Genomic DNA, 506,287 nt, shown 5'->3' on the forward strand with positions numbered 1-506,287 from the left:
TTCAAAACAGTTAAATCATAGGAAGATAATAAGCTGTTGAAAAAGTCGAGTCTTCTATAGGCAACATAAGGCATATTGATTGCTAACAACTCCACATCCACTACTTTTCTGATTATTTTTTAATATTACTTGACACTACAGACAACAACCAGAAATAGCAAGAGGGTGTGAGAGGCACATTTAATATAACTGTGAGGCTTTCAGAAATGACAGAGGGGAACTAACTGACACAGAAGATAAGCTTCTCTCTCTAAGAATATTGATGAAGCATATAAATCACGTACTGAGTCAAATCTGGAATCTGGAGATGCTCAAATGACTGTCAAAACAAAATGAGAAAGAAATAGTGTTACTAAGCCTGCTCACTGATTTAAGCATTTATTGGTGCCAATAGGAATAATAACAATGAAAACCATCTGCTGATCTCTGCAATGAGTTATTTATCTATGCTTGAAAGACTTGTACAGAAGTGGAAGCTCTGTGTGAGGCTGTAGACAAAGCAAGGTGTGTGTGGCAGATGCTCAGAGGGCTCCACTTACAGGAATCCAATTGCCACATTGTTCACATCTTCCAAGGACTGGAGGTCAACTTCTTGCGAACGTGTTGTCATCAGAGCTAACAAGGCATTTCCAAATCTTGGGGTTTAATTAATCAATCATTCATCGAAAGTAAAAGAGAAATTCTGACATTAATGAGGGACCTTGCAATAATAATTTAGATTTGAGTACAAATTGATGAATAAATAGAAAACTGATAGAAGATATACTGAAGTTTTTTAAGTTCCATAAATCCCTGACTTCATGCGCTGCCTCAGCCCAGACTTGGCTACTGCATGCTCACAGCAGTTGTGATTCCTAAGTATTTTTCAAGTTATAGCATATCAGAAGATATTTTGAAAGTCTGTTCACATTCACATGCAAGGAGACCTGACTGTACAGACAGACCTGACAGAGGATGCTGCCTAAATCAAAGGGAAAAGAAAACTGAATAATTAATTAGAGTAGCAATATTTCTTCTCCTAAAACAGAGGTAGTCTTTGTACTGCTCCCATATATATATCCACACGTTCAGTAATCATCAATTAGCAGTTTCTGTTCACCACCAATAATCACAGAGACACAGTGGGCATTACTTAAATACAGTTTTTACCATTAATCATACAAGACCACAGGTTTGACATGGACCTGACAGTGGAGAGACTCAGAATGTCTCTCAGGCTGAGGTGTTTTTAATAGCAGGCAAGGGAGTACAGCCTGATCCTGTAGCTTCAGCTCTGGGAATACCATCTGGTGAAGAACCAACAGACCTAGGTAGTTTATGTTGGAAATACGATTGCCATTTGTGTTCAGAGAGGCTAGAGAAGGTTCTTGGGTGATTCTCAATGAGTAGAAGCAGATCTTATTAAGAGAACGTGTAAAAATATCTCCAGACCAACTCGAGGATAGAGCAGAAAGAGACCCCCTTTCTGAGGACTTCAGGATGCCCAGAACTCATCACAGACCTTCCCTCCTACTTGCTTGAAGAAGACTGAAGCCATTGTCTATAGTGTCCATAGGGATGCTGGAAAGATGAGCACAGAAAAAAAAAAAAAAGGAGTAGAGATTAATAAGTTTTCTTAGTCATGAGGCTTTTCTGTATTGCCTTGGACTTTGAGTCTTAACAGTAAATGCTTATTGTATTTTGGTTAGATTGCGATGGCTTTGATTAGTCTTACAATAAGTCATTAGCTCCAAATATGTTACACATATGCATACATAAAGTGTTCCCTCTTGCCCTGAAAAAGCTTTCAATTGTAACAATAGCTGGAATAAAACATGCATTTCCATGTCCTTTGAAGGAAATATAATAGTGATAGATAGATAAAGACCTTTTAGTGGCACAAATGGCATTTTATGCAATCGCAATAAAAAAAAAAGTTGACTTAATATTGGGAAAGATTAATGCTTCTGTACTGTAACTACCAAATCCCAAGAGATTTCTCTTCATTGGTAGTATTGTTTTAGTTAAAGCTATTGTAGCAATTAGGATCAAATCATAGGTTTAGCCTACCTGTCTTTTTCTATAATTCTGTACCTCTCTATTTATGCATATGTAGATAACATAGAATCATAGAATATATGTCTGCATATGTATTTATCTGCTTATCATGATTACAGTGCTGGATTCTGGATTCAGCCTAAATTCTAGCTGTGACTGGGCGCAGCAAAAAACTATGACAGATGTGTGAAGGGGTATTTATCTGTCATACAGCCCAAGAGGCAAGTGGAGAGGGAAAGGAACCTGATCTCTTTGTAGCACAGAAGAGAGAAAAGGGAACTATTCATGGAAGCTCAATGGCTGGACCCAGAGAAACATGGTCAGAAACACCAGGCTGGGTCATATCCTGTTGAACGTCTTCATGAGGTTCCTTTCAACCTTAACCATTCTGTGATTCTGTGGCTCTGTGATTCCATGAAGTTGTTTTGGATGGTGAAAGTTAGAATCATAGAATCATAGAATCACAAGGTTGGAAAGGACCTACAAGATCATCTAGTCCAACCGTACTCCCATCATCACTGTTACCACAAGCTACTAAACCATATCTCGTAGCTCCAGTCCAGATGCCTCTTGAACATTGTCAAGGATGGCAACTCCACCACCTCACTGGGCAGGCCATTTCAGCCTCACCACTCTCTGAGAGAAAAAGTTTCTCCTTATGTCTAATCTAAAAGTCTCCTCTGAGCCTCCTCTTCTCCAGACTAAACAATCCCAGCTCCCTCAGCCACTTCTCATAAGACTTGTGCTCCAGACCTCTCACAGCTTCACTGCCCTTCTCTGGACGCGTTCCAGAGCCTCAATGTCTTTCTTGTAGTGAGGGGCCCAAAACTGAACACAGTACTCGAGGTGCAGCCTCACCAGTGCTGACTGGGGACGATCACCTCCCTGCTCCTGCTGGCCACACTATTTCTGATACTGTCAGCTCATGTTCAGCCAAGTGTCAAGAAACACCACCAGGTCTGTTTCCTCTTCACAGTCATCCTGCCACTCGTCCTCAAGCCTATAGAACTGCATGGAGTTATTGTGGCCAAAGTGCACCCGGCTGACACTTGGCCTTGTTGAACCTCATGCCATTCACCTCAGCCCAGCAATCCAGCTTATCTAGATCCATCTGAAGGGCCTCCCTATCCTCAGGCAGGGTGTCATCTGCAAACTTACTGAGGGTACACTCAATCCCCTCATCTAGGTCATGAATAAAGATATTAAACAAGATGGGCCCCAACTGTAAGCCACCCCAAGCAAGAAGGACTCCTGAGCAAGGACGATTGTTGTCACTGCCAAGTGAGTGATAAGTGTGCGGGCTCCTGTTAACGACCCGGAAACGGTCGTTGCCGAGCCAGCACTACTGGCAGCAGGTCGGGGCTGATCAGGCAAACCTCATTAAGACTATCTAGTAGTGTCAGAGTGCCTGCTGGTTGGCAATGACTACATCCCGGTGGAATGCTACTGCCACAAAAATTGAGGAAACCCAAACGGAAGTCCCATGCTCACACAGAAAGAAGACTGCAGCCAAAAACTGCGTGGAGACACAGCCTGAGGTCTCGTGCATGCTTAAAAGGATAGGTGATGCTAAGACAAGTGTGAAGACTCAGACTGAGGCCCCAACACGAGATGCTAGTATGCAGGTCACTGGCTGTGATGAGTGCCAGAGCCTGGCCTTTGCAGTGCTGGGTGATGGAGGCTGCAGTTCTATGATATGTGACCAACTAAATGACTTACTCAGCCCTGTGGTCAACCTGAATAAGAAAGTAGAGATGCTGAGGACCATAAAGGAGAGTGAGAGGGAGATTGATCAGCGGTGCCAGTCCCTATTGGCCCTGAGATCTTGGCACACAGCTGAGGATCCACATGGAGCACTTCCTGCTGCCTTGCAAACAGGTGGGAGAGGGGAACCAGCAGGCAGATGTGCGGCAGTGAGCCCCCTGTCCTCTCTTCCCCCAGCAACAATTTGAGAAAGGAGGAGGAGTGAAAACGGATACCAGCTCGGCGAAGAGGGCATCCCCCATCCTGACCATCCTCGGCTCCCCAGGTGCCTCTGTGCAATAGGTTTGAGGCCCTGGAAGACAAGGGAGAGGTGAGTGGGGGTGTGGAGGGAGGTCCAACCGTGAGGTTGCCTCAGGTGAAGGGGTCGACCCCACGCCTCAAGACTGCTTCCACCCAGAAGGATGGAAGGGTGTTTGTCATAGGTCCTCTCCCTGCTGAGAGGAACAGAAGGCCCTAGGTGTTGGCCTGACCCTACCCGTAGGGAGGTGTGCTGCCTCCCTGGGGGCACGGGTCAGGGACATTTCTAGGAAACTTCCTGGACTGATTTGCCCTTCTGATTATTACCGCTTATTGATAGATCAGGCTGGCAGTGACGAAGTCACTGAGTAAAGCCTCAGGACTATCAAGAAATACTTCAGGGGACTGGGGCGGGTAGTTGATGGAGCGGGCGTGCAGGTGGTGTTTTCTTTTATACCTCCAGTGGTAGGGCTGGATACTGAGAGGATCCAAAAAACCCACTTCATAAATAAATGGTTTAAAAGTTGGTGTAAACACAGGAATTTTGTTTTTTTTTTTTGAACCACGGGGCAACTTACTCTTCAGGGATGCCTTCCTTAGATCACAAGAGCTCACCGTCCCTCTGAATAAGAAAGCGGGCAGAGGAGGGAGGAAACCAGCATGGCTCAGCAAGGGCCTGCTGAGCATGCAGAGGGCAAAGACAGGTGCGTACAAGCTCTGGAAACAAGGGCGTGTCACCTGGGAAGAATACAGGGATGCTGTCCAGACTTGCAGACGTGGGATCAGGAAAGACAAGGCACAGGCAGAACTGAACTTGGCAAGGGATGTGAAAAACAATAGGAGGACATTCTACAGGTACATTGGCCAGAAGAGACAGATCAAAGCGAGTGTACCTCCTCTGGTAAATGTAAAAGAAGAACAGGCTTCAACAGATGAAGAGAAGGCTGAGGTACTGAATGAGTTCTTTGCCTTGGTCTTCACCGGTGACCAAGATTCTAGTTTTTCTCACATCTCTGAGCCATGCATCCCTAAACATCTAGGTGGGAACCGAGGCTGTAAATTCCCACCATTGTAAGGGCAGAGCGAGTCTGAGACTGCCTCTTGAAACTGAATTTGTACAAGTCTATGGGGCTGGATGGCATGCATCCCAGGGTTCTGAAGAAGCTGGCTGAGGTGGTTGCCGAGCCGCTCTCCATCATATTTGAAAAGTCGTGGCTGTCAGGTGAGGTCCCAGATGACTGGAGGAAGGGTCACGTCACTCCCATTTACAGGAAAGGGAGCAAGGAGGACCCGGGGAACCACAGGCTGGTGAGCCTCACGTCTGTACCTGGGAAGATCATGGAACAGATGCTCTTGGATGACATGCTTGATCACATGAGTAATGAGTGTGTGATCTGAGACAGCCAGCACGGCTTCACCAGGGGAAGGTCATTGGCTTGACCAATCTGGTGGCCTTCTATGATGGAGTGACAGCATCGGTGGACAAGGGAAAGGCAACTGATGTCATTTACCTGGACTTGAGCAAGGCCTTTCACATGGTCCCCCACCACATCCTTATTCCAAATTGGAAGGAGGTGGATTTGATGGGTGGACCACTCAATGCATAAGAAACTGGTTAAAAGGCTGCAGACAGAGGGTGGTCATCAATGGCTCTATGTCCAGGTGGAGGTCAGTAACGAGTGGCATAGCCCAGGGGTCTGTCTTGGGACTGGTGCTCTTTAACATCTTTATCAATGACATCGATGGCAGAATCAAATGCACCCTCAGCAAGTTTGCTGATGACACCAAGCTGAGTGGTGCAGTTGACGTGGTGGAAGGAAGGGGGGTCTTGATGGATGAAAAAGTTAACATGAGCCAGCAGTGTGCTCTTGCAGCTCGGAAAGCAAATGGTATCCTGGGCTCCATCAGAAGAGGGGTGGCCAGCAGGGACAGGGAGGTGATTGTCCCTCTCTAGTCTGCTCTTGTGAGGCCCCATTTGGAGTACTGTCTGCAAATCTGAAGCCTCCAGTACAAGAAGGACTGAGAGCTGTTGGAGAGGGTCCAGAGGAGGGCCATGAAGATGATCAGGAGGCTGGAGCACCTCCTCTACAAAGGCAGGCTGAGGGAGCTGGGCTTGTTCAGCCTGGAGAAAAGAATGCTGCAGGGTGACCTCATTGCAGCCCTTCAGTACCTAAAGGGAGCCTACAAACAGGAGGGGAATCAACTCTTTGAAAGGGTAGATAACTGCAGGACAAGGGGAAATGGGTTTAAGTTGAGGGATGGAAGATTTAGGTTGGATGTCAGGAGGAAGTTCTTTACAGAGAGAGTGGTGAGGTGCTGGAACACGCTGCCCAGAGAAGTTGTGGATGCCCTGTCCCTGGAGGTGTTCAAGGCCAGATTGGATGGGGCCCTGGGCAGTCTGGTCTAGTATTAAATGGGGAGATTGTTGGCCCTGCATGTGGCAGGGGGGTTGAAGATTTATGATCCTTGAGGTCCCTTCCAACCCTGGACATTCTGTGATTCTGTGAATGCTCTGGTGTTTCTCTACATGCGTGGGAACAAAATCTATCAGTGAAAAATTAGATCAAGAAGGAACCCTGAGTAATGCAAAGACAGACACCTCTACCTTCTGATCCTTGCTGATTTGACCTTCCCTCTTCTCCATCCGTGGATCCTATGGGGGAAACCGGACTGTTTCTTTGACCTTGTGGGTCAAAACTGTCGTGGAGCCAGCTGTTTTAAGATGCTAGCTAGCACTACAAACTGAAACAACAGATTTAGTACTTCTGTGTCATCCAGTGACACATTCACTCCCTCTAGATCACAATCTCCTATTTGGTGACTCAAAGTAAGTCCTCTAGGTGGCTGAATTGGTTTTGTTGATGGTTTTTAGTTGCATTGTTTTTCTTACTGGTAAGATCTTTTAATATTAGCTGGAGAGGCACCTATTAGGGCTGTTCTTGTATTATGGCCAGATGCAAAATAGGGCTTGAAATATGTCTCCTTTTGAGAAACAGTGGTGCCCTTCGGAGATTAAAGGGTTGTTTTGTGCCATATGGTTGCTGTTCCAGTTCAGGCAGAAGCAGAATGGTGATGTGATAAGAGGAGCACTCATCAGCTAACAGAAGTTTGGCATTCTTTTGAGCAGAAATGAGGGGTTCTGAAGCTTGCTAAGTAAAATAACAACAACCCTGTCACACATCCCAACACTGCTTAAGCAGAGCTGTATATATTTCAGCATTCTTCCTCTACAGATTCCTTTCAAGTGTACTCGATATTCAGTAAAAGACTGTGCACATCTGCTGTTACAAGAAGCAAGTTTAATTGCTGATGGGATTTTTTCCCACTAGCATTTCAACCCATCTGCATGTTGCGATTACTGAAGCCTAATTTTGTTTTTGTCTACTTCAACCTTTTCAAGTGATATTCATTAATCCCATCTATGGCATCTCTAACATGTGGGAAATCTGCCTAGAGTAATTACAAAGTATTTCCTTTGCACTTAGTTCTCATATAAGAGCATGGGAAGATAATGAAGGCTGATTGTAGTGTCATCATTTCATTGAGGAAATGAATGATGCTGTTCAAATAACAGCTGGCTTGTTATATAAAGGATATGACAGATCAGAATAATAAAGGCAAACTCCCCTTTAACAGATCATTCTGAATTGAAAATCTCAAATAGTTGCCTGGAATCCTGGAAATATAGAAAATAGTATGAAAAGGTCCTCTGTATTGTTGCATGTATGCATATCTAAATATATGTGCATAATTATATATATGTTCCTAAAACATATGGCAGTTTTATTTCTATTTTGCACATGATAAATATAAATTTATTAATGTATGTATATATGTATCACAGTAAGACAGCAAAAAGGATCACAAGGAATAGTATTTTTAAACCTGGTACATCCATCTTGGAAAAGAGAATAAAATTTAGAGAAATTTCTTCTTCTTGTTAGTTGACCTGAGCTGGGCACTTACATATGGGAATGGTATGTATCAATACTGAATTACCAAATTTAAGGGACAACACAATAACAGTTTATAACACAGTGCCTTTATCAAACTCTTGTGTGACCTTTAATAATAATATAAATATATATGTTTATTTGTGTGCGTCTGTGTGTATATATATACATATAGCCCTCAGATTTTCCACAGATTAAATTTGAATCCCAAGGAGCTGAAGGGCTGAATTCACTGTTTCTTTTTGTCTGAGTGTTCATTCTAGAGCTTGATGCCTTTAATAAAGGAAGATTAACATAATGTGGTATTATCCATATGCGAAACTTCTTTACTAACAGGAATTTGAAATGAAGATGGGCTAATAAAAACAAGTGGTATCTTTAATGTCTAAGAATTTCCTTGAGTGATCCAAGAAAAATATCATTCAGCAAAAGGTGTGACTTTCAGTGATACAAAAGATAAAATGAAAGGCAACTGCATTAGGGTAAGATGAGGCACTAGGATGAAGTTTCAGAACAGAGTCTTTCAGCAGCACCTAAACCAGATGCAGGAGATTTTGGAAAAAAACCTTCATATGTTCTTATTTTAACATGCAAAACTCCAGTAATGCCAATCTCTGGTCCAAGTTCTTGCCCTAAACAGTCTGATAAGAGACGAGACCACATTGCTTAAAGTTGTATTGAATTACTATAACCTCCAAGGATGGAGACTACACAGCCTGGGCAGTATGTTCCACTGTTTGACTTTTGTAATGAAAAAAGACATGTTTTGTATTTATGCACTAGTATTTGCCAGTGAGGTAGCGTAAGCTAAAATCAGTGCCTGAAACTTCAGCAAAGAAACCCAAGTAGAACATAAAATCCTGTAAGAGAGGGCAATAAACTAGTTTAAATTGAAAGTACATAAAGACTTCATGAAAGTCTAGCTTCAGGAAATAGTTGAACAAAAATATAACTTGATTCAATTAGATTTTTATTATTATTAATAAATGAAGAAATAGGGATCTATATTGCCATAGCAACAAAATACAGTATGTTATTTCTATATACATTTGAAAATGTAGTGTTCTCACATGAAATTAAAACCAGAGCCTGGAAGCACAAAGAACATTGAAGTAATGCATTTATAATAGGAAACTGGTAGTTTTCTGACCAATTGGTTTTGTCTCCAAATTAAAAGACTGTTGAAAGGGATATTTAACATTTGAGCTGATTCCAGGGAAGTATCCTTTCCCCTCAGAACTAAAAATTATTGAAGAGCCATTTTTTTCTCAAAAAATCATATATGAAGTTTTGCAGAAGTAATGCTTTGCTTGACAATTCATTGTATAATCCCTATTTTATATATATATATAGTGATATTATCTGTACTGTTCATGTATACTGATTCTACCACTTAAAAGTATAACTTCTGAAGAGTTTATTAATTCTATAGATTTACTGAACACATTTACTGAAAGGCTTTTACTGAAAATGGTCTTATACAGCAGAGAGCGATCTGCATGCATTTAGAACTGCATTCAGCAACCCTGCATTGCTCACCTTTGCATATGTTGTAAGCCCTTCAGTCTGAATGTCTCTTGATGCCAAACTGAGCCCGACTGCAAGTTTCAGGTAGTAGTGTTTAGAGACAAAGTCAGAGTGAACATTCCTCGCAATCCTTCAGTGAGTGGACAGTATCCACATGTAAAATTTCAGTATCCCATTCAAATTCAGACATTAGATGAAACTGAGAGCTTAATGGTAGTTCAAAATGCCTTTTTATTAGCAGCAGCCTTCTAGCAGCTCTCACAGGAATGTCAAAGAAGGGAGACTGAGCAAGAAGCTCTTCTGTGGCTTATTCTGTTAAAGTCTGGATCGTAGACTCTACTGCCTCTGCTAGAAATCACATCAGTCTTTAATAATTCGGGAGCTTTCAGGAAGGGATAAAAGAAGGGAATTTAAATTCAAAATTTTGGACCTGACCTGTCACTGGAAGTTCTCCAGTTTGAAGTAAGCTATAATGTGCACAAAGAAGCTTGCTAACTGTTCTGCATGAATTTTCCCAAATGATTATGGCTCTCATCTGATCTACATTTTTAATTTTCAGTAACCAGGATAGACCAGTTGTTCTCTCTGCTGATTTGGCAATGGTAGAATTTTTATAATTTATATTTAGTGTCATATTAAAAATTCAGACTTTAGTTCTGTTAGTGAATAATTATATCAAGATCAAGAGAATAAAGGAGATAGCTGTGATGGATATTATTCCTTGCAAAAGTTTTAACTCTTCAATAACAAAAAAGACATTTCACTGCTATTTCTCTAACAATCAAAAGTTCTTCAAAATTTTATGTGTTGTCACATCATTTTTTTTTCCCAGTTCACATTTTCTTCATGTATGAGAACCTCGTGGTAAGCTCAACACATAAAATCTTAAGTTTTAGATAGTAACTGATGTCAAGTGGCCTTAATTGAGCAGCACTGTCAATTTTGACTGATGGAATCATCATCTGCCATTGTCAGCAGAACCAGAGGTTATAGAGTAGCCTCTGGTTGCTAGGTATTTCCAGCTGATCAAGGAGATAAATCTATCAAAACATTCAGTCTTCTAGTAGCTAACTAATCAGTGATGGAAGTCTGACAGAAAAGAAAAAAGAAGTTCACGCTGTACACATTGCTAAATGGGTAATTGCTACCATTACTGCAGTGGGCTTAACACACAATGAAAAGATAAGATAGGTAAAGTTGTTCCAGCCCATATCTGCATCAGAGTCTGGTTTGAAGGTTACGATTGTGATATAACTCTATCATGGGATAAAGACTTTTGAAAGTTCCAGCAATTTTTTCAAAGAACCTGAAAGAAAGTAAGTACACAAATATAGTTAAAAAGAAGCAGAAATAATGTGTTTATTTCTTCTTAGGTCAATTCTGTGACAGACACTTAGCACAAAAATACCAGGTTCATGCCTGTAAAAATTGTAGTGAATGCTGCTGTGTTTTAAGGAAGGTCGAAGAGTATTAACCATGTCGCAGGACTTTCTGAATTTCCTCCAATTGTAAACCTAGATGTTTAGGGATGCATGGCTCAGAGATGTGAGAAATACTAGAATCTTGGTCACCGGTGAAGACCAAGGCAAAGAACTCATTCAGTACCTCAGCCTTCTCTTCATCTGTTGAAGCCAGTTCTTCTTTTACATTTACCAGAGGAGGTACACTCGCTTTGATCTGTCTCTTCTGGCCAATGTACCTGTAGAATGTCCTCCTATTGTTTTTCACATCCCTTGCCAACTTCAGTTCTGCCTGTGCCTTGTCTTTCCTGATCCCACGTCTGCAAGTCTGGACAGCATCCCTGTATTCTTCCCAGGTGACACGCCCTTGTTTCCAGAGCTTGTACGCACCTTTCTTTGCCCTCTGCATGCTCAGCAGGCCCTTGCTGAGCCATGCTGGTTTCCTCCCTCCTCTGCCCGCTTTCTTATTCAGAGGGACGGTGAGCTCTTGTGCTCTAAGGAAGGCATCCCTGAAGAGTAAGTTGCCCTGTGGTTCAAAAAAACCCACCAAAATTCCTGTGTTTACACCAACTTATAAACCATTTATTTATGAAGTGGGTTTTTTGGATCCTCTCAGTATCCAGCCCTACCACTGGAGGTATAAAAGAAAACAGCACCTGCACGCCCGCTCCATCAACTACCCGCCCCAGTCCCCTGAAGTCTTTCCTGATAGTCCTGAGGCTTTACTCAGTGACTTCGTCACTGCCAGCCTGATCTATCAATAAGCGGTAATAATCAGAAGGGCAAATCAGTCCAGGAAGTTTCCTAGAAATGTCCCTGACCCGTGCCCCCAGGGAGGCAGCACACCTCCCTACGGGTAGGGTCAGGCCAACACCTAGGGCCTTCTGTTCCTCTCAGCAGGGAGTCACCTATGACAAACACCCTTCCATCCTTCTGGGTGGAAGCAGTCTTGAGGCGTGGGGTCGACCCCTTCACCTGAGGCAACCTCACGGTTGGACCTCCCTTCACACCCCCACTCACCTCTCCCTTGTCTTCCAGGGCCTCAAACCTATTGCACAGAGGCACCTGGGGAGCCGAGGATGGAAATGGCCGAAAACTGGAGCATAGGAAGTTCCACACAAATGTGCACAAGAACTTCTTTACGGTGAGGGTGTCGGTGCACTGGAACAGGCTGCCCAGGGAGGTTATGGAGTCTCCTCTGGAGATATTCAAGACCCGCCTGGACACCTACCTGTGTGACCTGGTGTAGGGAATCTGCTTTGGCAGGGGGGTTGGACTAGATTATCTCTGGAGGTCCCTTCCAACCCCTACAATTCTGTGATTCTGTGATTCTGTGATTCTTGCCTATATGATGTACGAATGTCCGCAAACTGTGAAATTACCTGTTTCCCCCTTCAGCCTGGTGCTGAGAAGTGAATAAGGTGCTAACAACATCAAACAATATAAAATTGTCTCTGAATTAAGTTAGTACATTCATATGAGAATTTATGGAGGAATTTATAGTGGAACTTGTGATATTGGATGTCAGGAGTGGGAATATCTTAGTGGTCTGTTGATGCAGCTCTAAATTGTTGTGGCCTATTTTCTTTGCAATTTTAAGGCTGGAATGTTCTTCTAAAAACAACTTTTTTTAAGCATGAGATTTCTTACCATCCTACTTGTCTGCATATATATATATGCTTTATGTACATCCATACAGAAACACCTACAGGGTAGTTAGATCTTTGAATGGATTATGCAAGTTTAACATCTGCAGGCTATATGAAAACAAGGATTTCAAAAGAACACTGATGTAAATAGAAAAGAATTAATTAGAAAGAGAAGGTTTTATAAATTTAGTAGATTACTGGTAGCAGGTTTGGTTTTTTTTACTAATTTCAGAATAAAAAATGACAATAAAATACAGACAAAAATAAATTTTAAACTAAGATGTCCTTCCAAGCAAATAATGAGTAAGTCATTTGGAGAGTCATGAGTGGTGGCCAGTCATGAGTAATGTCCCCCAGGGCTCAGTACTGTGGCCATTTCTATTTAACATCTTTATTAATGATCTTGATGAGGGGATGGAGTGCATCCTCAGAGAGTTTGCAGACAACACCAAGTTGGGAGGGAGTATTGATCTGCCTGAGGGGAGAAGGGCAGTACAGAGGGACCTAGATAGACTGAATTGATGAGCCAAGGTTAACTGTATGAGTTTCAACAGGGCCAAGTGTCAGGTCCTGCATTTTGGTCACAACAACCCCAGGCAGCCCTACAGGCTTGGAGAGGTGTGGCTGGAAAGCTACCTGATGGAAAGGGACCTTGATGTACTGATGGGCAGTCAGCTGAATATGAGCCAGCAGTGTGCCCAGGTGGCCAAGAAGGCCAATGGCATCCTGGCTTCTATCAGGAATGGTGTGGTGAGCAGGACTAGGTAAACTCATCCTGCCCTGTACTTGGCACTGGTGAGGCCTCACCTTGTATACTATGTTTAGTTTTGGGCACCTCATTACAGAAAGGTCATTGTGGTGCTGGAACAGGTCCAAAGAAGGGCAACGAGGTTTGTGAAGGGCTTGGAGAATATGCCCTATGACGAAAAAGTGAAGGAAATGGGGCTGTTTAGTCTGGGGAAGAGGAGGCTGAGGATAGACCTTATTGCTCTTTTCCAGTATCTGAAAGGTGCTTACAGCAAGAGCAGGGTTGGTCTCTTCTCACTGGTGACAGGTGACAGGACAAGGGGTAATGGCCTTAAGTTGTGCCAGGGGAGGTTTGATATTAGGAAACACTTCTTTACAGAAAGGGTTATTTAGCACTGATATAGGCTCCCCAGGGAGGTGGTTGAGTCACCATTCCTGGATGTGTTTAAAAACCGTTTGGATGTGGTGCTCAGAGACATGATTTAGCAGAGGGTTGTTATAGTTAGGGTAGTATGGTTAGGTTATGGTTGGACTTGATGGTCTTTAAGGTCTTTTCCAACCTTAGCAATTCTGTGATTCTATTATTTTATGACAGGTCTTGACAATGATTCGTTATTTTATCCATTTGCCTTTTTTAGAATTTGAAATTTGCCAAAGTAGCATTTTGAGGAATTTACTGCAAAAAGAAATCAAAATTTAAAAATGAGAAGTTAATGAAGGGGTACATAAATATCAATAGAAAGAAGGAAAGAGCCACAATTAGTATATTTTCCTTCACTCATTTATTATGCCATCAAAGATAATTTCTGTTTACTTTCTTTCCTTCTATGAAACAGTAGAAACTGGAAACTGGATCTTCTTCCTCCCTCTAACGTATTTCACGTATGAGCCATTACTGTGCTGTTTCTATTGCACTTCAGAACAATTAGGGAGAAACTGATTTCTCTTCTAGATACACATCCATTCCCCTGGAGAAGTGCCATTAGATTCTGAGGAAGTTTAAATGATTCAAAGCACAGACATACTTACACCCTTTGGGCCACAATCAGCAAGGACTTACGAAAATATACTTGAAATTGCTTTCCATCCTGATCTGTTTTTAACAGAGTTAAATGTGCTCACACCATAGTTACCAGATGTATGTATGTAGAATCCTCCGTAAGTCAAGTCTCTGATTTAGACCCTATGTTCAAAGTGAATTTTAAAAATTGTTTTGTTCAAATTGCGACCTGGCAATACAGTCTAAACACTTAGTTGAAAGATTACATTAGAAACCAACTTGCAGAGACTTAGCAATGCAAGTTCAACAGGAGAAAAGGTATCTGAGTAGCAGGAGATAGAATAAAATCTACAGAATGAGACAACGAAGTGTTTTGAATCGCTTGAGCATATAAGGTCTAAAATAAATCATGGCAACCAAAGAAGTCTGATCTGAGCAGTGCTGGAGAAGTACTGGTCATGGATTTTTACTAGCTTTTTTTTTTTTTTTCTTTTTTCCCTCTTATTTTTTCATTTGAGAAAGATTTCATTTGATTTCAAAGTGATGGAGCATATTTTCTTGAAACTGTAGATAGAGTTATTAAAGAGACTGTCCTGCATTACTTTACTATCTGGTATGCAATACCTCAGTACATCTAGCACGTTGTTATAATCAGATCCCTTCAAAAACAACTGCACGTTTCAGCAAAAAGTCTATGCAAATGTCACCTCAATTGTTTTCTGTATTTTATTCCATATTAGTAACAAAACAGAAGAAAACAAAGTTTTTGTGATACAGACAGAAAATCAATGTGCTGAATCAATCAAAAATGAAAGAAAACAAGACTATGTACTTGAACATATAAGTTTTATTTTGCTATAATAGCTGACAATGCAATCACACTGACATCAGCTACGAAACTCTCCATGTTTCTGGGCACTAATTCCGCATTGATTTTCATTCCAGAATAATTCATAATCTGATGCTGTTTGTGCTTTTGCTTAAGCCATGTAGATCCTCTTCTCTGAACACTCCAAAACAGAAATATAAATTCTTTTTCCTCACTAGCTCAGCAAATTTTACAGGGTTTCACCTTAAAGTTACTGCCTTAAGGATATAAGATTGCTTATTAGCAAGAAAAATCTCGTCTTCACAGGAAAGGCTTATTAAGCATGATGAAGCAGTAATTAATTTGTTTATGATGCACATAGCTTTTTGTTATGAAAAATAGAACCATACTTCAGTGTTGTGCCAAATAATGCGACTGTAATTTAGCAATTTATTTTGACATGCAGTCAAAGTAGAATTTGAGTCATGAGAAACCTCTGAAAGCCATCTAGTCCATATACCTTCTCAGACTAGGTCTAATTTAAAAATTAGATCAGGATGCTCAGGATTTTGGCCAGTGAGTTTTCAAAATCTCCAAAAACAGAATCTTTGGCCAATTCTCACTGTGGGCAATGATTTCACTTGCTGTGCCCATTGTTTCTTGCCCTCTCAGTGTGTACCTTCAAGAAGAGTCTGGCTCCATCTGTTCTACAGCTCTCCCTTGTCCTAAGAACCATAGTCTTTTCTGGCACTCCATGTGATTTAGATTCCGAACCACTATAGTGGTTTTCTATTGGACTGTCTTCAGTTCTTTCATCTCCCTTTGACATGGCCTCAAATTTCTTTTGCAGAGGAGAATAATCACTTTCTGTGACCAACTGTTGCCCACATAGCCCAACATGATTAGCCTTGATTGCCATAAAGGCATGGTGCTGATACTTTCCTCTTGTTGTCCACCAGGACCTCAAGCCTTCTTCTCAACAAAGTTGTAACCTAACTCGTCAGCTCCCATCCTACATTACTAAATTATATTGTCTTGCTCCAGATCCAGGACTCTACACTCATTTTTACTGAACTTCTTAAGGCTCCTGTTAAACCATTTCTCCAGCTTGACAAGGTTCCTATAAATGGTAAATGTTCTCACCAGCCCTTCATCATAGTCTTGTATTACCCGTGAACTTGTAGAAGGCAAGATTGGTGATTAAGACATTAAACAGATTTGGGCTCTATATTAACACTGCAAACATCTACCCCATTTACCCCTCCGGTTCATAATTTATGTATAAGGTTAGCCCTTGTAGCCATGGGCTATGTTGAATGGGACTCTTATCCAATAGGCTTGGAAAGCCAAGACAATGACATGCTCTACCGTACCCTAGTTCGCACAGCTACTAATTTTGTAACAGAAAGCAACCAGGCTGATCAGACATTATTTGTACTTGGAAAATCTATGTTAATTGCTTCCTGATCATCTTCTTGTTTTTCACTTGCTTGGAAATAGCTTCTCTGAAGACTGTTCTTGTCAAAGGGATTGCATTGGTGCTGGCCTTTCTGCTGTTACTGTTTTCTTTCTTGCTCGCTTCCTGAAGGTGGATGGTCCTCAGAAAGCTCCTGACTGTCAAATGCTTTGAAAAACCTTAGAGATGAGCCTCACGGTATTATTGGCAAAAGCTGTGATTTAACTGAGTCTGGTTCCATTGACTTGTCTGTGTTTAGTTTTCTATAGCTCAGATCACACCATGGATACAAATACAGTCTAACAATTACTTACAATCACAGAATCACAGAATCACAGAATCACAAAGGTTGGAAAAGACCTATAAGATCATCCAGTCCAACCATCCACCTATCACCAATGGTTCTCGCTAAACCATACCCCTCAACACAACATCCAAACGTTCCTTGAACACCTCCAGGGTCAGTGACTCCACCACCTCCCTGGGCAGCCCATTCCAGCGCCTGGCCACCCTTTCAGAGAAGTAGTATTTCCTAATATCCAGCCTGAATCTTCCCTGGCTCAGCTTGAAACCATTCCCTCTAGTCCAATCACCAGTTACACGAGAGAAGAGGCCGACCCCCAGCTCGCTACAACCTCCCTTCAGGTAGTTATAGAGAGCAATAAGGTCTCCCCTTCTCCAGACCTCCTCTTCTCCAGACTAAACAATCCCAGCTCCCTCAGCCGCTCCTCATAAGGCCTGTGTTCCAGACCCCTCACCAGCTTTGTTGCCCTTCTTTGAACACGCTCCAGGGCCTCAATGTCTTTCTTGCAGTGAGGGGCCCAGAACTGGACACAGTACTCAAGGTGCGGCCTCACCAGAGCTGAGTACAGGGGAACAATTACTTCCCTACTCCTGCTGGTCACACTACTTCTGATACAAGCCAGGATGCCATTGGCCTTCTTGGCCACCCAGGCACACTGCTGGCTCATGTTTAGCTGAGCGTCAACCAACACCCCCAGGTCCATTTCCTCTACACAGTCTTCTAGCCACTCCGCCCCAAGCCTGTAGCGTTGCTTGGGGTTGCTGTGGCCGAAGTGAAGGACCCAGCATTTGGTCTTATTAAACCTCATCCCATTGGCTTCAGCCCAGCTATCCAGCCTGTCCAGATCCCTCTGTAGGGCCTCGCTACCCCCAGGCAGATCGACACTTCCAGCCAACTTGGTGTCATCTGCAAACTTACTGAGGGTGCACTCAGTGCCCTCATCCAGGTCACCAATAAAGATATTGAATCACTTGCCAGAACAGATAAAGGCAAATAAGACACTGAGTTCCTCCAGCCTTTTTACTTCCTTCATCGTAAAGCTGCACACTCCATTCAATAGCAGAACTCAATTTCCATGATTTTCTTCTACTACCCAAGTACCAATAGGTCCTTTCTATTCGTACTTCATATCTCTCACTATCTTCACCTGCAGCAGAGACTTGACCTTCCTTATGTGTTCCTTTCCTGCCTATTCAGTTTAGTCAGAAAATACCCTTTCAGTCTTGTTGGTCTTCTGTTCATCTGCTACTTAGTCTTCTGCTAATTGACTGCACATAATGGTAGACTGCTTTTGTGCTTTGAAGAAGTTTTATTGAAGATGAATCAGCAAATTCTTGACCCCCTTAAACCTCATGGCAGCCTGTCATGGCTATCAATTTTCTGAACAAACCAAAGTCTGCTCTCCTGTAGTCCATGGTTATTAAATTGATAGCTGCTCTTCAGGTTCTTCAGCTTCTTTATCTGATAGACCCTGCAGCCAAGGCTACCACTGGTTATCACATGCTAAGGAAGCTCTTTCTTATTCATGAGTAACAGATCTGGAAGTGCAGCTTTCTCTGAGTATATTCTACACCTCTGTCACAAAACTAACTCCAGAACTTTCTTATTTCTGACATTTATTCCTCCTCCCAACAACAGAATTCAAAAGGAATAGGGTCACACTACTTTGTTCACCTCTGTTTTATCAGTCAATCAAATCTGAAATAGCCTTTAGCCATTTCTGTGTAACGGGATCTGATATGAAGGATCAGCTTTCCTCATCAAAATTCTTTTGCTTGTGTGTTTACATGTAACAACAGTTTGGAGGGCATGTTTCAGCTCAACCCTGAAACTCAAAGTCTGTATTATATGGTGTTAATGGGAAAACAAATGAGGTGAATAGAATGATCCCTTGCAGCCTCAATTACTTAGAGAACATGGAGAAATTATTTAATTAAAATAAGAATGATATTAGCCTTTCAGCAGTATTCAAGAAAAAACTCAAGTAATACATATTGTTTTTAAAAAAACTCTATTTCCTTTCTTAAATATCAGAACTGCTTTATTCTTGCCAAAATATAAAGAAAAGCTATCAATCTTTTAAGAAAAATATTATTCTTGCCTCATGTATTTCTAGTGCAAATGATCAGTCAGCAGAAACCTCACAAACATTCACAAGTGATCTCACACAACCTTCTGCACTGTTAAGTACTTGTTCTAACACTATTATAGATACAAAGGAAGCAGAATGTAAGGGAACATAATTTTCCCAGTAGTGTTATCCATTGTGACACTTTTTTCAGTTAAGCAAGGTGGCTAGAGCAGTCATATAGACCCTGCTACAACATACTTACCTGTATGGCCAATTTACATCTAGTGGCATTTACTGTTTCAGTTATTTGGCATTTTGATTCATAGCATGAAACTATGGAGTTCTGCAGATGCAGCTTTGATGAAAACACTAAGATCATCCCTGTTTCTATTTCTTCTTGTTTGTGTGCTTTCATGATGGTTATGTTTTACTCCTTTCAAAAAAGAATCTTATTAGATACTGATTAAAATTTACCTAAATTAGATACTTGGTAAATTCATAGATTTTAGTCATAGACCATGTAAAACTTAAATTTAATCTCATCTGCAGCATCTCTCATCTTCCAAGATAATCAGAGATGTGCTGCTTTAACTGTTCATATCAGAAAAATGAAAATAATGACCTTTATGTTAATTAGTTAGCCCAGATGAGCTACTGAGATGGAAATTGTGAAACTGTGAAGGTCATGGGGCATATTCTACCCATATCTTAATATGTTAAATACAGGCTCAAATAAATGCCGTCATTATACATGGTTGTAGCCTTCTAATTCCTTGATTTTATTTGGGCAGGCATTTTTTTTCCTGCTCAATATATTTCATTTTATTTTTTACAAAGTCAGGTGAACTAGAGCGTTAGAATTTGATCAGCAGATTGTGTACGTGATGCTATATGACTCCTATTGCTATTTTCTATTGAAAATACTTTTCTTCTTTCTCAAGACACTTTTGAAACAATTTCTCTTTTTATTTTTGATAATCTAAAGAGTTAAGCCATTATCCATGTCATTACAATAAGAAACCTCCTCATAAACGTGCAAATGCTATCTTTTCAATATGGAAATTGTACCTTTTCAGATACCACAGCAATATATCTACCTGAATTATAACAATAAAATTGCAGCACACTTCTAAGTAAATAGTATTGTCAGATCCTCTACTGTCAGTCCCTGTTCTTATAATGAAAACATCCAGAATCTAAGTGGCATTCTTGGCTCAGTCACCAGTTCTTTAAGTACATTCTGAGGTGACCATTTCATTCATAGAATATATTTTCATCAAGTTATTATTACTTGAAATGTTATTTGGCAGTGAAGTTAACAGAGAGATTGTCAGGTAAGACTGATGCTGTCACAGCCTGAAAGCACAGTCTTCTGGCTGGCACTGTGCAGACAGAGGCTTGAAACTGCATGAGTAGGACCTATCAATCTGTCACGTCACCTGCTCTGATTAAAGATTTTAGAGCTTGGCACGTGCAAATGTAACAAAATTTTTTCTAGAATGGTGCAAAGATAAAAAGCTTCCTGATATTTTCATCACAGAGGGGCAGAGAGTAACAAAGTTAGTTTAACACTTGCTTATCTGCATGTTTTCATTACTTTCTTTTTTAGGTCACTTATTGGAAGAAGTTGCCCAAAAGTTCTCTTTTGCCTCCTAGTTGCTTCAGGGGAGGATAATATATAAGGATAATACATCATCAATACAGGTATTCCAGGTCCTTCATCTGCCACTTTTATGTAAGAAAAGGCTGGGAAACTGAAGAACCTTGCCACCTTGTTGAAAGTGGGGAAACATTTTCTTCTCTCTTTGTGTTTTCAGAATAGGGTGTGCATCAGAATTGCATTCTTTTTCATTTCTGAAGGAGGTTTTCTACATATTGCCTTGTTGTCATGGTTTTATGATTTTTGGTTATCACTATTCCACATCATAACATCATGTGGAGCACTGGGAGTTTAAGTGTTAATGCTCAAGTTCTGGGTACCTGCCCGGAAGAGAAGAAGAACTACATACCCAAGAGGACTTTGGGAGAGGAGATATAGCTCCTGGCAAGGTCACCTGATGCGCTCTTCTTTGTTGGCTCTCCTGCTGTCTCCCTGCTGCTCAGCTGGACTGCGAATCTCACCTCAGTTGTGGTGAGGCCTATCCACCTTTCGGACATTCTCTCTCTCATTGTATTTGATTTATTAGCTTCAATTCTAATGATATTGTATTACGGTGTATTATCTTGCATTCCAATACCATATTTAGTAAATTAATTAGTTTGTTTCTCCTCAGATTGTTGCTGCTATTTTTAATTATTTTGGGGTCCCCGTTCCCTTTTTCTGGAGGCGCGGATTTTGCGAAATCCCTCTGCCCGGCTAGTCACGGAACTGGGCCAAACCAGACGGTAAACCGTTGACACCTTGGAGAAAATAAGCCCTATAAACTTGGGCTGTAAATCACAGAGCTCTGTGGATGACTTGTAACAAGTATTGTGAAGATCAAAGGAGGATCAGATGCTGCTGTGAAGTGTATGAGCAAAAATGACAAAAGGAAAGGCACTAGTGCTAAGAGTTACATTCCCATGGCGAAGAATAAAAGAAGAAAACCCTTTATGTTTTTTATTATTATTATTATTATTATTATTGTTTCATTCTTTACTTTTGCTTCATTGCCTAATAGAAGAGTTTCTTATATTCCTGTGTTGCTTTTGTCCTGCTGACCTATATACCAGACAGGAAGAGACTCCCACAGAGCATTTCATGCTGGTGGATGAGTTGGTTATGTATCCTAAACTGCAGGAATTTTAAATAGGCTATTAAATATAGTAACATCTTAAAATTTAGAATAATTCATACATGAAAACTAAGTAGAAAAGCAAATATTCTCCAGGGTTATTATTTCTCTCCTTCACTTTTCCTCTTTCTATCTTATATACCTTAGTCTGCTCTAACTTCCTCTTAGGCACAATTCACCAAAGTGAAATAATGAGCAGCAAATTTGTTCTTTAGAATAATGAACAATGACCAGCATTTTCTCTTCTTTTCTTGTCTTCAGAATTAGATAAATGCCCACTTTAATGTCATCTTTATCTTTTAATCTATATTTTCACAGTTGTGTGTTTCGGGAGTTGTTTCACAATGAAAAGGATTTGAACTTAGACCTGAATACTATGAAATGTGCTGTCATGCACTGCTATTCAGTTCCTATGATTACTAACACATTATATTTTGTTCTCTGCCTTATCAGTGCATGGTGACAGTCTGCCTATATGTGATCAGATGATGTACTATCACCTTTTCTGCTCACACCAGGGTACCAGGGTCTGATAAATCATGACTCTAGTCTAGGAATTGTGATTAGGGAAAGTAGCAGCTAGTAATAATCCGGGTCTCCTCTCGAAGCTGCAATAGGGAAAATGCTGGAGCACACTTAATCTTCCATATGATCCACATGACCATGATTCCTTTCTATTGAAAAAGGAGGAGAGGAAAGAAAAGGACAGAAAGAGAACACAAAACTGGGAGCAGGGCAGACACCCACAGATAGAACTGGGTAGTTCTCCCAAGTCAACTGACAGAGATAAAATTCTTGTGAGACCTGAAGTAAGCATATATAATACCTGACCGAGCATTTCTCCATGAGGTGATAGTATACTTTTTGCACAGAATATATCAACTTTCACTCATAAATGTCAGTCTATCTATCCTAAGCAAAATGGGAGGCTGAAGCACACTGAAGTGGTTCCCTTTCTCTGAACCACTTATCTTTATTCAAATATCATAGGCCAATGGGACATCTGGGGCAGGAAAGTAGTGATGAAATGATGAGTTCACAGAAATTAATCATTTTGCCTTCGACTTCAGCAGCTGAGCAAACAGTCCTGACTTCAGCTCAAACCTTTGACTGTCAGACTGCTGCTTTGCATCACAATGGAGTTACATTCATCTGATGGACATTGAGAGATCTCTAAATTTTTTTTTTTTTTCATGGCAAATAAGAGAGGGAACTAGGAATTTAGAAACAAAAATTTGTTCAAACACTGCGTTTAAAATATATTGATTTATGCCAAGAAATCCTGTTCAAGCTGATCTAAGCTTTAATCTTGTTCACTGTAGATAGGCCTTGCAACCAATAAAATGCAATTGCTAGGCAATGTAAACTCTACCTGACATCAGCAAGAATCTTCAGGTGGATATGGACTGTCAAATGAAGTTAAGCTTGATTCTCAAATGATAAGAACATAAAATTAGCCAAAATTATACCAGAAATTCATTCATCTCAATATCCTGTCTTAAAAAGTGGCATGTAACAGATACTTTGGAAATCAGGCTTGCATAAGGTAGAGGTCCCCTGATATTTCCTATGCAGCTCTGACAGAGTGCTTCCTATACCAGAGATTGCATCAAAATTATTGTCTTTATCAGATGCTGAAGGATGTGAACACATTTTGGCCTCCACAATATCCTGTGACAATTAATTGCACAGGTTAATTATTTATAATGTGAAAATAATCCCTCTGGAGAGAAAGCAACAGCTTAAGTGAACTGTAAGGCAACTTCCTCTGTCACATGTTCTGTTGATCATGTTGCAATGCCAGGGCCATAGCAAATACCCCAGACAGCGCTACCCAGAGCAAAAGATACACATTAGCAGTGATCTTTTTCCATTTTCTTGCTGCGCTGAGCTCAATGAAGTGTGATGGGTATCACGTCTTGCATATACCAATTGGACCAAATTCAGAAAGAGCTGTACAGAGGGATGTGTCAGGGAGAGATCTAAGACTGCAACAGCAATGATGCTATTGAATTTTACAGCAACTTCAAGCACTCTGCACAGCAAATTGTTCTGATTGGCATCTCAAGAAAATTATCTGAAAATCTCTTTCTTCAGTTTGACAAACAGAAATATCATTGCAAAAATTGACCTGGAAGAGTAGCAGAAAATGCCGCCAACTTTCTTTGTTAAGGGTTTGAGTGAAATTATTATGGCTTAAAGTAGAGACATTTTCTCATGAATGGTCCAGAAAATAAAAAGTGGTGGAGAATTTGGGCTTCACTGTGTGCTGGCAGCCATATAAGAAATATATAAAAGACCACAGGGTATTTTGATCTCCCTATTTTCCGTCACAGAATAGGAAGAGCAATCTTAGGGGACAACAGTTTTAGGAAGCTATCAAATAGAGAAAAAAATGTTTAAAAAATAAATTAAAAAAAAAGATCAGAAAGTTAATGTTTCTTTAACTTGCCTTTCAATTCTTGCTATGTTTAGATGACTACATTACTTGCATTCAGAATCCTAAAGATTTTTTCCCTGTGACACCATTGTAAGACATGTAACAACAGCATATACTCTTGCTGTGAAAATACAAAGATCACCCAGAGATAAAAGTGCAACTTTGGAAAGGGCAGGGAAGCAAATTTGAGACTATCAGTTGGATTAGAATCACACCAGGAACTTATAGAATCTTCCTGATCTTTCCACAGTACTGGGAGCTGATGCTTGCTAATTTGTCAGGCAACAAGAATGTAATTTAGTCAGTCAAGCTGATTGTAGTGACAAATCTTGTAGGTTGACTGTACATATTATTCACTCATGTTTGTCATCTGACTTTTAAAAGTTTTCTTTGTGAACTTTGATGGAACTCCATTCTTTGCCACAGGATACAAAAACACCTCTTTACCCACTGATAGTTGCTTCTGAAGTTTAGATCAATCAGTGAAGAAAATAACACTGTAAATAACAGGTTAAGAAATGGTGGGCTTCAAACCATCTCCCTAGAATGTTCTGCTGTCATGTGCCATTCAGTCAATCTCAGGAAGGATTTGTTTTGAACTATAGAAAATATTATTATAAAGAAATTTCATAAGATAAAGTTTTTCTCTTGCTTCTTTTTCAGTTACAGTCTCCAGAATACTGAGCTTGAAAATTCATTACAAGAAGGATCAGAGATGCAAACCATTCCTCTAGTCTGAAGAAGCATACAGACAAAAATAAAAGAAAACAACACAGAAGTAACTTGTTTTTTCTTGTAAGCCATTTTGAGATCTGAAAGATCAAACTCTCTCACCCAGAAACACACTTGAGCATAGAGAAGTTATTTCAGACAGAAAACATACACTGATATCATCTCAGAAATCGAAAGGAAAGGCATGGCAAAGAATAAATTGTGTTAGAGGCACTTACAAAGAGGCCCAACAGAAGGAATATTTGTTGGGATGTGGTTCTGAAATGGCTATATGAAATCCCAGGGTTTCTGGGTGACCACAGAATCACAGAATGGCGAGGATTGGAAGTGACCTCAAGGATCATGAACTTCCAACCCCCCTGCCACATGCAGGGCCAACAACCTCCCCATTTAATACTAGATCAGGCTGCCTAGGGCCCCGTCCAACCTGGCATCCACAACTTCTCTGGGCAGCCTGCTCCAGCACCTCACCACTCTCTGTGTAAAGAGCTTCCCCCTGACATCCAACCATGATTTTCATGAAATGGGTGCACTAATGTAACAGTTTACTTCTGACAAGTGAGCTCTCCCCGAGAAAGAAAGGGGCTGAAGGGGCTCAGATTTCTTTCTGTTGCTATCATGCTCCTGTGAGACTGATGGTCAATCATGGATCATCTCTTTTACTCCTGTGGCTAAATGGCATTTCATTGCTGTGAACATCTGGACAGAACCTGCTGCTAATCTTTTTCAATTGTAACTCCAATGATTTAGGCAAATGAGAAAAGGAAAATTGAAAATAGAGGGGCTAGGCAGGCAGAAGTTTGCACTGACAAAGAAGATCTAGCACTGCAGTTTACATTTCTGTACTTTGCTACCAAGAATTATTTGTTTCTTAATGGCTGTCTTTGTTGCATACAGATCTGATTGCTCTGCTCTGAAGTCTACTTTACTATGTACATCTGAGATGTTTCAGAGTTTGTTTAGATGTTTCAGAGTCATTTGCAGCTCCCTAGTTGTTTGTAAGGAGATAGAAGGCCATAGTGATGTCAAAGGATTTACTGAAATACACAGACAGAGCAAAAAATCGACCCAAAACAAGAAAATGTGATTGCATTATCCCCAAATAAGCAAGAGCAGAGACTTACATTTAAATTCATACTTAGTTCTGTAACAATGATAAATATAATCTCATCAATTGCTATGCCAAACATTCATTAGAGACAAAATAATCCAGGTGGATTAAGAGCTTCTATCACATTCCTCACATTCCCAAATCCATCAGCCAGTATAGGAACAAATTCCAATATACAGCAAGTACACACAGATAATCAGAGCTCAGTACATGAATAGAAGTAGCTTGGATTTGCCATGGCCTTAAGCAAAGATATTTCTCAAAGTAACTATAATAAGTAGCTACAACACATACTTACGGTCTCCTCAATACAACAAATAACATGTTTTCAGAGTCCCTTTGTTGACAAAAAACCCATAAGATAATCTAACTCCTTTGGCAATTTCTTGCATTTTTTATGACATTCTGTCTGCCAAATAGGAAAGTAGTTTCTGATATTTTTTGTGGGGTACATGTGATGGTAAGTTGCAGCATTTTCTTGGTTTACATTATCAGGAACCGTTATTCTGGGAGAAGTGAGATCCACCAACAGGCAACATAACTATCTCCATTTGAACCCAAAAGCAAAGGTAATTAAAAAGAAATCCATTAAGATGCCTTACTTTCTCCCACATATATTTTTTTTTAATATTGTATTTTCTTCCTTTCAGCCAGTTAAACCATTCTGGCTTAAAAAGGCACAGTGCACTCATTCAGATTAGAAAAATTCCAACACCAATCCTGCTGTACTGACTAGGAAGATGGCACTTGCAATAAGAATGTTCTGGGCTTTTTCTCAAAGGAAAGCAAAGCTAGTTATTGTCTCATTAAGTAAGGCAATGCATTCTATTTTTTTTTTTTTTCCTGAAAAAAAAAATGCAAAAAATGTTACTATGCTGTAAAAATTGCTAGAAAACTGCTCTGTTTTGCCTCTTGACAGCCAGATTCATCGGGCTCATGACAACTGAGCTCAGATAGAGTGAGCTATTAAAGCCCTGCAAGTAGCTGGGGGAAGTAGCGGATCGCTGCACAGCTGTATCCAGCACACGTTCTGCAACAAGGAGTCATGATGGGTGAGATGTTAAAGCATCCTCTGCCTGCTTCAATATCTAATGAAACATTTGGGACAAATGACATTGGTTTCTACAAGCAAAAAGCTTAGCTTCTGCGATCATTACATTTGGGCAGGGAATAAGACATGCTGAAACTTGCAAGATTTCAAGGAAGCTGGGCTTGCAGCTATGAAAGTCAATGTGCAAGGAGAGATTGTGGCCTCATATGCTAATACTTTTAACTCCTTCCTGCAGCTAGAGGTTCTTTTTTTTTTTCTTTCAAATTTCACCCAGTTTGTGTCCTAAAGCAAATTGTTCCCTCTTTCAGAAAGAAAAGAGAAAGAAAAAGTCAGACACACTGATAACATCTAGGAAGTCTCTTCCTTGTAGATCTGGCCTGAAGTCTTGGGGAGGTCATTTTAGGGAGACTGAAGTTTTTGGGTAATATAAGTAGTATTGAATAGCATAAGTAGTATTGAACCAAGCCGTCAGGGAAGTGGAGGAATCACCATCCCTGGAAGTGTTCAAGAAACTTGTACATGTGGCACTGAGGGCCATGGATTAGTGGGCATAGTGGGGATGAGTTGAAAGTAGAACTAGATGGTCATAGAAGTCTTTTCCAATTTTAATGATTCTATGATTCCAGGATTCTAGGATTCTAGGATTCTGACATTCTATAATTATATTCTAAGGGCAAATCAGACAGATGAGACAGCTCCCTTTGGAAAGGGTATGCCAGACTGGGCAGGGTCATCTGTATATTTCTAGAAGAAGAAGTAAAAACACATCAGCAAGGTGACAATTAACAGTTCTCCCAGGAAACAACTGTGGCAAGCCACTAAAGTGAGGGACATACACTTAAACAGCTACTGTTTGTTGCTGGCTCTAAGGTCTGTCCCTAATGTAGGATACAAGAACTGAGACTTCCTGACTCCCAGTGTTTTCACTTGAGTGAAAATGTTTGTTTGTTTTTTTTCTCTCAAGGCAAATATATCATAAAATACCCTTGAGTTTCCACTGTGGTGCAAATACACCATCTTACACTAACAGAGTCTGCATCATTCTTTGTACTGCCGTAAAGCAGATGAAGATTTATTTAAAGACATATCTACAGTATTTGATTCCAATTGCTTCTAAGGCTTTTTACAGAGGTCACAAAAAATTCACTGTCTTTGAGAAGCTCAGGCTGGCTCAGCTGGAAGCTTGGGCTCCTGGGCTATGGGAGATGTGGCTTAATTTATGTTTTGTTTGCACTCCCTGTGTGACATGGAACAAATGTACAGTATCAAGAATCGTTACAACTGAAATGGTAATTAAAGCCCTTCTGTCTTCCACAAGGGACATGGTGATGACAAAAATAGAGGGACTGAACATTGAAATCTATCATAAACATTTCATATAGATTTAATGTTACACAACATTTTGGGCATTTGGATATGCTCTATGTTCACTGAATCAAGGGAATGTTTGATTTGAGTTTTGCCACCAAAAAGAGATAGTGTTGCCAATGGCAGAGCACAATACAGATCTCTTCAGGCAGAAGCATAACAGCACCCCATCATAATATTTTTGCTGAAAAATATATGTGTATATCCAAAAGGTTACTCTCTGAATGGCTTATCTATAACAAGCTGAAGACTGCACAGATGTGCTGATATAACTAAACTATATATCATTATATAAGATTAAGGCTACCACTCATTAAACCAGAGGATGTATTTTTAGGCAGTGTGACTCATTGCATAACTATGACAGCACACTTCAAACATCTGAAAATAAACCAATATTCCTGTAAATGACTTCAAAGCAAGGGGGGCAGAATTCAGGCTTTTCGCAGCAGACATCACAGCTCAGCAGGCCTCGGGGTGGCTCACTAAGGCAGAGCTGTCCCTGCTTTCAGATCTCCACATGGCTGTCTGTATCTCCTCTCTGCTCCCACCTGCTGTGGTCCAGACAGCTGGTCTCAGAAGCAGTACAGAACATCCCTAGCCTTTCTGTGATCTGAAGCTAACAAACACATGAAGATTCAATTTACAGCATTCATTATTCTTCTAATGTATACTCATTTCTGCTTATTAGGATGGAATATGTTTTTATCTATTTCCATGAAAGTAAAATAATGTAATATTGACCATGTTTGCTGACTCTAGATGACAAGACAAAGGACTAAACCAAGATCTGTTGTCTCAGTAAATAAAAATGTCTTAGTTTCATCTGGAGTGGAATTGTTTTCTTTAGAATGTCTGATAGCATGCTATGTTTTGTTTTAGGAGAAAAACAATGTTGATAACACACTGATGTTTATAGTTGCAGCTTAGCAGTGTTGTACAGAGCCAAGGTCATTTGCAGCAAAGGGCCGGAGGAGCTGGGAGGGATCAGAATTAGGACAGCTGACTTAAACTGGGAAAAAGGATATTCCATACTACATGGCATCATGTGGAAGGGGTTTTGAAGGGGATGGAAGTTCTCTTTCTCCTCCACTGCTTGGAGACTAGCTGGGAATCACCGGGGGGTGGTGAGCAATTGCTTGCGCATCACTTGTTATATACATTCATATATATATATTCATATATGTATGTCATTATTATTATTTTCCTATTCTCTATCTTAGTAAATAGTTTTATCTCAACCCACAAGTTCTACTTTGTTTTATATCCAACAGGAAATCAGAGGAGAAAGATTAAAACAGTCTGTTTTGCATCAGTGAAAGAGAGAACTTATTCCATCAGAATTTCATGTCCCCCACCATCAGTTAAGGAATGGCTCCTGTTGTTTATTATGCTGTGTGTCCGTGCACAGCAGCATGTACTTCTAGGCTTTATGTTCTTGAAATCAGTCTGTGTGCCTCGTTAGAAATGCTACAATAATGTGAGTACAGCTATAGGAAAGGAAATGTCATTTAGTACTGCAAACTCACTCATCCTAGCAGGGCTTCCTGACTAAGCCATCACTCTAGAGAGGAGCACAGCCATTTCCAAATCCATTTGAAAGTGGGATGCCTTACTCCTTTATGTTTTCATCCAACATTGCTCAGGACAAAAATCTCTGAGATCAGATCATTTGCTCTGCACATCTGTACTGTAAAATTCCCAGACTTTGGATATGTGTCATCGCAGTTTGTCATTTTTGCTTGAGTTAAAAATATGATAACTAATATGATATAGAATTAAAAATAGATTATTTGGGGAAAGTTTTTAAGGAAAACAAATAAGCAGTTTTTGTAGTCATTCAAATATTGAACTTCCAAATTCAATAATTTAGATGACTTAAAATTTAATTCCTGAATCTGAGTTTGTAACTGTAACAATCTGAGTTTGGAGTGTAAGACAGAGAGCAAATCTGTTTGCATCTAAGAGTAAACAGGAGGATTTGCATCTAAGGGTACACAGGAGGGTCTGTTTGTATGCATTGTTAACCTTATCACACTTAAGAAACCTTTCATCCTTTATCACTGTGTTTTGGGAGAAGCTAGGTCAATTAACTGATTAGAGGGACAGGAATTCAAGTGAATGGTATATAAGATGTATGTTGAACACAAGAAAGCAGAACTATTCAGAGAACTATTCTGATGCTACAAGAAACTGTGAGAGCTCTCTAACTCAACTGAGTGCCGACAGATTCACTTTGTAGTCAGTGAGAGATAGCTACATTTCAAAGGTAATTCAACTCATCATAAAATAAGAATTTAAGGCAAATGTTCCTCTGGAGGTGTCTATCTCTCTCAAATGACAATACTGCATTGAATGAATAACTTACAATTTTATGTCTAATCTTTAGACTTAAATTTTGGCAGCTGAATCCCACCATGAATATGCTAATGTAAGGCATCTATGACAAGCACTATTAAGACAGCAACTTGAATAAAAAATATTTGACAGAAGTTAAACTATACAGTAGTTCCCATTACAGCAATGCTTTTCTCTTGCAATCATTTCCCTACCCATCATAAATATTTCTTAGTGATATCTACTGAAATGAAGTGCATATGCACCTGGAACCACCAGCTGAGCTGTACAGCCCATAATCTTTTATGTGAAATGTCATAAGCATAGGATATGACATCTTTATAATACTTTTTAGCATGCTATTAAGGCACAAAATACCTATGATACAGTGTGGAAAAGATTGTGTGGAAATGTTGATGACTAGCTTTTATCTCTCCTACTATAGAGCATCTTGATTTTAGACATTCATAAATAAATATCAAAGAAAAAAAAAAAAGCAAGTACTAAATCAAATTGTCTGTAAAACATTGCAGAACATTACATCCAAACCTCGCAAATGGAGTTGTAGTGCAGCCCCTGTCTCAGAAATGCAGAAGAATTCTCCTGAATATTCAATCCAAATCTAAATCTAAGTCTAAATCTAAATCTAAATCTAATCTTTCAAAATCCAAGCAAAAAAAAAAAAAAAAAAAAAATTAAAAAAAAGAAAAGGGAATGTTGTCATGTTTTCTAGTACTAATCCTAATAATCTCACTGCTATTAATGTGAATGGAACAGCAGGAAATAGAATGTTGTTGCACACTGTTTAATATGACAAGAAGGACTGAAGATTGCCACATTTGTTATGAAGACCAAGATTTAAATTATGTGTTATGTAGCGGCCTAAGTTATAAACACAAGGAACAGGAGTTGTTCATTTCTTGGGAAAGAAAATGATAATGCTGGCAATACTGAAGCTCAGAGTCACATGCCTGGAATGCTAAAATACCCAAGGCATATTATTTATACAGCATACTGTGTGCAAGTGAAATCCCAGAAGTGCCCTTATACTACACAGCACTGACACAATTGCCAATGAAGATCTGAAGGCAGATGCATTCTATAGGTATGTGTGGTCTTTATCTGTGAAGAAATCTGAAAAAGGCACTTAAATTTTTCAGGAGTCATGGAATAGCTTCTATTTCCTTGACAAATATGTAGCATTTAAATTTTGTAACTCCTAAAGCTAAAAGTTCTTAAGGCTGGAGAGATACAGACCGAAGTATCTAGGGGTATCAAACCTGTTAGTCGGAAACCTCTTTCCCAGCCAAGGGTACAATCATACAGTCCGAAAGCAATTTTCAGAAAGTAGGGTAAGTTAATAACTTGAGGTTAAAGAAATAGTAAACATCTGCGTACAATTAAACTATGCCTTTGGGCCCAAATGGGTTTTAGACTAGGAAACTTAAAATTTCTCCATGTAGGTTTCTATAGATGTCTAAAATCCTGTTACAGCCAACAAAGCCTATAGAGCATTTCAGCTTATGATAATATAGACATGTAGAAGATGACTCAGCTGCCTACACACTGGTTTCTAGTGGCTACTGATACATCTCAAGGTATGCATGATGTCATATGGACCTATGGGAGACTCTTGCTCTTCTGGATGAACAGTTGGAAGCCAGACAAGATTACCAAGGATAAAAGAAGTGGCATTAATGTCTCTGTGGAGTGAATGAATCACACTCCTCGTGGTGGTCAGCTGACTCATTCCTCAAAGCTCCACCAACTATGAAGTGTCCTTTACAGATACCACCAGGCATCAAATTTATCAGCCTAAAATGATCTTTCTTAATTCTTGAAATGATTCCTTTCACTCAGAACCATTCAAGGAAAACAGATGCCACAGTAACATAGTGCCAGTTTTCTTCTTCATTGTAGAGGCATTATAGTGGCAGGGCAAATGACATTAAACAGGAAGAGGAAGGTGGTATTACATCCACGCATCTCACCTGCAATATCTCTTGTATTTCTGTTGTCAATTTAGGGAAGAGGCTGAAAGATAATAAAGCATTTCACAGAGAACTATACAAAATCTGGCCATGGTCTATAAAAAATAACCACTGAATAAGAGGCACAGGATATATTATTATGCAGTATTTTCAGTATTCACACCTATGAAATTCAGTAAACTATCAGGAAAATATTGAGAAATGCTCTGTTTGAAAACTGAGAGCTGATAAATTCAGACATCTTATCCCTAAATAAGAGAAAGGCTAACACAACACACAGAGATGAGGAACTTTGAACTCAAGTTTGCATAACTTTTACACAGCAATGCTTTAGGATGGTTTGATCTGGTATTGAACCAGCAGTGTTCTGACAGAGGTCAGAGAAGGAGAATAAAAAAAACCCCTGCAGCTATGAGAATTATGACACTACTTAGTGGTGATTATGTCAAGGAGTAACCCTCGGAACAGTCTCCAGGCTCTGCAGGCGACCTCACAGACCTTGGGGAATGCACTAAGAAAGGGGTGAGAAGAGGAGATTTTCTAGGGGAAATATCAGGAAACATTCCATGACTAAAAAATTAAAAACAAACCTGTAACACTTGAGAGAAATGTGGAACTGTCAGAGCAAGGTGTTTCTCAATGGAGCCCACAATAAGTTGTCATTGATTAAATAGCATAATGTATAGATGGGTGACTTTCACACGAGCTGAGGAATTATTTCCTTTTTCTGTAGTGAAAGAGAGGTAACAAGGAGCTGCTGGGATCTCCTCTGTTTCCCACAAATGTGACTGCAAAATTGCTGCAGAATATGTAGGCATCCATGAGGGAATCAGAGGGGATTTGGGAGGAAAAACATTGTACATATAAAGCAATGTAATAATTAGCAGTTTCAACTCAACATAATTACAGATGAGCTTCCACCAGCTACTAATTATCTTCTTGGTTACAAAGGCCATATTTTATTTAAATGAAGTGGAATGAAATGCTATTAAAAGCTACATGCACAGCACTAATGAGAGAATGCATTGGAGAAGACCATTTCTGCCTGTAGGCCATTGAATTAAGGGTCCGAGCATCCTTCTGAACATGTGATAGACCCCAACTCTGGCTGCTTTGAATGTATACATGCAAAGAAACACAGCTAATTTATGATGGAACCAGTTGCTTTTGAGTCCTCTCCAAAAACAATCTCATATAACTTTTTTCAACTGGGGCCTTGGATTACAACCCTCTCACCTTCCTTCAGGCACCAACAGGAAAAGCACTTTCAGGGCTAGGATGGAGTTCACTTTCCCCATAGCAGTCCATACAGTGCTGTACTCACTTTGGTATTGATGTTTTGTCTGTTGTTGAGCAGTTGAGATGCTGGCACAGCATCAAGGCTCTCCCCAGTCATTCAAAGCCAGTAGGCTGTGGTGGACAAGAGATGGGGAGGGGACGTCACTACGGCAACTGGCCTAAACCAAACTGAGTATTCCAAGCTGCATGATGTCACACTTAGCAATAAAAGCTGGGAAATGGGAAGAAGAAGAGGGGTCTCTTACTATAAAGATAGCTGTCCTCTGGAAAAACTGTGTTGTACTCCAGCCTTGCTTCCCAAAATGTGACCAGACATCTCTTGCTGGTAGGAAGTAGAGAATAATTTTTTCCTCCTTTTGCTTCTTCATGGCTTTTGGTGGTTTTTGTCTGTTTGTTTTATTTCTATCCACTAGCTTGGTTTTTTTCCATCTTATTTTCTCGGAGAGCAGTACAATGGGAGTGAACTGCCCATCAGCTGATAAACCATCACAGATCTCAAGTTACCTGAAGTTATGTATGTGGAAAAAATATTTTGCTAACCTTCACCTAAACTACTAGTGAAATAGCTGATGAATTGAACTCAGACCTTTTATTATATTTAGGAGTGAGAAGCCCAAAGTCCAAGAAGTGTTTAGATGTTGTACTCAGGGACATAATTTAGTAGGAAAATATTAGTGGTAGGTGGATGGTATGGATGATAGGGCTGGATGATCTTCAAGGTCTTTTCCAATCTTGGTGATTCTATGATTCTATGAAGTTGAAAGTGATAAAGTGATAAATCATCAGGGAGTCACCATCCCTGGAGGCGTTCAAGAACTGATGTGGCACTGTGGGAAATGGTTAGTGGACATGGTGGGAATGGGTTGATTGTTGGACTAGATGACTTTACTGGTCTCTTCCAGCCTTAATGATTCTATGATTCTATGATTCTCTCTCAAGACAAGATTATACATGACAACTAATTAACATTTATAATCATGGCTATTGCAATAAAATCTGAAGCCTAAACAGAGCAAGGCATTGTGCAAGACAGGGTAACATGCAATCCTTGCTTAAAATATCCACTTTAAATAAACAAGACAAATAAGTTTAGAAAATGAATGTAATATGAGAGCAATGATAAAATATGAGAATGCGATGACAGCAGCCATCTGAGACAGTCCACAGTTCACAGTATTCATATAGGAGACAAAGCTTGTGGAAATAGAGAAGAAAGCAGGAAATGCACTGGGAGGGAAGATGGAGAAGTAAGAAGAAAGAAAACATGAAGTATATGCCAGGAAAAAGATTGTGTGTTTCACAGCACATTGTGAAGTGTATGGGGTTAAAGGTATCATGCAACACTTGGACATAAATCCACAGTGAAACCAAAAGACTGAAAAGCAAAATAAAGGGAACAAAAATACCAGAATAATCAAAGACAATGTAAATCTTGTAAGAATAGCATATCCATATAAATAATTTTGACATTTAAATGTCAAACTCATTTTATGACAACAACAGTAGCTGTCAAGTGCAAATGCGCTGAGCTTCCATTCACCTTTAAAATAGCAATTTAATAAGTAATTCTAATATTTTTCCTTTTATATGCAAGAGATCTCTGTTGTGCTTACAGGAGTTGTCATTTAAAGTAAAAAATGTCAGTCTTATCATGGAATATTTGTTTAATAAGTGACAGTATTGTTAAAATTCTGTTTATTATTTATTCCTAGCATGCTGGCTCTTCTTAGGACCATGGCCATTGAGTCGAAGCACTCATGATCTTGCTGTCAGCTATCCACTACTCCACACAGACATAGCTGAAGACAAATACCTGCCATAAAGCCCACTGGCATGCAGCTCTCTGTTCGTGTGGGCTCACAAAAGCAGCAGAGGCAGTCTGCACAAACCTGAAAACCTTGGTAAGCATCTCACGGTGCAGCCATAAGAACTGAAAAACAGACACAGCTCAGTATACAAATCTTTACACACACAGAGTCTTCTTATTAGAGCGTAATGAATGTACAGTATCTGAATTCGTGGCTGGTTCATCTTACTGATGATTATCTGGCTCATTTCTTGTACATCATATTGGATACATAAAAGTAATAACCAGAGATGTAGTGAAATGATAAAAACATAAACATAATTCATACAACTATTTAAAAAATAGATGGCAATATTACAGCACTGATGAAGATTCCAAGCTGAAAAGCTCATCTTTTTTGAAAAGCATCTTTTTTTAATTTTTGTCTGAAAGAGGTCCAACTTTAAGCTTCCATTTTTATAGCCTGCTTTAGGACAACATCAATTCAATTTTCAATATTTAGTTATTTGTACATGAAATACCAGATGTTCAGAATTCTACATCATATATGGATTTCTTTCTTTAATCTCTACTGAAGCTCAATAAAACAAAAATGGGATTTTTTCTGCAGTTTTTCTAGATAGCTACCTATGCCTCTGGTGTATGGACTACATTTCCATGTGTGATTAAAATGATAGGTGTCTCGTGGTTTATAAAACCCAATCCTGTTTACTTAACTGTGTTTTTAATTAAATGTGCTTTGCAGTTGAACTCTCTGTGGCACTTGGAGAATGCTATAAAAACAAAATGAGTGACTGAATGTAATATTGGATAGGGATTGCTGAAGTGCATTTTAATGTATTTAAAGTGTGTTCATAAAACTTTTGTTGGACAGACTTAAAATTCAAATTTCCTGGAGCAGAAGAAACTTTCTTCATTTTTTAGCCAGAGTGACGTATGACCAGATGTTACAGTCTATCCAGGAAAAAAAAATATTTTTATGCTGCTATTTCGCTTCTCAGTTTCAAGTTTTTCTATCTTACAGCTATTTTCATCAGCCACAGCAGAATAGGCAGTAAACAAGGCTCCTCTTCCTGCTTACAGATTAGCAATCTGGTTGCTGTGTCACAAGAACGAAGGCCGGAGAGCACCAGCTTGTTAAATCCCGAGTCTTTTAAAACCACATATACACCTTACAACTGGAGATTCAAATATCCTTGAAGTACTCAGTGACATACTATAAGAGATAAATAATCACCTGGGATTACATTCAGTACTTTGTGCTTTTACTGTTCCTAAGAAACGTAAAACTTCAGTTCTGATTCCATGCAGCTTTTCCCCATACGAAACAAAAGGTGTTCTCTGCCCGTAGGAGTGTATGATCTCAACATGAGACTACAGAGATAGAAGGCAGTGCAAAAATTATGCCTGACAGACCGATGGACAGAAAAATATTCATCCTAAAAATATACATCTACTCTAAAGTGCAATAGACAAAGCCCCCAAAATTTCTTCTTCTCTCTACAGATTATAAAAGGGATATGGAGATTTCTGATTCACACATCCACTTTACATGCATCTAAAATTAGAGGAAATGAATCTCAAAGAGTCAGAATAACAAATTACTGTCAGTTTTCTCTGGGAATAACAAACCTACGACACGGTTGTACAAAGGAGAGCAAAGGATTGGTTTTGCGCATATTTATACAGAGGTGATTTCATTGATGGGATCACAGAGAGCGATGGGCAGAAAGTACCAATGTGCTCTTCAAGATTTTACCACATGGGTAGTGGAAACTGATATTGTGAATGGATCAAAGACAGATATTAAGAAAAGCTGTTGGAAATATATTGGCTAACGTCAAATGAAAGCCTACAAGATTTTATGCAGAAAATGCACACTTTAGGAATAATACAACACTTTTCCTAACAGTACTGCATGCCAATAGAAGAAAATCTGCATTCTTTCTACACAATAAATGCAATCATTGAGAATGTCTCACTACTCGCTTCTCTGCTCTTTTTAATAGCCATGTTTTTCTACTTACTTCAGTGCAGATATTTTTCCAAGCTCTTCCAAGGTTTTCTACCTTACCCACTTGAACATCTTGTTATAAAAACGTCTTTTACCTAAACCAGCCACCCTAACTATTTTCCTGGAATAACTGAATCAAACTGACAGCCACCATAATACCTAGTCAGGAACTTCCCAGTAATGCAATGATGCCCTGAATTATTTTTCAATGATTTTTTAAATACATAATTCTATTTCCTCATTATCCTCTGCAGTAATAAGGCAATACTGCATATGTAGGAGAAATTTTATTAAGCTGCAGGAGCAAAATGTACAGCTACTGCTGTACCACTGGTACTCCTTAGACTTGTGAGTCAGCTTGCATGAGTCATTGCAAACCTTGTATTATATTCCAGATGGGAACAGCCAAAGAAAAACAAACGCTCTTTCTGTCAACTATTTCACCTCTAAACTGGAACATAGGAGCTCTTTCCTCAGATCCCAATTCAGCCACAGACTTTCTGTGTGATCCTATATGTATTTGCAGTGCATCAGTTACACAGTGGTCTGAGCACACTCTCAGCTCATATTGGTAAACCAAGTTCAAAGCCTTGCATTATATTCTGGGATATTTATGAGGGGAAGCTAAAGTTCTTCCTCATACAGCTTAAAATGATTAGGCATGTCCGGATCAAGAAGCTAAATCCACCATCATCATAAATTTGCTTATTCTAAGCTTTTTCTGTGCTTTGAGCCTGAGCTGCAGCTGTGACAGTAGCTCACACAAGGCAGACATAAAGTATGTGGATTGGGCAGCAACATGCTTATGCCTATTTTGTGCTTAAATGCACAGCATTTTGGTTCCTCTCTGTATATTTGCTTTTATTGCAGATCTTCACTTGCAGAACAGGAATCATCCCGACTTCTTTGTCTACCCTGGATTTAAAAAATAGGAACATCACAAATTCTTTTGTGAGTGGTGAGAAATATCTGAAGCAACTTTTTAGTGGTTTTAGTAGGCTCAGATCTTTGCATTCATTTTTGTATTGAAGTAGCTACACACATAGTAGAAGAAGGGTTATCTCTACTCTCTTATACTTGTCATGAACATACTACTCTAACAATTGAAATTACCCATTTTACTGCACTTTAAAATTTCCACAATACAATGCAGTTGTGCATGAGGAAGACAGAAAGTCATGGGGAAAATATCATAGCTGTCACAAAGCCATTCTTTAAAAACAGCACTAACAAGAGGGAGATGAGTATTTCTTTACACCCACTTTACATGTTTATGTCATTAAATGGGCACAGCCCTTGCCTACATGCACTTTGGCTGTGTTAAATCTCCAGATTTTAAAACTGTGCATGTTTTTACTTTTGTGACTCTTGAAAACAAAGCAGTGAACAGTGGCAATTTTAAATGTTGTGGCTTAGTGAAGGCTGGGGGCCCAAACACAAGTTGGCTGTATATCCTGATGTACAAAAGGACGTATCGTCTTCGAAGAAAGAATACACTTCTGTTCTACTAGAAGAGCATTTTTCTCTCAATAAACAGTTAGAAATGTCATTTTCAAGGATCACAAAGAATATAAATTTCATGTTAATGTATTATACTGTTCTGCACATCCCAGCGAAGTGTGGCACTTGTATTTGACAAAATTAAGGGGACTGTGAATGGGTGAATTTTCTGCAATTTTCCTCTGGAATACCACATTCCCAGTGATGTTGTGGTACAAAATACCATCAAACCCAGACATAGGAAACACTGAAAGCAAGCATTGTGGTGTTCTGTTTTGGAGAAGTGCTCACATAAAAGGTAGGAAAGGGTGCAATGTTGATGCACTATATGAATGTTCTGAACTAGATTCTAGAAACCATTACTGTTCCACTTAGCAAAGCTGGACAGAACAAAGTTTAAAGGAACACAAAATTTGATCCATGATGACATTCTTTAATAATTCATCACAGACTTAAGCCTCTTTTCTGGGCACCTGCTAGTAAGCAGCTACGCATTCTTGCCTCCAAAGATTTATAGGTACCACAGTGATAAAATCTGGGCAGTATGGTCAACATTACGCAACTCTTCATAAGTCCTTTGTTTCCTTCACCATTGAACTTTGAAGAAGAGCTAACTATGCATGTGACATATAATCTCACTGTCTTAAAAGGTTATGGTACCACTTTTTCACATGTATAAAAAAACAACAATAGGTTGTAAAATTTGATATCAGTGTTTTACCTTTTATGGATCTTTTATGGACCAGTTCTCTGTAAATTAACACTTGTAGGATGATCTAATGAACAGAGAGTATTTGAGGCACATGTTTTTATCAGTACAGTTCCTTCTGATGTATAACTAACTAGGGAGAGAAACAATGAGTACTTTGCTTTCTGAAGCCTGCCCAGGTACTGGTTGATGGTCACATATGCTGGCTGACGGTGGATGTCACCACTGTCAAGAGCTCACAGTTGCTCATGTGCCACTTGGAGAGGTGGCTTGACAATGACATTAGAAACAGTGTCTTTTTAACCACCTCAGCCATTCCAGGGGGCAGGAGAGCAAAGTAGGAGAGACAAAAGGACCAGTTTGGGTAGAGCAGTGGAAAGATGATGTATGCTTTTCAGACACTTGATCTAGTAATCTGTCTGCTGCAAGGAGCATGTGCAGAAAGCTTCCTCCTCCTCTTCCTCTCTAGGAAAACTCAGTCTCCATTTGCCCTCATTTGTCTGTACTCAGCTGTCAGGCAAAGACTCCAGCTGGGCAGCACATACCCTACAGTATGAGTGAGCCTGAGCAAATCCAGCTGTGGTGTCTGTCTCCTTTTCGCCAGCAGGGTATGCTGCCAATGCAACTGTGGCACCGTCACTCTGTCTTCGTGGCATGCCCACTTACAGTCAGTCTGCCAGGCACGTGTGTGTCATTATGACACATTTAAAGCACTGAGTGTTTTATATATTCATCCAGATTTCATCTTTTGTTCCTACAAAAAGTATGTATGCTTCAAAAAAAATTTCTCTTCCAATTCAATTTCTCTCCATTCTTCAGCTTCATTTCTGGTGCTGGTATTTATCTCGTCAAGCCCAGGTAACAAAACACATTTACTGGCTGCAGTCGAAGGAACTGTAAACAGGTTTCTTGCTTTCCTGCAGTTCATCAAAGCAGGAGGCCTGATACTACCGTAGCAGCAGAACCCTGAAGTGACACAACACTGAAATGACTCCTACAACAATTTGTCGATACTGGGGCAAAAGTTCTTCAGTCTGAGAGAATCTCAGAGGAAATCAGGAAGAATACTGAGCAGATAAGGTGGAGAAAAGAGCAGTATCACTTACCGAAGCCCTCTGCTGAAATTCTAGCTGCTTCACTTTGCACCTAAGGGAACTCTGCTGAGAAACTCTTCTACATGGCCACTGCTATACCTACTGATAAAAGCCAACCAACTAGAGACCTAGAGACGAGCAAACAAGAACAGAACAAAAAAAGTACATTGTGTTCCCAATTCTTCAAACTCTTCTGCAGCTGCTCATTTTCAGTTGTTTGCAAGAGCTCCACCATCCTCAGGTCAAATGTGTGTTCAGTGGTTGCAGTGTTGAGGGTGCAGATGTGTAAGGGTACCATCCTGGAATGTGTCACTAGAAGGTCAGAGCCTCCATGAGATATTTATGATCAAAATGATAACATCAATCTTATAATATTTAATCAATAAGCATAAGTCCCACTATTTTTGAAGCATGATTACCCATACAGGGTACTCAAATCTTGAATATTTCTTTTTAATAGGGAAAACATAAGACATCCAGAATCCAAGCAAGGAAAATCAAGGCCACAGAAATCAAAGCAGGACTTTACTCTTTTTTTCAAAGTAAAAATCAACTGTAACACACATCTGTAAGGACCACAAGACCACAAAATACATTTGATTTAGATGCCAGACAGCTATAAAAGATTTTTTGAATGTGTGGATATCCCATGGCTTCTTATTCTCAACATCTTTTTAGTGTCTATTTTTTTTCTTTTCTCAACGACAGAATAAGTCCAAAAAGGCCAAAAAAGCTATAACATCATCCTTGCTAGTGCTGCAGAATAATGACCTAAAATTGAACAGATTAGCTTAAATTGAAACATTTTTTGGCATTGTAACAGAGCCATTATGGGATATTTGGTTACCATAGAAACACAGGTAATGAATGAGGCACTGTCGCTAAATCATGAAAACTGAAATAAATGAGTACAGACATTGGAAACATAGGCTCATGTATTACATTAAAGGACCAATGTGATTGACACACCACTATCTCTAGAGTACAAACCCTAACTTTAACGATGGTGCAAATCTAAAAGGCAAACTGTACCTGGTGTCCATTCAGATACAAGTCAGAGAAAGAGAAGTTTTAAGAATGTGCTCCTCTCTATTTAGCATTCCTTCCTGTTACACAAGCTGTCTCTAACAAGCAAATAGTACTCCCTAAAGAGTAACATTTAACAACGAACCGTGGCAGCTACTACAGCACTGATACAGAATCCGTAAATTAAAATTCTGTTTTTCTAGCACTTGAATCTTCTGAGTTTTAAGGTTAAATACCATGCTGTTCCTACTGGCTTTTCCCTGAGGTAAACAAGGGATTGGCCTTTGTCTTCCCTATCTATCTTCCTATCTAGCTTTGACAGTAGCTAGGAAAATGCCTCCACTCTGCCTGACCACACTGGCAAACATCAGCCACTACTCCCACTGTCCAAAAGGTAAAAACCATGAGCAGCTAGTGGGCATATCTATGCAGTGAGGCAGGATTATGTGTACTGTGTGTTCTCTTTTATACACAAGCACAAATTTAGTATCAGCACAAACAAGAGAAAATTCAAATTCTGAATCTTCAACAAACTTATGAACACAGAAAGCTGTTCCTTTCAAATCTCTGATCCCATGCATGTTCTCTGTTACTTGGTCCACATTCTTCCTTCTCTTTCCCTTTTTTTTCTACCAGTACCTCTCACACACAGCTTCTTTTGCATTGAAAAGAAAGAGGTGTGAATTTAAAATTCTCCTGCAAATATTTCCAGTCCAGTCATTCTAAACATATTTGCCAGGAGACAAGTTCTTCATTATCGCATATGTTGCCAATTAGGAAACAGAGTCTCTTACTAACTAAATTTTATTACAGCAGTGTGAAGTATAAATATCAGAACTAGAGAGAGAGAATGAAGAAAAGGAGAATGCAATCTAATAACTTTGGGATTTACATAAGCCTTAGCAAACTGACAACTGCACAACAGTTATATGAAGACAGTATTATACATGCTAGAGAAATAGTGAGATACAAAGATGGGGTTTTGGAACACAGAACATATATTACAAGCAGGAGAGGTCTCTGGTGCTGATTGATAGTTTTTTCAGGATACTTTATGTCATGGTTTTATGATTTTTGGTTATCGGTATTCTACATCATAACATCATGCAGTGCACTAGGAGTTAAAGAGTTAATGCTCCAGTTCCAGGCATGTGTCTGAAGGGAAGAACTACACACCCCAGAGGACTTCACGTTCAGAGAGGAGATAAAACCTCTGGCAAGGTCACCTGATGGCCCTTTTTTCTTCAACTCTTCTTCCTGCTGCTCATCCCTGAGGCGCATCGCCTCAGCACTAGTGTAAGGCCTACAGCTTTCAGACACTCTCTCATTTTATTTGATTTATTAGCTCCACTTCTAATTTTACTGTATTATATTGTATTATGGTGTGTTATCTTACATTCTGATACCATATTTAGAAAATTAGTTTGTTTCTCTTCAAATCGTTGCAATTGTTTTTAATCATTCGGGATCCCCTGTTTCCACCTTTTTGGAGGCACGGATTTGTGAATCCCTCTGCCCCACTGCTCACGGAACCAGGCTGAACCAGACTGTAAACTATTGTTGCTTGAGAAGAGGATTTGGATTTGAGTTGCTGCATTTTCAGAGCTGGACAATCAGTATGTACAGTAGAATTTGGGAAACATTTGTTTCTGTCTTGCAGTTGTAGTTCAGCCACCTTCCAGTAGCAGAAGGTGACAGTAATATGGTAATATTCCCTGTTTCTGATTCTGTTATTACAGTATTATGAGGGCAATTAAAGGGAAATTACTCTCTAGAAAGGCTGATAGTTATAATCTCATCTTCCAATCTACCACTGAAATATGACAATCAGTGCTGTCTGCAGGCAAAGAGGAAACAAAAGAAATCTGTAAAAGCCAGCCTAATTCTGTTATTCCTGATGACAGTTTTACAGAACCAGTGATACCATCAAGCAGCTGAAAAGAAATATTGTACATAGCAGTCAGCACACAGGAAACAGTGATGCAATAAGAGAAGGTTGAGATTCATGATCCTTGAGGTTCCTTCCAACCCTGGCCATTCTGCGAAGGTGAATTTTTGTTGGTTATTTTCAGTTAGGTTCTACAAATCCTTCCATAAGCCTGCAGAAGAATATCCTCACCAAAGAAAAGGCTCCTCAGACCATCTGGCAGATCTCTTCAGTTCCTGCATTTTGGTTTATGTGTCAGATATCCTACATGCACATACTCTTAATGTCCAGGGAACCACAGAGCATTTCCCCTGAAGGCAGCTGGCATAGCTCAAACCACATTTGCTAACCTTGCAAGAGATGGTTCCTAGACTGTAACAATGGACATCATGGCAGATGTCTTTCACTTGGGCCTATCTGGAAAAAAAAAGTCCAATTTCTCCTATAATGTTCACATAGTTATAATCACAACTTCATAAGATGTTTAATATATATATGAAGAAGTGCTCTAAATGCAACACAAAAAGTTATTGCTTTATTTCTGTTTCAAAAAAGCCCCCATTAAGTTCTCTTAGCAGGAGACTTTCATGAAAAATGTCTTACACCTTATCATAACTCATTTTGATTATGTTGAATGAATTCAAAGGCTGTGTGGTTAGAAAGACTGTTAAGGCTGAATTTCTTGTTCTTTCCTTGTCCTTAAGCTTGTTGAAGAGTTATACTGGGTCTGGCTGGAATAGCATTTATTTTCTTCATGGCAGCATGCATGGTCCTATGTTTTGGATTTGTGACTAAAAGAGTGTTGATAGCAAACCAGTGTTTTTGCTGTTGCTGAGCAGTACTTGTAGAGCACTGAAGTTTTCTTGTTCCTACTCTGCTCTGCCAGTGAGGAGGCTGAGGCTGTGCAAGTAGCCAGGAGGGGCACGGTCAGGGCAGCTGACTACAGATCAGAGATAAAAGCTTGGGAAAAAAAGGATGCAGGGATGTTCATGGTTGTGGTATTTTTCCTTTGAAGTTACTATTACACATGCTGAGGCCCAGCTTTCCATGAACTGAATGGACATCTGCCTGCTGACAGGAAGTAGAGAATTAATTCCTTATTTTTCTTTAATTGCATGAGCAGCTTTTCCTTTACTTATTAAGCTGTCTTTATCTTGAGCAGAGAGTCTTCATGCTTTTCCTCTCTCAATATTTTTCCCCACTCCCTTGCAGGGAGTGAGTGACTGAGAGGGGGCTTAGCTGCTGGGCAGGGTCAAACCACCACAAGAAGAGGGTGACAAAACTGAGACTCTGAGATTATGTTTTTGTTCCTACTGATCCAAGGAGGCAAATCTCAAGGCCGGAAAAGGCAGGTGGTAGAAGATCAGGCCCTGTTCCATGAGTAGCATTTAAGGTGACTTTCCATAGATTTTTCTAAGGCAGGGTAACAAATGAGATGAGACAAATCTTCTCCAATGAAAAAGGGTATTAGGAACTTTGTGATTTTCCACTTTAAATGCCCTAATAATATTTCCATATTTTGCAAAAGATATCCTGAATTATTGATATAATATCCTGTTGGCAATGTTCATAATGGCTTTTTTTTTAATGCTATAAAAATCTTTTTGTGATTAGATTTTTCTTCAGCAAATTAAAGAAAGAAATAGACTCATAGTTCACCTAATGAATATACATGAAATTTCCCTTTGCATCTCTAAAATCAAATTGTGCTGAAAGACCACATTTAAAAAAAATTGTTCTTTCTCATTTTTGATCCAAAGAAAATCCTTTGCAAATAGACTACCATTCTACTATTCTTAGCCTGTAACATGTAATTTTGGCCATTTTAGTGTTAAAGGAACAACTAGCATATTAGCTGCTTGTGTAAAATTTTGTACACAAAAGATATTTGAAACCCACAGTGCCAACTCTTTAAAAACCATGCTTAAAATGGGTAATTAAAATGCTGATCATATTGAAATAAGAAACAAAGCTTTCACTGATTTCAGCAGGGTCCCTTGTACTATGTATTTGTTTGGGTGTGTGTGGATCAAAATGGTAAGTCTATTATCAAGCCCATCATTCAGCATTTATATAAGGCTTCCCTCTGGATAGAATGCTTTGTTTTGTTGACCAGTCATAAGAGGAATGCCACATGGAAGCTGTACTTTCTCAAGTTATGAATGTACTCGCAAAGACAGTGCACATCAATTTACCCGCTGAGGGCTGAGCCTTTCATGTTTTCTTTGATGAAGAATTCACATAGTTGCTCCATGGACTGCCATCTTGCCTCTGGCTTGTAGTGGTGACTCCAATCTCGTCACCGGATATGATACGATGTAGGAAACTGTTACCTTCAGCCTCGTATTGGTTCAGTAGGTTCTGACAGACTTTCATGCAGTGTTCTTCCTGTTCCTGTCAGAGCATTTGTTGGAACCACCTTTTCAATATTCCAGTGCTGCCACCATAATTTCCAACAAATTTAAGCCAATGTTCAGCTCTGGACACAGTTCCATGGTCATAATCTGCTGATTCACATGGATAAGCTGATTGATATGTTTTTCATTTCGTGGTGTGACGGCTGTCTTTCACATCGCTGTTGTCACTGCTGAAATGAACCCCCACAGCCTCACTATGCTCACAGCCACTGTTTGGTCTCCAGAAATGTTCAGCAAGCATCAATTAATGTCAGCGGGCGCCATTTTTCCACATGGAGGAATTCAATGCTTTGCTCCATACGCATTTCAATGTCAGATGCCATTTTGTCAGTCTGCCCCTCTGCTGCCATCTGTCAAACAGCAACAAAACATAATGGCATGTTGGTGGGAAGGGTCTACTTCTATTGCTGTACCACCAACATTTATCCCTGACATTGTGGGACAACACAGTAAAACAAGAAGCATTACTTTAGGAGCAGCCTTTGCACAGCAGCAGGCAGCCAGGGAAATGGGAGATCCTCTTCAGTTATTTCTTTTAAAGCAGAGTTCAGTAGGAAGCGAAAACTGTTATGAAGGCCTTTTTGGCCAAACACTAAAAACAAGAAGGGTCACTTTGGTGATCTTTTGTTCACCAAACACTACAGTCAGGGACATTCAGCAGCTTAAAACTTCCTTCATGCTGGCTGAAAATCAGCTTCTGCTGCCCAGTTTCTTTCAGGAGCTGACTACACTGCAGCAATAAATTTCACCAACAGAATGGGGAAAAGTGGAGAACTTCACCCTCCCAAAATACAAATGAGCACAGCTATGACATGAAGAGAAGGCAGAAGCACAAACATTCCTTTTTCATATTTCTAAACACTTGATATACCAGAAATTTCCTACAAAAATCTCTCCTAGAGTTATTCTGTTTATTAATTACCAAACAGCACAGCAGAAAATACTGGCTGTAGGCTGCCATCTGCCGTTTTATGTAATGAAAGGTCACTTGTGAGCAGATTTTATTCACAGTGCATTGGCACTGTAAGCAGCACGGCAAATCCTTGCCCATAGCAGGCTGGGGGCATTGCATTCCCATTGGTGGCATTTGATGAAGCTTCTGGTAGCCACTGGGTTTTCCAAACCTAGCTTATAATTTCCCAAAACCCCTTCAAAATTCACCACTTTGCTCAGGCTAAAGTGTTGTTTATTAATTGTAATTGAAATGGAATATACTTCGATGCTTGCTGTCAGGTTATGAATCTTTCAACCTTACAAATACAGATGTGCAGTTCTTGCATAAGCCACACTAATAGGCAAAGCCTAATTTTTGTAGAGTTCCATGTCATGTGTATATAACTGCACACTGTTTTCTTGCGGTAGAATTATAGTTCTAAATTCATCAGATGATATGCCCTGAAGGTTCTCCATCTGTTTTCCCGGGCTCTTAAAATCATTTAATGACTTATTACAGCTCAGAACACTAACAGTTTATTGGGTTCAAACGAGGCATGTAGAGTAAATGAACACGTGCTGATGAGGAGATATCAGTTCTCTTATTTAGCTGACATTACCATGTACAAGACATGCTCACAAAAAAAAAAATACAACAAAAAAACAAAAACAAACAAACAAAAAAACCCCAAAGCTCTAAAGATATAAAACAAGCTTTTGTGTATCAGTAGACTTTTTGCCACAGCCTTCAATGAGTTAAGGATTCCATTGGATATATGTGATACATCTTAGTCTTAGTACATACATAAATCCCCAAGCCTGAAAAGAGCACAGAATGTACGGACTCTCAGACTGCGAACAGTGCTGTTAGTTTTGCAAGGGAAGGGGACATAAAATTCTTTCCATGTTGACCACATTCTCAACAAATGTTTCCAGTGATCACTTCAGTGTGCAGCATGCGCCTCCATCTTGTGGTAGTTATTGTTTCTGAAACAGTACTGTTAATACTTCACCTCTTCATCTGAGTCATTTTCTAGTTTTTAAAATGTCTCAAGGCAATGTCAGACTTTGTTCCAAACATAGTCAGCAGAATAACTGAATGGCCAAGGCCACAGTTGAATAATGCAACACCCAGGCATAACATTCATGATGCTGTGATCAAAACAATACTGCCATGAGTAACAGACCTCATGCTAACTTACTTTTATATTCTTTTCAGGCCTTTTCTAAGATCTAAGTACCAAAGGATCTCTGTTTTTTTGTTGATTCTGTGTTTTAATGGATCTCATTGGAATGTATAGAAATCCATGGTGATGTGTATGTATTTGAATTCAGAATTTTATGGTTGTATTTGAATGCACATATTTGCAGCTCCTGCATGAAAGAGAATAGGGATTCCAGTATAAGGTTTTGGGCCAGAAAAATGAAATGATCCAAGGGATGGAACATCTCTTCTACAAGGACAGACTGAGAGAGCTGGGGCTGTTCATCCTGGAGAAGAGAACGCTCCAGAGAAGTCTGAAAGTGGCCTTTCAGTATCTAAGGGTGACTGTAAGAAAGAAGGGGACAGCAGGGTCTGTTGTGATGGGACAAGAAGAAATGGTTTCAAACTGTAAGAGGGGAGATTTAGATTGGATATAAAAAAAAGTTTTTTACAGTAAAGATGGTGAAGCACTGGAACAGGTTGCCCAGAGAGGTGGTGGATATGTCCCTGTTCATTGAAAAGGTGTTGGAGTAGATGATCTTTAAGGGACCCATCCAACTCAAACAGTTCTACAATTCTATAAGCTAAGTGCATTAGGAAATTTCCTGAGGCATATTGTTTCACCTGTTAGATTCCTTGGCAACATAAAGTTTCTTGGAGCCATCTTCTTCACTTTATTGTCTCTTCCTAAAATCAGTGAACATCTTAAAATGTAACACGACCTTTCTCATTCACTTGATCTGACAGGAAGTTCAGCAAAGGCACATCCAGAGCCCTGCATCTGAGATGGGATAACCCCATGTATGAGGGCAGTTTGGGACAAGGAATGGACCCACAAATTCTCGTGGGTAACTTGAACATGAATCACAATATCACAATGAAACTTTGCAGCATGGAAGACTGAAGCTTCCTGGACTATATTAGCAGAAGTTAAGCCAGTAGGACAAGGGAAGTAGTTACATTCAGAGCTTGATAGACCATATCTGGAGTTCAGTTGTGAGTTTTGGGCTTCAGAGTAGAAGACATGCTGACATCCAGGAACGAGCAGAAAAAAGGGGTCTGGAGAACATGCTGCACATGGAGATGATACAGGGTCTGCAATTACTCAGCATGGAGAGGAGAAGGTTGTTGGTGGGGTGATCTTAAGACTCTAAACAGCTAACAGGAAACTGTAGAGAAAGTAGAGCCAGAATTTTCTTGAAGGTGTGCAGTTACAGAACAAGAGGCAACAAGCACAAATTGGAGCACTTTAAAAAACTGGAACAGCCGTAAAGAAAAAGTTTTTAATGTGAAGGTGGCCAAACACTGAAACAGTTTGTACCAAGAGGCTGTAGGATATCCACTCTTAGAAATATACACAAGCCAAATGGGCACAGCCCTAAGCTACCTGTTGTAGCAGGCCCTTCTTTGATCAGGGGAGCTGGATGACAGACCTCCAGAGGTGCCTTCTAGCCTACCCACCTTTCTCCTTTACTTTCTGAAGACATTTATTGTTCACACAGCTGTTACAACATGACACAGAAATTCTCCACTGGCTCTCACTTAGACACTTCAGCAGCTCAGGAAACAGCACATGACATTGGAACAGAATATCTGCTTGGAGCTGTCAAATCTGGCAGTCCTGAGCGCACACACTGAGACAACTCCTACTAGTTGTACCTTTAAAAAATGTGTGCTTCTCTTCTGTGTACTGGGGGAACAGCTACCTTTCTGTTATTTAAATGATCTTGGTTGCTTTTTAAATAGCTTTGCCATCGCAACAGTACAACAATATGAGCTGTCATGTTAGCAGGCAACATGAACCATTAGTATTTTACAGTTAGTGGAAAGCAATTAAGAAGCTTCAAAGTCAATCAGAATCAATCACAGAATGGTTTGGTTGGAAAGGACCATTAAAAATCATCTAGTTCCAACCCCTCTCTCCCCTTGAGAGATGTGGGAAGAGTGATTACCAGTGCAAACTCCTCATCCTGGGGAGAAATATATTTCCTAATTGGCAGTAGAAGAGAGTCCAAAAAAAGACAAAGGTGATGCTTACAGCAGAGAGAATGGGGGAAAGATTGACCAAGCACTCCTGAAGCAACAAGACAAAAACTGGTGGACTTTGTTTCTGCATAACACATTAGTGAAAAATTTAGTTTGCTGATGCAGAATGTGAGGAAGCATAACCTCAAGACCTAGTGCTGTTTTGAATGACCTAGACTGATAAACTGAGCATCTCAACTGACAGTTGATAGGTTTATCTGTTTAGTCTTAGTATATTTGTATTTGTTAGGGAAACTTCTCTGAATCAGTTAAAGTAGATTGACCAATTTGAGGCAATTTGATCAGGAAAAAAGTAAGACCTGTGCGTTAACATCAAATAAATAGGACAGGAAGAAAAGGAAAGGTATGGCAAATTAAGGATAGAAAAAGGAGGCAATATCTGAAACACTGTAAATATGAAGCTGTGGATCTTGCAGGCACATTTAAAAAGCAAAAAATAAAAAGGAGGGAAGAGATGTTTGATGTTCTTTGAAAATCAGAAAACTGTTCTTAGATGAGGTCTGTTGGTATTTTGGACGGGATTAAGGGAGGTACAAGGGCAACGACAGGCCTCTGGGAAGGCACAGCTCAGTCCTCAGAGCCTTCTGGGAAACAGTGGTACACAGAAGATGAAAGGCGAGGTTCTGGTGCAAGTGCTTTGGGGGCAGGAAGTCAGCAGTGACATCACTGAGCAAGAGGTTGTGATGTCACCAAGTGACAGACTGTGACTGCACCACCCTCACTGCAGTCATCGGATGAGGGCAGAGCCTGGCCCAGTCTGTCTCATGCCTGGAGTCTTGCAGAGCATGTGTGCCAGGCTTAGAGGTGAAGCGAGCGTTTGGCTTGAGTACTGGGCTGTACTTTGGGGACTGCTGGTAGTGACTCTGGGTACCCATCCCTACAGCCACATCACTTGTATTTCCCAGGCCTGCCTGGCTCAGGCAACCGGGTCCCCACAGAGTGCATGCACGGCAGCAGAGGTGAGCTGGGTGGGGACACATCCCCCATGGTGGCAGTGGGGTGAGGAACTGCCACAGCCTGACCCTGTGAGGGTGTGGATGTTATATGTAAGCAGAACACAGCCATTAACAAAAGCCATCCTCTGAAATTAGATTGGCCAAAGTGCCTTCTCCTTCTCCTGACTCACAAAGATGTTGGGGAGTTTTGACAGCCTATTGAGTTATGTCCTTTCAGTCTGTGGGAGAGTAGAGTTTGAGGTGCAGTATGAGGTTTTTTATTTTAGAAATAGAAGCTTGCAAATGATAGTTTTCAGCATCCAATCTCATCCCTCTTGTATTTATACTGCCATCTGGGTAAACCTCCATCAACACAGCAGCTTCATATACAAAGACATACTAATATAAGACCAAATATTATTATTAATAAGTAATTTCTATATGAAAATGAATAGATTTGTATTTAAATTTATTAATGAAAAGATTTTAACAAAACTAAGAAAATGACAAGAAAAATATCATGTCTGTCTTCATGACAAATCAAATCCTAGTGCTGTTTTGAATGACCTAGACTGATAAACTGAGCATCTCAACTGACAGTTGATAGGTTTATCTGTTTAGTCTTAGTATATTTGTATTTTTTAGGGAAACTTCTTCTCTGAATCAGTTAAAGTAGATTGTAAGATGAGCTCTGTTGATTCATAGGTTATGGCTAATCGGTTTCCAACAGAAGCATTATATTCTTCACAGTTAATGGCAGAGATTACTTTTTTTTTTTTCAAAAATACAAAACTAAGGCACATAATTTAAAATCAGTTGCCAGTTCAGAAGAATATATGAAGCAATGTATCAATGCCTGTAATTGGCATATAAAATGACAGCTCCATAAATAATGTATGAGCAACAAAAAATGCTAATCACATTTGAGCCCTGTAAATGTTGCTCTGACTTAATTTGGTTTGAAATTGGAGAAAAACAGTAAAGTTTATAGAGCATGAAGTATAACAGTTTTTTTTCTACATATACAAGGTTCAAAGGAGTACTAAAAGTGCTTTCCACCAGTTGTTATCTATAAAAGAAATGTTAATTCCTCCAGTTAAAAATACAGAACTGGGATTTACACTTGGAGCATCCTGCATTGAAGAAATAAAATAGTAAACACAGGTATTTATTTCTGGCAGACTTAAGACACTGTTCTAATCAGTTCTGTCTTCATTATTGACTATTTTTTTAACTGTGTCTACAAAATATTTGGTTTCTATATATATGTAGAGAGGAAATAGATGACATCCAAAACCATTATTTCTAATTTACTGTAAGCCTCTCATTAGCTTTAGGTCTGGGAAAAATGTCTCCAGCGTTCGACAAATCTCTCATCTTTAAAGTCACCAATTGTTGGTCTTGAAGAAAAACAGAAATTAATAAGCACAGAGAGGGAAGCATTAGGCAGCACATGAGAAAACTGCTTCCAGCTCTCCCACTGCCACCTTCTCTGTGAGCAAGGTGTCTGCAGCAAACACTACTTTGATCTCCTGAGGGAGAGAGCTCTCTCTGTAAATCATGCTGCCAAGTATAAAAGGAAAGCAATGCTTTTCTTTGATGCCTTGCCATGCTCAGCTGCTGGTCTGGGTGCATATAAAAGCAGTAATCTCTAAACACATCGAGATGCAGCTCCCCAGCTTTTGGATTAGGAGGACTGTTGAATGTCACCGTATTAAAGTGCTGCTTTTGTATCCATAATATGGTAACTTGCCAGATCTAAAGGATGGGATCCTGTTTGATTTGATCACTTTGAGTGGCTGTACGTTATGTTTATCCTCTTCCTTACATCTCTGATGCCCCTGTCATGGATGTAGGTGTTGCTTTCATCCTCAGTTTACCTCTTTAGTGCTGTACAGATTCTGGAAGAAAACAAGCTGTTGGCATCTCCATGTTGTCATGGCAGAGGCAGGTTTGTTTCTCCTAATCACGAGGAGCCAAGACAACATTTTGTGTACATTCACTGTTCAATGAACAAGGTGAGGCTGTTACTTCAGAAACTAGAGAGAAAGGACTGATCAGGAAGCATATGACAGATATATGGCCCTGGGATTATCTTGGTGCCTAAAGGCTGTGGAGCTGGGGCACATCCAGTGAAAAATAAAAATGATCTTATTCTAGGACAGAAACAAATAACTTGACATTTAACTGAGGAGGAAAAAAAAAAAGAACATTAAAAAAAAAAAGGAAGAGCAAAGTACAAGGAGAACTGGAGCTTCAGCATTACTGCCATGATATTTTGTCAAAAGCAGAGTGGTAAATAGGAGAACTGGCAGTTTCTCAAGGATTTCTAATACCAACATTTCCTGGTATTCATCTTTTCCAGGAGAAGCACAAATGCTTGGGTACTTCAAAGGGAAAGTAATGCAGAAGAACAAGATATAGCTGTTAATGTAAGGCAAACAGATATACGATTCAAAAAATAAAAAGTTAGACAGCTCATTTAAAGGCAGGAAGGAAAAAAATCATGCAGTGCTTTTAGGAAAATTGGCTTTCACAGCTGACCTTTTTTTCCTGTCCCTGCAGTAAATGATTGGTCAAGCACTTAATTTCTGCCATTTTGATGCCACTGTAACCTACTACTCTTTGGCCTCTTTCAGCAATCACACTTCACGCAAAACACATTTATCTATCTATCTGTCTATCTTTGTGTGTGTGTATTTGTGTGTATGAATCCAGAGTCAACATCCTTGTCCTTTGGTCTGATCTTTTCTTCCTCCCCTAAGAATTCTCCTGCTGTGATCTGGCACTTACAGTTCAAGTTGCTTGCCTTCCTTTTTGCTCTCATGTGTAATGAAAAGACCTTCTTTCTCCTTTCTGTATCCCTTTTCATTCAGGGATGACCCCTCAAAAGTGATCTATCAGTCAAATCTTTGTAACTAGGATCCCCTACACACTGAAATCTTGACAACAAAATCAAGTAAATATAGCATGGAAGAGAAGGGAAGAAGTTTGAAATTTTAGATGATTTCTTTTGTTGCATTCTTCCTAATTCTTTCTTGTCTACGTAAAAACCTTTCGGGCTTTTTTTTGCTATAGGGGTAGCAAACTGTTTTCATGGCAGTTGTCACTTTGATGGTGGAACTGCAAGCAATTTGTAGTGGAGACAAAATACAGTTTGCTCCAGAAATTTGCTGGATTGTATAAGAGAATGTGGATCCTAATGTGGATCCTCTCACAGCATTTCAGGTGGTAAAAGTGATGGACTTTATTCTCACCAATAGAAAAGAAAGTCAGGCTGCCCTACAGCAGCTTATTAAAGGGTGTCAGGAGAGACTCTGAGATCAATACATTTTTAAAGGGTAAACATGTTTTTGAAACAAAAAAAAAAAAGTACTGAGAAAGAAGGTAGGTGCTAGTGAAAAGCTGATTGTTTCTTACACAAAAAAAATAATCAATATATTGATAAATAAAAGAAACAAACTTTCAGAGTTCAAGGTGCAAAATATTTGCCCTAGTAAGTGAGAGTTTTGGCACAACAATATGCACACTTCTTGTTGCTTTTTTTTTTTTTTTTTGCCATTAAGCATATATCTGAAAACCATTTCCTTGACTTATTTATAGAGCTGTAATTGGAAAAAGGGATTTTCTTTTTTAGCTTCCTCTGTAATAGTGACATTGCTCAAACAATTATGTAAAAAACATAGAACAATGCAAGTTGGTCAGTGTCATTTAACCTCTTAATTGCTAATAAAATATGCCTATTTTGTCTCCACATGCACCAACTCACTGAAGTTAGTTTTCAGTAGTAAGCAATATAATTGTATGGAGATACTAGGTTAACCTTCCAGCCCTGCTGTAACCATGACCTTACTCATTACATTAAGGCAGGAACTATAGGAACATGCATCAGCTGGAGAATTTTGTTTCTTATCACTATTAGAAAACTACCTGGGGTTCATTTGCCAGATAAAATAAACAGGGGTGGGGGGGAGAGCTTTGGTGAGAAAGACAAATACTATTTCAGCAAAACAAGAAAGTGGGGCAGCATCTGGAATAACCATGAAGCAGAAGCAAAAGCATCCACCCAAGTATGAACTGAATAGATGCAAAAGTAACAAGGAAAAGAAATTCTGAGCCTTTGAAAGAATTCTAGTCAGCCTGAAATAAATTGAAATGTTATTGCAGTAACAATGCTCCCAAGTAAGTTGTTACTGCTCCAACAGTCAAAGTAACCAAATGTTCTTGCTTTTCATTTTTTCAAATATATCGATTCCCTTTGAACTGTGTATCACAGTGCTCTCTTATGAGCTGCAAATATTCATCCTTTAGGATTGAATTCTCCCAATAAAATTTCAATTAATAAATAGTTCCTTTGGAGATGGAACAGGTTGCCTGTTTTTCAAACATTCAGGAAGAACATATAAATCAATTGTATATGCAAACAGTATTAACAATTAGCCGAGGCTCTCAGTAGCTAAGTGCTTAGAAATAACACATCTTAACTTGTTCCTCTGATTTACTCTGTAGTGAACTATTAAGAGTTAAACACAGAAAATAAATTTGGCCTACAGATCTGTGTAAGAATAATAAACCTTTTATATTTTTTTGAAGTATTCTGGAAAGATCAAGAAAAGATGCATGCTGTCTGGTAGTGTGCCAATATTTTAACAAACATATCCAATAAAAAGTCCCTTTTTTCTCACACTAAGCTTCACAAGCGGCATGCCTCACACCTATAAGGTTGTAAAAATTGTTTTTCTTTTAACTAAAAAAATTTTTGCTCAGATTTACAGGAAGGAAGGGGTTACAAGACAAGGGAAGAACCATTTTAAGTGAGTTTTTTTTGTGTCATGAAAAATAAATTGGTTGAAAATCAAAGAAATTCTTTTGTGAGCAATAACAAAAATGGTAAACCATGATATAAACAGGATAGTGTATGAGTAAGTCATACGACAGGCTTCCGCTACCAGTTACACAGAATATGAAGGTCAGTACAAGTTCATACCAGAAAGTTATAATCAGTCATTCTCCTAATTTTCAAGATTTTTGGTTCGAATCAACAGCGCTGCAGAGGACAGCAGTCATCTCACAGTGGGCGCAAAGCCCCAGCATTTGACTTGAAGTTTCTTTGAAAATAGTAGGCAACAATTTTTTGCAGAATTTAGGCTCCCTATATTCAAATTTGCAGTTCTCAAGTCTCTGTTCAACTGCTACTTAGTCTTGAAAGCCTCACAGGCTTCCAAGTGAGTTGCCCAGCAGTTAGCCCTTGCCTCATACTTTGTAAGGTTTGTCAGAATCATATGAATCATATGGAGTCTAGAAATTGATTGTTCTCTCATCAGTACCTAATAATCATTTCAATTCAGTAAATGTACAGTGAAAAGAGCTATCAGAAATTAATGGACATTACACAGAGGCAAAAATTTACTTTTAAAACTTCACTGTTGTTACCTTTTCTCCTCAGCCTCCTTCTAAGTCTCTACAGACAGCTCAACAGTTGAGTCACATGTTCAAGACAAGGAAGATTGAGACCTACTCCCCATATTGTCTAGAGACCAGTTTGACTTAAGTGTAAAGTGAGCATACAGAGGAAGAGACCTTGCTGATGCATGCTAGTGTTTGTTCCCATTCTTAAATCAGGCACTGTTGTTTTGAGCTTTGTGTGCAATTTCTATATTCACTGCATCAGAAACATAGAGCGAGGATTACTTTATGTCCCTGGCACCGTGGTCTGTTTAATTACTGACTTCAACACTGGTTTTGAAAGAATGGGGTTTGTGTGTATGAAGACATCTCAGATGAAGACACATGAACTCCCATCTTGTTTCTTGCTGTTTTCCTCATCTGACCCTTTTAGTGGTCATCTACATGATGATCTCCACTTTGTTTCCTTTTCTGAAGCATTTGACCCTTCCCATATAGTAATGGTGGTAGAAAGGACTCCTGGACATAAATACCCTATTTGGAACAAGAACATAGCTCACTTTTCATCTACATTCATACAAGTCTATGTAAGAAAAGACTTTGTAAAAGACTGTTCATAGTTGCTCTGCTGAGAATTTTTCTGAAGACTCACGGTTACTGAATTTCAGTTTGATTCATTTCAGATACAAACTCTTCACTTCTCAGTAATATAGTTACATGTCTTGAAATGTGATTAAGTATCTGGAAATGAGCTGCAGGACCTTCTCCAGATCAGAAACAAGGCCATCATACTATCTTTTTTTTATCTAGTAGGAAAGTTTTAACAAGCCTCTTAAGAGCCTATTTGGCTCACCAATAGCACTGAACATCATTAAACTGCAATAATATGAAAAAATATATCTACTAACACCAAAATCAAATTGCTTAAAGACTATAGAACATGCAATTTCTGTGTACACCAAACACTTTCAAACTCATTGAGCATAATCTTTCCACACTCCTTTGTCACCACTTGTGTAATTCTGAATACTTTGTTCACAGCTGAGATAGTACGTGGTATATCATGAGATTCATGAGGTATTTTGTTTTGATAGAGAAGCATACGTGTTTGGGAAACCTTGGGTTGGAGATGCAGTTGTGAACAGCATCATTCAGACTTAATGACTATGTAGAGATTTGTATCAATATCGATCTCTTCCATCTCTTTGATGACTGGACTAGATGATCCTAGTGGTCTTTTCCAATCTTAACAATTCTAAGATTCTATAAAGAAATTCCGAAAGACTTTGAAAGAGTTTTGGTTTTGATTTGTGGTTGTTCTTCTGAAATGTTTTTCACCAGATTTTCACCTTTACCAGATTTGAGACATAACACCTGTGATAAAAAGTGTGTGACCAATATCATTTGGTACTGCAAATATCTAATATATCTCATGGAGCTTCAGACAGTCAGTGTTGATTGTACAGGACTTTTCAGCATAGGATAAAAAACACATGAAACTCATGAAAATGTTAATAGTAAAACATGCAGAAAAGAAAACAAAGTTTATAGTATGTTGGATGATCTACTTGAACAGAATTCATACCTCCATGTCACCTGGAGGCATACTGGGAAGAAAGATGAAGGTGGTCAGTTAAGTGGTTCAGGGTGCAGAATACAGCTCTATTTTGGACTCACTTAGCTAGGAAGACCCACTAGCTTAAAGTCTAACAATTAGTGATAACTTATTTTGCAAGTTTGTTGTAGATGTTCTGTGCAGTTTTCCAAGAAAAAAGGGATACAGAAAATTTGTAATATACTCGGCTGCTGAAAGCAAGGGCACTCCTGAAATTGCTTTACAGCTGCAATACCTGTTTCATTTCAGCCTTGGCTGATTTTCTTACCTGCTCAGATAGTGGTTTATAGCTTACTGTCAAAAATAGAAGAAAGGAAAACAGAAACACGTCAGTTGTATCCCTGGAACCCTGATAATTGTTAGAGGGCTTTCCATACAGCTGATTCTATTTTGGATCACTGGATCAAATCCACCTTTCATATTTCAAATTATTACAGTAGAGCTCTAAGCTTTTATGTAGGAGACTCATTACTGCTTCTGTAATGAGAGGCAGCTATTTCAGTACTGTTTCAGGGGGAGGAAAATGGGTTGAAGCTCTGCTCTGGAAATGGCTCTCATTCACAGGAACTGACATCATAAGAGACTAAGAGACACCCAGGTCCCTGAAAATCAAACAATCACCCAAGACAACCAGCTTTCACCACAGGAGGATACTGTGGAGGGTTACCTGGAGGACATAAGGATCCTGGGATATACAGGCACAGAGCTCAGCAGAGCTGTGTCACTCCTCTCACCACCCAGGGGTGTTGGTCACTCAACTCTGTGAACATATCACCTTCCTGCTCAGCAGCAGGTCACAGCATCTCATGGTTGCAGCTGGGCTCTCAGGGCTTTCCACATAACTTCTGCACGTGCTTTGAATTAAGTTCTCTTCCTCTGTAAGTAGTGAGCATACCTGAGAAGAACAGGGGGGGAAAAAGCAATAAAACAAAGGCACAGCATACCTCTATTCCACTATGTTGAGAAATATTCTTATACTCATCTACAAATAGGCAAGTTGTCAGTGCAGATGAGAGAGTAATATACCTTCCTTAGCACACTGATTTAACCACATCCTGACCTCCTGGCTCCACTCTAAAGCTGTCATACAGTTAGGTACAACCCAGACAGACTGGATAATACAAGTGGAGCAGGTGACATCTTAATGTGAAAAGCAAACATCAAATATGAGCAAATTCAAATTATTCAACTGTCAAAAATATACATATACAGGTAGTTAACCACAAATACAATTTAAGGCCCACAAAATAAAGGATGTGATCCAACAAAAGCCAGGTGGATCTGCAGTAATCTGGATAGTCACTATTTCTATCTCAAAAGATGGCTCCAAGTACATTTATCTGTGTAATGATCACTTGATGTGCTCCTTTGAAGAGCTGCATTCCCTGACAAGGACATTATCAGATTTGTTATTGTTCCATGAAAACTGGTTCTTTACAGTTACTCTGAACCTGGCTACCACTAGTTGCATTTCATGGTGCTTTATTCCCATTCTAGAAAAGATGACAGTCTTTCAGCCTTCCCATGCCTTCTCAGGTCTGCAGATCTCTATCAAACTGCACAGATACTCTTTGTCCCTTTAGTCATTCATGCTCTCCTCTCAACCTTTCCCAATGGCAACCTATCTTTTAAAAGATAGAGGGACCAGAACTCCATTCAGCGTATAAGCCGTGGAAAAATGAGTTTACACAGCAGCAGTTTACTTCTTGTTCTTTATTTCCTAGCACTTGGTCTGATTCTCGACTGCTGCTGAGCTTAAGTTTTCTATTATCTATCATAAACCCAAGATTTTTCTCTGCAGTAGTAATGACTACTTCAGAGCCCATCATTTTATGAAATGATAGGATTTGTGTTAGTTGTTGTTACTGTTTTCTTCATGTGCATTTCTTTACATTTGTCTACTGAATTTTGTTGCTGCCATTTTTTTGGCCAGTCATCCATTTACATACATATTCAATGTTTTCCTGCCAAAAATAGAAGTTTAATACTTCATCTAACTATTCAGTTTGCTTTTCACCCTCTATTGGATACTGTTTCATGAACATCTTTGCAAAATTCATACATTTCCAGTAACTATTTCTGTTTTGCTGAAACAACAGCTTTATAACAGAGAGTTGTATTCATCAAAAATGTTGCATCCAGCTTTCTTTCATAATATAATAGCCTTCATTTGCCTTGTAGTTCTGTGACTTTATGCCTTCCCAGTGTTTTGCATATAAATTAAGCCAAAAAGGACATAGACACAGCTGGTATAACTAAATGTGGTTTCAATGAATGTTTCTAATTTTCTTCCCTTGTTGTCAGTTATTTGAATAATTTTATTATGCAGTTGAGTGGAACTGCATATAGAACTACTAGTGGGATGTGTAGCAACACTAATGGTGATAAAGTCTTTTAAGACTTCTAATTATTTTAGCTTTCTCCTCTTCTTCCTCTCTGTTTTCATATTATCCACAATATCTTTAGCACACAAGCATTGAAATGACCAACAACAGAAATGATCATAGAGGTAAGACAATTTACATTGGCAGAGGGTTTCCTAGGTTCTATGAATAAAACAGTGAATTCACAGCAGTTTTCTGAAAATATTGACTTGGAATTTTTTGTCAGAACACTAATTGCAAATATAAACCCAGAATAATGCACAATATATGGGGCATTGTTCACATTATGGCCTATGTTATAGTAGCTACTTGATAGAATACAATTATCACACCACATGGTGATACAACCCCATACAACAAATCAGACATTCTTGTTCCTGTCTAATGATCCAGAACAGTGGAGTCCCAGCAGGCAGAATTACATGAGCAACTAAAAGACAGCTTATACAGGACACAAAAGAATATCTGCCAAATGGCTATTTTGTCAAAAAATACTGATTAAGCATATTAAAGGAATCTGAAGTGAGCGATGAACCACTTGTCAGTGTATTCTATTTGTCTATTTTAAGTTATTTTGCCAAAAATATAATTGCTTTGGCAGATCTTACTATTGTTTTCCGCTTCAGCTTCTTATTATATACCTATAATTTCTAGTGGTAACTTCTTTGAAATGATAGAGGCTGAGCTAGATGCTAAATTAGCTACTAAACAGAAGATATTATATGACCTCCTGATATTAAATCACATACATTGTAAGATGTTCACCATTTACTTGGGCGGAGAAACTTCAAAAGAGGAGGAAAAAAAATAAAGTAACAAAGGCATTCCCATCTAAAGGAGAAACTCTTCAAGACATGGCTAAGTGTTTTTTTTGTTTGTTTGTTTGTTTTACACTTCAGGCATCCACCCCTTTGTTTTTCATACCATTTTCTATCACCCATGTATTTTTATGTACTGAATTAGACTGAACAATTACATATCAAAATAAATGATTTTAGAGACTCATTTTCTATGGTGTTTAACAGGAAGTAGTTTCATATAAAGGACAGAGATATACATCACGTAAGTGTATTCTGAGCCAAAAGACAGTGACAGTTCTTCAGTAATCCTAACAGAAGTACCCAGCACATCCAGGACAGATCTACTAATATCTATAGAATAGATTGTGAGTATTCTTGAGTACTGCATTTTCATTTTAACTGAAACTGTGGTAGAAGCTTGATGAATTGCTTGACTTCTGCAATAATTTCTCAAAAAAAGATATTTTTTTTAAACTAAAAATAAAGATTGTGTTAGTATTGCAAAAGGCCTGGGAGGATCCAGAGGAAAATCATTTAACCTCATTGTTTCCACTCAGAAGTTTCTCATTGCAAAGACATTACAATCAAAGTAAAAAGGAGACCATCCAGAAAGATATATGCATTGTGTTCATTGGTAGTAAAGACGTGATTTATGTTATGGCTTGCTCTTCCTGTTTCTCCTAACTAGCCAGTGGGTAACAAGAAAAGGGATAATAAAAATCATTTCTTTGCTGTTTTATATGTAGGGCAAACTGACAATGGCCTCCCTTTCTGACGTTTATGAGCGTGCACTGCAAAAGCATTTAACAGCTGTATTTCACATAGAAGTGTGTGTTAGGGATGCTGAGGAATAGTAAACGAGACAAAGAGACACGGGAAGTAAACTGAGATATTTGATGTGGGAAAGGTAAGAAACAGGAGATCCTGAAGATGCTGAAGAGGAGAAGGTACTGGATACAGCATAGATGCATGAGGCTAAGAAAACCCTTGATAGATAAGGAAGAGTTTCCAAATAAACCATGCTATCTTCAGATTTTTCAGTTCATCCTGCTGAATTTTTCCAAGACATCAGATGAAACAATTAGAGGGAAGATGGGAAATTTATCAGTTACTGGAATAGCAAAGCTCACTGAAGATCTCATTGAAGGTAAACACATAGGTGGTATAAAGACTAGGTGTACAGTAAGGGCCATTGGTAGTGACAGAAAATCTCAGAATGGAAACTGGGAAAAATGAATACTGCAAAAGGTCAATGAAAGTCAAACCAGAGAGAACAGTCCAAGGCATTCACTCACAGAAATTTTAACAGAAGTATTGATTGTTCTGAATGAAGAACTAATGAACATATCTGTGTGTAAAAGCACCAAAGAACTCATTGTAGAACAAATGTCAAAAATAATAGCATGTATTAATAACAAACGATATGAGAGACAATAGGCTGGTTAAAACCTAGAAATCTGACATTATTTGCATCAAGACCAGCAAGTCTATGATCTGATAAGTCACAGAACAGATGACTTGACAGAAGACCTTTCTGCCAGCAATAGGATGGTGGCAGCAGTAAGGTGGCACCACAGCGTGTGCTGTTCCTCCTCTTATCTATATATTAAATATACTAAATGTATCAGTGAGGATACACAAAATGAGGAAACACTGAACAAATCTTGCTATGTCTTAGTAGGATGAAGAATACAAAACAGATCATATCAGAGCTTTTAAAAGCTGTTTAAAAAAAAAAGGTAACTTATTGGTTTCAGGAAAGTGGAAGGTGACGTGATTAGCACTTCCTTTGCCTTGTCACACATGGGTAGGTCACTCAGATGGGTGTCTGTGCTTGTTGGGGTGTCTGAGAGTGAGCCAGGTCTGTGACCATGAATATCTGAATTTATTGTTTAGAAAAAATATCTCCTTGTCTTTCTACAAGGTCTCACAATAAGTTAATTTCCTGTTTCTCTCATGTAACCTTGTCTGCATATTTTGACTACAATTACAGACTTCAGAAGTACAAGTTCCTTTTTAAACAAAAGGACATCTATCTAATGAAAACTTATGCACTGTAAAGCCTGTGTTTAACCTTTTCACTTTGCAGTAACATTGTAAGTAAATAAGAGATATTGAACTATAAATTTGTATAAGAAGTGGTAAAGACCTTTGCATCAATACTATGCATTTACTGTTGAATATAACATTTTAACTCAAATAGAAATTAAATTTTGCTGAAGAGTTTGAGCTCTACCCATGACTTCTCAAAAAAATGGACATATTTTTACAGAATCTTCAAACATCGTTACACCCAAATAGTACAGCAACTATGGTTCATTAAGGTGTTTGATTGTCAAGAAGGTATTACTGAAAAGTAGAATGTATGAATAGCAAAGAGGTGAAGCAAGAAGGACAATAAGTACAAGGCTTCAACACCAAAGAGTGGACCAGGCCAATGCAGCCAAGAAAAGACAACCAGCTCCTACTAAGACTGGCCTCTGCAAATTTTGCACTGGACCTGTGCTAATAGTTTATGATCCAAAGTGACATAGGATAAAATCAAAAAATGAAGATCAGGATAGATACAGATATTCATACAGACCACTGAAAATTTTTGTCCTGCCACTCAGACAGCCAGCTAAAAGAGAATAATCCAGGTAAAAGACAACCCTGAAAGAAAAACACAGTATTCTGCCTCTCCTGAGAGCTTTGGGACCTGCTTTCTAGCAATTGCAAACACAATGGCTTTCAGAACTGCAGGGTTCATAGTGCATCAGATAACATGGAGCAACTTTGATGAAGCCTCAGTGATATGCCCATGCAGTCCTTTTCTAAGATCTACAACTGTGTTGGATAAAAGAAACAAAGAGTTCTGTAATTGCTGAACCTCCTGAACATGCCTATCAGGGAAGACACTGCAGGATCCAGGTCCTTCTCATGACAATTTGATGAAATCACAACAGATCATAGAGTTATAGGGCATTTAATGTGTAGAACAGGCTGAAGGCTTGTGTAGGAACACAGCTAGTTGTAAGTTTTGTTTTCAAGATAAAGAAAAGGAAGAGCAAGATGTGGCATTAGAAAAAAAAAATTAGGTCCCTCCAAATGGCATCCCTTCCTTCTGCTGCATTAATTGCACCACTCAACTTAGTGTCTATCTATGGTAGCCAGTTCTCCTTTCTCAGTTATCAGGGGAGGTACTCTCTCTTTGGCCTGTCTCTTCTCACCTATGTATCTGTAGAATCCTTTCTTGTTGTTTTTAACATCCCTCAGCAAGTTCAGTTCCATCTGTGCCTTGGCTTTCCTAATCTTATCTCTGTATGTCAAGACAGCATCCCTGCTATGTTACAAGATCTCCCCTTTCTCTGCCAGTTCTGTCTTTGATAAAAGTATGTGCATGTACAAAAGTTTTTGCACATACATTCTGAACTCTCCCATGATATTCAGTATGGGGACAAATACCCCATTTGGAAATACCCCATTAAAGAAGCAGATAGCAGACTATGGGTTTCCCACATTGATCCCTGTTCTGCTTCGTGATTTCTGAAGAAGTGGATCGTTCAGGGATTACAATGACTGAATCAGAAAAAGAGAATCTTTCTCTTGCTCAGTTAGCTTTCTGGAGGACAAAACTCTTGGTCTCTAAATCAGCAAACAGCTGGTTCTAACAGAGCACAAGTGGCAGGAGCCAAATACTTAGGATTTAACTAAGCAGAAGACTAGATGTCCTGTGCTGACCATACTGAGTAACAGCTCCACTATCTTAGGACAACCTGAACTGTGTCTGAGGGAAAACGAGCTTATGAGTGCTCAGTTCGGAGACGTAGTTCTATTAAAGTTGTAAAGCTGTTTTTTGCTTCTTGTTCTGATACTTTGGAAATTCAGATGCGTTTTCTCTAATGACAGCTTGATAGTCCTCAAAACCTTCACCACCTTTCTCTGAACATTCCCTCATTCCAGCTTGGACGTCAGAGAAATTTTTACAGTAAGTATTGAACAACAGGTTATTCTATCCATAGTATCATACTTTACACCCTTAGATCTTCTATATATTTCATTTCTTCCCAAAGAATACAATCTTTGGCAGAAGCAGAGCTTGAAAACTAATGTAACAGCTAATACTGTCAGCCAATAATAGTTTCCTCCATGCAGTACCTACATATAACAAACTTAAATAAAACATCACAGAATCACATCCATTATTTATACCCAGCAAAATACCTATTTTTAGATTCTTCAACTTAATTTGGGGGCCAGCTTTGAAAAAAATCTGTATTGCACTGTCTACATTTGGGGTCAAACATCCTGAATTTAAGTGGAAAATCTTCCTGGCTTCTCCTATACCTGCCTTTTTTTTTTGTTTCATAAATAGGTGCACTCAAGGAAAAATACTTCAAAACGGATGTAAAATACTTTTCTTTTCTTAACTTATCATGAAGAAAGCTGTGCAGCTCTCATCTTTTTCTCTTAAGTCTCTATCCATGAATAATTTTCATAATGCTGTATCGCACTAAATGAAACCTTGAAAAAAACTATTGCAAAAGTTTCAATTATTTATTTCTGCACATGCTGCAAAGAAAACTAAAGCAAGCAAAAACTCATTTGGTAATCTCAACTCTGACTTTAGAATTTCTTTCAATCTCATTTTAATTCCTCAGCATGGGTTTTGTTTTACATGATATTCAACTCCATACATCTAAATTTGAATGATGCATATTTGTATTCTTCCACAGATGCTACAGCTGTTAATGTTTTCTTCCAGCTAATGCAGCACAATCCTTTAGTCACTCATCAGTGAAGGAAAATCTACTACAGCTACATGACTAATGAGAACATACTAACAATATTTGATTGTACAGTACAATTAATGAATATACAGATGTTATAGCATAGCAGAGAGCTTAGCTACATAGTTGTCACACCAAAGCAGAAAACAGAAAAGATAGGGACACTGGGCTTGCATGGGAAACTCCAGTGGAGAGGATCTCCAGAAGAAATACTTATGCACTGGTAGTCAGCTCTTAAATGGGGTCTAGGAGAGGTGGAGCCAGGCTCCACCCCTTCTGGCAGCACAGGTGAATTGCCTTCACCTGTGCTCCCATGGCTGACTCATTGCTCGCCTCAGGTGATCAATCAGAGGTTCAGGCCGTGATTCAGCAGTTCCCATACAAGTACGTTAATTATCTCTTATGGACAGAGCCATGTGGTAACAGTTAATGCATATGCAGTGCTAGGAATTCCTTTTGTTTGTGTGGCAAAGAGATTTAATCCCAAGGAAAAGCTGTTCTTCAAAATAGTTTTTATGAATAATAATTGGAACATATCTGGCCTGAAAAGAATGCAGGGTTTTACCAGATGTAGGGAAATTAATTTCTTCAGTCATTTAGAAGATCTGTAATAAAGGACTCCCTGGAGGTTTTGTGAGATAGTTCCAACACAATAGTGGGAATACATATTTCAACATTTGCGCCTTCTCTGAACTTATTATGTAGCAGTATTGGGTGATCAACAACGTGGCAGAAGAATTCAACCATTATCCAACCATTCCTGTTTTTATATTGCTAAAAATATTGGTGTTTCAGTGGCAGCATGAAATGAAAAAATGAAAAGATGATACTTTAAAAATGGTGCAACAAATGAATATCTGAAAGGTCTGAATTCATGTTTGAGTTGGTGAAATTTGTGGCTGAAGATTCCTAGCTGAAATAGCTACCCTTCTTCACCTGATCATATATTTTACACTGCATTTTTACAATATTGGATAAACATAATTCAGAAGTGTACATGGTGAAACAGATTTTTTCAATTTCAGATGTCTGAACGAAGCAAAAATAATAGATTTTTAAGTAGTTGCCTTTTGTAGGTTATTGAGAGATAGGAAAAGCCCTTCCAAAAGCACTCTGTTATGTTTCTTCGGAAAAACTTGGCAAGTCTTCTGAGATATATATTTAACTCAGATCTTCAAAATTGCCCTCAAAAAACTAATTTCTCTCCATAGAAAGAAAGAGGAGTCATCACGATGTATAACTCAGGAATCACGTATTCACTTCTGAGATCTCTCCAGCCAGGGAGATGAGTCCCAGCCACAAAAATGTTTTTGAGAGAGTATAAAGCCAGTATGCCCAGACTACTGCCTACTAAGCAAGAAGTATCCTTTAAGATCTACAGAGTTCTTTGGATCTGTAGCCATAAAAGAATCCAATTAGCAATAGAAAGGAAGTGCATTGAGTGGAAACTTACTGAGAATACCTGTTTTTTCCTGAAAACATATTAAGCATTGGCACTATAGCCCAGACATACAAGCAATTACAAGGAGGAAAGAAAAGGATACCCACGCACAGTATTTAAGGTACATACAACTAGTGCATGAAATTCAAGTCAGAATCCTCTTTATCTCCCCTCATTCTTAGTTTATACAACTCTCTCAATAAGGCAAAGAGGATTTACTCTTTATGCATGCTGATATCTTAATAAAAGCTGTGGCAGCCCAGAGAGACACATCTGGTTTATCAGAAAAGATACTGAAAGTGAACACAGAAACTAATGCTTGATCATGGACATCGTTTATCATTAGTGCACTCCTGCTTCTTTTTCAGATGTAGCAGCTAGCTTCTTCCAATGCAGAGATAGCTACAATTAAGCTTATGTCCCATGCAGTCCTGAGGCCCTGCCTTTCTTTTTGTAGCAATATAGACACAGTCCCCTGGACAGAGTAATTTCTCACGCATTTTCTGAGCACTGTTTGCTTCCAACTTCTTTGTATAGTTCTACTTCTTAAAATCAACATTATAAATCTGATGATGATCCTGCAAGTAAAATAGATGGGTTGCTCTGAAAGTAATGCCTTCCATTTATTTCCATGGAAACTATAACAGATACATAGAACCCAATAACTAAAGCAAATTCTCAGCTACAAAACAATATATATATATTTTTTCCCAACATATTCATCATCATTATCTGTTTCAGATGGCTCACTGTTGCACTGAGCTCTAATCCACTGTTTGGTCTCCATTCAGTAAGTGAATGTCAATGAGTGCCATTTTTTCCATGTGGAGAAATTCAGTGACACACCTTTGCCAAATATACACTTCCATGTCAGATGCCATTTTGTCAGATGCTCTCTCTGCTGCCATCTGTCACATGGCAACAAAATGTAATAGAATATTGGTGGGAAGGTTCAGCAACCACCGCCATTCCACCGCCGTCTGCCTCTGATACTGTGGGCCAACATAATGAAATAAGAAGCATTACTTTTGGAGCAACCCTTGTGCACACAGGAACAAGGCCATGTACAGTCTTTGGATCTGGAATCTTAACCACACATTTTCTGGATTAACAGAAACTATTTTTCACTGTGTACTTGCACAAGACAACACTGGAGCATATGGAGTGGAATAACTCCCCTGCCTTGCTCACTTAATCTTCCTAAACTAGAAGGTTAGTAACTAGAAGATTCAGGCACAAATCCATCAACCTCTCTTGAAGATAAGTATAGAGCAGTGATAATTCTAATGATAATATTCATTTGAAAAAACATATAGATATATACGTATGGGAGAAAAATCTTTCCAGGGAACTGAATTCTTATTGTTCTTTCCATCTTACCCTACATCACTCTTCTCCAGCCATTAAAATTAGCTACTTTTTTTAGAAAATTCTTTTTTAAATCAGTGAAAAACATTCTGCTGGGAGTAATCTTCCTTTGACACATAATGTATTTTGAAGAAATAGGTGTAAAATGACTTTAGATTCCATTAAATGAAAACATACATCTTCTATACATAAGAATAACCATTTTAGAACTGTACTAATAGAAATCTTTCATCACCTTGAGGCCAAGTACAGTAAGTTGTGTGACAGCCACAACATTGATATTAACATTGTGCTGGTGGCAACGAGTTTGTTGCTAGGCCTGAAAATTTGCATAAAATCTTCTGGAAAAAGCTACTCCTGCATTAACCCCATCCTGTATTTTTCCACCTGAATAACAATAAACTCCATTAGCTGAAATTCCTTTTACAAAAACACAGCATTGGGTTGAGCTTCTAAACCTTAAACACACAAATTTATTCAAGTTTACTTTTAGTAACAGTCAATTTTATTCACACAGTGAATAAAAAAAGAAGCATTCTGTTTTCTTAGAGTTTTTAATTAGTATTTACAGTCTTTTGAGCTCCTTCCTGAAAAGTGTGCTTCTGTCTTTTAATGCTGAAATGCAATTTTAATGCTCTCTCTGAACTAACCATTCTCAAGCACACCATATGAGGATTATGGAAAAATCTACTATAATAAGATCCTGCTTTCATTCAGTTCCTCAGGGCTTGCATTTATTAAAACAATACTCTTTTGTCCCTTTAACAACAACAAATGTCCAAGCAGTTACAGAAGCATTATACTGACTTAATCTCTGGGATATTTGGTCTTGCTCTGTGGTAAATTGGTGTTGTGCTCTGAGCTGATTAGTAGAAATAGGGCTTGGATGTGTTGTTGTTCACACAGGAGCTCCACCCACACTGAAGAAATACTCCTGTTTTAAATTACTGACGGGGAAACCTGAGTCACTACAGTGTAACAGAGGATAGTCAGATTAATTAACCAAATGGATGTAAAGGAATTCCTATTCCTTGGGCTAAGTTTTCACTCTCATCCACATAGATCTGCATTAATTATACCTTCTCAAGGCTATTTCCATAAAGTAAATCATTCTGTTAGTGATTCTGCTGGGCTAGTCCAGAAATAAGTGGTACTTCAAAATTTATGATCCATATTACTACAGGCTGCATTTCTAAATTAAAATATTTTCAACTCATTAGACTGAGATTATTTTCTCTGGTTAGTCCCCAGTGTACAAAGAGTAAGTCAAACCCTGCTTCAGACCACTATTATTTAGTGAGGTGCAAGTATGTCATGAAACTCCGTGACAGTGAAACCAACTGTCAATAACATATACTCTTGGAGACAGCCTTAACATGAGGAAAAGTTAAAATGCTGTCAGAGCCTTTCAAACACATGACCCTCCTAAGCTAAAAGCACACACTCTGTGTTCTATTCAATGGATCAGATACATTTCCATCACTTTGTAAGAGATTATTCTTCTATGCCATTGCCTCAAAGCTTGCAGGGGACACAGATGAACAAGTCCAAGCATGTCCTGGCCAAGAGTTGAGAAATTCTTTGTCTGGAAAACACAGATGGGTAAGTCCAGGCAAGTCCTGGGCAAAGGTTGAGAAATGTTTAGCCTGAGGGACACAGATGGACAAGGCCAGGGGCAGTGAGAGAGAGATAAACCAGAGATTAGCGGCCAGGAAGTGGTCTTTTGTGTAGGCTTTTCTCAAGGGAGATAGCGCTCTCAGGAGGTGCTGCACATGACTCTTACCAAGCGCCCAGGAATGCCAAGCTGGCAGAAGAAGGAGAATAAAAAGGGGACCTACAACCATGAGGTTAGGTTTTCTGGCAACAGATTCCTCATGAAAAAGAAGAGGTTTCTGACATGGGAAGCCTCACATCCTGCCCCTCTCCCTCCTGGACCTACTCTGTCGCTGCACCTTCTTGCTGCCTAAGGCCAGCCATGCTGCTATTGCTCTCCCCCGAAAGGTTTCTGACAAGATTCCCTGCAACCTGAGACCTGCATGCTGAAGAAGAACAACAAAGGTGTCTGCCATCAGATCCCTCACTACGGAATGCCTGCATGCTGACGGACTCTCCTGGGCCTGCTACCTGAGTCCTGCTGCTTCCTCCCAGACTTACGTTGTGGCTTCTTCCTGCTTGTTCCCAAGGCCGCCACACTGCTGCTGCTCTCTCCCTGCACTTTTGCTTCGGACCTTTGAAACGGCGTGCAATGGGACCACTGCTGGATCCTGGTGGTGACTATCCCTGCTTTACACAATTCTTGCTTCTTTCCTGTCTTTTCTATCGCCCTTCTTCCCTTCTCCATCTGACCTGCAGAACCGCAATCAGACTCAGCGTATAAATGTAAGATAGTTCTATTAGATTTAAGGTGCAACACCAGTGCATGCAACTAGCACCACCCCACCTGTGCAACTAGTGGCTCACAAGTAGACATATTTATACCATACCATATGCATACTCATAATTCCGCGAACTGAAAAATGCTCACTCACTCTAGACAGCGGGTTGTTCTATGCTAACTAATTTCACAAATATTTTTTTTCACTTTTTTCTTGGATCTGTGCAGTGTATAGTTAGGTCCTTTTGAATTTGGTTTCCTTTGTGTGTTGATTTTTTCCAGTTTCTTATTTGAAGGTGTTAGACCTGGAATCCCAGGAATTTCCTACTTTGCAATGTGCCATTGATAAGCAAAAGCCTTGCCCCATTTCTAGCAAGCAACTCCTTAATTTCCGCCTTTTCCAAGTAAGTCAGTTCTCAATCTCTGCTTCTGAAGTGAGCACACTTTACTTCAGTATTTCCATGAAATCCAAGTGGGGGGTCCTTCCCCACCCTCCTGTACATGTACAGGGGGTCCCCCTGTACAGGGGCCATCCTAGGGTCTCTGCCTCCAATCACATCACCCTAATTCAGAAATGAAAAATGAAAAAATTTTCAGAAAGTTTCTTATTGAAAAACAGTACCCATCAGCTGTTTGCCACATATAGAAATCTAGCAAATAAGGAAATCTAGCAATGACAATAATGATAATGCCGGAGTTGAAAATGTTACCATTAGTGGTGGTATATATATATATTAACTTATATCTCTGTGGGAAAAAAGCACATGGAGGAGCTGAAAGAAGACAGTTGGGAGGGAGAGACGTTCATACTGAATGATGAAATATTCATTATATCTCCTCACTTGTATGTTTGCACTTCATTTTGAAGAGTAGACTCCTGCTATATTGACTCTTAGATCAATTAGGAAAAAGCAAATTCCAGTATGGTATTAAGTTTTAGTCAGAAAAATGGTTCAGGTAATTTAATAACTACCAGGCCACAGGCCAAAGCTGATTGCTGCGCAGACAAAAATCAGTCTGGCTTTCCGGTGCTTAACTACTGCTGCAAACTGAGAAAAATCAGAACTCCCAGTTTTGCAGCTCCTGAACCAGTACAGTTTCAGCAGTTTCACACATAGTTTATTCCAAATGCAATTAAACATCACAGTTTGCACAACATGTGACATCAAAAAAAAACCAAAAAACAGGTTAAGAATTATTTCAGCACAATAACTTTGCTGAAATTAGCCAATCTTAGCCAAGTCTCATCAGCCAAGGAACCATCCTGGTGTCTTTTTTCGATAAGCAGCATGACTATTCATTCTATGTAGTTGTAGGGCATTAACCTTGACCAGCTGTCAAACACCCACCCAGCTGCTCTCATCACCCTCTCTCCTCAAAGGAAGAGGGAACAAGTGCAGAAAATTATATGAAATTAGCTCATGATTTGAGATAAAAACAGGTAGGTTAATTACCAGTTACTGTAATGGGTGAAAGAAACTCAACCTGGGAAAAATTTTATTCGGTAAAAAACGAAACTAAGAGTTGGATGGTGAGAGATAAAATCAAAACAACACCTTCTGCAACCTCACTTTTTCTCTAGAGGTGAGGCCTTCCAAAGTGGGACAGCCCCTCCTCTCACCCGTGGCAGTGCTGGGCTTTGTGCACCCCAGGGTATGGTTGGCCCTTTGGGCTGCCACAGCACACTGTTGCTCCTTTCACCTCAAGCTTTTACCATGCTACAGCACGGGTCCTTCCATGGGCTACAGTCATTCAAGAATTGCTCCACTATTGGCTCCTTCCATGAGTACAGTTCTTGAGGAACAGATGAGGGTTATGGTTTATGCTTTAACATCAGATGGTCCTGCATATAAGAGATACATATATTTCATACAAGAGCGTTAATGTGGCAAAGATTTCTTCATTTTAATAATTGAAGTCATTTCACTTGTGTTCTACCATATATCCTAAGCCAAACTGAGGGACTTGATTTTGTTGCTCATCCACAAACTAAATAATTTTAATGATACAAGCTTAATCTCACAATAGAAATCTTACTCATTTGTGCTTTAAAAAGGACATTCAAGACATACCAATTTTTACTAAATTTGATTAAAATTCTATTGAATTGCCTTAATTTTAGATGTTGCAGGTATCTTTTGGCAATTCTATCATGGTCTTGTGAGGGTGACTGAACATTGGCACAGGTTACCAAGGAGGTTATGGAGTTTCCTCTTTTAGATTTTCAAAAGCCATCTGGACATGGTCCTGGGCAGGTGGCCCTGCATGGACCAAATGATTCCTGGAGGTACCTTCCGGCCCCTTCAACCACCTCTCCAGCCTGCCCAGGTCCCTCTGGATGGCTTGTCTTCCCTCCAATGTATCAACCACACCACTCAGCTTGGAGTCATTTGCAAACTTGCTGAGGATGCACTTGATTTCACTGTCTGCGTCATCAATAAAGACCTTGAAGAGCACCAGTCTCAAGACTGACCCTTGAGAGACACCGCTTGTGACTGGCCTCCACCCAGATACAGAACCATTGATCACAACCCTTTGGCTGTGACCAGCCAACCAGCACCTAGCTGGATTCAATAGTTTTCTTCTTCCACCCATAGCCAAATAAAAAATCAAGTGTTGCAAATTCTACAAGTGGTTTTAGTTAACCATAGGTTATCACGATAAAGAGTATGAAAACAAAATGATTTTTTTTTTCACTTTCACTTTAGTACTTCTGTAGCTGTAACAACAATATGTTCCATTTGAAATTTTGGGGGTAGAAGGAATCAAATCATCACAAATTAAAGCTATCTGTAACATTGCTATTGAAAACAAAGTATTTAGTATGCCAAAACAAAACAAAATTAAAAACTGTACTCACTTTAATGTTCAGTGTCATAAAATGTCATTAAGACTACTAAGAATACTCTTTGAAAGGCTGTCCAGTTTAAAATTTCTAAAGTGCTTTTTTAAAAACCAAGAAACAGATAAAGGAAACATCCATCTGCTCTACATAATCACAATAAAGTTACTAGTTGTGTTCCAGTGGATTTTCCCTGTAAAATAAGTTGAATTATGTCTGTGAGTTTGTAGGTGTGTTTTTCTAGTTTATTGTCTAATGCTGTTCTGATTGCTTTAGAGGGGCACAATACTGAATTACATGTATTCTCATTTATCCATTGTTAAATTTCTGATTTTATATGAAAACTTGAGAAGTTAATAAAGAAAGATCCTTTGTGTTTCCATAACTAAACTGTCAGTTAACATTATTAAGTTATGTTACCTGGAGGGATAGCAGTAATGAGAAGACAAAAAAGAGGATGTGTTCAAAGAACAAGAATTGAGAGACTAATTAGTGTTAGCAGAAGAGTGCTTTAGGGATAATTTACATGGGAATTTCCAGAACCAAATGCAAGATTCTGTCATGGCATTTCCCAGGTAACTTCAAGGTTGCTTCAAGGATTAAAATAAGAAAAAGCAAAGCTTCATACTTTATATATATATATATATATAAATGTACTTTCTGAAGATAGAAGTCTACTTCTCTGTAGCTTACCCAGAAATGAAATTCAAACAGAAAGAAGTATGTTACTAACATAGTTAGGTGTTATGTTTTAAGAAAAGAAAGTTTTTTTTTTTTTGAAAAAGAGGGGGGGGGGGGGGGAACCGTACTACTGTGGCCTCAATTCCAGAAAATTCACACCAATCTCATTGAAAACTAGTATTTCAAGTACCAGTTTAAATGCCAAGTCATTTGGACCTGAAAGGCAGTACACTTAGCTAAAGTTCAGTAAGATAAATCTTACAAAAAGACATTTAATTTAAGGTGTTCACATAGGCTTCTGTAATAGTTAAGAAACAGAGAGGTGAGCCCCAAAGGTAATTCATGGCACAAGCATAATTACTTCACAGTGAGCTGAACTGTTCCTGAAGTGTTTATCCTTCTTCACGTAGCACTCTAGGGAGACTAGATGATTAAGAAATAATTCAGCTGAACCAAGATCTCTGTCTTGAACTCATTTCCTGGTGCCAAGATGCACATCAGAGTCACCAGAATAAGGTAAAGGTCAGTGCCTTTTCAACACAGAGTCTTAGTTAGACATGGTTCTTAAAGGTAGATTCACTGCAGCTTCCTTTGGATACCTAAATCATCATAAATTCTCTGGGTGATGTAGAGAGGCTGGCATTTTTTAGAAAATGATTCATATCTATTTTTGATAACCCCCTTCCTCCTCACTGAGTAAGAAGGAGGCATAAAACCATTCCCTCTGATGTTAATATCTTCACTAGAGATTGTTGGATATATCCTATTTCAGATGATGTCACACAAGATTGGTCTAGAGGTTACAGCACTGTCATTCTTATAAATTATTTTCATGCACTGTGATGGCAGAGTGACGCCTGGATCCAAGGCCATGCCCAGATTCCTTCTGAGAAAACTGCTCAAACTAGCAAGTCAGTAAATTGTTCATCTTTTCTATCTTTTGTCAATAATTCCCCCAAGGCAGTTGATTCTGTTTCTAAATAACATACGCTGTCAGGCTTAAGCAGAAAATAAAGGAATGAGGGAAGGAAGGAGGGAAGGAAGAAAGGAAGGAAGGAGGAAGGGAAGGAGGGAAGGAAGGGAGAGAGCGAGGGAGGGAGGGAGGGAGGAAGGATAAGTATTATCAAAATGTTAGCTTTGTGGGTTATGTTCCTATTGAAGAAAACACTGTAATACTGTGGCAACTCCCTCTGCACTCCCATTTGGTCAGAATTGCCTTCCCCTCCAAATTTTCTTTATTTCATCTCATGTCCTAGATTCTATGGTTTATTGGCAGTTACTTTCATTTGTGCCTTTTAATCTTCTGTCACTCTTTCAAGCTACTATTTCAGGTTTATCTCAGTCACCTGTCATTCACTCCTTTTTTTTTCAGTGAAACAACTTAGGCACTCAACATGTTGTTTCTCTATTTAAAAACAAAACAAAGCAGATACTCAAAGGACTACACTCTGTTCTGCAATGTCTATACGTGCTAAGGACTTAAATGGAGAAAAGTTGCTTCAAAACATGAGGATAACTGAGATCTCAGTCTCAGAGCAGACTATTAAAAAAAAAAGCTATAAAAGCAGATGAGATGAAAAGACATTAGAATAAGTAACTGAGTAGCCACGCTCCTTTTCTTTAATCACAAGAGATGGTGATGTTTTGCAATACTGAAAGAAAAATACTTTCTTAAGTAATAGTTTTGAAAACTTATTAAACTTTGCAGTATTCCCGTACTGTTATACCAGGTCTGGGAGAAAACAAAGAAAAGAAAAAAACAAACAAAGCAACAAAAATATTTTGGATGGATTGATGTAAGTTTAGAATTAAAATGAACAAAGAAAATTTTTGATGCATGTCAAATCTCTCCTTAACTCTTTCCTTCCCACAATTTATTTAGGTTACCAAGATATTACAGCAAGTACTATTAAGTTGCTTCTTACATATCAAAAGAGCCTTAGCATCTAATTCATTACTTCTCCAGTGGATTGATTTATATATCATACTAAAAACTATAATAAAATCAATAAGTGAAATGATTATATTCTGAGTAAAATATATTAAAAACAGTAAATATTCTTCTGTAAAAGTTTTGCAGTACAACAGTAGAAAATTTAAAGAGTTAAAAAGCTTATTTTCATTTAGAGAATGAAAATTCTAACTAATTTCAAGTGCTACAGCTCACCCTAAATGTAATTTAAAAAAAAAATATGAGATGGACTCAGCTTAGTGAAAAGAAAAAATTTTATAAAATACCATTTATCATTCAGTATTTTCTTGTTTGTCACCTCAAAGCCATAGCACTAATACTTGCAATAGTTAAGATGGCAATCAAGACATGCCGACATTTAATAAATGAGCTTTCTCTGCCCTGACAGCAGCTTTTCTATGTGCTTTGAGCTCTCTAGAAATAAAAAGTAATCTATGAGGATTTTGCTTTCCCAGCCTTCTTTGGGCCCTTCTGCCTTTGGACCATATGCAGGAGTTGTCTCCTGCAGAGCCAAAGGAAAACATCCCCAATGTGTTACATTAAGAAATGAAGCAAAGCAGTAGGCAAGCCAGTGCAGCAGGATATCACATTTTCAACACCAGACTATGTTAGTTGGCAGCCTGCAAAGACACTTTCTCACATACCTTCAGCTCCCTGTGGATATCAGTTCTGAGCTCTCATCCTCTGCACTATTTTTATGCTTTGACTTGTGGCAAGAATGCTCAGCAGCTTGAACGACAGCTCCAAAATTATGGTGTTTCCATTATAAGAGCAATTTAAAGCACTGTGTATACAAATTTCAGTAATCAAAAACCAAACCATCCAAACCATTTAAAAGGTATAACTTATGGGAAGGCTATAAGTGGCATGAGTTTTATTACATGCTGAAATGAAGAGGCTCTTGAATCATTCTCAGAGTTATTGCAGGGATGTTCCATTTATTATATTGAATGCAGAGCAGTTGACATTTAATACTCAGAAAAAAAGTGGCAGTACAAACTGAATAATAAACACTGATTAAAGAAGCCAACCTGTACTCTACAAGATCTTGTGTGTCAGGGTAGCTGTTTTCTGTGTTTATGTGTCACCTATTTTCTCCTGAATACAGATGAGTCCCAAGGCCTTTACATGGAATTGACACTTGGCAGTTGTGAATTTCTGTAGGTCCGTACAGCAGTGTAGGATCAGAGTCTAGCTTTACAGAGAAAAATTCAGAACATAGGGAAACTTTTTATGTCACCTCTACCCATGCCAAAAAAAAACCATGGATGTAGAATGAGTATCTTAGTGAGCAGAGGTTTGGAATCTTATTCAGATTGTGAAAAGTTTAAACTCACTGTTTTTCTTAATTCCCTTTTGCAGACCCCTTGGAAATCATGCATGGATGTTCCCACTCAACCCTAAGCCGGAAATTAAATCCCATTGTTGTAAATCAAGAAAACAGACTGGAGAAACTAAAGATACCTAAGACAACTAAGGAGCAACAAAGCAACTCCAAAATCAGCCTAAAGAATCACAGAATCATAGAATGGTTTGGATTGGGAAGGACCATAGAGATCATCCTGTCCCAACCCCTCCTGCCATGGGCAGGGACACCTCCCTCTAGACTAGGTTGCTCAAAGCCCCATCTGGCCTAGACTTGAATGCTTCCAGGAAGGGGGCACCCCAACTTCTATGGCAGCCTGTTCCAGTGTCTCACCACCACTCTTGCAGTAAAGAATTTCTTCCTGATAGTCTAAATCTACCCTTTCCAGATTAGAGCCATTTCCCCTCATCCTGTCACTACATGCCCTTATAACAAGTCCCTCCCCAGCTTTCCTGCAGGCCCCCCTTCAGGTACTGGAAGGCTGCTATAAGGTCTCCCTGGAGCTTTCTCTTCTCCATGCTGAAGAGCTTCAGATCTCTCAGCCTGTCCTCACAGGGGAAGCACTCCAGCCCTCTGATCGTATTCGTGGTTTCCCTCTGGATCCACTCCAACAGCTCAACATCCTTCTTACGCTGGGGGCCCAAGAGGAGAGGGAGGAGAGAGAAAAAGGAGAAGAAGAAGAGAGAAAAAGAATTCGCTTTCCTACAAGTCTTCCTGAAAACAAGGTCAGCACCAGCAAGCAGAAAGAAATCCCATTATTTCTCTGCAGCACTCAGAAATCTCACACAGACAGCTATTTTCTGAACATGGAGCAGTCATTAAAAATCAGATTTGTTAAAAAAAGACATATTGCTGGGTTATGGCAGAGGTTTAAAGTTTTAGCTCCAGTTTTCTCCCTTGGAATTTAGATTTGGTAAAAACAAGGTTTTACAGAACTGTACTGTTGGCTTGGCTTTAAAACACATACAGAAATAGACTGGTTTTAAACAAATAACATACTCCCCAGCACTGCTGGCAGCCTAAGGTTCCTCAGACACCAGACTGAAAGCAAAACCAGTATTAAACAGAGATGAAGCTAACCTCAACATAGAAACCAAGCAAAATGAAGGAAAGGAACAAAACAAGCTGTCTGCAGCCCAGGCAGCGGAGAGTTGTTTAATTCTTCAGTCTTAGTGAGGCATGAGGCAGATTTCAGTCTTACATGAATGAGTAAAAAGATTTGCAGTGAATTTTAAAGAGCTGTGCATTAAACCTTTCATTACTACATTGCATCATCTAATGTGTAGTTAGCAATTAGTAGTTAATGCATTAATTATCAAGTCCTCTAGGATATATTTGTTTTTTTTTTTTTAAAGTCAACTTCTCACATCCTCCTAAAAGCTTCATGGTAACCAGCTGGCTTTGCCAAAGTTTTTTGGTCTTTTTTCTTTGATGACAATGCAGCAGAGAATTTAAATATAAATTATATTTAATTCCAACTTGAATTGCTTCTTCCAAACAGGAAGGTTCCTGAATAATATTACAAGGTTACTGACACATCTGGATTTTGTCTAACATATGTCACAATAAATAACTTGAAAATTTGTTCCGTTACAGCCCAGAGAAATTAGCTAGTTCCTGTTCTAAAATACATTGTCAAAGTAATGTACACAGACTTTGCAATTTCCATACATTTATTGTGTTTCAAATGTCAGCATTTAAACTCATGACAGGAGAATTAAGGAAAGGATGGGGAAAGAAGCAAACAAGACAACCAAGAGCTTACAGCTAAAGCTGCAATTAAAAGCATGGGCCCAACACTGTGATGAGCACTTGAAAGGAGGAAGTTGAAAGCACAGTAAGGGTGCTCCAACCTACTGCTGTGATCAGTGTCCTCTGCACTCTCACAAAACCAAACCAAAACAACAAATCTTTTAATGTCTTTCATTCATTTTCAAGATTCCTAACATGAATACAGTAACTTTTAGTGACATCCTTCACTTTGCTTCTGGGCTTTGCTGAAGTTGTGATTGCTTGAGGCCTTTTTAAACGCTCTGTAAAAAGGGGAGAAATGAAAGAATGATCTAATAGGTGCTTCTTAAATTCTTATTTCCTTTATGTATTAACAGAAAATTTTGCAGAAAAAAAGGCATCTTTATTTGCTGTGAGATAAAGTCCAATTATTTTATGAAATGAATTCTGTGTTGTGGACTACTTGAAAATCTCCAAACTTACATTTTCCCTTCAGTCTAATATTTCTGTGAGATTATTTCTGCACATACACTCTTACATTCATATAAATAAAATAATTTTAACCACTTTTTGCTATATTTGTACTTCCCACCCAGTCCCTTTTATTTTTTCATACAGGAAAGGGATCAGCAGCAGCCTGCATCTCTGATTCACAAGCATGGTGATACCAAATCTAGTCCCTTAGAAATGACTTCTGTCTATATTCCATCTAACCTTAAAGGCCCAAGTAGAAAGTCTTGTCTCCTCATGCAAGCAGTGAAGAAAGAAAGGCATCTGGAAGACATTTGAATAGAGCAACAAAAGCATATGTAAGTCTCACTGGTCCAAATTACTCTCCAGAGTTAATACTTCCAGTGGTTGTATACAGAACTTCAGCTCCTAACCTAAAATGGTCTTACTGTTACTGTTGGGAATACCTTCACAAGATCCTAGACTGTAGCCTCCAACTCTTTTTCCTGATTACAGAGAAGATCAGATAAGCCAGTTAACTGACTTCATGTTTTTCCTCAAAAAAAAAAACAAAAAAACCAACCACCTAACAAAAAAAAACCAACAAAAAAAAACAATCCACCAACTATCAAACTGTGAGTTAATATGTATAATAATTCAATAGATCTGAATTAGATCTGAACTCATGTAGGGCATTTTTTTAAACTGATTCACATGGTCCAGGCCAAGATGCATCATTACAGTTATTCATTCCATCCTCCTACGTAATTGATGACATGGCTGCCATTCAGAGGATCTTATGGAAAATCTGTAATTTTGGAGAGGACTGGAAGGCTGGAAGCAAATCTGCAGCCTGAGTGCATATCTGTCTTGGTCTGTTACAGAAGTTTTTGTGCATTGTGTTTAAACAGCACATGAGGCAAATAGGGATTTAGGGATTTCTTAAAACTTGGTTTATTGATACACCAGCCTTAAGAGTTCTGTCTAGTTTGGCTAAGCAGAAGACAGCAGAACAAAGTTTAATAAATCAGATTCCCTTATTACTGTTTGCTTTGGATACAGCAAACGTGTCTCTCCATCCCTCCCCTTCAGACAGATTCTATTTTCACATAAACTTCAGACTTATCTGTATGCAAAATATCTTGTTTTCTTCCCCTCATGTTTTCTACTTCATATACATTGCTCTGCTTTCTCACCCAGCCCTGAGGAGAGAATCCCTCCTGCCATTTTTCCGGCAGAGGGAGCGTTTGCCCTGAGATTAGCAGCAGCCTCAACTCTCCTACGGAGTTGGACAGAGAAGGGGCAACGCTAAAGGAAAAAATAGCAGCAGACTCCTTCTTCCTGTTGCTCTCTTAGTGACCCCGTTTGGGGCTATAGGAAGCCCCCACTCCTACCAAGTGGCAGGATCTTCACTCCTACAAGCTATTTCTAAACATGTTTTAAAAACTGAGAAGTCTGTGTTTTCAAAAGTAACTTGTTATGTTCGGAATCTTGTTCTTTGTTCAGCTTACTTACACGGGTTTTTCTCCCATCCTCAGACTGTGAAGCATTTTGTATCTCACATGCTGAGTATTACAAAAGTATAGAGGCATTCAGACACAAGTCCTTTTTCAGAAGTTGGGTTAACAATTTCAGTAATTAATATTGACTTCCTTTGTTACCAAATGGACATGAGTCAGCTATTCTTTCCCTTTGCCCCATGTATTAAAGAAGAGTGTCAGAGCTAAAAGAGTGAAAATAATGAAGAAATAAATGTTGAGTCGAACATCTCACCTGCTCAAGTCTGCTAAGAGTTGCCCTCTGACATTGGCTGATTGTATTTAGTCCCAGATGCATGGAGACTCCCAGTACTTGAATTTCTTTGTAAGTCAGCTCTCTGCTTTGCTGGTGTCACTGTTACAAGTGGTTCGTGACTTATGAAAAAATTAGAAAGCACAAAGCCTCCTAGGAAATACATAAAGGCCATGGCAGCAGAGTGCTATCATGCTTTCTTTAAAAATCAGTGGCAAGATGTCCACTGACTTTGCTGGTGACAGGATTTCACAACATGTGTACTAAATCCAGGTTTGATTGCTGCTGGGATCTCAGTTTCATTCCTCATGACTCAGAAAAATTTTAGGAATATTTAAAAACCTAAAACCAGCTCCAACACTTCAGTGCGCCCTCATCTCCCAGTGAGAGTCTTGTACATTTCTGTATGGCTCTTTTGTTCTGTTTCCCACTTTGTCTTTAAAAGATCATTCTCCTCCTCCTCACTCTGATACGGGTTGCTATAGAAAAGCATGTTAATCTCATCTGAAATGACTAGAGGTTGCTATGTTAGGCTGTGCATCTTCAGGACAACAAAGCACAAGGCAAATAGTACGGTTGTAAGAAAAATGAGAGGAATCAATGAGATAATGTGAGAAAATGGGAAGATCCAGCAACAGCAAAAACAGAAGGCTCTTCCTGAGAAATGACAATATACGGACTTGATAATCTGTAGGGGTCTCTTTCAACTCAGGTTATTCTATGATTCAATGACACATTAGAATTTAATCAAGAAAGACTGTGAAAGTAGAAACAAGTGCTGAAGTGCTAACTAGTTTTTGTGAAGAACTGATATACCCACATGGAAAGATTATTGGCATTCATATTGCAGTTCTACAACCACCCAACTACTGGATTGGTAAAGCTTAAAATGTTGCAATATGAAGTCCCAGAAACTTTGAGACCTGCTCTTTTGAGAACTTCTGAGTCTTACAACAGCTACAGAGCAACTGTGTCAAGGCCTAGGGCAGGGGTTTCAATTTAGGATTCAGCTCCACATTTAGGCATCTCCATTTTGGTGCCTAGAGAAGTGTCTACACTTGGTTTTATGCTGATCTAGTCAAAATAGCCCCTTGGGAACAGAAAGGCAGTACAGTGATCAAAATTCAGTTGTCTCAGTCATTTATCACATTTGCAAGGAACACTTCAAATGGCTTTATATACACATATATATGTGATAGCAACTGAATTGAGTCTTAGCTACCTAATAGTAGGATAAAATGCATAGTCATCTCATCATAGATCAATCCCACTTGACTGCAGTGGTCTGTAGCGGAATCACAGATTCTGCCTCACTGGTGGTCACACAGACATATACATTAAAGATGTTAATCTGGAGATGAATTCTACCTTGATACAGAGCTTGCACGCATCAAACTTCTCTGTTTGAGAAAGAGAGGTTTCCAAACTCAGAATTGACTAAAATGAACTAAACCTCTGTGTTTCCAAAATCTTTCCCTGAATTTGTTTACAATGAACACTTCTGTTTATGATAGTCACCCACTCATTACCTTAGAGAGGAAGACAAAAAGGCAGTAGTTATAGACAGGGAACATTTTTTAAAACCATATCTGTTTTCCATTTTTCTCTGCTTTTGGATCCTGTTGTATTACACACAGTTCTGTGCCTGCTCTGCTAACAGAGACATAAAAAACATATACATGTTCTTTTACAGAAATGTTAAATGCATCTTAGAATTTGAATGTCATAAACACTCATCTAAATCTATGGTTAAACATAGTTTCTGTCCTCTCTCGCCAGGATCAGCTGTGCTGTGATATTAACCTTACAGTCGCTGATACTTCCCAGACACTCTCTGGCAGACTATTTGAAAAGTCTTTAATTTGCTTCCCACATCATCTTGTTTTGCTTCAGGATTGTTTAAGGTAAAGAATGCAGAAACAATATCCCCAACTTTGAACATGAACTTGCATGAAGAGCAGGAAGAGCTGGACAAAAAAAAAGAACCCAAGCAAGCAGCAAAGCATAAAGAATGTGACAACACTTTTCAATAAACTGCAAAGCTATTTCGGTGTATGTTCAAAAACAATCACTCCCATGAGCAGCAGAAAGTCCCATCGCCGTCTTCCTGTGGGTTTGTGGCTTCTTTCCCCAAAATCTCTTCACATTATGATATCTCCATCTCGAATCCAGTCTACCCAGTTACCCAGTTGACACATGATGGTCAGGGCATGCCATAACCAGTCTACATCTGTTGATAGCCAGCTTTCTTTTGATGCAGGCACCAATTCAAGCTTTCTCCCTCTACTCAAGTTTTTCAAAACACTTCCAGGAATGTGATTATTTTGAGATCTCCACATCTCTGTCAGATTACATGTATGTTGGCCAGCAATAGCCTGACAGAGACAGTGCAATCACAGAAGCCATTTATTCTTAAGAAACCAGACAAAAACATGTTCCCAAGGTATTCCCAGAGTCAATGGGGAACATTTCCTATTTTGCTAAGTTAAAAATGGATATAGTAAACCTTTTTCCAATGAAAATGCTTAGTCTGTACTCAGTCTGAAGCAAAAAAATTGTGTTTAATGATGCACTGAAGTCACAGAGGAACAGCAAAAGCCATGTTAAAATAAATTGCCACAACACAAATATTGAGTTTGCTATTTTTTTCTCTCCCAGACATTTGCACAAAAAAGTAAACCCTCACATTTTATCCAGGAGCGTCTAGATTTTTCCATAGGGAAAGGTAAGAAGCACAGACTTACTGTATCTGCCCACGGAATCTAGAAGAAAAAGGGTTGCAAAGTCAGAAAGCAGACAGTAAAAGTGACAGAGATGGAGAACTAAGAAGAAACTAATTCTTCCCTTCTAAATGCAGGAAGTTAAAATTCAATAAGCAGAGTCAGTTTGGATAATTTGGTGTTAACATCCAATGTTTCTGCACTGTTGTCTATTAACAAAGAAAAAGAGAAATGGCAGTTTCCCTGAACACATTCAGACAATGAGAGGGAGCCTGGCTCATCAGAAAGCAGTTCCAGATAATGGGTAAGTTTGTTTATTTCATTTCTAAGGGAAAATAACGCCTTGACCTCTAAAAATTTGCAAGACCCAGATACTGCCACGAATATTCAGTGGCTTTGTGGTTATAGCACTTGTGCTGGGCGAAGAAGATTCAGAGGTTGGTAGCTCTCTGTGGACTCTCTCATACTGCACCTCTGAGCCCAGCTCTTCTGGGATGCATCTTTCTGCATTTTTGCCCATTGATGATCTAAAAAGTTCCTGTTTGAAGTTTCACTGAAAGCCCTTTGGAAATTTTCTCTAAATAATTAGCAGTTTTCTATTTCTTAGTTTTTCCTCTGTTTTACATTCATTTTTTTAAATGCCAAGTTTTTCTAACTACAGCTTCAACTCTCTTTCTTCACCCAGAAAAACTTTCTTTAGGCATTTATGAGGACTAAATCTCTGGGCCTGGATCTAGTTTTATTTCTCTTGGTTGTGGATGTATTCACAACTTCATAACACTAAACAGAACCTTTGCATATCACATGCCTGAACACCTACACAGAATATGTGGCAGCAGGGAGACACTGACCAGATGGGATGGAAGTGGAGAAAGAAGAAGGGAAAAGTAGATGTTACTCACCACGTCAGTTAGAGATCCCAAAGCAAACACCATAACCAGCCTTTTTTTTTTTTTTTTTTTTTTTTTTTTTTTTTTTAACATAGAATTGCAGACATTTTCAGTACTAGCAGCAATTTTTATACATTCATGGGATTTTCAGTTGTTCTTGTTGTTGTTGTTTTTTCCTTTTCCTATGTTATTTTTCTTGGGGTAGAAAAAGAAGGAAAATTCTTCTCATAACTTTTTAGTATGTGGAAGTTTCAGCATCTCTTTATTTGAACTAAGGGATGGATCTAGCCCTTGGAAAGACCAAACATTTTTAATGCTGCTGTTTGACTGAACTTTAGTACACCTTCCAATATTTGAAAACTATATAAATTTTCTAGTACTTTTTTTCTATGTTGGTCTTCTCAAATACTAACCTAGAATATATTTCTGCACTGTACTCTTTGTGCAAACACATCATACTTTGCTTGTTTTGGATTTAAAGTAAAGCTAAAACAAGATTTCTACAAAACAAAATTGAACAACAAAGAGATTTTGCAGTTAGAAACACATTTTCCTTTCTTTTTCCCTTGGACAATTCATTCTCCATTGAGGTTATCCTGTGATGCACTTCCAAACAAAAAAATTTTATTTGATGAGATTATAATTATTTACAAGATTGATGAGGCTTTTCTGACAACGAGCTTTGAAATTAAAGGAACTTTATAAAAAACCTTTAAATAGAGAAGAATTTTACTGAACCCAAGAATTGCAGGGCACAGCAACCCATAGATCCATTTCAAGGAAACTATCAGCCAACACATGGTGAGCTTGACTTACCAATTATGAATGGCTTTGCAATGACTTTCATGAGTAAGCAGGAAAATATCAGCCATTAGAGAATGCGTTTCCTTCAAGTTGTTGTTGGAACTCATCTTTATACAAAGAGAATTAAGTAGCATTAAGTGGATGTGACACAGGTTACCCAAATTAATTGTGTGCTTGTGGAGCTTTTCCACAATTAACTATGTTTTTCATGGGGCTGTGATGACTGTATCCCAGAATGTCTGGACTTGAACAGGAAAGAAAGAGGCATCAGGGTCTGTAAAAGTTTAAAAGTTTATGAGAAAGTGCAGTTGTATTTATTGAATAGATTAGTCATGTAAAGATAGATAGCAGACTAACAACGTCTATTATTTTTATTTACAGTAATGAAGAAATTAGAGGCTTCTCCATTCTAGCCCCTCAGACAAGTTTCCTCCTACAGCTACTAAGACACTGCAACTTCTCATTTCTAAATCTCTGTTCAGCACAATGTATGTGAACTTGTGCACAGCAGCTGCAACCTATCAATGTCTTACGGCTGGAATGTCTTCAGCAACAGACAAAAGATTTCAGCTAGCAAAGAGGCTGAGCTGGAGATTTAGGCTAAAGATTCATTATAGTATTCTTTTGTTACTCAATAAATAATCTTCTGAAGTTAGGCATTTCTCCTACAGAAAGGCTGTCAAATGTTTTTTAATCTATGCTGCTCTGTTTACAATAGTATCAAACCATTTAAGCAATGAGTATTTTGAGATCTCCACTCTACATATCTCACGGGCTTCAGTGACATAGTCCCGTTAACAGAGGAGAGTCCATATCTAACTGTTACTGTCATCTTTTACTACATAAAGCTGAAGGATAACAGAAAGTCAGATAACATTTGATTGTATTAACCCATATTTTGTCTGTATATTGGTTGCGTATTGTAAAGAGGTCAGATGTTCTTTCCACATCTGCAACTCCTCTGAAAGACTGAAGGAGATGTAATAAATATGGGCTAAATATGAAGCTAAACCAGACAAATAAGTAATTGTCGGGCTTGTATCATTGCCCAATAGTTGTTTTTATTACAGCTGTCTTCTCCACCTGTCACGCTCCAATTTATAGGAGGGAGCTGTGGTTCTTTTAATATCTGTATACCCGGTGTGAGATTAAGAAACAACGGTTCATATGTTAGTCCAACCAGTTTATTACAAGTCTAATTAGGGAGACGGGGAAGGGAAGGAGTGCGATAGAAAAGCTAGGAAAAAGCAAGAATGCCGTGAAGCGGGGATAGTCACCACCAGGATCCAGCGGCGGTCCCGTTGCACGACGTTCCGAAGGTCCGAGGCAGAAGCAGCAGGGGGGGAGAGCAACAGCGTGGAAGGCCTGGGGCAGCAACAGGTAGCAGGAAGAAGTCGTAGAGCCAGTCCAGGAGGAAGCAGCAGCAGGATTCAGGTAGCAGGCCCAGGAGAGTCCGTCAGCATGCAGGAGTTCCGTGGTGAGGAATCTGATGGCAGAAAACCTTCACCCTCTCATGGTTTTCGATTCCTCTTTTTATCCTTCTCCTTCTCCTGCCTACGTGACATCCCTGGGCGTTTTTGCAGGGGTCCTGCGAGTACTTCCTGAGATGGCCATCTTCCCCGAGATAAGCCCACACAAAAGACCACTTCGCAGCTATTAAGCTGCAGCTTATCTCTCTCTCGTTGCCCCCGGCCCAGTCCATCTGTCACCCTCGGACAAAAGATTTCGCAATCCTTGCCCAAAACTTGTCCATCAAACTTCTCCAGACAAAAGGTCTCTCAACCCCTGCCCAGGACTTGCCTGAACTTGTTCGTCTGTGTCCTCAGCAAGCTTTGAGACAATGATGATGCAAAATAATAATCTCTTACACCACCCCGTGGCTCAAAGGTTGCTTTAAAATGGGACACTGGTGATCCTTGATGGTGAGAAAGAGATAGCAAGCATAGGGGTAAAGAAGGGAGGGGGGCAGGGAAGCGAAAGCTTCATATAATCATTACAAAAGATTCATCAGGGTTCTTTGTAAATGTCGCCCTTATCTGCTTGACTTCCCCATCCGCAGAGGAAGTTACAAATTGCATAGAGGATACAACACGTTGGATAAGTTGAATAAAACATGGTATCATACAAGGAATGAACATGAGAGTTGCAACAGCACATAATAGATAAAATAAGATACGTTTTACCCATGGGCCACCTGGGAGCCAGGAAAAGAGGTCAAGGTGTGGGCTTTTCCAAGTTTGAACAGGAACATGTGCTATTTTCCCTATACCTTGGGCAATTTGCTTAACAACTTTACCATTATCATCAATCTTTAAACAAGTAGAGTCATTTAATTTGCCACAGACCCCCCCCCTTCTTCGGCTAGCAGGTAGTCCAGAACAATGCGATGCTGGAGTATTGCCGCCCGCATCTGTGAAGCTTGATCTGCAAGAAGATCAAGGGCATATGCTGTTTCATTAGTAATCATTTCGAGGATGGCTTGTAATCTGATAATACGATTTAGCTTATAGAACCCCCACTCTTTGGGGTTCCAGGTAGCTGGCCCATAGTGTTTGATTATATGCTGGGGAGGACAGTCATCTTTGCCCCAAGTTTGGCTGCTACCGCGTGTTAGGGAGGTATCAATAGACCTCTTATGTCAATTGAGATCATCATATACTCTGACACCTAATTCATTGCCATCCTTTCCTGGAAGTAAAAAGAACATCGGGTGGATTACTCCAACATAACATACCCTAGTCCAGTTTGCAGGTTTATATGCATAATGACCACAAATCCAGTATTGTACCATTCCCCCCATTCCCAGAGTCCGTGAGGGGATAACTGATTGTTATAGAGGTTACAGCCCACACAATACAACAAATTAACCAAGATAATATTTCACCAGGGTATTGCATAATCTCCAAAATACCAACAATTAAAATCCACTGTGTTCGGAGTTCCAGAGTTCTTCTGCAAAACAAAAACAAGACATCGACTTGCCCTCTTGGGCTTTGTTAATATGGTCAAAATGAAGGAATAATCCAGAGCTGAAATTTGTGCTCCTGTGTCTACAAGAAACGTCACTGGAACTAAGTTAGGTTCAACAATGCATGTAATTAATAGATCACTGCATTTAGTTGTGAGCCTCCTAATAAACAATCACCCTTCACCCCCCCGCTCACTTGAGAGGGGTGAAGGAACTAGTTTCCCAACGGCTCTGGTAGCACTTCAGGCGCTGTGGGAGGGGCACTAGGACCTGGGGTTTTACTTTCCTCAAGTCTAGTCGGCCATCCAGCAACCAGCATCTCGAGCCTATCTGTCGTCAATCCATCCATCAAATTTCGTGGAATACCCTTTTTCCAGCCCAGGGTCCACAATCCATTACGTTTATGATCAATGCTCTGTCTACCTGTTCTTATCAGGGACGAAACCTTTTCAGTTCCATTAAGTTTTGGGCTAGGTGGCCTGGGGGCAAGACTGGCTGCTGCAAGCCTTACTCCCCTAGGCTCAAATTTACTGGAGGAAGAAACCACCGGCCCATATTTTCTCCCATAATTAATTAACTCTTGGGCAACCTCCCCCCACGTCCATACTTTGCATCCTGACTGCCGATGGTCGGGGGTTACTGTTCCTTCCAAAGCTGCCCGGGTTCTGTCTCCCTGAGACATTGCCTGTATTTTTCCTTGCAGTTGTATACCTATAGGTTTTAACGACTCTGGAAGCCCCCTAATTAGAGGGGTCATCCTTTCAGGATCCACGGGCATCATCATGGGTGATTCATGATGTGGCTGCAGCTTTCTATCGTGCATCATTTGGAGACAAGCAGCCTTTTGAACACTTTCTACTAACTGATCAGCTGTTCCAATAATAGCAAGAGGATCTCCCCTTTCTAAAGGGTTGAGACCACCTGCCCAATAGGCAGCCCTCTGTGTCAAGGACCAGGGAGCACGATTGTTGCCAGTAGTTAATAATACTCCTGGTCCCCAGTAGCCCTCCGCTTCCTTTTCTGTTAGCAGAATCTGGTCTCCACCAGTGAGGCTAACCCTCCATACATACTCCGTTTCAGATTCCTTTGGAGAGCGGCTAAAATCTTTTTTCAATTTTGCTAGTTCAATGGCTGAGAAGGGAATTTCCTTAACATTCATCTGAGGATCTAGATCCTCACCGTTATTGAATGTATATTCAGTTTTTATCAAAGGGCGCAATGGGGCTATTGGCATTTCTAATTTATCTAGCCTTTCCTCCATTCTTTGTACTTCCTCCTGAGGAAAAGTTTTTTCGTGAGGCAGACTATGGGTGACAATATTGTCAGCATGCTTAGATGTTAACAGTTCCTTAAAAGCCATTTGCAACAAAGCCGAATTATGTTTCTCCCTTTCTAATTGTTCCTCAAGGTTCACTATTTGATTCTGCAGAGTTTTTACCAGTTCTTGTGTTACTTTAACTGATTCCTGTAGTGCTTGTATAGTTTGGGTTTCTGCCGAATGCTTTTCATCTCGGAACTCCACGGCAGCTTTTAAAGCAGCCCCGAGTACGGCACAAATAAACGACTTTCCTTTTCCGGCTCGGGTACGAGCCTCATTTTGTAAAACACGAATACGGTCCGAAACGCTCTGCAAGTTATACCAGTTTTGTCGTGCCCAATCCACACCTGATAAAGAGGGTCGAGCACCATGTTTTTCTAAAAGATCAAATAATACATCTTCACTTTTCATGGTGGCAATGCTGTCACTCATTTTTCAATACGCTGAAAGATCTACACTTAGAGAGAGGGAGGTATACGTATTCAAAAACCTCAGGTAACTCCTTACCTCCCCCCAGGGAGGCACACAACACCTACTAAAGAAATGCAAATGCTATAATCAACTCTTCCCTTTCTCTGAGGGAAGCACACAAAAGAGTTCAAATTTCACACTTAAGTGACAAGATACTTAAATCACAAAATGCAGAAAAGGTCTTCCCGAGGAGGCACACACGTAATCAAAATTAATTCATACGTCCTCGAGAGGTATACACATAAAAGGTAAAGTTTCAGAATATGGAGCGGTCTTCCTGGAGAAGGACTCACGTTTAAGTTTTCAAAAATATCGCTCCATGCAACTCCAGGAGGCGCACGCAAAGACAAGAAGCTACACCAACATCTAAGTTACAGTTTCACTCCTTGCTAAAGCAACACTTATGGGTTTCAATAAAGCAAACAAGAACTTCTTGGAGAGGCACACACGTTTAAGTCACAAAGTATCCCTTCCTCAATTCCCCAAGAGGCGCAAACACAAAATCAAAAACAGGTTCAAATTTCGTACTTCAAAATAACTACAGAGAGGTCTTCCCGAGGAGGTGCACACGTATTAAACAACATGCAAACAGTCAAAATACGTCCCCGAGAGGTACACACATAAACAGCAAAGACTCGGAATAGGGAGCGGTCTTCCTGGAGAAGGACCCACGTCTAAATTTTCAAAAATATCGCTCCTTGCAACTCCAGGAGGTGCACACAGAAAAGTTTCAAACTATATCTGGAAGGACAACACTCTCACAGCGGGTATCCTGCCGACTACGCCAAAATAAAAAATGTCACGCTCCAATTTATAGGAAGGAGCTGAGGTTCTTTTATTATCTGTATACCCGGTGTGAGATTAAGAAACAACGGTTCATATGTTAGTCCAACCAGTTTATTACAAGTCTAATTAGGGAGACGGGGAAGGGAAGGAGTGCGATAGAAAAGCTAGGAAAAAGCAAGAATGCCGTGAAGCGGGGATAGTCACCACCAGGATCCAGCGGCGGTCCCGTTGCACGACGTTCCGAGGGTCCGAGGCAGAAGCAGCAGGGGGGGAGAGCAGCAGCGTGGAAGGCCTGGGGCAGCAACAGGTAGCAGGAAGAAGTCGCAGAGCCAGTCCAGGAGGAAGCAGCAGCAGGATTCAGGTAGCAGGCCCAGGAGAGTCCGTCAGCATGCAGGAGTTCCGTGGTGAGGAATCTGATGGCAGAAAACCTTCACCCTCCTCATGGTTTTCGATTCCTCTTTTTATCCTTCTCCTTCTCCTGCCTACGTGACATCCCTGGGTGCTTGAGCAGGAGTCCTGCGAGTACTTCCTGAGATGGCCATCTTCCTCGAGATAAGCCCCCACAAAAGACCACTTCGCAGCTATTAAGCTGCAGCTTATCTCTCTCTCGTTGCCCCCGGCCCAGTCCATCTGTCACCCTTGGACAAAAGATTTCGCAATCTTTGCCCAAGACTTGTCCATCAAACTTCTCCAGACAAAAGGTCTCTCAACCCCTGACCAGGACTTGCTTGAACTTGTTCATCTGTGTCCTTCAGACAAAGGATTTCACAACCCTTGCCCGGGACTTGCCTGAACTTGTTCGTCTGTGTCCTCAGCAAGCTTTGAGACAATGATGATGCAAAATAATAATCTCTTACACCACCTTGAGAGAGTTTCCCAATATAATGAAAAAATAGCAGCGGAGAGCCTTTAAGACACAATGGCTTTAAATAGCCAAGAATTGTCATCACTTTATTTTCAATAAAAACAAAAAAGTACCCATCTCAACAAAAAGTACACAGATCAACAGAAAAACACTGTTTGAAGGAAAGCAACGACACTGCAACACCTCAAGGGAGATTGAAAGAACTGAGAGAAGTCCCTGGGACAAAGTGAAAAATCACTGCGTCTTTCTGATGAGAAATGTGCAAAAATTCTCTCAGCTGAAATACCATGGTCCACTGAGGCACTCATAGCAATATAAAGCTACATTTGAATGGATGCTAACACTAATGATTTCAGAGAGAATAAAAGAAACATACCACCTTAGGGACTCCACAAGAGAAATAGATAGATTCCAGCTCAGCATTATCATTGCGCCTGATCCATAGGGAATAAACCTGAAAGGTTTTAAGAATAAATAAGTATGCTTGCTTAATATCAAAGTATCATAACTTTAACCTAATTTCTAAAATATTATGAACTAAACAACTATAAATTACATGCATCTAATTCTTTACTATTAGAATTATATATAAATATTTTACTATATATTTACTTTGAAATTATACATAAAGAAATTATATCTAATTTCTTTACTATGAGAGTGGTGAGATGCTGGGACAAGCTGCCCAGAGAGGCTGTGGATGCCCCATCCGTAGAGGCCAGATTGGAAGGGGCCATGGGTATCCTGGTCTAGTACTAAATGGGGAGGTTGGTGGCCCTGCATGTGGCAAGGGGGTTGGAGATTCATGATCCTTGAGATCCCTTCCAACCCTGGCAATTCTGTGATTCTGTAATTCAATAAAAAGAGCCAGTATAGTCATATGTATTTTTCCACTGTTCTGATTGATGGTTTAAAGTCTTCATCTTGAATTACAATGCAGCATACTGGCCATCACAATTCAGCAGTGTGATTTTCATGCTTTCCTACACAATAATGTAGCTCTGAACTACAAACCTGAATTTCTAGATGCTAAAATAATTTTATGACCATATGTGAAGGGAGGCTACAGCCAGGAAATAATTTTCATCACACTATAATCTTACCAAATCATTTAAAACGTATTTGGCTTTTCTTATTTTGCAGATCCTGCACTTCAGAGAAATGCAGTAGAAACACTATGAATACTATAAATTTAAATATAGTAGAAATGCAGTACTTAAATCTTGCCATACATAACTAATTCATAGTGAAAATACGTGCGCCAATTAATCACTAGAACACCTCTGAGCTGTAAGCATTTTACTGCAAATACCTCAGTGGAAGTACTGTGTAGTGTGGAGGGGGTGCAGAAGAAACACTGGATCAACTACTTCAGAAGAACCTGATAAATATTCATTATCAAAAAGTAGAGAAAATATAGAATGAAATTCAGAGGACTAAACTTAAACTTCAAAAGCTGAATAAAATAATTATAATGATAATAATAACATCTGTATATATTTTAATGAGTTAAGGGCTTCACTCTACTAAATTGAATTGTTAAATGAGACACAAGGCTCACAAGATAACATGCTAATCACAAGGAAATATGCAGCATTTACTCAATTAAACCACAGTAAAATGCTTAACATACCATTTATTGAAGGAATTTTTTTGAATTAGGTTGCCACGGTAACTAATAAAAAGTAATGTCTATTGTTAAACTTAACGGTTACTAACTCACTAAAAATAAAAGAAAAAAAAAACACATTTTAGGTAGCCATTCTACTCTGCGATTAACAGCTGGAAAATGCAAATGCAGAGAAACATATCCTATATATCTTTTCAGTTCATAACTCACTTTATGTTAGGAAGTACACAACAAGGAGTTGAAAAAAAAAAAAGATAAATTATTATAAACGGGATCTGGAGGTGTTGGTTGATACTGCACTGAACATTTGCCAGCAGTGAGTCCAGGTGTCCAAGAAGGCCAATGGTATTCTGACTTACATCATAAATAGCGTAGCCAGCAGAAGCAGAGAGGTGACTGTACCTCTGTACTCAGCACTAGTGAAGCTGCATCTCAAGAACTGTGCTCAATTCTGGACCCCTTACTGCAAGATATCAAGGCCCCAGACCGTGTCCAGAGAAGGACAATTAAGCTGATGAGGGGTCTGGAACATAAGTCTCATGAGGAATGTCTGAGAGAATTGGGATTGTTCAGTCTGGAGAAGAGGAGGCTCAGAGGAGACTTTATTGCTCTCTATAATGACCTGAAAGGAGGTTGTGCTGACGTGGGGGTCAGCCTTTTCTCCCAAGTGACTAGTGATAAGACTAGAGGCAATGGCCAGGGGAGGTTGTGCCAGGGGAGTTGTGTCAGGGGAGGTTCAGGTTGAATACTGGGAAAAAAGTTATTCTCTGAAAGAACGGTCAGACATTGGAATGGGCTGCCTAGGGAAGTGGTTGAGTCACCATCCCTGGAAGTGTTCAAGAAACACGTAGATGTAGTACTAAGGAACACAGGTTAGTGGACAATATTAATAGTAGATGGATGGCTGGACTGGATGATTTTAGAGGTCTTTTCCAACCTTAACGATTCTATGATTCTACATGGTTTTATGATTTTACTTAAAATTTCCACATGGACCACTTTTTAGGAAACAGCATTTAAACATTTCCTGAAATTGTTTCCAGGATATTACACTTGAAAAATGACATCTCACCAACTGACTAAAAAGATGTCTTCAATATTTTCATTGCCTAATATGGGAAAAAGCAGTAAAATCAGAGAACAAGTGTTTTACTTTGAATCATTCACAGTCAGTAATCCCCAATATAGAATAGAAATACATTTGAATTATTGAGTTAATTCCCGTGATGAAATTGTGAACTGTTTAGCAGTTCAGAGATGTCAAAATGTAAGCTGAGGATATGGCCTCAGCTTCTCACTAATGTAGCAAAGAAAAAAGATTGTATTTATACACATATTCAGACTGATGTAACTTGACACGACTGCATTGTGAGAAGAAAATGTGAAGTTTGGTATACAGAAAGATAGAGGTGATTGTTAGTGGGTAGAAGAAATATTGACTTAATGAAATATCATGCTTTAGTAAAACATTAGATAGTGTATCTCACAATCACATATGAAAAATTAATTTCTATTGTTTCTTTGAACTATAAGCTGAAAGACTGGAATAACTTAATAAGAGTGTAATTGAGGATGGTCCAGAAAATCATTTTCAGGCTTTTCTGAGGAAAAATCTTAAATGACCTGGAAAACAGAATATATTCTATCTGAGCACAATTATACATGTTTTGGAGGGCATTCTTGTGACCTCAGGTAATGATGGGGAATATTTACTGACTTTAGAAAGATCAACACAGGACACAACTGCATTACAAAGCCAGAAAACTGGGGGGATGGGGAAGCTGCAAGAAAACTGAACAAATTATGGTAGATCTCCACTAAACAGACATGATAAGCATCTAGCTGTACCTGTACAAAGCAGAAAAACCTAATTTGTAAGTACTTAACATCCCAACTGAGCCAAATATCACAACTATAATGTGCCACAGAAAAAAATCAGAAAAGATCACAATCATCAGCAGTATCCTTAATCCTGTCAGCAACAGAAAATTTGCTTTTTAAAGCTCTCCTTTCCTCCTAGCATATCCCACACACTTACAAAGCCCCAGTTGCGTGGGCCAGCTGAATTCTCACGACAGGCTCTATTCCAGTCCAAAATGTGGCAATCCAGTTACTTCTGTGAGGGATCAACGCACAGAAATCAGGGACCTGAAAAGTATGCAAATGTCATTCAAAGGACCTATGCACCTGTGTACCTATGCACTATGCACCCATGTAGCAGTAGTCAAACACCATGCCTTCGAAAAAACAGAGGGAAGAAATTAATAACAATCATATCAAACAAATAACTACTCTCATGCACATCCTGCAAATAGATTAAAATAAATACTATTCAAACTAACATTCCTTTCAACCCCTCTGCAAGATGCCAACACAAAGGCAAAACAAAGAAACACAAGATTATCTTTTCTTCTCCCAGGAACCACTCTTTTTTCCGTCATACATAGTCCTCCATATACCTGTGGAAGTCCATCTTGTCTCTACTGACATATTTGCAAGACTGGTTCTTCAAACTGATCAGAAATTTCCAGTATAAATTTTAGTCCCATCTAACCCATCTATGATTCCGTGATTCTAACACTTGATTCTTATGTCAGATCTTCCTCTTAATTTGAACAGACCTTATCTTTCATAGAATCAGAATCACCCAGGTTGGAAAAGACCTTAAAGATCATTGAATCCAAGCACAACCTAACGATACTACCTTAACAACCCTCCGCTAAATCACATCCCTTAGAACCACATCCAAATGGTTTTTAAACATACTCAGAGATGGTGACTCAACCACCTACCTGGGGAGCCTATTCCAGTGCTTCACAACTATCATGGGGTTATCCTTAGATATAAATCCATGACAGGAGGGCCACAGGCCCTGGGGAAAAAAAAAAAAAAAAAAAAAAAAAAAAAAAAAAAAAAAGAAAAAAAAAGGGGTACTAATGGTTTGCTGTGACCCGGCCAGCCCCAGGCAGTGTGCAGTCCGGGAGAGGGGGAAGGGCAGAGAGCTAGCCGATAGTTTTAACGAAGAGGAAAGACAATGGCAACCATCTGAGGAGAAACAGTAATTTACTGAATTTAACTAAATCACACAAACGAGAGAGACAAAGGTATCCAAAATACGAATCAAACCACAATAGCGCTAGGGAAAGCACGTGCTTTTCTCTGCGGTGAGCTGAGACAGCTGAGCCGGGGCCAGAGGGAGACAGGCAGACACTCAGGCCCTGTCCAGAGCTCCACCCCACTTCCTCTTCCCGCCAGGTCCTCAGGGGATGCCACTCCCTCCTCTCCCATCAGGATACACAAAGCGCCCATAAAAGGCAGTAAACAGAACCAGAACGATAACTCCTTAATTCTCACTGGTCCTCATAATCTGATGTGGAATACTGACAACAAGAAATCACAGAACCACAACAACAAACCTTTCTGTAAAGAAGTGTTTCCCTATATCAAATCCAAACCTCCCCTGGCACAACTTAAGGCCATTTCTCCTCGTCCTGTCACCTGTCACCAATGAGAAAAGACCAACTCCGCTCTCACCGTAAGCACCTTTCAGGTATTGGAAGAGAGCAATAAGGTCTACCTTCAGCCCTCTTCTCCGCAGACTAAACAACCTCAGTTCCTTCAGCCTCTCCTCGTAGGGCACATTCTCCAAGCCCTTCACAAGCCTTGTTGTCCTTCTTTGGACCTGCTCCAGCACTTCAATGTCCTTTCTGTATTGAGGTGCCCAAAACTGAACATAGTATCCAAGGTGATACCAGTGCCAAGTACAGGGGCAGGATGAGTTCCCTAGTCCTGCTCACCACACCATTCCTGATACATGCCAGGATGTCACTGGCTTTCTTGGCTACCTGGGCACACTACTGCCTCACATTCAGCCAACTGTCCATTATACACCACGGTCCCTTTCCATCAGGCAGCTTTCTAGCCACTCCACCCCAAGCCTGTAGGTTTGCCTTGGATTGTTGTGACCAAAATGCAGAACCCGACACTTGGCCCTATTGAAATTCATACAATTAACACTGGCCCATCGACCCAGTCTATCCAGGTTCCTCTGTAGTGCCCTTCTCCCCTCAGGCAGATAAATACTCCCTTCCAACTTGGTATCATCTGCAAACCTACTGAGGGTGCACTCAATCCCCTCATCAAGATCATTAAGATGTTAAATAGAAACGGACCCAGTACTGAGCCTTGGGGGATATTGATCATGACCAGCCACCAACTGGATTTAACTCCACTGACCACAACTCTTTGGGCCTGGCCAGTGTTTCACCCAGTGGACCCAAGCTCTGGGCATACAGCTTCTCTACAAGAATGTTGTGGGGGACAGTGTCAAAGGCTTTACTGAAGTCCAGGCAGACCACATTGACAGCCTTATCTTCATCCACTAAGTGGGTCATTGGATGAAATCAGGTCTGTCAAACAGGATCTACCATTCATAAACCCATGCTGACTGGGCCTGATCCCTTGGTTTACCTTTAGCTGGTCCATGATGGCACCTGAGATTATCCGTTCCATAACCTTCTCTGGCACCGAGGTGAGACTGATAGGACTGTAGCTACCAGGATCATCTTTCCAACTTTTTTTGAAGATGGGTGTCACATTTGCCAGTCTCCAATCCCCTGGGACATCCTGAGTTAGCCAGGACTGCCAAAGAATGATGGAGAGTGGCTTGGCATCCACATCTGCCAAAGCCCTCAGCACTCTAGGGTGCAATCCATCTGGCCCCATGGATTTGTGAGCATACAGCTTTCGGAGCAGGTCCAAAACTATCTCATCATGGATCATGCAGGGCCTATTTTGATCCCCATCCCTATCTACCAGCACAGGGGGCTGTGTTCCCAGGGAGTAACAAGTCTTACTATTAAAGACTGAGGCAAAGAAGGCATTAAGTACATCAGCCTTATCCTAATCCTTGGTCACCAAGTTGTCCTTGGTGTCCAACAATAGATTGAGATTCTCCCTTGCCCTCCTCTTGCTGTTGATGTATTTAAAGAAATATTTACTGTTTTTCTTTATCTTAGTGGCCAAGTTTAGTACTAGCTGGGCTTTGGCTTTTCTAATTTTCTCCCTACACAGCTTCACTACATACCTGTAATCATCATAAGTAGCTTGTCCAGCCATCCAGAGACCATAAACTTTCCTTTTGTTCTTTTGTTCTAGCCAAAGGTCTCTGTTCAGCCAGTCCAGCCTCCTTGCCCATTGACTTATCTTCTGTGACTTGGGGATGGTCAGCTCCTGCACTGTTAAAATTACTTCCTTAAAGTATTCCCAGCTTCCTGGGCTCCCATGTTCTCCAAAACTACCTCCCAAGTGACCCTCTCAACCATGGTCCTAAAGAGGCTAAAGTCTGTCCTCTGGGTCCAAGGTGGCAGTTCTGCTGACTCCCCTCCATGGGGATTGAGAAATCTAGCATCTCATGATCACAATGCCCCAGACGGCCTCCAGCCTTTACATCCTCCACAAAACCTTAACAAACAGCAGGTCCAGGATTTTGCTTCCCCTTTTTGGCTCCTTCACCAGCTGTGTCAAGAAGTTATCTCCCACACACTTTAGGAACCTCTGGAATTGTTCCCTATCTGCTGTATTATAAATCCAGCAGATGTCTGGGAAGTTGAAGTCCCTCACAAGAACAAGGAGGAGAGACCTTGAGACCTCACCCTGAAAGGTGAGAAGGGCCCCATAAGTGGAAGTAAAAAAGCAAGAAAGCTTCACAGTCACTGAGAATAAGGGAGGTGAAGGGGAATAGTTAGAGATAATTTATAGAAGCTAGAACATAGAGCTTGTTAGAAAATAAGAGATGGCAGACACTGGGTCTGGGATAGTGAGGGGGATGAAGGCCATAGAAATAAGGGTTTGAGCACAGCCCGAGGACATTTGGCAGGGAGGAGATTAGATGTCCACAAGGCAAGAAAAAAGCAGTTTGGGGGACCACGCCCCCGAAAGGGTCAGAAGTTTACAGAGAGAAAGGTCAGAAGCCTTTGCGAGGAAAACAACAAATCTTCATCCTACGACCCACTACGCACGCGCAAGAGGGGAGGGTCTGCATGCTAATGAACTCTTGGGAGCGTAATGACTATGCATCTGAATTCCAGGAAAACTATTGATAATGTATTAGTTTGGCCTATATCTGTTGCACGATTTTTCCTGATGGTGTGCATGTTAGGAGGAACAATCCCCCTTGCACCCAATATCTGCACAGCACTGATTAAAACATACCTGCTTTGTAATCTTACTTGGGTAACAGAATTTGATTGCACATGTCAACCCAACTGTCTATAAAGTGTCTTATTCACCTCTTCATCCTGGTTGGGTGGCCTGTAGCAGACAGTACACCACAATAATAACAGTCTTATTGGCCTTCACTTTTATTCTGCTCTCAACCCTATCATCACCATCATCGATTTCCATACATTCATACTCTTTCTTAACAGAGGGCTACAGCACCACCTTTCCTGCCATGTCTGTCTCCTTTGAAAAGTCAGTAGCCATCCATCATAGCACTCCAGCTGTGCGAGTCATTCCACCACATTTCCACGATGGCAACTATGTCATAGTCTTCTGACCGCACAATGGCCTCCAGCTCCTCCTGTTTATTACCCATGCTGCATGTATTAGTGTAAAGGCACGTGAGCTGGGCATCCTTTTGAGTGGCAGTAGCCCTAATACCCTCATGACCATATTCGGGTGTTCCCACAGCCACCAACCTCACACCAACCCTCATATTCTTCCTACAAAAGAACTTCTCTCACCAAGACACAAGACTCTGGGATCTTATTATCACATCCCTCTCTTAGAAGCATTGGCACGTTACATACAGGCTCTGTTCCAGTGACTCCAGTTACTCTCCCACCCCCTTCATACTTAGTTTAAAGCTCTATCAATGAACCTTCCCAACTCCCGTCATAAGACCCCTTTCCACCGGTGGGAGAAGGTATTCCCAGCAGGCCTGGTCTCGTGCAAACAGAGCAGAGGTCAAAAAACCCAAATCCCTGCCAGGCACACCAGTCTCAGAGCCAGGTATTAATCTGTTGGCCCATTATATTTAGTCCCTCATCATTCCCTAGAACTGGAGGGACAGAGGAGAACACAGCTTGTGCTCCTGAGCCCTTTACTTGTCACCTATTCTTCCTATATCATCACTGCCTACCTGAAACAACAACAGGGGATAGTAATCTGAGGGCCAAACTAGGGAAGGAAGTTTCTTCCTTATGTCTTTAACCTAGGCTCCGGGAGGTAGCAACAGACCTCCCTGTGTAGAGAGTCTGGTCTACATATTGGCCCTTCTGCTCCCTTCAGCAGAGAGTCACCAATGACAATGACCCATCATTTTTTCTTTGCCAATGAGGTTTTAATGCTAAGTGAGGTCTGGTTAGACTTTGGTGACACCACCAACTGGGGAGAACCATCATCACCACCATTGTCCAGTTGTCCCTGCAGAGCACTGTACCTGTTCCACAGGGGCAGGTGGGGAGGCAGGGGAATCTCTGGGAGGGTGCGCCTGCATTGCTGAGCAGGGTCTTTTGCCATTGCCCCACACTCCTGATTCTTCACCGTTGTTGTTAGAGGGAGGAGAGGACAGGGGGCTCACTGCAGCAGGATCACTGTCTTCATGGTGGTTTCCCTCTGTCACCTATCTGCAAGGCAGCAGGGGGTGATGTGCTCCATGTGGAGCCTCAGCTGGCTGCCAAGATCTCAGGCCGATAGGGTTTGGCTCCGCCAATCAATCTCCCTCTCACATTCCTCTGTGCTCCTCAGCCTCTCCACCTCCTCCTTCAGATCACCCACAAGGCTGAGTAAGTCATTTAGCTGGTCACACCTCACACAAGTGCTGTCTCCCTCACCTAGCACTACAAAAGCCAGGCTCTGGCACTCACTACAGCCAGAGACCTGCACACTGGCATCTTGTTTTGGGACCTCACTCTGGATCTCCACCTTTTTCCTGGCAGTAGCCTTCTGCAGGGGTGCAGCCATGGCAAATCAGCAGACTCACCAGCACTACTCGGGTAACCTTAATGGGGTGTGACTGACCAGCTCTGCCCTGCTGCTGGTAGTGCTGGCACCACCATCACTCCATCACCATCCCATTAACAGGTGCCCCTGCACTTATCACTCGTTTCAGGTTGATAACAACCCTCCTTCCTATGTAGTCTGTGAAGGAGTGGCTTACCATTTCTCCTGGTCTGAACAGACCATATGATTCACACACCCTGAAGGCTCCTCTCTGTCCCTGAGGCTTTGTCTAGGCAGGGCGAGTGGATGCAGAGCTGTTGCCCTGGCAACTCAAACTATTCTATGATTTTGATTCCTTTAAGGGACCAGTACACCCTGTGAGCCTTTTTGGGCCTCTTGTGATTTCTGATCCATGACTTATGAGTTAGAATCAGACCAGAGTACACGAGGACAACAAAGAAATCAAAATTCTGTTGCCCTTTGCAAGAAAATGCCCATGTAGCTCATCCAATTCTTAACTAAACTACAAAGTCTTAATCAACTGCAATTCTAAAACTTAACAAGAGCTGCAGCCAATTCAAAGCAGAACAGAGGCTTCAGCTTTTTAGGACTTTCTCCTCTTCTTTTCTTCTCCATTTCCTTCATTTTAATTATTAATTTAAAAGTATATACAACTCTTTAGTAAGTCTGCAAAGCCAAATGCATTTCTTCAAATGCCACAAGTGAAGCAAGTTCTAGCCAATAAAGAGCTTGAGTATGAAACCTCAGAGAAAATCTTCCCTCTAGGGAAGAAAGTGTCAATTACAGATAGTCTAAAGCCAGCATCATTTTCAAGGATGGAAAAATTACTCAGTATTTTTTCAGAAAAATTCTCCAAACTATTGCTGGAGTCAAATACTGTTTCTGAGTCAGTCCCAATTAAACTCTTCAGGGAGAGGCCTCTAGAAATGATCTCTTACTGAAATACAAAAAAATGGGGGGCTTTATGCCAGCCTAAAAAAAATAATAAATCAATCCCACGATACCCTCTTTTCATGCAAATCATTTTTCTGTCAGTTGTTCACCATGTTATGACTCCTATTTCCATCAGAGGGTCCTTCAGTAGAATGAGGTTTTCACTAGAAATGTTATAATTTCTTAGAAAGAGGGATAACATTCATCTGACAGAGCATGCAAAAAAAAATCGCTCTGCATCACATCATTATTCTATAAGTTGCCTTTTTTTTTCTTTTTTTCTTTTTTTCTTTTTTTTTTTTTTACTTTAAACATTAGAGGCAGCGCTCAATGTATGAGAACGAGAACAGTTTTAGTAACTGTGACCTGTGAACATGAAGGCTGCCTTTTTACATTCTGGGTAGACTCCTTTACAGCTACAAGTTGCTTTCATTCAAACTCCTGCAGATAGGACTTAACAGGCTTATCAGCAAAAAATAGGTGATATATGGGGAGTTCTACGTATCTGCTCTTCTTGAAGATACAAAGAAGATAGGATACAAAGGGCAAATAGCTCCCCTGTTAAGCTGTTTATGGTTGTACTTCCATATGTTTAATTTATTTCTCCAGTTTTACACAGTCAAGAATAAAAAAACAGTGCTCCAACACCAGAGATGGCTTCTGCTGAAAAAACACAACAGCCATTTCATGGGAGCGGACACACATAGATACAGGCTCTGATGCAAATCAGAAAATTCCAGAAATATTTATGAAGCCTCCAACTTGACTTAATCAGAAGGTCAATAGAGAAGAGCTCCTTTAATATCCTGAATGCAAAAAACTAATGTGATCCCTAGGTAAATCTGTAAAGTGCAAAGCTGAAGGAAAGAAATAATTAAGTTCCAAGTCACACATGAGTTAGCTGCCAGAGGGACATCACGTCTTTTGCCAGCAGCACAACTGTCAGAAGAAAATTACTGAGCCAATCTGACAGTGCGGTGGGGAAGCAAGAAGACTACACATTTTGCTCTCCAGCACAGCTGTGAGAACCCCAAGTCCCACTGCTTGCCAAGCAAAATGCTATAGTTAATTACTGACATTACAAGGAGAGGCTGAATGTCAGATTTCCTCCTGTTTCAGTTGTCAGGAATACAGAATCTCACCTCGGTGTCGGAACATAAGCATTGAAAAAACAAAACTAGCCAGCTACAGCATCGGCATGCATCCAGTGCTTTTGGCCAGAACTATCAGTGAATAAAAAGCAGAGTGCAGGAGAGTGCAGTTCTGCTCTGAAAAGTGAGGTTTGGTAAATGCACCACATGCTGTCCAATGCAGCCCACAGGGCAAATCCTCTGCTGGCAGAAAGAGTCCACACTCCAATGGAGTGGGAAACAGGACAGCAAAACTCACTTGCCATCTCTCTGTCCTAACCCTTATCTACCCAGCCTTGTGTTAAAAAGTTGGCAGACGAAAGTTGTTTTTGCCTATTATGGCTTGTAAAAGTTAAATCAGGTGTCAGAGGTTCAGGCTTTTATATCTGGGCAGAGAAAAGAAAGAATATTTCTAATCTGGCTTAGTAAGGAGAGCAAGATATTTGAGTGCCAAAACCTTCTTCAGATGCTACATGTGAAATTCACAGTTCCATTTCCCTCTCTCCGCAGCAAGCGTCCTCACAGAGCACATCGAAGAGGATGAAAGCTTGATACTGGCTGAACTTAGATCTATGATTAAATAAAACCATTTATCATTCTCCCAAGCATCCTCATCACTAATTAGTTATTTGAATACTGAAGCTTACAAACAGCCAATGGGTGCTACAGAATGTTTAAACTTCAGTCCTCATATGGGAAGTGATGAGTACAGCTATACATATCTGCATTACGAACGTCTCCCTAGAAGTGTTAGATAATACTGCTCACTTTCCTTTGGAAAGTAGCGAGGAATCACAAGCCCATCACTCAAAGTCCAGGCCCAACGAACTGTCTGAAATTCATTTTATGCTGAAAGAAAAAGTTCAATGTTGATGTTTCTTTCAGTGCAGCAATCATCTATCAGGGGCTCCTCACACAGTATCACTGGAAGAAATACCATCAGAAGTTAATTTTGTTATGGGACTGTTTGCTTTGTTTCATTTGTTTCCTTACTTTAAGGAAAAAAAAAAGAAAAGAAAAGCTACCCGGTTTGTAAAAATCATCACTGAATTAGCTTGAAATCAGAGACTTCAAGAATATAACAAATACTTACAATCTGACACAATAGGTAAGAATTCTCAAAGAGTCAGCATATTTATTTCATCATTCTCAAATTTCCAACTACTCTGTCAAGCTTCCAGAAAAAATAATGGTGGTATCTCTACAAAATACACCTGTACAAGAACTCTACAACATCTGTTTAAAAGTTTTTTTTAAGAGAGATGAGACTTGCAAAGTAGTTTTAATTTCGCCTGCACAGGGTGTGCATGTCCAGCTGAGGCAAACCAGCACAGTTCTGCTCACATCAATAGTGCTGATCTTTTGAACACTGACCAGCAATATAACACTTAAGGTTTAGCTCAGTCAAGATTACCACTTCACAATCTCACTAACAAGCCTTGATGATCTTTGCCATATTCCTGTTCTAAGCGGCCAGTAATTAAGCAAACCTTCAGTGATGCAGAACCTCTTTCAGTGTTTACTGAACCAAATATCACTGGGTTGCATGGGGAAATTGATTCTCCAGCTAAGGAACAGCATTGCTATTGCAAAGAGCTTGTTTTGTCCTGAGAGGCAACAGATGGAGACATGACTCCCAGGCTCTCTTCTGCTTAAACCCAACCAGGCTCTGTGGAGATCAGAGAGTTGCAATCAATTAACATGTATGAGAACAGCATTACAAATGCATCTAATATGCTGTCTCCACATGAAGCTTGATTAGGAGATAAATGTATATATAATATAAATATATTTGCTAAACAATAGAAAAACAATATAACTATCGTTGTGACCCTAGTAAAAAGAAAAAAGGAAAAAAAAAAAATCCAAACATGAAGCATGACTGAGAAGAGAAAAAAATACTTTGAGTAAGTATTTTAAGTACACATATCTGCTGCTTAGGGGAATGACCTAGGAATAAACCTTCCAGTTTATTGATACTTTTATTGACAGACTTCAAAAGTTATCACCTTGAGACAATGAAAGGAAGAAGAGCAAAGGGATGCTTTGGTTTTACAAGCTCAGTGAAGTTAGCACCTTCATTTAGTATCTTTCAGACAAGCATGACCTGTTATGGAGAGCCAGAGCTTATGAGAACAGTTTCTACGTGTACAGATTTCATGGCTTTGAGTCCAAGGTGTTACAGACAAAGTGTATTGAATAGAACATGAGAGCATATGATACCAAAAACATGCTATGTAGTAACACTATACATGTTCACAGTGTTACAGTGAATAAACAAAGAGAGTGTTAGTATGAGAAGGGTAAATGAGTTATGGACATCCCTTTCTTCTTTAGCATCTATCATTCCAGTACCAAGCTGGTGTTTATCTGATCACTTCTTCCTTCACATTTAGCACTACGTCACTAGAAGAAGCAGATGAAATTAAAGGATGGTTGAAAGCAAGATTGCTAGTGTAACACAATGTCCCAGGCAGTCTAAAAGCTTGGTAGACTGACAGGGCTGACCTTCTTTACTTGCTGTGGTCTGAAAGTACTTGCTTCATTCAAATCATTGAGAGGACTGCATGCTCAGCTGTAGTATCAAACATTCTGACCAGCACATCTCCTGACTGCTATCCTGCATTACACTGGGTTGGATGGCTATTGCTCATTAAGAGGTGATAGCTGCAGCCAGCTGAAGGATGCTTTTTTACTGACTTGCTCCATGGCAGTCAATGGGGCTTCTCCTAAACTGTTCTGGAAACTCTTCTGATTGTTCAGACAGCAGTACACTAGTACAGCTGCTGGCAGTAGTAATGAGGTACAGCACATGGAACACACGGCTTATAAATTTAATAGCTTACCTCATTAGGAATGAAGGCTGCTTAAAAAGAGGTGTCACACACAAGATAAACATCTCTCTCGCTTACATAAGTATCAAAAGACAATAATTGTTATCTTTACAGAGCTAGCTTTTGACGGTAGGTTGCAAGTTGGACCCCTCCTATCAATGCCTGTCACACACAGCAGGAACAAATTGTGTTTGTGCATCTCACACTTCATACTGAGAAATAAAAATGCAGTGTGATCTTACCCCCTTGTCAATTGAGACACATACGGGAATCTTTTCCTAAGACAGGAAAACTAGCAGAACCACAAAGGAATTCTGTCATAGTTATTCCCACAAAGGCAATTCAATGCCTTACTTATCATACCAAAAGATTTATGCAACAAAATTCCCTTCTGAAAGCTCTTCTCTATAATCTATGGATTATGAGAAGAAATTCTTCTAGAACTTCAGATTTTTTTAATGCTCTTTAAGATTATTTCCACTCTGTGTTACATATTTTTCTGGGGAAGTTTTACATTGCATTTCACTGAGTGAGGTCTAAAGTAGCCATAGCATCCTCCTATGGAATTAATCTTCTATTTTCTGACTGATGTGGGGGAAAAAAAAATAAAAAATAAAATAAAATATGTGCAAGTATAAGAAATGAAGCTGGAGAAAAAATGGGGAATATATCAAAGTCATAATGTACAATTTGGAGAGAAAATGAAGGAACAAAATATTAATCCAGTGCCGGGAGCCTAATCAATTAAACGAATGAAAACAAAATTATAATAAGCTTTCTAGGTTATTAAAATAAAATAGCTTAAAAACCCCACATTTTTTGACAGTACTAATTAACCACTGGAACAATTTAGTTTGACACGTGGAAGATTTTCCATCATTTGCATTTCTTAGAACTACACAGGGATTCTTTCCAACAAAGAATGTAAGTTGTGTTCAGTGTAGGAAATACTGGGTAAGAGGTTGTGGTCTTTGTAGTGATATAGTCAGATGTAACAACTACAGCATCCTCATCTGACACTGAAATGGGTCAATTTTCATCCCAGAAGAGACATGCAGTTGAAGCACCAAAAAACAGCATATCTGGTTGGCTGCCTAGAAGCAATGGAAAACTCCCATTCAGGCAACGTTGCCCTGGCACAACTGCTTGCAGAAGGCCATTTGAAACAGTGTGCTGTGCTGACCACAGGTCTGCTCTCAGTAGATCATGTTTATTTATCACTGAACTCAACTATGAACAAACCATTCAACAGCTCTAGCTATTTCTGCCCCTTCTATTATGATTAATAAAAGAATCTGTGTACACAGTCTTATACACTTAAATAAGTGCTTCAACTCTTTCTGCAACTGTTGTCTGTTAAGGCAAACCTACAGAAGCCAACAAGAACAGTGTATCTCTTTTGACTATTCATTGCCTCTAGCAGCTGCTTAATTGACACGACTGTTTCCAGTAGGACAAATATGAAAACTCTTCAGCTTTAATGAACTGAGAGTCTTCTCCCATTCAAGAATACTCCCTTAGTGAGTGAACACTCTAGATTATTGTCCTATGTTGTTTCATGTAGGAGCTCCAAGTGCCCCAGAAGCATGATGCTAAAATGAAAATGTTGAAGAGCTTTCAGCACCGAGCTGCTCTTCATGTAATTATGCCTGCTGCAAACAGCCCTCCCTTAAAGCCACAACACAGGTTTTGCTAGTCCTCGCAAACAATTGGTGGAAATCTAAAATACCACTACAAGCATACCAGTTTTCAGGGTGAGTTCAAATTGCCAGACTTCAAACCTCTTTAGCCTCTGTAAATGACAAGGCGGGTAATATTGTAGCAGCTATTAGTGAAGGGAAGCACTGAACTTATGACTAGAAACTATGAAAATCTTCCATGGGACTCACTTGGGAGGTGCTTTCCTGAAAATAATGAGACTACTGCTGCCCACTGCTGCTGATATCGGTGTGAGCTTCAAACTCGAAACACTGGGATCAATAAACAGCTCACTGCATAAATCCAGACATTAACCAGCATTCCTTGCTGTGCTCCAAATTGTCTGAAGAGTTGAAGGCTTAGCGAATCAAACTCGGAAATTTATGGCAGAAATCTTTCAAACAAACGAACAAACCCTTAAAGGCAACTCAGAAAAAAGAAGAGCATATGCAACACCTCGAATTTCATACGGAGATGACTGATTTGTTTGTTCTTCTTACATAATGGAGAAATGGCACAGTAACTCCACACTGAAGGCTACAAAAAACATTTTAATTTTTTTCAAGTGCCATGTCATTAAACATTGTCCTATGCCAGTGCCAATATCAGGAAACCACTCATTTCCAAAGGAAATTGAAAGATACATTGCAATTAACTAGTTTATAGCCTGTAAGGTAGGATAAATTAAAGATTTAGCTGAATCATAGTTTCTTAGAAATTTTGCAGAGAACCCAGTCAGAATTAAGGCAGGCAAAAATGCAAGTGTCTACATGTGAGCTAGGATCCACGCTCATTTTGAAGTTAGTGAAACACAGCTGATGGTCACCCTTTAGTGGACCAGCTAGCCACTGATTCATGTAATCACATCTTTCTTCTACAGTCAGTACCTTGATTCAGTTGCATCCCACAAGACCTGCAGCAGCAGTTGCTCAATTATCTCCTAAATTCTAGCATTGTATCCTGAGCTCATAGCTAATATCCTGGACACTTGACAACATTCCATGTATCAACAGGCCACTAAGAGTAAAGAACTGAGCTGAATGCTAAATCCCCGATTTTAATAGGAATACAGAGATCTACCTCACCTGTAGGTACCTAGATTATATCCAAGGATAACCCCGTGACACAAGTCCGTGACAGGGGGGCACGGGCCCCGGGAAAAAGGAAAAAGAAAAGAAAAGGGGGAACTAACACCCGGGCCGCGTGCACTTCGGGAGAGGGGGAAGGGCAGAGAGCTAGCAGATAGTTTTAACGAAGAGAAAACACAATGGCAACGATCTGAGGAGGAACGGTAATTTACTGAATTTAACCAAATCACACAAACGAGAGAGAGAAGAGTATCCACAATGCGAGTCAAACCACGATAGTGCGACGGAAAGCACGTGCTTTTCTCCGCGGCGAGCTGAGACGAGGCAGGAAGGAAGAGGCTGGGGTCCTCCGGAGATGCCGCCCCTCCCATCAGGATACTCACAATGCCCATAAGGGGCAGTAAACAGGACCAAATATTTCTTTAACTCTCCACCCCCCCCCCCCCCCCCCGGCTCCCCCCCCCCCCGGTGCTCTTTGTTTAACAAAGACTTTGAAGAAATATCACCATATCAATACGACAAGAAGAGCACAGAGACATCTTGGAAACAACAGGAGGACAGGACTGACACCAGATAACAAATAAATTAACAAGTAAATAACAAATGTAAACCTTCTGATATGATTGTGAACCCGGAGTACTCAGCCAGTGGGAAGACAGGGGAAGGGGGTGAGGCAAGGGGGAGAAAACAGGGTATAACAACTGTCATGTTGTGTCCATAGGTGTGCTCCTGCTTGTGGGACGCCCGCCATTGCAATTGCGAATAAAATCTGCTTTTATCAGAAATACTGTCCTGACAAAAATTATTTGGATGTTTCCAACACAGCTAATTAACCAACTGGCCGACAAAATCAAGTCAGACTGCTCAGGTTCAGTCATACATCATGCTTCCATAATGTAAAGCCTGGGTCTGTCTCCCAGCCTAAGAGATTGTTCTTTTTAGAACTCTCAATAAAATCCTCCTTAAAACTCTCAGTTTGGTATCATTTAATAAATGTGACTCTCCTTAAAAAAAAAAAAAGTCAAACTCATTTCCTTTTTGCAAATGCAACGTGTGTTCTCTTGTAGGGAGAGAGTCCCATTCTCCAAACATTTCGATCATTTCACTTTCAATTGAGGGGGCGGGCGTGCAGGTGGTGTTTTCTTCTTTACCTTCAGTGGCAGGGTAGGTTACTGAGAGGTACCAAAAAACCCACCTCATAAACAAATGGCTTAAAAGTTGGTGCAAACACCAACTTTTTTTTGGAATTTTGGGTTTTTTGGCCATGGGGCAACTTACTTGGCGCCTGGCATGATGGCAGCAAATGGAAACGGAAATAGCCTGTCTCTGAGGGGGAGGAGGATCTTAGTTGAGGAAACTTAGCAGGACTCATTGAAAGGTCTTTAAACTAGGTATGAAGGGGGAAGGGAGCAAAACCAGGGCCAGTGGGATTGAGCGGGTCGTTAGAGGGCTCATACCAAACTTGATGGGTGATGACGGTGAAGTACAAAGTGATGTACTGGGGTAGGGGGGTGTTGGGGATGCTGCTGTTCTAGGGGAACCTAAATCCTCTATAAAGATGCTGAGATGGAAAGCCCAGCTGAAGTACCTTTATACCAATGCACGCAGCCTGGGAAACAGGCAGGATGAGTTGGAAACTGTGATGCGCTTAGAAAGTTACAACCTTGTTGCTATCACGAAAACATGGTGGGATGACTCCCATAATGGGAATAACACCACTGAGGGATACTGGCTCTTTAGAAGGGATAGGCGAGATAGAGGGCAACTCCCCCACCCTTCCTATGTCAAAGAGTGGATAGACTGTAAGGAGCTCCTTCTGAGAAACAGTCAGGAACAGCTTGAGAGCCTGTGGGTTAGAATTAGGGACAGGTCTAACAAAGGCCAGCTGGTGATAGGAGTATACTACAGGCCACCTGATCAAGGGGAGACTGTTGATGAGGCTTTCTTGCTTCAGATGAGAGAAGCTTCGTGCTCATGGGCTCTTGTCCTCAGCCATCTGGATATCTCAAGGAAAGACCACATGGCGAGCTGCAAGAGGTCTAGGAAGCTCCTGGAATGTGTTGATGATAACTTTCTGGTCCAGGTGTTGAACAGACCGACCAGAGGTGAAGCGCTGCTGGACCTGCTGCTCACCAATGCGGAGGAAATCATTAATGGTGTTAAGGGTGGAGGCAGCCTGGGTTGCAGTGACCACACCCTGATTGAGTTCATGATCTCGAGGGATGTGGGTCTGGTGAAGAGTGGGGTCAGGACCCTGAACTTTGGAAGAGTGAACTTGAAGCTGTTCAATAGACTGCTGGCTGAGATCCCCTAGAATGCTGTCTTTAAAAACAAACATGTTGAGGAGAGCTGGCTACTCTTCGAGGATGCCTTCCTTAGAGCACAAGATATCTCCGTCCCTCTGAATAAGAAAGCGGGCAGAGGAGGTAGGAAACCAGCATGGCTCGGCAAGGGCCTGCTGAGCATGCCGAGGGCAAAGAAAGGTGCGTACAAGCTCTGGAAACAAGGGCGTGTCACCTGGGAAGAATACAGGGATGCTTTCTAGACTTGCAGACGTGGGATCAGAAAAGACAAGGCAAAAAAACAATGAAAAACACTAGGAAGACATTCTACAGGTACATTGGCCAGAAAAGACAGATCAAAGCGAGTGTACCTCCTCTGGTAAACGTAAAAGAAGAACTGGCTTCAACAGATGAATAGAAGGCTGAGGTACTGAATGAGTTCTTTGCCTTGGTCTTCACTGGCAGCCAGGATTCCAGTATTTCTCACATCCCTGAGCCCTGCATCCCTAAACCTCTAGGTGGGACTGGGGTGGTAAATCCCCCCCTGCTGTGAGGACAGAGCAAGTCTGAGACCACCTCATGAAACTGAATGTGTACAAGTCTATGGGTCCGGATGGCATGCATCCCAGGGTTCTGAAGGAGCTGGCTGAGGTGGTTGCCGAGCTACTCACCATCATATTTGAAAAGTTGTGGCTGTCAGGTGAGGTCCTGGATGACTGGAGGAAGGGTCACGTCACTCCCATCTACAAGAAAGGGAGCAAGGAGGACCCCGGGAACTATAGGCCGGTGAGTCTCACCTCCGTACCTGGCAAGATCATGGAACAGATCATCCTGCATGACATGCTTGATCACATGAAGAATGAGCATGTGATCTGAGACAGCCAGCACAGCTTCACCAGAGGAAGGTCATGCTTGACCAATCTGGTGGCCTTCTATGATGGAGTGACGGCATTAGTGGACGACATGAGGGAAAGGCAACCGATGTCATTTACCTGGACTTGAGCAAGGCCTTTGACATGGTCCCCCACCACATCCTTATTCCAAATTGGAGGGAGGTGGATTTGATGGGTGGACCACTCAATGGATAAGAAATTGGTTAAAAGGCCGCAGACAGAGGGTGGTCATCAATGGCTCTATGTCCAGGTGGAGGCTGGTAATGAGTGGCGTCCCCCAGGGGTCTGTCTTGGGACTGGTGCTCTTTAACATCTTTATCAATGACATAAATGATGGAATCGAGTGCACCCTCAGCAAGTTTTCTGATGACACCAAGCTGAGTGGTGTAGTTGACACAATGGAAGAGGAAGGGATGCCATTCAGAGGGACCTCGAGAGGCTAGAAAGGCCCGGGTCAACCTGATGAGGTTCAACATGGCAAAGTGCAGAGTTTTGCACTTAGGCTGCAGAAATTCCAGGCGTCCACACAGATTGGAAGGAGCGGTCCTTGAGAGCAGCCCTGAGGAGAAGAACCTGGAAGTCTTGATGGATGACAAGCTTAACATGATCCAGCAGCGTGCTCTTGCGGCTCAGAAGCCAAATGGTATCATGGGCTCCATCAGAAGATGGGTGGCCAGTAGGGACAGGGAGGTGATTGTTCCCCTCTACTCTGCTCTTGTGAGGCCCCATCTCAGGTACTGTGTCCAGGTCTGGAGCCCCCAGTACAAGAAAGACAGGGAGCTGTTGGAGAGGGTCCAGAGGAGGGCCACGAAGATGATCAGGGGACTGGAGCACCTCCCCTATGAAGACAGGCTGAGGAAGCTGGGCTTGTTCTGCCTGGAGAAAAGAAGGCTGCAGGGTGACCTCACTGCAGCCTTTCAATACCTAAAGGGAGCCTACAAACAGGAGTGAAATCAGCTCTTTGAAAGGGTAGATAACTGCAGGACAAGGGGAAATGGTTTTAAGTTGAGGGAGGGGAGATTGAGCTTGGATGTCAGGGGGAAATTCCAGAGAGGTTGTGTATGTCCCGTCCCTAGAGGTGTTCAAGGCCAGATTGGATGGGGCCCTGGGCAGCCTGGTCTAGCATTAAACCGGGAGGCTGTTGGCCCTGCATGTGGCAGGGGGGTTGGAGATTCATGATCCTTGAGGTCCCTTCCAACCCTGGCCATTCTATGATTCTATGATCAATAGCCTTGATGTGCTCTCACTCAGGTTATGATACCTCGGCTTCCTTGGTCTTCTTGACGACCTCTTGTTGACTGAGCACTTCTCCATATGTCAAACACTAATGCAGAGATAATTTCAGGTACATCATTTCAGAAAGAGGCGCATCGGCAAGATTAAAACCACAGACAGGACTCTCTGTTGTGCGAGCTGCATTTACACACTGCCACCTTGTGTTGCTAGTGCATAACTGGTTTTGCTGAACTTCTGATCAACACTTCAAGAAGTATAGTGAGTATCAAAAGACACAAATATAACATTCATAACGTGAGTTTTTAGGTCTCCTCCACTCCACATGAGTTTTCTTTGCTTGCATTTACTAACCCAATTTAGAAAATACAAATTTAAGGGGTCTCTGCTAACCAGGCCTTTTAAATGAGAAAAAGCTTCAAATTGAAAGTTCCAACTTTAGCTCTCTGAACCTCACTAAAACTGACATTCCACTTGCTTCTAGGTCACAGGTAAACAAGTTGGAACAAGATAATGAAGTATCTTTCTTTTGCAAAGATCCTAAATTTACTAGCAGGGCAGGATGTAGTTATTTACAGCCCCAGGCTGCCCGGACTGTGTAAAAGGGCATCTGCACCATCTCTGTTGGGGATGTAATTGTACGTGACCTAACTAAGATCCTAAATGAGTCAACATCCAATATTGGTTCCTACTTTAGGTGGCTGTCAGGGAACCAGTCTTCTTCCAGAAGCCTTCTTCCAGAAGCAGCAAAGAGGGCCCAAGATTCTAGGCAGCTGTGTGTGCAAGTTGTGTGAATATCTGCCAAGTATGTGTATTCCAAATCTAGGATCTTCATATCACCACATTCTCACATGATCTAGCATTACTTACCACAGTAGTAGAAATCAAACAAAATATCTTTTCCGATGCACTTCATCTGAGACATTAACTGAACACCAAAAACCAAGGCCAAATCACAGAGGAGGTTGAACAAGGAGTTGAGCAAATTTGGGCTATTGAGACATTTTAGACTTCTTTTTTTTATAAAAAGTATACGCAAATACTGTTCAGCACTTTGTGCTTTAGCATTTATTTGCAGCTAATTCCTTGATAAAAGAACACATCTGTTCAGATCAAAACTTGAAGCAAACCAAGAGACAGGTGGAGTTAAAAGTGGGAGGAGTTATAGGAAGCCCACACAAATGAAGTACTCCCACTATAATAAAATGACATGATCCTGCCTTGGTGCCCTCAACTACAGCCCTAATCTCTTTCCCCAAATCTGCTAGTTCTCAGTAAGCCCCTGAGATGAAGGGGCTACAAACTGCTTTGGTGCCATTCCTTGCAACAATTTGTGGTGCTCCTCGCACACATCTCAGCCATCCTCTTTGTTGGTTTCCTCCAAAAAAACGCTCTCAAATTCGTCTGATCCACTTTTCATGTCTTCTTTGCAGCTTACAATGACAGATACAGAATGCTATAAAATTGTGTATGAATAGTGTATGAAGCCCCCAATACAAGAAAGTCATGGAGTTGTTGGAGCAGGTCCAGAGGAGGGCCACAAAGATGATCAGAGGGCCAGAGCACCACCACTACAAGGACAGGCTGAGAGAGCTGGGGCTCTTCAGCCTGGAGAAGGCTGCAAGAAGACCTTATGGCAGCCTTCCAGTACATGAAGGGGCCTACAGGAAAACTGGGGAGAGATGGCATGTCCATGATGGGACAAGGGGAAATGGTCTTAAACTCAAAGAGGTTAGACTAGATATTAGGAAAAAATTCTTTACTGTGAGGATGGTGAGACACTGGAACAGGTTGCCCAGCGAGGCTGTGGTTGCCCTCTCCAAGGAGGTGTTCCTGCCTATATCAGGGCATTGAAAATAGGTGATCTTAAGGGTCCTTTCCAAACCATACCATTGTATGATTCTATACAAGCATTTGGAAAGGAAACTGATGAATACAATCTGGGAGCAACTGATGAAAACCCCCTAGGGCTCTTCTGAGGTGTATTTTCAGAAGCTGCAGAATCAAATCCAGAATATTTTCAGCGCCTCATTTCTAATCACAGCTAGAAACCCCAGGTAACTTCCACCTCTTCTGATTATCCTATTTTAGGGACACAGGACAAAGAACCAGTGTCACCACTAACATTAAAAGCTGAAGAGAAAGAGCACAAGAAGTTTGAGAGCAGAAGTACGTATAAAATTAGAAGTCTACTACCAGGAGTGAAGAGAGAAAAGCAATAACTATTGTTCTTACACATATTTAGGGTGGCATTTTAAGCCTAAATGGCATTTAAAATGATGTCCCAGGACAATATTTAAATGAATTCAGCTTAACACGTTACCAATACATTTTGCTAGAAAGAAAGAAAATAAGCTTCTAATAAATGCAACATCAGAAATTTTATTTACAAATGTACTGTAATTTAACAATCATTCTCCACCTAGTTTGTGGAGGGAAAAAGTGATAGTTACATTTTTCAAAAGGGAAAAGAAAATTCTTTCCCCTTAAATGGATTCCATGGAATATTATGCCTTCACCACTGAGCAAACAGGTAATTCTTTGTATTTAAGTTTCAAAAAAGCACAATTTTAGAAACCAGCATATGGAAAGCAAGCACATTTGTGTGCATTTAAATGCAGCTTCATATTAACCTAGAGAATTCACTTTCAGTATATGTCAAAAATAAAGACAGCAATTGCAAATATATATTTATATTAAGTATTTCTCTAATGCTCATTTCAAGAGCTTAGAAACAAAATACCCTCTTCATATACCATTGGAAAGTCAACTAGTTGATTATAAGCCTCAAAAATATTTTGAAGTTATTACCGAAAATATACTTATTCTCCCTTGTGCTTTCAGTACTTGAAGCTGAAAAAGTGAAAGCATTTTCCCCAGATACTTCCTTACTGCAATTACTTTATCATAAATAAAAATACAGTTATATGAAGAATGTAATGCATTGCTATGAAGACTAGACAAGCAAAAGAGTTACTTTTAGAAAAAAAACACACACACAATATATATATTTATAGATCTACATCAGCAGCAATCACCTCTTCTTCTATCTGCAACAGTGGTTTCATATCTAGGTTTGCTTCACATGGAGGTTGGTTGTCCAGCTGTTAAGAGAGAAACAGAAAAAACTGTAATTAAATTCTAGCTACTGAAGAATCATAGTGACAAAAATTCACGTTTCCACATAAAAGTTGTCAGATAATGGTATTACCATATCTATTAAAAGCGGTAACACGTAGTAAGGCATACATTCTGAGTCTAGCAAGCCAAATGTCATAAAGAATACAAATTTGAACTTAATCCAACTATAGCACTGCAAATATTTAAGGCCAAATAACTTTCCACAGAACATGCACCTTAACCAGGTTTTAAGGAATTGTTTTTAGTATTAACACAAAGACAAGTTCACTTTTTTTTTCCTAAATCTACCTTTCAACAATTCAATTAAGATTTCCTAAATAACTATAGCAATATATATGTTTTTAAAAGTTTCTTATCCAGTCTCTCTGAACATATTTAAGGGCATCTGCCAACACATCAGTGTTTCACTGCAATTTTACAAGATAAAAACATAAAATCAACATAAAATTGTGCAAACAAACCATAAAATTACATTGCAAATATTACTAATCCTACAATTTTTCAAACCTTTTAGCCAGTACATTCATGTTTCAAGATAATGAATCATCAGAAAAGGTGTCATGAAGTACTAACTGCAAAGTTATCTGCATCACACACCAGTGCTGCATTGCCAGTACATATTCTCATGGCAGTAGTCACACAGCTCAGCTGGCTTTTGTACTGTTCAAATCACTAATTTTGCTCTTTCATTCTCTACCAACTTCCCATTGGCTAACTTATGTTTTGAGGTGCCCACTCACCCAGGAAGATGCAGTCTGACGGGAAGGGTATACAACCACTTCTCACAGATTAACTTTGCTCCTGAAAGGCTACTCAACATCATGAGTTTATAAGCTATAATGTCAGAGAGAGACTAAATTGCACTTGATCTGGGATAAAATTTTTGGTTACTGCCATCACAAAATACTACCATATCAGGGATAAATAAATAAATAAATAAAAAGACTCCTTTCAGTTTCAAACTTATCAAACTCATCCAGCAGTTTTGCATACAAAAGAAAAGATAGGGAAAGCTAAAATGACATGAGCAGGCTCCAGACTGAATTGCTCACACATTTGGGTGCCTTAGAGAGGAACATGGTCACTTTGGCATGGTTTTGTTCTCAACAAAAAGACTTTCTCTGAACAGCAATTTGGAGAGATCTGACCAGTGCTGTGGATCACCTTCAGAGGGAAGGTAGTGACTTTCTTCTTCTTTCCACTGATCACAGAGGTTTCCCTGCACCTAACGTTAGCCTCTGTGAATGCATTAGTAGCATCAAGTAGTGGGTTTTTTTCTTTTTGGCACCATACAATTATTTCTGTGGTGCAGACAAATTTTCCTTCTCCTGCAAGCCAGAAAGAGCCTGAAAACAGCAAAAGCATCAGATGCAACATTTTTCTTTTTCTGAGCTGGGTTCTCTGCCAGCAGATGCCCAAGTCCTGCTCATGTGTTGTAGCATGAGTATCTGCTCCCTCCACTGCCTTCTGGACCACAGTGAGAAAAATGTGCCAGCTCATGTAGAAACATGCACATGTTTCCCAGGAAGTCATTCAGAAGCCCTTTCCATTAGCTGAATTTAATCACTTTAAAGAATTCCTTATTTTCTAAGTATATATAGAGTATATAACTCTAAAAGTAGAGTTATATAAAAATCCAGAGGCTTCTCAAAACTAGGAGGTTGTCTACCATCATATATGACAGCAGAAAAAAACACCACCATTATTATTCAAAGCCTTAACATCATGCTTCAGTAAATCAGAATTCTGCAAACTATAATAAAGGAAAAAATATATACTGCACCTTTTAATTAAGATCTGTAAGTAAACCAATTCCTGCTGAACTTGTACCTAAATGAATAACCAATCACAGACCTATAATTCAAATAATAATAGCATCGCAAAAAGAAAGCAGCATTTGTGCCACCTGCATAGGATAAATTAATATCTTTCCAGTTATGTGCTAGAATTGAACTAAATACATACTCAAATTACTTTTTTTTTTTTTTTAATCAATGTAGACAGTTTTTCAAAAAGATTTCTCCTATGCTATCAAGAGAAGACTGCTCAGCAACTTACAACTCCTTGACACCATTTTCTCAGATTTACGAAGAAAGCAAGATGACTACACTGTGTTGTGTTTGAAACTGCTCAATAACAAGGTGGTAAAAACAGCTACCAGGACATTAGAAGTTTATAATGACTACCCTACAAAAGACAGAAACTGGCAATCAAACCTTTCTGAACCTATTCATTAACACAGCAACGTAAAGTAAAACACAAAAGCTATCAACTGGTTCAGCTATACAAACACTTGAAGTTTCACAGCACCAAGAACAACCATAGTCACGCACGCTGCAGTCAAGCTGCCTTACTTTTAAATCTGAGATAGCAGTCGTTGCAGAAGAGTTTGTTGTTTCGGATCCTGACTTCAGCTCCAGAGCGGGATCCCCCAAGGTCACATTCACAGGCAACGCACTGCATGACGGATGAATAATTAGCAACTCCTTACAAAATACTGAAGAAACAAAATTCTTCAAAAGGAGCTTGGATTAAATCCAGCAAAGCTAGAACCATAAACCCACAATCACTAGAAGCAAACGTGTAACGGTTAGTGGACTGAAGTGCAGTCAACTCAGGAAGTATCTTAAGGCGATGACTGGACAACAGATAGCAGAGATACACCAAGCAAAGAAAGACCAGACACCATTCAGAGATTAGTTCATTAAATTGAATTTGAACTTCAGTTTCTTTGAAAGCTAGCTCAACAAGAAAGAATTTGTTGCCTAGATGGAAACAATGATTTTGACACAGAACACCTGAGTGTGCTTCTCTCAGACTTCCATATGGCAGCACATGTGCTGGGGCCCTCAATCCTTCGGCACTCAAACTTGTGTGTCCCACAGTTTCCTGATTTTGCATCACAGAAACAAGTTTTTACATGGAAAGAAGGGACAATTTCATTTTTCTTTAAGACACTAATAAAGGGCTAGATAGCTTTCATGCTAAAACTAACCAATTTACCTATGGTGGCTGAATAAACCTTCACTATGGATATGAACCACTTCTGGAAAGACCAACACTATCCTTACTAAATTTATGAAAAATTTACGAAAATGTGTCTGCTTAAATAGAAATGAATTTTGTGGATGGCTAATTGTTCACTTAATCTTAAGACATTTTAAAAGAAATTTCTGATTGCCTTACGTAAGTAAGGATCTACCGGTAGATCCCTTGTCCAGAATACATGTTCTGGAGACATGGAGTGAAGACCAGCCTCCACTGACTACTATCCACATTGGGCAGCACTAGGAAGATCTTTGAGTCAACCTCTTTTAATACTCCTGATAATTGAGTGAGGCACAGAGGGGGTTTTATTAAAAACATGGAAAATGCAAGGTAAAATAATACCTCCAAAGCAGAGTAATTCCTCATTCAGTCCTCAGACAGGGAAACTACAAGTGCTTTTACAACTTTTGCAGAAGGCATTTATTCTCCTGTGTTTGCCTCAGGCTGATTTCTCTAGGAGATTGGATTTTTTGCTGTCAATTCTAAGAAGGAAATGTGGTCTTACAGTCAACATGACCACATACTTCCAAATTCCTTCTCATTAACTTTGAGCGCTAAATGCCTGCAGATAGGACTGCCTCATGGAAACCTGCAGGTAACACACTTCAAAGTAGAAGGCAAAGCAGATGATTTTAGTATAGCCCCTGTGAGCATAACATTGAGTAGCCATGCGTGCTTCTGATTAGTTCCTGTTTCTTCACAGCTTTACTCCCAGATCTCACCTTAAAACAATGTAAATGATAACAAAGACCAAGAGACTCAATGATCATGGCTGCTCCTTTGCCCAGAACGTTATTACAGTATGAACAGATTTTCTTCCCACTGACTGACCTAGATACAGAACAAAAATCCTTAAAACCAGCTTGAAAAGGTTTAAAAGAGAAAAGTTAAAGATTTCTTGAGATTAAAAACAAAAACACGCTGGAAAAAACTGGACTACTAAGCTCCTCAAGGGAAATAAATTGAAGAGAAATATTGTTATATTATAGGGAAAGCTGAAGTGTTATAATTAAGATCAAAGTTACATAGGAACAGATGAAGAAATTTGTTACATTCCTGGGAGAGATTTCATTGTATAAAATACCTTCTACAAATAAACTTGAAACTGCATTACATTTAGAGAGTAAAAACACACTGCTTTTGTATTCCTACCTCAATTCTTATGTGCAGAAGATCATCCTGAAGGCTACGTTTTAGCAAGCATTCCCACCAAGTCCTACCATCTGCACCTTGTTAGATAACAGGAGGCTAGTCCTAAATATACAGTATTATCTCAACTCTTTGAATGTGAACCATACAGAGCTAGATTTCCTTAGATCTACCAAGCTGTTAGCAAATCAGAAAATGGAAATAAGAACAAGATAAACACACATGTTTAAGTAGGTCATTTTCTTACATTAAAAAGAATGTAATTTTTTTTTTTAAGACAATTTATCAAAAAGTGTCTGAGACTCTAAGAGTTAGTGTAGCTATGTTTACAGTGCTGTTAAATATAATACATGTAATTGTGTGTGGATGATCTTATCTCAAGATGTTTTTAAAATGTTTCAAGTATATAAAAGAGCAGAGCTATCTATCACAACTAAACTACACCTTGTTTCAAAATACGTTGCAATCCTTGCTTTCTCCTCCAAGATTAAAAAAAAAAACATCCTACTCTGTAATTCTCCAGGGTCACGAATTATGAGCATTCCTGAGTGCTCACTGAGATGAGATGGACCACATGCCAGGAAGAGGGGAGGAGAAATGAAGATGACAGCCATAAAGTGTGGGTTTGAGGAATCTGCTGTTAAAACACACCCCAGGAAATAAGTATCAGAAATGCCAACTGGAGTAGGCTTTTACGAAGTATTTTGGTAACCAGCATACAGCTCTGAGACCAGAGATTGATTATTCCAGTTCATTTTTCTTAATCTATGTGAAGCACTGATGACAAACCTGAGGAATTTTCTGTATGACCGGAGCAGGGAAGTCATACCAGCCTACATTTCCACTGTCCCATTCACCAAGAAAACTGCAGGTACTTTTCAGACTTGTTAATTAACGTTATGTAAATGCTGCTGCAGAACATCGCATCTACAGAATCTGCTCTTCAGCACAGCCTAATATGTGTGTCTTCCCAGCTGAAGGGCACCTACTCACCTGCTACGCATCTGCGACCCTGGCTGGGAAGCAGAAACAGGAGACTGCACCCGGGGGGCTGCCTGTGATGCAGGTGGGGCTCTCACAGAGGTGGTCAATGGAGGTGCTTTGGCAGAGGAAGGAGTGCACATGTAGGCCCGGTTTGAAGTGGACACTGGGCGGCTGTGATCCTGATTAGAGGACAGAGATGAAGTGGAGGAGGACTGGTTCAACCTCGAGTGGTGCCTCCACGAGCTTGTTCTTGAAGAATCGAGATTGTCCAAAGACTCCCCTCTGTAACACAGATACATATACGGATGTAAATGGCAGTACAGCTAAAGCAGAAGAGCTATATTTTGATTTCAAAATAGAAAAATATCTTATGATTTTTTCAGATTTTCTAGCATGAATGTATTTGTCGAATCATCTTGAGGGTATTCTAAACACACCGACTTTAATATTTGAACTGCAAATTATCCTTTGTGTTCAGTCCTAGTCTCATGGGAATAAAAAAATATAGGTGAAGGAGAGGTGGCATTTAATGTCTGCAGAGTAAGAGTAAAACACTCTTTGCTGCAGCCTTATGAGAGTGCACTATGCCAGAATTCATTGTACAGCAACAGACCTCAGTTAGTGGTTTGTTTTTGTAGTCTTTAAGGGAAAGCAGATTGAAAATAACAATCCATATAGGCTGGACAGCCACGTTGTCTACGATGAAGGTGCTGGCCCATTAGCCAAACATTCTCCTGACTGATAACTCAGTTGTTTCCTAAACGACAAACCCAACATTCATACATTACTTACAGAAAGAAATGAACTCTAGACTTTCTGATCCAATACTTCTGTGTAAAAGTGTTATACTCTTCAGCTACAGTATTTTCCAAATAAATTATATTACTGAAATTCTTAAGCACATCTGTCAGTACTACTGATTTCCAGTGCTGTTATATCAGCCAAGAAATCAACATTTATTTGCAGACCACACACACACACTCAAACACACTTTACTTTGCAAAAAAAAAAACCTTTAATCCCAGCTGGAATACAATTACCTTCTTCTACTTGCACTGCTATTCAGTTTACCTTAAAGCTTTTTACATGCTGGATTTGTTTCAGTGCTCTGTAATAGGAGCTGAAGTTTAGAATAACCAAACAAAAATATCTGATGAGAGACAAAGTTAATTTTTAACATGATTCCTACCTCCTCATACTACTGCTGTACAGACTGATTGGCTCCTTATGCACACTGGAACTGCGTTGCCTAATCCAGCTGCTGTCTGTGTGTAGAGATGTTTTCTTCCTCATTTCCTGAAGGATTTGTTGTCTCTCTAACTCTGCTGCAGACAGGTTGTGCTCCTTCTGAGACCCCTTCTGTGACTCACTCGTGTTCCAAGACCTCTCTGAATGCCTGCTCTGAGTACCTGTTAGGACAAGACATAGGCACAAAAGCAGTTGTCAAGCATCTAGTACACCAAGTATAACTACAGAAGCATTCATAATCACATTCTCAAGCTTCTTTCTACATTTGTATATATGTCTATATAAAAAAATTGATACAGAATGTCTATTACTTGGATGTTGTGGTAACTAAACAACGAAAATGAGATTATACAGTAAAAGATCTTTCAATACCAGTTTGAATTTTTGAAAGAGGAAAGCAACAAGCCCTCTTTCTCTCATCTCTGACAGTTAGAGGACAACATTTTTTTCTTTATTTTCTAAATCCATTAATTATCCCTCATAATAAGATCATTTAATTAAGAAAGTTACTCAACGGTAATTCACTTCAATTTAAATTTCAATACTACTGTGATTACAGATGTGCTTTAATTTTATTGCCATCCATTCCCATTATAAAATACTGTGGAAGTATATTCTCCCTTTACTTTCAATGATTGAGCTTTAACGTGTGAAAACAATACTGTCCATTTACAAAATTTCCTCTAGGGAGCCATTTACTTTATGATTACCTTTACTAACCGTGTTTTAGACATAGGTGTAGCTTTCAGAAATTTTCTACTTTATAATACTTAGTCTTCCTCACTCTTAACTCTAGAAAAGCAATAACAAATGATGGACAACTCAAGAAAGGCAGCAACAAAGCGCAGTCCAGGAAACTGCAGAGCCATTATGACAGTATCAAAAGCTGATTTTCACTTGTGTTATTTCTAAGCTAACAAAAGTTGAAAATGACAAACGTGTTGAAAACGTCAGTCAATTAAAAAAAAAAAACAACTGCACATACCAAGCTGAGTCAACATATGAGGAGAACAAGCATTTTCAGTTATACACAGGTGTGACAAGTTTCATCTTCTGCACTTTCAATTATCTAAAACTTCAGCATCTAAGATCTCTTTGCAATCAGCACTACTTCAAGACAGGAGTTAATCATATTTATCCAGTTGATGGTATGAATATCCTCTTGTTTGTAGAGCTTCACTATATTGTGCCGTAGTATAAAATTCAAACCATAATTCAGCTATAAAAAAGTACTTTGCTAATTAATTTTCTTAGGATAACTGCTACTGATATACCTGTTTTAAAAATAAGTATAAAAATAATATAAATTAAGTACTTACTATTTCTGTTTGCATTGAATTCATTCAGCTCTGAAGTTGACTTGGATTTATTCCTAAAGATACAGAAAATATTCACTCAGCCAAGAAGGATAAAGATCTTAGTGCAGACTACAGATACACAGCCCCTTTCTTTCAGTGGTTTTCTCATCAAATGTTTGCAATAAAAACCAATCAGGTAAACAAAAACTAAAGACTAACAGGATATTCAAGTGTCAAAAAAGGTGCCAGTATTGCACAACATAGGTAACCACATACTGAAAGCTGAAATAAAGTATTGAACATTCCCAATGCTTCAGCTGAAAGGGTCTGATCATCGTATTTGCTTAACCAAAAGTATTTTCAAAGCAAAGTCCCTTCGTTGTGGAAACTTTCCAAAGAGTACAGTCAAGAAGCAATAACTTTAAAAGCAAGTTCATAAATGATTCAACTTCATGAGTAACTTAAATCACACTTCAGCACACACCACTAGACTGTAAGCTAAATACCTCCTCAAACACTGCACTCAGATTGTTCTGAGGAAACTTATTACTCACTGATTATACCCAGCAGCATAATTTTTTAATAGCCAAGGGATGCCATTCCCTATATAGGAAGGCAAAGAGCAAAAAGCTGGGTTTCTGACTCTACACAGGATCTTCAGCAACACCTCTGTGGGTATTATTAGTCTGAAGTAACACATCCAGATTTCTTGTTTAAAACACTTCAGAAAGGAACAGAAGTCTTTTCTTGGTACACAGCTCAAAGCTGCTACTGCAGTGTGCTTGTAAGTACAGTACTGGATGCATTAAAATATACTGAGGGAGTCTTGTCCTTTGGCTGCAGACAAAGGATGCATAAACAAATTGCACCAAACTTTTTGCTTCTTCAGATTTTGATTATTTGTTCTATCTTGGGAACCTATGCAATGAATGCACAGCAGTTTGTATTGAGCAGGAGATCCAAAGATCAGGTTGACCTTGTCTGGGCTGATTTTAAGCATTTGAGTGTCTTCCTCATACACATACGCAAGAGATAACTAACTAGTGCATGCAGTTTCTGAAATTAGATTTACAGATAAATTCATTATGGGTTCCTTGTAAAATCTAGGGCTCCTCTTTATGTAATAAGCCATGCTTACTCCAACAGTAAGAATTAACTAAATGCACAGCAGAGATGATCTTTCAGTACTGTGAGATGCCATCTACGACAAAGGCTTGATACAAATATTCTGATTTAGGCTAATTCGTCATTTTCTAAACCATAGAGCAAAACATAAAAGCTAGAAGAAAAGCTGTCTATTCAATAAGTCCAGGGAACCTGCATCAGCTAGTACATTCTGTAGAAATGAGTGTAGGAAAAAAAACAAGGCACATTTAGCAGGTGGCACATTTATCAGCACATCCTGATAAATATGCTGCTGCTGTCTGTCACATCCTTCCCTGTTTGCTGCCTGTAAGTTTCACAATCTTCATTGGGATGACTGCACCTTAATTTGTACAGCACACTATGACACAACCAAGAAATTGTTTTCCAGACAGGTAAGTCCAATACCACCCACGTATTTACTTCCTTATAGTTCTGCTTCTCCCAGCAAAATCCTGACTGATTGACTAACTCACTCTTGTTTACAGCACAGCACATAATTTGCTAAGAGTTTGGTTGCTTGTTTTCTCAATACAAAAACAGATCATAAAAACTGCAGCAGCTGCCAGTGGCCAAAGCTGATCAGAAGTTTCAAGGATTTTTGACACAGAGAGTCTCACTGCACTGTGCTGTGCAGCCTTACCTCCAGCACTGGGGACAGGGTTGGGTTCCACAACATATGAAGGACACAGAACTATCAGAGAGTGTCCAAAGGGGGGCTATGAAGACATTGAAGGGTGATCCTTATGCATTCCTTCAACTCAGAATATTCTATGATCCTATATCACCACCATCTACGCCGAAATTCAGTATCACACATACCTGTCAGAAAATGACTGACCAGGTTGCTCCTCGATGGTTTTGGAAGATTCATAGCGTTCATAGCGCCTATTTAAAAACAAACAAACAAAAACCCACTATCTTTATGTACAGACAAAGATAGACATAGAACTATAAATATTTCCTCACAAAAATATTGAAAACAGATCCTTAAGAAAACAAACAAAAGCCTCCAGAAACACAAAGATCTAAGCAGCCTCAATTTTATCAGTTAGAAAAACAGCCTGAAATTACCTTCTTGTAAGTGTGTAAGTGAGGAATAGAAACTTCTACATGCCTAAATGCTTATAACTTATTGCTAAAGATATTTCAACCTATGTATTGATTGCACTTCTTCTCACCTGTCAATGAGATGTTGGCCAGGTTGGTTCTCTGTTGTTTTAGATACTTCATAGCGCTCATAACGTCTAGAAGCAACATACAGATAAAAGCAATTATCTATTAAAACAATCTCAAAATTGAACTAATAGTATACATATACAGAAAATACAAAGTTCAGATGTTAATCAAATTGAAAACATGAGGAAGAAGATTAAAAACAGACTACGACACTGAAAAAATATCAATATATGACAGTGATTATCTCATCTATTTCAAAGTCTGAAGGTAAGCTTTGTCCAAACACAGGAGTTCTCTAAGAATTAGATGCATATTCTGGTAAATTTCATGGCTGCAGCCTGTAATCCATAGAGAAAGACTTGCTAACTTCTACAGACAAAGCTCTTCCGGTTGCTTGTCCCCAGTTGCTTTTACATACAGTTACGCAGTATTTCAGATTTCAAGCCAAATCTCTGGATATCATTGTAACAGAAGCATTTAGCACTAGTTACTTTAAATCCCAGTTTGATTGAACTTATTCCTTTACTATTCAGCACAGCCATCCTTGTTTAGCAACATGCATCCTTTTGCAGCAACCTCAGAAGTAATCATATCCCCTGAGACTGAAGCATATATCAAGGATTTAGATATGCAGATATCACAGCAGCTTTACAAGTTACTGCACAATGCCTTATCTTGCAAATGGAGCAAGCTAAACTATAGAGATACCCTGGTACAGGTGCCAAGAATAACCAATTGTAACAGCCATGCCTCCACTTTGCTCAGCAGAAAAAAATCACTATGAGCTAAAGAAACTCCAGATCTCACAGTCTCCCCAGCAAATATATGCAATTTTAGAATGTATTTTTTTCTCCTAAGATGTAACTTAATACCATGTGTTATCTTCAGTCATCTCTTACTGCTTGTATAAAAAAAGGGAAAAATCCTCAAGGGTAACATTCAAGCTTGCTGTATGCAAAGCAGTAAGCTAAGTGCACAAGAAACAAGGAAAAGTTACTGCTTTAATCTTTCAGACAGATTAATCTCCTGTGACACCTGAAGCAGTAGTTGGAAAACTTCTATGCAAAAATTTGCATTTATAAACTATTTTATTTATTAATTTTAAGCAAGCTGATGAAGGTAATGGAAGAAACACTTTAATGCTCAAGGATAAATATGTCCAAAGTGGATATTTCCAACACAATATGATATTTAAGTCAGTATTTGCTAACTCATACATGACGATGCTTTTCATTGAGAAACTAGCACACAGGCACAGCTAAACCTTACTGTTGCACTGTTTAACTAAAATGATAAAGGAATCTGTAAAGATCAGTCATGACTTTGTTAGAAACGAGTTAATTTGATATTTTTTCTGAAAGCCCTGTATTTTTGAGCTATTGGCTCTCAATTTGCAATCCTACACTGTAGTTCTTATAGATCTTCATATTAAGTACTTCAGGTCACCTTTGATTTGGTGACAATTACTTTATCTGTATCTATTTAGAAATGAGCAGAAGTGGGTTAATAGAGCACTCCATTCAAGAGGGATGACTTCATCTCACACCTGATTCTTCTACCATATGAAAGAATAGCATTTTATTCAGTCTCAGCAGGATGCTCTGTGTAATACAATATCATTCATAGCAATGAGCACTGGCAATCAGGCTGCAAAATTTTGGTTATCATCCATTTGCTTCTAAATCTCTTCCCTCAGCTGAAATACAAAAATGAATGCACAATTATTTCTATACTATTAGAGCACAAAAGAAAACTGGTCTGCACAATGTGAAGAAGTGGTTTGCAACAAAAGGCATTAAGGAAAGGTTGGGCTCAAATTATGCCAACTCAGTTACCTGTAATTATGATCGTGCTTACACAATGAGCAAAGGATGGCAAAACTGGGATACCTTTACTATTTCACTGCTGAACTACAAGACGGTTAGGTTATCTTGTAGTGTCTTGCACTGATAAATCTACAGTATGAACCCGACATGAATGTACATATTCAAGACATGAACTCCATTTGGAAAGGTATTTCAATTTTTATGCAGAAGGGAGAGTTCATCCCAAGCGCAGACCTTTGGTACTGAGATGTCTCCACTGACATTTCCCTCTGCCTTTCTGCTTGCCGCCTCTGCTCCTCCATCTCTGCCTGCCGCCTCTGCTCCTCCATCTCTGCCTGCCGCCTCTGCTCCTCGGCATACTGCTGTTCCCTCTCTTTACGCTGTCTCTCAAGCTCTAGTTCTTGGTGTTCTCTTTCTCGCTCAACACGCAGGGCTGCTTCTTCTTCCTCCTGAAGCCTCCTTTCTTCTTCCTTGGCCAGCAAGTGTGCTGCCAGCTCACTTCCTCCATCTCCTTCTGGCTCCTCGGGAGTACTCACTTCAGGGCTTGCCCTCCAGCTGGAGGCAGATGGAGCTCGCGCAGAGACTGTGATCATGTTTGAGGTTATAACAGTTTGTTCCTGTGGCAGATAAAAGAAATAGCGTTTTTAGGGGATGAAGCTCTGTGTGTTGTTTTGGTTTTTTTGGTGCTTTTTTTTTTTTTTTTTTAAAGCAGATTGCTGAATCAGAAGAGGTTATTTATTCTATTTATTCTGGGAAGGCTGGTGTAAAAAGCATCCAAATACTCTCAAATGCAAGAGACAGGGCGTACTTTGGTTTCTTCTTGAACATGTGCCTGCTGGCACATTCTCCTAATGCGAGAGCTTCATTCCACACGGTCTTAGCAAGCATCACGGGCAGTGTGTCCACAAGTATGTGAAGCATTCTGCTTTCTAGAACACTTCTTAAATTCCATGCCATTCCATCTCCACTTAAATGCTCACTAAAAACAATCTCTTCAAGATACCCAACATAGTCTTTTTTTTTTTTAATTTCCAAACTGGAGACCTACCTAAGACAGCTACTGCAGGTGTGTACCTGACCAACATATTTCACAGGAATCATCATGTGGAGGAAACTCCCAGCCTCCTACACTCTCCTGCCATTAGAAAGTTTAGTATCTGACTTACTAACTTCTGTCTCAAACATGAAAAAGGTCTTTCAGTAGTCAAAATAAGTTTTAATTGTAGAGAACAAATACTCTTTACCAATTAAGGATTGCTGCATCCAAATTTTTAATGATTCTTTTTAATGAAATGTTTTACATTCTTGTACAGCAAAGTCTTCGAACAGCTCTAACAAGTTTTTTTCAATACTGAAATTCTAAGCCTTAAATTAAAGTCTTGATGCTCATGACAACATGAACACAGCTGATATAGCTGGGATGCCTGAAGCTATGCTTATGTAGCAAAAGAGAAGAGGTATCACAGACACTTCCTATGCTCAGCAAAAACCTATGTTCTCACAAGCAGCCAAATAGTAGGCACTATTGAAACAACACACATTCAAAGTTTTAAAGCTGAAGTTGATTTGATCTGTAAATTCTCCAAAGATAGGACAAACTGAACACCAGCAAACAGCCCAGAAATTACAAACACACCTAATGATCAAGTACTGAAGCAGAATTTCAAGACATAATACTAAGAGGTAAATATTATACAATAACGGTGACTATTTGATTCTTGTCACGATAATTCATACAATTTGTAACATTTTGCCAATATATCCTTAGCGTTAGTTACTTAGCAAATCCATGATGAAAAAAAGTGAAATCAAACTTTCCATTTTAATTTCCACTTTCCATTTTACCAATCTCTTCCTATTAAGTCACAGACAATCATTTTGTTTTAGGAGCAATTATGTTCCAAAACAAGGAGACAAATGACATAACAAAATAACTATTTGTATGTTTACATCTTCCCTCTAGTAGTTTAAAAAGCCACCATTTGAACAGTCAAAAGTGACACCATATTCACAGCTTACCTCATCTAAATATTTGGAGTTTTCTTTTTCTGCTTCTTGCTTAGCTCGTAGCCATTCTTCCCTCAGTTTTTCTTGTTCCCGTTTGTATTTCTCCTGTTAGGTTAGATTGAAATTAAACACACAAATAAGGAATTTGGTTTAATTGCATTAAAATATTCTACTCTTTATTTAATGAGTTTGGTATAAAAATGCTTGAGCTCCTCTGGGACATTAGGTGAACCACAAATGAATGACATTCTGGCTTAAATACCATCACAAGGAGTTCACTCATCAATTTTAGAGAATCTAGGCTTCTTACATGGTAAGTCTCACAACAACTGACCTCACATCTGCTATATTCCCTGTTGTTACAGCTGATTTTTGTTCAGTTGGGAACTAAGCTATCTAAAATATTTCTTGATTACAGAGTAATTATATTTAACTTGGAACTGGCCAGAGTAATATGATAAATATAAAGCAATGACTAAGTGAAATATGAGGCAGTAATTTGGTTTCAGCAAGAACATTTGGTCTCCTAGAAAGTTTATCTGAACAAAAGCCTATTTTTGGGCCTCCAATTTTGTCCTATGACTGGTTTTAACATGAAATCAATGCAATGTCTTAAGACATTTTTCAAGGTACACAGTAAACATTTTGTTGCTTTTGACAACCACCACTTCAGTCCCGGGAAAAGCTAAATATGCAGTGATTGCAAAAGTTCCTTCTAAGATGCTGGAAATTAGCAAATAAAGACTTAGTTTCCTTTCTTTGGTCTTTAAATAAGTAACAAGATCATGGGAAAGAGAAATAGCTTTATTATATTTATCTGGCTAAATTTAACTTTTCAAGTGTGAAAAAAGGAAACAAGGAGAAGTGATGGCAGAGGGATTCAATTGTTCTCAATAAAAGAGAAGCCAAGGTTTATACTCCTCAAAGGCATCTCTCCAGATGTCAAATTGTGCACCCAAGCCATAACAAATATCACAAATATGCTTATAAAGTCACAAATCCACCTCATGGATTTTGAAAGCTAAAAGGAATGACAATAGCTGAAACATCCAAAAAGCAAGAGAATAGTTAAACTATGTTTTGTCATCATGATTTACTGCTGAATGCCTAAATGCTATTTAAGATGGCTTGCACAGAGTAAATGAGATTCACTGATGCTTCTGTTAGCCAACAGACCTTGCACACATAATTTAATTTCCAGAGATACAGTAAAGACCTCAGGTCAGTGAAGCATAAGACTGCTCAATCCTGGAACATGTGCTTGTTTTTGTGCATCGTCTTAAGATAGCAAACATTCCTCTTTCCTTTTGCAACATTTTCCTCCATCTCTGGTATCTGATTGTCAAGGTGGATTTGCACTAGTCAGATGGTTTGGCTTTCTGAGGTCCCGAGAACCAAGCTGACATTAGAACAGTAGCAGGCATCTATAACCAGACTTACATCTTGCCTTGTTGTAAATTGTTTTGCCAGTGAGAGCAAATCAGCCTTCTGATGACTGAGCACTTCTGGCTGTAGTGAATATACAGTCTGGGTTTGATTTTGTGAAACTTACTAATGCATTTCCCTCTTTTCTTTCTGAAAAATTGTGTATAAGATTGTGCAGCCCAGCAAATGCATCTGGAAGTCCCCTTCCACCATCAGTAAGAGTCACAGAAGTCAAGAGAAGTTTTCTTCTCTAATGGTTACCACACACAAAGTCACAAAGATTAACATTACCTGCAATAAACGATCCTGCTCCTTTTGCCATTTCTCCTGTCGTTTTCGTTCTTCTTCTTGATCCCAAACCCGCCGACTCGGAGCACTAATGGATGGGACTGGGAGCTAATACAGCAAGGAAACAAATTAATACTATCTTACTACATGTGATCAACACTCTACATTTTAACTTAAAATGAGAAATAAAAGCCATTACAAGAACTACAGCTTTAGAGTAGCAAGAACCTGATTCAGTCTCCTCAAAGGAACAGTAGGCAACCATCGTTTTACATATTAAACATCTCAGTACTCTCATTTGATTGGAATTTTAAAGCAGAGTGAAAAAAAAAAAACAATAGAAAGCAGTCAACTTCTAGAAAAGACAAGGGTTATGCAGCTAATTAGCAGTTTGTAAACACTACTTACATCAGGCATTGCAGGCTCCGGGCCTCCTGTAGGATTTGGGAGTAGAAAGGAAAGCAGAAAAAAACACATAGGAATTATTAGAACAGTACTAACTACTTTAATACCTATCCAAGTGTGAAAGTCTGAACATCAGATGAAATTTTTGCTTCAACAGTAAGCCATGCTTGCATTTGACCCTACTTCACACTTACTGGAGCTCAGAATACACCAGGTGCTTTCAACTAATGTAGGTTTCCAACTGCCCTTTTTTCCTGCTCTCCAAAGTACATGTGAATTTGCTAAGCTTGTCACCATTCACCTCAAACCATACGGTATTTGAGGTTATGATGCTTGGTCTTAGCTTGTGCCAAAATGACTACTTAAAAAAAATATATATATATATATATATATATATATATATAAAATATAGATAGATAGATAGATGCTGATATATTAAAAGTTGAGAAAATGTGGAGAAGCACTAAGGTAAGAGTAATCCTTCCCCAAGCATCATCCTACATAATTATTTTTCTTTGTAGTTAGTATCCTTTTACTTAGCTGTTCAAATTTCACTTAAAAAAAAAATGCGTAAATGCAACAAGTTGCAAAATCCTTAATTTAGGATACGAAGGACATCTCCTCTCATCTTATCCCTGTAACACTATGCTTGTCTGTACAGGCTTAAAAAGAAAATTCTTTCATATCAGTATTTTAAAGAAATCAAAAAACAAGCAAAACTGCATTGAGTGCATACTCTAGAAATATACACTTTTCCTTCCCCTCAATCAGAACTGAAATACTACAAGTATTGCTATACAATTCAAACACAATTTTCATAGCCAACCTAAAAAAAGCCACGAACAACCAACAACAGAATATCACCTTATCAAAGATACAATATAGCAAACAGAATCACAAAACCACAAACACAGGTATATGTTGCAGCACTTCACGTATCACTTCTCAACAAATGAAAGCCATTATCACTGAGGAAAAGTCCTGGTTCCACTTAAACCTTTGGCAAAATTCACACTGGACTTCCAGTGGGCCAGAATTTCACAATAAAACAGCAAGGCATATGTAGTCTGAAGACAGTATTAGGCATACATTAGTGGAAGTACGTGAGAATGTGACATGCAGAACACCAAAATGCAACCTACAAAACCAAAATTGAGTGCCTAATTTTTATTTATTTTATCTTCAAAAGCCAGAAGATTTATTTCAAAATTTATACTGATCTTTTCAAGATCTAGTGACTTCACCACATAGTGGAGAGTTGGTTACTGCTGCTTTCCACCAATTTGTGAAAGAATGTGCACAACTACGACTCCAAATAAATTCGGAGTTAAGTATTTTGTTAACAGCTGTTTGAATTTTACACAACGCCTCTGCTGGAATGTTCAATGTTATTCTGTTTTGTAGGTAGTAGCAAACCTGAACAGAGTGCTATCCGTCTTGCTCTTAACCCAGTGTATAAAAGAAATATGAACAACATATAAGAGATTAAAAAAAGCTATAAATATAAGAGAACACACAAAGACCCATTACCACAAAGGTAGACCCATGAATTGTAAGAATAACCTGATGACCCTGGGGAAAGAAGTGAAATGAATTACATTGCTTCAAGATAACTGTAGCAAACAATGCTGAAGAGGCAGAGTACCCGGCACCAGAATGGTTAGGAAGAGTGTGCAGCAAGAACAATTTCATGAAAGTACATGAAATATTAGCTCTTTGATTTACCTTGTTCAAAAAATTGTGACCGCCTTTTTAAGTTTTTCAAAGAAATAGGTTCAGATGCTATTTGAAAAATATAGAGAATACAAACAAATCAATGAGGTGCTGTTTTGTTTTTCTTTTAAATGACTATCACCATTGGATAACAAATACTTATTACACCTCCAGTCTACAGCCACGTCATTTAAAAAAGAAAAACAAGCCCCCTGAGATGAAGAAAATCTCATCTTTCATAGCAATAAAGACAGTTCTTAGTTAGTTACATCATACACTGATTAGTATTTCATTTCAATATCTAACATTGTCCAACTAAAACAATAATACAATTCAACGTCACCTGAAAGGCATCTCCAGAAGGCAAATGACCTTTTGGCAGATCTCTTGTAAATTACCATGCACATGCAAGATACAATGAAACACTAATTTCTGTTCCATTAGGAAGTCTACATACCTGATTTCTCTCACTGTCATCAGGTAGTATTATAATGGTTCATAGCATCATAACTAATTATTATTCATATCAGAACCATCAATATCATTCTTCAGGAATAAAAACAAACAACAACAAGAACAAAACAATAAAAATAACCACTGCCAACATTTTTCATGCCTCCCAAAATCCTCATAAATGAAATAGAAAACCCACAATACTTATTTCACTCTATTCCAGAGCAGTGAAATAAATTGATACTTACACTGAATCAGGCTTCACATGATGCAGTAGCAATTATAACAAATTCTGTGTCGTCTTTTGCTTTTTCATCCTTATCCCTATACCAAGTTTACAACAACTAATTCTGAGACAGAGGATCTGTCACCTTCTTGTTGTCAAGTCTCCAATTGCTCAGCATATTGTGGAAGCCACTTACACCCAGTTTGGATGCAATTAGATCTGTGATACCTTTTTAGTTCATTAAGGTCTCACACTTAAGCCACAGTACAAAACTTGTAGTGATTACAAGGTTTAGTATCTGTGCTTGCTCCAAAACCCATACAATTAGAAGATGAAAAGCAATGGTAGCTTACCTCTTTGTTCATTAGATCCAAGATCTCCTTGCATGCCATTTATCAATTTTGTTCCTGTTCCCTGGAAAAAAAAAAAAAAAAAAAGAGCTCAAGCTTATTAGATTTGTGGAAGTTGATTCAATTAAACAGTGCCCCAGTAGAAACTGTACCATCTTGAAACATTTCAGAATATAAAAACTTCAACAGAAGCATACAAAACTAAAACTTCCGAGTAGATTATATGATAAAATGACTGTAAGCTTTTGCAGGGATCAATGACCAGCTGTGAACTGGTAGTTGATATTGCAATAAAGTACCGGAAGCCAAGATCTTCCATTTCAGCTGCTCCTCTGGCAAGCTGGGAGTTATTTGCCAGTCATTTGAAAGCACATACTCACTGTTCCTCTAGACTGCAACATTAATTTACACTAACAATGGAGGTAATATGATTTTCTAAAGGATAAATAGTCTATATCTTTTAGTTGAACTATAATCTTCAAATATTTTAATACTTTTCATAAACGTATGAACAGAGTAGAAAGTTCTCAGAGCATCTTAATATTGTATTTGCAAAAACCTGCATATTCCTTAGAATTAACAATGCAAATTAAGAATAAGATTTCTAAGGTCTTTTCTTTTCTGTTCTCCCCTTCCTCATGCCGATCGATTTTCACTTGTTTCTTCCCCCCCAAATCCCAAAACTGTTCAAACACACTCACAGAACTTTGAAGGCTGCTGGAGAATTCTCTTTTTGTTGATATGGTTGAGACACTTGAAACGCGTTCTCCAGAAGTTGCATCAATCCACTTATTATCAGATGTACCTATAATGTTGGTACCCATACTGGTGAGATTGAGGATTTTATGCCTTACATGTGGCAGGGAAGGCTGGTCTTTGCCCCAGTCTTTTGGTATGTGGAGATCAAGAAATTAACATAGACAGTAATGTCAAAGAACAGGAGTTAGCGAAAACACATTAAAATAACTCAGGAAACACATAAATAAAGAGGGAGAGACACAAATCAGATGGAATTTGTGGAGACAGGACAAAGGGCATTTATGAGAAGACCGCCTTCCCCAAAAATACAATTGTTAGTTAGAAGCCACGTAAGAGTTCACCAAATATTCTGCTAACATGGGACTATAGCAACTCAACATTAGAGAGTAATTAGTATTCATTGAAAACTATTTCATCAGCATTAGTAAGGATCAAGAAAGTTCTTCCAGCTTTACTCACACAAGGTACAGTTTGAATCATACACTATCCAGTGAAGTGTCATTTTCATGTCCAAGCTACTCAGGAAACACACAGGGCAAAAAATAAAAAGGTAGTCTAAACTAGAAAAACTGACGAAGGTAAGGAAAAAAAAAAGTCACCATCATCTTCATTTAGTGTCCATTACGCCACCTCCCCCCAGTCCCCTCCCCATCCCCTAAGTTTTATTAAGTTAGCTTTTCTGCAACAATTTCAATCTTAATTCATGCTATTAGGCATTACTCATCTTTTTCCTACTCCACTGGTTTTTCCTCACTTGTTGGTAAATTATTCTACTTCCCACTAAAGTAATGCTTTGACGTTCCACTTTCAATTAAATCACTAGTCACATTTCCAACACTTGATCAAATTCTCAGGAAGCTTGAAGAGCTCAACAAATTCAGCCAGGATGAAAGTCTGGATGGGTACTACCATTTTGGAGAGATTACAGCATCACAGTGTTCGGGTCAACTATCAAAACTACAGCACAGAGGAGCTATATCAACTACAAGTTCATATATCAGCAAGAACCCTCCCTGAAGAAAACAGAAAAGCCCCTCCTTCACTGAAGAAAGGAGGAGCTGAAGACTGATGGACAGGGCTTTAAAAATTATCTTCTGGAAACTAATCCCCTCGTCATTTTTGTGGTATGGCAGAAAAAATAAAATTTCATATTCCCTTGTGTGTTGGTGGAGCATTTTATTTATTAACTGCACCTCCTCTTAGAAACAGGTCCGAGCACCAGACAGAGGTCAGTAAATTAATGTTTAGTAGATTTGCTTGCCAAAACATTTCCAATGCACGAGCGGTTAAAAAAAGCCAAGTTGTGTTAAAATGCAACAGACACACTAGCAAACTACTTAGCTCAGATACGTATTACTACTGTAAGGGTAATAAGGAGACTCAGCTGTCAGGTACAGCAGAGACAAAGCCTATTTGCCTTACAGAGCATACTGTACCTGCCCTATGAAACAACTCACCATTCTTTCCATATCGTCTAACATCCATGACCAGGTTTCCAGTTTCTAATGCTCTGGTGATGGCTTCTTCCCACTGACTACTGTCCATTTGTGAAACCTTTGTGCCGTTGATAGCAATGATCTCATCATCTACCTGCAGCTGACAAAGTGCTGCAGGGCTATCTGATGAAAACAGAAGGAAAAAAATGTTTCCAATCACAGTTATTTTTTAAACACATTTATGATGGGAAGAAAAAAATAATTCAGTCAAAGAAATGCTTATTGGTGGGTATTCAAAAGGTCTTCAGAAAAACTGATCGCACTGTGAGTATAAGGTCAGTAAAATCAGCTAATATTAATGTAATGTTGAAATCTGATACATAAATATGAAGAACTTTCTGGGTTTGCAAGCATTCGTGTTCCAGCTATCTCATTTAACAATGCTTTCTGGTTAGCCCACTCCTGCCTCAACCTTTATAATCTGGGATAGTAACAGAGAGAGGCAGCACTACAGTGTCTGTAGCAGAAATTTGCTGAAATTCAACTTATGTTTGGATAATCCTCTTATTTGTCCTCCCAAAAAACCAACAAAACCAGACTCCACTCTGTTAATTCCAGTATGAGCTGGCTTTCTTATATTCTTATTTACATTTTCTGGGCTTGATTGACAAAAATATGCTGCTATATTGCTTTGCTAAGATAGTTTTTTAGCTCTGAATTGACTGGCAATTAGACTCACTCAAAATATTGCCGGGTGCTGTCCTATTAGAATTCTCTGGATTGTATTTATTTTGCCAGTGAGTACAAGACACTTACAAATTTTATTGCAACTTGGACTTTGAATTTTACTGATATTTTGCAAGACAGGATGCACTTTATACTCTTTCACCTATTACTATGTGTTGGCAGGTAATCTAGCCTAAGGACAGAGCACATACAAAAGCAGTATCCTTCTCATTCTTTTCTTTTTTTGTTTTGTTTTAATGGTTCAGAAAACAGGCAAGTTGAGAAACGGTCTTCCCAAAGTACAATTTTATGAATTATAGCTGAATGATTCTTCCATTGAGAATAATTCCCCTACCAGAACAAATGTGGATTACACAACTAAAGCATTTTCCAGATTAAGTAAAGAAATGCACACGTATTATTCAAAATATACCAAGAACAATGCTATATTATGTTACCAGAAAGAAAGGTAGACAAACATGACAGTACATTTAGACACCGTATGCTTCAATCCAACCTTCTTCTGACTCACTACGAAAATTCTTTTGAAGTCTGGATCATACACTATGGATTCAGATAGCTTTGATTTTCCTACCACCCAAATACACTATGAAATGAAGGAAAGCTATGCTTCCTAATAGTGAACTAAGCAATGATCCTTCATAGTACACAAAAAAAATGAAATGATGACCCTATGATGGAAGAGCACAGCTCCATATTCTATTTTTTTGCACTCTTAAAGCATGGACTGATAACAGTTACCAGCAAAACTCTCAAAACACACATTATTTTAAATACTAGTATAGAATAAAAAATAGAGCTTTCTTTTGGAGAAAGAAAGGTTTGACTGGAAAAAAAACTATATCTCGTTAGTCAATTTGTTAATGAATTAATAGCTTTGAAGATCCAACTGAATGTGATTTTAAAGATACTTTTGAAGATACTGCCATTGAAGGTACTACTTTCAATAATAGTCAGTAAACATTTGCCTCATATCACCATTTAAGACAGTACCATACAGTTTGGACATATAGATGAAATTTAATGCTCAAAATATACAGAATGCCTCAGGCTCAAAATTGTTTTGTGGCTCAATGAGTGAGTGCTTGGAGCCAAAAAGGTGACCATTTAACTCAAATAGGTCAGCTGGGATGAGACCCAACTCAGAGATGAGAAAAGTATCTCTGGGCTATAAATTGAGGTTTTCAGAAAATACACAAGTTTAAGATTTCACATTTCCTGCCATGTCACCAGAAAAAGTATATCCAAACCTAGATTGCAAAGGTATACTTAACATAGCTCAGATAAATTATACTGCTCTTTTTTTTTTTTTTTTTTTTTTTTGCATGTAACTTAGCCAGCTAGTATTCTCACACTGCCTGCACTGTCTGTGAATGAAAGGGCTTCTCAGGAGTGTAAACCAAAGCACCCACACCAGGCTCCTACTCTGGTTTGCCATCCAGAGAAGCCTACAGATATTAGTTGGCTATTCAGGTGCCTAATGCTGCATGATGCCAACTGCCTCCCTCTGTCCAATTCCTTTAAAACATTAGGATTTATTGATAATTTCTTTTTAATGAGTGTAAATAATTTAGTTTAGATTACAATAATAATAATACCAGCACAGTACAGCTGCTTTAAACCAATTTCCCTGAAAGCAGATTTTTCTTACTAGCCTTACCCAAGGGGAAAAAAATAATAATAATAAATTCCATAAATACTAAATACTCACCATTTTCCACACACACTTATTTATCTCTAACTTATTCCCAGCTGTTGGTACTGCTACAGATAAGTACCAACTCATATTCTCAGATATGCAAGAACACGTAGGAAGCAGAGCAAATTTACTTCATCTTACGTGCCAGTGAGTGTTCAATGCAATCTCAAGAAACAATAGCAAATAGGGTGTGTGAAAGTGAAAGAACTGAAATAATAACGATTACAGAGGGCAGAGGGCAAGCTAGCAGAACAACATCAAGATTTAATGACTTTCTAGGGCTTCCTGTTTATGTAATTTTTAGGATAAAGGCTGAAGATCTCTGTAGAAAACAACCAATCTTTTATACGTAGCAAATGTGACTCACTGGAACATGTTACAAATTTAACTTTTAATAAGCTTTTTGAGAATACATACAGAAGGTTAATTTCACTTGCCGAGCAGTTTTCTTAAAAATTACTTGAAGGAAAGGCTTATGTTGAATGCAGAGTCATTATAAGCAATAATATAAGTGTTGTTTATTGCCAAAAGAAAGTCATTTGGCTAGTTAGGATAACAAATACAATAATATAACAAGAGAAAGTTTTCCCTGAAGTTATTTCTGTGCTTATAAAACAGATGATCGTGAGCAGCTGGCAAGCACTTGCAGATCCAAATCACACTTGCTGAATCTGGGTGCCTTTAACAACAAAATAACCAGTTCTACAAATGAGAGCATAAAGGTAAATGTCATCCACCTTGACTTTAATAGGGTTTGTGACCATATTAAGAGACACAGTATCTTGGTAACAAAGTTGGGACATTAAAGTGTACAGGACAGAACAAACAGATGGGTGATAGTACAGAGAACCTAAGCAGTCTTCATCCTCTGAGGGTTTCAAACCCTATTGGATAAGGCCCTGGACCATGATCTGAATTCAATTTTGATACTTTTTTTAAGCAGGAGATTGTTCTAAGTGATCTCCTAAGGTGTTCCTTCCAACCACTGTTATCCTATAATTTATTCTTAGAAGCCAGAAACAACATTCAGGAGCCCTCAGATGAAGTACATATTACTCCTCAATGATCCATCTCTTTCATCCCTTATTCCTTTAAGTGAACACTCAGACTGCTGTACTGCTTAAGGATACAATATTAGTCGATTGCTGAGAGAAAAAAATATGCTATAGATAAAAATACCAATGAGATGCAGTCCACTAAAATTTCCCTATTTAGTCTATATAGTTTCCAACCTTCCTTGTGAGAATGGTAATACAGCATAAGCCAGATAACAGTCTCAAGGCCTTAATATTCTCCTTGCCTCCAGATCCAAGAGATTGAGCTTGTTTAAAGCTTTGTGAATGACAAGCAGGAATATTCAGTACCAAGTTTCTCATTTACAGCTTGCAGTGAATATAAACAGTCCTTTCCTCCCAGCAACAAAACTAAAACAGAATCCTAACAGCAGGAAAAGTAAATGGGGAGTTATTCTTCATGCAAAGCAATTATTAACAGTTAAAATCTAATTATGTGAAGTGCCCAGCTATAACAAGGAGAGGTCAATAAGTTGACTTAAAAATGAAAATCAAGGGTGTTCAGTAAATGCAGTTAGATTACGTATTTTCCTCTATGGAAAGCATAACGAGGATTAACTAAATGAGAAATTACCAGTTATTTCTCTTCTCTCAAAATGAACATTTGATATAAGAAAAGGTACAATTAATTATTGCCTAACTATTATTAACAATGTTAAAGATCACTGTCTAGAAAAAGAAAAAAGCATAATGGATTTTGCTGTGGTTGTTTTGTTTTTAAGAAAACCAAACTTTTCCTTAGCAGGAAACTTAAGACTTAATAATAATGGTTACATATTCTTCACTTCACCAAAAAAATAAAAAAATAAATTAAAAAATCCTTTCTGCCAAGAGTAATACATCCCCCACCCCTCCCCCCCCTCCCCCCCAAAAAAAAAAAAAAAAAAAAAAGCATAGGAAATCAATTTAGAAGTTGCAACTACCCAAAAATATCAGCTGTCTCCAAAATCCAATGTGACTAAGGTAAAATAAAAATACTAACTCCCAACCAAGTTACAATTCAATTCCTTTACAAATACATACAGAGGAAATCTTAAAAATAAGCTGAAAGGAGCCATTTATACCTTTTCCATGACATAAAAACATTATTGATTGGGAAAATGCCTTTTGATATTCTGACTAAAATCTATTTGAAGAGATGAAGGCTGACCGAAATAAACGAGTAAAAAAAATTAATTTTTCAATTGCCCACCTGAGGTTTTTGAGACATTAGTAGCATACAGCAAGTACACAGTTCAGAAGCCTTTGCAAACTAAATACAAGAATGAACAGTTGTACAGTTAAATAGACATTTACCTTCTTCAACTGTCTGTACTAAGGCCCCTGAAGAAGTCCAATTTGTTGTAAACCCAAAGTTGTGACTGTAGCCAGGTCTCTGGTTCATACTGATTCTCAATTCACTGTACTGTTCCTGAAAAATAAAACATGACACTACAGTATCTGGTATCACAGGAATCTAAATGAGGGAAAGTTTATCCACTAAATAAGCAAGGCGACTCACAATGTGCACTTTAATCATCTATTATTAGCATCACTGACAAAGGAAACAGCACTGAACTCTGTTAACTAACTAGTTTGTTTTTTATTCAAATGGATGTTTTCAGTTTTCTTTTGTATTTTGTGTTCACTTAGAATAAACTTAGCCATACATTTCTCATTTCAAATGCTTCATAAAATAATGCTACAAAACATAGCATGAGGAAATTAAAACATTTAAATGGGTTGCTATGGACCACCTTGTAAATGTGTGGAATTCACTGCCTCCTGACAGATCATCAGTAAAATACGAGTATAGAAAAAAAAGCCAAACCATCATCAGTATCCTTCAGGCTCAATGTTGCAGCTAGATTTACTTGGGTGAACAATCAACTTTTTAATTTTGTGCCAAACACTACAAGTTATCCATAGATTTTGTCATGGAGAACCTAGTAATCCAAAAATTAGCTAAAATCCAGTTTTTCCCAATCTAGTGGAATTTCAAGATGCTTTCAAAACCAGAATGAAACCTGACATTTACATTTTAAACTACAGACATGTTTAACTTGGAATATATTTTGGAACGCTTGCGTACAATCTCACAATATATTACAAACATGTGGTGCATACATTAACATTTTAATGTGAATTCATTAAAAAACAATTAAAGTATCCAAATGCATGCTATTCACTTCATTAAAAAGAAATTGATACTGTTATAAAAGGAAAAAATACTTTAGATTTCTGTCAAAAACAATAAACATATTCCAGTAATGCATACACCAAAGAGACCCCACACACTTGCACATGCACTAAGTGTACATTTACATTTTAGTCACCTAGTGAACTAATCCTCTGAAAGGATAGGATTCATTTTCTCCAACTGCAAATATTTATAAATTTATACTCGTACTCCATTCCCCAAGGCTTCTCTGTTGGTCAAAGCACCAGAGAGCAGCTGGAGTCTCAGGACAGGAAGCAGCCAGGGGAGGCTGTTGAAGGATCCAAGTAACGGATGCAGAAGACAGCAGAATTTCAAGGCAATAAATCTGAGGTTTATCCTTATGTTACAGGTAAATTCATGCCAAAACACTCCTTTTCACAACCCTTGAAACTATCAAGTCACAGAATCATAGAATGGCCTGGGTTGAAAAGGACCACAATGATCATCTAGTTTAAATAACACCCTGCTATGTGCAGTGTCGCCAACCACCAGACCAGGCTGCCCAGATCCACATCCAGCCTGGCCTTGAATGCCTCAGAGGATGGGGCATCCACAACCTCCTTGGGCAACCTGTTCCAGTGTGTCACCACCCACTAAGTGAAAAACTTCCTCCTAATATCTAACCTAAGCCTCCTCTCCTGTCTCAGTTTAAAACCATTCCCCTTGTCCTATCATAAATAGAGCTCCTAGCTTGCAAAAGCTTCCACACTGAAATAGACCTTGTTTTTTTCCTATTCCTATCAACTCCTTAAACAAGTAACACAACATGTTCACAGGTATTTTACAGACAGGTGAACACAGTGGGCTGGAGCATGTAGAAAGCTTCTGAATTTGAGTGTGTTCCTGGAAATTACAATCATTATTTTTTATTTCCACCACCCCAACAAAGCTCTTTTTCAAACCTACCTTGTTGGAGGAGTAATGCAACTTTGCATACTGAGCTTCATAATTTGGACAGGTCATCTCCAAGACACTTAGTACTTTACAAACCTGGCATTACTGCTCAGATTGCCTAGTGAACTATATCAATTTCTCACCTCTGGCAATGATTTACAAACGTGCCAAATAAAACTTGCATTCCTTAAGTTATAGCTTGTATGAAGCACTACACAAGCAGCTTTTTTTTTTTTTTTTTTTTTTTGGTTAAACACATTCCTCATTTACAGGCAGGACGTTTAATATCTTTGTGACCAATCATAGAGGGGAAAAAAAAAAGAATTTAGTACATTTTGCTCTCATTTGAAGTGATGAAAAGAACCTGTATCTAAACTATGCTTTCACTGATTAGAACTGCAGTTTCTCTGCCTGTTTTTACTACAATATAAAAAAGAAAAAAGAAAACAGTCATGATTTCTTTCCTCATTCAAAAATCAGTTTCAGAAAAGTATAACTTCATTACAATTGCTATGGAGTATCAGTAGTATTAAAGCATTCCTTTTTCCACCGGTGATTGGGAAGGATGATTCAAAGTGACTGAATGTACAAAAAGATGGTGTGTGAAGTGATTTCAGTGATCAGCATCCAAGGTTTTATGATCTCCACTAAAGCTACTGACAATTCACTTGCACAGCAACATCAGGAATACAAAGAACTCATCTTTCATTTGTCATTGGGTGTAAATGGCATCAATACAGATTGCAGAAAGGTGGTGACAATTAAAGCTATTCCTGTTCATTATTCCAGTGTGATATGAGATCACTTGAAGTAGCATTGATATATATAAACCAAAGCACTGAAAGAACCAGCTCCTGGATAAGCGTGTACAAAAGGTGGTGATTTCTCTTTAAATTCAGTGTGAATAACAATTAGAATAATTTAAAGTATACAATTACAAAAACAAAAAAAGGCTTAAGTCACAATTGATGGTAAAGAAAAAAAAAAAAAGAACATTGTGATATTAATGTTTAAGGCTAGCCTTTGAAAAGCTGATCTTTATTTTTCCACCACCAGTTTGCTTAAAAGTGCAAATGAATGCTACAGCAGCTTAGGCCATTCACCTAATCAACATGCCTCATTGTGAGCACAATTAGCTAATTGGGTAAGTGCCAGAAATCTCACAGGTATCAAACCGAATATTTAGAATAACTAATTTTATTTCTAATTTTATTTTTAAATAAAAGCATAGGACAGGTAGAAAATAGGAAAAGAGCTCAAGAGAAGAGCCAGTTATATGTTCTTCCCAAATTCTCTTTCCTGTGAATTAAATCAAATGCAATATTTTCTTACCACTAAAGAATATTTGCATGAGGTATAACAGCATTTATTTATTTAAACTCTGCTGCAGCATCCAGTTACACTAAGTGATTAAGTGATTTCCACACTTACCTGGGATTTTGAATCGTCATGTTCTGTCAGACTCGCATTTTCTGCAGAAGATGCAAGTGAAACAGAATCAGGAGGAGAACAATACTCTGGTTTAAGAATACTATCTCCAGCATCTCGGTCTTGTGATTTTACAGGTAATGTCAAACTAGGAGTAGGTGTTGACTTAACACCTTCTTTTTCCTCTTCTTCCTCCTCACCTCTCCTTCTGAGTACACTGGTGGAGAGAGAGTATGTAGAGTCTGGTAGTGAAAACATGTTGCTGGTTAAAATTTGAGTTCCTTTAGCTTTTTCCACTTCTCCATTGTATTTCTGAGCATCATCCATCTAGAACAAAAATGACAGTTTGGTAAAAACCATTTTTAAAAGTCCTTAATCTTTCAGCAGTATAAATATTTAACTAAATACTCCTATACTTCTCCCTTTCACGCAGCTTCTAGTCACTAGTCACTACACTTAGTAATGTACCCACTAGTAATTACCCACTTTTAAAATAATAATTTAATAATATCAGAACAATTTCTATGTCTCAGTGCTTTACTGAGCAGGCAAATTCTAGGCTGGAGTAAAGATTCAGTTTCAAAGTCAGTAGAGCCAAAGAAATTTACATCAACTGAAAATTTTAATTTCACATAATTGTTAAAGACATTTCAGACAATTACATCAGAGAAAGGCAAGTTTTTGATAAGGAACAATAAGGAGATTTGTTAAAAGTAATAAAAAGATTATTCCACCAAAAATATTTTTAGACATATTTCTAGAAGCTCCTTTAAGGACATAAAAACGAGTAAATATCTAACACAAGGACAGAATTGCCTACTCTGTTAATACAGCCTTCAACAAAAAGCAGAGCCTTTTGTTTTGTTTTTAAGGAGATCATTACATTCTACTGTTCAATCAGCCATCTAAGACACTCAACATTTACAAATTTCAGAACTAAAGAATTTTACCGTGAGCGACCGTGGAAGTGAGGAGATTCCTCTGGAGTGGACACCAAAAGGTCTTGGTGTAACCACAGATGTTAACCTGGAGGTATCAGTTTTCTGGTAACTTCTAGGGAGAGAAGCTGAAACCTGAGCTGACCCAGTTTGAGCATTCACCGAGTAGCGCGTAGACAAAAGAGCTGAGCTCTGCTCTTCCGCCAGGCTCTTTGAGACAGCAGGAGCCTCACGTGTGGCAGAGCTCTCTGGCTTTGGTAGATTCTCCTTGCTTCTCTGAGCAGCATACTGGCTTTTGCTGTCCTTAGTGCTGTAGGAGGTTTCTTCCTCAAACAGGTAATCTTTCACTGTTGATCGTGTGGTAGGTGCTTTTTCTTCAGTAAACACATCATCAGTCAGTGAATACACCCATCTGCCATCATATTTTTGTTCCCTGCAAGACAGAACTCATTAAAATACCAAAGTGAACTGATGGACAGGTAGGACCTAAGGCTTTTGACTACTAAATGTTCATAACAGAGCATAAACTGAGAAACACATCTCTGATAAATTGAAATGAATAGCATTGTTTAAAAATATTAATTTTTAAATATATTTCAAGTTCATCTCCTCACCCACACCCACCCATTTTTCAACACTTCCATAATACTGAGGCATATTACTGTCAAATCAAAAGGCTGCCACCAAGACAGAAATCTCTTTGTAAAAATAAAGAAAGAAAGAAATTGAGCTATTCAAATTGCACATTCTCAGAAATTCTGATTTTGTCGAGAAGAGAATGTAGTGAAGGCCACCTGAACTACATACATACTTATGTTGGGGTGTCTGCTTTCTGAAAATGCCATACTGCACTTCAGATAACAAATTACAGGGTGTTTTTCTTTATTTATGTTTTTGCTATTTGTTCTCATCACAAATGAGCAGCATTAAAAGAGATAATCTTTACCATGTAATTTTCAAATTCAAGATGTTGGCAATATTGGACATTCAATACAATTTGAACCCATATTTTCCTTCAAGAGACTATAATTGCTGTCCTCATAAGTCAAAATATTATTTTAAGATACCCTTAAGCTTTCTTTATAAATATATGCCATGTGCATATTTCCTTCACTTCAGCTATTCACTCACTTAAAAAAAAAAAAAAAAAGGAATCATTTAGTACTGCAATACTCAATTTGCACTTTTCTCTCTTCAGAGAGTCTTGTTCTGTAAATACCTAGAGGAACAATTGGGGATAAAGAGGAAAACAAGTAAAGAAGTTTACAGTTCTGTGAAATTCATAACAGCTCTGGCTATACTTATCCCGTGTTACAAAGAAAATGGCAAATAAAACGTAAGAGGAAAGAGAAATAGTTAAGCTAATCCAAAAATAAAAAGGCAATTAATTACATTAATTTTCTATTGTTTTAAACTTCTTAAAGTGGAGACAAATACTGACTTCACAGCACATTCATTGATAGCTGGAATAAAGAATCAGTTACAGAGCAGAACTGTTTAATATTCTATGAAAACAATGTGTTAGGAGACCATATTTTGCTGTTCAATTGCCTAGATTTTTAGACTATAATTTGGAACTAAGACTTTTGAGATTTCTAAAGCATCAATTGCAACTTGCAAGTAAAAACCATTGAAGAATTAAAAGGAAAATAAAAGTCAGATTTAAGTTCTACAATTTAATACTCCCATTAGGGTAATTACCTTTCCTGCTGCATTTCTTTCAGTGGCTTGCTACTCCTATCAGAAACTTCAGAGGCTCTCCTTTCTATTTCTTCTCTTTCTTCCTTTTTCTTTTGCAACTCTGAAGTGAAGCTCTTTCTGCGATTCTTCCACTTTGCTAGATCCTACAGGAGTCACATGAGTGTATAGAATCAGATTTTCTCAAGATCTTGCAAGCCCATAGAAACATCCCATCACATGCTATCTAGTGCCCTAATTTTACTTGTATGTCTGTATCAAGGCCATTTTTCCCATGCACTTTTCCTCTAACTGGTAAGTGTGCTTTTTTTTCCCCCTTTTTGCTCTAAAATACATCACACAATTACACATAGTTGAAAACAAATATGATAGCATGTGAATTTATTGTTAGGCTTTGGATGTGGGGATTTTTTTAATCATTTAAATTTTTAAATTGCCAGTACGTTACCTTGATACATTAGCTTGAGAATAAACACATCTTAAATTCTAAATTGAAAACAAACAAAAAAACCCATAGAAATAGATATCCTATGTCTGTAAAACCACAATGCGAATTGGCAATCTTTTCCATGAAATACCAGAGCTAGCTAAGGAAGTACTAAATGCACTAAACAAACAGCAATAAAGTGCTTTCTTAATACTCTGTTTTTAAGTTCAACCTCTACTTGGTAATCATTAGCAATCACAGATTTTAATTAAAAATAAAAAGAAAAGTAAAGGTCTTCAGATAACCTTACCATGCTGTGCAACGTTATCATGTCAGTTTATACACTAAATTTAAGACAGAATTACTGGGGAATAGGAGCCTCAAGAATTTGCTCAAGGAAATACTATTTCCTTCCTTTCCCAAAGGATCAAGTACTCAGACATTCCAAACATTTCATTAAAAAAAAAAAAAAAAAAAGCATTTGCAAATTTCAGACAACATATGAAACCGTGTCCTAAATCTTATGTCAGCAGAAATCAAGCCTGCAGACTTTACTGTGATATCACACTATATACAAATCATATCCTGAAACACTGATCAGAAACTTGTAACAATATTAAAAATAAATTCAATTCTGCCTTAAATAGATATTCCCCTCCCCCCAAAAAACACTCATAATTGCATGAAATGCATCAATTCAGAGCACAACCACATGAGTTACCACACATGCCAAAACCAGTTTTCTGGGATACTAAATGTTGGCAGCAGCATCCAGCCCCTTGGCAGGACATATCAGGTGGGGTGAAAACAAGTATTTACTTCTTGCCACTTTAGATCTTGCTCTTGCAGCTGTTCTTTTATCTTTTGTAGTTCTTCATAACGAATTTTGCGCAATGTCTGCTGTTCCTCTGCACTGACATCATTCAAAGATTTACTCCTAGAAATCAAAAAGTAAAAAGAATATTCAGCTTTATAACATCTCAGCTACGTTCACAAGTTTCACAAGTGAAACCTTCAAGAGAGGGAGATTTATGTTAGTACAACTGAGCATTCCTAAGTGTTATTTTAAACAGAGCAGGAAATATACAGGCAGCTGAATGAGTAAGACTGGGTTGGGACCTACTGCCAGTACTGAAGTCAGTAGTTGCATATTTGAGCAAATAAATTCAGATTAAGGAAATAACTAGCCTCTCGCTGATGATTTACATATAATTCTTTATACCTACTACTACTGTTTAAACTTCTTACTCTACTGACCTTGCTTATCTCTTTTCCCTAAAAGCCTTCCCCACTCCCCAAAGCCAAACTTTCCATTTCACTTTTCCTCTTCAGCAACAGCCTTCGAATCTTCTCCTATTCTTTCATTTCTTAGAACAATCATAAAATCAGCTCAGTTATTGATGCACATTGCTAAAAGAGAAAAGTGATTTACTGTTAAGTACCCAGCTCAATCATGTTACAGGCCCCACTAGCCTACCACTCCTTCTCAAATCTCTTTGGTACTTTCAGTCTAAGTTAGGAAAGTCTACAGTCATCACCTCAGTAATTTCTTACATGTCAGCAAGTTTGCCCACAAACTCCTACTTACTAGTTTACTGCAACCTCAGTTCCTCAAAATTCACTTCCTTCCCAATACACCTGACTTCCAGCCTTTGCAGTTGTCTCTCTTGTTCATCCATTTAAACAGAATAAAAGATCTTTTTGTTCAAGTGTACGACAAGACTCCTACTCATATTTGACCTCAAATCTGTGAGACATCAAGTAACATGCATATGCTTTGTCATAAGGCTCTGTGCTATAATACAAAAGGAAAGGTAGACTTCAGATTATTTTTTTCCTCAAAACACTTTCATTTGTACTTATCCAGACAAAATTTAAGGGATGGAAAGATATTAGGATAAGTTCTAGTACAACTCAACACTGCAGTGCTTCTTGGTACAACAGAAAAGCAGGTTAAAGTGATTCAGCACAGGGCCTTGCTCTAATCTCCCACATACCAAGAGAGCTCTGAATTAACAAACCAGTCTCTTTCACTTCCTCCCAAGAGGCCCAACTTACTTATATTCATAATATAAGACTTCAGACTTTGGCCTCTAAAAAAAAAGTCTAGGGCATTAATTCATTATCCCCGTTTGCTTGTTTATTTTCTGAATGGGAAGAATGCCAAATATAGCAAAAATCCAAAGGGCATTTTTGCAGAAATTCTTTCTTTTGCAGTTCTCTTTCACAGTTAAGTCATATCGCATATAGAAATGGTTTAGGGTAAGCATTTACACCATCCCAAATTCACTAAAGAAAACTTACATGACAAGGACTTCCTTGTTTTTTACTTGAGTTTCTATACCTGCACTTGAATTTCTATGCCTGCTTGAAGTAAATTAGGAAAATCTAGACCCAAATAAAATATAACCTAATTAAAGGTACACGTTAGTTTCTAGTCTACTCTTAACTTCAAAGATTTAACAAGTAACTGAGTCTCCCTTCACTGACATCTAACTTCAGGAATTTTTTGTTTCTCCTGGCAGCCTGTAGTCATCTGCCAGTTTTTGCCTCTGAGTGAAAAAAACGTACAGATGAATAAACATACAAACACATATTCATATTTATACGTTTACTTCTTCTTTCCTCTTCAGAAAATATAGAGTACCATACTTAACTAAATACTTCACATGCCATCACGCATGTAAATTGAAAATTTCTCTTTGAGCCACAGTAAGCTGTAAACAAGCTTATGTAAGTTACCATAATTTAACATGGCACTAACCAATCAGTTCACCACTGAGAATACAATAATTGCATGTCTAAAAAAAACCATAAAATATTCAGAAAGCCCACCACTTTTATTAAAAACTTTAGACACATAACCCTGAGAATACTCTGTTCACATTATTTATCTACTTATTTACTTTGGTTCAACTGTTACCTTGTCAGAACAAATTAGTTAAGTAAAATAATTCTCAAGTCTTACTAGAGTTGGTATTACCATCACAGTCAAGATGTGCAATGCGAAGTAATAAACAGCAGGTCAAATGATTTTGACACTCATAAAAACTATCAATGGAATGTATTAAATTGCAGTTTTTACTCCGGGAATCATTTGATATTGTATTGCAATCTATTTCAAAATGACAGATTTTTCAGTCATTCCCATGATACACGTGCAGGTCATTAACTACTTTCAGGATTCTAACTGTGCTGTCTTTGAAAAGAAATATTTACTGATCTTGCTTCACATTACCTGAATGCTTTAGAGCCCGATTTAAATATAGAACACCATGTACTTCAGATAGAATAAAATATCAGAGCTATTTTCAAAATGCCTGATAACCATAACTAATACAATCCTAGATGTCTGAGGACTTTTACCAGATACATAGCTTTTAGTCTTTTATTTGTTATGTAAATTGCTCAAGCACAGAACAAAGCAGCATGCACAAGTTGCTTCTAGCATGAGTTTTTAGCTACAGTGCATGCATGCGAATTTAAACGAGGCAAAAAATAGCGTCATGATCTTTCAAGCTTTTATGAACTTACCCTTGCTCATCAGAAAGCTTTTGAAACAGTCTGAGAAATTAGAAACCAAAAAAAGAGAAAAGATTCAGTGTTTTGTTTGATACTCATAACAACATTCATATGAGCAGCACACCAACACCCTCAATAAGTGAAGGGGAAACCGTGAAAGCCTGCGGATCAGCCAGCATGGAGTAGCACATTAGCGATCTCACACAAGTCAGAAGCACATCAGGACTCGCATGATGTGTAAATCAGGCATAAAACTGACAAAACAAGGCTGCCTGTAAGTTTTCAATGCTTCCAATTTAAAAATACAGCACGAATAGAGCCTTGTTTTAATTCTGCATCACTTATTCCAGTGCTGCTAAACAGCACAACGTTTGGAAAAATACTCATTTCAAGAAATGAAAATTAAAGTCAACCTGAGTCCTAACAAGAAGCCTGGCTCACAAAGGCTGTTTCCTTGCTTATTCAGCCATCTCTGATGCTAAATACAAGTTATATATGCAATTGATAAAACGCCCTATATATACTTTCACACATTAAGCATAGAATCATACACATTCCGTGCGATTCAAGGATTTTTAGTATTCTTGAATATGAGTATTCTACTGAATTAATGCTTAGAATGTGAAATTATTTCAAGTGCTTTAGAAATATTCCTCAGTGAAGCCTGCACTTTGTTAACAGCATAAAGTTTAAAAATTAAGTATGATGACATCAAACTACTATTTGCAACACATAAGTATCTTAGCCACAAAGTAAGAAGGCACAGCTGGTGGAACTGCAACTTGCAATGCCGTATTTTCAGCGCTAAGGAAACATTCAAACCCCTCCAGCCTTCCAAAATACAAAATCTGAAGGAGAGTTAGGTAGGTGTTTAAAAAAGACTTCAGTCAGAGAAGAAAAGTGGGCATATACCAAAAAAAGGATTAGGGGAAAGTATTAATTAGGACTATATAAGATATGAAAGCAAAGGAAAATATTGGTAGAATAAATATGCCACCATAGAATTAAAAATTATGTGGATGCACACCTTGCATGCATCATGATTTTGGATGGGCAAAGGAATACTAATATTTTTTTAACCTCTGGAAACATCTCTGGACTGTAATAAGACATTTTATAAGCATTTTTAAACGCAGGTGCAAGCAATAATATCATAATGTTCACCTCCAGAGTTTGTCATGGAAAGCATCCATGTGTCTCAGAAGTGGTTTTCCCAATTATACTGTGAGGAAAAAAAAAATCCTACCCCCCAATAGCCCTTTGAATAATCAGTATTCTTGCTCAGGCATGGAAAGAAATCCATATAAAGCTGTATGAAGAAACTATTGTGCATTTTCTCTGGAATTGCGGAAACAATCTGAAACTACAAAAACCATCATATTTTTTGTTGAAAATATGGTATTGCAGTCATAAGCTTCTATTGAAAGCAAATAAAAAGCTTGTCCAGAATGACACAAACAAACTGCAGATTTGTACTCTATGAATGGCTTAGCACAAGACAATGCTTGTCTGAACAGAAACAGTTCGATTAACTCAAGCAAATCCGTGCAGGACACAACCTGACCTCTCCACCATCTGACGTTTCTTATGTCTAACTTTGCTGGCCTCCCTGATCGCTTCCCACTTCTTCCAGTCTTCTTCACTGCATGGACCTGGGATAAAATTTACTGGCTGCATGTTGCTTCCCACTTTCCAAGACTCAATCTTGCGTGCCAGCATATCGTCCCTCTTATGGCGGGAAGACGGCGACAACACTCTACCACTCCTTTTTCTTTCCTCAGGCATTGAATTTTTTTCAAGTAAACACAGAAATTTGGACCGGATTTCTTCTGGAAGACTCCAAGGATCAGGAAAGAGCGCAGGGTGGTACTTGTCAGGAGCACCTGATAAAGGCACTTCTTTTTTCTGAGAGAGGATTTTACGAAATATCATGTCATCTTTTTCCAAATCTGGAATCACAGGTTGGCCTTCCCGAGGTTGCAGAATTATTTCACCCTCTAGAGGAGGCTCCTGCTCAGAGAATTTTCTGAAATACTGGGGGTCCTGGAGAACAACATGATTCATATGGAAAGCCCCAGTTTTGCGAACAAACAAGTCATCGTTTTCTAGATCTGGGTATGGATATCCATTTTCAGCATCTCCTTCATCATCACATCCTGGTATAAAGGAAATATTCTTTCTACATTTTATGAGCCTAGGGCCAGAAGTAGGATCAATTTTGGTCTTCGTTTCAGAAGACAAGTAGTCAGAGTATTTTTGCAGGGCCTGAAGTAACAAAAACTGACTGAAGCATATAAAACAAAAGGAAGGAAGTAAAATATCATTAACTAGCAAAAAACAAGCAGATCACAATGTATTGAGATATACATTTGTTTTAGACTTGCAGTATCCTGAGCAGTACAATTATACCACTTGGCATTCATCACCACTAACTAGAGCACAGTGCACATCAACCAATGTAAAGGTAACAAGACATACTGACTTGCCAATAAACAGCACACTTGCATGCTCACAGACAAAGCTAGAAACCCCATAAATCATGTTATCCTTTCACATTTACAATTTTCAGAAGATGACCAGCAACCTACAGCTATTGTAAAAAATAAAACAACAAAAAAAGTAATAATAATAAAAAAAGAAGCACGACATTACAGGATGCAGTTTAATTTCATTTAGCTGTTGCATATCCAGACACTTCTTTTTGATGCAACAAGAGTACAGCTCATGCAGTGGTATGAACCTGGGCTGGTCAGAAGCCTCCAAGATTTTTCCTTCTGTAATCTGTGACAATGAGCTTCCCATATATTCAGCAGTTGGCTTATAGTTTTGATCCCTTCTGCTACTGCTATTCCATTCAAAACTTGGTCTCGGCTGGTTAGCAACAATGGCAGAGCTTTGTTTGTAAGCAAAATTCATATCCTCAGAATCTGATTTCTTTCTACTGTACAGCAGCACAAGAAAACAGAGGGAAAGAAAAAAAAGTGTATGCATTTAGTAAAATGCATAGTGTCAACAGTGCAACAGTTGTACTGAAAATAATATTTCAATTATTTTCCTCCAAAAAAAAAAAAAAAAAAAAAGAAGTTTCACACACAGGAGAGAAACAAGGGCATGCATAAAAACGCACCTGAACCCTTGAATCTCTTTATACCAGGGTTTGAAAGAGGATTTCCTGATTTTTTTCCAAAGCAATTCTTCTTCTGGAGTCCAAAACTTAGGAAGAAATTTGTCAAAAGGAACCACTGTATTTGATGCTGAAGAACTTAGCTTGCGAAAATAGAGATCATCTTTTTCAATGTTTGGGATGACTATTTCTTCTTCCTCATCCTCATCCTCATCAAAATACCCAGATAATTCTGGAGAAATGTTAATTCCCGGTTTGTTTTCCACTTTAGTATCCAACTGCCTCTGTCTCCTCTGGTTACTGTTCAAAATACCCAATCAGTTAAGATATTTTAAGAGCAACTTGACAAAAAGAATGAAAGAAGAAAAAAAAAAAAAAAACCACATGCTTTTTGGCTCAGGAGATCAAACCTTGTGAATGAAGCAAATTAGTTCTCAATTCCATCACTGCAGTACCAGAAATAATAACAAAAAGAATGTTAAATTGTTATATCGGCATCCTATCACATCTGACAAAAAGTTGACAGAAAAGGCACAGTAATCTATCACCTCTGTTAAAATGCTGATTAGAAGGCTAACTTTGAGTTATTGATGGACTGCAATTTAGGTAATAAAACAGTTACTCAATCTTGGATTAGTATCTCTGACCTCAGTGGTTCAAGCACTGCAGCTAGTGGACCAGCCGAATAGTTTTCTTGTGAGCAAGATTTAGGAGAGTCATTGCGCAACATGAAATGATGTCCAGGTGCAGTAGAGCTTACAGGGCTCTTTTGGACAAGAAATCTACGTTTTGCTAAGTCATCCTTAACCACGTCAGGCATCCTTTTTCCATCTTCTGAATCAGAGCCACTGTCATACTCATAGATCATCTGTAGGGAAGCTGGATTTGTAAGCCCACATTCTGCTCTGCTATTTTGGCAGGAAGCTATGGGATTCCTTTCACGTCCACTGAGGTTGACCAAAACAGGAACAGAATGAAGACAGTGAAGTCACACAAGATGAAACCCAAGAACTGCCCACTAATCTCAAGTGTGCACACTAAGAAATTTGACAAGAGAAATTCATCACCACAGTTTGGAAAGCTTTAATGATATACTAAAGCTGTATGTCTAGCTCATTCAAGACTTAAGATCATTTAAATCCCCTCTGCATCAAGTCTGACCAACATCAACAAAACTAGTTTTCTGTTTTTTGAGTAAAGTAGAAGAAAGTCAAGCAGACAAAAAATAGGAAAAAATAAATTAAAAAAAAAAAACCTGTACAACCACAGCAGCCCCTCCCTTCACTTAAAACAGAGTATTTTACTTTCAATTGTAGCAATAGCAGCTTTTTTTCATTAACTAATACAGAAAACATTTGTTAAAAATATAAATGAAATTTTGCTTTAAAAAGACTGCACACACCAGTACCTTGAAAATGTGCCATCTGACTCTGTGTAGACAGGGCTTGCCCAGCTCCTCCTGTTGTCCTCATTCTTCTCTGTTCTTTTCTTCCTTAGGGGTGCTGGCATATATGCTGGCTGCTTGTTTTTAGTGGGTAAGAAGCGATTGAAGTCAGTAGCAGGTTTTGGTTCAATTACAGAAATCCTTCGATAGGACCTGTCATCTTTATGGGAGTCACGCATCTTGAAAGGCAGTTCTGAGTCTGTGTCACTATCACAACCTACGAGGACAGAGTAGAAAATAGATGGCACAAATGTTATTCTCTAGGTAAGAGTTTCTATCTAAAAGTTACAATGAAATATACTAAAATCGGTTTAACTGCATGTTTGAGATGTTTCCCCTGCAAAGTTGCTGAACTACTGATAGGACTGTAGGTAAGGTAAGGTATTTTTAGAAATTTGTTCTGAGGCTGTGATAAGGTCTGTTAAGCTGAATTTGGTTTGCATGCTCATGCTACATTCATTCCATTCTTTCATTATCCCTGCTGCCTGCAGGAAATAAAGCACTAACCTCTAAATTAAAGAAATAAAACAGCAGAGAAGTTTTGGTGCTTTGTTGTTTGGGTTTTTTTTCCAATTAGAAGCACATTTACAACTCATATTTACTATCACAACCAACTTACTAGCAAAGAAAAGAAATATGCTAATCTCAGCATATTAACATCCATTAGAAACCCTGTGTACATGTCACATATGAAACATGGCTACATATGTTGCTTTGCTCAAATCAAAGATGCTGTATGTGATGTGTCTGGTCCAATAGTTTTAATTTACACAAAAGAAAAAAAAATCCAAAATCTCACTGTTTTTATATTGTTAAACTACAAGTTAATTCTGCATTTTAAATCTGGGAGAAAAATAACACAGGTTAGAGTAGAGCTATAGGGAACTAGTGTCACAGATCATCTTGTTACCTTTTTTTCCCCATGATAAATTAAAATATCAAAAATAAGAACTACTATTCAGTTTTCGACCTAGTGGGAAAAACACTGCTTATGTTGAATGTTCACAAATCAAGTGAAAATACAGATACATATATATAGATATATGATATATCCATGATAGGAACAAGGCAAGAAATTTTTGAAACTGTTGCAGTTTTAGGTGAACTCACCAGGATCTGAATTCTTTCAACTACCCGCCCTGAACTATAGGAAAATATCCCATATGGACATACATCCTGATGTGACAGTGGAAGCACGACTATTAACAGCCCTTCCTAGTAACATTCCTGTGGGCATTGCTTTACTTCTATCAACTGTTAAAGGTCAATATTTGCTTTAGGAAAACACAACCCATGGCAGTTGCAAAATCAGAGTTGCCTTCCAAGTACTGGGCACCTGTAATACTAGATCCAGCCACTGTCTTTTAACACTCTCATAAGATGTGTTTATAAAAGATTTAAAAGAGGAAAACATACCTTCACTGCCACCTTTCAAGGTTATGTCTGATGAAAAGCTTGTGGAGGATCTTGAGCCAAGAGAGTCCAAGCTATCAAAAGAATCGTCTCTTTTGTGGCTTGCTGAAGATGGAAAAGGTTCTCCTCGGTCCACGTACCAAATATCACCGTACCCACTATCCCTGCCACTTCTGTTTAGGTGGCTGGACTCTTCAAGTGCCTATGGGAGTAAATTTTGAAAGATCCTTCATAATAGTTTAAGGCAGAATATTATTAGTGAATTTGCACTCAAAAATTTTAAAAATGTGGCTTGACTGCACTAACAAACTTACCAACGTCAATCCCTGAAAAATAGAAAAGCTTGAATAGATGAGTTAAAACAAATTCTTAAATTTCTCTCATTTCAGCCAAACAGAATCAAGACAAGGCTTATTCACAATCTACCAATCAATCGCAGGGGATGGGCTCTGAATTTCTTGAGTACATTGGTATCAGAAGAACCAGGGTAAGCTAAAACTCATTCTTTCTACATAGCCTTTGACAGCAAACAAAAAACATTGTGATAGTAGTTCCCAAATTAAGACTAAGATTAAAACACCAAGAGATTATTTTGAGTTGTAAAGAGTTGCAAAGTATGAAATTGGAGTATTTATTTACTACTTCTACTATTTTCCTTACCTTAGTCAATGCTTGCCCTAATAACTTCTCAAATGCTTTAAGATTGAGATATGGACCATTATAGTGAGGGTTACTTTGTGCTTTTCTCCCCAGCCAATATAATGTAATCAAAACCTAGGAACATAAAATAAACAAATGAAATATGAAGTTCTCTTGCTTCCTTCTCAACAAGCATTAAAGCATCTCTCCGTGTTACTGAGAAATTTTCCACATTTAAATATAAAAATCTTGTCTACAGTGTTTCCTAGAATTTCCATCAAAACCATTTAAAGTCTTGCACTATATACAGCATAATGCAAGTAATCATGTGCAAGTGCTGTTTAATTACTGTATTTATTTGGAAAATTAAGACCCATAGAAATGACCATAATGTGGCACTAATTTGAATGAACAGCTGAAGAACAGAATAAGCATAATAATACCATAAACAGAAACATCAGAAATATTTTAAAAATATATTTAATCAAAATTAGTGAGAAATTGTTTCAAATAGCATTGAAGTAAAGTGTCTTACGTTTTTCACTCTTCTGTTGGTCTCCTCTGGTCTGAAGGATTGAAGGAATGAGGAAAAAGAAAACAAAACAGTTTTAAAGTCTGATTAAGTTTATTTATTATTCAAGATTTAAAAGGTTTGCAGCCCAATTAGAAGCTATATAAAACATAAAATTACGACTCTTCCAAAAAAAAAAAAAAAAAAAAAAAGAATAGAATAGCAACACACTTCAAATTCTCAGCCATAACTATACTATTTTAAGCATTACAGACAAAGAAAGAAACCATTAAAGATTCTAATTTGAGAACAATTCAGAAAGGTTCCAGGCTCTTTCAATTAGCTGAGGTTTCTAGTTACCACCACCAACATGGAAAACAAGCTAATGTCTGGGCAATATACTTCCTATCCAGGAAGAGCTTCAGTTCCATATGAAAGCAAATTACTTGCCCTCCCATTGTATTACATTTTCCAAAATGTTTAATGGATAGAACACTTCAGACCAAAAAAAAAAGAAAAAGACACCAAAAGACACCAGCAGAAAGATTTACACAGAGTTCAAGATTCAGACCCATGTTGCGTCAGGTCACATATTTTACTACAGGGTTTGGTCAACATAGACAGCAGTCTTCAGACAAACACTTAACACAACTCGACACAGTTCACACAGCCACTGCTTCTTCTCTTTCCCCATGTTTGAGGAGAACACCTTCACACTCAGTACCAGTGGGGCGGTCATGTCCATCATGAAGAAATCAGGCAGCCATGAGCACAAAATCATGAGATGCAGCTGACCTGTGCAATGACACATCTCTTGATGTCAAATACTTACATGTATAAGTATAAAAACCCTCCTGAAATACATAGCTGTTGTATTTTTTTTTTTTTTACGAGCATTTATTGGAGAAATGTTTTGTCTTTATCATGAGCACATGGATTTCTTTTCAGATGCATGTGCTATGGCTGTTACCTAATGCGTTGACTACAGACAGGCTGGTTACTAAGCAGAGAACAGAAAATTGTTCTTGTGAGGCTGTATAAGCACCACAGTGAATAAGCATTATACTTTTCATATCTGATAGAGAGTATTTTCAAGGTTTACACTCCTTGGCCTGAAGGTTTAAGATCATTAGGGCAGAATTTCCTTCATTATTTGCAATTACAAAAGCAGAGGCCATACCTGAAAGTATTCTTCCAAACTTTAGCAGTCCAGTAAACAGTGAAAAATTCTGCCTTTAGTCACTATAGTACCCATCTGGTCACACCAGCTTTCAGAAGGAAGCTCTGTGATTGAACATGGTACCCACTTCTGCTCCTCATGAGTTCTCTGGGATCATTTATATTGGTCATTTGCAACATGAGGAACACTCAGCTGTTTCTGTATATCAGTGTATCATCTACACTCAACCATGAACAGGCCTGCATACTTGGGCTACAAACACTGCAAAACTTAAGAACATTCACATCAACTAGTAAGCATGTCTGAACCCCAAATGCAGGCAGAGAAACATTTCACACACATAAATAGGGGACAGTGGTCCATTCACATGTTTGCTATGCTAACAACAGAAGCAAGCTGTTGTTTACCCTTAGCAAAGCTTTTCCAGTTTTGTAATTTATATGCATTACTACTTTATTTCTTCAAGCTATGCCTGTTGGCCTCTGATCCTTTAAGCAATTTGTTTTGATAGGAAAGTCCAAGCATAAAAACATACAAATCATGCTAATCTAGAGCAATCAGTTGCTTACTTACATAGGTATATATTAATTCTTCAATAGCCCTTACATAAAGGGAAAAGAGGAGGGATTCCAGATGAGTAATGTATAGTCCCAGAATCCGCGCAAATCCAAGATCTATAGAATTGTTTTCACATACAAAAAAAAAAATCTCAAAGAAGAAATCCACTGCTGTTATCTTACTGGAATGTCTTAAGTTTTCACAGCTGCTTCTCTGTGAGGCATGCAGCTATCAGAAGATGCAGTTTGGATCCACATGCTCTCTTCCTCCGAGCGAAATAAGAGCCTTGTACATCTACACTGTGGCCAAGCTCACAAACCATGTCTGAGCTATGCATGCACAATCCACTGCCCTCCCTCTCCATCCCCCCAGCCCTGATATTGCATTTAAAATAGCAAGTTGATAGAATGTTGTGATGATACACTATGAAGCAGTTATATTAATTGAATTTCTGCTTCATAAACAGTTATCACAAAATGTAAATATTATGCAGTATTATGCATGATCTAATGTGTAGATTTGAACTACCAGACATATCATCAGCACTAAGCTAGAAGTCATAACTGGCAGAAACCTCTTCTGCAACACAGCAAAACCATTTGCAGCTTTGAGAAGAGGCAGGAACCTACCGTCTTTGACAACCTGTTACTACCTAACAGTGAACTCCTGCTCTTACCTCTGCTTCTTTTCTCATACACGTGGCTATCTAGTTCTAAAAATGTGACCAAAACCATCCATTTCTCACACTGTATTAGATAGAATAGGTTAGAACATGTGGAATGCAGGAACTTCAGCAAAGCAGATTTAAAACTTTTTAAACACTCATGAACAGCTAGAAGTTTATTTTGAACATGTCTCTGAACACAAGCACTAAAGTGTACATGCAGCATTGATTACACAAATATTTGTCACATGAAAGCTGTTCTAGCAACTGAAGGAGTAACCAACTTGCTGGTATACCTTCATCAATGCAATTAAACAGCAATCACACATTGGACAATTCTAAAAAGAAATTTGATATTTTAATTCAAAATTATGATGATAGAACCCAGATGGTAGAAACAAGTCTTTATGAAATTAAGGTTGTTATTCTGGCTTGAATAAACGAATGCCATTGCGCTGTAACATACGTAGGCTGCTGCCTTGCTCAAAGATGCACGTTAAAAACAATCTGCTGAAAGAAGCATGCTCCTGTCCAAATGACAGTTCCACACTGTTTACTAAATAACTTCATTAAATTTCAAAAATTAACCTCTCTGCCTTCCCAAAGGTTTTATCATTTCTTTAACTTCACTAGAGATGTCTGAACTAAGCAACAGAAGCTGCTAAAGAGAACAGTCAATATTGTACAGAAAAATTTTTACTGTGTGTTTCATCTGATTCCACTAGTCTCAATATTTTTAGCACTTATTCTGAAGTTTAAAAGAAGACTGGGTTACCTAATCTAACTTCAGTGTCAATCTCCAGCTAGCACAGAATTCTCAAGTTCAAAACCTACAGTTTCTCATTCATGAAGCGCAAACCTCAAATATTGGCAGTGGTTTCAATAAAAGTTTATGAACAACTTCAAAATTAACCACCCTGGAAAATATATATCAAATGCAGCATAAAAATCTAAAGGCCATGAGATAAAGTGTGGGGATATTTTAATAATTACGAAGCATAACTGAATAATTCCAGGTTGAACACTGCTGCAAAAGATGTGAAATAACCACTCATGGAGAATTAATACCTTCTGTGTAAATCATCTGAACTACGTCAATCGTTTAGCAAACAGAAAAAAAGACAAATGGGACAAAAATAACGTGCACTTGTTAGTAGATTATATGCTTAGATACCAAATACCTTAGTTACATTTGAACAAAATGCACATTCACCAAAATAGTTTACGCTTGGTCAGCATTAGAGGATGAATGCTTCTCTAATAAGGACCACTATATAATAAAAGAAAGGGACGTGGCAACAACAGACTGAGCTACAGCTCAAGGAATTTATTCCCAGTTCCACTGTTTGCTCAAGATTAAATAGCAAAATTAGTCACTAAGGCCCCTGCCTGACAATACAAAGGCTTTGGCAGCAGCTCTACCTTAAGGATTTCCTGATCTCTCTTTCCCTTCCAGCCGTCTCTGTTTGCTGCCCTGTGGTTATGCCAACACAACTCTGATTCACACTGTGAATCAGGACCAAAGAGTCAGTTTCTCTGTTTGGGTTTTTCTAATATGCATTTCTAATGCCCAAATTAACTCACTCATCTGATTTACAGCATGCTCACACAAGTGAGCGTATACAGCTGCAACGCTGGCACACTGCCATGCAGAGCAGAGAGGAGCCTGGTGAAAGAGGAGCTTGCCATGCCAACAACCAAAGAGACCCCAGTGATGGCAACCTAGCCAGAGCCTCGACCTGCTTCCTGGTCTTCTGCTGAGGCTCAGGTTTGAGGCATGAGGACAGCTTCCTATTATTTTAACATACTTCGAGGTATTCTTAAGAATAAAAATTGTACAAGACAGTCATACAACTAACAGTAGCAAGCAGACTGTAATACAGTCTAGTTGATTTCTTAAGGTAACTACATACAGAAAATATCCACTGGAAATGCTAACACCTGTATACATATATTTTCAGTGTCTCCTTGCAGTAGAGCAGTGTATTTTACGTAGTTATGTTTAGGTCGACTTATTTCAAAGCTTTTAATATACACACCCAACAGTTTGGATTTTGTTTTCCAAACATGTTATTTGGTTTGGATCACTGAGATCCTAATACATGTTAAATTCTGGAAACTATCAATTAGTAGCAGCAGATCACTCCCACACTTGACTTAATTTTTTCCAGAGAGAACATCAATGTGGGGCTCAAGAAGAAAACCAAGATACAAGATGATAGTACAATTCTGGAAGATTATTTTGCAGCATCCCTTTAAGAAACGATGGCTTTCTGAGTATCTGCTTTTAGTGTAGAAACATTCTGGAAATGCAGATATGGATTTAAAAAAAAAATCTAGATAGATCAGAGTCTCCCCTTCCCCTAAATGAGTTATCTGCTGAAAAGTAGTAATGGGTCATTAGAGATAAGAAAGTTCTGCATCCATTTACGGGGAGGAAGAAGGGACAGAGACACTCCCACTGATAGAAAGGAATGTGCCAGTGACAAATGCACTGTGCCCAGTGCCAAACCCTTCCCTTGGTGACGAATAGCCCAGAAACCCCAACAGCTGCCAGAGCTATTTGTTACCCATCCCTTCCTCCATGCTACATATCTTACTAATACAGGACTTCACAAACAGAACGCAGATTTCTGTGTCAACAGAAGTATCGGTGTTCTCCTTCTGACCTTCTAATGAACAATGCTGAGGTTCCACCACCCAGATGACCTCGGAAAGACTTGGCCAACCCCTGCCCTAGCTCAGGAGCAACCAAAGCCCCCTGCCAAGCTCCTCACCAAGATCTAGGCACTGCAGCCCGACACCGGCATCTTAACTTACGTGTCTGAGGAAGACTCTGAAGGGTTCGAAGGATTCTCCACCCACCACTACCAAGGTATGTCACGCAGGAGACCAGCGCTGTCTGTCCAACTAGCAGCAGGCTCGTGCTAAATTTTAACCTCTTTGGACACCTACTCAATTGCTATTAATACTGCCGTTATCAGATTTCACTGGATTCCCACATGCTGCTCAGAATAGAAAGGCTTCAATGGACGGCAGGACTGCAGCATGGGAACAGAGACATGAGGACATTCCTCCAGCCAGCGCCTGTATTCTCAGCAAACTGATATTCAACCCGAGATCCACAGCTCACTGCTGAGATTACTGGAAACAAAATGGTCTGGTACTGCAGAAGCACTGGAGAACAGCTTTGGAAAACACACCTTCCTACTTGACTGCTCTATAAATACAAAAAGCACATGTACTTTCCATAGCAACGTATCCACCGCACCCCCGTGCCACTTACATTGTAACCGTATACAGTGTCAGGTGTAAAATGACGGCAGAAAGCGTTTCTCCATACCCCTACAAAACCAGCAACATGCAGCAGGGAGCTCCGCCAGCCCTGCTGACAGAGTATCCTGTCCCCAACCCACACCCTCACCTGCTAAAAAAGGGGCCGAGGGGTGGGGAGGAGGGGGGATGCCCAAGAGGGGAAGGGCAGAGAAGGAATTGGGCAGGACAACACCCTCCGTGGGAACATGGCCTGGTTCACTGCCTCAGAGCCCGGCCCATCACATCACCTCAGAGAGCAGTGCTTCCTAGCTGATCTCACCCATTATGCCAAGCTATTCTTAAACCTCTTATCAAAACAAAAACAGGCACTTCTAGTAATGTGCATCAGCCCCAGCAAGTTACAGGACACTCATATTATCCGTTTCCTCACGCTCTTTTCCTACCCCTCCCTGGGTGGTCCATCTCTGCCAGCTTCCTCATAGCTCAGCCTAAGCCACGAGCTTCCCCAAAGAAGAAACTAATACTCAGGATATTGCAGGGAAGATGAGGTATCTGTCAAATAAAACCAAAACAATCCAAAACAATAAGCCGACAAAAACAAACAAACAAAAAACAAACCAAAAAAAAAAACCGTGCCAAAGAAACAAGCCTGTGCAGAGGAGCCTGACTGATAACCCCTCTCAGGTCAGGGGTTGGCAGGGAGAAAGGGAGGGTGTCACTGCAGCAACACCTCCAGAGAAAGAGGCGGCAGAGAATGTGAGCTTCCTGCTCACATTTTGAGGTATATTAAAGAATTTCACAGCATTTGTAATAGTTACTGTTGCTTTGTTGACTAGTCCCTTTTTACGTGGTTTATCTACACTAACTTCACTTGTACTGTTTTGAAAATCTCTCCCTTGGATCTCCCATACCACACTAGATCATTTTGTGTGAATTTTGAAGATGAATTTGAAAAGAAATCCATATTGGGACTCATGCTTGTGTTAGTTTTCTTTCCAAAAGGGTTAGCTGGTGTTTCTGTAGGGTCTCACTGAGTAACAAAGATCAAAGGAGGGAATTTGGTGAGATCCTGTGAGTTTTTTGAAATACATACAAGAATACATGAATGTATAGTTGTTAACTGGCACAGAAATAGTACTAAAAGTTACAGAAAAATATTCTGTATGAAACATATTATCTGCACTAGCAGAACTGCAGCGACCATGGCAACTCAGTATTATTTCAAGACAAAACCAATATTCACCTTCTCTACTGCCTGATGTAACTTTGCTATTATTTAATTAAATCGTTCCACAATTATTGTCCTTTTTACTTTCACTCCTATATTCCCTCTTCCCACAGAGGGATTCCAGTGGCGATTTTACAGCATAGTCCTCAGTGCTGACTCACTTATTCCCTCTGAGTACTGCTCAGATACCGCTGCACCCACTCTGGGTATGGATAAACAACTCATTGCAAGGTAAGTTAGGGTAAATATTTTCCATGTACCTACAACACCATAGCAACTGCCTGTGTGCATTTTTACCCAGGATTAATATAATTGTTCAGTTCAGAAAAAGCATTCAGTGGTGGTCCCTGATGGATTGCTAGGAATTGGCAGATGATACGTTTTTGCTCACTGAGAGAGACAGATTTTTCATACAATGGCCTGGATTGAAAAGGACCACAATGATAATCTGGTTTCAACCCCCTTGCTACATCAGGGTCGTCAACTACCAGAGCAGGCTGCCCAGAGCCACATCCAGCCTGGCCCTGAATGCCTCCAGGGATGGGGCATCCACAACCTCTCTGGGCAACCTGTTCCAGTGCGTCACCACCCTCTGGGTGAAAAACTTCCTCCTAATATCTAACCTAAACCTCCCTGTCTTAGTTTAAAACCATTCACCTCCATTTTTATAACCTATATAATCAGATGGGAGGGAAAAAAAAAAAAAAAACACAAAAAAAAAACCACCTACCTTCAATCTCCTACCTTGCTTTATGCTCAGAGAAAAAAAATGTTAAACATAATCCTTTATTTCTGCATCAAGCAAACAGACTGTGATGTACAAACCTGTGCATAAACAAAACAGTTTACCAATTTTTAACACCCAACTTCAGGAGTTTTCATTAACTTTGAGAGATGTCCGTAAACCTCATGCCTATACTATGTAATTTATACATGATATTCAGCAAAGAACGTATCAGCTGACAAAAAAAAAAAGAAATGTGACTGGTAGTAATTTATACTGAGTATTGCTAAGCTCATGCCCGCATTCGTACTGAGCTTCACCACTGCAAGGAGGTATTTACTTAGTTGCTGTTGTTCTAATACATACACAGAATAAATTAAGTGCATAGAAGCGAGTTGCTAAAAGCAAGAATTACAGTTTCCCTATCCATGGCTTGCAAATCAGAGGTGGTCAAGACTTACTATACTCCAGTCACCACCTCTTCAGGGGAACCAAGACTAGTAACAACAGATAAGCATACAAAAATGAATTCATCTTTCTGAGAGGAGACAGGCAAATGTAGACTGCAGGCAGGGCCCCTGCATTTTGGGGTATGTGGGAAATGCAGGAGCTGAGAGCAACTTGAACATATTTCTGATGGCTAATGTTTTCCTCTACAGCAATTCAAATGTAATGCTGGCAGAAGTATCATATACAACATTTAACAAAATTTATTTAGCATTCTAAACTAAGAATTCTCTGGAAAATCTCTGGATGAACTCTGATGGACTGGTTATCTTATTTTGGATGTCTGTACTACATTTTGGTTAAGCTACACAGGAAAGGACATGCCTTTTGCCAGCCACTAGGTGAAAAGAGGCAGCCAACTCAGCTATAAAGGCCAGACTTTCCCATTCCTTTGCACTTCAAAATAACTAAGACTGCACAAAAATGAAGCAGATGAAATACCAACTAGCTTGAACTGTCTGCATATTGACACGAATACTGTCAATCTTTTAATGCTAGCTGAGGACAAAATCTGAAAAAAAAATAACTGGGTTAGTGTAAACTCCAGCCCCTCTTTTCAAGCCACACTGTTAAAGAACAAATACTTCAGCATTTTAAAGGGGGATTACTAAAAGCACAGCTTTTGGAAAGAATTCAGATTATTTGTAGAGATGGAAGAGTGAAGTTGAGAAAATGGATGTACAAAGTAAGTGCAACTTATTCCATGATAAACATTTTGGAAACAAGTTAAAGCTATGTTGGAATTTGCCCTTAGTAGAAATAAATCACTACTGCATGACCGCATCATTCAGCTTACTCTCCGCATTTGGGATAAAACCTTTAAAAGACTACTGGGCTTTCAGTGTAGTATTTTGGCAAATTATCTCTCAACCAAATAAGCAGCACTGAAGAAATTGTAATGCTTCCTTTTTGAGATTTTTCCAGATTTTATGTTTGAGTTACCCTAGCAACAGGGATAACAACATCACATAAAAACATGAGACGTGGGATGAACTTGACTTTTCTCTGTGTAAGCCAGTTCCCTATTAGCTTGAGTTGAAGCATACGCACCCAAGAAAGTGAGGTACCCAGATCACAGAAATATTAGTGGTCCTTAATATTTCCTATCTTTTCTTGATTTACCTTCACACGGGGAGGCAGAGTCAGATCCAGAAAAGAAAGTTTCAATTAACACAGTCAAACATAAATTTATTCAACCCTATCAGAAATAATTCTGGAAGAGAATATAATTTCTTGAATCAACTCTTCCAGAAGCCATCAAAAACAGGGCACAAGAATCAATTTTGAAAGTCCACTACTCAGCAAAAATGTGCCCTGTTGCTTCAGGGAGCAGACAAGATCCAAAGTGACCAAATACTTTTATCCCTAATTGCCACAATTCCCATCTCCTGTCCTCAGTTCCTGCAACACATCCATGTAGTGGAGCTACTTAAAAATGTGGGTGTTAACTATTCTTTGTTTAGGTTAGTTACAGCTTCAGATTTATTTCTGTAATGTATGAAATGACTAAATTCAATTTGTTGCCATCAATACCACCAGATAAGTGTTTGCTTTTTTGGAGGATGAAGAAACTGTCAGTCCTAGTGGACAAAAGTGCTTTAAAGCTACTTTAAGCAGCCAAGTCAGATAGAGGGTATTTTTAAACATTTGCTCAAAACATTAAACTTTTGGGTCAGGTTTTCTGGCCAAGTTTTTAATGTTGGAAAAATGAATGCTTCTTTGCTGCAAAGTGAGAGAATGGGTAGATGTCCAAATACTTGCTTTGCCAGAATGTTAGAAGGTCTGTGTGGGAGGCAAAAAGGGGGTGGCAAAAAAAAAAAGCTAGCCTAACCATATAACTCTGAGGCTGGAGAATTTATATAATGCAATATTTTGAGCATCTCAACCTACTGAAATCAAATGTGCTGGAGTTTCTGTAGTACAGTTAGAGGAGTTTGAAAATAAAAGCTTGGACAAGATTAATAATATAGGAAAATAATCCTAGCCACAGAACCGTAGATGATCTCACACCATTGCTTTTCACTGGTACCCATGAAGTACGTAATTTGTAGCATGAAACTGATGACTGAGAAAAAAAGCTTGATTCACCAATTAAGACACCACCAAAACGCTCCAACAAGCTATTACAACTCAATCTGGTGGCAGGGAGGGAGTGGAACAAAAAGATCCAATTCTGCTCCAAGTGAGGCCATGGCAATATTCCCAACGTTTTTAATGAGTGCATGAGTAAACGCTAAATTAGGAGTCTTCCTTCTCATGAGAAAAGAGATACTAATGTATTAACTCTTGGAAACTACAGTTCACTGTCTGCAGAATTTCACCAAGCGTCTGGCCAGAAGTAGGCTCCTTAAAACACACATGGTGGCTGTAAAGCTATCCTTCACAGAAGTCACTCAAACTGCAAAGCCTGGATAATGAAAACAACCCTTAGGTTCTGGAAGAGGTTACTGTAGAAATCCTTCACCCCAAAACCCTCAAGTTCCACACAACAACTGGGTAGACATTTTGATCCAGAGAAGGTTAGCAGAAACCTGAGAATTCTCATCTAGGGATCCATGGCTTCTGCAGATAAAGGATCTCTGTATTAGCTATGAATTGCAATCATTATTGCATCTAATCACTGCAGTGATTATATCAGACTAATGATTAAGCTGCAAAGTATGTCAGTGGCAACAGTGAGCAACAACAAGGCTCAGCTTCTGAGGAAAGAGTCAACACACTGCATAGCAACTGCTAATCCACATCTGCTACTTTGGAAATATCTCCAGAAGCAGCCATTTTCATCTTAGGTTTTTAGTTCTCTTCAAGTTTAGAAGTCCCAACAATAACACTGCTGTGACAACATTAACTATTTTCCATTCAGTGAAAAGCCAAGTCCTCATTATTCTCCACTGAGACTTAAAATATAGAGAGAATGAGAAATGCAAAGGTACTCCAATAAAACGAATTGTATGTTTCACTTCTTGATTACACTTAATTCTAGAGTTGCTAACCTACTTGCAACAAGAAAAATCACACAGGTTAAAACTGAAGAAGAATCACACAGGAAGCCAACTCAGAAGTCTCATTACCAGCGTGCACAATGGAATAATAAGACTCAGAATAACTCCAAGGTCTCCAATTCTTTTCAACTCCAAACTAACAAAACTACAAAAGTTAGTTAATCAGAAAAATGAAAGAACAGCCAGTAACATCCTCAAATGAGGAGAATAAATAAGTCTCTGCTGATGATTTAGGAGAAGGCTGTTGACTCAGAGATAGCATATACAAGAGATAAGCAAATATGAAGATAATACTAAAGGTTGCCACGTAGCAAACTGTTGAGCCATGTTATCCACACAACGCTGCCTGGCTATTAAGATCTACACTACATATTTTTGCAACATACTTCCCCTTTCTTTCTACATAGCAATACACAGGTGGAGAAGGCCACTATGAAAAATATGGCTAGAGTGCTCTTTACATGTTATTTTCCCTACATGTGAGTACAGATGAAACTTGTACTCCAATTTATCTACTGAAGTCTTATATCTTAAGACTTAAGTATCTTAAAGTTTAGTAAGTATTCTCAGTGGTTTTTAGCAAGTGAAAGTACAAAGATGCAACAGTCATCATCATCAAGGCAGTATTATTTATGGCAGAGTACAAGTCTTTTAATATACTCAAAAATAGCTTATACTGCAGTATAAGTTATGCAAGACTCATTTTTAATAACATAAATCAGTTCCATCAAAAACATCTCATGCTACAACAAACCAGCCATCTGTTGGATGTTAATTTATTGGAAGACACTGATTCAGAAGTACTTTGGCAGTCAGATATTTATTGCTCAGTCAAAAAAAAAGATTACAAACATTAAGTCCTCTATCACACTTTACTTGGACAACAGCACATTGAGTACATGTAGAAGTATGCACCTCAAATTTTTCGCAGATAGGAAAGAATCTGTGGAAGCTTTCCCCAGGGAAAGAAATCCAGAACTGTAGAAGGAACTCTGAACAGAATGTCAGGTATGTAACTTTTAATAATAGTTCATTTAATTACACAGTTAGCTAAGTTTCTTAAGAGGTGGGGGAAAAAGCACAACAACTAACACACACAGGACAGGTACGGAGGTGAATATATGAGTTTTCTGTATAATAGAGTTACCAACAAAATCCAAGCAATGTTTCATGAAGAAAAGCTGCCAGAAAAAAAAAGAACAACAGATTAAAGACATGAGGTGTCATTCTCTACAAAGAGAGAAAAACTCCCATCAAGAGCGCTCCCTAATCTCTTTTTAAGCAGTGACGCTGGAATTTTAGCACTGATGAAGGCTGATACAAGCATGGAAATCAGCAGGCTATGCATGAAATAAGTAAGACTTTTAGCATACATGAATGCACATATATTTAAATATACTCTGTGCTCAATTCTACTGCATAAAGTCTTAAATGCACTCATTTTGAGTGTTTAACCAACTACCACCCCATATGTTCGCTAACATGCTCCTCATCTCAGAGCAATATCTAGAGATGCAAAGTGCTTTGAAATTATGATTTTTTTTTTTTTAAAAAAAAGGCTTTTATTCTTGCTAATTTCAGTTTGCACAGTAGATTCTGCATTTCACATGTATAACCAAGCCTTACTGAAGTACTTCCACAAAAAGAAAAGTGATCAGGGAGTACCGCCAGTGATAAGACAGCTCTAGTACAATCATTACCAAAGTCAAACCAAAAAGCAATTCTACCCCATAAACAAAGTATTGTACACTGTCTTTTTTTTTTTTTCCTTTTGAAAAGTTTCACAATGAACTGCAATTTGCTTTGTTTAATGAACCAACATTTTCTGCCCTCTCGCTTCTACACGGCCTTTAAGATGACCATCTACATCCAGTTTGCCCAACACTTATCTTTGTTTCTCTTCACTTCTGTGTGAATCATCACTTACAAGCTATTATTTAAAAGAACCAGACACTTTCAAATCCTGTCTACAAACAAATTTCAGTTATATCCTCCACCATTAAGGAAAGTACAACCTGATTTTTTTCTGATAAATACCCACTAATTTTTTTCAATATAAGAGTTGTGATGTTACACGCCTTAATAAGGAAATACATGAAAACCTCCACAGTTACCTTTTGTAATACCATTAAAGAATAACTGCCACCTGCCCTCTACTTCAAAGCGTGTACTCTTTGGAGGCTGACCCTGTGTTGCTGTTTGTTTTGCAAGTTGCCTGGCAGAGAAGCCTGAGCAATGGAGAACAAAAACAGAAAGAAGCCATCTTCATCAGGTATCCGTTCCAAAATAGCTGGAGAGCAATACAAAGACTATTCTAAACCTCAGAAGCAATAGCATGTTGATCACCTTCAGCAAAGGGACTTAAAACTGAAGTGATGCTACTCTCTCTTCATTTTCAGGAAAATGCAGACTAGGATATTGTACAGGTAAATATTGACCTTAATACACTACTTTTGAAATTGAAGGCAGCCCTTGAAATTAAAAATACATTTACAAAGAAGTCACAGTACCAAGAGCTGAAGTAACCTGAAATAATTAGCTGGAGAATCCTCTCATTGCTTGAGGTAGGAAAAAAAACCCACTCTCACTGCTATTTAATTCTGCTTGTAAGGAACCTTGTCTCTCCTGTGTCTACAGATGCACAAATAACAGGAACATGTTCCATTAAGCCTTGTGTGCCAAAGCCTACATGCAATTAAGCCTGACCAAACAGTTTCTAGGAGCTTGAAGATATTTGCTTTCCTGACAAAAATCCTGCACACAAAAGCTCCTTACATAAGTACATACGCCTTTGGTATGTTTCCATCAAAAAGATTCCTGCCCCAGGAAATAAAAGCTAGCTTCTTTCTTGTTTGACTGATTAGACAGCAACATACCACTTTTACATGATGGAAACCACATAAATACATTCCTGGACAACAGGAGAGAAGAGAAATTCAGTTTGTTCATACTTCCCCACATCCCCTGGACTGGAATTGAGCTTGTACAGAGCCTTTCAGTGCAGGTTCTCTTATGAAAACTACACCTGTAGGTATGCAAAAGCAAACCATTCTCCCTTAATAGGCGCTGTATTTGACAACATGAAAATGGATTTCTTGCAATGCTACTGGGAACAGCTGAGATCCATTTCTCCATACATCACAGTTACTAAAAGGAGATAAACTGGATTCATTTACACTAGCTTTGAATCACATTTTACTCCTTTCTGTCCTGACTACATTGTCTTCTAACAGTACCCATATCACAATGCAGAAATTTAGGCAGAGTTCAGGTTAGATATTACACCAAGCAGCACAGCATAGAAATATACATTTTTTGTGGGAAGAGAAAGACAGATTAGGAGAAAGCCATGGTATGATGCTTCTTCAGTGGGATGAAGTTCCCTGTGCTGATAAAGTGCTCAAGAGGCATCATGGTGGGTTGATGCTGGCTACAGTAGTGAAGATATTGCTGTTCCCATGGCCCAGGAGTCAAGTCAATCCAATGCACTTGATTATGCAGATCTATCTCCGTTCAAGCGAAGTGAAGGAAAGGAAGATGTGTGCTGTCTGAACTGATCATGCTACATTGGAAGCAGACTGTTTTTTGACCTACTTATACTTAATTATCTTCAGTCATGTGCTCATATTTGAGCTGCTTGAAGAAAACAGGTCTAGAATTTTTATATTCTTTCATATCTTCGTGCTCAGTGTATATTTCTACTTAGACAGCTTTTCAAGCCATGGCAGTTTTTCACTGCAGAATTCATGTTGGACTGGGTGATTCTGTGGGTCTTTTCGAACCTCAGTGATTCTATGATTCTTCGTTTTAGGAAAAAGTATAAATGAAAAGCTTAAAAAAGTCCTATGGAGAAAAGATATTTGATTTTCTTCCTATTATCAACCCCATTTCAGTTGATGTTTCAGTTCAGTGAAGATTTCACAACTGGCACTTGAACTGGATTTCACAAATTGGAATCCAATGCTTGCATTCAGATTTAGTCTTCTGCAGCTATCTTTACCTTCTCCAAATACCACACACTTCTCTACCTTTTCACCATAGAACCTCATGGTGTAAATATGCTTTCTGATTAAGTCAAGAAGCCCCAACACTTCCCTACAACTTTTTTCCTGATAAAACTTACACAGCCCATTAAAAGAAGGAAATTTATCAAGACACTTTGGCAGACACCTAACACAGTATAAACATAGCGTACCTGCCTAATTTACTCTATCCAAACCAACACTGCACAGTTGTCCTGCATCAGTACTGGGAAGTCAGGTGATAAGCTAAATTTGTCCTACATGCACAGCTGAGCACAGCTACTGTGCAGCCATTACCCACATGAACCCAGGCAAACATAGCTCAGGAATGCAGGGTTTGTTGGCTGCCATCAGCCCATGGATTCATAGGCTTACCATCCTGAACAACAAAAAAGAGTACTGAATACAATAAAAACTTTACAAGTGCAGTTGCATTATTTTTATGATAATCACCACCCTAGACTGACTATACCCTCTGAAGAACTGGACATTTCTGTACAGGGTATGTCTTAATTAAACCAACTAACTTGTTGAATGCATTCACAGTTTATTCAAATAGTATTAGAAAAGGAATTTGGTCATAACTAAAAGAGGAGAATGTCTCAGAATGACAAAATGTTGTTTTATAAAAACAAAAGCTATTCTTTTGCAAGATAATGATTTTCCTCTTGAAGGAAAAAAAACATAATGAAATGGCAAATAATTCTAATAAATAACTAGAGCTAAGTGACTTGTTTGATTTCTCAACAGCAGTCAACATCCAATACAAGAGATGAGCTCAGATTTCAAAGAACAGAATATTCTGCACAGCAAAAGTGAGTGTTTTGCAGGATAAGCACAGCAGAGGAATCTCATTACTGATGCATCTTATTCTATGTTCATTCAAGCTGGGTGGGCGTGCCTTCTGCATAACCATCTGATGCGTGATCTTAGTTACACTACCAATGCCAAAATCAGTAACAAAGCATCTTAAATTAACTGATATTTTTAGAGGATAAATAGGTTTTAACTAATGATTCTGAATGTAGTTCATGCAAATATGCATGCCAGTTTATCTGCAGAAAATTTCACCTAATTCCTACCTATTATTCCTATGAAGCTTTTACTAAAATGCCAAATTGTTTAATAAGAAAAAACAAATGTTAACAAGAAAAAACAGATCTTAAACATTCTAAGAATTCATAATAATATATATATATTTCTATCTCCATGATTGCAAAACCTGGTTTCATGTAGTAGTAGTCAAATACTAGTCTAGATTAAGAGATTTATGATCCTTCCTGACTGCAGTTTTAATCACCTCCTCAGATACCTCTGTATACAATGTCCCATTCCTGCTAAAGCTTAACAATGGTAGATTGTTGGACTGATTTAGCAAAGCAAATTAATTGCTTCCATAGAAGTTCATCTGATTTCCTTCCTTAGTCATGTTTCTTGGAGGAAGATATCGTAAATTTACAGAAGTTCAAACCATCTTTCACTGGATGTGATCTTTGCAGCTCAGGCAGGAACATCCACACTACAGGGATGTTGTGAGCCAGGATCCCATCCTCCTGTGCAATGTTAAGTGGCTGCCTAAGGAAGAGTGAAAATAGAGCAAGCAAGATGTTTCTCCCTCAGGGACTTCCCAAACTAGATGTGGTTTCCCTGTATTATGTAATTCTTCAGAGATTTCTCTTCCATGAACTTCTTCACTACCCCATGAAGTAAATTTTTATCTTATACAGCACCGTTTGACAAGGAAACCTACAATCTCCACATTTGGATGACTGCTTTATAAGAATGAGACGCAGCAACCAACTCAACTACTCTGCTATGCTATTTCCTAGTAAGGTTTTCATATTTATTATTCATTACTTTGTCCACCTTCCCCTGGCTTAAAGAGAGATTCATCCTACCTCTTTCTGGCTAAGGAGTTCTATCACGTTTAAACCACCACCAGGAGTTAATTCCTATTTACAGTACAAGTGTAAGAGGATGAAAATTTTTCAACACCACTGTTTTGGCTTTTGGGGTATTTGGGGAAGTGAGAGGAACAGGCAAGTGATCAAGCTCCAAAGCTTCACACAGTATGACACTGGCAAACTACAGATTAGCCACAGCAGCACAATAATGTGCCACTGTTTCTTCTAGTTCTAATAATTCATAGCAATGCTTGGGTTTTATTTCTGGGTGGGGTTTTTTGTTTTATGGGGTTTTGTTTTGTTTTGTTTTTGACTGCTATTGAACAAATACTTTCACAAAACTATTAACCCTGTTATTTCAGTCCTGAATAGCATGATCTGTCCCATATTTCACCCTTTTCTATTTAAAATAAGAATTCTTCTGACTTTCCTGTTCTCACTTAAGTAACCCAAGTTTTCTTCTTATTTTACACATGTAAAAAAAAAATTCATAACAAATTAGCAAAAGATCATTGAAAGCTTCTTACTAGCATAGTCTATACTGATAAATTTGGACAGATTGGGATTAGTTTGTAGAATTAAGCAGTAATTCCCTAATTGCACAGATCTGTGATGGAAACAGATCACATCTTAAAGTCAAACCATATATTGTGCCTTCTGTTAACTCGAGCATTTTTAGCTAACATTTCACCAAGCACATCTCTTATTCCTGGAAAATGATCACAGCTGAGAACATCTCATAGACATCATCAGGTCATAGAGTTAAAAAGCATAAATTATTGCATCATAAATCTGACAAGCATATTTGAGCACTTATTCACAGGGCACAAGTGGCTGTCTGTAATTTAATATCATTTGCAAAAGTAAAAGCATTTTGAACTTAGCCTCCCTTTCCCCACCCCAGTTGACTATTTTATCATATAACGCATTGGAATCCACGTCAGTTGATGAGTATCTTTATGTACTGAGTTCAAAGGTGTGTACATGTTTACATTCACTAGATGCCTTTTCTAGAAGGGAAAGGAAAGAGGAAATATAATACATATTACTAACCTCTTTACTCTAGTCTGAGTAACATGCTATAGTGACTTTCACATTTTTCCTTCTGAGTCAGTTTCTGATATGCCCCAGCACCGAGCTGGCAGGAGCAGCAGGAGGGCACAGCCAATACTCAAGAGGGTAGAGCTGAGTTTAGAGGACTGGCCCTGTAGAAATCCTGTGATTTTCAAGGAGAACAAAGTCCCAGTCCTGAGCTTGGACTAACTAGCCCCTGCAATACCACAGTGCAGTGAGGAGCAGGGCCTGGCGGGTGGTAGGAAAGGAAACGTGGGTCGAGGCTGATGGTCATGACCATCCTCGCTTTCCTCACTGCTTGTTATGCCACATATAGTGGCCACATTCAGTTCAGTGCAAAACAAGACATTACTAAAATGGAGCAAGTCGAGTGGGGAGGCCAGTAAGATGGTTGCAGCTGGAGCTTTGTAGTCCAGCTTCTTCAGCACGGAGAAATGATGAAGAGTTCTTTAGATGTGGGTTTTGGTTTTTGGTTTGTTGTTGGTGTTTTTTTTTTTTTTTCTTTTTAAATGCTTTTTTTTTTTTTTTTTTTTTTAAGACATTAAAGATCTCTATCATTAAAAAAAAAAAAGATCATGCCTTTTATGTGGCTAGGCATGCTGTTATTTAGCAGTCTTCTCCCCACAAAGCGCTCTCTTTTAACCATGTGACAGGACATAATTTCATTTAACTGGTGACAGCTTGGAAAAAAAAAAAAAGCCTGCAGCCAGCTCAATGTGTCCTCTGTAAAGATATTTGCATTTCTTATTGTACTGTAATACTCAGTAGAAAATCTGTTAATAGCACCTTGAAGAGCACTATTTGAGTGCTTCAGTTAAGCAGTAATAACGAGTTGAAATCTCTGAAAGCACTGTAACAATAATATTAATCATAATACAGGAATAAGACTGGCCCAAAGCAGGACTTGATAATTGAGTAAGATCTACAGATATCAATACACTGTTCAGCCTTACTTTGTCTACCCACACAGTTAATTGACAAACTCTTGTATTCATGAAAAGGTTTAAGTCAGCTTCACTTTATATATAAAATAAGAGCTTTTTCTTTTCATTCTAGCTTCAGAAATTTAGCAGTAAAGTGCAACTAAAGACAGTAAAGTTGTGCACATGTTTCTGTATAATTGACATGAAGGTAATGAAAGCTTATTCTTTATAGAAGTCCAGTATAGAACCCCAAACTCAGACAACTGAAGTTTTCTATCTAAACAAACAAACAAGCCCACAACAAAGAGCAAAAATGCAGGTTTTATCTGTATCTTCCTTCATAACTCACTACTGCTCATCCAACTTGATTACCTTGTTTTGTAAACTGAATTATATCCTGAGAAGCTAAGAGACTAATGTGCATGCTTACAAATGAATTCAGGTGCTCAAGGGATCCTAAAAGGTTGGAAGATTTTTTCTTTGTACTAAGAGAAGAAAAGCACTGAAAAGAGCACTGAGAAGCATTGTAAAGGCTTCTAGTAGTAAGTTTTTTGAGCGTACAAAACCATTTTTTCAGAGAGACTTTTAAGATGTCATCTTTCAGCAAAAAGTTATTGCAACTTCCTTCAGCAAATCATTCTGTTTTGTAGCATAGATATTTAAATTCCCATGAAAGGTTAGGAATACATATCACTAGAGATACCTGAAATACTCTATGCATTACTAACACACACTAATGTAATTTTTCCAAATGCATTAAGGCAATTTTCTAGGCACACTTCTAGGCACAAATATAGGACCCTAGAAGTTTTTCATTCCTTCAGCAAAATCATCTCACAAAATAGATAAATAGTGATCAAACACCATCAAGATTATAGTCCCATAAAATGGTAGATTACCTGTTAAATCACTCAACAGAAAAAGTGAACCATCTCAGACATTTCTCTTCATGATTAGAAACTTCAGAGAAAGTTCAAAGATTAAATAGTAACACACCCAACATTTTATAGACTTCACACTGAAAAACTGGAGGTTAACCTAACCCTGGCAGGTACAGTTCAAAGTCTGGAACGTATTTTATTACCTCCAACGGTTTTCCTGAAATGATTTAAAGCTAATGCAAATTAGTGACATGTGTGAGTATTGTTCACTGAGCACAATAGTTGGACGTGACTGATGAAATATACTCATCTTCATTGTTAACTCTGCCTAAGAATTATTAGAGTTGATAGAAGTTAAACGTGAAATGCATGATATTGAAGTTTTCACAAGTAATATAAATACAACAATTTTAATGTTTAAAATAGGATATGTGAATATAACTCACGTATATGAAAATGCCCAAAGCAAAGAGGAAATTTCCATGCTTACAGAGTCATAGGAACATTTCTAAAGTCATTCTGAATTGAGAGTGCTGCACTTTTCCATTTCAAGGGAAGTATCACTAGGAAACTTAGTTACCACAATAAAAACTTATTACAACCACATGTGCAAGAAATGTTATTTCCCTAGAAGTCAGAAAATGACTTTTAAAAACAGCATTCATTATTTTAATTAAATTTTGGTTAAAAGGCTTTCATTCCAGAAAACCCTGTCCATTCCTTTCCCCTCAACTTGAATTCAAAGATACTCTCTTTGTGCCTTTGGGTTGATTGACTTTTCAGTCATTCCAGTAGAATCTGGAGACCTTACACAAGTACTATCATTTTTTCTTGCACTGAAACAATTGGCTTTCATCCAGCCCACAACTTTCTGTTCTACACAGAATAAAAAAGGCCGGAAAGGGTGGATTCCTTTTATGTGTTTGGGGTAGGTATTTTTGTTTTGTTGTTTTGTTTTTAAGTCAAATTATAACTAGCTTTTTCAACCATATTGTGCGTTTCTTAGAAAAATTAAATCAGTACAGCAGACTCAGGCTCAGAGCCATCATGTACTCTCCTTATAAACCTGAAGTTCCTGGATTTAAAAAAAAAAAAAAAAAAAAAATCAAGAAAGTATAGCAAGTCTACAAGAATATTAGATATGCAAGACTCAAATATAAATTTGATACTATCAACCACAAAGCTGAACTCTGAGTAACATGACTACAAATTGACTTGTATTCTCTTTTTTCTTTTTTTTTTTTTTTAATCGCTATCTTTTGGTTAGACTATCTACATCAAAATTTAAAATACGACAGTTCTTTGTGAAGCACAAAATGGGATATGACTCTCAAAAGAGTTTCTCATTACCTCTCAAACCTTTAGGTAGGTCAGTTGCCAGACAGTTCAAACTGCTGAGTGCTATTGCCAAAGCAAGCCTAAAGAAATCCCCCAAAGGCTGAGATGTGGCACTGCTTTCACAATTGAAACTTTCCTTTATATGCATGTATGTGTATAAATAGATATATTATCTTCCTCCACCCCCACTTTCCTGTTTTCTTTTTTACTTGGTTGTTCAGTATTCATGAATGAATTACAAGCATTCGAAGAGTCACAGACCCTCTGTTTCTTCCTACCAAACCACTGTTTCTTTTAAATAGCGCTCTCTATTTCTCAACTCTTTTTTTCACAGTACATTCTGGTAAAAGCTTTCATTCCTACTGCAGCATTAGGAGGAACAGAACTCATCTTTCTAAAAGACAGCTAAGATTCATATGTAAGCATCAACATGACTGCAGATGATACAGGTTAGCAAAAGAAAATCCTAAGAGTGCTGACAATAATTGCACACTCAAAAGACCATCTTTTTAGGGCTTCCTATAGAGAGTGCATTCTTAAATGATCTATTCAGCAGTGGTAACATTTATCACATATGAATAAAAATTTTACTTTGCCTTCACTGACCCTTCAGAAGAAAGTATCTTCAAAGATATCAGGAAGAAATTCTCTACTGTGAGGGTAGTGAGATACTGGAACAGATTGCCCTGTGAGGGTTGTAGATGCCCCGTCCCCGGAAGCACTCAAGGCCAGACTGGATGGGGCTTTGAGCAGCCTGGTGTAGAGGGAGGTGTCCCTGTCTATAGCAGGGGGGTTGGAACTAGATGATCTTAAAGGTCCCTTTCAACCCAAGCCATTATATGATTCTATGAAAGAGCAACACAAGTGGAATCAGGAAACCCAGCATGTTCCTGAAGAACAGTTGTTGAAGAACATGAAGTTACGAGGAATATCAATTTATACAGAAAAATAAAAGTAAGATACATTTTCATGTAAAAAGCTAGAGTCTATTTGATAGTGTGTAGCTATTTTCTTAAGATACAAAGAACATCAACTGGCTGATGCTACATCTGCTTTCAACCCCTTTTTACAACTGTTCAGTAGTATTTGCAGCACCCAACAATATCTGGGCATTTAGCAGTTGCACCAGAAAAGACAAGTGAGGAAATTTTGCCATTGAAAGGAAGCACTGGTGTTACTGTAATCTGATTTATGGGATAAAGAAAGCAGAAGATGTTTTGTGTTTGGTTTAACCCAGTGCTAAGGCAGCTTACTTTCTGACAGCCCGTAGGAGGAAAGGGTGGCTTAGTAAGGGGCAACACTTGTGATACGGCTTGTAGAGATTCTGTACATCTGTTTTAAAAAGTTTGTCTGTATAACTCTGTATAATTGCTCATTCTTTTTAAATCTTAATCATAAGAAAAGTACACAAATTTTTTTCTGCTCTGGACAGGTAGAGAGACACAGAATACAGGTTTATAATCACATCACTTATCAAGCATTTCATTTTCAAGCTTTATTTTAAACATCTATCTTCCAAAATTTTTTTCATACCTTCAATTCATAAAGTATTACCTCTGAAGAGAGGCTGTAAGAGAGTCTGTCTCAAAAGTTTAGCATCTGAAATTCATGAACACAAGGGTGAGCAGTTGTTACTCCTCTCTGCATGGCTTTAGATACATAGATCTTTGTCCTAGAGAAAGCTCTGCATCCTTTTTTTTTTCCCCAGGATTATTTTTTGCTTTAGGAAACTATAATAAATAGCTGTTCAGAAGGAACTATAGATTGATAGTTAAAACTATCTAGAAGTTAGAAGTGCCAGGGTTAAAATCAGAGCTCTATTAATTCACCTGGTTTATGCTCTTAATTCCAATTCATCCAGATTTCTCAGTCAAGATTTTCTGCTTGTTTTATACATTTTTTCATAATTTAGCATAGTTTGATGCTGAATAAGTAAAGAAGTACACAGAAGCAAAAAGTTGAAGGTCTTATCTAAATATCATATTCAGTACATTCTGAAGATATTTTCAGCTACCTTATCAGAATTCTTTGTTTCACTCAAAACCTACTCTAAATATAACCCCATCCTAATAACATTAATAGAAGTATTCTAATATTTATTGAAGAATGAAATTAAAGTAATAAAATTAACATTAGGAGGTATGAGCTTGTGGTAGTTTTAAGCAAAACTTGCAATTTAAGATTAATGCAGTGAATTCTTTTTCCCAAAATTTGGTTTAGTGCATTTAATATTTTCATATATTACCCACAATAGTTTGCATTCATAATTAGTATTCCATGAAACTTAGCAATTCTTTTATTCTTTTCAGATAGAGTAATTTGCTTAGGAAAAATGAAAAGATTAATTTTATTTCAGCTATTGGTCAAACAGTTCAGGCTGCCTCCTTTAAAACTGATCATTGGGATAGCAAATTCAATCAGAACCAAAGTTTTTTATCTGCCTAAGGAAATTCTTATTTCTTGGTTTTATTTTGCTAAGAACCTTTCCACAGCTGGGAACAACTGGGTGTGTCACTTTTAAAGAGCTGGGTAAGGAAGTGCTTAGCATTTTTAAATAGTAACTGTGCTGTCAACTGCAAGTCCCTAGGCTCGTATGACATTCCTACTGTAATAGAATTGAAAAAAGCATCAAAAGAAATATTAAGACAGCCTTGCATTACTAAAAAAAAATAAAGCTGCTGTGTTTTAAAATAATATTTCTAATTGGAAATGATTTTAAGAAATTTTAAAAGTATACTGGGAATTTAGGATGGTGACGTGCACTTATGCAAACAACTGAGAAGATGTACATATGACTGTGAGAAATAAGTCCATCTGGATAATTTTTACTGGAAAACATGACACATTGCTGTACTCTACCACTGAGCAATAACTTCTGCAGATTTACAGAAATACCAGAAGATAAATCTCAGACATTAATCTATACTCTCATGTTCATTGGCAGAAGAGACGCCATCCATGCTGGTATATTTTTCCACACCATAACAACTAATCTCATCACTGATCTTGCAAAGCATAAAGCTTGCAATCCTTTGAACAGCAGCCAGTAATTTTAGCCATCTCTCTTCACACAAACTTTTAAACAATAAAATTTTAAGCTGCTATTTCTTTGCAAAAAGGATAATCGCATAATCACTTGAAATACAGTCTCTAACATACTGGAAATGTAAGAGGATTCTTGTCCTAGATAAGTAGCAATTACAGAGAAGAGTTTCATATTGTGCCTATACATCACCTCAGACACCATTAAATATATATATATAAAATATATATATATAAAACAAAGTACAATTGAAAGTTGCAACTTCATTACCAAATAGGAATATTATTTGTTAGCATAGCTTTGGCAAGCCACAGGTAACAGGTTACCTTATGCTCCTATGACTCAAAAAATATTCATTACAAACAAACAAAAGCTTGGTATCTCTTAATGACTTGACATTATCATATATAATTGATGACACAAAGATATGGTGGTATCAGTTAGAGTGAAAAGGAGAAAGCACATCAGAAACAGGGTATGAGGAGAAAATAAACAAAGTAGAAGGAGAAGATAACTCTTCCTGCTGGGAAGGAAGTCTAGCCAGGTGGAACACAACAAAGGCCTGGTAAGGTGCCAAAGAGCCCACAAAACAAGAGGCCCCAAAAGTAAGTGTTAGGAGGAAATGCTTCTGCACATAATACATCATTAGACTGGAAGTGTTCCCACTGCAGATGTCCAGTATCAGAGCTATTATGGGGGCCAAATAGCAATGAGACAAATTCACACTGGGCAACCATGGCTCATAGAAATGCAACTTCCCAGTCAGAGTCATCCACTGGCTTTACTATGACATATTAAGACAACTCTGGTGTCCTCCTTAGTGTTAAAGGGGGAGTCCACTCTTTCAATAGCATCCTCCTCCTTACAAACTCTTCACGTACAACAGGAGCTATATATTTTCCATCTGGTAGTACACAGTAGTAGCCTACCAGAATACTATGTACTGTTCACAGCAATCCTGGCCTCAAAAGCTAACTGCTCAAGCAACAGTTTGTCTAATCTACTTTGGGCAGATAAAATGCACACACTAACAATGGTACAACCATAGAAAACGAATACTACCGAGGTGTAAAAACACATGCTGCTTCAGGCACACTTTAATATTATCCTGTATAACCTATCACAGTCAATTCAAAATGAGGGCAATTAGCTTCAGGTGATGATGGCAAAAGAAATTTGCTTAGGAATGCCAGATAACTAAAAATGAAATGTAATCTTTTTCATATGCCTTTTCTCATATGCTGACTTTTTTTTTTTTTCCAATAAAAGTTTTTACTTCATGACAAGAGTGATTTACTTTCAATGCTGAAACCAAGGTTAACAGAGGACAACAGAAAAGCCATGCATGAAATAGTATTCCTTTTCTAATGACTGGCATCCTAGAAATTTTGAAATAGCTTATTCTACTTATTTCTATTACATTAAAAAACTAGATCAGATATTTCTTGATCAGACAGCATTTCTCTCCTGATATAACTTTCTCTGGAAATCTTTTAAAGACTTGCTTGCCATCTGGGTGATCAAATAATGTACAGTTGACTTTCCAATGGAGAGTTATCTAGGTACAACTTATTTCCTTCACTTCTTGGAACAAAATTTCCCCCCTGTCCCTCTCCAAACTCCTAAATATATCAAAACCTGTTATCATAGCTCAGTTAAGACTTTACAACGTGTTCTGATACAAAAGTTTTAAATTACTCTGTAAGCCCTTTAAACATACTGTGGAGCTGTTATATGATACATAATGTGTGGAAAATCAAACTTACATTTAAACAAATTAAAGAGCATGCCTATACTGCTGCCAGCTCTCTTGACTGTAGCCCAGACTCCCAGCATTGTTTTCCATAAAAAGCAATCAAATCTGATTTTTTGAAAAATACTAATTAATCTATTGCCGAGCAGGTATGAAATAATATGCCAATTGCCTTATGACAAATTCACATTCCAGCCTTACTCTTTGCTCCTGGAAGCAGAACTGGTAGCACTGCAAAGATCCAAAGAAACAAAACAAAACAAAACACTCCACAGTTACAGACCCAACTAGAGTAATTTCATGGCTGACCTCACTTGGGCACTGTGGTTAACGTAGGGACAGGTTGGACGACACAGTTTGCACAACAGTTTGCTAAATCTACCTTCCTGACCTCCCCTGGGTTTCAGTTTGCCATTTACACCACTGAGGACAAGCTCCTGACAGCACCCAACCAGCTCATCTATACCCTTAGAGCAAACCTCAACCAAAATAACTTTAGCAAGGGTTTTTGTGGATAACGAAAGCTTGGCAGAGCTTACCAAGCCTCCAGCTTTCAACATGATATATGAGCCAGCATAGAAGATACCAGCGTTATGGAGGGGTGCCAAATCCCCAAAACATCAGCAAGAAGTTATTTTTCAGATACGAGTCAAAGACTGGGGGGAAAGGATAAAAAAAAAAAAAAGCATTTCCAGCTCAAGTATCAAACATCAAAATGGTACGAACTTTCATTCTGAAACCAAATAAATATGGCAACACAGTACCATCCAGTCCACCTATACAAGAGATTTCTCTTTAATTAAAAGTTGATGTCATTTCACCTTACTTTTTTCCTGGTATGTACAGAAGGATTACTGCCTGTTCCTCGTTAATAAAGCCAATACATTAAAACATGAATCAGTTCTTAACATTTCACTTGACAGGTTTTCAGAACAGTCCACAAAAAAACCTCTTCCTGTTTGGAGACTTAACAATAAATTCATCCTTTGTACCAACACAACAAGAGAAGCTAATACTGTAATAAAGCAAGAAGCCCACATCTTTTGGTGACCTGTTAAGTGCCTACATACGGAAGTTCCACATTAATCCCTCAGGAACAAGCAATAAGACTCATATTAGGAGACACAGTAGTCCTGAAATTAGAGAATCCAGTAATTATATCTCAGAATCAAATTACTTCTATTTCACAGAAAAAACTTCCTCCTCTGTAAACAAGACAATTACTCTGTGCAATTCTGTCCTTAGTTTCAACTCATATTTTGAGAGAAGGTGCAACACTCAGTGACATACACCTGGTTAACATTTGGAGCAGAGGAAATAGCAGTCCTTCGGGAATACCATGCCCAAGCTCCACTGCAATTCAGACAAGCATCAGAAAAAACACCTCAGCCTTTCAGATTTCACATCAATAATCTCAAAACATAAAGGAAAGTGATGCTTGTTGTATCATTTAGCAGTTAATTTTACTGTAAGCTTAAAATAACCTAAGCAGATTTCATTCCATATATAAAATGTTGTAAATATTCATTAACAATTACTTTGCTTATGTGAGGTTTAATAATAATTAGTTTCTGAAATTAAATTTGTGCAAACCTTATTGACTAGTTTCAAGAACATATAAACCTTCACCACAGTATTCAGAACTGCTCTTACCAGATTAAAAGAAGAACTTTCCATAGGCAAACATTTAAAAAAAAAGTTTGAGAAACATATTCAGCTAAGCTTAGAGGGAGAAGGGAGGGGAAAAAACAAAACCACAAAACTCACTTGACTGTAACTCGATTGGACAAATCCTGGAGATCCCCTGGATGAAAAAGTTGAGCTTCTTTCAATCCAATATTTTCACAAGCTTTCAGAAAAACATTTATATTATCCTGTGGAGAGAAGCAGAAAGCAGTTGCTAAGTTAGAAGCACTAGGCACTAAGCAGGTTTTGCAAGATGATTAGTGCAAGCCTCTAAATGTCAAAGTCCAGCTCATGGAAATAAAAATAAAAAAAGCAAATCTTCTGGATCATAAATACAGGTCGTTTCTCATATACACATGCAGCCAGTGATCTTGGTGACTGACTGATACGTTAAAGATTACCTGGCATAAAGCAGCAGCTAGCCAGTAGGCAGCAATCTCCGCTTTGATGTCAGCTCTGTTCAGCAAACAAACGCCCTCTTTCTAGCTTTGCACGACAAGCCTCACCTCTTGCCTTTAAAAATAACCCCAGCTACTGACATTCACCACCCAGAAACTCTTGGCAGGAGAGGAAGAGGAGGAACACGCTGTTTCTATGATTACAGACCAATTATGGAATACTGCACCTGGAATCTGGGTTTGGTTGCTGAGCAAGCTCCTGAGAGACAGAAACCAAACTGTATTCAGCCCCGCTGCTTCCTCAGTTGTGGGGATTGCTCTCCTTGTTGGTCCTCCCCTTCCTCTCCCCCCCCCCACCCCCCCCACCTCTCCGTAACACCAACATATAACAAAACATAGGTGCAGTGGTGTATTGCAGCACCCACCTGCTGCACCTGCTACAGATCAACAGTCTGGCAAGGGCAAGGTTAAAGGGGGAGGAGGGAGAAACCTCACACGATATAGTGAGAGATTATACAACTTGTGATCTCTTTCCACTTCATAAACAATAGGCAATAGGCAAGAAATTCCTTCTCGTTAACGTGGAATGCTATCAACAACAAAAGAATTTGCCCTCTTGCGCACTTCTCAGTTTGGTTGAAAGCCACAGGAAAAGGTACACAGTTACTTAGCTCATAAACTGCACACAGCCACGTTATGCTGTAGGTTTGTAAAGTCAAGATACTTATATCAGAGTTTCACAGTATGAAAAAGCTACACTTCAGCAGTTTAATACACTTTAAACCCCCACCTTTTTTTTAATTACACATAATCACTGAGCATAACTCACTAAAAAGAAGTCCACAAAAAGCAACAGCTGCTTCAACTGCATCAAAAGTAAAACAAATACTTAAAGAAAAAAAAGTAAATCCAAGAATCCCCTCAACCTTCTGTTTTGGAGGTCCCCAGGATTCCCCTTATTTCTTATCAGTCTGCAAACATGATATTAATCAAGGAAAATATTTGAACAAGGTAGTCCTTGTGCAGGCTGCAGCTCTGTGTTACCACATCCATAAGATCTCAGCTGTCTCTCAAACCATCGGTATTATGCCCCAAGGTTTGACATAGTGTGCTATAGTGGGGACCATTCTACTGGGGATTAAAGGGGAGGAGAAAAATGCCACAGCAGTGACAATGTGGGACATGATAAGGCGCTGCATGAGCAGCCAGGAACAATAAAGGACAGGTAGCCTCACCTCCGCACCAGCTCCTGCAGCACCCAAAAGGCTGCTTGCACAAGCAGCCAAGCTAGAGCTTTGGGTCAGTGTACCCATAGTACACTTTTCTTTCCCATTCTCCTTGCACTTTCACGTAACACTGGCTTAGAAATGGCATTTTTTGTTGAAAGTGTCACCTTAGTACCAAGACTCAAGACATAAAAAAGGCTGTTTCCTTTTGTATAGGAGAGGCCACAATTTACTACTGCCTTGGAACTTGCAGTATGCTCTGATGGGTTTACCAATTGCCAAAAGTCACAGTAATCTAGTAAATAGATCATCAGCTGAACTGCAGAGAATGCCCGCGCTGTGCACATAAACAAGGAAGAAGAGTTCAGAGACTTAGAAAAACTGATGCTGCCCACACCCCGAGTGTAATGAAAACATGAGTACTTGCTCATCACTGGTGGCTCAGCTGTACAACAACAAAATTGTTGGCATATGAGAGAATTTGAGGTGTTGTAACAACTGAACTAAGACATCAACCTCCTGATGAACAACACATATGGCACCTACAATGCATTAGTTAACACCTTCAGAAACAAGTCAAAGAAAGGGGGAAATAAAAATGTGACACAAAACTCAGCTAGGAATGGCACTCACTGGCATATAGAATGGAAAAGCTTAAAATCTTCCTCTCCCCAGTTCCCAAGCAAGTAGTTTGATCATACTTGTCACTGCTCTAGTTAACTCTGAGCTTTCCCTAAAGCTGGCATCTGGGATTCACATCAAAAACAGCATCATCCAGAAGGTTAAAGCACAAATTTGGATACTGACACAAAATGGTGTAGCATCAACAAATTAGGTCTTCTGGATACTGTACTTGTAAAGGTCTCTCTATCATTTCTAATCACCACAGAAAATCACTGAAGATACAAGTCCCAAAATAGCTGGCAGCCATTTTAAAGTCTTACAGAATAAAAAACCTGAAAATGAATTTTAAATAGTACTAGAGAAATAAGCAGAAAAAAAATGACAAGCTGTCAAGCTTGCAATTAGATTCATGATTAGAAATGTGAACGGGAACATTGTTCAGTGATTAAAGTGCTCAAATATAGTAACCGTCATGCTATTTCTTTTACCAAGTCATGAAATATAACTATACTTTTGTAAGACTAATGGTTGATACCCTTTCCATTTCAAACGCTGTACTGGAATCTTAATCTCATCATGCTACATAAAAAAAGAAAAAAACTCAGACCTCAAACATCTGGAAAAGGACAGATCTATTTCCTTGTGACTGTAAGGCACACAAGCAATGTGTTTGAGAAAAACAAGTTTAACACATGTTCCTATATGCCTTCTGCAGACAAGATGCTCTTAACCTTTGTAAACCATGGCTGAGTGTCTAATTTTAAGAAAGATTCAAAACAACAGAATTGCACAAAAAGATGTCATATGTTGAGAAAAAGACACGGAACCTAAATAATAAGGAGAGAATGCGGTTTGGCTATGCCAAAAAAGTCAGACTATGGTTTTGGTTGGAAGGAGTTCTAGAGTTCACCTAGCCCCAACCCCACTGCTGTAGGCAGGGACACCTTTCACTAGATCAGATTGCTCAAAGCCTCATCCAACCTGGCCTTGACCATTTCTTGCAGGGATGGGACATTCACAACTTCTCTGGGCAACTTGTGTCAGTGCCTCATCGCTCTTAACGTTCACTCAACCTTCCTCTAGTTTAGTCATTATTCTTTGTCTTATCACTGTTATCCCTGAGATAATGAATCCCTCCCCATCTTCCCTGTAGGCCTCCATTAAGTACCTGAAGGTCACTAGAACTTCCTTCAGAGCCATCTCTTCTCAAGACTGAATAACTCTCAGCCTCTTTTTAGAGGAGAGGCACTCTAATCATCTTCATGGTTCTCTGCTGGACCCGCTCCAACAAGTCCATGTACTTCTTATGTTTGGGAACCCAGAGCTGAATGCAGCACTCCACGTGAGGCTTCACGAGAATGAAGTAGAGGGGGACAATCATCTCCCTATCCCTGCTGGCCGCACTTCTTTTGATGCAGCCTGGGATACAGTTGGCTTTCTGAGTTGCACACACATACTACTGCCTCACACTGGGCTTTTCCATCAGCCAACACCCCCCCAAGTCCTTATCTGCAGGACTGTGCTGAATCCATTCTCCACCCAGCCTGTATTTGTGCTCGAGATTGCCCTGACCTATGTGCAGGACACCTTACACCTGGCCTTATTGAACTATGTAAAATTCACACACACCCACCTCTCAAGTCTGTTAAGGCTGATCTGGATGGCATACCTTCCCTCCAGCATGTTGACTGCACCACTCAGATTGATGTCATCTGCAAACATGCTGAGGGCACATTCAATCACGCTGACCATCTCACTGACAATGGTGTTAAATAACATTGGTCCCAATTCTGACACCTGAGGAACATCACTCATCACTGGTCTCTACTTGGACATCAAGCTTTTGACCACAAATTATTGAGTGCAACTGCCCAGCCAGTTACTTACCAATTAGTGGTCCAGCCTTCAAACCCATCTCTCTCCAATTTAGAGACAAGGATGTCATGCAGAACAGCATCATATGATTTGCACAAGTCCAGGCAGATGCCTGCTGCTCCTCCCTTATCCACCAAGACTTGTATCCCTGTTGCAGAAGGCAACCAAATTCATCAGGCAAGATTTGCCTTCAGTAAAGTGATGTGGGCTGTTACCAATAACTTCTCTGTTTTCCACATGCCTTCACAGAGTTTCCAGGAGGATCTGCTCTCTGTGAGACACAGAGGTGAGACTGACCAGCCTATAGTCACTGGGCTGTATGAATTGTGAGAGGCAATGCTATTACCTTCTATGCCCTCAAGGGGAGTAACAGCAAAGGGAAAAGAATAACTGGCCATTCCCAAAGCCCATGATATGAGGATACACAGTCAAACAGATTACATACACGCAAGTTTCTGACTATTAAAAGATTTTGAACTAATGGTGATAACAGTGACAGAAATCAACTAGATGTTTTCAATACAGAGTCTGATCAACACACGTCCATGAGCATCTAGAACTGGAATTAGAATGATGCCATTACATTTTTTTGTTAAATCGTAAGAAAAATAAAGCCTGAAGTGTTAACCACAAAATTCAAGTGCAGACCATTTTTGTTGGATTTATACTACTTGTAAATTTTTCCTGGGAGGCTGAAAGGACTCAGAGCTGTATGCTTTTCCCTAGTCTATGTGTATGAGGAAACAGAGTATTTAGATGCTCCAAGCACAACTTCAGTTTCCCACAAGCTGTACAGACTTACATTAAAAGCACAGCGCAGAATGCTGACTAGGTGTAGCTTTTACCATTCAACATTTCATTTTTGCCACAAACTTCAAAGTAAACCACACCCAAACCCTCTGTGCAGTTGTAACATAAGAGAGGCTGAGCCTGCAGTGGGAAGCAGGTCAAGCAGTTGGCACTTAAATATTGCAGTTAGAAGGAATGACAACTGATACCACACGCTTTCAGGCACGCACCTGCCTTTCTGGTCCCCAAAGGGAATCACAGAGCCTTCCCCTAGGCCTGTTGCTAAGGCATTCCCCTCTAACCAATATTTAAAACAAGACAGGGTGGCATGTCAATGCAAGGAACAGCCTTTGTCTTTCCATACCTCACCTTCACACAGAAACAGTAAGACCGTGGTCTGTGCCCTCCCCTTCAACATGCCAAGCATGGCTGCATTCCTCTCTCCTGCAAAGTCAGAGATGGGAGAAGAGGAAAGAGAATCTTTTCCACAGTGGTACTTCCCAACTGGTCCTTGCTTGACCTTAGCATTGCTTCTGCTCCCCAGCACAGGGCAGTGGGGCTGGGCCAGAGCATGATAGCTGCAGCATGTGGATATGGTTGGAAAGGAAGGACTGCCATGGTGTCCTCCAGACTGCAAAGAAGACAGTCTCTGTGTGGGAAAATACATGAGCCTGCATACTTTTCCTTTAAAAAATAATGTTAATTTGATAAATTAATTAAAAATACGGAGAGAATCACAAGTGGCAATGGTGCTATGGTTGCTTCTCCTAAAATAGAAGGAAAAATAACATAAGCAACAGGGAGAGAAAATTATAGATGCAAAAATGCTCAAAAAAAGAAAAAAACTCCAGTAGACAAAATTGAAATGTGAAAGTGTAAGTAAAATATAAAAAATAATTTTAAAAAAATCTCTATAACATAAAAATTAGAGAGCATGAAAGGGATTTAGAGAGGTCTCCATATAAGATGGTGCAACCGTCATCTTAGTTTGACTACACACGTGCAACACAAGATCACACTAAATTCATTGTGCATATGTGAGTTCCAATTTAATTAAAAAATAAATTAATCATCATGATTATCTGGGTGAGGCAGGAATATTAATTTAAACAAGTGTGTAAATACATTTGCTTTCTTTAGGGTGCAGCCATGTTGTGTGGTAAGCCTGCCTTCTTCCTAGTTAACTGTTTCTCTGAAACTCTGCACTTAAACACGGTGAGATCTTGAAACCATGCAAGTTATGGCACATCTTTCAATTCAGTTGGCACCTGGGAGAAAAACAATTTAATTAACATGGTGTTTTTCTGTTTTTTTCTGGCTGCGTAGTCCAATGAGCATAGACAGTTCTCATATAATCACCTACTCTTATGCAAAATATCCCCCACCTCAGTTAAAGCTATTCTTCTGCCATTCAAGTTTGTATCGTTGTTGCTGCAGTTTCTAGGTTTTATTTTTATCCCACCCACCACCCTACCCCTTGCAGAATGTGAAGGAAGGGAACAGAATTTCATACTGGCACCCTGTGTTCCCAGGACCATAGAATGGATTTGCATCGAAGTGCTATAGCATCACCCAAACTGCTACTAGGTGCCAGGATCTGTTTTCAATTCCCAGGCTTCCCCCCCACCCTCTCCCTAAAAACAAACACTCAGCACCTACAGTGCCTAGCAACAAAAGTGACATTTTAGGAAGAGAATGATGCATTTCTTTTAGCTACTGAATTCTGAAAAACATGTTAATAACCCACATTAAAAACACATTTCTTAGTATTGTACTTATGAAGAAATTTAGTGTAATCTTTCAAGATAACTCCGTGTCTTCATGACAAAGCTTCTTGACATCTGCATTTCCCCAAGAAAGGGTGCATTTCAAGACAAAAAGAGGGATCTCGTTTGTTTTTAAGGCATTAAGTATTTTTCATATACACAGCACTGTACTAGCCACTAAAGCTAGGTCAAATCAGCTAAATACAGTATTTAGAGCTGTGTTTTGCAACAGCATCACAGAAGAGCTACACATTGTTTATGTTCAAAGGTGGGGTAAGGGAAGAAACCTGCAAAAGGATCTTGTTTGACGAGTTGGGTGACCTGCTCTTCCTCAGAGGTACATTTTGATTATTAACACTTGTAGATGCAAAGGAAGGGGGATTAAAGGGTGAGGGGGGAGAGCCAAGAACGGTGTTGAACCTTATGGTCTGACCACAGACCTGGGAGCCAGGAACTACAATTACAACTTGGCCTTGCATGACAGACTGCTTCACATTTGTCCCATCTGTAAAATGCAACTACCCATGCACTTATATCTCTTGTTATTTCACCAGAAGACTGCCAATGGGTTCAATCTTGAACTGCAGATATGAGGAGTAGGTGTAATAGTTGAATTATTTTTTTCCCCCCTTTTTAGTTCAAAAGTTAAGAATAAAAATCATTTTTAAGAGTCCTGCAAGCATAATTTAACTTAGAATGACCTCAGGGCTTCTGTTCTATAAATCATCCCACCTACAGCAACATCCATGGAGCACTACATTGGCCAAAGATCAGAAATTGTGTTAATTGCTTTACCACTCCCCTGTGTGCACCCTTCACTGCTTTTCCATACAATGTAGAATAATAAATTGTGAATGATTTTATCATCCTTGACAGGCAAGTCTTCCCCACAGCGTGTTCTGTGTACGATTACAGACACAAGGTACAAACTCCTTCTGTGTGAGCTGCCTGCTCCAAGTATCAATAATTTTTAGTAAGAGCCTTGAAGAGTAACATTCCTCTTTGCTGTGCACTTCGCTCACCTACTGACATTGCAACTGGTCTCACTAGAGTTGAACCATTATCAAAATCAACTTCTGAAACAGCCTTAGATAAGAACCATTTTGATTTCAGACAAGGTGGCCCATCCATCCCCAGATCCTCATTCCCAGCTGTGACATTCCCAGCCCCTAGCAATCCCCACCACTGCAGTTAATGACCAGCAAAAGACCTACCCACTTTACCTCATTGCCTCCATCCTCTTGATGCACTGAGTGCCATGGGTTATTTTCAACAGTAGTAATGGTATTAAGACACACAGCAAAAAAACTTTTTAAGTGAGACTTTCATATTTCTGGTGTTCAAGGTAATTGATGTAGGGAAGGACCAACTGTCTTCACATTTGAAATCCCTTTCAGGCCTACCCTACTTCTCGATTGTGCTGCTGCATAAACTTCACTAGGGTAATCCAGCAACAATATATAACCCAAATGAATACTTTAGCGATAAGAGCAATTAACAAGTTGTAAACTACAGGTGTGTTTCAGGGATGTCACTGTTACCAAATAAGGCAAACCACAGAGAAAAGGGGCAAAAGTACAGCACTCAGACAACCTGAGCCTACAGGACTTTCAGTCAAGAGCATTCTGTGCAGCTCTCAGCTTTAACTCCACTTTGGACGATTACAAAGGGAACTGAATTCACTCACCCACAGGTATGCTCACTAAAGTAAGAATGGAATCAAAATGTTGTGTTACAGAATAGCATCCTTGTTTAGAAAAACCTTAGCTTTCCCACTGCTTACAGACATCTGAGCCAAAGTCAGGAAAAAAAAAAAAAAGTGATGTGCTTTTCACCCTGAACTGTTTATAAAAAACAACAGACTTTACACACTTAGTTTGTCAAGTACTCCAATGCCAAGTTACCCCACCAGACAGAGTTGGAATGACAGTAATCCACTTAAAGGTGAAACTCCCCTGAAGCCTAATGAGTAATAAAATAAGAACTCTTGTTCTTGAAACATTAAAAGTTTTGGCAGAGCTTGCTTTTCCTTTTTGCCACCCCCACTCTTTCCTCCTCCCTCTTCCCCCCCCCCCCTTTTTTTTTTTTTTAAACACATTTTTGTCTGGTTTTGCTCACACAGGCTAATCATTTTCTATAGATTAAATCCAAAGCTTCACTTGTCCAGAGGACTTGAAACAGAAAATCTCTCAGATCCTCAATTCACATAGTCTTTGATTTTCAACTATGATTTGGTACCTGTTTCTTCTTAAACAAGAATTTGGAAGCTCCCTCTAACTTTGACTTCTTCAGCAGCCACTGACAAACATCTTTTGTTTCCTGAGAGGAATCGCATCCCACCACCTTTTTTTTTTGAATGCTGCTGCCCTGGCAGAGTTTATCCCATGGAGTAAAGCAGCTCTCCCAGATCTGGAGATGATCTGTTTTGTAGCCCATCCTAACTCCTGACCAGCACCCAGCTTCCTCCTGTCCCTCCCTGCTCTCATACCCCACAGAAAGAAAGCTTGGCCACCTCAGTTGCAGCAGCAACTCCACGCATTAGGTGTTGGCATGATATTTATTCTTTTACATACATCACCGGAGGAGAGTGATTCAGCATGGGCACGGAGGTGTTCAGACAAGTGTTGAAAGATGTGGTATGAGAATTGCGTACCAAACAGAAAGGCGAGTAGCATAGCTATATAGCTCCAGCTACACCACAAAGAACAAGTATCACTGCTGCAATTAACATCTAGTTTCTTTGGAAATTGCTGGGAATTTCAAACAGCACACATCAAGAAATATCTGACATGCCAGCAAAAAAACTGCTACAGTGTCTTCCCTATGAAGATTTCACACACACTCACAAAAAAAAAAAACCACAACAAAACAGTCTGCTGCAAGTCTCAAATTTTCACTTCCTTGGCAAAGGCGGAAGAAATCAGATTTTAAATGTCACCAGTATAATTTAAGGTGTGTACCTTTTCTACATGGTTGGTTGTTGTTTTTTTTTTTTTTTTAAGTTAGGAAGGAGCATTTGTAAAGGAACACAAAGAGTCACCAGGTATTTGAGGAAATAAAAATAGCATGCAACTGACAGCAAACAGAGAGTAAGACACAGACTACTAGCTGATTAAGTTGAAAAATAGAATTCTTTGCAGTTTATTTGGCAACCTTATTTTGTTAAATGCTGGCAAGATGAGGGAAAAAAAATCATACTTCTTTCTGGAGCTTTAGTTTAGAGCTGGAGAAAGGATTAAACATTTCCACATTAGAAGATTTTTAAAGCCAGTCCCATTATTTTACAGCTATTTTACAAAAATATTTAATTAGCATTCTGTGATTGCCCCCCTCTGCTCTGCCCTTGTAAAACCCTATCTGGAGTACTGCATTCAGGCCCAGGACCCCCAGCACATGAAAGATATGGAGTTGTTGGAGCAGATCTAGAGGAGGGTCATAAAGATGATCAGGGGGCTGGAGTACCTCTCCTATGAAGAAAGGCTGAGGTAGCTGGGCTTTTTCAGCCTGGAGAACAGAAGACTCTGGGGAGACCTCATTGTAGGTTTTGAGTACTTAAAGGGAAGTTACAAGCACAAAGACTTTGTAAGATATCTGATAGCAATAAGAGAAAGGGTAGCAGTTTCAGGTTAAAAGAGGGGAGATTTAGGTTAAATGTTATGGGAAAAAATTTTACTGCAGTGGTGATGTACTGGAATAGGTTGTCTAGAGAAGCTGTCGATGTGCCATATCTGTAAGTGCTCAAGGGCAGTTTGGATGGGGCCCTGGGCAGCCTGATCTAGTGGGTGGCAGATCTGCCCATGGCAAGCAGGTTGGAACTTTAATTTCATTTAAAAGGTGATCTTTAATTTCCCTTCCAACCTGAGCCTCTCTATGACATCTCTTCCCAGTAAATCATTGGAGTGACAGTCTGAAACAGATGATCTTATTTAAAACATTTCCCAAATACTACTTCCAATTTACAGTAATGAACCAATATTCACAGTACTTGCTATCCCTTGACCAGAGACCAAGCCTAGCAGCTGAACCATCATTTCTCAGGGTGTGTGCTTTGGGGCCCTCGCTATACAATTTCTCCCCATTTACATCCTCTCTAGATATTTCATTTTGTCATCACCTCCCAGAACACTGTCAGTTTAATAGAGCATATGGGTTTCATTCTGCCCAATAGAAATTTTAAGCAGCTACTAAAAATGTCACAAAGAGTTTTCATCAACCTCCCCTTTCCCCACACCCTAAATTTCAAAGTGTTTAAGCAACAACAAAAAACAATTAAAGGAAATTCATAGCTAAGGCTGAAACATGCTGTATGTTTTCAAGAAAAAGGGCACAAAACATCAGTAAACCACTGCAGTGATTACATACTCCCACTATCAGGCACTGAAAAACTACAGAACAATATCATCTCCAACTATTAATAGCCATACTTCCTTTCTAGTATACAGATCTCTTTTCTTAATTGTCTAACAAGGGTATTTTCATACAAGCCATATTTCTCTTTCCCATAAGACAGCAGAAGCAGCACAAAAATGATTTTTGAACATACTTATCAGTTTCTGCATTACTCCTGACATTTATTAATTTGCAGTTTTATGTTCTCTGAACTTGCTCCAAACATGTTTTGTTTAGCTATACAGTCTATTAGAGTTAAAATTCTAACCCTGTCCTGATTTTCCTGGTCTATTTCACACTGCCCATGCTCTGCTTGCTTGAGGTGAAGCACTTTGAGATGTAATGCTTATATTTTACCATAAAAATCTTTTGAAGAACTTCTTTAAATTGTTAAGCATAGTGATAGTGATCAGGTTTCTAAAATGCTTCATAATCTGTAAATTTACTTTTTTACTTTTTCTTTTTTTAAGATCATAATTTTCATCCCACAGGCTCTATTGTCCATGATACTCCCAGATTTTAAGTAATGTCTGCTCAGGAGTTTGAAGTAATGATAACTGTAGTATCTGAATTTTACATTGGAGATGTACAAGCTGATTTCCAATTGCCCTTTTTTACACTGTTGACAAAATATAACTTCAATTCCTTAGGTAAAAAAAAGTTGTTTGACATGGCTATCCATTTGAAATACCATCCCTGTGTCACCTCCCAGGTGAAAAGATTTTCTTAGACTAATAAGTTCTTTTATGTCCAGGAAACTTGTTTGAGCACTAGAGCTGGACCATTGATTAAAGAAAAAAAGCTTCCCCTCCCATGTAATTGGACTTGCCAGAACAAAACTAGATACTTAAGGTGCATCCCAGTTACCTTCTTGGTAACAGTCATGTAGAAGTCCTCTCTTAGTTTAAGCTTTGTGAAGTCTGGAGATGTTACTGCAAACAATGCCATTAAATACCATTACACATTAAAATGCTCTTTTTAATGATATCATTTACCAGAGCAGACAGGTTTCAAACTACACATAAGGCTGAAATATATGGAGGAGAAAAAGAAAAAAAGAAAAAAAAAGAAAAAAGCATGGAGAACATAGCAACTCAAATTGCCTCAAGTTTAATAGTAAGAGATAGCAAAACATCATTGCTTAGAAATAAATTTCTTCACTGAAATTGTTTTACACCCTCACAGGAAAACAGGAAGTAACAGCTTTTGTAAGTATTTTGTTACCTGCAGCATAAAAAGGATATTGAATGAAACGAGATTGATAACTACTACAATAAAGAGGAAACTGATCTCTTTTTCTGTCATCTGAAATGCTACTGAGCATACTGAGCTACTGAGCCTAAAAATTCATGGAGTGCCTCATGAAGGAAAGCAATTGTGATGGGAGGTGAATGAAGAGCACAAGTTCTGTAGAACCATGTCCACTACACTTTCTCCCTGTTCTGCTCAGCTTTTAGACATAACAAATTTACGAATAAAAATCACAAGAAATGCTAATTGCCACTGTAAAGCAAACAAAAATCTCCAACCACATAAGTAAAGACTGTGCTAAGCAGCTGCAAGTCTGTTGACTACTTCTGAATTCTTTAACAACTTTCTGAGCACATTCATCTAGAAAATGGAAGATTACATCTCTGGCCTTCTGTTTGCACATTGGAATTATAATTTTTTTTTCCCCTGAAAAAAACATGCATCATCTTGTGCTTTGCCTTATGAAAACCAACATCAGTCTAACTGGCTTGCAAGCAGAGCTCATTAAGCACTTATGCAACTTTACTCCTTGTAAAAGTGCTGCTCACACACTCACCTTCCACCTCTGAATTGACAGTCCAAAGAGGAATACAATTCACAAGACAGCTCAGCCATGAGGAAAAGGTGGTGCAGTGGAAGCAGGCGTTGAGGCAAAGCTCACAGCTGCATTAGCTATGATGGGCCCTAGCACTTGTCAGGAAGGCTACATCAAACCTTCCAGAGAAAGAACAACATTCCACATCCCTCAGTACAACTCTCCCTCAATATGCCAACCCTCTCGTCACTGCAAAAAGAAACATTAGACGAGCAAGCAGAGCAGCTTAGATGGTTATTAACTCATTAGTTGGCTCTCAACCAAAACTTATTATGAGGCTGTTTCTTATAAGAGATTTTGGATACTGTTAGTTGCTGCACTACCAGCAACTCCATCCAGGTTTAAGACTTTATTTTTGGCGAGCTTTTTGCGTTTTGTGGAGGGTTGTTTGGTTTTTTTTTTTTCTGCTTTCTTACCAACACAGCTATTATGCAACCTGTTCTATGCATTTGTGCATTTGTCCTTTCACATTTTCCATACAGAATAGAAAGAAGAGGTTAACGTATATTCATTCTCTCATACCATACAAGGTACTACTAATATTACTCAAGTAATCCCTACTAGTTGATTTCTGGAACAGAAATTGAATATGCAAAAAAACCACTTATTTAAAAAAAATAAAATGAAATACAGGAAGACCAGAAGCACAGAGCTGTGTAAAGGCTACATTAAAACAAGGAGTTGACAGCAAGAAAAAAAATACAATCAGAAATTTCAGCACAAAGGAGTGATTCCAAAGAACTTGAGAATTAGAGCTGCTTTAAAAGATCTCTGTTAAAAAGAACATAAATTAAAAACATCATTTTTTTAAATTTTTTTTTAAAGCAGAAAACTTCACTAATTTGAGTTTAAGTAATTTAGCGAAGGAAATTCATAGCTAAATCCTACATGAAACAATGAAGATTGTTTGGATTTTATCTGAAGAAAAAAAAAAGAAAAAAAAAGATTAAAAGCATCCTACAGCAAAGTGAAAATTTCATTTACTTGCCATTCCCCTGCAGCAATTAAAAGCCGTGTCAGGAAAACATTCCCACAGAAAAGGAAATTTTGGCCAGCTCTACCCGATGACAACAGATAAGGAAATACCAGGGCGGCTCCAAGGTTTGCCAAGTGTTAGATACAAAGGCTCAGAAAAATATTTTTTTTCATGGTAATGTTTTACCTTCTCCACCCCATCTTTATCTCTCTTTCATTTTGTTATAATTTTCTTTCACATTTCTCCCTTCTTATCCTTATTATCCCCTACCTTACTGGCTTAGGAGGTACCTGTTGATGTCCACAACAAAGTAGCTCTCCCTTGATTTTTCAGGTAGTTGTCTTGGTGTGCAAGAGAAATTAATACCATCTGATACATTAAATAAGTGCATTATGTAACACAGTATTGTTATATTGGATTGCATTAAAGAAGAGAAGGAATGATGCTTGTGTAGCACTTGTCTGAAGAGCTTCTTGGCCTATGTGAACCAGAAATGTAACTTCACCCTACAGCAACCCCGGTTCCATGCTAGAACAACAAAAATAAAATCCCACTCTCCAACGTTTCTGATGCATGTCTTCAAACCGAGGACTGCTTACAGATGAACATTTCATTCTCTTATGTGAAAGGGAAACAAAAGCTCACAATAAATAAGTGCACACACACACACACACACACAGAAAAAAAATACAACCAGTCAGCCAATGCCATCTTTGCCAAAGCTAAAATAAAGAACAGCATGAAGATTGTTTGTTGCTCATTCATACAGCTCTCACACAGTTACTTGGCAGCACCTCTACCCTTTTGAGATGAGAAATCAGCTTAGAGAAATAAAAAGTTGATTGCACTGCATTTGCAATTCTTAAAAACCAACAGCTCTCCACTCTCCCCTGTGGTCTGACCACAGCCCTTCATGATGTGATGATGCACTTCCCAACCACAGAGTGGAGCAAAGCTTTGCATTTCCACTTTACTAACAGAAGCTGCAAGGAAAAGTAGATGGTCTTACACACCCAGATGCAGACACTACAGGGCAGGCAAAAAAGCTAGCCTCATCTTCCCACTATCTCATGACTTTTTCTGCTTCAGTCTCAGTTCAGCCAACTAAAAGTAAGGAAAGTTGGAAAAGTAAGTATTTTGAGGAACAAAAGCACTGCAGACAAAGATGGGTCTCAAAATGCTCAGGAGAGACTTGATGGGAAATGTGCTCAGACCACAAAGCACTCTTCCTGGTCTGATCATATGCAAACCACTTCACATGCTGGGATTCAAGCTGAAAAGCAGAGAACATATGTTTATTGAGTATCTTTTTTTTTTTTTTTTTTTTTTAAGTGGGGGTTGGTGGTACTCTTGCAAAGCATTAATTTTATTTCTCCCTGAGAATTTTAAGCCAAATCGTTTTGCGAGTTTTATTAAATAACTTTGAGGCTGCAAAATTTGTTCCACTCTTTCCCTCTTGCCCATTTCACTACTAAAGGAGAAAAAAAAAAGAATAAGAAAAAAGACATTCTTTTAAAAAGCCTTCAAAATACCATACAGCAAGAAAAAAATATACTTGTTTTTAGGCATAATACTAATAATTAGAGGTATTTTCTTTTTTGGGGGAGGGGGTGGGTGGGGGGGGGAATGTTAGGAAAAAAATCACTATGAATTAAAAAACATACTGGAGGATTTATTTTCCCTTTCTCAGAAACCTTAGAGGAATACCAAGCTAAGGAAAGAGCAACAGGAATGAGGCATCCACTAACCAAGCTGTTATTTCAGTGCCCAGTGCTAGAAGAAGTGGGGATTGCTCTTTAGCATAAGGCAGTTCTTCAGAAGGTGAAGTAAATGGTCTGCTATTCATTTTCCACATTTGAAGCACAGCTGCATCTTGCTGGCAGATGGAGCAAGTCATAAACTTGTAATTCTTTGTCTAGATATAACTCAGGCTGTTCTAAAATCAATATAAACAGGGTTTCCTCCATAACAGGAGCAAAACAGTGGGAATAAGATCAACCCAGCAAGATTCATCAATGCAAGTCATTTTCTTTAAATCACATCTCCCTGACATTGGCTTATGTGGTCTATACTTACATGAAATAAGTATAGACCAAGGCAGACTGAACTTTCATTATCTTGTACAACACAATTCATCTTCCAGAAATCTCTGACCCTTCAGTTACCTGGATCACATGCCCCAGAAATGCCAAAGAGCTTCACAAGCAGCTACTCAGTACTAGTTTTCTGCCTCCTCTGCTATATCAGGGAAAATACAGATTGCTCTTTCGTCTTATACAACTGGAAAGATATACAGAAACTTGTTCTTCACTTGCCATATAATATTTCAGAAAAACAGTCTTTAACAAATGGCATTCTCTCGGTGTAGTGGTGTTTATTGCCTTCACCATCCTTTTAAAGGAAATTAAAGCAGTCAAGCACACGAGAATTCCTCTCAGAGATCCTGCAAAAGCACATCACTCTTTCTGAAACCCACTGTTTCAGATTTTTACGCTGTTAAAAATCAACCTGCTGCAAGCCACAGCCTTCTGCAGCTACCGATGGAATTAGTCCTTTGTACCTTGGTGGCTGCACGTGCTGTAACTGCACAGCCCCCCTCTGAGTGACTGACGTTTTCCTTGGTCATTCATCACTGACCAAGAATGACAAGGGAATCAGAGATGGCTACACAGGAACTGATTCCTGCCCCTGCAGTTCTGTGGCAGCCCCAAGATCCCACATCACTCACCTGGGCAAGCTAGCATTGAGCTAGGACTAACCCAAATGGGCACACTGCTCTGTAAAATGGGCAGCTGTCACAGCAGGTGTCTCCAGCACTCAAGCCCTGTTAATTGCTGCTGGAATAAGAGTTCTACTTTAAGGGCTGGCCTAAGTGCTTCTTGTCACCATCAGAAGATGGATCTGTTCAGCCCTCTATTTCCTGCTACTTTGGTTGTGGTCTCTTCCCTCAATGGCTAAGTTCAGTTTTCCAAACAAACACACATGAATCAAAGATACAAAAATATATTTTTTAAAAGGGTTAAAACTATATTAGCTGTCACACAAGCCATGGGAGGGACATGCCTCCTACAAAAAAATTGGAACATCAGCACTTTAGCACCAGCTTAAAGAATTTTTAAGTTTGCCCAGTACCAGCACTTCTGTTAACTGAATGCCAAGTTTCATTTCAGTGTTTAATCATCAAGACATGTATTTATTTATCCCTTCCATCACGATTATACCTGAACCACTGAGATCCACACCCACAGTTACAGACCACAGTATAATCAAATTAGCGATCAGTACCATCACACTAGCGATGCAGGCTGAAGCTTACTTTCAGCTGACTAAAATGAGCTTGGAATTTAGGTGATCCTTTTAATGTAAAGTTTCTATTAGGTTTTTGAGAATTAAAGGATTCCAAAAGCAAGTGACATAAATTAATAATTCAATTTATAAAGTAAAGCCAAAAAAACCCACATCTCAGTTACCTATCTCTTATTAAAAAAGTATGGCACGCAATACTCCATAAAACCCATACTCTTTTGTTATTCACACAGGCTTTCATTTCCTATTTTACTCAAGAAATTTGTTTTCAGAATAACTACAAAGACAAATAAACAATATAATGAATCCCTTCTGGAGATTCAACCAGATACTTATGTTGAGCACTGTACTTTTATACTGCTGAGAAAACTGTCAAGCATTTGAATCAAACAACATTTTTCAGAGGAGAGAGGAAAGAAAGAAGTCAAATGCATTAACTCCCTAGAGAAAGAAAGAAAATCTGAAGAAATTCCAAGGTCCATAAGGACTGTGAAGAAGCTGTAGAGAGAACACGATCAAATGATCAAAGACTCAAATTCAAGTTGTAGCATCTGTTTATCCTTTAGAAATAAATTCTACCTCTTGAAGTTAAATTTTCCATCTGGTTAAAAAAAAAAAGCCCCCCTACCAATAAGGTTTCCAAATCTTATAAAGGTCTGGTGGGGAGCAATTAATGTAAGACTGAAAGGCACAGAACACAGCAGAAGTGAGAGTTGTAGAAGTGTACGTGTAGCCATGGAAAACACAGTCTAGAAGCTGACTTGTGGGAGAATCAACTAACAAGCAGTGAAAGTATTTCCAGAACATGGCAAGCAAACCTAAACCAGATAATTCCTGGCAAGCTCTATACTTAGGAGCACAGTAAACCTTGCTTTTCTATACTGGAAAGTAAAGCAGAGAAGTTTTCAGTAGAAGTGATTGAATGTGAATCTGTTCCATCTGTAAATCCTGCAGTTCATCAGCCGCAATATTCTAAACCTGGCAGGTACTAATGCTTGTGTTTCTATAAATGCACAGAACTGTAGGTTTTAGTATGAGTTATATGCATTCAGGGATGAAAGCTGAGCTCTCCAAAGCTGTTTAAATTAGCATGTCACTCTCAAGTTGGGAGACAGACATACACACATACCCATTATTGCCATCATAGTAACAATGTTCTGAAACCAAAGTATTTCTGTAAAACTGCTTCCACAGGTTAACACAAAATATCAGCTGTCTTAAGGACCACCTTTAAGTGGTACTTCAATAATAACAACAATAGCAGTGGATGGTCATGGTTTATGAGATTCATTCACCCTTTCTCCCTTTTCTTTTTGAAGACTTGTAGGAACTAGTAACAATGATACACCCCAAATAAGAAAAGCTAAACACCTAATGAATACTCCAAATTTGTGCGTCTGTAAACAACAAAAGAACCATGTAAAATTGAAAAGATATTCCATTTCATAGTTCAAGACAACACAACACCACAAAAAAGGAAATATAGCCCATGCTTTTCTGGTCTGGACAAATGGCTACTTCAGAGGCCATTCAGGCAATCAAACAACTGATAAAATAACAGTACCATCTTCCCCAAAATCATTTTGAGTTCTTTCTTTCGATGCTTCACAGGAAAAGAATGTGCAGCATTCATTCACAAGCCTAATACCCTAAGCTTTCTGGGACAAAGGCAACCAATACTTTGCACATTCATTTGATGTGGAAATGGACTTTCTGAGCTTGTACAGTAATATATAGCAAGTTAACCCAATCTCATGACCTCTAGCCAAGTTAAATACACTTCTCCCTCTAAAGAGCTGCATAGCTGATGCAAAAGCAGATGTTTGCTGTGCCCTCAATTGAAGTTCTAGAGGTATTTTGTCTTCTACTCTTTTTATAAAATCAGGAAACTTTCCCTAACATTATGATTGCATATTTACCATAAGGTGGTATCTTCTGCTTCTTGTAGGAATCACAATATGTCCCTGTTTGTTTTGTGTCTTTTAAAAAAAAGAAGTTTTGGCCACAGGACTAAGAGACTGTTATCCTGTAAGTAGGAATAAATTAGAAGGCTAATTTATCTGGAAAAAAAAACTGGCAAAAAAGAATTCAATTTGCTTACCCTCTTAAAAGTTTTCTGACCCTAAATGGCTAAAAAATTTAGTGTATGGTCTCTGACCAGCATGTTTGTGAAATAGCATACAGGAAGTCTTAAATTTCCCATGTAAATGATTCCATGCGTTACTTTTCTCCCCCTCTGCAGACAATATGATTTTCAGCCAAAATATCTTCAGCTTAATCTCTTAGGTGAAGCCTTAAGAGAGATTTCTGCATCAGAGTTATTTTAATGCAACCTAAGCTTTACTGTGTGTGAGGAGAAGCAGCTTCTAAAAATAATCAGGTTGCAAAAAATATTTCTTAGCTTGTTCTTTCCCTAACAGAGGGGATTCTGAAGTGGTTTGTGAGTATAATGCAACAACAGCCTTTGAGTAAAGAAAGGTAATGCTGTATAGGTTTGAGTGCAGGAGCCACCACTGTTTGATATAGGGATGATGAAGCTTCATGATGTGACAAGTTGATATCTATACAATGATCTAAATCTTTAATCTTTGCTTTCTAATTTAATGTATAAATGGTAATATGTTGATCAAAAATGGAATTAGAGGTATAATCCTGTACACTTGGTAGGCTTTTTAATGAATCCATGGTGAGATCAACAGGCAAGAGGGTGCTTATCAAGCACTACCTGAACAGAGCATGGAGTCATACTACAGATATTAGATTTGCTGTCATTACTTACCAAGCCAGCTATTGGAGTTGACAGACGATTTATCTTCCTAACAATGCCAGGTTTGATCTTGTTAATCAAACTACAAAGAAATCATATGAATTTACATTACATAATTTTATTTAAGTCTGAATATCATGGCTTACTGAGAAAAACTTTGCATACATTACTCACTCCTATGACTTGAATCAAATAAATAAATCTATTAAACACATGCCCCTATTTTTTTTATTTTTATTTTTTAAAGTCAGTTTACCGAAAAGCAAGAACCAGCAATAGAAGATTATAGAAGCAAAAACGGGACAAGTCATAAAAATAAGATGTTTGATAAAGGCAGAGTAAGAAAGAAAGACAAAAAAAACAGAAGCAGCTGGGTGGGTACAAGGAGAAATGAATTTATGTTTGACTGATTGGACTGGATGATCTTAGAGTCTTTTCCAAATGTGGTGATTCTACAATTGGTGATTCTATGTTTCTGCTAAATTGGTGGTGATGTTAACTAGACTGAAATTTCACATTTAAAGATTTTTCATATCTTCTTCGTCAAATTTTATCAGAAGAATACATATCAAAACATTAATTTTCAGTGTTCCTTGTAAGAGGACTGACATTCCTGTAGGAAACCAGCTCAGATTTCATATGCTACCAGCCCTAGCATGATGTCTGCAACAATATTTTTTGTAAATATTTTACATATGCAAGTTATTGGGTTTTTGTTTGTTTGTTTGTTTTTGCTTTTGTTTTTGTTTTTTTCCAGTTGGACAGAAAGGACTGAGCCTCACAGTATCACTCGTACCTTATATAGAATTTGCAGTAAAACTGAAAAAACAGAACAGATGCACATCTTGTCATGTATTGAGGGCAAAGTATTCCTTGCACCTTCATTCTCAGGTTCTCAGTCATGCTGGTAGGGAAATCCCGTGATTCACTGAAATACACACTAGACCACTGGACCAACAAAGAGCTGGAACCTCACAACACCCTGTAGATGTTATCCACCTACATCTGAGGAATTTGGACTTGCTACCTCTTCTTGTTGCTGCTTGTTTGGCCAGACCCCTTAACCACACAAAACATCAATTGGGTTTTATGATCCACCCACACCAAAGCAGAGTCAGCTCCAGAAGTTTAAAATTATACAGGGGAAGAGGCTTTTTTTTTTTTCCTCCTTTGCAGCAAATAGATTTGGAAAATAACAAAAAGAGTTTATGCATACATAATGAGATGGAAGAGATTTCTAAGCACCTGCAGAATAAGAAACAAAAGTAACAGATCCTGAGATTTTTCAACTCCATCGTTATTTACCAAACAAAATACATTTGGTGACTTTTCCATCAAGAAAAAAAGAAATAAAGAAAAGCTACTGTTTTCTTATATGTTCCAAATACATCACTTATTTGCTTTATATGTTTCAGAACACAAAGTAGTGTGTAATAGAAAACTTTCTTCCTCTAAACAGGAGATCCAGTATAATGTAAAAGGATTTATTTTGTCAACTGATCAGTCACTTGACACACATATTGGTCAATAAGTCAAACAAGCCAACTGGGCTGCCACTAGAATAAGTGGTGAAAGAATAGATCTGAACTGCTGCAGTATAAGCCAAATATATTGCCTCCAGTGATAATGTATCTGTGTAAATTAAACAAGTCATGTCAGGGGAAACCAAGGCAACATATAATGCTGTGGCTAGTTTATCTCCATTATTTAAGATCTTTTCTTTTGTTTACTTTGCTGAAAACTGGACATATTTTGTTCTTTTCCATTTCCAGTGAACTCTTCATTTACCTTTGTAATTCAAGGTATGTCAAATTTAAAAGTTATGATACAGGAGAACAGCTGTATGATTTAGTGCAGTATAATTAGATGTCTTTTCCTTTAAAGATTGCTGCATGACTCCTGAACAAAACTGCTCAGATGAAGAAATTACTGGATGTTTTTCTTACATGTAACTGTTAATTACAGATAAATTTAACTGATCTGCATTTGGCAGATGGATGCTCATGTTCTTTTGCCAAATAGGTGTCAACAATGAAGATATCAAAGAGTTAGAGTATATCAGTTCATTGCCATTTCTTAAAGGCTTGATTTAAAAGTTGCAGCTGAGTACAATACACACATCCCTCTAAGTAGATACATCAAGCAAAGAAGTAGCTTCTTGTTAAAGCAATAGCTATTTTATTACCACAGTCAGTATAGTTCACATTTGATTACATAAGCAACAACAAAAAAAAAACTTCCATCCCTACAAAACCGTTTAGTCTTAGAAAAACAAAAACAACTCCCTCACACCAAAAAGACAATTACAGAAGCAACTAGCAAGATAGTCTGAAAGGTGAAGTGCCCAAAGGAAAAAAATTAAGGAGAGAATAAACAGGAAATTAGACAACATTCACAGAAGTAAAGATGTGGGAATATTGCCTGTTTTGCATTTACTTTGGTTATTGTGATATACACTGAAACAAATAAATAAAAAACAGAGAATTAAACTTTCATAAATATTTTCTGAAATGGCTAAACTGATAATGGATACCTCTAAGATACAAGGCATTTCTAAATGTCCAACGTAGTCTCTGAATGGGACACTTACACCTATATTTCCTTAAAATATAAGGTGGTTAACACCACTTTCAGTCTTGGAAAACTATTCTAGTAAGTATAAAACTAATTACAGATAGACCTGATGAGTGGACGTTTTATACCTCTGACTCAGTCTACCAGTGAAACCTGATAAGTCTCATTATTGCCAAGTCTATAATATATATAAACAAAAGAAAGGTTTTTTGAGAAAGTGTTCTAGAAAAAGCTGAGGTCAGAGTACTGTTTGCTGTTGAAAGCAGTAACTAATTCAGTCCAAATGCTACTGAAACCTGGGCTGTAACATTTACTTTTATGATCCTAAGTTGCCTTTAAGTATGCCAAGTGACATCCTATAGATGGTGTTAATGACATACTTAGATGTAATTGTAAGACAGCCAAATACTCCTCATATTTTATATTGAAGAGAAATTTTAGTAATTAATATTACTAAAAAAAGAAAAAAGGCCTAAACTTATTTTTAATTTATGATTTAATCACATTCACTACTGAAATAAAGTACTTTTTTTGGTATCAAGTTTTCTGGGAAGAATCACTGTCTCTCAGGATTTAGAAAACAAGGGTTTACAATAATTTCTTAACATGAAGAAGGCAAAACAAAACAGTGATTATATAAGTAACTGAGTCCCTCCATCACAGTCACGGGCCACACCACCTTGCTTAAGCTGAAGAGAAAGTCCAGTGACACTCAGAGCATTATAACCAATAAAACTAAGCAGAGGCCAGAGGATCAGCATAATGCTCCAGCTAAGACAAATGTATTGAACAACACATGGAATACATAGATCTAGAAAGTGGACGTTTGCCACGGGAAGGAAGAACAGCTTTCAAACAAGTATAAAAAAATATATAGTTTAAAACATTGTTGGCACTTAACTCAAACAACAGGCCAAGAAGGAAAGAGGTTGATAGAAACCTGAAGCATTTTTATATAGTAAGTCAATACTCACTCGCACAACAGGACTCCATTTTCTAAAGCTGCTCGAAAGTCTTTGGTTCCAAAGCTTTTCCCAGTAACTGTCTAGAAAAATAAGAATTAGAGTCAATTTGAGGCATGCATACAAAAATCAGTACTAGAAAGAAAAACTGAGAAGTAAAAAAACCTTCAGTTCAACATATAGTTCACAGTATGCACTATTTTCTTATTAATTTCAAAATAGAAAGTTTTCTAAAACAGTTGTGCCTCAAAAGAAGTCAGATTTAACATCTTCAAACAGTTTCTACTGATGCAAATCAACCTTCAGCTAAATTCTGTGGGAATACTTATTTTCTAAAGCAACACTAGCTATACTGGAAAGCATAAAAGAAATCTGAAACAGAAGCATGAAGAAAAAAAGTGTGGAGTCTTTCTTCATTTAAATCTTCTACTTCATTTTACATCTTGAACACTCATGATATCCAGCATGAAATATATTACCTTTTTTTTCCTGCCACTTGCATCTAAGGCAGTGTGATTAAAGAACTTCTCTGGCAAGTCTTTATTACCACATGTATGTAAACACCCATTAACTGGACAACAGTAAGATTATACTAATGGGGCTACTTTTCATATACAACGTGAAAAGCAATGAAAAAGAACAACGTCAAACAAAGGACTTAAGGTACCTGAAGCCAAAACCATTACCTATAAGTTTTCAACAAAGCTGTTTTCCACAAAAGAAATTTGCTCCTGGCATTAATTCACTCCATTTCAAGTGAAGAGTGATACACTGATGATCTTAAATTCATTTGCTTGGATTCTTCTTACTAGATTTCCACCCAGCAAAGGTTCCTTTATCAACACCCACAGTGGTAACCCACACACAAATCAGGAAGGGAGAAAAGTTTCTAGAATAGTTCAAAAAGAGTTTTATTCCAGCTAGGTACAGAAATCAAACAAGGAAAGGCATTTATTTTTGTTAGCTTAGGGGTCTCCAGGTTCAGGCACTAGCTTGTCATAAAATTCCATGCAAAGATCCTGACCATCCCCAGTACTGCACAGGACTTCAGGCACTCAATTAAAAGTGTTGTGGAATCAGTGTGCATTCAGACCAACAGTTACTACTTGCCACAGTAATTAAAGAAATCAGTGGTGAAACAAATGAGCAATGCCTGGTGAAAGAGCAAAGGAGAGAACACAGTGCTTTAAGGACCTGATAAATCATCATCCTGTTATTTTTCCTAAATTGGTAGAGGAACATATACTGCCTAGAACTTAAGCTATGTAAAAAACAAACAAACAAACAAAACCTGTTTATTTTTCAAATTCAATAACGTGAACTTCAATCTCTATGGAGAAAAACATTAGATGTTATGAACATTTTCTGATTTTATTTATTTATTTTTAACCCATAAGACTCCAACCAACTCTTTAAGAGGCCAAACTTTATTCTCATTTTAGAGTTCTCTCTGTCATCTATGGGACTACCCAGTACATTTGTTTGGTTTAATGCAAACAATTCATTCCTAAGTCATGCACGCAATATGCAGTGAGGTGTTTCCTTTACCTAATGTCACTGGCCAGAGTTGGGCCCATCTTAAAACTGCAATGACTTAGATATCTGGAAACAACCTTCATGCTGAAATTCCTTAAAAATAAATAAATAAATAATCAGAACTGCATGTAGATAAGGAGGTCACTAACACATTATACTAAGAAGTCAGGGCGGAAACATCACTGAGGAGACACTGAGCTTCAGCACAGATCCTTCAGACCACAGCAGTGTCACACTTCAAGGTATAATAATGTTTCTACGGCACTTCCTGAGGTAATTTCTAAGCAAATAAAAAAAGAGGCATGGAGTAATTTTGACTGCCACAAAGCTTTCTATCATAACCCCAGCTAGCTAGAAGCCATCGTTCAACTGCAAGAGAGTCCAGTTTTGGCACAAGATTGCAAATTCTAGTGTTAACTATACAGACTCTTAAAATTACATTAACAGAGGGAGTCATTGCTCTGAAACTTTTGACTAAGTTATTCATGCAGCCATTGAGGAAATCAGTGTTGATTTGGTGTATGGGATGGAGCAGTCAGACTGACATTGCAACTCATGGATTTTGAAGGCTGTGATTTGTTGACATAAAAATAAAAGATATCAAAACTGCCAAGTTAGCTTTCATCAATATTGACTTACAAAGGATAACTAATAATTAAGTAGTTAAAAGGTATTCTCAACAAACAGTTTAATATCGATGGCTTCAAACTGAAATATTTTCCCACTTGCACAACACCTTGAATTTGATGATGCCAGAAAAGAAACCAAAAAACCAAAACCAAAAAACCAAAACCAAAAAACCAAAACCAAAAAACCAAAACCAAAAAACCAAAACCAAAAAACCAAAAACTGTGCTCCATTTTAAGCCAAGCTGTCACATGGAGACAGAGATATTTTCTCAGAAAGAACTTTTGTCCAGCCTATACTCATTGCAAGGTACCAATCATGGCTGTAACTATTGTAGTCTACATAGCAATAAGGTATCATTAAAAACTGGAAAGCCATGGATTAGCTCAGATTTCCCCAGTTTTTAAGGACATGACTAAGACAAAATAAATCCCACCCTGAGATACTACATCTTCAAACAATGTCTACTATTCGTGAGTCACTGTTTATTCATTAAAACTGGTTATACTGGGTGTGGTACTCTTATGTAATTGTCGGAATTGATTTTGGATAATTTGTCAACCATTTAAGCCATGTGATCCAAACAATGAAAGAATATCTCCCAAAAGTGGTTTTCATCCATTTCTGAACAGTCTCTTAAAATTCTCTCTTCTCCTTCATCTAGCTTCCTTCTATGTTTGTTGGTTTTTGCTTTGTTTTTTGTTTTTGTTTTTTCTCTTAATATAAAGAAGGCAAAGACATAATTAAAGACCAGACCATAAATCACATTTAATTGCTGCTATAAAACAGTTTGATTTCAGTTTTGTAGAAAGGCGTCCCCAAATACTTTGGTAGCTTGCAATTGCCAAATCCATGCAATTTACTTCAAACTGCAAGTAAATTAAATGCTTACACACACATACGTTAGAGGGCTAATTTAACTTCAGGTTTGCAATGATTTCCTTAGGAGGTGGCAATTCAAGAAAACATAACCAAAAGACCAACCACTCACAAGATGGCATGACTGAACAGAAAAATATCTTAATTATATGCCACAGTACCAAAATTAATAATGAGTACATTTCTTTGGCTTGTCCTGCTAGAGGACAAATAAAGCGCGTCATAGATTGTTTTGCCCTAAAAGCCATTAAAAATGTAAAACTCTTTCAGTGTTAATAGAAAACATTGAGTTTGCACCAAATTGCTTCCATGGTTTACACCAATTTGAATGGCATCCCAAGAGAGGCTGCTGCCATACAGGGCTGTAGGTTTCAAATGGGTTGGCTTCACACACACACACCCCCTCACAAAACGCAAAGGACCAAAAGCTTTATTACCTTAATTTTGCTGTGGTGAAAATGCTACAACCAGACTTTTCCCATTCAATAGAAAACAAAGCCACCTCACTTAACATACCTGGACACACTGGTTAACTGATCCTCCATCACAAAAATGTTAGCTGCTCAAACCTAAGAGGAAGGCATTTTATCATACCCAAATCATGGCCTGAATGAAGCATTACCACAGAACACTTAAGTATTCACCAGCCATTTGTCTACTCTGAAGCTCACATTTCCTAAGTCTTGCTCTTCTTGGTCTCATTCACAGCTCCTCCAATAATCCACTTCTAGACCACACAACCTCAAGTTGATTAAGGACCTCACACATTGATTTTAAAGAAATACTAATTACATCAGTGTGAAGTGCTCAACTCCACGATGTAGACCAATAGGTTAGAGATGGAAGATTCAAGATAAGAACCAAACCATATGAGGTAGAAATGGCCTGAATATAGAATTATACAAAGATCTCAGAAAGCAAGCAATTTATCAGACAGTGATCTCAAATACACCAAACTGATTTATGAACTTCATGTCTCAAACTAAGTCTGCAGCAACAAAAGCCAAGCTTAACATTGTGCTGCAGAGAGGATGACTAACATGCTGTAAAGAACCAGGGCAATGATACAAATGTAATGTCATGGCAAAGCCTCTGCTGCAGGATTTCAGTTATGCTGCCAGGTTCCCTGGATTCCACCACACTGCCTGCCTCAGCAGAGCTGGGCCTGTGCCGGTAACTAAGGAAAGGAGAGATCACATCACATATGTGTCAATGTCTGAAATATTACCTTGTTAATGGCCTTTTTTCCCCTCTTTTTTCCCCAAGTACCAAAAAATCTGGATCAGGTTGCCAGGGCACGTGGTTCCATCATTACATGATCTCCACATTATGTATCTCCATTTACAACACTCACTTGGCTCTAACCACCCAAAACATCATTTCCAAACTGTACTCTTACTGTGTACAGTAACATGCACAAGAGTTACATAGGCTACACCTACAGCCAACAAACAAGATTTCAAGAGACTGTCAATGCTCTTCCTCTCCAAATTTCGTAAGAAGTCTAACATTGCCATGGTTTTCTGCAACAGTTGATTAATTTTCTCAAACCTCTCCCCAAGGGCAGATGATAGGAACAATATTCAGAGCATTGCTGTACCCAATCTTGAACACACAAGTAGCAAAATGACAGAGGCCACCATTTGGGTAAAAAGAATTTGGCTTTGCAGCAAACAGCTAAACCATAGAGGGTACTAGCTTTCCGAAAGTCAAAAGTAGAAAATTTCTGAAGAAAGCAGGACCTGTTTCTCAAAACCCCCTGAATTTAGGGCCCTGAGAAGAGAATCACAGACTCCTGTGGGTTGGTAAGGACCTCTGAAGATCAACTCCAACCCCTATACTAAAGCAGGTTCGCTACAATGTAGGCGTTTATATCATCCAGATATGGTAGAATGCTGCTGACATTACACCCCATGTAGCAGAAGGGATGCCTGATTCAAAGCAGACAAGGTCTAAAAGGAATCCCTATCATCATTTAATTCATGGTCCAACAAACCCTGAGACATGCTCAAGAGCTGGTACCCACAGAGGCTTTCACTGGAAACTGTCCAGCAATTAACTTGAGACACTGCCTACCTTAAAAACTTTGAGTCAAGAGCAATGTCTGGATTTCTGAGACTAAAGAAGGAAGCTTTTTTTTCCTGTGATTGTGTGAAGCTCTTCCTCTAAAGTCCTCATAACTCACTGCTAAAATCCATGACAAGCATGAGTCCACTGACGAGAACAGACTGAGCAGCTGGGAATAACAGCAAAAATAAAAAGGCTAGAAGAGATGAAGGTTTTTCACTTCATCATTTACACTGTTTCATGAGAATGGTCCTCTGTGTATCCATAACACAGTTTTCCATTTTGAATGATTCCCGTTCTATTGCTCAGTGCAAAGTTGCACCATCCTATTTGAATCTATACCCCAAATCCCTAGACAGTTTCATTTTAGAGGATGTGGAAATTTTTCAGTCTTCAGCCAAAAATGCCTTTGATAACAAATCAGAACAGGCATTTATGAAAGGAAAAGACTGATTATTGAAGACAACTTACAGTAATTTTCTATCATCATCATAATGATGGGGTCTTACTGTGGTATGCTTGCTGAAAGAGGCACGCCAAGACTCGCAAAATACCATAACTTTTTTTTTGTTTGTTTTGTTTTTTAAACACAAAAGATGAAGAAAAACAATTGATGAGGGAAAAGCAAGGAGAAAATACTGTAAGTATAAGAATCACACATCTCTCCACATCATCTGCTTCTGCTCTGGGATTTTATGCGTCTTTTCAGCTCTTCTGTCAAATTCTGAAGGATGGAAGTGAAGATTTCATTAGAATGTTTATGAGAATCCCTGACTTGGAGAAAAAATGCCACAGAAAGAGCAAGGATATTTTCCATAAACAGTTGAGATCAAGCAATTCAGTCACAAACAAGATCATCCCAGAAGTGACAGCAAGATGAATAAGCTTATACTGTTGCATATACTGATGACGTATTGACAGGTGTCAAACTAAGAAAAAAACCATTACTTTGGTTGTATGATAAGTTCTCATTGTATAAGCAGATTGGCAGGATGAACTGAATGGAAATAGGTGTTCCAGCAGGAGATAAAACTTGCAAATGTAAATTGAAAGATACTAATCTCCAAGGGAACAAAAAGAAAAAAGCACTGTGGATTTACCATATCAGAGTAATATCCAAATAAATCAGATATGCCTATTAATTCTGCAAACAGTTTTAATGTGCACCATTTCCAAACTCAACATTATAATTCACACATCATAGTGGTGCCTTGGAACTGGATGTTTGTTTCTGCCACAGGAGAAAGAAACATTAACAAGGAGCAAAGCTTTTTGAGAAAAAGGGGAGAAAAGTAATCTACTGAATTAACATGAAAAGTAGAGGATATAGATTTCATTTTACTTGTGATCCCATTTTCATGGCTTAGATATTTTTAATGATTGTGTTTAATAATGCACATGCCCTCACACCAGCCAAGCTTTGAATTTGCCTATTGTGAAAGTAAGTCATTTCATTCACAATTTCTTTTCTTTTTTTTTTCCCCTGAAACACCTACCCCTTTAGCACTACATTGTTACCTGACCTAAAGTTCATAATACTTCATCAAGCTGAGAAATAAAGTGATCAAGAGATAAATGAATCTGTGCACAGCTGTGTCTCAGCTGGACTTCTGTATAGTGTCAGCCTGAGTAACACAGAGGAGGAAACAGAGAGGTTGCTCTGGACAGAAAATCAATAAGTTCTGAAAAATGCCTTAGGAGGTTGAAATAAAAAGGCTCAAAAAATATGAGCAACAAAGCAGCTCAGTAAAGAGGACTGGCAGGAACACTACAACAGCACGCACACAGCACACAAACAAGGTTTTGCAGAGCTGGCTGAGCAGATCAATCACAAAAGAAAACCACGAGCTTCCTGCCATCCTGAAACTACACTAAAGACTCCTTTCCCTCTTCACACCAAGTGAAGGGGTTGCATTTAGGAAGCACCCCATCTTCTGATCACACAGGCTACTTACCCCTACTCACCCACCAAACTGCTTCTCTCCAGCACCAAAAACAATAGCAACTGGCCCATGGGTTCCCAACACCCACGGATCCATAGCCACAGGATACTGGAGATTAGATAAGGATAACATCTGGACTTTGCTCAGATTCTTGAGGCTTAACATACCCTAAAATACAGTGATTCAGTGCCCAAATGAGGGCAGGCAGAACATGATTGAGGAATTGACTGGACACGTGTTATCGCCCAGAACTTCAAGTTCAGACAGCAAGAACAGGAGAAAAACTGAAAATCTCTGAAGTCTGTCCATGCCATCATTTTGCTAAAGGAGGAAACCAGAGTTCACAACAACAGTAGCACTCAGATTTCAGATGAAGCAGAAAAAAAACATTTTTTGGTTTCACACATTTCCATTCGAATAGGGGTGTTACTTGGAATATTAACAGATGAAGATATATTAATAGATACTAAAACCACATTTGTTTAGGGCAAATGTAAAGAAAGAAACTGAAGCAAATCACATTTCTCTATTAGAATCATAGAATCACAAGGTTGGAAAAAACCTACAAGATCATCTAGTCCAACCATCCTCCCATCACCATTGCTACCACAAGCTACTAATCCATATCTCATAGCTCCTCATCCAGATGCCTCTTGAACACTGCCAGGGACAGTGACTCCATCACCTCCCTGGGCAGGCCATTCCAGTGCCTGACCACTCCTGAGAGAAAAAGTTTCTCCTTATGTCTAATCTAAATCTCCTCATGTATAACTTGTGGCCATTTCCCCGGGTCTAGTTTGTTGCCTTGGAGAAGAGGCTGGACCCCTCCTCATTACAACCTCCCTTCAGGAAGTTGTAGAGTGCAGTGAGGTCTCCTCTGAGCCTCCTCTTCTCCAGACTGAACAATCCCAGCTCCTCATAAGACTTGTACTCCAGATCCCTCACAGCTTCACTGCCCTTCTCTGGACATTCCAGGGCCTCAGTGTCTTTCTTGTAGTGAGGGGCCCAAAACTGAACACAGTACTCAACGTGTGGCCTCACCATGGTGAGTACAGGGGGATGATTACCTCCCTGCTCCTGCTGGCCACAATATTTCTAATGCAGGAAGGGATGGCACTGGCCCTCTTGGCCACCTGGGCACACTGTCAGCTCATGTTCAGCCAATTTATTGCATTAATCTCTACTTGATTTTAACTAACGTTATTACAATAACTCAATCTTTAAATATCTTGTTCTCACTCATTCAAAACTGAAAATAATGCAAGCTTGATGGTTGCATATTCTAGGTTAATTATCCAGTTTATCTATCATTGTGATTCCTAGTCAGAGAATAAATATTTACAGTTCTCCAGAGTGGATGTTCAGTGCCATGAGCAAATCAGAGCTCTAAATGCAAGGTTTATAACTATGTTCAGCAGAAGGAAAAAAGGCATGCAGTAAGAATATGCACGCTACAGGGAAATGCTTTAGATATCATTGCTTTCATGTGTTTAGAGAAGTTATTCATGCATGGAAGTCATTTTATGCTATTACTGGAAATAGAATCATAGAATGGTTTGGGTTGGAAGGGAGCTTTCAGATCATCTAGTTCCAACCCCCCTGCTATACACATGGATACCTCCCTCTAGACCAGGTTGCTCACAGCCCCATCCAGCCTGATCTTGAATGCTTCCTGGGAGCGGGCTTCCACAACCCTCTCTGGACAACTTGTTCCAGTGTCTCACCACCCTCACAGTAAAGAATTTCTTCCTGATATCTAGTCTAAATCTACCCTCTTCCAGTTTAAAGCTATTCCTCCTTGTCCTGTCACTACCTGCCCTTATAAAAAATTCCTTCGCAGTAGGCCCCCTTAAGGAAAGAATTTTGAAAAGCTTTTTCAATCTTTTCAATTTTTCAATCTTTACTGGAAACAGTGCTTCCAGCAGCATACCAAGACATGCTCTGCGCAAGCTGCAGTCAAAAACGTTCACCAAATCCCACCTCATCTCAAGCATCAACCCACATACACACAAATACAGACAGGGGAAGCAACAGCTTTCTAAATACATCTTCTCTCCTATCCTTACATTCCCCAGCTTCTATATCTCTTTACATAGCCTTAGTTTTCCAACCCATTTCACAGGCTTATTTAACTTGTTAACAAGTGAACAGATGGACAACATGTAAAAGATACCATGCAGAAAAATATTTCACAGTGCCAGAAGACACCACAGAGGCAATTAGTGTCACACAAAGAGTACGGAAAAAATAGCCATGACACCAGCTCCTTACAAGTGATGGCACTTAACATGAACTGCAGCACTTTGAAATTCCGATGTTTTATATAACTGTTGCTAGATAACATCAAGTGAAAATTCCATAAATTAATGCTAAGTTCACTGACTTCAGATGTAGAAATATTATGCTCTTCTTTTGAATTGGAATAATTTTCAAGGGGAAAAATCAGCTCAAGGGAACTCCATTGGCTGCACACATTTAAGTCAAAATAAAAGTGAGACCACAAAACTCCTAAGAGCTATGCTAATTTTTTAGGAAAAAATAAATATATATATACAAAAAATGTGTAAGAAGTGAGAGAGAGAGAAAGCAGAAGCTATAAAGAACTGTGACGTCAGGAGAAATTATTTTAAAGGATTTCATTAAAAGCCTAAAATTTAAAGGAATATAAACAAACAGAAGTAATTATATTGGGTTATTTGAAATACACTGTACGTGCACTGAGTCACTAAAATGGGAGTGAGGCTTAGGAAGACTCCATTTCCCACCACTCACAGCAATGTATTGCATTACAGATAACGAGCTCATAATATTACAGTATTTGATGGCAGAGACCATTGCCGCTGCCACGCAGCACCACCTAATGAGAGACGCCAGGTACAACACAACCAGAAGCTTTGTGCTTACAAGGTGTCCCTCACTTAGGCAGAAGATGAAAGAAATTGCCTCTGGCAAAGAAATTAAATAATTGCACTCAGAGGACTGCTGGCTACAGATGAAATCGAAGTCCAAGGGAGCAGCAGAAGGATGGCGTGCATCTCAAAAGAGGAGCAGAATTGGAGGAGGCAGAGCACACAGTACTCCAAATGGGACCTCACAAAGGCAGAGCAGAGAGGGACTATCACCTCTTACTCCTTGCTGACCACCCCTTTTTTGATGCAGCACAGAATACAGTTGGCCTTTTGGGCTGCAAGTGCACGCTGTTGTCATCTGTGCACATCACTGCCCTGACATCTATTTCTTACCAGAGATCTTTAGTCCAGTCAGCTTTTGAGAATTTAAGATAATTACACCACTGGCAAGCTCTGGCTTTGCAGGGAACTCTTTTGCTTGGTACCTCCATTTGCAACACGGGGGAAATGTTTGTACCTATTATACTTGTAGGTGGCCTTGAGTAGTTACCAGGATGACTAGAGTCAGCTAACTTGGAAGGGAAGCAGGGAGTGACAATTACTGCTGTGGCCACACAGAGAAACATCTTAAACTGTTGCTCACCTTTCATCTTCTGATTCAGGCTGAGAACTGATAGAGCCCAAGTGTTAGTCAACCACCTCCAGCATGACACTTCCTTCGGCCATTTTATTGCTTAACTGCAAATGCAGCTTTATTATTACTTTTTTAAGGAACCAAACTGGTTTGACAGAGCACTTCCCTCCTCACCAGGGTGTGTTTAGAAGAACCAAAGATAAGTCTGTCATAGCAGCTATGCATGGTTGCTACGTTTACTGCCCAGAGGTAGGATGTAATTGCTAATCAAAGACAGTCAACCTCCCCCCTTATTTCAGAAGACAATTATAATTTGTTATGACCTCCCCACAGAAATGATAACTTCTCTTTGCAAACAATTCCATTCCCTGTAAGGGTGAGGCAGAAGTCTTCCACAGTTTTCACACTGACCCCACTAAACATTTGAAATGAGAATCCTCAATATCAATAAATTCAACTTTTTCAATATTATTAAAAAATTTCATGTTGCTGAAAATTTTCATTTATTTTCCTCTGGAGGGAGTAGTATATCCACAGCATATAAAATAATTTAACTGCATGTACCTGATATCCCTATCTCAAAGAAGGACACTGACTTAGACTAGTATATAAAAGAAATTGGCAGGTTCCAACCTCTAATGTGATGCTTCATGTATATTTACATAACTTCCTTCAATAACAAGGTCAAAATGATTTTTAAAAATCCCACAAAAATGCAATACACATGCACACACAAAAGTATTTTATACAGAGCTGTAGAATATTACTGGGTAATTACTTGGTTCCATTCAATTGTAGCATGAGGCTTATATATTTAAACCACAGAAAAGACATAGCTTCTGGGTGATGAAAAATGCCCCCAAGTACATGCATTTGTTTATCTATAGCTTAACTTCCTTCTGTCTTTAAAATAATAATGCACAAAATGACAAAATGTAATCAATACTCCATACAGATTTTCATAAACAGAATAGCATCCTTCTTATGAAAGATTAATATTTTCTCCAACTGTAGGCAAGATGCCTCAAACATTTACACCGGGGCCCCTGCTGCTTCCTATGATCTGCTGCCTTCCAGGGTGCACAGATTTCAAGAATGTCTGAAATTGTGCCTAGCAACACAGACAAAGCAGATTGCCCACAATTTAAACATTCTCTTCTCTGTGTATTCCATTAAGTTATGACAACTTCTGTTGCTTGATGTGCTAAATGCTTATCATGTCTAAATGAAGATTTATACCATTTTACTTGCAGTTCAGTAGAGCAGCCGAAGACATTTTTCCTATCATAACAAAAACGGGAAATATTTTTAACATTAGGTCACTGCTTTATCAAAGCAGAGCAATGTCTATGCTCTTTTATTTGGAGCTCCAGACAGAAAGGAATGGTTCTTTGTATCATCAATGCTATTTCCTGTGTAAGATAGGATTTTCTTTGAGGGCATCACAAAATTACGCTTTTTTTTTTTTTTTTGGACACATCCACTTAAATATTTTTTATCCAAACAAAAAGTTGGATTCAGTCTCAGCTCAAAGCATTCAAACAGTGCTTGCACAAGTACAGACTAACTCTGTGTGAATTATCCTGTTGAATTAAATTAGTTGTCCATCCAGCCCAGCATCCTGTAGTGACCTGCACCAGGTATGTCAGCACGTTCACAGGGTGGAGAGAGAAAACCGAGGGAGGATACCAGTGCTTTCATATTTAAAGAACAGGAATCCTTGCCTTCTCTATAATTAAGCAGTAAAAAAACAGATTGGAAGAGCAGCGAAACTTCTCACAGTTCTTCTCTTGCATCAGAAATCATTACATTGTGGGAAAACATCACCCACAACATTTCCAACCCACCCCACACCCCATACTGCAAATAAATCTTTAAGCAAGTAGATCTCGGGGGGGGGGGGGGGGGGGGAGGGAGAGGGAAGAAAAGTTTGTGGCATAGAGTTGGGTAGGGGAAGTTATGTCAAAAGAAAAATGGAAGTAGTTGAAATGCTTTATCTATACAATGCCTTTTTTTTTAACTAAGGTATGCAACCATTAAAACATTATTAAGAAGTCATGTATTCTGGCCAACTTTCTCCATGACTGCTGTATCAGTTTGAGGGTCTGCATTTATGTTGGGTTTAAATTCACACCAAATCTGCATGTAGTTGGAACACTGATCTCACATATCTTTTGACATGTTCTGACCTCTGCTGTTGTAAAGTGGAATTTATTTTTACTTCTTTTTCTTTTAAAATGCCACAGAGATGAATAAGATTTTCAGTATCTGCAATTACCCATGATGAAGAAATGATGGGGAAAATACTTTTATTTTACACCGTGAAGCATTAAAAAAAAAGTGTCCAAGCTTTTAATTTCCCCTCACATTTTTATCATCCAGTCATTTATTATAAAATGCATACTTGGTTGTTACATAAAGGCACATACCTTATTACTTTAGCATCTAAATTCAATATATTCAACCAAAATAGTCCCAGCAACTTTCTTCTCTGAGAATACATTGTTTCAGGTGCAAGTACTATACTACTATATTTGACAGCATTATGACTAATACTAACAAAATCACCTACCACACCGAAGTACAAACTCTACCACTAACAAAAGCCTATTCAAACATCTGGTTTTAGGCAAACTTTATTTTCCATCTGAGCTGCATTTTCACCGTTCTACAGTAGACCAGCAAGCTCTTTTATGTACATGTCTAAGTAGTATGTACTGAATTCTGACAGTACTATTTAGAAACTCACTCTTTCCCTCATGAAAATGTCTCCTTCTAGACCCTGATCTTGAAAGATGAAGGCACAGATCTTTACTGTGCTCATCCCTAATGCTCAAAGAATGTTTGCTCTTCCTCCCCCATTGTATCACCTGACATTTCAAAATAAAAATCACATCTATAAGCTGCATGATTTCCATTAAACTTCCTGATCTTCCTTGGCTTCAATATAGTCAAGTATTTGATCAAATATTCATAATTAGGAGAAACCTTAGACTGCATCTCCCAGCCAGGTAATACTTTTGACTAAGGAGCAGACAAATCACAGCACAGCACCCAGGAAGTGTTTTACCACTGAATACCCTTTTAAATCCATATTTTACCAGAAAAGCAACACTAACCTCAAAACATCAAGTTTACCCCAATGCCAAAATTCCACTTTCTTCATTACAGCTTTCTTTTATGAGCATAAACACAAAACAGTTTTGTTACTGCTCTTTGGCAGTAGTTCCTTCCAAAAACGGACATTTTTGCTAACAACCATACTAAAATTAATGTATTTTATTACTGTTCTGCTGTGGGTATATATACACAAGTTAAAGAACATTTTTAGCTTGGACAAACATGAAAATTTGCCTTAACACCTTTACTAAAGGAAAAGCAGAAAATGCAACAGCCCAATACAAATAAACTACTAAATATGAAGGGATCCTCAACTAAATCAACAAAAGAAGCCAACTCTGAAATTCAGCATAGCACTGCACCCCATAACACAGATGTCCAGGGGACAGCCTTATCAATAACATAAACCATTCTAACAATATACCTCACACGGTTTCTCTTGCCTTTAGTTACAGACACCATCTGCTGGAAACATAACAGCAAGGGTTTCAAAAATGTTGCTACAGCTTCATTAACCAGCACCTACTCACACCTACTACCAGCAAGGAATCCAGGCAATGGGTCATACCTAGTGTTCTGTACAATACATATCAATAATAGATATTCTGTATGTTTTAATGTTACTATTAAAATAAGGAACAACTTCAAATAAGGCAGCTGAAGTGCATTCACTGATTTTTATTAAGACAACAGTTTTTCCACTGTGTAAGACAGAAGCCTCAGTTCTGTTGTCAGTGTTTGAAGGCAACAGTGTATACAACCAGCACTACAACTTGGCTCAAAGCATTATTTGCTCTTTTCAAGGCTATTACAAAACTTGTTAAGTGTTCAGACAAATCAGCAGTGTGCTACAATTAGTTCAGTTTTGTGTACAAGAGTATTTGAGCAAAAATGTGATAAGAAACTGAACAGTTTAAAATGAAGAGAGGTATGGTTAAGTGGAAACATTTTAAGGAACAAATTAGCAAAATGAAAGTGAACAAAAGTCTTATAGATAGCATAATAAAGAAGTCAAGAAAGTTAAAGTGAGAAGAATAACTAGCAAAGACAAAGGAGCAGAAGAAATTCCATAGCCATGCTGAAAGGAAAAGAAAAAAAGGAGAGGCAGGAGAGGATGGGTCAGGTATGAAGAAGCTGGATAAATAATTAATGAGAAGTTGGCTACAACGTTCAGAGAGATACCTCTCAGATTCTTCACAGAAGGATGAGATGGGGAAAATAAACCACTGAGAGCATAAGAGAAGAGTACAAGATGGTCAAGCCTGGGGAAACTCAATTAGGTCCTTACATGCTCTGGAGCATGTTCTGCCATTAGCAATCATCTTTAACTAAAGGGCTAGAAAGGTCTAGCTGATTTAAAAAAAATAAAGATCCTTTAGTGGTGTGAGGGTAAGAGGATAAGAGAAGAAAACAGAATGGGAACTAGAAAATTTAGTCTAATCCCCCCCAAATTTAGTTTCTAGAAAGCTATTCACAACTGCTGATCCTTCCCATACCAACTTGTAGCTTTTTGGGGGAAAAAAAACACTTTGGTTTGAAGCATGGCACAAAACTAAATTTTTTTATCTTGCTTTACTACAGTAACTGGTATAAAACACAAGAACAAAAGCAATAAATGGGTTATAGATGGGCTTAAATTATGCAACTAGTACAGAGTTGCATGACTGTGTAAAGACATATTAGAAATCCAGTCTAGGTAAAAAGATTTAAAGGCCATGTTGTGGCCAGTAGGAAAAGAAGATTACATACTTAAGAAAAGTTGTACAAGCATTACAGAAGAAAATTTGAACTTGTCATTCTCCTCATTAATTGCAGATCTTTAGATTGATGCTCCGAGAAAATATTCAGCAGAGCCTCGTTACAAAATCTTAAAACAGGAAGACTGGATGTAAAAAAAGGATGTTTGTGTACCTCCCAAGATGACAAACTTTTCTTCAATAACAGACTTGGACTCCATTTGCAGCAAGCTCTGTGCAGTGCTGCTGCATTAAGTGGGTGCTCACCACTCTCCACTGCTGTTGTAGTTGTCCTGCCCACAGTTTGGCACCAGTTGGAGCATACACTGTTGCTGGCATTGCAGTTGAAGACAAAACAGAGAAGAGGTTTAATCTGGAGGAAGCAAACTCTATTATAAAGAGTTAAGAAACAGAAGGAACACTAGGTTACCAAGTTTATCGAAGAAGAAAAAGTATTAGTTAATTTAACTTGCAGCAAAGAAGATTGTCACATATTTGGATAGAAAAATTAACCAACATGAAGTACTATAGACTAGTTTGCCTGTTTTTAAGAGGTTAAAAAAAAAAAAAAGATACATACCAGGAATGGCCTAGGTATAAAAATATCTGGTCTTACAAGAGAGTGGTCACGAACTACATGACCTCTGAGCCCTGCCCAGTTTTGACACCAAAGACATTATTACTCAGTCTCATTATCTGAATACCAAACCAAGAGAAAACTCTAAGTTGAACACATATGCATTTGTGGGATTTAGGGCATAAGACAGAACAAGAGAGCATATGTCTTTTTGGTGTTGTTTTGGAATTTAGGTACATCACAGCAACTGTTCAGAAAACACAATAAACTGAAAGTACAAAAATATCTACCAATAAATCAATTTATTTTAAAATATACACTCTAAACATCAAGTCAGAAATTTAAAAAATGATTCTTGTGATTGACACTGTTAAAGCAAAAAAAAAGAAAATTTGTATATGCACGGATGGAGTGAACGAGTACTTCCCATCTCCCCTAAGACACAAGTACCTATAATTATACAGATCAGAATAATTACCATGTCTGAAGATGCACATTTTAAATGGCTCATACACTATCATATATAACCCAAATGAGACTTTTTATTACTAATGTAATGGTAAAAAAAAAAAAAAATGCATAGGAAAATAAGTTTTATGAGAATTTAGAAATCAAGCTGCTAGCTGTATCCAGCATAATATATGCATAGTATATGCATTGTGAAAAACTCTGCTTACAAAATAAATTATTCTATTCAGCCTGCTAATTCCCATCACTGGCTGAGGATGGGTCCAGAAGAAACTGACCACTCCTTATGCACAAGATAATTGATACTGCATAGCTGAAGGAAAGTGCTGGCCTCGGACTGCTGAAGATGCTGTAGAAGGACCAAAGGACAAGGTGAAGGGAAGGGTTGCCTACACGCTGCTGGTGCTTCCTGCATCTCCACCAATATTAGTTGGTCGTATCAGACAACAATAGTTTCAACTTATTTTCCTCAATATAAGGTTGTCTTTATCTGAAAACAAGAAAGTGTTAAAAATGGACTTAGAAGCTCTAATGGACAACAGAATGTTCCTGGATACCTCCAATTAGAGAATTATATGGGAGTAGGGAAGGTAGCAAGGGAAAGGGTTGCTACAGCTACTCCTGTGTGTTCTTTGAAGAACCTCCAGAAACCACATTAGAAAAATAACAAACTTGCTTTTATTTTTTGAAGGGAACACTCAAAATAAAAACAGGTTTGGACTCCATTACAGAGCTTCTGGTCACAGGTGCTACACAAATCCACCTGCTCAAGGCCTGTCAGTTCAGGCACACAAAAAACATCAATTTTTTGCCACCTCAAGGCAGACAACGCGAGAATCCACACAATCTTTCTGCCAGAGGAAAGAACTGAAGAAATGTGGGATAAAAATGGGGATCTCAGGAATATCTGCTTTTCATAGCTCCATTAGAGAAATGGAGTCAGAATGGTGAGAACAGACAGTTGTTGCCTGCCCCTTTACCAGTGAGCCAGAACAGTGCCCACATAACCCTGCTTCCAGTTATCAGTGAGGACATGGCTTTGCTACACTCTGGTTTGCCAATGTTGCTGCTCCTCACCTTGTCTACGTTTAGGGCTGAACAAGGCACAAGTCTTTAGATAAATCCAGTTCCACTGCCATTTCAGTCCTGCACCGCATTAATACTGATTTTAGGCAGAATTCACAGGACACTGGACAGCTGAGACAACTCTCAGACTTGGTGAGCAAACACTTCATAATAGCAGTAGCAACCTAAAAAAATCCCGAACATGGGAGTTAAAGGCTGGTAGATCACAAGTAGCTCTCTGGAGTTTTGTTAGGATAAAACTTCTAAAGATATGGTGGCCCTCCCAAAACAAACAAACAAAACAACCCACAAACCAAAAACCAAACAAAACTCAAACAAAAAACCCACACAGTAAGAAAGCAGGGTGTAGTAAAGGCTACATATACCTGAATGTGTGCCAAATTCAGACTCTTGTCTCTGTCAAAAGATGTGTCTATGAAAAGCAACTGTCAGGCCTTTACAGATCTATCAATGCAGACTGATGACTGGAGATATGGGGTCAATAAAGACAACCTAAGGGTATGGCCCATCTTTCATTCAATGGCTTTCACTCAAAGCAAACTGAAACTAATTATCATCCAAGAAAACTAACAAAAAAGTTTATTATATTTTTCCTCCATGTTGGTAAGAATAAGTCTACAATATAGATTCTCCAAATAACAATAAAAAAAGTATAATGAAACAATTCTGAAAAATCCATTCTATATTTATTTTAAAATTACTTGTTCCAGAATGAAAGCTTTCCTTTATAAACACTTTAATGGCAAGCTAAGAACCCCTGTAAACTACCTTCTGAACCCTTGGATTACAGCAAGTCACAGCACACTGCAATGGAAGATGTTCTTTTCATCAAATCTAAAACTTTGCACAAAGTGAAGCTAGAAGAAGCTGGCTAACAACAGGTCTTGTTAGTAATTGTTAATACCAGTGTTCCTGCTAAAAAGAAAAATAATGATGTGGAAAACACTACAGCTGAAAATTCTTCGTAGCTCTGTATAGTAATTTTGCAAACATTGCATTTCATGTGATACTACTTGAAAAACAACAACATTGGTCAGATTAACAGAAAGTAACTGATACAAAATACCAGCTCAACTGCTCGACGCTATTCCTCCCCCTTCTCCCCTCCTCCCCCCACATAAATGAAACATTTGTTCAATTCACAACATCTGAGCTTCAAATACACATTTTTTCAGTATGATGTAGAGAGGGTTATTTTAAGATGCTGGAATGTCATTAATTTGTGCCCCTTACCTCAGCAATTTGTAAACGATTAGCTCTAAAGCACTGAAACAAAGTAAGGCCTGTCTAAGCCCATTTTATCCAGCTACTAGTGTTTAATTTAAACACAATTTCAAGACACAATGCCAGAAATCAGCACATACTGCTTATTATAAAATAGAAAAGGAAGCCTGATGCACAATTACACACAAATATATATATACACACACACATATTTACAGGAAGACAAGAATAAGTTTAAAACTTTGTCCTTTTGAATTCCTGCCATTTCAGAGAAGCATCATGTTTCTGCTGGCAAGAAAACCCCCAAGGAGCAAGTCTAGCTTGAGATATCACTGTCAAACCTTTTTCTGTCAATATGAGAGGATGAATAGGAAAATGATTAAGCACTATGCTATCTAAATACCTATTTAGATTCCTGCACAACCGGTCACAAGCAGTCCAAAAAAGCTAAAAATAGTAGATTTCAGGAAAGAAATGGGAAGCTCAAGAAAGTTTGTGAGAGTTTGCCTCTGAGATACTCACCACAGCAGATTTGAATGTGGCAGCAGACACTACTTTGTGTTTGTTTGTTTAGATCTGTGAAACAGAACACACCTAAGGCATCTTTTTTTTTTCATCCCCAACAGTTCATTCATTCAACATCAAGGCTTTGGTCTGAAGTTTAAGACCCTCTATTTTTTTTTGTTTTGTTTTAGGCTAGCCTTAAAGAAGCAGTGAATTGGTAGCACTATTCAGCAAGAAATACAAGTTACCCTGTTCTTGGGCACCTCGAGAATGCATTTATTTCAAGTTCTTCAAGCCTGAGGGGAAAAGACATATATATAAATCTGAACTTCAAAAATTTTCTGCTGTAATGAATGACTTACTCTAACTAGAATTTAAAGGAGGATAATCACTATGAAAGAACAGAAAAAAAAAAAAAAGTAAAAAGTGTGGCTCCTGTACCTTTATCTGCCCCAACCAACTTTCAAAGAGAAACAAGCATTTTAGCTGGATATTTCTATTACACAGCTATCTGAGGATTTGTTTTTTAATGATTCTACAGGTCTTGCTTATTCAAAAGGATGTTGAAGACAAAAGGACCTCACAGGGGAAGAGAAATCTGAAAGAGATTGTCTAAAGAGAAAAGTATTCTAGATCAAGAGAAATGAAAACCATCTAAATCCCAGGTGTGGTTTTTGCTTATTTGTTTTAAGAAAAAGTCTACTTTTATTTATTTAGAACCGTTATCTGGATTTATTTTTTATTTTTTTTTAATTTTTTATCCATCTAAGAGGTATGCTAACAAGGATGATATCACACTACAGCACAGAACCCCTATCTGGGATATCCATAATCCCATAATCCCAGAACAGTGATTTCAAGTTTTCAGTCTCTTCCATAGCAATTGTTTTTCTCCCCTGCTGAAAATACTTTCTCTTTTGTGTTTAAAGTTCACATCTGTAGGCATCCTGCTCCAGTAGCTCTGAGCAGAGATTTTCCCATTCAACTCAGTATGGCCATTTCCCACCTCCGATGGAGGACACCAAAGCCATCAGGTCACTTAACATCCTACGCAACAAATGCTCAAATCTGCCAGCACACATACAAACGGAAGTCAGCAGAAAGTTGCAATGCATAATTCACCACAATGCTGAGTTTCATTCAAACATCACTAAAGGAAATCTAGAGGAGATAGGAAACAAGACTGATTTCAGGACTGTAGCACAAGTTACAGCAGAAGGTCCACATGAGGATATTCAGAACAGAGAAAATCCCACTCTTTACAGACTGCTTTTGATCTGGAACTTAAACAATCTTTATTTGATCTAAAAACCACACACATGCCCCCCAGTACCCATCCTCCAGCCATGCTGTCATGGCAGACACTCACAATAACCATCTTTGACTTTCTCTCCCGCAAGCTTAATCTCTACATTCCTAAACAAATATTAATAATAAAATAAATTTGTGTGGTTTTCATTTAAGGGGGTAATTAAGATTTCAGTTTAGCAGCTGATTTTTAGTTGGCCTTAGACCAAGAGGAGCTTGAAAGAAACTATTTCACAAGATTCTGAATAATCTTTTAAGTTATTAGTGGCAGCTTGATGTGGCCCTCAGACTTCAAAGAGCCCTTTATAAGAGAATAGGACAGTCAGAAGTCTTCAACATTGCTTACAGTAAATAAGATAGATAAATTTCTAGGTACTAAAATGTTGATGCTTTCTGATGAAAGCAAATTAGAAAACTGATGAAAGTATATTAGAACAGACTGAACTTTGCATGAGCTTCATCAACATTTTAGAAACCTTGAATTATCTCGTAGGTTTTTGAATATAAGATGACTAATTTGGAAAGTAAACAGCAAATAGTTCAGTAACAGAAGAATTCAGATCAAGTTTCTGCTATCTGGCTGTCAACAGATGCTTGAGAGAACACAACACCAGATCCTAACAGAACATATGCCCAGGCATTTCCTGCCAACTTACAAAGAATGCATCAGGTTCTCCCATTTTGGGCACACGCAACTTGGAATCTTAGTTTTCTACTGCTCACCCTTAAAGATTCTCATTTCCTCAGTTATGAATACACTGGTATGCAGACAAAACTGATGGTCCTTAGAGCTGGCATTAGAGGAATTGTATGTCAAGGTCTACTACTAAATAACTACACTGCTGATAATTAGACCACATAGAAACACAAGGATCTTCCCCTTACCAGAATTCACTGGTGAAAAAAAAAGCAACAACATATGGTTTAAAATTAGCGTAGTGTGAAATGAGAAGCACAAACCTTCAAGTGGAAAGCTGCCTAATGTAATTTTGACAATTACCATTTAATTTAAGAAGCAGATCAAAGAAATGCATCATTTACATTCTTCAAACATTAAGTTTTCAAGATCAAAGACTTCAAGTATTTCCAGACTGCGTATATGGGAGTAACTTGGTTAGAGTAATGAACCTATGCAGAGAGAACATGAGCTGCTGGTTTGCTCTGTGCAGCAGTTTCTCCATTGTCTGAGACTGTAACAAGTGGCGTCTGCAAATCAGCAAGCACTGTTTGACACTATATAAATACAAGCAAGAGGCTTCAGGCTCTAAATCAGCATTACACCAAGGTTCTGACTGCTGGAGACCTCCCTCCCTGGAACCAGTCACTGCTTCAGAGATTTTTCACAACTTCAGGCTGACAGCTATGGCTTAAAAGCACACATACAGTGTTCCAGAGGTCATTAAAGACTTTACTGCTGGTCATTGCAGTACTGAAACAAAACTGTTTTCATGGTAGTGCTCTTACCTAATAATGCCAAAAGTTCAATAGCAAGAAGTGCACTATATAGATATTCCAAAACATGTCAGTGTAAAGGTAAGGAAAGGAAAAAAAAAAACACATCAACAACATTGATGTTTTAATGACCACTGGAAGTTTCTCCAACAGACTCTGGTCAAATTCAGTGTAAACTAGAAAGTGTCCTGGCACTTATATCCAGGAAACAATCAAACATTCAGTTCATGCTGAAGATTCATGGTTACTATTGAGGGCCTCTCGAAAAATGTGACTCAGAATTCAAGATTAAAAACAGATTTTCCTAGCAGAAACCTAAAAAGCATTACTGATGTAAAACCTGCTCTTAAAACAAGAGAATACCATTAAAGCTGGATCAGGAAACAGGAGCTGCTCATGGAACTTGAAGAGACTTCTTCTATTAAGTCAAGAAGCGTGACATCACAAGTACAGCAATATTCAGTTCCTGATTGTTAATGTTACCATAGTATGCAATAAGAAAGCTATGGTTTTTAATCCTCAAAATCCTCAGTACTGCCCATTGGACTGGTGACAACCACAGGATGGATTTTTTATTATTTTATTTTATTTTTATCTGCACCTCCGTCACACTTCTCACTTCCTTTCTGAATTACAGGACTAAAATCATGTTAAAAGCAGATAGGAGAGGACAACGTTTACAATGAGATGTAACTTCTTCTAGCATGGTAATATACACCCAATATACTAAAGGAAGAGAGATATGTACCTTCCAATACTTGAAGGGAGCTTATAAGCAGGAGGAAGACTGACTTTTTTTAAATACAGACTGATAGCAACAGGACAAGGAGCAATGGTTCTAAACTAAAAGAGGGTAGATTCAGGTTAGATGTTAGGAAGAAATTCTTCACACAGAAGGTGGTGGGCACTGTCACAGGCTGCCCAGAGAACTGGTTGCCCCATCTCTGAATGCCAGGTCAGATGGGGCTCTGGGCAGCCTCATCTGGTGGGTGGCAGCCCTGTCCATATTAGGGGGTTGGAAATAGGTGATTTTTTTTTTTAAGGTCCTTTTCAACCCAAGCCATTTTGTAATTCTATGAAAAACATGAAGAGGATTTAAAGCAGTTTGCTTAAAAGAAATTTCTGATAAATATTTTTCATGGTAAGGATATTACATTCCACAACTAAGGTTAACAAGCTCTTAGAGATGAACAGCAACTGTGTTGTTATAATAGCTGAGAAACATTTGTACTATTAGTACTCTGGAAACAAATTTTCTGACAGACAAAAGAAACTACATAGAAGCATGTTCTGTACTTTCTTTTCCCAGAAAACAGTAGTTGAGTGCTATGCAAACTCATTAGTTGAAAAGGATTAGCTGTGTCCAGTGAAATTAACTCACAGAATCCTAGGCTCAAAAGACAGTTATGGTGCACAAGGCCATGGAATACATGGGTATTCATACTAGATGCAAATTAGCTGACATAATTTTCTGTGTTACTGTGGCCACATTTCTTCATATAGACAAACAAGGTCGGGCAGATAGAAACAGCCAAAGGTCTTAAACCTGCATATTTGACAAAAATTAAATCCACTGTGCAATCTAAGCAACATTATACACATCTGTAGATAAAAACATTGGTTAATTGGCTAATAATTGACACATATCACATCTATCTTGACAAGCAGTCTACAAAGTGCTCATTTCCAAACAGTACTACTGCTTGCCTCAACAAGAAATAAAGACACTTTTTTTTACCTGAGTGAAGGAGCATATGCCAGGATGGGGATAAGAGTCTTAAGATCCAGATCTCCTCTCCACATTCTCCCTAGTAATAACATCTGTTAAACCAAGCCTGCATCAGATTCATCGGCTCCCAGACTCCACACAACAGTGACAAGGTAAGAATAAAGATAACACATTCATAACACAGTGCTAGAACAGCTTAGTTAGAGATAATGCCCTAAGGAAATTAGGAAATAAAGACTGTGGTGAGAAAGGCAGGCAGACCTTTAAAAACAGATGATAGACACCAACATCCTTCACATTTCACTCCCCTCTGTCTGAAAGGTAGAAGACCTCTGTCACACTATCACAAAGCACACCCTCCTCTATCCTGCCTCCTAGGCTGAAGGCAGAGGAAACGCAGCAATCCTGTGAGTCACCCCTGGAAATCTGCACACATCAAACATCTACTCACCAGATACTGGGAACAAATTAATGTCAGCCTACCAGCTCCAGTGCCTCTGCAGAAAGACACTGCTCCAAACTTACATTTTGTTGCCATGATTAATAGATACGGTTCTTTCAAGTGACTTGCCCACATATGAAGACCAAATCTTGCTGCTGAAAAGTGCACACTGACTATTTTTCAATCTGACAAAATTAATCATCATACTGAGAACCAGACGATTAATAGCACTGCTCTTCAGTACAATATATCCTAAGTTCAGGAAAATAACCCGCTCACTATATATTTCAAGGAAAGCTAATTTACACAAGGAAAGATCAAAGATTCCACTGGAAAATTGAATGTCACAAGCTGGGAAGGTAAGAAAGAAAGGGAAGGAAAGAAAGAATCATGTGTGCACACATTTTCAGCCAGAACTTACAATAGGCTTTCATGCCCAGTGGTAGGTAAAATAGATAAAATAGATTTTACAAACACAAAATTTAAAAGTAGATTAAGTGAGAATTAGAACAAATTCATAAATTTAGAATAGAGTGAGACAGCATTCCCTTCCCTCCCATCTTTTAAATGACCCAAATGCAAAACAGTGCATTCAAGCTAATACTTTCTAGAAAAATCCATAACTGAAGTACTCACAAAGCAAGAAATTCACTCTTGTAAGAAGAAAAAGTAGCTATTTCCAAATAATCTTAGAAGCACATTTCTCATCCTCATATTACCAATCTTTCTCCTCTGTCATTCCCCCACAGTGCAGGGTTCCCAAATGTAGACACCAACACTTGACATGCAGAACTTCCTGGAGTCTTCGGCAATGCTCCCAAATGAGATTACAGCCCACGTCTGCAAGCCCTATCCCAAAGTCAGAGGACTTTTTGATTTTATCAGATGCATGGAAGCTAGGTCATTAGTGAGCAACCTAGTCTGTGCATTTTAATGGGGATCTGTCTTTGAAAAAATTGTCCACACACAAGACTCACACTAGTGAAGCAATGCCTTCCTGAATAATCATTAAGTCAATGTTTATTATATCAGGCTTTTTTCCTTTCTTTTTTCCCCTTCACAGCATCAGGCAAATGTCTGTGAAAGATATCCATCTGTACCTGGAGCTCATGCCTTCTTCCTCACCCCATTTTTAGCCAGCCCAAATAAGAGCAACTCAATACAATCTTTTTTTGAATGCATAAAACTCATAGCAAAGATTCCCACCTGGCCTTTCAAAAAAATTACATACAGGCTTTTAGCCAGCTAAGACAAATAATATCATTGTTAGAACCCTTTCCTATTTCTGATCAACCTGATCTAACTGTAAGATGCTCCTGTTTATCACAGGGGAGTTGAATTAAACAATTTTTATGGGTCTCTTCCAACTCAAACAAATTCATGATTCTATGATCCTATTTGCAAAATAATCTAAAAATCAGATGACTCGCTCATTTTTCACCAGAATCATGTTTTCAGGTGCACTGAGAATGCACACTTTGTCAGAGGTGGCATTTACACAAAGATAGCACAACACAAGCAGGTACAGAATTTTTTCCTGGAGTGGAAGTGCAGCTTCAACTAATCTGAAATAGCATCCAAAGAAGCACTTCAAGGCAGTGCAACAGCTGTTGCTACAAAAACCACACACCCATAACGTCAACTTAAGATCAAGGTTTTTCTTCATATTCTCCACAGTCACTTTGACATCTGGCTTCATTTCCTTGTATTCTTTATTGCATCATGATTTACTAACTGATAGTCTTTTGAGCACATAGAAACTCTCAGAACCAACTCCACAAGTTGGATTTTTCAAATTCCTTCCTGAAAGAAGCAAATAAATGAGAAATAACAGGGCCAATAAAGCACTTTCAGAAAAGAATTTGCAGGTAAGGCTGGAGATAAGATCTGGGATTCAGCTGTGCCCATGAATGGCAGATGATCGCTGCAGAACTGCTGGGCCAGACAGCTCAACACCATTTAAGGGATCATTTCTTAAACCATGGAACTCCAACAAGCTGCAAGGGCTGCTTCTGCCATAGTGGAAGCTGGTTTATAAGCTTATCAAATTCTCTCAAATGCCTCAACTCAGAAACTCCTGGCAGAGTTTCTACTTAAAACAGTTTCAACTGTATTTGTAAGGCTTATGAAATTAATCCTGAAGAAGTTCTTTATGGACATAAGCCAGACTCCCTAATTCAGGTGTCTAGCTTATACTTCAACCCCAGGCACTCAGTGAATGGTTCCCAAGTCATGTAATGAAGAGAGGCAGGTAATGAGCAGAAGCAGGTGATTCAAGAGGCCTCCAGGCTTGTCTAAATTCAGTTGTCTGCTTTTTCATTATCTGCATGGCTTGGATGCAACTAACAAGTTGCTATCACAATGTGAGCTCAGTCATTGCTACCACCTGCCTGGTGTGAGCACGGATGGCTGTCACCTCCCAGGAGTCAAATGCTACAAAGCTAATACTGAATCAATTGCTTCCCCTCACACCCCATTTTCTTCTTGATTTTACACATGCTACTAACCTAAATCACAACCAAGAAGGTCTCCATCATCAGATGGGCTTCCTGAACCAAGTCACCAGAGCCACTGTCACCACAAGAGGAGGCAGGAGAAGCATAGGCCAAGTGCTGGAGTTTCACCAACACCTCACAGTACTGTAGAAACCATACTGCTCTTGGAGGACAGGCTGATCCAATGTTTAAAGTTTTCTTTATGTTATTTGAATTTATTCCAAGCTATTCATTTAAACATGTCACATGGGAATGACTATGACTTTTTTTTAGCCAAGGTATTAGTAAATGTTTCTCGAAATTAGTACATTAAGTTTATTTTCCAACAGAATCATAAAGGCTGGAAAAGACCACTAAAATCATCTACTCCAACCATCAGCCCATCAGCACCATCTTCACAAACCCACATCCCTCAGCACCACACCTACATGTTTCTTGAACACATCCAGGGATGGTAACTCTACCACCTCCCTGGGCAGCCCGCTCCAACACCTCAGCACTTTCTGAGAAGATATTTTTCCTAACATCCAGCCTGAACAACCTGTTGCACTTGAGTCCATCGCCTCTCATCCTATTCCTGTTACCTGGGAGAAGAGGCTGATCCCCACTTCAGAACAACTTTCTTTCAGGTAGTTGTAGAGAGCAAATAATAATGATTTGGGCTGAATGTGACTTTCTTTTTTTTCCTACCAGCTAATGTGAAAGTGCTAACACATCCTGCATTGGAAAACAAACAAAAAGAACCACATCTCATAAACCTCATGCCCTCCTAAGGTAATTCCAGACACTTTGTAGCACAAGTGCAAGACACTGCTGAAATTACGTTTCTTTTCGAAATGTAACACAAATGAAGGCTTCACAGCAATATAACTGGAAAGTAATATAGTATAAGACATATCCATACATCTTTCTTCTCACTGGGGGGAAGAAAAAATAAAAAGTCTTGTGCTATTCATTAAAGGTTAGATTTGCAATTGCTTACAGTACAAGCAACCAAAGAACTTTAAAATAACTTACTCACTGCATTCATTTCAAATGAGATTTTCCACTGGACTGACAGCATTCAGATATGAGAAAATAGCAAAAACAAAACACTCCCTTCAAGCTAATTCGTGTAATATGAAAGGTGTGTCAAGCACACACCACAGATTAGTAGAAGCATTTCTAGCACACTGAGTCTCAGAACACACATCAACTTGCATTAAACTGCTGAAGATGGAAAATCCATTTTATAAATGATAGTTAAATTTAGAACAAAAAAAAAAAAGAAAAAGAAAACAAACCCAAAAAACAAACAAACAAAACCCACCCCTTTCTTTTGCTTGAATTTCTTCTTAACTTAAAAAAAAAAAAAAAAAAAAAAAAAAAAAAAAAAAAAGCAGCCTCCTCCAGGAGTGAAAAGAACTTAAAAGACAGGGAGTGGTAGGTATAAGGAACAGCTGGAGTGTATCTGGTTCTTAAAACACAATAAACCCAAGTGTTTTCCAAATCTCAGCAAAGACAGTCTAATGCAATATACCAACATGCTCTTTAAAAGCCTTTAGTATTTGAACCAAGAAAAGTGTTTAACAAAGAAAAGGTGCTAAAAGAAGCCAACTATAATCCAAACAAGCCGAACATGGAAGTCATCATCTCACCTCCTCCCCCAGACTACAAGAGGAAAACACACTTGACCTCATGAAACTAAAGGAAGATCAGCTCACAGTTCCAAAACAAAACAAAAAGGCCAGGAGAAGGAGAACAATAGTGACTCCACAACTGACTCTAGTTGGTAACCACATAATACAGAACAAAAGAAAACTGCAAAGTTTTCCGTAGAACTGCTTAAATAGCACTGCATTTTCCATATGTATATGGCGTTTCTATCTTCAACAAGTTAATAATTCCCCGTGAAGTGCCTGCAGATGCTGAATTCATATAAAGTTTTAAAACAATGCTGAAAACTACAAAGAGGCAACTGTCCACAAAGGAAATAGCTCAGCCAAAAGCTATGCATGCCCATCACTCAGTTGTGCAAAGACTGACTTCAGCCATCTAAGAAATGCAAATGCACAGTTAGTTTGAAAAAATATATATATAAATATACATAAAACTCACCCTGTAGACTCCTAGAAATAGATTCTACTTGTTTTTCCAGAAAAGATAAAAATAAAAACAAATCGGCCCTGTTTTTCTCTCAAACATACCTCCCTATATTCCACAGATATCCTTCCCAAGAACCAGGAGGATGGGACAAAGTAATAGAGAGTGATGTTCACCCAGATAAAACAATACTGTCCTCTCTCCATCCAAATCATCATACTGCTATGCCAGCAATATGACATTTTGTCAAAGTGCTTTCATAGTTTGCAGCCAATGAAAACATTATTTCTAGGATTTACATTCCTATAGTACGTACTTAACAGCATATATACTTCTGTATCAATTCACATTTATATATTAATTGGATACACTTAAATGCAGTCCATGCAAGGGCTCCCTGCCAACAACCTACACACAATAATGAAGTACTGATGCAGATACCTAATGGAGGCTTAAATACATCCCTTATGCAGGAGTGAGCCAGAAGTTTGGCTGGAGTGCTGCAAGAAGTTCTCCAGAACCCAGCCCACCCAGGTTTTATGACTTGACAGAATTAGCTGCTATTAGACATGGCTTAGGCAACACAATACACAGGATTTGCCTTTTCTTTCAAACATCTTTCACTCTGACACCATTCGGGACACTGACCGACTTCCTGCACACCACCTGAAAATACCTTATTCAGAACCAAGAAAAACCTTTTCATAACAAACTAGTACCACTGAAATAAACGTACTATGAGAACAGGATTTGAACAGTCAGACCAGCTTCTATCTCTACAGTTACTTCTTCCGTCTGCCATTCCAGACTGTATGCATTAGATTCATGCTTGGGGGAAAAACAAAACCAAACAACCACTGAAGTAGGATCTCTATGCAAATAAAGGAAAAACATTGCTGCTAGACCTCGTGCTGCATTTGCAGAATCCATAAAAATATACAGTAGAAAGGCAGGCTCTGAATGGTTTCAACAAAAAGAAGCATTTGGTGACCACATGTCAGAAACCATTCATTGGATTTGATTGCTATACAGTTAGTCCAAACCAAAAGATTTTCGTAAGCAGTACTGGCTCTCCAGTACTTTTTATCCTCTGTCCAGTACTCTTTTTATCCTTAAGCTGACCTTTTTCTCCAAGCAGCTCCTCAAATTTGCTTTTCAACTTTTTTGGGCAAGGGTGTGTGCATGTATGCACTTCTCTTCCCTGGTAAAAGGCAAAAAACAACATTCAAAACATGACAAACATGTTTAAATTACAAAGGAAGATATTTTTTAACTCTGAAAAATCACATCATAATGCAGTCATAAATGAAGTTGCTCACACACACAAGAGTATTCAGGTAGTGCTGAACTATTTTACTGCCTGTGTAATGGCCGTGGGCAAGATTGGAACAGCAGAGCTGTGTTCGTTGCACTCTAGGCACACTGAGGTCCCTCTCTAAACCTTATCTTCAGAAATCTCAGCAGCAAAATTCCCCTCTATATCAACACTGGGCAGCAATAGTGACAGAAAGGCCTCTCCTATTTCATGGTGTGAGGAACAGACCCCAGACTAATGGATTCCACTTGCAGTCCCAAGACTGATGCTCTCAATGGCAGCATCAAATGAAATCAGTAGCCTTCAGGACTTCAATAACCCCAGCTCAGCCATGGAGGGAAGAATATCAGATGTTGAGAGGCTGTCTAACAGTCTGCAATACTTAAAGTTGCTTGGCCCAATACCTCGTTTTCACTTCAATGTTTTTGTCTAAGTCTCTCTGTTTGGTTTTCCTGGAGCTGCTTCGCTTCACTCCAGCAACTCATTCAGGCACATGCACTCTTTCCACTTTCCCACTTTCTCTCAGACAGAATTTGTACATGGCATGCATTTGGCTGCATTGGGGGAAGAGAAAAAAATAAAAAATAAAAAAAGGGGCGGGGGGGGGGGGAAGAAAAAAAAAAAAGGAAAAAAAGAAATCCAAACTATATTCGCCCCAGGGCACTCTAAGTAAAGATTTACAGACTTCGGGTCAGGTTTCAAGTTACTTTAGCAAACAATTTCAAACCATAGACATTCACCTGAAGATTAGGGTTCATTTAAAAGGCAGAGCATGAATGTAAAGCAGAGTGGTTTTACAAGAAAACAGCCCACTTGAGCTCCTCTAACACCGTGCTGGGTGTTTTGGGGAGAAGGCCCACGTTCCAGCAATCAGTGCATACTTGGACTTGGACGGGGTCTGAGGAGAGGAAGAGGTTGGACTGCCCTCCCACATCTTGGGCTGAGTGCAGGGAAACAACCTTGGCAGTGTGGGCTAGTTCATAGCTGGAGGAGAAGGCTGGATTTTGAGGAATAGCTTTGGCTCTTTAAAGTTATAATATAGAACAGAACCTAGTAAAATTATTGTAAAGCCTGGCTATTTCTAGCTTTGGCAAACACAGCTCTACCTTACAGTGCCTGCTTCTAAGCTGTTATTTCAGTGCTCTGTTCAGGTCTCAGCACACACCACGTGCCCAGGCAAGGTGCTCCAAAAAGGTCAAGCTGCGTGTGATTCTGAGCAGCAGTTGTTCCATGCACAGCTCAGAACACCCCAAAGCCTAGATACAAGAACCCAACAGCACCAACCAAGGCTGGGGTCTGCAAAAGCCATCAGCATGGGAGCACCTGACAAGAGTCAGAGTTTTGCACAGAAAATAACTATCATCTCACTGAAGCCCATGTGCAAGGACATCAAACCTGCAAGAGTGACTAACCGTCCCAATTAGAAGCTTGTATACCTAGATGAGTAGCAGCATTCCCCACCAGTTCTCTGCAGCACACAAGAACTCTTTTACAAGAGGCTTGGGGATGTGGCTTCATATAGACTAGAGGCTTCATCTGTATTATCATAAAAACACACCTGAACAACAAGAAAATAATTTTAAAAAAGAGAATGGTTTCCAGTGTTTTGAGGTATGGGGTTTCTTTCCCCTTTTTGTTTAATTTCCATCCCACCCTGGCAAACACTCATTCCTGTAGCAGAATCACACATCACCCTCAGCTTCAGTGCTGGAGCCCAGGCTAACCAATTTATTTCTCTTTAAATCTGAAAAAAAAAAGAAGTTCTTTATTGAAATACAGAAGTGTGCCGACATTGATTTTATTAGCAAAGCAAAGCATGAACAGTTCACAGAGAGCTCATTTTGCTCATTGTCTTAAAAATATATGAGGTAGCGTTTGCATGCTTTCATCTTGCTCTAGAGCTAGGGAAAACTGGCATGTAAAACCTTACTGAAACATTGAAAAGCCTATAAATATTTGGGAATCTGCCTGACCTTCAGAACTAATTGCTGAATCATTAGGATTGAGGGCTGCTTCAGGTTTCACTCTCAATCACATGTGTACCAGAGCTTGCACCAAGGCTCACAAAACCTCGGGACGTCTCATTACTCTAAAAATATCTTTATTCTTCCTATAGAACGGAAATGGTTGGCTGCATGTTTTCAGTCCGTCTGGATTTAAAGAGCGGAGCCATACAACAGACCCTCTGAAATGGAAACCTCACTTCATACTGAAATAAATATTTACATTTCCCTTCAACACTACAGAATTTTTAACATCCTGTTTATCAATACCTTCAGGTTTACAACTCACTCTGTTTAAAATAAAAGTTTACCCAAGGGGTAAGCTTAGAAGTTTTTCTCATTTTAAAATCACAGAAACAAAGTATAAGGGAGCACATTTGATGGGGCGGGGAGGGAGCTGAGTGCATGCTGACTTTCTAGTATAGAATCAAAAGCATAGACTTCACACTTCCACAGCGTGTCTATCTCTCCCATGTGCTGCTGGATGCTACAGTCAGCCAACAGCAAGTGGATAAAATAAATAAATGAACCCTTAAAAGAGTAGTTTTGTGATATTGTATCATTTCGCAATCATCAAAAAGAAGCTTTGCCAATTTAAGAAGAGGCAGTGCAAGAAATACACAGACAAGAGGAGTGCTTTCAGTGACTTAGGCTCGTGGATAGAGCTTGCACACACGAAAAAAAATCAGGGCTGCTTTAACTGCTGAAACCCACAGACGGCAAGCACAGACCGGGCACCTGAGGCAGTTTCATGACACCCGTGCCGTGCGCTGGACTCACAACTCTCTGCCGACAGACTTTAAGCACCAGATGTCACCGTTTTACAGAGAAAACCAAGCAGCCTGAACTCAGGTTTTGGAAAGTTCGCAAAGACGTGTCTCAAAAACAACGAGTAACACGCTCCTTCGAACGTTCGCTCTTTAGAAAGTTAGAGGCAACGTCCTTCCGACAGCGTAAGCTGCCCCGGCGTGCCCCGTCCCGCACGGCTCCGCCTGTGCCCACACCGCACTCAGGTGCGGCCGTTCGCGGCCGCTCCCCGCTGCAACGAGAGACCGCGCGCAACGAGCGCAGGAAGGCACGCGCTTATGTCAGGCTGTGCGCAGTCAGACAGCAGCGTTTGAAAGAAAAGAGAAGGACAAAAAAAAAAAAAAAAAAAAAGAGGGATAGAGAGAGAAAAGTAGGTGAGCGTGATTGCAGGTTAGTGCTTCTTAAGATCTTCACCGGCAGGAAGAGAAGCGCCTTTAATCCCAGCCGCCTCAGAGCGGCGAAGAAATAACTTCAGAGAACGGCAAGCAATCAGAAATCACGAGCCTCAGCTACAGGCGCGCAGCCTCGTCGGCCTCTAAGGGGATTTGGGGAGGGGAGCGGGCCAAGACCCGCGCGCCTGCTGAGAGCAGCAGCCGCTCGCAAAGAAACAAACTCGGGGAGCTCTCCCCCCTTCGGCGGGGTGCAGCGCTACGGGCGGGGAGGCAGCGAGCCCCGGGGTAGGCAGAGGGGCACAGCCCCGGGGCGGGGCGGGGGACGCGAAGCCGGGCAGCGCCTCACCTCCACCCATCTCTGCGCCTCTGCGAACGCCGCCTCGCAGCCGCACTCGGCATCCTCTCTGCCGTCCATGGCCGGGAAAAAGAGCGAGTGGCGGGCGCTCGGTCCTCCGCCGGGACGGGCGCGCGGAACAGCCGCTGTCATTCAGCCGCCGCCTTTTAACGCTCCCGTCGCCGTCTCCACCTCCTCCCCTTCCTTCTCCTCCTCCCCTCGCTCCCGGCAGGGAGCTCGCTAGCGCTCGGCGGCCGCAGGAATGCCAAGAAGCCGCTCGCTGTAAAACAACACCGCGCCCGTCCGGGAGGGGCTGAGGGGCCGCGGTCCCCGCCCGCCCCCGTGCCCCCGGCGGCCCCCGTCTGCCCACCAGGCGGGGGCGGCCCCGGCGCATGCCGGGGATTGCTGGCCACAATCGCACCTTTCAGCGCCGCCGGGGCCCCGCCACCTGCTCGGCCCGGAGCTCCCACTGTCCGCCCCGGGCCTGTGCCAGGCCCTGCTCCTGCCCGAGCTCGGCTCCCGGTGACGGCGCGGGACCGGCACCTCGCGTGGGAAGCGAGCTGTGAGAGCCACGTTGCGAGCTCCCGCTGTGCACCAAGTGGCGAAGCTCAGGTGTGGGGCATAGCTTAGCCCCGGTGCTTCCTGCTGCACCTGAAGGCCATTGACCCAGCTCTGGTCTTGCTTTCAGTACCACCCTCACAGCACAGAAACCGCTGCTTTAGTTCTGTCTCCTCTCCTCTGCCTCACTTCAGAACTTCGCTCCAACGGTGATCCCATAACTCCCAGATCTAAACATCTGAGACCCGGCGCCAAGCCTCTCTCCTCCCAGCTCAACCGTAGAGGGGTTGGGTTGGAAGGGATCTTAAAGATCACCTAGTTCCAACCTTCCTGCAATGAGCAGGGCTGTCGCCCACCAGTTCAGGCTGCCCAGGGCCCCATCCAACCTCCAGGGATGGGGCACCCACAACCTGGGCTGCCTGTTTAAAACCATTCCCCCTCATCCTATCACTATCTACCTGTGTAAGAAGTGGTTTTCCTTCCTGTTTATAAGCTCTCTTTAAGTATCAAAAGGCTGCAATGATGTCTCCCTGGAGACTTCGCCAGGCTGAACAAGCCCAGCTCTCTTGGACTGTCAATGCACGGCTGGGCCCTACAGCAACCCCAGCCATAGGGGAGCTGGGATTGCACTGCTCCAAAGTTTCTTCCACTCTGAGCTGGCTGCTGGAACAGAGGCATGCTAGGTGAACAGAGTGTGGGGTTGGGCACCCTCACAGTAGAGAAGTGAAAGATCAAGAAAAATCTTTTTGCTAATGTAGCGAAGGCTAGCAGTAGAGTTTAAGAAGTACTTAACATTTATTTAAGATGAACATTTTCTACTTCAACTCGTCATCTTTCTCTAACTTTTCTGTAATCAGAAATGAGTTGCCAGCTGCAGCTCCTACATGTATGGTTAGTGGCAAAATACAGCCCTCTTTTTAAGGACTAGGAGAAAACAGAACATGTGCTGTGCATTAATCAGCTTATCCTTAGCTGCTTACCTGGGAGCACATCTCACTGCTGCTTTGCAGACAGCATCCTTAGAGCAGAAGTGAAGATCTTCAGAGATAACACACCCATCCCAAGGAGGTGTTAGCTATCGTATTGCAGCACGTGGGGATTGGGATTGAGCAGTACACAAAGGCATGGAAACCCAATGATTCTGGCTGAAGTTCCACAGCAGATGTCTCACATCTATTGAAGTTATGAATACACTGAAATGATATCATTAAATCATACCACTGAGAGAAGCTAAGGCATCTGAGCACCTGAGTGACATGAAAAAGGTTCACGTCACTCCCATTTATAAGAAGGGGGGGCAAGGAAGACCCCGGGAACTACAGGCCGGTGAGTCTCACCTCTGTACCTGGGAAGATCATGGAGCAGATCTTTCTGGATGACATGCTTGATCACATGAGGAATTAATGTGTGATCCGAGACAGCCAGCATGGCTTCAGCAGGAGAAGGTCATGCCTAACCAATGAGGTGGCTTTCTATGATGTGGTGATGGCATTGGTAGAGAAAGGGAAGGCAACTGACGTAATTTACCTGGACTTGAGCAAGGCCTTTGACATGGCCCCCCACCACATCCTTATCTCCAAATTGGAAGGATGTGGATTTGATGGGTGGACCACCTGATGGATAAGAAATGGGTTAAAAGGCCACAGAGGATGGTGATCAATGGTTCTGTGTCCAGGTGGAGGCTGGTAAGAGCAGCATCCTCCAGGTGTCTGTCTTGGGACTGGTGCTCTTTAACATCTTTATCAATGACATCAATGACAGAATCGAGTGCACCCTCAGCAAGTTTGCTGATGACACCAAGCTGAGTGGTGCGGCTGACATGATGGAAAGAAGGGACGCCATTCAGAGGGACCTCAACAGACATCAAAGGTGGGCCTGGGTGAATCTAATGAGGTTCAACACAGCAAAGTGCAAGGTTTTGCACTTGGGCCGGAGGAATCCCAGGCATCCATACAGACTGGAAGGAGCGGTCCTTGAGAGCAGCCCTGAAGAGAAGGATCTGAGAGTCCTGATGGATGAAAAGCTGAATATGCACTAGCAGTGTGCTCTTGTATCTCAGAAAGCAAATGGTATCCTGGGCTCCATCAGAAGAGGGGTGGCCAGCAGGGACAGGGAGGTAATCGTCCCTCTCTACTCTGCCCTTGTGAGGCTCCATCTGGAGTATTGTGTCCAGGTCTGGAGCCCCCAGTACAAGAAAGAGAGCTGCTGGAGAGGGTCCAGAGGAGAGCCACAACTCAGAGGGTTGGAGTACCTTCCCTATGAAGACAGGCTGAGGGAGCTGGGCTTGTTCAGCCTGGAGAAGAGAAGGCTGCGGGGTGACCTCATTGCAGCCCTTCAGAACCTAAAGGGAGCCTAAAAAGAGGAGGGAAGTCAACTCTTTGAAAGGGCAGAAAGGACAAAGGGAAATGGTTTTAAGTTGAGGGAGGGAGGGAAGATTTAGGTTGGATGTCAGGGGGAAGTTCTTTACAGAAAGAGTGGTGAGATGCTGGAACACGCTGCCCAGAGAGGTTGTGGATGCCCCATCCCAGGGGTGCCAGATTGGATTTTCAAGACCAGATTGGATGGGGCCCTGGGCAGCCTGGTCTAGTATTATATGTGGAGGTTGGCAGCCCTGCCTGCAGCAGAGAAGTTGGAGCTTGATGATCCTTGAGGTCCTTTCCAACCCAAGCCGTTGTATGATTCTATGATTCTATGATATGGAGGCAGGGATGAATGAAATAATGACAAAAGTTGTAATTTTGAAGATTTTTCCTGCTCCTCTTTCCTGCCTCAAGCCACATCAGCCACAAGAAAAAATGTAAAGAATCTGCATTTCTGATTGTTTTATGCACTTAATAGCTTATCAAATTACTTAATCATGATTAATGGTTGAAATCCTCAATCAGAAGTTACTCACTGAGACACAGAAGTTCCAACACGAGCCATTTCCTTTTCAAAACTTTAAATTGGCACAGATGCAATTTTTCTGTGTGAGCACAAACAAGTGAAGCAGCTTACTGCTCTCACTAACAAGTCACTGGAGGCCTAGGTCAGAAAAAACTTACAGACACCGGGCACCACTGCTAATTATTAGCATCAAGAGCAGCAAACATAGCATCAGTCTGAGCTGCCAAACAAAGCCTTTCCCTGTGCATGCTCCTGTGGATAACCCAAGCTAGAGTCTGCCACGTTTTTTTCATAGGGCATTCTACAAATATTTGATATAATAATATTTTCCATCAAGGCGGATTTCTTCCCCTCTTAAGGGAAGTCCATATTTGTTTTCTAAATGTGAGCTGTACATTCCCTTTTTTCTGTGTGTTAGCATTTCGGTGACTAGGAACACCTTCTCTTTGCTTAGTTTAAAATCTTAATGATGCAGCCGTGGCTGAAGGGAAAAAGCACATTACTCCGGTTCTTACCTTCTCAGTTTCTCAACAAAACACTTGTGGTATCATGGGAAAATTTATGCCAATATACTTAAAAGAGTCTGAGCAATTCGGAGTGCTTAATAGCAGCACAGCTTCACTCAGCAAGAATTACAGAAGTGCTGAGCATGCCTCACCTCCTGGCTCCTACCTGCACCATTTCCATATGAAGTTACATACAGACAACCCCAGCTGCAGGAGCCGAGGAGGCATTTTCTGGCAGTCGCCAGCACTGAATGCCTGCAGCCAAACAATGCTACATGCAAAGTTGGCGAGGCCTGGCAGAAACTGTACAACTTTGAAATAACAGCAGAATTTTCCCAGAGAGCCTGAGCTAATACACATGGATCATACAAGTATGGCAACTGTAAGCCTTCAGAGCCCTTGGCCAGGACCTAGCAGGAGGATACATGGCAGCTACATGTTCCTGACACCTAGCTCAGTCACATCCTTTCAGTTCCATGGGTATTCCAGCATTCTGCAGATTCCCTTCCTGCCTGCATTTCTCTAGGCAGATGCCAACACCTAGAATTCCTGAGATTAGAAAAGACCATTAAGACCATCTAGTCCAACTGTCAGCCCATCATCACCATGCCCTGTCCCTCAGTGCCACGTCTACACATTTCTTGAATATCTCCAGAGATGGTGACTCCACCACTTCCCTGGGCAGTGTGTGTATCGAAGCACAGCCCTGTCAGCACAGGAAGACCACTATGCTGTCCACACAAGGTAGGACACCCTGCAGCATGGTCTTGCAACACTTCAGCCTAACAAGGCACTGTGCAAGAAACATATGAAGTGCACTGAAAAAAAGAAAAAAGAAAAAAAAAAAAAAGCAAGACAGAAGGGAAACTTATTATGCAGGAGAACTGAAGTTTACAAACCTTATTGCCAATATATCAAGAATTCTTACAGATAAGCTTCTCCTTAATATTCAAGATGTATTTTTCCAGTGTGATCATGAAAAATCCCATCCCAATTCTAGTTTTCTAACCCCAATTTTCCTTTATCATAAACTCCCCATGGTAGGGGAGTTGGAACTAGGTGATCCTCCTCAGTCCTCATGCTCAATTAAAACCCCAGTTTTGAAGTGATTTGACAATAAATAATTGCACAAAAATGTATTCTCCACATTACCTAAAAATACCAACAGTGGAGCACTGAAAAGCATGTGTGTGACTACTTCCCTAAAGTAGATAAGTAATGTAGCTTTGAACTGTAATTCTTCTCCCTCTTTCCTCTTCACCCCTCCCTGCAGTAAAAATACCTTATATATACTACCTCTAGTTTCTTAACTGTAATCCTCTACGTCACATTTATAACATAAAATGTGCTTTACCCTAATTATACTGTGACCACTTTTTAGTGGATTTTGCTATTATGAGCAGGAAGGCAACACAGTTGTTCTATTTACTTAATAAGGCCTTTGATTTTTATTTAAAAGCATGTTTCAGGGCTTTACTAATGACCACAACAAGAGAAATGCACATATTAATGATAGTATGTTTTATTGGGCTGAAGAAAATGCTCCGCATGAAAGCTCATTAGTATTGTTCTTCCCTCTCACTTTTCCAGCCAGCTCACTCATAGGAAACAGACTCTTGTTGTTACTGGACTCTCCAGGTGAGATTTTTAGACAGACACTCTGACTTCTTTAGAAGAGCGAGAGATGCTCTTAAGTGATAAGACAGACACCCAGGCCTCTTTTTCTGTAGAGAAGGAAAATTCTGCCAAGCTGCTTCTGGCATAACTCCATTTGTTTTTCCTGCAATGACAGTTCACAGAGAATGAAAGCACCTATGGGACACTGAGAGTTCAGTTTCCTTTGGCAGTGGTCTTGACTGGAAGCAAACCTCAATAATTTCACTGCAAAGCAGCAAGTAAATTTATCTGAAATATGCACAATAAACAAAACCTACTTGCACAACAATCCTATCCACAAGATTGCTTAGCAAAAAAAAAAAAAAAAAAAAGGTTTTATAATTACTACTTCAAGTGTAGAAATTGGTCAACAGTACTTTGAGATCCAGGGGATGGTAAAAGGGAAGAGTATCACACAGCAGTCAGTAGTGCCACTTGACACACTTACAATAGATATTCCTACATGGAATAAAAGTATATAGCCATCACGCCCATCTGAAGATCTACAGAATGTGGCCTTGTTCTAAAAAACTTCATTGAAACAGTTATTACTTTTTCTAGCATTTATTTCAGTTAGGTGAGATGCTTCATTTTGTTTATTCACTTGTGTGTTCCCTCTGCATTCCTACCATTAGTGACCACATTAATCACTACTTGTTTTTTCTGAGATAAAAATTCATGTTGTTTTTCCACAAATACAAGTTGCATACACTGGTTTAACTAATAAATTATTAAAAAGCTTTAACATTATTAGGCTTGAAAAACAAAATTAATGTTCTTCAAAATGTAGATCTAAGAATTTTAAAAATATTATTCCTGAGCACCAGTAAGAAGAAACAGTCCTGGCTTTTTTTTCCTTCCACGTATTTATAAATAATTCAATGAAAAAAAACTGGCTTTATCTTCTGAGCCATCTGCAAAAGTTCTTATAGTATTATTGTATCATTTTAATTAAAAGATGCAAGTAACCTCATATTTCAAGTTTTTGCCCAGTATCCCATATTCCACTCAAAATATTATATGCAAAATGGTATGAGCAAGAGTTCCACTCTGAACTAGCTCATCATTATTATGATGAAATATCACAGGCACTGATTTCCAAAACTATTAAGGGGGTAGAAGGAGAAAACCCCGCCACACAGAAGTGCTGCACAGAATGCATGCGTGTACATAAATACATGAATTTGCTTCAGGAACAAGCAGCAAGTTATATCAAGGACAAATGCAAAGTTTATTCCACATGTGCTACAATTAATGGACTTGTTAGGGAAGTATCAAAACTTGTACTATTAACGTATGGCAACAGTTGTCTTGTTACAACACATTGCAATAGGTTAGCCCAAATGGAAAAGTTTTTAAGCTGCAGATAGTGCAATTGCATTAAATCTTAATTCTTCTGGGTCACGTTCCATGAATTTCTTGCAAACTTCTATTGCATCCTATGGGAAAAATAAATAAATAAATAAACAACAGAACAGCCACAACTATAAAATCATACCTATTCAAAAAAGCAACAGAAAAGCGAAGATACACTTCACACAAATTATGGTCAAGATGTACTTTTCCATCAAGGATTACTAAATAATATCACATACTTACATATACTGCATTTCTGATCCGAGTCACTGCTATTCAGGATTATTTCTAGCATAAGAGAACAAATGTTTTGTGCAGAACCAGAACAGTGAGTTTTGTGACCAAGTGTTACTTCATGCAACAGATGTGTTGTTGCATGACTTTCCAAATGCATCTCTGAAGTTTGCCTTTATTCTGAAGTGTACTGCTTTATTCTGTGTTTTTTCCTTTGTCTCAAGATGAACAAAAGATGCGTGGGGTAAGTGACTGATTATAAATAATTCCTTTATCTAGCTTTAGGGTGCAATATGGAGAACACATGTTATCAGTAAAACAGGAGAAAAAAAAAAAACTCTACCGAGCCTCTTCCCTTGCCCAAACAAACACAAGCTGTATAAACACTTTACAGATATTAGTAAATATTATTAAACTACAAAACATTTTGAGTTGTTGTTTGTTTGTTTGTTTGTTTTTAGTTTTTCTGGTGTTTTCCTTTTGTAAAGCTAAGCCAGTCTGGATACTATAAAAGTCAGATGCACAGACTTCTCTCAGCTTCAACTTCTGATCATTTTGTCAGGATAGCAGTTTACCTCCTCAATTAAATGTATTCCTTTGTGATCAATTTCTCAGTGAAAAAGCTCCTGACACAAGCACACAAAAATAACTATGGAAGGAGACTAGACAATTTTCACGTGGTCTGACAGTGATAAGACAAGGGGTAATGGATTTAAACTAAAAGAAGGGAGATTCAGGTTAGATGTTCGGAGGTGGTTCATTACTCAGATAGTGGTGAGGCAGTGGCACAGCTACCCAGAGAAGCTATGGATGCCCCATCCCTGTAGTGCTCAAGACCAGTTTGGATGGGGCCCTGGGCAGCCTGAGCTGGTGGGGGGCAGCCCTGCCCCCATGGTAAGGGAGTTGGAAGTAGGTGATCCTTAAGGTCCCTTCCAATCAAGCTATTCTGTGATTCTATAACAATGATTATTAGAAAGGAAGAAGGGGCAGAAGGAGTAAGTGTTGGAAAGCAAATCAACTTTTTTCTACTTTGGCATGTATTAAACTATAGCTAAGTCAACTAAAAGAAAAACGATAAATTATATTTTCAATTTAATCACTTCCCTCATATACAATTTGAAATCAGGTGCATGAAAATCTCAGCAGAGAAGAAAAGCCAGTTTGATCTTCTGTTATGCTCGACTCTTCTTACACTTCCTGTTCTCATATTACGATATTCTTTCAAATAGAATCACAATCCAACCATAAATATAACAAGACTGAATTCTGTATACCATTTATGAGCAATTTCTATTCCTACCTCTAAAAAAGAGTCATCACTAGTTTCCCCATGGTTTATTGGGAATGGCTTGCGTCCATCTGTGGAAACATAAAGCAGTACTGATGAATAAATTTATAAAATTAAAATAGAAAAGTTCAAGTTTTTTGCCAATAAAAGAAATGAACAGATCTTTTTTGCTCTTCACTTACAAAAATGCTACTTTCTTTTTCTTAAAAGTATCTTTTCTTAAAAGCATCATACAAACTATGGCTACTCCCCAATTTCTCCTCCAATTATTACTTTTTAACAGTCATCAATTATGCACATTCTGTTACATTAAAAACACCTGAAGTGATACTTCTAATAGTTTATTTGAAAATGTGAGGCTATGAATTACAACTTCTTTACTACTAGGATAGCACTTCAGCTTTTCAAATGGAAAAGAATGATTTCAATAACACTGGATTTATCCAGACAGACTGCTGTGTATCTTTGACGACCACCATCAGGGACTGCATGACACATGAGAACATTAAACTTCATAGAGAATAAGTGAAACATTATTTTCATTTAAATTAAACAAATCAGCAACTCCAATAACTCAGGCATTAAGTATTTTCACCACATTAAAAAATGGTCACTATAACTACATTTTTTTCCCATTTGCAATGTAACAACACTATAGTTCTCAGTATATTTAAAACAATTCTATTCGTAGAAATATTGCTGAGATTACAAATGAAGCTAACGCTATGAGAATATTTGTCAGGATATCTTAAGTGTTCCCTAGACCAAATTCCTTTTTGGTTCTGCCCTCCTTTTTAAAGATTTCCGTTCCTCACAGATTCCACTGAAATCAATAGTACATCCAAATGACATTTTTCGTAACTGAAAATAGATTTTATGTTAATGCACTTTTATATTTAGAATCACGAATACCCTCTTGTTCATATAAAATCCTGAACTGAAGATATAACAATACAGATTCCTCTGAACATGCCAAGGAAACAAACTGAATGCCCAGTATGGTTGCAAGCTAAATTTAATTACATTTTTTACATACAACTTGGCAGAATAACATTTTAATTTCATCTGCCTATAAATAACATGTCTTCTATGGCAAAAACATCAGAAGCATTTAGCATTCATGTGGTTCCCCAGCATTTTCTGACTGCCAAAGCCCACATGCTGGCCACAGTGACTGAAACCAGTGAATGAATTTAAAAAACTTTCTCCCATTTTCCTACTTAATTATTTTTTGCTTTCTTTTGCTAGTTCAGAGAGATGTTACTTTATGAACTTGGGAACTTGTTACTTTAAGAACTAGGGAAATAGTACTAGCATACAGTTGAACTAAACTCAACTAAATGCCTATTTGGGGTTTTGTTTGTTTGTTTGTTTGTTTTCATTGAATAAAAAATTGAAGTGGCTTTTATCTTTCATATTATGGAATATAGCAAAATATGATAAATACAATAGTGTGCTCTTTGAGTAAATTTATGCACAATGAAAAAGTAATATGGAAGTAGCTGCACACAGCTAAACAGAGAGAAAGCCCATTCGTCATGCTTTGAAATTTAAAGTCAGAACATATTTTGATTACATTCTACAGCCTCACTATTTGATCTGTAGTACACTGACAGACATCAGTAAAACAGAGGTGTGTGCCTACTGTTTGTGACTGATCACTGATATTAACCCACAGATTCATCTTAGGAAACATTTCTAATATACTGCTTCTGTCCCAGATTATAATTAACTGTCACCCGCTAAGGTGCATTAAGGGCACTGCTTAATTAAATGTTGATAAAAAAAAAAGTAGCAAGTGTTCCCATTATAAAACACAGAAAAAATATGTTAAGAAAGACCAGTGACTTGCAGTTTTTAAATTCATATCTACTTGACAGTTTTCTGAAGTGGCTGCAGCAAAGCCTGGTTGCCCAGCAACATGTTTTAGATTGGAATCATTAGAGAATATCTGAGCAGAACCTGCTGCTAAACAATCTGAAGAGAGAAAAAATAGCTTTAACCAATTCAGAAAACAGAGATTACTGTTTTGAAGTTAGCTGACTATTGACCACTAAATTAAGATAGATTAAAAAGCAACCAGCCTATAACAAATGGAGATTATCATCTTCCAGTATTCTATACAATTTCAATTTTAACTGTATCATGCTATTTAATAATACAGCTAACACTTGCAAAGTTGCATACAGTTCATTTACTAAGCAATTTAAGGACATAAGTATAACAGTACTTTCAGAAATACATGTTCATCAATTCTTTCTTGCTTCCTGTCTTAGCAAATAATAAAAGAAGATCAGAGACAGTCTAATATCGTGTGTCATTTTATCTTAACAGAAGAGTTGAGGGAAGAAGAATACAAAAAAAAAAAGCAGTGGGAAAACAGATGCAGTCATTTGATATAAACTCTTCCCACCATCCCCAAACCCTACAATGCAGAAGAACCAAAGCCCTCCATTAAATCAAATAATCTTGTCTCAGACCGATAGTCAACAAGATTACTACTTGTATTTGTTTTTAAACAAAAGTAGAGCAGATAAAAAAAATGTTCTTACCCAATTCATAGAGATGACCACCTACGTTAACTAATGCAATAAAGTGAAGATCTACTTTTTCGTCTATACTTGGTGCCTGCAAAACAAACAAAAACCATATTGCATTCACTAAAATTTATCCCAATGTGATTAATGAGAATATATCATAATATGCAAAACACCTGTCCAAGAGAGATGGCAAGTGAAAAGCACATTCTGGATTTGGGCAGAATGGAAGACATCACACTGCAAAACATTGTGAAATACAAGGAAGCTTCCTGCAAATACATGTATTAGTAAGAATCATCTCACTTAAGTAAGTAGAAGCATTTTCAATTACAGTTTTATATAAAAGCTTTATTTTGCCATTACTGAGTTAGAAGTTGTGTCAACTAGAATACATTAGCACTAAAAATAGATATTCATAAATAGCAAGTCCTTCAGTAATGCACCTCTCATCACAAAACAATACAGGACTGAATTCAGAATCTACAGTATTTTAAAACCTATTCACTTAGTCAAAGTGAATGCAAGTCACTTTGTAGGACAGTTAACCTGTTCTTTCCTCACAGGCAGCAGAAAGAGATGAAACTCCCAGGGTACTGCTCACACATCTCTTATGCAGAAAGGAAGGATGAAAAACTGAGAGTTATACAGAGCTGTGTTAGACTCATAGACTTCTGGAATTTCAAAGCAGCATCCTAGGAATCATTGCTACATATTGAGAATGGACTGAAGTGCACTGACTGCACCAAGTGACATGAAAAAAACATGGTTAACTGGTAAACATCTATCCAGCCCAGTGTTGCCAATCACAGAACACAAAAGATTTTTCAGTAGAAAACAGCATGCTCTACTCTGGCAGCATATTCCCAGTATCAGGTTTGGTAAGAAGTGTTTTGGAAACACCTGAGCCATAAGCTGCACCACCACTGTTATGTTCAGTAATAGTTGATGGTCTTATTCCCTCACGAACTTGTCCAGTCTGCTACTGAGCTCTCATTCACAATTAAGAAGATACTGTTTTGACTGAATGAATAAAAGCACTTCAGTTACCTCTAAAGAAATTATCAAGAATGTGACTTGTATATCATACATTTTCTCCTCCATCTTTACTCTGAAACTTCTGTGAATTTCATAAAGCATCTCAAAAATCTAAATCTGGCAGAAACAGATTACCATGTAAAATGAGTCACGGAGAATCTTATGTTTACATCATGTTTTTAAGACTGCATTAAAACTTTCCTTCTTCCTTATGGTCATGAAGAAGGACTTGACAAGATGATCCAAGTTGATGAAATATGAGAAATAATCAAAACAATATAGCAAAGGACAAGGCAGCACTATAAGTCTTTCAACAGAACAAAAATGTCAAAAAAGAAGAATTACAGAGGAACTGCCAACAGCTTATAGAAATTCTATGTAGGAAGTTCAAAAAAGACAAAAAAAAAAAAAAAAAGGTGGGGAACCCATCCATGCACAACTTCCTTCCATCCTCACTGATGTTATCTATCCTCCATGACCAGTTAATGTACAAAAGATAAAAATACTGTGTTTCACCTCTGTTTCAGAGGGCAGAGAATGTCAGCTTCAGCATGATGTCTATTGTGGAAAGCAACACCTCTGGCCAAGTACTCAGCTTTTAATAAAGTCTGTGTGAATGCTGAGGAGAACACAGCTCTAAAAATTCAGCTTGTATGCTCATCACTAGGTCAATTACAAAGGATTTTCTCTTGTTTACTCTTCTCAAAGACTACTTATATCAGCTTCAGTTAGGTTCTGAGAGCACCTGTTCCTTTAGTTTTTCACATAGAAGCCCATTAAATCTCTAGTAGACAGCAGATTCACATAATCACATTGAAGAAGAAAAAATAAAAGTCTAAACAAGATCAATGTCTAGCTAGGATTCAGAACTGACTTCTCAGACCCAAGATTCACTTTTCAAGTCTTCTGAACAGTTGTACCACTCAGTGAATAATAAAAAAAAAATTACACTTATTTCCCATCCAGAAAAAATAGAGGACATATATCAGCATCTTGGGTAGCTTTCAGAAACTTATGATTGTACCCTTAGTATAAGGAACGGGTTGTGATGTCCACTGACTCATATAACCACTTTTCCAATCTACTTCTTTGAAAAAAAAAAAGTCTGAAAAATAATAACCTGAAGATTTGAATAGAAAAAAATGGTTTAGCACTTAAAAAGTGATGGTTCTAAGTATACAACAATCACAATTTTCTCAAGGTGCTGAGATAACTTTTGATAATAATATAGTTCATGGATTCCCAGTCTCTCATACTTCACTGTTTTTAGCGCAAATGCTCAGTAGACAACTTTCCAATCGTTTTGTACTCCTCATTCTCATCATATAATGTATACATAGCAGCCATTTTCTCTTCTACCTTCCAACCTCTCATTCTCTATATAACAAACAGCCTTCTCATTACTAAAAGTGTTCCAATGTCCACAGAGGGGACAGTCAGGGTTTTGGACACCTCTAGAGGTCCCTTCCAGCCCTTACAATACTGTGACTCTGTGATTAAATGACCAATTCCTAATCTCTCACAAGATTTAACTGCCTTCTCTACTAGCCTGAACATTTCAATTCAACAGTAAAATAAACTTCTCAGAGTATACAGCAATTGTTTACGCTTCTCAGGCAGTACTTCATACAATCAAAATAGTAGCTCTATTTCTCACTAGCAGATTTCTAATCAGTGATTTCTAAAATAGCACTTCTTACACTTTCCTACTGTGTCAACCACATCCCTTCCTACCTTCCACAGTACCAAGAAGCTCTTTGAGTTCACCTTTCACCATTACATTCTTATTACTTTGCTCACAAACAAACATTCTTCATTCTTCTTGTTGCACAAACCTTCAGAAACTCAGTGGTACACTCCTAAGTCAACGAAGCCCCATCAAATCGCTTATCTAATAATGCTTCTTTCATCTGCATTTCTTGGGCAAACTCACCACTGGGGGGAAAAGAAACAAAAAATCTGTCTTGCTCTTATGAACGTATTGAGAAATTCCTCACCTCATTCTGCTTAAAATTTATTTATAAAAGACCATAATATAGAGCCAGATTCAATGTTACATGAGAGGTTCTTCCAATGAAATCTTTTATTCTTATTACTTCTGCTTTCTACTTAAGAAAATGGAGCAAGGCAAGAGGCCTCACAAACCAATTTAGTACAATGCTTTATGTCACAGGTAGCAATCAGAAAAATAGACACAGAAAAAACAAAAAGCAAAAAACCCAACACAATAACACCAACAAAGCCGCCTTCTTGCGTTCAGTCAAGAAAATGACATTGAAAGTCTATCAGGTTCTGAAAGAAGAGAGGTAAAGACTGATGAGGAAAATAATTTTGCAAGATCTTGAGGAACTGAACTGAATGATTATGCTAAAAGTAATAGTAAGTCTAAGAAAATAAAAACTATTTTTTTATGTGTACAATTTCACTCACAATAAATTATGAGAAGACAAAGAAAAACCTATTCTAAGTGATGTTTGTGCAAAAGAATATTAGCATGGTTTAGATTCAATAAGTTCTGAAGAGAAAAAAGTTATGCATTTGCAACTGGGTAGATTAGGTATCTGTAATTTCCATTTTGAGGCACAGAGCACACCTACACTACCTTTAAGCAAATTTACTGTGTGTGCGTGTGATAGGCATTTGAATCCTTGTTAAAAGACTGCAGTTAAAACAATGACCACTGGAATAATGATCACGAGTTTCAGAAAGGTTATTTCTGATTCATTCTCACAAAACAGTCACATCTCTATTCATGATCAACATACCACAGAGAGCTTAGTACATTTGAGATGCTCCAGAGCTTCAAAACCAAACATGCACAGCTTACCACAGATAAAGATCCACTGTCCAGATAAAAGACAGGTGCAGAGCAACTGTCTCAAGAATGAGTAAGAAGTTCCTTTGCTAAACATTGTCTAATTTGTTTTTCTAGCATGCTGTCCCTTTAAAGCTTATGAATTTTATGTCTCAAGCTGTGGCTACAACATGCAAGTGGCAGGTTAGCTGCAGGACAGCAGTAACTGATTTTGAACAGGAGGATGACAAGCAAGAAGGTGAAATTCTGAGATGGGATCTATCAGTGACCAGAGATCTGGATATAGAATACTTACTCAAACAGAAATCTATCAATATGTGAGATGCATTATTCAACAGTATACAGCTCAAGAGGTATTTCTTATATTTTTAAGAAATAAGAACGTTAATCTGACAGAAATCAAACACTTAGCACTCAGGGAGAAAAAAAGAACAGCTTATGTTTTCTCATTTGGGAAGTGTAAAAAAAGAGAATATGGAGAGATTAGTGTGATGTATAAAAAGGAACAAAATGATCCCAAGGCAAGCAGAGGCACTAATCTTCAAGAATGGATGAACTGGAAGAGCAAGAGATCATTACAGTCGTGGAGAAAAATTCAATATGAGTAATGAAGTATGTTGTTACCCAAAGATTAAAAATTTACCATGTTTACAGCAAATTTATCAGATTTGCACAGAACATTTCAGGATAGTGTTTTCAATACTTTTTTTTCTATTATATGTTCTACAGATATCCAGAGACCTTATCTAAAACATTAAAGGAAAATTACAGCTATGGAAGGTGGTTTTATTTAAAAAAACAGAAAGACAGTCTCCTACCATTGACTTCCACTCTTAATTTTGAAACAATTATTTTCTGTCAGTGTTTAGGAGTAGAAATGTACTTTAAAATACTTTAAAAGCAGTATCCAGGATGTCCCCACCACCCCTTAAATTTAAGTCAATTTTTAATAAAAGCAATTCAATCATTTTCTTATAAGCTCTAGTAATGCCCAAAATGCTGCCTGCTTTTTGCTAATTATGCTGATTTATATAGGGTTCATACCTTTCCAAATATATGTTATACAGAAGTGTAAAGACAAGAAGAACCTTTTAGTTACCAACACATATCACACTGTATGTTATAGTCAGTGATAAATTTTTGTATGTAGGACTTAGAATTTTAATCTGCCAAATTGGAAAGTCAAGGATCTAAGTGCAGTAAATGAGTATTATTTTAATGCTATCTTAGTGGCTTCTGTTTTGGCAGATATAGTTCTTCTGAAGGGCATCTATTTTTTGAATGAAATTACAGTTTGCAAATTATCAGAACAAATGCTTATTGCTAATGGATGAGGAGTTGCTTTCAGAAATCTCATGAAGTAAATAAGATTACAGTAGTCAACAGTGTTTCCAGCATAATCACAATATGCTGTAACTTTCATCTTTGGTTACATCATGGCTAATTTAGCATTGAAATGAACTGTAGCCACAGCACAGTATAGAAATACTGTCTATTTTGTGCATACAATTTTTTTCTACATTTTGAAGATACATTTGTGCCCTGTAAGTGAAAAAGAAAAAACAGCAACAGGGTAACAGAAAAAAAAGGGGAAAAGAAAAAATGCTTTAGCACATTCGATGACAAGTTTTTATTTATTAGAGTATCTTCACCTTCAACTAGAAGGTCTGCCTAGAAAGAAATTGGATAAAGAAACGGATGTCAAGTGAGAAAGTACGCGAGCCCCTTGGAATTACAAGACACTCTTCATCATATTGAAACACCCAAAGACCATTAAGTAAGACTTAGAATAAAAGAAAAGGAGACTAGTTTTAGAATATGAGAACATAAGGCAGATCTCAAACACAGAAGAAATAATGTTATTCAACAAGAAATGAGAAGCCCCTTGCTTTAGCAAATCCAAATGAAAGACCATGAAGATGAGATAAAAAGAAGCTGGATTTGGAGCCTGTGGACAACAACAACAAAAAAGGAAAGCCACTTCATGAAGGGCAAGCTTCATCTACGCTTTGAAAATGATTTGGCACATGTCCTGAATCAAAGATACTTGAACAGCAAAACATGGAGTGATGTACTCTTGCTGTCCAACATGGGGGAAAGAAAAAAAATAAGGAAGAACAAAATCCTAAGAATGGCTGAGAAAGGATCCCAACAAAAATTATAATATGATGCCTTGAAGACTGAAGTATCCGGCAGAATGCCATTTGTGTCAGAGTAAGAAAAGACTGAAGATGGACTACACTTACAACAGAATGAAGCCCAACAGATGGAAGGCGTATCAAGGGCCGCCAACGACGAAGACGGATTGACGGACTGGTAGCTTTTGCAGGACCTACATGATTACGTTTAGCCCAGGAGAGGGATGCAGACTGACACAATTGCGAAGCCTTCGTTCTGCTGTGGCTAACCTGAGGCTGCGATGAGGATGGTGGTGAAGGCAGCGAGGACGATGACGACTACATAAACATTAGAAAAGAACATACTTAGCTCACTTAAACTTGAAGTAACACAGCTAAAAAGGCAACCACAAAGATGTCCACTATTTATTGTACTGTCCTTTAACTTTAAACAGATAACAATCAAGGCTATGTTGTATTTGAATGAGATGACAAAAAGAACATTGAAACTAAGCAAGGACTTGGTTTAAATCTGAGGTTTATCACCTAATAAGATAGAGGTTATTCACACCCAGTGAACTTTGTAGTAAGAACTTAAGTTAACTGACTCATTCTAAAGACAGACTGTTGGAAAGCAAGGAGAGAGGAGATCAAAGTAACTTATCATGGAAGAGATAGCTGAGAGCAGCAAGAGTTATCAATCTTTTCTACAGTTACAAAAAAACGTAACAACTATTTGGTAATTCGGGAAAGCTACACTGTGCTCCTCAGAGATTTAAAACAAATTGTTTAACTCGTGTGGATAGAGCCCAGAATTTCTTTACTGTTCCATGTCTTACATAAAAGGAAAGCAAAGAAAAAGGGAATCTTACCGTGGTGAGGTATGCAACTTCCTAAGTTTTTCACCTATTCTTCTAAAATAGCAGGCCAGTGGCAGTATTGCCATTAACACTCTGGATCCCTTTAGTATCCGTGGAAGCAGTAGGACTATGTTAAACCATTCAAATTGTTACTATTAGAAGAAAGACCACAGAAGTGTTAAAAAATGACTCTCAGCTGCAACTGACAAAGTTACAGAAATTATATTAAGATCAGAAAGGACCATTGTGATGATTTAGTTTTGATCTTCTGTCCCACACAGGCCACAGGACCAATAAAGTTTTGTTTGGATTAGAACACATTCACCAAAGAAATATTCATACATTCAAACTTAACAATTTATTGACTACGAAAATAAATCTGAGAAAGTCAAAATTTCAAACAATCAGGTTGACACAGGCTGACTACAGAAACAGTAATGGTTTCATATGATTTAGTAAATACGTTAGCATTAAATGATAAAGGCTTCTTTTCTACTCCTGCTCAATGATGACATGAACACGGAACAGTGGATTACACTAGTCCTTCTGACTGTGACGTCAAATCAGGGGCTCACATCCAGCTGATGATAAACCTTTAGCTTATCACTCATTACTTCATCCTCTCTGCTCATAAAAAAAATCCTCTGTCATCTTCAGTATGCTGCAGAGATTAGATTCAAAGCAGGTAAGACAGCACTGAGCAAGGGATCTGGAGGCCAACAAACAAGCTCTTTTTAAGGCTTTTTTTTGAAGCCAGCAACAGTGCCGCACTTGTACTGGGGGGCTAGCAGCTTGTGGGCTGCTAAGCAAGCAGAGGTGAAGCTGGCATATTAGCAGCACAGCTTAAATACCCTACGAATGTGTCATCACCTGCCCTTGGCACCTGGTGATAAGCTTTAAATAATCTCAGAGAGCACAGCAAGTGAGTAACTATTGATACTACCCATTGAGAATGGGTCGGTGAGTGAGCATAGCCTGCACTGTCCATACAGTGCTGCAGCTGTGGGTGTGGGAAGTAGGTCAAGTGGTGAGGAATCTTAAGTGTTGTCCCTCCTTACTCAGGAGACCAGCTCTCCTCTTGGCAGTCTCTGAGACTGCAGGCCTAAACATGGTTTCCACCAGACAGTGGGCTTATTCCAAGAAAAAAGTGGCAACCCAGATGGAGAACCTGCCCAGAAATGTGGCTGTTCAGATCTCCACCTGCAAGGAATGCCTGAGCCTGCTGCTGCCCGGGGAGGACAGCAGGGATTCCACCTGTGTGAGGTGTGAGCAGGTGGATGAGCTGCTCAGCCTGATGGTAGAGCTCAAGGAGGAGGTGAGGGAATGTGAGTGGGAGATCAACTGGTGGAGTGACTCGCTGGCATGCCAGAGGGAAGGGTATGAGGGAGAAAAGTGGTTGACCTCCTGCCCTGTCACAGTCGGGCAGACCTGACAGATGAGGAGGATTGGAAGAGTCCCAACTTGGCGTCACGGGAGCTCCCCCTGTCTGCTTCCCCAGCTTGAAGAAACTGCATGATCACCAGTGCTCGTTCTCATGGGAGACTTCAACTTCCTTGATATACGCTGGAAATATAATACAGTGCAGAGAAAGCAGACCAAGAGTTTTCTAGAGGGCATGGAAGATAGCTTCCTTATGCAGCTGGTACGAGAGCCTAACAGGGATGGTGTCCTAGACCTGCTCTTCACTAACACTCAAGGACTGGTGGGAGATGTGAAGGTTGGGGACTGTCTTGGGCAGAGCGACCATGGAATTGTAGAATTCTCTACCCTGAGATGTCAGAAGGGTGACTGGCAAAACCGTTAGCTTGAACTTCCAGAGGGCAGACGTTGACCTGTTCAGGGTGCTTGTAACACGGGTCCTTTGGGAGTCACTCCTGAAGAGTAAAGGGGTCCAGGAAGCCTGGATGCTCCTCAAGACGGAAATCTTAAAGGCACAAGAATAGGCTGTCCCTAAATGCCATATAGCAAGTCGTAGGGGAAGAAGACCAGTGTGGATGAAATATGAACTACTGTTGCGACTCCGGAAGAAAAAAAGAGTCCTATGGCCTCTGGGAGAAGGGACAGGCTACTTGGGGAGATTACAAGGAGGCTGCTAAGGTATGCAGGATGGAATAGGAAGGCAAAAGCCCAACTTGAACTCAGATTGGCCACTGCAGTAAAAAAATAAATAAATAAATGCTTTTACAGATAAACCAAAAGTAAGAGAAGAACCCAGGAGAATTTCCACCCTTCACCTGATGCAGGTGACCACTGAGGATAAGGAGAAGGCTGAGGTCCTCAACACCTTCTATGCATCTGCCTTTAATAGGCAGATAAGTAATCCTCAGGGTACTTTATGCCCTGATCTGGAAGTCTGGAATGCTATGCAGAATACACCCCCCAGTGATTCAGGTAGAGACAGAGATATCCTCCTCCATCTGGACTGTCGCAAGATCATGGGACCAGACAGGCTACAACCTCAGGTGCTGAGGGAACTGGCAGGGGTGATTAGCAAGCTGCTCTCTGCCATCTACCCATGCTCCTGGTTGTCTGGAGAGGTCCCAGAGGATTGGAGGCTTGCTGATGTGACTCCCATCTACAAGAAGGGCCATGAGGAGGATCCAGGGAACTACAGGCCTGTCAGCCTGACCTCGGTACCAGGGAAAGTTATGGAGCAAATCATCTAGGGTGAGATCACACGGCACGTGCATGGTGTACAGGGGATCAGGCCCAGCCAGCACAGGTTCATGAAAGGCAGGTCGTGTTTGACCAACCTCATCTCCTTCTACGACTCGGTGACCAGACTGGTAAGACAAGGGAAAGGCTGTTGATGTAGTCTACCTAGACTTCAGCAAAGCCTTTGACATGGTCACTCACAGTATTCTTCTGGGGAGAATACTGGCTGCCCGTGGCCTGGACAGGTATACCCTTCTTTGGGTAAGGAACTGGATAGAGGGCCGTGCCCAATGGGTAGTGGTTAATAGAGTCAAGTCCAGCTGGTGACCCATTACAAGTGGTGTCCTCCAGGGGTCGGTACTGGGGCCCATCTTGTTTAATATCTTGATTGATGACCTAGATGAGGGGACTGAGTGTACCCTCAGTAAGTTTGTAGATGACACCAAGCTGGGAGTTAGTGTCAATCTGTCTGAGGGTAGGGAGGCTCTTCAGAGGGATCTAGATAAGCTGCATCGCTGCGCTGAGCTGAATGGGATGAAGTTCAACAAGGCCAAGTATTGGGTCCTGCACTTTAGCCACAACAACCCCATGCAGCACTACAGGCGTGGGGCTGAGTGGCTGAACGAGTGTGAAGAGGAAAGGGACCTGGGGTGTTGGTTGATGCTCAGCTGAACATGAGCTGACAGTGTGCCCAGGTGGCCAAGAGGGCCAATGGCATCCTGGCCTGCATTAGAAATACTGTGGCCAGCAGGAGCAGGAAGGTCATCATCCCTCTGTACTCACCATGGTGAGGCCACACCTTGAGTACTGTGTTCAGTTTGGGATCCCTCACTACAAGAAAGACATTGAGGAACGTGTCCAGAGAAGGTCAACAAAACTGGTGAGGGGCCTGGAGCACAAATCTTGTGAGGAGCAGTTGAGGGAGCTGGGATTTTTCAGTCTGGAGAAAAGGAGGCTCAGAGGAGACCTCACTGCACTCTACAACTTCCTGAAGGGAGGTTGTAATGAGGAGGGGATTGGTCTCTTCTCCCAGGCAACAAACTAGACCCAAGGAAATGGCCACAAGTTATACAAGAGGAGATTTAGATTAGACATAAAGAGAAACTTTTTCTCTCAGAGAGCAGTTAGGCACTGGAATGGCCTGCCCAGAGAGGTGGTGGAGTCACTGTCCCTGGCAGTGTTCAAGAGGCGTCTGGATGAAGTGATTTAAAATGAGACCTTTTATATTTAGGTAACATAACAGGTGGCTTTAGAACAATTCAAGGGCAGCTTGCCTAAGAAAATTTCAATAGAGGACTGTTAAGACCTGTAAACCACAGCTCCAAGATGACCCCCCAGTTGACAGACTCCCAACTTTCAGAGGGTCCCATAAGATTAAAACACACAGCAGGACAGAAATTTAAAGAGTTAGTGCTAACCAGAAGTTCATGATAAAAGACAACATGCACCAGATTATGTTTTACTATTTGGTAAGCTTCTGCTATCAAAATAGACAAGGTTGCCAGTCTTCAAGGAAACTGCGGTATAACAACTGCTTACTTGGAAGCAGTGAAAGAAATAGAACTGTTGAGAGAAGGAATTTACACTGGCTTTGATGCATTCCACTGATGCTGATTATTTTTTCTATGAAAAAAAATTTAGTACTCTTATTTTAATTGCTTAGAAACTATTAGTAACAGTTTGAGCTCCATCAATCTTTATATTTAATAGCCGAGAGATGACCAAAACTATGAAATACGTTTTTATGAAGTTTTTGATCTTGTCAACAAATTTACCGTAACTCCACACGCCTACCCTTCTTAATGATAATGCTTAATTTTTCTTTTGTAGTTAATAATGTTAAAATAATAAGAACATATTAAAAACACCCCTTGCCTAAACAGACCCCAAAAAAGTTGAGGTACTTAAAAAAACAGTACATATATTATTTAAATTGCATAAAATATAATTCACATTATAATATAAGACAACTATTACCAATGGCTTTTCATCTCCAGGTGAGTATTCTTCCTCATTTTAACATTTCATTCATGGAAACTTTTTAACTTTTAATTACTGTACTGGTTAATACCCTGGTGAGATCAATCAGACAAAAAGAAACACTCGCTCCAGAAAATGTACTTCTGCATTGCAAGACTGAAATTTCAACAGACAGCAAATAGGAATTCTGCCAAAGCAAAGTTAATACTGGATTCTATCTAATTAACAAGGCTATAATAGCCGTAAAATTTTATTCACTGCTTTAATAATAAGCATAAATTAAGCTTTTGTCAGCTGAAGTTATTTGCAACTCAATATTAAAAATACATATATTACAACAGAACTACATGACAGTATTAGTATGAAATTAATGCTAAATATACATCATCAAATAAAGGACACAAAGCAGTATATGTCACATCTTATTTAAAATGTGGAATACAAATCAGAACCTTGAACATTCTATTCAGACAAGACTCATCAACAGCTAGCAAACTGCAGAGAAAAGAAACTAACTTCACAGAAGGATGCTTTAGTGCTGAAAATTATAACATTTCAGATATTTGAAGTGGTAAAAGAAAAAGCCTGAAATAGAATTCAGTGTTATTGTCACATAAACCAGTAAACACATTAATAGTCCATAATACAAAAATACATTGCTAAGAAATTAGAAGTCCAAAAAGAAGGTTTAGGAAATCAATTTCTGCCCTACTCCATAACTTATTTCTTTGTATAGCTGCTAATAAAGATTAGAGCCATTTAAATCTAAGATCTCAAGGAAACACATGCTGTAAAGTTTCCACAGGTCCCAAAAACTGTGCAAGTTTAAAAGTGCACATGTTTAATAACGCTGAGTAGCTCCAGTCCCAGCTCATGCCCAAATCTATCAGACTTTAGAAAGACAACGTCTGTCTCCTCAGTCCAGACAAGCATCTCAGTTAATGTGCAATGCACTGAAGATCTGACAAGACAGAGAGGCGTTTGCCATTGCAATAATTTCTTTCCAAGTAGAAATATTTATTACTGATGAATTTCCTAATGGTTACAGAAATTTGTCCATTTATCATCTTGAAGTTCAGAGCACTCCTTTAGTGGAAAGCCTATGCACCTTCCTCTCTCAGCCACTAAAGAGGGATCCTTGTATGTCAACCGACAAACTATCCTAGGACCAGGGCTTTCTTCTTTCCTCCATTCTGAGGTACTACCACTGTGTGGATACAAATGCTAGTTGAGCTCAGACAGAGATCAAAGGAATCTGACTGCGTATCATTATCACTGGAAGCTTTGGAAATAGGAGGAGATAAAATACTGTTAGTCCTGGTCTTTGTTTCCAGAATTAGTCATACGCACAGCCCTGGGATCAGAGGCCCTGTCAAATGTTCTGCACATGCTCAGTTGAGTTGATCTATAAGCACACAACAATTCCGCCCAATAAACTGCTTGTAGCCACATTACACAGTACAGGCACAGTGGTAGAGCCTCGTAGTAGAGATGGAGGAATGTTGAGAAGACGCTAAAAAAATGCAACTTTTCCAGCCAAAAGGGCAACATAAGAGTTATCTTAGCCATAAGATTACATTCAGAAATGATATTTCATATATATCATTTTTCCACCACCTTCTGAGACCCTCTTTGCTTTTCTTAAGTAACTTGCTCATGATTGGATTAAATACAGTATATTAAAGAGTCTGTATTGCAATACAATGTGCAATGCATGTTCTTCTTCCTTAAAAGTCAATAATCTTAGTATTTTTCCATATCCAAATTAAATCCACACATTACACAGTCTGAAAAAATCCTCCTTCTCTTCCTTCCTTCACTTCTTTAACAGCTTTATTAAGCCTGTTTTTGTCGCACTCTAGAAGGATGTTAATTTCTTTCCAGCTTTTTTAAAAAGATGAATATCCAGAACACTGAAAATAAGCCTGCCAAAGGAAGTATTCCAGAGGTGGATGCTTGTATACCTCTGAGTGGAACATGAGCTCATCTGGTACAGCACACCAACAGAATTCACACAAGCAGGAGATATTATGAAACCTTCAAATGCAGGAAAGGCCTTATTTCCTAACTAAAACTTCCTTATATACAATGCAGTTCTGCACAACATGCAAACTGCTAGGAAATCATGGATCTATTATCAGCATTAATATGTATTGAAAGTGTGACTAGTTTTCAAACTGAATTGGACTATACCTGCCAGCTGAACAACTTCTGCACCAGTACATTTAATGAGTGTTTCTGCAACCAAGGAGAAAATCTTCACAGTATTCTTTATATCATTTCAATAAGGGATTAAGATGGACAGTATTCTGAGAGTATTACTTATCTAAACACACAGATAAAGACATAGCTTAAATACAAGCAAGAATGCTGAGATCAGAGCACCCAAAAAGCCTTTCCAAAATTAGTTATAATTCATCTGTCTCTCAAGTCCTATATTTAAGTTCTATGGCCTATGTTAGGCAAAAGTCAATCTAGATTATCACAATGGTGACTTCTGTGATCAAAAATTAGTAGATTTACAAAAAAATCCAAACTTTGGGGAGCTCTGTAAAATCCTGATTAACTACCTTTTTTAAACAGCTTTTACTCTGAAAGATATTCTTTCTTAAAATCAACTGAATAGCATTGTTGCACACCCAAGTATTTTCAGTGTCGTTCCTAGAGGAAATAGCTTGATGCAACATTAGTTGCCCGAATAATTTTAGCCTACCAACTAGCTCCAGCTGTATGAGTAAAGTGGTAACTGTCTTAAAGATAAGTTCATTCTGCTTTTTTTTTTCTTTTTTTTTTTTCCTGGATTAGTGATTGGATAAAGAAAACCAAATCAGTTTCTCTGCTGCCTGAGGAAAAAGCTTGAATGTGAAGTCAACCACCAGCTGTCATAAGGAGCCTGCAAGATGCCAGTGAGCAAGAATGCCAAGAACCTGGTACTTACTCTCTCTGATATATATAGTGCAGGAACAGCACCAGAATGTTATGGATTGGAGAGATGTGAGATGTAAAACTGTAGAAACATTTTGTTACTCTCACTTGTTTCTCATATACTTGCTATTTGAATTCACCAACTGATTTATGGGTGCGAATATCCTCTATAGTTTTACTTAATCCTAAGAAGCAGAGTTGCCCTGTACAAATTTCACAATTAAGCATAGGACTCAGAATAACAGTTCAGAGCAATACTGTATTAATAACTTATTAGTTATTTGCTCAGAACAGTAAGGAAACAGATTGATGCATGTCTCCAAGACTGACACACAAGTCATACAGGGTAATGCCATGAGTCAGAGACTAACCAAATATAATTTCCAAAACCTTTTCACACCACTCTAGTATGCTTATTTTTACACTTCTTGCTGCATAAGCTGAAAAAAAGAAAAAGCTATAGGCAGCATCACTGCCTTTACTGAAGGATTATGTCCTTGTTCTGTAATGCTAGCATAGACAAAAATCATCTTAGAAGCATTTGTATAATTGTTTTTATATTCTCCAGAAATGCAAGTGTTTCTTTACAAGAATGTATGGATTATTCAGAAAAAACACTGAGAAATACGGGCTATTTAAAAAAATAAAATCAGTCCCATATGTTCCTGGCAGAAATGAAAGGGAAGCTCCTTTATACTTATGCTCTATCAATAAATTCTATCCCACAGGGAGCCAGAGATCTTTGAAAGTTCAAGTTTTACAGCAGTTGAGAACAGAGTGCCTTGACTTTACTTAGGTCTTGCCAACATTAACGACTGTTAACTGTGATCAAAGTCTAACTTAGCGCATTCCAAGCAACATTATAGTTTTCAGGACACACTAAACAAGTTTACAGACTACAGTTGGCAGTTACGGTTCAAGTTAAGGAAGAAGTCAAGCTGGGGTAGCTTTTTAAGTAGCTGCCAATTTCAATTCATGTGAAAAACATTCTTGATCATACTTATGAATACTGGTGGGCACAACTATTTCAGTTTTTGGTGAACATCTGAGACCAGTTCTTAACTCTGGCAGTCAGACACCAATTTTGTTTTTCAAAAGTTAAGGGTTTTTTTTCATAGCAGTCCAATGAGGTGAAAGAACGCTGCTTTCATCTGAGCTGGCAGCTCAAGTGCACCACCTCAGTCTTCTCATTTCAGAGCCTCATGCAGCCAGGCGTACAGTTCCAGTAGCCAGAGCTGTAAGCTGGTAAATACGCGTACACAGTGTACGACAAAGAACAAACAGGAGATGTTACAGAATCAAAGGCAGTGAGTTCTCTGCTCCTAGAGACAGCTGATATATTTTATATTTCAGTTCTGTTTTCTTCTCTCTTACATAATAATTAGTAACTGAAACACTATACATAAAACTTCATTTACTTGGACAGCCTCAATATCCTCTAAGGAAAAAGAAAAAAAAAAAAAAAAAAAGCAACAGTAATCCTAGAGGCTCCTAATTTTTTCCTAAGAATTTAGACCAATGAAATCAGAAGCTCTTAATATTCGCCAACCAGTATCAAATACATAGGCATTTCAAGTGGCCTTTAAACAAATCAACTTGCATTCATTTGTTTGCTTGAAACATTATTCCGGGCTATGCTGGAATAACATTTAAAGAAGTAAACTTTCTAAATACTACAAATCATGTGCTGCTAAGCACTAATGCACTGACCATGGTAAAAACTTCCCTGTCCAAAAAACATTTAGTCTTAAACGTGGGAAGTGTTTCTACATGCCACAAATACCAGAAGACATACAAAAAAGTTTGCTCTATCATTTGAATTTTAAAACAAGAAGTGATAAGGGAAGCCATGTGTAAGCATTCAGCAATACCTTGATTTTGCACAAACAGGTCATCAATTATGTAACACTACAACTATTTGAGTATTTGCTGCCTATGTCAGCAAAAGCTGATGCAAGTCTAGTTTGTTAAGCCCCATGAGTTTGCTTCTAGCCCTTCTCTGATGCCATTAGCTCCTACAAGACCACAGAATAAGCTGTTTCATGAAGCTGATGGAAGCCAGTTAGTTGCATTTTGTTTTTGTTTTCTGAAGGTAACCTGATAATCCAGAACAATTTCAAACTGCCACAGACACACAGCTGGCCAAAACTTCATATACTATTACCTACATGGGATTTGAACAGGACTTAAGCATGTCAAAGCATTCAGAAAAGCAGAAGTTAAATACAGACCACTCTCCAAATTTTATTCATTGGCCAAAGGCCAATTAGACTTTTAAAAAATATTTCATATGCTATAGCTTGCCTTTTTCTGCACTTACAGAACCGAACTGCAGTTGATTGCGAAGTAGTTGATATGGATGTCAGTAATACATGAATAGAACTTTTTGTTCTTTTACCCACATAATTACAGCCATATATTAAAAAGGTAATTTATTTCAAGTATCACTACAGATAATATTTTCTAGCTAGAACACCTTCTCTAGAGTTATCACAGCAAATGATCCGGATCTGTGTATATTGTTTCTTTTCCCCTTAGATTATGCTATAACTTCTTCATTAATCATCACTGTCGATTAGATGGTTCACATGGATTCTCTAGCATCCACGGATTGCATTCTTTTTATTGTTTTTGAATAATTGTTATAAGAGGGTATCAGAAATGTTAAGATTTTTGGTAGCCCAAGGTTTCAGCAGTTTCTGTGATGATCCTTTTCAATCCAGGCCATTCTAGGACTGTATAATCTCTTCCATCATCTTCAGACATTTGAGGCATTATAAACAGAAGGATGTGCCCAACCAAAAAAATTAGGAAAAAACAAAAACTACACATTAACTACTTGAGTAGTTAGCAATTATGCTGGTGTCATCAACAGCCGCTTTTCAGGAGTGAGAGAAGCAAAGGGTTTATAAAAAATAGCAAACTGGCAAATAATGGATTTTTGTTCCCTTTTGTTCCCAAGAGCATGACTGTCATCTCTGGCAAAAGAATCAACAAAAGAAACAGATTAAAAAAAAAAAAAAAGTCCACAACTTCTGCTCAAAGCTGAAGCTGGAAACCTCAGTCATAAGACACTGGATCTGTCCAGCTTTATCGAAAGCATATAGACCCTTTTCAGGCACCTTCAGATATGAAATAACAGACAGAAGGAGTAAGTTCCAGCAGCATAAATGTCAAGAGAAGGAATGTTACAACAGTCTTAAATTAATTGCCCTCCTTCAGATCGGCAGTGGAACACATGACAAGAATCAAATCACCCTTAAAATCCCTAGAATCAACACCATGTTTCTCCAGCAGAATTATTCACAGGTTCTCCTGTTTGCTACTCTCAAATCATTTTAAACAACCCTATCTTATTTAAACAGACAAGTATCTGTATCATTGTTTTAGCTATTTATTTTAGTGTAGTAAAGAAGTAAAATCATGGAGCCAAAAAATCCAGCAGCGTTAGCACAGAAGTTGAATCAAATCTGGTCCAAATGTAGCCTAAGAGAGAAATCCAAATCCATAATCCTTTTACATTGCAAGCCATTAACTAATTACTGAAATGAAAACTGCTCAACTGTTCTTAAAGATGTCATCTCTTTGAAAGAATAACAAGAAAAAAATATCAGTTTGTTTTAACAAGAAAAAAACAAAAGCCAAGTAAAATTCTTTAAAACTCACTCACAACTATTTCTAACACAGTCTCTAGTTAGCCACAAGAGCCTTGAATGTATTACCAAAAATTACACAAAATGGCTAGGAACACAGGCTTGTTGTTGCCCTTTTTGTTGCTTTTTAAACTAGGCAAATGAATCTCAGCTATGAATGTTGGAAGGCCTATCAATGAATCCATCAAGACAGAATACTACATACTCCATACTCTATAGCTGTTAATTTCAATCAATTTGCTTAGCAATTCATCATAATACTTCATCTAAATAGATCACACATTAATGATAAATGCCAGAAGTGAAAGGAGCACCTTTTCTCTTTCTTGCAGTAACCACTAATTGAACCCAGCAGTTCACTAATATCGAAATTACATAGTTATTACCCTGTCAAATAGCTATTTTTCTTTACCCTCTTTTTTTCCTCCTCATCTAGAACTTTTCTCTAAAACATAGAAGCTATAATCTAAGTCTGACGACCAGCTGCTCTAAACCAGAAATAAATCCTACTACCTGCAGACAAGAAAAAAAATGAACAAATGAAATATGCAGATACGGACAAGATAGCATTGGTTTACTCATATTATTCTTCTTTTATTTCTAGGTAGTCCTGCATTGTTTACAGGTTTGAAATACTCATGTACGTGGAACAGAAACAAGAGCAGAAAATCCAACAGCAAAGTGTAAAAATAAAGAAGTCACTGAGATTAAAAAAAAAAAAAAACAACCAAAAACACCTCGCTCCTTATTTAGCAAGATTCTCAGGAGAAATCAACAATTAGAGACTTCATTTAGCAGCATTAAAGGTAGAATCCTAAACACCTCAGAAATCAGAGCCCAGAAGAAATATCATCACAGGAGAACCCATCAGTATGCTACTTTTGTAACCTCCACATCTGAAGATCACAGAAAATTTCTGTTTCCTTTTTTTTTTTTTTCCCTCAACAAGATAATGACCAATTGTGTGACAGTGCATTCTGCAGGAGGGAGAGGAAGAATAGCACCTTGAAAGCAGTAGCAGTCTCTTACCCAAATCAGCAAATCTGACTGCCATACTTTACATTTTGGGAAGTGATTCCATTCACTGCTGAGTTTAAGCAATGTTTGCAGAAGAATTTGAGTTGACAGTAGTATGCAACACCTATCTGATGCAAAGAACTACTTGCAGAGCAGGTTGCTCTTAAGAACTACACAAACCAAGTTATTCATTAAGTTATTCATGTTGAAATAGTAAGCCAGCTCACTCTCTTAATTTTTAATTCTGTATGAGACCTGGAAAAGACTCTTTGTTTGCAATGACTATTAAGCCAACTACATAAGCTACTTTATTCAAAGGAAACATTTGTATGAAAAATGTCTTTGCTACTAAGTGGTGGTAAGTGTGAAACAAAACCCAAGATATTTAGGAAAGAAAACATTCCTTTCCAGTGCTCTGAAAGGAAGTTTACATTCCCAGGAAAACAATCCTAGTAATAACACATATGAAGGAGGAATGAGATTCTCTTCTTTCTTCATCTGAAAGTGAGAGAAACTTACCCTGCAGGACAAGTCAACATGCTTGTATGACATGCATACATTAACTTCATCATATAGAAGGGCATGCTGTTCATCAGTCCCTTCATCATTACATGAATCAGCAACAGTTAGTGTTCCACTGAAGGGAACAGACTATAAGATTAACTCATGCTTAACCCCACATTACGTTTGTCAGTATATTCACATTTCACATATTTTGCTTTGCTTAAGAGGAACCCTACTGTAAAGCAAAGTATTTTCTCCTGTGGAGATGAAAAGGGAGGCCTCACTGCCAACTCAACCACACTATGGTAGGACAGGATCTTCAGGCCATTAAATCCTTCAGTACAATAACTTGTTTATTTCTTCCTTCCTTGGTTAATGGATCAAAACTATTCAAAAAAGTAGTCCCAGGACACGTGTTCAAGCCATTGTACTATTTCAACCTCAGAAACAGAAGGACAGGAAAAAGCTATTTTGCCAGTCTAACGAATATTCACATTCAGTTACAAAGTCCACTACTTATTCAGTATTTTTGTTTAGATATGTTTGCTGAGACAATCTTGTAAACTTTTATTATGAAAAAAGTCAACATATTTTGTCACTATTCAAAAAGATGAAAACTTGCGTGACTTCAACCAGAAAACCAATTAATTTGAGGAAGGCTAAGAAATCAACTGTCCCTTATTAAGGGATTCTATTATTATTATTTAAAAGCTTCCTGAATCCTTATAAAGATACTCAGGAATTATATAGCCCTTCCATCCTCTTTTTCAATCATTCCATAGTTTCTGTAAGAGTACATAGACAAAGTATTCCCAGGATTAATGTCACAGTATCCCAGAGCAATTAAATAAGTTTTTTAGTTTCACAAGTGCCTAACTAAAATATTCAGTCTTTAGCAATGTGTAGAATCCATAATCCTCCACAATACCTCTCTTACTGAGATTGCCAAGAATACCTGGAAAAGGACTATATGAAAAGAGACCAGAATATTTCAAGTCTCACATTTAGAAGACGAAGAAAAATCTGAAGTTGTACAGACATCTTATTGAAAAGCAGAACCCTCCCTGACTGATGCAGAGGAAGTTCAGAAGAGTTTTTAAAAACTCAAAACAACTCATATGGTGGTATGGAAGATGAATGGTAAAGGAAGATGGATATCAGTATTAGAAATGATTAAAACAATTATCTTAAGTTTCATCCACTCTTCACTTTGAACGATTAAGTTTAGGTTTCCAGACAGTGGATGGGGGGGAAGCAGAAAGGTCTGCTTTGCTTTCTTCTGCAATGTGTAGAATACACACCACAAGCCATTAGATGAAAAAAAGCTTCACCCACTGTACTTCAAAAATAGAAAAAAGAAAGTAGATGAGCCACTGAAGTCATAGAAAAAGCAGTGCTATCAACAACCTTATCAATTTTTCTTCTGTGTAACAGATACTGAAATCTGAACTAAGAAGATGGAGAACCTTAGTATGAACAGAGACAGAAAATGCCGAATGATAAACCTGCATATACCTTCTCAGTAACTGACAGAGTTGTTCTGCTTTTGAGCCTGAAAACAAACCAACTGCCATGGGAACTTTAATAAACTTTTCCCTTTCTCTCATAAAATAATCAAAAACAAACAAACAAACAAAAAAAAAAACAAAAAACCAACAGAAAACACTACATACACTCCTTCACAAAACTTCACCAAGGTCAGTTTTTTACTCAGTATCAATCTTACAGCTCAGTGAAAATAAATGTGTTACATAGATCCTTCCAAACCTGATTTAATTTTTGAGGCTCTGTTCCCATATTTGATGAAGTACAGCAAAGTAAAACATGGAGCAATGGAGCATACACAGAGTTGACAAGTAAAATAGGAATGGGTTTAATCATACATAAAGGAGCATTGTGTAGTACTGATCAAGCAGCACAGTAAATCTCTTTATTCCAAGACATAGATCTTCATTTCTTTAGTGTTTTATTTTATGGCACTCAATCTTTTGGGATAAAAAGTTTATGAATGTTTCTATTAGTGAGAATTCATTTGAAGTAATATCTCTACACAAACAACAGGAGCTCTGTAGTATTTCTTTTACTGAATGAAAATATTTCAAACTCTTATGCAATGTTTGTTTCATTTGTATGGTCACTATGAATTGTATGTCTCAATATCCTAATCTCAACTTTGATTAAAGCACAATTTCTGGCTCTTTTACAGCGAAATAAACACTGAAGAGATCATCTGTGTTATTGTTACAAAGGCCTGTAAAGCTTCACGTGCATTTGTTTCCTCCACAACTCCATTTCATGCCCTAATTGTTGACTGACGCAATACTGCAAACTAAGCAATAATCTAATTTCTCAATAAATATTTAATATGATTGTTTTAAACTCTATTATATTCCATTCAAAGTAGCTATTAACAAATGTGTTAAACAAAGAAAACAAAATGAATACCTCAGTCTGACCTTCATGGGCACTGGATTCATGAGTGACACGAATTGCCTAAAATTGAAGTACATTTCAATCAGATTTTACATAAGGTACTTGCATTACTTTAAGAATCAACTTATACTCTTCTTTTTAATCAAATGCTATATCTGTAAGCTCTTTTATTCAGTGCTTACAATAGACAGGTAAAGAAATTAAATAACAAATATCTCCACTTCCAAGAAGAAACTTCATCAGACTCAATTCAACTCAAACACCTAACAGTTTGTAATTGCTCTTTAACACACAGAAAACAGTGCTTTTGTTAAGAATCAGTTCCTGGCTTAAGTAAACACAACACTCAGGTAGAAGCTATGATTGGACATCCTGCATCCAGCATTTCTGCAGAACACTTCATCAAATCTCTACCGAAGCCAATTAGTACTTCCCTCAGTCATATTTAACATCCTTATTTGCAAGAGTGTCACAATAAGGTTGAACTGAACTCAATCTTGCAAGTCCTTACGTTATTCCTTTTGACAGGTGATCATTACCATCACGAGCAACAGCACTGATTTGACCTTCTGTCAGTGGCTAGATCTCCCATCACATCTTCTGAATCAGCACTGATAATAATCCAGTTAACCACACTATTGGCTCACACATCTAATTGTCAGGAATTATGAGGGAAGAGAGATGATATTTCAGTTGAACTGGTTTCTTGTGTGCTACAGTTAAAGGCATAAATGGAAGGAGGAAGCAGGACTGTCCTTTCAGTCCACTCTGCTGGCAAGTAGATATACTTCAAACTACCAAAGCAGGTATTTTTGCAGTAACTATCTGATCACAAGCTCACACAAACTCTTACTGTTTAAGTGATTTACTAGATCAAGCCCCAAAGACAGTACTTGGTCATGCAAATAATTCTTAAATTGTTTAAAAAGAAAAAAAAAAGGATACCAACTTCGTAAGTTTCTAGATATTTGGCCCTCTCTTCAGGAGTCATAGATAAAGAATCTTCTAGGAACTTTTTCAGTGATGAATTGGTTTCTTAAATATAAAAAAAAACATACATTAATATATTTTGTATCATGCTTTAGCCCCTACATCATTCAAATCTTATAGATTGCTTGAATCCAGTAAAAGATTTAAAGATATAATTACACTTACAACATGAACGCCTACTGCAAGAGGAATTGCTACCTGCTGCAAATTGAAGTGTTTTGAGTGCTCCAGACTTGAGTTAGTGTGAAATACTGGTTTTATAATTATAGGCAGTAGCACTCTTTCAGCAGAGATGCGCAGAGAAAATAGTACACAACGTGTCAGTCCCTCCATGTCTTCCCCAGTAGTAAGGAAAAAAACAGCAATAGAACAAAAACAAGCAAGCAACCAAATAATACTTACCAAAGTTCATTTTCTCTCTGTTGTTGGCAATAGCATGAATTAGTCCAATTGTCCCACAAGCATTGTTGATAGTTTGCTTCATGAAATACACTGATGACTTGACATCTTGCCCCTTAGCTTTTATCCTCTCTTCTTCTTCTGTTCTGAAGGTTTCATACTAGAACGGAAATTTTAGAATTTTCACAAACAATATAGATACTGGCTATATTATCCAAAATGCAAAAATAATTTGCATAAGTAACAGCTGCCTCATAAAACCAAAACCCATCTTGCAACTCTTAATAGAACCAGCTTATGTAGACTTGCTCAAATGAAAAGCACAGCACCACATCTATATCAGAAAAAAAAAAAGTCACACTTAAATGATCACTTTGAAATACGTGTTATCTAATAGCATTTCAAGAATGTTCAAAGTATTTCCTTGATCTGAGCACCAGTCGTCATCTCTCTTTATACCAACACCAAGCTTTTAAGGATAGAGGTCTCAAAAGCATTATCAAGCAAACTGTAATACTTCAGATGTTTAACCAGTATGAAGCGTTCTTACAAGTTCTATCTTTTCATACTACACTTTTATCCAGGAATATTAAGATTCATATAATGCTCACAGCTTCAAAATGGCTCTTTATAAGCCATAATCATAAGGTAAATGTTTATTTTTCTGTAGTAATAAAGGCAATTTAGTTTAATTCAACAATCTCAAATACTACTGTAAAGCTTATCATTAAGAACTAGCAAAGAAAATCTCTAATGTTGTGCAATGGGTTTTTTTCCCTTCCAAGAGGCCACATCAAATAGAAAAGGATGATAAAAAAAAACAACAAACCCAATGTAAACATTATAGAAAATGCACCATTTCCCCCTTTTGCCTAGCTTAGATAATTTTCAGGCACAAAAAACTGAAGTAGATAGACTTTTTATGTAATTATGACAAATGTAAAGTTTGAATGTTGAACAGTGAGGAACGTATGAAAATTTTCTCAGTCAGTAACAAACAGACAAATTTTTCCAGCATAAAGATTGTACACTGCAGCTTATCTCAATGTTTTCTGAACATTCTAAATAATACCAAGTGCATTCAGAAAGCATTTTAAATTGAAATCACTTATTAACAAATTAATAAGGAAAGTCTTAATTAAGGAAAAAATGTCATGGAATGTATCATACAGATCAGATTAGAGAAGCAATACAGCTTCCAATCACTTCCTGTAAAAAAAAAATCATTGCTGGGAATACTAAAAATACAATTTTGAGCAAGGATTGACCCAGATCACCTCAAGAGTTTGCTTCCAGTATGGGCTATCCCTTGATACAGATTCACTGGAACAGGCTCAAAATGCCCAAGACTCACACTATTCCACTCTCTACAACCTACAGTGCAGACTAAGCAAGCCATTAATCTTTAAACTAGACAATAACCCTAAGATTATCTGTATGCTAACAAGGGTATCCAGCTCTAAAAGCAAACTGATATATACTGAGGGGAAAAGAATGAGTGGGAGTAAAAATATATATACTCTTCCATCTTAAAAATAGACCCCAACTGTCCAAGAAATAAAAGCCATATTGGTACTGATGACTGAATTGAAGATGATTGAAGTTTTATCAGTGGAGCAAAACAAAAACTCAAGAAATACTTGCAATTGATAATGTTCCACACTCCACCTCTTACTGTGCTCCTGCTATTCAGGCCTTCTGCTAAAAGTAGCAGAATCGTGCTATTTCAGAGTGCAGTTTAAAATTTTGAATTGTCTGCAAGAGAAAACTACTTAATGTTTCTCTTCTTCCCCAGTCCAATTAAAACATTTGAAGATAAACTGGTAATATACACATAAGGTTATCAAAAGAAAGTTATGAAATAAGCATTCTGTTGTTTGTTTCTAATCAAGAGATCTCTGAATAACTAACTCATTTTGATTCTGACACCAAGGCACAAGGTTCACATAGGTTCATATAATAGTTTAGGTTGGAAGGAACCTTAAAAATCTTCTAGTTCCAACCTCCCTGCCATGGCCAGGGCTATCCTCCACTAAATCAAGTTGCTCAAACCCTCATCCAACAGATCATTCCCATTTCACTTACAACAAAAGTCATCAGCTCATTACTAAATAAACATTTACCTTTTCTGTTATTGGAAAGAGAAGAAGCACTGCACATACAGGTCTTGGCACCATGCTAAGCAGTTCTGGTTCCATACCATAGACATCTACAAATTGCCAGTCAGGATGTATACCTAACTGCTTGAGAAACTGGAAAAGAAGATTCCAAGTAACATTAAGCAAGTAGTCAAACATACATAAGAAGCATAATTAAGCATCTGCAATGTGAAATACATCATCATACACTCTCCAAAGTCTTAAAAAAAAAATAAAAAATTGTGCTATATCAGACTAAACAGTGCTGACAAAGACACACAAAATCCCCATGTTTTACATGTCATATATAAAGCTTAAATAGCTTTATGAAATGGAAGAAGCAAGCACTATTTACTAAGGCATTAAAACCCATTCTGAAAGGTTGTTTTTGGTTTTTTTTTTGGTCACGTATAAAGTACTGAATATTCACTTTAACTGGAAATTACAGGTCAGAGCATATATGAAGAAACTCATGATGTTACTTCACACCATGAGTACTTCAGAATATCTGATGCCAGCTGCTTATATTGGAGGTGCTGGGCTTCAGTAATTCAAAATCGGGGTCTCTGATGGTGGTTATGTGTTTTTGTTGTTGTTGTTGTCAGTATTTCACATCAGAACATCGTGTGAACATCAGTGGGAGTAAAAGAGTTAATGTTCTGGTTCCGTTTACTGCCTTTTATGGGCATTTTGAGTGTCCTGATGGGAGGGGATGACCTGGCAGGAATAGGAAGTGGGGCGGAGCTCCGGAGGACCCCAGCATCTGCCTCTCTGGCTTTGACTCAGCCATCTCATTTTGCCGCGGGGGAAAGCACGTGCTTGCCTCGCACTGTCATGGTTTGACTCGTACTTTGGGTACTCTTGTTTCTCTCATTTTGTTTGATTTGGTTAAATTTAGTAAATTACCGTTCGTTGTCAGAACGGTCAGATCGTTGCCATTGTGTTTTCTCTTCGTTAAAACTATCTGCTAGCTCTCTGCCCTTCCCCCTGTACCAGAGCGCTCAGCTCGGGGCCAGCCGTTAGTAAACCTTCCTTTTTTTTTTTTCCTTCACTTCTTTGTTTTTTTGTTTTTTCCCGGGGCCTGTGCCCCCCTGTCACGAACTTATATCTAGAGATAACCCCATGACGGATGGTCTTTTCAGAACTTCTGAAAGGAGTTTAAGTCAAAACCTTTTGTCATCTTTCCTATACTGCACCTAGACACCAAAATACAAAAAAGTGATTTTGGATCTGTTACCTAACACACTGCTACTTAAGAAGAAAGGAAAGAGCAACTATAACATCTACTAAACTTGGACAACCATACCTAAAACCCAAGTGCTTGAATTTTTTAAACAGATATTCCCTATTCATTAAGGTAAGCTTTGTGTAGAACCACAGATGGTGAAGTAGGCCATCTGGTCCAGCCCCCCTGTTTCAGCAGGGACAGGGAGAGCAGGTTGCTCTGCACCACATTCAAGCGGCTTTTGAAGAACTCCAAAGGTGGAGACTCCACAGCATCTCTGGGCAGCCTGTGCCAGTGCTCCATCACCCACGCAGCACTGGAGGGCTTCCTAGTGTTCAAGAGGAAACCCTCATGCTCCAGTTCCTGGAAAGATTCCCTTAAAAGCTTCATCAATACTTCTATCCAATGCTATTTGAGGAAATCTCTTCATTGATATACCTGCAGTGAAGATGTTTAAGAAGCCTGAGAAGAGCAAACCCAAGTCATAGAATCACAGAATGGCCTGGGTTGAAAAGACCATAATGATCATCTAGATTCAACCTCCTGCTATGTGCAGGGTCACCAACCACCAGACCAGGCTGCCCAGAGCCACATCCAGCCTGGCCTTGAATGCCTCCAGGGATGGGGCATCCACAACCTCCTTGGCCAACCTGTTCCAGTGAGTCACCACCCTATGAGTGAAAAACTTCCTCCTAATATTTAACCTAAACCTCCCCTGTCTCTGTTTAAAACCATTCCCCCTTGTCCTATCACTATCCACCCATGTAAAAGGTCGTTACATAATCTGTGCCTTTCTCTTTCTTCCTTCCATAATCTATCCAATGAGCAGATTCACGCACATGAGAATTAACAGTTATTCTACATTTAAATAGATTCATATTAATATAGATAAACCTGCAAGAAATACCAGAAACATCTATTTTTCAAAACAAAACAGAAGAAATGTCTCCTCCTAACATGAGATCCCTTCAAATGAGGACATTTTGTTTTGTTTTAATCAGCAACACCATAGAACATCTTCTACAAGTGAGGCAAGACAATAGAACATATTCATATCATTAAGTTCACTAAAGGAATGAAACTGCAGTTTATAGCCAGTATTTTAAGGAAAGAAAGAACTACAAAGTATTTCATGAGAACACCTTCACTGCTGTTATTCAGAATAACTCTGGGAACTGTGCAATTGAGAAAATACTGTTTATTATTTTGCAAGATTACATGAAAAAAGAATGCAAAAACCTGACAAAGCAAAAAGATACCTACCTAGAAAAATAAAATGAACAGAAAATCCCTTGTAATACAATTTATATAAGCATACAAACGGAAGGTTGTACTTAGCTAAGTAACCAATTCTTAGTATTTGTAATTTAGATTATTTTAATAATGCACAACTGCTTGCTTTCAATTCCTTTGTGTATAATTTCTGGAGATATTTTATAATAAACCCGTTGTGTTAGAACTCAGTATTGTACTGTTTAGGCATTGTAAGGTTGTATTTCTTTAACATCTGAATGCTTCCAGGGATGGGGCATCCACAGCCTCCTTGGACAACCTGTTCCAGTATGTCACCACCCTCTGAGTGCCCAATCACCCTCTGCAGTTCTTTATTCTTCTGTACCAGCAACTCCTCATTTAGAGTGGCCACAGTACAGTCTTATCAAAACAACAGGTGCCCCACTATAATAAGGTTACATGGGAAGTTCACTATCTACTACAAGTTCTTTAATATACTCAAACATTACTTCAGGACCTCACAAAAACTCAAGGAATACATCTCAGTTATAATCACATTTTTAAATTTAATTTTATTTTTACTATTTGAATCTGTAGTGAAAAAAACTCGACTTCATTTAAAATATGATATATCCAGGAAATTCTTCTCACAGTTGTTTCTTCAGTATGTATAAAAAAAGCTGTACTGACTAACAGAGCTCCTTGTCTTCACAATAAAATATACATATTTCCAGTGCAATTCACCAAGCAGTTTTGAAACTTTGTACTCACTATGACCAGGTATTGCTGTACCCTTGAATCAGAATCAGATCAACACACAGACAGCAATTCAATATATAACACAGTAATCTAGACTAACTAGCTGACTTGGTTTTCCTCTGAAACCACTCTTACTGAGCTAAAGCTTCAAAAAAACTGAGGCTGAGACTGGAAGTGGAGCTATCAGGTCAGAGATGCACAACAGGCAATCACATTATGCTGAAAAAAACACGTAAGAAGTTTCTGCGCATCACAAGTGCTTTCACTCTGTATGAGAACTACTAAATCATGGCCTGAGCCTCTGATTGTCCACCTGAAATGAGCAATGAGTCAGCCCTTGGAGCACAGGTGAAGGTAATTCACCTGTGCTACCGGAAGGGGTGGTGCCTGGCTCCACCTCTCCTAGACCGGATTTAAGAGCTGACTACCAGTAGGAAAAGATCTGTTTTAGAGATTGTTCTTCTTAGAGTCTTCTCAACAAGCCCAGGATAACAGTAAGCTTTCTGGTTATTTTTCTTTGGTGTGATAAGCTGTTTAGCCTAATGTTCCTGTATATTTCTTAATTACAACATCTGTATATTCACTGATTATACACTTTGTGAGCCAGCAGGCCAAATATACTAAAATTTATGTTACGTCCTTTCTATGGAATTTCCATAAATGGGTCAGGGGAGAGAATGTGACCCCACGAGATAAAATGATTCTGGAACAGATCCTAGGATTTGTGGAAGATCCTTATTATGAACTTTCAGTTATCACTGAAAAATGGGGTCCCCTACATGTTATGGGAAATATCTCTCCGTATTGTATTGCAGACTACTTTCAGGGACTTAGCAAAGATATACTAAAAATGAAAGAACGACAGTTAGCTGCCTCCACAGTGGTATATGGCTGCAATCAAATGCTTTAGATCACACTGAAATAAGGAATAATACCATAGAAAATGAAAACCAACTTTTGAAAAAGAGTATTGAAAAGTCACAGCAAGAACTTGGTATATTAACAGAGAAGAAATCAATTCTGCATCTTCCAATAGGTCAAGTTTACAACATTTCAATAGCCAATGACCAGACTCCTGAATTAATGGACTTTGTTGATCAGGAAAACAAAAATTCTAAATTAGATCTCAAAACTCTGATTGTGACAGATCTGCTAGAAGTCTGTCCTGTTATAATTCAGGAAACAAAAAAGTACAGGATAGACCGGCAGCGTTGCCACCTGATCAGAGGCCCCCTGCCTAGACTCGCTTGCACGTAACAGCCCAGCCATACACAGCAACAGAACTGATGGATTTAGTGCAGTGATTTTGGTAGAAGCCTAGAGAAAGTATGCCAGCTTGATTAAGACTGTGAGATTCTGGGGCAGAAAGTGTTATGGTGAATGGCCCGTAAATATCCAAGTTGGCCACCATGACTGTCCATCCTGCCCTCAGGCAGAGGTTATAGGCAAGTGTTCAATATATTAATGAAAACCATTCTATTAAGGAATGGTTAATGGTGGCCTGCTGTACGGTATGGCTGAATAAATCTGATACACCTCTACATACAGGGATGTGGTCTTCTATGGAGGACTTTTAAAACTGTATCCATGAACCAGGCATAAGGGAAGCAATTTATGAAGATATATTTGATGGCCCTGATATGGTCAAATTCTCAGTGGGGATAAGACTTAATTCTACAGCAAGCCCCCTCTCATCTATATGGCACTTTGGTCTATGTATTAAATCCCCTGGTGACCTCAGAAGTGGTAGTCCAGCAGGCTGCCCAGTTAGTGGCTGACCTTGGAGAAACAGAACGCCTGGGGACTAGGCGCAACATTCAGACATTAGAAGAAACCAAGGTCCTGTCCATGATTAAAACTAAAATGCCAGCTACTTGAGCTCCTCAATTGGGACCCATAAGGGTTTCCCAATAACAAATGTTTAATGATTTAACTTGGGCTAGGGTCCAATTTGCTAAGACTGATTACCAGCCCAATCATGTCCTCCTCCTCCAGCTTTGGAAAGAACTAAAGGACAATCAAAAATTTCAGAACTACCCCAAGAAACCTTGGGTGAGAAATAGGCTGCCAACTACAACATGGAACTTAGAAGATTTCATAGTCCCCAGTAGGAAAAATAAAGCCTCCTCAGGTGTCTCAGGCCACGATGCCCGAGCCACCAGAGGCAAAAGAATTGGCCATAGCACAATTCATGGCATGACGTGGGATGTTAGTCCCCCTAGAGCCTCCAAACTGGATTGGAGGCCCTATGTAGAGTTAATGATTTATTAGTCTTGAAAAAAATATTCAGAGAGTTACAGCATTAGTGGACACTGGAGCAGAAACATCAATTACCTGGAGATCTGACTAAATTTGATGGAGACAGAGTGATGATTGGTGGTTTTTGGGGACAGACCATTCCTGTCACCCAAACATGGTTGAAACTGGGGGTTGGCCATCTCCCACCCCGGAAGTACAAAATGTTTATTGCCCCAGTCCAGGAATACATCTTGGGCATAGATATTCTATGGTGTCTGGCTCTTCAGTCATGGGAGGGTTCAGACTTTGACAGAGATGTACTAGTATTCAGGCGGTGCAGGCAATATTAAGAGGCCATGTGAAACATGGGCCTATTTGCCTGCCAAAACAGCGCCAGATTACTAATGTAAGACAGCATTGACTCCTGGGTGGGCAGGATGAAATATTGAGAATGGTGCAGTAATTAGAGAAAGTGGGCATTATAAGATCTGCACACAGCCCATATAATTCCCCCGTATGGCCAGTGCAAAAGTTGGATGGCATGTGGAGAATGACAGCGGATTACAGAGAATTAAATAAGGTCACACTGCCTATTCATGCGGCCATACCCAATACTGCCTCCCAAACGGACACATTAAGTATGGAGATAAAAACTACGATTGTGTCTTAGATTTAGCAAATGCATTCTTCAGTATCCCAATTGCTGAGGAATCACAAGATCAGTTTGCGTTTACATGGGGAGGCAGGCAGTGGACCATTCAGGTCCTGCCACAGGGGTACATGCATTTGCTGACATATTATCATAACCTAGTGGTATGTGACCTGGCTAATTCGAAAAAACCTGATGATGTTAACTTATATCATTGATGATCTCCTGCTGACATGTGACTCACTGGAGGCAGTAGGACAGGTGACAGATCTGTTAACCGCCTATTTGCAACAGAGAGGATAGGCTATAAATCCCCAAAAGGTGCAAGGTCCAGGTCTACCTGTAAAATTTCTGGGGGTGGTTTGGTCAGGAAAGACCAAAGTACTACCCAGTGCTGTCATAGGTATGGTTCAGGTGTTCCCAGTCCTTACAACACCGAAGCTGCTGCAAGAGTTTCTAGGTATACTGGGTTACTGGTGTTCCTTTTATACCTCACCTAGCGCAGCTGCTAAGGCCACTGTACAGACTCACAAAAAAGGGGCAGCTATGGGACTGGGGGAGAACAGAACAGGATGCTTTCCAACATGCAAAACTGGCAGTTAAACAAGTCCAGGCATTGGATATATTTGATCCTACCCTCCCAGCCAAGTTGGACGTTCACGTCACTCAAGAAGGCTTTGGTTGGGGCCTGTGGCAATGCCAGAATTCATTTCGGACCCCCATTGGTTTCTGGTCTCAGGTCTGGCATGGAGCAGAAGAAGGATACAGTATGACTGAAAAACAGTTATTGGCTGTCTATTCTGCATTACAGGTGGTTAAGCCAATAACTCAAATGGCTGAAGTTGTATTTAAGACCGCTCTGCTGATTCAGGGGTGGGTGAAAGATCTGACCACCTTCCTAAGACAGGTGTGGCCCAAGCACAAACAGTGGCACGATGGTTGCCTACCTCAGCCAAAGGAGTAGTCTGTCTTCATCACCCTTGAAAGAAGAACTCCAGAAGATCCTAGGCCCAGTGATGTACCATAGTGATGCACCAAAAGAAAGATTTGTCGCTCCACCAATAGAAGAGTCCCATTCAGGAGGAAAAATATCCTATTCCTGAAGATGCCTGGTACACAGATGGGTCCAGCAAGGGCAACCCAAGCAAGTGGAGAGCAATAGCATACCATCCCTCCACCAAGATAAATATCAGTTTGATGAGGGGGATGATGAGAGCAGCCAATGGGCAGAACTGTGAGCTGTGCGGATAACCAAGGAACCTGGTGACAGTATCCTGAATATCTGCACAGATAGCTGGGTTGTGTACCGGGGGCTCACTCTGTGGATTGGACTATCCATGCCTGACCAATCTGGGGCAAAGACATGTGGTTAGACATACAGTATACAGTCAAACACAGGACTGTACGTGTCTACCATGTTTCTGGTCATCAGCCCCTACAGTCACTGGGAAATGATGAAGCTGACACGCTGGCCTGAGTTCGATGGATTGAGAATTTGCCATCTGAGAACATTGCCTATTGGTTACATCAGAAGCTACAGCATGCAGAAAAAAAAGACAATGTGGGCAGCTGCTAAAGCATGGGGGCTGCCATACAGCTACCTGACATTGTCCAGGCATGCAGGGATTGCGACACTTGCTCTGAGACCGAGATCGTTGCCTGAGACAACAGCCCACCTTGCTAGAGGACACAATCCTCTCCAGTGATGGCAGGTTGACTACACTGGGCACCTTCCTCAGTCTGTGGGGGCAAGATATGCCCTGAGCTGTGTGGACACTGCAAGTGGACTACTGCAAGCCTGTCCAGTACTGAAAACAAACCAGGCATATACCATCAAGGCACTCACTAAACAGGACACTTCAAGTCATTGAGAGAGACCAAGGGACTCATTTTACTGTGCAACATTACAGAGCTGTGCAAAAGAAAATAAGATCCACCTGCCATATAATCCAACGGGAGCAGGCCTCATTGAATGTTATAATAGCATTCTTAAGGCTGATCTGAAGACAGATTCCCAGTCCCTGCAGGGGTGGATAAAGAGACTCTATGAAATTGTATAAGCATCACCATGTGCCAGATCTCTGTAACAGAAGAGTTAACCCAGTCATTAGTTCATGCCATGAAGGGGTGGAGTGTATGGGAACTGTTGATCACTGCCTGAACCTCTGATTGACTACCTGAGGTGAGCAGTGAGTCAGCCCTGGGAGCACAGGTGAAGGCAATTCACCTGTGCTACCAGAAAGGAGTGGAGCGTGGCTCCACCTCTTCTAGACCCCATTTTAGAGCTGACTACTTTTGGGGAAGGATCTCTTTTGGAGATCACTCCTCTTGGAGTCTTCTCAGCGAACCCAGGACCAGGGTAAGCTTTCCATCTATTCTTCTTCGGTGTGATAACGTGTTTAGCCTAACTTTCCTGTTTTAATTATATTATCTGTATGTTCATTGATTACATACACTCCAACACAATAGCACACTTGTGAGGACCACCACCATCAATGCGTTTCAGGAATTGTGGGTGCTGCTCTTCTAGAGATTTCAGTCAGCATGGCTTTCATTTGGAAAAGCATGTTTGACAGAGTTACAAACATAGTTCATAAAATAGATGGCCCTCTAGGAAAAGTCAAGCTCATTTCCTGAGATAATGAACTAGTCTCTGTGTATGTGTGATGCCCTGAAGAAACATGGTCCCTGACTGGACCGAGAATGGCTGTATCCAGCTTTTGTCATTCACTCTGTGTTTTGATCTTTAAATCTCCCCCAGAAGTTGCAGGTGTCAAGAAAGTCCATGGACTAAATTTCTTTTTGTAGCTTACCCTCATAGCATTGAAGTATTAAAAATGGGACCAAAGGCCTGAAAACTATATTGGCAGGTAACTATGACCTGGAAAATAAGCCTTATTTCCTCTAGTCAACCCTGCCTACTTTAACTGCACTACCTGAAGCCACTGCTTGAGCTTCATAACCAGCTCCATTCAATTAGCAGTATCTACCTGTAATGAGGGCATGAATTGGTGGCACTGTATCTAACCTAGGATCTAACCATTGGAAATCTTTAAGATTATTTATGTTTTCCCTTACCGGCTGATTTCTATATTTTTACATAATTCCAATGCATTTGCACAATGAAGGGCTTACACACAAAGGAGTTTTGATCACAATGTAACACTTAGTCAATGGTTTACAGGCTGGTTTGGCCCAGTTCTGTGACTAGCGGGGTAGAAGGATTTTGCAAAATCCATGCCTACGGAAAAGGGAAACAGGGGACCCCAAAATAATTAAAAACAGTGGCAACGATCTGAGGAGAAACACACTAATTTACTAAATATGGTATCGGAATGCAATATAATGCACTGTAATAGAGTTTAATTAGAATTGAAACTAATAAATCAAATGTAATGAGAGTGTCCGAAAGGTGGCTAGGCCTCACCATAAAGCTGAGGTGAGATGCGCAGTCTAGTTAAGCAGCAGGGAGGAGAGCCAGATGAAGAAGAGCACATCAGGTGACCTTGCCAGGGGTTATATCTCCTCTCTGACCGCAAAGCCCCCTGAGGTATGTATTTCTTCTTCTCTTCTGGATAGGTGCCTGGAACAGTTTAACTCCCAGTTGCACTCCCAGTGCACTACATGATGTTGTGATGTGGAATACCAATAATAAAAAATCATGTAACTATGATATTCCACTCCTTATTCTACACCATGCTTAATATATACAAACGAATCACAATTACCATATGTTAAACACATGCATGCACAAACCTATATATACATATGGAATTACTGACTGCACTCCCCCAACATCAAGTTCCTTGTGGTACACACTAAACATGCCCATTTTTCTGCATCATCCACCAAGTAGTCCCTGGGCAAAAACAGTTCCACAAAGAGGTGGAACTTCCCAGAAGCTGGAAAGACCCAAACCGCTTTTCCTAATGTGTTCTTTACATGTACTAAGGGACCTGATGTCCTGTGACAGTATGTAGGCAGGACCATTGCGATTGATAGATCCTCTGGTATTGACCAACCAGGTGGCTTCTGCCAAATACTTCTCCCAGTACTTAAAGTTACACCACCCATTGTTTTCAACATGGTTTTTAACAAGCCACTGTAGTGTTCAATTTTACCAGAAGCTGGTGCATGGTAGGGAATATGATAAATCCCCTCAATGCCATGTTCTTTGGCCCAAGTATTTACAAGAGAATTTTTGAAATGAGTCCCATTATCTGACTCAAGTCTTTCTGGAGTGCCATGTTGCCACAGGACTAATTTCTCAAGACCCAGTATGGTGTGTCGGGCAGTAGCATGGGGTACTGCATATATTTCAAGCCACCCGGTGGTTGCCTCTACAATAGTAAACACATAACACAAGTGCAAGATTGTGGTAAGGTGGTATAATCAACCTGCCATGCCTCCCCATATTTATATTTTTGCCAGCACCCTTCCCCCCAGAGAGGTTTCATCATCTTAGCTTGTTTAATTGTGGAGCATGTGTCACACTCATGAATAACCAGTGCAAATCCATAGTTAAGTCCACCCCTCAGTCCCTAGCCTGTTTGTATGTTGCATCTCTTCCTTGATGGCCTAAGGTCTCACGGGCCCTCTGCCCTAGAAATAATTCACTCGTGTTGCCAGTCCAGGTCTATTTGAGCCACCTTAATTTTGGCAGCTCAATCTATCTGGTGGTTATTTTGTTGCACATAAGCATATAGCCAACCTTTACAGCCATATTCTTTATTTGAACAGCAATATCTTCCCACAGTTCAGCAGCCCAAATAGGTTTACCCCTTCTTTGCCAGTTATTTTGCTACCACTGCTGTAACCACCACCATAGGGTGTTTTCCACCATCCATGAGTCAGTGTAAAGATAAAGCATTGGCCACCCTCCTGCTCAGCAACATCTAAGGCCAATTGGACAGCCTTTATCTCTGCGAACTGACTTGATTCTCCTTTTCCTTCCGTGGCCTCTGCAACTTGTCTTGTGGGGCTCCTCACAGCAGATTTCCATCTGTGATGCTTCCCCACAATACAACACGATTCATCTGTGAAAAGGGCATATTTCTTTTTCTGGTAGTTCATTGTATGGTGGGCTTTTTAGCACACGATACTACTTCTGCTAGCAACGTTCAAACTTTTTGCCTTCAGGCCAGTCCGTGATCACCTCTAGGACTCCTGGATGGCTGAGGTTCCCCTTCCGAGCTTGTTGTGTAATCACCACAATCCACTTACTCCAAGTGGCATCAGTAGCACGATGGGTAGAGGGAACCTTTCCCTTGAACATCCAGTTCAGCACTGGCAGTCAAGGTGTCAGAAGGAGCTGCGTTTCAGTACTGACTACTTCAGAAGCAGCCCAAACCCTCTCATACAGGCTAAGATATCCTTTTACTTGGAGCGTAGCACTCTTCAGACCCCTTGTATGCTCTACTCCAGAATCCAGGGGTTGGCCTCAAGTCTCTCCTGAGGCTCTTTGCCACAAACTCCAAGTGGGACCTTTCTCTCCAGCAGCAGTGTAGAGGATGTTGCTTCCATCTTGTCCCATTTGTACTGGCCCCAGGGCCACAGCATGGGCTATCTCCTGCTTCATCTGCTCAAAAGCCTGCTGCTGTTCAGGACACCACATGAAATTGTTGTTTTTCTGTGTTACCTGATAAAGGGGGCTTACAATGAAGCTATAGTTTGGAACATGCATTCTCCAAAAGACCACTACACCCAGAAAAGATTGCATCTCTTTCTTATTAGTGGGCAGAGACACGGCTGTGATTTTGTTGATCACATCTGTCAGGATGTGACGATGTCCATCTTGCCACTTTATACCTACGCACTGAATTTCCTAGCCAGGTCTTTTCACTGTGTTTTGCTTAACAGCAAAACCAGCATGCAGAGGGATCCACATTATTTGCTCTCCTTTCTCAAAAACTTCCTTTGCTGTGTTGCCTCACACAGTAATGTCCTCAATGTACTGTAAGTGCTCAGGAGTACTGCCCTGTTCCAGTACAGCTTGGAACAACCCACGGCAAATGGCTGGGCTGTGTTTCCATCCCTGGGGCAAACAATTCCAGGTATACTGAATGCCCCTCCAGGTGAAAACAAACTGTGGCCTACATTCTTTGGCCAAAGGAATGGAAAAGAATGCACTGGCAAAGTCAGTGGTGGCATACCGATTCGTACTGGAGTTCTAGCATGTCTGGTACAGCAGCACTCAGTGGGAGTGTGACTTCATTCAGGCCACGGTAATTCACCATCAGCCTCCATTCTCCACTGGCTTTACGCACTGGCCATATGGGACTATTAAAAGGCGAGTGTTTTGCTGATCACTCCCTGATTCTCTAGTTAATGAATCAACTTCTGAATGAGTAGCAAAGAATCCCTGTTGGTACGGTATTGCCATCTGTGCACCGTTTTTGTAGCAATAGGTACCTGTTGCTTTTTCACTCATAGCAACTCCACAACAGACAGATCTTCTGATAGGCCAGGCAAAACAGACAACTGCTCAACATCTTCTGCGTCTACAGCAGCTATCCCAAAGGCCGATCAATACCCTTTGGGATCCTTAAAATATCCCCTTCTGAGGTAATCAGTAACAAGTACACATGGAACTTGTTGCAATAGGGTGCTTTTGCCAATCTTTACCAGTGAGGCTGATTTCAGACTCCAACAAGCTCTTCGGAACCCCCAGTCACCCCATGAATATAAACTGATTCTGTCCCTTGGAGACTCGAGGGCATTAGAGTGCACTAAGCACCAGCATACAACAGGGCCTTATATTTCTGTGGTTCTGATGTGCCAGGCCATCTAATCCACACAGTCCAATATACTCTATTATCCCTTTCCCCCCCTCCTCGGCTGGGGGCAGGGCCCCTCTATTTGTTACCTCAGTTGTCCGTAGCAACTGGAGCAATCACCTTTTGGAGAAATTCACCTTGGTGGTTGATTTGTCTTGCAATTCTTTTACCCATGTTTGAAGCGCAGGAGTGGATTTTTTATACTACTTCTTCATATCTTCTCCATGGTCATGTAGGTAATGCCACAAGGCAAAATGCGATGCGGTCTCAATGTTTTCACTTGCTTGAGCAGGAAGATGTCTTCTTTTGATAGCTGAGATGTTGGATGATGCAAGCTGGGAGGAAACCAAGTTGATCAGCCCCTCAGGTAGGCTGTTTTGGGAATCCTGATCCCCATTGGATGTATCCGGTACCACCATGGATCCATCAGCATTAAGCAAGGTAGACAGTTTGCCTATTATATCATCTTGTTTGCCCTCCATTCTGTCCAGTTTTTCAGCTACTTTTGCAATGGCTGAAACACAAGCTCATAGAGAGCTTAAACGTAACTCACAGTCTTGAAGTATTAATCAGTTCATTTATAAGGGGTCTTCTTTACCCTGTGCCATACATTGCTGCAGATGTACTGGCGGACCTTTCTGGTGCAGTCTTTGTAAATACATACCACATATTTGGTGTACACCTGACTCTCTCAGGATCATGTTCTTGGTCTGGCTCATCAGGAATGAAAGTGGGGCTATGTATCACTTCTATTACGGCGTATTCTCTCAAGTAACAGATGCTTTTTTCCGTATCAGTCCATTTTTTTTTCCCCTCAGGCATCAGATAATCTTGAAGGGGTATCTTTCTTTTACGGCTAACAACATCCGCTTCCAGAGGGTGAAGGCCTGGTTCTGGCATGTACTAATACCTATATCAATGGCTGAGTCCCTAGCAATGCCACCCAGTTGGTGAGCTTCTCTAGTATCTGGCCACATACTGTTGGTCCCACTGTCCCAATAAGGAAGTAACCAGGTGACAACAGGCTAATTTGGGTGATGTGAAAAGGCTTTTCTAAGACTTCAAATTTCATTCATTTTCAGAGATCAATCAACAATGGTAACGTCTTGCTCCCTCTTACTCTTTCAGGACTTCTTGTTGCCCTCCTGGGAGCTTGTGACTGCAGTTTTACTGAGGGCCCCTGGACTCAGGGGTGCTTCCCCAGACTTCGGAGCCACTCCTCTGGACCTCTTTCCTGCTCTTCTCTTACAGTGACTGTTTCCTTTACTTTCCTCTCCTCCTCTTTCTTCTGTTCTGAGCCGAGATTCGTTTCATCTTCCATCCTCGTACAGGGGCAACTGACATTGATTCTGGTGCCTCCTCTGATTGATCAGGCTGATCAGTTTTGATGCTCTCCCTCTCCAGCTTGGCTCAGAGTCTGTCTCATTCGATTATGAGAGTATTTAGTTCAGATTGGAGGGTGTCTCACTCAGTTTGAAGGCTGTTGAGTTTGGATTGTGTCGTGGTTTTGTGATTTTTGGTTTTCAGTATTCCACATCATAACATCATGTGGGGCACTGGGAGTTTAACTGTTAATGCTTGAGCTCTGGGTACCTGCCTGGAAGAGAAGAAGAACTACATTCCCCAGGGGACTTTGCGGTCACAGAGAGTCTCGAGATACAACTCCTGGCAAGGTCACCTGACGCGCTCTTCTTTGCCTGCTCTTCGTGGGCTCTCCTCCCTTTTCTCCCTGCTGCTCAACTGGACTGCGCATCTCACCTCCGCCCTCCGTGTTGTGGTAAGGCCTACCCACCTTTCAGACATTCTCTCTCTCATTATATTTGATTTATTAGCTTCAAATTTAATTATATTGTATTATAGTGTGTTATCTTGCATTCTGATAATATATTTAGTAAATTAGTTTGTTTCTCCTCAGATCGTTGCTGCTGTTTTTAATTATTTTGGGGTCCCCTGTTCCCTTTTTTCCGGAGGCGCGGATCTGCGGATCCCTCCGTCCCGCTAGTCACGGAACTGGGCCGAACCAGCCCGTAAAATGTTGACAGATTGAAGGGAGTCTCGCTCGGATTCAAAGGTGTCTTGTCGAGATTGGAGATATTTTCTTTCAGCTCAGAGATCTTCCCCTTCATCTCGGAGACACTCTTGCCAGGTTTTGAGATTCTCTCTCCTGACTAGGAGACTCTCTCAACCAGGAGATTCTCTGTTTCAGCTTGGAGACTCTCTCTTTGGATTTGGTGACTCTGTTTCTCGACTAGGAGACTCTCTTTCTGGATGTGGAGATTATCCCTCTCGGCTTGGAGTCTCTCCTGGGAACTCTCCTTCTCTGCTTAGAAACTCTCTCACTCATTTTGTATTGTCTCCCTTTCAGCTCTGAGACTCTCTCTTTCAGCTTGGAGTCTCTCTCAATTTCAGTAACTCTCTTCCTCTCTGAGATAGTACTGAATAAGGACCGATAAGCATTAGCCAGGCCCCAAATTATTTGTGCCTCCTCAGATCTGCCTGAGCCACAACATCTGTATCTCAAATATCTGTTTAAGCTCTCAGGGTCTTTCAGGTGTTCAGGAGTAAAGCTCATGACACCAAAGATGTCCATATGTCTCTAAAGTCTCTCCCAAACCTCTCCACACTCCCTGCCACTCAGTATTCTCTGGTTCTGGAGAAGGCTGCCTCAAAATATGATAAATACAAATACCTAGTAAAATGATGAACAGTACATTCAGGGAGATAAACAGTGTGATCAGATGAGCATTCAAAAAAATGCATAAAGGATTCAAGGGAGAGACTGGGAACCTGTTTAAAAATCATGAATTCTGTAAAATTAGCAGCTCCCTGTGCAAACAGGTTTAAAAGGGAAAGCAGAATCTTTTTTTTTTTTTTTTTTTCCTCTTTACAGAAGCAAGATAGCAGTGCTCACAGTTTACAAATATCCCAGAATACTGGCAGTCTGCCTGGACTTTCAAGGTCAAGTTTTTCAGTGAGCACCTGTGAAAGAGAGAAACTTTTCCAAGAAAGCTGTCTGAGAGAAGAGAGAGATTCGTTCTAAAAGCTAAAAAACAGCTTTTGCCTGCATTCTCCACCAATAAAAGAAGGGCTTACACACAAAGGAGTTTTGATCACAATGTAACACTTAGTCAATGGTTTACAGGCTGGTTTGGCCCAGTTCTGTGACTAGCGGGGTAGGAAGATTTTGCAAAATCCATGCCTACGGAAAAGGGAAACAGGGGACCCCAAAATAATTAAAAACAGTGGCAACGATCTGAGGAGAAACACACTAATTTACTAAATATGGTATCGGAATGCAATATAATGCACTGTAATAGAGTATAATTAGAATTGAAGCTAATAAATCAAATGTAATGAGAGTGTCCGAAAGGTGGCTAGGCCTCACCATAAAGCTGAGGTGAGATGCGCAGTCTAGTTAAGCAGCAGGGAGGAGAGCCAGATGAAGAAGAGCACATCAGGTGACCTTGCCAGGGGTTATATCTCCTCTCTGACCGCAAAGCCCCCTGAGGTATGTATTTCTTCTTCTCCTCTTCTGGATAGGTGCCCAGAACTGGAGTATTAACAGTTTAACTCCCAGTGCACTACATGATGTTATGATGTGGAATACCAATAATAACCAAAAATCATAAAACTATGATACACTTAAGAATCCACGCATGTTATAGTTGTGGATTTTTGTTTAAGAGTTCATTATCACACCTCACAACAATATCAACATTAACGTGAGCAGAATGTTCTAAGGACACTCTAATACTCAAGAAAAATAAATAAAATAACATTAAAAATCCAAAACACACAAGTGAAGAAGCAGGAAAAACAAACCACAAAGGAGCACGTGGATAGAGGTCCACAGAAGATGTGTGCATTAACTTACTTCTAGACACACAAACAACAGCCATAAGAAATACCCCATATTATTTTCATCCTTAAGAATACTATAATAGAAGAGTACAAAGCGATACACATCCAAACCTCCCAAAAAACCCAAACAGAATCTGTCCTTGCAATTAACAGGATTATTCCAAGACATGTTTGTAACTTCATCTGAATATCAAATTTCTACCATTATTGTTTTAAATACAGGTGGAATATGAGTAACTGGTAACTAACAGTCCTATTGTTATACAGTTTACCAATATAAAAATAAGATTAATAAAACCATGATTAATGATGCAAAATGTACTCCTGCTTAATAGAGATCTTTAGTTTTTTCTTTTTTTCTTCTTCTTTTCTTCCCAGTAAAAGAAGATATGCCTCAGTCTAAAATTCTTAATAACTACAACTGTTGCTCAGTTAAGGCTGGAAAGACACATTAAGAAAGAAAAATCTAACTTATCTAAAGATAAATACTAGCAAGAAAATCCTTGTGAAGCCAAATTCACATATCCATGATCCTCCACAATGAACTGATATCATCTGTCATGGATGCAAAGCCTATGCACAAAGGAGGCTTTGAGAAAAAGAACAGCTTCTTTAACATTCTTGTAGGATTTTTTCCATATAGCAACAAGACAACTCTTGATATACAAGAGTTGGAAAAGAGTTACTTCCTCTTCCTCCTTGATTTCTAATGTACAGCTGATAAGACTTTATTCATACCACAATTAACTCACCCAGCATCTGGAAAGTCAGAAAAAAGAACAGTAGTATGCAATTTCTCTAGCACTTACCCATAATTCTTTTCTTCCAAATTACAATTTAATCTCTGAATTTCAATATTCTTTAAGAATCCGAATTAAGGAAAGTAAAGCTCACAGCAGGGGCTGCTAATTTTAACTCAAAGCTGGGATTAAAAAATTCTTTAGTTGCTCCACAGCAATAACAATATAAGAATCATAAAATTAGTTCTAAGAACGTCACCTTACTGCTGAAAGCTTCATAATCTTTTGACTCAAACACATCTGCAGCAAAATCAATAAGCCTGCTGGGATCAACATCTGACCTCTTGTACTTGTTGAAGATATTCAGAATTAAGGCTGAGTGCAACGCAGGGCCACAGAATGAGTATTTTTCCTTCTTGAGCTCACAAAAGACTGTAAGTGCTGGATAAGCCACATTTCCTTTCTCAAGTGTGGATTCTACAGTGCTGGCAAAACCAAATGTAACTAATTATGCTGATATAGTCATAAGTAAGTGTAAATACGGTAAAATATATCATTTTTTATTATCAGTCAAAGAAGAAGACTGCAACATAGCAATGTACGCAGAGCCACACTAGCCCACAAAGTCAGCACATGCATAACCAAAACTGGTATATAAATCTATAATAATATTGTAACTAAAAACAAATAAGGCAAAACCCACCTGCAACCTATCCACATCAGGAATTACTTTATGTTAACAGCCCAACCACTTCCCCACTGCAGAACACACGCACCTTTACCAAGGGTCCTTAACCGCACCGCACACACACACAGCTTTCCCAGGAGGCTCCCGAAGGCCGGGCACCAGAAGGCGGAAGCCCTCCTCTCGTTGGGGAGACAGGAGCCTCTGCTACACGAAAATGAAAGGCGACGTGCCTGAGCCGCAAGGGAACCGCGCTACCTCCCACAGAAGGCGCTTACCTGATTGGTGACCTGAAAAAAAAGAAGAAACGGAGCGGGGTTACGAGCATAGCGGAGCTTGAGAGCTGGCACCCACCCCCTGCCATCAGCACCCCGATAGCGAAATCCAGCATCCCCACGCCGCCCCTTCCCTTCCTTTTTCCCTCCCTCCCTTTTTCCCTCCCTCCCAGGCAGCGCCCTTTCTCCCCGCCGCTACCCCCAGTCACCCTCCCGCAGCACTCACGTCGGGGTTGGCCTCCAGCGGCAGCCAGCGATGCGGCTCCATGGCGGCGGGCAGCACGATGCTGACAGCGCCCGGCACCGCCTCGCCTCAGCGCTGACCCGGGGCCGCGCCACCGAGACGAGCGAGACCGGGGGGAGCCGCAAGGGAAAACAGCCGTCCCGCACCCCGACGCACAGCTCGCCCGCCCTGCCGAACAGCCGAGCGAGACGCCCCGCAAAGCGCCGAACGCCCTGCCCCGTGGATACTCTCGCACAACAACGGTCAGAAGATTTCCCGTTGCCCGCCCCTCGGCTCCCCCCGACAATGGATTCTCCCAGCAGGACACAGGGTGGTGCCTCAGCCGCCCCGCCCCGTGCTCCCTCCCACTGGAACCTGCGCAGCGAGCGGCAGCCACGGGGGGGTGCTCTAACGGCGCTGGGCCGCACAGCCGCTTCCCGCCTCCCGCCCCCTCCGCCCAGAGAGCGCTTGGAGACCGGCGCCAACAGCCGCTGTTGGAACGGAATAGTCTTTAAGGTCCCTTCCGCAGTTCATCAGCAGGGCAAAGCCGTAAGAAAAGGGATGCGGAGTTGGAAAGAACAGTGTTTAAGAAATGCAGTAATCACAGAGGATGATTTCCTTCAAAAAATCTGTTTTACGGTGCACTCAAAGCAGTGGCAGCAAGTTGCCTCACTCCGGTAGTGAGCTCCATTTTCTCTTCTAAAGCTGTGAATCCTCTCAGGTCTTCCCACCTCAGAAGCACATATATTCACTTCTTTGGCTTAGATCATATCTGTTCATCCTTTTGGCTAAGATCAAGAGAAGTATAATATACATAGATGGATGGAGTGCTGGTAGCCAGGGTGCCTACCTTCTGCCCTCTGCTTGGAGCACTGCCAGCAGGCAGCCAGTAGGAGGCAAGAAGCTGTAAGAAAAAGCAACCACACCAATGCCCGTCCCTTCAGTGGACTGCAAGGGAGCTGCCACCTGCTCGTCATCATGGGGTCAGAGTGCTTGCGAGAGCAGCTGCACGTTCATTTCACACGGTGGATGCCTGGAAAAGCTTTTTATGATAGCCTTAATCCGGACCCCCAGGCCCATCCAGCTTTCACTGCCATGAAGAGATTCAGAGCAGCAGGATGCCAGAGGCTGAGCTGTGCTTATGTCCGGAAAGAGATGCTGTGCCAGCTTACAGGCAAACCACAATCTCACAAGAGCAAGAGTGAGTGTAATGAGAGCAGTGTTACTCTCAGAGACAGAGTACCAAGGTGACAGGAGGCCAGGAGAGGCAGGGGTTCTAGACACCACACGGCTGAGGCCCTGGCATTGGAGAAATGCAGCTGGTACCAGAAATGCATTCTGCCTTCTGTCTGAAGAGCTATATGCAGAATTTCATGTAGTTCTGTAGTGAGGGCTGATGTAAATAGTGCCCTATTCTGAACATTACATTTGTGAAATGGAGTAAATTACCTAGTTTTTAATTTACCCCTGTTACTAGTAAGCAGGACTATTGTTACACGCCTGTGCCTGAACATTCTCTATTGACCTATCAATAACATCATAGTGCATCTCTTTAGCAATCCAGTCTATTGCTGGCTCATGAGATTTGTCTCTTTCTACACAAAGTGTCTCCTCACATTAAGCTCTCAGTCCTTTTCAAGCTAGAAGATGGGCCTTTACTCTCAGTTTGCAGTCACAGCCATTACCTATCTTCCTCGGCCACACAAAGCTTCAGAAATTATATTTACAAAATGCAGAGTTGTCTAAACACAAGTTAATACTGTGGATGGACTGACTAACTGAAATCATTAAATACTTAACCACCTGCTTCTCTAAATTCAAAGAACTATGCATATGTTTGCAGACAATACTGAATTAGAGGAGCTGTTGACTCCCTTGAGAACAGAGAAGCCTCACAGAGAGATCTTGTCAAATTGGGGGGCTGGGAGATCACCAAGTGCATGTAGTACAACAACAGCAAGCACTGGATTATGCATCAGGATATACGTATAGACTGGGGGCACAGAGCTGGAGAACAGTCATGCAGATCTGGGGGTGCTGGTTGACAGCAGTCAGCAGTGTGCCCTGGCAGCCAAAAGGGACAGCCATATTCTGGGATGCATCAGGCCCAGCACAGCCACCAGATGAGGAGAGAGGTTGTCCTACTCTGCTCTGTGCTGACATGGCCTCACCTACTGTAGAGCAGGTGAGGCTCTACAGTAAAGTGCAGGTTTGGGCACTACAATCTAAGAAGGACATAAAGCTATTAGAGAACATCCAAAGGAGGGCTACAAAGATGGTGAAGGGTCCAAAGGGCAAGATGTGTGAGGAGCAGCTGAGGTCTGTTCAGGCTGGAACAAAGGAGGCTGAGGGGAGGCCTTGTGGCAGACTACAGAATGGCACGGAGCTGCCTCAGGAAAAGGTTCTGCACCAGAGGGTGCTTGGGCACTGAACAGGCTCCCCAGGGCAGTGGTCATGGCACCAAGCTGCAAGAGTTCAAGGAGCGTTTGGACAATGCTCTCACACATAGGGTTTGGATTTTAGGTGGTCTTCTGTAGAGCCAGGAGTTGGTCTTGGTGATTCCTGTCAGTCCTTTCCAAATGAGGGCATTACATGAAAATAACCCCAAAACAAATCAAATTTTCAGCAAATGATTTGGAATGATTCTATAATTACCAAACCATCAGCACATTCAACTTCACATTATTTCCACATCTTGGAAAATGAATGAAAAATAACAAATATTAAGCATATTGCTAAAGGCACTAGTGAGAGACTTGATGAAATTGTAATATAAATAGTGTGTAAACTTCAGTAGATAACACAGAAAAGTATTTAATAGTTAACTAAGCTAAGAACAAAAAGATCATTAAGTCATGTCCCTGCTACCACAGGCAGATCTTACCCGCATGAACATTGCGACTGTTTTGACAGTCATGAGGTCATAAAACATATTTCTCAAAAATATTTGGACACTTTAATTAGATGCTTTAAAAGGGAGAGGCTATGTACCATAATGTATAAAGTTCATAAACACACATATCATGTTGCACAATAATTTCCTGTTGCTTGAAATATATTCTAAATTATTTCATTTAAATTTATTGGAAATAGATAACTTTAAATTAGGCAGCAGTACTGTGCAATGAGTTACATTTTACTCATCAGTCACAAACAGTCTTACAGTGGATCTAACAAAACTGCAGCATTATAACATAGAAAAAAAAAAGCTAAAAAGCTAAAAAGTAAAACTGATCTAAGTATATTTGCTACTGTTAAAGCTGACACTGTTGAAGGATCAGTGTTGTTTTAGGGTTTCACTTGAACACAAAACTTACTGCATTCAGCAAGGAAACATCACTAAAGATGGTTCTAGCTGCAGTTTTATAAGTGTCTATTTTCCCATTGAACTGATGACCCAATTGACCTATGCAAATCATTCATGGAGTGCAGTTTACTCACAGATGAAAGATTCAATGATCCACCTGCATATAAAGTATAGTTGCTCAATATATCTGTAACAAGCCCAGTACACCCTATGTTATGCACGCAAACTCAATAGCACGATTAATACACCCAATACTGTTAATCCCTGGAGAATACAAACAAAACCCAGTGCAGGTTAATAACAAACTAAATGGAATTAACAGCCTGCTGCATCAACCATGAGGAACAAGTAGGTGATCTGAGACAGACAGCATGGCTTCACCAAAGGCAAATCATGCCTCACCAATCTGGTCAACTCCTAAGATGGAGTGACAACATCAGTGGATCATGGAAGGACAACTGATGCTATTTATTTGGATTTGTGCAAGGCTTTTGAAGTGGTTGCGCACCATATCCTTATCTCTAAAGTGGTAGAGTAGACTATTCAGTGGATAAGGAATTGGTTGGAAGGTAGCAGCCAGAGGGTAAATGTGGTAAATGGTTCTGTATCCAGGTAGAGGCTGGTGATGAGTGGTGCCCCACAGGGGTCTGTCTTGGAACCTGTTGGAATCTTTATCAGTGACATAGATGATGGGATTGAGTGCATGCCCAGCAAGTTTGCTGATGATACCAAGCTGTGTGATGCAATTGACACAACAGAAGGAAAGACTGCCATCCAGAAGGACCAGGAGTGGTTTGAAAAGTGGGCCCATGTGAACCTAATTAAGTTCAACAAACCCAAGTGCAAGGTTTTGCACTTTGGTCGTGGCAATCCCTGATATTTATACTGACTGGGAGAAGAACACATTGAGAGTACCTGTGCTGAGAAAGACATAGGGGTCCTGGTAGATGAAAGACTTAACATGAGCCAACAGCGTGCACTTCCAGACCGAAAGGGCTGCATCAACAGAGGAGGGCCAGCAGGAAGAAGGAGAAGATTGTCCCTTTTTACTCTGCCCTTGTGAGGCCCCATCTTGAGTACTGTGTCCAGGTCTGGGACCCCCAGTACAAAAAGGACATCAAGTTGGAGGAGCAGGTCCAAGGGAAGGCCACAGAGACATTCAGAGGGCTGGAGCATCACTCCTACAAAGACAGGCTGAAGGAGCTGGGCTTGTTCAGCACAGAGAAGTCTGGGGAAACCTCACTGCGGCATTCCAATACTTAAAGAGAGCTTATAAAAAGGAAGGAAATCAACTTTTTACACGGGCAGATAGCAATAGGACAAGGAGGGGGGAGGAAGGGTTGAACTAAGAGGGGAGATTTGGATTAGATGTCGGCGAAATTTTTCACTGTGACAACAGTGAGGTGCTGGAACAGGCTGCCCAGAAAAGCTGTGGAAGTCCCATCCCTGGAGGTGTTCAAGAAACATGCAGATATGGCATTGAAGGACGTGGGGTTAGTAGGCATGGTGATGATGGGGTGGCAGTTGGACTAGATGATCTTTGTGGTCTTTTCCAACCCTAACGATTTTATGATTCCAGGAGGACCCCAGGCTCCCTCCCCATGCCTGTCCTGAGCTGTTGGGCGACGCCCAGGGAGCAGGAGGCTGAGGGGGCGCCAACACACAAACCCCACCCTCCCAGAGCCTGGCGCCGAGAAGACAGCGCATGCGCTCTGCTCAGCCGCCTGCCCCGCTCCGCCCTCGTCTCGCTCGGAGCCAATCAGAGCGCCGGACGCTGTGTGGCGGAAGTGGGTTCTCGTCGGGATCGCGGCGCTATGGCTGCTGGCTCTGCTGTGCTGCTGATGCGGGCTCTGGAGGCGCTGGGTGAGGGGACGGCAGCTGAGGGGAAGTGGGAAAGAGCTCAGTCCCGGGTCTGCGGGTTAGCGGGAAGGCCGCCTGGGGATTCTCATTCTCAGTGTGTCGCGCCGATGAGAGCCTGTTCCTCAGGTAGCGGTGCGGCCTGTTTCCGAGGGGCCCTGGGGAACCTGGCGCTCCTCCAGCGGCTTACGGGAGGTCCCAGCTGCTGGGAGGAGGTCCGGACAGGGTCCCTCTCTCGGCTGCGGTGAGCTGAGCTCGAGGGCAGCAGCTCATTGCTGCTGGTCCTCAGTGCCCGAGGGCAGCCCTGGGCCTGCCCGGCTTTCTGGGAAGTTTTTGCAGAAGGGGGCTTTTTGTTTGACAGTAGTGCTGACAAACTGTGCAATTGCATAGGCTGTGTTTGGGGCTCTGAGGTATCTGTCATTCCTATTCCTGATCTGTTGATATAATTCAGGATGAAATCCATTAAATAAAGCTCTGCTCTTGAGGTAAATAATACCATGCAAGCCTATGATTTCTACAAAGATGATTTATTACTAATAAAGCTTAAAGGACTTGCTTCTGATCACTATTGTTTGTGTTTTTCAGATGTTGGTGGTGCAGCAGATAAGATTAATTTGATACCTCAAGACTTTTTTGCAGAACTAGTAAGTAGAACAGCAAGGGGGATATGGAAGGGCTTCAGGCACAGAGATCCCAGCAAAACTCCTTCAGTTCACTGCTTTCTGCGTGTTGCAAAGTGGAGCTTATGTATATATGACATAGGTTTACGTGAAATAGACCAGCCCTGCCAGAGCAGAAGGATGGCTTAAAGTTTGTTTTCATTACTGAAGACATTTAAGGTTTTGGTTTTGTTTGTTGTCTTAATGAGATATAAAGCTCAATAAGTCCTGAAAAAATTCAGCTTCTTTGTATCATAAAGCATTGTGCACTTGAAGAAGATGGCTATTCATTACTATGAAAATGACATGTTAAGAAAGAAAATGTGAGGTAATACCAAAAAGTTTTGAATTAGTTGATTTTTCTTGGGTTTGATTTTTATTTCAGTTGCTTACGTGATCTTATTTTTCATTTTCCATTTAAAATCTCATCCTGTTGTCCATTTTTATGTCAACCAGTTTTCATTGCTGTTGTAATCTCCAAGCATTAAAACGACTGTTTACAAGAGTGGATAGTGATAAAAGAGGGGGGAATGGAATGGTTTTAAACTGAAACAGGGAAGGTTTAGATTAGATATTAGGAGGAAGTTTTTCACTCAGAGGGTGGTGATGCACTGGAACACATTGCCCAAGGATGTTATGGATGCCCCATCCCTGGAGGCATTCAAGGCCAGGCTGGATGTGGCTCTGGGCAGCCTGATCTAGTGGTTGGTGATCCTGCACATAGCAGGGGATTGAAACTAGATGATCATTGTGGTCTTTTTCAACCCAGGCCATTCTATGATTCTTTTCAAACTTGCTTATCTAGTTTATTAAAACATGCTTTGAAAATATTTTTAAATTTATTTTCTTTGCAGTGTGAGCAGATAATTCAACATCTGAACCATAAGATCCCAGGTGTAAATACAATTGAACTTTGTCAGGTAAGTTTGGATATTAGCACTTAAAAGCAAGCATAATAACATTATGTATTGTGATGTATACCTTCTGCAGGTTAAATAACTTGTGCGTGCATATGTATGTACTTATAAGAAACTTTTTAAACTCAAAAGTTGTAATCTTAATTATTTGATCATCATTAGAGACTGCAAACATCTGGGATTGAGGTTAATGTTGGTGACCTGGCAAAAATAACTAATGCTGTGTCCTTTTTGTTTAGGTAAGCACACAATAATTTATATTTTCCTTATCTTTCTTTTTTTTTTTTTCCCTCTCTATACCAACCTAATAGCAATATTACAACAAAATAGCAATGTTACAACGTAACATGCATGAAATAAAATGATTTGGGAAAAGGGCTTTGTTTATGTTCATAAGGATAAAAAAGTGTGGTACCTACACATATAGACTCAGTAACTACAAAAATAGAGAGGAAATTGTTGTTCTTTGAACCTGTCTGTAAGCTTTGGAACCGGAGTGCTTTTTTCTCTCTCTGGTTTTTTTTTTTTTTTTTTTTTTTTTTTTGCTTGATGTTTCCATGGGAGTTAATTGAGTAGTGCTTTTTGCGGCCTTTCCTCTAGACTCACTGCCTTTTTATTTGGGAGCTCATTGCATCATTTGACTCCTGTTAGTGCAAATTATACCATTGCCTGGAGGTCCTTAAATACCTCTTGAGTTTCTTAAATTGCTTCTCCTAAATGTTTAATTAAACTGCCACATTTTGAAGTTAATAATACTGGTTAATAGTCTTAAATTGTTGGAGAATTAAACAGATATGGTGTTGTTTGGATTTTCCTATAGCACAGCAGCCAGGAACAATCTCTCTACAGAGGAGCTCATCACTGCCTTGGGCAGCACAGTCAACACGCTGCCTAAACATGCGATACAGGTTATTCGTCATGTATGGAATGAGCAGGGCAAATCTGTTAGTGTGCCAGAAGATAAAGGAAATGTGACCACAGTGGGCCAGGTAACTAGACAATACAATGTATCTGAACTAATGATTTTTCTGAATTGGCAGTGCTTCATTGTGCCTGTTGTATTGTCAAGCACAAAGCGTATCTTGATTGCCCAGAAATGAGGAAAAAGAAGTCTTTGTTTGAAGCTGGGTAGTAAGCTTCTGAAAGCTCACCTTACTTCTATGTTAAATATTTCTTCCTGTCATGAAAGGGTAAAAATGGTAACTTATGCAGTCTGAAATGTGTTTACAATGTTCTTTATACAAAACAGTTACTGATAGTTTCATTTTTTTTCAGTTATTGCTTCTGTAAAATTTTTGTGTACTCTGAGCTTTTTCTCATGTTTCCATTTGATTTAGAAGCTTCTAATGAGAACATGTCAAAAACACAAATGACATACAAGCCAAGTGAACTCTGTGACTTAAGCTTCTATTTCTAGCACTTCTTGAATATTGTCAGTATTTTACAAAGTGAAATAGATTAAGTGAAATAAATCATCATTTTTCTTTCCACTACTAAAGGGAACAGCAAATCAAAATAATATCTGTGTATGTTTATTTCCTATTTAGATATGGGCTCTTAATGTCCTATATTGTCTATCAAAACATCTGCCCAAAACTATAGCAACAGTAGGCTATATATTTCTTTAGTACTCTTTTCAATAACTTTTTTCTCTGCAGTTTGTAGATATTAAATGGAAACTGGGAGTTGCAATGAGCTCTGACACCTGCAGGTCTCTGAAGTATCCATATGTTACGGTGACACTAAAAGTAGCAGACCCGTCAGGACAAATAACCAACAAATGTTTTGAAATGACAGTCCCACAGTTCAAGGTCTGTAATCCTATGTCGTCTCTTGTCATTTGATTCAGTCCTTTTGGTGACATAGTTGTGGAAAAGCAAATGTGTACTTTATATACAGTTGTGATGCTTACTAATATGGAAATTAAAAGACTAAACACTAAGTAATTGTTTAAAATACTGAAGATAAGTACCTATTTTGTGGTATTTAATTCTGCACCACTTGGCCTAAAATGTTAATTCAGCAGCAGTTTGTTCTCTTACACTTTGGCTTAGCAGAAAAGGCAGATCTAAATTCCTCAATTCTATCCCTCTGCCTTACCAAAAACGGTGAGTATTCTGATTCCGTGAAATTGCTAACCTCAGGTTAAGTCCTGGCAGTTGGACAGAAGGGACTTTAAGGAAGGTATTATGAATTCTTGAGTGTTCTGAAATCTTGTATTCCATCGGCTGAAACCTATTTCATAGTTTGCTGTTCAGCTAATATGAGAAAGGGATGCTTGCTCTGTGTGAGAAATGTGGATTATTTCAACTGGGAATAGACGTGTTTGCCTGAGTAGTTTTTGCGTTTTGTTTTGTTTTTTTTTCTTTTGTGGTTTAGCAGTTATTTCGAGTGTTTTCCCATAGCATCCTCTCCTATCAGTAAGCACGGTCATACAAATAATTCATCATACGTACAACTGAATAGTTAGTGCATCCAGATGGCAACCATCTCACAAAAAGAAATGCTCAAACTTCCAGTTCAACATGCAAATTGTAACTGAAGAAAGAAGGAATGTGAGAAACATAAAATGATTTTGCCTAACGTGATAGTTTGCTCTTAAGTTCAGGCTTTTCTTTGTGCAACTAAAATTTATATTAATTCTTGCTTTTCAGAACTTCTTCAGACAGTTCAAGGAAATAGCGGCTGTTCTTGAAACAGTTTGAACAGAACTGTTATTGATACTGAAATTTCTGAGAGATTTGTATCAGGTAAACTTTCTGTTCTGCACAGGACATATAGTGCCATTGTTCAGCAAGGCACGTATCCTTATCCTTTTGATGGGTATTTGTCACAGCCATCCTTACATAGCTGTGAAGTTTTCTTTGCTTCTGAATACTTGAAGCCAATTCTGTTTATAAAACTGGTCACCTTGGTTCATCCTGATAAAGAAGAAGATCAGGCTCTGTACAGAAAAATGTCACTGTAGACCTTTTTTACTCTCAGAGTGAAAAAATACATTTAAGAAACTACACATTTGGCTCCAGAATACAGAAGGATGTGAAAATGTTAATTTGACTGAGAAGATACTAAGAGAATTGTAAATCTGACATTAACAGTTTAGTCTGTAAAATTGAGATGTGGCTGGAATCAACAATAATAAACTGTATGGAGTATATGAAATTACACATGGCAAGCATACAATTATTCTTGAAGAATAGCCATGTTAAGTACTTAGTTGCAGGTATTTGCACACCAGGCTTTCAGTTTTCTTTTAAATGGAATATGCACTTGTCCTAATGGATTGACTATTTTGAATACTTATTTCTTACCACCCAGACTTCTGAAAATTAAATTTCCCTGAAAACCTACTTTTTTCTCTGAAATGAAGCCTGGAGGTTAGTTTTAAATATAGGAAGAAAGTTGAATTTAATTCTGGAGCATTTTAATGTGTTTTTTCCTTTCTATTTAATCCAGTTCTAATCTGTGGCACTCTGCTTGATGTTCTTCTTAGCAGCCTGCTTTCTGATTAAATTAAAATATTGATGTGGCTGCCTCACTCTGTGCTCCGAACTAGAAAAACTGGGAAGAGGCTTAAAAGTTCAGGCTAGCGCATTAGTCATACACATCAGAGAAATGACTATACTGAAAGTCAACAAGTGTTTGGCAGGAGTCTGGTGGACTGTGTTGCTTTCTCACACAGAAAATGTCCTAACCAGTAAAATTTTGACTTTGATTCTGAAGGCGAATGGGGACATTTTCAAAGGGAGAATGATAAATGTAGCATGCTTGCATTTCATTTTTTCTTCCGTTTAACCTTTAAAACTAGAAATATGGCAGGGTCTTTAAAAAACACTACTGTTGCATTTCAAGACTTGCTGGTGATGTAGTAAGGCAGATAAATCTGAACAGAGACAATTCACGCTGATAAGCTGCTGGAATTTATGCCATGGCTTCAGACTAAGAAGCAGTGTTGTTGGGACAGATCTTTAGAACATCTGCCTTTCTAATGCACATAAATAGTTTATTAACTTTTCTTAGAAGCTGGCTGAACATCAGTGATGCAAGTTTTGCCCACGTTGGCTCATGAAAATGGACTGCAACACAGAGCAGACTGCAGTTCTTCCTATAGAGATACACCCCCACTCTATAAGCATTATGTATAGTACATAAAAACAGTATTTGGAGTTACTTAGATCTCAAATAAATGAAACATTGTTGTCTGTAACAAAAGACAGTAGAAGCTTTGGCTATCAATCCTTCCTTTGTGCTGCAGAAGTCAAAGGTATTTGCTTCATGGCTGGGGAGTGCAGAATGTAGTTCTGTTGACCCTGTCAGTAGAGTGCCACAGGATGGCAAACTGGAAGTCTTATCCTGAGACCTTTTCCTTTATAAGGTTACAAGGTTTGAATGTGGTGCGAAAAATCATCTCTGTGTATGGAAAAGTGATATGAGCAGCTGATATTTTTCATTGTTTACTTTTTTTTGAACTTGAAATGTAGGGCTTCTGTAGCCAGAAAATATTGTCATGCTGTGGCCTAGTGAATTCGTTTTAATCACTGTAAGAATTCCGGAACTTTTTGTTGTTGTATTTTTATTTTGTAAAGCTGGAGCATTACAAGTACTTCTATTTGTTCTAGTGCACTTAAGTTTTTCATATAGCTGGAAATATTTGTGCCTTCTCTAGAACTGGATGGAAGATTTAGTTAATAATGTCCTAGCTTCTAGAAACAGCAGTTCAGTACATTCTGAAAGATAATGAGGAAAAGTTCAGTTACTATTCTTGTTTGGCCTGTCACCAAGGGAAAAAAAAAAACAAAAAACAACCAGCTTCTGAAGAGTGTAACTGTTATGTTTTTTCAAATTATATGTTCCAGATGTATTAATGAATGTTTTTGAAGCATCGTTGCACTCATATCAAGTTGGAGGGCTGGGTGGAAATTGCCTAGGCATGTGTGATACACCAGCACAACTGTCTGAGAATTTTGAGGTATTTATGGACACCTAGGAGATGTGATTAAAAGCTGGCTCTGTACTCAAACTTTGAGGTTTGTCCTGATCAGTATCTGTAGGAATTCCTATACTGAGTAATGGAAGAACTACGTATTTTATTTTAAAAAACGAATACTTGGCAGGGTAGCAATATGAACGTGTTCAAACAAGCTCTTGAATTGTTTGTTGATATGTGCAGGAGCCAGATCTTTTCAAAGAGAATCGGATGTTACTGATGTGTTCTTAATTCTACTTGTTGATTGAGGCAAAATTGTTTAACACAAATATTTTTGTAAGTTCACAAACATTCATTAAACATGGAGATAACAAAAATAAAAGATGGTCTGTTTTTTTGTTATAAGCCTACTGCGTGGAAGTCTGTCTCTTAAATACTGAAGAAAGTCTGAATGTATAAAGAAGGGTTGAGGGAACTGGCCTTGTTTAGCCTGAAAAAGAGAAGGCTCCAGGGAGACCTCATTGTGGCCTTCCAGTACTTGAAGGGAGCATATACACAGTAGGAGGAATGACAGTTTATGAGGGTGGATGGTGATAGGACAAGGCGGAATGGTTTTAAACTGAGACAGGAAGGCTTAGGTTAGATATTAGGAGGAAGTTTTTCACTCAGAGTGTTGATGCACTGGAACATGTTGCCCAAGGAGGTTGTGGATGCCCCATTCCTGGAAGCATTCAAGGCCAGGTTGGATGTGGCTCTGGGCAGCCTGGTCTAGTGGTTGGTGACCCTGCGCACACTAGGGGGGTTGAAACTAGATGATCATTGTGGTCTTTTTCAACCCAGACTATTTTATGATTCTGTGATACTGCTGTGGGTAAAGTTAAGGACCATACTATGCCTGAGCTTCTTTCCTTATTAAGTTAGGATGAGATTTAGACGACTGCAGTCATTCTGTCAGAAAGTGGTAATGTTGCTGAGAGATATGTGCAGGCTGTAAGGAATATCTGAATCAATTACAGCTAGACAAGTGCTATATTGCATTGCATGCAAGTGGGTTTCTTTTGTTATGTGTATTTAGGACACAAATGTGCAGTTTTTCTTTTCAATGATTGCCCAGAACAGGGTAAGAGGAAGGAAAATGGAGAAAAAGGGTATTATCCAGTAAACAAAACCAAGGGAGGGACTAATGAAGGAATCTCCTGGCAAGTCTCTGTCTCCAGTGTGTGTGGCACTTTTTTTTCCTGCATTATTTTCAAACACACCAGTCCCTTTGTTATTTAGTATACAAATGAAAAAAGGCTCACAGAAAGAATGCATAAGTGACTCCAGTAGTTTCTGTGTGTTATTGCTGTATATATTTAGCTGCAGGTCATGGCCAATGGAAAAACTGTGTCTAAGTCACTTGGTTTTTGCTTCCAGTGAATTGTACTGCCTTTCTTTAACCATGTTTCAGAAGTATGTTCACAGTGAACAAGGTTATTTACCTTACCTATCCCCCCTTGTAATTTTTTTTTTACTTTTCTGTTTTCAGTTTTTTTCACCGTATTTGTATCCCGGGAGTTATGCTAGCTGTGACCCACTAAAAATAAAAGTAGAGAGATGCTCTGTGGAGAGAAAGAATTGTTTCTTCTTTCTGTTTGCTCTCTTCTTTAGCATGCGAGCACTTTATTACCCTCTTACTGTGAGTACAATGAGAGGGCAGTTTCCAGCACTTTACAGAAAACAGGGTTATTCTACTTAGCCTTTTAATAGTACCTGAGCATCATAAAAAGTTGTTTGAGTCATTTAATCTACCTGCAGAAAAAATGCTCCATCTTTTGAGAAGTATTGCAGCAGCTGAGGGACTTAAAGTTCAACAGCCCCTATCTTATCCAATACTCTGTGGTTAACTTTTTCCCTTTTTCTTCTGTAGTGGCACTAATTTTACAAATATCATATGACTCTTGGTGGTACTGCTAGCTTAATGGACCCTCACTTTGTTTAGGAATTTGGCTCTATGCAGGTCAGTATATGATGTTCAAAGTGCCTAGAGCTAGGTTTAGTCTTCATGGTATGTTGCTTCATTGCTCCCTTCCTAAGGCCTGTAGGAGGCTCAATCACTTCATAAATAACTGAATATATTTGTCACTGTGGACTGTTGTTCAAATGTTTGCTTCTACCACACAGCACTGTCGATACATATTTATCCACCTTTTCTCATAGCACTGGAGTTGTGCATGGGACTAGAGGGATGATGCTTGGCACTTTGGTATGCCCAGTTCTGGATTTTTGGGAAGACTTTGACTGTTATAGAAGCTTTCTTGGAAGAAGGTGGAAAAGTGATCTGCTGTTTTAACTGAGTTTCTGGGACATGTCTCTACTCAGGATCTTGTGTTATTGAGAAAGTAATAAAGCTGAGGCTGCTGCTGATCTTCTTAGAGATGGCTGACTGTGTTTGTTCTTTGTCCCAGTTTTCTCCAGTGACAGATTACATTTCATCTGACTTAATTGTGAGAATCACTTCTGTCCATTATGTGTAGGTGCCAGCTTCCAAATATTGTGTTTACGTTACAAAATATAAGTTGGGTATTTCTGTTTCAGTTTTGTACATCATGTACTTAGATTTAAAAAAGTAAGCTTAATATGTGTGTAAAACAAAGGGAGAATTCTATTACTTGATGTAATGTGTGTCTGTCAGTGTTGTTTTTTAAGATGAAATTGTCATAGCATTGGTCACAAGGTGGCACTGCTACATACAGTCTTGGTAGACAGTAATCCTTTGGGAATGTATCTGACAAGGGGGTAAGGATTTCTTGTTCTCTGCCTATAATGTTAACTATATACTCATTTTATTGTAACTTCCATGCTACTTTTTGCATTTTATGGAAATACTGTAATTTTTGTGCTAACAAAAAAAAAAAAGATTTCCAGCTACACAAAGAAAATTCAGCTTCTTACTAATAACAGAATTATATTCCATACATTCTGTATTTGCAGTAGCTCAGGACAGTAGTTTTTAATTGTACATTATACTTCCGCATTAAGATTTGCTCTTCAAATAGTATCATCTTATGTTTTTACTGAGATCTATTATAGTTTTACTTTTTTTCCTATATATATGTCTCTCAGATTTTTCTAGATCAATATCTTGTTCATAGAATAATCACTGGCATTTTTCTATTCAAAGTTTTCATGCATTTTAACCACCCTAACATTGTTCCTCCATATTTTGTTATGTAGCTTTTCAGTGTTTTTATGCCATTTTCTTTACTAATATGCTTCTCAGCCATGCAGGTGTTTGTATTGCTTAATTCCAATTCTGAATTACTTCTGAATCTGCAAGGTAATGTTCTGATGTTTCTGCCACTACTGAATTTGGTGGAAATTTTTTTGGCTTGTTAAAGGGCCAGAATTTCAGCATTCCCAGTGTCTAAGGTGGGCTAGGGGTATGTTTTTAAAGAAAAAAAAAATTCACCTGAGAGCTAGGCCACATTAAAGCAAAGTGAGCTTTTCTCTTCTGAACTGGCAAGTAGTAGATGCTGTAGCCATGCATGAAGCTTGAAAGAGATGTTAAAAGTTAACATTTAAAATGAGGAATGGAATTGTGTCTCACCTGAATCACTGGTGTGCAGTACTGTTCTCACAGTTGAGAATGTGGGAAGAGGGGAGATGCTCAGCAGTTGACAGTCAAAACAACAGACATCGATTAAACTACAGTGGAGTCAAGGAAGACTAAAAAGAGGATTAAGAGATTCCCATCTGTTCTCTGCCCTATTTTTTTCTTTTGGCAGGTACATTGGCACTCTTCTAGGTATTGCGTTGAGACTGCAGGTGTCCTGTATTTCATGGTAAGCTTTTCCTTATCTCACCAGACATACAGTTGAGTTATGAAGTAAGATTTTAGTGCTGGTACAGTGTTGAAGTAATAAGGGCATTTGCATTTTCCTCTAGAGTAAATAAAATTTGTGACATATTGTACAATCAATAGGTGTACAGAGGTTAGGCTAAGTAGGATTATCGTGGTGGAAAGATAAGAAATGGAAAATGCTCACCGATGTTATAGACTCTCAATAAACTCCACAAGGAGCAATCTCCAGAAAGAGATCCTTTCTCAGTGGCAGTCAGCTCTTAAATGGGATCTAGGAAAGGTGGAGCCAGGCTCCATCCCTTCCGGTAGCACAGGTGAATTGCCTTCACCTGTGCTCCCGTGGCTGACTCATTGCTTGCCTCACATGGTCAATCAGAGGTTCAGGCTGTAATCAACAGTTCCCATACACTCCACCCCTTCATGGCGTGAACCAATGATTGGGTTAACTAAAGGGTGAGCCTTTCCTATTATGGAGATCCAGCACATTGCGATGCTTATACAATTTTGTGTTGCGATGTATGTTGACACAATTTAAGATGAGCGATGGTTGGTGAAGGTTCATGTTCTTGTACAGGCCAGTGGTTGATGGTGTTATGGGAGGCATGTAATCATGATGTGCAAGTCCATCTATGTTTCATCAGTCCCGTGTAGATCATCACTGGCTGTTGCACATGATCTGGCAGCAACACTGGAACGCTTTGAGGATATTTTGTTCCTTCTGGTGGTCCTGGAGGCTCAGAGACTCACAGGGAGTAATACAGATGTTTCAAAGGTACTAGGAAGGGAAAGTCTGCTCTCCAAAGCAAGATGCAGGCCATATTTCTATCCTGGGTCAATACTTCAGCTTGTATTGGGGCATATCCCGGCTGCCTGTACTACACCTTTTAGCCAGATATCTGTGGCTGCATAACTATATCAGGCACTAAAGGCGGTGTCCTGATCTACCATATGGACATGATGGGGCTCCCTTTAGCAATGAAGACTGGAATGTTGACCACAATATCCATAGGCCATGTACCTATCACTGAAGGGACTACTGAGCCTCCCAACTCCAATAATCTCCCCCAGGGTGCAAGTAGGCCACACCACTTAGATCCTACCTGCACCTTCCAAGGCCATTTTATAATATGGGTACCCAGATCTAAATTCTCAGGGGCAGGGAGCAGAAGATTATTTTAATTACCAATCTGGGGTCTTACCTGATTGTCAGTGTGCGTAATTTGGATCCTAAGTGGAGAGGCCCAGGTTGTCTGTAGTATTTTCAGGGCACTGGGTCTGCCATCTTGAGGTCTTTGGTTCAGGTCCCACAGGGTTTCACAAAGTGTCTTTGTTCACCCCTGCAGGGACTGGGAGTCTGTCTTCAGGGCAGCCTTGAGAATACCATTATAACGTTCAATGAGGCCTGCCTCCGTTGGATTATATGGCAGGTGGAATCGCCATTTGATGTTTTCTTCTGCACAGCGTTGTATCGTTGCACCAGTAAAATGGGTCCCTTGGTCACTCTGATGACTTGAGTTGTCCCGTAGGCAGGCATCAGTTTAGAGACATGGTAAACATGTACAGTCCTGTGTTTAACTGTAGTCCATATGTCTAACCACATGTCTTTGCCCCTGATTGGTCGGGCATGGATAGTCCATTCTTGGGTGGCCCACTGTACAGTCCACAGAGTGAGCCCCCGGTACACAGCCCTACTATCTTTGCAGATATTCAGGATACTGTCACCAGGTTCCTTGGTTATAACCATTCACACAGCTCACAGTTTTGCCCATTGGCTGCTCTGATCATCCCCCTCATCAAACTGAGATTTGTCTTGGTGGAAGGATGGTATGCTATTGCTCTCCACTTGCTCAGGTTGCCCTTGCTGGACCCATCTGTGTAGTAGGCATTTTCAGGAATAGGATATTTTCCCTCCTGAACAGGACTCTTCTCTGGTGGAGCGACCGGTGTTTCTTCTGGTGCATCACTGTGATACGTCACTGGGCCTAGGATCTTCTGAAGTTCTTCCTTTAATGGTGATGAGAATAGACTACTCCTCCGGCTGAGATAAGCGACCCATCGTGCCACCATTTGTGCTTGGGCTACCCCCGTCTTAGGGGGATGATTACCTCCCTGCTCCTGCTGGCCACACTATTTCTAATGCAGGCCAGGATGCCATTGGCCCTCTTGGCCTCCTGGGCACACTGTCAGCTCATGTTCAGCTGAGCATCAACCAACGCCCCCAGGTCGCTTTCCTCTTCAAAGTTATTGAGCCACTCAACCCCAAGCCTATAGCTCTGCATGTGGTTATTGTGGCCAAAGTGCAGGACCTGATACTTGGCCCTGTTGAACCTCATCCCATTCACCCCAGCCCAGCGATCCAGCTTATCTAGATCCCTCTGAAGGGCCTCCTTACCCTCAGACAGATTGACACTACCTCCCAGCTTGGTGTCATCTACAAACTTACTGAGGGTATACTCAATCCCCTCATCTAGGTCATCAATGAAGATATTAAACAAGATGGGCCCCAGGGGGATATCACTTGTAATGGGTCACCAGCTGGACTTAACTCTATTAACCACTACCCACTGGGCACAGCCCTCCACCCAGCTCCTTACCCGAGGAAGGATATACCTGTCCAGGCCACGGGCAGCCAGTATTCTCCCCAGAAGAATACTGTGAGAGACCATGTCAAAGGCTTTGCTAAAGTCTAGGTAGACTACATCAACAGCCTTTCCCTCATCTACGAGGCTGGTCACCCAGTCATAGAAGGAGATGAGGTTGGTCAAGCATGACCCGCCTTTCATGAACCCGTGCTAGCTGGGCCTGATCCCCTGGATGCCATACACATGCTGTGTGATCTCACTCAAGATGATTTGCTCCATAACTTTCCCTGGTACTGAGGTCAGGCTGACAGGCCTGTAGTCCCCTGGATCCTCTTTACAGCCTTTCCTGTAGATGGGAGTCACATCGCAAGCCTCCAATCCTCTGGGACCTCTCCAGACAACCCGGAATGCAGGTAGATGGCAGAGAGGGGCTCAGCAATCACCCCCACCAGCTCCCTCAGCACCCGAGGGTGGAGCCCATCCGGTCCCATGGACTTGTGACAGTCCAGATGGAGGAGGAGCTCTCTAACCATCTCCACCTGAATCACTGGGGGTGTATTCTGTGTAGCATTCCAGACTTCAGATCAGGGTGTAAAGTGCCCTGAGGATAACTGATCCACCTATTGTACAGATGTACAGGCGGTGTTGAGGACCTTCTCCTTATCCTCAGTGGTCACACTCCCCGCTGCATCAAGTAAAGGATAGAAATTCTCCCTGGTTCTTCTCTTACCGTTGTTGTATTTATAAAAGGATTTCTTATTCTCTTTTACTGCTTTGGCCAATCTGAGTTCAAGTTGGGCTTTTGTCTTCCTAACTTCCTCCCTGCATACCTTAGCAACTTCCTTGTAATCTCCCCAAGAAGCCTGTCCCTTACTCCAGAGGACACAGACTCTCTTTTTCTTCAGGAGTCTCAACAATAATTCCAGATTCATCCACACTGGTCTTCTTTCCCTACAGTTTGCCTTATGGCAGTCAGGAACAGCTTGTTCACATGCCTTTAAGATTTCTATCTTGAGGAGCGTCCAGGCTTCCTGGACCCCTTAATCCTTCAGGAGTGACTCCAAAGGGACCCCTGCGACAAGCGTCCTGAACAGGTCAAAGTCCACCCTCTGGAAGTTCAAGCTAACAGTTTTGCCAGTCAACCTTCTTACATCTCCCAGAATAGAGAATTCTATAATTTCATGTTCGAAATTTTGCCTGCTTACCATTTTTGCAGATCTAAATCCTTTAACACCAGCAGTGAAGTGATGATTCAGATATAATAGATGAAATGGTGGTGTACAGAAACAATATGAACAAAATTAACAAACAGAAGAGAAAATATGCTCATCTAAAATACCTAAAATTCAGGCTTCCAAAATATGGTTGGAGGAGAATATTTTTGTTTAACTGATCTCAGTGCTGTTCTTCTGTTTCATAGTACTTTTTTTAATAATACCGCACTCATCTTTATTTGTAAAACTCTATTGGCAAGCATATCAATTTCAGAATGTTCAGAGGCACAGTTAACTTTGTCCACACTTGTTCACTTCAATAATGTACATTATTTTGAGAGATCTAATGTGCATCTAATGTTGACTGAGTAAGCCACCAGAAGCCAGTGGCAGATTATCAACAATTCAGAAAGCTGACTGGTGATCTAGTCGGTGATCTGACCAGGAGAATGTTTATTTGCAGCACACTGTTTGGCAAATGTTGAGCATAGTAATTTTTCAACTTTAAATCTTATAGCAGAAATTTTACTTTGAATTTTATAATTAGGTTCCAGAAGCTTGGCTAGTAATCAAATAGAAAATTAAAACATTATTGTGTCTCATCAGCAGCTTTATAAGTCATGTCTCTGCACGGGTACTGCATTTACGCTTTCTTCTGTTTGGGATGACATGGAGAAAAGCTGCTCTTTCATTAAGAATGAATGCAACCTGGACAGGCTGAAGAGTTGGGTGGAGAGGAATCTTGTGAGGTTCAGCAATGGCACGTGTAGAGTCCTGCACCTCCTGCACCTCGGGAGGAATAACTGCATGTATCAGTGCAGGTTAGCAGCTGACCTGGGAAGGGAGCTCTGCTGAGAAGAACCTGGATGTCCTGGTGGATAACAGGTTGGCTGTGAGCCTTCAGTGTGTTTTTGTGGCCAGGAAGGCCTATGGTATTGAGGGAGGTGATTCTGCCCATCTATTCTGAGGACACATCTGGACTAATGAGTCCAGTTCTGGGCTCCTGAGTTCAGGAAAGACAAGGAACTTCTAGAGAGAGTCCAGCAGGAGGCAACAAAGATGATTAGGGGCCTGAATCATCTCCCTAAGGAGAAAAAGCTGAGAGACCTGGGACTGTTCGGCCTGGAGAAGACTGAGGGGGGATTTTATCAATGCTTATAAATATCTAAAGGGCAGATGACAAGCGAATGGAACCAGGCTCTTTTCAGTGGTACTCAGTGACAGGAAAAGGCTCAACAAGAACAAACTGGAACACAGGAAGTTCCATCTGGATATAAGGAAGAACTTTTCTACTTTGAGAGGGACAGAGCATTGGAACACGCTGCCCATAGAGGTTATGAAGTCTGCTTCTGTGGAGATATTCAAGACCCATCTGGACATCTACCTGTGCAACCTACTGTAGGGAACCTGCTTTAGCAGGGGATTGAATTCAATGATCTCCAGAGGTCCCTTCCAATCCCCACAATTCAGTCATTCTATGCATTTTCAAAACTGCAGATAATGACTATGGAAATTTGCTTTCTTCTGAGTACTGAAGTTTCTGGTTCCCATTGACTGAGCTATCAGAATTAGGCAGTTCAGGTGATAATGCTCAAAGAACTAGATGATGACATTTTTATTACCATTATAATTTTAAACACTAAGGGAGAAATTACATGATGAGCACAAAGGTTGAAAAGCCTTGGTTTTAGGCAAAGGAATGCCATGATGAATACAACATTAATTACAAAGTTTAATTTCAAGGTGCATGAAATCTTATGACTGAATTGAGAAAAAGGGAATATTTTCAAGAACCAAAGTTACGTAACTAGAGAACTGAGTTTCCCATGAAACACTATTGTCAAGATGGGGGGGTAAAGACATGCTCAGATTAAAGGGTAAGAAAGAAATTATAGAGTAAGTGGATAAAGATAATGGATGGCTAATGGGATTAATACAAAGAATTAATTCAGAGAGACATACAAAAGCTGAAACAAGAAGAAATTATGACGACTGTTTGGAATAAAGTCTGAGAATTGTATTTTGAAGGCAGCTGAAGTATGAATGAGTTTATAGGGATTCTTTCAATCTTTAAAAGGAATTTGTATAAAGAATTAGCTAATAAAAATAAATTAGATAGATCAAAATAACCAGATCTCAAATCACTCAAGTGAAGGAGAAACCAAAGAGCTTTACCTAACTGGCATATTAGTGACAATTTAAGAATTTTATTTGCCACATTTTGTACCTCACAGTTTTCCCTCATAAAATTGAAATCATAACATTCGGTGATATATTATAAAAGACACAAAAGCCATGTAAAATCCTTGCACTACAATGCCTGAGGGCGTTTCTTTGCAGTTTTAGCCTAAATCCAGTGTTGAGTTCACATCCCTGGTAGTTTAGATTTGTCACTGCACTCAAGTGCCTGCACTGCAGGCTCACGCTTGGGCTGACTCACTGACCCACTACTCGCCAAAGGAGCAAGCAGTCCTACTGCCTTCCTCACCACACACATCTCTCTCTCTCGTTTCTTTAGTGCTGACAGCGGTGGCTGTGCAAGCGCTGTCACTTGCATTTGGGGCAGCTCATGGAACTGAGCCAGCAGGAAGTGAGCAGTTCATTACGGCATTAAACATGTACCAGTGAGTAAATGGGTCTTCTCCAGGTGCGCCGTTGGAGCATGGTGTGTGCTCCCAAACACTTGAGTGCTGGGACTGTGTAACTGCTCAGCAGCTGCCTCATGGGAAGCACAGAGCCTCCTGGACATTCTAAGGGCTGAATAATTACTACAGGAGTGATGGAGAACATATTTAAAGACAGGCAGGTTTCTAACACAGAAAAATAGGGGATGTTTGTTCTGAATGCCCCAGTTTTAAAATCTACTGCAAAACAGAAAATGTGTGTGAAAATAGCAATAAAGCAATTGCTTTATCATAGAACCATTGAATCATACAATGGCCTGGGATGAAAAAGACCACAATGATCATCTAGTTTCAACCCCCCTGCTATGGGCAGGGTCACCAACCACCAGACCAGGCTGCCCAGAGCCACATCCAGCCTGGCCTTGAATGCCTCCAGGGATGGGGCATCCACAACCTCCTTGGCCAACCTGTTCCAGTGCGTCACCACTCTCTGAGTGAAAAACTTCCTCCAAATATCTAACCTAAACTTTCCCTGTCTCAGTTTAAAACCATTCCCCCTTATTCTATCACTATCCAGCCTCGTAAACAGCCACTCCCCCTCCTGTTTATATGCTCCCTTGAAGTACTGGAAGGCCACAAGCCCAGTTCCCTCAACCCTTCCTCATAGGAGAGGTGTTCCAGCCTTCTGATCATCTTAGTGGCCCACCTCTGGACCCGCTCCAAGAGCTCCACATCCTTCCTGTAATGGGGTCCCCAGGCCTGGACTCCAGTACTCCAGATGGGGCCTCACAAGAGCTGAGTAAAGGAGGACAATCACCTCCCTCTCCCTGCTGGCTACCCCTTTTTTAATGCAGCCCAGAACACAGCTGGCCTTCCAGGCTACAGCACACACTGCTGGCTCATGTCCAGCTTCTCATCCACCAGGTCCCCCACGTCCTTCTCCACAGGGCTGCTCTCAAGTAGATCTTCCCCCAGCCTGTATAAATATCTGGGATTGCTCCAAACCAGGTGCAGCACCCTGCACTCGGCCTTATTGAACCTCATTAGGTTTTCATGGGCTCACTTCTCCAGCCTGTCCAGGTCCTGCTGGATGGCTTCCCTTCCTTCCAATGTATTGACTGCACCACTCAGCTTGCTGTCATCCGCAAACTTGCTGAGGGTGCACTCGATGCCATCATCTGTGCCACTGCTGAAGATGTTGAAGAGCACTGGTCCCAAGACCAACTCCTGAGGGACACTGCTTGTGATCAGCCTCCACCCTGACACAGAACCACTGATCACAACCCTTTGGCTGCATCCAGCCAGCCAATTTCTCATCCATCGAACAGTCCATCCTTCAAATCTGCACCTTTCCAATTTAGAGAGAAGGATGTGGTGAGGGACCATGTCAAAGGCTTTGCAGAAGTCCACGTAGATGACATCCATCACCCTTCTCCCGTCCACAGAAGCCGTCACTCCATCACAGAGTGCCACCACATTGGTCAGGCACGATCTGCCCTTAGTGAAGCCTCAACAGAACTGAGTACAGGGGACAATCACTTCCCTGTTCCTGCTGGCAACACCGTTTCTGATGCTAGCCAGGATGCCATTGGCCTTCTTGGCCATCTGGGAACACTGCTGGCTCACGTTCAACTGAGCATCAATCAATACCTCCAGGTCCATTTCTTCTATGCAGTCTTCCAGCCACTCCACCTCAAGCCTGTAGCGTTGTCTGGGGTTGTTGTGCCCAAAGTGCAGGACCCAGCATTTGGACTTGTTGAAACATCCCACTGGCTTCAGCCCAGCTCTCCAGCCTGTCCAGATCCCTCTGTAGGGCCTTGCTACCCCCAGGCAGATCAACTCTTCCAGCCAACATCCGCATACTTACTGAGCGTGCACTCAGTGCCCTCATCCAGGTCATCAATAAAGATATTAAAGAGGGCAGGCCCCAGCACCAACCCCTGGGAGACAACACTCGTGACCAGTTGCCAGCTGGATTTAGCTCCATTGACCACCACTCTCTGGGCCCGGCTTTCCAGCCAAGAGTGTACCTGTCCAAGCCACGGGCTGCCAGCTTCTGCAGGAGAATACTGTGGGAGACAATGTCAATGGGTTTGCTGAAGTCTAGGTAGACTACATCAACAGCCTTTCCCTCGTCCACCAGACGGGTCACTGGATCATAGAAGGAGATCAGTTTGGTCAAGCAGGACCTGCCCTTTGTGAATCCATGCTGGCTAGGCCTGATCCCCAGGTTGTCCCGCACATGCCGCATGATCTCCCTCAAGACAATCTGCTCTATAACCTTCCCTGGCACCGAGGTCACGCTAACAGGCCTGTAGTTACCCAGATTCTACTTACAACCCTTCTTGTAGATGGGAGTCACGTTGGCAAGCCTCCAGTCTTCTGGAACCTCAACAGTCAACAAGGAGCACTGATAGATAATGGAGAGGTTTGGTTATCACCTCTGCCAGTTCCCTCAGCACTCTCAGGTGAATCTCATTTAGCCCCATGGACTTAGGACAGTTCAGCTGGAGTAGTAGGTCTCTGACTGCATCCTCCTGAATCACGGGGGGTTCAGTCTGTACCCCAGCTGAGACTACCAGGTCAGAGAGTGGAGTTCCCTGAGGATATCTGGTCTGACCTCTAGAGACAGACATAAAGAAGACATTCAGAACCTCTGCCTTTTCCTTAACCTCAGTGATCACATTCCCAGCCTCATCCAGTAAAGAGTGAAGATTCTCCTTAGTCCTCCTCTTACCTCTGTATTTGTAAAAGAGTTTCTTGTTCCTTTTTATCCCAGCGGCCAGGTTGAGTTCAAGCTGGGCTTTTGCCTTTCTGATTTTCTCTCTACACATCTTAACAACTTCTCTGTACTCTTTCTGAGTTGCCCATTGCTTCTTCCAGAGGAGATAGATTCTCTTTTTCTCCTGGATCCTCAAGAATAACTCCCTATTCGTCCACACCGGTCTTCTTCCCCGCCAGCTCATTTTGAGGCTCAGGGGGATAGCCAGCTCCTGTGCTTTTACTATTTCCTTTTGAAGAGCAACCAGCCATCCTGGACCCCCTTACTCTCTAAGACTGGAACCCAGGGGATTCCCCCTACTAGTCTTCTGAATAATTCAAAGTCCACCCTCCAGAAGCCCAAGGCAGCATTTTTGTTGTTCCCCCTCCCGGCTCTACCAAAAATCGATAAGTCTACCATTTCATGGTCACTCTGTCCAAGACAGCCCCTTACCTCCACATCTCCCACCAGACCTTCTCTGTTTGTGAACAGCAGGTCTAGAGGAGCAGCTCCTTTTGTCGGCTCTCTCACCAGCTGCATCAGAAAGTTATCCTCCATACACTCCAGAAACCTCCTAGACTGCTTCTTCTGCACTTGTTGTCTTCCCAGCATATGTCGGGGAAGTTGAAGTCCCCCATGAGGATGAGGGCTGACGACCGCACAGCTTCCACCAGCTGCTCATAGAACACCTCATCTGTCTCTTCATCCTGCTTCGGTAGCAGATGCCCACCAAGATGTCTGTTTTGTCAGCCTTTCCCCTGATCTTTACCCATAGGGATTCAACTTTATCATCCCCAGCCTCAAGCTCAATAACATCAAAGCACTCTATAATATAAGGAACCACCCCGCCACCCCTCCTTCCTCACCTGTCCTTCCTGAAGAGCTTATAGTCAGCCATCGCAGCACTCCAGTCATGAGAGTGGTCCCATCATGTTTCTGTAATGACAACTAGATCATAGTTAGCCTGCTGCATAGTGGCTTCCAACTCTTCTTGTTTCTTGCCCATGCTGTGTGCATTGGTGTAGATGCACTTCAGCTGAGCCCCTCGCCTCACCCCTAATCCCATTACCACTCCCCCAGGCTCATTTCTAGCGGGCCTGGTTTTATCCCTTTTCCCCTTCATATCTAGTTTAAAGCCCTCTCTACAAGTCCTGCCAACTCCTGGGCAGGGATCCGTTTCCCCCTTTGGGATAGATGATAACCATCGGCAGCCCTCATACCAGGTGCTGAGTAGACTGCTCCATGATCAAAGAACCCAAAAAAACCAATATTCTTGCGTTTGCAGACACAGCTCTTTGCAATCTATCCACTTCCTAACATAGAGGGCAACTCCGCCACCCCTCCTACCCTATCTGTCCCCTCTGAAAAACCTTTAGTCCTCAATCAGGGTATTCTAATCATAGGATTCATCCCACCATGTTTCTGTAATAGCAATTAGGTCATACTTTCCCAATTGCACCACAGTTTCTTGCTCCTCCTGTTTATTTTCCATGCTGCACACATTGGTACAGAGGCACTTCAACTACTGGCCTCGTTGCCTTCTCAGAGCAGCCCTCCCTAATATCTTCAGGACAAGTCTGGGGTTTTCCCTTACTGCCTGCCAAGGTGACAGCATTCCCACGTGCTTCTCTGTCACCCAGTACACCCCTTTCCCCCATCATATCTAGTTTAAAGACCTCGTAACCAGCCCAGACAGCTTGTTCCAAAGAATATTTGTGGCCCTTCTAGTCAGACAGTCAGCTCCCGTCCACTATCAGCATTCCCCCTTTCTCAAGGCTGCATCCCAGGCCATAGAACTCAAAGCCCTAAGTGCAACACCATTTGCATTCATTCAGCATGTCCACCCTCCTCCTTTTGTGCAGATTCCAGTCACCAACTGAGAGGACAAAGGAGAACACAACTTGCACTCCTGATCCCTTCAGCAATCTGCCCAGAGCCCTGAAGTCCCTTTTGATCACCTGAGAACTTCTTTTGCCTCCTCTTCATTTCCAATGTGGAAAACCAGTAATGGATAATAATTGGAGAGCTTCACCAGGTGAGTGCTGTTCCTAGCAACATCTCTCACCCAGGCACCAGGCAGGCAACACACCTCTCTGTGGGACGGGTCTGAGCAGCATATCAGGCCCTTGGTTCCCCTCAGAAGGGAGTCCCCTATGATGACAGCCCTTCTTTTTTTCCTGACTGACGTAGCAAAACGGGGAGCAGACTAACTAGCCTTGGGCAACCTCTCTGCATGGATGGACTTTCACTGACATCCACAACTGACAGTCCATCCAGCTCCAGAGCCTCATACCTGTTACGTAAGGGCACCTGGGAAGGTGGGACAGGCTGAGGGGCAGTCTGCTTGTTGCCCCGAACAGGGACTTGTTTCCATCCCTTGCTGTCTTTGAGGTCGCCCCTTTCCACCTGACTGTGAGACAGCAGATGACCCCCCACTGCTTCAGGAGCATCTCCCCCGCAACCCTCCTGCAGGGATGGCAGTTTATGACTCCACCAATCAATCCCCTTCCCACAATCCCGGATGCTCCTCAGCCTTTCTACTTCCTCCTTTAGCTCTACCACCAGGCTGAGCAGATCATCCACCTGCTCACACTGCACACAGGTGGTATCCCAGCTGCCCTCCTGTAGCAGCAACAGAGCCAGGCATTCTCTGCAGTCTGAGACCTGAACTGTGTCATGGACATTCATGCTTTCAGTCTGGATCTCTATGTTCCTTTTTGCAGCAGCTCGCCACCGTGCGGTGACCATAGTTACACCTTGCTGTGTCCAGAGAACAATGACTGTTTCACTTCGTCTGAACAGCACGTGTGATTCACCCCGACTCCTCCTCTCTATCCCCATGGCTTTTTCTAGGCAGAGGGTGTGGATGCAGACCTGTTGTCCTGGCAACACCCACTTCACTTCAGCTGCTCTTGAGAGCTGCCGGGCTGCTCTGTTATCTAGGAGTTACCTGTATGAAGGAACTGACTGAAACCCCCTGTAACTTGTGGTCAGTCACTGCGATTCTGGCTGGGACAGCTCCGAAGCAGCGAACCTTGGCGATCAAGGGCTTCTTCCAGGTTTGATTTTGTACCCTTCTAATAAAATGTTACAGGTGATGCCCTGTGTTAGTCTATGCTAATTTGCTTTTAGCTGTCCTGTTCTAAGACAAGCTTATCCCTCTACCCAGAGAAGCTGTGGGTACTCCACGCTGGAGGCACTCAAGGGCAAGTTGGATGGGGCCCTGGGCAGCCTGAGCTGGTGGGTGGCAGCCCTGCCCATGGTGGGGTGTTGGAACTAGATGACCTTTAATGTCCCTTCCAACCCACGCTATTCTATAATTCTTTTATTTTAGGATGGTGATGGGAAGGGCTATGCTTGAGGTCTTTTCCAAGTGCTAACATTAAAGCTGAAAAGTGCAGCTGATTATCCATAAACCAGAATACATTTAACCAGATGATTAATCTGTCAAAAAGAAGAACAAAATGTTCAGGAGATGAGCACAGTTGTTTTTAACACTATTAAACAAACTACCATCATCACAAGTATTGGCATCAGTTCTGTTTGTTGTGGGTTATGTGACTGGTTGTGCTCTATGTCCCCCCTCCGCCCACGTACCCAGCATGCAGGCTACGACTGCACGCAGGAGCGCCAGCTCCAGGCTTGTTTCAGAGAGCAGCCAGACACAGTTAAGGCTTGCCATGGCACCACACTGCTGGAAGTTACTGCTGCTGTTGCTGCCCATGTGAGTGCAAGGATAGCCAATAAACCAGGTGATTACACAGTGGGTTTGGATGCTGTCTGACTGGAAAAGCTCTGTCCAGTGGAGGAGCCCAGTTACTATGTAGGTCACTCTGAAAGTAATGCCCCCTATTTATTTCCATGTAAACTACAAAGATACAAAGAGCACAATAATAATATTTGATAAAGCAAATTCTTAGCAACAAACACTATTTTTCAAAAAGTCACTACCATTATCTATGCATTTTCACCAGTGATGAACGAGAGCCTGCATGCCCCTTTTGTAAAAATCTGTACCACTGGAGGTGACCCACTGTCGCCACTGATGCCCACACCACGCACCGCCTCACGGTGCTCACATGCACTGTTTGGTCTCCATCAGCATTCTGCAAGCATCAAATGGATGTGTGTGCCATCTTTTCTGCATGGAGGAATTCAGTGACACACCTTTGCTTCATACATACTTCCGTGTCAGACACCATTTGTCAGACTGCCCCTCTGCTGCCATCTATTGCACAGCAACAACATGTAACAGATTATTGTTCGGAAGGTTCAGCCTCTACTGCCATACCACCTGTGATGTTGCAGGCCAACAAAGAATCATAGGATCATTTAAGTTGGAAAGGATCTCTAAGATCATCTAGTCAACCATCAACCCATCACCACCATGCTCCTAAACCACATCCCCATAACTCATCAGTTATGCAAACAGAGTCCTGGTGTGACGAGCAGTGTTTCATACAGAGGTGTGGGAAAGGCACCTAGCGATTCCTCCTCACACTATGATTCAGACTCTAGAAGGCTGGTGAAGCTCAGGGACCCTGGGATGAACCTCCAGATGCCCTAGAGCCTCCCGGCAGGAGTAAGGAGACACCCAGGGCCCAACAAGCTCTGATTCCCCACAACCCACATCAGGCCTTGCCACAGACAGCTGCCACTCGCTATATCAGCCTGCTCAAGGTCCCATCCAACCCGGCCTTGAGAATGTAATCTAATATAAATATAAAATAAAATAAAATTATACAGAAGTGCAGAGCTTCTGCAAGCAGCATGGGGGAACAGGCCCCGCAGCCTTCCCACCTCCTTCCCCCTCCTCGTGCCGTCCCTTCCGAGGCGCTCCTCCTCCCCCTGCAGCGCTGCGGACGAGGCGACTATTCGGGCACGGCCGGGCTGGGCCAGGCGCGCTCCGCCGCTTCGCCCCCTGCCCCGCCCCACAGCCCGCTCGGGGCGTAGCTTCGGCGCTCCGCCCCGGGGTGGCTCGGAGTAGGCGGGCGACTCCACCGTCCTTCCCCGCCCCGCGGGCTGACCCCGCTCGGGAAGGCGGTGCGGTGCAGAGCTGCAGCGGGGCCGAAGCGGAGCGGAGCGCGGTAGAATGCGCCCGTAGCGGCAGCCCCGGCTCCGCCACCCGGTTGAGTGCAGGCCCCGCGGCCGCGCCTCCGCCGCGGTGTCCGCCATGGAGAAGCCGGGGGAGGGAGAGCCGCTCTCCCACCCGCTGGAGCAGCAGCCCGAGCCGCCGCCGCAGCCGCCTGGGGAGAAGCGCTTCAGGCTGTGGTACGTGGGCTCGGCGTGCCTGGACCGGCGCACCACGCTGCCCATGCTGCCTTGGCTGATGGCCGAGATCCGGCGGCGCGGACAGCGGCAGGAGCCCGGCGGCGCGCTGGGCGGCGGCGTGCCGGCCCGCGAGGTGCTGCTGCTGCTCGGATCGCCCACGCTGCGCTGCGTGCCCGCCGGCCCCGCCAGCCCCGGCCCCGGGCGGCCCGCCAGCCCCGCGCCCGCCGTCTTCATCTTCGAGCACAAGGCGCAGCACATTGCCCGCTTCATCCACAACAGCCACGACCTCACCTACTTCGCCTACCTGATCAAGGCGCAGCCCGACAACCCCGACTCCCCCATGGCCTGCCACGTCTTCCGGGCCACCGACCCCAACCAGGCGAGTGGGGCTACGGGGCGGGAGCGGTGCCTGGGACTGCGAGGTGCCGAGCGACCCCCGCCCCGTGCAGGGCGTTCAGTCGGACCCTTGGTGGGCAGGTCGCGTTGCCCCGACCGCAGTGTGGCGTGGGAGCTGGGCAGTCGGGCGGTGCTGAGCACCGGTGGTGGAAACTGTTTTTTTGGGGCCCGGCGGGTCATGCTAAGGACACCTGGCCGTGCTCAGGCACACTCCGGCAGCCCTGGGTCTGGGTGGAGGCAGTGCTGGGAAAACGCCAGCTGGGAAAAAAAAAAAAAAAACGAACAGTAGGGCTCTTTTTCTGCCTCTTGAAAGGGCTTTGGCTCACGCATCACATGTGCAGGAGCAGCTCCTAGAGGTGTGACAGGCAGGTTCAGCCATTGGTTTAGCATAGCGACAGCAAAGGCCTTTAGACAAGAGTACTTGCTCTGAGTAAGGCGAGACACCTTTCCCTGTTTTTTCAGAGGCAAAGAAAGTCTGTGACCAAAAAAAAAAAAAAAAAGCACTTTAAAAAGTGGAGGAAAACAAGAAGGATGTGGAAGGAGTATAGTGATAGGACAAGGTGTAATGACCTTAAGCTAGCAGGGAGGAGATTTAGATTAGGCGTAAGGAAGAAATCCTTCATTGTGAAGGCGGTGAGGCACTGGCAGAGGCTGCCCAGAAAAGCTGTGGGTGCTGCATGTTGAAGGTGCTCTGTGCCAGGTCGGATGGGGCCCTGCAGCCTCACCTGCTGAGTGGCAGCCCTGTCCATGGCAAGGGGTTGGAACTAGTTGAAGGTCCCTCCAATCCAAACCATTCTATGAAAAACACATGCAAGTAGAAATACTACAATTTACCAAAACCAGAGAGCGTACCAAAAGTTTTTAGTGTATTTATTTTGATTTGAGCAAAGACGCTGCCAGACCTTGTTATGTTGGTGAGATTTAGATTGTGTATGTAGCTGTAGGTTGTTCTGCCTTCTGGGACAGGACAGGAGGCATCCCAAGCAGAGGTGACTGTTTAGCTTGTTGGCAGCTGCAGCCCTGCTGAGCTCTGCCAGGAGAGGGGGTCAGGAGGAAGCACGCGTAAGGAGCGTGGAAAGGAGGCATGATGGCTGGTGAGTGTGCAGCCAAGATGTCCTTTTATGAGTGTCACCATATGGGCTGAAGGAACCGAGACTGCTGGCAGGATGCCTTGGATTGAGCATTATTTATTGGAATAGCTCTGGTCTGGTGCCGTGATGTGGGACCTTGTGCTGTGAAGTACTGGCTATAAATTAGTCTTGCATGTAGTATTTCTCATGGTTGCATTTACACTGAAGATGCTCTTTTTGATTAAACCATTTATCTTTATGTCTTTGTTCCTTGAAGAGCACGTCTTTATGTGTATAGCAATAGTGCAAACTGATACTACAGATAAAGACTTAATATTGAAGGAAGGTATTATTCTGAATCCATTCCCTTTGTAAGTTCCTATCTTGTTCTGACAACATAGTCTAAGTTTTATCTGCGATATATTTTTTTTTAACCTTTTAACCATTAATAAAGAATAGGAGGTCCTCAGACAAGGATTGCTTGGCTCAGGCTCCTAGGCAGATGAGCCCTAACGGGGATAGTAAATGCACAGCCAGTGTTTCAATTCATGGGTTTCTAACAGACATTTTTTCAGGTACCAAAAAGGAAATAATGCAGAAACTTATTTCCTTCCTAAGTTATGTTACCAACTGGAGGGGCTTGGTTGGCTCAGTCTGTGCAGCTCTCTGTCCCGGGTCTCTGCTTATTCTCAGTTCTGAGTGGATGCAGCCAGGCTGCAAGTTGCTAGCTCCTAAGGTCTTCTTTTGGAGCTCATTTATTATAAAACAGGTGGTGTTCTTGCACATTTTCAAGATCTTTACATGTGTACACACTTCATCAGAAGTGCATGCTTCTGATTCATTGTGGCTATGAGCTTCATGGTGCATATTAGTTTAGAAATTAATCTGTTATTTTAAGGTGACTTTGTTTTCAATCTTGGGCTGTGATTCCTTCCAGTCAGCACAAGCTGGCACTGCTGCTGAGAGAAGGGGTCCTGCTCTCCTCCCCTCAGCTGCTCACCCCTTCCTTCTGGCCTTGTCCTTGTGCCAGCACAGTATGCACAGTGAACAGGGGATTTGCCAGGTTGGCTTCTGAACACTTTTCTTGAACCATGGTATTATTGGTGTGGTGGTTCAGAAGCACACTGTAGTCACTGTGGATGAAGGAAGGATTCAGGAGCTGTTTTGTGGTCTGTGGATTAGAAGACAACTGTCCATCATTTTCACTGGTGAATGAAGCCATCAGAGTAAGATGGCAGCAACTGGCTTTCAAGATAATAGTGCTGGTGAAGTAATTCAAGATGCAGCATGGTGGAAATTTTGGCTTTGAGCCCATTGCTTTGCCCACCAGGTATGTTCCACCATGTCTAAGGTGCAAGTGCATTCTCCGTTACCATGAAATGAGCTGTTACTCATGAAGGAAACCAATATGTCATTCCAATTCCTGCACATTTTTAAAGTAGATGATCAATCAAAAGCCAATGCAGCATATGTTCTGATAACATCAGGTAGGAAGACAGCATCTTTTAATGTTATTTGTCTCTACTGAAGAACATACTGGTGTGAGGTGGTACATCCTTATGTTCTATTTGAAAACCTGCAACTTGTGGGTAGAGCAGAAAAGCAGGAGTCATTGGATGGATTCCTGTTTTGGAGCAGTACCTTGGCCTCAGACCAGAGCTCAGTAGTCTGTATGGGGGTGAATGCTAAGATACTTTTAATAGGGGGTCCCTTTCTTTTACTCTTTGACTCCAAGGGGAGGGAAAGCTCCTGTAGCTCTCTGGCTGGCTGGAGTGGGAACAAAAGTTTTTTATTCTTTTCCTCTGCAATTACTGCAGTGTTTGCTGCTCCTGATAACTTTTGAAAGCAGCAGCCAGCTGAAGTAGGTAAGGGTAGTTGTCTGGCTTAGTGCTGGCAAGCAGCTTCTTTAGCAGCAGCCAGAGATGTTTGTTCTGTGCTGCTGTCATTTGAGAATTATGTAGGATGTACAGAGTCTGTCTGTAGACTTAGATGACAGCATTGTCTCTTTTTAAATCTGGCAGATTTTTTTCACAACCACAGGAACAGATCGGGTTTTTTTGGTTGTTGTTGTAAAGCAAGTTAGTTTCTAAGTAGAGCAGGCATACCTTGCTGTCAGCCACCAAGAAAAGCCCTTTTGAGTAGTGTTTTCAACCAATCAAACAATGATTTTTTTTTAAATTTTTTTATTTTCTTATTTTTTTTCAACCGTGGAACACCAAACTTCTTGCATAAAACAGATTTTGATTGAAGCAGATCGATATTGTTTGACAGCTGCCTTGAGTTCCCTGATCTCTGGGAGGAGGCAAAGGACTGATGTACTTTCATGCTTTTTTTTCCTTACACTTTTCTAGTTGTTACGCTTTCTTCTTAATACAAGAGCCCTTCAAATGAGCTGTTATTTTTTTTTTAACTTCAACTTGCATCTTATATCTAATCATACTGTAAATGATTGTTATCAGTGAAGATGCATAATTGTGCTTCCTCCAGTAAAGCAAAAACGTACTTAGTGCATTTTGTATTTCTTGTAGAAACTTTATAAACAGTGATCTGTGTACACTGCCGTGGGGTTTCAGAACCAGTCTGAACTGGCCTTGAAAGAAAACTTCGCTACTGCATGGACCTCAGTATGGTTGAGTTTTTGCATGTCTCGAATGTAGCTGTGGTGCTCTGCTGTAGCCATGAGTTTGTGGGACGAGGCTGTCTCAAGCTGAAGTGGAAGTGGTGGAGCATTTTGCTGACCAAGTAAAATTGTGGTAGGAGCTGGAGAGGCAGAGGGCTAGAGATAAGAGCAGAATGCAGCCTGCCTGTAGCCTGGATCCATGCTCAGTAGTCACTGCACGAGGTCAGTCAGATTGGTTTGTCTATCACAAGTGAGCATTAATTGTGAGATACATTTCAGCAAAGCAAGGCCATAGGACAGCTTGTTGTGAAAAACAAGACAGTAGTACAAAATCTTTAGTTTTCATTGTCTGAAGGAGGTTTCTATACTATAATAAAATGACCCTGTAAGGTTTATGATTAGAAAATATAAGTTAGAAACATTTGAAGAAGGTTAGTGAACTTCCTATTCAGATTTATTTTGTGCTTTAATTTTCACGTGACTTAGGAGCATGGGCTGAATCCATGCAAATTCTTGGAATATTCAATTACATACGTATAGCACTGTTTCTATTAATATTAATGAATGTTGCACAGGTTAAGTCATCAGATAAGTTGTTTTTAATAGGAATAACAAATATGATGAAAAAAAAAAACATGGGCTTTGAGGGTAATGAGAGAGATGCATGGCTTGGTTAGGTAGACTTGAGCATATTTGGATTGCAGAAGAAAGAGATGAGCCTTGCTTTCCCAGTCTTATCATAAAAACAAGATTTGGAAAGATCAAAACAAAATATTTTCTAAGATTATGTGGGTTAGAATTTAATTAATCAGTTGAGAAACTGACAAGCTGTGGCTCAAAACAAAATGGATGCTGAAGACTTGCAGTGAATGAAGAATTGTTCTGCAAGCAGCCTCATTATCTCCAGCCTACATGGGCTACAAAGGCTCAGATGCAAAGTCTTGCTGTCATTGCTTTGGTTTAAAAACGTCTGACAAAGTTTAGAAATGGAACTGAAAGTTGAGAGCTTAAGGTTTCATTTTTGTTTTCCTTAACGTCAGTCAGCACTTTTTTTCTTGATGAGTATATTTCACTTTAGGCTTGTATAGCTATCTTTAATTTCCAGTTCTGAAAAAAAAAATTGTCCGTGATAATTTTCTGCCAAGTCTTAAATTGAGGGAATAATAAAACCAGATTTGTTAACTGTTCTTTTGTGCTGCTATGTAGCCTTTTATTTCTGATTAATGTTTAGCAAAAAGGAATGATTTTGAGTGCTCTCTAACCTGCTGAATTCATACGTTTATTTCATATATTTTTCTTTTTGCAGTTCCTGAGAACCACCCAATTATTTGGGTACAGAAGGACTGTTACTGGGGACTGCATTTTCAGAAGGATAAAATAAAATATAATAGCATGATAAGTATATGAAATAATATAAGCTCACTGAGAGTGGCCGCAGGCAACATACTGATCAGAAAAGAAGGCTGTTTTAAAGAAAGCAAATTTTGTGCACACCAAATCAAACTTTCTTTTCTCATGTTATTTCTATGTTTTTCTATTCTGTTTCTCAAATTTCAAAAATAAATAGAAAAATAGCTGCCAGAAAGTTTGGCTAGATTATGTATATGATGACAATAGGGAGAACCTGACTTCTAGGCTGATTTCTCAGACCAAAGTTGGTGTTTAGGAAAGTGAATGTTAAAAAAAAAAAAAAAAAGTTTTGATTTCTGTCAGCCATTGTAGAATGGTAACACGACTGACTGCTTCCCATCTCTGCTTTTTCTTAGAGGTTGGTATTGCTTTTAATGTGTACGGTCCATCCTTCTTTGCATCTCTTCCACTCGTTTTTCCAATTAACTTGGATCTCTCTGAGTATCTTGAGTTTCTCTGAGGCAGTGAGGTGAACTCAGATGAATTGCAGAGGCCAGGCATGAAGGCTGCTGTCTAGGCTGTGGGTCATGGAACTTTTAGCAGTGCTGGTTTGGTCCCCTTGTGGCACCAGCTGTCTGTCCTTTGCCACCTGGTTCTGGTTTTGTGGTTTCGCTTACTCTCTTGAGTTCAGAGAGGGGGGGGAAAGGAAAGTTTTTCTGTGTAATAACTTGTATTGTTTGTCTCATCAGTGAATTATGGCACTGTATGCCTCCACTGGCTGCAGTGTTCTGGGGCATCTTTAGAGACCACAAGGAGATCATGGGGTACAAAGGCTAGACCTGCTGGTTCTCTTGTAGAAGTCATAAACCGTGGGCAGCCGGACAACAAAATGAAGGCAGTGAAGTGATTCTTAAACAGGATCTGTGATGTTCTGTTCTGTAGACTGTAATACCATGCCTACCACTGTATTCTTTTGGGCATAAATAGGTGCGTCCAGACCATATATAATAAGATGCCTTCCAAATAAATCAGAGAGTCAGTAATGCAAGAAACTGTATGGTCATGTCATAAACAGTGTATCTGCTCTGAGGAAGCCTTCAAATTGTAGGAAGACAGTAAGGAGCGTTAGAAAGGAACCGAAAGCTTGAAATGCAGAGGTGGTTGCATCAAGGCTGCACAAAGGATGTGACTTCTTGTGGTTACCAGAGAATGCACGTTGCTTTTGTGTATGAATGTGTTCATTGGTGAGCATGTTTCCCCTTTCCAGATGTTTTAATTAGGTGACAACTGGTAGATCAGTGAGGCGGGCAAACAGACACGGTTGTCCTGTTGGTCTGAGAGTAGTCTGGTAATTCAATCTTCCTCTCAGCATTTGTCAGAGGTAAGCCTGTTTGTACCATCAGGGATTAGTTCTAGTAGTATATTTAGGGCTACAGGGAAAACAATGTTAAACAAACAGACAAGCCACCAAACAAACAAAAACAATCACAGTCTAAGCTTTTTAGTCTTTGCATGCTTTCAGGGCTTGAAAAACCCAGTCAGTCTTTATTTTGAGCACAGTTGTGCTTTACCAGCACAACATCTACTGGCATCTGAAGCCGTGCTCCCTTCTCTCAACTGCTCTGCCTGGGGTGAAGTGTGATGTCCTGCTGTGACATCTACTTAAAGCCATCTCTCTTAGGAGTGAGACCACTACTTGGTCCTGCCCTCCCTGCCGCAAGGAATTAGGGCTTCTGTTAAGTTAATTGCTGTTTTCTGGAGTGGTCGTGCTGGTGGGATTCCTCTGTTCCTCTTAGTGTTCTCTCTGGGCGGAGAAGAACCATGCAGCAGAGCAGTGCCCCGGGGTCATCTGTTCCTCCTGTAGTGCAGTGTTGTATGCTGACTTCAGCTGCAGTACTTAACATATCTTTTCTGTTCTTATACATGTCTTCAGTTCCTTAAGTCAACTGAACAAAAACCTGAGGTGTACTTCAAAAGCTGTCATACCATGAACACTGTTTAGACAGTGCAGATTATGTATAGTAAGTACATGTAAAACATGTCTTAAATTGTGTTTTTCTGTTCGGAGCCTCTGAAAGGTGTCACATTAATAAGCAATTACCTGCATGCATTGCAATTCTCTTCAGCTTGAATAAGACAGGCAAAATATTTCAGCTGATTAACTGCAAAAAAAAAAAAAAAAAAAGTGATGTTTTGCTTCAATGGATTCTCAGTTGCATTTAGAAATTCTACTTATTGCTTCCAAGGAATCTAAATCACATTTTGTGGCTTTGTTAATTACTTGTAACAGTGAGTTATCTTCATTTCTGTTCAAGTGGATTGTTTTCTCACAGAATTTTTAGTTTGGTTTTCTATCATTCTATTTCTTTGCACTTAAAGAATGTCAGATTTCTTCTGAAAATGTGGAAGGGTGATATGGTAAAGTTTTCCTTGCTCTGCATCTCTGGAATCACTGATTGTACAGTATTGGGCTTTATTGAGTATTGCACTTTACTGAGGGATTACATTAATTTAAAATGCAAACATGACAGAGGATCCTTGTTCAGAGTTCAAAGGCTATATGAAAAGGCTTGTAAAAGCTCCTAGATGGTGAGATAAAACCAATCCCACACAAGCTTGTATTTTTTCCAACTCCCATTCTTGTCACTGTGGTTTTCCTCCTGCTATTGCCACTTTTATTTACTGTGAATTTCAGTCACATAGTTCATTTTTGCTCACTGATAAACCGTAACAACCAGTCTGCTCAGTTAAAATGACCAGGGTTATGTTTTAATTCATTAATCTTCTTGACAAGAACATGTAGATCTGCACAGAGCTGTTTAGAGATCTGTGATCTATCTAAAAACATGTTGTGGTAAGTAAGAATATTATCCTCTGGGGCATAGCAATGACTAGCTTCCAGACTGTTCACAGTTTTGCTTTTCCTAGCGAGACTAATATTTAATTTTTTAGGATGCTGATGTTAAATATACTTTGTGTACTCTGTGACTTCGATATGGGTTTCCTGTTGTGTTCATTTTAAACAGGAAAAAGCGGTGTCCCATGAATGCTGTGAGCAGCCAGTGGTCTGTGGGTTCTTGAGTATTCCTAAACCAGAGTAAACATTCAGACACAGAGCTGTAAAAGACTAGGATGTGATATTGTAACTCACTGAAACATTTATATATGCCTTCTCATGGCTTGTTTCTTGCTTTGCCTTAATTATTCTTAAAACTGGAAATCAAATTATGCTGGAACTTCCAGAGAATAATAGAACTAGGGTAGCACATACTAATAGGGCTGTGTTTGCCAGAGAGAAACAAGTTGCTTTCTTTAGGACCACTCTTCTGGAAGTGTGGAAACAAAGAAATCTGGTTGTGCGCTGTGCTGAAGTTTGGTGTATGAAGTTGATGTGTATTGGGTGGACTGCAGTGCCCTAAAAACTCAGTGATTCCTGCCTGCCCTACTCTGTCATAGCATGAAAAATTATAGCTTGGTAGTGTATGATATAGAAATTAATTTTTCCTAGCACACAGATCTGAAAGAAACAGTACTGTGTGTACAGAGTGCTTCTGTGCTTGGCAGTGGAAATAAATAGTCAATATTATGGTACTTCTGTGGCAATTTAGGCAGTTTGGAACATAGATTCCCTTGCAAGCCTTTAGCGTTGCAACAGGGAAAATAAACAAGAAAAAAAAAACTGGAATAAGCAGAAAAAGGTAATTTCAGATGTTGATGTCTTTAGCTTGCAAATTCTTTAGGATCTTTAGGTAAGATTTCAGGAGACATGCTACTCTTCCTGTAGCATTTGGTTTAGGCTCACATACAGGACTTCGTTTTTTGTAGAGAAAATTTCTAAAGAATGTGCCTTCTGTAGAACAAACTTCTGGTATGACATTGTGCTCATACTCAATGGGAGTCACTTAATTTTCTGTGCTGCAGGACTGCCAGCTTGAGCACTGCAGAGCAGTTTGTAAATAGGATCATCTTTTTTTGTAAACCATCTGCAGGTTGGATGGGGCTCTGAGCAGCCTGATTTAGTGGTTGGCAGCCCTGCCCGCGGCAGGGGTTTGGAGCTTGGTGATCTTTGATATCCCTTCCAACCTAAGCCATATCATCATTCTGTGAAGCACACGCGGCTGGTGCGTGGCATATGTGTGCATGTGCTCAGATTTAGCGCTGAGGAGAGTTAGCACTGGGGAAATTTGCTGACCTGGAGATGAGAGCAATTTAGGTGCAAGGCAACATGACTAAAGCCAGCTCAGAAGGAGAGGGTTTACATCCTGGCATGATGCCTTTTCAGGCCTCGGATTCCATCTCTGTTTAGTACAAGGAAGAACTAAAAATAATACCTCCAGTTCAGTGTGGTGGCATGAAGTTTGCAAAATGAATGCATTTCCCCCACAGTGACCTTCCCTCTTCAAAATCTCCAAAGAAGAAGGAGATGGAAAAAAAAAATTACGAAGAGCATATTGCTCCGTCCATATGAGTTTTGTTTCTTGTATTTCTTCTCTTTTGCTCAATCTGCAGTTGTCCTTAAAATACACAGTAACACAGTTGGGGTATGAGAACTGTGGAGACCAACCCAAGGTGCTGAATTAGTGGGCTTGGTGTTTCTCTGTGTAATACTCTGTGTGAGTATTTTGTTCCTATGTATTCATCCACTATTCTGCATTTCAGTAGTTTTATGTCATATCCTTGCAAATTTTTGTTGTTGCTGTGTGGGAATTTGAAAGTGAAAATTATAGACAGCTTGTGTGTGCCTACACAGCCTCATACACCTAATAAGGTAAAAATGCACTGGTAAATTGCTTATTGCTATGCTACATATTTCAGTCTTTTTAGGTAATGTTTTGAAGCGTGCTCACGTCTATATATTGACTTTTATTTGGATTAGATTATTGGCTGCAAGCAATACTATGTCAAGTGTAAGGTTTGAACTTGGGATCACCTGACTTTCTTGACCGAACATTCAAGTATTACATATGATATTCTTCTTTCCATCATTTTTAAGGTACTCAAGTCTGCTATTATTTACAAGATACAGAAAAGGCTTCATTTTAACCCTCTTCTGGCCAGTTCTGTGGGAATAAAGGGCAAGTTCCATGGTGTCCTGCTACTGAAGTGTCATAATTCACTTGAGCATCCTGTTGCCTTGTGGGCCCTCCAGCTGTGTTACAGAGAGCAGCTTGTGTAAATTCAGTGCATCCTTGTTTCTCAAGGGCTGCTGTTATGTGGCATTGAGAATCTGCACTAAGCTGTGCAGAATCTGCTTCGTGCTTTCAATACCTTTTGGTTTCAGAACACTACTCAGACAGCGGCTTGAGTCTGTATCTTGAGGACCATGCTCTTAAATCAGGAGTCATTTCCAGTAGTCATTCTGCCAGAATTGTGCAGTGTTTCCCAGTAAGGTCACCAGCTGTTGGAAGGTGATACTGTTTTACTGGTCTGTAGCACGTCTCAGGTTTTTGTACTGCTTTAAATATTACCCCGCAGTCAAATACGGCAGTCTCTTGCTGCTACTCTGTCATAAAAATTAGTCTTGAAGTTTCTTGTTCCTTCTGGTGCTACTGCTATTAAAATGTCAAAATACTTTTCAGTTCTATTTGATAATCAGGTGAATAAGGATGTGACATGTTTCTAATTCAGATTCAGTGGGTGGTGGTACTGTCATTTGGAGCTCAGGGGAGACCTGGGGGAACATGGCAATTTCATCTGGCACATGGATTAGCTGGCCTTGTTTGCAGGCACTAGGAGCATTCCTTAACAGGAACGTGCTTGCTGAAGGGTTGTTTTCTCTAGCTGATACACATGAATGGCCACAGTGAAGTCAGGGGTAGGAACTTCGGCATAAAGATAGGGGAATCTGCTGTAGAAATCAGAGCTGCATACAGAAAAGCAGGGAATGCAGATTGGCTGCATACTTGTTACCAACAGGTGCATTAGTTTTCAAATTTGCAGTTGTCTTCAGTCTTGCTACTATGTGGGCATACAAGGCTACTGTTTGTTATTTTCTTGTGTAATGACTCTTGCTCTTCTGTTTTCTCAAATCCTTGAAATTGTCCCAATCTAAGGACTAATCTATTTGATGCAAGAGTTTTCAGTACTCCACGTAGTACTGTTAGCTACAAATACTCACCTCTGTGCTTGGGGAGATCATGGAACAGATCCTCCTAGAAGCTGTGCTAAGGCACATACGAGACAAAGAGGTGATTCGAGACACCCAGCATGGCTTCACCAAGGGCAGATCTTGCCTGACCAGTCTGGCCTTCTGGAGTGACAACTTCTGTGGACGGGGGAAGGGCAGTGGATGCCATCTACCTGGACTTCTGCAAAGCCTTTGACATGGTCCCTCACCACATCCTTCTCTCTAAATTGGAAAGGTGCGGATTTGAAGGATGGACTGTTTGATGGATGAGAAATTGGCTGGCTGGATGCAGCCAAAGGGTTGTGATCAGTGGTTCTGTGTCAAGGTGGAGGCCAGTCACAAGCGGTGTCCCTTGGGGGTCGGTGCTCTTCAACATCTTCAGCAGTGGCACAGATGATGGCATGGAGTGCACCCTCAGCAAGTTTGTGGATGACAGCAAGCTGAGTGGTGCAGTCAATACATTGGAGGGAAGGGAAGCCATCCAGCAGGACCTGGACAGGCTGGAGAAGTGGGCCCATGAAAACCTAATGAGGTTCAACAAGGCCGAGTGCAGGGTGCTGCACCTGGTTTGGAGCAATCCCAGATATTTATACAGGCTGGGGGAAGATCTACTTGAGAGCAGCCCTGTGGAGAAGGACGTGGGGGACCTGGTGGATGAGAAGCTGGACATGAGCCAGCAGTGTGTGCTGTAGCCTGGAAGGCCAGCTGTGTTCTGGGCTGCATTAAAAAAGGGGTGGCCAGCAGGGAGAGGGAGGTGATTGTCCTCCTCTACTCAGCTCTTGTGAGACCCCATCTGAAGTACTGAAGTCCAAGCCTGGGGCCCTACTGAGGGAAGAATGTGAATCTCTTGGAAAGAGTCCAGAGGAGGGCCACTAAGATGATCAGAAGGCTGGAGAACCTCTTCTATGAGGAAAGGTTGAGCTTGTTTAGACTGGAGAAGAGAAGGCTCCGGAGAAACCTAATTGTGGCCTTCCAGTACTTGAAGGGCGCATATAGGCAGGAGGGGGAGTGGCTGTTTACGAGGCTGGATAGTGATAGAATAAGAGAAAATGGTTTTAAACGGAGACAGGGGAGGTTTAGGTTAGATATTTGGAGGAAGTTTTTCACTCAGAGAGTGGTGATGCACTGGAACAGTTGCCCAAGGAGGTTGTGGATGCTCCATCCCTGGAGGCATTCAAGGCCAGGCTGGATGTGGCTCTGGGAAGCGTGGTCTGGTGGTTGGTGACCCTGCACATAGCAGGGGAGTTGAAACTACATGATCATTGTGGTCCTTTTCAACCCAGGCCGTTCTATGGTTCTATGGTATGATTCTGATCCAGGAGCAAAAAGGGAAGGAAACTTGCTTTTTCCCACAACCCTCCAGGATTCAAATTAAAACTTAAAAGGAGAAAAAAAACATTCTTTTGCATATTGCTGGTAGTCGAGCTTTATAGTTACAGTTATCAGGATGATGATTTTGAGTTATTTCATATTGCATTCATGAGGGTCATTTCTGTTGGAATAGCGGTGTTCTAATGTTTTACCACATTAAGTCTACTTTGTTTGAAGTTTATATTTTCACCTTCATGCCCATTTAAAAAAAAAAAAACACAACAAACAAAAAAAAACAAAAAGCCCCACTACTTGGCATATGGTTATTTTTAAATCAACACCACGTGGCTGATAAGAAGCGAAAGCTTGCTTCTTTTATGACCACATCAGTCATATCGTGTTTCAGAAAGAAGGTATGGTTAATAAAAAAAAAAAAAATAGAAAACAAACACAACAGCCAGCTTTGGAGGAAGGGGATGCTGTGCTGTGTGGTGAAAAGCTGTTGTGTTAGCAGAGTAACTCCTGGAGCATGGCATGAACAGCTGAGTCATTTACTGCTGGTACTGAGACAAATTGCTGCTGAAGGATGGCTTGTTACTGCTCAGCTGCCCCTGCAGCTGGTAGATGGCCTGGCTGAGAGTAAAGTAAACTTGAGCTGTGGAAAAAGTAAACTCCAGATAAGTGTAGTCTAATCTCTGGAACATTTAATTTGTTCAGCAACATTCTCTAATGACTGAGCTTTTAAAATGTGCAAATATTCATGACGTTGAGATAATCATGGATTTCTCATTTATTTTTCAGTATCAACTTGCAAACAGTAGTTAAAGAGTACTCTTTTTTTCTTTGCTGTTAACGCAGTTACAGTTGATACATTAACTTGTATAGTTGTTGGAAGTATCTTAACAATTACTTCTGTGCATCTTAATGTCGTACATGACTGCTACTGTAGATCACTGTTCTGATGTTTTGTATAGCTAACGAGGTTTGAGTGTTTGTAATATAAACCTAGTAGGATGCTTTCCTTGCAACTGAGTTAAAATTAATCCTTTTGAAAATTTATACTCAATTCATGGTCTTTGAACATCATGTCTATTGGAAGATTGTTCTGACAGATCAGTTGCTGACAACTGTTTTCTTTAAAGCGTGTCTAACTCCTAATAACTATAGTTCTAACCATCAATCAAATGTTTCCCTATATAAGACACTGTTCGAAAGTTGACTTGATGATGAAGTGTGCTTATACTTTGTTTAACAGTGCCTGAGCCTGTAGCTCTCAAATGTTTATTTATTTATTTATTTATTTTTCCAGGCAGATGGGCTTAAAACTGAATGCAAAGAATATCATAACCCTCTGCCCCAGTGCACTGTGGCAGCAGGAGAGCAGTAGAGGTTTTCATGAGCCCTCTGTTCTTTCACTGCTTTTCAAGAAATGTCCAAGTTCACAAAGAGCTGAAACAGCATATCACAGAATTTCAGAGTAACATTTCTGTTCCATTTCAGAGACTCTGTGGCAGAGTAGGTTAAAATCCTGGGGGTAGAGGGAACAATTAGGGATCTGTGATGTTTCTGTGGTTGTGTTTGTGCTGGATGAACCTTTAGTGTCAGCATGGAGGAAGGGCAAGCTTGTAGTGTTCTGTTTGACAGTCAGACTCTTGATTAATTGTCTCTGACAAGTACATTTCTTCCATTTTTAAATCATGTTATTTCTAAAACCAGGCATGGTTAGTTGCTTGTTTGCTCACATAGGTAGCGTTGCAAATTTGCAGACTAAATAAAAACTGCCTGTGATTTCTTGTGAGTCATGCCTCCCGTTAACTTCAGTAGTTTATTCACATGAATTACATCTGGACCTTCACAGATTGAAGTACTGTAGAGAGTCAAATCTATGCTTATGTCCAGTAAGCTCAGAGTACTACATTAAATCTTCATCACACATTTCACTTAGTCACTTCCTTCTGCTGACTTGGACATTCTCAGCCTGTAGTAGAGTATGTGACAGTATACATCAGTGCATACCTCTTACTCCAGCCCAGCTAGTATGAATTAAGAAGTGGCATGAGCTGAGGAAAGAGAAGATAGAAAATATGCGCTTTATGGCTGCAGCTACTAAGGATGCTATTGCATGAAAACATACTTGAATGAGTCACATATGGAATTAGATTCATGAAGGTATTATTTTTCCATGACATTGCAGTTTTGTTTGTTTTTTTTTTTTTGAAGTTGGAAATAAATTTAATTACAGTAGATACAGTCTCTTAGAGCTGACTACATTTAGAAGAAAGTAATGATTTTATGTGTGTACTCTTTTTTTTTTTTTTTGCCTACATGTGCAAATGCTTATTAGGACTTAAAAAAAAAAAAAAAAAAAAATCAGGTATTTGCAGAAATGATAGTACCAATAGACAGTCACCAGTAGTAGTTAATGTTCCAATGTAGCAAAAATGGCTCTTTAGAGCCTTTAGGGTAATCTCATGCCCCAGCATTTCTCTAGCTTTTCTGTGAAAGAAGATTTTGTCTCTGTTAAATTTCTCTGCAGCTTCTGCCGTTACTATATTTTCTTAAATGATTTTAACTTTCTTCTTTCTGATTCTGAACATATAACTTTGAATCGCACCCTTCCATGCATTCTCTGACAGAACAGCGTAGAACAGAAATGTCCACGCCTTGCAAAAACAAATACATGGGAACATTTAGAACTTGTAAAGTAATTTGAATGCTGTCAAGCATAACTTGGTGCACAGGATTGTTCTAGCTGTTTCTGTAGTTTAACATAAAGGAATCTACAAAATGCAGTGCTTATGCCTGCTTTGAATGAATGTAGAGTTCCTGCTTGTAGAACAGATCTTAAAATGTTCAGCTCCCTGTATGTCATGTAAATAATTCCTTTTCTGTAAGCTAGAAGTCTAGAATATGTGGCAGGAATCGTATCTGTGGTTTCTAATAAAGTATTTTACTTCAGGTTATTTCCCAGTTTAGAAACAACCTTCTCTGTGACCTTGCAGTCGTGCTGCCTTGTTCAGAGCTGCAGTTCCTGTTTTGACGTGACATGTAGTTACCCTGTGTTACAGCTGAGCTGACTCTACAGATACAGCTATTGTGCAGAGCTCTCCTATTTTGGCAATGTTTTATACACTTAAATACTTAGAAGTGATGATTCTTTCAAAGCTTATTTCTAAGGGTGCTGACCTTTAGGTGTTCTTGTGCAAGTCTGGTTGACTTCAGGGAATTTGCTCATGGGTATAAATTTTCCAGAAATTGGCTGGAAGCCTGAGATTCAACTTGGGGGGTTAATCTGAAGAACAGTGTAGTTGGGGGCTCTTTTCTAAATAAAGTCCAGTAGGTTTATGAAAGATTGTATTAAATCTTAATTTTTACAGAGGCTTTTAAAAATTAATTTATTCACTAGCTGCTTTGAAATATGCTTTAACAAGAATGTATCTAGAATTCTTCCAGCAGACATACTTCACTTGACTATCATTGAATCACAGGGTTGAAAAGAATCTACAAAATCATCTAGTCCAACGATCCTCCTATCACCATTACTACTCACTAAGCTACTAAACCAGATCTCACAGCACCACATCCAGACATCTCTTGAACACTGCCAGGGATGGTGACTCCACCACCTCCCTGGGCAGGCAATTCCAATTCATGACCACCCTCTGAGAAAAAAAGTTTCTCCTTATGTCTGATCTAAACCTCTTCTGGTACAACTTGTGGCCATTTCTTCAGGACCTGTTTGTTTCCTGGGAGAAGAGGCCAAATCCCTCCTCACTACAACCTCCCTTCAGGAAGTTGTAGAGTGCAGTGAGGTCTCCTCTGAGCCTTCTTTTTTCCAGACTGAAAAATCCCAGCTCCCTCAACTGCTCCTCATAAGATTTGTGCTCCAGGCCCCTCACCAGTTTCGTTGCCCTTCTCTGGGCATGTTCCAGGGCCTATAGAGTATTAACTTGAAGAATACTATGAAGTATTAGCTTGAAGAAAGTACAAAGATATTCTAAAATGATGCTATTATTTGATTTAGCACAAAGTGAAGTACTGAAGGACATACTATTGGCTCTTTCTTCCAAATAATGTGTGTTTGTGTTATTTTCATTTTTTTAGATTGTAGTCTTGTGACATTCTCATAACGCTGGGTTATCTGCAGACTAAGTTTTTTTTAATCAGAATTCTGCCACAGATGTTGACAGTGATTGGAGCAATACCTGAGGATGGCAGAAAGCACAAAAAAAATCCAAAGTGAAACAAACCAAAACTGTAAAAAACAACTAGGGGGCTTTTTTTTTTTTAAACAAGCATTACGAATGCATTATGCATTGATGTCCTTATGAAATGCCTCAAAGAATTTTCTGAGCTATTTGTTAGCATCTGAATGTTCTACAAGAGCTTGATTAAATTCATTTTTACGTTTGTGAGAGTAAGGGAGGAGGTGCCTCAATTTAAGAAAGAAAAAGAAATCTCAGAAGGGGATTTCTTTGACTGAATAGGCATAAAAAGTACCCGTTACTTGAATGCTTGACTTCAGGTATTTATTATTTGTCTTGTGAAAGCAGCTTGTATACTCAACTTTCTACCTTTGTCTGTTCCCTCTGTAACATCCCAGCTCTGACTCCAGGACCTCAAATCAGTCACTCAGAATCTGAGAAGCTCTAGAAGCATTTCGAGTACTTTGTTTAGCACCACAGAGGACCACAGCAGTAGAAGTGGCATTCTCTTTCACTACAGTTTATCTCCTGTAGCTACAAATTTGTCTTCTATTTTTTGTTCCTTAGGCCATGTGCAGCTAACTTGCTTATAACCAGAACAAGAGGGTCATCTTCCAAAGCTGTTCTGGTTCATTCTCAGATCTTGTCCATTTTTGTCAGGAATTAACCAGGGTTTTTGTGGGGAGAAAAGAATCTCTCTTTTAGCCACCAGTCACTTCACATGAAGTCCAGAGCTTAAGTAATTTCTAGCTTGATCATGGAATGGCTTGGGTTGGAAGGGATCTCAAGGATTATCAAGTTCCAACCCCCCTGCCACAGGAAGGGCTGCCAACCATATATAATCCATGTTTAATCACCAAGCTTTTAGAAAAAGAAATTTAGAAGAAAAAAAACTCAACAAAAACAAACAAACCCCTCAAACCAACAAACCTTCATGACAGAAAAAGCCCTAAAAAATTGTCAACAACCTCACTGCAAATCTGTGTTCCTTTTGAAGTAATTGGATAACTATTGTAGAAGACTCTCATCCTCCAGAGCTAATGGGTGGCGGAGGAGATATTAATATTTTCCAGATGTTTGATGAGAAAAAGCATTTCAGACCCTGGGATGAGAATTCCAGTGAGCAGTAGGTTCTCCTTGTTCTCATGTAATGCATTCTGCTTCCAGCTTAGCTTTGCCTAATTTTATTCCTTTGTCACCATGCCGCCTCCTCTGTTTGCCGACTGCTGCTGTTAAGCTTGTTTGCACTCCGTATGACTCAAATGTCTCAGATCTTTTTCTGACCTCTGTTTTTGTCAGTGTTTTTGTTTTGGCAGTCCTTCGTCTGTCACAGACCCTCATCAATCTCTGAGGCTTGTTTTTACCTTATTCCTTCTGTGAAATCTTTAGCTAGTCTCTACTATTTTTCAGCTTCACCTGCAATTCAATGTCTTTTCTCAGTCCTCTTTCTCTTCCCACTCCCAAATCTGTGGACTTTCAGTATTGCTCTGTAATGAATTTCACTCTCCCTTTTCTCTTCACCCTTCTCTTGCAAGTTTTTTTCCTCTCCTTAGCCATAACTTCTTTTTCCCCATATCTCTACATATTTGGTTCAAATCCTATCCCTGCAACGCTCAAATCATATGCATTCTTACAGAAATAGCATTGCTAAGGGTTGGCTGAAAGTACTTTCGGGGTCTGGTGAGCATCCAGGGAATCTTCCCACTTAATATATATTTATTTATTATCAAACATCTGTTAGCTAATGTCTTGCCAAACTGAAGAGCCTGAGTATCCAGATGCCTTGGAAGAGTTGCTTGGAGTGAGTTTTTAATGTGAACAAAAACCAAAGGAAAAATGTGATTCTTTGTTAGCAGTGATTGAACTGTTTCGAAGATGTCAGTCCTGAAAGCTGGATAAAATTGTGGTCTAAATCCAGTGCCTTGCAGGATGTACTAATGGCTAACCTGAGCATGCTTTCATTGCAGGAGACATATGCAATCCTGATTTTAAAACTATTGATAGGAAAAAAAAAAACAACCCAAAAACAATCTAAAATGATGCTTTTTTTGTAGAGAAATGTCCATTATTTTAGTTTGCTGAAGATGTCATTTAGTTCTTCATGTAGATTGTCTGGGATGTTGATGCTGTCTCTTCCTCAAGACATTTTTATCTCAGAAGTGATGAGAATTTTACTAAAAATGTGGGGGGGAAGTGGGGGAGAAGGAAGTTGAAGATGAATGTGTTATGAATTAATTTAATCTCAGACATGGGTTTGTGGAATGAGCAAGCATGCTTGTACTTGGATTAATATAGCAGATGTTTCCATTTTGTGCTTGAGGTTATGAAAGGGATTAGGAGGAATTGAAGTCCTACTGTTTCCCTTTAGTACTTTGAACATTAGATAAATATTTCTATCTCTAATACCAAAATGCTCATTACTAAAAGACCCTACTTTTCCCTGAATTACGCTTACAACTCCATAATACAGAATGATAAGCCAATGTTTGAAATCTGACAAGTAAAATCAATTACAAACTCTACTCTTTTAGATAAGATTTTCCATCCTGTGAACACAGGCTAAATAGAATTACAATTTCTGCTTGTTCTAAAATCTGGATGCTAGATGTCATAGAATTGTAGAATCATAAAGATTGGAGAAGATTTCTCATGTCATGTAATCTAATCACCATCACCACCATGGCCATTGAACTACATCCCTAAGTGTCATATCTACACGTTTCTTAAACACCTCCAGGAATGGAGTCAAATAGATCTATACGAAGAGTTGAACGCATCAGAAGATAAGCAGCTTATCTCTCTGGCCTCTTGTCAGAGTGCAGGTTTCTTCTGAGAAAGGAGAGTAGCCGCTTACAAGGATTAGGTGTATTAGATGTGGGAAAGGTGTGTGTGCCCACTTGAATCACTGTTGTTAGATATGGTAGGGTTTCTCCCTAAGTGTGAAAATGAGAAAGGGAGATGAGGAGGGTGAAATGCCAAAACAACCCTTATTTTGTCACTTATAAGACAATGGTGAAATCCACAGCTGTCTTTAATGTTTGGAAACCAGCAGGCTGAAAACAGAAGTTATTCTTAAATAGTTGTGTTTCTTTGAGTTCACCAAAGCTCTGCACTACTGTGATGCAGCAGCCACAGATCTGAAGAATGATTGACTTTGTTAAGTGGGTCTTAGTGCCTGGCTTATCAAATGCTGAGATTTCTAGTGCTGCAGAAATTTACTGATTTAGAAGTATCATTTCCATTCATGTTTTACAAGAATAATGTGTTTTCTGATGCGCTCTGAGCAATAATTGCATATGGTGTTTTAAACACTGGAGTGCCATAGGTTCTCTTCACATGGACTAGCAGACCAGCTAGGTCTAGGAAGGAACTAGAATTTTCATTGGTACATGAGGGTCTAGAAACATTGTGAGATCACTTTCAGGAGGGACAGAAGATGATGATGCAGTTAGCTGATCCTTTTACTGAGTGTCTCCTAGCTGCATTTTGAAACTAATACCAAGTAGCAGAGCATCTTTCTGGTGTGACAGTGTTAGTACAGAGAAGTGAAGGTCATCAGAGCTGAGCTCATCCCTTTTGCCTTTGGACTAGACGTTGGAGACAGAATACTGGGTCTATATATTGTATGCAGCCTGGTGAGTCAGTGAAGCCTATATATGTGAAGTCTGGTGCTGAGCCTCTTATTGAAACTAGAGAGTTCTTCTAAAGAGCTACTTTTCAGGTCAGAGCAAAACAAGGAGGTAACTGCATGGCTTTAGCCATGAGCTAAATGCAAGTTATTTATTTGGAGCACGATACAAATTCTCTTTATTTATGGAAAAGAGGAGAATCCAATTTATTTCCATAATATTTCAAAACAACAAAACTGCTGATTTAGAGGTGCTGGGAGATACTAGAGTTGATTAATCCTTTATTCAATTCAATAAATGTAATTTTGTTTTTAAGAAAAAAGTATTCTGATAGCATTAAAAGTATTTTCATGTGTATTTTAAATTATTTCAGTAATGCTTCTGTTAGTAAAAAAACTATTATAGTCTGTAAAAATTTCTCTTAGCTGCATTTGGATTTGAGACACTATGGTAAGACTGCTCTATGCCTAGCTGAAAGTAACCAGTCTCAATTTTGAGACTAGAGTTCCTAGTAAATACATGTTTATCAAACATAATTTCAAAAATGATTACTAATTTACTGAGCTTCACTACAAAGGGCACCTTTTTATAGCCCACATTTAGTAATTGGCCTAAGTACACAGTAGCTACTTATAAAAGTCTTTAATATGTTTTAACAGCAAATGTAGTTCTCTTTTAGAGAAAAGGACTGCCAACTATATTCTTTTGGGACAGCTGTTGAATTTTTGAGACAGATTTCTATCATTTTTTCAGATATCTTCACATCTCGATTGTAACACATCTAGATTGTATCTGTAATTACAGAGGTACCTGTCTGCACAAGCTTCATATCTCTTGGAAGATTCCTTCCATATTCATTGGTATTGACTGCTCTATTCATTTTCACGTGTGTATGTATATATATATATAATAAAAGCACAATGGATGATGTTTTTTCATTTTTCCTAAGTTCTGAAGGTCTGGATTGCGCTACAGAGTACATCAAGATGTTGCAGCCTTGCATCCAGCCAACACCCTACACTGCAGAATACCGTATCTTCACCCTTTAGAAAAGAATTTCTCCATTGACAAGGAACAAAAACTATCATGAGTTATGATTTCTGACTTTTGTGTGTGTGTGTATATATATACATATAAATATATATTTACATACTCGGACTGCGGTGTATGAAAAGAGGAGACCATTCATTAAGATTTCTTTACTGTGATTTTTTTTATTTTTTTTTTTTTAGCAGTTAATGAGCCAATGAAGTTTAGAAACCTTTGGATCAGGCTACGTAATAGGAGCAGTTGAATGTTCAACAATTACTTACAGGTCATCATTTCAGTTAGGAATGCAACAAGAAGGATTTTTTTTTTTTTCCAAAGGAGGATGTTGTGGATGCCCCATCCCTGGAAGCATTCAAGGCCAGGCTGGATGTGGCTGTGGGCAGCCTGGTCTAGCGGTTGGCAACCCTGCACATAGCAGGGGGATTGAAACTACTAGATCATTGTGGTCCTTTTCAACCCAGGCTGTTCTATAAGATTGCCTTACATACCCAACAGATTATCAGCCTATTTTAGCTGCTCAGTAAAAATTCTATATAGCCTTAGTGTAAGTCTTGCAAAAATATTCAATCTTGCACAGGCATTCTAGGCAAAGTAGTCTATTCTAGTTTTCACATAAAAGATTGTGACAGAGATTTATCTTTTTGGGGAAATATCCCTAGGGATTGCTGTCAGAAAATAAATGAGGTTCATAGTTGGTATTTTTAATGTGGGAGAGTCAGGGTGTTTTTCAGCTCATAAATCTGGTTTCCTCCGTCTATGGCACAGAGTCTGGGTTTGCACCGCTTCTTCCACCTCCTACATCCTTTTCTTTTTTTTCGTTAGGCATAAAGCCCACAGAACAGAAGGGGAGTAGGTCTGAAACCCAGAAGATACCCTGGCCTGAAGCCCAAGCCCACTTGAGCATTCAAAGAGTGTTGTGGATTAAACCCACCTGGCAGGTGTATTACTGCTGTGTTGTCACGATTTGTCATGTATTACAGAAAATAATCAGGATATGCCTTGGGAAACAAGGCATACCAAGATAAATCCCTTTTCCTCAGCAGTTGGGCTTGTTTTCTGATCAGAATATTTTTCATCTGCTTTGCCTGTTTTTGGAAGCAGCTGTTTGGCAACCAGCTGTTCCCAGATTCCCAGTGTGGGAAGATCCAAGCCACATCCCATGTCAGTGATGCTGTTCTCCCAAGCTTCAGTCTGATCTTCAGAGCAGTGAGTCAGAGTAGAACTCCTCACGTGCATATCCCTAGGCTCATATGTTATGATTGATCAAAAGAAAGCCCCCAGAACACCAAAATACTTCTGTGGAACATAACCTCCAAGCATCCTGAGCAAGTATTTATTTTTATGCAAGAACTTTTCCTAATGTATTAAAGATTAATGTCTATATAGACATATAATCCAGAATAAATATCCTGTGGTGCTAAAGTAAAAAATTCCTCTCCATTTAATGATAATCACTTGTATTTTTAAGTGTTCCCCAAATAGCTCTAAAATTTGGTATTTAGCTGGATGTTGTCCCATGGAATAGTCAGAGAAGAATATGATACTGTTCTAAATCACAACCATTTGCTTTGAATTTTCATCAAGGAAATCTGTTCATTTGCTTTACTGTTGTACTTTCAGGGGTGAGGCCAATTAATTATTCAGGCTGATGAAAGTACTGATTAATCTCAGAAATATTAACATAATTGAACATGCAAATATTTGTTGAAGAAGCCATAAGTTTGCCCCAGAGCTACTGAAAGTAAAAATATGCTTTAGTTTTTATGTTGATGCCTTAAGGTATGAACTGTGCACTCCTGTTCCTCAGTGCATGTAGCACACTTCATTTTAGGCTATTTATTTTAAGGCAAAGCATAGGTTTAGATAATGAGTTTCAGTACAGGCACAAATTACTAGCTGTGTAGGATTAGCTGTAGTACTGGTGGTCTAGGATAAAGAAAAAACCCACCACCATGAAATTTGCAAATACAAGATAGCTTGTTCCAGCCATGCTGTGTCAAAAAGGGTGATGTTAGTGCTTAGATTCAGAAAATTTCAAGAATGTTTTTTTTTTTTTTAAATTAAAAATATTGAACAGGAAAAAATACAGCAAGGAAAAAAGAAAGTAACGTATCTATATGAATGAATTCAGACATCCGATTTTTTAAGGGAAAAATACCCTGAAATCCAAGGTAACATTGACTGTGTGACTTCAACATCTGTAGCATGGTGCAGCCTGAGAAACAGTTTTTCATTTTGCAATATTAATTTGCATTTTATAGATCCCCATGAATTAGGGTTCCCAAAGTTTACATTAAAAAAAAATATAATGTTAACCAATCAGGAAGTATTGATATGAGTAAGAGTGCCAGTGAGTCATTCTGAAGGGTTTTCTTTCAATACAACTTGAGAGTCCGATCATAAGATTATTAATATTTTTGCAAGTATCAGAGCTCCAAGAATCCAATAAATTTTTAACCAAAAATGAAAAGTTCATGTATAATTAAGAGTATGGTGTCAGAGTGCTTAACTTTTCTCTGTCCATTTCAAGTATGTGACAACACAGAAGTGATATGAGTGCTTACTTCCCAAATTTACTCAAGTTTTCAGTATCTTTGCTCACGATTAGCTAGAGATTGCAGGTTCTTTCACAGTCAAAATAAGCTTCCAGCTTTCAGCACGGGGATTGAAGTTGGTCAGTTGTCCTCCCAAGGTTTCTGTGAAGCAACTGAAAGTAAACCATCTCATTCACATAAGTAAGGGGGATATTAGCGTTAGCCCAGAATGGTAATATTTGCTTTTTCTCACATACAACAGTCATGAAATACAGAAAGTTCTGCATGTTTTGATGATTTTTAAATCCTCATGGATATAGCCACTTCCAAGGCAACCTTTTCACTCACTACTTAGATGTATGACAACACACAAGAAACAAATGAGAGTAGGAGGTACTTGGAGGCAGTGGATCTTGGAGTATCTTCCCCATCCAGTACCCGGAGGAGAAAAACATGTATTGCTCTGCTTACTGTTGCTATCTTTATTTAAATATTTCCCTATTACAGCCCATATACTGCTTCTCTGTTGGAAAACTTGAAAGCATTAGTCAGGATTTTACAAGGAAAATACCTTTGGACATGGGGTGATCAAATGAACATCAGTGGAGTGACTTCCCTTCAGGCTCTGTTTTACAATGAAGATGCTGAGGTACGCAGAGAGGAAGTTAGGAAGGCAAAAGCCCAACTTGAATTCAGATTGGCCAAAGCAGTAAAAGAGAATAAGAAATCCTTTTGTAAGTATATCAACAATAAGAGAAGAACCAGGGAAAATTTCTATACTTTACTTGATGCAGTGGGGAGTGTGACCACTGAGGATAAGAAGGCGGCTGAGGTCCTCAACACCTTCAATACATTTGCCTTTAATAGGCAGATCAGTAATCCTCAGGGTGCTTTATGCTCTGATCTGGAAGTCTGGAATGCTATGCAGAATACACCCCCAGTGATTCAGGTGGAAATAGCTAGAGAACTCTTCCTCCATCTGGACTGTCACAAGTCCATGGGACCGGATGGGCTCCAACCTCGGGTGCTGAGGGAGCTGGTGGGGGTGATTGCCGAGCTGCTCTCTGCCATCTACCTGCGCTCCTGGTTATCTGGAGAGGTCCCAGAGGATTGGAGGCTTGCTGATGTGACTCCCATCTTCAAGAAGGGCTGTAAGGAGGATCCAGAGAACTACAGGCCTGTCAGCCTGACCTCGGTACCAGGGAAAGTTATGGAGCAAATCATCTTGAGTGAGATCACATAGCATGTGTGTGGCGTCCAGGGGATGAGGCCCAGCCAGCACAGGTTCATGAAAGACAGGTCATGCTTGACCAACTTCATCTCCTTCTACGACTTAGTGACCAGCCTGGTAGATGAGGGAAAGGCTGTTGATGTAGTCTACCTAGACTTCAGCAAAGCCTTTGACATGGTCTCTCACAGTATTCTCCTGGGGAGAATACTAGCTGCCTGTGGTATACCCTTCTTTGGGAAAGGAACTGGCTAGTGCCCAATGGGTAGTAGTCAATGGAGTTAAGTCCAGCTGGTAACCCGTTACAAGTGGTGTCCCCCAGGGGTCAGTACTGGGGCCCATCTTGCTTAATATCTTTATTGATGACCTAGATGAAGGGACTGAGTGTACTCTCAGTAAGTTTGTAGATGACACCAAGTTGGGAGGTGGTGTTTATCTAGATAAGCTGGGCTGAGGTGAATGGGATTCAACAAGGCCAAGTGTCCTGCACTTTGGCCACAATAACCCCATGCAGAGCTATAAGCTTGGGGCTGAGTGGCTGGATGACTGTGAAGAGGAAAGGGATCTGGGGGTGTTGGTTGATGCTCGGCTGAACATGAGCTGACAGTGTGCCCAGGTGGCCAAGAGGGCCAACGGCATCCTGGCCTGCATTAGAAATAGTGTGGCCAGCAGGAGCAGGGAGGTAATCATCCCCCTGTACTCAGCACTGATGAGGCTGCACCTCGAGTACTGTGTTCAGTTTTGGGCCCCTCACCACAAGAAAGACATCGAGGCCCTGGAACGTGTCCAGAAAAGGGCAATGAAACTGGTGAGGGGCCTGGAGCACAAATCTTGTGAGGAGCAGTTGAGGGAGCTGGGATTGTTCAGTCTGGAGAAGAGGAGGCTCAGAAGAGACCTCACTGCTCTACAACTTCCTGAAGGGACATTGTGATGAGGAGGGATTTGGCCTCTTCTCTCAGGCAACAAACAGGACCTGAGGAAATGGCCACAAGTTGTACCAGAGGAGATTTAGATTAGACATAAGGAGAAATTTTTTCTCTCAGGAGTGGTCAGGCACTGGAATAGCCTGCCAGAAAGGTGGTGGAGTTGCCGTCCCTGGCAGTATTCAAGAGGAGCTACGAGATATGCTTTAATAGCTTGTAGTAGCAATGGTGATGGGAGGACACTTGAACTAGATGATCTTGCAGGTCATTTCCAACCTTGTGATTCTATGATTCTCTTTCAGTGCAAGGCAATCTGCGGGACTTTCTACTAAGTTCCTAATATTTCTAACAATCAGCAGGCTGCTAGCTATGTTGTTTCAGTTTGTGTGTAATCAAAAATTGTGTGTAAATCAAAAAATTTTGATTGAAGGGGAAGGATGTCAGTTATTTAAGACTTCCTCAGAAGTTTTTCAGAAATTAAAATGCTTTAACAGTGATATTAGTTACACTGATAAATATTTGCATTTAGGCAAAAGCCTTAAAAAAAAAGTCTGTTTTGGATATACTGATTTTACTGTTGCTCTCAGTTGCCTAACTTATTTGCTTAAGGGAAGTCAGGCAGCTTCCCATGCTGGCCAAAGGCAGTACGTCAGCTAAATACACTGGAAGGTAACTTGACACTTTTTAAAACTGAAGTTGTATGAAATAGGGATAAACTGTGAAGATGCTTCTGCTGTAGTAATTGAGTTGATGTTATTTATACTTCATCTGCTTCTATATTTAATTATATTGCAATATAAGTTCCAGTTGGAATACAGTTACAAGCTGACATATGATGCTTTTAAGCAATAACACAGTGCTGTGCTTTCCTGGAAACAATAGAATATCAGATAAAATATGCCATAGTTGACAGGCAGTATTAATTTTGACAGTAAGTTTTAAAGCTGTGTAGTTAGGAAGAACTCTAGCAGATGCGCACATTTGCTGAAGAATATGGATTTGCAGATTATCGCATGTGTTATGACTTGCAAATTGACAACTTGAAAGCTTCTCCCTTTGCTGTGACTGCAACTGTTTTCTCTGTCTCCATGATCTGAAAAGCTGAAAAAATGCTAACAAAGGATCTCTCAGATTTGTTAGCTAGTTTTGTGATGCAGTTCTATAGCTGCAACTGAGTAATGGCACATTGCAAAATGGTACATTTGCTAGTTACCATGCAAAACAACCCAAAAATGAAGAAAATACTTATTTGAGAAGGAGAGAAAAGTGCTGGATTATATGATGTCTATTATAATGTTTTTATTTTAAAATAAATTTGAGAGTTTCTTAGGCATAGACTGAACTGGAGGGAGAATGAGCCAGTGCTGAAGATGGCTGGAGGAATGGCAGCAAATGCCAGAAAGCTCTGGACAGCTCAGGAGGGGAGAATAGCTCAAGGACAGCTCACATCCAAGTCTGAGTGTCTGTAGACCAAGTCACCGTCACTCCACAAAGCTGTAGAGTAAGAGAAGTGCAGACATCTGTTTACAAGAAATGCTGACATTCCCTAAGCTTTATACTTAACTGATTTTTTTTTTTTTTTTTTTTTTTTTACGATATTATTTCATGTTCTTGTGAGTGTATTGGATATGTACCATACATAATTTAAAAAAAAAAAAAAAAAAAAAAAAGGCTAACTGGTTGTCTTCAATCCAAGCTCATTTTTCTAAGGTTGACTTAGCAGGACTGCCAATTGGGGAAAAAAAAGAAAAAAAAAGTTGGATTAAATTATAGAATCATAAAGGTTGGAAAAGACCACTGAGATCATCTAGTTCAACCACTGACCCATTGCCACCATGCCCACTGACCATGTCCCTCAGTACCACATCTTAATATTTATTGAACACCTCCAGGGACGGTGACTCCACTGCCTCCCTGGGCAGCTTTTGCCAATTCCTCACCACTTCTTCTGAGAAGAAATTTTTCCTGATATCCAATCTGAAAAGGCAGCTAGCCAATGAAGTACTCAGAAGGAAACTGCAACTTTAGCCAGGCCCTTGGATTATCAGGGTAATTTCTTACTGCTAACAGAAAAGTGTGCATTTTAAGGAAAATCAGCTGGAACTTCAGATATACAGTCTATCTGTACAGACAGACCTACTGACATGAAGAAGGAACAGTTGTAATAAATATGTCATATACAGATCCTGCACATGGTTGCTGCCATAGCTGCAAAGCAGTGAAATCTTTGCTAAGTAGATAACTATAAGCTGACTATTCATACTTAATCATTACAAGTCCAGAGTATACTTGAGATCAAATGGTTTTCAAGACAAGGCATCCCATGATTGCAAAGAGGATTATTATTTTATTTTTTAGGCTTGGGGTTGCAAAGGCTCTGTAGAGCAGTATATCTTCTCAGTTGTAACTCATACATTTGCCATACTTATACTTTTTGGAGGTTTATACTTAGTTTTTCTTTCTTCCTGCAGAAACAGAAACCATTATTTGTTAATTCATATCTATCATCCAGCAAATTAAAATATATTAGTTGTGTTTTAAAATAAATGATTTTTTCTAAGCTACAGGACTTCACAATAGGAAATTATGACCAAATATGTAGTTACTTAAATGGGTCTGGTATACTTAAACTGGGATAATATGGTATCTATTCTGTAGTAGCATGGATCAATGGTTACCAGATCAAGAAACAAAGAATGGAACAAGAGCCCATAAATGATTGTATGCTACTTAGAGAGTAGGTTTTAATCACCCATATATGAACTTGTAAGAGTTGAGAAATTAAGCAAGTCTTTCTAATAGATGTGGTACAGCAGCTTGGGTGAATAATTACATAGAAATATTCCAGCTTGATAGGTAGATTTCTAGCAGGCATTGAAATTTGGTCATTGTAATTCATGAGTTTTTGTAGTACATTAACAATGTGTCAGCATGTCAAACAGGGCTGTAGAAGTACTAGTAAGGCTTTAAAGGAATGAACACTAAAAGTATTTCTAGGAAGAAATTCTTCAGGCTTGTTTCAGAAATTTGTATCTCATCATTACTTAGAAGCTCAAAAACGCAACTGAAGTAAAAGAGATTTAGTAAAACATGTTAGAATATAATCTAAGAATATAAGAATCTAAGAATGTAAGATCAGATAAACAAACTTACCAACTTGGAAAAAAATTGAGGCATTGCTCCAAACAACTGAGGTGCAGAAGTTTTTTCATTGTCACTGTACTAGCAAGACGCAGTTGGCATCTACAGCAAAGAAACTGTAGTCATGAAAACACACAGGACTGCAGCATAAAATAAACAGTGTTTAGAAACTATTTTTAAGTGTTTTTCAGATTGAGGCTTTAATTTTCAGAGGAAAAAGTAGAAGAATATTTAATTTTATGATTATTTGAGTTGTTATTTTGTTGAAAATAACACCTCTATTTAGGGATGTAGCAGTAAGCCTTACATCAGTAAATTTTCAGGCAAACATAAGGAATGTCATTTTCAGGTTAGTTTATAAACCATCAAGCTTTGAAAGTAAAGCCACTTATAAAAATGAATAACCATACCTTTTATAGTTTTATAGAACTAAGTTCTCAAAGTACCATCTCAAGCAAATATCACCTGTAGTAAATCCTTTAAGTAAGCTTTTGAATGTGGTGTCAGGTGTTTTCTGTGTAAAATCTTGGCCCCCACCTGAATGGCATTCAGTTGCTACTATCCCTGGAGAGAACTGGGATGTGTGTTAGACTGAGCTAATGTGAGTATACCTTTAGGAGAGGGATTTGACCCATTTATTGCTTATGTATGTTTCAAATGGAAATACATAATGCTCTTCAGGATGTTAGCAGATATAAAAAAGCAGTTTTTCTAGAGGTAGGTTGTGTTTTTTTTTTTTTTTTAATCTGATTTTTTGTTTAGGTTGTATTTTAGTGTATGCTTTCTAAACCTGTGAAAGTTGTTTAGTAATTTAGTAGTTATTTATATAAACATCCTTTCCTGGTTTCAATATTTTAAAAGTTTCTTATAGTTTTATTAGAATGCACCCAGAGCTGACTTGTAGGATGTCTTAGCTCTTTTCTCCTGTCCTTCTACTCTCTCTGTTCTTTACCACTAATAATGCTTTGGTGTAATAGGTCATTTATTTCTTATGTTTTTCTTCATGTAAACTGACTTATTTCCCTTGTGAGTATGAAGTTAAATTCTGCTTTTTACATTATATTAATTATAAAAGCTATTGTAAAGAATAAATCCATAAATTTAGTGTTGTTATACTTAAGATTTTCTGTCGAAATCATTATTGTTATAGTACGGACTGAAGCTACAAAAAAAAATTTGGAAGTCACAGAAGTGGTCTGTAGTAGATGGTCTGCTATTTTGGAACTCTTATTTTCTCACATAAACTCTGTTCTCTAGTCATAAAACTATTATTCATTGTTTTTCTCTATTTGCCTTTGTTTTTCTGCTCATGCTGTTGCTGAATTTCCATGATATTGCCCACGTAATAAGATTGTTTAGGATAACAATGGTAGAATAGGTTCTTCAACTGTATGGGTTGTACTTGCAGTGCATTCTAGATTAGACCCTTTGGAAAACAATCCTAAAACAACAGCCTTCAGTAGAAAACTTTGATTAAAACAGTTACGTTGTTGGGATGACTATTATTTCTGTGTAGATTTTGTATTGAATAAAAGCTTGTATGGGATAAGGAAAAAGAAAAAAACTGAAAAGTTGTTGCATGTGCATTTCTTTATTTGTACAGATATATAAGTTACCTAAATACGGAGGTTGGTGGGTACCTCGGTGCAGTGTGGTATGGATATAGCTGGCAGAGCTCAGACTCCGGTGCAGTGGAACTAGTTCTTCAAGGGTCTATGAAGATGGGGGAAAATAAAAGGAGGACCACTTTGTGCACTGTGGTGTGTTTAGAAGGAATCTAAGCTTGTATTTTATGATTGCCCATGCTGTAAAGTAAAAATAAGAAGTAAATATCCTTCCCTTAATTCAAAGGTTCACAAGAAGTTGAACCTTGTCCAGATGGCTTAACATTGCAATAATTTTTGATGCTGTAACGCTCTGTAAATGTAACAGAGTTGTTAAAGGTTATTGCTGACTACTAACTCAGTCAGCAGGCTGGGGAATAAAAACTGGATTCTTTAGCATGGATGTTCTTGTAGCCCTGGGAGATGACAAAAGTTGAAGCTAAGAAAAAATTCAGGTGTAATGCAGACATCCTGAGTTACTGATCAGTCTGTTAGCTTTCTGGATCCAAAGAGATGGTACTCTCAGTTGTTCTAGCTTGTATCTCACATTGAGGCATATGTGAAAATTAGTTGAAAATCGTATTGTTGTGCACTGTATTTCACAAAATGCTACCTTTATAAAACAACAGCTTCTGGGGTGCATCAGTTCATCAAACAGGTGTTTTGGTGTTCACAGAGGTGTGCATCTATGATATGTTTTGAACCCATTGCCACTTAACTCAGTGTGTTACACTTAATGCAGTTTTGTTCTCCCCTCTGTACTGATACTGAAAAGCATGCTTTTTTAACGTTCTGGGAGGATAATGTAATTATGAACAGCATATGCTGGATGTGGTGGTGTTTTGTGTGAAGTACACAAACCTTGAGTGATAGATTTAATCTTATTACAACAAAGCTGATAGCATTAGCAGTTGAGGACTCTCTTGCACAGCTGAACAGCTAGAGTCAATGCTGCATTGCAGAGGGTGATGTGAAAGCATAAATAATGACGTGATACTGTCCTAAGAGAGCATCTTTTGCTGATTGATGTACTTCCTGCTGATGCCATCTATTCTGGAAAGCTATTCTTGAGTCCAACACCAAACAGATCAGAGGCCTGTGTTCAAGCTTGCCTGGCTAGCTCCCTTGAAGAGGGAATGGGCATTGCCCACAGTGCTGTGCACCTGCTTGTAGTTTGGCCTGTGTTTCTTGTAGAGAAGGCACAGGGTAGGTAGGTAGGTAACACAGTGCTTCACAGTGTAGATGGTTCACAGTGCTTCCAATGTGAAGTGTTCTGGGTTGGAAAGCATAAGCACTATGATGGTATGGTGTTGAAGGAATGATATAATGTCCTGAAAATGGGACAAAGGGAAGATAACGAATGGTTAAGGATGAAGAGCAGCAGGTGAGGGTTAGTACTGTGATAGTAAGGAAAAAAAAACAACAGTAAAATCTTCTACTGTCTTACTGTTATCCCTTCTTGTAAAGGGGCTCTGCAGCAACAGATTATTGTTCCATAATGTCTTACGTTTGAGGAGGGCAACTCTGTAGGACTATGAGAGCCAGCAGAGATCCTGGGAGTGAGTTTGTATACACTGCATGGCTGAGCAAAGATGAAGACTGAGACTGGAACTGGAAGCAAGTACCAAATGGAAAGGCAACAGCCAGCATTTCTAAGAGATTTTGACGGCCACTGAAATGTTGTGGCCTCACTTCCTGTACTGTGTGCAGGTTTGAGTGCACACAGAAAGATATAAAAGTACTAGAGAGCAAACAAAGGAGAGTTGTGAAGATGGTGAGGCTCCAAACGGCAAGATGTATGAGGAGCAGCTGAGGTCTGTTCAATGCAGAGCAGAGGAGCTGAGGGGAGGTCTGATGGTGGCTGCAGCTCCTCACAGGGAGCAGAGGGGCCATGCTGAGCTCTGCTTTGTGTGACAGCAACACGGCCCGAGGGAACGGCATGGAGCTGTGTCAGGGGAGGGCAGCTGGGATCTGCTCCAGAGGGTGGTCAGGCACTGAACAGGCTGCTCAGAGCAGTGGTTATGGCAATGAGCTGCTGGAGCTCAAGGAGCATTTGGACAGTGCTTTCAGACATAGGGTTTGGATTTTGAGTGGTGCTATGTGGAGCCAAGAGCTGGACTCAGGTATCCTTGTGGATCCCTTCCAACTCAGGATATCCTATGGTTTTCCTATACAAGAGTTTTAGTCTCAGGATTGTCTCTTCAGAGGCTCAGTTCATATTTCTGAATGAGCTAGAAGCAATTGCAGCTGCTCAAGACTGAAACCACTCAAGTATGTGAGGCAAAGGATTGAATTCATCATGGAAAAGTTTCTGGGTGCTTGGAGTGAGCCTTAAGTGAAGTTGACTGTTGGAATTAATAAAGCATCTAAACCTAATTGAGTCCCCACACCACTGTAAACAAAATAGTTTTACTGGTGAAGAGGCAGCTTCTTTCTCAGTGAAGAGAGAACTATAGAGAGCAAATTGATAATGCTGATCCATCTTCCTCAGTATGTGATAAATGTGTTTTGGCATCCATTTCTGTGGATCATTTCCTTTCATTTTATGCATGAAGTAGGGCATTATGAAATTGTTCATTTTATTGATACAAAGTATAACAACATTTGTGAATCTGAATTTGGTTAGTAAAGAACTTAGATAGAAATAGTCAATCCATCTTACCTACTGTTTGTACTCATTTTGACTAGTTTGGCTTTATAGAAGCATAGGCGTGGGTTGAAAAGGACTACAATGATCATCTAGTTTCAATCTGCCTGCCATGGGTTTCAACCCCATGGACGGGGTTGCCAGCCACCTGACCAGGCTGCCCAGAGCCACATCCAGCCTGGCCTTGAATGCCTCCAGGGATGGGGCATCCACAACCTCCTTGGCCAACCTGTTCCAGTGTGTCACCACCCTCCGAGTGAAAAACTTCCTCCTAATAGCTAACCTAAACCACCCCTGTCTCCGTTTAAAACCATTCCCCCTTGTCCTATCGCTATCTGCCCTCATAAGCAGCCATTCCCCCTCCTGTTCATATGCTCCCTTGAAGTACTGGAAGGCCACAATGAGGTCCCTCCGGAGCCTTCTCTTCTCCAGTCTAAACAAGCCCAGTTCCCTCAACCTTTCCTCATAGGAGAGGTGCTCCAGCCCTCTAATTATCTTAATGGCTCTCAAATGCCTCTGTGAGGCTTGGGTTTCACTGATTTTGCATTTAATTAATGAGAAAAATCTGAAAAGTCTGAATTTCAGAGCCAGAACTATTTTGCTAATAGTATCAGGAAATGTTTTCACAATAGGGCTGTCAAATTGCCTGCTGATTTCAAATATCATGATTTTTTTTAAAAAAGTAATATTTTTCTGCCAGAATATGTGAAATTTCACACTGCAGTTTAATATTAGTAATGAAATCACTTCTCTGCCAGACTGAAAAATAAATCTCAAACAGTGGAGTCACCAACTATCCCTGAGTACAGCTGTGAGATATGTTTACTGTGAGTGCTGATGTTCTCTTGTTCAGTGTTGGTTCCCTAATGCTTGTTTTTCATAGCCTGCAGGTAGAAATGTGTGCATCGCTAATCCTGATGTTACAGCAAATTCAAAACATTAAGGAGATTTTCAGACTTTTCAAAATAAATTGCTCTGTAATAATTTTGGTACTTGTTTTCTTCTGTGGTGTCTTGGCATTATGATTTGCCTGGTTTGTGATAGCATGCATGGAAGTGAGGCGCAGTTGCTCGGCTGCAGGAGTTATAAGGTCAAATATTGAATTCACACTGGGACTTAGAGAGTCTGTTATGCAAATACTAATGTAAGGTATACTTGGTTATGAACTACAGACGTATTAGGAAAATTACGTGGTAATGGAAATTGAAAAGTTCAATAAAAAGTGCATTTATTATCATTTACAAAATACTAGTCTTTGGCTCCTTTTCTTTATCAACACTTATAAATGAGTTTTCCCATTGCTTATTTCTGCACTTGATCTCACTGGACAGCAGAAGTGGTTCATGCCACTCGAGTTGTTAAGAGTCCACATAATATTTGCACAGACACTTATTGATATGTGCTTCAGCTATGCCCAATTGGACACGTCACAATCATAGTCTCCAAAGTTTTGCAGAGTGGGGATTTTAACCTAATCTGTGTCTGTTCCCTTGATTGCACCAATGAACAAACTTCACTCTTCCATCAATTTCCGCTTAAAGAAATACAAACAGAAGTATAAATCTACTTAAGGTTTAAGTGTTTCTGCAGCAAAATTTATGATAAAGTATTGTGTGCTAGAAAAATGCTGGAGACGATGAGGAGAAAAGAAGGATGATTATTGCAGGAAGAGCTGAAATAGACTATTTAAAAAACCCCACTCGGTCTCAGCATCAGTGTGTTTAAAGAGTAATCTTTGCGTTCTTCTATGTCAGTTAATATATTTACCAAGAATCAGTCATATTCCCTCCTTTTTTATAATTTATATAAACTCATTGTATCTTTCAATTGACTTGTAAGGATTGCATCTCTAGTGAGGCAGGAGATAGGGTTGTATTGTTTGTTTGTTTTAGTATTTCAATTTCAAACAGTTCTGTATCTGTTCCTTTGTGGTGTTCAGAGTGCCTTAAGCAACATACATATGGTGCCAAACTTCCACATGTTCCAGTGCTTTTTTTAAACTTTAGAACCAAGAGGAACTGCATGTAGTCACAAATAAATGCTTGAAATGTTGAACTTTGCTCTTGTAATGCTTAAAGTGAAGAGTTTCAGTCTCTGATTATGCTGCTTAATTTACAAAAAATGATGAACCCTTGGTTGCCTTAGCTGTAACACGTTCTTCACTTGTGCTTCATCACATGGTCTATAGTGGCTTTTGAGAAGCTGCTTGTATTTAGTAGTTTACTCCTCAGGTACTTGCATTTATTGTTAATGCAGCAAGCAGTTAGGTATGTATATATCACTTATGTAGGGCACTACTAGTTTATTCTTGCCTTCCCCCTCTCCCACCTCTCTGTTGAGAACAACAGAGCTCCCATCCTGCACCCTCCTTGCTGCAGCATCCTCATCCCACTGCTCCTGTATGGTGCTTCCTATCCATCTCATGTGTCCATGTTTGCAAGTGTGGAGCTTGCAAAATGCTTCCAGCACTGTGTAAAAGAGGCCCTCAAACTGCTGTTCACAGAGGTAAGCTGCAGCTGAGTATCTGTGTAGTAGCTGTTTTTAAAAAGTAAAGCTTTGAAGTGCTTCAAATAACACAGTGGTATGTGTACCTTTTGATAAAAAGGATGTTTGATACAAATAGGAGAAAATACTGAAATATTAAGATAAGCAGATTTTGCCCTTATGAACAATGATTCCCAGGGGAGAGCTGACAGTGATCGAAGTTTACCAAAGCAAAACTGTACTTTCTCCCAGTTCATAATGGCTGAATAAACAAACATCCTTGATTAAAAAGAAAGTGGGCAAAAGCACATTAGTGGCTGTTGGTGTTACTGCCCAGTTCTGAAGGAGACGAGTATATTGCTAAGCCCACGTCAGCTCTGTGCCCTGTGATGAACATCAGTTCAAGTATGCCTGGGTTTTCATCTTAACTGTTTTTACTTAGGCTGAGGTTTTCTTCCTCTTCTGGAAAAATGAGGGTTGGATTTTGATCGAGGGGAGTGGTCCATAATGGAGCAGAACTTAGTTCATCTCATGCCAAATACCAACACTTGATATCAGTGATCTTTGACTCAAATATTGCTCTTGGGTACATTTATCATTTCAACTGTTCTATAACGTGGCAAGAAAAACAGTTGTGAATAATTGTTAGCAGAGAAAATCTGCGAACACTGGGAGCTGAAACAGTTCTTGGAGCTGTGTAACAAAACCCCAAAATGTTGGCAGTGTTTTGGACCTGGCAAGGAATTTTTTTGTTGGTAAACATTAGCAGTGGTTTCAGAATGGTGCATGTTCTTTTCACTCTGTGTGTGGTACTGTATTAAATGCACATGGAAAATGTAGTCTTTAAAAGAGGTGTTTTCACCTCTCTCCACTCCAAACAGAGTAACTGGGGAATGCATAACTGATAAATTCTGACGCTGCGAATTTGAATTCCACCTTTGACTGACTGGCAGTGACACCTTGGGTGATCAATTTCTACTCCACATTACATGAAGCTTTTCTAATATGGAGGAGACATGCCAGGTGGCAGCCCTGTTGTTGAACTTGCATAAGGTGGATGCCTAGGATTCTCACACCTAACAAATTAGTTCAACACCACCTTTGAGTGCATCTCCTCTTAAACCTAAGCTCTCGTCCATTAGACAGCACTACCTATTTGGAAAGCCTTGAGACCAACCCTGAGATGGTACAGGTCAGAGCACAAGACATATTCCAACTCTTTTTCAAACCTGTCTGCTTTGCAACAAAGGTACAGGGAAAAGTGCTCAGGTGCTGACTGCTCTATAGTTACTGAGAAATATCTTCTGGGCTTTGCTTAGATAGACTAACATGGCTGATCATCAGCTGCAAAAATGTCAGCTGCTGAAAAACTGTGCATTGAAGAGGTGCAGTCTGATTTCTGTTTGATCATTAAGACACTTAAGTATTTTAAGCCTCTCTTCCATTTAAGCTTCTTTGGTAATATAGTTTGATTCAAAGAGGCAGGATTAGATATGAAGTTCTTTATTAGGAATTTTTGTATAATGTAACTTCATATCCAATATACACAGAAACTTTCTTGTGATCTTGTAAGTGACCTCAACTTAGTCATTTATTCTGTAAGTTATTTCCCTTCCATTAAATTGGCTGCATGCTTCCTTTCAGATGCTTAGATTCATCTGTGGGATATACTGAAGGATATCAAAAGGATCCACTGAATGGTGACACGGTACTCTGACTTCATTGTTCCAAGTACTGAGATTTAGGCAAGTTGTTAACCTTAGTGTTATCAATAAGTATAGGTGCCGCACCTGCAAGAATAAACTTGTCTTCTCTCAATCTATCTGAAAACCTTTCTGTTTTGGGTGCATTCAACTAGTTCAGGTTTTGTAATTGGAGACACTGTGTTCACTACCTTTATCAGTACATCACTTGGTGCAGAAGACATTCAAATTTATGCTGACGGTTTTGCAGAATCTACAAGACCAAATCACTGATGTAGCAGTAATATTTTATAACACTGTGAGATAGTTATTTCCTTGACTTGTTACCATTTTCAAGAACAAAGAACTGGTAGATAGTTCTGTGCCAGATAGTGTCATAACTGCTGCTGTACCAATAGCAGCAATGCTATTCTAGCAGAGCTATTGGATGGGAACAAATCATGGCATCTTTTGGAATAGTTAATGGTATAATAGTTGGCTTCTGACATCACAGTAAATGGATTTTCTGTTTTAGGTGGTACGGTTGACTGGGTGTATTCTTAGTCTGTTTTGTTAGTGGTTTGTCTAATGTAAAACACTAGGGTCTCGCTGAAAGTCTGTCTAAAATAAAAGACAAAATAAGAAGTTGTGAAATAATGGAAGTAGGTTCTATATATGTCACACATGTAGCAGGGGTGCTAAATGGAAAAAAATGTACTCTGCAGTGCAATAATGGCTTCTTTGCAGGCATAATTTCATTGTAACTATTAACCAGATTGAATTAACTCTTTCTCTTGATTCTTAGAGTGGTAGATGTAGGCTAAAGGAAAGGAGTTTCTTGTACAACTGACATTTGTGTAGGGGTAGTAGAACTTGAAGCTGCGTCTGATTCCAGCTGTCATGCTTTCTCCTCCCCCACATCTTTTTCCTGCAGTTCCATTTTATTCATCAGATAATTAGTACACATGAATAAATTATAATAATAATATTCCTCACCATCTTTTATTTACCACCCACTAAATTATTAACCCAGTATCATTATTACTGGGTATTACTTATAATAAATAGCCATGTCTAAAGCATAAGATGTCATGTTTTGTTTGACAATCTCAGAACTATTGCATTTGTGAATTGCTTTAGGTCACTTTATCAAAAATACGAGACTCAGACTAAGTTTTAAAATGTTATGTGACTATCTTGGATTTAAAGATCCCTGGCTAGCCAAATGTGGTGGTGCTACCACTGGCCTAAGGAGGAGTAGGACAGGAAGGCTTGCACTTGAGAAACCAACTGATGACTGTTGGTCACTGTGTTGGTTTTCATGTGAAACTTATTGCCCACGTTCTCATTGGATAATAAGAGAAGTCTGCATTGTTGCAAAACAAATCTTCTGCCATTTTGTGAGTTATGGACTTCCTCGTTTTGATCCACTTCTGTTTTAAAGAGATAAAGTTGTATTGTAATCTGTGGATGCTCCGTTCCTGGATGTGTTCAAGGCCAGGTTGGATGGAACCCTGGGCAGCCTGGCCTTGTGTCAGATCTGGAGGTTGGTGGCCCTGCCTGTGGCAGGGGAGTTGGAGCTTGGTGATCCTTGAGGTCCCTTCCAACCCAAGCCATTCTATGATTCTTGGGCTTTATTTAAGGGGAGAGGGGAATCGGATCGAAGTAGAGAGGCTTTTGAACTTAGACTTTAATAAACTAAGCAGTACTTACATTCTATTTTTGTTTCACATTATGGCAACAATTTTTTTTTTTTGTTTAAGTGATAAAGTAGTGGAAGGGCAGCATTTGAGCAAACAGGTTTGTTTGCTCTTTCTCTCCACTGTTAGCAAATACAATGAAGAAGAATTCCTCTCTAGCTTCCTAGTCAAACAAGTGCAGCAGCAGAACAGAGAAACCTCTTTATTCCAAAAAACAAGCTGTGTCCACTGTCAGGGATTAGGTAAGGTGATTCACTTAAATAAACAACTTAAAAAATCATCCATCACCCACCCAAAAACTTCTAGACTATGTAGCTGGGCTATTTTTGCTTAAAAAATTTGATGCAGAAAGTTGTAGCACAAGTTGTAGTAATTCTTGTACCTTTTTTTTTTTTTCTTTTTCTATTGCATGGGGTTTGCAGTTACTGTATGAAAATCTTACTGCTGTACATTGATGTGCATCAGACCTAGAGCACTGCATGGAAGGCATATAAAATGCTGATCTAGTGGCTGAATTTGAGAGGTCTCTTTCATTGAGACCTGCTTACTAGGAACCATTTTAGAAAGCAGCTGATCTGGACTCTTCTAGACATGGATGTGAAAGGAGACAACTTAGAGCCTGCATCTTCACTAAGCAGAAACACTGATGGTACAGGAGGTTGGTGGTTTACTGACAGAATGAGCAAGGTTTCCATTTTTTTCATCTGCTTGAACACCTCTGAAAAGTGAGTTATTTTTCCTCCAAGCAGATAGACTCTAATGAATTCAATTTTGTAACCTTCACCTTTTATAGGCAAACTTGCTAAGCAGATCTGCTAAATAAAACAACCTATGCTTGTGAGTACAATGAACACAGTAGTAAACAAGTTCACTTTTTGCCCTTCATAGTATGATGAGGAATACTTTCTCAGTTTCCTCTTTGAAGATTAAACACACTTGCACAGGGTCCTCAATGAACTCTGAGAAAGCAACAGAACAATAGGAACGAGGCCGGGCATTGCAGCTGCTCAGCCCACCTCTGTTCCTTTGCCAAGTGCTCTGAAGCCCACTGTGCGTGCTGCAAGGTTTATTTACTGCACCTTTGCATGTGGGTGGGTGTTTCTTGCTCTCTTCCTTGCTGACCTCAAAATAGAATCCTGCTGTCCAGTTCTTGGCTGTCTGTGTGGGAAACTGGTAGCCAGTAACACACAGCTGACTGGCCGCTGCGTAAAAACATGAAGGTTGAAATGTAAAAGGCTCCTTTCTGTTAGAGTAATGCACTGGTGGTGCACTGAGGCATGAGAACAGCCACTGCTCCAAAGCAGCAGATGTGGAGGCAGCAGTTAGTGGTTGCTACATGATCATTTTCTGCATTAAAGTTAGAAGTCTTCCCTATTAGTGCATCTATCAGTTGATCATTGTAGCAAAGGTATGCAATAGGACCTGTGCTGTCCTTTCAGTTCAGGGACTGCTACTGCGTTGGAACAGTGTGATTAAATCTAACAGCCTATTTTAACACTAGAAGAAGATAAGAAGTCTGTTTTAGAATATATGGATAGTAATGCCAGTGTAAAGCATCTCTATTTTTTAACCATCTGCAGTGGGCCAACCTTGTCCAGCATCCAGACATGCACCCAGTCGCTCACTCCTCCCCTCCAAGTGGGAAGGAGGAGAAAATGAGATGGAGAAATGCATAGGTTGATCTAAAGAGACATCACTTACCAATTATCATTACAGCAAAACATACTGGACTGAGAGAAAATTATATTTTTGCCAATTGAAATCAGTTTGGATGTTGAGACACAGAGGCAAAAAGTAAAACACCTCCCCTCTTCCCTTCTTTCCAACTTCACTTCTTCATTCCTGCCATTCTCCAACACTACAGGGCAATGAGGAATCCAGGTCCTGGTCAGTCTATAACAGTTCCTCTCTTCTGCTCCTTCCTCCACATGCTTTGCCCATGCTTTGGTATGTGTCCTTTTCACGGGCTATGGGGGAATCCTTGCTCCAGCATCTGGAGCACCTCCTCCCCTCCTTTCTCTGCCGCCTTGGTGTTTGCAGGATTGTTTCCTGCACTTCTTACAGAACTGCTTGTGTGGTGCTTTGCCCTTTACTCACCATTTCCCTGAGGCACTACCATGTTGGTTGCTGTGCTCAGCCATGCCCTGCGTTTTTACTCAGGAAATGGAAAGATCAAATTACACCAAGCATTGGATGCCTCATTCCTTTCAGGGCTGTCTCTGCTGTCATCACATCTGTTTGGCCTCCTTTGACTATCAGTACACTACCTGCAGTGTCTGTAATGGGGCTCAGTACATGTGCTCCTGGCCTGTGGAAATGTAAGAGTGCCTCAGTGCAGGGTGTTTTATCATAGAAAGGCAGTGTATGTTATGCTAGATAATGGAGAGCAGTGTTCAGATAAGCGGTGAAATAATATAAATACAGCTTTGTTCTTAAAGTGATTAAGGGATGTCTTCTATTAAGGCAGCTCATTCTCCTACTCAGTCTTTTAGATATTTTAAATGGCCAATGGACTTCAGAGCTCTGAAATTCCATTTTTTGCCAGCTTTTGAACAGCAGCTGCTAGAAAGAATCTCCTAGCCATAGGTTTTTTACCCATATTCAGAGAAAACTTGCTCACAAAGCCTGTGAAGGTGCTGGGTAGCTCTGGTGTGGGAAAACTTTTGATACTTGTAAATGAGCATTTGGAATTCTTTTACCTTTTATAGGCATGAGCTTCTAAGTAGACCCTGGGAAAAAAAAAAAAACACACACACAAAATTAAAAAAAAAACACCACTGTGATGTTGCAATCTTATTTATTTACAGCTGTAAGGCTGCAGAGAGACCTGATAGCAGCCCTTCAATATCTAAAGGGAAGCTGTAAGAAAGAAGGGGACAAACTCTGTATTAGGTCTTTTTGTGTCTTTTGTGATGGAACAAGCTGAAACAATTTCCATTTAAAATGGGAGATTTAGGCTTGATATAAGTTTTTTTAGAGTGATGGAGTACTGAAACAAGTTGCCCAGAGAGGTGGTTTATGTCCTGTCCCTGGAGACATCCAAGGTCAGGCTGGATGGGGCTCTGATTAACCTGATGGAGCTGTGGGCGTCCTTGTTCTTTGTAGGGGAGTTGGACTAGATGACCTCTAAGGGTCCCTTCCAACTCAAATGATTCTGTGATTCTAGGAAGGACAAATATGGCAATGGACATTAATGGTGTGATACCCTGAGAAAATACTGGGGAGATCTTTAGCATCACAGCTTTCAGGTGTGTCTCTTCCTTGTTGGCTGCATGTTTAGCAACAACTGTTAAGGAAGCTTTTCAGCTGGCAAAGGTTCTACCTTTCCTCTTGTCACTACTCATACAATTCTTTATGCCAATTTTAGGCTTTCCCCTTGTGCTCCCTGCAATCAAGGTGAAACATACAGTTTCGCTTTTTGTTCGTTAACATTTTGATAAATGCCTGGAGCATGTGTGTGTGCTTTTAGCAGCTGGAGTTGCTTTGTTCTTTCATCTCTTCCCCTAACTAATTTCAGCCCATAAAATATCAGAATTTGCTCTGAAGGTCATGTCAGTGGCCTGTGGGGGGAAAATCCTGATTTTTGAGAGGAAGGTGTTCATTCCTTAGGTTTTATCAAGGTGTGGCAATTTGTGAAGCATATGTATCATGAGCAGTTCCTAACTGCTTGAGAGTCTACAGCTGATAATTGGTGTAGCTATATGTTAACAATACAAGACTCCTGGAAAAAAAAATTGCCTGCAAGATGACTATTTCTGGTAAAATAATTTTTACAGTCAGCTTATATTACAGCAGCATTACCTTACTTTATTCTTCATTTCCTGCCTATATTGATAGGTCCAGAAAAAAAACCAAAATGTTATGGCTATTGTTCTTTACTTATATCTGAACTGTAAAGTCATCAAATATTTATCATTGGAAATAAGTCTTGTAACTCTTACATTTTGTATTGCACTTTCATGTGTTACACTTGGATGTTGTTATATGACATATTTGTTATGATCTAATGTGTCTCTTAGAAGTCTGCCTTGAAATTAACTTCCTTCTTACCTGGTTATCCACCTGAGCCAGACTGATTTCCAGTAGTGATGAGCACTCAGTCTTGATGCTTTAGGGAACTATTTGGAAGACTGTTGTTCTGCACTCCTACCTAAAACTTCAGACCGGTCAACCTAACCAGTTATAGCAGAATTTGTTCTTTGTTCCTGTAATTAGCTGAGCTTGCAGGTAACACTTCTTTGTAAACTCTTCTTTTAGCATGTTCTTAACATGAACTGATTTCTAATGGGTGCTTGAAGTACTTTCCTCTTGTGAAGTTAGTACAAAAAAGGGCACAAGTTTGAATTTGCTGTTGGGTAGTATTTTTTTACAATACATGAGAAAATGCTGTTGAGCCTCACGATTTCTTTGCGGCAACTCTGTGTTCTTCTGGATTCCCTATCCACGGTCAGCCTCAGGCATCATTTCAATTAGACTAACAATTATTATGAGGCTGCTACTAATGGAAAGTGATACTGTCTCAATTATTATATGCTGGTGATTGATTTGAATAGCTCTTCATATGTAATGCATCTTTGAAGCAGTCACATAGGCTGAGCAAAGATTGAGATAAGCAGAAGGATCCTGGCATAGAATAGGTCCTTTCGTACCTTTTCACTACTTGGGAAAAGTAAGCATGTGTAAAAACAGAGATTATAGATCAAACAGAGAAATGAAATCTCAGCTCTGCACTGTGTGTAGTAGAGGTCAGTTGTCTCGTGTCGTAGAGGCAGTAGAAGCTCACTTACCATCGCCTCATACACTCTTCAAAAGAGCTGTAGTAGTTTTACTGTGATATAAAATTAAATATCCAAGACTGAGCTAGTCGTGCCCTGTGTTCCCATGAAGGGAAACATGTAAAAATCATTTTACAAGAATTGAACTGTCTGAGTAGGGCAGCCTCAGCCAGGCCACTGTCAACTCTGACTGCTCTTGTGTACCACTTAAAAATGTTTTACTTACCAAGCACTTTATTTGGAAGAACAGACGTTTGCTTAAGTTTTTATATTGCTTTTACTTACAGTTTGTCATTGCATTAATATACATCATAATCCTTTTATAGTGGCCTCATCACACACACAAAAAATAATCCATTTTTTATGTCAGCTTGATTCCTGTTTATCTAAAGATATGAAGATGTTAATATATTGAGCTTTACTCACTTCTTTTCATGTAACAGCTACAAATCCATACAAACTAAATTCCATCTTAGTCTTTGAATTTAATTGACTTTCTCAAATGAATTGGACATTTTTCACATCTTGCTGGCTAGCTGGCTTCATGTGGATTTCTAAACATTTGCAGTTTTAATAATGCTCTCTTGGTAAGCTGTGAATCTTTTACTCTAACTTCGTTGTAAAACTCAGTTTTGAGCTATGCTACATATGATTGAAAAATGCCCCAACAGAATAAATCTAACTAGTGTGCATATTTCCGTCATCTTTAGAATTAACTTCAAAGTGGAGATGGTTATTGTGTCTCTTTAGTTAATCAATGTCTACTGTATGGAAAAGTATGAAATTGTTTTGGAAGGTCTTACAGGTGACACAGCATGCGAAAGAAGGTATGCATGTCAATCCCCCCACACAAGAGACTGAAGCTTGGAGAGTAAGATGTATTTTGTCTTCCTAGAGATGATGAGCAGATATATAATGAAACGTGCTTACCCTCATTGAGACAAGTGACATGTGTCCTTGCTGGATTTGCAAAACAAGTTTCAGCCTTGACTTCAGGGAGAACAGGACATCCAGACATGACCAAGAATAAATTCCATTGTAGATAATTCCCAGATAGGGGAAATTCCCTTGGGGGAGAGAGGGTAGATGAGGAGAAGGGGGAGGAATGTAGTTTACTCCTTCAGAGAGCTTATTTTTCTATTCCCATCAGTAGCCTCATGTTTACTGTTAACTTTCCTCAGCAAATTGAGTTGCAGTTGCAGAAAGTATTTCATAATCTGAACTGTCTTTAGTTAAAAAAAAAAAAAAAAGTAATAAGTTTCAGCTGCTGAATGGTGTAACTGGATAAAATGAGTCCTAAAATCAGTCCTAAGAGGAAACTGTTTAAGAAAGAATAACTCTTGCTCCTACTTCTTAAACTTGAAGTTATTTAAAGCCCACTCTTGCTTTGCTTACAGCTGAGCATGAGAAGTAATATCCAAGCTGAAATGACTTAAGAAACTCCTGTGGTGTTTTGAAGCAAATGGGATTTGCATTATCCTTTAAAATAACTTGCTGTCATAAGAATTCTGTTAGGTCAGTGGTGAAAGCACTCTTCCCTTCTCATTCGTCCCTGTGTGAGTCCTAAAGTGAGTGTTTAGATTAGAGGTTAGAAACAGCCATATCCCAGAAATTGCTGTGTTATGTTTAAATACATTTTCACCAAACCCTACACTGAGTCTCTGCTGCCCTTCTCCTGTACGTCAAGGAGTATACCTTCATGCATAGGTACCCAAGTAAAATTTGCTTAGGAAGATGGAGATGCTGGCAGAAGTAGTGAAGCTGTGAGGGCTTCCGATTCCAGAAAGCCTTGGAGTATTTAGGATGAGATAAAGCCTTTCTTGTTGTGAACACTGTTAGCAGTATTAGCTCTGTAAGTTCACAGAATATAGAATAGCTTGCATAGTTGGAAGGGACTTCAAAACCCACTGCCGTGGGGAGGGATGCCACCCACCAGCTCAGGTTGTCCAGGGTCCCATCCAACCTAGCCTTGAACACCTCCAGGGATGGGACATTCAGAGTTTCTTTGGGCAGCTGCGCCAGGGCCCCACCACCCTCTGAGTCAAAATTTTCCTCCTAACATCTAAGATAAATTTTCACTGTTCTAATTTAACACTGTTTAGTTCCAGCCGACTTCCTCATCTGACCTGCATAGACAGGAGCCAGCCCCAGCAGCTGGTTCCCTCAATCCTTCACTTAGCAGGAGCTGCTGGGTGGACTACCTTACAGTTTATGCTGTTGGGCAATTGCTAGCTTAGAAATAACTCCCATGCCTACTGAAGTGGGAAAACAAAGATTAGTTGGGAGCACTGAGACAAGGAGTATCTATCAGCAGCAATTAGTGATGCATTGCAAGCGTCCTTTTACCTGAGGTAAAGATAATGTTTGCTTAAAAACAAAGCCTCCTGCCCCACTAAATGTTTTCAGCTCCCTTCCGTCTTGGTTCTCTGTATTGATTGCATATTGTGTTCTCTGCCTTATATGGTAGCTGCTTGCCTTCATGCCCTTTGCCTACGGTTTTACAGAGCTTAGTGTAACAACCAAACCAAAACAACTGTCTCATAAGCTTTTTGGGAATATATACAAATGGTCTCCTGGGTCTTTTTCCCTTTAGATTGCTCATTTTGTATATCAGTGTTGGTGCAGTAATCTTGCTTTACTGTTTTTCTTCTTCTTTGACTGGTGTCAGAGCTTTCTGGGAAATAATTTTCATTTCTATTACCCCTGAGTCCTATGAGCTGTGCTTTTTTAAATTTAGTTTTTATTTTTATTTTTATTTTTTTTACTATTGATGGCAACTCTGTAGCTATTTTGGAATTCCTCTGCATAAAAAATTAAAATAGTGCTTCCAGCTATTAAATCTGAGATACTCTCATACATTCAGCTGTCTGGATTTAATTTTGAATGTCTTATCTAACTGTTCTTTTCACAGCTAATATAAGCTTCTGATGAAATCATAGTATTATAACAGCTAGAGATTGACAAGATTAGACTTGTGACTCCCAGCGAGAGCAGGGCTGGGTGTTTTGTGGCGTGCTAGCTATGCCTTTCAGCATGGTGTTAGTGCTTTTTCTATCCCCATCAGTCAGGCAAAGCAATGATTCAAGAATTGGATTCAAGGAGTGGTGCTGGAGGAAATCAGGTTAAGTGAATGCTTCCTGCTCCACCAGGCACCTGGAGCTCTAAGCAGCTGAGAATTCAGCATCTGGGTCAGTAGGGCTTTCTGAGGCTCTTTTATTCCTTGTATTTATTGTAGGGTCATTTGCTGGTCATTATCTGGGAAACTGATTGTACTGCTGTTTGCTTAGGTGTTTTATAATCTTCTAAGATAAAGCAGTTCCTCTTGTAAGGTGTGAGATTTCCATGGCAGGTGGAACTTGCACAAGTAGATGCTTCTAAGCTGCTAGAAAACTAACGAACATTACTTGACAGAAGTAGAGAAGCTGCTGAAAAGCTGTTACAGTCCATGTTTTTTCTCCCATGTGCACACTGGCTGATAAATACTGGCTTATCTTTCACAGTTTCCTAGTGAATGCTCTTTCTAGCAAAGAAGTCCTCAGAAGAAGTTTCAAGAAAACCTTTAAAAAAGTTTGTAGTCTTATTGTACTCTCATTACTGCAGTTAGGACTTTCTGGGAAAACATCAGGTGGGAAAAGACACAATTCTTTGTTTTTGATAGTTGGGTTAGATGATCTCTGGAGTCTTTTCCAACCTTAATGATTCCATGTTTTTGTGTCATTAAGGAATTTCCAGCATTGTTAAGGAGCTTTGTTGCAGTTATTGCAGTACCTGGCCATGCCCTGGGCTAGAGCCAGTTCTCTTAGACAGAATGGAGTCTCATTTTCCCCATCTCCTAGAGTTCACAATGAATTAATAAACACATAGCGTCATCGTCTTCATTGATAGAATAGCTGCTGCCCTTCTAACAAATGAGTTGTAAATGTCATGTTGCATTGAAGTCAGGTGCAGGTGGTTTTCAATGAAAAGTGGGCTCATAGTCATTCTAGGAGTTGTGGTTGAGGAGCACTGAAACCTTGATCTCTCAACTAGGGAAATGCCACTTTAAGGGGGTGTGCTAATTTCTAAGTTTTTAAAGTTAAAATTTTGAGAATTTTTGTCTAAATTTAGTGAAGTAAAAAAAAAATTCTGCTTAAACATCATATATGGAGCACTTACTTGACTTAGTACTTATACCTTAAAGCTAGAAGGAAATTCCTTTTCTTCTGATCTGCATTTGAGACTTGCCATAAGTGGGCAAAATGCTTCAATGAGCCGTCCAACTATAGCACTTTTTTTCTTTTTTTTTAAAGGAAATAAATCAAAGAATCACAGAGTTGGAAGGGACCTCAAGGGTCATGAATCTCCAACCCCCATGCCACAGGCAGGGCCACCAACCTCCCCATTTAATACTAGACCAGGCTGCCCAGGGCCCCATCCAATCTGGCCTTGAACACCTCTGGGGATGGGGTATTCACAACCTCTCTGGGCAGCCTGTTCCAGCAGCTCACCACTCTCTCTGTAAAGAACTTCTCCCTGACATCTAACCTAAATCTTCCTCAACTTAAATCCTCCCTCAACTTAAAATCATTTCCCTTTGTCCTGCTGTTATCTACCCTTTCAAAGAGTTGATTCTCCTCCTGTTTGTAGGCTCCCTTTAGGTACTGAAGGGCTGCAATGAAGTCACCCCACAGCCTTCTTTTCTCCAGGCTGAACAAGCCCAGCTCCCTCAGCCTGTCCTCACAGGGGAGGTGCTCCAGCCTCCTGATGATATTTGTGGCCCTCCTCTGGACCCTCTCCAGCAGCTCTCTTTCTTATGGGGTTTCCAGACCTGTGCACAGTACTCCAGATGGGGCCTCACAAGAGCAGAGTACAGGGGGACAATCACCTCCCTGTCCCTGCTGGCCACCCCTCTTCTGATGGAGCCCAGGATGCCATTTGGCTTCTGAGCTGCAAGAGCACACTGCTGGCTCATGTTAAGCTTTTCATCCATCAGGACCCCCAGGTCCTTCTCTGCAGGGCCACTCTCTAGGACTGCTCCTTCCAGTCTGTATGGATGCCTAGGATTCCTCTGGCCCAAGTGCAAAACCTTGCACTTTGTTGTGCTGAAACTATTAGGTTCACTCATTGAATGTTGAGGTCCCTCTGAATGGCATCCCTTCCTTCCACTGTGTCCACTGCACCAGTCAGCTTGGTGTCATGAACAAACTCGCTGAGGGTGCACTCAGTTCTGTCATTGATGTCAGTAGGGAATGTGTTAATTGCTTGGGAAGTCCACATGACCGTCTTATACAGTAAGCTCCTTTAAAAATAGGGCATGTGTTTAAAAAATTTCAGAGATCCAAAGAGTGTCATTGTCTTTAGTAAATCTTTCTAAAAAATGAAGTGCCGAGTGAAGTTCAGAACAGTGTTTTGAACTTCATATTTCTTTTCTGAATTTGTGCTTTCATACTTGAGGAAAGCATGGGGTAAAACAGTGGGAAAGTTCAAGATGAATGGATGTTGCAAGCAAGCGCTAAGAGGCATTCAAGGCCAGGCTGGATGTGACTCTGGACAGCCTGGTCTAGTGGTTGGTGATCCTGCCACGTAGCAGAGGGGTTGGAACTAGATGATCATTGTGGTCTTTTTCAACCCAGGCCATTCTGTGGTTCTATGACTACATCCTGCACTTGGAAACAAACCTGGGAATACTTGCATATGCTCACAATATGTAACTGGTAGATTAATTGAGGCTTACTATTCTATGTGTTCTAAGGAAGAACATACAAATCTTCAGACAGTTGTGTTTATCTGTACTGACACTTCTGTGGATTGCAAAGTATTCAAGCAGTGTGTATGTGAGTTCTGAAAGTGGAAAAGCAGAATTTTGATTGGCCTAAACTTAGGAATAAAATACCATATGTACCTTCCTCATGGAAAGCAGTGTTCCTGTTGCACTGCCATCCATTCAGTTCTTTGATATAGCCTGGTGGAGTGCTAGCATGCAAGCATAAAAAAAGGCATCTGTTGTCTGCGCAGGCATCCGAACAATCTTGTACCTCTTACACATTCTTTCCTGTTAAGTAACTTGATCCACCTTCTATCATTATACTGCTTATTTAAATTTGGGTACTTGGCACAGAGCATCTTGTGTGTGTGTGTGGTGCATAGAATGCGTTAGGTGATCCATGAGTTTCCAGCAGCACATTAAGTAACATGGCAGGTTCTCCAAGTGAAAGTTGTGCAGTTTTTGTAGGCTTTTCTATCTGGTGACTGCATTGAGACCAAACAGTGCAAAAAATCCTTGGGTTGATCTCAAGTAAGATTTATTTTGATGAATTATTATTTTTTTTCTATTTAATTTTTATCTTGCCTATCAAAAAATCTCTCTCCTTTTAGGCTGGTATAATGATATTCAGGTCTGCCTTCAGCAGGAATGTGTAGTGTCCTAAAGATGTAGCATGAGTTTGAATAGCATAATAAAACAAGTGCATTGCTTCATAGTAATCCTTTAGAATGACCTGGGTTGAAAAGGACCATGATGATCATCTAGTTTCAACCCCCCTGCTATGTGCAGGGTTGCCAGCCACTAGACCAGGCTGCCCAGAGCCACATCCAGCCTGGCCTTGAATGCCTCCAGGGATGGGGGTCTACAACCTCCTTGGGCAACCTGTTCCAGTACGTAGTAGCAAACCTAACTGGGTTCTGAATGGAGACCTAGAAAACAGAATAGGCCAGGCAAATAGGTGAACTGTGTCTCCTGTAAGCACAACTTTACTGAGTGCAATCCTGAAAGGGTTTTTGGCTTACTCTGTGTTTTGCTGTGCTTTGGCATGAACAGCAGAAGTGTAGAAGCACCAGCTGCTAGGATGAGTGTCAGCTAGAAGCTTCAGAAGCTGCTTCTGCTGGGTCCTTCTTTGCCAGAGCCCATGTTCTGTCCTCCTTGCTACTGGCTTTGTTTTACGTTGCAGAAGAACGATCCAGATTTGATGGAAGAAGTCTTATTACTGGCTGCTGAGAACCTGACTTGGTGTTCTATAAGCTGTATTTTTATTTTTATTTTTTTAAGTACATACACTAAATGCAGATGGGTTACAGAAATGCTGAGCAGTTCTGTTATTCTTTTCCTTTGCAATAGCATTTCTCTTGACTGCAAAACCTTATTTCAGTAAAACTGAAGATGTTGGTATTCCTTCAGCACTAGTCAACTAAAGGACACAAATTCTTCTGTTCCAGTTTCTAAGTATCTGACATAAACAAAGCCCACAAATCGACTGTGTGACTGCCTACACTGAGTCACTCCGAAGTTGGTCTTTTTATCTCTTTATGAGAAAGATGCATTTTTAATAGCGAGCACTTGAGGAGCATTGTCCTCAGTGTGTGATGCAGCGGACTGCAGCAGAGGTGGGAGTGCAGAAGGGCTGTGTGATCAGCGCGGTATTGCCTGGATGGGTCTAAAAGCATTTGTATCGGAGAAGATCGCAGTTACAGCAGTTTGTTTCCTGTCTTTCTGGGTTGAGAAAAGTTACTGATATATAGGCTTCAGCTGGCATTCGGATGTGTTTTGATGTGAGATTAAGAACCTTTCTTCAGTGTGGAATGCCTGATATGCAGCAGGATATGATACGTGGCTTATTTGTCTCTGCCTGTGCTTTGCTGCAGCGGCTGGCTTTTCCTCTCCCATCTTGTGGCTGTGCAGCTCAACCCTATCTGAAATGGGAGTCATGTCTGTCTGATTCCTGTACAAAAGTTGCTCATTTTTGTGGTTTTTAGTCAATGGATGTTGAACTTTCAATAATGAACAAAACATTGAGTATGGAATTCTGGGACAGCATCTTGCTTCTCTTTGTTCCTCTCTGGTTTCTGTTTGTTTTCAAATATGCACAGATCACCAGTGGGACTGCAGCTATTCAAATACAGGCAGCTCCCAGTCCCAGGCCAGGAAGCGCTTGGCCTCTGAAGCGTAACGTCTGCTGCGCTGCCAGGCTGCGAGCTGAGCGGTAGATGTGCTCAGTGCTGCCAGATGACCACCGGCTCCTCCCGAGGGGGGATCTTCCCAACTCACTAATAGCAGGAATCTGCTGCCGAGTGTTTGTGCTCTCTGCACCAAGGTTCGGTGACAGCTTTGCCTGAACATGCCTCTGCTTCTGAGCTGGAGCCCATGCCGTAAGGCAATTACTACTTCTGGGCATTTGCTTCTTTCTTTTCAAAGTGTGCTGGTAAGATCTGATGCTAATGGGAACCGGGTGGTAGAATGAGAAAGGCAGAGTGGCTCTGTGTGTAATCTCCTTACTAGAACTGCTGTCATTAGGCAGCCAGAGTTATTAGGCGTATTTGTCAGATTAGTCCTTCATATTGATGGCTTTAAGCCTTGTGCTAAGAAGAGAGGCTCTGCTTTGTTCCTGAATTCCAGCCTGAAATTAGCAGAGATCAGAAACAACTAGAAAAGTTGTGGCATAATGAAATCCTCTGTAGCTCTGTACGTGAAACTATCCAGCAAGTGCATTTTGCTTTTCTTTGCGAAATTCATAGCGTTAAAGTGTTGTTCTTGCTTAAAATGGAAAGTGTTAATTACTGCTGTCTGAATGACAGCAACAAGGGGAGCTCCACCTTTGTTTGGTGAAGGCTGCTGTAAATTCAAAGAATGTTTATTTTTTTTAGCACTCTGACTTCTGTCACTGCTATTCAAGAAAGCATGCGGTATCTCCATGGAGATACTCTGCCTGGAATTGTGACAACAAAAAGCATGGCAGAGAACCACAGCATGCATGATTTAGTAGACTTGATATACTTTCTATTTTACAACTTCTAGCTATAAGTGGTAAGCACCTAATAGTTAAGTTTCATGTTCTTTCTAAAACAAGGTTGATAAAATTGGACGTTATTATAGCAAAAATCTCATTGTGTGACATGAGAATTTCTAAGAAAGTTTCAGTTTGATGTTAAATATTTTCATGTGGTCCTCCTTTGCTGACTTTGTTTTTAATTAAGGCAGATGAAAGAAACTTGCATTAGAGCAGTCAGTTTAAATGATGTCCCCCCATCATGAAAGTACATTTCTGTATTGAACACAGTTATGCTTCCTGATGTATAGTAAAATGATTCTTGCTCTTACTGTATTTGTATGTACTTCGTACAGTTTATACATGAGGAAGGTGTTTGTTCTCCTTAAGTGACCCTCTTGCAGGTGTGGTGAGATTTAACCTGGCAGCAGCTCATCTTCATGCAGCTGTATGCTTACTTCCCTCCAATTGGGATGGGGGAGAGAATTAAAATAAAAGATAGAACTCATGGGTTGATTATGAAGACAGTTTTTGGACAGAAAAGGGAGGGAAAATAATAGTAATAATGACAATAAAATAGTAATGATAAAAGAGTATGCAAAGCAAATGATGCTCAGTGCAGTTGCTCATCACCTGCCAACCAATGCCCAGCCATTCCCTGAGCAGCAGCAACCCCCTGAGCCAGCTCCCTCAGTTTTATTGTTCAGCACAGTACCATATGGTATAAGATATTCCTTTGGCCAGTTGGGTCTGCTGTCCTGGTTCTTTCTCTCCATCTCCTTTTGAGGATCTGAAAAGTGCTTGACTTAGTGCACCACTTAGCAACAATCAAAAATGCTGGGACATTATCAACATCTTAATTCTCATCTTAAAACAAATAAACAGCACTGTTATCAGATGCTAGGAAGAAAGTAAAGTATCTCAGCTGAAACTAGAACATGTAGTCACAAAGGACAGGGTTGCATGGAGACTCTGAACTGCAGAGCTGAAATCAGCAGATCTAGATTATATGATTATATTAATATACCTTTTTTTTTTTTTTTTCCCTCCAAGATTAAGTGCTGCAGCATTAATCTAAACTAGCTGGACAAATAGGTTACGCACCACAGTAGTTCATGTTTGTATGACTAAAACTGTGGGTTACCAGGTGCAAATGGAATAGCTTGGAGGTCCATGTGGCTAAAGTTGTTGCTTTTTTTTAGTTTCAGCTTACCAAAGCCCTACAGTCCACTGGAAAGACTGTAATGCCTATTTCTTATGTTCAGAGCTGAATCTTATTGTAGATGGTGCAAAACTGGACTAATGACATCCATTCTGATTTGAGCACAGCTGATGTTTCTTATTGGATCAACACATTGAATCAGATCTAACTAGGTATAGAGTGATTCATACAATGCTGGGCTACTCAAATATGCATGATAACTGATTTAATTTAGATTCCCAAGTGGCTTTTTCCTTAATTAGACTTACCAGATACATCATGTTTCCTTAGAGTGAAATATTGCCTTGTTAAAGTCGTTATAAAGCTATTCTTACTTACCTCTCACCTTTAGGCATTTTATTTTTGTGAAACCAAGTTTTGGAGGCAGTTCTCTTCACACTGAGGATTTCTGGTATGGGCCCTGAAGAAAGGCCTCTGCTCTTTTGAGTTCTCTTGGCTCTTACACATTGCTGAACAATTGCTCTCAACTGTTAGCTCTGGATAACACCTCAATAATTCCACTAAGATTTGGAAGGAGTAGCTATGAACACTATTTTGAGAGTGTTAAAGTTGAAGTAGCACTTCTGTCTCTGGTAAATGTGTATATCTCTCAGCATCCTGGAAGGGAGCAAAGCTCATCTGAAGTCCACACATTCTTTTTGTGTGGCTGTCCTCAATTATTTCGTCCTCCACCTTGTGTTGGTAGTGGGAAACGACACAACCCATGTGTAAGACCTTGACTTTGTTGAGCCTCAAGAGATTCCCCTGGGCACACTGCTCGAGCCTTTGTAGGTCTCTCTGAATGGCATCCTGTCCTTTGGGAATGTTGACTGCACCACACAGCTTGGTGTCATCTGCAAACTTGGTGAGGGTCGATCCCACTGTTGATGTCACCAATGAGCATCGATCTCAGCAGCGATCCCTTAAGGATACTGCTTGTCACTGATCTCCATCCAGACATTGAGTCATTGACCACCACTCTTTGAGTATGATCTCACAACCAGTTCCTCATCCACTGAACAGACCACCTATCAAATTCATGTCTTTCCAATTTGGAGAGAAAGATGTTAAGGAGGACTGTGTCAAAGGCCTTTCTGAAGTCCAGGTAAATGACGTTACAGAATCAGAATGGTTTGAGTCAGAAGGCACCTTTAAAGGCCATCGGATCCAACCCCTCTGCAATGAACAGGGACATTCAGAGCTCCCATCACTGGCTCTTGCCTTGTCCACTGATGCAGTTACATCGACATAGAATACATAGAACGCTAGGTTGGTCAGGCAGGACTTGCCCTTAGTGAAGCCATACTGGATGTCCCGTATCACCTCCCTCTCCGCTGTACACGTTAGCATAGGTTCCAGGAGGATCCGTTCTATGCTTCCCTGACTCCGAGGAGGGGCTGACAGGATGGTAGTTCCCTGAGTCATCGTTTTTTACCCTTTGTAAAAATGTGTGTTACAGTAATAATGTGACAGTGCACTACTCCTCAGAAATCTAGGGAAAGTTAATGAGTGATAAATATAGGCATGTCCTATATTACACTTTTGTTTTCTCCTGGTTTGAGAACAACTGTCCCAGAAAAGTGCCATTGAACTATCAGCTCATACTTTTTCACCTGAGAAGCCCTCTGTGACTTCCTTTGGGACGTAGTCATCTTCTGTTTTTCTGCTTAGCAGTATTGGGTGATGAGACCTGAGAGAATTAATTCTCCTTGCAGGATTCCAGCACTCTCTCCATTGGATTTGTTAGGGCTGAAAGTATGCCTCTGCAAATACACTGCCTATCTTCCTCTACCAGTCTCCTTGCTTGAAGTAACTTTCTTTGAAGTTTCATGATAAAAATTCTGAATATGCTAGGTAAATTATTTGTTTCAATACTCTAACCATTTATTTCCTTTCAGTGTAGGTGAATGAAAAAAATTGCTTAACTTTTTTTGCTCTACTTTAACTGACTGTCAGTGGCATATGTCCAGGAAGATGTGAAGTGTCTATATGGGTTTAAATAATAAGCATCCCATTTCTCCCCTTTAGCTGCTTAATTTCGTGAGACTACCGTAGGAAAGTACTAGAAGTTTGAAACACTTTAGTAAGTTATGTTTTCCTAGCATAGTTATTCTTAATGCTACTAAAGTGATTTCTAAAAATATTTAAGCAGATTCATCCCATTAATTCACTATTTTTAATCTCCATCCTGCTTACTCTTTTGTCTAATTTGCCCTGCAATTTCAGTATTAACTACTAATAAACTAATATTCAAATCCAAAAAAAAATTACACAACCTTGAGGGTGTAATTGTGATGGTGTCTAGGGCTTCTTGCAAAAAGAAAAAAAGTCAGTGAGAAAACCTGTCTCTTGGAAGATGAATTAGCATGGATACTTTGAGAGATGTCTGCCTCCAGCTGAACTGACACAGACTGGGGGGTAGTGCACAATGGGCAGTGGTAAAGCAGCCTGCCAGTGAGAATGAATAAAGATTAAATACAGCCTACTGTCTGCACTGTATCAAGACTAACTTTTGGCCTCATTGAAAACCAAGATGATGATGATGATGATGATGATGTCTGTAATGACAAAAGCCAAAGGTCAGTAGATCATAGAGTAATTGGATTAGTTTTGCAACAAATGAAGTGGAAGGAGACTTGCATTTGAATGCTCAATGGAGGAGGGGTGTGTAACAGGAGATGGTGGTTGAGACCAAGTAATTTTCCACCATGAGTTGCAAAAGTGTTGGCATACAAGATCACTGCCTAATTAGCATGTTTCAGATTGTATCATGACTGGAATAAAGCAACACTGTAGGAAGCAAAGTTTATTTTCTAAGTTGTGGTTTCAAATTATGTTTTCTCTTATTTTTCTTTATTTCTTTTGAAAAAAAAAAAAATCAAATGTTATACAAGTGGTAAGAAGCTATATGAAATACAACATTCACTGCTGATTGATTGCATTGGATAGGTAACCACAGAGAATTGATCTCTCTTGCAAGGAAAGTATTATAGATAGCCTCCCTGCATCTCATTGTAACTCAAATCCTTCCAAATGTATGTGCCACGATGCTATTTGTTATCCTACTGGGAAGGATGAAAGTTGGTGACAAAGAGGCTGGGTTTATCCAGAGGTGGATAGTGTTGAAAGAAGTAAAATCACTTTGATCAACTGTTGGTAGACTTGCATAAGTCTTGGTTTTTTTTTTCAGTAAAGGAAAAAAACAAAAAACCAAAAAAAAACGGGGGGGAAGATCTTGTACATTAAGTATGCTGATACTGAAGGCAGACATTTGCTAAGGTGACTGGGGTAATGGAGGTAGAACTTAAAAGACTGGGTGATACAGGGAAGAGAACTTCTGCTACAGTGATATGCAGTTTGGCCTTATAGGGATATAATAGGAACCCGTAGGCAAAAACAGTGGAGGAGAAGAGAAATGTTGGTATTCTGTGATGACTGAGACAGCAGGAAAATGAAACATTAATGCTCTGCCATAGGCTGCAGAACAGAGAAGGCAGTATCAGTTAAAGGAAAAAAAGAGAAGATGCAGACATTTGTCAGTAGACTTTCAGCTCAGTGCTTTGGTAGTTTAAAACCTTATATTCTGAAACAGGTTCCTGTGAAAAATATTAGAAATTATTTGCTTTGGTTCCGCTTCAGAAACAGTCTGTACAGAATTTTGAATTTTGAATTTGCTTTTATTCTGACAGCCAAGAAGTAGTGGCACTCTATTGAAAAACTTGTGGGAATATGTACAGTAACAATTGTTTTTTCTTTCTCTGTGCTCTCATCTGTGCCTGCTAAAGAGACCTCTTATACTGTCCTTTAGGTTCCTGATGTCATCAGCAGCATAAGACAAGTCTCCAAAGCAGCATTGAAAGAAGATGCCAAACCAAGTAAGGATAGTGAAGATGCTTTCTATAACTCTCAAAAATTTGAGGTCTTGTACTGTGGAAAGGTTACAGTGGCTCACAAGAAAGCTCCCTCATCATTAATTGATGATTGCATTGAGAAATTCAGCCTTCATGAGCGTCAGCGCCTGAAACTACTCAGTGAACAGCGGAATAATGAGTCAAGTTTGGACCTAGCTCTGTGTGAAGGAAATGCACCAGCTTCTCCATTGGATAGTCCATTTGAGGAGCTGGAAAGTCCAAATACCACCACAGGGCATGCTGTGATGTTTACAATTGGCAGTCAGAACAATTTGACCAGCCTGGCCAGCACCCGTAGCTCCTTTCCAGAGCGAATTTTGGAGGACTCTGGTTTTGATGAGCAGCAGGAATTTCGTTCCCGGTGCAGCAGTGTCACTGCAGTTATGCAAAGAAGGGTTCATGATGCAAACCTGAAAACACAGCCACGTAGAAGACATGCAAGTGCACCCAGTCATGTTCAACCCTCTGATTCTGAGAAGAACAGGACAATGTTGTTTCAGGTGTGTCCTAGGAGTTTGTCACTTGTCCAGTGTGAAGCTGAGACAAGTCTCGTAAGATAAGTAGTGTGTATTCGATGTGGTTTCATGATTTCTCAAATATTTATTCAAAAGTAATTGGAATAAAAGCAGCTGGCTTTTAAGGTAGTCAGCACAATTCACAAGCCCAGATAGATTCTTAAAGAAAATGAAACTACTCATGCTCAACAAAAGCTGAGTTTCTATGGACAGATTTGAGTATTTCATATGTAATTCTGGTTGAGATTTGATGCTCATGCTGATGAGACTTGATGCTGATGTTGGTGAGATTTGGGGCTCAGCTGAACAAAGAAGTATTTTATTCAAAAAAATAATCCGTGACAATTTAGTTATGAATATATCCTTTGTTGTTGTTGTTATTCAATTAAAAAGAAGCTCCTAAGTTTGCAGCCATATGCTTGAGCCAGCTCCTTTATGATAAATTGTGCTGATGTTAAACTTGTCTTTCCCAGATAAGTAGCATCTCTGCTTATACTGAGGCCTTCTTGTTTGCAGCTTCACAGTCCTTTCTTCTCTTGCCTGAAGTGCATTTGGCATCTTCTGTGCTTGTATTGAGAAAACAAAAGGACACTTAAGGGAGGTGACCCATAAAATGAAAGTAAATAAATTTTGAACCTTAAAATAACAGGGAGCTAAATGCTTGAGTTTTTGTCTTTCCATTTGCGTTTAAGACCATTCTTGCATTTATTCTCTCAGGGAAGTGCTAACTGAAGTGAGAATGCATTGCCCTTTGGGCCATGAATATCACTAGTATTGAAAAGGATTTAGTTGCAAAATTCCCCAAGCTCTATGGAGAAAGTTGTGTATGCTTGAGAAGCAGTTTGGGAAAACTGAAAGATAACTTGCTGCAGAGCCTCTACTTTTTCATTCATAATTGGTATAAAAACTAAAAGAATCACTTTAAGATTAGCATAGTTTCTCAGTTGATCTGTGGAACTGTTGTGGTGCTGGTGGTTTTGAGGTTTTAGCTTTTGATTTTTGGTTTTTAATATACTTTTTAAATCAAACCATCCACAGATTGTGTAGTTCTGCTGTTCTCCTTACTGGATCTTATCATTTAGCCACATTGTATCAAAGACCTTAATAATCTGCCAAATATGTGATCTTTTGCCCAAAATAACTCAAAATGAAAAAGTCCACCCCCCACAGCTGTCTCCTTTCTAAATCTTTTTTTTTCTATTGAATGGAGTGTATTGTTCTTGCTGAAATACTATTACTCAATATAGGCTTAATTATGGCACCCTTACTCCTACTGAGTGAGCCAGTATGCTGAAGGTACTATGTGCAAAACGGAAAGAGGTAGATTTAGACATTTTTGTTGCCATTAGCACTGTGCCTCCAAGGCAGTCATAAACTAGACTTTCTTGTTCTTTTTTTTTTTTTGTTCTTGTCATTGTTGTTTTTTTCCAAGGTTGGAAGATTTGAAGTTAACCTCATCAGCCCAGACACCAAATCAGTTGTGCTTGAAAAGAATTTTAAAGATATCTCCTCATGTTCTCAGGTAAGCATTAATGGGAAGCAATGTATAGGTTATTGGAAGAAAAGGGGGAATGGTTTTAAACTGAGATGGGAGGTTTAAGTTAGATATTAGGTGGTTTTTCACTCAGAGGGTGGTGACGGACTGGAACAGGTTGCCCAAGGAGGCTGTGGTTGTCCCATCCCTGGAGGCATTCAAGGCCAGGCTGGATGTGGCTCTTGGCACCCTGGTCTAGCGGTTGGCGACCCTGCGCATAGCAGAGGGTTGAAACTAGATGATCACAGAATCATAGGGGTTGGAAGGGACTCCAAAGATCATCGAGTCCAAGCCCCCTGCCAAAGCAGGTTCCCTACACCAGGTCGCACAGGTAGGTGTCCAGGCGGGTCTTCAGTATCTCCAGAGAAGGAGACTCCACAACCTCCCTGGGCAGCCTGTTCCAGTGCTCCGTCACCCTCACCGTAAAGAAGTTCTTGCGCACATTGGTGCGGAACTTCCTATGCTCCAGTTTCTGGCCATTTCCCCTTGTCCTGTCTCCACACACTGCTGAAAACAGTCTGGCCTCTCCTCTCTGCCCCCCACACCTTAGATATTTATAGACCTGGATCAGGTCTCCTCTCAGTCTTCTTTTCTCAAGGCTAAACAGACCTAGTTCACTTAGCCTTTCTTCATAGGGAAGATGCTCCAGGCCCTTCAGCATCTTTGTGGCCCTCCGCTGGTCTTTTTTGTACTGGGGAGCCCAGAACTGGACACAGATGAGGCCTTACCAGGGCGGAGTAAAGGGGGAGGGTCACCTCCCTCGACCTGCTGGCCACGCTCTATTTAATGCACCCCAGAATGCCATTGGCCCTCTTGGCCACAAGGGCACACTGCTGGCTCATGGCTGACCTGTCGTCCGCCAGGACACCCAGGTCCCTTTCCGCAGAGCTCCTCTCCAGCAGGTCATCCCCCAACCTGTACCGGTGCATGCAGTTATTCCTCTCTAGGTGCAAGACTCTACTCTTGCTTTTGTTGAACCTCATGTGGTTTCTTTCTGCCCAACTCTCCAGACTGTCCAGGTCTCGCTGAATTCATTGAGGTCCTTTTCAACCCGGGCCATTCTATGAAAAGGAATTGATTTGTTCTTAGCTTGGTTGCCTTAATAGCTTACAGAAAACTGAAAAAATAAGTTGTTTTTTTTTATTTTTTTCAGAATTCTGTGGTGTACTCCTTTATTCAGTCTCAAAGACCACTTTTAAAAAGTTTATCCCATCTGTCTAAATCACAATAAATACTAGATTGCTGCTTTATCCCATTTGATCCTTAATTTAAAAATAGGGAAGATTTTGAGAGATCATGATAAATGTGTATATTAACTCTGCACGAAGTTTGACAGGAAAATGTCACTGGCTTCTTTGGGGAGTACAGCTGTAATAGCTGTATATTAAATTGAGATTGCTTCATAAGCAGTTGCAGCAGACGAAGAAGTGGTTTTCCTTTACAATACTGAAAGCTGTTATTTAAATCAGGGATTACGCTCCTCTGGTAGCAGTTACGAGTAGATTCTGCAAAAAAAAAAAAAAAAAAAGAAAAGAAAAAACGAACAACACTGTCATTTCCAAAGAGCTTAAATACAGAAATGATGAATACAAAATAATCAGCATGAGCTGCAGTAGTGGTAACTTTCGTCACTGGCCAGAAAGCCAAGTATAAACTGTTCTGCTTTGGAATAGCATTGGATTTAATTTTGGAAGCAGCTTAATACCCGTTCAGGATGCTCTGAGAGTGCTGTTTCTGAATAGCTGATCTCCTGAAAGCCTCTGGAGTGAAGGGAGAAGCACATCAGATCAGCCTTCCAGAAAAACAGTTTACCTGCATCATTTCTTCTAGAGAATATGCTAATAGGTGAACCTAGCTTTCTCCATCTTGTAAATCTGTTTTATGAAAAGTGGATCATCAAGGCTGAGGGATTTGTTGTCCTATATTGCTGTTGTTCAACAGCTGTTACTTGTGACGCTTTGAAGTCTTTTTTAAATTACCTTATCCCATTGCCCATGCACCTGCATCATTTCAGGCCACCTTAAACGTTGTTATTCTAGTTTGAAGTATGCTTCCTGGCATACTCTTAAGATTGCATTTCACCCCTCATTTTAATGCTAATTAGAAATTTTCTCTTGTATGGCTGTGCTACTGGTGTTAATATGAATTAAGAACTGTTCACTTGAAAATCAAAGGGGCCTGCCCAGCTGTTGGTCCAGGCCCTTAGGTGGAGTCTGTCTACAGCTAGTAGTGGAAAAAGGCATGTGCAAATACAGAGTGGAACAATATAATCAGGCAGTTATTTATTAATAACTCTATAATAAACATAGATAAAAAAGGTTCTTAAGGCAGTGTTACAGAAAGCAAAATTGGTAGATGGTTTGACTTTCCTTCCATTGGACCACCAAACTGAATGGTGAACTGAGCTGAATAAAAGTGATGGTTATTACGTACTGGATTCGAGTGTTGTATGTACATACCTAAAATGGGCAAAGAAAACTGTCCTAGACATGGACAACTTTTGTTCTGCTGACTTCAAAGAATCATATTTCACACTGAGGGCCATGGTTAGTGGATGTGGTGGTGTGATGGATTGATGGTTGGATTAGATGGTCTTGGTGGTCTTTTCCAACTTTAATGATTCTATGGTGGAGACAAGCAAGACCACTGTAGACCTCTGACATCTTGCTTTTCCTTCAGTAAAATAACTGTATGTGGTCAGTAATGTCAGGTGATGCTGCATGTTGGGCTTTGGAAGTGGAGGATTTTGCTGTCATTTGGAGAAATGTTTTTGTCATTTTGCATGCCTGAATAACTTAAACACTGGTAATACTAAGGGTTTCTCATTTAATGCAAAAAATACTTTAGAGAAATCGGTTTTTGATTTTGTATTTTTCTTATGTTCAGAAGAAATGAAATATGAAATTTGTCCAAGTAAGGATTTGCTTGTTTAAAGCTCATCAGTATTTCTTTCAAGAACTCTGCTAGCCATCGGGCTTCTCTGTTGTGGATTTATAGGGAAGTGATTTACTATGTGTTGTGTGACTGCAGCTTATTAATGTTTGTTCTCCTGAGCTTTGAAAGCAATGAAAAAGATGTTCTTTTCAGCTTGCATTCTGGATTCTCTTAGTCTGGTGTAATAAAGATGTTTTTATTCTATAGTTTGAGTATGTTTGGCTACGTTTAGTTCATTATCCACACTTTGCATAATTGTCAAATCAGCAGATACAATAGACAGAAGACCCCTGTGTGTGCACTATCAGGCAGCTGAAGAGGTTTCCTTGTTTCAGCTTTGCTGTCCTTGAGGGAACTGAGAAAAATGAGAAAGGTGTGTGTGATTTGGCATTCAGAGTCAGACCATTCTTGAAGAAAAGTGGTGGAGGAACATACTGTACTGTTTACACTTTGGTGCAAGTGTCACGTTCTTCTCCCCCACGCATGTTATCCTGCAGAGCCTGACAAATCTGACAGCAGTAGGCTTGTCCAGGCATGGTCAGCAGTGAGGGAGCTGGCATCTCTCTGATATACCTTAAATAAATGCAATTTCCTTGCAAAACAAAGCAACCCTTTGCTGTTATGTCAATTAAAATGTGTGTGTCCATATGTTTGGGTTTTTAAATTATTATTCTTCTGTAGACTTTGTGTGTTATGTGAAAATGGGTTAAGTCAGAATTAGTGTGGACTGTGGTAAAATAATGGAAGTTGTACCCTCTTGGAATGTTTCTGCACTTAAGTTTCTCTTAAGTGGCACAAATGTAACCTCTGGAATTTTGTTTTTAGTTTTAAAATCTGCTGGGAGTAGCAACAATATGTTCAGTCTGTCACGTAGTGTGTTACCAGTTTTGTCTGGAGTGTTCTCTGTGGGGACAGACAAGTTGTTTGGCCTCCTTCCCTTTTCTATGATATAGGTGTTTTCTTTGGAGATGGATCCAAGCAAACAAGTTCTGCTTTCTGATGTATTTGAACTTGAGGGATTAAACTTTCTTCTGGAGAGAATCTGCTATTACCATACTTAGATGATAAAAACATTGGCAAGAGCTTTAACAATAATGAGTCATGTTCCATGAATTAAGACTGGGAATATCGTGCTTCTTAGGAAGCAGCTGTCTTTGATCTTCTCTGTGCTGTTTTTAGCAAGGCAGTATTCCCTCTCAAGCAGTTAGAATAGCATCTTGAAATAAAACATCAGTAGTAATGTGTAGGAATTCATGAAACTTCTAGTATGTAACCCAGTCTAAAAACAGAGAATTTACTTAATAATACAGTTGGAATTCTACATGTCTTTGCTCATTTCCTGTTCCTTTTCATGTTGTTCAGTCTTTATTGATAGGAAAGAGAAGATCCGTTGCTACTTCAGTGCTACTTCAGTCCCATGTTCTAGAGTGGGCTTAGTGCATGCAGCCTTCACTGTAGGGACTGTTCCAAACACAGAATCTCACAAGATCACAGAATGGCCTGAGTTGGAAGGGACCTCAAGGATCATGATCTCCAACCCCCCTGCCACACGCAGGGCCACCAACTTCCCTCTTTAATTCTAGACCAGGTTGCCCGGGGCACCATCCAACTTGGCATTGAACACCACCAGGGACAGAGCATCCACAATCTCTCCAGACTGTTCCAGTACCTCACCACTCTCATTCTAAAGAACTTCGCCCTGACATCCAACCTAAATCTTCCCTCCTTCAACTTAAAACCATTTCCCCTTGTCCTGCTGTTCTCTATAGCCTTGAACTGCTTTGTTGTCTTCCCTGAATATCTGTTCTCCTCAAGGAAGACATTCAGGTCCAGATCTATTGTTTTGTAACTACAGCTTTATGTAATTTCTTAATGCAAAAAAGAAAAAAAAAAACTATAAAAATGAACTATTGAATTTATATAATAGATCATTAGAAAGACATATTTATAGTTTCTCAAATTTTTGTGTTGAGAAGTGTTGGAGTCCGGTGACTAGTTTTGGTTTCACTTGGGAAACTAAACATGTTTGTAAAACAGTTCACTAATGCTGATTTTTAAACTATTTTAAACTCAATATTTTTCATAAAAAACTCTTTTTTAGGGTATAAAACACGTTGATCACTTTGGTTTCATTTGCCGGGAATCTGTTGAACCTGCATTAAGTCAGTATGTTTGCTATGTGTTCCAATGTGCAAGTGAGTCTCTGGTGAGTATTTATAAATGATCCCAACATCTCCATCAGATTATGTCTAAAGCATTTCTGAAACCATGGGAATTTCTGTTCTACTCTATAAACTGAGCCTTAGTGGTCATGTCTCACACCTCTGAACCTCAGTTGTGAATTTAAAACTAAGGTATAGGAAATGCACACGTTCTGTCCTTCTATAGACTTATGCTGGTGCTCTGCTGACATGGATGTCAGTAACAAATTGAAAAGGTCCAGGTGGATGGGTTCATTCATTTAAGCAGCAAGCATGTTTGGACTCTGTATTTGTAACTCTTGCATTTCTAATTGTTGAGACGCTTGGTTCCCTATTAATCATAGTTACTTGTTTTGAATCAGTAAGAAAGCTGATGGTAAAACCCAAACAGATTTTTCAAGATAGTATTTCTATAACCTGTTTTTGCATGTGGCTTCTGAGTTTTCGCTGTTTCCTCAGGAGAGGAAAATAACAGCATCTAATCAAAGAGGGAGAAAACCTGAGTTCACACATTGTATGTGTGCAACTAAAAAATCCAATAAAAATTTCATAAGTATGTATTTGTTGGCTGAGGTACCCAGTGCTAGTGATTTAACTGATAGAGGTAACTGCTTGATGTGAGACTTATGAGATCAGTGGAATCTTTGTACTAACATGAAATGCTACGCAACTTATTGATAAATATGACCGTGCGCAATTTGGCTCAGAGGCCCTTAAATTGTGGTCTCTGAAGAAAAAATATCTGTGAATCCTTCTACGTGGTTAAATACTGTTTTGCATGTGAATGTCCACATTGCAATATGATGTAGACGTTCCGACCTACCTTCAGATGCAATCCCTTGGACATCAGCAGCAGTTTGACTTTGGCAGTGTGGAGCTGCAAAACATGGTGTTTTCCAAACTCGGTGCTATCAGGCAGGCTGTGTTAGTTGACTTTTGTTCATTGGCTCTAAACCTAGTTACAGTTCCCATGATTTTGGTATAGTTAGAATTTGTATGTTTAGTACTGTTCTGTTTATCTTTCATTTGAGGTATCTTTGCTAGCTGACTCTTAACAGTAATATATTGGTATTATGAAATGGACATTCATTTTACCACAGCCTGCCTTATTGCTAAAGAGAGCACTTAGGAACTGCTGTCCATGCTTAAAACTCTTTTTATAGAAGTGAATGGGTACAACCTAAAATATTGTCTTCAATCTCACCTCCTGCTAATGCAAAGGCATGGGTACACAGCTTTTAATAAGGATTGTGTTAGCCTAAAATACAAACAGGGAGACTCACATGGTGGCCAGTCTAGTGGTCTGGAGTAAAGTGAACAGGGGGGAAGCTCCTGTCTGCTGGCAGGGTTAGGTTTGTGGGGCTTTGTGCTAAAGGGTGAGTGGTTATTGGAGAAATATAATTGAGGGGGACTAATGTAGTTTGCAGGAGAAACTTGAAGCTAAAGGGAAGAAATTAATTTTTTATTTAGCCAGTAACCATGAGTTATAGTTTGATATTAAAAGTTACACTTTTAACTGAGCTTTAAGATGGTGAACATCTTATTTCAGTGGAGACTGAGGAAATACAGAGTCTAGGATAACCTTTTTTTGAGGCCGGAAATGTGCTTGCAATTGAACAGTAGAAACTTGGAAATGTAGTTTGAGATCCTTGCACAGAGTAAATGATAAACTCATTTCCAAAATTATGATTGTGTTATTGTTTTTACTATTAGTGGAAACTTACTGTATGTCTCTGAAGCTCTTTTCAAATGCACTGGCAGGTAAGTCTCTAGAATCAAGTGTCTGTGGATGCAGATATATCCTAGACACAATGTAAGTTAGATGTGAAGGCCCTTCTAAATACAGACTTCTATCTTCCACCCTTGTGTGTCCATTTACCTTTTGAAATTATCTACATCACTAAATCCTCTGTGTCAGCAAAGTAGTTGGAGGTTTCAGAAAACTCCGGTGTTGAAGTTCAGGTAGCAAACTCATTGCCTTTGTCTTTGGATAGAATGGGCAGAGAGCAGGGGATAAAACCTTGAACTCTAGAAGACAGCAGACAGGTTGTTTGATGGCAAAGCACCTGTCTCTGGTATAAGCTATGAACCTTATTTGATGTATATGGCATGCACTGTTGCTTACATGTTATCTTTTTGCTCTTTCGCCTTTAGGTTGATGAGGTAATGCTTACCTTGAAGCAAGCCTTTAGCACTGCTGCAGCTCTTCAAAGTGCCAAGACGCAGGTTAAGCTGTGTGAGGCCTGTCCTATGCATTCATTGCACAAACTTTGTGAAAGAATTGAAGGTAGCAGCTGAATTTGTATTGTAATTTTTTTGCCTGATTATTCTAAAAATATCATACTGTTTATGTAAAATTTAATTGTGTCAATCATGCACTTTCAGTTTAATTGATGTGGGAAGGAAGAGAAAAGTATCCCAATAAGCAGGTCTTTCCATTGCTTTCCACTCTGTGCAACTGACTGGAGGTGACTGCAGTAATGAGCAACTGAGTATAATACAGATTGGATTAAAAGTACATATTTTTTTATTTCATGCTTATCTTAAGTGTTAAGAGAGACAAAAAAGCCAAAGTTCTCCATTTCCTGAAGATATGCTCTTTCAAAATGGATCGTGAAGAGACAGCAGTGATCAAGAGAGGATCTTCCTTTCTCATGTATTCATTCTTGTGGGAGAAGAATAAAATGGTGGGAGGTGGGAGGCATTCTTAGTCTTTTTTTTTTTTTTTTGCTTTGTTTTTTAATTTTTGTGTTTGTTCTCCTAGATACTTCAAAATCTGGTTTCCTTTCTATCGTAGGAAATAAATTATTAAGATAGTGACTTAAGGAGCAACTTATGAGGAGGCCTTATAAGGAGAAACTGAAGGAGCTGGGATTGTTCAGTCTGGAGAAGAGGAGGCTTACGGGAGACCTTATTGCTCTCTATAACTACCTGAAGGGAGGTTGTAGTGAGCTGGGGGTCAGCCTCTTGTCTCATGTAACTGGTGACAGGACTAGAGGGAATGGCTTCAAGCTGTGCTAGGGGAGATTTAGGCTGGACGTTAGGAAATACTACTTCTCTGAAAGAGTGTGGTCAGGCAGTGGAATGGGCTGCCCATGGAGGTGGTGGAGTCACTGACCCTGGAGGTGTTCAAGGAATGTTTGGATTTTGTGTTGAGGGACATGGTTTAGTGAGAACTATTGGTGATAGGTGGATGGTTGGACTGGATGATCTTGTAGGTCTTTTCCAACCTTGGTGTATCTGTGTTTCTGTGATAGGAAATTAATATCTAATAAAGTAAGTCAAAACAACTACTTGACTTTAAATACGAATCCACAACTCTTTTTGGTTTCTGTGGAAGTGAGGTATTCCAAAGCCCATGCAAAATATCTTATAAGACAGAATTAAAAAATATGAATAGCAGCATCCTATTTTTGTAGTCACTCTGATATGTCTCCTTGCAAAGAGTTTTAGGCAGAAATAACCAAGTATGTTATAGCAGTCTTGTATCTCCTGGTCTGGTGATGATAATGATGATAATTGCTACTTATCTCCCTCTAGTGGATGAAAAGAAAACAATGAGATCTTAGATGAGTGACATTCAGTTGACTTTTTTTTTTTCTGGATTCAACAGTAGATATTCAGAAGTGAAAATTTATCTGGGAAAGTCTTCCCTGAATAGAAAACTATAGAGGCTTCCATCTGAGGCAGCATAATTGTCTTGATAGTGTAGACTTTCAAGACTGGATTAAGCATCTGGTATCGAAGTAAAATCTCTCCTATGGTAACAAATTGAATACCATGGTAGAATTTTCTTAAACTTTTGCTTAGTGACTTAAAGATTTCAGTGTCTGTTTTGCTTTCTTCTTCTTTTAGAATCTAGAATTTTACCATAATCAAGCCCAGAACTTCATGGCTTTAAAAGATTTTTATCTGCTCTGATTGCAGTTCTGTTAGGATAATATCTAGCTTGGGTGGAGGAGAATATATTTTTATCTGATCTAGGGCAGTTGTATTCACCATGGGTTTTTGTAGATGCCTAGAATAAGGTCTGAGGAAACGTGGGCCTTTTTGAATATTGGAATTTTTTTTCTTAATTTCTTACAGCTTTTATGCTGCTCTTGTTTTTAAAGGTGATGTTCTCTGGTATGGCCTCTATCCTTTCCTTTCCTTGTCCAGAAATTCATCTAAACTTTTCAATTAAAGCCTCTGATAGCTTCTTTGTATCTTGTGCATTGAGTATCTTTCAGACCTTATTGATGGACTGTTCCACTCTTTGTCCCCTCCTGTACAGATGTCAGGCTTCCATCTCTTGATACTAGGAAGGCAGATGTCAGTGGAGCATCACAACCTTTTACTGAGGAGCCAGCCACTTAACGGCTGTTAGTTCTATTTTTACTGCTATCAAAATGAGCCCTGTGCTTTAGAAAAACTTAAAACATCTATCAAATATGCTGCCGATATACAAATATCGCACATCAAACTTTTATGAATTTAAATGCAAGTTTATATTTGTTTATACCATTGTTTTGTTGTTTTTTTTTTTTTCCGAAACTGTCCTGGGAGTCCAGAAGCTTTAATACTCCTTTCTCTTCTCAGGACTTTATCCACCAAGAGCCAAGCTTGTAATTCAGAGGCATTTGTCATCACTAAGTGATAATGAGCAAGCAGACATTTTTGAACGTGTTCAGGTAATAAATTAGAAGCTATTGTCTCAGATTTGAAAAAGCCCGTGCCAAAATGGACTGGATGTTTTTTCTTTTGATTATATGGGTTTTTTTGTTTGTTTTGTTATGTTGTTGGCGTAGAATTTACTGTTGTTCCATCAACCATCATACTGAAATAGTATGCTTTAGCCTAATCTAATGCGTGATACGCTGCTCTCAGACAAATTTTGGTTCCCAATTCTTCTGAGACTTCTTCTGTTCTTACCCAGAGGATATTTTATGTTATCCGTAAACATTTTTCTCTACCCACAAGTGATGTGAGAATGAATTGAGAGCAGGTAGATATGCAGGTGTCAGGCAACTGGTTGGCATTTTCAGAAGCTCTCTTTTGACCTTAATTCTGAGGCAAAAATCTGGTGCAAGAAAATGTACTCAAGTGAATGACCTATATAGTAATTCATGCTTCCAAAGGCTACACTGCTTTCTAGCAGCCTCAAGAAGGGAATGCCTGTTTGATTTTTATAGGTTCTTTTTTCCTTTTATAAGTTTAGACAACATCAGACAACCTTTGAAAACAAAATGTGTAGTGTTAATACTCCCCCTCCCCTTCACCTCCACATCCTGCAACGTTCTCCATATGGAATTTTTTGGTCTATTTTACTTGTGAGTAGGAAGGCACACAGATGATGATGTAATGTGACTCGTTAATTGTGCACTTTGGCTTCTGGAGTGTCAGTGTGTTACCTTCAAAGAATGTATACATATGGAAGTGAAAATAAGCAAATAATGACTTGAAAGACTAATTTTTTTCTTTTCTTTGTTCTAACAGAAAATGAAGCCTGAGAATGACCAGGAAGAAAATGAACTTGTGATCCTACATCTACGCCAACTCTGTGAAGCTAAGCAGAAAACGCACATTCACATTGGTGAAGCTCCATCGGTAAAGCCTGATTTCATGCGATTCCTCTCCCTCCTCCCATTCGTATTCAAGTGTAACCTAGACTACCAGAAAGGTTGTTGCTAGAGTTCATCTGGGATAGCTGAAACTGAGTATTGTAATTGAGAGAAGACGGAAAAAAAAGTAATTTCATTTAATTTGCTGTGACATGCTTAGGAATAGGAAAAGAGGGAAGAAGACAATCAATTATTTTTAGGTTTGTTTCTTTACAGTACAAGAATACTACATCTGTCTTCTTTTTTCTTTCCCTCCTGATCCCCATTCTCAAAAAGTCATTTCTAGAGAGAGCAAAATAAGAATGAAGGGGGCGTTGGTGTCTGTCTAAACTACTACTTTATCTGGCAAGGGAAATAGATATCAATATTATTAAATGAATATTCTTTTTCAAGATAGTCTTTAGGGAATAGAACGTACCTTTAAGTTCTTTTTAAATTTATATTTAAAATAAAGAATAGGAATGTATTGTCTATTATGTAACTTGGTTTAGTTCCAGACTTTGGAGGTCTGCAGTTGCGAAAACAATTGCCAAAACTGAATTGTGTCCTTGTTCATATCAACAGACTGCGTCTAACAGTGTGATTCCAGAAAACACCACCAGTGGTGGCAGGTTTAAACTTGATGTTCTGAAAAACAAGGCCAAGAAATCCTTGACTAGCTCTCTGGAAAATATCTTCTCAAGGGTAAGATTAACAAATTGTTGTCAGCAGTTTTCCCAGATATCCTTGACAGTAAAGTCCTATCAAATTTTGTTTGTTTGTTTGTTTTGTGGCCTCAGTTTAATAGATATGTGATGAAATTACATAACCGTTTTGATATGCTGATGGTGTCTTAACTATACTAGAAAGCTTATGATAAGGCCACACAAACAGTTAAAAAGGGCACATTTCTGAATAATTAGCATTCTTGCAGGTGGCAAGTGAATTAGCTGAGCAACATTGGAGATGTTGCTTCAGAAGTGAGAAAAGAATCAGAATGGTTATATCCTATATAAGGATATATTGCTTTTTTTTTTTTTTTTTTTTGGAAGTGATTAAATGCACGTACAGAAACTAGAGAATTTTTTTAAACTGCGAATTAACACCTTGCTTCTCATAGCTAAAGCTCATGTTGGTCATTAACAATCTTTGGAAAGTAGTAGCTAAGGGGTCCTTTTGTAGGAAAAAAAATCAATTTGTTTAAGAAAAGGAGGGGAAAAAAGTAGAAAAAAAGGGGAAATAAAAAAGTATTGCTCCTCATATCAGTGTTGCTAACCAGGTATACAATGTGGATAATTATTGGAAATCTCTTAAGTTAATTTGCTTTTTAACGAAAAAGTCTGAATTGCAGGTTTTGCCCCTTGTCTATATGCAGAAGAGGGACGTACAGAGAAGTAACAGAAGAATGTGTCCTGTGTGTCACTACAAAGAATGGACAGAGAGCTGTGATACAAATTATGAGGTCCAAATATAATTTAAGCAGTGAATGTGAGCTCCTTCTGCTAATAGTTTTAGAAGTATCATAGTACTTCTAAATACCTAGAAGGGGTATTTAGGGGCCTAAGCTGCACTTGTCCTGCAGCTTTATGAGCGCGCCAATAAAGTAACCTGCAAACCTGAGATATCACAGATATTCCATATTACGAAATCAAAACATTATTTGCCAGGGTGAAGCTTTAGAATGGCTTATACTTACGTGAAGAGTGAATTTGGCCTAGGAGTGACTCTAGGATTAATACTCACCTGGTCAAATCTGGGTTATGTTTTGTTGCAAATCTTACGCATTTGGAATTTGGTCTGAATATAGAAAGAGAGCAAAAGAGAGATGATGTTCATAAGATCTGGATAATTTCATCAGTCTGAAATACCATCAGTTGATGACAGCTACAGTCATGCCTATGCTGAGTCTGATTTCTTTCTCATGTCTGAAGGACATGTGACTGGAATGTGATCTGACAGTGGGGTATGAACTCTGCAGTAATTGTGGAAACAGCATACATCACTGGGAATAACCCAGGAAAGCTGCTTGGCCATGTATGGATACAGTATTTGTATTATGTGAAAGAAAAACCTTTTATGAGAAATGCACTGCTGAGTTGAAATATCTCAGAAGGGAGATACTCATTGATTGCTGTTTCTGATACATTATGTTCCTTTCTCAACAAGGCCACTGTGCCATGCTGTGCTGTATAGCACAAAGATCCACTTTCAGTCTGTGATTTAGTTTAACAGCAGTGGACACCCAAATCCATGTTGGGACCATTTTAAATTTGCTTGTTTGTGAAGCAGACTTGCTGTTAGAAGGATTGTCTCATCTTTTGCTTGTAACTGCTAGAGATCAGGAACAGCATCGTGTTGCAGTAAATTGTGATGCATGGAGGGGTTCATCATTGCAGATCCTTTTAAAGGTCACACAAATGCAAGAACTAGAAAAATAATCTACAGTGCAGTTCAGCCACTATTAATGTGGTTAAATCAAGTAATCAGTGGGTGGTGGGATGCTGAAACAGGCTCCCAGTGCAGTGGTCATGGGCTCAAACTGCCAGAGTTCAAGGAGTGTTTGGACAATGCTGTTAGCCTTAAGGACTGATTTTTGGGTTGTCCTGTGTGAAACCAGGGGTTGGGCTTGATGATCCTTATGGGTCCCTTCCAACTGGGGACATTTGATGATTCTCTGAGTATATGATTGTTTCTGTACAGTATATGTGTGCATTCCGTGTGTGATACATGTCTACATGTGTTGTATAATGGCTGTTTTACAGTTCTTACTCTTCATAAGTCTATTATAACAAGTCTAACAGATCACAGTTAATTCCTAAAGGTATTTAGGTACCAAATACCCATTAGTATAGTGTATTCTTGTTTTGTTTATTTGTTTTCCCTTAAGCCATCTACCAGTTACTTGGTATTAATGTTATGGAATGCTAATTGTACATGACTTACCATCTTTATTTTAAAGTGTAATTATTAACTAAGAGAGTAGGAAAGAAAGTCAGTTGTTATAAAATTGGCATTCAGCATCTTATTGCATATTTAAATAAATAAATAAATATACACAACGCATACATTTGTGTGTGTGTGTGTATATATATATAAATAAAAGTCAGTAAATATGAGGTGAGATTCAAGCAGCCTTAATCTTAGCAAATTAGAAATAATTATATGGTGGTCAGGTATCTAAGAAGACTTTTTAAGTGAATAGCTTCATAGCTAGGAAAAATAGAATCATGACATTTTAAGCTACTTGAATGAGTAGCTGTTCACCACTCACCATGGGGAAACATGCTGGGTTTTGTGTTCCGGCATCTTTCTCCCAAAGGAATGCCACTTTTTCACTTGTTTGTTTTGCTGGAATTATCTTGTTTTTGTAAGGTTCGAACTGAAAACGGGCTGTGGTTTCCTAACATGTTATCTCAGAAAAAATAAATACAACCTCTTTTTGACCTTCTGAACACATTTCTACTAGCCCATGCTGTACTAACTTCTGTTGTTGTTTCTTCTGAATCAAAAAGCCTTTCTTAGTGTGCCAAAAGCATGTTTTTAGATCTAATAAGAAACTTCCAAGTTACCCTTTGCTCCTATTTTATTGTGAGGGTCAGTGAAGAGATCCTTTTCAGACAGAGCATTCTTTGGTAATGAGCTTAAATGGGATGATGTACTTAAGGGGCACTCTAAGTCTTGAAAATGAAAATAAACCTTACCAGGGAAAAGTTGGCTAAATAAACATTGCTAATGTTGACAAAACGTCCCTTGTAAGTTACAGAAATACCAAGAAGGGCTACTGTGCCCTGTCTGTGTTTTATCCAAAGCCCAGAGAGTTTTTTTGCCTGTTAAAGTGGTGGAAACAACTTACTTCAGCAGTCAGTAATGTCCAACATTAAATGTTGCCTATGTTTTGAGGGTGTTGAAGGCAGGTAGAAGGAAGTAGAAAGTACTGCTGATCTGTAATCTCCTTCTGTGAAACCAGATGACTCTGAACATCTTTGGCCAAGATCTGTTAATGCCAGTTTCTATCAGCTTTGCCTCAGTGCTAACCTCAGTGCCTTTGAAAAGGATTGCTCATATCCAACCTTATTTGGTTGGATTTGCTGCCAAAGAGCACTTACCCAGTTGTATTGCTTTCTCTACTTTTTCCCAGACAGACTTAATTTGTCTGAGATCTCTAGATATGGTATAAGTTCTCTGAGATCATGGCATGTCAAGTGCATCCGATAGCGCACTGCAGGGCGCTGTACAAAAGTCTGCAGGTTTTCTTAGTCTGACCAAGCCAGCTCAGATGCTCTGCCTCACATGAATGAATATTCAGTTGCTCCAGACAAGAGCTATCTGGTTAAAACTCTTTGGGGAAGAAAAGAACTGCTTGCAAAATCCAGTACTTGCCCTATTATCTGATGTCTTCTATCAAACATATTGTGTGCCTGAACTGTCCTATACTCACCTATGCAACTGCTTCCATCTTTGCTTAATCTTTGGAAAAAGCAAAAAGCCTGGACTAAATTCACTTTTTTTCTTGCAGGGAGCCAACAGAATGCGAGGCCGCTTGGGAAGTGTGGACAGCTTTGAACGCTGTAACAGCCTTGCTTCTGACAAAGTGCGTAAGGAGCTTAGTTCAAATGGACACGCTTTCATGCATGGGTGGTAATGAAGCATGAGTATGCCTCTTTTCTTCAGTTTGAATGAAGTAGCACAGAGCACATCGATTTACTAAACTCAGATAAGAGTTTCCAGTGGGAGGTGGAGGTTGTAGGAAAGCTGGCATATGTGTTGTCTTGGAGCTTCAATTTTAATCTGTTGTTTGATTGCCAGACTGGTGGTGTTTGGGGTATTTTTCCTACGTTTCCTTTGCTTTACGAAAAGCAGGGAATTTTTGGTCAGCTTTGCTGAACCCATTGTTAATGGTCATATCTCAATGTAAGGAAATGCTTTGAAGGTGAGGAATCCTTTCTGTAAGTAACAGTTGCTTTTTAGGGAAGCTAAAATGCTGACCTAAAAACATCTTGGGGATGCTTTGTGGGGGGAAATGGGCAGAACGCTGTTCACTTTCATTTTATTTCCTGTTTTCAATCTTCTTCCTCTGACCTCATGCAGGGATTGGTTGCCGTTTTTCCCAGGAGATGGAGATTCTGTTATGGTTTTCCTGCCACAATTACTCACACACTGGCTGTGTAATAACAGGCTCTCTTCCAGGATATCGCTGTGACAGTGCAGGAAGCATGCTCATGATATGTCGAGGGAACTATACCTCACAGCAGTTTCCCCAGTCTTTTCAGTCCTTGTTTTCTCCTGAAAGAGCCCCAAGCACAGTAGCTGGGATGCTGATCCTTTAAGAGGAGGCCTGGAATAATCAGTATGATTTTGCATAGTATATAAATTTTTATTCCTCTTTTCTCTTTCCGTTTTTGATTGGTTGTTTTGTTGGTTTTTTTTTTTCCTCCAAGAAGGACGCTGAGGTCTCAGCATTACTTAACAAAGGATGTCTGTTTTGGGTGATAATTAGCATACAATAGGCTGTGACCAAGAGGGTGGAGAGGCTCCGGTGCCCCAATGCTGTGTGTGGCTGGTGGGACTAGGTAAGCTCCTGCAGGCCTCATTCCTCCAGCGCTTCCTTCCAGGACGCTTCTCCGGGTGACTCTCCACCGACCACTCCTCCAGCGTCCCCGGTGTCCTCAGCCTGGCAGCCATTTCCTGAGGAGGACTCAGACTCCCCTCAGTTCAGAAGACGCGCGCACACCTTTAGCCACCCTCCCTCCAGCTCCCGGCGGCGGATAACCTTCCAGAATGGCCGGTCCCTGAGTGCCCGCTCCCCACTGCTGCGGCAGAGCAGCATTGAGCCCACGAGGTAAGTCCCATCTGCGGTGTCAGCACACCAGCTTCTGATGTGAGCTGCTTCTGTGCTGCTCTGGGTTTATTCCTTTACTTTCAGCTTGTCTTCTCCACCTCTGAATAGCTTGGTGCAGTAACTGGCTGATCCCCAAATGAGTGACTCAGGGGAAGCAACAAGCCAGTGGATAGATAGCCAGACTGGGTGCCGATCTGTGTGCTTGCTTATTGCCAGCTTTGAGCTTGAGCCGTTCGGCTGTGCCGCAGGCAGGCCTTCCAGAGAAGAGATCCTCAACACTTCTAACAGCAGAGGCTGTAGCTTGAGGATTTATGCTGGGATAAGTGCTGGCAGCTTTGAGTGCTAGTTGCTGTATTAGCCATACTCCTGGAAAGTATGTCCAGAATTAAAACTACTGAAGAATCCCACTAAAAGACTTAATGATTAAATGCCTCCTCTGAACTGTGAGGCATGCAATTTTGCTGTTTGCCATCTGCAGGAGTTTCCATCTGTAACTTCTTTCCCTCCCTATTTGGAAGTTCTCCTGCTAATGTCATGTGGGATCTTTCTGCTTCAGGAGCCAAGCAGAGTTCTTTCGCTTAGTCAGGAGAGGTCCCCATAGTTCACAGTGGACTTACTCAGATTTGCTTACCTTTCTCTACCTCCATTCTGCTTACCTTCATCAGCAAGTCACCAGGCAAAACTCTAAAACCTTTATAATATGGACTCTTTACAAGAAGCTGTGACTTTCCCATCTCTGGAAGTGTTCAAGGCCAGGTTGGATGGGGCTGCCCTGGGCAGTCTGATCTGGTGGGTGGCAGCCATGCCCGTGGCAGGGGGTTGGAATGAGATTAAGATCATTAAAACCCTTCCAACTGAAGCCATTCTATAATTCAGGCTGTATTTTCTGTGCTCTTTCCAGACTGTTTATCTGTTGCAATGCATGGGTGCAATTTAAGCTTTTCAAAGGCTCTTTCTAAAAATGATATTAAATAATCACTTATTGCTTACTTGTTGTCTAGATTAAAATTTCAGTGAGAATGCTGCATCAGCTTGTAGGGAAAAGCAAATAATTTTATTCTCTTGAAGAGAATGGAAGGGGTCAAGTGTAAGAAACTTTTATGCAAGGCATGAAGGAAGACTTGAAATAGCCATGTTATGCTTTGTTTCTAAAGAGATAAATAATGAGGTTGTTTTTTTTTGTTTTACTGAGACAAACTTCTTTTTTTTCTTTTTTTCTTCACTGTTCATGTTGTATGCAAACAGGAAACCCTGAAGGACTTGCTGACTTCATTTCTTTGTAATAACTTTCAAGAAGTCGATGATCAATTTGCACTGTCAGCAGGTTTTCAGTCCAAATTGCTTTGTAACAGCATGGCTCTGGGTTGGGGTTTTCAGTCTCCCTTTTCTTACTCAGGATTAATCAAAATGTTAAATAAGAGAAACTGAATTGATTTTAATGTCTCCCCAGTACATTTTTCCTCTTTTTAAGTAATGTTTAACTGTGTGGGAGGACTGTTGTCTTTGATTAAAATACTCAACAAAAATGTCAAAAATTCCTTCCAAAATATTGCATTTAAATAATATCTACTTTGTAGTGTGTTCTAGCAGTCCACTAAAATTATTTCTGAAAGCAGGAAGCGGGGGAGGACAGAACCCACAGTGTGATTCAGGTTATTGGAGGCAATTTCTAAGGCTATTTTATGAGTATTTCAGAGACTATCTTTCTGAATTCCCTTTTGAGAATAATAAGGCTGAAAAAATAAGGTTTTCTGCCTGCTATGCAATGCTATCAAAATGTTTCTTGAAGTAAATCAAACATAACAATAGAATCAGTGTCAGTGTAAAAACTTCAGTGGTTCAGCTGATATGCTTCATTTTCCAGGAAACAAAGTTACTTTATGTCAAAAGGAGGTACTTGGCCAGTGTTTTTAATTTGGATATTCTGTTGTATCTGATTCCATGCTGACATGTCTGCTGTGTTCTCTTATTGCCTGCACAGTCCTATTGTTGGGATTCAGCGCTTTCACAGTGAGAGTGAATCTGCATCACCTGGTCTCCCTTCCTCTCTCTCTGCCCCTTCTTTCCTGAAAACTTTTTACCAGGGCTCAGGAAGGTTGCTCCAGCACTCAGAAAGTGACCTCTCCAAGAGGTGAGAGCATTGTCTCCTGCCTAGTTCTTCACTGCCAATGGCTTAACAACAGGATTCCCAGTGCAATGCAACATGTGGGATCCTTCCTACTCTGCCTTGTGCTCCTGCATTTCTAACACACTTCCTAAGTATGTGACACTGATTTGCACTGATGAATAGGCTTTTGGGCAAAAAAAGCCTGTTAAGAACTGAGGCTTGTCTGCTGACATCTAGGAGTTGCATTTTGTTTCTTTCATGGTGTTGCAAATCAGCTGCATTGGTTTGTTGCTTGAAATGCAGTGTTTTTTAGGAGTGTTACGCCAATTGGATGCTTTCTCTGATGAATGCAAAGCAGCATGTGTGGCTGTAGTTGTTGAGAATTGTTGAGAGAAAGAGCAAAGTGAGAAGAGTACAGTTCTAATATGGGATGTATTTGGGGAAGGGGGAATGTCAAGTTAGCTGAGTGATACTAGCTGTGATATTTCTAGGAAGAATTGTCAAGTGACTTCCAATTAAAAATGAGTGGGGAAGAAGCCAAGATATAAGAAGGACTTTCTGACATCGGTGTGAATCTGGATGGAAGTCATATTTTTTAGTGTAAAGAATAGGCACTCCTTCAGAATGGTGCTTAAGAAAATGGCTTATGGATTATTCTTCTGAAGCAGGCCCGTAGTGATTAAGGTGGAACTGTCGTTCTATACTTCATTATGTTTTTTTGTCAGTTGCTCGCCCCTGTATTTCTCTTCTGTCAATGACTATTCCAGTCTGTACACTGACAGCTATTGTTCATTTCTGTGCACTGAACATCCTCATCTCTATGTGGTTGTCTTCTGTCCATTTCCAGCAGGAACTTCTGGGGTTGTAGAATATGTTCACATGACCATTTCTCCCTGAAAAAGTAACAGTAGATTGCACTTTAAACACAAACAAATGTTGATGAGACCTTGTTTTTGGATGTGTCAGGACTCTGGTATGTGGGAGTTTCAGTTGTGAGGTGGGTATGGAAGTTTTCAGGAGTGTCTAATGAAATTTTTTTCACTTTGTGGAATGCTACTTCATTAAACTTGCTCACATAAATTTGTCATCTCCATTTTAGGAAAGGCTATAAAGAATTGTAAAGCCCTGCCCTGGTCTGATTAAGGTAAAATGATAAGCAGAGATCCATACACAATCATCAATTTCAATGAGAATCTATATACTACAGTTATCACAAAATATTGATAATCAATTATCCCCAAAATATTGGCACTATAATGATAAAATCTATCTTACTGTGTGGCTAAACTAAACGACTTTATAAGATGGCATCTTATCACTTCGAATCAGTCTTAAATTGTGCAGATAAACTGTGCGACCTTAAGGAACCAAGATGTCTCACAATTACTTAACAACTTGACAACTTAGCAACTTTAACGTGATATGACATTTAGAAAACTGAAAGAGGTCTTGCAGTTACTTAATGACTTTTAAGAGTGAACTGAAGAAAGAACAAGAAAGGCAGAAAGATGGACAGAAAAGAGATCACTGATCTCATTCAAGGAGTTCCAGTGTCAGCTCACAGTGCTGGAGATGGGATGGTGTAGAGTGAATGTGTTTATACAGGGGTGACGACCTCGAACTAGCAAACAGCAACAATGACCTGGATCCCCCCCTCAGGCACCCTTTTTATGCCTGCTGGGTTTGCAGATGTAACGTCCCAAGGTTGTGAACAACTAAGTTTGCAATAACAAGTTTGTCAAAAATAAGTTTATAGCTGAAACTCTGACAGAGAAGGTAGGCCATGGGATCTTGTACCTTGCTGATAATGGCCTCTGACTGGTTGTCATGGCGATGGCCTTGCACAGCAAGTGTTAGAGACACACCAAGCACACCCCACATATCCCAGCTATTGTTGGTTCTTTAAAGAAATTTAATTAATACACCAATTAATGGGTGGCAGTTGCTAAATGTGGGCTTAAGGTATGGTCTAAGTTAGTCATTTCTAAATAATATACAGGTCATAATAGCAAAATGCAAAATATATATCTTCTCTTTAAGCACATTGCATTGTGCTTTATTTTTCTGACGTTTATAATGTCTTTTTCTGGTCTCCTATCTGTAACAGCATGAACAGCATACAGTCAGAAATACATAACATAGAGACAATTATGAAACACATAGTGGGAGGATATTGCAGTTCAAGTCTTTCCAGAAGAGTAAACTAGTGTGCAAGTACAATAAGATGAGACATGCTTACAGGAAGGTTGTGTTGCTTTAATGGCAGAACGAGTGCCCATTCTCTTCACCAGCTTAAGTCCGCAGCTTTTAAAAAGTAAATGGTAAATTTCCTAGATTCCCTGTCTTATTATTGGTTTATATTATCCCCATATTTACTTGAGAAGTTTTTCCAAAACCAGTCTTAGTAATGTGTCACATCTTTGAAGATGGAATAGCTTTTTAAGTGACTCTACCTTTCTACTCAAGCGCAAATGAATAAGGAGGAAGCAGTGTAAGCTTTTGAAATTTGGGGAGAAATTGTCATCACATCCTTGTACAACTAGGCTTTTAATATCACCTGTTGTACACCATATGTCTAATAATAGTCGATATGTAAGCAAACTGGATACCTAGACTTTCCATTCCCTGTTAGACTGAAGTAATACTAGACTAAGCGGCAAGTGGGTTAGTAGAAATAACAGAGACTGATGTCTGCTAATTGAGATGTGCAAGAGATGGTGAAAAAATAATCTCTTACAGACTGCCTTGACTTTTTTTGAGTACCAGTCCAACTTTGTTCCTGTGCTCCCATCTGTTAGCAAACTTAGTTCAAGCTGAACTAATCCTGGAACAGTTTTCGTGAGGAGCCAGATCTATTAAATACAGTGTTCTGAATTTGGGGAACGTAGGTGTTGATAAAAACCGTACTTAATGCCAGGTAGTGCCAAGATGAAATATCTGAGGTACTACTCTTAGTCATTTTGGCTGTGCATGCTACTAAAGGTATGGGGTTTCACAGTAATGGTGTTTTGAACTGTGAGTTGAGGAGATCTTCAAATCTTCAAAAGCAATTTCCATGAGAAATGTATAAAACCTCTTGTGAAAATGGCATCTTGTTAGTTATGGCTCTTTCTGGATACAGCTACAACTAACTTGCTATGATAAGAAAATTACAGTAGTTGAGGGTGAATTCAGCATTGCCAGCTAGTAGGGCTCATTTTAGTGAAGTGAATACTACAAATATAGTAAAAAATGTACACGCTAAACAAGTAATCCCCACGTTGTAAGTGACTGAGGTAATCCAACTCTCATTTTAATTGGCTAATGGAGAATGAAATGTATTTTTTAATCCATGAGCGTTAAACTCTTTAGACTTTCCCCCATTTAGCTTGCAGATTTGTCAGTAAAATTAGGCATGAGAGATAGGAAAGTCTATGGATAAGCACTGTGCAAGTCATGTTTTCAAATTGGGAAATATGTAATTGAGTTAACGCATTAGTTTCTTGCACCAACCTTCTGAACCATTTCATCACATGGTAGGTGATATTACCATTTTGTTCCAGTTTCTTTCTGCTTTTATTCTGTACTGTTTCACACCTTCAGATCTTCTGTTTTTCTTTCTTTCTAAATACAAATAAGGAAATTTTGCTCCTGTTTTGCTCCTGTTTCTCCAATTTCTTTCTCTGTTTCTCCAATTTCTTTTTCTCTGATGCCCTTGCCCTGTACTCAATACAAGGTGAGTTCTCTGATTGCACATCAGAGAAAGAGGAAGTGGTCAGTAGTAGTTCTTGAAATGCCAGGGGAATTTTGGTAGGTGTGATCTAACAGGAAATGAAAGGCCTAGGAATTGTATGATTTGCACATTTCATGAGGTAGCACATATGACTGATGCATCCTACTGTGAATTCTGGGATTTGAATGTCTTAAACAGCTTTAAACAACTTAGTTCCATAGCCTAAAATAGCCAACAACTTATTCTGACTTTCCTGTAAATTTTACTACTGTAAATTGGATGCTGTTCCCAAGACAGCCCATTTAGGAGTGCATCAGTCAAGCATAGATTTTTGTACGTGGCAGTAGAAATTGAGTTTTCTCTTACTTTTTGTGTAGCTTTTGCTTAGTAAGCCCTGTAATAACTTTTCTATTCTAACGTGATAAGTAAGACTTGAAGTAGTGAGTAGAAATTTTGTTTGTTATTCATAGAAGCACGAATTCTTATGATTATTATATCCAACTCAGTACATTTCCAGGAGTCACTGGGCTGAAATAACTTTTAAAGACAGCAGTTTCAAAATTGATTTTGCAGTCTGGATTTTGTATTTTGTAGTCTTTATGTATTTATCTAGCACAAAGACAAAGAATAGTTCCTCCTGGATTATGTAAGAATTAGCCTGGAAAGATTGTCGCTGTAGAAAGTACATCAGGAGTGGCAAATAATTCGGGCTATCTGTTATCCAGAGCTGATTGCCTGTAGTGGTTTTTAGGGGAAAGCAGAGGTGGTTGACTAAGTGTGGGCAAGTGAACTTGAGAACACAGTTATTTCTCCGTCAGTGAGAAATTTTTTATTTTTCATTATTTTTTTTCATCATTTTTATGGGCGTTGTTCTGTAACATGTTAGTTCTTCGCAGGATGAAGGTCTGAGTACAGCTGCTGGTGTGTTGATACAGCTGTTTTCTCCTTCGGGGATGGTGGATTTCCCTGAGATACCATACCCATTCTTCAATGTAACTGCAGTCTGTGGGACTTCAGCTTATCTACTCCAAACCACAGTGATACCTTGAGGCCCACTTAACAAAGGACTCTGTCAAATGTAGGCACCTTCAAGTAAAGTGATTTACCTTTGGGGAAATACAAATCCATATATTATATGTACTCTCTACTGTGTTTAGTCTGTAGTAGATAACAAGCTGAGAAATGGAAGTACTTATTATTTTATAGGAGGTTGGTATGTCCTCTCTGTCCCAGAGTGCTGCTCTTTCAGGTGACTTCTGTGTTCATTGAATGTTCAGTGAAAAAAAAGCAGTTGGTGAGTGTGTAAGAGGAGTTGAAGTTACCAGTGTTTCACACTGCTAATGTGTGGAAGGATATGTGGGAGAGGATCAGTGTATCCACTGCTGTATTAGATCTGTGTACCTACTTCACTACTGCAAGGGCAAAATACTGAAATATTTCTGAAAATGGTTCAAGTACGGAAGTTAAAGCTAAATATCCTTACCTCTGGCAACAGTAAGCAGAGAGTTGTGCTTAGTACCCTATTAAAATAAACTTCTGACAAAGCTTCTCTGCAGCCTCTCGTTGCTTCTTTCAGTAGCATAAGCTACTATGAAATTGTAAATCTGTTTCTACCTGGTGATTGGAGAGGATATTTTTTCACTGTGGTGGGAGTTGAGCCTCCCTTTGCAAAAGTTGTTCCTTTGACTGGAGATTCTAGTAAAACATGAGAACTTTTGACTCCCTTTCTGCTAGTGGAGCATCTACTTCCTGAAACACAGGTAAGAGGAAGGCACAACATTGCCTTCAATAGAATACTGCCATTTAAAATGGCACTAAATGGAGCACTGTGCTCTGTTCAAGCAACATCTGTGCTTTGAGGGGTATTACATCAGAACAAACATGTAAGACTGATGTATGGCAAGGCAAGTTTTAGCAGCTGAATATTACCACGTTTTTTTCTCCTGCTTGAAGTTTTCTTAGCTTTTAATAAACTTAGCTTTTATTCTTCCGATTGAGCACGGTATGAATATTATGAATTCTTCCCAGTGGTATTGTTGAACAAACTTAACAGCACTGTGCTATAAGCTGGATACTTCTGTGTTCACGGTGAAGCTCACACACAGCACTCTGCCTTCTAAAGCTTTCTAGCAAATGCTTCTGCAGTTCTTGTTGTACAGTAGGCAGATTTTTTGTTTGTTTGTTTCAATTTGTTTTTTCTTTTTTAATCCAAAGGTAACTTGCTTTGATCACCCCACCTGTTCTTTATTTTTTGTTTTTTTCTTTTTCCTTCAGTGATGGGGAGGGAAAGAAAAGAGCATCAAACATCTGCAGCAGCGAATCTCTAAATGCAGCGGGGGCCACACTCACACCTCGCCGCATCTCCTGGCGGCAGAGAATATTCTTGCGGGTAGCTTCACCTATGAACAAATCTGCTTCCAAGATGCAGCATCCAGGTTTGTGTGTACTTTCAAGCAGTTGTTGCTGAATAGTTAGTACTACAGTGAGCTGCAATATGTAAAGATATGAAAGGAAAAGGGGGAACAGTTTGATGCAGTGTTCTTGCTAAAACCTCACTGGGGAGAAGTTGTACTTATCTGTTGATTTACTCTGTGACCCTAACGCTTTATTTAAAAATGACTCTGTTTGGAATCAATGTCTCACTGCTGAACGTGAAACTCAGCTATTTTTGTTCTGCTGTGACATAATTTTTCATGATATGTCAAACACTCTAAGTTCCCTCTAATAGCTTTCTGTTTCTTTGCAGATAGTCATGACGGAAGTGAATTGTTACCGCTATCCCCTCTTGCTCCACCCTTGGAGGAAGACCCTCTTCTTTTAATATTGCAGAATGAGGATGGTACAGATAAAACTGGAGAGAAGAAAAACTCAGAAGAACTACAAAGTCTGTGGAGAAAAGCCATCCATCAGCAAATTCTGTTGCTTCGAATGGAAAAAGAGAACCAGAAGCTGGAAGGTTAGCTATTTAGAAAATACCTGTAAAGCTATTACAGATTCTTCTGCCTAACACTGAAAGTTGTACTGGTGTCAGGTACCTCAAACATTGTGTTTCTGTATCTTCTGTGTTAACAGTGCTGGTCCTGTGTCAGTTTATTGGGATCTCTGTCCACCTTCCAACTCTCCAAGCCAGTTTAGTAAAAGAAAATGATATGGGTGGTTGTTTGTTTTTTTTCCCCCTTTTAGTGCATATTGGACAATAGTTGCTATGATCTGGCTGACTTCTCCTGGAATTCTAATGTGAAGTGGAGTCAGGAAAAGGGATGCTATGTGAACATTAAGTATAGTAAACCTTGCCCTCTATATCTCATTTCAGTTCTTTGCAGCACATGACATTTCTGACCAGACTTTCTGTCCCTTGTTAACCATATCACAATGGTAATTTATAAGTATTTGTACCCAAATATGATTTTTGAGCAACTGGCTCTTCAGGTATGTCAAAAACAGATCTGAAGTTGGCCATGCTTGTTGTTAATGGTCAAAGCTCCTGACTAATTAGAGACTGATTTCATCTTAATTCCTCTGATAATCTGAGTTTCAGATGGTCACTTCTTTTCCATATCTTCCCCACACAGCTGAGTTGCTGAAAACAGTTAAAATAAGTCCAGTTCCTTAAAGATATTTTATTATGATTGGTTAAGACTTACACAAATGAACAATTGGATGCAGAATCTGTCCTAGAATAAAAAAAGTTCCTGAAACAAATAGCTTTCAATGCAAGTTAAAAATTTCAAATGTCCTCTCTGCAATTGCTTTCCTCATCTGTATGGTGTGTAACCTCAATATATGATAGCTGGATTCTTCAGACATCATGATCTTTTAAAGGTCAGTTAATTGTTTTTCCTTTTTTAGTGATCCTTACTGAGAAGACAAGGATACGTATATGAAAGTATTTTCTACGCAAGTAGCATGTTATTGTGTACTCTCTCTACTGGCTGTCACTCTGTGTTAGCACAAACTTCTGTGGAAGCTCATAGATTCATAGGGATCATCTAGAGAGATGTCTGTTTTAACTTCACCCAAATTATTATTATTTTAGCAAGTGATCACTCTTCTGTTGGGTACAGAAGTTTGGATGCCTGCTGTAGAGACTAATTTCATCTTAATTCGTCTGATAATCTGAGCTTCAGATGGTCACTTCTTTTCCATACCTTCCCCACACAGCTGAGTTGCTGAAAACAGTTAAAATAAGTCCAGTTCCTTAAGGATTCATCTGAAATTTATTTCTGTTCTGATACTTCTGTAGAAAAGAAGTTCTGCTTGCCTGATAGCTTATAGGGAAGACAGGAGTGTCACAGAATCATAGAATGGTTTAGATTAGATGGGACCTTACGGATCACCAAGTTCCAACTCCCCTGCCATGAGCAGGGTTGCTGACCATGAGATCAGGCTGCCCAGGGCCCCATCCAACCTGGCCTTGAACGTGTCCAGGGATGGGGCATCCACAGCTTCTCTGGGCAGCCTGTGCTAATGCCTCACCATCCTCATTGTGAAGAATTTCTTCCTTATATTCAATCTAAATCTCACCCTTTTTAGTTTAAATATTACTCCTTGTCCTGTCAGTACATGCCGTGAGTGTCAGCAGTGAGGACTCCAAACTGGGACCAATCTACTTATCCGACATCTTGGTTTACGCTCCAAGCAGCTCTGTTCATGTATGCAGTATCATAAGTACTGGTAGTGAATCTGATCCCCTCATAATGTGCTCTGCATAGCTAGAATTCACAGAATCACAGAATTGTAGGGACTAGAAGAGACCTCTAGAGATCGGTGAGTCCAGCCCACAAATTCCGTATCTCATTTTCAGAGGGTGAGAAGTAAACTGCTTTAATGCCTATCTCTAGGCTTCCTTCTTGTGGCTGCTGCAACATGAACCATTTTGTGAATGATAGATAGACAGAACTGTTGTGTGCTCAAAAATAAACACAGGTTCAGGCAGCGGTTGGCAACTTAACCTACAGTTAAGAGTAGATCTCAGGAATTAAATGTGATAACAAAAATTTTCTATTAGAGAATTGTCTATTTTTTTAATTTTCCATTTCTCTTAGAAGCCAGGTTCCTACTTGTGAATTTATTCAGCTGTATGTGACTGGTTTTAAAGTAGAATTGATGTAGAATGGTTTTCAGTAGTGTTCTGGGTTTTTTTGTTTGTTTGTTTTTATTTTTATTTACAAAATGTTAATAGAACCTTTTTTCCTTTAATTTTTGCTGTCGAGGAGACTTGGATACTATTATCTCTTTGTTTTGCAGAAGGTAAGTTCTACAAATTGCACAAGCTTGGTTGGTTTTTGTATTTTATTTTATTTTTTCTGAGCAGGTAAAAGCTACTTTTCCTGGTAGTCTGTCACAGACTGTGTACTGCTTAGAAGAATGAGCATTCTCAAATGAAATCATAGAGTAATAGGGTAGTGTTAAAATTGGCCCAGTCAGACTGCAGATTCTTTTGGTGAGACCACATTAGTGATTTTTATGGAAGAGTATTGCGCCTTGCAGAATAGTTGCCTCTACGTGCACTTGGGAGTCTTCAGTAAATAGAATCTCATTGGTGTAGCATACTGTCAGTGGTTTACAGGCTGGTTTGGCCCGGTTCTGTGACTAGTGGGGTGGGGGAACCCATGGACCCATGCTCCAGGAGAGGGAAAAGGGGAAAAGGGTTGGGAAGTGGGTCTAAAAACAAAACGGTGGCAGTGATCTGAGGAGAAAGAAACTAATTTACTAAGTAAGATATCGGAATGCAAGATAGCACATTATAATACAATATAATTAGAATTGAAGCTAATGAATAAAATGAGAGAGTCTGAAAACCAAAGGCCTTACTGTAATGCTTAGGCGAGCAGTAGGGAAAAGAGAGAGCATCTCATGATAAGAGAACAGTTTTATCTTTCCCTCTGTGCAGAAACTGTAATGGAACAGTAAGCAATCCTCTGGGAGATGTAGTTCTTCACTTCTAGGACAGGTACCCAGAACTGGAGCATTAACTCTTAAACTATCAGCATACTACATGATGCTATGATGTGGAATACTGATAAGCAGACATGATAAAACCATGACATACAGCTTTTGGAAATGATTTATCATCTAAATCTTCTGATCAGCTGTGCAGTGAGCTTACAGATTCATCAGCATTGGTTGCATGCAGTGTAAGGTGATTATGTGAAGGAACAGATTGCATTGCTTTACAGATTGTATAATGATGTTAGAGTTTGCTTTCACTTAGAGGTGATGGTTGGGAGAAGGAATTTATCTGTGCAGAGGAGGGAGTCTCCTGCAAGGAGTGAAACCTGCGCACCCATCAAAGCAAATTTGGGATAAACTGGATTTCAGCTTTCAGAGATGATATTGTGAAATATACTGTTCAGCCAAATGATAATTAAGCCTACCTCTGTAAATTAAGACACGTTTAGATCTTTACTCCAGTTTGATGCCAGTAGTATACAGAAACAGAACGTTTTACTGTGTGCATGTAATGTATAATAAAACAACCACAGTTAATTTCGCAGTAATACAAATGGAACCTATTCCTCCATGAAGTCTCAGAGTAATACCAGAGTAATTTACATCAGAAATAGGGAATTCTCTGGATAAAATATCTTGCCCATAGGTAGTGTTATGCAGTAAAATTGTTGAGTGTACAGTAAGGTATGTTCTGTGCATGAAGTACAGATGCATCTTTCTGCATTATGGTTCTTGTTAGATTCTTCATTTTGTTCACTTCTAGTCAGCCTGATGATGCCAGGCAGCAGTGCAAGGAAACCCTGAAGACCCTCTTACAGGATGTGTGAAAACTGGGGCCAGTGTGACAGACTTCAGTTTAGAAGATTTGCCAAACTTGTTTCTTAAATCTCTGTTATAAACATTCATGTTTCCATGCTAAAACCATTCTACTGTTAGGTATAAATGAAAAAGATCATCAAAGGTGTTTTTGCAGTGCAGTGTGTTGAGCAGGTTTTTGTTCTTGCCCCACGCTTTAAAAAATGTTTTCATGTATTTCATGAATTACTAACGTTCAAGACCCAGTAATAGAAGCTAAATTGCTACCTGCAGCACTTTATGAGAGAGGATTGGCTCCATCTCAACTGTTAACTGATGGATTGTAAAAAGTGTATTTATCTCTGGTGAGATTATCAGATGGACATATCCAACTTGATTTTTTATGTCTGGTATAATTATCTGATGTTACAGTTTTTCCATGTTCTCTCTCCCTCTTTCTCTCTCTTTTCTTCTTTTTTTTTTTTTCTTTTTTCTTCTTTTTTTTTTTTTTTCCTTTTTATTTATTTATTTATTTTCAAATACTCTGTGCTCTAGCAAGCAGAGATGAGCTCCAATCAAGAAAAGTCAAACTGGACTATGATGAAGTTGGTACATGTCAGAAAGATGTCATAAATGTTTGGGATAAGAAGTTACTTAACTGCAGAGCCAAAATTCGATGTGATATGGAAGATATTCACGGTATTTTGAAAGAAGGTATTTACATAGGATGGCAAGTCTGAGGATCTTTTTTGTTGTTGCCTTTTTATACCAGAGGAAATCCACCAGCAGTACCCTGGATTTGGTAGCAGAAAATCATTTAAAAAACTGCCTTCTTTTTGCACGTATCTCCACATTTTATGGCTATCAAACTGAAAGTAGGTGGTGTTATGTCTGAAAGATGTGGAGCTTTGGGAGAGTCTTAGAGGAGGGCCACGAAGATAGGCTGAAGGAGCTGGGCTTCTTCAGCCTGGAAAAGAGAAGTTTGCAGGCCTTGTTGTGGTATTCCGTATTTAAAAGGAATTTATAAATAGGAGGGGAATCAACTTTTTATACAGTTAGATAGTGATAGGACAAGGGGGAATAGTTTTAAATTAAAGGAGGGGAGATTTAGATTAGACATCAGGAGGAAGTTTTGTACTGAGAGAGTGGTGATCTGCTGGAACAGGGAAGTTGTGGGTGCCCCATTCCTGGAAGTGTTTAAGGCCAGGTTGGATGGGGCCGTGGGCAATCTGATCTAGTACTTGATCTAGCAGCTGGCAACCCTGCCTGTGGCTGGGAGATTGGAATTTGATAATCCTTGAGGTTCCTTCCAACCCAAGCCATTCTGTGATTCTAGGATATGTAGTCATAGTCCTAAAAGTAGCTCTTTATCTTGTTCTGGATGGAGTTGTCCTGCTGGAGGCTAACAGCCCGGAGGTGGCAAACTAAGTGATGTCTGTACCTCAGTTGCATAATGAAATTGCTTTGAAATGTAACTATGAACATTAACTTCGTAGTTAATGTTTAGTTAGTGGGACTGAGCTGAGAGAATGCAGTATGTAGTGAAGAACTTCTGAAGGTGTAAGGGATCCTCTGAGCTGGTTAAGCCAAGACTTCATAAAGCAAATTTTTGCATGTTACAGCACAAACGTCATGCCCTGGCTTAAGCCTCTTGTGTTCTGACCTATCTGCAGGTGTACCAAAAAGTCGTCGAGGAGAAATTTGGCAATTTTTGGCTGTGCAACATCGAGTCAGACACAGACTGCCAAACAAGCAGCAGCCTCCTGATGTCTCTTACAAAGAACTTCTGAAACAACTGACAGCTCAGCAGCATGCCATCCTTGTAGATCTAGGTATGTCTGTTGGTGTCTGGGAGATTTTTCTGATATTTTCCATGTGTGTGAGAATAAATACACCAGTTTTAATGAAAGCTGTTGCTGGAGATGGATGCTGCTGTATGAACACAGTTTTCTGTACTGTGAGAATACGTGTCACTTAGTGTCCATGTAGCAGGTCATTTCTTAGATTACGTTATCTACACTGTTCTACGTCTGAAAAGAGGAATTGAGCATTCATTTCTGCAAGTTGTTTGTAGGAAAAGAGAATATGAAATAAGTTCAGTGGATACAATCTGAAGCCTGTGGTAAAATATGGATTGCTTTTACTCAAATCAACCTGCATATGTAAGTGAAAGGAAGAGGGCTGTGGAAAGAGATGAAGGCTGTTATCTAATGGATCTGGCTTGTTTGTTGTTGTTTTTCGGTTTTGTTTTTTAGAGGAATTGCATATGAACTATTCCTCTCTCTTTACCTCAGGACGGACATTCCCTACACATCCTTACTTTTCTACCCAGCTGGGAGCAGGACAGCTATCGCTCTTTAATCTCCTGAAAGCATACTCTTTGCTGGACAAGGAAGTGGGTTACTGTCAAGGTATAAGCTTTGTAGCTGGAGTGCTGCTTCTGCATATGAGCGAGGAACAGGCTTTTGAAATGCTGAAGTTCCTCATGTATGACCTTGGCTTTCGTAAACAGTACAGGCCAGACATGATGTCACTACAGGTAAGTCAGACCCTCTCCTAAAGCAAACAGAGTTTTAAATGAGTTCTGAGCTCTCTGAGGTTGCTCATGTTCTCCAGGGGCTTATGAAACTTCTTAACTCTGTTTTGGACATAATTAGGTGCATGAAAATGTTACCGTTAAACCCATTTGTGCCTCTAAATTTGCAAACAAAAAAGTCTGGAACTTGCAGTCTTTTCTTGCCATATGTTCCCATGCTCTCCTGTTTGGAAAGTCTGCTTTTCTCTGTTTGCATATGTACAGACAGAGTTTAAAGATAAATTTGATTTTGTTTTTCTTGAATTCATAAAGACTTGAGTTACAAAATTTCTAAGTCAAGTCAATAGTGACACCCAGTGGCCAGTCTGTGTACTCCGTAGGTCATTCTCATGTGGCATCATACTGCTCCTTTTTTCCCATTGTCGTCTTCCCGCTGCAAATCCCAACTCAGAATAAAAACAGACAAATAATGAATTGTGTAGCTTAGTAATGAAACAAGGTGACTTTCCAATATTAATCTTTACTAACTATCTACAGATACTCAAGTCTGCTTAGGAAAGAAACAGGGAATCTTTCATAAACTGTTTTTTCCTTAAGGAGATGCCCTGTTAATGTTTTTATGTTATGCTGCAGTAGTAGACTTCAAGATGCTTCAAGAGTGACCAGATGTTTAGGATTTCACTTTTTGATTTGTGTAAGTTTGAAACTTTCTTCATCAGAAACTTATAGGAAGAAAGTTTTCTAATTTTGAGAATGTAGCCCTGCTTGCCTTTCAGATGATTTGACATCTCTTCCCACACCATTTGCTCTTAGGTTGTTAGAAGTACAAGTTTAGTCTGCTGAAAACAAACTAAACTATTGAAGATGACTTAAAGAATCTCACTAAAAACTTGTCCTTTGTTCTGTTTTTTAGTATGATTAGAACACTTGCAAATTCTTTTGCAATTACAGTACCAGAATGCATGAAAGCTTACATGCAACATGAAGAAAAATGTTGAATGTTTCTTTAGGATAAAACTTCTTACTTGACTTGTCTTCTTAATATTCAGGGAAAAGCAGTGATCTAGATTGTTATTTCATAACAGTCCCACTCTATAACTGGTTTACTGCCTCTGTGATATTACTTAAAAAATCCCACATGAAAGTGTTTTGTATTGGCACTATTCAGACTGTGTTTAATTAGCATCCTTACCATTTAAAGCAAGGATTCAAATGCATGCACAAATATAGCAAACTTGCTAGAATGAGAAGCAATCTATCTGTGGACACTGACTGATAGTTTCAAGTGCAGTCAGTTTGTGATAGAGAATAGTCATCATGGCTATAAGTAGGAAAGCAGCTAGATCCACTAAGTCATTTTCTCCTCAAGGAATAGTGTCACGTTAAGCACAAGACACTGGTAACAGCAGAATTGCACCTAACAAGTAATAAATATCTTTCTGCTTCTTATTTTCTGCTTTTTATGAGTAACTTGCTCTGGAATCTAAAATCAGTACAAAATCAAAATCACAAGGAAATAGTTTGCCACAGAGTGCTATTTTTAGCATGGAATAGCAACTTTTAACAACTTTGCTTTGTACCCTTTGAGAGGTTATATAGCAGCACTTTCTTGCATCATATCTTAAATTTCTCTGGACTGGTGGTGACATGAGGGAGGTGTGCTGGGAAATACTTACCTGGTACATCTCTATGGACTCATCTAATGTATTGTGTGGGTACAGAACTGTCCAAAGCGATGTCTGTAGAGAAGGATTCTTAAGTGCAGCAAAAATACGGCCAAGCTTCAAAGGATGAAAGCTGAAATGGGTAATTTCAGCCAGAAGTAGTTTGATTCTGTAACTAAGAGTTTTGATGTGTTGATGGTTTTACGTTACTTTTACTTTAATTGATCCAAGATGGCAATTCTGGTGTGTTGATCCAATTAGATCAGTATGTTCTCTTCTTATCTGAAGTCTATGAATCTGAAGTGAAATTAAACTTCTTTAATGATGAGGTTCAAACTTTCATTGTTACTTATGACTATGTTGCTTTTAATTCATTAGGACTGAGTTGTTTAGATATGGGTAGATATCAGCTGAGGCCCTAAGCAGCAATTAAGCTTCATTTTACAGTGCCATCTATATTGGAGTTAATATCTCTTGAGTGAAATATGAAAGGTAAAGCTGAATTAGTCTTTTTCCACTTCCCTTTCCCCTGCTCCCCTGATGCGCTCCAGATTCAGATGTATCAGCTGTCAAGGCTTCTTCACGATTACCACAGAGACCTCTATAATCATCTTGAAGAAAATGAAATCAGCCCTAGTCTTTATGCTGCACCGTGGTTTCTTACGCTGTTTGCATCTCAGTTTCCATTGGGATTTGTAGCCAGAGTATTTGGTAAGAATGATTATTCTCTTGCAATCATAAATAGAATGACATTGTCCATTGTGTTTTGAAACTCAAAGGGAATAGTTTTCTATATACTAGTGATGTTTGGGGTGACTGTTGTGGGTGTCAAGTAGCAATACTCCTCATACTGAGATGTCAGCTCCATTTAGAAGAGGAAAATCAAATGTATTCTTTGAAACATCAGACATGAGCAATTAATTATATCTTCTGTTATTAGTCAGGATTTCAGATCTGAAATGTAAGCAGAAGAAAGTTTGTGGTGAATGCATTTTGTGCATCAAGTGTTTAGTCAAATCTATAGAAAAGTTTATCTCGTGAAACTTGCAGATTGAACTTCAGCATGGTGAAGAAGAAAAAGAATGTATTGGTTTTCAAGGAAGTATATCTGAAAATCTTCTGATAAGTAAAAATTCAAGTTAATGTAGAGTTAAAGGATGCTTTAAGTATTCATGTATATTGAATTGTCTTAGTATGCCTCCTATAGTTTTCCACAATACTCTTCAGATAATGTTACAGAAGTTTAAATATTGGTTATGCCTTGTAATTTTCACTGTCAGCATAAGTACTTGATTTTATATTCTTTTAATGTTGGTAAGAACTGCCAGCTTAATCAAATCCCTACTAATACAGCATTTTATTTTGTTTTGTTTTGTTCCATGTGTAAAACTCAGTGTGTGCAAATGTGCAACAAATATATACTTCCTCTTAAAACAGACACCTTTCCATTTGATTTTCATTTTTCTATTTTCTTAAGGAATGTGTATCTGTCTCATGTTTTATTATTAGTAGTTTTTTTCTCTTTTTTTTTTTTACTTGCTTTGCAAGGATTTTCTTTTTCTACTTACTTTGTTTTGATATGTTAATTTCTGTATTCCAGAGTTGTGGGTTTTTTTCATTTTTGCAGCAAATGTTTTCTGACTACACTTTGGGTGAACAACTGATTTCTCTGTTTTTCAGTAGTATTTGTGTTACTGATTCATGTCCTTTCCAGTAGGATTATCAAATTCCTGGATGCTCAAGCATTTTTGTGTGTTTTCTTTTTGATTCTATTTTTCAAGACAAAAGCGTGGTGATTTTTGATTGTTGTGTTGGTTTTTTTTACCCCAGTTTCAGCGGGCATCTGATTTGGAAAGCTAATTTTTTAGGTCAGAGTTTATTACTCTGTCAAATGAGCTGAGCAAGGCACGTTTTTATTTCATAATTGAGAAGCCAACATGCTGTTTTACTTCCTAGTGCTTTGGATTCCTGCCTCTTCAGTGTTTCTTACATGCAGTTGTCGCATACTGATAACAGATGGCTGATGTCTACCAATTAGAAATTATATGCTTACAGAATGTACTTGTACTGGTTAAATGTGTGTATCCTAGACTTGAGAAAGTTTTGGAAACTGTGTCTGAATAGTATGACTGCCTCAGTGGTGTCCTGATGCTACCCCATGGTGTCAGACTAGGATCAGGGATGGCCTCACTGTATGACTGTTGGAGGCTGGGATGTTCAGCATTATAGCCCTTCTCTTGGCAGTGTGATGAAGCCCAAGAGCACAGGAGGCTTATCTGAACTGCTCATGTGTTGTGTTCATCACAGTAGCCTCTGTTCTGCTGCTGATAGTGAGCTTTTAGTTAGCAGTCAGATTTCTAATTTCTGTGCAGCCTGTCTCAACTGACTTGTGCAGGGCCTGGATGTTCCCCTCACACCCATGCAATTATTATATAATTACCTCAAAATAAAGGTTTGAAGCATAAATTATAGCTAATGTGATAGCTATGATGGATTTTGAGAAAGGTATGGTTGGTAGTGGAAATCTCATGATCGTTTTTAAGGGCTATTAAGGTCCACTGGGGAGACCTGACAGCGGCCTGGCAGTGTTCTAAAGGGGGGGTGGCTATAAGAAAGAAGAGGACAGACTCTATAGAAGGGTGTCTGTTGAGATAGAACAAGGGGAAATGGTTTTAAACTAGAACAGGGGAGATTTAGACTAGTTATAAGGAAAAAGTTTTTTTTATAATAAGGGTGGTGAGGCAGTGGAACAGGTTGCCCAGAGAGGTTGTGATTGCACCATCCCTGGAGGTATTCAAGGTCAGGCTGGACAGGGACCTGATCAACCTGATGTAGCTGTATGTGTCCCTATTCATTGCAGGAGAGTAGAACTAGATGACCTTTAAGGGTCCCTTCCGACTCAGAACAATTCTGTGACTAGCTTCTGTATGTAGAAAACAGCAAAAACATCAATATGCTGTGATGTGATCCACTTCCCAGTTGTTTTTCAGTCACAGGTGCATTTAAAATCAATTAGCAGTTGTTTAACAGTCTGTAGCTGAGTAGGTAGAAATGAAACGTTTATTGCAGACAACTATTGTAGACATAGAAAGCATGTCATTTGCAAGATGATAGGAAATGCTTTTATCTGTTTTAGCCTCATGCTGAAGTAAGACAGGTTGCACTTCTGAACTGAATAAATCTGCAGTATGTTTGCTTTAAAATAAAATAATAAAACAAACAAAAAAAATCACCCATTTTCAAGGTATTTCAATTATTTTCTTTTTTAGACATTATTTTTCTTCAAGGAACAGAAGTCATATTTAAAGTAGCACTGAGTCTACTTAGCAGTCAAGAGACAGCTATAATGGGATGTGAGAGTTTTGAGAATATTGTTGATTTTCTTAAAACCACTATTCCAGATATGACTCAACCTCAAATGGAAAAGATTATTACCCAGGTAAGGTTGTTTTTCTCTCTACTTCTGTTTCAGTTTAGTTTACTGTTAGAAGTCTGTGCCTAAGGAGGGCCTACAGAGTATGTAGAAGTTTTCTCAGGATGTCCCTTTTGGTGTGAAATGCAATGGATTCATTTTCCCAGTAACTTGTGTAGAAATAGGTCATCAGGAAGCACTTCTTCATTGTGTGAGTGATGGAGCGCTGGCCCAGACTGCCCAGAGAGGCTGTGGAATCTCCTTGGAGATCTTTGAAAGCTGCCTAGATGTGGACCTGGGCACCCTCTCCAAGTGGCCCTGATGAAGCCAGGTTTGGGCCAGATGGCCACAAGAGGTACCTTCTGACCTCAGCCCTTCTGTGATTGTGTGATTGAATTTTCAGCGGGTTTTGAACTCCCATTTTAGAAAGACTTCAGTTACTACGTTACTGTTAGTACTAAAGATACAAAAGAGGATTATCTTTTCCTGTCCTAGCTGTTGGGAAAACATGACTTTGCCTATACATTTCATCTTCAGAAGGGTAAAAGCAGTGTCACTACAATTTGGTGGCAAAAGTTGCAAATGAAAGGTAAACAAAGAATTACTGGTATTGATGTAGGAAAGTGCTTACAGTTTGTTGTGAAGTACTGACAGTGCTTGGGTTCTTCATCTCTCCACATCCTCTTTCTCTGCAATGAAGATGCAAATTGAACATGAATCTCAGTCTAGTATCTGAGCTGAGAATGGGTGAGCAGTTTTCCCTCTTCGTGTGGCAACTAGAGATAACAGAAGAGCTCTAGAAAACGATCTCTTCATGCAGGAGTTCAGTTAATACTGGTGCATTCCTGTTGCTCAGTTAACATTAGAATGATTCAGGTGCTGTCAGTTAAGTCACTTGTTGATGTCATTTAAATCTTCAGTTCCTCTTTGTGTTGACTGTGATAGCAGTGCTGAACCTCTGTCAGGCACTTCAGTGTTTACGTTTACACCTCAGTAATTCTGGCAGTGGCAGAGATGATAGTTCAGTGTTTTTGATACTGTGGAAAAAAAATCTGTCCTGCAGTCTGTGTGCATTGCAGAGCAACCTTGCTATGATGAGAATGGTAGAAGTGGTTTTGTGCAGAGCCATATCTGATCAAGTAAATAGTTTATGTTGCCTCAGTGAAAATGGGTATATTTATATGGGTCAACATAGCTCTGAGATGAAGGTCACTTGCCTGCCTGTGGTGTGGTCCCATGCTGGTCAGCCTTCTGGATCTGCATGCATGTGCCCACTGCTTGCATCATATCACTCCTACCTGGGCTGCTGCAGGTGGAGTCATTTGGCTATCTTAACACTGTCATTCTCAGGACCTTTGTTACTGCAGAGAATGAAAGAAAAATGCAGGATATTGAAAGATATGCAGGACTACAATACACTGATAAAGAGTTGACTGGGTAGTCAGCAGAGAAAAATGGCATTTACCTAGAATGAACGCTGTGAAGTTCTGTCTCATTTTAAATAACCTGAAGAATAGTGAATGTGGAGCAAAACATGTTGGGGGATCCATGTGTCTTTTATTTGTGAAATGTTTGTGAATTCTGTAATAAGGAACAGCATTGATGTCACAGTAGTCACCCTTCCTAGTATAAAGTATCTGATAACTTTCAGAAATTGAGATGTTGTGACCAGGTATACGAACAGTAAGAGGTCATATGACCCTGATGGTTGTCTTGGATCATCCTTTTGATTTTAATTAAAAAAATTATATAAAAGTTTGTCTTCAACTTAGCACTTCTGCACAAAAGATCATAAGATTTGACAGCAAGATGCTTTAAAAATAGTTTATTTTTGAAAGGTACAGGAAAAAAATAAGAATAATCAAACAAAGTTTTCTCTTAGACATACTTTCAAATAGAATAAACATGCTGTCTCTCCGACGTAGTTAAAAATACTTCTATCTCATGGCAGGTATTTGAGATGGATATTTCAAAACAGCTGCATGCCTATGAAGTAGAGTACCATGTTCTGCAGGATGAACTGCAGGAAAATGTGAATCTCTGTGATGATGGTGAACCCCTGGAAAAGCTGGAGAGGGCAAACAACCACCTGAAAAGGCAAAACATGGATTTGTTGGAGAAGCTACAGGTAAATGAGTAAAGATCACAAACTTGTGGAGAAGTCATTCCTATGGCTCAGCTGGTAGTAAAGTATCTTTTTTTTAACTGTACGAGAAATGCTCTAATTATAAGACCTTATGCAGCTAAGCATTACAATGATTTGCTTCTCAATTACAAGGATTTGCTTCTGTTAGGCATTTTTAACTTGCTTGTTGTTCCTTATATTCTTCCTTCTTGTTTTAGATTCCTTTTTTCTCAGAATATTTCTGCAGTTCACATAAAAGTTGTTGCTTTTCAGCAAGACGCATAAAACAAAACAGTTCTGTCCCTTCATCATCTTGCTTCTCTACTGAGGAGTTTTAAGAAATAATCCAAAGTTGAGTAGGCTTACTCTCCAGATCTTTGTAGGCAGTAGCTGTAGCTTTCTGTTTCTGTCTGATGAAGCTCCTAGTTGTATTCTTGATTTGGAAGGTGGCCTCTTGTAGCAGATGAATAAAGCTGTGTGCCCACGAAATCTTGCCTGATTGAATCAAAGTCATGCTTTACAAAGACTTCTTTTCCTCCTTCACTTTTCAGCCTTTCTCCAATAGCCTGACAAAGACTTGTTTCAGGTTTTCTTATACGCGTTGTCTTGCATTTTCTTGAAAGAATAGTTTTTTTGCATCACCTGGCCATCTGTTGGTGTTAAGTGTTACTTGAACAAGCATAGTGAAAATCTCAGAGAGCACCTTCATCTCAGGAAACCTGAAAATAGAAACAGGAAAAAAAAAGTGGAGATCAGGTCATTGTTATTTTTCTGTTTAAAGGGCTGAGATTGCTGTGCAGTGTTCTTCTGGTGTTGTTGAAAATAAGGACTACTTTTTCATTATTGTTGTTTTTAATATATTATTGTTATTTTTTGACTACTGCCTGACCTTTTATCTCTGTTCTAAAAATGCACCAAGGGCATAGAATAATTATGAGTTAATAATTTGAAAGGCTCTTTGTAAGTTCTTCTATTCTTACAGACTGCTGTGTCATGATGTGTCTTCACACATTCCTTACACTCTTTGTCTTTTTGTTTGTACTGCTTCTTCATTATTGTTCTTTGTTTTGGCCCTCACCTGGGAATAGTCAGAATTTCCTCACTTCTTATGGAGAGGCATTTGCATCTGCTGAGGTGCAGGGTTTCTGATTTCTGTTCAGTGTCCTATTCCCAGGAGAAACTGTAGGTCTTTTTTTGGAGGGGAGAGAACACTGTCTACCTTTCAAGTGAACCATTTTAAGGTTCCGTTCCTCTCTCATCTCTCCACCCTGCTAATTTTATTTTATAGCGTTCTCATTGCTCCCACACTGTCAGTAGGCACTTTTCCAGTGCTACTAATGCTCCCAATTTCCTTTTTTCTCCTGTAACTTCAGTACTTTGTTACAACCAAGTGTTGCTTACTTGCTGCAGCTTGTGTGTCTCCTTCCTTGTGTAAAGCTTTCAGAAGTCCTTCAGATTAATCTGACATCTCTAGGAGATTCAATGCATATGATATACAGTAAAAGTCCCTTGTATCATCTGCCTACATGGGTGTCTTTTAGAAACATCTATGTAGCTATGTGATGTTGTTACCAAACAGCATGCCCTAAGAAAAATAAATGTTATTCAGAACATTTTGATTTATTAAAAAGATAACATTATTGTTTGCAGGTTGCTCATGCTAAAATTCAGAGTCTGGAATCCAGCCTGGAGACTATTTTGACTCGAGAGAACAAAATGAAGACTACAATTCAATCCCTGGAACAGGAGAAGATAGCATATCAAAAGACTCTTGAGCAGATAATTAAGTATTTGCCTACAGAAGCATTGTCTGACTGTGAACTGCTCCTGAAAGAAGTAAACTACAATCCAAACAATAAAACAAAATAAGGAATAAGCCATAAACCAGGGTATTGTAGGGCAGCATTTCTTCAAATATTAAGGGAATGAAAAGATGAGTATGCTGCTTTCAAAGGACTTAGCAATAGGCAATGTTATTATCCAAAACTAGTGCTGGGACACTTATAGCTACAGATGGGCCTTCAAATCTCAGTATGCAAATTCAAGCTATTAATTTTTTTTTATGATTATGTAAATAAATCACAAGGGGGAAATAAAGGATTCTCACATGTAATTATGATGAGTAGATATATATTTAGAGTTGACCTAAAGGAAAAGATAAATTTGAGTATTCAAAGCCAAGATAATAGTGAACTACAATTTCACTCTGGATGTGCTTATCTTGTAGTGAAATGAAGATAGCGTGTCTTTATATATATAAATATATATATATATGTTGAATAATACTTGAAGAAGAAAAAAAAAGAATGTAATTTCCCTCCAAAGAGCAGCATGTTTCACATCTTCTATGGAAAATCTGTGTGAACTCATGCGTGCCTCTCTTTTAATTGTACTGACGTTTTGCTCATAGACCAGTAATACAGAATAAGTATCATGGCCTGGTTCATGCAGGAGGAGCTCTAGTACTATTTGCTGCTTGGGCTGTATCAGTCAGCAGTGTACTTCCACATGCATGTTGGACCTGAAAAAAAGCATCATCATCTCAAGCCTTTGTAACTCAGACTTAAGAAATAAGTATCTATACACAAAAGCAGTGATGCCTCCTTCCTAGCCTGCTTGTTTCCACCTGGGACTGGTCAGCAATGATGGGGGGATGGAAGGAAAGCTGTGGAGCAGTATTTATTCTGATGTTAATTCCACAGGATACTTATGTAGGCATGTAAAAGATTCTCATTTAACCAAAGAAATATTGCAAGAAGCCTTGTCTTAGCTTAATGGGAGCCAGAAAACTATTTTTAAATTTAATTTGAAAAGAAAATTGAGGCGATCACAGGAAGTAGAGCATTAAATGCACTGAGAGAGGACCGAGCAAGTTTCAAACATGACATACACCTTTCAATTTTCATATAGTGAATATGCATTTCAGAGGTGATTCTGAAGTACGGGTGTGACTTAATAATGCTTTTCAGGTTTTTCATGTTTTAATCCTGCTTTGTGGTCTCCTTTGAAAAACAACAAAAAAAAATCACAGATTTGTCTGTTCTGAGCAGAATGCGAGGTAAGCTCTGGTCATTTCAAGGAAGAAGATATCTTTATAACAGTTTAAAAAGATGTCTTTAGATTTGAAAACGTTTTGGAGTGGAACTTCGGAAAAATCTTAGATAAATTTGTATAGACACGTATTTTGGAGTGCATGTCTGAACTGTTGATGGGGTGTTATTGTGGCTCACATTATCTCTTACCATTTATACTGTATTTCAGGAAACATTTTTAAACAAAAACAGTGAAGCAAAGTGCCAAATCCAGCAGTGTCTTTAAGCATAAGATTGTCCAATTTAGAAAGTGAGTACTTAAAAAGTATTACAATTCCGTGTAATCTTTAACATGATTAAAAGGGAGGAGCAACAGTGCTGATTTGCTGCACGCTGCTGCGGAACTAAAGGGTTTGGGGTCTCTCAGTTTTTATTTTATTTTATTTTATTTTTTACTTCCATGATGTTTTACTTGATTAAAAATATTGATTTACTTAACAGTCTTTCTTTTCACAGCTGGGGTGTGAGGTCTTAACACTGTGTATAAATTTATGTGGAATCTGTCTAAGTATTTACACACTTTGTGTGTTGTATTGTACCAGGTGGGGAAATGCCAAGTGGAAAGGCAGTTCTTTTGCTGTTTTGTTCAAAGTAAGTTTTAGCTGGTGTACATAAAGAAAACCAATCCCAGGAACTGCAGTAGTGTGTATTAGAAAGAATCAAGGTTATTCAGATGCATCTTTTTTTAAGATGGGCTGGATACGCTTTATCCTCTGTTTTACTTATCAAATTTTTCATGTGATGCCTGGAGAAATTCCAATAAATGTCATTGCTGCATTTCCCACAGCCTTGGCAATTCTATTTTCTGTTAGACATCAGGTACCAATCTTATTGTCAGTAGTGCCGCTTACGTGAAAGATGAAAAGAAGCTGTTTAGTTTCTGGTTGTGACAAAACAGGATTTATAGAGGGATGTGGGGAGTATGTAAATTCTTCCTGGGAAAATATTTTCATAGTTCTTAATGGATTGCAAGGTATTTTTCTTCTGTAGAATGTTTAGTGTGTAAATATGTTGAGAATAGTGATTTGATGAACTCTGTACTGTACATCTGACGTGGGAGGAGGAATGAACCATAGCAACAAGTAGGAATAAACTACAGAATTGAAAATGCAATGAGGTAAGTGTCTCATGACATTAAGGCATCTGTTAATATCCTTTGTGTTCTGGACACAAACGTGGCTTGTAACAGAATATCTCTGGGGTGTCTAGCTTGAAACCTACCCTCTTGCAGATACTCTCCAGACTTCCTTCAGATGAAGAGCTAAAAAAAATCATTTAATAAACTGTGAATAAGGTGTGTGTTTCTCTCCATCTATTCTTTTATCCCTTTCTATCTTATAGGTGGTTTTACAGGGGCTATTTCTTTTCTGGTTGCAGCTGTGTTACTGTAGAGAGGGAAATCTAATGTGCAGTAGGCCAGAGAGAGGCAGAACAGCAAGCATATATATGCTTGGAAGAAGGGGTGGTTAATAGGTTTGGTCCAGTTGTTCCTTTTTTTTTTTTTTCTTCCCCTTTATCTTTTTCTTTCCGTTGTGAGAAAAAAAGTTTTTCAAAGCTGTTGTTCTGCCTCAGCTAAACACAATAGAACTCTCTGGAGCTAGAAAACTGCCTTGTAAATGAGGAACACGACTTGCTAGGAATGCAGTTGAAATAGGTCAGTCTGGTAAGATGGGCTAACATAGGGAACTCTCTGGTATTCACATCTTTTATGAATGGAAAATTTGGCCAGAAAGTTATTCTTATCCCCCCCCCTCCTAAGAGGCCCCATACTTATGTAAGGTGCCTTGAAGTTGTATTTTGTTCACTTTTCTGGAAAAGATGATCAGATGTTACTGAAAAATTATTCTAATAAATGGCATGTTCCAGTTTAAGCCTGGCTTGAAAGCACAGTCTGATATGTTCAGCTAATCTGAAGTGGGATGATTATCTCTTATTCATCATGACACTGCTTTGCCTAATAACATTACTGCAAGAAAGCAGAGCAATTTGCAATTAGAGCATTTATAACAGTTTATTCTAAGAATTTAATATTGTTAGTGTGGTCCAGAGTGTCTGAATTTAGACACTCAATTTAAACATAAAGGTACAGAGGTATTAGTGTGAATAGCTTTTGTGCTTTGAGGTGACTTAGCTAAGGCACAAGTAATAGTGAATATCTGCTCAATCTGCATAGTTGTCATAGGTGGTTATTGGCAGATGTGCTAGAGCTGTTAAAATGTGAAGCATTTTATCAGGCTGCATTATCACTTTGTAGGTTCATCATTGATTCTGTACTTCCATAGTTCAGCTTTTACAGTCACTGTTAGCTCTTCAGTGTATTTGATATGTTTTGCCTTTTTCAGTCGTTTTAGAGACTGTAAAAGAACAAAATTTATCTTCATTTTCCAAAAAATGAAGTTAAGTGGGCTGCTTGAAATAATGGCAGTCCTGGAGAACACAGATAGTCAGGGGCACAACATGAAGGATTCAGTTTAGCCGGAACCTGAAAGTAGCTTTTTCAAAACTGTGTGACTTTACTAAGCATCCAGGAAAGGAGCAGAGGCTCTGTGTGGCTCTGGGAGAGCTGGACATTGCTGCACTGCATTTGGGAACTCTGTGCTACAGGTGAGGACATGTCCACTCCTGTGAATTGGGAGTATCATATAGAATCACAGAATGGCCTGGGTTGAAAAGGACCACAATGATCATGTAGTTTCAACCCCCCTGCTATGTCCAGAGTCACCAACCACCAGACCAGGCTGCCCAGAGCCACATCCAGCCTGGCCTTGAATGCCTCCAGCGATGGGGCATCCACAACCTCCTTGGGCAAGCTGTACCAGTGTGTCACCACCTCCTGCATGAAAAACTTCCTCCTAATATTTAACCTAAATCTCCCCTGTCTCAGTTTAAAACCATTCCCCCTTGTCCTACCACATGCAGGCTGTGTGCTCCTGAAAGGCATCTTCCAGTTGGGTTTTACATACTGAAACAGCACAGATGCAAGCCAGATCAGAGTAAATGGGGACATTGGAGCCCAATACTAACTAAAATCCTGTCGTCACATGCCTCCTGTGTGACCATGTATTGATACTGTGCTCCCAGATGTTGTCCCAGCACTCAGTCAAGTGTGGTTTTTCAGTGTGGCAAAACACATTTGTCATAATCTTTCAGTGATCAGTCTGCTACCAATGAGTGCTTCAGGAGAAATCTGAGCTATTAAATTTGTACTTGAGCATTGTCCACAAGATGTCACTGTTGCTTCTGTATGCACATCTCTACATGTGTGTTTCATGGTAGCACTACTCTGCCACGCAACATATGCAAGGAACACACCATGGCTCTGGATTGAGAGAAGTAAATGATTTGCCTGTCTTATGGTGCTCTGTTTGCACAATATTTGTAACAAAATGAGATGCTCCTGCTTGAACAATTTATTGTAATGAGGGCTTGCTGAATGACAGATACAGCCTTCTCAGAAATGGGTGCCCTCAGTTGTGATGTTTAGCCCCTTTTGTTGTGCAAGGGAATTGTGGAACCACTCTTACACCCTACAGTGGGCACACTGTGCCTCAGCAATCTGATCCTGGGTGTCTCCTTTCAACTGTTCTGGCTGAGCAGGATTTATTTTTGTCTCTTGAAACCAGCCCAGAGCTGATCTACCTACAGTGTGATTCTGTATTGCTTAGGAAAAAAAAGACTTCCTTGCAATAAGCTTCCCTAATTAATCTTATTGTGTTTTCAGTGATTGGAACATAAATGAAGGATTTTTTCCTACTATCTTTTCTCGGAGGTGCAGAGAAAACATTACTTTCTAATTCCATTTTACACTTTGAATTTTTCTCTCCAACAATATTGCTTTGAGATGTCGCACTGAAATGCAGAGGATGCATCCAGCCATCAAGACACAGCTATTCCCAGATATGTGTGGACAATGCATGTGCAGCACATTCACCTACCAAGCAGAGCCTAATGTTCAGCTGTATGCAGGTGATTATGGCATCAGCATTTCCCTGGGGACCCCTGGGCATAAACAAAGAGACCACATCTCTTCTACAGATGTGTTTGCATTTCTAAAAGTGCCAAATTATAGATGGGTCTAATGGGTTGAAGGTGCTTAAAGCAGGGCCAGTACACTTCACGTGCAATATACCATCATTTGAAAAGCTATCACGTTGTGGAAACATCATTCAAGTGCTAATTTAAATAATACCAACATCTAAAATGAAGGCATGCTCTGACATTTATAGGTTTAATGTCTATTTCTGCACTCTACCAAAATAGATGGGTTGTGGGTGGATCTATGATTATTGCTGTGCATTAGCAAGGCAGAAATTGCATAGGCAGCTGGTATTATGCCTGGGTAAATATAGATGGGGGAGAAGCTACAGAGTAATTTCTTGATGTCGCATATTTACTTAAGAAACCATTAGAAAGTATTTTATTCAGCAGTGGTTAAGGCTTTGGAGAGTAGGAGAAGGTCTTAAGACCTCAATGGCTACACGCATCTCCTTCCTGTACATCCTGCAACCCTGCTGGCAGTAACTTCGTGCTGCCCTTTGGCCACTGAGCAGTCACAGTTGGTGCTGGATGCGCTGCCAACTTGTGATCTCAACTGAAATTTGCGATACTCGTGTCTTCTGCCATTGCAGTAATCTGGAAAACCTGAGAAAGCATCATGGGCTCAAACAAGTATTCACTGCTGACTCTCAGTACTGCTGTTGTGGAAGGAGCAAAGGTACCAGTCTTTTTGCAAGAACATAAATCCTTCCAAATAGAACAGTAAAGGAAAGAGAGGTATGCTGCACCATTGAACTGCTCACAGTGACTTTACTGCTTTTATAATAATATGTGATTGTGTGTAATAAATCAACAAGGTAGTACTTCTAACAGTTTTCTAATAAAGACCAATAAGTACAGTTCTTGACTTGAAAGAATAATAAAAAATCTTTTTAGCTTTTTTTGTTTAAAAAATTAGATAAGGTGGCTTGCACGCCTACCAGGCCTTTCATACAAAGATTAAAGCATACTTGTATGAAGCTTGTCAATACCCTTGTGGAGGGAGAAAAATCACTTTTGTGTTTGAAAGAGAAGTGGGGCAGTTGCAGAAGAACAGCCCCTGGTTTGTGCTAACCCCACTCTCTTCTTTCTTCTCCCTTAGAATTTATCTAGTCCACAAATATTTTTGGTTCCCTTTTTTCTGTGCAAGACAGACAACAAACTTATCCTTATGGGAAAGACTTGGGTTATTTGGTTTTATCAATGGGTGAGGGAGAGACTGATAGAGGAGCTAAATCTGAAAACTGTTCCTAGTCACACAAGAACAAGAAAGCCAAGAATGTCACAGGAGCCTGTGTTCTCCAGGGGATGTCATGCTTGACCAGCTTTATAAGCTTCTATGATGAAATGACAGGCTTTGTAATGGGAAGGAGTTGTGGATTTTTCCCACCTTGACTTTAGTAATACCTTCAGTGCTCTCTCCCCTAAGAAGCTCATAAGCTGATGCAGTATGGGCAAGATGAGCAGACAGTGAGGTGGATTGAAAACTAGTCTACCAGATGAGCCTGTAGGATGGTGATCAATGGATAAAGTCAAATTGGAGGCCAATAACGAATACCTTCATTAATGATCTGGGTGGTGGGGCAGAGGATATGCTAGAGAGTCAATCTACTGTCTAAAGGGATCTCAACAGACAAGATGGAGGCTGACAGGAACCTCATGATGTTCAATGAGAATTGCTAGGACCTCCACCAGGAGAAACCTCAGATACCAGCACGTGCTGTACGTCATTCAGCTGGGAATCAGCTTGACAGAAAAGATCTTGGTGGTCCTGGTGGGCGCAAAGTTGAACACGAGTTAGCCATGTGTCCTTGTTGCTAAGAAAGCTGAGAAAATTGGGACCGTTTAGCTTAGAAAAGAGAAAGCTCTGAGGGGACCTTATCAATGTGTATAAATACATAAAGACAAGATGCAAAGAAGACAAAGTCAGGTTCTTTTCAGTGAACCAATGTCAGGACGAGGCGATGGGCACAAACTGGAACACAGGAGGTTCCCTCTGAACATCATGAAGCATTTCTGTCCTTTATGGGAGATAGCGTACTGGCAGAGGTTGCCCAGAGAGGCTGTGAAATTTCCTCCTTGCAGATCTTCAAAAGCTGCCTGGGCTTGCATGCTCTGCTCCAGGTAGTTCTGATGGAGCCGGGGGGTTGGACCAGATGGCCTCCAGAAGTCCCTGCAAACCTCATCCCTTTTTGTGGTTCTGTGAAACATGATGGTGTGATGGAGAGTAGCCCAGCTCTGATGTTTGGTACTAACTATTTCTACAGCCTGATTTCAACTGCACATCAGCACTGATTTTCTCCTCAAAGTAAAATACAAGACCTAATATTAAAGTTGGGTGAGGGGGGTCCTTTTCCCCCTACTTCCTCATTTACTTTTTTTCTACTGAACATTTTCCTTTTTTTAATTTTTTTCTTCTTGATCATCAGTTCCCCTCCACCACCTTTTTTTTTACTCAGTGGTTTGTTCCCAAGTGTCCCTGCTTTATCCGTATTGCTTAGTGTTTTCTTTTTTCCAAATGCTTTGCCTCTCTGCCAACTCCTGCTCTCCTCAACGTTTGTTCTTAAAGCTCTCTTATTTTGCTGCCTCTGCGGGAAGATGGGATCCTGCTGTGTATCTTGCTTTCCTTTCAGGCCAACTGGTTCCCACACGTGCAGTCTTTCTACTGCTGCTTGCATTCTTCACCAAGGGTGGGACAACTGACCATTTCCTTGGTTTGTATGTGGTGTGCTTCTCACTTTTGCTGGCTGAAGAAACAGCGTCAGAGCCCTGCGACTTCCTAAGATGCACTTGCATGGATCTTGTGAAAAGGCAGAGCCTTGTATGCCAGTTCCTTGGAGTAAGGACACGTGCTCCTGTGGAGGTTACACATAAGCAGTGCAAGAAGATACTTTATGTGCCTGACATGGCTAAGTCCTTGCTAAAGGTCCAGGGCCTCAGGTTGGATGGGGCCCTGGGCAATCTGATCTAGTACTTAATCTAGTGATTGGCAACCTTGCCTGTGGCAGTGGTGTTGGAGTATGATGATCCTTGAGGTCTCCAAGCCATTCTAATATTCTGTGATTTAGGTGGCTGTAAAACCCCTTGCATATAAAGTTGTTGTTTTTATCTGTCCTCAGTGTAAGCCAGCCCAACACAGTTAAAAAGAGCAGGAATAAACTTCTGCTTCGTTAGATAGGGCTGGGGAAGTGTAAAGTGGTTGTGTGTGGGAGAGCAGGAAGAAATGGAATTGTGACAGGAAATCATAAAGTATATGTGGCAGACATTTCTGTCTTTTAGTAGCTTATTTATGCCAAAGCACACGGTAACGTGCCAATTTTTGAAGATTTCTGGCTTCTTGACATTTCTCCTACTTTTTATAAAAAAAAGTGTGCCTCTTTTCTAGCACTGCCTGAAACGATCATGGCATCCAAGATAGAACCTACAAAAAGAGCCAAAGCACTGAAATGATGTGAATTTTCTAAGTGATGAACCTACATTTTGGAAACAATACTTTGTGTTTGTGGTATAACAAAGCCTAGAGAGATGCTGCAACACAAATCTGGTAAGACTACAAAAGATGTACAGCCTCCCAAGAGATTTACCATTAAATCAAGTGAGGTAGGAAGTAGGGTGAGAGTAAGTTGCTAAGAAGAGCAGAGTGGGTCCAAGATGATTAATATCAGCCACACAACCACATTGTGAGCACCTGCTGTCGGAAGTAGGGAGACTTGATTCAGTCTTCCTTAGGCTCACCAATGGCTTTGATAGAGACACCTCCAAAGAGGAAATCCAGTTCATCTCGTTTTGATATCCACCTCTTTCTGGCTGCAGTGTGTCCTAATATATTCACCAATTCCTCTCTTCTCTCTAGAAAAGGCATCCTAGAAAAAGCATGAGTAAAGAGAAAACATGCAACAGTGACAACCCACACAGTCTGTGTGGTTGTTATTATACTTGGAGATTCAAATAATGAGTGTGATTAGACCCTCAAAGGCTCTCAATTACTGACTCCATCTCCTATGGTATACTTTGAGTGAAATTATAATGAACACGCTATTAAACAAAACACGAACCCTCAGGCTATCTGGGATACAGCAGATTTTCTGCTTCTTGGCGTGTGCATAAGCCTCTCTCCCTTCTCTGAGGTGAACCTGGATCCTGCAGAACCTTCTGTCCTTTGCTTCTAGAGCCTCAGATTGGGCTCTCCAGCCCCCATGTTCAGCTGGGAGAGGTAGGAAAGGGGGAGGAGGGGAGAGTGATGCTCTCAGTGTCCATGCTGGTGCCTAAGTCACTGCTCTCATCCAGTCAAGTTGCTCATCTTTTCTCTTCCCTCTTTTCCCCTCATCCCATGGGACTTGGAATCTAAAGTACACCTCAGTGTAAACCCCTGAACACAGAAATGCACTGTAATCCATCCTGTGTGTGACAGGAAGATAAATAGCAGAGAAGCTGGGGATGTCGGGGTGGTGCAGAAGAAGGATGAGCTGCTGCAGATGCTTTGTGTAGATAGAGAGGGAGCTGGAGTTTGGGGCCTGGTTCGATACATCTGTCATGAAATCGATGTGCACTCTGCCACTGTATGTGATTATGTGCAGAATCATAGAATCACAAGGTTGGAAAGAACCTAGAAGATCATTTAGTCCGACCGTCCTCCCATCACTATTGCTACCACAAGCTACTAAACCATTTCTCACAGCACCACATCCAAACATCTCTTGAACATTGCCAGGGACAGCGATTCCACCACCTCCCTGGGCAGGCCATTCCAGTGCTTGACCACTCTCTGAGAGAAAAAGTTTCTCCTTACGTCTGATCTAAACCTCCTCTGGTACAGCTTGCGGCCATTTCCTCAGGTCCTGTTTGTTCCCTGGGAGAAGAGGCCAAATCCCTCCTCATCACAATGTCCCTTCAGGAAGTTGTAGAGTGCAATGAGGTCTCCTCTGAGCCTCCTCTTCTCCAGACTGAACAATCCCAGCTCCCTCAACTGCTCCTTATAAGACTTGTGCTCCAGACCCCTCACTGGTTTCGTTGCCCTTCTCTGGACACATTCCAGGGCCTCGATGTCTTTCTTGTAGTGAGGGATCCCAAACTGAACACAGTACTCAAGGTGCGGCCTCACCATGGTGAGTACAGGGGGATGATTACCTCCCTGCTCCTGCTGGCCACACTATTTCTAATGCAGGCCAGGATGTCATTGGCCCTCTTGGCCACCTGGGCACACTGTCCGCTCACGTTCAGCTGAGCGTCAACCAACACTGTCAGGTCCCTTTCCTCTTCACAGTCATCCAGCCACTCAGCCCCAAGCCTATAGTGCTGCATAGGATTATTGTGGCCAAAGTGCAGGAACTGGCACTTGGGTTTTTTGAACCTCATCCCATTCACTTCAGCCCAGCGATCCAGCTTATCTAGATCCCTCTGAAGGGCCTCCCTACCCTCGGGCAGATCAACACCACCTCCCAACTTGGTGTTGGGAGGTGGTGTTGATCTGTTGATCTGAAACTTACTGAGGGTACACCCAATCCCCTCATCTAGGTCATCAATCAAGATATTAAACAAGATGAGCCCCAGAACCTACCCCAGGGGAACACCACTCCTAACTGGTCACCACCTGGATTTAACTCCAATAACTACTACCCTCTAGCCAGTTCCTTTCCCAAAGAAGGGTATACCTGTCCAGGCCATGGGCAGCCAGTTTCCCCAAGAGAATACTGTGAGAGACCATGTCAAAGGCTTTGCTGAAGTCTAGGTAGACTACATCAACAGCCTTTCCTTCATCTACAAGTCTGGTCATCCAGTCATAGAAGAAGATTGGTCAAGCATGACCTGTCTTTCATGAACCCGTGCTGGCTGGGCCTGATCCCCTGGATGCCATGCACGTGCCGTGTGATCTCACCCAAGACAATTTGCTCCATAACTTTCCCTGGTACTGAGGTCAGGCTGACAGGCCTATAGTTCCCCGGATTCTCCTTACAGCCTTTCTTGTAGATGGGAGTCACATCAGCAAGCCTCCAGTCCTCTGGGACCTCTCCAGATAACCAGGAGTAGATGGCTGCAAGCAGCTCGGCAGTCACCTCCGCCAGCTCCCTCAGCACCTGAGGGTGAAGCCCATCCGGTCCCATGGTCCAGACTGAGGAGGAGCTCTCTAACTGTCTCCACCTGAATCACTGGGGGTGTATTCTGCGTAGATTCCTAGACTTCCAGATCAGGGTATAAAGTGCTCTTAGGACAGCAACCAGTTCCAGACACAGTGTGATGGCCAAATATGGGAAGGAGAAAGAAAGAGAAAGGATGGGTCATGAATTGCAAGAGGGGATGAGGACAGGGGTTGCATTGTGCATACAAAAAGAACTAGATGCCAGTTTTCTTTCGCGTGCTTGAGGTCCCTGTCATCATGAAGACCTGAGTCACTAGTCAGGTCCACAATCTCTCTTTCAGGCTCTGCCAGAAACTTTCTCATAAACTGAAAATGTTTCAAGGTGTAACTGTCCCCTTCCATTTCTATAGCACAGGAAGGAAGAAGAAGCACCTACAACCAAATCCTTTAGCACTGTGAATACAACTCTCTCCTTCCAGTATACCGAGTTCAGCATCATTTAAACTTTTGAAATCTGGGAAAGAAGAGATGAGCTTTTGAACCAAGACATGGTGTACTTAAAGTCCTCATCCATGCTTCTGAATAGTGAATGGGCTTGGCTTCTGAATAGTGAATGAAGAGCAGTTCTTTGTTTCAGAAGAAATCTAGACACCAAGGTAGGCAGTTAGAGCACATGGCTCTTTGGGGCCGGCTTTGTTGCAACCCTACAGATACAACAGCGTCTTCTTGGTTTCTTTTGTGCTTCTCCCTCTTTTTAAATGATAAATTATATGTTGCATCTGTGTGATACATAAAACTCAAGCAGAGAGAGCATATAGCATATTTCTGTAATTTTGCAGAAGCAATAAGACTTGGGTGCTAAGAGTGGCTTCCTTTGGGCATCTTTTTACAATAGGTGTTAATACTGTCCTTCCTTCCACATGAAAAGCCACACAGTCATGGCTATTATACCATGCAGGATTAACTTTAAGTTTAACACTGATTCTGCAAAGGTTTGTGGTGTTGAGCTTTCTGCAAAGTCTGCTACCTAAGTACTGAAGCATTCTTCTCATTTACATAATCTAATTGTTACAGGCGTTAACAATTACTCTCTCTTCCAAATCCTCTATCTGATCTCCACAAGGCAAATTTAGTCAGAGCAATTAAATAGGAGTCCATTAGATGTAGGCAGAAGGAATAAAAAAAGAAAAAAAAAGGCAAAAAGATTATCAGAGTTTCTCAGCAGTTTGTGACTCTTTAACCACAATACAGAGCTCGTTCTGATGCTGATTCTACTTCCTTCTTCAGTTTGTCCCCAATAGCTGTGGAAACAAAGAAATGTCAGCAAAAGCAAGTGTTTCACTTGCTCGCTTTCTGACAGCAGTCTGCTCTACAAGCTGTGTTATTTGCTCTCTGCTGTGCATGCTGGAAGGAAAATTACTGCAAAAAATTGCTTCATCCAGATGTGGAGTCCTCAGAACAGGAGAGCAGTTGGAGCGCATCCAGAGGAGGGCCAAAAAATGATCCAAGGGATGAAATACCTTCCTTGTGAGGACAGACAGAGTGAGCTGGGGCAGTTCAGCTGGGAAAAGAGAAGGCTCTGGGGATACCTGAGAGCAGCCTTTCAGTATGTAAAGGGGGACTGTAAGAAGGAAGGGGACAGACTCTTTAGAAGATCTGTGGTGACAGGACAAGGGGAGGTGGTTTCAAACTAGCATGGGAGATTGAGACTGAATACAAGGAGGATATAAGAAGATGTTTTTCATGATAAGGCTGGTGAGACACTGGAACAGGTTGCCTGGAGAGGAATTGGATGCACTGTCCCTGGAGACATTCAAAGTCAGACTGGACAGGTCTCTGACCATTGTGATCTAGCTGTAGGTGTCCCTGTTCATTGCAGGAGAGTTGGACTAGGTGTCCTTTAAGGGTCTTTTGCAATTCAAACAGTTCTATGATTTGGTGAAGGAGAAACAAGGCAGCTCAAAGAAGGCAAAGACCACTGCAAGTGTAGCAGGGTAAAGAGAAGCAGGATGCCAAGCTGAGATGGTGATGATTCGGCCAACTGAGAAATTACATAATCTTTAGAGAAATCAAGTGTTTCCTACTCTCGCTCCTTATATTTCTGCCTGGAAACCTCAAGTGAAGCATCACATTTGGGTGATGGTAGAGCAAACTGGAAGCAGAAAACTCCACAGAGCAGTGTGGACAGTGAAGGCAAAGGTGAGTCTTTGGGGGCTGAGGAGCAGTCTTGGCTTCCTCTGCTCTCTCACCAACCTCCTTGTAACCCCCAAGGAAGGATGAGAGAGGGCTGGGAAGTTAAGCTATGAGAGAGCAGTGGAACAACTTTTCTAGAAGAAAAAGTGTGAGGGGGTAAAAAGCAGAGTTGGAGAAATTTATGTGTGGCTTGCAGGGGAGGTATCAAACAGAACAACATCAGTGCTTCCTAGATGAAGCCTCTGCAGTGCTCTGACTCAAGAGTGATATATAGCATGCTGCTACATATATTATATAAAAATATGCTTATATTGGTATTTATAGAATAAGATGGTCATTTTCTGATAGCCATCAGTACTGCCAGACTATGAATAAGAATACTTGAAGGTGGTAATAAAAATATCTCCTGCTCCTTTTTGCAGAACTTCACTGTGAGCAAACCTGGTAAAAATAGTGATGCTGTTAGTCATTTTCTATTTTGTTTCTATCACCTAACAGGAAAATAGCACCAAAAAATTCAACTTTATCACTCTAACAGAGTTATAGGTGCTTGCAGTGCTGTTTTTGGAGACTGAAAATAATAATAATAATAATAATCTGGGCTTTGTGTAAATTTGCAAAATATATATAACGATAACATTTTATAGACATATATATTTTTTTAATTCTATGAATGTGGTGCTACGTCCTTTAATCACAGTGTTATTGGCTGTAGTTTCTCATTGTTCTCCTCTCAATTTCAGAGAAATGCTTTCCAGAGATTCCTGCTGAATTAAGATACTGAGGCAAAACTGAATTTGCTGTGCACAGGCAGGAGATGTCACCGCTGAAGTACTACTGAAGTTACCCACTAGAAACAGATGACTGGGAGCTGACATCACTGAGGACTATTTTAGAATGTTGAGCCATGAGACAACTTTTTAAAATACAAGGGAGACAGGGTGCATAAGGAGAATGATTGCTGTTAGAAGCAGAAATGAAAGGTAAGTTTTAATACAACTGCAGTAAGCATATACATCAGTGTCTAGTGAAATAATTTATAGAATATATATTTATATTTATTAAAATATGTGCTGGAAGAGTTAGGCAGGGTTAGAAACCTTGGTTGAGTCTTGGATGTCCTTTAAACCACGACAAAAGAGAAAATTCCATCTCACTGCTAAGGAAAGGCCATATGTTCGAGGAGAGGTATTGTCCAGATTTATTCCATAACATGCAGCACTAATTAGTGTGTTTCTATGCATTCTCCGCAGGAGGGGAGGAGTGAAAGACCTCCAGAGGATAATCCAGATCTTATGCTAATTTTGAAGTAATTTAGTCTAAGACTGGAATTGCTCTCTGGAGGGATCTCTCTTGTTTCACTGACTTCTGAGGAAATGCTAAATTAATTAGGTGCACCTGACTTAGTTGGACAAGTCTGGGCCTAAAGGATAGGATTTTCATAGAATCACTGATGTTGGAAAAGCCCACTAAGATCACCAAGTCCAACCCCAATCCATCTCCACAATGCCCACTAGAATGTCCCTCAGTACCACATCCACCCTCTTCTTAAACCCCTCCAGGGACAGTGACTCCACTACCTCCCTGGGCAGCCTGTGCCAGTGCCTCATCACTTTTTCTCAAAATGTTTTTTACTAATATCCAATCAGAACCTTACCTTCATTGAAATGGTGCTACTTGTGCTTGCTGCGCCCTGTTTGATGAAATGTGACCGTCTAGTGTCACATAGTCCCCCAAAGGGTGAAGTTTCTGGTTATAAGTGATCTGCACCTATTGATGGAGAACAAATGTTTGGTTGAAGATTTACGACGGGGACCTCTTGTTCCTTCAGCAGATGCTGACTGGGCTTACTTGAATGTTGAAGGGCTGTCACTAAAATGGTTGGATGTGTAAGGCAGTCAGCTCAGCATGAGCACTGCTGGTGATCTGGTATGAAGTTGTACTACAGATGTGAAGGTCTGCACAGCCAGGGAAGAGACTTGTGATATGAAAATGGCAATGAAAACACTCATTCTTTGCTGTGTGTCAGCAGAGGTGACAGCTGTAGAGATCTGCCCTACTGTAACAAGTTACTGGTAGTTACCTCAAGGAAGATGCCCCATCCTGAGAGACTTTCAAGGCAAGGCTGGAAAAGGTCCTGGGCAACCCGATCTAGTTGTGGTGTCCCTGTTCCTTGCAGGGGAGTTGGACTAGATGGTCTTCAGAAGTTCCTTCCAACTCCAAGGATTCTCTGATTCTAAGATTTCTGTGTGTGTATGGATGCCATTGGGTCAAATTTGTTTTACCAGTCCCTCTTGTAACCCTGGTTGTGTGCGCTGCCTCCTTTTTCAAAGCCTTCTGGAGTGTAGGCTAGTTCTCCCTGCTGGTAGTGTGTTTTGGTTTTATGTAGCTTTACCCCATGGAAAATCAGCAACTCTCACCAAACTTCTTAGGTTTCTAAATTAAAGGACGTGAGCGGGAGAAGTAAGAAGTATCAGTGAAACCTCACTGTTCTCAGTTATACCCTGTCTCAGGATTTCTGTTCTGCTGCATGGTTCTAAACAGTGGCACTTACCTTTCCGTTCAATGAAGCCAGAAACAACAGAGTAAATATTGCAATAGGGATGAATTCTGATATGTTCGATGTGCTTTTTTAAAGGTATCTGCTCTATTGCTGTAAGTTACTTAAACAAGACTTCTTGTTTCAGGGCCTGAAAACAGCCTGGCAAAATGCTACTGGTTTCTTTTTCTTTTCTTTTTTTTTTTTTTCTTTTTTTCTGGGGGGGTAACTTTAATCATCTTTCTGTATTTCAGGGCTGGAATGTAATCATAGAAGTTAACGCAGCTCTTCAGATTGTTCTTCTTTCTGTAAGCACAGCTTCATAATGGAGATTTAGTGGGCTGTAAACAGGATGTCGTATGGTGCTCTCTGTCAAAAATTAATGATGGCAATGAAGATTAAATTATTCTTCCGTGAAAACGCAGCACATATACAGAGATATCTGCAAGCAGGCTTCAAATAGGCCATTCTCTGGGGACAGCCTGCAGTTCGCTGCCTGCCCCCCACTCCCGGCCCTGGTTTGCCACCAAGGGGAGCTGCATTTAATGCCTGCCAAGGAGGCTTTTGTTCCCAGCCTTCCAGATGGGGGGAAGCTGAGCACATCCCATCCGGATAACCTGATGCTCAGCTACCTGCAGTGAGCTCCCAGCACTCCGATTTGCTCTGCTGGCAGCCTCTAGCCGCTTGTCCTTGTCAGAGCTCTGAGCTCTGTGACTGTGGGGATTCGCTGTGTATTCAGTTCTGCATATTTGAGAGGGGTGGGTGGAGAGGGAGGAGGGATTTTCCGCAGTTAGAAACTGAAAACCTTCAGCATATCTACAGGAGGAAGGCCTCCACTTTGTCATCTGCTTCTGATTTTTTTCTCCTGGATGAGGCACAGAGGTGTCAGTGAGAGAACAACATATTGTTTTCTGAGACAGGTTTGCAACTGATGCTGGCTGGTATGGATGGCCTGGTGTGCTGAGCAAAGCTGTTTCACATGAGGCTTTCTGTAATGCAGCTCCCGGCTGTTCCCTGATTCACCTTTTGGCAGTAGGTGGCTGTCTGCCTCTGCAGAGGCTTAGCCAGGCCCAGTATTCCCCAGGCCACTTGCTTCTCTATTCCCCAGACCTGTTTTACATATCCAGCTCAGTGAAGATGTAAATATTAGTCAGAAGATTTCATGCCTTCCACAGGCTGCTTTCTCAGTGAATTCATTCTTGGTACCAGAGAGAAAATGAGGAAAACATCTCTTGGAGGGAAGACGTCATCGTGCCCATTTGTTCCCTCATGGGAGAACTGCTACCTGTATCCTGATAAACTTTGTCTTCTCACAGCTTCATCAGTTATCAGTTAGAATATTGGAAAGCATCTGATTTGGGGGTTTTACATTTTTGAACGTTCTTCTGAGGCTAGTGAGTTGGCTTGATTTTCCCCCTGTCATATCCATATCCATACCCTATGTGTCTTCTGATGTGAATCCCCTTGCGGGGGATCTGTGTAACTGAACAATCCTGCGAGCAGTCCAGACCTGGCAAAGCACACCTTCTCTCTTGTTTTTAAAGCCTGATGTCTAAGAAGAGAACATGTTTGTGTATGCTCAGAATATATGAGCTCATTGAAGCGAAAGGGGAAAAAGAGTGAGTACAGGCATGGTGCTGGACCTTTGACACTTGTGCATGTATAAACCAATGCACACCTGACATTTTAACTCTCCTTGGGAGGATTTGGAGAACCCGTTGCTATATGGAGCTGCAGTGTATGTGTTATGTAAAACCCATCTCCTCCTGTCTCCTCTCTAAGATCTCTTCTTCAATTACTTGTGTATTTCACGGGGAAAATTGCTACCCTGATACATTTATTCTTTCAGTGAACAGTGAACATTGTTGTTGTTGTTCCCCATCTCAGAAATTAGCTGGATAAATTACTTTGTTTAAGTTAATCAAACTAGCACAGCATGCAAGAGTGTCTCTCCATTTTTCCCTGTTGGCTGGATGATGCCAGCACTGGTATTGGGGCAGGGGTGACCTTACCTTCTAAAGGGAAGAGAACCTGGCAGGGCTTCCCAGGGTTGCCTTTCAAATATGTTTGTCTTTCTACATGCACTCCAACTTTGCACCAGCGTAGATGCATAACATTTCTGGTATTGCTGTTCTTTGACATGAGATATGGAGTCTTTAATGATGTTTTTTGCTTTTCCACTTTTACCGGATAGAGCTGGTGACCTAACACAGACTCCCTGGAAGATAGAGTAAAGTCAAAATAACCCCCTGTGCCTCTGTGAGCATTGTCCAGCATGTTGCATGCTTCCATGCTACATGATGGGGAACTGTCTGCACCTCAGTTCATCCTTCACCGTTGACACACTTTGATTTTTTCTCTGCTGGTCACCATATTGAGATCTCTGCCATGGCTCCAAAATGCATATTTTACTTTTCTGGATTCAGTGTAGCAAACTAATTAAGTCCTGCAAGCTCAACAGTAATTTCTCTCTCTGGAGGGTGAATGCAGGTAAAGGATAGAACCCCTTTGTAATAAAGTCCTCTCGGTCCTGGTGTGGATCAGGGATATGCCAACTCCCCTGTGTGTCCAAGCTATTTGCAGCTGCTGTTGCAGCCTAGAAACAAATATCTATGAGCGTTGGACATATACCAGAATTGTAGGCAGCCTGTGGAAAGAGGATGTGAGCTTCCACCATGTTGCCTCTGTATGTTTCTTTCTTCTGGCGAAGAGGTGATCAGTTTGTGGATCACACCTTCTGTCCAGGCCCTCTGTTTCTAGCCATAATGGTATATCATGGAATCATAGAATCCTTAGAGTTGGAAGGGACCTCTGAGGAACATCTAGTCCAACTCCCCTGCAATGAACAGGGACATGGACAGCTAAATCAGGCTGTCCAGGGTCTTATCCAGCCTCACCTCGAAATTCCCCAGGTACAGGGCACCAACCACATCTCTGGGCAACCTGTCCCAGTGCCTCACCACCCTCACTGTAAAAGACTTCTTCCTTGTATCTAAGTTGAATCTATCCTCGAGATTGAAGACATTTCCCATTGTTCTATCACCACAGATCCTCATATGTTCTTTCAAAAACACATTCCATACACAAATGCCTGTGGGGCTGTGGTGGAACCTTTTGGTTTAAATCCCACTGACAGATTAGTGCCTGTTTTAGCACCTTTTTACTACAGCTGCCTGCTTCTGAGTAAAAATCCAAATTGGTTGGACTATTTAGTAGTCAGTACATTAGTACTGACAATTTTTGTAATGTCTGTGCAGAGCAGATAGTAATAGCAATAGATAATAAACAGTTCTACATTTCCAGATAAACTTGTCTGTATTTCTTCATCCATTTGCAGAGTGGCAGAGCACTGGAATACGCTGCCTAGATTGATTGTGGACATTCCTTCTCTGGAGATATTCAAGACCTGTTTGGACACCTACCTGTGCAGCCTGCTTTAGCAGAGAGGTTGAACTCAATGATCTCTAGAGGTCCCTTCCAACCCCTACAAGTTTGTGAGTCCGTGAGAATTTTATTGAGCTGGGAATTTTTGCCACTGACTCTCCAAGATCCTTACACCTCAAAGTGCAGGATCACCTGAAGTTTTAGAAATGCTTCCTAGTCTTCATCTACTGGCAAACTATTCAGGAGGCACAGCTCAGGTGGTAGCATGGCTATTGCTTACACTGACAGCAAGAGAGAGAGTTTACATTTCCTCCTGGATTTTCCAGGTCAGCAATAGAGAAGTCAGTTCCGCAACATGATTAAATGAGGCAATATTTTATTTAATAAATCATCTTCCCTCTAGAATAAGTCATTTAAGTGGTCAGGTCTAGACTTGTAATTGATATCCATCTGGAATTTGGCTAAGGAAAGTTACTGTCCAGACTAAAAGGCAGTGACTTTGCATCTAAGCAATGTGCAAAACAGCTGAACCTCCAAACACAGAGGTGTAGACTATTTTACTGAACAAGTAGAAGTACTGCTTTCAAATGAGCCATATTTTTCTTTTCTTGTCTTGGACATGGCCATCAGTGAAAAAGAATTCTAACAACTAATTCAAACCTGACCTACCTTGAAGGGACAATAGCAGAAAATATGAAATTAGTTACCTTAACAGTAACTTAACAGTTGGAGCTGCAACTGGTGAGACTGCTGTCTCATGTCTCCACCTGCCTCATGTCAATAATGAATGGCCTACATTAAATTTCTGGGAAAAAAAATTGCCCTGTAATGGTAGTAATGGGCATAGATAAGGAGTAAGGACTGCTCACTACAGAAAGTCTGCCCAGGCATGAGCAAACTCAGAGATATAAAGAAAGACAACAGAATAGTGTTGAAATTTTTATGCATATTTTATATAATTCTATATATTTCAGAAAAGCAAGAAAAAATATGGGTGGTTATCTATATAAAGCATCCAACCTTTATCTCCTACTCATCACTAATATTCATTCTGTTTCTTTCTTTATAGACATGATGCTGAACTTCTAGTAACTTAGTCATGATCAGTAGCTATCTCAAGCCTAGGAGGAAGTAGTTGAGAAGAGATAATCTTTCTCTACTGATCTCAAAAGAAAAGACTATGAATAATTTTACAAGATTCCAATAGATTGGACTGCAAAAACACATACAGTGGAAAACATCTTATTGCTTCTTTGTACTTTCAAAGATTTTTTTTTTTTTTTTAATATTAGAAATTGAATAAAAGCCATGATATCTGTTGCCTTGATACAATTCCTTTCCACAGTCCAGTGAAGGAATCTTTCTCTGGGTTCCTCTATTCATTAGTATAAACCTAGTGAATAAATTAATCTGCACTACAAAGACACTAAAACAGCTGGGATGTCACTTCTAATAACCCTCTACTATTTGTATCTGTGGTGGTCTTAGAGAAGTAGAAAGGGAGATAAATATATCTCTTCTCATCAGTGTGGGTTATATTTGGAAGACCTCATGTGATGTAAATTTCCATTGTTAAATCATTGCAGAGAAAAAATAAAACATAAAAAAACCTTTCAGGCTCTCAACCTCTGCAATGCTGATGAGAAATCATGATGTCCCACAGTAGTCTGGGAGTCAATGTGTCCTTCGGGAAAGTACAGATACATTCTCCAACCAAATGAGACTTCTCTTTCACACTTGAGTTGCTCTTGAACCTCAGTGAACCTGATATGATAAGCAAGTCTACACCCAGGGTAACATAGTTGTCAAATGAACTAGCAAACGTGCTGAGTTAATGGCAAATGTGTAACAGAAAATGTCAAAAGAAAACAAATCATAAGACTGATGCCTCAAACATAACTACATTTTGCTTGCTCCAGATCTCACATTTTACTGTAAGTGTGAAAGCCATGAGTTTCTGTTGTTATTGTTTTTAAATTAAATAAAACAAGACTCACAAAGGGAGCATCTCATTTTGGTGAAATGTCTCTAAAATCTCCTCTTCATTCTGGAGCTAACAGATAGCATAGCCAATGCTTTGTTCTTTCTTTTAAATGTTGCAGTTTCATTCACACTCCCTTACGCTAGGAAGACCTAGATAAAGTATAATTGATTCCTTGCTTCTACCTGCAGCAAATTATCTCATTTAAAATGTTAATTTTGATCCATTCATGCTCAGGTGAGAAAGTACAATTTTAAAGGCTGCTTACATGAGATGTGATATCATCAAGCTTCCTTAGCTCTGAGGTTCATTATGAGCACCAAGGGTTTTATTGGAAATTTTTTCCCAGGCATCACATTGTCCTACTCTGTTATGTCCCTGAGTGACTGTGACAAGGACAGTCATATGAAAGACATATTCATACTTGTGCAAAGCCCAATGTGGACATGGCAATGTGGTTCACCACAGATCTGATCCAAAGTCTAAAGTATGCCACCTCACTGATGGTTTTTGAATTTTTGTCAAAGATCAATTTAGAGAAGCCCCACAAAACATGTCACAGGGGAAATAAGCATCACAGTCATATCTATATGATTGCCCTTACTTTGTTAGGAGTCACAAGTAAAATTACTACTAAGTCATTCGTATATGGAAAATAAGTCTGGCTGACTCCATTCCCTTTTTTTTTTTTTTTTTTTTTTTTTTAGCAGAGAGTTCTACTTCAGAGTTTAGGATATCAATTTATGAGAATTCCAACATTTCCACATTTCCTTCAAAAGATGATTCTAAATGTTCACATTGAGGATTGCACAGACATTCAGCGATCCAAATGAGTCCCATAAATATTGTGCACAAACAGAGAATGCTAATTCCTAAAGAAAAGCAAAAAAGATGGAGGTGACTAAAGTGGGGAAGGGGAGCATTAAGGTGGGAAGGACTAGGTGTGGTTCAGAGTAGCTGTAATTTTCTTTTAAATATAAAAGCTTAATCTAAACATTAAGTATCTGAATCCTCCAGAAACTAGGTCAGTTCCAACCCAGAATGAGTTGAATTGTCATTGGAGGTGCCCATCTTTTACCACAGACTATGAAAACAATCCTAGGCTTGTTATGAAAGAATTAAAATCAATTTAAGCATTTGAATATTAACAAATCCCTGATTGGGATGCCAATCAGAATAACAATATCCAGATTTTTACAGACTGGGAAGCTCTTTCTAGAGGAGGTCAGTACTGTTAGTCCTTTTCAAGCCGAGGAAGATGCAGCATAGCAAAGCAAGTGGCCCAAAATTACTCAGTCAGTGATGGAAGTGACAGGAATAGAATCCAGATCTCCCTCATTCCAACACAGTGAACTTAAACATACTACACATATCATTAAACATCACTATCTTCATTTTTGGAGAGCAAAAGCTGACCCTGAGTAAAAAGAAAAGGCACAGGATCAGTCCCAAGCTTGGGCCTCATACGTGAGCCATCAGTGCCCCAGCTCAGAGTCTCTGAGGATTCTTCCATTCTTCACATTGTTATTTCTCTGCATTTCTGCATTGTCTGTTCTGTCATTCATGGGGGAAAAAAGCCAAACCAATTGATTTTCTCTTCTGAATTCCAACCAGAACATCATGCTGAGCTGAGCATTTCTGAATTGAAGCAAATCCAACTGTAGTGGCCTTGCCATAGGCACACCCTATTAACAGCAAAAAATTCCATATGTTCCTCTTTCCATTCAGGCATGACTGTTCTGTGACCTAAATGCTCCGGTTTGTCTCATGTTGGAGAGTTTTCACACTGGGAGCAAACTTGTCTTGTGCCACCACCTACATCTGCTTACCTTTCAGGTTTTCCTCTGCTTTTTCCCCCATCACTTCGTGGCTAGTTTTCAAAGGCATTTGTTTGCTTCACCAAGTATTTTTAGCTCCACAGTCTGTTTTTTCTTTCTTCATCCCACAGTAAAGTTATAGTGCTGAATTTATGACATGGCAATTATTTTCATGGCAACAGACTGTGGCATCATAAAACATGATTATGATGACTTCACTGCAGGATCAAGCAGAAAAAACAGCCAGGTTCTGGATAGTGAAATTCACCAGTCCTAGAAAGTTTTTTAGAGCTTATTTGCTGTTTATTCTGAGATATCCTTTACTCTATAACTATTAGCATTTTATTATGTATGTAGAGTAAAAGGTATGTACTGTATACATCTAATCCCTGTTTGCCAGGGGAGGTTCAGGTTGGATATTCTGAGTAATTTCTTCTCTGAAAGAGTGGTCAGGCACTGCAATGGGCTGCCCAGGGAGACAGCATTGATAACATATTGTTTTGGTAAACATGCTAACACACAGCAAGCATTCTCAGAATACAAATTACATGAAAATGGAGGATTCCTGCAACTGGATTTCTAGTGCAGAAATGTCTCACTTCTATAGCTCTTTTATTCCCGACCAGTGTTGGCTGTTTCTTGTAGGAGAAAACCGCAATGATATTTCTATTTATCTCTCTCTCCTTCAAGGTTCTAGTGATAGCTGCATCTGATATGCTTCATTGTACTTGAAGATAGCATCAGTGTACCCTAAAACTGCATTGTAACTTTTTGAAGCCAGTGGGAAATACTGTGAACAGCCAAGCCAGACTGCTCTTTTTAATGGAAGTATTTTTTTCTGTGCAAAGAATCTACTCTAGCCGGTGCTATGGAGTGCATAACACAAGCTGTGAGAGTTTAATGGGGTGTTTCATGAGACTGAAGCTAGCCCCTGCCCCCCCACAGAGATGAATTTTTGCTCTGATCCTCTTCTTGCTAAACCCTATGCAAATATCATATTCAACATTTCCTTTCTCTCAGCGCCAAACCACCTATCTTTATTTTTTAGTAACTCCCCAAAGCCCTAATTTGCCGTGCTTGTATGAAAAAATCTGACAGGAACGTATGACAGCTCTGGCCAATATCTCCCCTTAGATGTAAGCAAGACAGTTAATAACCTTTTTAGAAGGATGAGGCAGAAAGCCTGTATATATCATCTCTCTGTATTATAGGCTACATATGTGGCCTGTCCACACATGTGTCATGGGAAAACACAGGTTTCTGATTTTTTTGTTTTCACAGCACAGCTGAAGAAGATGTTGATGCCATCTCAGCCCATTACATCAATCAGTCATCTGCAGTACCTCTGTGACCCACACCTCACAGTGTGGGTGTGGGATGTAGATTTAAGCAGAGGACATAAAAAGGTTCTCCAGACTGCAGATGCTTTGATTTTTCTGTGTATTTGGGGGAAAAATAAACAAAAACCACCACCACCAAAAAAAAAAAAAAAAAAAAAAAAAAAAAAAAATCCCACACAAAAAAACCACACCTTACTGTTTAAAATAATTACAAATGTGAGGTTTTTTTAATAAAACTTAGATTTACTACAGATGTTTCATAGGTATTCTAATAGCATATGCATCCAGTGACTAATACTAAAAGGCCTTTGCAACAAAGCAGAACTGTGTAGGCTTTTTTTTGTGTGAGTTAGTCAAAGGAAAGGCAGATTCCTGGGAATGTACACCCAGAGATGTTTGACACTGGTCCCTCCCTGATGAAAATGAGGTAAGATACTTCGTTTCCAGCCTCCTTTTAGAGTAATACAGCAGTCAGAGGCACCCTGGGTGCAGTCAGAGGTTTATCATCAGCCCCTGGAAGTGCTGCAGCCTTGGTGCTGCGCTCCTATCAGACTGCTGGCTTGCTTTCTTCCAAGGATCTGGCAAGAGCCAGGGAACGAAAAAAGAAGTGTTTCATTCAAGGAATACAAACCCAGCTAGTCGTATTTAGCTAGATATCCAAAAATATTAGCTCACATGCAAGAATAGAAACACTCCCTGAACAGAGTTCAAGAATCTTTGGCAGCCCACCTTGGTCCAGAGCTGCTGATATCCTAAATTAACTGAAATCAGTGTGAAGGCTCACATCCATGTTTGCTCATCATCCACAGACCAAGGTCCATGGCTAATAGGTTTACTGCAAATCCACAGGGGTCCCAGCTGCCCTTCTACGGGCCCACGGTGTGCAGGCCAGCTCCTCCAGCCCCACTGATGAGCAAAGCGACATGTTACCTGCCTGGGTATCTGTGGCATAAGCAATGGCTTCATAGTGACTACAGATATTTCATCCCACAGTTTACCTGTAGTATAAAATCTATTCATGATATGGCTGCCTGGTTTGTGAAGGCTTGGCATGGCTGGAACTTGTATGTTTGTCAGTGACAGTTGCCAAGCACTAATTTGGGAAAGGTGCCGGATGACTGCTGGTGGAAAGCATCTTTATTTTTTTTTATAATGTATGAGCCTAGCCAGCAGCATGATCAGCGTGAGGGCATCCTCAGGAAATAAGGAACAAAGAGAGATAGAGGCTCACATCCCCATCTAAGGCAGCTGGGGAAATGCTTGCTGATGATAGGCAGTGTGGAGGCAGGAGGAGGCTGGGGGCTCTTAGGCCAGTGCTGGAAACTGGTTGCCATGGATATCCCCACCTCCCATCACTGATGGAGGGGCGTGGGCAACACTGCAGCTGGGGGGCTCTCTGGGGTGCAGGATGAAGCAGACATGCTGTGAATGGAGAGGGCAGCAGCCAATTGGAGTTTGGAGACCTGGAGGAGGCCTTCCTGAAAGCAGAGCATCCTTCTTGTGGCTGGTGAGTGGTGGTGAGTTTACTGGAATGTTACCAAACTGAAGTCTGAATTAGCTGTTCCCTGGGAGTACAGAGAGATATTACTGAGATGTCTCTTCAGTGTTTTTCTCTCTGAGTGCAAAATCTGGCAAGGTTGGGTTTTGAAGCTGCTGGTTCTGCCCTCCAGTTATGAGGCAGATGCAGAACCAGCATTTGCAATGAAATTGGCAAGGCAGGAGTGCAAGTCTGCATGCGTGTAGTGCCATGCTGTTGATTTTGGGGTGTGCAGGGGTTTTCTTCTTGTTTTTTTTTTCTCTCTCTTAAGTAAGGAACTTGGTTGTAAAACTTTGCTCTCGATTCCCTTCCATATGATTTCATCAGAGTGCATTAGGACAGATACAACTGATTCTCATACAAGTAAAGGCATTGTGCTTACCTGTATCTGTGTATTTATTTCTCTGCTGCTCACATGCTGCGATCTCAATCCTCTTCCAATCTACTGTCTCCCTGAAATAGTGAATGCCTGTGTGAAGAATCACAAACTGCAATTATTCTCCTGTTTTGCTGAAGTAGCAGTAATGAACTCTAAGTACATTTCTTCTGCAATGATATTTAATCAATAATTGTGACTAATGTTTTTCACAGCTTTGATCCTTTGAAGTCCTGTATTCACTAGGCTGTATTCCTGCTGTAGTAGTCAAACCCAAACCTACTCATTTGAGCTCCATCCCAGTATAGTCCTATAAAAGTAGGATGAAATTTACCTGACTGGCTGACTTCAAATATAGAAAACAGGTTTGAAATTGTCCTCCACTGTGTAAATCCTGACAAGATACTGCTAATGGCTGTGTTTTCATGAGTAGAAACCAGCATGGGACACGGAGATAAGGTCTGAGGAGGCAGGACTGGCCTTAAGTGACTTGTGACTCATTTAGTTATGATGTACTGGTGATAAACCAGTCTCACAGAGGACATAGGATGGATCTATTTTCATTAAAAGAAAAGAAATGCATGCATCACTGACTGTATTCACTGTGCATGGAAGCACATCAATGAAAATTTATTCCCAGGCGTATACTCATCTCTAGGCAATGTTCTTGCTTCAGAATACTTAGGATCTAAGACATGATCCAGTGGACATGAATATGCTTAACCTTAGGCATGTGAGTAATAGCCACATTCAAGTGTCATCAAAGACAAGCATTTGCAGGATCAGGGCTTTAAAGAATGCAGTCTCCTGGAAACACTTCACGCATTCTGTTTGTAATGAATAGAAGTATTTGTGAAAGGCTCACATTTAGGGTTAAGGATGTTTTATGATATAAAATGTCACTGCAGCTAATGTTAAAAATACTGAGGGAGGCAACTGCCTGGAGTATATTATTAATGATTGTTTTCTATAGGAGTGATTATCGGTTCTAGCAGATTTTCAGTGAAACACTTTGAGCTAATCACAGATATGATTGTCAGGTTACATTAGTGGGTACCCACATATACCCTTGGTTAGTGCAACATGTGTCCTGAATGTCAGAAGGCAAATTAATTCCTGCTGTAATGTTGTTAATTGGTAGGGTTGTGTGAACAATCAGTCCATTATCATTCGTGATAAATCTGTTCTAACAACTGGACAGATTTTTTTGTTTATAGGAATGAAAGGAAGCAGCAATCATGTTTCCAATCTGCTTTCATGTCTAAGTAATAAGGTTAGTACTGAATTATGATTTTCTGTATTTAACAGGAACGAGCTCCATACAAAGGCCAAGAAAAAGGGAGATAATCCATCTAATATGCTAATTTCCTAAAACTAAAGACACCAAAGCTGTAATTAAAACAATTAAAACCCAGAAGTAGCTACAAGCTGATTCAGCTGAATGTTAAAAGTGGGAAACTATGTATATTGGGAACCTGATATATTTGTATTGATGTAACTGAACACAGTTTAAGCTATTAAAAATAACATCCCTACTGAAGAAAAATCTGGCAAAAGGAGAATGAATACACTGCTATTCTAACCTAACCACTTCTTAAAAGGGATAAAACTGTGCTGTACCTATTAGAAAGTAAGGAACCCTGGGTAAGATATACTATAAAGGCATTTTAAGAACTCACGTAGAACGCATCAGGGTGGCAAGGATCCTGGCTTTGAGAAGAAAGGGATAGCTGCAGCTCAGACCAGCCAAACATTGGAACATACCTAATATCTGGACTCTCCTGTATGTTATTGTGCTACCCGTCACCAGATACGGAAAAACTGATTATTTTACACTATATTTCACTTGAACATTCTTATCATTACTTTGGGAATAGTCCGTAATCAGTTCTTTAGGTAATGTATGTCCTGTTGGAAAATGACACATCATCATGACTGCGGTAGGACTTACCTCCCTGTAGTTCCTAAATTGCTCCAAATTGGCCCACAGCCTTCTCTACTGCTGCTTTACTCATCACTATGTCATTATCCTGCCTATCTTTTCCATATTCCAGCTCTTCGTTCTGCCTATTTGCCATTTGCAGTAATACATCTTATTAACCATGGGCTAGCATGCACAGAACGGTTCTGCAATGATTTAAACATTTTACATTATTCTTAATCTGCAAGGAGATCCAATATGAAGTGTAGACAAAAGGGAGATGAAGCTATGCTAATCTCTTTGGCATTCTTCATCAGCTGAAGTGGATGTTTGACTCATAAGCAGTAGTGTCCTTTCTCAACAGCAAGGACGAGCTAATGATGCAAAGAACCAAATCATTTAGGTCTTCATTGCAGAAGCCTGGTTTCAAAAGCATAACATTTCTAGTCCGAGAGAACAGACTTAACTAATACAGAAATCAAGGGAGACAGTGAGAGCTGACAAGTAATCCTCCAATTTACAAAGCATATAGCACTGAAATCAAGTAGGTGTTTCCTGCTATATCTTTGACCAGATTGAGTCATTTCTCTTTATAAAGAAAGATGCCAGAGCACTTAGAGAACAGACTCTGGCACTGTTAGCACCTATGCACTGTCCTGCAATATCCATGAACCTATTTTTTGGCATAAAGGAAGCATTCATTACTAGCTGTTTGCTGAAACCACCAGGAGTATTATCTAGAGTAATTTTTAGTAGGAAGGCCAGTCCACTTTGGTCTGGGCTGAGCCTGTTGTGTGCACAAGAGATTTAATTACTCTTGAGCTTACGAAAGGTGAAAATTTTCCCTCTATCCTAGTGCCTCTGAATAAGTGTAATACTGAAGACAACAAAACTGCAGACAAACAGCAGCGGTTGTGTAAGTGTTGCAAGTGCATCAAGGGGCTCTGTCTCTCTTGCTGTTCTTCACAGCAAGAATGGTTTAGAGAAGGTAAGTCCTGCCCTTTGCCAGAAAAGTGTGGTTGCTATGCATTTCACAGTAAACAATGTCAGCATGACATAATAGCAACATTTTTCCTATTTTTTCAAGGCTTTCATTACATTGCAGTATGCTCTCACACACTGTTGTGAATGCTGTGACACTTGAGTGTAGGTAGCTGTAAAATCATGTAGGGATGTGTATCATAAGGCAACTACAGAGGATTTGCTGCCTTATGAGACCAGCACATGAAAGGTATCTCTTTGATAAACTGAATACTTACATGCATAATTAAGCAGCTATGTGATGTTGTGTATCGTACCAATCTGATGATCAAAATGAAATGTAATGATTTTAAAAAGTAATAAGGGAAACATAGAGCAGTAATAATGTAACGATGTGCAGCAGGAACAAGACAGAACTAGCATTAGTCTTTGTTAGAACAAGGGAATGCCTTGGTAGATCCACAAACAGTATGATCCCAATAATTTCTGAACTTGGAAACAGATGTATGATATGTTCCACCCTCCAGCACTAAGATTTTGATTTTCAGCTCATCTGCCAGAGAAACTGCAAACAATGAAAAAGTGGGTGGGATGGGAAGGAAATGAAGAAAAGCCTGTATCTCCTAGTGTTTTGCTGTGGCAGTATGTTTTCAGAAGTTACATTAGTTGAGTGACTCAGTATGCTCTGGCGTCCCTCACTGAAAAAAGAACAAAACAAGAATCTTTCTTTGTATCATAACTGCTTTAATTATATGGCCACACCTCGAGTACTGCATCTAGTTTTGGGCCCCTCACTACAAGAAAGACATTGAGGCCCTGGAGTGGGTTCAAAGAAGGGCAACAAAGCTGGTGAGGGGTCTGGAGCACAGACCTTATGAGGAGCGGCTGAGGGAGCTGGGATTGTTCAGTCTGGAGAAGAGGAGGCTCAGGGGAGACCTTATTGCTCTCTGTAACTACCTGAAGGGAGGTTGTAGTGACTGGGGGTTGGCCTCTTCTCTTGTGTAACTGGTGTGTAACTAGAGGGAATGGCTTCAAGCTGCACCAGGGGAGATTTAGGCTGGACATTAGGAAATACTACTCTGAAAGAGTGGTCAGGCACTGGAATGGGCTGCCCAGGGAGGTGGTGGAATCACCAACCCTGGAGGTGTTCAAGAAACGTTTGGATGTTGTGTTGAGGGATATGGTTTAGTGTGAACTATTGGTGACAGGTAGATGGTTGGACTGCATGATCTTGTAGGTCTTTTCCAACCTTGGTGTTTCTGTGATTCTGTGATAGAGATTGCAGAGAATATACTAAGAAATTGAAGCAGAAGGAGGCTCTGGGAACCTATTATATATCCAACTTTAGGGAATACTTTGCCATGAGCAATGAAGGAGCCCTCCATTTACCAAGACAGACTTGCAGTTCATTATGGGGTAGCTTTTCAGGACTTCCTATCACTACTATGCACTACTGAATATTTGGTCCTTGGAAGAAACAGCCCACGGTAGCCTTAAGACTGGTGAAGACTGATGTGCTGAGTGCAAAGATTATGCAGCGCAGTGCACTATCTGTGCCATTGAAGTGGCAGAAGAAAGAGGGATGGAGAAGGAAAGAGAGAAAAAGAGGGAGGTGGGCTGGGCTTCTGCATCTCCTGAAATCTGAAGGAAAATGGTCTGGAAATGCCTGACGCAGATGGTGCATTTCAAAGGCAAAACCCCCTTCTTTTCAAAAAGAGAGAATCCTTCTGTATGAGAACTGTTCAATACCATAAGGAATGAGTGAGAGTCCCTGAGGAAAGAAATCTAGATTTCTCTTGTCTTTAGGCTTAATCCTCATATCAGACATGCATTTGCTTCAAGGCGGAGCTACTCACAGTGAAATACTTCTATTGAACAAGTGTCATGGTTTTATGATTTTTGGTTATCAGTATTCCACATCATAACAGGTATTGCACTGGGGGTTTGACTGTGGATGCTCAAGTTCCGGATGCCTGTCCGGAGGAAAAGAACAACTACATTCCTCAGGGGGCTTTGTGGTCAGCAAGGAGATGTAACTCCTGGCAAGGTCACTTGATGTTCTCTTCTTCGCCTCCTCTTCTTCACCTGCGCTTCTCCGTCTGCTTTTCTTCATCGGCTCAACTGGACTGCACTTCTCACCTCAGCGTTGTGGTGAGGCCTATCCACCTTTCACACACACTCTCTCTCTCTCATTATATTTTGTTGATACTATATTTAGTAAATTAGTTTGTTTCACCTCAGATCGTTGCCACTGTTTTCAATTATTTTGGGTCCCCTGTTTTCCTTTTACTGGAGGCGTGGATCTGTGGATCCCTCCGCCCCAATAGTCACGGAACTGGGCCAAACTAGCCAGTAAACCATTGACAACAAGGCAGGGTCTACAGATGGCAAGTAGGGTGCGTGTATTGTGCTATGCTGGTCCCTTTCCTCAGAGAAAAAAAAACATCCAATGCAACATTGCAGAGAATGGTCAGTACATCCTTACTGCAGACGCATGAAGTAACTTCAAAGTCAGCTCACTGAATGTTATTCAGAGTTATGTTTCTGTAGTATTCTTACTGGGGAGTTGCTCATATTTCCTTCTAAACCAGTGCAAACTATGGTTATATACTGTTATACAAAATATGAATGCAGACTTGAAGTCCATAACACTACTCAGATATGTTGAATCACAGAATTGTGAAGGTTGGAAATAACCTCTAAGATCATCTAGTCCAGCTGTCGACCTACCACCAATATTGCCCACAATATTGAAAAATATGGAATCTTGAATGATGTTGAAATATGAAATGCCTTTCATATTTCCAGAAACAGGCAGAGTAGGGCCACATCACAAAGCTCCTGTAGCCACCTTTATTCAGCCTGTTCTCTGCTTTAACCTGGCCCATTTTGCTCCCCTCCGGGACATGCTGCCGTCTGGCACAAGCCAGTCCAGACTGTTCATATTTCAAAGGATTTAAGATTACCTTCTGCTGAGTGACTGTGTGTCTTGTCCCAGGTGAAGCTATTCCCTACATGGGCACCAAGAGATTTTTCCTCTAGGGAAAACTGACAAGGAACACTAGAGGGGATTTTTGACCATAGCATAAGTTTTTACTTATTTTGATGACTGTGGGATTAGGCAAGTGAACATGTATTTTAGTTTCCAAAAAAGATGTTAAAAAACAGTACAGGTGTTATTTGAAAATTCATTTCCCGTGGGTTAATGTCAGCTTTCTCATGGTCCAAAATGTCACTGGATCCCTAATTCTCTTCTTTAATCACAAATGCAATGCATCAGGAGCTGACAGTGAGCCATACTGATGCTTATATTCAATGGACAAACCATGAAAGCTATCTGTCCAGAAGTATTTCAGCTGAGTGTCCCTCACTTTTTAGTTTCCTTCTGAATACTATTCCAAAGCAGTTCAGTCTGACTGAACTGAAAGACATCCACTCACACATCTACACAACTTAGGCTGTTGGTGTTTAATAGCACTCTCTAACAAAAGCCTAGCCTACCATACATATCTTTCCTATTAAAAGAAATATTTATGGTGGTGTTCCAGCAATAACAATGATGATCATCCTGTCTAAGATCTCATTTCATGTTCAGCAACATTTTTTTCAGTTTGCTTGTTTTGTTGTGTGTTGGTTTTTTTTCATTCTCCTTTTAATACCAGTCAGGGAGTGTGAGGCAATTGAAAATCACTTGGAGTTTTACGATATTGTCTACTATTTGTCTTTAAATAATGCAGCCCTGTGTCCAAGGAATAGATAGATGTGTAGAGTCATAAAAGTGAAAAACCTGATTACCTATTATTTATAGTCATTCTCTCCTTACTATAATAACGTGTTAAGCTTTGTTCCATTGTGTGTATTTGTGCCTCTGACAAGCTTTCTGGCACATCTTTTTTGTATAACTCATTCATCTTCAGCTGCTACAAAGAGGAGCATCTTCTCTCACTCCATCATCTTGAAGGAAATTATTTCTTATGGTGTGTGGTAAAATTCTTGTTGTTAGGGGTGATGGGTGGATAAGGAACTGTGAGATTATTTATGACAGAGATAACAAAAATATCTCTTACCTAATCTAGTCTGCCATATTATCTATTTATTTTTCCAAAGATTTTCCAGTCTACATACTGCTAAGCAGTAGGACTGTCAAATACAGTTTTAAAAATCCCACTGATTTACCTAACAGCCTTGAATATATCAGAAAGACTCTATCCATTACTGACAGCGACCAGCATTTATGAAAAAGGCCACATCTTCATGACCAGAAGGAATAAGCAAGAATTGCTATTTTGGTGGCAGCTCCTTCTTTGAGGAGGTGAATCTCATCCATGCTTAGGACATATGGAGAATGAAATAATAATTAAGCAATGTAAGCATGAACTCCAAGCCAGAATCAGGGATTGTGCTTCAGAGTAACGTTATTACAGCAGTAGATAATCTATTGCCAACTACTTAACTATGAAGAAAACCTGTCACAGTTGAGAAGTGCCCACCAGAGACCAACACTTCCCTGAAGCTCTTGGTCTTTTTAAAATAAAAGATAAATACATTACTAATTTCTCACTCAAGGACTTTCCTTTTATTTGTAATTCACCTAACCCATAGAAAAATTTGTCTGGGAATTCAGCTCCCAGAATATTTGTATTTCCTGAGAAGTGGTGAAGGTTGAAGACAACTTTGCAGGAGCTCTATGTATCCAAACTGTAGATTCCAGTCCTTCCGCTGCTTCTGCTGGGGATTGCTTCCAGCATACCCCACCCCAGCAGAGTGGGTCAGTGGGAATGCTAGCATTGCTTCAGAGCCACGGATGGTGAGGGATCAACTTTCCAGTCCAAAAGAGAATCTGTGAGGCCTTTAGTAGCTTCAATTAGGATGAAAAGGGAAGAGGGAAAAGGAGAAACAATTTAAAAGAAATTAAAATACAAACAACAAAAAAACAAACAAACAAAAAAAACAGACTGGACCATTTGGAATTTTTTATTTCAGATTTTTATGTTTCTTCTAAACGATCCTTTAGGAACAGTTATTTTGATCTCCAGAAAGAAGCTGAAAGTCCAATAAAAGATCAAACTGACACATATTAATAATTAAAAACTCACGCTTTCAAAACGCTGAGAACAGTCCAGTACTCAATGATCTGACATTTCCAAAGAGGAAAAGAAAAAAAACCAACAGAAATAAATCCTTGATTAGAAACACTCAGTAATGTTGCACAAAGATATTTGAGCACTTCAGTTCACAAACACATTTGCTGGTGTGAGCAGAAGAACCCCTGGAGGAAGCAGTCCCTGCCTGCTTTCTCTTGCTCTGCACCCATCCTTTCTGGGGCTCAGGGCATGGAGAGGAGGATGGAAGGGGACAACATGAGTTTCTCAATGCAAACAGCCCTGTGAAACTGCAACCAGCTCAGCTGTTGGACACTCCTCCAGAAGCAACAAGCTCACAGGAGGTGCTTATTGAAACCATTGGTAAGGTTCAAATGAGTTGACAAACCATGCCTGGTCCCCCCGTTGCTGATACATCCCACTGTAATCAACACTTCCAGCTGAGGGCAATGGAAGCAGCACTAAGGTGGGATAGGAAGAGCATGTACAGCCTTGGTAGATGTGGACAGGGAGATAAAGTGATTGCTTAGAGACATGGGTAAATATGTGTAGTGGGGTGGGGATGGTCAAGAGATTTGGGATACTGGGAAACAATCCGGTGGGGAGGCAGTGATTTCTGCAGGGATGGAAAGAAATGGGAAGAGCCCCACGTTATGTCTGCTTCATGCCCTTCCTCCCGCTACTAGGACCTTCCCTCCCAGCTCTTAGGCATGTAGATGATGGGGAATGCATGCCTGCTGGGAGCCCTACACGACTCATGAGAAGCCCAGCCTGGGTATGTGGGCAGGTTGGGTCCTGCTCCTGCACCATCAATGACCAACCAGCTCTGCCTTTGCTAGGTGCATTGCTAGATCCAGCTAGAAGTGATTTTTCTCTCCTTCATGGAAGAGAGAAATCAGAATCAGAAACAAAGGACACAGCGGAGAGTGAGAGTACTTTCTTCAGTTTTGTGAACTAAGATTTGTAATAGCATCTTGTACCACTCTGTTTATTCAGATAATGTTTTGGGTTTTTTTCTGTATAATATAACAGAATACATTATAACAGGGATAATCTATCATGACTCACAGTTCAAAATACGTTCTTGATATGAGAAGCAGTTCAATGAACAGCACATGATTGATCAATGGTTTTGTCTCATTAGTTTTCAAGAAAAATCTGTTTTTCTTGGGTTTCCCTGCTGCCTAAATTACAACCTCAGCCTGAGATTTGCATGATAGCTTGTACTCTTTTTAAAATGATTATTATTATTTACATATCAACACTGCTTTATTTTGTCAATGGTTTACGGGCTGGTTCGGCCTGGTTCCATGACTAGTGGGGCAGAGGGATCCACAGATCTGCGCCTCCGGAAAAGGGAAACAGGGGACCCAAAATAATTGAAAACAGCGGCAACGATCTGAGGTGAAACAAACTAATTTACTAAGTATAGTATCAACAAAATATAATGAGAGAGAGGAAGTGTGTGCGAAAGGTGGAGAGGCCTCACCACAATGCTGAGGTGAGAAGTGCAGTCCAGTTGAGCCGATGAAGAAAAGCAGACAGAGAAGCGCAGGTGAAGAAGAGGAGGCGAAGAAGAGAACATCAAGTGACCTTGCCAGGAGTTACATCTCCTTGCTGACCACAAAGCCCCCTGAGGAATGTAGTTGTTCTTCTCCACCGGACAGGCACCCGGAACTTGAGCATCCACAGTCAAACCCCCAGTGCAGTACATGATGTGATGATGTGGAATACTGATAACCAAAAATCATAAAACCATGACATATATTTTTTCTTAAGTGTATGACAGGGAAATTTTTCCATTTCTAATATTTGTCCAACATAATTGTCTTTGGTGGATTGTCACAATAAAGATAAAATGTTGGTATTTTGTCAATGTTTTTTCAAACTCTTTACAAATCAGGCTACTGGGAAGGCTTAGGAATGAAGAGACGATGTGATTTATTTCACAGGCATGCAGCAGACCAGTAGAAGAGGCAGGCAAAACCTTCCAGTATAATACCTTGGTACTCTCTCATCTAGGCTGGTTTCAGCTCTTTCTCACTTTGGTGAGTTTGGTGCAGAAGGAAAGAATGTCAGCTTTTACCAGAAGGAATAAAGCTTGGTTCAGTGGAGTTCAGCAGATTTATTAATACTGTGTCTTTTCAACTATAGCACTGAAGCACTGAGGCCTGAACCAAACGACCTCTAGATTAATTTCATAACCCAGCATTATATATCATCAGTATCTGATCATTAGTGAAATATGTACGATCATTAGTGAAGTACATATCTTGGACAAAATATCTCATTAGCAATAGATGTAGCTTAGATAAAGCATTATGAGAATATATCAACCTTTCCTTGTTTAGAAGCACGCTGTCAAGACCTACTGGTACACAAACCTCCTTGATTTCTCCTGGAGCTCTGGCCAGGTTTGAGGGGGAATCTTCTTGATCGCCGAGGTTCGCTGCTTCGGAGCTGTCCCGGCCAGAACCGCAGCGACTGACCGCGAGGTACAGGGGGGTTTCGGTCGGTTCCTTCATCCAGGGAGCCCCGAGACAACAGAGCAGCCCGGCAGCTCTCGCGAGAGCGGCTGGCGTGAAGTGGGTGTTGCCAGGGCAACGGCTCTGCATCCACGCCCCCCTGCCTAGAAAAAGCCTCAGGGACGGAGAGGAGCCGTCAGGCTGCGTGAGTCAGTGAGCCGTTGAGAGGAGGTGAAACGGTAAGCCACGCATTCACGGGACTACACAGGGAGAAGGGTTGTGAAGCGAGTGATAAGTGCAGGGGCACCCGTTAATGGCCTGGTAATGGGGCATGGGCGGTGCCAGCACTACCGGCAACAGGGCAGGGCTGATCAGTCACACCCCATTAAGACTAACTGAGTAGTGCTGGTGAGTCTGCTGGTTTGCCACGGCTGCACCCTGGTAGAAAGCTACTGCCAAGAAAAATGTGAAGACTCAGACTGAGGTCCCAAAACAAGATGCCAGTGCTAGGTGAGGGAGACAGTACTTGTGTGAGGTGTGACCAGCTAAATGACTTACTCAGCCTTGTGGTTGACCTGAAGGAGGAGGTGGAGAGGCTGAGACCATAAAGGAGTGTGAGAGGGAGATTGATTAGTGGAGCCAATCCCTATTGACCCCGAGATCTTGGCAGCCAGCTGAGGCTACCTTGCAAACAGGTAAGAGAGGGGAACCAGGATGCAGACAGTGATCCTGCTGTGATGAGCCCCCTATCCTCTCCTCCCCCTAGGAACAATGGTGAAGAACTGGGGGTGTGGGGCAGTGGCAAAAGCAGTGTAAGTCTCCCAGAAAAGCATCAAAGTGTTCTTCACCAGGCAGTGGTGGACCTGCTATTGCAAAGCAAAACAATTTGAGAGAGGAGGAGGAGTGGAAACAGATACCAGCTTGGTGAAGTGGGCATCCCCCATCCCAATCATCCTTGCTTCCCCAGCTGCCTCTGTGCAAGAGGTTTGAGGCCCTGGAACTCGAGGGAGAGGTGAGTGAGGGTGTGGAGGGAGGTCCACCCATGAGGTTGCTTCAGGTGAAGTGGTCGATCCCGTGCCTCAAGACTGCCTCTATCTGGAAGGACAGAAGGGTGGTAGTTGTAGGCGTCTACTGGCTGAGAGGAACAGAGGGGCTTGTATGTCAGCCTGACCCTACACACAGGGAGGTGTGGTGCCTCCCTGTGGAATGGGTCAGGGATATTTCTAGGAAACTTCCCGGACTGATTTACCCTTCTGATTATTACCCCTTATTGATAGCTCAGGCTGGCAGTGGTGAAGTAGCTGCAAAAAGCCTGAGGATTATCAAGAAAGACTTCAGGGAACTTGGCCAGGTAGCTGATTGAACAGGTGTGCAGGTGGTTTTTTCTCCTATACTTTCAGTGGCAGGGAAGGATACTGAGAGGATTAAAAAAAACACCTCATAAATGACTGGATTAGAGGTTGGTGCAAACACAGGAATTTTCTTTTTTTTTTTTTTTGACCATGGGGCAACAAACTTGGCATCTGGCATGATGGTTGCAGATGGAAGTAGCCTGTCTCTGAGGGGTAAGAGGATCTTAGCCAAGGAACTGGCAGGACTCATTGAAAGGTCTTTAAACTAGGTATGAAGGGGGAAGGGGACAAAATGAGGGCCGCTGGGGTTGAGTGGGTAGTTTGAGGGCTCGTACCAAACTTCATGGATGAAGAGGATGAAATACAAAGAGGTGAAGTAGGGCAGGGGGATGCTGCTGTTCTAGGGGTTCCTAGATCCTCTATAAAGGCAGTGAGATGGAAAGCCCAGCTGAAGTGCCTTTGTATCCATGCACACAGCCTGGGGAATAAGCAGGACAAGTTGGAAACCATGATACACTTGAAAGTTATGACTTTGTTCCTATCACAGAAACATGGTGGGATGACTCCCGTAACTGGAATACCACCATTGAGAGGTACTGGCTCTTTAGAAGGGATAGGTGAGGTAGGAAGGGTGGGGGAGTTGCCTTCTATGTCAAAGAGTGGATAGACTGTGAGGAGCTTCCTCTGACAACCAGTCAGGAACAAGTTGAGAGCCTGTGGGTTAGAATTAGGGACTGGACTGATAAAAGCCAGCTAGTTATAGCAGTATACTACAGGTCACCTGATCAAGGGGAGACTGCTGACGAGGCCTTCTTGCTTTAGCTGCAGGAGGCATCATGCTCACAGGCTCTCATATTGGTGGGGGACTTCAGCTATCCAGAAATCTAGTGGAAAGATCACACAGTAAGCTTCAAGTGGTCCAGGAGGCTACTGGAATCCATTAATGATAACCTTCTGGTTCAAGTATTGGACAGACTGACCAGAGGTGAAATGTTGCTGGACCAGCTGCTTGCCAATCAGGAGGAGATCATTAAAGGTGTTACGGTTGGAGGCAGCCTGGGCTGCAGTAACTGCCCTGGTCAAGTTTGTGATCTCGAGGAATGTGGGCCTGATGAAGAGTGGGGTCAGGACCTTGAACTTTGGAAGAGCAAACTGTAAGCTGTTCAATGGATTGTTGGCCAGGATACCCTGGGATGCAGACAAAGATGTTGAGGAGAGCTGGCAACTCTTCAAGGATGCCTTTCTGAGAGTACCAGAGCTCTCCATTCCTCTGAATAAGAAAGTGGGCTGAGGAGGCAGGAAACTTAGCAAGGACCTGCTGGGCATACTGAAGGCAAAGAAAGGTGCATACAAGCTCTGGAAACAAGGGTGTGTCACCTGTGAAGAATGCCGGGATGCTGTCTGGACTTGCGGACATGGGATGAGGAAAGGCATGGCACAAGCAGAACAGATCTTGGTGAAGGATGTGAAAAACAATGTAAGATGTCTCTTCTGGTCAATGTACCTGTACAACAAGCCAAAGCGAGTGTACCTCCTTTGGTAAATGTAAAAGGAGAGCTGTCTTCAACAGTTGTGGAGAAGACTGATGTACTGAATGAGTTCTTTGCCTCTGTCTTCACTGGCAGCCAGGATTCTAATATTTCTCACTCCCTGAGCCCTGCATCCCTAAACCTCTAGGTAGTGATTGGGGCAGTAAATCCCCCCCCACACACACACCTCTCCCACTGTAAAGGCAGAGCAAGTTTGAGACTGACTACTGAGATTGAATGCGTACAAGTCTGTGGGGTGGAATGGCATGCATCCCAGGGTTCTGAAGGAGCTGGCTGAGGTGGCTGTCAAGCCATTCTCCATCATATTTGAAAAGTCGTGGCTGTCAGGCGAGGTCCTGGATGACTGGAAGAACGGTCACATCACTCTCATGTATAAAAAAAGGAGCAAGGAAGATCTGGGGAGCTACAGGCTGGTGAGTCTCACCTTTGTGCCTGGGAAGATCATGGAACAGATCCTCCTGGATGACATGCTTGATCACATGAGAAATGAGCGTGCAATCCGAGATAGCCAGCACAGCTTCACAAGGGGAAGGTAGGTCATGCTTAACTAATCTGGTGGCCTTCTATGATGGAGTGATGGCACTGGTGGGCAAAGGGAAGGCAACCGATGTCATTTACCTGGACTTGAGCAAGGCTTTTGACATGGTCCCCCACCACATCCTTATCTCCAAATTGGAGGGATGTGGATTAATGGGTGGACCACCCAGTGGATAACAAGGAATCAGTTAAAAGGCTGCAGACAGAGGGTGGTGATCAATGGTTCTGTGTCCAGGTGAAGGCTGCTAACAAGCGGTATTCCCCAGGGGTCTGTCCTGGGACCAGTGCTCTTTAACATCTTTATCAATGACATCAATGATGGAATTGAGTGCACCCTCAGCAAGTTTGCTGATGACACCAAGCTGAGTGGTGCAGTTGACACCATTCAGAGGGACCTCAACAGACTTGAAAGGTGGCCCTGGGTTAACTGAATGAGGTTCAACACAGTGAAGAGCAAGGTTTTGCACTTGATCTGGAGGAATCCCAGGCATGTATGCAGACTGGAAGGAGCAGTCCTTGAGAGTAACTCTGCAGAGAAGGACCTGGGGGTCCTGATGGATAAAAAACTGAATGTGAGTCAGCAGTATGATCTTGCAGCTTGGAAAGCAAATGGTATCCTGGGCTCCATCAGAAGAAGGGTGGCCAGCAGGGACAGGGAGGTGATCGTCCCTCTCTAATCTGCCCTTGTGAGGCCCCATCTGGAGTACTGTGGCCAGGTCTGGAGCCCCCAGTACAAGAAAGACAGAGCTTTTGGAGAGGGTCCAGAGGAGAGCTACGAAGATGATCAGGGGACTGGAGCACCTCCCCTATGAAGAGAGGCTGAGGGTGCTGGGCTTGTTCAGCCTGGAGAAAAAGAAGGCTGCGGGGTGACCTCATTGCAGCCTTTCAGTATGTAAAGGGAGCCTACAAACAGGAGGGAAGTCAACTCTTTGAAAGGGTAGATAACAGTAGGACAACGGGAAATGGTTTTAAGTTGAGGGAAGGGAGATTGAGGTTGGATGTCAGGGGGAAGTTCTTTACTATGAGAGTGGTGAGGTGCTGGAACAGGCTGCCCAGAGAGGTTGTGGATGCCCTGTCCCTGGAGGTGTTCAAGGCCAGATTGGAGGGGGCCCTGGGCAGCCTGGTCTAGTATTAAATGGGGAGGTTGGTGGCCCTGCCTGTGGCGGGGGGGGTGGAGATTCATGATTCTTGAGGTCCCTTCCAACCCGGTCCATTCTGTGTTTCTATGAATCCAAAAGGGAGAATGAAACCAGGTGGTTCCACCTAATTGTCATGTACGCTTGTTTATTCACCAGTATAAAAGCTAGACCTTCTTGTAGGAGACCTCACCTATGAGTGAATGCACTGCCTGGGACCTCCAGTTTTCCAGGAAAGGCTCTCCAAATCCTTGATAGAGCTCCCCACCAACTGTGGAATGGATGATGGTGAAGTATTTCAGCAGCTGGTGATGTATCTTTCTTAGTCACTATTGCTATCCTCATGTAGTAATAGGTGCATCGCTTTATTCTGTTTTATTCTTGTATATCATTTCACTTATTTTCTCATTGCTTTAAGATTAAGTAAAGATAAAAGCACTTCTTAGCTTGGTGTCTGTGACCTTTGTGCTGAACTTGTCCACTGGCAAAACAAACACCTTGGTGAAATGTGGCCCAGATTCATTTAACCAAAAATAAAATTTAAGGTAATATACTAAAAGATTAATTCAGTGGCTCTTGCTGAATTTATTTTGTATGACTATTTTAATTTGGCCAAAAAAAAAAAAAAAAAAAAAAAAAAAAAAAAAAAAAGAAAAAAAAAATCTGAGTGTTCATGTAAGAACTGATCTTAGTTTACAGTCTTTTAGAAACAGTTAACTTTGAATAATACATTCCTGAAATGTTGAACAGTCTGAGAAATAATTACCCTTCATGGAGAAAAATGACCTATCTTCTTTCATGTTTTTGTGTTGTCTTTGTTCCCATCCCTCTCATTAAATATGCAACCCAAGCATAAAGAAAACGTTTCTGGTAAGCATTTGAATAAGGTTCTTGGCAGTTCTGTTGTTAACTGATGATTCAAAGGCGGCTTCTTGGTTGTCAATGGAGAATGGTGGGTGAGCCAAGTCCAGAAGCAGCTGTCTCCTTCTGAAGCCCCACCGGAGATGATATAGCAGGCCCAGGCTCTGTCTGCATGAACCGGAGCATGCTTTTCATGTCCAAAGTGAAGCACAATCTCAGTTCCAGGAGCTTACATAATTGCATGGTGCTTTGCACCATGGTCCATACACCTCTACACAGAATGAAGACAGCTGCAAGTGCCATGGTCTTGCTGTCAGTAATTTTTCTGTGTTGATGCTTCATAGCAGCAGAGTAGATATACCTTTAATTCTGTTAATATGTTGGGAAAAAGTAGGTGCTGAAACTGACTATATCTATGCCATTTCCTAAGTGCCAAAGCCAGGTGGTGAGCCTATTGCCTGAATCAAGTACATGCTCTACCACTGCTGGTGTCTTTGTGGCAGGAGATGTAAGTGCCCTTCTGGAAAGAAACCCATGGGGATGTGATCCTGCTATCCAGCATGTGGCTGTCTGGTGAAACATGCTACGGTCATCCCATCACCAGCTGTAGTTTCACCCTGATGGGCAGCTAAACCTTGCCGTAACTGCTCTCATAATCCCTCTCTTCAAGAGAAGGAAGGCTGAAAATAAGATGAAAAAGGGCTCAAGGGTTGAGATAATGACAGGGAGGTCGGTCACCAATTACTGTTATGTGCAAAACAGAGTCAGCACAGGGAGATTAATATCAATTATTGCCTGATGATAACAGACTAGAACAGTGAGAACTAAAAGCAAACTAAAAATACTTTCTTTGCTATCCACTCTCCTTTACCTCCCGAACCCCGAGTAGTGCGGGAAAATGAGGAATGGAGGATGAGATCAATCCATAACACTTGATCTCTGCTGCTCCTCCATGGTCATTCCCTGCCTCTGCTCTACATGGGTCCCTCTCATGGCATGCAGTCTGTCCCAAATTGATTCTGTGTGGGTTTCCCACAGGCTGCAGCTCTCCAAACACTGCTGCAGCATGGCTTTGTACCATGGGACTCACCTGTCAGGCATTGCTCCACGTGTCCCCTTGGATGGTAAATCCCTCAGTCCTCCTGCCCTACAACGGGCTGCTCTCCTTAGGCTGCGGCTCTGGCCTGGGGCTGTTCCTGTGGGGGTATCCATGGGCTATGCCTCCTTCGGGTCTCATCCACTTCTGCTCCATGGGCTTCTCCATGGTTGAACTTGGAAATCCCTGCATGCTCCCTTTGCAACTCACTGGAACTGTAACACATCCTGCTACCAAGAATTTGGCACAAAAACCTAGCATGCCACCGCAAGTAGCTCCTTATCTGAGGCCAGAAAAAAGTTATAGCCTGAGTTTTCCCATGTGAGCACAAGAATTTTTGCTCAGACAGTGAAAACAAGGGAAATCTGACCTTGAGACTTGCTTTAAATACACTGCAGATGCACCAACAGAGAGAACAGCAGGTTGACCAAAACCCAACTCCCCATAGCAAAATCAGTAAAAATTATTACTAGAAAGTTTGTTTAAATGTTGGAAATGAACTATGGTAAACACTGGATATTTCCTTATTTGTAGCTCAGCTACAGTGTAGAATGAGATAGGATTATTTCTTTGAGCTGAACATCGCTGTGGAGACCAGCTTCAGGGCAAGTGACTACTCTCCTACTGGCTGACCCAGAGACCGCAAGTTCAAACATGGTCTCTACCAGATGGTGTGCTTGCTCCAAGATGACTGTGGTGATCCAGACGGAGGGACTACCCAGAATTGTGGTGGTTCAAGTCTCTGGCTGCAGGGAGTGCCAGAGCCTGCTGCTGCCAGGGGAGGATGGGAGGGATGCCACCTGCACGAGGTGCGAGCAGGTGTATGAGCTGCTCAGTCTTGTGGTGGAGCTCAGGGAGGAGGTAGAGAGGTTAAGAACCATTCGAGAGTGTGAGAGGGAGATAGACTGGTGGTGTAACTCTCTGCGAGAAACAAGCAGAGATTGCAACCCCCAGCCTGCAGTGGACCCTCTCCCTTGCTGTGGTCAAACCGAGAGAGCTGACTTGAGAGGAGAGGAGGAATGGCAGCAGGTCCCACCTCAGTGACGCAGGCGGCACCCATCCCGACTTACCTTGGTTCCTCAGGTGCCTCTACGTAATAGGTTTGAAACCCTGAAACTGGAGGGTGAGGAGGTTGAGAATGAGGTGAAGGAACAGCCTCCGAGCTTTCCTAAGGAGAGGCGGTCAGCTCCATGCTTGAAGACTCCCTCCTCCAGAAAAGAAAGGAGGGTGATAGTCATAGGTGATTCCCTTCTAAAAGGAACTGAGGGCCCAATATGTCGACCTGATCCCACCTGGAGGGAAGTGTGCTGCCTTCCTAGAGCCTGAGTCAAGGATATCTCTAGAAAGCTTCCTGGGCTTATTCGTCCATCTGACTACTACCCCTTATTGGTAGTTCAGGTTGGCAGTGATGATGCTGCTAAGAGAAGCCTGAGGGATATCAAAAATGACTTCAAGGGTCTGTGGAGGGTATTTGATGGTGCAGGAGTGCAGGTGGTCTTATCTTCTATCCTTCAGTGGCGGGGAAGGACACTGAGAGGATCAAAAAAATCCTTCTCATAAATAAATGGCTTAGAGGTTGGTGCAGGCACAAGAATTTTGGTTTTTTTGACCATGGGGCAATTTACTCGGCTCCTGGCATGACGGCTGCAGATGGAGCTCACTTGTCTGCAAGGGGTAAAAGGATCCTAGCCCAGGAGCTGGTGGGGCTCACTGAAAAGTCTTTAAACTAGGTAGGAAGGGGGAAGGGGACAAAATGAGGGCTGCTGAGGTTGTGCAGGTAGTTTGAGGTTCAAAAGATAACTTGATGGGTGATGAGGGTGGAGTTCGAAGGGATGGAGAGTGGCAGGGGAATACTGCTTCCCTAAAGTGTCTGTACACTAATGCGTGCAGTATGGGTAATAAACAGGAAGAGTTGGAGATCTGTGTGTGGTTGCAAGGCCATGATCTCATTGCCATCACAGAGACGTGGTGGGACAGCTCGCATGACTGGAATGTTGTCATGGAGGGCTATGTGCTTTTTAGGAAAGATCGGCTGGTGAGGCGGAGTGGTGGAGTTGCTCTTTATGTAAGAGAGCAGCTAGAATGTATTGAACTCCACCTGGAGGAGAGTGGTGTAGCAGTGGAGAGCTTGTGGGTGAGAATCAAGGGGCGGGCTGGTATAGCTGACACTGTTGTGGGAGTGTACTACAGACCCCCTGATCAGGAGGAGGAGGTTGATGAGGCCTTCCATAAGCAACTGGAAGCAGCGTCACGATCCCAGGCACTGGTGCTTATGGGGGACTTCAATTATCCAGATATTTGCTGGATAAGCAATGTGACAAGGCACGTGCGGTCCAGACTGTTACTGCAATGTGTTGAGGACAACTTTCTGATGCAGGTGGTTGAGGAACCGACGAGGGGAGGGGTGTTGCTGGACCTTATTCTCACTAATAGAGAAGGGCTTGTCAGGGAAGTAAAGGTCGGGGGTAGCTTGGCTTGTAGTGACCACGAGATGGTGGAGTTCAAGATCCTGAGTGGAAGAACTAAAGCAAAAAGTAGGATTGCTACCCTGGACTTTAGGAGAGCCAACTTTGATCTCTTCCGGGACCTACTTGGAGCTATCCTGTGGGCTAGGGTGTTAGAAGGTAAGGGGGCCTGTGAGACCTGGTCGGCATTTAAACAGCTGTTCTTCTAAGCTCAGGATCAGTGCATCCTGTGAGCAAGAAATCAGGAAAGGGTGGCAGGAGACCTGTGTGGATGAGCAAGGAGCTCGTGTGCAAACTCAAAGGAAAGAAGAAGGCCCACAAAATGTGGAAAAAGGGTCTGACCACTTGGGAAGAATATAGAAATGTTGTCAGGGCCTGCAGGGATGCAGCAAGGAAAGCTAAAACCCACCTGGAATTGAACCTGGCAAAGGTGATAAAGGATAATAAAAAAGGCTTTTTTAAGTATGTTAACAGTAAAAGGAAGACTAGGGAGTGTGTGGCTCCCCTGTGAAGTGATGGGGGTGTTCTGGTAACAGGGGATGCTGAGAAGGCAGAGCTACTGAATGCCTTCTTTGCTTCTGTCTTCAGTGAAAAAGCTCCCCCTTGGGAATCCGAGACCCTGGAGGTTAGTGAAAGGGTCTGGGTAATGAAAGACTTCCCCATAGTCAGCAAAGAGGTGGTCCGAGAGCGCCTAGGCAACACCAGTGTTCACAAATCCATGGGACCCGATGGGATGCATCCACGGGTGCCGAGGGAACTGGCAGAGGTGATTGCTGAACCACTCTTTGTCATCTTTGAGAGGTCTTGGAGAACGGGGGAGGTGCCTGAGGACTGGAGGATAGTCAGTGTCACTCCGGTCTTCAGAAATGGCAAGAAGGAAGATCCAGGCAATTATAGGCCAGTCAGCCTCACCTCTGTCCCTGGAAAGGTGATGGAGCAGCTTATGCTGGATGCCATCTCCAGACAACTGGAAGAAAAGGAGGTTATCAGTAGTCAGCATGGGTTCACCAGGGGGAGATCATGCTTGACCAACCTGGTAGCCTTCTATGATGTTGTCTCTGGCTGGTTGGACAGGGGGAAAGCAGTGGATGTAGTCTACCTTGATTTCAGCAAGGCATTTGATACTGTCTCCCACAGCATCCTTATAACAAAGATGAGGAAGTGTGGGATAGATGAGTGGACAGTGAGGTGGGTTGAGAATTGGCTGACTGGCAGAGCACAGAGGGTTGTCATTGGCGGTGCAGAGTCTGGTTGGAGGCCTGTAACCAGCGGTGTTCCCCAGGGGTCAGTGCTGGGTCCGGTCTTGTTCAACATCTTCATCGATGACCTTGATGAGGGGGTAGTGGCCACCCTCAGCAAGTTTGCTGATGATATGAAGTTGGGAGGATTGGCTGACACGCCTGAAGGCTGTGCTGCCATTCAGTGAGACCTGGACAGGCTGGAGAGCTGGGCAGAGAGAAACCGGATGAGATTTAACAAAAGCAAGTGTAGAGTCTTGCACCTAGGGAGGAATAATCGCATGGACTGGTACAGGTTGGGGGATGACCTGCTGGAGAGGAGCTCTGCGAAGAGGAACCTGGGTATCCTAGCGGACAACAGGTTGGCCATGAGTCAGCAGTGTGCCCTTGTGGCCAAGAGGGCCAATGGTAGCATTCTGGGGTGCATTAAAAAGAGTGCGGCCAGCAGGTCGAGGGAGGTGATCCTCCCCTTCTACTCTGCCCTGGTAAGGCCTCATCTGGAGTACTGTGTCCAGTTCTGGGCTCCCCAGTACAAAAAAGACAGGGATCTCTTGGAAAGAGTCCAGCGGAGGGCCACAAAGATGGCCAAGGGCCTGGAGCATCTCTCCTATGAGGAAAGGCTGAGTGAGCTGGGTCTGTTTAGCCTTGAGAAGAGAAGACTGAGAGGAGGCCTGATCCAGGTCTATAAATATCTAAGGTGTGGGGGGCAGAGTGGCGAGGCGAGACTCTTTTCAGCGGTATGTGGAGACAGGACAAGGGGAAATGGCTGAAAACTGGAGCATAGGAAGTTCCGCACAAATATGTGCAAGAACTTCTTTATGGTGAGGGTGACTGAGCACTGGAATGGGCTGTCCAGGGAGGTTGTGGAGTCTCCTTCTCTGGAGATATTCAAGACCCACCTGGATGCCTACTTGTGCGACGTGGTGTAGAGAACCTGCTTTGGCAGGGGGGTTGGACTCGATGATCTCTGGAGTTCCCTTCCAACCCCTACAATTCTGTGATTCTGTGACATGATAGAATGCTATCCCTCTGCTACGTATCTCATGGAGATGTATTCCAGGTTTGACATATGACACAACCATTTTGTTTCGTAGGATCCTGAGATCAGTTGTGGTTTTAACATTACTCAAGGCAGAAGGAAAATGTTGCTGGTGTAGACTTTTGCTCTGAGATTCCAAGAAACAAAATCCTTAGGAAAGCAGAGTAGTTATAATGTTGACACTTTGGGTTAGTTTACATCAGCTGAAAATGTACGGTAAAAATAATATCTGAGATAAGTTTACTTTACTATTCTCCCCATTTATAAGATTTTTTTCCAACATCATCCTTTCAGTAGTTTTATTATGCCATACTTAAGATTTACTGTGTCATTCTCAAAAAACAGCCACTTATGTCTGCATACAAAGTGAATGAGCTGAATGTCATACAAAATTTTCTGTGCAAAACATTCAAAATTCATGTCTTATTATTTTAAGATAGTTTGGATCAAAAGAAGACTCAGTATCTTATTTTTATGTTTATAATGTATGTGTGGTGTGTATGATATATATGAATTTATCAACATATTAATTTATCCTCTTGCCTGTATTCTCTGTTGCCTGGAAATTTTTGTATAATAATAGTAAGTCTAGCCTCCCAAAAGTGCAAGAAGAGAAGGATATGTTTAGGCATGTATACCAACAGAGAGATGAAGAACCTGAAGTTACCAATCTTGTTACTTTTCCCTGCTTCATCTCATCATAGAAGGTGCCAATATGTCTATCTTCAATATTCACAGACTACGTGTCACTCAGTAGTAAATACTTACAGGTTTTCCAGTTTCAGCTACATACCACAAACTCCTCTTCACTGGCTCTGCCTCCACACTCCCTGAGTGGCTTCAGACTGTAATCTGTCATTACAACTAAAACAGAATTAATGGGTCTACTGCAAATAGATTTCATTTATCTATCTAAATATAGATATCTATTGACTCAGAGTTCAGGCAAGGTAAAATTTAGCTTTTGATCAGCAGTTGATTTCCATTTGCAATCTCAATGATGCTAAAATAGGAGCTTTATCCTATTGGAAAGAGTAATTACTCAGCCCTCCTGTGGACTTCATGGAGCTACAGAATGCTGCATAATAGAAATCTCCAGTAATACAGAACTCTCATGGATTAAAAAAAATGATACAATTTTACCAAAATGATTTAAATTATGAAAATTGAGAGCTGAAATTTTGGGAAACATAGATTATCTTGCTTATGTTTGTTCACTCTCCATTATATAGCAAACATCGATGTTATTCATATAATAAAGGTTATGTACTTACATGTACTTGTCAACTCTTTGAAAGAGTAGATAACAACGGGACAACGGGATATGTTTTTAAGTTGAGGGAGGGAAGATTTAGGTTGGATGTCAGGGGGAAGTTCTTTACAGAGAGAGTGGTGAGGTGCTGGAACAGGCTGCCCAGAGAGGTTGTGGATGCCCCATCCCTAGAGGTGTTCAAGGCCAGATTGGATGGGGCCCTGGGCAACCTGGTCTAGTATTAAATAGGGAGGTTGGTGGCCCTGCCTGTGGCGGGGGGGTTGGAGATTCATGATCCTTGAGGTCCCTTCCAACCCGGATTCTGTGATTCTGTGATGTACTTAAGTGATACATAGACAAGCAGTGTGAGAATGAGCTTAGGTTCAGTGGGAATTCAAGCTAATGTAACAGCTGAGGTATGGTATAACAAAGTATTTATCAGATTGAGATGGGCCCTGAACCAAGAATTCATCAACCTCCATTAAATATTTTAGCCATTAGATTAACCATTCATGTATATTTTGTGAGTCCTACACAGGGTAAAATCAACTGCCCTAGGCAGCTAAATCTTTCCTTTCATAGACCTAACAACAGGACTTAGGGAAGTGGTCAACATAATGGGAGGCAGGGATACCATTCAGAGAGACGTCAGAAAGCTGGAAAATTGGAACCTCTTGAAATTCAGATGAGGAAAATATAAAATGATGCAATGGGGAGGAATGACCCCATATACCTGTGCACACTGGAGACCAGTCAGCTGGAAAGTAGTTGTTAGAAATCAAAGGCAACCTTTTGGACAGCACATTGACCATGGGCCACTAATGTGACCTTGTGGCAAAGAAGGCCAAGATTATCCTGGGATGCATTAGGAGGAGCTTGGCCAGCAGAAGATGATCCTTCTCCTCCACTCAGTCCAGGTAAGATACACCTGAAGCGTTGGGTCCAATTTCAGGCTCTTCAGTACTGTGCTTTTCCCAGTCTTTTTAGAAGTGGCGTGGCATCCTGATAACATTTTAAGCAGCCATAAACTAAAAGGGCTGACATCCCGTTCTTACCCTCTGCATGCAAAGGTAAGTAATGGGTAACTGTGAAGTCAGTGGTATAAATGAATGAAGAAACAAATCTATAATGTAGTGCTGGGTAGTAAAAGGGGTATTCTGGACATCAAATAGTAACATAGTATTTCTACAAAATCGTATATACAGACTATTTTATATTTACAATATTTTATTGACCTATTGTGTGAATTGACCTCCACACTGGTCTTAGCCATAACTGAAACCTATAATGATATGCTCAACCTTGACTTAAAATCATCCTTTTTGATAGCAAAATCTACCCAGCAACTGGGAAATATGGACGATTTAGTCTGCGCTGAATCCCAAGTGTCTTCTGCTTTGCTGGTAGCTCTATCCAAATGAGAAATTTAAAGTTAACTTGAGGTATGTCTATATAATCAGCAAGCACAGCAAGGAATGCAGTGAAATACAGCCTCACTCGGCTCCATGCATAAGATATTACCCTTTAAAAGACGACATCAGTTCCGACAGATGTTGTCTCTGCATGCACTCCACCTCTGGATTTTACTTATCTAAAGAATTCAAAGCTTCAGATCACAGCCAGGGCCAAAATGTAGAAAAATTTCAAATGAAGTTATCACAGCAAGACTTTCAGCTTAATTAACAATTCATGGCAGAGAGGAAGACAGATGTTGATATTGTTTAAGTAAGAAAACCAGAAAGACAGACGCCATCTTCTCTCTTTAGTAGTGTACAGTCCTTTAGCATTGCTTTACAACTTTTCTATCTGGAATATATTTGCCCTGACCAGAGGGATGAGGAACAGAGAGAAACAGAATGGCAAACATATTTGGATATTTTATTTAAAACATCTTAATCTTAGAAAGAGAGTAGTAGTGTAGTCAGTGATGAGTTCTGTAGTGACATAGCCACTAATATTGCAGTTGTCTATCTTAAACGAAGATGAACAGAAATAACCTCAGAAGCATAAAATAAATGTAATTTGTATAATTCTCTATCAGTTATCATGCTAAAACAGCTGAAATTAACAAAGAATTGATATCCATAATGATTAATGAAACTATAGTGATCTACTTTGTAGTCCTTCATATGTCTTATCAGCATATAACTTGTGTATGGCTGGACTACAAGGTAAGATCCTTCTCAACTGAGGTCTCTTGTCATTGGAGGTGGTTCCTAATTAATCTATTTTGTGATTTATATTTCTAACAAAAAATTTATTCATTACAGATATGCATAAATCAAAAAGATTTTTTTACAGATCTGAGCCTGAACACCACAAGTAGCAGTATGCAACAACCTATATACAAAACTTTATAGTCCTATATACTGCAATATAATTACCAACAGAGATTCACTATACTCAATTTGCAGTCAGCCAGCTTCAGACTGCGTAGCAATAGGGATAAATGTATGAGAGGAACTTGTCTGAGTTGTGTACCAATTTATTTTTTTTTTCATTACACAGCAACCTATCTCTCCTTCCTATCTTTATGGTGAGTTATCCTTGATCCAGAGATTAAGAGAATTGTAAACCCTGAGGAAAGGGATGAGTTGTCTGTGAAATGTCTGTCTGTAGGCACTGCAGATACAAAAATAACTATTTCTTAGAGTCTGTAAGATCCTTACACTGCAGTAGTCATCTCTTCGAGGTGCTTGGGTCTTTGTACTGCTAAAGACAAAGGTCATTGGAAGCTGTTGAGTTTAATGTAATTATTTCCACACTAAGGTAGACAAAAGATGACCTCAGGGAGCTTTTAGAGAATATTGTTATCCATCTGGTCTACATTTGGATCTGGGGAGAAGATGAAAAGCCCATAACAATCCATTCTGGAGAGTAGCGCGCACTGGGCCATGCTGTCAAACACATGAAGTTTAAGCTTGTGGGGTTAGAGAAGACTGTAACCACAAAACATCACAAAAAAAGATTGAGAAGGTCACATAAAATAATTTCTACAAGTCACATGATCAAGATTTACTGAAGCTTTTGACTTTTTTATTGTATGCTTCTGACACAGAAAGGTTATGAGATCAGAAAGCGTATCTATTCATGAGGAACAAAATGGAAAAACTTTCAGAGATTAAAAGACTAGTTAATTTTAGAAGAATAATTTTTTTTCACATATCTGCTTTCAGCATTTCTCCTCTCTTCCCTCCTTCACTCATCTGACTCAGGTTTTGTATGGTGAAGAAAAGCTGTGACTACGTGTCAACTGTATAATGTTTTTCTCAAAGCAACAGGTGCATCATCACATTATTTTGCTACCTAGTTCTACCAGATTATGTATTAAATCATTCAATCCATCTGTTTGAAATGAGAGAAAGAGGCCTGGGGTCTGTGATACAGCCTTTGAAAAGAAAAATATATGGGCTGTAAAAGGAAGCTCTAAAGTGTGTCCATCGTTTGCTAAAACCAACAAAATTGAAGATCTTTTTTTCTGAAGCACTGGAGATGCAGATCTGACATGCAAAAACTATTACATAATGGCTGTTGTTTTTCCAGTGAAATTACATTTATAACTACATTTTCATTAAAAGTAGTCTCTCTTGACTTGAATTCACTTTAAAAATACATGAAGGATGATCATCAGCAACATGGGGAGTGTTCACTTAGTGTCAAGCAAAATGGTCTTAAACCCTTGCAACAGAGGAATTAGGACAAAATATTTGGGGTGTTCTCAAAAAATCCCATAATGCCATTCAAATGCATGAATAAATTCTGATCAGAAAACTAGACCAGCTGCTTGGTTATTTTGATCTTTGTTTTCTGACAGGCTTGAGACTGGTCTCTTACTTCTGGATCCCAAAAATATGCATCCTGAGAGCAGATCTGCTGCCTGACACTCCCTTTAAAAAACAAGATTCCAGGATCCATCCATTTGAATCAGCTAGGTCATACACAGTCTCCAAATCTTCATTCTTGGGACCACTACAATGTATACTTTCAGTCCCTGATGGCATGTAAGAGAAAAGAAGAATATATTTCATGAATGTGAGCCTTGTAAGTTTGCAGGTATACACCTTATTACTTACGGACATGAAGACTGTAACCCCCTGACATATGGTCCTCGCTCCAGCCTGCAGGCAGCAGTGCCCTGTGATGTTGCTCCCAGCAATGAACAACTTAAAAAGTAAAACACTGATGCCTCTACCCAGACTGACAGGCAGGGCAAAGTCTAATGTCACTAGCAGTGTGGCTACTTGCTCATGAGCCCAATCAGGGACTGTGGCCATTGCCTATTAGCTATAAATGTTCAGTATAAATCATTCATGACACTTGGAGCTGTGCTGTGATATATAGCTATGCTCAGGTGGACAAAACACATACCGTTAACTCTGCCTATAAAATTAAGGGTACAAAAACAAAAGAAGAAGGGTCTGGAAACTATACCTCATACGTATAGTCATATAAGTACCCTGGAAGTGCCAATGTGAGAAACCACAGAGTGTTGTAACAAATTCAATTTATTATTCACATCTGACTACTTTTCTTGAATTCTGGTTGCTAATCCTTCTTCCCTGAGACTACCTGACAATATTTCAAACTCTACCTAGGTTTTAAAAAATGGTTTAACATTAAGTTTTCCATCCTTTTCTTCAAATATGGGCTTTATTCCATAAAATTATACTTTTCTGAGGTCTAGGTTGAGTAGTATTTAGTTCTGGAACAGCTGCAGATATAAAATCCAGCACAGCACAACTCATCCAGGCTGCAAACACAAGATCTGTCCCACTAGAATATCAAGAAGCACAACTGAAAAAGAGCTACATTTTTTTTTTCTCTCTCTCTCTCTCTCTTTTTTTTTTTTTCTTCAGTGCTATATTTTAGGTATAAGCTAAAAAATACAAAAATTCAGGTTCTATTCTGTATGGAAAATCCATTACCATTTAAATAATTACTAGGAACTTGAATTCTCTGAAGCTTGTTTGTCTGGATACCCAGTAAAGGCACGTCTGCTCAGATACATAGTCTGCATAGTAACATTCAGCAGTGGTCAGAAAGGGAAGGGTACAGCAGAACATCATTACACCACTGTGACCGCACAGCACAATCACACTCTTGCAGCTCTTGTCTCCACATTTCTAGATCAGTCTAACAGAACCAGGAAAGGTAGTGAGCAGTTATAGGCAGTTATAGGGATAATCAGGACGATTTACCTCCCATATTAAGGATTAACCACGTAGGTGACAATTCTTTACCCTGGAGTGAAGCATCTGCCGGGATACAGGAGTCTGCAAAACCTTCAGTACTGTGAATGAAATGATTTGTGATTCTTATTATTGCTCGTAGTATCAAAGCTGAATATTTTCCAGTGAACTTACTGTGAGTGATTTTATAAGCAGGAGGAGGTATTTTTTTTTATATACAGCATAGAGTAATATGATATTCACTGAAACCCTGAGGGGAAAGTCATCCATGGGAAAAATATTTTAAAAAATGATGGACTGAATGAGCAGAGGATAGGTGGCACCTCAGCATGATGGTCTATATGCGTCCTTCATCTCCAAAGATCCTAAGCATGTGATTTCTGAGAGGGGGAGGATTATGCCAAACTCATCGTCACTGTGTTCACTTCCTTTTTTCTGCCATCCTTTTCCTGAGCATCTGCCACAGGTCATGATTAGAGGCCACACAGTGGCCTGGAGAGATTACTAGATTGACCCAAGCAGTTGCTTTAAGATCCAGAATGTATATTCCCTGAAACACCAGTATAACTGTTTTGCTGCAAAGTGTTTGAAGGCAGAATAACCCAGAATACCTGGACTATGGGGCAGAGCTCTATTTTGGTCCTTGGTTCTTTATGCTAACACCTGGAGACAGTTTATCTGAATGTGCAATTTCAGGGGAGACAAATGTTTGTGTATTAAAGAGAGCACAGGACACACAAGCATGGCATACACAAATACAACGCTCACTGGGTTGTTCTCGATAGCAGATTCTACTTTGGCCAGCCTAAAAAAAATATTATCTATCTTATCTCCCCCTCCTATGAAAACATATAAATCAGGAAAGTTGTAGAAAGGAAGGGAGAGGAAGGGGCAGGGCTTCATCCTGGGCTTAAAATCCAGACATCCGCCTTCACGTGAATTCTTTAAAGGCAGTGTTGCACAACACCTTGCCAAAAAGCACAGCAAGCTGCAGATTTGCGAATGGTTCCACTTGCTGGCTGGGCTGCTGGCAGATCATCCACTTCCCCAGCTCAAAAGACCCAGTTGTTTTACTCTTTGTCCTGCTCCTCCCTTCTGAAACAATTTAATGGGGCCTTTGAGCACGATAAAGTAGGTAAAGCAGGCAGGCTGCAAGGTAAGGTGAGCAGAGATACTGCACAAAAACTGAACTGCTGATGGCTCATGTGTTCCTAATTTTCAGCAGTCAGTAGGGGCTGGTTAAAATAAAGCTGACATGATGGTGAAGTTTTGACTATCCTGTTTTCTGCCAGCATTCCTGGAAGCATAGCTCATAAAACACACTGAATCATATAAAAGTGTCCAAGAATTCATCAATAGAAAGGAAAATTAATCTCTTCTTCATTGGCATGTATTTTACTGTAATGATGAAACCATACTCATTTAGTTCTTCCCTAAGTTAAAGACTTTAATTCAAGGAGGACCTGACTCTGCTATCCAGTCATGTTGAATAAAGTTTTGATGCAATTTTGCTGTGACAGCTTGGACAAAAATATATTATTTCCTATGAGTCAGACCTGCAGAAGTGGTCTTTCAGCTTCTGCTGCTGCTTTTGTAATTTTCAAGCTGGCAATCAGAAGCAATATGAAGTGTCAAGCAAAATATTTTGTATCCCTTATACAGTAGTCTGTGATAAAATGCGTGACTTGCCCGTTTACGGGAACTCATTTATTACAGTAAGAAAAAGGTTGCAGTAATACACCTACCTCCTCTAATAATGATAATGATAATGATAATAATAAATACAGTTGTTGTGCCATTGAGCCAGCAAAAAGCTGAGAGGCTGAACAGCACAAACATGCTAAAGTGGTTCTCTTCAAAATCAATCTTCTGTTTGTAACATGCTCACACATTACACTTTCTTCTCAAACAAACATACAAGCAAAAATGTAATTGTATAAAGGACCCTTCTTTGCAGGTCAAGGGGGAGGTTCAACTCAGTGTTCCTCAATGCTCCATTTAAGAACAGTTTGTCATACATAAGAAATAATTCTCTATATAGGAATAAACAACATTGCACTAAAACAGAAGCAATCCTTGCAATAATGCACAGGTGTTCTGACGGTGGGTTATTCCCCCTAAAAGCATCCCCGTAAATTACTCTACTGCTTCCTGTAGTGCTCCAAGAAAGCATCTCAAGGGCCAACTCTGGTGGAAGGAAACCAGGAAAGTTTTGTCTATAACAAGGTGGTGGCACTGGCAGTAGGGGTACTGTGGGATGGATTGCAAGGGGGCATATATAGGGTTCAGAGATCAAAAGGGTCACACACAGCTGCTAATACAGTGCTAGGTGAAGGAGAGTGTTGTTTCTCTGCTCAGACCTACTGGGAGTGCAAGAAAGAGGTCAAATTTACATCTGCTCAGCTCAGCCCCTCGGGGGATAAGTAAGAAGTTCATAGCACAGCACAATAAGAGACTTCTTCAGAGGACGTATTTCCTTGTGCACACTTCAGCATCTAGCTCTGTCTTCTTCAATGTTGTTGGTGTTTAAAACTATGAAACTCCTCATCATGAGCCTTTTAACGCAAGATAGACCCTTCTACAAAATCAGTAATAGTGGCTGTTCACCTCATAAATACATGAAGCAACTGAAATTTTATGGTGCCATCCATGCCTCATCGAGCTTTAATGCATTCCTTGTAAACGCATATTCTTTTTTTGTTTAGGACAGTAACAGTACCACGTGCCAGACTTACCATTAAATCCCAGTTCTGATATTTGTAATGGGATATAACAGAAGTTTTATCTTCAAGAAAAATTCCTCATTCCATTTTCTGTGCTTAACACCCCAAAAATATGACATTATTGATCTGAACCAGTTTTCCCTCATTGCCTGTCAAATTACACCACTTTGTTGCAGACACATGAGTAGTAGTTGGGAGGTGAGTGATTTATAAGCTGGCACGGAATGACTGAGAATCACATCAGTGATTTAAAATGTAGCTGCTGGAAGAGAAAAAAAAACAGAAAAACCAAATCTCATAAGTTATAAGTCATCAAAATGTCATCAAATATAATGTCATCAAAAAGCTCCCCCAGACTGTAAACACCTTGCATGTTAGCAGCTTGCACCAGGACCATGCTAGTGGGAGATACAGAGGGCCCCACTGGGATCACCTTGTGTTGTACTACGTGTGGGAACAGCACAAGCTTTGGGAAAAAAATGTGTTTAAGGAAGGAAATTAAAATATGAAACAAAAGCGGAGGAGGTGGGTCATGCTAGCAGAAGAAATCTATGCTTAACATGCTGGAACGATAAATAACAAACACATTAAAAAGGTCAACCGCAACCCTTATCATGATTTGCTGACAAATTTTAGCCAGAAACTGCGGACTGCAGAAAACCGGAAGAAAAGCAATTCAGTCATGGCTAACCCCATCCTGTCCAGCACTTCCCAGAACCCATCCTCTTGGAGTGCTGGTTACACTGCCGCCACAGCCCCAGCCCTGACTGATGCTTTGATTGGAAAAGCTCCCACACCCTCATGCCAAGCCTAGGCTCAGAGAAGGATGGGTCTGGGGATGGCTGGGCTTCAAGGAACTGATCACCCATTAGCCACGTGGAAACGCTTGACTGATAGCCAGAGTGGAGGTCAGAACATGAGATGTCCACAGCTGCCTTTCTTTTTTACTTGTTTTTTACAAGCTATGACATAAGAATAAAAGAAACAAGTCAAGAATGTAAATTAATTGCAAGTCAGCTGGCTTTATTTCATTTCATTCTTTTAAGATTAACTGCATCTTATATTCCAGAAACTTCTGTGTTTATTTCAGGCAGGGGTCTAATAAATATATGTTCTCTTTCAATAGCATATGAATTAGAAAGACAAATCCACTAGCAACTTTGGATCAGGCACAATTTCCTAACCTGTTCACACGAATACCTTAGGTAGCCTGGCTTTGAGAACAATTTACTTGCAATCCGATTTTTAGACAGCCGGTCACTGCCTGGAATTGAAAGTGTAATATTATAAAACCTTGTCTCATACACATAAGCCACCAATCAATCCTAATACACCCCACTGTCTGTACCTGTGTACCTGTGCTGCACATCACCATTTGGCTGAGACAAAACTATAATGTGCTGCTAGGCAAGGAGAGGACCCTTTCTGTGCTTTTGTCAGGCTTCACTGAATAAAACTACAACTACAGCTGAGAAGCTGGAATTCAAATAAAAATGACTACTATTACAAATCAAGCAAATATATATTTTCCCTCATAGTATTAGCAGGATTCTGTTCAGCAGAGCAATCCTGTATCAAAGATACAAAGAGAACACCTATTGATAAGCCACAGTGCCATTTTATTTGACACTTTCCTACAAAATTGTGGGTTTCTAACTTCAGAAGTCTGATTAAGGGGTGTATGCATTCACCAAACACTACATTTCATGTCTAGACAGCTTTGTGAACATCAGGTGAGACGTTTCTGTTTCATGTGCTTTTATGATTCAGTAAAAAAGTCTGATGTTACTCTGTAAGTGCTTACAGCCAAGATGCTAATTGATTTTCAGTGGTTATTCACTTCATTTTCTGATTGGTTGTATGGATCAAAACAACAGTATTTGTTCTACTCTGCATGATTTACAGATAAAAGTTTTATTGACCTCCTTTGTCAAATCCTTTTTCCTCTGAATATGTCATGCTGATTTTACAACTGAATCACATTAGATGAATTTACATTCAGCATAGAAGCCATGCCTTTTAACCAAATTTCTTTGTTTAGATGAACTATACTCTACACAGGATAACAGCACCCTATGTTATATGCAATATTCAAATTCTGATATGTAATTGCTTGTTGTGAAACATAATTGTTCAGTGACATGCTAAATATGTAACATAGTGAGACTGCTAAAAAAGCCAGTGTTATGGGATAAAATGTTCTCAGTTGTAAGATGTGATGGAAGATCTGGAGTGTCCCACTGCAGTTTGATATTCCATATAGATGCGGTATCCTTTGTTACGTGCTCCTGACTCCATGGTGCAGTCATCTCTCCTTCATGTTAGTCATCTCCCTGTGCCCCTTCTACTCTTCTCAATCAAAGAAATCTCAATTTTCTATCTCCTCTCTCACTCCAACCATAAATTCTTATCTTCACACTAACCACAGTGTCTCCAGCGTGAGGTTTTGTTGATAAAACAGTTGAAGATGCTCATGTCCGATTTTCATGGGGGAAATCAAACCAGCAAAACCTACCACTGAGTTCTGATTTGGGACCAGGTGAGACTCAGCTTGTCCTGATTTGGTTTAAATTCAACTTCAGTGAACTCAATAAACACTGAAGCTCTGGGTCATTTTTGATGCCTTAGTTAGCTGAGAAGGGTTTTTGCTTAGTTTCAGCTAAAATTCTAAAATCCCCTTCTACTTAGAAATACTGTTCTGTTCCATGATTTGGGGGATATTAGATATTTTCATAATTATGAAATTTCAGGTCCTAATGTATTCAAAGCCTTTTGTAACTGAGACACGGTGATCTGAAATACTATGAGTTTAAACAGATTATTATCACACATCTTATTCTGGTAGACTCTTCAATTATTCTGGTAGACTCTTCAATTCATTGTTTAAGTTACCTGACATCAAATTGATTGTTATGGTGGAAAGTGAAGAGAAGCCAGAAGAAGAAGCCACAGTGTCTAGTGAGAAAGTTCAACAATGACCCAAAGAGTAACAAGGATTAAAGATCCAGGAGTGTCAGGCCAAGTTTATAGATGTGGTGTAGATCCATGCTCATGTAAATCCCAATTTTAGAATGCAGCCTACAAGCCCCACCAAAAATGAGACGCTTTACATCATCATCATATCTATTGTGGTTACTTTCTGAACAAAGAACATTTGGAAATCCTTTGGATAAACGATATATTCAGTGAATGCAATTCAGAAAATCTATTGTACCCAGTTGTACCCAGATGTTAGGTACCAAACTTAGTGCCCTGTTAAAGTCAATGACTGTTGTGCTGTTGACTTCAAGTGGACTGGCATTTCATCTCGGTCTTGCTGCCAGTAATAGAGGAAGGATATAGAATAGAGGAATGATATAGAATAGAGGAGAAGGGACAAAGTAACACCACTGCAAAAGGAGCTAAGCATAAGCAGCACTGCACCAGGTGATAATTCGTTCACCTGTTCTATACAGGTTCAGGCTCTAACAGCAGGTGCACAAAAGGTATGGAATATAAAAGCAAAATTTTGCTCCGAATTTTTTACTGCACCTCAAAAGCACGTGAGTACAGAACACATAAGTAATTAAAGATCAGAGGCCCACCCCCACCCCCACCCCCTTTTCCATTAAAATAGGAAAGAATGATAATTTCTCTCTTCCCCACTGTTGCCCTATTGAGGCTTACAGGAAGGATTATACTTTGTTTTGCAGTTACTGCAAAATTATTTGTGTAAATGTGATACTGGCTCTTATCTTTATGTTTTTTCAGTGACTTACCAGGGGACCCATCCAAAAATGCTGAGATGCATACTATTATCTTTTACCCATCTGAATGCTGGAAGATAAAATAAATGTTAACAGGCCCAGTTAGGACAAAATATTTTTAGCAATCATCACAAGTGGAAATAGGGAAAGCTTAACAACTCATGCCTCAAGTTCTGTGCTCAGTGCCCCCAAACCAAGTTCTGTAATAAATATAGACGGTCTCCAACTACTGACATATACATCTCAGATTCATTCAGAAGTTCCTTGTAGGAGAGCCATCTGAAGGAGCCTGCAGTGAGATGCGGAAGAGCAGAGCTCAGTCTGGAAAAGAAACCCTGGAGAGCTCAGCACAGCAACAAAAGCAAACACACTGTATAAAAAATGTCTGGTATGAGGGCATCTCAGTTACATAACCAAGGAGCACAGAATGTGCAAAAATGAAAAAAAAAAAAAGGAGAGAAAGAGAAAATGTGTTGTTCTAATAGGGATGGCTTTCCTTTAGATATTGATGCTTTCTTAAAAGCAGCATTTCTTAAAGTTTCCTCCAGTCACAAGTGCCGGATGCCAGAAATGCAAATGAGCAGCTGCCCTTCCCAGCCCCTATTTTGGATTTTACATAGTTGAGAGAATCTTTAGACCTTAGAGCATATTCATTCTTTGATTTCTTTGCTAAAACAGTCTGCAGCCTGAGTAAACACTGAGGATGGCATGGAGCCAAGTGGTTTGTCTACATAGGCAGATTTTGTTTCTGCAGTCTTCTTTCACAGAATCACAGTCACAGAATCGCCAGGGTTGGAAGGGACCTCAAGGATCATGAATCTCCAACCCCCCTGCCACATGCAGGGATACCAACCTCCTCATTTAATGCTAGACCGGGCTGCCCAGGGCCCCATCCAATCTGGCCTTGAACACCTCCAGGGACAGGGCATCCACAACCTCTCTGGGCAGCCTGTTCCAGTACCTCACCACTCTCTCTGTAAAGAATTTCCCCTGACATCCAACCTCAATCTCCCTTCCCTCAACTTAAAACCATTTCCCGTTGTCCTACTGTTATCTACCCTTTCAAAGACTTGATTCCTCTCCTGTTTGTAGGTTCCCTTTACGTACTGAAAGGCTGCAATGAGGTCACCCTGCAGCCTTCTTTTCTCCAGGCTGAACAAGCCCAGCTCCCTCAGCTTGTCCTCATAGGGGAGGTGCTCCAGTCCCCTGATCATCTTCGTAGTCCTTCTCTGGACCCTCTCTACAGCTCCCTGTCTTTTTTGTACTGGGGGCTCCACTCTTGGATGCAGTATTCCAGATGGGGCCTCACAAGAGCAGAGTAGAGGGGAACAATCACCTCCCTGTCCCTGCTGGCCACCCTTCTTCTGATGGAGCCCAGGATACCATTTGCTTTCCAAGCTGCAAGATCATACTGCTGACTCACATTCAGTTTTTTATCCATCAGGACCCCCAGGTCCTTCTCTGCAGAGTTACTCTCAAGGACTGCTCCTTCCAGTCTGCATACATGCCTGGGATTCTTCCGGCCCAAGTGCAAAACTCTGCACTTTGCTATGTTGAACCTCATCAGGTTCACCCGGGCCCACCTTTCTATCCTGTTGAGGTCCCTCTGAATGGCATCCCTTCCTTCTACCGTGTCGACCGCACCACTCAGCTTGGAGTCGTCAGCAAACTTGCTGAGGGTGCACTCGATTCCGTCATCGATGTCATTGGTAAAGATGTTAAAGAGCACCAGTCCCAGGACAGACCCCTGGGATACGCCACTCGTTACAGGCCTCCACCTGGACATAGAGCCATTGATGACCACCCTCTGTCTGCGGCCTTTCAACCAGTTTCTTATCCATTGAGTGGTCCACCCATCAAATCCACATCCCTCCAATTTGGAGATAAGGATGTGATGGGGGACCATGTCAAAGGCCAATTTACAGCTGAGTAGTCCTAAGTAGTGGATGCTCCCCTGAGCTTTCAACACACAAACAATGCTGAAACCTGTGAATTTTCCTTCTCATGTACAGATTGAACCAGTTTAGTGTTCTTCATATATCTCAGAGATGATCCAGGCAACCTATTGAACAGTGTACGAGAAGCATTCACCATCGTCTCACTCCCACAATGTCCAGATCAGATCTCAGATCAGGTTATGCCAGTACAGATGTTTTAGCTTCAGCAAAGTTGTTTTCTTTCTTTTCTGATATATATAATAGAATCATAGAATGCCTTGGGTTGGAAGGGTCCTTAAAGCCCATCCAGTCCCACCTCCCTGCCATGGGCTCGGCTGCACCCCACCAGCTCTCTCTCTCTTTCAGACAAAGTACAGTACAGTTGGTTTTTGAGATATGAAGTAGCTGTGGCTGGTCTAACTTTAATTCTTAACCATCCAAGAGCTGGATAAACACTATACCTGAAGACATGCTTCACCAAGAAGCATTTGCTGCTATAGATTTTCTCTCCATTCTCGTACTCAGTTATCTTTTACACTGTGATGTCTTCCCTTGCAAATAGCCTGGGAGGCCCTTTCAACACTATACGTGCCTGGATGCCCTACTCCCTATCCCATATAGACAAACTCAGTTCTACTGCAGTTGACAGAGAACATTCCCAGTTTACCTAGAATACAACCCCTAGCTTTTCAGCCTTGATTTCTTCAGTAACATCCTTGCTTTAGTTTATGGTCCATATCATATTTTCCAGTATAGATGTATGTGACATCTTTCTAGTGTTAATCAAAATAAACCAATTTATTTCATGAACTGGAACTGACATCAATTTGATGGAAACAGTAGAGGAACAAACAATGAAACTAGATCTGCAGCCAATAGGAGGGTACAGTAACAGTGAGCTTAGATTTGTGGGAATGGGGAGAGGTAGAAATAACTTGGATAACAGTCAGTGGAGTTAGAGGTAGTATCTCTAATTTCAGCTCTCAAAATTGTAGACAGTTTTGTGTTTACAGCCTCATTAATGTTGTGTTTGCATCACAGCTCTGAGGCAAAAAAAACCCATCCCATTTGTACCATTCCCTCCTCAGTGCCTATTGTCCTGCTTCCACTCCACAAAAATGATCATCTCTATCCCATATATTGTGGGTCCCACTTTTTCAGCTTTGTCCACTGCAAGTTCTACATTAAATTAAAAATAATAAAGCATAAGCTAAACTGCACCCTTCTGTATTACAATTCTATGTCCTGTAACAACAATAAAAAACCCCTACTGTGATAAATCTTTATGTAGGGGTCAATAAAGCAATAATACTGTACGATGGAAACTGATCATTTACAATAATGACTGATTTATTACTCCATTCACTTGTCCTTATCTTTCTCTTAGGGCAGTTTATTGTGAGTGCTTATTAACTACCGTTATGAACTGTTTCTTGGGAGAAATACTTAAGAAACTGTAAGTTATCGATAAGTGTGAGGTAACTTCAAGTCCTTCAGTCTACATGGAATAGAAACTTTGTAGCACCAAGAGAAACATACAAAACTAGATCATTTTTGGTCATTATGGTATGTAAGACAACATTCAATTATGTAGGTCACTCTGAAAGTAATGCTTCCTATTTATTCCCCTTGAAATTACCACAGATACAAGGAGCAAAATAACACTGGAGCAAGTTCACAGCTACAAAACACTGTTTTTCAACACAATCACCACCATTAGCTGTGCATTTCTGCCAGAGATGAACTAGGGCCTGCATGGTACACTCACGAATATCTGCACCAAGTGGAGGTGACCCACTGTCACTGTTGCCACTGTTGAAATGTACCATTCCACCGCCTCACGGTGCTCACCCACTGTTTGGCCTCCATCAGCATTCAACAAGTGTCAGTGAATGTCAGTGTGTGTGACTCTTCTGCATGGAAGAATTCAATGGCACCTTTCCTTCATATGCACTTCTGTGTCAAAGGCCAGACTCTGAGGTCATGGGCCAACATAATAAAATAGGAGCAGCCAGCCCTCTTATACGAAAGTCGATACAATGAGTAAAAAAGAGTCAATACTTACAAGTTTTTAAAAATTAAGCCTTTGAGACATAAGTTTCTCATTTGCCTGCAAAGGGTAGGAAGTGCTGAATTCCTGGGAGTTGATGCCTCTAGCCAGCTGAGACCTGTTATGGCACATCTTCTCTGACTGTGTTGTGGGAGACGTGTTTCAGGAAAGTAGAGGATGGTGCTGAGAAGAACTTGAATACTTTATGAAAGGATGTCTGAGACTGGTAAGGAGCGTCTCAAATCAACATGAGGCAATTGACATCACTTTGTGGACTATTTTACATTTGAAAGCATTTCCAAAAGCATTTTGGAATTGCTTGCCTTAGAAAGGGAGAGTTCAGGAGTGTTTATGGGCTGAAAGCTTGGCCTGGGAGCAGACGAAACCAGCTTGATACAAGAGATTAGAAGATGGTACCATTATATCCTATGAAGTCAAGATACAAACTGGCATCTCTCTGTTTCCTCTTATCTGCTGACTTAAATTTGCAATGCCTGCAAGACAGGAACAAAGGAGCTCCTGCTGAGATTCTGAAGCCAGAAGCTGTCACTCCAAAAAAGCTGGCTTGGCCACTTCAAACTGTAAGTAACAGTTTGTACTATCGTCAACTGAACAACATAAGCTTGGATGACCTGCCATTACTGAAGATCAGCACCTGACACCAAGACACTGCTGGTTCAAGGAGCGGTGAACCTCTTTGTTTTACTGTTTGTGTGTGTTTGTTTGTCTGTCTCTTTCCCTGTTTTCTATCTTTTCTCTTTATCTTCTTTTATTCTTTTACTCTTTGTAGTAATCAATACCTAAAATTATCTTACCTGTAATGCTTATTAATTGTAATTAGCCAATTAGCCAATCAGCCAATTTTACCTTCAAGTAGTTATTCTTAGTTGTTGTTAAGAAAGCTTTCAATAAATTGATGTGTATTATTCCTCTGAGTCTTGGATGATTCCACTGTGGTAGTGACCCCTTGCTGACAAGGGGAGGAGTGACTCAGGGGACAGAAAAACATTCATCTCCCTCAAAACTCAGAGTGGGATGAGACAAAGTAGGTGGTACAATTCTCAGTGGTAGCAGAGCACAAGACTCAGAGACTCAGTAACTCCTCTCCCAGTCCTGTTACATCGGGCCCATAAAAACCTAATGAGGTTCAATAAGGCCAAGTGCAGGATGCTGCACTTGGGTTGGGGCAATCTCAGGTATTTATACAAACTGGGGGAAGATCTCCTTCAGAGCAGCCCTGCAGAGAAGGACTTGGGGGTCCTGGTGGATAAAAAGTTTAACATGAGCCAGCAGTGTGTGCTTGCAGCCTGGAAGGCCAACTGTTTTCTGGGCTGCATTAAAAAAACGGTGGCCAGCAGGGAGAGGGAGGTGATTGTCCTCCTCTTGTGAGCACCCTTCTGGAGTACTGTGTCCATGCCTGGGGCCCCCAGTACAGGAAGGACATGGAGCCCTTGGAGCTGGTCCAGAGGAGGGCCACTAAGATGATCAGAGGGCTGGAGCACCTCTCCTATGAGGAAAGGTTGAGGGAACTGGGCTTGTTTAGCTTGGAGAAGAGAAGGCTCTGGGGACATCTCATTGTGGCCTCCCACAATGGGGGAATGACTGTTTACAAGGGTGGATAGTGATAGGAAAAGGGGGAATGGTCTTAAACTGAGACAGGGGAGGTTTAGGTTAGATATTAGGAGGAAGTTTTTTAGTCAGAGGGTAGTAACGCACTGGAACAGGTTGCCCAAGGAGGTTGTGGATGCCCCATCCGTGGAGGCATTCAAGGCCAGGCTGGATGTGACTCTGGGCAGCCTGGTCTGGTGGTTGGCGACCCTGCACATAGCAGGGAGGTTGAAACTAGATGATCATTGTGGTCCTTTTCAACCCAGGCCATTCTATGATTCTATGATCCTATGATCCTATGATCCTATGATCCTATGATTCTATGATTCTATGATTCTATGATTCTATGTTTCTATGTTTCTATGATTCTGTGTTCTTCTGGGTGGTCAGGAGGAACCTGTTCCTGACTCTTGCCCTCACCAGTTGAAGAGCAATCCCTTCACTAGTACCTATCCTTAGTACGAAACAATGGGCTGGCTGTGGGGATCCACCATTAAGACCATACACACAATTAAATCAAGTGGGTTTGTGACAGTTTTCTGCCATAGAGGCCAGCTGGTATGGAATGGCTTTTGTCCATGCAATTAAACATTTTATCTTCCTAACCAGGTGTCTGCACTCAAACTGAGCATGGTCTCTGGCTTGTGCTCCAGAACTGCACTCAGCAGAGAACTATTCTAGGAGAGTGTTATTTTGTATTAAAAGCCATGCCAGGGTCTACTCCAACAATACAAGAAGATGATTGAATACAATTTTTATAAAACTTTCCCTGGTGCAAATTAATTTATTTCATATAGGTAGCTTTTGAGTTTTAAAGTGCTAAGGTGGGTAATCTGGGATTTGTATAACTCCAGTGATGTATTTATTTCATACTAGTGTAGCTCCACTGACTTCAGTGAGGTTACTCTGGATTCACCATGATGTGATCAAGATCAGAATTTTTTCTCAAATGATTTTGTGAGTGAAATGCTCACTTTCTTTTGCTTCTAACACTGTCTGCTAAAATTTCATGCATGGGTAAAGCTGAGCTTGCTAATAAGCTTGTTAAATGTAATACAAATCCCTACAAAGGAAAATTAACTATAACTTGGACACTTCCCAAAATGGGCTTGTTGCAGAGAGTGTTTGTTAACAGTAATGTGGAAATCAGTGAAAAATGAATACTGGAGAGTAAATGTCACAATGAATAGGGATTAACTATCTTGTGAAGGAGATATGTGTGGAAAGAAAGGAAACAGCAAAAACATACAGAACAGAAAATAGTGATACTGATATTAGAAATCCACCACAAAATCATAGAAAGAGACCTCAAAGATCATCCACTACCAATTCACTGATATGGGCAGGGTTGCTACCCATCAGATCAGGCTGCCCAGGGCCCCATCCAACCTGATCTTGAATGCCACCAGAGATGGAGCATCCCCAGCCTCTCCATTTTTTATTTTTTTGTCACTCTCTGATGTCTTCTGAACATCTAATCTAAGTCTCCCATCTTAGTTGAAATACAGTCCTCTTTTCCTACCATTATCATTACATGTAAAAAGTCATGTTTATAACCTCCCTTTAGGTACTTGAAGGCTGCAATGAGGTCTTCCCAGAGCCTTCTCTTCAGGCCAAACAAGCCCAGCTCCCTCAACCTTTCTTTGCAAGAGAGGTACTCCAGCCCTCTGATCTCTTTGTGGCACTCCTCTGGACCCACACCAACAGTTCTGTCTTGTGCTGGGAGCCCCAGGCCTAAATTAAAAAACAAGACGTCCACCAGCACCTTGGCATCCTGCTGGTCCTTGTCTTCCTTTAAGAACTGCACTGCGAGCATGTCCCTGGGCAGACTGACAGATACATCATGTTCACCAATGCAAATGAACTGATTGGTGACATCAGGATTGGAAGATGCACGGACTGTGGTGGACATGCTATGGCTGATTTCATGATCCCGAGGAATATGAGACAGGCAAAGAGTAAAATTAGGATGCTACATTTTAGGAAAGCTAACTTCCAGCTCTTCAGGAAGTTAGTCAACAAAACACCCTGGGAAGCTGTTCTCATGGGCAAGAGTGCAGAGCAGAGCTGGCAGATCTTTAAGGAAGCTTTCTTATGGGTGCAAGAGCTTTCCCCTCTATTGTGCACTGATGAGGCCTCACTTGGAGTACTTGTCATGGTTTTGGTTTTTTTTTATTTGATTTTCAATATTCCACATCAAAACATCATGTACTGGAATTAAAGTGTTAATGCTCTAACTCTACGTACCTATCCCTATACATTACAGAAGTCACGGGATCTGACCCTGAATATTGAAAATCAAATAAAAAAAAACCAAAACCATGACAGTACTGCATCCAGATATGCACTCCTCAGTGCAGGAGAGATATAGACCTGTTGGGAGTGTCCAGAGAAGGGCCACAAAAATGATCCCAAGGATGGGATCCCAAGGACAGGCTGAGGGAGCTGGGGTTTCTCAGCCTGGAAAAGGCTCTTTGGTGAACTTCGGTAACTAGAGGGGAGCTACTGGAAAGAAGGGGACAGACTTTTTAGCAGGGTCTGTGGTGATAGGGGAAATGGTTTCAGTCTTAAAGAGGGCCGATTTAGGTAAGATATAAGGAAGCAGTCTTTGAGAGTAGTGAGGCACTGGAACAGGTTGCCCAGAGATGTGATTGATGTTCCATCCCTGGAGACTTTCAAGGTGAGGCTGGATAAGGCCCTGGACGACCTGATTTAGCTGTAGATGTCCCTCTTCATTGCAAGGGCACTGGACTAGATGACTTTTAAAGGTCCCTTCCAACAATGGAGATTCTATGATTCTATGATTCCATGCACTGTGGAATACCACCAGAACCTCTGGGAGCCATGTAACTGATATGTGAATGAGTTGTGATAGGCCAGAAAGAAAGCAAAGACAAAGGCAGCAGAGAAGTTATTCAAGATTACTATGAGAAAACCAAAAGAAGAAATGGAAAAATACAGGTGGATATGGAGATAAGGTAAGTGAGACTATGAAAAAGTATTGGGAGAAGTTGGGACACTTGTTGAATTAGTGAATGAAGTGAGTTTAAATTAGGGACTTATGGCTTGGGAATGGAGAGGCAGAGAGAAGAAATCTGGATCCAGCATGAAGAATGGAGAGACTGGGATGCAGGGCTTGGATAACGAACAGAGGTCAGAGTACTTAGAAACAAAAAGGAAATGGAAGGAAACCTTGATACCAGAGAAAAGAGTGTCAGAAAAGCTGCAGCATGAGGGAAATAGAGATGTTGATGAAAGCTTTACCATATGCAAAAGCTGCTCATGTTGGGTTAGAGGAAGGCAACTGCTGGGGCAGAGCATGCAAAAAATAGGGGGAGAGGGGAGAGTAGCAAGTATGCTCCACTGCAGGGGAAATGGAGAGGAATCTTAGACAGTTCCCTGTTGGGTGCAATGGAGTGTATGACATGTTAGGCTTTAAAATATGTATAAATTAGTGTCAGGAACCAGTCTGCCAAAAAATGCAGGATGTACAAAATAGAAACTGAAAACTTCACTATTGTCCTGGGAAAAACACATTTTTAAATGCTGCCTGCCTCCTACATGAAGCTGAATACATCTGAAAATATCTCCTAATTTGCATACAAATAGCTACATAAATTGTGCTTGATCTTGCTGTTGGTTGTAAACAGAAGCAAGTGAACAGGAGGCAGCACAGTGTATTAAGAGTTTTGCTGGACTCAGAGACAAGAGCCTGAATTCAGTTTGCAGCTGTGCCCCAGCCTCATTTTCTAACCTTGGATGGGAAGCAGCTTGGACAAAAAATGGCAGAAGGTATCATCAGTGTTTAAGAGGAATATGAGGGTAATTCATGGGGTAGGGAAACTGCATCCTTGGAAGATCTGGATCTTTCTGGGATATTTAGAGTAAGGCTCTCCCCCTTAATTTCAGATATTAAAAAGTTAGGCATCTCAGTCTGAACAATTACCTTAGGTTTGACACTGAATGGAGTTCAATAAGTTGAATGTTGTTCTTTTGACCTAGTATGAATGTTTGTCTTAGCATAAAATGAATTCTTGTTGGGAGATGATATCCAGTAACAGTCATAAAAGAAATACGGTGTGAGTACACCAGATTCAGATATTCAAATGGTAGGCATCAGAATTACGGTAGGTTACTCAAACATAGATTGTCTTTCTTTCAGGAATTTGTATGAAATAAATAGTGGAACACTTAACATTCCCTGTGAAAGTTTTAGTACCTGGAGCTTGAAGTGTGACACATAAGCATGTACAGTAGTAGTCATACAAAAATTCTTAAATTTCATGTTTTTAGCATGTGTAATATAAAATTTTATGACAAGAAACACTGAATCCTCAACATTTCATTGTGCTTTTTTGAGTCTTTTTTTCCCTTCAAATTTAATCACCAAAAATAAAAATATTTACATGTAACATTTATGCAGTCCAAGTCACATTACAAGCAGATTATGAAGTTTTCTTCTAGGAATGTTACGTCTGTTGTTGGAAATAAGATTATTTGGCCTAATTATTCATAATCTCAATATTAATAACACCTTTTTATAAATATAAGCTCTCACACTGTAAAGGAATATTTTTTGGAGTAAGTTATTTCCCAGCCACTGGTTGGAGATAGTTTTACTGAAAGATGACAACATGTGTGAGGATCCTTGTCAGTTCTGTTTAGCAATCTACAAGCTCTTGTCTAAATCTACACCATTTGGCTCTTAGTATAGCTGATAAAGCGGTCTCTCCAAAAAGGCAATTCATCCTATCTTGAAATGAGCACTCGAGACACGTAAGATAATTCATTCTTAGTGCATTTTTTCCCCATTGACTATAGAGTGAGCAAAGTTTAGGATATGAGGACATTTACACAGCTACCAAGAAGACAAATGTCACATGCAATGTGCTCTACTAGAAAAATCATTGCTATTGATTTTGAAAGCCCCCAGGATCACCCATGTTACTCCTGCATTCGCAGCACTTTCTCTGGGAATATGGAAGTGGTGAGGCTGCCTACATCAATTAATTTACTCTTGCATGACCAAAAGTGATGCAAAACTCATGTCTTCAGATCCTTAAATGCGATCAGATTCTGTATCTCTTCAATCTCATTGTGTACTGCTCCTTTAGAAAAGTTGGTCAGTGTTAATTGGGTTTAGTTTTCCTGGTACTGCTTGCTCCAGCATGTAGAACAATCACTAGAAGTTCATTGTTCCTTCCCTGATCCCTTACAGCCTGAGGCCTAGATTGTACCTGTCTTCTGATAGATTGCACAACTGTCTGTACTCTGGTTTGGCTGACAGACTCAATGGATCTTCTTAGCAAGAGTCTACAACTATGTTTACAGTCCTTTTTTTTCTGATATTGATGTATATGTGTGGTCATTTGTCTTCCTCTCTGCTTTTTGTCTTCTTGTGAGTTCACTCTAGTAGACAGATAAGCACCACACAGCCTATTGCTCATGCACCACCTCAACTCTAGAAGGAATCACAGAATCACACAATCACAGAATGGCCTGGGTTGGAAGGGACCTCAAGGATCATGAATCCCCAATCCCCTGCCACAGGCAGGGTCACCAACCTCTACATTCAGTACTAGACCTACTAGACTGCCCAGGGCCCCATCCAATCTGGCCTTGAACACCTCCAGGGACGGGGCATCCACAACCTCTCTGGGCAGCCTGTTCCAGTACCTCACCACTCTCTCTGTAAAGAACTTCCCCTGACATCCAACCTAAATCTTCCCTTCCTCAGCTTAAAACCATTTCCCCTTGTCCTGCTGTTATCTACCCTTTCAAAGAGTTGATTCCCTTCCTTCTGTAGTTGATTCTCCTCCTTCAATACCTTTAGGTATTGAAATGCTGCAATGAAGTCACTCTGCAGCCTTCTTTTCTCCAGGCTGAACAAGCCCAGCTCCCTCAGCCTGTCCTCACAGGGGAGGTGCTCCAGTCCCCTGATCATCTTTGTAGCTCTCTTCTGGATTCTCTCCAACAGCTCTCTGTCTTTCTTGTACTGGGGGCTCCGCACTTGGACACAGTACTCCAGATGGGGCCTCACAAGGGCAGAGTAGAGAGGGACACCTCCCTGTCCCTGCTGGCCACCCCTCTTTTGATGGAGCCCAGAAAATGGAGACAGGGATGGGTCAAGATGAAAGGAGAAGAAAAAGCAAGAAAAATCATGGATTGAATTAAAAGAAAAAAAGTTAAATAAGCAAAGGGGAAGTGGAAGAAAAGCGAAAACAAAAAAAGCCAAATGATTCAAAAGCAATCACTCATCATCTCTCATGGTTAGATTGATTCTCACACAGAAACCTCCACTAAAACATGTCCAAAAGCCTCTTTACTTAGACAAATATCTGAACAACCTGTCAGAGCTGTGTTTTTGAGGAGGTCTTTGATGTTGGAGTAGAATATTTCCATAAAATAGTATAGTTTCTTAAGTTGTCTCCATTGAAGGATAGTTGTTACACCCATCAGTTTTCAGGAGGTCCATCATTTCCCACAACAATAAATAAGTCTCTTCCTCATATGTTGTTATTTATTTGTCAGAACTGAGTTGTACCAGAGCCATGGGAAGTCAAAGCCTTTTAACTGTACTAGACTTTAAACTGTTGCAGGTGGTTAAATGCTTTGCTCAGATAGCATTGCAGACTTGGAATCAGTTAGCACAAATGTAGCCCCATTATCAGCTGTAGAAACAAAGATCTAGGCCACTTCAATGCCTGTGATGTTGACATTGAAATGCACATAGATGTTCTTATTACAGGTTAAAAAACAGAAAGAAATCAGCACAAAGGAAAGTCCACTGTAGAAAATCTCAGGCAGAAAGGTTAAGATGAGCTGGGCAGAAATGACTCTTGCTATTTTCATTTGAAAGGGATAGGTCTTTCCTATAGCACTACTCTGTTGGATTGGATGTTGTGCTGTTCCTTTCCCTGGTAGCAGACAGTAACTGAGGATTCTCTCAGCCCCAGAGAGACTTTTTCTTACCGTAGAGCTTACAGGGACTGTCGCAGGAGAGTGACCCTCCTGGCTTGGAGGAAACCAAGGGAACATGATGCAGATGAGGCTTCGCTGGACCCCAGGGAACACTGGCGCTGCCCAGAAGGCCGTAATGGACCATTGTTACTTAAATACAAAATTTAGCCATGCCAGTTTGTGCTGAGGACCAGACTTCGGGCTGATTAGAACAATGCTCAGGAGGACTAATGCTACATTAACTTTCCTCCTTTGTTCACTGCATGAGGCATCTTCAAATTCAAGGTTGAGGAGGTTTGTACAAAAGAGGCTCAAAGATACATGTGCAAGCTTTTATAGATTCACAGGGAAATTGCCAAAAAATTAGTAGGT

At 40.0% G+C, this 506,287-nt stretch overlaps 5 protein-coding genes and 5 long non-coding RNA genes across 25 annotated transcripts; 5 read left to right on the plus strand and 5 right to left on the minus strand.

Annotated features, from left to right (window-relative positions):
• Positions 1-34,382: 34,382 nt before the first annotated feature.
• LOC149920171 (uncharacterized) lies at positions 34,383-37,702 on the plus strand. The gene is made up of 3 exons (XR_016469004.1): positions 34,383-34,441; positions 35,829-36,017; positions 37,007-37,702. It is a non-coding gene; the product is annotated as an uncharacterized LOC149920171 (long non-coding RNA).
• Positions 37,703-88,779: 51,077 nt separating this feature from the next.
• On the minus strand, positions 88,780-93,438 carry LOC116239321 (uncharacterized). Its single transcript, XM_031609411.2, has one exon. It carries the CDS (start codon positions 91,848-91,850, stop codon positions 90,315-90,317), a length of 1,536 nt encoding a protein of 511 aa, XP_031465271.2. The 5' UTR covers positions 91,851-93,438; the 3' UTR covers positions 88,780-90,314.
• A 24,153-nt stretch (positions 93,439-117,591) lies between these two features.
• LMO7 (LIM domain 7) lies at positions 117,592-246,131 on the minus strand. 10 transcript variants are annotated; one of them, XM_090130666.1, is made up of 35 exons: positions 245,947-246,131; positions 212,338-212,408; positions 208,802-208,871; positions 188,909-189,015; positions 161,089-161,119; positions 160,575-160,688; positions 159,918-160,116; positions 158,466-158,718; positions 157,705-158,004; positions 157,061-157,357; positions 156,674-156,874; positions 155,498-156,217; positions 153,946-153,975; positions 151,231-151,348; positions 149,988-150,130; positions 148,299-148,719; positions 147,352-147,675; positions 144,123-144,237; positions 139,329-139,490; positions 137,814-137,998; positions 137,116-137,176; positions 136,096-136,152; positions 135,901-135,942; positions 134,374-134,399; positions 133,969-134,073; positions 132,265-132,357; positions 130,480-130,862; positions 128,422-128,487; positions 128,063-128,128; positions 126,119-126,171; positions 124,741-124,960; positions 123,561-123,833; positions 122,141-122,249; positions 120,725-120,827; positions 117,592-118,333 (listed from the first exon to the last, which is right to left on the minus strand). In XM_090130666.1, the coding sequence occupies exons 1-35, from the start codon at positions 246,085-246,087 to the stop codon at positions 118,311-118,313; spliced, it is 5,682 nt and encodes a 1,893-aa protein (XP_089986792.1). In that variant the 5' UTR covers positions 246,088-246,131; the 3' UTR covers positions 117,592-118,310. The 10 variants fall into 10 exon arrangements, with proteins under 10 accessions (XP_089986792.1, XP_089986784.1, XP_089986775.1 ...); XM_090130658.1 differs by lacking the exon at positions 135,901-135,942; XM_090130649.1 differs by lacking the exons at positions 135,901-135,942; positions 155,498-156,217; positions 156,674-156,874; positions 157,061-157,357; positions 157,705-158,004 and having other exon boundaries at positions 147,352-147,392; positions 147,549-147,675; positions 245,947-246,120.
• Positions 246,132-251,390: 5,259 nt separating this feature from the next.
• On the minus strand, positions 251,391-300,895 carry UCHL3 (ubiquitin C-terminal hydrolase L3). The gene is made up of 8 exons (XM_031607973.2): positions 300,737-300,895; positions 282,465-282,593; positions 280,345-280,501; positions 279,902-279,987; positions 278,965-279,012; positions 256,971-257,046; positions 254,431-254,489; positions 251,391-252,979 (listed from the first exon to the last, which is right to left on the minus strand). Exons 2-8 carry the CDS (start codon positions 282,537-282,539, stop codon positions 252,896-252,898), a joined length of 585 nt encoding a protein of 194 aa, XP_031463833.1. The 5' UTR covers positions 282,540-282,593; positions 300,737-300,895; the 3' UTR covers positions 251,391-252,895.
• Positions 263,329-278,954, plus strand: LOC149920172 (uncharacterized). Its single transcript, XR_016461482.1, has 3 exons — positions 263,329-264,470; positions 271,226-271,350; positions 275,603-278,954. It is a non-coding gene; the product is annotated as an uncharacterized LOC149920172 (long non-coding RNA).
• A 5,155-nt stretch (positions 300,896-306,050) lies between the features above and the next one.
• On the plus strand, positions 306,051-328,933 carry COMMD6 (COMM domain containing 6). 6 transcript variants are annotated; one of them, XR_016461463.1, is made up of 10 exons: positions 306,051-306,313; positions 306,893-306,951; positions 307,821-307,886; positions 308,046-308,122; positions 308,704-308,872; positions 309,542-309,694; positions 310,538-310,633; positions 316,578-316,634; positions 327,698-327,870; positions 328,559-328,933. XR_016461463.1 is itself a non-coding variant. In XM_090130684.1 (8 exons), the coding sequence occupies exons 1-7, from the start codon at positions 306,052-306,054 to the stop codon at positions 310,586-310,588; spliced, it is 837 nt and encodes a 278-aa protein (XP_089986810.1). In that variant the 5' UTR covers position 306,051; the 3' UTR covers positions 310,589-310,633; positions 312,740-313,192. The 6 variants fall into 6 exon arrangements, 1 of the variants encoding a protein (XP_089986810.1); XR_016461459.1 differs by having other exon boundaries at positions 328,689-328,933; XR_016461461.1 differs by lacking the exon at positions 316,578-316,634 and having other exon boundaries at positions 328,689-328,933.
• A 1,928-nt stretch (positions 328,934-330,861) lies between these two features.
• TBC1D4 (TBC1 domain family member 4) lies at positions 330,862-434,215 on the plus strand. The gene is made up of 20 exons (XM_031607519.2): positions 330,862-331,485; positions 389,330-389,932; positions 391,380-391,469; positions 396,517-396,621; positions 398,771-398,903; positions 401,195-401,286; positions 402,092-402,202; positions 402,781-402,900; positions 406,712-406,786; positions 407,808-408,034; positions 410,016-410,165; positions 416,128-416,288; positions 416,600-416,809; positions 421,156-421,314; positions 422,274-422,432; positions 422,895-423,139; positions 425,352-425,511; positions 428,070-428,239; positions 430,164-430,340; positions 431,988-434,215. Exons 1-20 carry the CDS (start codon positions 331,009-331,011, stop codon positions 432,204-432,206), a joined length of 3,843 nt encoding a protein of 1,280 aa, XP_031463379.2. The 5' UTR covers positions 330,862-331,008; the 3' UTR covers positions 432,207-434,215.
• Positions 357,687-361,405, minus strand: LOC149920173 (uncharacterized). Of its 2 annotated transcripts, none has more exons than XR_016461471.1 (3): positions 361,101-361,405; positions 360,703-360,792; positions 357,687-359,043 (listed from the first exon to the last, which is right to left on the minus strand). It is a non-coding gene; the product is annotated as an uncharacterized LOC149920173 (long non-coding RNA). The 2 variants fall into 2 exon arrangements; XR_016461468.1 differs by having other exon boundaries at positions 360,998-361,405.
• On the minus strand, positions 430,347-469,243 carry LOC149920174 (uncharacterized). Its single transcript, XR_016461476.1, has 3 exons — positions 469,096-469,243; positions 458,714-458,800; positions 430,347-431,056 (listed from the first exon to the last, which is right to left on the minus strand). It is a non-coding gene; the product is annotated as an uncharacterized LOC149920174 (long non-coding RNA).
• Positions 469,244-469,278: 35 nt separating this feature from the next.
• Positions 469,279-474,358, plus strand: LOC116237907 (uncharacterized). Its single transcript, XR_004168831.2, has 3 exons — positions 469,279-469,415; positions 470,028-470,188; positions 473,935-474,358. It is a non-coding gene; the product is annotated as an uncharacterized LOC116237907 (long non-coding RNA).
• Positions 474,359-506,287: the final 31,929 nt, after the last annotated feature.

This window comes from Phasianus colchicus, chromosome 1 (genome assembly GCF_987193195.1).
Source record: "Phasianus colchicus chromosome 1, bPhaCol1.hap1.1, whole genome shotgun sequence".
Classification (NCBI taxonomy): Eukaryota; Metazoa; Chordata; class Aves; order Galliformes; family Phasianidae; genus Phasianus; species Phasianus colchicus.

Bases quoted from the DNA above. Each gene is read 5' to 3' on its own strand.
- COMMD6 (XM_090130684.1), top strand. From the start codon at position 306,052: ATGCCTGTCCTGAGCTGTTGGGCGACGCCCAGGGAGCAGGAGGCTGAG. The intron at 308,123-308,703 runs GTAAGCACACAA...ATTTTCCTATAG, and splicing joins GCTGTGTCCTTTTTGTTTAG to CACAGCAGCCAGGAACAATC. The intron at 308,873-309,541 runs GTAACTAGACAA...TTTTCTCTGCAG, and splicing joins ATGTGACCACAGTGGGCCAG to TTTGTAGATATTAAATGGAA.
- LMO7 (XM_090130666.1), bottom strand. From the start codon at position 246,087: ATGACAGCGGCTGTTCCGCGCGCCCGTCCCGGCGGAGGACCGAGCGCC. The intron at 208,872-212,337 runs GTGAGTATTGAC...ATTTCTTTGTAG, and splicing joins AATGGAGTCCTGTTGTGCGA to TTTGATTAACAAGATCAAAC. The intron at 120,828-122,140 runs GTGAGATCTGGG...TCCGTCATGCAG, and splicing joins ATCATTTACATTGTTTTAAG to TGCGTTGCCTGTGAATGTGA.
- UCHL3 (XM_031607973.2), bottom strand. From the start codon at position 282,539: ATGGAACCAGAACTGCTTAGCATGGTGCCAAGACCTGTATGTGCAGTG. The intron at 254,490-256,970 runs GTAAGAACATTT...ATGTTTCCACAG, and splicing joins TGGTCATCTCTATGAATTGG to ATGGACGCAAGCCATTCCCA. The intron at 252,980-254,430 runs GTAGGAATAGAA...TTTTTCCCATAG, and splicing joins GTGATGACTCTTTTTTAGAG to GATGCAATAGAAGTTTGCAA.
- TBC1D4 (XM_031607519.2), top strand. From the start codon at position 331,009: ATGGAGAAGCCGGGGGAGGGAGAGCCGCTCTCCCACCCGCTGGAGCAG. The intron at 331,486-389,329 runs GCGAGTGGGGCT...ACTGTCCTTTAG, and splicing joins GGGCCACCGACCCCAACCAG to GTTCCTGATGTCATCAGCAG. The intron at 391,470-396,516 runs GTAAGCATTAAT...ACTCTTTTTTAG, and splicing joins ATATCTCCTCATGTTCTCAG to GGTATAAAACACGTTGATCA.
- LOC116239321 (XM_031609411.2), bottom strand. From the start codon at position 91,850: ATGAGTGACAGCATTGCCACCATGAAAAGTGAAGATGTATTATTTGAT.